This window comes from Apus apus, chromosome 1 (assembly GCF_020740795.1).
Source record: "Apus apus isolate bApuApu2 chromosome 1, bApuApu2.pri.cur, whole genome shotgun sequence".
Lineage (NCBI taxonomy): Eukaryota > Metazoa > Chordata > Aves > Apodiformes > Apodidae > Apus > Apus apus.
The window spans coordinates 158,737,728-159,314,443 of record NC_067282.1 but is presented as its reverse complement, the minus strand read 5'-3'; the positions used below and the strand labels follow the sequence as shown (position 1 = coordinate 159,314,443).

General features: G+C 41.5%; 8 protein-coding genes and 2 long non-coding RNA genes across 22 annotated transcripts; 5 read left to right on the top strand and 5 right to left on the bottom strand.

Annotated features, from left to right (window-relative positions):
• The first annotated feature begins 33,475 nt into the window (after positions 1-33,475).
• On the top strand, positions 33,476-62,148 carry NUDT4 (nudix hydrolase 4). Of its 2 annotated transcripts, none has more exons than XM_051619203.1 (5): positions 33,476-33,877; positions 47,703-47,813; positions 55,328-55,372; positions 57,055-57,142; positions 58,476-62,148. In XM_051619203.1, the coding sequence occupies exons 1-5, from the start codon at positions 33,779-33,781 to the stop codon at positions 58,676-58,678; spliced, it is 546 nt and encodes a 181-aa protein (XP_051475163.1). In that variant the 5' UTR covers positions 33,476-33,778; the 3' UTR covers positions 58,679-62,148. The 2 variants fall into 2 exon arrangements, with proteins under 2 accessions (XP_051475163.1, XP_051475167.1); XM_051619207.1 differs by having other exon boundaries at positions 33,479-33,877; positions 57,058-57,142.
• Positions 62,149-65,186: 3,038 nt separating this feature from the next.
• UBE2N (ubiquitin conjugating enzyme E2 N) lies at positions 65,187-87,122 on the bottom strand. The gene is made up of 4 exons (XM_051619558.1): positions 86,998-87,122; positions 69,693-69,939; positions 69,370-69,510; positions 65,187-68,724 (listed from the first exon to the last, which is right to left on the bottom strand). The coding sequence occupies exons 1-4, from the start codon at positions 87,025-87,027 to the stop codon at positions 68,684-68,686; spliced, it is 459 nt and encodes a 152-aa protein (XP_051475518.1). The 5' UTR covers positions 87,028-87,122; the 3' UTR covers positions 65,187-68,683.
• A 4,378-nt stretch (positions 87,123-91,500) lies between these two features.
• On the bottom strand, positions 91,501-94,374 carry LOC127396419 (uncharacterized). Its single transcript, XR_007891999.1, has 3 exons — positions 94,312-94,374; positions 92,375-92,646; positions 91,501-91,816 (listed from the first exon to the last, which is right to left on the bottom strand). It is a non-coding gene; the product is annotated as an uncharacterized LOC127396419 (long non-coding RNA).
• Positions 94,375-99,235: 4,861 nt separating this feature from the next.
• MRPL42 (mitochondrial ribosomal protein L42) lies at positions 99,236-108,983 on the top strand. 2 transcript variants are annotated; one of them, XM_051631879.1, is made up of 6 exons: positions 99,236-99,297; positions 101,224-101,359; positions 103,640-103,703; positions 104,654-104,738; positions 106,014-106,174; positions 107,465-108,983. In XM_051631879.1, exons 2-6 carry the CDS (start codon positions 101,305-101,307, stop codon positions 107,508-107,510), a joined length of 411 nt encoding a protein of 136 aa, XP_051487839.1. In that variant the 5' UTR covers positions 99,236-99,297; positions 101,224-101,304; the 3' UTR covers positions 107,511-108,983. The 2 variants fall into 2 exon arrangements, with proteins under 2 accessions (XP_051487839.1, XP_051487829.1); XM_051631869.1 differs by lacking the exon at positions 99,236-99,297 and adding an exon at positions 99,698-99,825.
• A 16,665-nt stretch (positions 108,984-125,648) lies between these two features.
• SOCS2 (suppressor of cytokine signaling 2) lies at positions 125,649-128,388 on the top strand. The gene is made up of 2 exons (XM_051625930.1): positions 125,649-125,867; positions 126,834-128,388. Exons 1-2 carry the CDS (start codon positions 125,723-125,725, stop codon positions 127,280-127,282), a joined length of 594 nt encoding a protein of 197 aa, XP_051481890.1. The 5' UTR covers positions 125,649-125,722; the 3' UTR covers positions 127,283-128,388.
• A 10,472-nt stretch (positions 128,389-138,860) lies between these two features.
• Positions 138,861-303,912, top strand: CRADD (CASP2 and RIPK1 domain containing adaptor with death domain). Of its 4 annotated transcripts, none has more exons than XM_051610086.1 (4): positions 138,861-139,127; positions 142,641-142,946; positions 152,562-152,887; positions 153,940-154,130. In XM_051610086.1, exons 2-4 carry the CDS (start codon positions 142,649-142,651, stop codon positions 153,976-153,978), a joined length of 663 nt encoding a protein of 220 aa, XP_051466046.1. In that variant the 5' UTR covers positions 138,861-139,127; positions 142,641-142,648; the 3' UTR covers positions 153,979-154,130. The 4 variants fall into 4 exon arrangements, 2 of the variants coding, with proteins under 2 accessions (XP_051466046.1, XP_051466052.1); XR_007888559.1 differs by lacking the exons at positions 152,562-152,887; positions 153,940-154,130 and adding exons at positions 220,803-221,164; positions 303,895-303,912 and having other exon boundaries at positions 138,977-139,127; XR_007888558.1 differs by lacking the exons at positions 152,562-152,887; positions 153,940-154,130 and adding exons at positions 220,803-221,164; positions 222,649-225,181 and having other exon boundaries at positions 138,977-139,127.
• On the bottom strand, positions 303,749-310,720 carry LOC127380700 (uncharacterized). The gene is made up of 3 exons (XR_007888560.1): positions 309,210-310,720; positions 307,773-307,861; positions 303,749-304,817 (listed from the first exon to the last, which is right to left on the bottom strand). It is a non-coding gene; the product is annotated as an uncharacterized LOC127380700 (long non-coding RNA).
• Positions 310,721-313,670: 2,950 nt separating this feature from the next.
• PLXNC1 (plexin C1) lies at positions 313,671-384,100 on the top strand. The gene is made up of 31 exons (XM_051624125.1): positions 313,671-314,651; positions 324,538-324,660; positions 326,005-326,139; positions 328,086-328,186; positions 332,703-332,817; positions 333,782-333,926; positions 337,311-337,380; positions 338,765-338,840; positions 338,962-339,015; positions 343,464-343,603; positions 344,674-344,853; positions 346,111-346,198; positions 347,049-347,255; positions 347,368-347,559; positions 351,097-351,196; positions 352,213-352,314; positions 352,705-352,808; positions 357,314-357,355; positions 357,840-357,964; positions 358,521-358,719; positions 360,089-360,235; positions 367,546-367,723; positions 368,899-369,002; positions 373,165-373,219; positions 374,136-374,167; positions 374,256-374,363; positions 376,273-376,436; positions 376,885-377,032; positions 378,817-378,957; positions 379,047-379,121; positions 380,767-384,100. Exons 1-31 carry the CDS (start codon positions 313,671-313,673, stop codon positions 380,869-380,871), a joined length of 4,536 nt encoding a protein of 1,511 aa, XP_051480085.1. The 3' UTR covers positions 380,872-384,100.
• A 1,159-nt stretch (positions 384,101-385,259) lies between these two features.
• Positions 385,260-411,361, bottom strand: CEP83 (centrosomal protein 83). Of its 6 annotated transcripts, none has more exons than XM_051644059.1 (16): positions 411,264-411,361; positions 405,422-405,681; positions 404,930-405,080; positions 403,634-403,726; positions 403,217-403,348; positions 399,866-400,117; positions 398,404-398,535; positions 395,495-395,609; positions 393,881-394,025; positions 393,606-393,755; positions 392,867-392,942; positions 391,601-391,758; positions 388,732-388,861; positions 387,753-387,856; positions 386,873-387,050; positions 385,260-386,249 (listed from the first exon to the last, which is right to left on the bottom strand). In XM_051644059.1, exons 2-16 carry the CDS (start codon positions 405,568-405,570, stop codon positions 386,064-386,066), a joined length of 2,151 nt encoding a protein of 716 aa, XP_051500019.1. In that variant the 5' UTR covers positions 405,571-405,681; positions 411,264-411,361; the 3' UTR covers positions 385,260-386,063. The 6 variants fall into 6 exon arrangements, with proteins under 6 accessions (XP_051500019.1, XP_051500020.1, XP_051500018.1 ...); XM_051644060.1 differs by having other exon boundaries at positions 405,422-405,580; positions 411,264-411,334; XM_051644058.1 differs by lacking the exon at positions 411,264-411,361 and adding an exon at positions 409,923-410,906.
• An 8,989-nt stretch (positions 411,362-420,350) lies between these two features.
• On the bottom strand, positions 420,351-530,430 carry TMCC3 (transmembrane and coiled-coil domain family 3). Of its 3 annotated transcripts, XM_051611945.1 has the most exons (5): positions 520,313-520,365; positions 468,085-468,141; positions 426,793-427,691; positions 425,194-425,329; positions 420,351-422,533 (listed from the first exon to the last, which is right to left on the bottom strand). In XM_051611945.1, exons 2-5 carry the CDS (start codon positions 468,112-468,114, stop codon positions 422,231-422,233), a joined length of 1,368 nt encoding a protein of 455 aa, XP_051467905.1. In that variant the 5' UTR covers positions 468,115-468,141; positions 520,313-520,365; the 3' UTR covers positions 420,351-422,230. The 3 variants fall into 3 exon arrangements, with proteins under 3 accessions (XP_051467905.1, XP_051467913.1, XP_051467897.1); XM_051611953.1 differs by lacking the exons at positions 468,085-468,141; positions 520,313-520,365 and adding an exon at positions 530,275-530,430; XM_051611937.1 differs by lacking the exons at positions 468,085-468,141; positions 520,313-520,365 and adding an exon at positions 466,542-466,635.
• Positions 530,431-576,716: the final 46,286 nt, after the last annotated feature.

Genomic DNA, 576,716 nt, shown 5'->3' with positions numbered 1-576,716 from the left:
TAAAATTATAAGAGAAGTATCTTATCCTAAGCCGTTAAGTTTAGAGTACAGATGATCCAGAGTCTTCTCCCTTAAACTTATTTTAGAAAATATTTTCTAAGGAAATGTTGCTGTGACTTATCTCATCACCTCTCGGATTCAAGTAAGGCCATGAAAATGAATGCGTTATGACCACGTCTGAGAAAAACAGTTCTAATACTGGTTAGCTGCAACTAGTTACCTTTGCAACAGCAACTTTCAAATATTCTGAATCATAAACCCATGGCACACAATAGCTTTTGTGTTATACTCTTTATGATGACACATGGATATTTCTAGTTTGTTATATCTGAGAGCATTCAGTATGAAAGCATCGACAGTCCGTGGAGGTATTCTCAAAAATTCCTCAGTTATCTCATAGCACTAAGTTCAGAAAACAGGGTTAAGTGTAGAAGTCAGCAAGAGGCTTTCCAATTTCATAAGGCCACCCTAGCCAGTTAGTTTAGGCTGTTAGTTATGTGCTTTCCGGAGCTATCAAGCTTTCGGTTGATAGTTTTTCAATACTGTCCATTTAGTGCTTCCTTCCTGAACCAAGGCAACAAATATTTCAGCCAAATCTCTTTAGAAAGTGCATTGTTAATGGAAAAAAAATCAAATGAGCACTACAGTCTTATGGTTAATAGCATATTTATTTATTTTGTAGCAATCACCAGTTCTACACATGTACCTCTAAACTTCGTCCCAAACTGCTGTTTCTAATCACTAATGGTAGTGGCATTACTTTGCTGATACATTCAAAATTTAATTTCAGTGTTCATCTAGCTTTATGCCACTGGAACTTGGACTTCCTTCCATAAAATTCCAGACACAAATAGTCACAAAATATGTCAACTGTATTAAGTATTTCAAAGTTACAGTAAAAGACTGTAACCATGGAAGAAGTCCATTCTGGTTGGTGCTGTATAATCTAATAGGGCATGCCCACAGTTCCAGCAAGGCATGACTGACTCACATGGATGCACACTGGCACATGGAGACATGCAAGCAGTGTAGCACTGAAGCTAAAGAACATGGCAGAGACTGCAAAACCCACTTGAAAACAAATTCTGAAAGTTAACCTGTGTTGATTTTTTTGCTGCTGAATCTACACTGATAGCAGTATTTGACTAATGTTAATTAACTCGAGGCTAAGTAAAGTATTTCTATGTAAGATGGAATCATAATGTGATTGCTATGTAAATATCTTTGTAGTAAGACATGGTACTTTCTTTTGGCTGTCAGAATTATGGAAAGGTAATGTCATGAGAGAACAGGGACACAGTAAAGCCTGGCTGCTTCCTTAATTTCCTCCTAAAAATGGATCCACCTACTGACACAAACTGCCTCGCATGAACTACAGTGGATGGGTTCAGAAACAGATCATTTCTAAACTTCATTTTTGACATCTTTCAGAAGCAGCATCTGTGGTTAAGACAGCCCAACATACCTTACTTTCCTTTATCAGCACAGTGTCAACTTCCTGTCAACTTCTTGTCAGCCTCACTTCCCAAATTCACACACACCCTACCCCCCATTTCCTCAATCAGAAAAACAACAATATCAGCAACACAAAAGTCAGCAGAATCAAGGGTGGCAATAGTATTAGTGATGGATATTTACCATCTTATCAACACACTTTAAGGGCTATGAAAGTGAAGCAGTACGTAGGAGAGTTATTTTTCTGTAAGTTCCACTTACTAATCTTTTCTGTCTGCTGCCAAGTACAGCTCCCCTCACATACCTGCTCTGCTGATTGCATAAGTGACTTGGAAGATGACATCAGATGGAAAAGCAAGTAAAAGAGGACAGGAAAAGATCAGAAAGTCATGTTATATAATGTGTTGATTTAGCAGTAAGCTGGTCAACTCTAGCACATACAAATCTGAAATATCCAAGATTTAAGATTTGAAAAAGTCACACTCTTTCCCCACGAAATGTAAACCCTTCTTCACAAAAACAAGTTGAAAACACGTTTTCATGTGTATATTCAATATTATTCTGCTGATGGAGAAACCCTGGAAGTGCTAGCAGAAGTATAGCAAATTTCTTAATCAGACAGAATAGAGGAGTATGTAGCAAACAGTATCCCAAGTACTAGTGAGACTTTGTGCTTGTTACCTGGTTCTCAACAGTATGACAAACCCTTGGCAAGTCCTACATAGTGAAAATGTGATATCTGATGTCTAAACAGATAATTTTAATGTTTAGGTGTAGAAACTAGATGTAAACTTTCCATACAAGGGAGTTCAAATCTAGGAGCTCATACTCAAATACCGTTTTCAAAAGGCACATAGCAAAGTTATTGAAAGTCTCTCATACAATCTGCTTCTAGTGACTTTCCTGTGTTACCACAGTAACTCTGGGGTATTAGGGAAGGAAAGGCCTAACTTGGTCATTAAGTCACTGCAATGGAAATGTGTAGGTAGAATGATGGCATTCATACACTACCACAGCAAACAAAAACTGCAAAAGAATGTCCCTAGTGTATAAATTAATTTTGAAAGAGGAGTCTTAAAATGTCTGTTCTATAATTGTGACAACCCTGCTGAGGACTTTAAGGGTTCAAATATGCAAGATCCTGCTGAGTATCAGTGTTATGGTTTGAGAGAGCACAGGCTTCTTTTATATGAGGACCTAGAGAGAGGGAGTTGTTTAGGACCCCAAGGGACCCACAGATCAGGACAGAGAAGGGTCAATATTCCCTCCCATTTCCTGCCACACCCTATAAAAGCCAGGAGGGTGGGAAAGTTTGTCCCTTCCTCCTTTCATCCTTCCTTTGCTTGTCCAGTGGACATCTGGGAGAGAGGCTCATGCTCTTTGTCTTCAGCTCACCATGTGTTCTGCAGCATGAAACTCCATCAGTTGCTGGGAAGAGCCTTGGCCCCTTTTCCCAAGCTGGCTCTGCCACCAGGGACTTTTGGACACTTACATCAGCAACCCCTGAAATCGGGTTTTGTATATATTCATTTATTTTTCATTATTATCCCACATTACCATCCCTTCTCTGTTCTTTTAAACCTGTTCTAGTTTAACTTTCAAACTTGTAGTCTCTCATTCCCCTTTCATGTTCCTCTGGGAGGCTGGAGGGGAACAAGAGTAAGCAAAATTCTGTGCTCTGTGGTTTGGTTTACCCTAACCACCCAAAGGAGACAACCAGAGGGCCTTTTTGCCAAAAACTGGAAGACATCCCATCGTTTCCTAATCTTTGTGACACCAAGTCTCTACCTGACCTACACATCTCCTGCAGGAGTATTCACTGATGCTCTTTAAATCCACTGGAGAACTGAACAGTAAGACAACTGAAAAAAGAATCAAAGTTACCCTGCCCTTTGTACTTCATCTAAAGAGTTGAAAGCTTGCCCATGTGTAGACACAAGCAAAAACTATACATACAACAATATGACAGACATCATGAGTACAACTAAAAACACTTTTCTGGGTACTAGACAAACTTTATCAAAGGCTTTATCTTCATGACTGAAGGTCACAAAACAATTCTGGTTTGGACTCAGTATCACAGGTTATCATGTTATATATATATATATATACGTATATATATATATACGTATATATATATATGTATAGGTATATTGAGTACAGATTAAACCTGCTTCACAATAACTAACAGCAGCCTTAAGGCTAAGCAGAACTTCCTATGATGTGAAGACACTGAATAGATTAAAACGGGATTTTGAAATCCTAGACAAGTTCCATAGTTACTACTCTATAATTGAAGTGCCACCTTGTACATGAAAATAGACTTTCACAAGGTGGTGTATGCCAGAACATTACCAAAAACATATGTTCCATATCCTTGCCTGGATATATTACTATTACATAGTAAAACTGATACATAGGAGATGGAGTATTTTGCACCAAGATGTCTTTTATTGATAGCCAAGACAAGGCTCCATTACAGGGTACTGCCTGGCCCAAATGCACAAACTAAACTAGTTTAAGGAGGACCACAATGTAAATTTGCAACACAAATTTACGCTTCTGATACAGGTCTTCGGTTTGTTTCACTTTGCTGCTGTCTCCAAAGCATATTTGGAGTCTCAATCACTGTTGACTGGGTTGGTTTTCACTCATGTGCACCCTGCAACACCATTCTGCTGTGCACCTGCAAGAACAGCAAATAAATGCTTTTACCTAATGTTATCAGATGGCTTGTTCTGGTTTCTGGTTTTTTCTTCTCCTTTCATGTATTGGAAATTTGGCAACGATAGACCTGGTTGGTAGGCTTGGTCTTGCCAAAAATTGAGGAGAGATTAGAGATAGGAGATTGGGTACTTGATCTCTAGATATACCTAGATATACTACTTGTTCAGCAGTATATTGCAGTTGTGAGGTTTCTTCTGTTTTCAAAACTACTGCCACAGATGGCACTGACATTACAGCCATATTGTGCCTAATAATCATTGCAGGGTGCTCAAGCGTAGTCTCAGAACAAACAGGATATACCAAGAGTCATCATGGTACGGCAGTAATGTACCCTATGTATTTATTGACCAGGCCTCGCTCAGGTCATATTCTAAGCTTTTCTTAGGCCAGTGACTTTAAATTTACATGACACTCTTAAACTCAGTGCCTCTACTTCTGCATTTCACAGTTAATGCTCAGCTCTCGTAAAATGTAAAAATGTAAAATACAAAACAAAACAGAACAAAAAACAACCACAGTGGTCACTCGAACGCAAAGAAAAGAAATTCAGCAGGTACATCTTGTGGGGAAGTGGCATTTGATCCTTCCTTTTCTGATGGTGTTCTCCTTCATAGCTACGTTTTTTCTCCTCCCACATCCTATCCATCCCATTTATCTGGTTTCCCCTATCCCCACTCTGTACAACCAGGTAAATGGACCCCAAAAGTTTGATTCTCAGGCAGCTACTTTTATTCATCCCACCCAATGTCTCCAAAACCTCAGAAGTTAAGAGCTATCAGCACTTCTCTTAGAAAATGGAAGAAAACACACAAGATTTCTTCCAGAAGTTAAATCCAATGTTTAAGAAACTAACCAGGACACAGTGTAGCTGTTCAAATCCTGGAAACAGACATGATCAGCCAGTAGCATCTTTTCAAAATATACCCATTGTGCATCTGACAGTGTGAAGTCTACCACCCTAGTAAGCTCAAAAAACTCAACTCAGGAAGACAGATTGAAATTATGAAAACTTCAGGCATGGATTAATTAGGCACTTTATTCCGGAAAAGTAATTCGACAATAAAGAAGCCTTAACCAGGAAAAATTACTTTCAGCTCACACAAGACTACATGTATTCCTGCTTCACTTCCAGTCCCTCTGAAAACATCAGGGGCAAAAAGCTGGGAAAGTTAAAGCTGTTCCCCCAAGCAACATAAGTTCTCTCTTGTCCTGCTGACATTCTAATAAAAGGCAACCTACTAAAACCAACTGTAGTCAGCCATGGGACAGACTTTTAGAGCTGAAAGGGTCATGTCAGGCCTCCTTTAAAATCAATGGAGAAAACAGGCATTTAAAGAATGATTCATCAGGTTTATTTTACACAGGGACATTGGAATGAGATAAATTGTGCTGCAAAATGAGAAAAAACCCCAAGCCCTAGAAATGCCTGTTTCCTGCCATACACAATAAATTAAGTCCAGATTAGGAACTGTCTGTACTTGGTAAGATGAATCCCACCCAGTAAGCCTATGGCATATATTCACTCCTCTCAGAGAGCTTTTGTTACAGCTTTTACAGTTTCCATGGTTTCCAGACTGCTGGGCAACCAGGGTCACCCCACCACAAGCTCTAGATGGACAGTGGACTCACAAATATTCATAGCTATTCTAGGATTTCTAAGCTATCAGATCATACTGGGTAGACTGACATGGATCTGGAGGGTACATCTTACCATGCAGAATACCCTACATGTGGAATACTCTGCATGGTAAGTTGGAAATAGATCAAAGCAGCTCTCTTTTTTTAATCGGGAATATAAACTCCCTCCCATTGTTGAGTCATATAACAGAAACCGAAAGCAGCATTAAAAAAAATAAGGATACTAAGCTGCTTTCTTGATCAGAAAATCAAAATACTAGCAACCCAAATTTCATAACATGGCAGAAAAAATAATCCTCTTTAGTCAAAGATCTACGTAATCATACTCACTCTATTTTCTAGTAGTATTGAACACCAATGGAGAAGAAGGTCTGCTATGAGTTCCCCTACTCAGAAGCGGCTATAGATGCCAAGGCCATCACTTTGCACTGCCCATTTTGTAAGTTAAGCTTGATAAAGGTCTATTTTCTGAAAGTCCAGCTTTATGTTATTTTGTATGAGATGGAAATGCCTCTGAATTAATTGATAAAACAACTTCTGCATGTGTCATAACAAGAACAATCACTGTCTGGTTAGTGCATACTATGACAATGCTGTGTTTTATACTCCCTCAAAAATTGCTACATGTGGCCGAAAGACCTGTCACATCTCTGACTTCAACACCTGGTACAAACACCTTATTTCCTCACCTGAACAAGCCCAAAGGGACATGATACTTGCAGAAGGAATGTAGTATACAACACATGGCATCAGAACTATTTCACCTGTAGAAAATCAGACTTCTCATTTGACAATGTTATTCTTTGGCATTCTGGGCATCTTGGCTGTGCTTATAAAACAAAGTATTGCCCATCCCACAACAGACAGAATCACTCCACTTATCAGTACAGCTTTGCTATTTTATAGATGGCTTTGAGTATTGTGTTCAGTTTGGAGCCTCCCATCACAAGAAAAACATGGATGTGCTGGAGTGAGTCCAGCAGAAGGCTACCAAGTCGATTGGGAGCTGAAGCACATGATGTAAATAGAGGATGGAAGAACTGTGTTTGTCCATTCTTTAGAAGAGAAGACTTAGAAGAGACTTCATCCCTATTTACAACTACCTCATTGGAGGATACAAGGATGATGGAGCCAGACTCTTTTCAGAAGCACACAGCAATGGAACGAGAGGCAACAGACACAAGCTGAAAAGGGGAAATTCCAAGTAGATATAAGGAAGTAGTCAAAAAAACTCTCTGGTAGGCCAGAGAGGCTGTTGAAACTATGTCTTTGAAAGTGGTTAGGACTCAAGCAGACAGGCCTGGAGAAATCTGATCCTGTTGAACCTGCTTTGTGCAAGCAATTGGACTAGGTAACCTTTCAGAGGTCCCTTTCAACCTAAATAATTTTATGATTCTATGATGGGAATAGGCAAAGGTCTAGAGAATTCTAAACACAGCCCTGAGAAAGCAGTTTCGGTGGCTTCAGTGCACAGCTGCCTCTGTTCTTGAAGTTCACTCAGTATTCAATATTCAAAAGCAGCCCGGTTGCACACCGAATGATAGCACATTGATATAGCTGGCTCTACACATAGACACCTCAGGCTGCCCACAAACCCATCACCCTCTGCAGCAGACAATGACACAACTGTCCTAAGGACAAGAAACGATCTTATCTTCACATATGACTGAATTAGAAAGGCACACAGTCAATCCACATAGCTGTAAGGACACATGAATGAACTTCATAACTTCAGCACTATCCAATGGTTTTCCTGCTTGAGAATCCACTGTTTTCATGTGTCCCCAGATTCAGCAGTAAGGACGCCCCAACAAATGTAGAATGAATAGTTAGCACATTTGGCCTCAAGACAAGCACTACACAGCATTACAGATACAGTTCCCAAGATCCTTTTACATGCTACATATATATTTTGCCAATACAATCTGAAGCCATGAAGAAATATATTGCCAACAGAAGCAGCCAAATGTGAATGCATTCTGTCAAAAGAACTTGCTAGCTGCACTATGCCAATAGACTTTGCCAGACAGATCTCCTCATGCAGAAAAGGGTGCGGATTTCCACTGACTTTCAGGCTGTCAGATTCCTTTACTAAATGGGTGAATTAACATTTTGCAACCCACAAGGTGACTCTGGTTATCTTCATCACTGTTTTTAGTCACTAGGTAATACTAGTCAACATGCCAACCTACACCATCATCTGTACTGAACCATGTAAATACAAGGCTGAAAATATCTGGAAGTGCCTAGTGAGATGATGTTAAACTCCATAAATGCCAGCTTACTTGAGAAGCCTGTGAGGTTTCATATGCTGCTACAGACATTACAGGCTTACTGCTCCAGCTTGCACACCCAGCAAGCACCATCCCAAAGCAGCTTTACAGGGTGTTAATCAGTACAAATCAAAAGGACAAGTATAATGGGCTTTCAAAAACAAGAAGTTATTCTTTATGTTTCACACTAGGTTTTTGCTTTTTGCAGTCTCAACAATAGAACTACCTTGCTGGAAAACTACATGGTGATTGAAGATATTTGAAAGTTATCTGAAAATATGTTTTTGTTGCTGTTTGCTAATCCAGTTAATAAGGAACTTTGTGGGAATGATTTGCCATTTTCAAAAAACATTTAATGCTCAGCATTTGATTTATCAGCAATTATTTGTGACTTCAGATTCTTCTATCTTCAAAATAAAAGCTACACATCAGAAAGTAGTTTAAATTTTTTGTTTAATAAGAGGTAAGGGAGAGAAGAAGATGTTATTGCTGTCAGACCAACCAGTCAGCACACAGACGCTACAGCTACTCTGGAATCCTCCCTGCAGAAAATATAGTAGATTGATGAACCTGTAACAATTTCGGCCATGCCTTCTTAACATATTTCTAGCAAGACTTCTACAACAAACAAACCAACCAGACCTTCTGTCAAATGAAACACTCTAGCAGATCATCTTCACCCTTTGACAATAGGAGGAGAGAGGTCAAGTATATGTAGGCAAGATATGTAGGCAGATTACTCAAAGAACTACAGGACAGCACTCAAATCTTGTGATTATTTAAAAAGACTGAAATGTGGGCTCTGTTGAAATAGCAGAAGAGCCAATGCCTGCCTCAAGGTAGCAAGGGGATTTTTATGCAAAGAGAAATAAGAAACTAATAAATTATAGATCCCATTTCTTCTGTCTATACTAGGATATAAGCAAAAATGCAAACTTTTCCATTATGTCCACCAGAAATATTGCAGCAATGTCATAGAAAATTTGATCTTGCAAGCCACATGAACAAAGTTAATAATTTGTTCTCTGTGGTAAACACAATACAGTATTTACAATTAGCATTAATACAAGCTTATGAGAACTCCTGGTAACCTGTAAAATTGATACTGGACCGCCACAGTCAGTAGTGAAATGGTTCTGTCCAGCTGAGTTATAGTTACTGATCCCACTGCAGTGAGCTCCACTTTGATGATCTCTGTTCAGAATTTAAAGCTAGGAAAGCTTTAGTCTTCTCAAATCTATTCTGATTTAGATCTCGTCAGTAACTAAATCAAGTTAATCAAGATCATTAGGAGAAAAAAGAAACAGGAAAACTACTGCTGGCTTAGAGAAACTACAGTCTACCTCTTCTAAGGCAGCAAGATGCTTCAGGAATTTGTTTTTATAATGCAGCAAAAGAAATTCTGCTCATTTTAGGAGAAAATCTGAAAGAACATATTTCCTGGGTGCACTGGACGAGGCTAAAACTGAGGTGTATTTCCTAGGGTAGCAAGCCTCTCAAAAACTAGGGTGAACCTCATGACTGCCTTGAAGCCATTCAATAACTAGTGAGGAAACATGAGGCATCCATCACCAAACTGCCTAGAGAGACCATTTACACATATTACATTTCTCAAGGTAACAATATACTTTGTAGTCCTGAAAGATTCAGTAATTCCTGGAAAATCTATTTTAATTTTAAAGGGATAATTAAAATTTAGGAAGGAAATACAGCAAATACCTTTTCACTTCTGCAGGTCTTAGTTCTTTGAGACGCATCAGCCTAAGTTAAGTTCCTCTCCAAGTTTCAAGTTGCAACAAACTAGCATTTTGAAGAAAGATTTATATTCCTGTTATTCAAGATCCTTCTTTTAAATGTTTGTACAGATTATTAGGCAAACTCTTGCAATGGCCCCAAGTAATTAGAAAATATGTTTGTAGTAATATTATACTTAAAATGTAAATTGAATCATGTTTGTCATTTAAAGCCTTTCAGAAATTCTCTCAAACCACTTCGTTTTACAAGTTAGGGAGAGTTTTGCTTTTCACTGCAGTGGTTCCCAGATTGGCTCATCCTGACACAAGACATTCATCTTTTAAGGGACCTGTTAGAGATGCACACATACTCAATAATACTTGCACCTTCACTGGAATAATTTCTCTTTAAAAAGTGATTACCACACAGTCATATGGAACACACAAAAATACCATCAAAGTAAGCACAATGTAAGTCAGCCTTCTAACTCTTAAAATCTTCAAAGTCTGGTTGAGGAGATATTTCTGACACCCAGATAAGCCAGAGACAGTCTGGTCTACAGCCCTTTTAAATCTCAGTAATCCAAAAGATATTTTCAGGTAATAGTTATAGACAAACCTTTTGCAATACCTGCTGTGCATGGGTTTACCTATGCCCCATCAACAGGTCAGTTCTGAAAATCATCACTCTAACCAGTATTTCTGGGACATCTCCCCAGATTTTAGGAAAAATGCTAAGATCACACTCCAGCCAGGTCTAACTATAGGGTAGCTGGGTAACACAGGAGTTCAGCTATGAATTCACATACTTTTATTTATTGGGTTTATTGCTTTAAGACAGGTAGTTCAAAGGAAAAAATTAACAGAATGACTCAGAAGAGTAGAATTAATCAGATCATTTAAAAAAAAAAAAATAGTGTTCCTGTGGTAAATAACACACAAAAAATAAACATTTTATCACTTAAATGTTAGCAATGATTAGTATATTAAATTGAGGGTAACCTGTTCTTTTGGCTGAAGGAAGTAGTTTTTCCATTATGGCCTTATTAAACTCCAAGTGGGAAATGCAGGATGGATGGAAGAAGGGTATTTTTGAGACTTCCTGGAGTCATTGTTTCTTTAAAGCTCCACCTCCTCTGAAATAGTATTAAAGCAGGTGAAGGTTAAAATTAGATTGAGATAACTAGTGTGGTATTCCTTCAGTGTGTTTTCTGGCCTAGGGGTAGGAGTACAGTGACGGGTTGGGTAAATTTTGGTGGATGCTTCCTTGTCGACTAGAACATGCAGAAACTATAAGTCTAACTAGAATTTGACTCTGAGTCGACAGCTCTTGCTGTATGAACTTTCATAATCAAAGCTGAGCTTTTATTTGGGTAATTATCTTCCCCCCCCCTTATAATTAGGGGCATTTCTGGGATAGTGATGGGTGCTGTGACTTCTCACTTATGTCTCTGGTGACTGAGACAGGCTAAGGGCTAAATCTGGCTTAATGAATATTTTATGTGCTAGTCTGTGAGTGTAGATTGCAAGCTGTCTCAGAGTCTACAGGGTTCCCCTTGTTTTAAGCCTTTCAAGGAACAGGCATGCTATAATACACATCTGCAGTGCTGTCAACTAAAAGCCTGTTTAGATCTGAAGACATCAAGCTCAGGATGACATAATTTGAACATTTGAACAGCCTGACCTGGATTTGTAAGCATTTTTTCCCTCTTCTTACAAGGAGTGTCTGAGACTAGCTTTTCTTCCAGCATTAAGTACCTCAGATGGAAGGCTGTAGTTTTACTGAAGAACTGTCTGTGTCTGAGAACTACTAAAATTGTCTTCTAGCTTTATAAAAAGTATCTATGTAAGCTTCACTAAAATTGCATGTGTAAAAAAAAATTAAAAAAAAAAAAGAAGTTATAAAGTCATTTGAGAAGCTGTTCTTAAAATACAAATGAGTAAGATTGAAACACCGTTAAAATTATACAGAAATGTCATACTGCATACAGCTGTGCTTCTTTAATTTTTTGTTTTGGAATGATGAACAGTGTTGTTAACACCTGTTCATGCCTTGTAGTATGGCATTTGAAACTGGCAGCTCTAGATTCTCTAAAAAGCCAAGCTCTGTTTTGCTTTTTAATCAATAAAACTCAAAAAGCTAGGATTATCTACTAACTTTGATACACATTGTTTCTGATAGAAAAGGATGAAATATGCTTAATGTAGAATGACTTCTATGAAGGGAAAAATTGCACTCTCAGCAAGTTCACAGGTCATACAAAACTGGATGGAGTGGCTAATATACTAGATGGGTGCACTGCTTTCCAAAAGGACCTCAACAGGAAGGAGAAATGGGGAGAGAAAAACCTCATGAAACTTAACACAGAGGCGTGCAAAGTTCTGCACCTGGGCATGAATAATCCCAGACTACAGTAAAGGTTGGGGGCTGACTGTTGGGAAAGCAGCTCTGCACAGAAAGAGTGGTCAGACACTGAAATAGGCTGCCCAGGGAGGTGATTGAGTCACCATCCCTGGATGTGTTTAAGGGTCGTTTGGATGTGGCATTGGTGGATATGGTTTAGGCGAGAACTGGATAGAGTAGGGATGATGACTGGACTCAGTGATCCCAAGGGTCTTTTCCAGCCTGAATAGTTCTATGACTCTATGACCTTGGGATCTTGCCAAACAATGTGTTGACCATGAGCCAGCAATGTGCCCTTACTGCAAGGAAGGCCAAGAGCCTCCCAGGCTGCATTATGAACAGTATTGCCAACAAGTCAAGGTAGGTGATCCTTCCCTTCTGTTCAGCCCTGGTGATACACACCTGGAGTGCTGGCTCCATCGCTGAGCTCCCTAGTGCAAGACAGACACTAACTGGAGTGAGTCCAGCAAAGGGCAACTTAGATGATTAAAGGGCTGGAGCATCTGACATGAGAGACTGAGAGAGCTGCAAATGTTCAGCCCAGAGAAGAAAAGGCCCAGGGGGACCCTATCCATGTGTATGAATACCAGATAGGACAAAACAAAGAAAAGGGAGCCAGACTCTTCTCAGGAGTTCCCATTGAAAGGGTAGAGGAAACAGGCACAAATTAAAACACATGAAATTCCATCTGAACACAAAACCATTTATTTACTCTGTGTGGGTGTTCAAGCTGTGGACCAGCTTGCCAAGAAAGGCTGTAGAGCCTCCATCCTTGGACATATTCAAAACAGCTAGACACAGCCCTATGCAACCTGCTCTACCTGATCCTGCTTGAACAGAGGCTGAACTAGATGATCCTCAGAGGTTCCTTCCAGCCTCAACCATTCTGTGAATTCTAAAACAGAAATACTGATAACATTTTCTAACATTAACCTTTCTTCTTGTAAAAGCTACATGGGAACAGGATGAAAAAGAATCACCTCAGTCTCCAGGCTGCTATCGCCTCAATGTTCAAGTGTTGCTTTCTTAAATTAGTCAGTTCCAAGTGAAGTTAGGGCTCCCATTCTCACACCTCCTACTTGAAGGTTAGGTGGTTTTTAAAAACCTTACTCTAATTTATTTTAGCCTAGTTCACACCCACATGTTCTTATCCCCACATTGTTTTCCAGCCTAAGTATATTTTCCCCTCACATATATTTATAGAGATGTGGTCTTGTTTAGCACATGAAAACAAAGCTTTTATGCACTCTTATAATATACTGTCTATTCCTGCAGTCACCCTCATAGCCCTTCCCTGCACCTGTTCCTGCTTTAATCCAGTTTTTAAGTGGTATGAATGCCTTCCTCTCTGTTTTGTCTATTGTAAACATTTTCCTCACTCTTTGTAGGTAACGTATCATTCAGTTATTCCTGCCAGACTAAATGGGAGAAATTAATACAATAGAAGACTCAGGTGCTTACCTGCACTATGCTTACAGTCCATACTATTGTGGGTAACAGATGTGAGGCAGCTTTCTGTATCCTCATCACAATTATAGGGCTACACCATGCTGGCTGCAGCCATTTCACTAAGATCTTGCTTTCAGGAAAAAGTCAGTTGAAGTCTTTTTGTTATTATTGTATTTCCACCCATGTGCATTCTGATGCTGTAAATTGCATTTCCCAGGAATTCTTCATCAGCCTCTGTAAGATATTCTAAGTAGTAGAAAGATCTTAGCCATGAGATTATCTGATTCACATTAGTTCAGCACATACCAAACTACTCAGCAGAGAGTAGGTGAGTTCAGCTTTCATTAAACAAATAGTGAGCCTGCATTTTAAATCATGCCTATGAGAAAAATTTTCACATTTATTCTCTGCTTGTACCTAGTTCTCTGTAAACATACAAAAAAAACAAAAAAAAACACAAACAAACAAACAAACAAAACACAAAAAAAAAACCAAAAAAAACCAAACAAACAAAAAAAAACACAAACAAAAAAAAAGCCTGGATTAAAATTTTCAAACATAGCATAAATGACTTAGGCTCATCAGTCACGTATGAAAATGAAACGTTGGAGCTTTGAAACTTCCATTCCAAGAAAGTTTCTGAGTTAGAAAATACACTTAAACAGATCTTCAGCAGTAGAGCAGGCTGTTTGATAAGCCAAAAATAGACATTAGAAAAGCAAATATAACTCTGCAGAGATGCGATCTCTGTAGAAGAACTTTGGAAGGTACAAGGTGATGGAAGGAGGGGAAAAGTTAATGCAGAGATCACTTATAACTAATGATGTAAATGAAATATGATCCCCTGGCATCTTGATGTTTGGGATATATTTGTTCATGAGATACAAGCTCATCATCTTCTATATAGAGTTAGGACACCCGTGTAATTTTTCTGCCCACCCTCCCTAAACATTTGAAGGAGAGTGAAGTAAGGCAGTTATAAAATACAGTGGGAGAAATTACTCTCCTATACTGAGCAATCCACTGGCAGTTTTGTGCTCTTTACTCCTATTTGCAGTTACATTATTTTCAATAAGACTTTGTTTCTGTCCTGGCAATCATCATGCCATTACAGCCATTAATATGTGAAAGCCTACTTTCAAACCCCTATCATTACCATTCCTCCTGCCCTCCATTTATTGTAGCCAATATACAACGTGAAGAGTGGTAAGCGTTGATACTTTTTGTCTGAAAGTAATAAAGTCTACATAACTAAAATAAGCTGAAAAAAGAAATTCCCATTTTCTCTTTTGTAACCACAATTCCACCTTCAAATATTTTGCTGCTTAGATCGATTATGTATGTGTATAGGAAGGAAGCAGATGGCAATGCAGTATTAAGTAGACTTACTGCAGTTAAAATTACAAAGTCTTCGTTCACAGAGATTTTACCCTCGATTCATTAGCAAATCTTGTCCTCAGTATCTTGATATGTATGTACACTGCTACTGCTACACACTCTGCTAGTTCTCAGCAAAATGGATTTGCCTTCTTTGTCATGCATGATTTTTCATTGGTACTCCTTACAAATACATTCACTTTGAAGAAAGCGACACTTACCCCTTGCTTGAGATTATATTTTTAGAGTGTCAATTATAAAGATATACTTTTACTTGATATTAAGCATAGCCCAACAGCTGAAAAGATATATTTACAGTCTTCTACCAGAATCCTCCTAAGCTCTTACTGCTACAAAAAACAAGTGGGCCACTGCAGCATGTTCCAGAACTATTTTGGTATTGGGGGAAGTGCAAGTTCCAAAGCAGTGTGGAAAAATGTCCTGCCAGCTGCTCCCCTCTCATACAAATTTAGGCTTAAGTATCTTCCTTGATCAACTAGCAGATGAAAGAACTTTCAGAGAGATTGCTTTTATATCTTTAGAAGTAGATTTTTGGGTGTCTGAAGGTTCAAAGGTTCAAATGAATTGCTGGAAGCTAATCAAGTATCAAACCTCAGCTGACCTACAGTAATTGGCTGTGAAAATGAACAAAAGAAATGCAATGTAACTCACAGCAGCTCACCTCCCATCACTACAGAGTACAGTCACTCAAATTACTTGTGCCTGCCACATCCAAAGAGCACACAGCACACAGACCTACTGAGGCACAGTAACTTGCTACCTCGCACCTACTGGCTCTGCTCTGAGTTACATTTGTATTTATAAATGTAAATCTGCTTTCAAAGCTCTGGCACCTGAAAAGTCATTGATGATTTAACTCTCACCAGCAAATTTAAGCAAGTGCCAGATGTTCTCCTACTCTGCATGCCAAGATCTTGGTTTAGCTGAGCATTTCAAGGGCCCATCTCATGCCTCCCGATCACAAACTAACAGGCCTGCACTTTGTCTGCTGATCAACTCGACAGACAGGCTTGTAGTACAAATGCCCCACTAAGATCAGATTAAAACACTGGGTATAGCACACACTTTTACTTAGGAGCACTGCCCAAGGAGAAGTTGGCACCCCCCACCTTTTACATGGCTGTATAGAGGTTGGCATAGTCAGGGAGGAATAAGTCAGAGACTACTCAGCTGAGGGGATTCAAACCCAGATTCTTACATTGCTCTTGGGAGCATGAGGACATTGACCTTTTCAAAAGAGATGTGTAATAGCATTCATGCTTCTAAAGAAAAGCTTAAAAATGTGAACCTCCAGTGAGTCAAAATCTTGGGAAGCAAACATAAGTCAGGTGCACATGGATATTTTCTAAAATTCATTAGCTTCTGGAACCTGATTCATATAGGTGGCATTAATGTCAGTAATAAGTGCAATTATGACAATAACAGCTGATGGAAAGCATGCTGAAAGTCATTTAGTCTGGAGATGAAAAAGACGAAGAAAAGAGGGGGAGGGTCTATATGAACTGCATATAAACACAGCTTCTTGGTCAAGCTGAGACCAAAAGCCAGACAACCATGGTCTGGCTGCTGATGCTGCAACAATACTGGTTCCCTTTCAAGAAAGCAGTCATAAGATCAAGCAAGTAATCATAAAATGCAACATCACCTTTTTCATCTTGACTTCTGTTTCTTCAAATTAATCTTTTTCATTAGTATTGGGATCTCCTCTTTCTTCAGACTGCATTTCAGGCTACTTGTAATTTGCCATCAGAGGTAGGACTGAAGCTGACTTCAGTCAAAACTCATTAGCTATAAGCAAGGTAGCACTGCAGAGGCTTCAGTTACCATGTAGTACCAGGATACTGCCCAGATTTGTACAGCTGCAGCCATATTCCATGCTCATGTAACTTCAGCGCTGTTGCCTCGGCTAGCTAGAGTGGTATTTGCAAAGCAGCATGTACACATGTTGCTGTCACACCTTCGTGTGTAGCGTGGATAAGTCACAGGTAGTTGTCATTAGTGCTCTTAACTTGCATAGACACCAAAATTGGAAATTTGCCTTCCTAAATCATAGAATGGTTAAAGTTGGAAGGGACCTTAAAGATCATCAGGTTCCAACCACCCTGCTATGAGCACGGACACCCCACACTAGACCAGGCTGCACAAAGCCTCATCCAGCCTGGTCTTGAGCACCTCCAGGGAGAGGGCTTCCACAACCTCCCTGGACAACCTATACCAGTGCCTTACTACCCTCATGGTGAAGAATTTCTTCCTCATATCTAACCTAAATCTACCCTCTTTCAGTTTAAAACCATTACTTGCTTGTCCTATCACTATACTCCCTGGTAAAAAATTTCTCCCCAGCTTTCCTGTAGGCTCCCTTCAGGTACTGGAAGGCCGCTACAAGGTCTCCTCCCAGAGCCTTCTCTTCTCCAGGCTGAACAGCCCCAACTGTCTCAGCCTGTCTTCATAGCAGAGGTGCTCCAGCCCTCTGATCATCTTTGTGGTCCTTCTCTGTCCCCATTCCAACAGGCCTTCCTGTGCTGAGGGCACCAGAGCTGTACACAGTATTCCAGGTGCAGTCTCACCAGAGCAGAGGGGCAGAATCACCTCCCTCAGCCTGCTGACCACATTACTTTTCATGCATCCCAGGATGTGACTGGCTTTCTGGGCTGCAAGGATGGAGACAGTGAGGGAAGAAGCTAGAAAACAGTACAGCCACCTTCCCATCACCTAACCCTAAGCATACATCCCATGCAGAATGGCACTGTTGACAGAGTTGCTGCCTCCATATTGCCTTTCATACATTCACATCTGTTATAATACAAATTTGTTCTAAATATATCCAGGTTGTTCTCTATGGTTTTGGTTTTTTATCTGACAATAACCTAATTCTATCTTCAGTTTCCACACCAGGATCAAAGGCAAAGGCTGGGAGCTTCTGCTACAGCTTCCATCTGCACAACCTCCTGTGTGGGCAGTACCACAAGGCACTGTTCAAGGCAGACTGCAGCTGAGAAGATATTGACAGCTATGTTTGCACAATGTAGTGACAGTAGACATAAACAGTGAGCATGTTTTACATTTAATTTCAGAGCACATGAACTGTGGGCATCCAAAAGATGGGACACAAATATCAAGAGAGGAAGACCTTAAGTCAGTGCCTGTCACCTCACCTTTGCAACAACTGTAGGTACAAAACATGCTACCACATAAATTAATTAATAAAACCTTTCCTTCTTTTTTTTTCTTTTTTCTTTTTTAGTAGTGGGAAGGGGGACATTTAGTTTTAACACAAACATAAAAAAACACAACAAAACAAACAAAAAAACCAAACCACCAAGAAACAAGCAGCTTTCCAAAGTATGGAATCTTTCCCTTTCTTAAATACAAATGCAAAAGGCATGCTACTGATTGCAGAAAAGGTCTATCTTTATAAGTTAAAAAGTGAAAAAACCCACATATCATGCACCGAGACATCTGTGGCTGACACAGGAATCAGAATAAAAACAACACACAGAAACTAAGGAGTCTTTGCTGTGGGCTACTGTCAATGGAAAGCTCAACTTGACTGCCACAAAGAACAAGCTGTCGGCAAACTCGTCGCTGATGGTGGTCTGAGGGCTGACTGGCACTGTTCAAACAATGGGTATGACCAACATGAGAATGAAAGTGGAACCCAAAATGTGCTGGTTGATCCCATCCCATTCGTGGTTCCTCCCAATAACATTGCAGCCCAGCCACAAGCCAGACCCACGTTGGCAAGTGCCCTTAAGCATCCAATTCCTATTGATTTCAATAGGAATAGGCTCCTAAATTTGTCACTCTCAGCTTTACTTTACTTCAACAGTAGGTCAGAACTTTTGTACTACATTGTTTCTGCCTCAATACCTTTGTCAAAATGCGACAACCTTTCAGGAGAAAGAGGAAAAATACATGTGTATTTTAGGCATGACTGATGTTCATTTTGTAAGAAGATAACCACACAGCACAAAGAGATGTATTAAGAGGTTTCACGTTATCTACGGCTTTTAACAGTAAGTGACAGCACTGGCTGGTTATGACCATCATATTTATGATATTATCATAACTCTTTCATAATATATCATTATTATAACTCTTTCAGAAACTCTGACAGCATGGTCCAAGACTCAGGAAATCTCTATGAGCCTTCTCTCTCTTTCAGATGTCTTTGAAAACTAGCTTTTAGGCTCTGCATTCGTGTTATGTTTAACACCTATTTTACACACAAAATGTATTTGTGTATAATTACCCTGGCTGCCAAGCAGTTTAATGGCATCAGTTTATAATAACATAATGGAATGTATGTAAGGTGACTCTCTTTAGAGTTATGTTCTCTTAGTGCTCAGCCCCTCTTATGAGAAGACGATTATTGAAGAAAAAAGAAAAATAGCAGATGGCATAGCAAAATAAATACATACTATACATCCTGGTCTGAAACCCTGCATGAAACTGATGTTACTTTAAGAGTAAAAAGAGTTTAAATAATAAAAACACATAAGTTCCATTTATTGCCTCCTGGGATTTGTTTACTATTATTTTTTTTTTGGCACCTGACAACCACCTTGCAGGCTTGACGAAGATCTGATATTAATTTAAAACAAAACAAACAAAAAAAGCCACTAGAAATCATGAATGACAAAGACAATTGAGAATGCTAGCATATGCTGAGTCTTGTTCGCCAGTATATTAGCAGGAATACATTCCAAAAAGAGGTTTTATCCAAAGAAACCCTGCTTCAGAGTAGGAACTATTCTTGTTACGGAGAGCAATGTGCAAAATGATAACCAGTACTTACATTACTTTTAAATCTTAAAGTTTTACATGGTTTCTGGACATACCACCACAGACATTGCTTATTTTTTGCATGCCACGGTGTCATCACATATCCAGCTGTGACAGCAGACTGACAATGTATCTCCTTTTGTATAAATGAGACACAGCTACTGCTTGGACTACACTGCTTACCATGGCAAACAATCGGAAAAATATTTCTTTTTAGGACAAGGACTTGCAAAAGTAGGACTTAAAACATCATCTGGTCCATTCCTCTACTCCAAGGTTGAACTGTGAGGATTTAAACTCTATTTTGGCATTTTTGAGTCTGTATCTAGAATAGCCTATATCTGATGACTAGAAGATACAAGTGAAACCAAACCTCCTCCATCCCAGAAGAGGTTTCCACCCTGCAAACTAAGTATGGAAAAAAATATGAAAAGTGATACTCTAGGAGCTGCACTTGAATTACATGGTTTGATATGTGGGAGGTTATTGTAAGCTGTAGTGTTGTGCCTTGGAAGTGATACTTTTAGTATGAAAATTCCTGAACACAGGAAGGCCCTGCCATTGGCTTACAACAATTTGGTATACTGTAAGCACATCAGAACAGTTAATAATAGTCGTCTGATAAAACAGTATAGAAAAATACCTGCTTTATTTTCTGTATCTACTGGAAATGTTGCACTAAAGCACAGGTATCATTAGACACATAAATTGACATGCCCAGCTTGCAGGTAAGCAAATATTCTTTTCTCACCTATTAATAATGGGAATTAATGTTATTTCATCTACCAGGTGATAGAATTGTCATCTAAGTAATCGTATGCTTTGTGTTCCTCCTGAAGACAATGTGATGTTAGGCCTTTTTATGTACAATGTGTGGCATGAACTTGTTTCCATTATGAAGAAACTGATCTTTTCTTGCTGCAACTCTACAGATTACATCTATGTAACAAAAAACCCAGAGCTAAAAAGAAAAAAAATAAAAATAAAAAAAGCTAAGCACATTTTCTTGGCATTCTCCTGTTTAGTAATCATTTGGAACACAGTGATGACTCTTTGTTAAGGAGGAAATATAACAAATACCACACGCAATGAAGTTCCCAAAATCGTAGCTGGCAGCAGCAGCAAACATGTTTTCACTGATGCAAAGATCAAGATCTTATTTCACAACAGCAAATTAAATACTATTAGCTGCAGCTAGTATGCACCATAAAAGCATCTTTGTTCTCTTTTTTTTTTTTTTTGCCATTCATACCTGCCTTCCCTTTCATGATACCTGCATTTCCTTTCTGTTCCATTCTTTTTCTTGATGCTCACTCTTGTTGAGTTTTTAGAAATTCTTTCTACAGTTCCACTTCACCTTAGCTTCAGATCAGCCTAGAACTCACTGTCTACCTCTTCTCAAATGACAACCATTTTGTTCTAGAAAACACCCGAGAAGAAACAAAAAAAAGTTAATTTGCAACTATTTTAGTCATACTTATATCAGTCCTCTTTTTGCACAGCAGCAGGTAATTTTGAGATGTTTCCACTGCTGGAAAAGCTGGGCAGGCAGTAAGGAGGGAACTTTTTAAAGGAAAGTATAAAGTTTTTGTATACTATTTCAGCATAAATTAAAAATTGCCAGCTTTGCTTTACCATTGTGAAACAATTGTTTAGGATTTACACAGACCAGTCTGGGTTACTGCTTGAAAATACTCCCTACCAGTAAAATCAGTATCATTGCCACTGAAGTCATAGAAATACTGCTACTAGATAAGCCAGTGATCCTGTTGCTTCCATGAGCATTTGTAAAAAAATCCTTCAAAGAAGGCTGCAAGAAGCCATGAAGTGACAAATTCTAGAACTGTCTGCCCACATGGGAATTTTCTTTTTAATTACAGAAAATATTTTTATTTTTACATTGAATTCTCAGATTTTATTTCAGTTATTCCAGGTTTCTCCATCTACATCCACATAGCAAGGCATATTATTGAAGACAATTGTGAGAATGTTGAGAATGGAAAACTTAATTTTACTTGAACTTTTTTAAGATACATACATTTACTTTACTAAGTAAAAGCTCTTCCAAAATACAGATTTCGAAACAATTTGAGTAATATGAAACAGTACAAAGACGTGAGAAAACCACCATGGGCCTAATTGCCCAGGTTTTCAATTACTTTTAGGTGCAGCAAGACACAAATTTTGTTTACACAGCATTTCTATCTCCGTTTCTTTAATTTTGTACTTAGAAGTCTTCTATTCCCTTGAAAATGCATACACAAAATATTACTGTACATTACTAGTACACTACTATCAAATAAATGTTTCATCCAGCACCAATAAAGGTAGTACAGCATGGTGATAAAATTATAAAGGTCATCAATACATAAAATAAGAGATGAAGGCAGAAAGGAGATCCTGCTTCCAGTCTCTGGACTGCACACACAATCAATAATTAGCCTGGGTAAAATTTTTAGTTGGAAGGATTAAGGCAACAGAAATATAGTAAGCCAGACAGCTCATCAAAATAAGCCAAGAAGAAAGAAAACAACCATCTGACCACTTCGGCCTGTTTCCATCTAGAATTTAACCTCCAGTTTTCCCTCCCAACTTCTGCAACATCCTTATACCATCCACTAAAAATACACATCTTGAAAGAACCCCTAAAGGCAAGTGAACAGCATTAACACTGATGACCCACCCTGGGGATGAGGGTAGGATTGATGAGGTTTCCATGGATGACACTGTACCATTCTGCAGGCTTTTCTACAGTGGAGTAACTGAGACATGATATTGTATTTCAAGAGAGGTGCTGTATATGTTTGAAAAATTAGAACCTGTGTGAAGGAAAAAAGTAGTATTTGTAAATCTTTTTCAACCTGTGCATTTATATGAGAAGTCTTCTAAGATGCACATATTTGATATATACCATAAGGATGAATGCTCATTCAGGCTATTCAGAGAAGCTGTCTGGAACTGGAGGAAGAGCAAGAAAGCATTAAAATAAACGAAATGTAAAAAAAAAAAAAAAAAGAAAAAGAAAAAAAAGGCATGTGAGACATTTTAAATATCAATTTATTAGCAGCTTCCTGTTTTGCTTTGTTGTTGTTGTTGTTACTGTTGTCTGCTGGACTACAGTCAGCTATGATATAAGTTAAAGTCATCTTTGAACAGACCGGCCCTTCCACACAGTGAAACAGGGATAATTATATTTCTATTAGCAATGGTTACGCCTCATATAACTTCCTTACTGCCAGGATGACCTGATCACTACAGGAAGAAGCAGTCATGAAAGGAAGAAACTAAATTGAGAAACACATAATTTTTTAAAAACAAGCTGACTCAATATATACTCTGTTTTCTCCTAGTCTCAAACTTTTTATATATTTATGTCCTGTACAAAGTAGCATTTTTTTCTTCCTTTGAAGGAAGAATGTTCCAAACTTCAACAGGAATCAATCCACAACCAATCTCCAGCTCTCCAGGAGTCCTTCCTTGCTTGCAGACTTTGCTACAGGTCCACTCTGTTCTCCACTACTCTTTTCTGTCCAGCTGTTGTGCTTCATTTTAGCTTTTGGGGGGCTAACTGTCTACCTGAGCAGCCACTGCCCTTATTGCACTCTTGCTTTGATGCTGGCCCTTGGATTAGTCTTTTTTTTTTTTACCAGCTGCAGTTCTCTCTTGTTCTTAGCATCCCAGTGAGGACCTGTTCTTTATTAGCATCATGTAGGGTAACCCAGCTACCTACTACTCCTTCTGAAATTAAGATTTTAACTCATTTTTGTGCACTTACATGGTGATAATTCATTCACTCAAATGCTAGTTACTGCTTTGCTGTAACTGTCAACTGTCTCTCTCTCTGCCCTTAACAAATATGTATTTCCCCTTCTGCATACTCAGGAAGACTCACTTGTTCCCCAGCACAACACTATGTACCTACACACCTAGGCTGACTCTACACATTGATGCTGAGCACATTCTTTTCCCCACATTCACCCCATCACACCCTCTTCTCTCTCTAGTACTGTTCAACTTTAAAAAGCACAAATATATTAAACTTAAGGCTGGAATTCCAGGGTGTTTTTTAGATGTGAATGTTACCAAGTAAAAATGTGGAATTTCAATGTGTTAAGAAGCTGTATTGTGGCTGCAGAAAGAAAAGTTGGAGTGTGCATTAGTGACCAGTCTATGAAGTAAAATCATCCAGTGGTTCACCTAAGACAAATATGAAAGAATATCCTGTTCCAGTTTATATTATATCCACATGTAAGTGGTGCTTCGCAGTGTTCTTACAGTGAAATAACATTACCTAAGCATTTGTATTCCAGTCTGGCTTGTATCTTCAAATGAGATGAGTTTAGGAGTTTATTCACTAGCTTATGTAAAAGAGAACTTAAATATAAGACAGGTTTGTTTGCTTTTTAGAGCACACTCTAAATTCAGTTTGCAGCACGCTGGCTGTACAGTAGGGAAGAAGACGCTGATGCAAAGTTTTGCTCCCAGCTGAGTGAATTGTCTTGATGTATTTCAAAATCTTATTTCTAATGTCATTTTACACTGAACTTCAGCTGTTAAGTCATATGTTTCCATTTGCTTTTCTCCTAAATACCTGAATAGCTGAAGGGCCAGGCTGGATGGGGCTTTGAGCAACCTGGTCTAGCAGGAGATGTCTCTGCCTATGCAGGGGGTTGGAAATAGATCATCTTTAAGGTGCTTTCCAACCCAAACCATTCTATGATTGTATGCCAGTTTCTTTATATAATTCTCCACTTGAAATTGCCTTTAGTATTTTACGTCCATTCAGAAATACAATGAGGTAACATAATGTACACCAAAGTTAAAGGTGATAAGATGGCAAATGCTCAGTGCTATAGACATGAAAGATCTCTTCAAATATCTGCTAGGAGAATAATACTATGGTGTTCTCTGTAGAAGTAGATAGTCCCTAACACAGGCACGAATTTTACAATACCTTCAGAAGTGAGTCTACTGAAACAGTTTTCTGCATGAATCAAGATTATTGCAATAGGGATGTTGGTAAAATAACCAACCTTAAAATAAACTAAAATCTCCATATAATGCACACACATTGTATTTAAAAATTCTTTAGGATGGGTAGTGTCAGCATGAATTTTAAATTTGTATACTTGTAAATAATATACTTGTACATATACTTAAATTTGTAAAATTGTACTACATGTTTATTCTTTGTATTTTAGACTGTATTATATAAGAGGTGAGTGCATTGAGGTCAAGTGAGGACAGAACAAGTGGCAGACATTACTTCATAGTTACATGGGACTGCTCCTCTGCTCTTGAACCAGGAAAATGTACAACTGGAGTCCACATAATACAATTAATATGTCATTCTGCAGTGTTCCAGAATGAAATGGCCTTATGATCTCTAATACTAGGGCAATGCTTACACATCAAATTCACAGCACTCTTACCAAGCATAATCCCAGTTCTACAATTGGATCTGTTCATGTCACTTTCACACACATAAAAATCCAAAAGACTTTAGCAGACCTTTGTGAAAGTCCATCTGGCAGCAGCCTAGATACAAATATGACACAAAATGGATACAAAGGGGATAATGCTTCCAAAGGAAAATAAAAAAATAAAAAAAAAAATAAAAAATAAAATAAAAAATAAAAGGAAACATCATTAGGATAAGCAGGGAAAATCCAAAAAGAAAGGAGAGGCTGAAAAGCACATACTCCACATTTATATTACAAAATTTTAATTTATGTATTCAGTTTTAATTTATTTTACTGGACTCTGCTTGGTGTAATTTACAATGCATCTTTAGAAATTATCTGCACTTATGTCAACAAGTTTGTTCCTACTATCAGGGGAAAACTAGCATCCAATTGCAAAGTCCAAGTATCCAATTGCAAAATCTGGTTCCAGCCACATTTGAAGGCAAGTATCTTTAGTCTAATAGATTATTTCAAAAGACATGTTACCACTTTGAATAATGATAAATTTGCAGTTGCAAATATATCTGAACTTCTAGCATTTCCATAATCAGTATATGAATTGTGAAGCCTATGCCTTCTAGCCATCTAATCTTGATTGATCCTCAGTCAAATTCCAATCCCTATTCCAAACTTAATGCATACCATAATATATTGATTTATTTTAAAACTCAGAATTACAGTATCTGTAGTAAAGAGCAGACGGTGAGTCATTCTTACAAGTTTCCTGCTACTATTAGCAATCCACAAAATTTTAAATCCCATGGTTTCAACCATGGGATCTCTGGTCTCTCAATAGGATGAATCTCCATTAGTCAATCAGAAGGCAGGAGTGACAAATAAAGAACCACAGAAATGAGGTCCATAAATGCCATTAGGGAAAAAAAAGTTGCTTGTCACACATTTTCCATTTCTGATAATGCATTGCTATTGTCAGAATTTTATTTCTTAAACATATATATTAATGCATTATCTAAACTACATCTACATTCCCCATATCAATGTAATTTTATTGTAACCATACACAGAAAACATACTCCAACTGCACAGAACCCCAAGCATATGGAAATCACTAAGCTAAGCTCCAGAGCCACCACAGTGATTTCCTACTGCTATCAACATGCAAGTTTACATGCAAATATCTGATTGCCCACAAACTGTCCTTGTACAATTCTCTATGTGAAAAAACAAAACAGGCTCACATCTGTGCCTTTGACCCTAGCAGAGCTCTTATGCACAGCTTAAATGCCACCTTCTGCTGGCCCTCTTAACACTAGGAGGTTCAGCAGTTAAATTGCAAACAGCAAATAAATATTTTTAGCAGCAATAGTTAAACCACAGTCTGAAACGAAAGCACTGAAATAGAAGTCATATTACCAAGTCCCACTGTAATTTGTCTCTAAAGCCAGTTACATATTCTGTCATCACATACCCTCTTTAAAAACAGAGCAATGATCAGCTGGCATGTCCAGGTGTTTTCAAGTAGCTCACAATCTTGGGCTACTCACAGTCTTGTAATAGGGTCATAAAGATGATAATAACTGACTATGATTAAAAATGGGTGGGGTACCTCTTATGGGTCTACTCCACCCATATTGACCTGTAGATCTATCTTTTGTAAAGGTTGCTTTGTATATGAAAGGTTAAGCCTGACTAAACACATTAGGGTCAAAAGCCAACATTTTGGAATGAAGCCTTCAGATGAAAACAGTGGAGAGGAATATTCAGGGGTTTTTATTGCTTTCTCTGACACCATACCTTTGCACTAATCACTTTTTCCAGTAAGTTGGTTGAAGCCTGAAACATAACATCACTCAAAATATTGTTCAGGTATTTAAGAAATAACTACTCTACTACCAAGATTTACCCTTGAAATTCAACCACACATAAAAGTAAAAACTAATCACTGTGTGCTTCTCACACAGATTTACCTTTAATAATTATTTCAAGTATTTTTCTGGAACTCACAGCTACACAAAATAGCTTCCACTCCTATTTAGCATAGGTCTTCATAAAGTGTAGCTTGGCCAAGTCTCCAGTGTTTTTCTGCCACAAATTACTGTGTTTTTCTACACAGTCAAAAAAGATGTGAGTTATCAGACAAGCTCTTCTAGTAGTAGTTTTATATAGTGTCATATCAGAAATAGACTGGCTCAAATAGTCAGTAACCTGGCTACACAAACATACCAAAATAAACATAATAAATGACCTGTTCCATGGTCCAAGTCTAGCCAAACAGAATTCCAACAGATTAGGAAAGAAGATTGCTTAAATGTTAGCCTATCCTTCCATTTTTGATGCATCTCTTAACAACACAATGCAACTACCATTTTATTACTAACCTGGCTTCTAAGAGATAGGCTCTGCCAGAATGAACTGCATGGTTTTGAGGTCATCTCACTACCAGCTCTCTCTCTCTCTCTCTCCCCATTGCTGGAAGATGTGCTCCACAGTAGATTTAGACAAACAGAACATGTGCCCATCTCTTGGCAATCCAGTTCACAGCCCCATTTCCTCTGTACTGTAAACTAAGACTCTGGAGCAGTTGATATTTAGTACATACTTGCTGCTGCTATAGGAGCAATAACACCTTAACCACAGGTAGACTTCCAAAACAATTCAGGTATTTTCTCAACTTTGAGTCAGTGAAGTTCTGTTTTCCCAAGAATCAAAACTCCTCAAAAACTTGACATATTTTACTCTATTTTGTTCAGGAACAATTAAGAGCCTACTCATACTACTATAGTCTTCATGGAGCTAAACATTTAATTCTAGATGTTTGCATGAAAAGCAGGATTTCACTGCAGTCATTGGAAGGCACAACTTCATCGCTGAACCAGCCTAGTAACTCCTACAGTCTCTCCAAACCACATCCACTTACACCAAAAATAGTCTACTACCAGAATGAACTCACAACTTGAATAACAAGAGTATGATGGCAATGAATTTGTAACTAGGGAGCAGAAAATACTAAGGACCCAACTGTGAAATGCATTGTTCACAGGAAGAATATTTATGAACATAAAACTAAACACCTGGACAACCCCACTAACACAGCTCTACAGGCTAAGGAGCCTAAACCCAAGTTTAGGATTACATAATTTCACAGACAATCTGAACTACACAACAATGACCTTAATTCATACTTACTTATTTCAGAAAGCCTGGCAAAATCCTTGGTGCTTGAGGTTGTCTCTAAAATAAAAACAAAATAATTTTGCATCAGTAAAAATAAATCTCCTTCAGGTACTTTCAGCAAAATTGAGTGTTGTTAATCCAGCTTTATTGTAGAAGCCAAATAAAATATGCTAAACAGTTCTGTAAAATACTGCTTTTTATGCTAGAGGAATTCCAATTTTAAGCAAATTCAATCGAATCCAAATCCACCCAACCCATAAAAGCACTTCTCCTTTTTGATCCCTGGTGACTACACATTCTCCCCGTTGTATAAGCATTTACTCCAAAACCCTGTCTTTACTGGGAAGGTCACTCTTTAACAGGCATCAAAGCAATGCTAACTGTACTTTTTCATAAAAGGCAAGACTGTAAAGCTAGATTGGCAGACAGTAGTAGTGTGATTGGATACAGTTAATAAAGCTGTTCAACAATAACTAGGCATTTGCAGGCAGCTGTAGGAGCGCTCTAGAATCACCTGAAAACAAGGGAGCCCTGTGGATGTGGAATGCAACTGTTACCACAGAAAGCAAGTGCATGTATTCTCTTTAAAGTGCATTTTACAATGGATTCAGGTGAAGATCTAGCTTTGAGGGAAAAGATAGTGTGGGACTTACTATATAAAATCTGTTTTATGCAAAATATGATTTAGAAATAAATAAGTGTTCTATTTTTTAAACTTGGTTCTCTCTGTTCACTGTTTATCAGAAGAGAGTTTGTGTGTATGCCTGATTTGGCAAGCTTTCAGCATATTTTTCTGCACTTAGAAGTATTTTAAGACTAATGCTGACATTTTCATAGCTGTTAAATCATTAGAAAGAGGACATACTAAGTTTGTAGGGAAGTTAGCTTGGCTCTGTTCTTGTTTGCTTCCCTCACAGCTAACCACAGAGCAGTATAAAATCTCAGAAGAATCACTGCTCCCTCCTATTGTGTCCTGGGGGAGTAAATCACCTTAAATAAAAACTAAACTGACAAATACTTAATTTATTTTTTTCCATAAGCCACGCCTTCTTAGACTCAAATATGTTCAAGATTTTTTTTTTTTTTTCCTAGGTTTGGGAAAGGTGCTAACCAGCCTGTTCGTCAGGTTAACCTTGTCAATCTCAACACTACAGTTCCTGTAAATTTTGCTGAAATGATGACTGGGCCTAGAGCTGCAGGCAGCCTTTCACAGGGCTACAATGCAGCTGAATGAGGATTTACTGTTCCGAAAGCCCACACAATGCAGCACTACAGGAATGCATTCTCAATACACTTTCACTCCTGGACCTTTGGATATTTGCTCTGGTTTAACTGTTGAATACCAAAGAAATGTTATAATCAGAACAAATTATCGTCTAGAATGATTATAGTTAAAGACACCGGTTTCCCTAATAGAAAGTAAATCATTTGATGTGATGTTTGCAGAGATGGGGGGGATGGGGAAAGAATAAATCTATTTCTCTTCAAAGCAAATGGAGAGGACTGAAAGTACCTCCAAAGCAAATATTTCATTTTTATTAACCATAATAAACTAAGAGTGGAAAAGAAAGTTACATAAAACTTGCAAGAACACAGTTACTGAACACTGCAGTGTCTAATCTCAGCAATAAATGTAGGTCAAGGGAACTGGAAAATCTAATTACTCTGTAAATTTTTAAACCTGTTTCTTTCTTCTTAAAGAAAATTGTTTCCTTGCATTTAAGCAGACTTCACTCAAAGTGTAACAACAGCTAGGTGGAAAGTTACTTTTGACTAAACATAGAAGATTTTGAACTTCCTTTAAAGTGTCTTTGCATCGTGCATTGTTTACTCCTCCCTGCTTCACATTTGCACTCAAGGTATCATCAGCTACTTCACAACTACTATTGCTGTAGTGCAAAATGCAGAGACACTCTTCATAAAAACAAATAAAGAGCCCCACTTCTGTATAAAATATCACACTGTAGCAGTTACTTTTAGTAATATAACCCATGCGATAATAATCTGATACTCAGTATTCATACACTGCATTAACAAGATGCATAACTACAGGACTATTGCAAATGTGAATATGAGATAGCATTGTAAATGTTAATTATTCACTGATGATTTGCCTGTTTCACATACAGTTAGTAGTGTCTTTGTGTATAGACAGATCACTTAGACTTACAAGATCAAAAAGTTTAAAAAAAATACAAAACCCATGAAGATCCATTCAAGCTTCATGAGGAGTCTAAAAACCAAGGACCATTTAAGAATCATATCCCCAAAAAACAAATATTCTTTCAGGCATTTAAACAAAACAAACAAAAAAAAAAAAAAAAAACAAACCAGCACAACTTAAAACAAAATCCCTCCAGGTCAAAAAACCAAAATGTTCTTCCACTTCTCTTTTTAGGATTCACATGTCATTGTTATTTAGTATTTTTCCATATTCACAAAGTTGGGTTTCTTCTAGTTTGTGAGATCAAAGCCTGATTACATATAGGCAGAAGTTGGTGCTTTTATGAAAACAAAGAGAGCCCCAATTAATTTACACATCATTGGAGCTGCTGCTGTGTTTGAGGATACGTGGCTCTCTTCCGGCTCTTACTTCTGTGATACGTGACAAGGAAACCATCCAGTTTCACAACAGAGACAGGATTTGTGTGTTGTGTTCTGATTCGGCAGTCAAATGTTTTGTTTGTTTTTTGGGGGTGGGAGGGGTGAGTTGTACAAAAGTGGAAAATCTGGCCTAAGCTCATCTGATCTTTGGACACTGTTCTCGTTAAGTATAAATCCTACTTTTGAACTTCCTCCAATTGCGTGAGAGATGAAGTCTCCCAAACAAACAAAAAAAAGGTAATTCAGAAGGAGACATATTGAAGACCTAAAAGGTGTTTTGTCTCAAAAGGTAAACCCTGAAGCAGTAGCTGAAGGAACACTACACCTCAAAAGGAGTTCTATCATAATGGTCTAGTATAAAAAGCAGACCAATGGCAAATATCTCTTTTGCTATAGGCATGACATGAGTGCACATCTCTGGTGTTTGTAAAGATGTACCTTAAACTACATGGTAATAGGGCAAAGGTGGAAAGGTCAAACATGCTAAATCTAAGAAATGCTGGTGAAATGACAAACTATGTTAACTGAATTTGTAGCCCTTGAGTTTCATTACACCCTGCCACACTCTGTATTGTGGACAAGATTATGAACACAAGCATGAAAACCATGTTTTTACTCCTCAGCATTCTCAAAGGTTTCAGATGTCAACCCTTTAAACTTCAAACTAAAAATTTCTGATAATTGGGAACTGGCTCTTTCCACACACAAAAGGATGTATTCTGACTAGGGATATATTAAACACCCGCCAAAACTGTGTGTAGCTCGAGGTCTGACTGGTGACAGGTAGTAATAAATGAGGCCGGGATCTGCACTGAATGAGGAGAAAAAGAAGAAATCCAATGCGCCAGTTCATTTGCTAAGTGGCAAAAACAGTAGAGGCCTCAAGAAAAATACGCTTATACAAGTAATCAATGTGTAAAAGCAAATTAAATTTTTAATTTCTTGACCTTTGGATGTTTGGCTTTTCAGCTTCTTATAACAAAACAATAGAATTCAGTACAACTGGCCTTTCCCTCCTTTAACATCCGTGGCCTTCAGGTGTGATGTTGCCCTGACTCGCTGCACTTAGTTCACGCTCTGAAGAAGAGAAGGTCCAAATTTCACTAGGAACTAGGAATCATCACCAGTGATGATGAACCCATCTCCTTTCAATGCATCCACAAATAGCATATAAAAAAATCTGATCTGTTACAGATCAACAAAATTGCTAAAAAAAAAAAAAAAAAAAAAAAAAAAACACGCAAAAAAACCCCAACAACAACCAAACCACAAAAACAACTTAGGTTGAAAAAATAGGCGTTCTGGAACAGGAAGAAACAAGTAGGATCGAAGTTTAAAGCACATTGGTCCAGCCTAAAAACACAAAGGAGCCTTCTGAACACTAGCAAGATTCAGAGGAAGGAAGAAATCTATGAAACAGTTGGAGGGGTGATTTCTACAAGTATGTAACTGCAGGCCATCTTCTGTCTGCCAACACAACAAAGCAGTTTTCCCCACACAAGAAGCAAGGGCTTTGATAACTACATGAAGTTAACAGCTTCCATGGTCATTGAAAAGAGTAGCATTTCCTTGTTTGGGTTTTGGGATGAGTTTTGCAGGATGTTTTTTCATGACCATGAAAACTTCGGGGCTTTGACCCCACCGGGTGATAATAAAAGGTGTGTGGATAGTAGAGCTTTCCCCAGCCTCTCTTTCAGTGTGGGGAAGGCAGTCTGTCCATGCGTAGCTCCCAAATAATGTTATTACATAAACAAAAGACGGAGCAGCGGCTGCCTGCTTTCCCAGCCTGCATACACCGGCGCCTTCTAAAAATAAGCTGTTGCGAGAAGGGATTAACTCACACGGGCAGAGCTGCGCTCTGACTACGGCCCAGGAGCCTCGGGCATCCTCCATCCAGCGGGCCCGGCCGCCCACACCTGGGCCGGGCTCCGGGCCACGGCGGCCGCCGGCACCGGCCGCATCCCCCCCGCGCTCGGAGCGCCGCGCCGCGCCAGGGCAGCCCCGCGGGCCCAGAGGGGCGGCCGGGGCGCCCCACGGGGACACCGCACGAAGCCGCGGCGCAGCCCTGCCCCACCGCCCGCCCCTCGGCGGGGCAACCGCACCTCGGCGGGACCCCGGGGCGGACCCCCAGCCGCCGCCCGGCAGCCCCGCCGCAGCCCGAGCCGGCTCCTGTCAGCCCCAGGCGCTGCGAGGGCGGGCGGGAAAGCGAGGGAGGGACTCGCCCCGCCCCGTCCCGCAGCGGGGCCCGCTCCCCTGCGGGGCCGGGGCAGCCACGCCCCCGGCAGGGCCCCACCGGTGACTAAGCACACCCGCCGCGGCTCCGTGACCGGCCTGTTACCTCCCTCCGCCCGGCGGCCCCTCCCGCCTCCTCCCTCCCTCCCTCCCCGGCAGCGCCTGCGCGGCGCGGCGGGCGCGGGCGCAGGAATGTGCGTTCCGGTTAAATAGTGGGCGCAGGGGCGGCCGCCGCGGCTGCGGGGCCGGCGGGCGGCTCAGGGGGAGCCTCCATGGCGCGGCGCGGCTCCGGGGGCGGCGGCGGTGGCAGCAGCGGCGCGGCGCGGCTGTGACAGGAGCTTGGCAGCCGGGGCCGGCCTTCCGTCTGCCCCACGCCGGAGCGGGGGAGCCTCGCCGGCGTCCCGGGGGCGCTGGGAGACCGGAGCCGTGGCGGCGGCGGCGACAGCGGCAGCCGGGGGCAGCCGGCGTGTCACCGCCTCTATGATGAAATTTAAACCGAACCAGACGCGGACGTATGACCGGGAGGGCTACAAGAAGCGGGCGGCGTGCCTCTGCTTCCGCAGCGAGCGGGAGGACGAGGTGAGCCCGCCGAGCCGCCGCGCACGTGGGGCGGGGGGTGCGGGGCCCGGCCCGGGCGGGGCTCCGGTTCCGCCGCCACCCGCTGGGTCCGCGTCCCTTTGTCTGGCCGGGGGTACGCGGGCCCCTCCTGGGGGACCCCCGCAGGCAGAGAGTCACGTCGAGGCTTTTTTTTTTTTTTTTTTTTCTTTTTCCTCGCCCTGAGCTGGCGGAGAGGGCGGAGCCGTGCGGGCTCCCGCGTCCCGCAGCCTGCGCGGGGAGCGGCGGCTCCTCCGCGGCTCCCGCCACCATCTTGGGGCGCGGGCCCACGTGCGCGGCGCCCTCCTTTGTGCGCGGCGGGCGGGGCCGCCGGCGGGGCGGGGGGGGGGTCGGACACCGGCCGGAGCTGCGGGGCCCTGCTTTGTGTGCCCGTCGGGCGCCGAAAGCCGGCTCGTCTGTCATGGCGCGGGGAGGGCAGGGCTGGTGCCGCCCTCAGGGCGAACCCCCCGTCACACTCGGACGGGGTTAAAGACAAAAAAAAAACAAACCGACACAGTAAGACTGTCTTTGAAAAACCTGCTTTTGTCACCGAGAGAGTGAAACGCTGCCCAAAAATGTTTTGCCGCGGGGGGGGGTGTTGCGGCTTGGGTTGTAGGGGACAGCGCTCCGGCGGGGTTTTGTGTTGCAGCAGAATCGGGAGGTGGCAACGAAGTTGTCCCGTATTCCCAGCCAAGGTCAATTGCACCGGCCGTTATCTGGAAACTTTGCTGATGGCTTCATTGCTCAATGCGTTTGCAGACTGTCTCCAGCTGGAAGCGTCCCCTTTGCTGATTTTTCGCTTTAATTGTATTGTTTAACAGCTGTAAAATATCTACAGAGGTTAGGGCTTGGGCTTTCTTACCCCTTTTTTACGCTGGAAGAAGCTTGTGTCCTACCGAAGCTGCCGGTGTGGTACTTTTCTTCCTTATTTTTAAAGATCTCGTAGGGGGTATAATTAATTGGGGAGAGGCTTGATCTCGAAATATTTACCCTTGAGTTTAAGCAAAAATTTTTGTAGGGTGTTCTGGTATAGGCCGTTGCCTCTGCGGTGTGAATACAGCCTTGGGATCGTGCTGATCAGCTTTGCCTAATATTGTGAAGGAGGAAGGTGCCCAGCTGAAACCTTGCTAGTTCTTGCTATTGGTCTAGCTTTTCCCTGGTTTCAGCAGCACCTCTGGTACTCCAGTGTGCTTCCAGTATATGTGTCTTCCACATCTACGTTTCAATGCTAGTCTAACTCAGGCTTATTTGGTGTTCAAAGACCTGAGCTGCTGCTGCAGTCTTTGTGCACCGATTGCAGTTGGGAATTCATGGTTGGGGTCACTTTTGTCAGTAGTTTCCATTCATTCTTCATTTATTGCTGCAACTTCTTACGTTCTCTTTGAATTTTGTATCCAAATGAGACCAATGGCTGCCTCAAAAATTACTTGTGCATAAGGACACCCTAGAAGGCTAAGGATAGTAGTCACAGCTTTGCTGGACGGTGTAAGGTGGATGCTGACACTTGTTGCAGTGGAGCACTTTGGGATGTTGCAGATGGAGGAGCTGCATGGCTGAGATGAGGCTGGGCTTTGGTGTTGCACAAGTAGACGTGCTTGAGGGTAAAATTAATGGGGTGACACCAAGTCAGATCTGAGACATAGAATAAGCACGTGAAAACAGTTCCAATTATTTTCCAATGTTACTTCCAGAGAAACAATGGCAACACCTTGAACTTGTGTAGCTCTTTCCCAAGTGCCAGCTCATTCTGTATCAATTTGGAATGTGTTCCTTACAAGTTTGATGCCTGACTGCTGTTTGTGGATAACTTGTATCATTAGCCACCTTCCCAAAATTGGCGGGGTTAAGTTTACTTCTGCTGTTGTTGAACACTTTTGTCTTAATAGGTTTCTGTGTAGGTCTTTTTCAGACTTGAGGTAAATGGCTTCAGTGTTTCCAGTTCTCTAGAGATTGTACCATTGATTGTCAGCTGACCTACATCTCCAGAGAATTTTTATAAGAGCAGGGCAACTTCTGCTGTGGAGGCTCCCAAAGGCTGGTACCTGGGTGACAGAAGGGAGAAGAGGGGAACAGAGGACTCATATAGAAACTATTGGGGGAAAAATACATTACTTTTCATAATTATTTTAAGCTACAGAGTTATTCCCCATGAGCAAAGAGGTGCTTGATGTTGGAGGAGAGACAATAGAACAGACAACTGCAAGCAATTTTTAGCAATGCATTTATTTTCAGGAGTCCTAAAGCAAGAAATCAAAATATCAACGTGTTTTTTTTCACTGGAGGTACTATCTGCAAGACTCTCAATAGATCATGTTCTAGTTTTCAGTTGGTTAGTTTTTATCTGGAGGAATTAGTATCTGTGCCAATCTTCTGATCAAAATCTTAGAATTAACCTGTCTTCCTACTTCTGCAAGGCCAGCCCAGATCCAGTTGTGCCTGTGCTTTAGCTTTTTTCTTCCTTTCTTGCACTTAGCTCTCTGACATCTCTCTAATCAGCGGTCACTTCTTAGCACTTTTTTGGTGGCCTTTGAGTCCTTACTGCCTCATCTCCTAAAACTGGTGTTCTCTTTTTCTGATCGTCATGGTAGCTCTTTCATTTTATTCAGTTTGACAGCCATATTTTTAATGTGGGCAACAGTTGTGGTTGCTTTAGATGGAGTCTCGCTATGTTGTGTAAAAAATTACTAATGCTTCCCGAACTGTACCAGAAAAAAAACAGTGATGGGACCTGTCTTTGTCATGACTGTAAAGCTATCGTGTAGTCATCTTGTGATTAGTGGTGGCATCGAAGTCTATAACCTTTTCCCACCTTATGAGCTCTGAATTTGTACCAGCAGTTCTTAGTGTCCTGTGCATTAGGTTCACCATATGTTCTTCTTAACCAAATGTGATCCTTCTTCTGCAACTTTACCATGAGGTGCCCCATTGATATCATGACTTATAGGCACCACCTCTCAATTTTGGAGATTTAGAAATTTCACTAATAGCGTTTTGTCCTCATCATCAATGAAAATCGTGCCAGTCACTACAACATTTAATATCTCTATTGTTAGTCATCATCTAGCAAAATGCTTGATATGGCGTCTTGATCTGTTTCCTATCTGTATTGCACTTCTTCAGCTACCTTTGTAGCCTTATTGAAACCTGTGTTACAGCTGAGTTTCACAGACTATGAAGCAACATGTCAGTTGAAAAAGACTGTGGTAAGAAAGGATGTTCTTGGTAAAACCATATTGCGTTTCCATTTGTTTTCTGTTCACTTTACTTCTTAATTTGAAACGCAGGTGGGCTCCAGAATGCCTCTGTGGCAAAACAGTCTGGTCATCCCAGCAAACAGTTTGAAATACAGCTGCTGAACCCCTACTCTCCAGCTGCAGTACGCTGTCCAATTAGATTTACCAACAGCCTTTGCTGCCAGACTTAAAATTGTTGAGTCAGTTCTCTTGGGTTTTACAGGCTGGAAACTGGACTTGCCCACAGTCTCTCAACCTGACAAAAGCTTCTGCTTGATATTGAAAGCTGATATTGCAGCTGAAAGCTGCAGTGTGAGATGACTGAGGGTTGTCCGGATGCAGCATATAAAGATACCAGTTAAGTGCTACATGGATTTTTAATATTTTTTTTTTTAGCTTTTGTAGCCTTCATGCTGTGATATTGTATGATTTAAAAAAAAAAAAAAAAAATCCTGAAGGAAGCCCAAATAGGCAAGTAATGTGGCCAGTAGCTTTGGAATTTTTTTTTTACTATTTTAGAAGAAAATCTCTTAGTCCACTCTCATTAGAGTGGTATCTGTTCTGGTTGCTCAGTGCTGTCATGTGGACTGAAGAGAGAGCAAGATGGCTGGATATGAGCTGAAGTGCTGATTCCGTCGTTATTAATGGAAGTGAAGCGGTAATTGTGGGAGCTGTCTGCCCTTTGAATGAAAAAAAGCTGGAAATTATGCAGGAGAAATCCAATGAAAAATGAAACAAGCCTATGTGGGCATGAAATGTGTGGGGGCTGCAGGCTTTTTGCTTGGAGCAAGCAAGAAGCTGTTAGGTGTGTGCAAAAAGCTGATGGTATTCAGCATATTGGGATGGGCTGGCAGATTTGTGTATGAGGAAATGCAAGTCTCTCTTGAGCAACTAGGAGATGTGGATGGCAGGTTTAGGGTAGGCCTGCAGGAGAACCTCCAGGCGTTCCGTGAGGACTGACCGCTTCCACGGGTTGGAATTGCTTAGGCATTCAGTGTTCTGCAAACACTGGTTTTACATAAAATGCTGCTGCCGTAGGGTCTGGGCGGAGGGTAGGCAAGAGAATTCTTCCCTCTCAAAGCAGAGAACGAGGCAGACCTTTAAAGAAGCAAGAGTAAATACTAATAAACATATTTTTTCTAGTCATTTGGATAAGTAAAACAATTTTAAAAGGCCATTTATTTTTTCTTCCATCAACTACATATTATACAACTAAATTAGCAGTTATTTTTAAATACCTTGAATATAAAACTTGTGTGTTCTAATTATTTTGGCATCTGCAGCACTGCTAGATATAACTGAATATAGTATTGAAAGCCCTACTTTAGTGTTTAGCCCACAGTTGCTATTGGCAGATCTAAAAAATAGTTTCATATGCAAAAAAAGTCTTCAAGCTTTTAAATTTTAAATTTTGCTATTTTTGTTGTTCAGTCCTGTGCAAGAGATGAAAATAGATGGGAAGGGTTTCCTGTTGAGACAGTAGTGAGGATAACTGTGTGGTCACACGTTTACGGGAAATGTAGATATTTTATGGTTTTTTTTCCCCCATGTTGCAGAGTATACACTTGCATGTCAATTATTGCCTCTTAACTTTGAATTAAAAATGGTAGGCTCCCATTATTGTATCTTCTTTTTGGTCTTATTCAGAGAATTTTATTTCTTGGGCTATAGAATGTAAAGATTTAAGAAACCCTTGTTTAATCTGCCTTGTTCTGGTGGTCACGTATTATTTTTTTAAATGGTAGTATTCTTCAGTTTCTTACAGCTGTTGCCTCATACTAGCACTCTTTTTATTTAAGGCTGATAAAGGAAAAAGTAAAGTGGTATATATGTATTTTTTTTTGCATTGGTCTAATTAATCCAAAAACCAGAAAGACCTGTTGAAATGTAACTTTATCTATAGAAGCAGGGCTCACAAGTGTCACCTGACTACCCCAGCAAAATGGGGTGTTCTAAGAATTATTGTAAAGAGACTTGCATAGTGATGAAATATCTTGACTCAGTTTGTCATTTGATTTCTTTATCCTTCAGGTGTAAAGACGCAGATAATGTGTGCTTTAAAATAAAAATTAGAGTATGACTATGGCACTATATTTAAGGCTCGTATCCTCTCCAAAGCAATGTATGTACCTAGCTTGCTCTATGATTGCCTAATAGGCATATTTTTAAATACCAGCCAATACACATTTCAGTATATACCTCAGGTGCACTGTGGTTTTCACTTATTCTGTCTCATGTTCTTGCCCTGCTAACATGCAGGAGGAATAACTGACATAGAGTGCCTTAGTTTTTCCTCAGCATTTTCTTGATATCTGGACATCATCTGTGTGGTGTGTAGGAACGGCTATAGGTCAAAAATTCAAGACCCATAAGTAATTTCCAGAATGGCTCTTTATGATGTGTCTACAAAGACAGCATCTGCTTACGGTGTATCCCTGCAGGCTCATATGGGGTTCTGCAGCGGTTTAAGCTTGTGTTACTGTCAAATAAAAATAACTGAATGTTAGGTTGCTATGGTAGGATTTCTATCAGGTAACCAACTTAGAAAACAGTGTCTTGTTATCCCGACTTCCACAGAAAAACAGCTTTCTGCAGGCAGTGCATGTGTACCTTGCCTTCACATTGAGAGCTTTTTTGACAAACTGCAACTGTTTGCCAGCAGCAGAAACCTGCCAGTTGGGCAAAGCTGTATGGAAGCTTCAGTCATGCCTCTTCAGATACTGAAATCAGGTGACCATGAGTTGTTTTTTTTTTACTGCAAAACCTCAATTACTTTTCTTCAGTACCTATGGTATTACTTGTCTGTGCCATCCAAATGTGTCTAATGGGGTGGATGGTGGCTCAAAATGTGCTGAGAGGAGAAGGAGACATGGCTGTTCCTGTCTAACATCAGGCTAAGCTATCCTGCAGCAAAGCAGGTTTTGTGTTTTGCTCTGTTTAGAATATGCTGTCTTTTTGAACTAATAACTTTTGGTCAGTGTTTAGATGCTTGAGAACATGTTCTTTATCATTTATTTGCACCATCTGAGCATTTAAACTGATGGCTAAGTTTCTGTTTGAATTGTCCTAGTTAACTTAATGGTGCTCTGAACTTCCAAGTTACCAGTTTCCAAGAAATAGCAGTGTGGCATACTTGCCCAGGAATATATACAAATTCTAGGTGTATATATTTATATATATACATATATATATGTGCATATATACACATGTATATCTAGCTAGCATTTGTAACTGTGTTTTGTTAACTATCTTTTGTAGGTACATGAGTTCATGGACCATGGGTTGATGTGTATTTTTTTCCAGTCTTGTTTGTAGAGCACTTAAAGAGCTTATTTTAATAAGGTGGCTTTCAGCAGTTATTCTAACATGAAGACAGACATGTTTGGCTTTGGCCAGCCACTGATTTCATGAAGCACCACAGTCTGACTTGGTGCTTAAGCACTTCAGTGGAACCAGTCCTATGAACTGTAATTATTTAAAACTAAATTTTGTCTTCAAAGATGTGTGAGTTTTTATTCCAAGTATGTCAAAGACAAAGAAGGCTAAAAGGTAACTTTTTTTTGACTGGCACTTGTCAAGAAATAACCTTGTCATGTCTTTACCTGCAGCTGAATGGTTCTCAAAGACGGAGCTCTGGTTTCTGACAAGGGCTTGAAGCTGATCCCTCAGTCAAACAGATTATGTTGCTGAGTAACCGGTAAAGCCCAGTTCTCTGCTCAGCATCAGGCCGTGGTTTCAAGTTACAAAGAGAAACGGACAGCAATACGAGTTTCAGCTCTTCCCCTACTACCTTGTTTTTTCTCCCTTGGTCTGTATTGGTAGCATAAGGGAAGAAGGACATATTGTAATGGATTGTGGAACTGACCCAGTGTGAGAAGTGAAACTTCTTTTCTGGACACTCGTGGGGAGTTTCTTGTTTGTCTGCAGGGTTTTTGCAGCCAGGAATCTCCTTCTGCTGGTATGGCTGGGTGCAAGATCCACCTTTCATCGCACCATGAGACCTGTCACATCTGAGTCTCTGAAGCATACCAAAGCTTGGGGGAAGATCTAATGTTACAGGTGACTTTAGTGTTTGTTGACATGAGGAAATGTGTTCTGACAGACATACCGTAATAGCATAGTGCTGTCTGTTCCCGATATGAACACTTTAGCTGAAGAACAAAACAAAGTACTTAAATAGCCAGAGGAAGGTATGCAAAATCTGAATCACTATAACATGTTAGCCAAGTATGTCAATCTCATGTGCAATAAAATTCATAGAAAAAGAGAATTTTTATTGCAAATTAAATCAAAACTTCTGAAAAAAGCTGATGTTTTTCTCCCTGTTTCTGTACAGCCTTCAAATCTGAATATCTTGAAGAAATCATCTGCAGATCTAATTTTGAAGTATTAAAAAATATATGCATATATTTCTTAAGCATTCATCTTCAGAATGGTGGTAAGGCTGTAGTGAAGCGTCGTGCTACTCCTTTGAAAAGTGATCTTTACTTAAAGTTGGGAGGATAGTTCAGACTTTATTTAGTGTATTGGATAGACAGAACCCAGTTTGCTGGGTTGTTTTCAATATGCTGTGCTCAAGTTAATGAGCATTAGGATTAATGTACTGCTAGTTATGCCATATCTCTGCTGCTCTGCCAGGTCCTATTCATTGAGACTAAATCTTCTTCTTAACCTCAGTCATAGCTGGGGACTGCTTTTCAGTCTATTGTCTGTGAAGTACTTTGCTAGAGGCTCTCAAATTGGTTTAGGCTCATCTGAAATTGGGTAGCTGCAGTCGAGCCTTTCTGCTGCAATTTGTGTGGTGCTGACCCTTTTATGGCAGTGTACTGATCAGTGTGTGTGTGCAGGCTGAAAACTAAGCTTTAATGGGACAGGCTAGTTTTTCAGCCACATCAGCTTTCCAAACTGAATGTGCCAATGTAAGGTAGAAAGTAAAGAAGTTGCAGCCTTGACTTTAATTGGCTTTTAAAATGCTGTCAAGTCTGACCCCAAGGATTTTTACTACCCAAGGTTTTTTACTACTCTACAGTAACTTTGTGCACATTGCATCTCCAGCTTAAGAAAAGTAATTCTGAAAATGACTGTAGTAAAGAATGAGGACTAAAAGAAATCACCTTCAATCCACCAAGCACACCTATGGCATTACCCCACCCCATGAGGGGCACCCCAAGCCCCAGGGCAGGCTATCAGGGCCTTCTCCAGCACATTTTCAGCCTGCCCTGGCTCAGCTCACAGCCTTCTTACACCATCTGAAACCCCTTTGGGTTTTTGAGATAACTGCTTTTTGGCTGCAAACACCACAGAAGGCAAATGCAGTGGCCTCAACAGTAGCAGGACCCAGGTCCTGCTCCTGGAGGAGAGGAAGGCAGAGGGGCTTTGCGCTCTGCTCCAGCTTATTCCCCAGCCTTAGGGTGCTGGCCACCCAGCAAGCACAGCATCACGCAAGCATCAGCTCCCCTCTCAGGAGCAGGACTGAGAACAGGCACTATACTATTGAGAGTATTTTCAGGAAGGCAGAAGTGTGTCTCTTACTAAATGCTACCTGTGCAGCATTGCTATGGCACGTTATAAAACTTTCTGGAGTCCAAAAAGAGACAATGGCATTCTAGGACAAGGGTACCACAGTAAGTTATAGAAGAATTAAACTGTTTCAGAACTACTGAAATGAGGCAAGGGTTCTTAAAATAGCAAACAGTGTTAGATAAAGGAAATCTTTTAACTACAGTTTCCCTGTTTCCCTGTACTTTAAAGGAAGCTCCTGAGCTGAAAACAATTGGAAGTTGGAAGTCTTAGGGAATAGAGAAATACTGCTATTCATATTCTTCCCTGAGCATGTGCTTATGGCCATTTTCAAACAAATCATAGGGCTTGACTGACCCTTTTGGCTATATTTGGATTAAAGCATCTTTAGGACTCTTTCAGGTGCTGGTAACTTTGGCAGACCAACCACAAAGGATGAGGCTTTCCATTTTGAGTGTGAAAGGTTAAATTATAGTATCTTCCATCAAACTGTGTCCTGTTGTTTCCTCAGAATAGGGTTAGATATTTATTTTTTTTCCCCTTTTAATGTTTCTGACACCTGTGAGGCCATACGTATAGTTCATCTTTTCTCTCTAGTAACATATAGACAGTTTGTTTTACCTGAGAGGTACCTCTTGCCACCCTTACGATTTTTTCCTGTAGTTCAACCAGTTTAAAGCTTCTGAAACTTTTCACATGTACTTGGCTTTGTAGAGCTTGGGAGCTGAGCTCTGTCTTCCATGCACCTGCTGTACCCTTTTCTTTGCTGTGCAATGTTCAGTCATACACCTGAGCAATGTGTTCTTCACAGCTGAGCCACATGTGCTCAATCATCTTTAACGGGAGAGGAGCTGATTCCCATCCTCTTGAAAGTTTCTCCTTTTAACTGCAAGTTTTACTATAAAAAAAGGCAAGCTTAGCTAGCTTCATCAGGTAATTCAAACAGCTTGTTGGACATAGCTGTTGGATTAGTGGGGATGACAAGAGGGGCAAAAATGTGGTGTGAAGTGGGGATGAGCGGAATAGGTGTGATTAGGCTGGGAGGAGAGACCTGACAAATACATCCAATGACAAGTAATTTATGTGGAACTGGAGTGGTACCATTTCAACTGTGATTGCATTTTTCCTTGCAAGTAATACATCTGCTATGGAAAAATTCCCATCTTGCAGTTGGCTTATAGTAGCTTCTGCTGCTCTTGCCTCATTACTTCAAGTTGTGGATGACTCTGCTCTGAAGTCAGAAGAATCCAGCTGTGGGGGTTTGTTCTATGTAGTGAGTTTACAATCTTAACCTTGTTTGTTTTTATAATGTAGGTTGGTTTTTAATACATGTATTTCTGTAAGCTATAATGCCTTACAGTTAAGTAAGATAAAGCAATGATACTTTGTGTAACCTTATTAATTTTCTACCTCTGAGTGTTTGATATGAAAAAAAGATATAAAGAGGAATAGCTTTTGGCTGTAAGTTGTATTATTCTGAGCTGTTGCCAGTTTGGCATTCTGGAATATATGGCTGCTAACTATGTCACAAGTTGGTTTTGTTTTTGTTTGTGGTTTTTTACTTGAGAACACTAAACAGGCCAGAACTTTGGCATCTTTCTCTCATAATTTGTTGCTTGTCTGAAGGTTTAGCATTTATAGTCAGTGAGCAAGTCCCATGATGCCACATGCTCTGTAATTACCTTTGGGTTTTTGGTTAACCGTGTCTTGGTTAAGCATATCAATAGGTGCTTATTACAAGTAGGCTGGCTAGCAGTTTCTCTTCCTCACTGCACTCAAAGGTCATTGCTATTCCTGGACTTGAAAACAAGGTAAAAACTTGGCTAGGAAGACTTAGTGGAATAATTTTTCTTCTCCTCTTAGCTGAATTTCACTTCCTCACTGGGCAGGATTATGGAAGATAATAGCTTTACCTTATATTATTAAGTTTACCTTACTCAAAAGACTAAGTAGGCAAGCAGATTTGGTGCCGTTACTCTGTACTTTGGAAATCTTTTGAACAAGAGTCATCAACAGTGAGGCTTTTTCAGAGACATAGGCACTAATCACTACCAAGTTACACAACACAAGAAATCTCAGTCCTTCCTTTGCACTCAGAGATATGGTATACAGATTTCTCTGCATGGGAAGTATTTCCATTATTTTCTACTTAGCCTAGTGAGGTTATGATACAAAATTTTGTGTGCATAGGCCCGAGAAAATGTAGGTGTGAGATTCTGCAGTCTTGTTTTTCAGTAGACTGCTGTAATTTGTGTGAACAAGAACATCCTCAAAAGGCTGGATGTCCAGGTGACCCGAGATCTGTGTTATCGTTGCTTGCTTATATTAAGGGAAAATGAATTGCTGGCTTTTAGCTGCTAATTTTTGCTCCTCATTTGGCATCTGAGTGCACTGTCAAAAAGCCATAGCTTTTTGGTGTCTTTGGTAATCTGTGTATTAACAGCCTTGTCATTCAGGTACTGGGGGATGTGTCTACTGGCCACTTAGAGATGGAAATACCTGAAAACTACATCCACTACATAGAAATAAAAGCATCCAAACAAAAAATGTGGGAGAGAATGCACCATTGCTTGCTACCATAACTGTGAAATAATCTGTCCGAGTGCTTTTCAGCCTTCACACACAATCTTAGAATTGCTGGCTGTCACCTCTCAGATCTTGTAGCAATTCATTACCACTTAGTACCTTTTTGCTAGCTTACCCTAGGATGGATGCCTTAGTGGTTTCAAATGTTAAAGTTACTGGGAGGAAAAAAAAAATGTGCGTCTGAAGGTCCTGGGGATGTACCTTGGTGCAGTCAATGGGATCACAGAAGAATAAAGCATAGAGGGAAAGATGCTTGAGAAAATGCTTCAGTTCCAGGGTTTGTGGAGACTTGGAGAGTTGCCAAAATGAACTCACAGGCTGTAACATTTGGGAGTTTATTGCATGTATGTATTTTAATGCTGATTACTTGCTGGATGTATTTGTGTCTGCTTTTTAAAAGGGTAATTTAAAGCTAATAGATACACAAACCTGGCTTAATAGACTATTGATCAGATTGGTGGTAGGAAACTATTTATATATAAAGGCATAAAAAATTCATGGCTTTATGCTGCACTGCCCGAACCAGCAACCTGATTTATTCCTTAGTAGTAATTAAGAATTTTATGTTTAGCTTTAACTAAACAATGAATGCTTATTAAAACCATTCTACTAAGCTGGGAATGATTTAATGTGATATAATCATTCTTTTGTTCATCATTGTTGCTAGCTTTCACATGACTGCAGTGAGTGCTAGTTTTATCAGCAGAAAATTTGTAATGCTTACGTCTGGGATCCCACAAGTGAATTCATAACTTCATTTTTACAGCTGCTTGTTAAGGATTGCCAACATGGTGGTTCTTTGTAGTGATACAGATGTTCCACCTATGTGTTCAAAAACTGCCTAAACTACATTTAGTATAGCTGTGTACACTCCAAGCATCTTCTGTTAATATCAAAGAATGCTAGGAAATTAAAACCTTTGGTTCTAAGGATCAAGTTGAGATACAGTTGTGTCAACCTTGTTGTCTTTGCTAACTATTCTTTGGTTTTTAGGTAGCTGAATAAAATAGAGTTGATTGAAAATGTGAACAATTAGATCAGATGCTAAGAATGTAAATGAGGTCCCTGCTTTGTTACTTATTTACCATAGGAAAAAATCAGGGGAAACCAATATTGTGGAGAATCCTTCAGAGTAGGACAAATCTTGACTGCAAATAAAACAAGCACTACAACAAGATATTACCTGTCAGATAAGGCTCTTCCGGGTGCATTTCAGCATGCACATGCATTGCTGCATTCATGAAGATATGCAGTCATCTTAATTACACTCCCCAGTTTCTGTTGGTGAAGTATTTTTATGTTACCCTTGTCAGGGAATCGCTTTTGTACTTAAGGCAACAGATAAGTTTAAAGGCCATAAAGGAAGGTGTCACTTCAGTCATCTGGTACCAGTGGATACTTTAACCTTTAGACTGAGGTTCCTGTTGCTAGTCTTTTAATTACCTTTAAAGAATCAAGCACTGATGCTGTCCCTTTGCTCTTCATAGTTGTGCTTTGACTTTAGGGTAGGGCTTATGTAAGTATTGCGTACCATGTGAAGTGTGTTACCACACAGATGATTATGTCTTACTAATTAGGACATGTCTCAAATACAAGTTGCACTGTTTATTTCCATGAGCTCCTGAATCTAGGTCTTATTTTCATTTCTTCTACTGCAAGACAGACACAAAGCATTCTAGTTTGTTGGACAGGTGGCCAAATCTCTTCAGCTCTAAAGATTATGAAGGCTGGGTCCTACAGACAGTGGGTTTTAAATTGGAATATATCGATGGTATGGTCTGGTTACAGAGTGAAAGTGAAATTAAAGAGTCTTGGAAAATAAATCCTTATTACATTTAGAAATAATTTAAATGTGTTGCATATTTTCCTCTTAGAGAAATGTTAGAAGAAACTAAATTAGACAAGGGCCAATGAAGTACTCAACTTATAATTTAGTTATGCAATATTGTAAGCATGCCATGGTAGCATAATGCTTCAGTTACTTAAAAGAAGCTTGTCTAAGACTAAAAATCAGAAATATTTCAGAAGTCCATTTCTTTAACTAAAAGATACCATTTCAGAAAGATTAGTTTAACTTCTGTATGACTGAAGTGTCTTAATTTTCATGCTTTTCTGTCAGTATAACCCTAAGACTTAGTCTGTTATTAGAGAATATTGTTACTAGATATTTGCTGTACATCTTCATTTTTGTGCGTATCATGTTGTGCATTTTTCACGTGGTGTCTAAGCATCTGATGAAAGTGTTTGTGAAAGGAGATTACAATGACATTGTTTTGACTTAGTTGTATTAAACAGACTAGATGTTAATAATTTCTTTGTTTTATTTTTACTACTTACAACTCCTGGTTACCTGTTGTGTTTCATTTCTAAATCCATTTGGCTTGGTGGATAGTGCATTGCTTAAAAAGTAAGTGGCACCAAGATTCCTGACTTGTGAGCTCTATTTGACAGTAATTTGCCATTATTTGTAGGTGCTGTTGGTGAGCAGCAGCAGGTACCCGGATCAGTGGATTGTACCAGGTGGAGGAATGGAACCAGAAGAAGAGCCAGGGGGAGCAGCCGTCAGAGAGGTGTATGAAGAGGTAACAAAAACAAAACAAAAAAAATCCAGCTGCTTTCTCCTATTACTATCTTTAGATGGAGATCCAGAAGAAAGAGGGAACTCCATCTCACTTTTCCAGAATTTGACTAAGACTTCCATAATTGTGAAATTCAAAGAACTGCAGTTCTGTGTGTTAGAATTGGGGTGTAGTGTGATGAGGTTAAACTAACCAGCTTGCTTTCCAGTGTTCTTTCATTTCATAGCTAAATTTCTGTCTGCCTTGATAACACTTTCTGGTAGCAGAACTGTGACTTTATGCCAAATGAGGTATTATAGTAGTGTAGCATTTCTGCATCTGTGCAGAAAATGTTTGACTTGCAGCTCTTCTAGAATAGACTGAAGGTGAATGAACCATTACTGTGTTGCTACATAAGATAAACAGATCATTGAGGAAATTCTAAACTAAACTTATTAGAAACTGATGTATCTAAGCAGTAGATTATCCAACAACAAAAAGGCCTCATTTAAAGTTGTTCATAGATAAAGAAAACACCATAGGTATGGTCTCCCTTTCTCTGCCCCTACTCCTAGGCAAAACAGGTTTAAGTCTTGATAAATAAATGCAGTTTCCCATCTAGTATCATACTTAAATTTCAAATTGAAAATTCTAATTTTTTAACTCTGTTTTTTCCAGGCAAACTGTTAAAAATATTAAATGTTACTTGAATTTCTAACAGCCAGCATTGCATGCCAAAAAAACCTAAAGAAAGATTACATTCACTTGATTTAGCTAAAAGTTATGCAGTGCATAAGTGACTACTGATAGACTCTTAATTCTTTATATCCTACTTTTTAAATAGAAGGTATAAGCCTTTGCAGAAAGTGGATGCATGATGTTAACAAATTACAGTATTTCTGGTAGTCTTACACAGTTTTCGTATCCCAGTTTGACTATTTCTGGTCACAAAACACACTCATGTTGTTGCTAATTGGTATGTATAGTGATTTTTTTTAAAACTATTTTTTTATTAGCTGTGCTACCTAGTAGTTCAGCTTGCTTACCCTTAAGGCTGGTTTTGCTGGGGTGTAGAGGCTTTAGAACTTGATGTAGATGCGGCTTGCCCCAGTGCTGCTTCAAAATAGATGATCTGTCATTCAGTGTTCAATGCTCTAACCAGTCTCATGCAACAAGGTTCAAACATAGGTAAGCCTTGCTGATAGTTACTGCAGACATTGTCTGTGTTTAATTTTGCTGGGGGAGCCAATTTTGAGCTGCACAAGATGCACTCAGGTAAGTGCTCACGTATTTATGAAAGTAAAGGAGACAACCAGGAGGCAGTCAAGTGCCATTTCAAAGGAGCAAAGACTTAGGTTTCTAGGAATGAAAGGCAGTAGTAGCACCTCTGGGGAAAGTCCTGGTGCTTTCCACTGTCACGAGTTGATGGGTGGGATTAAAGAGCACAGGACCACTGCCTCAGTGTTCTCAACACTGGTAGTTTTAGTTGCTCAGCTGACCTAAGACACAGTCCCAGATGAGGGGTAGTAAAATCTCATCTCCATTACAAACTAGAGATGACTGAACTGTAGTTGTTCAGTTTTTCTCTGGTGGTGAAGAATGGATTGTCTTGAAAAGACCTGTCTGCAGTTAGTATGTCATCAAAGTTGCTGTGGGGTTTTGACCAACTATTGAAAGTTGCCTGGGCAGTTCTAGCTTCTCAGCTTGCAGGGAATGCAGCACTACACGCAAAGCTCTCAGGCTGACTTGTAGCAAAGTAGTACAGCCATGAGCCTTGTGACCTAGGGGCTGATAAATAGTTTACTGCTATGCGTTATTCTGCCCTGGGAATATTCTGGGGAATGCTTCCAAGTCCTGGCTTTGCTGGAGCTCTGCTCACAAATTTCTGCAGTGGTGCAGTGTATGGGCCATGAGTGTCAGGGAAGGTTAAATTGAGATAGCTAAGGAATGGCTACAGAGTATTACTGGATGATACATCATATGGTGTAAACTTAGTACAAATTTCTCCATTAATCTAAAAGCCCAATCAGTGTGCACACTACCCAGACACTGCAAATTTCCCAGGTTCTTACTGATACCAAAATGTTAGTTGTTTCTGAATTATCTTTTTCCCTTCAGACATCCTCTCATACCAGGCAAAAAAGAAATAATACAGCAAATCAGAACGTTAAAAATAGGGAGACCTGTTGTTACAATGTGAAGCAGTCCTTCCATAGTTCATTTTTGGTTTTGCCTTCAATTTTTTGTCAGGGCAAAGGAAAAGGCTTTCCGTTATGTTGTGGCAGTTCTGGTCAAGAACTGCAGTACTCAGGAACACTATTTGAATCCTGAAGATGGATCTCAGCCTCCTTCACTCTCATACTCCTTTGATTGTGTTTTGTTCAAGTGCTGTAGTGCAGTTACATGTAACAATGAGGCTTAGGCATATGCTTTGATTACTTTTCCATGTATTGTACATCATGCTGTTCTGTAGCTGCTTAGAATGTGTTGCTATCAAAATTTCAGTAAGAGGCTTTGTGATAGAAAAGCTGCATGTTGTAAATGACTAAAAAAAAATGCCAGCGTCATCAGTGTTTATACACCATAAAACTGTTTCTAAAGATAAAAAACTCAGCAAATCTAAAGCTCTGAAGTGGTGCTAGCAGGGTCATTTTGCTCATAAGTTAAACTAATTTTTTATCACTTTATTGCTACAGTGGCTATACTTGTTTTTATGGTCTTCTTCAGTAAAATGCAAACTGCCAGCCATGTTCCAAGCTGTGCTTGCAAATTCATGAAGATTTTTTCAAAGGCTAGAAGCTTTAACAAGCAAAAATCATTTGGGCCACGCATGTTCTACAGCATCAGAGTTTCCAGGGTTTGATAGCTCATGTAGCTGATAACCATTAAAAGTTCTTGCCCTACAGTAAAATATTCTTAAGCTACAGGTGAATCTTGCATGCTGCCACAAGACAGCAAAGAAGTTCATTTTTGAAGAAAAGCCAGAATGGTATTCAGGGTTTTGACTTGAGCCATGGAAATTCATACTAACCTTTCTAGAGATGGATGTCCTTTCTATTTTTATACTAAGGTCAATGTCACCTACCAAGCTGGTTACAGTACAGTGAACTTGTAAGAGTTTTGTGAATGAATAAACTTCAGAGGAGGCACACTGTGCCACTGGTTTGAACTGTGTTTCCTCAGTATTGGGTCATGCACAAACTAGGCATCAGTTTCCAGTAATTTATTAAAACAGAGAAACCAATACTGGGAGTTGTAATGGCATTTCTGAATGGTAGGAGTGCTAATAGCTCACAATATTATTGCCTACTGGCTCTAAATATCCCTCACTTGTCCACCAACAGTCATGTATTTAAAATCCTTGTTTTAAAACTCAAACAAAGATTTTTGTAGTCTAACCTGTATACACTGTAGCTGTCCCATGCATGCCTGTGTGCATGGCTCCAGATTTTTTTTCTATCCCTAAGTTGTAGTCATGTTTGTGACTTGGGATTTTGCCTCTACTAAATATTTATATTAATTTAATTTAGGTTTGTCTACCAGTTCTCAGGTTACAGTAATGAAGATAACCTGTCAAGTTGGTTAGGTACAGTAAGTCCTTCCAAACCTGAAAATCAAATAACAAAATTATAGGACAAAGTTATAGGACAAAGCAATCCCAGAAAGGTATTGAGCCTCATCTAAATGAGGAGCTACTTGTTAATGACTTTGGAGCTTCATCTTTAATTGGGTAGCATGAAAAATGGAAATAAGTTGTTTGCACATACAATGTTCAAAGAGAAATGCAACACAAATAATAAGGGTGGCAAGCTGATTGATGACGTTCCAGCCTCTTCTCTGGAAGGAGCTCACTCTCACTTGCTTTTCTTCCTCCATCTCACTCTTACTTCGCTTGTACTTAGTAGTATATTAAAATGCCTACCAAAAAATAGGCAATTCCTCCCAGACCTGTGTAAATACAGTTTCTGAGAAGAAGAGGTTGATCCTGAAAGTTAATCTGCTGCAATAGTGAAAATGGCATTAATAGTATCTAAGACTTCTCGCAGGAAATAGAGGAATCTGCTCCAGTGAGCATCTGATATTTGTAAAGTAAGTGACTGTTACAGACTAGGACTAGGTAGATACTTCAAAAAATAAAGATTGTGAAGATTGAAGATTGTGGCAGAACAATTAAACCCTTTGGGGTTTATATGAGTATGCAGGAAAGGGAAGGAATAGTCTTGCACTGTGCCTTCAGGAGCCCAAGCCATTGAAGTACTATCCAATAGATTCCACAGTTAAAAATAATACTTAAATCTTTCAGAATTGAAGCAACTTTCTGCTCTAGTAGACTGTTAGCCTAAAAATTAAACTGCAACATGACTCTTGCTCCATCTACAGGGGAAAAAAAGGCAAGTCTGGCAGCACATCTGAGAGCACAGCACATCTACAGCTGCCAACAGTGAATGACCTCCAGGCCAGAGAGAGATTATGAGATGAAGTGGCCACTTTTCCCTCTTTTTGCTTTTGTCAGGCTTTTCTTCCAAAGTTTAGGCTGTCTCAGTGGATTATTGTAGCCTATAGGATTTTTTTTAATTTTATTTTATTTTTGCTTAAAGAACTGTATTTTGACAGCCATGGGAAGAAAGGTTGGTTGTTTTTTAAGAGTAATAAAAGTGGTTCAAAGTTCAAACCCATGTATTGGATTAGAAACTTACAACTGGGAAAATGGGAACTTCATTTGACTTTCTGGGGAGAAAGACGAAGCATTTTTTTGTCCTCTAACACTTAATTTTGACATGTTTTGGAGTAGCTATGTTAAGAACTTGGGGGAACTACTTCTGTTAGCAAAAGCAGTTTTAAAAATAGTCAGTTTAATGGTACTTTTAAAACTTTATAGGTGATTCAGTTGAATACTTTCAGATAAAAGGCATGAGACTTCAGTTGCCACTTTTTCAGACTTTTGGGTATAGAGTTTTCCAAAGATGCCACTATCTGTGGGAATGATGCTACATTTTGGAAGCACGTATCGTTGTCTAGAGACTAGGAATCAATCATAGTAATCAAATTTGCATAGCAATATTTAGTTGCATGAAAGCTTTGTTACAAGCTTTGGGGAATTTTTACAGTTGGTATAATGGAGTGTTTCTAATTGTTTCATTTGGAATCACTCAGCTAAGAGTATTTGTTTAAAACACTGCTTGGAGGGAGACTAGAGACGTTGTTAAGTAAATTACATGTTAAGTAACATCGATAAATTCACAATGTGACTATGGGGAACTAGTAAGTTGAAAAAACTTCTCTGTGAAAGCTGTTCTGTATTTGTACACTTACCTGGTCCTGGTGTTTGCACCATGTGTTGCACAGCAATTAATTGTCAGACTCCCACTTAGCAGTTCAGGGCAGCCCTTCTGCATCTCTTGATGGTGAATTTCCTTGTCTTTCAACCAGTCCTGTTGCCACGGGCCTGCTTTGAAGACTTTTTTTTTAAGTAAATACAGCCTTGGTTAGGATTTTTTAAAGAGTTATAAAATCTTGAAAGTTTTTTTGTTTGGTGGGGGCAGTTGTTTGGGTTTGGGGGTGAGGGGGTGTCCCTCCCTCTACCAGAGCATAGTCCCCTTTAGAGCAGTTCCTTGGTATTTGGAAAAGCTCTCCTTAACGTTTGAGAAACCTGCAGAGTCTGTACTGGTCTCTGTCATGCTGTTAAACCACACCTTTAGGGTATTAAACAACCTTGTTCTTTGCTGACACTTTGGGGAAGAAATTACAAAACTTGTGCAGCTTAACTGCACATTGGAACACCTGAATTACGAAAAAGACTATTGCCACAGATTCATTACTTTCAATGGAGTAGGATGACAGAAAATTGCATTTTTTCGTTCAGCTTGCCACAAAGAAGGAAGGACACAGTGATTCCTAGATACTGCTGCATGAGAAGAAGTGCAAAATCTGAGGACAGAAACATAGTTTATACATTCTGCATCTCTTTTTCACAATACAGTAGTTTAAAGGAAATTAGGACTGATGAGTAAAACATCTCTTCGGCATGTGTTCCTGTAGGCTAGTAAATGTTTTTTTATTACCCAGTGTAGTGCCTGTTGTGGCATAACTGACCCTTTCAGACCAACATAAGTCCATAACTTTCATAATTAATGTGCTGCCTAATCACTTAGCAGGTACAGTCATGTATTCCAGCTTCATGAGCTCCCACAGGCATCTCTGTCATCACAGCAGATGACCAGAAGAATATTGTATGTAGTTTTGCAATAACTTTAGGCTAGCTCTTGCCCTAGATTTTAGACTAGATCTTCCTTTAGATAATCAAAATGCTTGTTGAATTGCAGAGGTTGCAATCAGAATTCCTTCATCAAAACTTCTTAATAAATAACAGCAGCCATCCGCTTTCTTTAAAAAGAAAGATACAGGAAAACTCACTTGTAAGACCTTGATTAGACTTAGTGCTAAAGCCTGCCCAGTTATCTGTCAGAATTGCTCATTAAAATGTAATTAAGATCCATATGGTCCTTTATATAAAGGCATGAGTAACTTTCTTTTGTTAAAGCTTGAAATAACGACTGAAGGCTGGAAAAGGTCATCTTAGGGCTAAGAAGCCCCATTTTTAATATGCTATACAACAAGATAGACAAAGCCATATACTACATATGCTTTTGTCTCAGGCATATAGACTCAGATTTGTTTATAAAAAATGGATGTTCATAAACTACTTATTTTGGAAGAGGCTTTATATATTACTTCTGCAAAAAGAAACTCTAGAGTCTTAGAACATAACAATCACCTTAACTGCATTCATAAAATTTATTAAGGGCAGGCTGATACACATAGGGGTGGTTGTAAAAGGTTAGGGTAGAAGTCCAAGTTTAAAGCCTTTTCTAATGTTCCTAACTAAAAAAAAAAAAAAAAAAAAAAAAACAAAAAAAAAAAAACAACCCAAAAAAACCCAAAAGCAAACTGTTTCTAGGGAATTGAAGATATAAATTTGGCTTTAAGCTATGCTGAAAGCTACACTTTGATATGAAAATGAGCTGACATTAAGTCATTATGCTACAAGATCCACCCAGTAACCTACAGTTTATTGTATTTTGGAGACTTGGACTTAAGTTTTTGTGAAAAACAGCAATGGAGTTTTAATGATTCGTTCTCTAGATTTATTACTATACTACTTCAGATTCTCTCTTCTTCTGTCTACTTCCCTGGATTATTTCAGTATTGGATGTCATCTAATCTCTTTAGTAAAATACAGTTCTCAAAGAACATGGTAAGTAAAACAGTATTTTGTTATGGATGGAAAATGTGAAGTATTTTTGCCTTTGATCCATTCATTAGGACAAGCTTCTGTGTTCTAATGTTCTAATACTCTAAAATCAGAAACTCCAGAGGCAGTGCAGCACTCTTAATTAAAACTTAGGTTAAAACACTTGCTTAAATAACCCTAATAAAAAGGAGTAATTCACTTACACTGATGTAGGGGCCTGGTACTGATATTTTAAGTTTTTTAATTAAAAAGCACATGCTAACACTTCTTCCTGTTTGTTTTGTAGGCTGGAGTAAAGGGAAAGCTAGGCAGACTGCTTGGGATATTTGAGGTGAGCTATTTCTTTAACCTGTTAAAAACAAAAGGTTGGGTTTTTTTCTTTTGTGAGAGCTGATAAACTACAGAAGCTTAACATCTACACAACAGAATCATACTGAAGTTCTGAAGTATTACCTGCCTTCAGTTTTGCTATGCTACTGGAAATGGTACATTAGACCAGTGTTCTCCAGTTGTTACATGATGTATGAAGGTTTGAATAGGAAGATTTCAAAGTACTTGAAACTTTCCTGAAGAGATTAAATTCGCATTCAGACAACATCTAGACATTTAAAGGAGGAAAAAAAAAAATCTAAGATTTCTGAGATGTCACTTTTGAGGCAATATTCTTACTCACTCTCCAGTTAGATTTTGCAGCAGTAATTTGTCAACTTTCAAACACCTCAACTGATAGGTTGGTATATGAAATATCTCATTATGGCTTCTATTCACTAAAAATGATAATGTGTTGGATTACACATAAATCTAACCTTAGCAAAACTACGTAAAACAAAGCTTGTGTTTCATAGTGTAAACATCTGACTCTGAACTAGTGACAGCACAAGGATGCACAGGGGATATAACTCTTAGTGTTGACATTGCCCACTTCTGCTCAGGTTCTAGACAGGAGCACACTGTAGAAATGTACATGTGAGTCTCCATAACACATCCAGTGTTACCATGTTGTGCTGGGCGAGAGCAGAAGTCCCTTGGTTTAGTAGTTAGGTATGAACCTTCACAGTTTCAATTAAAAAGTAACTTTTGGAGGAAGTGTATTCCTGATAGGGGTTTCCTATGTGAGCTAGTACTTGGTCATCTGTGACTACTTGATAAAGTGCTAAAGGTGTTAGTGAAGTATGGAAGCCATGACAAAATGTGATAAGCTCCTGTTTGTAATTAGAAGGATTCACTCTACCTGTGCCCTTTTTCTGATTGGTTTCTGGTTTATGAATACACCTGGATGGTCCTACATAGGAAAAACAGGAAAGCTTTTAACTCTGCTGGTTAATCTGCAGAAGTATTTTCCACCTCGACCAAAAAAGACAGGATACCTGTCATCTTGTTGCCTTAAAACCAGGGTGGTAAGGGATGATGATTCTTTGTTAATTTAGCTCTCTTCTGAAACCATCTACCACCATCTAGACTAGAGGAGATAAAATCATGTGTTAAGACTGGCAAACCTGTCGAGTGAACAGATGGTAATGATTCTTGCATTTGTCATGATTGCAAACATAGTCTCTTTAATTTCCCTTGCTTCCTGGGTGAAACTTTATAGCCAGCATTGCATAAATGATCTTGGCCACGTGTTTCCATCTTGCAAAGGTGTTTTGAATAACCTTTCATCTAGGAACAGTTTCAGCAAATGCTCTTTACTGTGGTAACTGACAATATAGGTGTAAGTAATGGGCAGTTCTGGTGGACAGCTGCCAATATTAAACTGGATGACCAAGAACAAAGTTGGGTCCCAGCTTCATGATCTTCCAATTTGCTCAGGTGGTTTGGGCTTTTTTAGGCTAGTAAAATAGTTTCCCATCCTTTTGGGCCTGCTTGGTACAGATGTTTATGTAGTGAAAAGTAAAAGCCAGGTTTTACAGGCAAATATCCTTCAGAGGCAAGTAATTTCTAATCTTACAGTTTTGTTAAGTCTGCAAGTTACTTTTTTGGCGAGAATTAAAATGTCTACTTCTACTATTCAAGCAGAACCAGGATCGGAAGCACAGGACATATGTGTATGTTCTTACTGTGACGGAAATACTGGAAGACTGGGAGGATTCAGTTAATATAGGTAAACCCATTTTCTGTCTTCATGTGCTACACTTAGTGTATTAAGCAAACTTTCATTTTCTGAAGCAATTTATATGATTCTAGGGGAAATACTGATCCTGTTCTGCAAACTGAAATGACTGAAAAATTGTGATCCTGTTCTTTGGTGCTTTTATACACATATAACTAGGGTTGTTGCCAGCATACTGTGTTACTCTTATATTTTAATTAAGGTGTTCTAAGTATTAAGATAGAATTAAACTTCATTTACTATCAAACTTTATTGATACAGCTCTTAATTTTGTGTTTAGCCCAAATATTTTACTGATTTTTTTTTTTTCCCCTTAAAAAGTGGAATGTTTTGCTGTCTGATACTCCAGGGTGTTTTTGAAAAAATGTAATTTTCCTGATTCTCCTATGGGGGCAGGGGAGAACAAAACAAAAAACCCTGGTATTTACTTTAACTTTAGCCTTATTTTTCAGTAGGGGCAGTGCTGACCCAACTGAAATCTGAATTAACTAAGAATTGGTATAAAAAATTATACCCTACTTGGGTTATGCTTTGCCTTTTTTAGGAGGTGGTGCTTTAGGAGAGTTAACATTCACAAACTATTAATCTCTCAGCAAATAGCATACAATTATAAGGGTAGTTTCAAAACTGTGCTCAGTTGTTGAGATGGAGGGAGAATATTTTCCTCCTGATACTACAAGGCTCTGGGGATTCCACCCACGTTTAACAATACTACCATTGACCCTGACTACAGGTATTTTCAGAGGCCTCTAATTTTAAAGGACTTACTTGGCTAAGAAAGATGGTCTTAGGACGGTTTTACTAAGATAAGTTTTCAAATTCAAATCTCTCTGGTATAAGGTGTATTATTTTTGAAAATTTAAAGCTAACCTGAGTAGCTCTACATGGATGTTTTGAGTATGGAATGCTGCTTTCTGAATTAGACCAAGCCGTTCTTCAGCTTCATGCATGCATGTTTGTCCTTCAGGCTGGTTTTCTGCTAGGCATGGCAATGTAGGAAGGCAGTGTTAAGTCATTTAAATAACATCCTTTTTTGTAAGGACTAGGTCTGGCTTTTGGAGCATATGAACAGTTGTCTGTTCTAATGTCCAGTATCTGCTTCAACAGTTATCTTGAAAGGCTTTCTTAGGAATTTCATTTCAGTGGGCTTGAGTGAATCTCTTGTATTCATCAGCTTTTTCAGTGTCTTTTCACTCTCTTTTGCCTGGGAACTTGAACTTCTAAATTAAAAGAAATTAGGAAAAGTGAGTGTTCAGATATCGACAAATGGTACTGTTACAAGTTTGTAACTCTCTCTCTCTCTTTGTGGATTATACTCATTCAGGAAGGAAAAGAGAATGGTTTAAAGTAGAAGATGCAATCAAGGTCCTGCAGTGTCACAAGCCTGTCCATGCAGAGTACTTGGAAAAACTGAAACTGAGCTGTTCACCCACTAATGGAAACTCTGTCGTTCCCCCTCTTCCAGATAATAACTCCTTATATGTCACTTCTGCACAGACTTCTGGGTTGCCCTCTACTGTGAGATAAACATTTGGATTACCTTTTTATTCATGTCACAAGGGGAGACATCTGTGGTCACATGTAGGCATCTGTATAACTGTCAATTCTAAGTGAAATACGTGAATGTGTCGTCATGTCAAATTTATTTGAACGTGTTTTTCCTTTTTAACGATGTAAAATAGTATTTCAGCAAACCAAAGCCATATATGGATTTTTTTTAATTGCCTTACTAGGCCATTTTTTTTAAAAAGAAACTTGAGTATATAAATTTCCATATCCACTAAAATAAAACATGCATCTCCGTGGTGTTCAGCTTATTTAAGATTTGTCAGTTTTAGCCAGTAGTTCTGCAAGAGTACTTGCTTAGAGAAAAGCTTGAGCAGATAGTCTTCTACTAAACCCTTATCCACAGATGAAGTGCTCAGATGTTAAGAGGGCACTGTTTGGGTAAATGGGCATGTTGAAGGCAGAGATGCATTAAGTGTGACTACAGTAAAGCACTAAACCACATCTGGCCCGTCGAGACACTAAGCACTGCTTGACTCTGCCAAAAGGTTGCCTTGCCCTATGCAGTCTTCACCTAATTTATAACTAAAGCAAGAACAGAACTTTGTCCTGCAGCTACCAAAACTATCCACTTGACCTTTGTTTCATTACATGGTCAGCTGATGAACTGTCAGAAGACTTGTATGAAAAGCATTGTGAACCCCTCTCCCCCTACTTTTTTCCTTTTAGCATTTTGGTGTGTGTTGTTCACAGTGTAAATATGCTGCAGGTCCCAAAAAACTTCTGATCTTCAATGAGAAGCATCTTGTGTAGTGTTCCTGCAGCCTGTTGTCATTCAGAAATGTGTAGAGGAAAGTAAGCCTTACCCAAGGGGCACCCTTACATGAGAGGTGTCTGTTAGCAAGCACGTGTTGAGGTGTCTTCCCCCTGCAGGAGCCTACTAGTGGTACCTCCTGGGCTCAGAGACAGGTGGGTTGATACTTAGACCAGTGGAGAAATAATACTGCTTTGCCTTGTTCACAGGGTGTGCTGAAAGCCACAATTTTAAGTTAATTGTTGTTTTAACACCAGTTGCTTCAGCTTCTTGAAGTAAAAGCTGTCCTCTTGATAAAACTTAGCTGGAATAAATGAGGTACAGCTTACAACTTTTGTGTTCTTAATTATTTTCTCCTTTTTTTTCAGCCAAAAATGAAAACTAAATCCACTGTCGGTCTTAATGTTTTTACTCAAGGAATACTCTCTCTCCCTCTCCATGTATGTGTGTGTATGGTTTCTTCTATGAGAACACAACCTAATTCACATGAACATCCTAATTCTGAATTTTTGTAGGATCTAAACCCAACTATACCTCCTCTATAGTCAGCCAAAACAGGTTGAGGTAGACCATTACCTCACGTGTGAAGTTTATTCTGGGTAAAGCTCATTCTCTTACACAACATTTGAACCTTTGTAAATAGTCTGACTAGTAAATAGTGAGTGTAAAATGGAAAATAAATGTAATTTAAACCTTTTGTTACTCAATACACAAATGGTTAACTTCTACTTTTTTAACACAAATTGTGTAAAATGCTGCTATAAATTAAACTTTTTTGTGCTGTTACACTTTTTTAGGAAAAAATGTTGCCACAAGTTACTCCTTAGAAAACCAGTCTTGTGCCATATGTAAATGCATTGAAACTAGGGAGACAGATGATCTGATCTCTTGATGCTGCTCTCTTTGAAGAGGCGTAAATACTACTGACAAGAGGCATGAGCCATAAAGCTGAGGACTTCTGAAATGTTGGGCAGGATGCTACTTTTACATCCCTGGATATCCTATTCCAGGTCACTTCCAGAACTGGAAAGAACACACAGCTCTATTCAAATGCACCTAAAAGATTCAAGTATTGCCAACAGCTTATCCTTTCACTCATGGTGGACAAGGCTAGGGAAGGAGTGTTGATATTCCAGTAGTGAACACATGTATGCATATTTTACACTGAACCTAATCCAGATTGCGACACCATTTGCTCAGATCACTTCTTTAAACTGAATGGTCTATCAAAAGCATTGTTTTGCCAGGCAAAACAGCAAGGTGGAGTTGAGCATGCTAAAAGATATCTAATCTTTGTACAAATCATGCCCACAGTGTGTAAGGGTACCTCTGGCTCTAAAGCTGCCTTTAAAGAGTGAATAATTTAACTTCTTTTGGTCACTTTGATGCTCTCTTTTTTGTTCAGTAGTCATTTTAACACTTTAAATTGAGCAAACTTGTACAGGCTTTCTTGTAACAAGATTATATAGGATTTGTGAAAGCTAAAACAAGAATCCAGAATTTGAGTTTTTATTCATAAAAATGCTTCTGTCTCCATTTCAGATTCTTGGAATGAAACCAATCCAAGCTTGTATGAGATTTAGTGGTAATGCATGATCTTATTTTGTAACTCTTATGTATTTGATAATAATGTAAAAATGTACAGTATTGCTGTTGCTAACAACCTCAGAGTTGATTGCCTATAAATATTTTGGTTATTTTTTGGTCATACACATTTGAGCTGTTCAGTAGTGCCACAGAGATTTTCTTTTGTTTTTCCTAAACAGCAGTTGTTGTATAAATCTCTTCGGTCTCTATGCAACCTTCAGAATGAAGCTCTGTTGCTTAGTTTGACTTCTACTCCCTTTCACAGATAAGTGTTCTCTGAATTGTTAATTGGAAACACTTAAGTTATGCAATGGGAAAAAAAAAACATACCTGTAAAGAGGCAGTGGCAGGACTTCAGTCCTCATGAAATGTGACACTAAACTTCAACAGAAAGGGTCTGTGTAAAAATCAGATTAGGAAGGCTAAAGTTTGTTGTCTTTTTTTTCCCCACTACCTATAAATTTAAATGTAGAAGCATGTTGATTTTACATGCTTCTCTCTTGAGAGGGGCCAAACCTATTTCAGACAGAGCAGATTTGGCATTTTTCTCATGGCTTAAGTTCTGTACAGTGTATCCACATTTGGTTCTCCAGAGGAGAAAGGGAAGAGACAGGCTCTTACCTGCAATTTTGAAAAAGTCTAGTTTGTACTGCTGCTTTTTCTGGCTCTCAGGTTTTGAGATTAGCATGAGTTAGATGATGCAGGTACCAAACAGAAATAGCCTTAAAGTTTAAAATCCTGTGGAGCCAGAATGAAGTGAAACAGATGGGCTTTTAAACACCACAAGAGATACTGAGCTATTGCACAGAGATTGGTGAAGTGAAAAATCTTAGCCTAGCAATGGTCTGTTAACAATGTGCTGTTAAAAAAACAAAACCAAAAAAACCCACAAAACTGAGAGGCAAACACTTGGTTTACTTACCAACATGGTTTGTGAAGTGAAAACTGAAGGGAAGGGGTTGGGGGAGGGGGGCAAATTAAGTTGTAAACATTTTGACCTGCTTGCATGGATTTTCTTTAAAGATTGATGTAAGAATTTTGACTTTTTATATTTGAAAAATACCAGAATAAAATCAAAATTAGTCCTGTGGATGATGCAGTCATTCCATCACAAATACTGCAAAAGAAGTTTGTGCAAGAGTGTTCAATCACATCTAAAATGTACTTCTTGCCTCATCCTTGCACTCTAGCTTGAAGGAATGCTGTGGAAGAGCCTGCTGAAGAGCTTATCAGGGCATGGCTGCCCTCACTCTCTGTACAGCTCTCCCATGTAACTGTTACCCCCACCAGTGAGATTTCTCTCTACTTAATTACCTTCATACCTGCCAGTTTTGACAGCTGTACAATAACTGTGAGCACAACTACATCAGATCAGGCCAAAGGCCCATCTAGCCCAGTGCCTCACTTTCAACAGTGCCCAGGAGTTTGTAACAACAGGACACGAAGTATTTTCCTCCACTGCCCTCCTGTGTACTGTCCTTTATGGCTTAGGCTTCTCCCCAGCTAGTGTTTCTTTGTGCTGTTCCAAGGAATGGAGTTCTTTTTCTTGAACTTGACACTGCACACATACCTCTCCCCTTAGAACACAGCTGTCCCCAACACCCACCCCAGCTTGGGGAGCACTGTCAGAGCTCAGCCTGCTGCTGCAGACCCACCTCCTCTTGCTTTGTTTTTTTTAAATCTGCTTCCTTCCACATTGTTGCCACAGTAAGCAATTAGTCTGTTCCCGTCTGACTTCCCACATGTACAGATAACACACATCCCTTTTCAGATCTACCATAGCTGTGTCTGACTTCTATCAAGGTTTCTGGCTTCTATGAAAGTATCTGTCTCCCACACATCACATGACATTGGAACACACAATGTGTGTCAAACACAACACACAGAGAGAAAGGTGAAATGATTAAACAATTGACTTCTTCAAGACTGATAAAAATGAGAATCTTCAAGCTTGAAGCTGAATGTATTTGCATGTTGTTTTTTTAAACCTAGTCTTACTTTCATCACTGTTCTGCCCTCAGTACTGCCATGGCATAAAGCTAGGCACTGCATGCTCAGCTCAAGTGATGAAGCCAACACTGTGTCCACAGTAGGAGGACAATGCTCCACACATGGTGTCACCTCTAAACCTGCAAACTCAGCAGCTATGGACATGTCAAGCTTCTGGCAGTCTTGAAGGGTATGGGCTAAGCACCATGCAGAACAATGCTCTCAGGCAATGTTACGTCCCTAACTATGCAGGAAATACTTTTCAAAGAGCTAGTTTGGGAAGGCTAGAGATCACCAAGTGAACCTGCTGTACAATCAACAGCTATTTGCCTAGTGACACCACACCAAACTCTCAGCAGCTCTCAGCAGTAGCACTGCTTCTCTGTAGCTTTCCCCGAGTATCCACTACCACCAATTCCAATGGATGGAGTGCATGCAGAGGCTCATGGCAGCAACATACAGCAGTGGCCAAAGACCATCACCTCCTGCACTTACCCTGGCATTGGCTTACCTGTGGCCAGGCACCTGTTACATCCAGATGGACTCTTGTCCAGAACTTTTTTGATGCCATTCAACTTCCTAGTTATCCTAAAAACTTCCTTCTCTCCTGTTCTCTGGTGTCCTGGTTTGAGCCCCTAGCTGTCTTTGCATGTGGCAGGCAAACATCCACAGCCACTGAGGGAAAGCCACTGTAAGCCACCAAAGGAAAAATATCATTTGAATCACCTTGTTCTGTTTTATTCTTTTAGAGATTAGCCTGCCTCTGATAATTGTGCATGGGGCATAAGACCACAGACACCCCTCCATCCATTTATCAGTACCCATCCTAAGCCTCCAGTGTTAACTGTAATAATAATGAGGAGCTGATGAGAAACCCACTGCAGCTGTACTGCTGAAGGCACTGCAGGTGTTCAGGCTGAGAGGAGCTTGCCTGCTACAGCAAGCAACAACTGAACAGGATATATTAAATCTTTCACATTTATAACTGACCTTGCAAGCCTGTCCACAGCAACCAGGGACACCTGAACTTAGGTGCATGTCAAGCAGGGAGGTGCAGATTAGGCCTGAACCAAAAATACTCCTTCACAGCAGCTCTGAAGGCAAGAGCCCATCCTTTAACAGAGTATCTGAAACAATTTTGCGGCAAGTATTCCAGTCAGAGATGGGTTTCCCATGTGAAATAATCTATATTTTTCTTCTTTAAAATAAATACAATTTAAAAAAACCTGTTACATGCCACACTACCATCAGTGTCTTTATCTGGGAAGGTTCATCAGGCATGGCATACAGAAATAGCAGGTACTGTACCTCCAAGTGCTCCTGAACTTGAGGAGGATGCTTGGGTATTGAGTGCCTCAGTGATGGAGTGGTCAGAGGTGACAACTCCATCGTAACAAACTGAGCTATCCAGATGAGTCCTCTTAGAGTATAATTCCCTTTCCCATCACAGCTCATCCAGTAGGTAGTGTTCAGCTGACAGCTTCCACCACCACCTTCCCAGTCAGAGCAGTTTTATCCTTAGTTTTCTGCCCTGCAGGCAAAGAGAGAGTAGACTACTTGCTCACAGGTAACCCTCCCTGAGAGTGTTGAGGGGAGTTTTCAAAATCAAACACAGATAAAGCAGTTACACTGCTTGATGCCACTCTTCTAATGTACTTCAACGCCCCGTAACAATTGCTTTAAAACAACTTGTTTTAAAATCTTCATTCACACTTTGATAGGAAAGGTTTCAATACATTGTATGAAATTATTAACTTCATGCCATACTTGTAACATTACCATGGTTTAGCAAAGCTTAACGCATCTATCAATTTGATTGCACTAGAAATTGTCCAAACTGTGCATTTAAGTATCAAAGTCTTGTACTAAAATGGATTTAAACACAAGCAGGCAAACAAACAAACATCCTCTGAGCTTGTGTACCAGAGCAGTCCCCTCTGATGGCTTCAGGACAGAGGTTTTGCTCTTTTCTCCCCATAATGAGCGGAAAAGAAAAAGCCACAGCAACTGGGAAGTGCATTACGAGAGAAGTTGTTGATGCTTATCTTCCATTTTAACAGATGTTAATAACTGTTAAGAAACTGTATTGCACACTGATGGCAACCCACTGCAGTTAAATGAAGCTCAGTATCTATGTAATGAATAATCACTCTTCCTTTTATTTCAGTGTCATATTACATTACAGTCAAGACATGTTATTGACAAAACCTACCAGACATTTTACTTTAACCCTAATAATAATAAAAAAAAATCTCAAGAAGGAATGTACATAAATTGAGATGTCACAATGTTGTATGATACTAGTCCATTAGGATGTTTCACAATAATCTCGATGTGTTGGAAATACACTTTCTTGAAAGCTGTAGAAGCAACATTTCACTTGGTTTAGACTAAAGTCAACTAAGATACAAAAAAACCTCTTCCATCAGTTCCTGGTGATAATACACTTCACACCCATGACAGAACATGGCTACACATTAACAGACCACTGCTGAATGGTTATGCAAAAATAAAAGCCTTCTAAATCCTCCTGTTGATCTAAAGGAAACTGCCCAAGTGGGGTTGTAGAGTCCATGTGATAACCCAAGCTCAGCAGCTACACAGTTACTCTCCAGAAACGTAAGGTACAAAAATGCAATTTTCACCACTCCTGCTCAGGATTTCAGGACTTTTGACACATAGCACTAGTTATGCTAGAGAAAACCCATTTATTGTAAAATTTATTGTAAATTTATCCAGTGGACATCCACTAAAAATGGAGATAAAACTAGCACTCCCTAAAAAATAGCTGCGTTTGCTAACCAGCTGTAATGGTAGAAATAAACAAATGTAACTCAGTTACTCAGTTTCAGAAAATGGCTGTGAATATACACCTCCTTAACTAAGGGAAAAGTTACATCTAACTGGCTTTAAAGATTTTAGTTTGAAAGTTTCACACATTCCCCAACATAAGACAGAATTAAATACACAGGGCTCTTAAATCAGGTTTAAAATATAAATAAACTTTAAAATTATTAAAATATGCCTGAATAGACCCCACAACAAAAGCATTTTAGTTTTCAAGAAGTCTATTTGAAGCTTCCTACACTACAACTACCATTTGAAAATACTCTAAGGTGTTTTAAAATATAGTATTTTACCTTTCCTTTTACATCATTAATTTCAGATATACCATCACTATGGACTCTTATGTTCAAACTCAGTGTGGACTTATTAAATTAAACCTTAAATTTATTGAGACAGTTCAAAGAACCCAGACACATACTTTGTACTGAAACGGTTCTAAAACCCATTTTATTCAGTCACTAACAAATGGGGGCAGAGGATTTTTTTCTACTGATGTATTAACAACACTTCATCAAGAGTATGTTTTAATTACCACCTCCTATTAGCTGCCAGCTCTAGCTGAGTTTTAAGCCCTGGATGTACAGGCACCAAGCCATCTGCTAAATGACCTTGGGTCTGGACTCATCACCACCTAGTTTGAAGTTGGGTGAGTGCCAGCTCAGGTTTCATTTCTCTACCAAGGGAAGGTAAAGTCACATTCAAAGGGAGTGCTTAGGTGGGTCTGACTGTCCTCTGGGGTTGCCACTTGTCCTTGGAAGGAGCCAAGGAAAGTGTGAGGTAAAGCTTGAAGAGGGAGGTGAAGTGAATCCAGGGTCTACTGCACAAGCTCATGTTCTCAGCTGCCTGACACAAGAGCTGCCCCTCTTGGTGGCACACGGGGATGCCCGCCAGCTAAATCCAAGCACATGCTCATTTGTAAGGAGAAGAAGGGTTAATGGTGCTTTCCCACTATGACAAGCAAGTTGTTTGTTACAAGCCCTGAACTCGACTTTGGTTTACATTCAATACACAAACTACTCTTAAAAGCAGGGGGTTTTTTATAGCTCAGTCTGGTGAAAATGTTGAATTCTGAACCAAGCTTCAACCATGTTACAAAGAGTAGTTTGAGGGACAATACCGGCTACTAACCACTGAAAGCACTGTCTGTTGAAAAATGTAGTTTTAATGATATTCTTCATATTACATAAGAGCACAATAAATACACCACATTCTATAGAAATTTCAGATGACACCAGAGTAACAAGAGGTGAAAGAGGAAGAATACCAATACACTACATAACCATACCCCTGAATTGCATGACAAAACACTCCCTACTGCAACCACTCTAAGCTGTCATTTATACACTTCAGGTTGGCCTCACCAAAAGCTTTTAAGCTTTTTTCTGCCTTTTTTCTTTGTGAAGGAGAAGGCTTGGGGAAAGGAAGATAATAGGGATACAAGAAGTGAAGGGATGCAATAAAATAGGTTCCCAGAAAAGATGCTAGACTCCCAGACAAGATGCATACACAAAAAACAAGGAAGCTTTTAATCACTTTCATTCCCTCCAATAAAGCAGCTTTATTGCTACTTAAGCAGACCAGTTACTTGAGAAAGTAGCTTAATAAGGCTAGTAGAGAAATCCAGTGGTATGAGGCCCTAGCTCTAAGTGGTTAAGCAAACATCAATACACAAGCTGGCTGTAACAATGGTTCTACACACTGGTAATTCATGTTAATAGAGGGCAGGAATTAAGGAAGTTAGAAAACTATGTAGCCTAAAAGCTGATGACAATCAAAGAGAAGTTATGCAGATACTCACAATTAGTGCTGTCATTTGCTCTCAACCTCCTGCTCGACTATGGTTATTTCCATGAAAATGCATTACTAAAATTATGGTTACAATCGTGACATCAGAGACTTGTTTTTAAGTGTCACTCCAAATGCAATTTTGTATTAAATTGGCCAGATAAGGTCGCCTGCGTAACACAAGCTAATTAAAAAAAGTGAGCAAACAGAAGCAAAAAAATCATGTGAATTCCACCTCTTTACTGTTTAATCTGTCAGACTGGTAAAGACAAATTGTCAATTCTGAATTCAATTTTTTTAAATACGATTGTCACATTAGAGAAATGAAAACACAGCAAAATAAACTATACAAAGGCAAAGTAGAATAACAAAAAATATTTTACTAAAACATAAGATTTACAGGAGAGTCTCCAGACAAGCCATACAAAATGGTCACAAGCTTTTTCTTGGAGGGATTTTTCTACACTTGACAGCAGATTCACAATATTATTAGTGAAGGTGATGGATGTTTAATGTTCCCATTTTTTGTTCAAACAATGAAGCTTGTCCATCTACAGCGTCTAAGTTAGACTGGGCTAGAGGGTATATTCTAAAGTATAACTGGTTAGCTGCTTTTACCAATGCAATTAGCATCACCATAAAAAGGGAAGAGGAGCCCACAAAATTAAAACAAAAAGCCCCGCAGCTAACCCTGCCTACCTTCATTCACAGTGCTTATACTTAAACCATGATGGGGAAAAATGATTAAAAGCAGAGATGTGCTGCTGCTTTTAAACAATTTCACAACAATCCAGATGATACTTCTAGCCTCTGCTCATGCGGTACAATAGTGAATTAGGACAAGACACAGATTTGCTAATGTGCATTTAATCACCAAAGGACTGAAGATGTCTGGGCTTTTATTCTGTAATGTTTCTAAGACTGTGTCCATTAAATGCAAACAAAAAAGGAAGAGGTCTTGGCAGAACAGGAGAAGTGATGCACACTTGATGTTCAAAGCGCATTTAAATATTATTCATGGCATATAGCCTAGTCCATGCTCTGGCTGTAAAGAAAAAGAAACACATTTAAGAAAATATATTTTTCAGGCTTTATTAGAATCACTTTAAATATGTATTTTTAAAGACCACTTTTATACTGCTGCTGCAAGTATACAAAATGTATCAGTTCTGAGATTCTAAGTGTGATTTTTAACTTCAACAGCTGTCAACTTTTGTATATTAAAGAAGTGGCCTGACTGCAGTGACTCCAAAAGTGAAGAGGCATAATGTAGGAATTCTTTCAATCCATTACAGCCTGCAACAGAGGCAAGTATGGAAGAGATGCACTTTCTGAAACCAGATAATATGATCCTTAAACTTAGGAGGAAAAGCATTGTTGTGTATTTTTATTTTACCACAACCCCAGATTAGACACGTTTGGGATTTAGGAACATAAAAACTTAAGATATAACAGATCAAGAGCTCTTTTCTCCTAGAAAGCCCCAGAGACATGAAAATAAGATTTCAGGGTACTTGGTACTTGGACTACGGTTGTATGCAGGTATTTGGATTATGCCTGTATGCAATAACTGTTTCTGCAAGTTGCAGACATAAAACTAGAGGCCAGGCTTTATATCCCATAGGCAATTAGTAATCAGCTACTTCCTAAAGCTGGCGGGGGAGGGGAGAAAAAGTGTAAGATACATCACCTGTTTCTATGGCTTGGGCTTCATTGGTCTTCCATTGCTCAGCTACATCATTTGCTAGTGGATCATCTGGATTGGGAGCACTTAACAAAGCCTGGATTGATAGCAGAACTGTACGAATCTGCAAAGCTGGGGACCATTTATCTGAAGAGACAGAGCAGTATGAAACACCATATTTATCACAGTCTACAAAAATAGCAAGTGTTCATCTCCCAGATTAAAGAATATGCAAGGCATTTCTTAAACAAATACACTGACCCTAAAAAGAGATTTCATGAATTTCTGTGCTTAATATGATCAAAAGAAAGAAACAAGGTAGCACTTACCTTTCAAAATATCTAAACATATTCTTCCCAGCTTGTCTACGTTAGGATGATAAATTTTGGTCATGAAACGTACTTTAGGAGCTGCCATTGGATATTCTTCTGGAAGGAATAGTTCAAGTTTAAATGTCCCACCCTCAAAGGGGGAATCCTGTGGACCTGCAATGACCACGTGAAAATAACGTGCGTTGCTTTCATCTGGCTCTGCTTTTATCCCAGGGACTGGCTCTGCCAGCAAGCGCTGGGTTTCCTAGAAGAAGAAGAGGAGGCAAGGTAACAAACACAACCTGTGTAAACTATCTTAATAATCACAACTGTTCATAATTAACTATTTGTCTACATCCACAGAAACAATGTTAGACAAATACTTTAAAGTCAAAGAACATCCACAGAAAGAAAATGAGGATGTGGTAAATTTGGTACGCATCTCCACATCTCCTTTCAGATCACTCAACTATGCTTCAATAGCTCAAGATAATAGATAGCGATTACAGAATTACCTTGGTTGGAAAAGACCTTCAAGATCGTGAGTCCAACTGCCAACCTAACACTGACAAGTCCTTAACTAAACCATATCCCTAAGTACTATGTCTCTACAACTCAAACACCTCCAGGGATGATGACTCCACCACTGCACTGGGCAGCCTGTTCCAAAACCTGATAACACTTTCAGTGAAGAAATTCTCTGTATTGATCTAAGCCCCCTCAGGCACAACTCGAGGCCATTACCTCATCCTATCACTTGTAACTTCATCAAACAGACCAACCTCCACCTCTTTACAACCTCCTTTCAGGTAGTTGTAGAGAGCAATAAGGTCTCCTCTTAGCCTCCTTTTCTCCAGGTTAAACAAGCCCAGCTCCCTCAGCCACTCCTCATGAGATGTATTCTCCAAATCCTTCATCAGTTTTGTTGCCCTTCTTTGGATACGCTCTAGTAGCTCCATGTCCTTTCTGTAGCAAGGTGCCCAAAACTACACACAGTACTCAAGGTGCAGCCTCACCACTGCTGAATACAGGGTTAAGATGACTTCTCTGGTCCTGCTGGCCACCCCCTTCCAGATATAGGCCAGGATGCTGTTGGCCCTCTTGGCCACCTGGGCACGTTGCGGGCTCACATTCAGCCAGCTGTCAGTCAACACCTCCAGGTCCCTCTCTGCTGGGCAGCTCTTCAGCCACTCCTCCCCAGGCCTGTAGAGCTGCTGGGGGTTGTTGTGGCCAAAGCGCAGAACCCAACATTTGGCCTTATTGAACCTCATGCCACTGGCCTCAGCTCATAGATCCAGCCTGTCTAGATCCCTCTGTAGAGCCTCCTCAGGCAGATCAACACAACACATTTCTTAAATGTTGATTAAATTACTGCCAAGCTGTTAATTTTTCCATAAACTTAAAAGCACTCTAAAGGATACCACAATGAAAACAGCAAAAGCATTTCCCATTCTACCTTAAAGAGAAAATCCTGTAAGTGAAATTCAAAGGGGCTAATAACTCACAGTGTTCAGGGTTTACTCGAACAAGAGTGGACTAGTTAATTAAGACAAACACTTGCACTAGAATCAGATACAACTTCAAGGATTTAAAGTACCACTGTGCTGCAACACTAAATGTGTTTCTAAGGATGTTTTATATATTTACACATATTTATGCATTAAAAGTTTTCCTGTGATTGCTTCCAGCCTACATATAATTAGGTATAAAGTCACTCTAACAAACAGTAGGAGACAGCCAAATTGTTCTGTAAGCAGCAAAATTAGGGAAGTCTGATATTCTAGAGAGATTTGTGTTCTTTGTTGCTGATTTCATCCGTCCACAGCACTAACCCTAACCTCAGGCACCACAGGCTGTGACCACAGCTAAGAGCTGCCCACATTCTGACCATGCATCCTGCTAATGTACTGAGCAGACAGACTAACCAAGTCCTGTATATCATTTCCTCTACTGTCAGCCTTCCCAAGTCTAATAGGCACCATTCTGTGCCTTCTAACAAGAGAACCTAAGGCCAAAATAGGTAGCAGGACATTAGGCAGGGACAAGAAGTCCTGCTAAAACCTCATTTCCTCAGGTAATTTAAGCCCATTTCCTGCTTTTCCCCTAGCTTGTTTTTACCACGTGCAGTTAATTTTTTCACCACCTTTGTGTTGGCTTTCACAAAGTAAAATTATCCTGTTTCTACTGAAGAAAAAAATGTAACTTGTTGGTGTAATATCAACTTACTATTCTAGTTTTATAGCGTATTTATTCTGTGTGTCTACGATAACACTAAAACAAGCACAAAATTGACAGATTGCCTCTACTTGGCTTAACACATTCTTCAAACGTGACTGCACTGTTAGAATACTGGAATTTTGTAGAAATAAATCCACACAGCATTTAAGTGATTATAGCTGTTGATGCAGTTCAACAACACCTCACTTTAGCAAAAAAATAATCAAGTATGTATTATAAAGAAGTGAAGTCACAGTAATTCATGCCAAAATCCAGTTATTAATCTCAAAACAGTCAAGGTCCTACAAAACATAATAATGAAGTTATTACTATGTAAATACACAAAAATCAAAAACAAGTTTATCTGGTCCTTGAAACTACATATTGCCTACCTACCTGCACAGAGAGTAGCTGCCAATGCCACTTACACACCTTACTGGAAGGCCATCCAAGCTTCTGAAGAGTTGTCTACGTTAATTTCTCTAAGTACATTTTATTTTAAACCATACGCACATATTTATAACACACTCAGAATTTGTATGCTGCTGACAATTTACTTGTACAGTAGTTCTGAAGCAGTTACAAGGAATGCTTAAAGCTTTAGTTCAGTGATATAAAAGTCAGTGAGTAAGAAACTATAGAAGATCCCTGAAAACCCATAAACCATTCTTCATTTATTTCAGCAAGTTTTCAGTATGAGTGCTGCCACAGGTAAATGGGACAATTTGGATTTCCACCTCTAAACGATAATATATTTATTACACTTTGACATTTTTGGCTGAGGGAACAGAATCTCACACCAAAACCAAACTAATACAGTGAGCCAACCTGAAATTAAGAGACAAAAACTTAACAAAAAGACACAATTTTTAAGCTTTTTCACAGCTGCCACCACCTGGACTTTGCCAGGTACTTGCTAGTAGGCAAACCGGGGATTTGGTTCTTACGGCCATGCTCAAATGTAAGACTTTTAAAAAAATAAGTATAACACATTTTAATAGCTGGGCTGATCTCAGCAGTCCCGAGCCTCCACTCAGTCCCTCAGGTCCCCAGACTGTCTCCCTAGTTACGCCAGTATGCTGACTGTAACCATACTGGGCAGCCAATCCTGGCTTAAAATAACCCAGAATCAGCAGTTCTCTGGCAGCAGCATCAGCACTTCTACCTGCCAGCATAACTGAGGAAGCAACGCCTGGCTGCGAGCTGCATATTCTGCCACTAAAAACCATTTGTCAATAAACAATGAGAGGGCCTGTGTGTGAGGAAAACAATTATTTTCATGGAGGTACTGCATTATACTAAAGGGGCTATGCTACAGCTAGTAAGTCACCATGTGCAGATGGCCTTTTATGCCTCTACACTGTGTGGATACGGTTACCTTGCTATAAAACACCAAAGAAAATGGGAGTGCAAAGAAAAGCACTTATGCTGCATACAGCTACACTAGCGCTGAGGCTACTCAGAACCCATCCAGGCCCCCTGTGGAATATTAATATTACATGAAAAATGCTTTAAGTAAGCATGCCTCCCTCAATTCCTGCACTGTGCACAGAGCTCCATCACTATTGGCATAATTGAAGCTGTTTTCAGCGATGAGGAGGAATACTTGCAAGAAATCTGTGAGGGCATTGCTTGACGCTTGTCTTTCATATCCACCAGACTCCAGTGCACTCCTCATGCTGAGAGAGCAAGCACCAGGCTAAACTTCTGACACACACAATGATAGGTTGTGACTCCAGTGAACATATAGCACTATCATTTTATGAAAAAGCCAAGAAGTATCTTCGCTGGTTCAGAAAACGCATCTTTTTAAAACAGTGTAACACAGACAAGCTCGTCAGTCAATGAAAAACACTGGAAAGATGCTATTAAAAGAACATTACATGTTTGTACATCAACACCACCTAGTAGATTTTGACCGTAAATAAAGCTTTTGCCCTTCAATTAAGAAGAAATTTATAATAATACCTTAAATAGATTTAGGGGGAAACTATGGAAAAGGAACAGAATGGGAGAAATTAATCAAAAAGATACATTCTTAGGTCTGAGCATATAAAATGCTTAAACATACAAGTAGGTCCAGTTTCAAGGTGGCATCAGGGACTTGACATCCACATTTTACAATAAGATGACCAATTAAAGACATTTTGATACTAAAATAAATTTGATTCACCATTTGTCATTATTTGTCATATTTCAGAAAAAAAAATAGAAGTATACAGGACAGCTCTACGCACCAGGTAAGGAAGCTGAACTGCTTGAACATTTTTTTAAATGTACACTTAAAAAAAACCCAAACTGTAAGTCATACACAGAAGATTCACGAGATGTAGACTCCATCTACACACATGGAAATAAATGTTTAACTACATGTTGATCTTCTTTTGTAATTTTATATTACTTTCCCCAGAGGATGGTTATCTCATGAAAAAGCTGTCTCTCAAACATGTTAAAATAAATAAATAGCTTCTAATTAAACTTTTAACTTCCCATCTTTTTTTTTTTAACTAACCAGGAAGATCAAGCAAATGCAATACTTTACTTACCAGTATCTTTTTAGGCAAAATCCTTCTAGCACTTTTTTAGCTCAGGAAGTGAGTTTTGTGCAATCTGTTACTTCCCTCTTTCTCCCCGAAACTGCCTTTGAACCCATTGTCCAATTTCAACTTTTCTGTACGTTCTGCAAGCTGTCAGTGGCTAAGACAGAAAGCAAGCTCAGTGCTACTGAAGAGAAAGACATGAAAAACGCTGATATTACACGCTGCTTGGCCAGTTTATTCCAACCAAGTATGTACTATTGTTGCCTAGCAAAAAGCCCTGCCAATAAGGATAAAAAGAGCTGGGACACCCAAATATTAACATGCTAGAGGAAAAAAAACACAAATTCACAGAAAATGAGGGTTTACAGTTCTACTGCTCACAATAGATGTTTTTAATAGAGCAGTCAATTTTGTCTTCATAGGAATACAAATTTCCACCTCCTCTAGCATACAGATTTCAGGACATATTTTGAGCTCTAACACATTTAAGTATCCTATTCTGCCATAGGCAGTTATTTCTAATTTGTCACACTCTGCAGTGTTTTTAGACTGAGATTTCTTCTCGCTCCTACTTTTACTCTCCTCAATTCCAAGTTAATGTAATAATTTCCATTCAGTAAAGAAAATTAATAAACCCCAAAAGAAAATACATTCCAGTCAGTACATAAAAAAACCCCAAACAAAAAACAAACCCAAAACCAACAACACTGTAATTCACAACTGGTTATGCCTCCCACAATTATCTCTCTTATTTTTAATTAAGCAGTTAAAAAACACAAAAGTGTTGAAGGTTTTTTGACATGTAAAGTAAAGCTTTTCTTATTAACACAGGTGGCCTGAAGTAGAGTGACAGATGATGTGGATGGGACAGATGGTGTAGCTGACATTCAGCATAGCTATTCTTCTATGAAGACATTAAATGGAAAACTAATCATACCCAAGGGGGAAGAAACCCTCAACCTGTTTTTACAGTAACATGTGAGGACAAAAAGCGACAGGAAGAGAGCATGCTGTGATCTTTAGAAGATAACAACAGAGCAGGAAGTGGGAATGAGGATTTTTTGAGTTGCCAAGACTGAGAGAAGCCACACAAATATAAGAGATCAATTTGCAGGAGGGGTGTTTCATTCTTTGAGCTTTTGCTTGGTTATCCTGCTTTCAATAGAAAAAAAGTTACTGAAAAGCAGACGTAACAACCTGGATTCTCCTGGTTCATACACCCAGAACAAGACAGGGCCCTTCTTTAAGGAAGTGAACAGAACAACACAGAAGATGCTTCCATATAGATATGCATGAAATTAAATTGCTAGAGCACAAGGAGATATGAACAAGCATATAAGAAAGGAATTAATTAGAAATACACTATTTTAACAACTTCCATTCTTGCAGAAGTGTTTATAAAAAGCATCAAGCTGCCAAGGCTTCAGTTAAAACAACCAAGAAAATATTTCTGTATGCTACATTTTTGGAAATCAAAAACCTTCTTCAAAAGTCTTATTTGCTATCAAGAGACTAACACAGGATCAAACAGTGGCATATTGGCAAATAACTATTAACAGAAAACTCTCATATACAAGTATTTGCAAAAAAACCCCACACCCAAGCATTACTTCTTACACAGCAGAGCCCCTCCAGCTGAACTTTCAAGTGCAGCTGAGACCTCTATAAAGAGACCACTCCAGTAGTGAAGGAAGAAACTGTTGCACAGGATTAGACAATTTTTAAAGCTACTTCATGGCTTTTTAGAAAGACGTATTATATTCTTTGCTTTGAAAAATAATTGCAATTCCATTCCTTGTACTATGACAATAGTTAATCACCACAAATTTCACAATGCCTGCCGAGGGGTGTGGTTAAAAGAACAAATCAATATATAGCACCTACAAAACATGGGAACTTTAGGCTATTGTATGAAGGCCACTAGAATTAGCTTGCTTGCTAAGTCAGCACAAAATAGCCCAAAGAAGAAATCAAGTTCCATGTCTTGAGCCAAATTTGCTTTGCTTAGAAATTCAACTGCCTGCACACTCAATTTCCTGACATCCCAGTTTTCTTATTTCATATTCAATATTACTGCTATACAGTTACCTTCAATAAGGAAAAAATCTGCACAGTAATCCACAATTTAAATACAGTAGTCTTTAGTGAGACGTTACAACTGAAGGAATACACTTTTTGGCAAAATCTAACATGGTCTTCTGCTCTCCAGAGTCTTTTAATATCAGCTGTGAAATCACCTGGTAGAATTCATAAAATCCAGTAGAAAAAAAGAAGCTTAGAGAAATCCCAACACCAGCCTGAACACTTTAAGCTGATAAATGAGCAGCCACTAGGGAAAGGAAGAAAAAAGCTGTGCTGCTGTTCCACTACAGCCTATTCTACACCTTCACCTTTGCCTGCATAGCTGTCTCTCGATCTCATGGTGAAACACAGCAAGTAGCTGATCTGGAAGGGGAAAAAACAAAAATCATGCAAGAGAAGAGTCTCTGATGCCGTTCACCACATGTCCATACAAACAGCTGTGCCAACAAAAAGGAGGGTGCAAACATATGCTGTTGGAAGGAGGGGAGAACAGACTGCTCCTTTTGGTGAAAGGGCTGGTTTGAAGAGCTGAGACTGCAGCATTACTCACACTGAGATACTAGCATAACAGATTACTACTCTGTAACCACCCTAAAAAGGAAACAAGGCTACATCTTCAGTCCAAAGGAAGAAGCTCAACTAGCAACAGGGCTAATCTAAGTAACAGATGGTGAACTTCACCCATCTATAATAGTCCTAAACACCAAAAACAGAGTATCTTCTTGTTATAAACAGTTATCTAGAACCTTTTATAGTGTGGAGACTACAGAAAAGAATCCTTCTGGCTAGCAGCTTTATGCTAGTACCTTAAAAAAGCAAGAGCTAACATTAAGACTCTCAGAGGTCACCATAACCATGACAAAATTCTGAAACTTCAAAACAGAAAACATTAATAAGGCCTCTTATGCAAAGAGAAAATATTGCAGGTCTTAGAGCTGTTAAATACTTAAAACTGCACAATATCACATCTTTATGCAAAGTCTCAGGGGAATGATTCTTCCCTTCTGTTTTTCAGCAGCACATTTACTACTCAGTTCTCTATGCAGTAGACAACTAATTTACCTTCAGCACCACCTCCTAAAACAAAACTTACACCCCTACAATTTTGTCAGGCCAAGGCAAGGCAAAAGCTCTCCCTAATCTGCTTCAGACAGTGCAAAAAAATTAAGTAATATCCACCATCTACCTTTGTCTGTGAGTTCAGCTAACCCTAGGTGGTTTTATTCTGAATAGATATGGGAAGACAGATGGTGGATGAGTATTTTTGTCTTAATAAAACAATCTGCAAGAGGAATTACAGTTCAAAGCTCAACTCCTAGGGCTTATTGCTGCCCCCTTGCTAAAGTCACCATCCTGCAAAGCTACTGAGAAAGTAAACCCTGTCAGCATTCCCAATTCAATTTGAGAAAAGTGAGGTAGGCTGTCTTAACTAGATCATTAACCCAAAAAAAAGTTGACTGACAGCAAACAAACTCTGCTGCCATCTAGCAAAGGACAGTAACTTCCAACAGAAACTGATGAATAGCTGGCACTGGCTGTGGGTAAAATCATGTTCCACCCATATGAATTACTGAAACCTAAACATCTCGATAGATTTCTTCCACAGGTGCTACAAGCAAAGGTCTCCAAACAGCTGGCTACAATCCAAACTTCTTACATAGCCTTGGCCATTTATAAAAGGAACAACAGGATGTAACACTGTGTGAATAGTCCCAATATGTTCTAAAAGAAAGTTATTGATAGAAGAGGCACTCAGATTAAAAGAAATACAGCTTGCCTCACTTTTTTTGGACATAAAACTTGTATTTGGTATGGCCTAATTTAACTGCATAATCATCTAGGCATACATACAGGGTGTACACATCAAGGTGTCTGCAGCAGGAGGGCTCCAGGAGTGACCTCTATGCAAGAGGCAAGGGGCTGCCTGTGCCAGACACAGCCCGCTCCAACAGACTTGCCACAGGGCACAGCTGAGCCAGGCACAGCTGAGCCCATCAGCCAAGGCTGGTGGCACATCTGGGAAAATATATTTGAAAAAGGACAGAATGCATCACATGGAGAGAATGGGGAGCCTGGGGTGGGGAGGGAAGTGTGAGTAAAACTAACGTGAACTTCAAAATCCGACAAGGAGGGTGAGGAGATGCTCCAGGCACCAGAGAAGAAATTCCCTGTAACAGAGGACCACAACAGAGCAGACATCCAGACCGCAGCCCACAGAGAGGACCATGCTGGAGCACAGGGAAAGCATGAGGAGTTGCTATGAACTGACAACAAATTCCCAGTCCCCATGCCCCTGCAACCTCAGGGGACAGGGGAGGTAGAACAGTTGGGAGTGAAGGACTGAAGTTGAGTGTGGAAAAATGGGAACAAAGGTGTTGTTTAAATTTTGTCTTTGTCTCTCACCATCCATTTTGCTATTTTAGTTGGCAATACATTAATTAATTTTCCCAAAGCCGAGTCTGTTTTGTCCATGTTAGTAATCAGTAAGTGATCTTGACCCATGAGTTTTTCCACCCCCCGCCTGGAGAGCGAGACAGTGGTTGGGTGGGCATCTGGCAAAGGTCAACCCACTACAGCATAAATCACAAAGTAACTTTTAATCCAAAATGTGTTTGAATTACTGTAAGCAGAAGCACTTTTAGAGAGGAGGTGGTAGACAGTTTCAGACCCTGGAGATAATATTGCATATTAAAGAGTTTTTCAAAATGAGATAACAGACATAAAATGAAAGCCACGGGCTCCCTTTTCAGCTGTAGTTGAAATTATAACACTTACCACTTGGAGGGTACCACACATAGCAATTTATATAGAAGATGTGATGGGGGGGCAAAGGGAGGGAAGGAGGTATCTTTAACTGACAGCTCATCAGTCTCTTCAAGACTTGCTTCCTAGAAGAGACCAGACATTTGCTGCCAAGTGCTCCACAAAGATTCCTAAAGCATATGAAAATTCACTACCAACCACAAAAAGAAAAAAAATAATTAAAAAAAAAAAGTCACATCTAAGTTCTACTCTCAATGACTAAAAATCAGCACAAGTCCTTTCTCTCATTCTTCATTTCCTTCAGTTGCTGAATTTACAACTGCGTAAAACTGCTTTTCTTCTCACTGTTTCAGCCTGGTTCTAAGTCCCTCTTGATCAATGTCACTCAGATCTGTAACTATCTCTATTTTTTCCTTCCCTCACTAACTAAATGGTTTGCCCAAATGCGAAACCCTAACTTCTCAGCAGCAACACTAATTTGTACAGTTACCATTCTATTAACCCTTTCCTTTCAGCAGTCCAAGCATTTGCAAAGTCAAACAAGAAATGAGATCACAACTGATTTGGCTTACCACAGAGTTCTAAGTCAAATCAGTCCAAGATTACTGCAGCAGCCCAAGAATTTTTGTGCCAGCACACACCAGGCTAAATCTGTTTATACAGTGAGGCTGCTTGACATGAACCACAGACTAATCACCTTGAGAACCTCTGGTAAAACTAACTTAACTAGGCGGTAACTTTTCCACATTGCGCTGGCTACCTGTAAAAAACACAGAAGTAAAACACCAACTTTAGCATTTCAATTCAGACTACACATAGCATAAATCTGTTTCGTATTTTTATTCTGATTGCAAGAAACCCTTGTCACCTACCAGTGCCATTATCCTCCAACTGCATCTAATAGTTTGGATTAATTTTGGGATATGAAATAGAAACTATAGGTTTTAGCTGCATACTGTGAAACTCAAAGCAGCATATTGGCACACACACAAGTTACAATTACTTGTCAAATGATGAGCCTTTCCTGTTCTGTACAAGTAGGGCAAGATTGCATTGATCTCCTTCACCAAGAACTAGTAAGTTGCACTCAAGAAGCAAAACTGCATGCATGTTTTTGCTTTCATTTTTGAGGGGGAAGCAGCAGGAGAAAGTGAAGCGCATCAGTCAAAAGTGTCTTTTGCACATAGGGATAGAGCTGCCTCAGAAAAACATCAACAGTCAATTAAAAAACTTGTTATAACAGTACGTTACATTTTGGCACAAGTTCTTCCAGGGTCTATCAATTAATTAGCTGCAACTATGTAAAGAACTGGCTATAACCAGCATTACTGAAAATAAGCAGGTGTTATGCCGTCAAAGAGATTTCAGAATGTTTAGATTAAAATCGTATCACTGTAAAACAACTACACAGGAGCTTCTGAAAATAATATCTGCCTTTTAGGAAAAAAAAGAATTAGCAATAAAGCCTGCAAAGCAAAGGTCAACCATCTTAAATAGAAGACTGCACTTGAGGCTTCCAGTAGCTGGCCTCTACATGGATTCTTCTCTCTCTTGCCATATAATCCCTTGGTGTCAGCACCCCACATGCCTCCACTTTCTGGACTCATTACTGGGCTAACATTTCTGAACACTAATGTATCCACCACCCCACAGGTTCCTAGACTAGAACATCCCTGACTGCATCTACTTAAAAAAAACTAAAATAAAACAATAAAAAAAAAAAAATGTACTCACTCTTGGAAGACAATATTGTTGCCAAATTACAGCAATATGAAGAGAGGTATTTTTAAGGTCAGCATCACTCTCGAGCATGACCCCATTCTCAAATTTTCCACAGCAGATTACAGGATTTTACCACTGTGAGGCTGAGTTCCTATGCAAATTCCTAGAGGATTATCTGTGTACTAGCACAGATCAAGCTTTTCATGGTGCATCTCTAGCCATAGTAAAGTGAGGCATAACTAAATTCACTAAGCTAATAGTGTAAGCCGTTCGTGCAGTTACACTGATGGAGCACGTTTGCATTACAGCCTTGCATGAATATACAGTGTGGAGTCAACTATCAAAGTGTGATCGGAGCAAGCAATACTTCATACAGAGCTTCTGTCCAAATGTCATCTATGGCAAAATTTGCACTTGTTTCTCGCTATTAACCCACCAGTCACATCTAACTATAAATACGTGGTTTCGTTTTATACTGTTACTCAAATATTGGTGCTGCATTTAAACCAGTGTAAACATGACAAGTACGATATAAAACAACTCTGTGCAAAGCAATATAAGACCATTAGCATCAGTACTTAGAAAGCTTGATGTACTACAGATTTCTACCTCAAAGTTGCTCAAGTCTTATAGAAGAAGGTGGCCCAAACAAGATTTTTGCTTCCAGTTGCATTATTTTGTATTTTTCCTTCAGTTTTTATTCCCTAGTGTTGACCGAAAACTTCAAGGACAAGTCTGTGGAAAGTTATCCCTGTGCTCTTAGAGATCATAGAATGCCAGCTTGGAAGGGACCTCAAGGATCATCCAGTCCAACCTTTCTAGCTAGGAACACAGTTTTGATGCAATGACCCAGCACCCTGTCAAGGTGAGTCTTTAAAGCGTCTGGTGCTGGGGAATTCACCGCTTCCTTGGGGAAATTATTCCATGTTCAACTCTTCTCAAAGTGAAAAATTTTATTCTGATGTCCAGTCAGGATCTCGCCAGGAATAACTTGCATCCACTACCCCTCATCTTTTCCATGCGACTCCTTGTAAATAGGGAGTCTCCATCTTCTCTGTAGCCACCCTTTAATACTGGAACATGGTGTTGAGGTCTCCCCTAAGGCTTCTTTTCTTCAGGTTGAACAAACCCAGTTCTCTCAGCCTTTCCTCATGTGTCAGGCTTCCCAGTTCTTTGATCATCCTTGTGGTCCTTCTCTGGACCCTCTCCAGCCTATCCACCTCCTTTTTGCAGAGCAGGGACCAAAACTGAACACAGTGCTCTAGATGTGGTCTGACAAGTGCTGAGTAGAGCAGACTTCTTTATCTCTGCTGGTGATGCCCTCATTGATGCAGCCCAGCATCCTGTTGGCTTTCTTTGCCATTGCAGCACTGTTCACTCATACTGAGCTTGTAGTCTACCAGGACCCCCAGGTCCCTTTCCACAGAGCTGCTCTCCAGCCAGGTGAATCCCAGTCTGTGTTGCGCTCCTGGGTTATGTTTTCCCAGATGCAAGATGTTTTATTAAGAGTCCGTTTTTTTCCTTTTAAAGCTGGCACCACAGTCTAACTTGAAAGTTTTCATATCCTATGAGCCTGAACCTTCTTCTCAGCCTCCCTCCAATGTCTCCAGAAGGAACCCTCAGGTTTGGCAGGACAGATTCTAATACCTGCCTATACACCTCTCCCATTACCACAGCCAGCCTATGCTATGCTACTTGTCTGGCAAAACCATTCAGTGAAGGTCACAAAGCAGTGTATGTATTACCTTCCTACACTTGGGCAGGCAGGGAACACAGTTTTAAGAAAAAAGTACTAGAACACCCTCTGAAAATTCCCAGCATTTTCACCATTCTGTTAATTTGAAGTTATCCACAAGATTCAAGTAACATACAAAGGGCAAAAAGACACTATAACGACCAAATATACAGCTTCTCTGACAAATTCCAAGGAACACTACTGTCCAGAAGTAACGTCTTCTGTGCCTAATCACCATCCAACCAAATGCAAAATACCACTAAAAGTTGTTTAATTCTTTTTTATCCATGAAATTAAAAAGTGGCTTGAATTGTCAGAGAAATCAAAAAGTAATGACAATGTAAATTTTTTATGTGGAGACAGATGTCCATGCCCCAGAAGCCCATAACTTCCAAGGCAAAATAAGAAACTTCAAGCTGGCTGCCAGTAATACTGTATAAGAACCTCTAGAACGTTTCAGGTGCTGCAGACTAAAAAACTGTTTTATATTAAAGAAAAAATTAAGGTGATTATACTTCTCTCTAATACAGAATGCTGAAGGTGCCTATCACCACTCACTATGAGAGCCTCCACAGAAACAGCCAGAAGTTCTACATTTTGAGGTAGCATTTTATAAATCAGCAAATTATAAATCAGCAGTCCAAACATTACCCAGATTCTCCAAAAACACTCCAAGCAGGTGCACATTGGCAGCAACATGGAAATAGCTTCCCACAGGAAACAGCAAGGAAGGAATATTGCTACCACACTACCAAGCGGGGAGGAAATCAAAATCTCAGTCATTGAACACTGATAAATTCATCAATAAAAATAAAAATGGAAGGAGTCTCAGATACAGCTTCAGATAGCTACTTCACCATATGAACAGCTGCAGTAACTGTTAACAGAAGTACCAATAACAACTGGCTACATAGTCAATACATAGACCTGGACATCAAATTATGAATTATGAGATCACTGCAGCAGTGCAAACATCAGAAAAAAAACATCTGAAAAGATGACACAAGGCAGCATTGCCTATCCCATTCAGATACACCAACTGCACTTGACACAGCAATGAGGCAGTTTGAAAGTCAGCCAAAAAACAAAATCAGATGCAATTCAATTCCTTACCCAACTGGAGCTACGTGACTTTGCAACACTGGAGAGAATTGATGTAGTAAGTATTTGAAAGTAAAAAAAAAACATAAGGCTTATTCTGTATATTGCAAAGCCTCATTTTTTAATACTGTACAGTAGGAAAAAGTTTGCAGCATGAAAAATACACATGGATGTAAGTGTGCTGTATAACAATTTTATTTTATCTTACATTAATATCTTCTTGTCAAGGTGATTCTCAGAGGATTCCTGCTTTTGGACAGCTGAAGAAATTTTAAAAAATCTCTTTCCTCTAGCCATAACAAAGTTTTCTAATTCTGATTATCCCTTTAAAGATGCAAAACCATATAATTTTCTATGTACCATTTGCGATGTGCTAACACTATGTTTTAACTCCAAAGCAAGTCATCTCTTGAGCTCACATATCATTCCCCCCAGCCTGTTTAAAACCTGTGTTTCCAAGTAATTTGCAGGCAGCAAACCAGAAGTAATTCTGTATTTTCAGTAACAACTGCTTTGCAATATCTATATTGTCACTTTTTAACTGAATTTGGGGAAAGTCCTGGAAATATAAATAGAGCTTTTTACTGAGACAAGCTCCTGCTTCCTACTGGGCTAGATGACAGTCTGTACAAGGCAAAGAAGCAGGCTGAGGAGCACAGGGCAGCTAGTCAACCTGAGAGCCAGGCCATCTGCCAGCAGTCGGTCAAGATGAGGAACACCAACTGCATTTTGAGCAGTTAGCTAGATTCCATACTCATTCCAATCCAAATATGCACTCCTATCCCCAATCAGCCATTGACAGTCTCCCTCAGATGTCAACACAAAGGGAGCATGCTGGATCAAAGGCAGAAAGTATTTTTCTAACAGCAATCTAAGCCATTTATTTATCAAATTTACTACTGTGCATAAAGAAAATTAGATATTCTTGTTATTAAAATTATTTCACCATTCTGTAGCTCTTTCCTGTATCTCTCCCATCCCTTTCCTTTCTTAATCTTCCAAATTTTCACTAGCAGCAGAATTCACTTACTACCCTCCATCTAAGGAAACCAGCAATAGGAAATTAACTCCAACATCAAGATTAGCAGGATAGAAGAGGTTAAAGCAACTCTCACTCAAAACTCCTAAAGACTCAAACAGGCACATTTGTAGGTCTGCACCTTTTGCAGCTATGATAATTCAGAATACAACTCGGCACGTTTTTGAGGCTTTAGTAACTACGGAGATTCAAGTCCTGGACCATATGTCCAACTGACATCCTAATGCATGCACAGCACAGGGGCTGAAGAACTGGTCATCTAGCACAACCAATCCAAGATTTAAAAGCTCTAGACTGGCTGCAGACATCTGATAATGCATATATGAAAATACAAAGCACACTATAGACAGCACCCTTTCATAGGTAATAATCCCAAGTACTCTAAGGGGGACCCTCCAGAGGCAATGTGGAGTTTCTAGGTCTCTCTTCTGCTGCCCTCCACATCCCCTCTCCAGAAGAAGAGGGAACATTTCCATGCCATCACGCATCTTTAAAGCCAGTCGTTTGAATTGCTCCTGTATTTTTTTCCAGAAAAACGTGGGGGGAAAAAACCCACAAGGGGGCTAAGAAGGAAATCTATGCACTGGCTTACAAGTGGGTTTGCTTCTTGGTTATGTTCAAGGGAACTGTCAAGAGCTATTAAAAAATGTAGCACAGACACCAGCCTCATGACTGAGATTCTATTATATCTCTGTGATGAATACCAGCTCCACTGTATTATGAATCAGTGTTCCCTCTCACACCTGAAATACATTCAGCTTTGCATGCTGTGCACTAAGGCAGCTGGGTAAGTGTCAAAACCATTCTGCAGGATTTGTCTTCATTATTTTTACTGCTTACAATTCTGAGCAGTAACCATAGAGTAATCTGTTTCACACAAGATAAAAGCTACTCCCACCTTGTTTTTACCTCATCTCCTCTATCACATGTCAGATATCTTGAGTGTTTAAAGAATATCCCGTTTTGTTTTTCATCTGCTATTTAATATATTCTACACTCACATGTTTTACAATGGTTGCCAATACTGCATACACCACCAAGAAAGCTTCAGTGTCACAAATTGATTGTGATATTCATTCACTTCACTGGGTAATAAGGGTGCTGTTATTTTCTACGAGGGCGAACGAACCTTACTGAAATCACTTCGTAACTTTCGCAAAGGGAGTGATCACCAACGGGAGGGCTTCGAGTCACATCACTGCAAGTCAAGTAGCAGACAGCAAGCCAGCACAAACATCCACGGGCCAAGATACAGAAAAGAATCCTGGGCACTGCAATACAGCTATCTCTGCCTCTACTGAGTGACTCCAAATCGTTCAACTCTTACGCAGAAATTGCACTCGGAGGGTCAGGTGAAAGTATCCCAAACTCGAGAGCCCTTACAAAGCCTGCTAAACGAAAATCAAAGCTGAACCGCCAGCACGAACACGCCATCACCACACGGATTAACGGCTCAGTTAAGGCAGCAGCAGCAACCAGGCTGGCCTGGCGGTACCGGCACGATGCCCGCAACCTATAGCTCCAACCCAGGTTTAAGGACTCCCTTATCTTTTGTCCCTCGCTGCACAGGAAGGGCAATCCGAGCAGCGCGCACGGAGCGAGCTGCGCCGCGGAGCGGGGGCCAGGCCGGGCCGCCCCCAGCGCCGAGCCGCCCCGCCGGGCGGGGGGTGCGCCCGCGGCCTTCCCAGCTGCGGGCCGCGGAGCGAGCACGCGGCACCCGCCGCACCGAGGACCGCGGGGAGGCGGCGCCGCCGCCGCCCGATGACTCCCGTGACGGGCCCGCTCCCGCCCGCCGCCCCCAGCCCGCCAGAAGGGCCCGGCCGCTCCCCACCGCCCGTACACGCCGCCTGCGCGTCCGGGAGCCTCCGCGGGCCACAGCGGGAAAGCGGGGAGGGGGAGGCCCGGGCCCGGCGCTGTCCCCCAGCCCCACCGGCCCCCGCGGCGGCCGGGCCCGGCGGCGAGTCGCCCCCCGCCCGGCAGGGGAAGGAGGCCCGGGAGCGGCCCTGCCCCGCCCGGCCCTGCTGCCGTTCACCGGAAGCGACGCGAGGCCCCGCTCGGGCCTGCCCGCCGCGCGGGGCCCGTCCCGGGCGCCCCGCGCTGCCCGCGGGCGGAGGGCGGCGGTACCTTGATGATCCTGCGGGGCAGCCCGGCCATCTTGTCTCGTCGGGGTGCAGGCTCGCGGGCGCGCCTCCGCTCGCGGCTCGCGCACAGCCGGAAGTAGCCCGCGCCGCGCTTCCGGCGGCGCCGCCCTCGGCGCGGGACGCCGGGCAATGTAGGCCGCGCCGGCCGCGGGGCTGCCCGGGCGCCGGGAGCGGCGGGGCGGGGCGGGGCGGCCCTGCGGCGGCCCAGGGGGTCCCTGCGGCGGCCCAGGGGGTCCCTGCGGCGGCCGTGGGCACGAATGCGGGCAGCCGAGTTGGGGGGGGGGGGGCGGGGAAGCCGGGTGGGCCGAGAGGCGGCGGGAGGGCCGGGACGTACCGCCACCCGCCCCGCCCTCTGCCTGGAGCCGCCCCCTCCGCGGCGGGCGGGACGGACCCGCCGCCTCCTCGCCGGCCGGCGGGCTGCCCCCAGCTGCGGTGCCGCCGGGACGCCAGCCTGCAGGCCTGGGAGCGGCCTTCGCGCCTCACAGCCTTGTGGAAGAAGCGGACAGCGCCCCGGGGCCGCGGCCTCCTGGGCCAGCCCGAGATGGGCGGGCACAGCCCGGCTGCCCGGAGCTGCTTCTGGTCACTCTGGTTGAGGTACCGCCTCCGTGAGGGGCACCGGCTGCCTGCAAAGGGAGAAGTCTGTTTGTAGTAAGTGTGTGGGGGTCATCGGTGAGCCCGACAGAGTTAGGGTTCCGTCAGCACGGTTTGTGCACCACAGTGGTACAACGTGTGCCACTTCCTGACCGGGGACAGCGTGACTGGCACTGCACCCGTCAGAAAGACATCTCAGAACATCTTTGTCTTAGTAACACCTGGCTAGTGGACATCCTTCTTTTAGCTGGAAGTGAAATATTGTAAAAAGTTACATTATAATCATCACACGGGTAGGACACTACCGCAGCTGCATAGCAGTCATACATCTAGCACCACTCATCACTGTTGGTGGGAAATGAAAGCACAGAAAGATGAAGCAATTGCCACAGGATATCAAGCAGGCCAGCAGTGCAGCAAGGAATAGGACCCTGCACACAGGATTCCCTGACAAATGGTTTCTTCTGGTTTAAAAAACCAGGATGTCTAGACAATCTATGTAATTTCTGGATGCTCTGGTAGAATTGAAAGATCTCTGACACAAATTTGCATTGTGTAATCACTGAAACACTCCTATCACAGACACTGCAAACATTCTATATCCTAAAATCTAAGCATGTATATTATTACATAATGTTTATAATAACATGGAGCATGTGTCAGGAGAGTGGTATGCCTCCTTCCTTCACCCTCCCCACACTACTTCCCAAGAACTTACCTAGTTTTCCTTCTCAACCCTTTTCCCTTAATCCATTGGCACTACAGCAGGCAACTAACATGTACAACTATTTGATATCTCCATCTGTTGACTACACTGGGAATTCCAAACTTCCTGTCAGTTCTTGACAACCCTTAATCTCTCTGAACTCTTGTGTACAGCCTCAGCCCTTTAAGCACTCAATACCACCCCCGACTTTCTGGATGCAACTTTCTCTGAAGTCAGCCAAATCAACATGGAAGTGACACACACCAAGAGAAGTGCATGAAAACATGTTTGCAGAATTGGGGCTTAAAGCATTTATCTGTAACAGCCCTTCATTCGGCAGTGGAGACCGGTGGGTTCATTTGCATACATTAGCATGTGAAATAGCCATGGTTAGATGCAGTCCTTCAGCCAAATCCAGTCATGCTAGTTACACACAGAACTACTCATTAATCACGGGTTTTTCTTTTTAATTAATTATTACAACCTGTTGCTCCTACTAAACAAGACCAAGAAGATACTTTTGCATGCTCGGCACCCTCACAGAACTTACCATCTAATCAAAAAAGGTGAAATGCTGATCTGCTGGTGGCAGCAATCTCAGTGATTTATTACTTGGTTGCTTTTGGGTTTGAGTTTCAAGGTGTTGGGTTTTTTCAGTTAGGTGAGATCACACACAGAGATGTGAAACCTCTACCAAGTGACAGTAGCACCACTTCCCACCCTTCTGCAGGAACAAATACTCTGTGTGGAAAGTAGGGTATTCAAGGTATTCTTTGTACGGGCAACTGTAAACATCAGGCTTGAGCTTATAGGGAGGGCTTAGAACCCCTGTGATACTAAAATTGCTCTCAAGCAGTCCTTGTTCAATTGGAAGAATTTTGAGGCTGTATTTAGTGCCTGTTTCTAGAACTCAGATCTTCGGCAATGAAGCTTACATTGCAAGAAATTTTACAAGAGCCATGAGGCTGGTATCAATGAAATAAAATCTAGCAATGACCACATTGAGGTGCTGACTGGCGTATAAATAACTGCTTACCACTGAGCAGCATACAGATGAAGTAGAGAATCTAATTGTGTTTGAGAAATGGGATTACAGCAAACTTTGCTTCTCCTGGAATACTGATCATTAAAATACTGGCAAAAGTGGAAAACCACATGGGCCAAAAGATGCTTTTAGGCTCAATGTGAGTTAAAAGCCACTCAGTTTCTTGAAAGTGGTGGAATTTCTGCTCTGTGAACCTTGCCCCATGTCTGTGTGGGGCAACAACAAAGTGGATCAGAGCTGGCTCAAACAAATACCCATTAATGTTTCATTCAGTGTCCCCAAATCTTGCTTCAGTACGAAGCTGCAGCAAGTCTATCTGGCAAGCTATTATGTTTTGATAGTTTTCATTGCTCAACAAGTGGCCTGTCACGTCCTGGGTAAGCTGCAGTTTTCATAACACAGCTCCTTCTAGCTCCTCTTAGGAAAAGGCTTTTGACATCCACTTGCTCAACACTGTTTCCTGTTGTCCTATCTACAAAGATTTAGGTTGTACACCTAAGTCATTCCAGCTCCTCCAGGGACTGCTGCAGATATCCCCAAGTATCCATATAGGTGCTAGAAAAGCCATCCAAACTGGCTACTCTAGAATACTGGCTTTAGACTTCAATTCTTTCCTTCTGCACTCCCTCTGTACCAAGGGATATCCTCCAGGAGAACCTACAGTAAAAACTGTCCTTCTTTTATAGCATTCTGAATTTCCCAAAGCAGGACACTTAGAGCTGGGACAAGACATGTAAGCTCCAGGGGAGCTTTGTCTCATCAAGCTAGCCACACCCCATGGAGGTTCTTGCATCTTCCAGGTGTTTTTCCAACCTGATGACTTTCCAGTGACCACCCCTGTCCTTCAGGATTTTCCACTTGGCCGTTATTGTCATCATAAGTCGGCTCTTGGCCACAACCTGCACCGCTATGTGTGTGCATCCTCTGCTTGGCATGTATCTGGGAAGGCATCCTTGGAGAAACATCACAGGTGATCCAGCCCAGTACACCTCTGCTTTCTGCTTTCCTGGGCAGAATAGTACTTCAGCACTCCTGCTCTGGAGTTCAAGGTTATCACTAAAATGTGTCTATTCTTCTCTGCCAGATTCTATCTTTTGAGCAGTATGGGACAGGGAGCCTTTATCCATACAGTTTTTCAAAGCCAAGGATAATGATACCATTAAAGCCACCTAAAGAAATGTAGAAGTTTCTAAGGGCATGGGAGGGGGAGCAGAAAAAAGGAGGAAAAAAAAGAAAAAGTAGATCTGAAAAATGAGATTTCCACAGTGTTACATGCACCCTCATTTAAGCAGCTGCCTTCTCTCCTCTCCCTCTCAATCTGGTATTCTTCTTTTGCTAGATTGAAAGATAAAGATGCTCTTTGGCAGTCATTTAGATTGACTGTTTTATTTCCATTAAATTAAGATTTTTTTTCATTAGAATCACTGTCTGTAGTTCTGTCTTATCCCACTGGTGATTGCTAACTGTTCGCTCCCTTAAATATCTGCAAAGAAACCCTGGACCTTAGGCAGACTGTGAGGAAATCTGGGAATATTACATGCCTGTATTTTGTCAGATATATGCTGATAAATAGTTCAAGGCTATCAGACAGGAGTCAGGGTGGTTGTACTGCCCTTGGATCAGTAAAGGTTTTGTTAGATGCTATTCTGGCTCCACAGCTTTGTGTCAAGGTGCTGAGTGCACAAACAGACCATGATTAGGACAAACAGATTGCTGTGATAGCCTGAACAGAGGCCTCCACCCTCACCCTCTGACAGGCCTGCATATTCAGTCCTTCCTGAGCTACCTTAGCTGTGCCTGAGTGTCAGGGACTCCTGGTCCAGCCTTAGACCTAGCCCATTTCCATGTCTTGCCTGATGATCCCTGGACCACAGGACCCATTGCAGAAACCACCCTGCTCAGCTCATCTGCCTCTGGCACTGTAGGGCTCCACCCCATTGATGGGGTCACTGCTCAGCTCACCTTGGGGTGCCCTTGGGTCCTGGCTCACCTACCCCAAGGGAGCAGTGTCACCTTTGCTGCTCACTGATGCTTTGCTTCTGAGTTCAGAGCACCTGAAAATGCAGGTTCATTTTAGAAAAGTGATCTTGTCACACTACGGTTGCTCTTGGTTGGCCTTTATAAAGCAATATTTGTGTTCGCACTTCAAAGAAAAACTGAGATACAGTGTGCAGTAAGACTGATGTCACCTGCAGAAACTGAAGTCACCTGTAAATCAGAGTTGATTCCTGCAGCCAAGCTCCACTGAGGGCTGCTTCCACAATGGTTATTTAGGGTGCAGTTTCCTGTCAGGGTTATGCCACTTTGTATTTGCATTGCTGCTACAAAGGGCTGCTGCCCTCCTCCTTTGCCACACACCCCTGCTCCCTCAGAGTGCAGGGTGTCACAGAAGACGAGCTGAACAAAAGCTTGAAGCGGAGAGCTGATGTGAACCACAGGCAGCCGCGCAGTAGTGTAGGTCTGGTAAAAGAAAGGGGACAGGAACTCGTTACCTGAGCATGTGAGGAGGGGGCTGTTTATAGTTCACTGCATAGTTAGGGATAGTGTGAAGCCACATAGCTGAGGTCAAGTTATACCAGACAGCTGAGTCAATTTGTCAAAAAGAGGGCTTCTTACTTCCCCTTCCCATTTCACTTCTTCTACTCCCCTTCCCCACGCACAGCTTTTCCCCCACCGTTCACTCCTAGGGCTTGTCAGAATCTGTGGAGCTGATTCCATGTACTAACTTGGCAGAAAAACAGCCATTTAATCTGGTCTTCTGCTGGCCTGGTGAACTGATTTGGCTTATAGTGGGGTCTAGCAAGCACCAGAGACAACAAAAAGGAAGTGAGAGAAGTCGGACTAAAATTGCCCCCTGTAGTATCCATGAGTTATTAACCAAACTTCAGAGGTGCCTTATCCTTTTGGAGAAGCTGCAGGCAATGCTGAGCTCTTCTTCCCTTTCCCTGAACTCTGCCCTATATTCCTGGTCCCCTCCTTCCATTGGTGCATATGCAGTGGGTTTTTTGGTTGAGTTACCTTTCTGACCAGCTCACTGAAGCACCAGAGCTGGCACAAGAGAAAAGGTAGGAGACAGAGTGAGGTGTGGCATCTGTAGGATTACCCCTTCCAGCAGCAGTGACAGGGGATGAGTTGATCTTGTCCTGCTGCACTGATGTGAAGGCCAGGATGGAGAGCATAATCCTCCTCCCACAAATCCATGACCATTGCGCCATTGCTGGGATTAAAGTGGTTCTGAGAACAAAGTTAAGCAACCACCTTATTCACCAACAAAGTGTTCTATAATGTCCCTGTAGGCAGAAAAAGTAATCAAATAATTGCCATTATGCAACTAATACTCCCAGAACAATTCAACACAGCTGCTGACCATCTTTCTATGACAGCTTTTGCTGTCACTGAGTTACTCATTGAGTGGGTGCGTCCAGGGCAGCTGAGCCTGCAGCTGACTAATCTTACTTCCTCCTTCTACTCATCTTTGCAATCTTATAAGTCTTACTGCAATTACAACTCCATTTTCAAATGCCAGATTCTTTATTTTGCATAAAAGCCTCTTCATACTTTAGTCAAGTATTGTAGAAAGCCTGTTCAACAGCAAAAAAACAGTTGTATGTATGTACACATACAGAATGAATTCTCACAGTAATATCTAGATTTTATGTTAAAAATGTTCTTCAGTAAATCCCAGAGTATTTTACAAGAGTTGGTATGATCCCTATGTACAAATGGGGAAACTGAGGCACAGAAGTGCAGTGTTTATCACTTAGCACTAATTGTAAATGGACAGTTTCTCAGTGATCTTAACTGGCAACACTGCATTAAAATGTTCTGAGAGAAGAAAAAAAACCTCACCAGTTACATGTTTTAACAACTTAGGACATGAGAATGGGATGCTTTGAGTAGGTGCCTTTGCTGCAGCAAATTACCTGTTTGTTTTTTTCATTAAGTGGCTGCTTGAATAGAGACATAATATTCCTTACTTCAACTGCAGTAATCAACAGGAACACATTATTTAGGCCGCATATGACCACTACAGACACTTCAGTTTTGTCATCTGTTGTTTACAGTTGCAGCTTCACTCCTTACCAGTAACTGCGTGGACCAGTGATGAGATGGGAGCAGGGGGGAGGTCTGCTAAAGAATGAAGGTAGCCTGTTGGCATTACTGTTGGTGTTTACTCTGGGTGTTTACACATTGACTTACACACAGAAATCTGCCTGGCTAGAGCATAACTTGAGAAGATTTGAGAATAATGACCATAAATAAATTACAATGTCTCATTAGAAATTTGTGTCCTAAATTTCTAGAATAACCTCACAAAGATTAAGATGCATTATTTCAGGAGCTGAAGGCTCATCCATCTCCACTGTTGAAACACAACCTTTGCAATAAAACAAACCCATCCTTTCACAAATTCAGTTCCACTTCTAGGTTTGATTGCATAGTGCCTTTTGTACTCCAGGTTTAAAGGAAACAAAGGAAACCAAATGCTCATTTCTGGAAGATTCTGAAACATTGGTTTCTATGAAAAAAAAAAAAAGCTATAATATTCAGTTTACTTACAAGCAGCCTGAATTGTTTTTCTAAGAAACAATTGCCTAAATATGCTGCACCAGCAAAAGTGTTAGAACAGGCAGGTCCCAATTCTCCATTTCCCACAAGGGAATGTTTGTGTACACGTGTGTGCACAACTGCTTACATGGAACTCATGCCAATCCAGATGCCAGCTCTGATTTATAAAACAGAGCCAACCAACATAGTCCTGCCCTCATCACTACACAGCATTTGATGCCTAGCTATAGGGAAAGTGCTTTATCAGTTAGAATGTTTCCTGGAGAAGTTTGTAACTGACTATTTCAATAAGAGCAGGTGATGTTTTTTCTACAGCAAGGGAGCAACCTAGAAACAAAACTTTCCAGGTTTTCCAAGACATGAAGTCCCAGAGGCCTGCAACTCACGTCCATTAGTGCCTCCACAGTATCTCCACAGCCAAGGGTAAGAACAACCTCCTCTCCGCTGAGCCAATACAGACTGGCCAGCTCTTCTCTGTCTACAACCTGCTGAAGCAAGCAAAGCTGTTGGCAGTTATTAATAACCCCATCTCCAGACATCTTGGAGAAGTGTGTAGTCACGCTTCTGAGCTGTCTGTAAGCAATTCCCATCTCCCTACCAGAAAGCTGTAATCCATCAGAACACGCTTCTAAGAATAGACTTGCAGAACATTATGTGTCAGGGAGGGGGCAGACCTCATCTTCTGTCTCCTAAAAAATCTTTTTATAGAAAATGTCTAAAAATAGTCCAGAAGCATAAGAAGGAATATGGTTTAGTTTTTTTGAAAAATAAAAACGAAGTTTTGCAACACATTCAATTGCAACATTTTATAACCAGGATTGAAGTTACTAGACTTGCCATTACAATGAGGTTTTAAAAGCATGCATTTCCAGAATGAAATCACTACAGAAATACCCACAGGTTATCTCTAACTTAAAATTAATTATGCAATGAGTGTATAAAATCAGGGAATCTGAAAAATCTAGCTATGGCTGTTTTGTTAATCAAGATTCCAGAAGGCTGTCAAGTGTTCCCAATGAGTTTACACCAGGGATAGAAGATGGCTAACAGCTTCTGATGAACCTTGCAAGTGATATTCCATTGCAGTGATGTGAATGAGAAGACTAAAGATGTGGTAGCACTAGGCAACAGACACCGGTAATCCTCCTGGTGGCTGCCCTCCTGTCTGGAATCAGAAAATCCTCTCCAGAGAGCTATGTATCAGTTTCTATGTAGAAAAAAAATAAAAATACAATAATTGAAAGCAAGCAGTACTAATTGGAATGTGGTGCAACACTTCTTAAAAAAACCAAAACATTTCAAATTCAAGATCTTTTACTGTTCTTTACAATCTTGTTGATGAATTAGCTCCTTAGCTGTTAACAACTGAATACCACCAGCTTATAAAATCCCACCGTTAGAAGATTTTTTGGTCACACTCATCAGTAACATCAGAAACTCTACTTTCTCAAACTTGTGTCTAAGGAGACAGAGAGTGTTGGCATTACCTGGAGTAATGGGAGTGTGTGTCTGCATGTGGTCCTCAGAAAAATGGAGATGGCATTAAAGAGTAAAAAAATTGTCTTGATAAAAGTAAATAAATTGATATAGGAAGCAGCAACGCAGGAGCATCACAGAAGGCTTGTCTTGCCATGATTATTAATATACTAAAGCATATCAAGATCTAGTAATTTTTATGGAGAAGGCAATTTTCTAAGGACCTAGTGGTAAGGTTTTAAAAATTACTTTTTCTAACAGATGCTGCTCAATAAAAAGAGAAGTTAAAAAAAATCCACAAAGTGTCTTACACAAGAGAAAGAAGCAAGTGCGATTCGCGGTCGCCTCCAGCTGTGGAGTTCATTTCAAGGCTTCCACCAAAAAGCAATAGATTTTTGTCTCCTGCATGGGTGAACAATATCCTTTTGAGAAGGCATCTAAGAATCAGAGGTGTCAGCCACAGTCATCATCATCACTGAGTTTAGGCAATCTTTTAAAGAAGCTATGACAACTAAGTTGTGAGCACCTTCAGAAGTTGGAGAAGCCTTAATGTTACTTAATATTTCCTAGGAAACTAGAACAAGGCCTCATGTGCGTGTGGCACAGGTTCACACACAAACACATACACGTAGTGCACACAACAGTGCTCTGTGCCAAGGGACTGTAGCAAGCTGCATTTGTGTGCAGGTCTGTCACACTGCAGCTGCCCAGGAGAAAGGCAAGGATCCTGGGCAGCAGTTCCCCTCTTGTCATAATCTGCATACCCAGCAAGAGTCACTTGGAAGTAATTCTGTTTATCCCCACTGTGCCTGTGGACAAGTTATTCCCGATGCTCACTCCTTAAATGCAGTTTCACTCCTTGCTTTTCATTCCCAGACCACACTTATTTCAGATAGTTTATAACATTTGTTTATTTTTGTCCACACTGTCCTTGAGCTTAAAATACTCCATGTTTTCTTTGCCTATCAGTATAACCAGTATCTTATTTGTGTACAGGTTGTGTCCTCATCCAAAGGCTGCCCTCATCCTAGTTCAAGGTGGCGACGGTGACCTGATACACAGTAGAAGCTACATAGAACTGTGTTGCTTCTGTTTGGTGCTGGAGCCCAGATCAGACCTCTCTCTAGCTGCTTGCAGAAGCTCTATGAGAATGATGGAGAGAGCTGATCTCCACCGACTTGGAGGGGTATTGTAGTGGAGATGTGATCTCCCAGCTTGGTTACTTCTCCCCAAGTGGTACGTGAAACATTTTGGCCCATCTCTGCCTCCTCTCTTTATGGCTTACTGAATCTAATATTGCAAGAAGCCCCAGAATGGATGTCGTCCATCTTCCACTGTCAGGAAAAACATTCAAAATTAAATCTTTGCCACTGCTAATAGGAACAATCAGCTCTTGACTCCTGATTTCTGGAAGCTATCAGTGTAACTACAACTCTGCCACTACAGAACAAAGTTAGACATTGCTGAAATAGTGAGGCTTCCACTGATGACTGCATGAAATCATTGTACTGCAGCTAACAACCAGAAAAGATGCAATTATTTGAGTATATCTGGAAGAGATTGCAGCCTTTTCAGGTGACATTACCCAAGACTCTTCAAAAGAGAAATTCTGTAAAAGAAACTGAGACACAGTTGGCTGATGTGACTTAAGAGATGCTTCTTGGGCGTGAGAAAGCTTATGGTGCTGGAGCCATCTCAGTTACTAGAACAGGTTAGGTAATTGATTTTTTGTCTCTACTTCTTGTCTTTTATCGATGTTGTGTAAATATAACATTGCCTTTGAAACACTTCATGGTCTGGGCTCTGAAAGAAGCAAAGCAAGCAGTCCCTGAGCAGCAGTGTGCCTGGGGCATTCCAGTGAGTTTTCTGCATGCCTTAAAATACCCAAATATTTCATGTACACAAAGCCCAGGCTTTCCCTCTGAAGGGGTATTACAGGTCCTCCGAAGCTTACACTTAACCTGGAAAGCAAGCAGGCTGTGATCACAAGCTTGTCCCTTCAAATTATAGGATTAGAGGGGTTATTCTTCAGCTAATACAACACGGTGACACATCCCTGGGGAGGACAGGTGCGCTGCTGCCCGGCGCGGGGACTTCGAGCCTTCTCCCCCGCTTCAAGTCCTGCTCCCGACGCCGAAGTACCCAGCGGGCTGCCCTCCGACCCCTGCTCAGCACAGGGATCGCCAAGGAACGTCGGGAGCGGGACCAGCGGCAGGGATCCGCCCGTTCTCCCCAGGCCCGGCCCAGCCCGTGTTTTGTAGCGCCTCCGGGTTTGCTGCCGGGGCTGCAATTTGATGTTACGGACAATGCGGCGCATGAAAAGGCTTCCTGAAGTTCTCACGTTCTGGGCCCTCAGCCCACATGTGGGCATGTGGGATTTCAGGGGGGTCCTCAGCCACCAGAAAACACCTCCCAGGCTATCAGAGGTGGTGGATGTCTGGTGATTCTCCTTCCTAGAAAGAACTGGATCAATGTAATAGTACAATAGGAGCTGGCATCGCACTATTATTACCTTTTCACTAAGATGTAAAACGGAAAGCCTGACCTCTTGGGGTCATTAGAGATCCCGGGGCAGCTTTCATGAAGTACACTTTTTACTCCCCTATACCTGTGCTGAATTCCAGGCAAGTAACTGCATTCTGCCTGTCTGAAATTCCCCCTTTTCAGCAGTTGGCTGCATTCTTAAATGTTTCCTTATGTGGAGCAGCAACAGGTGAAAAACACACATTGTTATAATTCATACCCCAAAAGATCAACCAAATACAGGCCTAGCCTCAAAAGTCCCAATTATTTTTTGTTTGAGGACAAAACACATGCCAATAATCTCCTGTTTTATCTGCCTGTGTGTGCCTGGATTCTGTGTTTTTCCTGTTAGAAATACTGAAACTACCTGACACAAAATACAAAGGGCATGCAAATCTCACACCATCTTTTGCTGCAGTGCTGCTCCATTCCTGCAGGAAAAAAAAACAAACCCACACTCCAGAGGGAAACCACAGCCGGAGAAAAGCACTTCCATCAATTACCTCCATCTGCCATTCTGCAGTTTTGCTTGTTGTCCGTACAAAAATGGCTTGAGCCATGCAGCAGGAAAGGAAACCAGAGTGACTTAAACCACCCCCCTCCCACATCAGCTGCCTTAAGGTGCCGTTCGTGGTTGCTCCACTTCAGGTGTTGGGGCTGTGTCAATGTTAGAAATGGAATGTAGTGTTGTTTCTGCATCCTAGTGTTAGAAGCATAGTGTTGGCTTGTTGGGTTTTTTTTATATATATATATACCCTAGTGTTAGGAATATAATAGTTTGTTTAGAGAAGGGAGATACCTGCACATCCCAATGACACCACAAGAAACCGAGGGACTTCATTGGGCTCCATCTGGGGGATCCGAAGATGGAGCAGGATTCCTGGCCAAGACAAGGCCGAACAAAGCCACTTCTGTCTTGCTCCTCGGGGCAGGATGACAGCAGCGGGTACAGATCATCTCGGTAATTGGGAAGACGGCCAAGGGGGCAAGAAAGGTCAGAATTATACCTTAAAAGGTAAAAAGCAAACTGCTAGAATGGAGTGTGTAAACAGGGGCGGGAAATTTTAGGATAACTGGAAGGGTCGGACAGGCTGTAAACCCTGGAGTCCCCAGCCAGCGGGGAAACGGGAGGGAACTTTGCGTCGGGAATTGGGAATATAAAGTGTCCTTCCCCTTCCTACGGGTGTGCCGACTTGTTGGGGCCACCCATTCCTGCAGGAGCGCAGATGGGCTGCTCCCTGGCGCGACATGCAGCGCCCCCGCACCACATCTCCCGGCGGGCCGCGGGGCGGGCCGCGCCGGAAGCGGAACGGCTCTGGCGCCGCTTCCGGTGCGGTGTCCGGTGGCGGGGGGCGGCGGCGGCGGCGGCGCAGGTAGCGGGGGCGGCGGGGGCGGCTCCTGGCGCGGTCGCGGCCGGAGGGAGGGCCGGAGGGAGGGCCGGAGGGCGGCAGTGGCGGCAGTGGCGGCGGTCTCTCTCTCCTGGCGGCGGTTGCCGGGCCCAGCTGCTGCCCTGCGCGCCGGGAAAGCCGTCGTGTCGCCGGGCCGGGCCGGGCCGGGCCGGGCCGGGCCGCCTCGCCTGGCCTGAGGGTCGCGCTGTGCTGCCCGTCCCCCCCCCCTTCCCCCGCCTTGCTTTTGTAGTAGTGTCAAGACGTGCCCGGCTCGTGTGGGGAGCCGCCAGCTCGGTGTCTGGGCCGGGAAAAGGGAGTTGGTAATACTTCCCGAGGGGTTAAATCGCTGTGTGGAGCTGTTGGAGCGTGTCCCGAAGGGGGCCACGAAGATGATCCGAGGGCTGGAGCACGTCTCTTAGGAAGACGGGCTGAGGAAGTTGGGGCTGTTCAGCCTGGAGAAGAGAAGGCTCCAGAGAGACCTTTTAGCGAGTTCCCGGTATCTGGAAGCGGCTTGTAAGAAGGCTGGGGAAGAGCTGTTCACAAGGGCGTGTAACGACAGGACAAGGGTTTAAGCAGTTTGAAACTAGAGAAGGGTAGATTCAGGTTGGACATTAGGAAAAAGTTCTGTAATATTGGGGTGGTGGGTCAACTGGAACAGGTTGCCTAGAGAGGTGGAGGCCCCATCCCTGGAGATATTCAAGGTCAGGCTTGATGGGGCTCTGAGCATCTGTTCTAGTTGGGGATTTCCCTGCTTATTGTAGGAGGGTTGGACTAGAGGGCCTTTATAGGTGACTTCCAACCCAAGACATTCTGTGATTTTTTTATTATTTTTTTTTTTTTAGTGTAGCCTGCAGATCCAGTTTTATAACAGGCACTCTTTTTCTTTTTTTGGTGAATTCATCAATTATATATATTTTTAAGCTAAATATATATTTTAGTAATAGAAGTGACAGGCTTCATGTTCCTGCTGGTTGCAGACAGACCTTTAAAGGTTTCTTCTGTGCTGTCTCAGCGACAGGGATGTCCAGATTTAAACTGCAGTGGTCCTCAAGATGAGGCCGAGAACAGGCTGGTTCCTGAACCCTGTCCCTTGACAAGGTGGTCCAGATCCATTGTGTTCTTCTCACCTCTTGTTAATGAGCTTTCAAAGGCAAGTTACGAGCTTTGTAGATGCTGTTAGTGTTCTCTAACTTCAGCAGTGTTTGTATAGGCAAAAAATATTATTAATTATTTGTAGAGATTGTGAAGTACAAACTTGTTGTGGTATTCTTAAGCACTAAATCCAAAGTAGATTTGCAGTATGTCTTTAAACTATCCCCAGTTATGTTTGTTGTTTTCTTTTAAAGCATCATTGTAAGTTTATCTTTGAAGCATTTTTTTTTTCTGCAGGCAGTGGAAACTTTAGGATACTTACATGTGTCTTTCTGCTTCTGTGAAATTTTTGGGGTAATATTTAAGGTTCTGAATGGTGTTTCATAGAGTTTAGGTATATTGCTTTTGAGATGGATGAAATCAACTACATTTAGGCAGTTTGTTAATTACAGCAAGTGTTATTTATCAGTACTTCTGGTTTTATACTGGATGTTGATATTTACATCATGGACAAAAAAAGCACATGGAGCGTGCAGAAGGAAGGATGCAAAACTTAGATGTAGAAAAACTGAGAAGTCCCAAGCTTGGAAACTTTCTTTGATGAGGTATCTTCAAAGAGTACCTCTCAGTAAATAAAGTCTTGTACCAGTTTTGACTATTAAGGAGGCAGGTACAAGTATTGTAAATAGTAAGGACTTCTAAACAATTGGAAAATAATGAGGAATATACTACACAAATTTTATTTATCATTGAGATATTGGTCTTTTGTACCCTGAACATTTATTTAACTCTTTTGGTTTTCTGTTTTGTTTCTTTCAGAGGGTGTTCTGCACAAAAAAGTGATACAGTGTCTTTCTGAGTTCCATCTTGCCCAGGACTGGTTTCCTCTCTGCTCTCACCATGGCTACATCACTTAGAACTGCATGGTCCAGGTGTAAGCAGGCCCTACTGCAGAGTAAGTAGTGACAAAATTGTAGAGGTCCTGTATTTGTTCTGGAAGAGCCTCTCCTATACTGTTTAAGTAGTGGAAGCATAGAAGTGAATTTTTATTTGAACAGAACCATGTTTGATATTCCGTGTTCTCTGCTAATAATGAAAGGATATCTTGATTTTGTGGTTTTTTTTCTTTTAAAGCTTCCATAGTCCACATATGACACTCCTCTTAATTTATTAATTAGTTCATAAATACCACCCCTCTTATCACTGATGATATTTGAATACTTAAAATTATTTTTTCAGACTTACAAACAGTGGTGAGAGAAGGCTACAGTAAGATCCCATTACATAACATAAGCAGAGAACAACTGAAAAGATGCACTCTTGTTTCTTAGATATTTTTTTTAATCCATGTTTAACATGTCAATAGAAAGATCTAGGGAGATAGTAGAAAATACAGGAATTGAGGAAATATAACAGACATGTTACACTTTAGAGATTATTGGGTAAGAAAGGGAAGGAAATCTTAGGAAGAAATACAAAGTATTTGCAGTAATATTTTACCAGAACTCAACTGCTAACAGAAAGATTAAATTTAAGAATTTTATGTATAAAATACCTATTTAAATATTTTTGCTGTATCTAAATTTAAATTTTAGAATTTTACATCTAAAATATTTCTGAGAGGAAAATAGCTGTGCAAAACTCCCATCTTGGTTCTTTCAGCTTTCCCAATTTTGATAACTGAATGCTCTCCCCTCCATGTGAACACTCAAAAATGATCCTATTTGTAAGCTAAAGATGGTCTACCTAAAATAACATGTCAGAAAAAAGTTGAAACCTTTTTACAACTTATTTTAAAACAGAAGGCTCAGAACATGTAAGACTTAGTTCTTGTGATCATAATTCAGTTTTGAAAGTGTAGTGGTAAAGAAGCTTCACTGGACTCAGAAACTTTCTGGCAGCAAAGGAAGGGGTTTGCCAGTAAAAGTCAATGACAGGCGCCTTCCAGGCCCGTCTGAGGCACCCATACCTGCATGGTTCTGGAAGGCAAGATGCCTGTGCTGTGGTTCCTGTATAAGGGACTCTTACTGTTTAACACCTTTTGTTAGGTTTGTGATCGGATTCAGTGAAAAGTCTTTTCCAGCCTAAATGATTTTATGAAAAATGGGAATGGAATTGTGGGAAAACTCAGTTGGAAGGGACTTTGGATGGCTTGTAGTCCAACCTTCTGCTTAAAGCAAGCTCAACTCTGCAATCATACCAGGTCCCTCAAGGCTTCATTCAGCTGGGTCTTTGAAATCTCCAAGGGCAGGGACTACACAAATGTGCCTGGGCCCCAGACCTACTGCTAGGTTGTCCTAACGAGAAAAATGTTTCTCCAGCTATCCTGTTAGAACCTCTTGTTGCAACTCATGGTGTTGTTTCATGTCCTCCCACCATGCACTGCTGTGAACAGACTGGCTCCCTCTCCTCAGTAACCCAAATCCTCGTACATGTTCATGGGGGCTAGTTAGGTCTCCCCAAACCTGTCTCTGTGGCAGGCTGAGCCAGCTCCCATTCCTCAGCCTCTCCCCACAGGGCAGGTGCTGCAGCCCCTGACCATCTAGGTGGGCCTTTGCTGTTTATCTTTAATAATGAAGAGCCCCGAACTGGCCATAATACCTGGATGTGGCCTAACAGGTGGTGAGTTGGAGATAATGCCTTCCCTCATTCCACTTGGTACAGTCCCAGATGCTGTTTGCTTTCTTTACCACTTGCCTTTCTTGTCATTGCTTTCCTTGGAGCAACAGGATCCTGGGGAAAGGGATAAAGCTCTCTAGTGTTACAGCAGCAAAGTTATTATCGTTCTGTGTTTTCTATAGTGTCTATAGCTGTCACCAGCAAAGCAGTTAATTATAAAAGCCACATTTGTACTGTGAATGAAATTATTATCATCCCTGTAAGTCATAAGGTAATGTTATTTGCATATATAAAGAATATGTTCTAATGGTGAAATCTATAGGTATTTTGTTCATACTGTTATTTTTCTTAGGGAAATAGTACAATTGGACAGGTAAATGTATCTAGGTAGCTATGGGCTACTGTATTTTTTGATTGTACTAGAAATCTGTGTAGTAAAGTGAACTTCTATTTAGACATTTTTTGAGTTTTGTTAATCTAAAACTGAATATGATTATAATCCCTAATTAAGTCTTAGAATGGAATGAAAATGTAAACATACTTAAATTTGGCACAGCTCTAGGGTTTTTTTACATTAGTGTTCTTTACGTGTTTGTTGTTTTTTTTCTTTTTGCAGATGGAGCTGTGTATCCTGCTTGCCATAAATCTACATACTCTGTTCTTCCTGAAGACTACAATTGGTACTTAAATGTGCTTTGATCTGTGGCCTTTTAATGTAATTTTTATTCCAAGCCTGCATTGTCTGTCGTGAATTTGTCATATACTGGTACCAAATATATATGCTAGTTTTTGATACACGTAATGATTTTAACTGAAGTACTGTTTCAAATCATAATGATTGTGAAGTTAGTATTAAAAAAAAAAAAAAATCAGCTTAATGAAAAATCATGCAGGACTCATTCTAAATGTAGTGATGACCCCTGTACCCCTGCAGTTTTGTTTGTGGAAAAGCAAGAGTAACTAAGAGCAGTCATTTTCATTCATGTTTGTTGCTAAGATAAAGTCTGAGTATTTTTGTGCTGCTGCGTGGGAAACCTGACTAGAAACCAGAGAGGATGAGACAAATACAGTGAGAAATGCAGCATCTGTGTCATACAAGGTTTTAGGAAGCTAATGTGTCATGGAAGGAAGGTGAGAAGAGAGTCACAGTCACTCAAAGAATCTCTCAGTAGGACTTTTTATTCAAAATACCACATATAAAAGTTAGAATCCCAAACGAAGCTTTGTTTTCTATTATTTCTGTTGTAGATGCCATACTTTTTATGAAGGCGTGATGTCCTAGGTATCACTGATGATTGCCCCCATCTGGTGCTACAGTTTTATACTTAATTATTCCAAGTGTTAGATCTTTTTTTCCAGCCTGTATTTCCATCTGTCTTTAATACTTTATTTTAGCCCTTTTTTCCTTTCCACCCAAAAAAGAAACATGAAGATGGCTGGAGAAAAACAACAACAAAGTTCAGATCAAGTATCTGTGACCCTTGTTTCATAAGGCTTTATTTTATAGAAGATTGTTAAGAATTTGTAAATGAAGGGCCAAAACTTCTTTGTGAATTGGGCTCTTCGATTGCTCAGCATTTCTGAACATTTTAAAGGATATATTTAAGTGTGTAACTTTTTATTTCTGTAGCAAAGTGGAACTTGCATTGACATCAGATCTGAAGACAATTGTCTGCTACCACCCTTCGCTTGAGATTCCATATGAGCATACAAAGGTATGTCCAAATGTACATGTTTATTTCTTTCCCATGTTAAGGTACAAATAATTAATAATTTTGAGCCTTTAGGGCATTTTAAAAAATTTAAAATACTTTTTATTATGTCATCAGCATGTCTGTGTAGTAAGTGAATGAGGAATAGAACTGCTGCCACGAGGAGGACCTTATTTGTAGTTGAATTGAGGCAAAGTTGCAGAGTAAGAAATGTTCAGATACCACAGTGTACAGTAACTCAAATAGAATTAAATGAGGCACTCAAATATTTGTGCACTACAGAGGAAACTATTGTCTGTCTGTGAGTGTACTCCTCAGAGAGGATGTTTGGAGTCCAGGTTATAGTTCACACCTCCTAATGTACAGGTGCACCGGTCTGGGCAAGAGGATATAAAGAAGTGCTGTTGCTGGTGCTTGCTTCATCTCACAATCAAATTTCTATTCAGCACTCTGGGTTCATAAGCTTCACAAAACAACTTTAAAGATTGAGTTTTTATCTATCAGTAGTACTTTCAACATGCTCTTTACACTGACAAAAGTAACCCTAGATAAACTTTTCTAGTGTACACTTTTTGTTTCAATTTCCAGTTCTCATGTGCTAGTAAAATACTGCAAATGGTAGCTACATTGCTAAAGGGCCCAATATGAAAATCCTCCATTGAAAACTTAAAACATTTTAGCATTCTTCACCTGCAAGTTATGTATTGGTATCTTTACATTTATCAGTTGTGTATCTCTGAGGAAAAACAGGTTTAAAAGACCAAACTGAGGAAAAAGATTTGTAATGCTGCTATAGTTAGGTTTCAGGTTGAGAAACAAATGTCTTGGTCTTAGCAGATGCTGACAATTAGGAAGAGACGTTCTTCTCCAAGGTAAAAATAATCTTAAAGCTTTTTTAGTGATGATGATCATCACTATGAATAAATTTCTAAGTAGGAATTATATGAGTACTTTTGTATTAGTAGAACTGACGCTTATGATTCAGTTAGTGAATTGTAAGGATGAGATCAGCAATAACGATGACAGCAGTGCTGATTTTAGGGCTAGAGTAATCAGCTGTAGCACCTGGGGTAAATTAGATGTTTCTGGACATCTGCTCCACAGTGGTCTGGTTTTGTTTGGGTGGGTGGGGGCAGTAAACAGCCTTCCTAAGTATTCTTCTGTATTGCTTTGGTTTCAGCTGTTGCGAGTAAATTGTAATGCTCTCTAAGTAGCCTGGCTTTGTTTTTCTCAAAAAAAAAGGAGAGAAAGGAAACATACATGCTTCTGTTTTTATAGCCCATACCACGGCCAGATCCAGTGAATAATAAAGAAGAAACCCTAGATCAAGTTTTGAAATCCAGACTGAATGAAAAAGAGCTAAAGAACAGTGGTCCTACAACTGAAGAGCTCAGCAAAATGTTTTACACAACAAAACATCGCTGGTATCCTGTGGGACAGTAAGTATTTTCTTTTCAATGTTTATTCCTTTGGGATGTAGGACATGATACAGGAATAATTTAATCACTAGATTCAACCTAGGATAACTCACGTGAGACAAGATACTGTTAGCACTTGAACTCCTACGTAAAACCTTAAACGCAGTGTTGTGTAAATGGAAGACGATTTGGTAAGGTTTTTTAAACACTGCCTCTCTGGTAGCCTTTGCAACTTTGATTTTTTTGCAAACTGTGTCAGAGAGTAGAAATTTCTCATACTATCTAGTTGGCTACTCATTTAGGTGATTTATTAACATTGCATAAGTGCAGTCAGCACAAGAGAATCTAGTATGTAAAGTACCCACAATGGGAATAACGAAATATGGCTTGGAAACATGCATTGTCTATTCCTTAAAAACTTTACAAGAAAAAACCAACTTAATGGGATGATTCTCAGACTTAAAGATACTGATGGATTTTCATCTGAAATGGTGAAAAAGTGCACCTTGGCGTGCCTTGTATGCAGAAAGCTAGGAGGATGAGAGGTGCAAATATATGTGACTGAGCTTAATGAGGAACTATATACCTTCAGGTATACCCCTGGAAACAAATGGCATTCTAGTTTCTGTTCCTACTTTCCAATCTGTGTTACTATACCTTTCTGTAGCTGCTAATTTTATAGCTCTTGGAGATTTGATGAAGGCAGATTTTTTTTTTTTTTTGTCCACAGAAATCTTTTTAGTTATTGTGCTTTGGGAGTAAAGGAATGAAATGGCATAACTTCCTACAGCCGAAGGGTAGCTGTCACTGTAATGAACATTAAACAGAATCTTAATTGTTTTAGGGCAAATAAGAGGAAAGTAGGGATAATTTTTGTTGTGAAGAGATGTTTTGTTTTGTTTTTTTTAATTTGTCTGCAAAATATGATGCTATTTAAGATACAGTCGGGTGTAAATCCTTTAAATGTGAAGTCTGTTTGTTCTATAGCAATCATTTTAGCCAAAAGAAAAGCTGACCATGTAATAAAATTAACTTCATACAAAAGATTAAGAATAAACAGCCTTTGTACCTATTCAGCTGTAGAACTGATGGGATTATTGCATGCTTGAAGCAGATGTAGCAGTGGAAGTGAGTAGTTATGTGACTCCATAGACAACAGAGGTGACACCTAACAAGTGGAGCTGGGTTGTGCTTGGGGGATCTTGTGTTTTGCTTACTTCTGTAACCTCCAGACCACTTACTGGGGGGAAGATAACAGAAGACTAAGACTTGTCCAAAGCTTGCATTCACTGCAGCCTTTCTTTCTTCTAGGTATCATAGAAGACGCAGGAATCCTAATCCTCCTAAAGACAGATAATTAAAATGCCTTCTTGTGCATCAACATTGTGCTATTAATCTTTATTGGAAATAAAAAGCAGATAAAATATGTTTGGCAATTTTATGTGAGTGTTATAACTAGAACATGGTTAACTAAGTTTTACTTACCTTCTGCTTCAGCTAGTTGACAGCAGAACAACAAAACTGCAGTACTTACTTTAACAAGGATCCAGTGAAGGCTATTGTGCGTGCACGGGCAGTGAGTGTGCTTGTCTTAGAAGAGGTGCTGGAGGGCTCCTGTTAAACTGACACACCTCCTGTTAGAGGCTTGTCCTTGGCAAAGGGAATACATAGAAGTAGTATGTTAAAATGGAAAGTCTAGAACTCAACACACTCTAAAGCTAAAGAAACCTGGCTTGATTCTGCTTTGTATTTTTAGCATTTTGCAGTGCTTAAATGTTTCTGCTACAAAAATATTCTATGTTATCTAGCATTTTTCTTTTTTTCCTCACAAAGAGATTTGTGACTCCAGTCTATAGTTTTAAGCGTCAGGCTTCTGATAAAAAGGGCTAGCTTGGAACATTGTGCCTCTTCAGAGATCCCAGTGACTTATTTAAGTAATCTTAGCAAAGCCTAATAAATAATCAGAGAGTAATTATCCCATATATGGCATGTATTTTGATTGTATTTCTATTCCAAAGCAACGTGGCTAAGCTGGGAAGGTTCTTGCTTTTTCTGTTAGTCTAGTGTAATTTTGCCAGCATTTTGCCAGCCTGTGTTATCTATGGATTTTGCTAGCAGTTGAGTACCATATACAATCTTTAATCCCAATCATTGTTAGGTTAAAGAATACCTGCTTTTCTAAAGTTATTACTAAATAACTTTTTTTTCCCTTGCATTTCCTTCAATTGTGAAAAATGCCATGTTGGATGCGTATAAAAAGACTGCCTTTAAATACTTGTGTAAAACTTCACGTAAAGTCTAAGTATTTATCTTGGTGTGATTTTTAAGAATGTATTTTTAAATCTGAATGCCAGTTAACTGATAATGGTTTATCATGGCAGAGCATTAAATTGTTTTGCTTATCATCTGTTACGCTTGTCAGATATCCGAGTCCATGCTTGAGCCTACATCAGCCAACTGGGTTTTGGCTTCAAATTCTATGATGTGTTGTTTGCATGATAACAGACGTTATCATGAAGGAATGTCTGTTGTGTCTATGAGAAGGATTGCTGCTTACTCTGCAAGCTCAATCACAAAATGCATTTTTTTTCTGCCTAGAATGTAACCTTAAAATAGCTTCTAGTCATTTTTAGTATGACAAATTGTAGTATTTTCGTCAATTCATGGTGCCTGGTACTGGTGCTAGTTTGTAAGTGAGGAGCTAACATCTCACGTGTAGTGTTTTGTTATGTTCCACTGAACAAAATTGAGCCCCCTTTATTTTTGGAAAGCTGAGAGCTTATTTGGCACTGACTTTACTCCTGTGTAATAAAAGATACCCTTGGTTTAATCTAAACTTTCAGTTACTTTTTGGCCTTCCTCTCCCTGGTACTTTAGCTTATTGCTGCCTAATACTATTAAGACATTTTGCTTTACAGAAACCTTGTTATTCTATTTGTCTGTTCTTACCTGTCAAACCCTGTTATTAATCAAACATCCAAAAGCACTGCAGAAATGCTGAATTTCTCAGTGTTTTCCAAACATTTTTGGATGTTTTTCAGGCATTTTGATGCACATCTGTGATGTGCTGGACTGTTATCTTTTCAGTACTTCCTCTTCAACCAGTTACTGGAAACTGAGTCTAAACCACATGTTCGTTGCGTGTACCCTCTGCCATTTTGTTATTACATTAGCTCGTAAAAATCAGTATTTAAAAACCTTTCCCTGCATTACACTGCCACTCTCAGTCTATATTCTTTTGTAAACCTTTTTCCTGGGTCATCTGAAACACAACTTAATTAAAATCTACTCTCACAGTAAATCCAGCCTGTCCCCCTGATTCTGTAGGTACTGAAAAACTACATAAAGCTGTCTTAATCTGTTTCTCTTCACTTGAAAACTTGGAATTAGAAATCCACCCATTTGATTCTTGTCCCACTTCCAAGCTTAAGAATAATCCATTTGAAAGGTAGTTTGGGATCTGCTTCATGTTGATCTTTGTATGTTGAAAACTATAGTTGCATAGAATTCACTGAATATTAAGTCTGCTCCTCTGGTGCCTTTGTATCCGATTTTAAGCACTTAGCCATTTGCTTTGTATCTCACAGTTACTATTTTAGACCTTACTGGGCTAACTGCTATGGACAGTAAATAGTTGGGTACATCTTACTGATTTTTTTTTATTTTATGTCTTTCTTAACGGTCTCAGGCTTTGCTTGCTGTCCTGCCATTAGAAAACTCTGTTTCAGTCAAAAAGTTTGCCCTCAATTCAGACCATTTAAATTGCGGCTCAGTTTATCTTAATGTCCTAGTGAAAGGAAAGTTAATTTATTTCCTCTAGTTAGACCTGGATTAAAAAAGGAAGCATGATTTTAAAACGTGTTTTTCTCGGTGCAAATTATGTCCTTCTGCAGATTCTTGGTACTACCACCAGGAGGCAACCTTGCACAATGACTCCACTGGGTTTGTCTGAAACCAGAGAGGATTTAGTAGTATGATCAGATTTACCAGAGACCTGCATTAGCTGCTCTTTAACTTTGTAAGCACTTATGAAAAAGGAACTCCCTAGCAGGTCTGAAAGTGGTTGGATTCGAAGGGTCAAAGGCTATTTTGTGGGACTTGCCTATTTGCTTTGACTGTTGTAATGCATAGCAGAGATGTCACCCTCCCATTTTCAAAACATGAGCCAACAGTGGAGCAGTAGTGGGACCCAACTGCCATATACACCCATGTGTCAAAATTCATATCTTTGTGCATCAGTTCCTCATAACTATAATGGAGGGAGCAGTTATCCATGCATCCCTACCTGCCCCGCCCAGTTATTCAGCCCTACAGGAAAGTTCCCTTTGTGTCCATTTACTGTTGTAATAGGTCTGAGTTTCAACTGCCATGTCTAAATTCTGCTGTACCAGAATAAATCATCGCTGCAGCTCCATTACAAGTCACATCAGTAATTGCTGTTTAAAGCCAACACTGCATTTCTCATTTATTCTAATCTTTATGAATGTTAGCATCTGCTCTGCTACAATTTCTTACATGCTCAATCCATCCTCAAAACCAGTACAAAGCCACACAAGAGATCACATAGATGTAGTCTGCATTCCTCTTCTGTAACAGAGGATGTATATTTTGTTTTAATGCTACAATATAATAAAACTGACCACCATTCACTAGATTAAACATCTGACAAAGTGTGTACCTACAATACCAACAAATTGGATGCCTCTCTTAAGATGGAGACAGCTACTAATTAAGCCCAAGTTAATCTTTGTAGGCAGCCCTTATCAACCCCAGTCAACTGACACAAAAAAAAAATGTATCTACACAAAGCAGCTGATCTGATTTTAAGATTTTTATTGTCTAAAATGTGTCACACAAATTGTTCTCTGGAGGTGCTTTTTCCTTCTCATCTATGAAGGGAGGATGAAGCTTAGTTGAGATTCAGATGGCAAATGAAAGCAGCATTACTTTTGTTTTTTACAATTTAAGAGAGCATATATGTAAAAGAAAAATACTCCCCTTAAGATAAAAATATTTTTGCTGTTCCTGTTACACTTCAATAGCATGTAGCCCATATATAGGAACTCTGTTTTCTGTATAGAGTAATTCACATACACTTAGTCTTTAATTTTGAATAAATTGTGTGTAAGATTTTAATCTTAGTTCCTTATATTTAATCAACCCTCCAATGCTAAAATATAATACTTCAGATGTTTGGGGTTTTTTGTTTCATTCGGTGTGTAGTCACAGAAGAAATAAGATAGTTACTTGTTTTATGTATCTTTATAGCACCTCTTCTAATGAGCTTATGGTCCCAACTGTTACCTCTAGAAAAATAACACCAAAATGCTAACTTTCTGGGTAATTTGCACATAATTCTCTGAAAATTCAAACTATTCACACAGAACATTAGTTCCACTACATATGACTAGAGCTGTTAGGACACTGCACATCATAAGGAAGAGCTATATGGAATCTGCATGAACCAAACAATTCTGCATTGCATGGCTTCTAGAGAAGTAAAAGTTTATATCCTGTAGTTCCACTCTTTATTAAGTGTCATGATGCAGTTGAAAAATTAGTGTATCACGAAGTTCTTAATCACACAGAGGTTGGAATGGCTGGGGGAGCTGAGAAACTGCCAACCAGGCTTTCTGAAAAATCAAATAAGTAATAAATACAGGTAAGAGTTGTGCTGATATTCGGCTTTTCTGCTTGTTGACATGAAACACACCAGAGACAGTTTACCATTTAAAATAAGGCCAGTTTTGACTGCTACCAAAGTTTACAATTCCTCAGGAAAAGAATGTCCCTACCAGCAAAATACAAGATATCACAGGAAAAGAATTCTGGAAGAGCTGTTATTTAGCATCTCTTCTGCCAAGACTAATAGAAGTTTAACCACGTAAGTGTCACAGAAAATGAGGAAAAAAAAAAAAAGACTGTTATATGAGGCTACTGCATTAAGCCATTATCATGCAGAATAAAAATTATCCTAAGTAGCAGATTAAACTATTAAAGCATGATCCAACTGTACAAACATACAATCCTGACTCTTGCTGGCAAAACAGTTTTATAGGCCCATGTAAAATTACTGTTTCTTAAATACTGCTAGTCTTTCTCATTATTCAAATGTATGTTGAATTTGTTTAAACAAATAATGCGCTAAGTAGTATTTTTCTGAAGTCAGGTTACAGTGGGTTAGAGATGTGCTGCAGCAGCGAAGTGCTTTAGTGAAGGCACACTGAGGATTTCAATGGAATAATAAGCTAATGCCAGAAAAAAATTGTCCTTGACCTCTACTTAGTTAACAGTTGGTCAGTATGTAGTAGCATAAGACTTTGCATCCCTTTTCATATTTGTTTGTTATTTTGTAATTTTTAATCCAGATTGGTTTAAGTATGGGTTCACTTGTTATTTCCCAATGCCTTGTATCTTTACAAAACTCACATTCCCCACACTGTTTTTCATGAACTAAATGCTGGGGAAACTGAGGGTGGCAGCAGTTTCCACAGATTTTAGAACTGGATTAAGAAAAAGGATTTCCTATCCAGAATTGAGGCACAGTGCAAACAAAATTCATGGTAAGTTCATCATAAGCAGAGATAAGAACAAAAGGACAAAAGTCCCTTTCTAGAGGGGAATATATATGTATGTTCAGATCTACTAAAATAAGCATGCTGTTTGTTGTTTATCTGGATTACAGTTCATGGACTTTATATGCCCATAATTTTGAAGAAAAATATTTGAAATGAGCCCAAAGAGGCCACTGGTAAGGTAACACAATGGCCTGTGAAGAGGAGCAGTGGTGGTCCTGACAGCAGCTGTGCTTGGTACCTACACAAGTCCAGTCCTTGTCCACACCGAGTGCAAAACCTTGAGTTGGCAGAACTAGGTGAGTGTTTTCCTTCCCTATGACCAAGATTTTAACTCATGACTTTGTAGAAGTTATAAATGAGAAGCCTTATATTTCTTTAAGAATCAAGTGTTTATCTTATAGTCAAAATACCCGAGTCTACACTTTGCCTCAGCCAGAGGTGGTCTCCAGGTCCCTGAGCATGTCCTTACCGTGGCAGGCTGGAGAGCAAACTCACACTCTGGCTAATCCCCACTTCTTTACTTGCCCTTGCTCCACCTTGCCCTCTGGAAAGCAATGGCTGTGCATCCCTGCAAGGAGAGTTCACACCAGGCTCCCAAGATCACCTCTTGTTTGACTTTACCCTGTTGCTCTTCTTAACTGCTCAAGCTGACAGTGCACCATCAAACATTACCGCGTCGCAAAACATGTCAGATGTATCCTCGCTGTAATGCTAGGAAAGCACCGTTCTCCCCGGCTGCAGGACAGTTTCATGTCATTTCAGATATTTCAAACTGAAAGATACAGCAAAAAAAAGAGAATTACATGTTGGGTGTAGAGGGGCACCAGAAGGAGTCCAAGGAGTCCTGTGGGGTGTGAAACTAGGAGTCTGCTCTAGTGTGAATAAACATCAAGCCTCTTGGCATCTGGACTTCTTAAATTTAGAAAATACATCCTCTGAAATCAGGGAATTGGGACCCACATAGTTTTCACAAATAACCTGAGCTCAGATTGTCTTTCTTCAACCAACTACGTTGTAATGAGTCTGGTACAGGCTTACTGAGACACACAAAACCAGCATCTCACACACATAATCACTGTTCTCTAAACAACTTGAGTCATCAAGTCCAGTCCAGAGATACCCCCAGTTGAGAATCCTGTAAAAATAAAAGGATTTTGCTTCTGGATAAACAAAATTATATGTGCAGAGAAGAAAGTGCATTCCTATAACTTCAAACAAAATCCGGATTTAGGAGCAAGCATCTTCTTCAACAGTCCACATCAGAGTAAATGAACCATACCCAAAGGTTACTAAATGTCAATGTTCTGTAATTCTCAGCCTTCAGAGGATCAAAGAAATGGTTCAAGTTGAGGCATTTGGCAAAATAACGAGGTGACAGGCATTCAAAGCTTAATGAGGAAAAAACCCAATAACTGGACATAATTCTTAAAATCTTAATTTAGGCATTACTAAATAAAAATGCTGTGTTTCCATTTCAGGCCTAGTGAAATGTCAACAAAAGAAAACAGCAGTATAAAAAATTAAAGAGCTGTTTTTCATTTATTCTCAGGACATAAGGGGTTTAGTTATTTAAAAAACTATGACACTGGCAAATAATCTTTTCACTTTGTGTAGCTGGCTAGGTGGTGTTTTGTGGTTTTTTCCTTTTCAGCTGCACTCATAAGTTAATTTTGCTAAAATAAACTACCGTTAAACACAATTTTTTTAAAAATTCATCTCTTTTAACAATTCATACTCTTTTCCCCTTAGCACAGCTCCAAGAACTGATCCTGAAAATGCCCGAGGAGATTAAAAGATATGCTTCAACTGACTGCTGAAGTTAACTGTCTGAAGACTAATCAGTCTTGTTTGGGGAATTTTGTTGTTGTTGCATCCTTCCAGATAGCCAGTCCAAAGGGATTTCAGTAACATCTCACTAGTACCTCTGACTAAGTAGGCATTTTGACTAGATTGTGAAAGCTTCCAGAAATAATCTGTTTTGAAGTCTTACGTCTATAAATGAAAATTGAATGGAAACAGCTGTTATTTACGTTCTTTGGACACAGGATTCCACTCCTTGATCAATAAACTAAAAAAAAAAAAAAAAGCCATTGAAAGAACATGAAGATATCAGAAAAATGTGGATTCTGTAAAAATATATGCAATGGACCACATTGTCAAGTTGTGTAAATTGGTACAGCTTCCCAGGTTTGCCACCATAACAACATGTAACCCATCTGTATGGAGGACTTGAAGAGTTCCACGTATTTCTTGGAGAAAGAGGAGGGTTTGAAGGAATGAACACACTGAAAACAAAAGGATATTAACAAGTCCATGTTTCAGCCTTTTATGTAATGGCTACCAGAGACCCAGGAGTTTCAGAAATAGTCTTGCAGAACAAAAGCCCCCATTCATAAGAAGATTTTACTGTGGGCTTCTTTGAGATTATGGTCTGGAAAAATTACAATAGCTCCTGAAAAATCTAAGTAGCATATTCTAGACCAGTTTGCCTGAAAGTGGAGGACTGTGCTGGGGGGCAAGAAAACACTGTGTTAAAGCTCACCCCTTCAATGAACCCAGACTGTATCCTTTCAGTAGCCTGGCAGAGAGGCCCCCTGACATGTTCTCTGTACACATCCCCCTTCACTTACCTGGAACAGATTCCCACTGTCACATGTCCCATCGGAAAGCTCATACTCCCTCTGCCATGCCTGCTTCTGCCTGTAACATCCCTGGCAACCACCTAGAGTAAAAAGAACAGTCCTCAGAAAAGGTCAGGCATGTGTAAAAGTGCACACAGAATGTGACTGCTAATTTCATTTGGACCAAACGCACTAGGCCAAACCAGTGGTAGGAACCTGGGCTGGGTATTTAAAGGTGGGATTGTGTTGCTGGGTTTTCCTCATAGAAGGGAAAAGTAGTTGGTACAACTAACACAGCTAAAGCTCAGGCACCACAGAAACACTTGATTCTTAAAGCCTGCAGAGTGATTCCCTCCAAGATTAGCTCTGTTTGACTCAGGATTGCTTTGTGCCTGCCAGCACACAAAAACTGTCATAACACAGGCAAACATGGGACAGCAATCTAATTCCTATTGCATTTTAGATACCGACCCTCACCTGCTGTTGTCTTACGCAAATTATACAACCAGTCACTCCTTTACTTCCTTCCCAGAACACTGATCTACAGCAGCAGGTTTTGTGGCTTCCTTCTATTTAGTATGATGTGGCCTGAAATGTTGGGAAAAAATCTGCTATGCCTCAGGCATATTTCTGGATCAAATTTATTCCCAGAGGGATAAGTTATCAAGAGAAGCAAGCTCTAAAGAGAATGCTAAGAATAGTGTTAAAATTTTGAAATACAGGGCAATGGCACTGAAAGTCAGCAAAGATATCTAGCCCAAACTCACACTTTATAAAGGGTTTGCATATTTTGTAATAATTATGGTATTATTTCCCCTCTACCATTCATTTACAAAAATGGAGGGATTAACAAACCAGCAAATCTGAATTTGGTTACACAGAGCCATCTGCTAATTCTGGGATATGGCAGCAGAGGGCATCTAAGGACTTCACATATGGTAAGGGATTAAAATCAGATGGCTGAAGGAGTAGTATACTCTCATCCCCAACCATACACCCCACCCTGTGGCAGAATTTGCCGCCTCACAACCAAACAGCTCATGAAGCTGCTCCTGAACAACTGCAGTTCTGAGCCGCACTGAAACTGGCATTGATCTTAACACACCAAACTGAAAGCTGAAGATGTTCAGGGGGAAATGTGAGAGTTAATTTCTCATCCCTGCTGCAGGCAGCACAGTCAGAGCCACAGGAGGGGATGATTCAGGTACAGTATAAGGGGAGATAATAACTGCCTCAAGCAGTCTATCCAGTTTTACCTTGAGTTTTAATTTCCACATTTCCATATGGAGAGGTGCTATGTGGGACCTTGTTCTCACCAAGGAGGGGCCCGTGGGGAATGCAAAGCTCAAGGGCAGCCTTGACTGCAATGACCATGTTCCTTAGGGCAGCATGGAGGACTCACTACCCTGGACTTCAGGAGAACAGACTTTGACCTCTTCAGGGACCTGCTTCATAGAACACCATGGGATAAAGCTCTGGAAGAAAGAAGACCACCAGAAAGCTGATTAATATTCACAGATCACCTCCTCCAAGCTCAGGAGCTATGCATCCCAACAAAGAGGAAGTCAGGCAAAAACACCAGGAGGCCTGCATGGATGAACAAGGAGCTCATGGAAAAAGTCAGACATAAAAGGGAAGCCTACAGAGGGTGGAAGCAAGGACCAGGGACATGTTACAGCAGCCTTCCAGCACCTGAAGGGGGCCTACAGGGAAGCTGGGGAGGGACTTTTTACATGGGCTTGTAGTGAGAGGAAGAGGGGGAATGGTTTTAAACTGGAAGAGGGAATACTTAGGTTAGACATAGGAAGAAATTCTTTAGTGTGAGGGTGGTGAGACACTGGAACAGGCAGCCCAAAGAAGTTGTGGATGCCCCCTCCTTGGAAGTGTTCAAGGCAGGTTGGATGGAGCTTTGGTCTAGTGGGAGGTGTCTCTGCCCATGGCAGGGGGGTTGGAACTAGAAGATCTTCAAGGTCCCTTCCAACCCGATCAATTCTATCATACTATGATACATGGTGCAACTGCTTACAGGAGGGGCAAGCAATCCTGGGAAGGGACAGGGTGTGCCAAGAAAAGGTGAGCTGTGGGCCAATGCTCTTTCCTTAACTGGGAAGAGCAGTCCTGTGTCTGCTTCCTCTGTTGAGCCCAAAAAATGCCATTCTGTCTGTCTGGCCTGTATTTCAGTTTATATCCTCCCAAAATACCAGTCGGTTACAGGACAATGCCTGGAGCCTTCCAACAAAAAACAAGCACTAACCATGATAAATAAAAAGAGAATGGAGTTGGCAGCTAGCACTGTTTTCTTGCTGTCCCTTCAGGTTTGTATGACATTCCACGTCCAGCCTCTCTTTACGTGCAAGTGGGGCAAGCAGCCATGCCTATCTTGAACCAAAAGAAGCCAGCATGTCAGAGGCAGGTTAAGTTCATTGCCTGACACTAACACTTAGTTAGACTAATCTGAAAAATATATTTGATCCAAACAGCATATACACATACCATGGGCAGTATATTTTTAATTACCTGTAAGAAGTTTAAAATTATATAAACACACTAGTACATGTTGATTATCCTGTTATTCAAACTCCTAAATATGTCAGGCCTTATGCTAAACTCTATTATAGCCTTAGTCTGAAATTTAAAACTGGCTCATGCCCAGGAAAAGGTTCTACAACTCATTTAATGATTCACAGTATTCCTGAAATGACATTAATCTGTCTGCTTTCCATGGCAGCACTTTCAATCATAAACACTTAATTGTAGGAATTCATCCTCAAGGCCAAATAGCTCTGGGTGAATTAAACCATCTTTAATGTAAGAACTAGAACAGTGATTTAAAATAAATATTTTTCTGATGGGAGACCATTTACTCAGAGACATATAACCCAGATTCTTCTTCATCATCTTCATTTTACTTTGCACTCAAAACTCTCTCCTTTGGAGATAGCCACTGCATCACCTGTTATAATTTTTCTTACTTGTTTCAGAACCGATTCTTCATCAACAAAGGACCTTTAATTACTTACAGATTGGCAGAGTACAGGAGAGCTGCCTCCATGCTGTCTGTTAGCAAAACTTTTTTCACAGACACTACTTGCTCTCTTTTACTTTGAGAAGTAGGACTCACAACTGGCAAGAAAACATCTCAAGCCTCCTCAAGCATTAAAGGCTTGTTTTTTCTGGCAGCATCTCGGACGAGAATGCAAGATTTCAGAGTGCTTTCAGCTGTGCTATCTCTAGGATTTTTCTAAAACAAAGTGTACATTTCTCCAGAACTCCAGAATGCAGTTGTGAATGTGTGTATGTATAGGTATATGTGTACATAGACACCTATGCACTCTGTCTCAGGCTCATACACACTTTCTCAGCCAAAAAACAAGGTAAATAAATATTACAGTCACAGCACCTTATACTATAATCTGAATATTCAAATCAATAGCAAATATTCTCCCAGTAGCTGTTTAAAATGACTGCTATCAAAATGGTTCTGGCCAGCAGTTTTTTTTTTCCATTGTGTTCATAAAAGGGAAGTGTGTGATAGAGAAGAAAATCCTGTCAAAACTATGTATATTTACAATTATCATCAGGTAACTTCCAATAATATTTAGCTAGCTCTAGTCAGAGTAAAATTGCATAGTTCACAAAATAACAAAGTGACAGAAGAGAATTCTGCTCACTTGCTATAAGGAAGCCTAACATAGTATAAGGTGAAAGCTGCTTTGTAAATATTTTTTTTTACATATACTTAGTACCCTGCACCTACACATTCCACTTTTCCCTAACACGTCCAGCCAAATTATTTTTACGTTATTTTGCTTTTAATTTAAATTTCAAATAGTAGAGAAACTATAAAAGCACTATATTTAATGATTTTAAATAAAAATCCTCTGTGTTTCTAGATGACCTCTTACTCAGTGCAGTTGAGGCCTTTAGATGCTACCATAAGTTTTAAAAAGTAGAAAGCACATGATGAGATGAGATGAGAGAGGGATTTTACATACCACCTTCTTATGGTCAGATTTTCATGCTTGCCAGTGATTATCCATCTGCCTATCCACTGAACTAAAGGAAATAATCCTTCTTTTTCCTCAACTGTCCCTGAAAGAAAATAATCTGAATGTTATTTTGAAATACTGCTGTCTTAGTGTTCTCTCTTGATGGTTTGATTTTAAATTACAAGTGCTGGTTTTCTTTTAGAACACCACCAATTCATACAAATTATTCACTGGATTTTTTTATTATTATCCTTTACCAAATGTATTTTCTCAAGAAAGATAAAGCATTCACATCTGAATAGATAAAATGGCAGGAAATAAGGTGGCAGCTGGCTAAGAGTAAAATTGTTTGGTATAGATCATAATTTATTTCATCAAAACACACTGTTCCTCAGGCAGCTGGAAGGAAAGAGCAGAGTGATCCCATTTACAAAAATATTTGTTTGCTCTCTGCTGTATTTATTATGTTTTAGGAACTCTTTGTGAAATAAGCAAACCTTATCCTGAATGCTGAGTGAGAAATTCTCTACCAATTCACATTGCAGACCTTGTTTGTGGTGCGGGACTACAATTAACTTGCTCTAATTTGCTTGAGATAAAGGCTCAGTGTTCATCTCTCTCTGCTCGAGAACCAGACGTGCTGCCTGACTACTGTAATCACAAGAGAGGGAGAAACCATGGCAGTTATACGTTGTTATTTGATCAGTTCAGGTAAACAGTTGTCAAAATATGGGAAATAAATAGACATACGTGATATGCAATAGCTGGCCTTTTAACTAAAGAGGATTTTATCTGACCAAACGGTATGCCATAGATCATGGATATTCTGTGCTGCATCTTTGGGAAGTAAGGACGCAGAGAGCAAGGAAAGGCCCCTTGTATTCTTCCAGGTAACTAGTAAATCAGTAAAACCTTTCAGCAAATGAAAGCAAATTTAGCAAAATCAGCTGGGCCAAAAATGCATTACCCCCTCCTCCACTCATGTCATATTATATAAATAAATCAGTGTGCTAGCTCTCCAGTAAATCTGGCATACTTTTCAGGAACAAAGTTAAAATAATTTCTAGCAACAGGCACTTCACACTATTGTAAAAACATTGTTGCCGTCTTCCTTGGTCATGAAACAGATTTTCGCCTGAAGGAAAATTACAAAATAAATCCACTCACCCCTCCCCCTTCTTTCTGAGCACATACGTTTAAAAACAAGTCAGAAACATAATATATTCTGCTTGTGATTGCCAAGGACTCTTAATGTTCATGTTTTCACTACTAATTTAAATCTCAATTAAAAATAATTACTATATGGATGGTATACTGCCCAAACCAAAATGTTCATGCACAGAAGAAAGCATCTGGAAAAGAAATCAGAGATTCCCTAAGTTTGTGCCTTTCATCTCCAGTCGGATGATACGCCTCTAAAACTGGCTCAGAGCATTCATAGTTTTATACATACAGGCAATATTTGTCCTAGAATTACTACCCCAAAACATACAGACTAAAATTAAATAAAGCACTTTGTGTGAATGATACTTAAAAATTTTAAAACTCCATTTGTATAAACTAATTTTCTCTTTGTATGAGTGGCTCTGTCTAGAATAATTACTGTTTCATATATGCAAATTTTTAAAATCTTGTTTTGTTTACATGACAGAAAGCTAGGGCTTCAGAGTCTGAGATCTCTGTGCAACTTCTTTTCTCTTTCTCAATTTCATATCTTTCTCCTGCTGCATTCTAATTTTTATATAGTAAACCACTTAAGTTTGTATTAAACATCCTAATGCCAAATAAGCTAAAAAGTAGCTTAAAGTAGTTTAATTCACCACATGTGGCCGATAATCCCCAAAGAAATTTAATTTATCACCTTTTCTTACACTTAATTTTTTTTTTCTCCCCTGTGGCTCTGTGAAACAGAGGAGAAAACCAGCTCACGTTGTTGAAAGAAACAGTGAAATACTAACTTATTCCAGCAACCCTATAGTACTCATAGAAGTCTCATACCAGAAAATAAGGGTAACTGTGAACCAAAGTACTCTTACGAGGTGCCAAAAGTGTCATTTAAAGATCAATCTGCAGTTTTAAAGTTTGTATTTCATTACTCTTGTAAATTTATCAGGTCTTTAGTACTATTTTGGAAAGACATTAACTTCTCATGAAAAAAAAATTTGACCGAACTCTGTTTAGTAAAGATCCTGCTGATATACTGCCTATTTAGTTTTTATTCTACCTTTTTCATAACAGTATCTGAAGTTTTAAGTAACAAATATTTATTACATTCTTCTGTTCTTGTTTCTCGTTCACCACATAAATCATGGTCTTCCTCTCTCTGCCTTTAGAGCAGCCAGCTGTGGTTTTAGAAACAAATTATTATGACTTCAAGTGACGAGTAAACTGCAGAAGCAAAGGAAGTCTTGAGATACTATCCACATAAAAATGCCATTAATAAGTAACATAAGGAGAACTACAGCAAAGCTCTAAAAAAGCAGCTTTGTATCTAGACAAGATGCATTCCAATTCTCTAAGATTAATTCTTGAACTTTAAAGGAATAGCCCTAAATTGAATACTCTTGTTTGAAAATAGCATATTTTTGAGCAAAAGCTCTGTACCTGCATAGACATATATGGAATTATTTTAGTCATAAAAATAGGTTTGTTTTTTTGTTTTGTTTTGTTCTTCTAAACATAGAGAAACAAGTGCAATTCAGAAAAAGTAAATTAGATTTTATGCAAGATCATCTGTAGCAGAACTATCAACTACATTTTAGAGGACTTATTCTCTCTCCTCTTCACATCTATCCAACAAAAACTTAGCCTCACTAGAGGCTGAATCTGAGGCTATCTGAACTGCATGGATGAAAGCAAGAATGACTTAAAGACATAAATTGCTTTAAACCATTTCTGAGAATGCTTAAGTAAGAAAGCAAGCCCGTGTTTGTTCCTCAGACCTCATTTTAAATCCCTGGTGCTGTAAGTGATTAAAACCACCTTTTTTCAGAAACCGAATAATTAAATTCAAAAGCACCCAAGCATTACAAACAGATGAAACCATACTGACCAATTCACTTAACAAAGTAGTTTTGTTGGTTTTGTTTTGTTTTGTTTTTCCCTCAATCTGCTTAATTACTAAATACAGCACTTATTTTTAAGACAACTATTGACTCTAATACTCTTCACTCATGCCCTGATATTTAACAATTTTTAGTAACATCTGCTAAAAGAAAAGCCTCCCTCAAAATTAGACTTTTTTTCTTTTTCTTTTCTTTTTTTTTTTTTTTTTTTTTTTTTTTCTCCTTCCAAACATCGACTTTCAGGAGTTACTGGGGAGAACGACCCAAGGCAGGAGCGTCCCTGAGGGAGCTTTCTCTGCACCGGGGAGCTGGCGGTGCCGGAGCAGCCCCGCTTACTTATTTATTATCTCTTTGGTAACAAAGGCTGCCCCCATCCCCCCCGATTTTTAAAGGTATCATTCTGTATTATTTTATGTTATTTCTTCCTGAGAACTTCAGAAAGACACCCTTTAACCCTTCTGCCGTCAATCCCGACGAGATACTCCCTTCCAACCACCACCGTGCAGCTTGCAGGGAGCCCTGACCTGCTGCCAGGGACGGGGGTTTGACACCAACACTGCCCCTTCGGCTTTGTTTCCCCTCTTTTCTTCCCTCTTTTTGCGCCTTTCTGGAGTCGGCTCGAGGCCGCCGGCGCAGCGGCAGAAGGTGCCTGGTTACCGAGCGGCACCCGCGGCGCAATCAATCATCTTTGCGCCGAAGAACGGCTTCGGGTTGACTTCAAAATAAATAAATAAATAAACAAACAAACAAACAGGATCGCGGAGGGGGGAAGAAGGAGCGGCGCGCGCACCGCCGCGTAACGGCCGCTTGTAGCAACGAGGTATTTAGCGCCGGAGGGTGAAGGGGGGCGGAGACCAGGGTGGGGTGTCCCAGGAGCATCGGCTGCCGCAAGCCCCTGGCACGGCGCTGCTGGCACCGGCCCCGGACGCGCTCCCGGCCCCGAGGGCGGACCCCGCCGCCGCGCTCAGGTGCCGGCGCCGGGCAGGCCGGGCGGCCCCGGCCCCGCCGCGGGTGGGGGGGGGGAGGGCCGGGCCGCGCTCCCGCCTCCCCCGGTTACCTCAGGAGATGCCGCGCGGCCCGCCCGCGCGCGAGCGGCCGTTGCAGCCTGCCGGCGGGTCCCAATGGCCGCCCGCGCGCCGGCAGCCCCGCCGCCCCGGGCACTGACCTGCTCGCCGCGCGCCTCCCGCGGGCGGGGGCGGGGGCGCGGGGGGGGGCCGGACGAGCGCTGCCCCGGCGTGACAAGGGGCGGCGGCTCGGTGCAGCGGCTCCGGCTGGCCGTGATCGCTGTGGAGGCGCCGGAGCGGGTCCTGTCACATGATGCGGTTCCTGGAAAGTTCCTGGAAAGCAGCCTTTGTATGTAGCCATCCCGGGAGGGGGGGGAGCGGCGGGGGGAGAATGCCCTCGTCTCGCAATCAAAGGCGAACAGACCGCCCGCACGGCGGAGAGGGGGGGAGCGGAGGGTGTTGTTTCCCCAGGAGCACCGTCCTCCTCCGGCAGCGGCAGCCCGTCTGTCGGCCCGAGCGCAGCCCCGACACATCTCCCCGGCGGTGGGTGCTGTGCTCCGCCGGTCCCCCAGCGCCGCCGGGAGCCAGAGCAACCTGACCGCCCCACCTCCAGGCGGCGGCAGCGGGGGCCCCAGCCCCGTCCCGCCGAGGCCGGGTGAGTCCCGTCGTCCTTCCCCCCCCCGCGCCCGGCGCCTTGCCGCTGCTCGAGAGCGGGGAGCCCGCCGCCCTGCTCCCGGGAGGGAGCCGGCCGGCAGGCGGGCTGGGAGCTCCCCCGACCCTGGGGGCGGGCTGGTCCGGTGCTCCTCGCCCCTGCCGGGGACGCCCCGCTGCAGCGATCTGCCACCCCCTCGCAAACCCTCCGTCCCCGCTGAGCTCCCGCGGGCGCCGGCACTCGGGGGCCAGGCGCTCCCGGCATTTCCCCTTCAAAAGGGGTCGCGCACGGGCACTCCCGGCGAGGCTGCTCCCACCTGCGCTGGAGCTCTGCGGCCTGCAGCCCCGCAGCCGCTCCGGCGGCAGGCGCACCTGCGCCCGGCCCCCGAGCCGGCGGCCGAAGGTCCTGCGCGGCGGAGAAGCGAACGGGGATTGGGCTCTGCCGGGAGGTTGCCGCCGCTGTGCCGGCGTGTGTTGCGATAGAAACACGGCAGAACACTCTATCAGCTGCCAATAAAGTTTAATTTGGAAAAGTTTCTGAGCTCCGCCGCGGTACTTGTGACGGGAGGAGCCACCTCGTACGAGGGCATAACCCCTCACCTGACGGCTGCTGCGCACCTGGAAGCAGAGACTCTGCCGGGTTCGCAAGCACCTTCGGGGGTCCCTGTCTTCCCCAGGAGCCCCTTCCCCGCCACCGGCCAAGCCGGCTAGGCTGCCCCTCGCAGGCGCTACCTGGCTTCGTGTCGCTCCCGCCGTGGCGGTGGGAGAACGAGAGATTCTTTTTTGTCCCTCCCGTTCTCTTCAGCCAAGCGGAAAGATAATTTTTTTTTGTAATATCAGCATTTAATAGAACGGGAAAAGCACATTTCCTGCCCCGCGCTAAATATATCGCGCCCTCCATCGCGCTGCCCTTTCCTGTACCCAGGCGGCCAGCCAGCCGCGGGAGCCGCCGCTGCCCGCGTACCCGCTGCGCGGCCGCCCGGACACGCCGCTGCCCGGGAGAAGCTCCTGCCACCCCGGGAGCACGGCTCACCCCGGGCTCCCGTTCCTAGAGGTACGACTTCCCGTACGACCTTGCTGAAAGGCGTAGGGTGCCGTTCCTACTCACCGCAGCGTGCACGCCGGGCAGCGCCGGCTCTGGGACCTGCGTCGCTCGCTGCTTACCCCTCCCCACTCTCCCACTTGACGTGCTCGGCTCTCCCCCACGACCTCCCTCCCCAAACGCCCTCCAGCCCTACTACGGCGAGGGAGAGGCGCATCATCGGGCTTGCCCTTGCAATAAAGCGAGACCACCTTCGCGGGCCGCCGCCTCGTCCCCCGCGGAGGGGAGCCGGGGACAGGCTGAGCTGCAGGGTGGGGGGAGGATATGTCCCTCCCCCGCTCCGCCGGGAGGTGATCTCTTGCCTCGCGTGTCTCCTCTGGATGCTGGGAAGTTCCGAAGCCGGAGCGCCGGGAACGCACGGGCTGCGTCGGGAGCGCCTCTCGCGGGGCTCGCCGCTAACCACGCTCTCTCTCCGCTCGCAGGCAGCACCCGGGCCGGGGCCATGCACCCGGCGCGGCGCTGAGCACCGCGGAGGCGGCGGCGACGAAGCGGAGCCGTCTCCCCGCGGGCATCCCCGACCTGCGTGCGAGCGGGGCCGCGCCCGCCGCCGCCGCCCCCCATGACCCTACGCTCCGCCGGGTCCTTGGAGAGCGCGGCAGACTCCCGGGCGCGCTGGGGACACCCCGGAACGGCGGCGTCTGTTGCCGAGGAGTCCCGTGAGGCGGCGCAGTTGGCCGCGGCTATGGAAGAGCTGCGGCGGACAGGTAAGCCCGGCCGTGAATGGGGGCAGCGCCCGGGGCGGCGGCGCTCGCCAGGACGTTCGGCTCGCCGCTGCCAGCCGCACAGCGGCCCCGCAGGAGGCGGAGCGGCGCGGCGGGAAGCCCCGCCGGGCTGAGAGGGGAAGCGGGCTGCGGGGCGCCGCTTGCCATCGCCGCCCGACACTGCAGGGTCGCGGCCACGCGGCGGCGAGGGGCGGTGGCTCCGACCTTCCACGGGCTGCGGCGACGGAAGCGAAACTGCCGGCAGCGCCGCGCCCCGGAGGCAGCCCGGGATGGCCGGCCGGGTGAGGGCCGGGCGCTGCTACCGGCCGAGGGGGCCGCGGCGTGGGGAACGGGCGGCGCCGCCGCCGCATCCCTTCGGCCCCGCGTACCTGCGCTCCGCTCGCCGGCGTGGCGGCGGCTCGCCCGGCCCCGCGGGACGCGAGGCTTGGCTGCGGCAGGAGGGGAGGGCTTTTGTCTTCATTGCTTCCCGGCGAGGACGGCAGCCCCACCGCAGAAGTTGTTTTCTTAGCCCTCTCTGCCTCCGATTCCTAGACGGAGCTCGTTTCAACAGCAGCCTGCCCAGAGTTTCCGAGCGGGCTTTTTGCGGGCTGCCAGCGTGTGCCGGGAGGGCGCCCCGGCGTGTGCGCAGCGCGGAGCCGCGGGCGCGTCCCCGCCACCTTACGGGTCGGCGGCTTCGGCGTCAGCCTCGCAGGACTCGGCAGGAAAGTTTGTGCGTGTGTGTGCATAGATGTGAATATCAGCAGTGACGTGGAAGGCTCTGTCGAAACGAGACGCGTTGTAAAGCAAATTAATTTAAACAGCAAGTAAAAATTTACAATGCCTGCAGGACTTTAGCTTTCAAACAACAAAGGAAACGGGTTATTACAAGCATATCGGCCAAGGAGCAGCTTTTTTAACAAACAAGAATAAACAAAGCCCTTTTTTTTTTTCTCTCTCCTCTTTTAACAGGATGGTACTGGGGCAATATGACTGTTGCTGAAGCCAAAGAGAGACTACAGGATGCCCCCGAAGGGACTTTCTTGGTTAGGGACAGTTCACATTCAGAGTATCTATTGACTATTTCAGTAAAAACATCGGCAGGACCAACCAATCTACGTATAGAATATCAAGATGGCAAGTTTAGACTGGACTCTATCACTTGTGTCAGATCTAGACTTAAACAGTTCAACAGCGTTGTGCATTTGATTGAGTACTATGTTCTTATGTGCAAGGACAGAACGGAAACGCCTTCAAATGGAACAGTTCATCTTTACTTGAACAAACCTCTCTATATGTCTGCTCCATCTCTGCAACACCGCTGCAGAATAACTATAAACAAATGTACAAATCAGATCTGGGAGCTGCCTTTACCAACAAGACTGAAAGAGTACTTGAAAGAGTACCAATACCAGGTATAAATGTCTTTTTAAAATGCCTCTAATGTAGAGTAACTTTTAAATGCAATTCTTAAAATCGGCCAAAGAAGTGAGTAACCAGTTGTACAGCTCAGCATGGAATTCACTATCAAAACAGTGGCAGTTCTGGGGGAAAGGTTTTTATTTCAGATGCCACAAAGGGAGACTTTATGTAGAATAATCCCAGTTTGCATCCTTGGGGGTTCAAGAAGGTGGCATGCTATTATTGTGAGGAGAGGGAAGCCGGTAATCTGTCCACATTGTTTTGCTTTGTCAATGACATAAAATACTGCACTAATTATCAAATGCTAGCTGAAGCTGTGGGACCGAGACAGATTGCAGAAGTGTTCAGAGACAAATGAGAGTGCGTAAGTGTCTCAGTTGTCTGATTCCAAGATTAATTTGGTGCTGGTGTTCGTATAATCCTAAAAGCTTAACTGGATCACACTGTGATAATCTTGCCAAAGTTATGCAACTAATCAAATTCAGTCAAAAAAGGGATCATGTATTCAGTTTATATTGAAATATAGTTCTTGTGCTTTTCTGCAAGCAAAAGATTACTGTAAGTAACCAGTTTAAAACATGGTTTTTTGAAGTTCTTTAAAAGCTGACCTTAAGGAAAAATGCCACATCTTTCATAGGAACCCAGTATGTTGCTGATTATACCAGATTGGTATCCCAGAATCTTTGTTAACATGTTAACATCTTCCCAGTGGTGATATATCCATGTTATTACTATTAAGCCTCTTTTGGTTGAGGCTTTAGAACTGTAAACTGCAGACTTGCAGTTACCGAGTTCCAATGTCAAAACATGGATATCAGCAGTTACAGCTGTCTTCTACAGTGTAGAATGTTTTCTTCAGCTTGTTTCCCAAAATGTGGGGAAATATGGATTTGGGTGGGGTTTTTTTGGAGGGATTTGTTTGGGTTTTTAATTTTTTTCTTTTTTCTTTTTTTTTCTTTTTTTTCTTTTTTTCCTTCCAATTCACCATTGTAACTATCAGACTATTATTCAATAAAGTAAACAAAATGGCACAACAATCTCCCAATCTTTGTATGTATGGATTTGCTGCTGTTCAGGAAGCAGTGATCTTAATGAACCTGTATAATTTCCCAGCCAATACTCAAATAAATGCACGTATATCAGCAAGGATGAATACCTCTTTGCCTGTGTAGTGCTGCTCAAAGATATAGCTGGATTATATTCAGATTATTGGTTTAGAGGCTGCCTGCTGAGTTCCCATACTTAGGCATTAGCACAAGACATTGCTTTTTCTGTTACAGCAGTCCTCCAAATGGGAAGAAGGGACTAAAGCACTCAGTGTCCATTCCTCCATCTAAGTGTGCAGTATTGAATAGAAGAAATATCTAGATGAGAGTAATAGGAGAGCAGTAAAGAGAGAAACAAGGACATAGATTTATCCTCAGTCAACAATGTCATAGTTTTAACTCTTTCCTTAGCTTACTTTTTAATTAGAGCAAATAGACCTGTGTTTGAGGGTTGTCAGGACTTACTGTAATCTAGACTTTCCCAGGGTGAAATAGAAACAACATGAACTAATTTTGTTTTCCTTGTGACTTAACTGCTTTGTAGTATTGTCAAGATGCTATGTCCCTTCTCATAAATTCTGGGGCACTGAGTATCTTTATTTTGTTGCATCTAAACTCCCAGTGTTATGCACTCAATTTTGTCATTAACATGCTGGTAGAAATGAGCAGCACAGCTGTTGGGACAAGGAAGACCTCAAGAACCTGAGGCAGAGGAGATGGTCACTTGGTATGGCAAGTGTTGTTCCTCTGTGGAAAGAGGTGGCTTTCTTCCTTCTCCACAGCTTTTTCCAGTTTTTAATGCAAGCTTTAGTATAGAAATGAGGGGAGTTTTCTCTGAAAAACAAAAGATCATGTTATATAATTTTTTTACCTGTGCTCTGCCAAAATGTAGCAGATTGTTGGGAAGTTTTTCACTGGACACAGTGACTACCCTTCAGTTCCCATCCCAGAAGAGCTTTTGTATTCCAGGTATATGTTGTAATCAAGGTTCTTCCGTGCTTGTCATTTGTCTTGCTGGGATCTGCCACCCTGAAGCTGAGGAGCTTTTCCTGTGAACAGTGCGTGTGAAATAATTGTGTTCCTGGAGACATGTTTCATTCTAATGAATTTGTTTTCTTACAGTTCTTGTCCAGTTCTGCCTTGAGACTAGGTAGCTGTGTTATGGAATAACTTCTGGTACAGTAAGAAACACTTCCATCTGCTGCTACATTAACCTTCTCCTGTACTGGGCATTTTTAGCCAAGGTGATACTTAGCTGTGATACACTTGTGGTCCCATTGGTGAACACATTATACTAAGGTCCTTTAAAATAAGTTCCTCCAGACTAGTCGCTGGCCTAGGAATTTAAATAATGAATATCAATGCTGGAATAAGCAGACTGAGAAGATAAGAGCTTTGGGGTGCAATGAGACAGCCCTGTTGTACAAGTAAGAAATTATTTAAGGCTGATTGCTGGCAGCCTACCATAAGCAGTCACAGGCCAGGTATACTCGATGGCAGAGCCAGGCTCTGAGGAATGTCATGGGGCCGGTGCAGGGCAGCTTGCTGGGCTTTTCGTTAGCAGTTTTCCGAAGCACAAGGTTCAAACAGCAGGCTGAAGAAAAGGAGTGCTAGTGAAGCGAAAGGTGGTGATTCTTGTAAATAAACAAGAGTAGTTACTGTGGTGTGGAAACAAGTCACCAAATGTTGAGCATACTGACTTACACTTCATATCATTTGTATTAGTTACTGTGAGGAAAAGCAGGGTCTGTAGCTGTGGTGTGCTCAAAGCACCAAACAATATTTTGAACAGACTGGAGGGGGAACTAGTCCTCTTTGTATGAAAGCATAGTTCTTGTCCTCATTGGGATGCCCGCCCTAGGGTTGATGCATTGCACTAGTAAAACTAAACCACACTATAGCTTGCTGAAAGCTCAGCTTCATTCTAAGGCAGCACAGAGGAATTACTTGTTCTATTACCAAAAAGTCCAAGGATAGCACATGATTAGATTACAGTGGTGCAAAAATCTTTCATGTAGATCTTGTGACTTTTCAGGCACTACCATGTCCAAACATTTTTTTTTAAAGTTCTAGTGTTAGTTGTTGGGTTTTTTTCCGCTTTATGGATGTTGCTGTGGCTTGTTTCCAGTACTAGCTTTTAAATTGATGGCCCTTCAGATTCCAAAAATTATTTCTAACTGATATCTGTCATCTTGAATTGCTAGCACAGAGTGTTCAGTGAAGCCAGTTTCACAGGTTTGATGCCCATGAGTCAACCAATAATCACGATAAGGACTTTAATCCTAAGTCTTTTTTTTCCACTCCACTGGTTTTTCATTTTCGGGTCTTGAGGTTTCAGATTTACCAGCTTATACCTGGAATGTTAGTTCCTGAAAGCCTCTTCATTTTACTTAAAGGAAAGCTGAGAATCCCACAATCCTAAAAGGTGATGCTTGAAAAAAATAATAAAAAATAACTGCAAGATTAATGTTGAAAATTGAATTGGTGATTGCATCTCGTTTAGCACTAAACCTAGCACAAGCATGATCTGTGGCTCCATTTTAGTTGCATGGGTATTTCCCTGCTGCTGGTGTTGTCACCAGAGACAGAAAATAGTTCAAGTAGAAGATGGGTGGGTAGAGTGGGAGCATAAGCAAGATGCTGCAGCCATTGCATTAGAAGTAATTTTATTTTAATCTGATCTCATCAGTATTGTCCTAATTATATTTTATGTAACCACATTCTAGACAAACAATATACAATTATTAGCAAGCAGGAAAAATTGCTCACTAGAATATGGGGACAGAGGAGTTTACTTCTGTATCTCAAAACAATCCAGAATTTACTCCTCACTAAAAACTGTGGAGCCTTAGAATCTGAGACACTTATTAAGTCTCATCACTTTGAGAAAACAGGATATACATATGATAGGAAGGACAGAGTTCTGTAGTTACATGAATTCCTGTATCTTAGCCACCTCTTGTGTCTTAGTGAGGTTTTCTGTAGGTAAACGACCCTGTTACAGTTGTAGAAAAACGTTTTTTACTTACATGTGCTATTCAAGAGGTTTTTCTTGTGTTTCTCATAAATTCCTATTGATTTTTCTTCTGGCTATAAGCTTAGGATGTAGCAGAAAGTAAGTTGAGTGTTGTCAGGGCTTTGTTCTTAAGCCAAAACACATGATGGAAATGGGAAGAGATACCTTTAGACGTGGGTGTCGTGTCTAACAGTCATTTAAAATAAAGTAAATTAAAACTTCTGCTGACCTTGCTGTCATTAAAATAAATCTAAGTATCATATTGACTTCTAGAGGAAGTAACGGCTTGAGGAATTCTAACACTAGTATTACAGATTCTCAATAAGAAACTTTTCTGTTGAAAGAAGCTTTATTTTAAAAAACAACAAACAACTATAGACATAAGGGAAACTCTTAGTATGTATACCATAAAATTTCCAAATAGAGTAACTAGAAATCACTTGGAAGGTCTGAGCTGGTTAGTGCTGTATGCACAGAGGAAGTGGGGATGACAAGCTACTTTGGTATCCCAGCCTAGCTCCTGGAAACCACTTTTTTATTAGTGTTAACTTCAGCAGGTCTCAGTATTTTGCTAAGCCCTTGGTATGACTGAAAATGCCTGGAAACAACATTCCATCGGCACAGAACTTGAGATCACGAAGGTCTGAGCTCACTTTACAACAACATGGCTGTTTGCCACAGTATTGCTGAAACTGGGCAATTTCTACAACGGGCTGAAGATCAGTCAAGGAAACTGGGAGGTGGAGTGCCAGGGGCTGTGAAGGGCATTTGTGCCAACCACTGCTGGTCCTTTTGGTGTCTTTAGAAGGGACTGAAGGGAAAGAACACAGAAAAGCGAGCAGTTCCTATGAGAAGTGGCACTTCTCACAAGGTGTATCAAATAACTGGCCATCAGGACTAGTACAATGCTGAAAGGTGTATTAGTAGAGCTTAAAGGTCCAGGGGAGTAATTGGTATCAGCACACAATTTGAAACCACATACAAACAAAATCTGGATAGATAGCGGAATTTCAGGGAAAAAAACCCCACAACAATCTTACAGAAAAATCAGTCTGTCTTGGTCCCAGGGTTGCCAAGTCAGGGAGGAATTAACTGTCTTTATTAATCAGGTTATTTACAGGGTTTTGTGTAGCCAGTGCCTCCAAAGAAGTCTAGGGAAATGTAAAAAGATACCACCATAATGTTGGTATCTGCCTGATAAATTGTGGATTTTATTCTGCTTAAATACTATTTTTAAAAAAGGATTGCACCTTTGTGTTTTTTTGGTTGTTGTTTTTTGTTTGTTTGTTTTGCTTTGCTTTGCTTTGTTTTTTTCCAGTTGGAGCCATTAACTCTCCAGGAAGTGAAATACCAAGATAATACCATTGCTTTCTATGGTATTAAGGAAGAATAAAATGCAGGTCCAATAGTTATTTATATTTCTATAAGGAGCAAGCTGGTATTTAGTACGACCAAGTTAAAACAGGTAATACAGGAAAGGTTTAGTGCTGAGTGCTGCAAAGAACAAAATACATTTAAAAAACCCAAACTCAGTGTTTCTGCCTCAACTTTTCTTTCACTGGCAGGCAGGGTTTATGTAAGTAAATCTGTTTTCAGTCAAATTGTTCCGTAATTGCTGTTTAATAGCTGAGGATGACAATTTGGTGCACTGTTGGCTGAAAATAGGAAATGTAGAGGTATGTTTAATGTGGGAAAAGATTCAAAGCCCAGGGCAAAATCTTCTGTTGACCTTGTTGAGGTTATTTGGATCAGGCTTGACAACAGGAATTGTATAAGAAACAGTTATAAGGTTGATAGTTAAAAGCCGTGAAATCCATTTTCAAAATGCTTTGTTACCATTTAATTGTATCTCTTCAGGTTGCAGCCCCAAGATAGGATCTGTTCAGTTGGATCTCTGTACCCACACTCATTTTGTCATGGGGGAATCTCCAAATTTGATAGGTTACTTTGGACACATATATGACACGTCTTACACTTGCCTTTTTCTTACCTAGTGTGCTGCTTATTGACACAGTCTGAAGTGCAGAATACCTTATGGATCAACTGTTCCTGTTTGTGGGGTTTTTAGCTGGTCCATTTTCTTTTAGGAAGAGCAACATTAAACAAGACAGAGCCTGTATTAGCTGCAATATACCTATCACTGCAAAGTGGGCAGTGGATGTAACATTTTGTCATTTACCAGTGTGGGCTGAAAAGTCACTTTTATTTCAATGAACATTGACAGAAACCTAAGCTGCAATTATGGTAATATCTTTGAATGGTTGCATTGCCAGGAAGAAAGCAAAGTAAGTTAGGAAAGAGAGATTCAGATCAGATTGCAGTAGAAGTGGCATCACAGCTCCTTGAGGAACAGGAGCACTTCAGATTCTTGTTTCCTGCAGGAGAAACTGCCTGTGAGAAGAAATCTGCTTTCTGGAAATTCCTCTGTTTTCTTGAACTCCCTGATGGAGGATGCAGTGCCTACTGCAGGCTGCTTAACTAGCCTGCTGCAGCCATGCATACAGAAAGGTTTCTTTTTTGAAAGGGAACAAAATAGAGTAAGAGAACTTTAAATCAAAGCCTATTTTTTGTTTGAAAACAGGACATATGGAAGAAGTACAAGCAGTGGCAATTCTCTCACTAGGGTACCTGTAAAAACTTTCAGTGAGTCATTACTAGCTCCTGAAGAGCTTAACCTGAAAGTAAGAACCTTTAAAATACAGGTACTGTATATGAGTTTGTCCAGTTCAAAGCCTGGGAAACAGAAGATGACAAAAAACAGTAGTTATTCTGACCCTAAATAAAACCAACCTTCCAGTCTTTTATGTAAAATGCTAGACAATAATTTCATATGCTGTCAATTGCAAACAAAATAAGTAGGTTTTGTGAAACGGTTTCAGACTTGAATATTTTATTCCTTTTTCTTACTTGTTAATGTTTGATTTTCAGGCTGATTTGTGAATTTGCTTTGTTTGTTCTCACCTGATTAAAATGGTTGCTTTATATTTAAAAAATAATGTCATACATCTGGAATAAATATTTAGAGGCTTGCAGTGTTTCAATCTGTCTCCTCAAAGCACCTTTAATTTAAACTTAAAAAACAAAGAAAGAACTACATTAATTCATACATTTAAGGAAAATGAACTAAAAATTCTGAGAAACACTGAGTCACATTTTGAAAATATTAATTGGAGGGGTTTTGCAGAGATTTTTTTTTCTGGAATGAATACAAAAGTTTTGCATTTGATTCCTACATATTTTCTTATAATTATTCAGGATTCAAATTTTGGCTACAGATTATTTGTATCTAAGTAAACACATTAAGAAATAATTATTTGCAGTACTGCAAATAAACACTTCTTTTTATTACTGAAACAGAGGTAAACATACAGACAATACATGGTCATTCCAAACCCCATGGGTAAGATGTTTTGAAACTTTCTGTGCTACACTTTACCTACAGCTGGACATACTTATAAGAAGCTGATGATGTTACATTTTATATTCATTGCTCTCTTCAAACTGACGTTATTAAAAACCTTTATTATTTAAATGAAAGGGAAGTTATAAAGTATCAGAATAATCTAAGCAGCAGCCCAGGGGCTGATTGCCTTCAGTGATGCATGCCAGTCTTGCCCATCACCTTTTCTCAGGAGTGATAAGGAATCATTTTTGGAATAGCAAATGCCACCTGAAGAGTGACACCCTCTCCCCACCCCCAGCCCAGTGCCCTCAAACCCTGCCAGCACCCAGTACAGCACTAAGCTCAGTCTACAAGCTGAGCAGCATATCCGTATCAAAACCTTCCTCTCTTCGGCATCAGCCTGCTTTTTGCTGGCTGGCACAGGAGAGCCGAGTGTTGGCATTACCGAGGGCTGGGTGTGCAAATGGGAGTAGTGCAATGTGGACCCGGGTGAGGAGGAAGAGGAGAGGGAGGAAGGGAAGGGATATTGCTGGGGAAGGCAGTGGATGGCAGTGACTTGCAAGACCGTCATCTGCTCTTCAGGCCACTGAAGTTTGGGCCACCCTGACTCGCATTTTAACAGTGTTTTTGAGATACATCACATTCAGACATGTTTCTCTGCTCTTCTTTCTAAAAATCACAGGCAACAATATATGTTTTGGTTTTTTTTTCCATCTTCATTTCAGAGGTTTTGTGAGAGATTTAACCAATTAGATGTGTTTTTAATAAACAAATCTAGAGGCTCATGTTTCTTTTCTTTTGTCCTTAAAGTTGGAATGCTGTCCTACAGACAATTGAAAACAGGACAGTCCTAATAGATTAAATCTGTTTGCACTAGTTTTAAAAACACATTTTGGCTCTTGTTATCAGCAGAAACAAATTAGTCTGTAGGAAAAAAAGAAAATATCAACATGCTAGGATGCAGCTTGACTCTAATTAGCATAAAGGATCCTCTCAAAAGCTTTTTTTTTTAAAAAAAACACACAAAAAACCCCAAAAAAAACAAAACCCAAAACTTGTACAGTTTTTTAGAAAATTTGGGACTTTTAAGAGAGCTTTAAAAAAGTGTATGGTAGATTTAAAAGTCTGGTATTCTGACCTGGAATAACCCACATGTAAAGAGAAGAGCATTGTCAGAGGAGATGCCACTCAGCCTGGTTCCCACAGATTTGGACTTGCTAACCCCAAATTCAGTAGTGGCTTAATGACCACTGTGATTCTTCAGTCCACAGAACCAGACAGAACAAAGTCTGCTGATACGGATGTGCGGGATTGGCCATGGTCCATTGATCTACGAAGTCTAGGAAATAATTTTTTAACCTACATGGTTAGCTTTGAGATTTGAGCAGAGTTAGTGGGGAGCTGAGCTGAACCCAAACTGGCTTTTTTTTTTTTTGTCCCTAAAACTGGAAAAGGACCAAACCATCCTTCTGAGGTTTTGTTGAGCTTGGACCGCAACTAAACTGGAAGAACTTAAGTCAGGGCTGAACCCAAAGGGAACCAAAATGAAAAATTTAAGGGCTTCTCTCCTTGGACTTAAAGTATTACCTGTGAACATCCTTATTCTGTAACTTGAAAGTACAATAAACACCTGGGGTGCATTGCTGAAGACAAAGCCAAAACATCAGTAGCACATTTACAATTTCTAGTAGTGAATCTGCAGCACTAGCTATAAACTAGTGGAAGGAAAGGGAAACACTAGATTTTTCCTTTAATCAGACTTGGACTTTTGCTGTCATCCTCCTCCTCCTTAGGCTTATCTCTTTCCTTCCACTGCTTTTCTTCCTTACATCTCTATTTAGACTGTAAGCAAAGACATTAATAAGTGCTGGCTGTATGACTGCTACCATTTACTTGAGCAGGAACCAGAGTTGCTCTGTGCATATCCGTATGTTTTGCTTATTTTCTAAGATATTCTTGGACAGTATAAAACAAATAATCCTAATTGCCTCATCTGGCAAAAAGATAAATGCAAGGGAAGTAACTGCTTGTCTTCATTTTCTATTTTAAAGCATAGGCACATTATCTGCAATTAAATGCAGCTGTCAGGCTCACAGTGATGTGATATTTTAAGTCTCCCAAGTTTGGCCATTCCAGTTCCAGATATAATAGAGTCCCCAAGATCATGACTGAAAAGAAAAAAAAGCTGACAATCAGAAATTGAGTGCAGCATTTGTGCTGAGGAACGATCCTATAGATGGTCTGCTCCCTGGTGCCAGTCTGTGTTGTTCACAGCTGTATTTTCTCACAACCAGCATCACAAACTGCTCTTGACATGAAAATTTAAAACCACCTCAGCTGTACTTTGGCTACATCTTACATGTGTGGTTTCCAGTGTTGTCAAGGTCATAGTAAATATGTTAATGCATCACTCTGAAACAACCCATAGGAGTATTTAAATTTTTTATGTGTGTGTTACTAGAAGACTAACATGTGTGCCTGGGACAAAAAACCATTTACCTTGGTTTAAGAGATGCACTGGAGTAAGATAATATTTATCAATTATTTAAAAGTGATTTAAACTCCTTGTACCAAATCTGTTACCTGGAACTAATCCTAGATAAAAGCATTAAATCAATGGAATGAAAATTTTGCTTTAAAATTGCCAAATAAGTAGCATCTCTGCAAAAGCTGGTAACATAATAGATGTATATCATTTTTTCCTAACATTTCTTAAATCTAGCATACAAACTTTGCCTTTAAAACTGTGATTTACCTTCTGTGTCCACATAAATACTCAACTTCACCGTCAGCCACAGGAAAATGAAAGGAAAAGGATCTAAATTCTCTGAGCATGACCAAGTGCGTATGCATCTCTATGCGAAATTTGAAGAGAAATACAATGTTGAGCATATGTTGCATGAGAGCTCTACCAAAAATACTTTATTATCTTTTCCCATGGCAAATATTTCCTGGGTACGGTATCTAGGAAAGACATGTAAGGGTTTCCGTAACTATCTTCCAAATACCCTCAAATCTGTACGGTTAGTCTAAACTGAATGTACAGATGGGATTCACACAGCAGCAGCACTTCTAGCAGCACCTGCAGCAACCACCTTTCCCGCTTTTCCAGAGGGTAGGCATTCCCAAGCCGAGGAGAGCACAGCCAGCTGGCTGTGTTTGCCTGCAGCTTCAGGGTTGTGTGTTGCAGGTCTGCAGGATCCTTCTTCCTTTCATCACTACCGCGGTCCCAACGCGAAAGGAAAGGGCTGACACCGCTCCAAGCCCGTGTGACACCTGACACCTACACAAAGGCGGAACAGTTGCTTGGTGATGTGCACTAGGAAATCACACCGCCTCATTTTTATGGCTCTGTGAATCACAGTTTTCTCTCTTCTACTGAACTTTGGTTTCAAATATTCGTTTAAAAATGATGTGAAAGAGACGTTTCCGTGTTCAGCAAAGGACGAAGAAAGCTATGAGGTTGCACACAGCGCCTGAAATGTGGCAGACACATGCTGGGTCTTACGAGATGGTTTTAATCTACGAAAAATCTTCATTGTTAGGCTGTTCAGAGGAAAGTAATGGAGCTAAAAATATAGTATCGAATACAACACTGCTGTATGTCTAACACGATGACAGCAGCACCTGGATGGTTTGGCTTAGCATGTGCTTGCAGATGGGAACCAGCACACCTAGTGAGTAATGAGCTCAGTTGTTGCTAATGTCACGAAAACCCCATTTTTTTTTGCCATTTCTAATTGAATTTTAGACGTTACTTCCCCGCTTTCTAAGAAACCCCCGCCACCCCGATGCTGAGCGAGGAACAGGTCCTCCGCACGCCTGAAGAGGAGCCTCCTTCCCGGACCGCCCCCCCCGGGCTCCCCCGGCCGTCCCGGGCCGCGGCGGGGCGGGGGCTGCGCGGCGGCCGCTCCCGCGTGCCTGAGGGGCCGGCTCCGCGCCGCTCCCCCCCGGGACCCGCGTCCCCTCGCCGAGCTGCTGGCAGCCGGGCCTTCCAGCCCGTCCCGCCGCCGCCGCGGGCCGGCTCGCCCCCCGCCCCCGCCCCTCCGCAGCCCCGCCGCACGCCCCCCGCCCCCCGGCCCACCTTCCCGCCCGGCAGGCGGACGGGACGGGACGGGACGGGACGGGACGGGAGGCGACGCGACCCGGCGGCGCGGCCCGCCCCGCGCAGCTGCCCGCAGCTGACATGGCGGCCGCAGCGCCCCGCCTCGGCCGCCCTGCGCGGGGCCGGCAGCGAGGGCCCTGCCTCGGCCGGCCCGCACCAGGGCGGCGGCGGCGGCGGCTTCCGGCGAAGCCCTCTTGCCTTCAACAAAGATGGTGATCCCCGCGCAGGCCCCGCGGGCGCCGGGGCGCTCTGTGTAGTTCCTCACTTCCCTCTTGTAAGTACAGGGCGAGGGCGGAGAGGGCTCTCCCCGCGCTGCGCTCGCCGCCCCGCCCGCTCTCTCGCCTGCTCCGCCGTGCGGGGCCGCCGGCCCCGCTCGGCCCGGCCCGGCCCGGCTCCCCCCGCCCGCCGCCCCGGGCGCCGCCGAGGGGGAAGCGAAGGGAGAGGCGTCAGCCCGCGCGGTGCCGAGGGACCGCTCGGCGCCGGGCCCCCGTGGGGCCGGGGCAGGGGATGGGCTTCCGCGGGGCGGGCCGGGGCGGCGGGGAGCCGTGCCCGGGGGGCGGGCGGGCGGGCAGGCCGGGCGGGCGCTGCTCCTGCCGGGCTGGAGCCGCCGCGGGAGGCTCGGGTGCGGGGCGGGCAGCCGGGGCCGGCTGCGGGGGGAGCCGCAGCTGCCAGACCTTCCTTACTTTGGAGAAGTTGAAAGCAAAACTTGATTTTTGTTATTTATTCTTCTTTTTTCTTTCTTTTTTTCTTTTTTTTTTTTTTTTTTTCCGGGGTCAGATGTTTAGCCTGTAGCCGAACCGACTGGCGGGCTCGGCAGGGTGGACCTCAATGTTCGCTAAGGCAGGCGCTGAGGACGGGGTGAAAGTCTTAAGGCGCCCAGCGCAGGTGGTGTTTGGGGAAATGTCAGAGTGCTTCTAGCCAGGAACTAAGAGACTGTTCGTCGTAGGATCGGGAGGGGTCTTTTTCAGGGTCAAAGCTTTCAAAGGTTCTGTGAAAGATTCTGTGAAATTTCATGGACAGATGCCAGAAAAATGCAAACCTGCCTGTTGGTGTGGTGACAAGTCAAGGACTGTGCTCATTTAGCAGGACATGGGGGTGTATTTCTGAAAATTTGTCTCTATGATGGAAGGGATTTATTTTTTTCAGTATCTGGGGAAGTTCTGAGCACCAGCATTACAGCTTACTTTGGATCCCTAGATATCGGCTACAGTCAAAATAAATATAAATTCATTCTGTGTTGCATTTAATTCTGTCCTTGCGCTGTTATGTACTGAAATCCTGATACGTTTCCATATCTGCCTCCTTAGCCCCCGAATGGAACTTCCCCTCTGTGGAAAGTGTTCAAGGGCAGGTTGGATGGAGCTCTGTGCAGCCTGGTTTAGTGGGAGGTATTCCTGCCCATGGCAGAAGGATTTGAACTAGATGATCTTTAAGGTCCCTTCCAGCCCAAACCATTCTGTGATTCTATGACTCAGACATTTCCTTCTCACAGTAAACACACACAAAGAAATACTTAATATTTAAAGACCTCAAAAATCAGTACACCCCATTCTGGAAGTTTGCCGGGCTAGTGACCATGGCGTTCTGTGATCACTCTGCAGTCAGCAAGCCAAAGGACCTTTTCAGCAGAAATTCCCCTTTAGATTCGTGGCTTGATAGGCATTTTTCAGTGCATAAAGATGCAAACTAAGATGGTTTGAAAAGGCCTTGTTTTTGACAAGTGTCAACTGCCTTGGCAATGAAGAAGGGGAACTTATCAAGTGCTGTTCAGTGACTGGAGAAGTTGATGTTCCTTGTCTGGCACATGGGCGAGGAGGCTGCTGGACAGGGACTCTTGGTGTTCTGTTCATGATGTGAAGCACAAGAGCTCTGTAGCATCTGAAACTGTTTTCTGACTGGATTGAGATAACATCTTCAGAGCTTCTTCTGAGTGCCTGTCTTGAACTCTGAAAGCGCTTGATGAGCTCAGGGGAGGTCAGGGAATCCTGGAAGGGAGAAGTGGCAGGGATCTGCTGCCTGAATTTCATCTGATTTTGCTTTGGTTCAGTGGAGGCTCCCTGTGGTGTAAATGCAGTGCATGTTAGAGACCAGAATCTTCAGGTTGACCTGTCCAAAATGAGCATCCTAACACCGGATGGGGAAGTGCAGTTCTTTTTCTTGTCTGCTCTTTTTCTGTTTCCTTGCTTGCACTATCATCTCACTCTGTGATGGAGTTTGATGTTTGAGCTGTGCTTGGCAAACTAGCATTTTTTAAGGGCACGTGCCTGGATAGTTGTTTGATTCCCAAATGACCCCTAGACAGAAGGTAGGCACCTCAAAATTTGCTTCAGTATATGAGGAACGTACTGTGTAAGCCAGGAGAAATGCAGTCCTCATGGGAAGGTGCTGTCCACCAACGTTTTCAGCACTCAGAGAAGCATTTTCAGAAAATGGCTATATCAGAGGGTGCCACAAACAGGGGTTTCCGGTCTCTCTCTTGTGGTCCCATGTTCTTGCATTGTGTCCCAAGGTGCCGTTTAAATGCCTGTATGTTCTCCTGGTTGTCTGCCCTAGATTTTAACAACCAGGCCAAACAACCTTTGATGGGGCCTTGAGAGTCAGTAGGGACCTCTGATGATACAAAGACTTTAGCAGGGTTCTTACGAAAGCATTGAAATTCTCTGCCTCTCCTTGTATCCTCAAGCTGAATGAAGTACAGTTTCTGAAAAGTCTAGCTGTTCAAACAGCAGCCTCTAGATTAATTATCAGAAATGCTCTTGGTAATCACACTCAACACCTGCTGTATTTTTTTTACTTCATTATTTGTCATGAGAAAGTATTTAATTGTATTACTCTGACATTTTGTTATCAAGTGCCATTTATGGGCCTGGGGATAGGTTTGTTGTTAAAGACTGGACTAGACATCTTGATTCGATTCATAGGTTTGGCACAGACTCCTGGTATGATCTTGGATGAGTTGCTTGGTCTCTCTGGACCTTGATTCCTCTTTGGTAGAGTGGCTATAAAATGCGTCATTTCCAGCTTTTGTCTAGTCAGAGTATTAGTCGAGTGAAATGGAAGCTGGCAGGGGCTATCAGATTGCTTCCTGTGAATACATTAGAAGGGTAAATACCAGGGAGGGAGAAGAGCTTCTGAAGCTAAAGAACAGTTTTTTGCAGAAGGAAAGCCTATAAATAGAAGGTGGATAAATCTGAGATTGAAATTCAAAGGAAGTGTCTCATCATCAGATCAGTCAGAGCAGCCTTCCAGGGTTAGTCAGGGGGAAGAACATTCTGGTACGTAAGGTACACTTCCACTCCTCCTAAAATGAAAATGCATTGTGTAGGCCAGAGCTACCTGCTGACTCTGTCCCTGCTGCCACTGCCCGTCTGTGGTGCATCTGCCGGTCCTGCTGCTGCTTTTGCACCACTGCAGCAAAGTGTTGTGACAGCAATAGTGTCAGAGACCAGTAACAGAGGTCAGGTGTGACGTCTCTCTGACTTTTTGGGGGTAGAGTCTCTTAAGGACTGGCAAATGCTTTAGCTGCCTTTAGCATGGACCTTGACCAGTTAGTGTGTGGGATTATTTGGCATGGGTTTTATTCCAGTGAAGGACTGATCTTGACAATGCAAAAGGTTCTCTTCCTGTCTAATATTTTCCAGATATTAACCCTGTTTTCCCATGTTGGTGATTCTGAGTTTGACATTCTTTCTAAAGGTTGCCCAAATATAAAGCATCACTTCTGGATATTAAATATTGAAGTATTTTAATTTCCACGTACTTCCCTTCTACTTTTCTTATGGTCCAGGTTACGAGATGGATGCCAGAGACAAGCAGCTTTTACGCTCCATGCGTCTGGAGCTCTGCACAGAGGTGCTGGTGGATGGACTTGTTATTCAGTATCTCTACCAAGAAGGGATTCTCACGGATAGTCATGTTCAAGAAATAAAATCCCAAACTACCAGTCAGAGGAAAACCATGATGCTCCTTGATATTCTCCCCACCAGAGGACCCAAGGCCTTTGATGCATTCTTGGATTCCTTACAGGAGTTCCCATGGGTTAAAGACAAGCTGATGGTGAAGCGCAAAGAAATTACAGTACCAGATCCTGCAGGTAAGCCCAGGACTGTGGTTGCTGATACTTTGAAGCTTGTTCTCAAGACATTGTTTTGAACATACTGAATGTACCAATAATTTCAAGTTATGCATCGTGTGGATATGGAGGATGATACCAACAAAAGGGGACAGCCTGAATTTTGTATAAGCCAGCCAAATGCCAGGAAGTATTGCAAAGGTTGGGGAGTGAGAAGGGCTGAGTTGCAGGAGATGGGGAGACAGCAGGAGAAACTGCCTTGGGACAGGCTGAAATGCAGGACCCAGGCTCCATTGTCTCAAAGGGAATGGACTATAAAAAGTAGCTTGGACTAGTTGCAGTACAGTCTGTTCACAATCCATACCTGATTATTGTTTGTTTTACGTATGTTATACAGTGGTTTTTTTCTGGGTTGTTAATTTTGACAGATTTCTTATTTACTTATTATGATTTTAATGTGATTTTGTTTCAGTACCATATACTAATTCAGATTTACTTAGTTTGTACGCTTACCGGAGTGCAAATAACTATGATCATTTCTTCCAAAATTGCTAGTCATTGCTTAGTTTTAAAACAAATTTAGGTGCTCACCGATTTAGTGGGTGTTATATAATCTTCTTTAGTCAAATCTTTGGCTTTCTGGCATTCAGAAGTACTTCTGAAACTAGTTTTCTGGACTTCATGTTTGTTCAGAAGTTATTTCTTTACCAGTCTGTGCATGCAGCTGTTGAGTTGTCTGGAAGTCAAGACCACTGCTTAAAATGCCTGTTTCTTGTCCTAGTTTCTGGCACCATGCGCTGGCTGCTAAGCTTATGTTACCAGCAATATAGTGAAATAGTCCTCACTTGGGAACATAGTTTCCAAGCAGTCTGATGAATATTTCTCCAAGTCCTCAACCCCCGCATCCTGCCCCCTGCCTCATTTGAGTTTGGTCGTATGTATTTTGATGTACATGATGTGATTTTTCCAGTGTCAGTGTGCTTTGCATGAGACTGAAAGCCTGTGAAGATGGGTGACTAGGACCCGTTGACTGTCACGTGCACCTGCATCCTGGCTAGCTGCATGTTCAAGAACATTTTGTCAAGACCTGCTGGACAAATCTGACACTATCTTACCTTAGAACAATTTTAATGGAATACTGTGACAGCTTGTCTTTCAGTTGGGTCTCCATGGGGGTTGCTTTACGCTTGCTTGGAAATGAGTAAATAATTTTCAGAATTGAGGAAATAAATGTCCTGTGCTGCCCATAGGTGAAAACACTTTGAGTTCTTAGCACAATGTAAACTTGCAACACTGAGTGTGTTGGAAGAGACTTTGCCTGCTGTTATGACAAATACACCACGCTAATGTTCTTTACTTGCCTTACAAATTAGCCTGTTCATTAGCTAATTGCTGGTTAAGCTGTTGAATAATCCTTACAGTTCCAGAAACTCAGACACAGCCATCAAGTACAGCCAGGATTGTGTAGTTACTTCTGATTTGAGTACTGCGTCCAGCTCTGGTGCCCCCCAACACAGGAAAGATGTGGACCTGTTAGAGTGTGTCCAGAGAAGGGCCATGAAAATGATCAGAGGGCTGGAGCACCTCTCTTATGAAGACAGGCTGAGGGAGTTGGGGTTGTTCAGCCTGAAGAAGAGAAGACTCCGGAGAGACCTTATAGTGGCCTTCCAGTACCTGAAAGGAGCCTAAAAGAAGGCTGGGGAAGACCTGTTCACAAGAGCATGTAATGATAGGACAAGGGGTAATGGTTTTAAGTTAGAGTAGATTTAGGTTGGACATTAGGAATAAGTCCTGTAATATGATGATGGTGGGTCTACTGGAACAGGTTGCCTAGAGAGGTGGTGAAGGCCCCACCCCTGGAGACATTCATGGTCATGCTTGATGGGGTTCTGAGCATCTGTTCTAGCTGGAGATGTCCCTGCTTATTGTAGGGGGCTTTGACTAGATAACCTTTATAAATTCCTTCCAACCCAGTACATTCTATGATTCTATTCTATTTTGTGATTTCAGTTCTTTTGATTGTTCTGTAGATTGCTTGTTCCTGTTCTTGATCGCTTGTGACAAATGTACTTGACTAATACATATCACATTCTCTGGTTTTGAGTGGGCTGACTGTACTTGATAATCCTATTGCTAAATTTTTTGTGTAAGTTAGAAAAGGCTTCCAAATTAGATCAAAGGTTACTCTTATTTTTACTGTGGCAATATAGTGTGTAAGAATAGGATAAGTGGCAGAGAGCCAAGTTTGTTTTAATATTTAGGCATGTTCTTAAGAAGCCAAAGAAAGAGACTACCATCTGTGCCCTAATAAATGCTGAGTACACCCTGGAATGAATTGGAAACTATGGTAGCATCATCAGTGCTGATTACATGCAAGAAAATGTGGTTTGGGATGAAAAGCCTTGCTTTGCATTCTAAACAACAAACTTGTAAGCTTTTGTTTCAGCAGAATACTTGAGCATATGCTTGGCCTTAAGCATGGAAAAAGCCATTGGCTCTAATGAAACTGTAAGCATACTTAAAATTAAATGTGGTCATTAGTGCAATACTAGATAACTCTTGCCTTATTGGAAACAGTTCTTATAAATGATGATTTGTCAGTGGCAGTTTCTTTTAAAGAATCCATCTGTAGTGAAAAAAGCCTGCCACATACACACCACCTTTTTCTTAGACCCTAAAACTTTTTAAATGGAAGTTGGTTTTATAGCCCCAGATTTTAAAATCTTTTTCCTTTGAATCATGCATACTTATGAAAATCATATGCCTGCTGTTCCCTTGTTTATGCTCAGTTAAATTTTTGTTTATTCAAGCAAAACATCCCCAGTTTTAGCAGATATTTTGCTGGACTAAGGACTGGAGGCAAGTCATTCCTTGAAGGAAGGTTTTATTTTACAGTCTTTCCTTTCTCACTGACTACGTGTAGGTTTTTTAAAGTCAGTAAGAGTAGACTATTAGGTTTTCTCTATCTGAACATAAAACAGTGGCATGTACACAGTAATTTTTCTATGTAGGCCTTTTGATCATTGTGCATTTTGTTCAGAGAGATCAGCCTTTCTGTCTTTACTTCAGCTGAGGAATACAGTTAGTTGTTCTTAGTTAAAAAAAATCACAACTGTAATTATTAAGAAGCTTTTAATTTATTTTGTTCCCTGGTAAAAAACAAAGCAAACCAACAAACCAAACAATCAGCAATTTCAGAAGGACAGAAATAAAAACATTTTTGGTGATATAGTAGTGTAAATATAATATTGTGGACCAAGCAGCTATGAGATGGAAGCCAAAGTCTGAGACCTAAATAAGACACTCCAACTGACTCATCGGGAGCCTTTGGGAGAATCCTTCCAAGGCAATGGAGTTATTGATTCCTAAGGTGTGTAGCTTGGTGCAGCATAGAGTGTAACTGTGAATTGGCTCAGGATTCAACTCAGAGTATGCTGTTTGGCTGCTTGCAAATAAATGAACTTTAAAACCTGTGATATCCTGAGTTTTACTGCTGGAAGTAAGATGACTTAATGCTGTTATCTGCTGTAATTCCAAGGAATACAGAAGACCCTAATCCTGCAGAGCACAAGGAATACGTTTTCCATGGGAATCAAGGAGGTGATGTGCAGGCAGGTAGGGTCATAATTGCAGCAGAGGGACCAATATTCCTTCCCCTTGTTTCTTTCTTTACTATATGCACAGGACAGCCTTTTGCCTAGGGTCACCTTTCTTCTCTCTCATATGTATCTGTCAGATGGCCACAGCTTTGGGGAAACCTTTTCTTAAGTCAGGGAAAGCATCATTATAAAACCCCAAAATCTCAAGAAGAAACTTTGAAGTAACGTGCTTTTGGAGGTAAATATTTGTGACTTGAATTGATTTCAAGATGATAGGGTGTGTTTCTTGCTTGTATAAAAACTTTTGATAAAACAGTTCACCCTGTGCAGGGAAGCATTGCAAGACTTAGTCATTATAAACATCAACCACAGCACAAGTTCCTGGTTTTGAACATGAAAACTTCTGCTGAAGTAAGAGTTAACAAAAATCATGTGGGTCTGTTTTGTTGGGAAAACACTATTCTGTTTTTTCTGCCCCAGTTTGGATAACTTTATGCCTTTGTCAAGAACATAAATATTCAATATAGCATTATAATTCCTATGAAAAACTACAGCTCTTGGCAGCAGAATTCCATTCTGTCTAGGAACAGTAGCTACCCAATATTTTTTTTGCACTGACTTAAAAAAAAAAAAAAAAAGGCCTGACGCCATTTGTTTATCAGAATGGTTTTCTAATATCTCCACTCAGGAATTCCTCTACCCAAGCATTGTATTTCTCTCTATACTATGTGTTGCTATAAAATAATTTACTTTTAAACATGTTAGTACTGCACCTCTTTGTAGTGTAGATGATTTTTCCATTCCACAGGAAATCACAGCATATTGAGAAAGAGAAAAGACTGAGATACAGCATTTGCCAAAGGAATCCTGCAGCAGCTGTTGCTGTCTGGCAAATGTTAGTGCATTTGGGTCATGGAGTTATACAGATTTGTCTTGGGAAAGCTATTCTCTCACAACTGAGTAAGAAATATTTTCTAATACATAATTTTGTTGTAGTTGTTGTGGTACCTAGTCAGCAGTCTGCATTAGGGTCCTGTTTAACTTGGGTGAGGTTTTTTGACTTGAACAGATGTTGGTGTGGTTGGTGTTTTTCCCTGGCTGTGTGGTGAGCGTGTGTTCTCGTATAGCTATATAAAGCTTCATGTTGTGTAATACTTTGGATGGAGCATGCAAATACAAAAGAAATCAAAACATGTACTTCTGCTGAGAAAGCCTTCCTTCCCTCTTGCTATCCCCACCATTCCCCAGCTTTCCCAAAGTCTTTTTTCGACAGCTGGCTTGTAGGTTTCTAAGAATTCAGGTTCGAATGCTACAGCATTAGGACATGGGGAAGTTTAGCATCTCTTCTTACCTTTTGCTGGCTGCTTCCTGCCCTCTTCCTGTCCTGCCTCCTCTCACATCTAAATGCCACGAGGAAACTGCCTGATCTCTTGCCTTTTCCATTTGGATGTCAGGTCAGATAGGAGAGGAGCTGATTAATTCCTTTTCTCTCTCTAAAATGATGGACAGAAGACAGTGCTTTTTTTCCTCTCTGCTTGTTCCCTCTCCTCTCTTGTATAGTCCAGTGGCAGAAGGGGCAGTTTCCTCCCACGTATGTCTGTCTGAAGGAAGGGGATGGGCTTAGCAGCCTTGGCCTCACTGGCTTGACCTGGAGATGAAGGGGTACCCTTTTGCCGTATCCCAATGCCTAGAGGCTATAGAAAATGTTCTCTGATTCTCTGGAGAGATTCAAAGGCATCCTTGTAGGAGAATTTCACAAACTTTTTCCCACATTCTCGTCTCCCCTGAAAGTCAGGTGTTACGTTTATGACTTTGGCTTTGTTCCTGACTGCAGCGAGATCTGTGAGGTCTGGCATTAAAGATTTGTGCACACACTCAATATCAGCAGCATGCATCATGACATGGACAAGTAATCAACTTCCTTGGCTCTACAGAGCACTCTGTATATGTATTTTGGTTTTAATGCATGTATGAATATAAGAATTTATTTTATTTTTTAAAGTTTAAGGAATATTTGCTTTGTTCTTTTTTGTCATGTTAATAAACAGCTATGTTTATGGTGCTTACATTCATGTTTTTCATTTTGAGAAGCCTAAATCTTAGGCATCACTGTTAAGAAGTATAGTGTTTCCTGTCCAGTCTCAACAGTTTATTTCAGGTAATGGAAAGATATAACCATACTTGGTGTTATCCTCAGTAACACACATATGTGAGATAAATAATAATATAGATTTGATAAAAGGTATAGTCCCTGGAAACAGGAAAGGAAGAGTGAGTTCTGGCAAGAGAGGTGTTTGGGCCAGCTGTCCTTCATCAGTTGCTCACAGCCAGTGAAACTAAGAGGGCACAATAGTTAATTGTGGTTGAAGACGCCCTGGTGAAGGGAGGTTTTGAAGACCTGGCTGGATAGAATACTGAGCAACATGGTCTGATCTCAGAGGTGACCCTGGTTTGAACGGGAAGTTGGACAGGAGACCTTGTGAGGTCTCTTCCAAGGCAAGTTTCCCTATGATCCTATGAAACCTGCTTAAAAGAGTGCTTCAATTGCAGGCCCCTGGGTCTCAAGGAAACTTTATCAACCCTGGTGTTAACAAGGAATGTGATACAGTATGGCAATCCAGGAGACTCCTGGAATAGAGATGGGATAATATCTTGATGAATGTGCTAGTTTAGTAGACTAAGGGTGGTGCTCTACTGGCCTTACTACTCACAAACAAGCAACAACTGTTTAGATTTCTGTTTGTTAACGTCGGTCTTGGCTACAGTTACCATGCACTGCTCAAGTTTAAGATACTGAGAGGAGAGGAAAGCAAGTAGCAGAGTGTAGGTCCTGGACCTGAGCTTGTTGGGACACTGTAGGAGACAGTTCTGAAGAGCAAAAGCCACCCAGAAGACCTGACTGATAGTCAAGGAAAACCTCTTCAAAGCACGAAATAGTCCATTCCTGTCTACAGGAAAAGCAGCAGGCATGGCTGGAGGCCAGCTTAGCTGAAAGGGGAACTCCCAGCTGAGCTCAGATTTGAAAAGCAATTGTCTAGGAGGTGGAAGTGAGGACAGGCTACCCAGGAGCAATATAGAAGAATTCTGTGGGCTTTTAGGGATAGGGCTGTGAAGGGCAAAGCTCATCAGAGTTTGAAACCATTCAAGGATTTGAAGAACAACCAGATGGGCTTTTCAGGTCAGTCTGAACAGGAATATGTGTTCTTAGTTAACTTCTGACTGGCTGACTAGAGCCAGTTAGAAGTGAAACATTCCAGCTGTGTGTAGTCTGAACACCAGATCTTCAAAGTTATCTGTATCAGTCTGTAAGTCCTCTCCTATTACTCTGTACTGCTTGCTAATATAGACAAAGCCTTTTCTGGCCAATAAATGAGGTGGTTTTGTCCCTAAACACCTTTAGTCTTGGGTTTCTTTCTTTCTGAAATTCTGTGTTCATACATACATATGTAGTATACATATGTAGATGTACATCATATCAGGAGTGCTGTGGCATGCAAATTAATTATATTTTTTGCTTTGAATATTTAAGTATCTCAATTTCCCAGAGTTTATAGTACTGTTTCTCATCTTGGCTTACAGAGTTTACTACCTGTAGTTTTCCATTAGACAAAATACCTTAGTTTTCCTTCCAATTTCCTCCAGAATTTGCATCACTGTATGATAAAATCATGCCTGTGTCTTGTATTTTCTAAAACATTCATAGTTGCAGTCCTCTGTGATCCTTGAGATCTTTTATTGTTTCTAGCTTCTCACTGTTGGTTTTGTCTTAGGATGTGGAGAGGGAAACATTGAAAAAGCTTTGTACAGACAATAATAATTGTTTTCTAGAACAGACTGGAAACTTTATTGTGAGGACCTGATCCTGCAGCTCGATAAAGCCACTTGTAAACATGAAAAGGCAAGGTGCAGTTGTTATTTTTTGCATTATGTCATCAGCACAGGCTTTCTCTTGATACTAATTATTGACCCTTGTGGCCTGTAGATAAACACTAATATATGCTCCAGGGTAACTGAAGGAACTTCCTACTGAAGACTGTAGACTTCTTTTAATGAAATTTTCCTTCATTAATGTTTTCCTTCAGAGCTCGCCAGCTCTTCTTTTAGCACCTCCAGAATTGCCTTGGAGCTCTGCCTGAAAATGTTTGTTTTATTTTTGTATCCCCATTGCATGGGGAAAACCTATTGTCTTTCATAAATTAAGTCTGTGAATGCTGTTTCTTTAAAAAAATACAACAGCCCAGCAGCAAACACACCCACCTTAAGTTGTGTTTGTTGTGGAGTCTGCATCGCCACCTGAACTCAGTAAAAATGTTAACTATTGTGTCACAGTCAAAGTCTGACTCCAGTGAAGTCAGAGGTCAGACTCCTGTTGACCAGAGCAGGTCTTGCCACTGATGAGTGAAATGTTCTCACTGGTGAAGGAATGGGTGCTATGCTGTCTTCCCTGCCCTGACATGGCACCACATCTCAACTTTCAAAGACAAATAGTTTCTGCAGCTGAAAAGCTATTACTAGTTCAGACTCTGTGCTCCTTTTGCCTGTTGACTGGGAATATCAGCACTGATGTGACTTACTTCTCACTGGGAATTGTCACTTGTATGACAAAAGTTAGGAGTTCTTCTAGGATCAGTTAATTATGCGTGGTTATTATATCTTGAAGCCCTCCCTGCATTGCTATATGCAACTAAGCTTTCCTTCCAGATTTGTTTACTATCATATATGTTTATATGAATGAGAACTGGAACACCCAAGTGTCATTTGTATCTCAGAGTGATGCAGCTGCAGTTTATCTTGTCAGAAGATTTATAGTTTTGTTTACAATACTTCTAAAGCCCCTTTTTGTCTATTTAGCAATTGTCTGTGTATACAGGAAACCAGTTTTGTTGCTTCTTTGAATCACTGGACTATTGTTTCAGTATAGTGTCAGATTTTCTTTTCAAGTTTTCTTCCGCACTTGCTTTGCCTGTGAATAGATTTGTGTTCCCTCGTATGCTGATGTATTGGCAAGGAGTTGTACACATGTTTTGAGAAACACCTCTGCTGTGAACTGAAGTGAAGCTTTGGTGTTTCTTCCAAGGAGCTGATTTGATTTATACTATACAGTTTGTGTGTGCAGGAAATAAGCATTAATGCATCGGGTCAAGGGGAATAAATTGATATTAGTGCACCACTTCTGGCAGCCTTCTTAATCTTAGTGTTTCACCACCTTGCCTGGAATTTTCAGAAGGACTCATAGTTAAGCTGAGCTCACCCAACTCTTTGCCCACCAAGGTCAAGGGTAAGCTCCCCTTGGCGTTAAATAAGGCAATTTTAGTCCTGTGCTAATGCGTTTGAAAGTCTTACCTTTCATTTGTAGTTAATAATATGTTGAGTTTTTTAAAGAATGGCCTGTTGCAGTCTTTGGATCTTTCTACTAAAACATGTTCTATGGTTGAGTGAAAGGATTTTACCCTACATGGGTAAAGGGTTGACTAAGACCCTTGCCAGCCCTGGGGGTCTCTGCCTGGCTCTTTTGGGAGGCAGGCTTTCTCAATGGGCAGCTGGTGCTGCCTTTAAGCAAGGGCATGTGAATCCTCAGCAAAGTAACTACTGAGAAAGGAAAGCTGGAATAAAAAGGAGAACCACTACTTTCTAGTACTTCTCTCTGAAGAAAATATTTCTCTAAATATGTTTTTATTTATTGTAGGCAATGGCTGTGTTTTCTCAGCTTTTCAAAGCAACAAGACATGTTTTTTATTCTTATGCCTCTTCTGTTTAATTAAAAAGTCATGTATTTCTCTTTGATTCAGTTCTGCCACATCCCATATTACATTAGTTTCATCTCCATACCCTTGAACAGAAATTTTGCGGGGTTGCAACATTTAGGGTTGCAAAATGTTTTCATCACCCCCTTGGTTCCTGTGCTCATGGTGGATCTGACACAAGCAGAAGCAAAACACTCAGTTTAAAAGCAACCTGAGGTTATAGCTAGAGATGCTAGCTGGCTGTTTGAGTAGAAATTAACTCGGGATTCTTGGGGCATTTGTTCCTCTTGCAGGCACCCAGATCCAGCATGGGCCTCGTGGCTGCAGCTGCTGGCTGTGCAGGTCCTCAGGCACTGCAGCTTTTGCTGCGGGAGTCAAAGCCTGCCCTGGGCAGGTCCCAGGCCTCCCGCCTCTCCGCAGTGCCAAGCAGCGCAGCCTGGCTCGCAGCCCACGTCGGGACACAAAGGCCTTTCTCCAGTCATCTCACCCGTGGGGCCGAGTCCTGTGGGTGTTCACGGCACTCACCTGTCAGATGGCGCTGTGTCCCTGCTGGCAGCTGGCAGCGAGGTGCAGCTCTTTGGTAGAAGAGTTTAATATTCATATGACTCCGCAGTGTAAGGTAGGTAACCACCTGGTGACTTGACATCTCAGACACTCCCCAAGTTAGCCTGTGTACAGTTTATATGAGGAGTGCCCCCTCAGCTGTGTTTCAGAAACCCTTGGTGGAAGGCACCACTCCAAGAGAAAGCTCAGATCTTGAGTTTTGATTAGAATAAAGTCCTTCCCAGTAGTTTGAATGAAACATACCTTAAGTTCCAGAAAGAGATAAACTAGGGCTTGAGTTCCTCTCCTCCTTGTTTCATCTGAGTTAACTGAGGCAGCTTCTCAACTGGCATGCTGGCCTTTGTGGATCTCCTTCTTAATGTCCAAAACTTTCCCCAGAAATTGTGCATGGACTTTAACTAAATAATTCAGACCTGTCCTGGGGAAAGGAGATTGATGATAAACTTGCATCTTTTCTTTCCTTCTGAATCATGGAGAATTGACCCTGTTACTGAGAGTCTCGTTTTCATTTATCACTATTTGTTTATGTATTTGGTTCATCCTAGTTCTTATACATAGCAATGTTATTGTATCTTTAAATTGTTCAACTAAGAGCATGATCTTCCTTTTCCTATCCCAACTATAAATACATATACTCCACTTGTCTATTTAAAGATGTTACCTATGTTAGGGATTTTTCAGCTGTCAGTATGATCAATGGGTAGAATGTAGGTAAGAAAGAAATGTGTAATAAATGTGTAGGCCCAGTGTCTACTCTTTTGCTAGAAGGCTGCTATCATACTTTTGTTTAGATAAAATTAAGTTGGCCAGCTTGTGGTGTGGCATTGTGTTCATCTGATATCTTGCACAAGACAGCGGCCTGAAAGGAGCTCCTCAGTCTCCAGAAGGCAACGATCATCTTACATGGTGTCCATATGCCCATTAGTGCAAACATATGCATTGCTAAAGTTTGTTTAATTGGAAAAGCCAGTTAAGAGGCCTGAACTAATATATTTGGATTGTCAGACTCAACCTGCAAGCATTTGTTTGTGTAACTGTATGCATGTTAGCATGCTCACTGGCTCAGTCAGACTACTTGCATCTAAATTTACTTTTAATTATCTACAGGATTGGGCCATAATTTGTAAACAGAGTCTGGAGAAGTGAAAACAACTGTGTTTCCGCTGAAGGATGCACGGGGAGTCCAGAGGGACGTTACAGGGTTGTATGTGTCTTGTTTGTGTTCTATTCGCGTTTTTATTTTGTTTTTCAGTTTGTAACCTATAGTAGTGTAAAAAATAAACATCATGTCATTTAGAGAAAAAGTGAATCTCAGTAGTGTGATGACTTTCCAGTCAGACAAATATCCAGAAGTACTGGAGCGTAAAACTTGCTGTTCACTTGAGTTTTGTGTTCTAGCCTGCTGCATGACAAGGTGTTTTCCTGGATAATGCTGATGAGAAGCATTCCTAGTGGCATTGTATGTCCACTGCAGTGTTCATTTAAAAAAATGCTGTTGGCACAGAGCGTATATAAAGTATGAAGAACTGACTGCTTTGCCTCACCAGAGGGAACTGCTGTGGGTTACCTACATCCTTATTTTCTGCATTACACTGAAATTGTATATAATGTTTGGGTTTTGTGATATAATTTCTTCCTTGTGTTAAAAATTATCAGTATCAAAATGACCCTGAAGTCTCCTCCCTCTACAAAAGCTGTTCATCTTTCTTTTGCAGTGGTGACATTCATGCTTGCCATCACGGTCTTTCGTCTTTTCCAGGTTGTCATATATCTGATATAAATTCTAATATATAATTGTGACTACTTTGTCCTTAAATCATTGCAGCTGTGAAGCACAGAACCACTGATTCCTGACCACAGCTAATGGAGTTACTCCTCATACTATATTTTCGTAGAATCATAGAATGGTTGAAGTAGGAAGGGACCTTAAAGATCATAAGGTTCCAACCTCCCTGCTATGAGCAGGGACACCTCACACTAGAGCAGGCTGCACAAAGCCTCATCCAACCTGGCCTTAAACACCTCCAGGGAGGAGGCTTCCACAACCTCTCTGAGCAATCTATTCCAGTGCCTTACTACCCTCATGGTGAAGAATTTCTTCCTGATGTCTAACCTAAATCTGCCCTCTTTCAGTTTAAAACCATTACCCCTTGTCCTGTGACTGGTGAAAATCACTGGTCCTATCTTGTGAAAAGTCCCTACCCAGCTTTTTTGTAGGCCCTTCAGGTACTGGAAGGCCCCTATAAGGTCTCCCCAGAGCCTTCTCTTCTCCAGGCTGAACAGCCCCAACTCTCTCAGCCTGTCTTCATAGCAGAGGTGCTCCAGCCCTTTGATAATCTTTGTGACTCTTCTCTGGACCCTCTCCAACAGCTCCATGTCTTTCCTGTGCTGAGGTCTCCAGAGCTGTACACAGTATTCCAAGTGTGGCCTCACCAGAGCAGAGTAGAGGGGCAGAATCACCTCCCTGGCCCTGCTTGCCACACTTCTTTTGATGCAGCCCAGGATGCAGTTGGCCCTTTGGGCTGCGAGAGCACAATGGCGACTCATGTCGAGTTTCTCATCTACTACCACCTCCACCAAGATTTTCTCACCTTGGTTTTGAAAAAGAGGCTTTCTCAAGATTTAATCATAGTCCTGTCCTATCCTTGCATAGCCTACATTACAAACTTACCAATGTTCTTTGCCTTGCCTTTGAGCTGTAGGAGCATATGGGCTTTGATGTCTGGTTTGTTTGTTTTTTTCCACCTATGGGATCCATTATATTATTAGTAATATTTCTTCTCCAATAGTAAGTAGTCTTGCAGTTGCTTATCCATGAAGTCTTAGCTGTAAAATGAGATGTACCTGAAGTTTTGTTCAGCGTTTCTGTAACATAGTCACTGGTCTGAGAGATGATGAAAGGACATCAATGCTAGGTCTCTCTTGCTCAATATACCCACTGTGACAAGGAACTCACCATTAACCTCTGCCAGGTTCTATCAAGCTGGATACCCACAGCACCATGAGAAGGAAGGTTGACTAAGGGAATCCCAGCAGTGGTATAGGACCTCTTTCCACTCCCTTTTGCTGTCCTGTCTCCAGACAGAGAGGTGCCAGGTGGCATCTGCTGATTTCTTGTGTGTCTTTGAGAAATGGTGTCAGGGGTGCCTTGTTTGAGGCTCCTTGTTAGTTTATTTTTTGAACCGCTTGACCCTCAACCCTCTCTCTTTTTTTCTCTGTCATCACATGTAATTTTTTTGGTTTCCCCACATCTAGCCCTCTGATGCCTGTCCCAGATAGGAAAGCCAGTCAGGGCAGTGATCTAGGAAAGGATAAGCTGACAGGGAGCATTTTATCGCATGGTTTTCAGTTACTGCCTTTTTAGGCATAGATTGTAGCACTCATTTAGATGTTTTAATTTGACTGGAGGTAGCTAATGAAAGTTCTGTCTTTTAACACTACAGTCATCATTATTTTCATGCAAAGTGGTAATACAATACATACTTGAAGAAAATGTATATGCCATGTCTGGAACACCAAAATGAATCACCTCAGATGCAGAGGCAGAAGGCAATCACTCAAAACAAGGTATGATTTAGAATAAAGATATGGGAAATGTGCTAGTAAATAATCTTCCCCCACCATTCCAGGTTTATAAAATAAGTCTTGGCATCTGCACACAAAGGTGGTTGGTGCTTTAGGAATGCCAAAGAGGATGTGGCTGTTTGACTGAACTACAACCAATGCAAAGCTTGGTTTTGCCTACAGGTTATGAGAAAGTGTTGAGAGCTGTTCTCAGCTTTGAGTGGCTTATCCTGTTTTGGTAGCTTGAGTTCAGAATATATATACATACCTAGGTAGCTTGTTTCCAATGGGAAATGAATGTGTTTAAGTAGCTGAAAAGAAATTGTTCAAGAGAATCGTTGCTTCTGGCAGGCCAAGACTGATTCTCTTTCTGGTGTACCCAGGCTGGCTGGTGAAACTTTGGCCCTGGGAGGAAAAACAACTGAACCTGTTACTGTTCTTGGTGTTTTCTCATGGGGAAATCTGCGTGATGGAATTATATTTAGTAAAGAAAAAAGCTAAATGACTCATCTGTAGAATAGTTTTATATCACTTTCCTTTTTCCCTCTGTACCTGTTGGTACATTTATGCTGTAAAATACACCAGAATTTAATTTCAGGGTAGTTTTCTTAGTGACTAAAGCCAGAGGAAAAGCTGTTTTTTTCTTTTTATATGCAGCTGTTTTGTAGACTTCCAATTAATCTTCAAAGCCTAGTTATTGGTCTAGTTTCATCACAAAGTCTTGAAATCAAACTTTAAAAGGATCATTCATGTTTGGAGATAAAGCCAATCATAACTTTTTCTGCTACAAGTTGAAGATTCAAGTTTTGATTTCCTTTGGTTTTGTTCTGAACAATAAGGAGCTCTTCTAATATGAGGAAAGATAAAGGAAGGGGTATTCTTGGTGTATGAAGTCCTGCCCATTCTGTGTTTTCTCATAATGTTTATGAATAGTTCTTGTTTTCTTGTGGACCATGAGAACCTTGGACCAAGAACCTTGGTAGAATATTTTTTTTTATCAAAGCTTTGGGTAAACCAGCAAACTACTGGGAGCTAGGGAAGGCAGTGTTTTTGTCACTCCTTTGTCTTCCCATGATATTTTGTTTGTTTGGTTTTTTTTGTTTTTATTGTGGTTGAGCAGTTGGATTGTAATCTGGGAAGAAATGTATGCAGTAACACCTTTAGACAGTGACATGAAAAATAATTTAATTTGCTAATAATTTATTTACATTTCTGTCAAGAACCTCACCTATGGAGTAGAAGTCAGTTCATCACCTTCTGACTTTTATTATATACATCTCATGGTGAAGATTGTAGATTTCAGGTCTACTCTGTGAACTGCCCTAAGGATAAATATTCAGGAAAATTCAATCTATGTTAATGTTAGGTAATACCTCAGAGTAGAAGCATCTCATATTTCCACCAGACATTGGGACTAGCAAGTGAGCTGTTGTTAAGAGGAACAAAACTCTGAGGCTTCTTAAAGTCCGGCAATTATGTATTTTTTTTAATTAAGAAACACAAAATTTGATTTTAAAACAAACCTTGAAAGCCTTGATCTTGCATAAGCGCTTTAGTCTTAGGCCCTGAATCTTTCACAGTAGTTCATGTTTAAAACTCGTAGAAGAATGGTGTAATACTTATAGCTGAACGGTGTAAAACTGTAATCCTGTAAAGATTTGAACTCTTCTTGCACAGCACCCCTTGCTGCTGGAGAGGAGTTTAACACCAGGGGGGAAACTTGGAAGCATTAGGTATTCCTAACTTAACATAGGAGACATCTTTGTTAACTAAAGCACAGGGTTTTTTAAGGTTTCAGGAGACTGTGATCACAACCTTTTATTGCATTTGAAAGAGAAGAGGAAACTGGACTGTGGTGGATCAACCCTGGCTGGATGTCAAGTGTCCACCAAAGCCACTTTATCATTCCCCTTCTCAGCAGGACTGAGGAGAGAAATTACAACAGGCTCATGGCTGGAGATAAGGACACTTAAGAGATCACTCACCCATTACCATCATGGGCAAAACAGAAAAAGGGAGAAGTAGTTTAATTTAGTAGCAATGAAATAAGAGAAACACAATGAAATCTTAAAATCTTGAACTTCCCAAACTATTCTGTAATTCACTCTACATGGATCTTAATCTTTGTTCAGAGTGCACTGCATACCCGTAAGAATTGTTTGGAGAAGGAGTTCCCCCTTTTAGCTCAATAGAAAAAAACAAAACACGTAAAAAAGTTAATGTAGTTGTCTGCTCTGCTCCCATGGGTGGCTAAAATGGGCTACAGTCACACATGCCATCTTATTGTTCTCCTCCTAAAAATTGTTACCAAAGTAAATTAATTTTAGATTATTGTTTCCACAGCAGTTGTGCCTGCAGAATATATATCTAAATGGGGGACTCTGGTCTTGATCTGGACCATGATAAAATGTTGTCTGGATGCCAAACCAAGATCCCTGAAATTTGCTGTCTCCTGAGGCTGTGCATGAGACCACTTGCCTCTCAGCCCAGGGTGTCTCAGGTGCCGCTCCTAGCCACAGGCATGGTGAAGGGGGCAACATGTCCATCATGAAGAATGTGGGGTTTTTTCTTCACGACAACCATGGGGAGCTGGTTTGGCAGAATGATGCTGGGAGCTGGGCATTTAGGCAGAAGAGCAAAGAGCATTTTCCTGTGGAGAAAGAGCTATCAGAGCTGGGTCAGAAGCAAAGGTGAGGGAGCTACCCTGTTAGCTGCTGCTTCAGACTGCAGCCTGCCTGCTCGGATGGCCCAATCAATTTGTGCCTGCTGTGACATGCAGATCTCCAATTATTTGTGGTTTTCAGCAGGTTTTTTTAAAGGACACTTGGGTAGCTCTCATGCATTTGTAGTTCTTGGCTCACTCACTCAGGCTTAACTGTGCCTTTTTATGGCCCATCTTGCAGGTCCCAAACTGTCTTCTGCTGTGCTGTTGTCATCTCTGAACCCTGCATGTGGTGTCATCTATGTTTTGTTTACATTTGGTGCACTTACCCAAATGCCATGCGTCTTATACTTACCAAGACTGATCCTCTTGTAGTTTGAGGGCAGCAAGCTCCCTTTCCCCTTTAAGATTGCTGATTTTACTCCCTGCCCTTATAAATACTGGTCTCTCCAAAGACTTTCTCCTCAAGCATCAAAAAACTACCTTAAGAGCCTTTTGCTTACATTTTCAGTAGATAGCTTCTTCAAACTACTCCCAGATGTGCCATCCGTCCAAATAATATCAGGCTGGTTAGTTTTAGATCTTCCTGACAAATGTGAAAGAATCCCCATATTGAGCTGTGAATAAAACTCCTGTGAAAAATTCCTTCCCTGCCTTTTTAGGGTTAACAGTTGCATTTAAGTAATGGAGCATAAGAAAGCTTGTTTTGGTATTTAAAACAGAAAGAAAACTGGAAGAAAAGTTGCTGTGTGTGTGGGTGCCCCCTTGGTTTCGGTTTGGTGCCGTGTCGGTGCAGGGGACAGCCCAGCAGAGCATTAACTGGGCAGGAGGCTGTCTTCTGTCTTTTAAATTTGCATCCTTTTCTCTCTCACTGTATATTCTCTTTTTAATGGATCTTAAAGATCATTCTAAGCAGCACGCCAGGGTGTTGAAAGAGCTTCCCTGACTATTATACCGTGCTGTTATACACTCCTGTGTATTTCTAACCTGTATTTGCTGTCAAACTTGTAGCTCTGATTTTCTGTATCCTGCCAGTGTTTTACCAGAGTGTGCATCTGGACCTTCCTGTCTCGGCTCATTTCTGTCATCACACCAAGTGCTATGAAGCTCCTTTTGACTTGTAACCTTACTGAATCAGTGTGGAGAGCTGTCTTTTGTGTCTACATGGATGTATATATCTGTATATCTATCTGCATCTATATCTATCTGTCTGTCTGTCTATCTATCTATCTATCTATCTATCTATCTATCTATCTATCTATCTATCTATCAGTATAGATGCAGTATGCACACTGTAAGTAGTGAGGTGGTTACTGTTGGCTGCAGGGTGTCAAAATCTTACTTTTTTCCTGAATTGATGTGCTGATAATGCCCAGGCTTCCTAAAATTACCCCCTTTTCTTTGAGGCTTATCAGCACTCCCATTTCAGGTAGGTGCTCTGATTGGGTCCAAAGGCATGTTGTTCAGCTGCTGTTTTCCTTGTCACAATGCTCCTATCTTGAAATAATTTTCCCTTTACACCAAACTGTTAATTTTGTCTGTGTGCTCATTTGGGTTTGTTTGGGTGTTTTGGGGTGTTGTTTTTTGTTTTGGTTTTGTTTGTGGTTGTTTTTGTGTTGTTGTTTTTGTTGTTGTTGTTTTTTGTTTTTTTTTTTTGGGGGGGGTTGGGGGTTTTTTGTGATCTTTGGTGTTTTTGTTTGGTTTTGTTGTGTTTGGTTTTTTTTCATGCTGCAACCTAGTGAATGGTGCCTGAACCAGGAAAGCAGAATGATTTGGGAGTTTTATTCCCAGTTCTAGTGCTGATTTAAAGCATGGCCTTAGGCAAGTGACTGCTGGTCTGCTTTCCCTTACGTTCACTGGAGGCAGTGATACTCATTTATACATCTCCTGGAGCTCCTTAGCTGTGGTATGAATGCACAGGGTGGATGGACCCACAGGACCTGCAGTAACTAGCTGCAGTGGGTGTTGTGGAGTACTTGTTAATCACTTTCTGTATATTTTTATTGTCCCCCTCCCAGGCCAGATGGAATTGAAATTTATAGTTCTGAGAAACTGGATTCCTTTGTTCATACTGTATGGCTTCCTTCCCCCCCCCCCCCCCTTTTTTTTTTTTTTCTTCTTTTCTTTTGCTCGTTTTGGTTTGTTTGTGATTTTGTTTCGGTTTGTTTTGGTTTTATTTTCTTCAGTGTGGGGGTATCTAATAAAGGATTCAATCTTCTGGAATGTGCACGCTGGAAAGTGACAAACAGCAGAGACTTCCAGGGGAGGCCAGGTCCATGAGTTGGCTTTAGGAGAGAGAAAGAATGAGGCAACTGTAAAATAAAAATATGCATAATGCAGTTAACATACAAGTATTGTACACAAAATGAGTAGTCTGCTCTCTTTCTTCATCATGCTAGAATGTGATGGCATTTCAGACTTCATTACTTCAACTGATATTTAATGCTTTATGACAGGTGACTGGTTTGATGGCATCTGCTTTTCTCAGATTAAAAATAAAATTATATATATATATAGCCACTTGTATTTCCTTTCATTTGAGGCCTACAAAGGGTTAAGGACTGCTGAATGCAGACATATATGGTGCTGTATTGATATTATGTACTTTGTAATAGAAAACAGAATTATCCAGGTCAAATATCAATAACATTCTATATGCCTTTCTAAGAAAATATAATTAAAACCATTCAAAGCTGTTTCCCATAACTGAATTTACCGTGTCTTAGTGACTTCAGTCCCACATCTACAATGAGATATTATAATTGACTTCTGGAATTCTGTCTCTTTTAAAAATAAAGAAAATTTGAAATCAGGTGGTGGTATTAATTTTATTAGAAATCTTGCCCTCCTTTTCTCCCTGAAGCAGGGATCATGTTGAATTGTTTGAACAAGAAAAGATTGGGGTAGCACTTCAGCCAGCTTAAATTGTCACAGTCCCACCAAAAGCAGCTAAACCAGTGGACAGTCAACTGACACAACCTGTCTCACATTCTGCACTTAAGCAACTTATTCCTTTGCATCCAAGACTACCAGTTACAGCATTACTGCTGGTTTTATTATCAAGCTATATTGACTTGTTTCCATATTGAATATCGTGAGTAGGATTTAGAGTAGGAAGTTCACTAAATTGTTTCAGTATTCAGACAGGCTGAATTTGCTTTTCTAATTCTCTCCCTCTCTCTCCTGAAAACAAATATTTTGTCATCTCATCCACATTTAAATCAGGAGTATATTCTTCCAGGCATGTCATTTTCATGATAAATATATCTTGTATATTCAGTAAGTTCTTAAAACCTATTTGCTAGCATGGCCTCTTTAAAAAAAGTGTATTATAGTCTCAAAACTTGAATACTTATCTAAAATAAGTGATACTATAACATATTAATTAGTTATATTTATTCTGAAGACTTGTACCAGTCTGCCTGTATTTTTTTCACAAATCTGCTAGTGGAATAATTTTCAGTTATAAATATTAATAATATGGAACTGTTTCTGCACATATTACAAAAGCTTAACTAAAATATTTTCTGAGAATAGTTTTGTTGTTGTTGTTGGCTGTGGGTAGCTTAGCACTTCATAGTTATTACACAATATATGATCAATATTTAAGATTTTTGAGAAGTAAAATGTATGCAGATGGCTAAAATAGATGTGTATACACACCAGCCCATATATGTGTGTGTGTATATATGCATAAAGAAATAGGTGTAGAATCTTACAAGGAGTTTAAATGTTTTATTTCCACAAAGTTCAATGTGCTCATGTAACGTTGGTCTGATTTTCCTGAAATCTGAAGTTTCCTGGAAGTTGGTAGGGATTCTGTTGTAGAAGAGACAGAATAATTCAGACTGTTTCCTTTCTACTTAAATTGCTTTATATTGGGTATGTTTGTGGCTCTAATAGAGCACCTAGATTTAACATTATCTTCCTTTAATAACATTCAGACATGTATATTTGTTGGTTGTGGCAGCCAGAAATATTTTTTAGTTCACTAATGGTTTACATCCTTTTTTATGTAGCTAGGCCTTAATTACTTAAATAAGGAGCACCCCTCATGTCCTGAGGCAGACAGTGGCTGCACTTCGAAAAACCTGATGGTCAGTGGTACTCCAAAGGAGAGGTGGTAAAAGAAAATAATTCTAAAAGTTTTGAGAGCTGAACAGGAATTTTGTGTATGTGTATTTTTTTTTTTTTTTTCCTTCAGCAAGTACCTTTTAACCTTATTATAGCTTAATAGATACATGTGGAGTTGGTAGACAGAAAGACTTCTGTATGGACTGTAATTATATTCCTTGTGCTGTCAAAATTGCTACAGTTCTGTGGCTGAGTTTTAAAAATTACATCCTAAAGATGATACGAGCTACTCTCCTTGTTGCTATTTGAGCCAAATACTCAACTAGGAATTAATCTGGGTGAATCGTGTCCTAAGTTATTTTACAAATAATTTTGAGTCAGCTGCAAATTGTAGGTAAGTTTGAGCCATAATTTATGTATTTAACTTTTTGAACAAGATCTCAGTATTTCAGTTTAAAATGCAGACTAGTTTACGCTCCAGGTATTTGTTAAATATTGTAATAGCTGTATGTTTTGATGTCTATATTTTCTGCTCATAGTATTAGAAACTACATTAGCACATAAAAGGGAACAGGAATAAATAATTTAAACATCTGTAGGGCTCTCATGTAATTTTCATTAGTTCATGTCATATATGTTTTCTTCATGTCTAGCTTAAAAATGGCTCTGCAGTCTTGTTTCGGATTGCTGTATGTCTTCTCAAAATATAAGGGTGATGGTGGTAAAATATTTGCCAAAAGGAATGTATAAGAGATTTTTATGGACTGTCCTGTTGTTCTCTTACCTTGAGATAAAACTGCTTACAAACACTCAGGAGCAAGCACACAGACTGGGGAGGGGCTGTAGATTTTCACTTAGACAGTTCACTCTTTTTCAAATCCGATAGTGCTGTGCCATTTCAGGAAGGATTCTGGATTACAAGCATTATAGTATCATTAAATATTCTTAATTAAAAGTTCACTGTTTTAGCATACAGGTGGCAGTAGGAAGATTAAACCAAGCAGATTAATATTACTAAAAGACAACAGAAAAAACAATCTGATCCTGACCTGCATTTCTTTTTTTTCTCTGCAGTTTTCCCCCGATCCCCTATTTTTCACATAGCCCATGAAAAAAACATTGTTAAGTAAAATTTTTGCACACATGTATAAATTTGGCAGAATTGATTGCTTGCCTGGGCCTGCCATGTTTATGTTTTTAACTCTGTTCTTACTTGCTGTGTGAGAAGCATCACTGTAGCATGCACAGGAATATTAATTGCAGTAACATACACAGTAGTATATTTTTTCCAGCTGCAAATTAATTATTCCCTTTATCTTTGGGATTATTGTGGAACGCTATGATTTTATGGTTATTATCAGGCCTCTTGAGGTAGTTAGAATATTGTGTAATACTTTTATGAGTTCAGAAACCAAACTTTACTGTACAAGAGTGGTTAACGCATATGGATACACCCCCAAAGTTTCCAGTAACAATTGCATTCCAAGAAAGGTGCTAAATATATTGCTACCAAGAATCTTCTGGTTTTTTCCTCCTTCAAACTTTGATGTCATTTGGGAGTGCCAAGAATTTTCACTTCACCTACTTAAAACATTTAAATGTGAATATAAAAAATTGCCTTAAATTTTTATCCTACCCAAGAAGCTTGATCCTGTGGCTATCACCTGGCAAAAATTCCTGCTGTATTAAATGCAAGTCTTCCTTCTGTCAGGACTGCAGAAGTCGGGCTGGAGTTACAGTCAGCCCTTCATGGTGAAAGTATTCTGAGCCCACGCGAGGCTGCTGGTGTTGTTATTCTAGCTGAAAACTTCACTACAAAGGCATAAGCCCTTGAAAATAAAGTATGCAAGATCACTTGTTTACATTTTATAATTCAGAGATGTAAACTGGGTGGTAGTGTCATGGTCAGTGTTTGTTTTGATTTAGAGATGTGTTAACCTTTTGAGGTGGTGGTTGGTTTTTTTTTATTTGTGTTTTTTTGGGAAACAAGTTCCTAATGTAAGTTTTTTATATGCCCAAAGCAAAAGCCATAAATGGATTTGAAATTATGACATACTTCTTTAGGTCAGCATTATACTTACTACACAGTTTCTACCCACCATTACTTTGCGAAGTGAGAGCAAAGGATAATTGGGGCAGTTTGCAGGCAATAACAACCAGCATTTTCTCACAGGAACCTTAGTAACCGTCTGACATAACGAAGGTAAAAGCAAATTGAATTAGAAAAACAGCAAACATTGTGTTTTATAACCCAAAATAAAATTCTTCTGCAGCAACTAGTCCTGTAATGTAATCCAATCTGTTTTAATACTGAGATTTTTCCAAGAAAGCAGGAAACAGTAAAGGGTAAGGCTTTCAGACCTCTGCTGTTTCGTTTACAGATCCCTTGTGTTAATTTAATGCTTCTAGGGAACTGGGGCTCTTTCTTTTTTCTTAGAATCCCTTCTCTAGGAAATACTGAGTGGTGTGGCGCTGAGAAACAGTCATGGTTTACAACAGATAAGCCAAAGGACCTGACTTCAAATTCCACACTTCTCTGAGAAAACAAAACACACCAATGCATGCTTCTCTCCAAAGCAGATGATTTCTTGCTAACAGGCTACAGAAAATTTACCTTAGAAGGAGCTTAGCAGGCAACCTTCAGAGCCTTGACTCTCCTCCCCTTCTCCTGTCCCTCCAGTGCATTCACCAACATCTAGCAGTTCTGTGTAGTTCTGTGCAGTTCTGTGCAGTCAGGTTTTTTTTTAAAGATATAAGATAAATATTTACAGCTGTTACTTCTGGAGCATTACCCTGAAAATCTTACTGGCATAAAATTCCCACTCCCACTGGTGTGGCTGTGCCAGTTCCAAACCCAGCAGTTGCAGTGCCTTTGCCGTCCCAAAACCCTGCCAGTGCATTTTCCCTCTGCTTGAAACACCCCTCCCTCCCCCCATACCAGAAGCACCCACCTGGACAACTGGATTTTGCAGCTAAAATGGATTTCATCTGGAAAAAAATTGAACGAGTTGCTTGCAAAAACCCAGACTGGCTGATGTCAGCTGCAGCAGCTTGAGATTGCCCAGGCAATACATGTTTTGGCTTCTCACTCTTTCTTTTCCTCATTTTGCTGGTTCAAAAAAAAAAGGTTTCACAGTGTGATTTCTGAAATTACAACAGCCCTGGCTTCTGGAGTTTTGTTGGCAGTGAGGGTTTGGGGTGTAAATTGCAGGATTTGGGCAGAGGGGTCCATGGGGTGCCCCCTGTGGGGTGTCAGTGAGCTGCTAATCCCCAAACTGCCTGTGCCACCTGGCCTACATGTGCTGGGGGAAGATGGGAGTGAGCAGGAGGCATCTGGAAGGGGGCCATCACTGGGGACATCTCTGGGGACATGGTCCTGGTCCTCAGAGGAGTAGGGGAGAACAACATGAGTGGGGGAGAAGGAATAAGGGAGGCACAGCAGGAAGGAACATCTGCCTGACTCCAGCTGCCTCTGCTGCCTGTCCTCCTGCAGACTGAGGAGTGTGGCATGTGGGGAGAACAAGGGAAGCTGAGACTAGGAAGGGCGAGAAATTTATGTTGCTGTTTGTTTTGGGTTTTTTTCCCCTCGATATCTGAATCAATAGTTAAAACTTTTGGATAATTGGCAATAAAATTAAGTGTGTTCCTAGACTTGAGACTGTTTTGTCTGCAAGAGGAAGGGAAAATAAAAAATTAACAACAGGCTTTATAACCAGCAGGCTCTTATGTCTTTGGCTGTAGTTTGCCTGGCACGGGGAAGGACTTTCAGGAACTTCGCAGTTGCTGTGGTACAGATCAACCTCATAGACACTCTTCCTCTCGTCATTTATTTTTTCTTTGCTATGTAAAGGCAGGGTGAATATCAAAGGCTGAGCTGTATTCTCTCCTGGTCCTTGGGTAGGCCAGAAGGATCTCAGGTGGATCTCAGATTCATGCAGCAGGAGCAGAGATTTTGCAGAAGAGCATTGCCCTATATCATGCGTTCATGGTCCAAACCTCACCCCTGGGGCCATACAGCTTAGGAAACAAGATATAGCAAACAGTTGCAGGTGTACCATCGAGAATCCTACTGCCAAGCCAGGACAGGTGCAGCTCCCCTAGAGTCACCCTCATAGTTTAGGCTTATGCCTGTGAAATTGGTAGTTCATGGGATCTGCAGAGTGGGTTGTTGTGGCACTCTAGAGATTTCCCAAGATCAAGGAAACATCTTGGGAATCTTCTCCAGAAACAGCTGTTACTCCCACAATAAGCATAGGGAGACAAATCTTAAGCTATGGTAGATAAAGCACCACCCTTTCTTCCTAAACCTTCTTTCCTGAGTTTTATGTAGGAGAGAGAGCTCTACAACCATTTCATCAACAGGTTTGGTTTATGCTTGCAATATGAATTACATAAGCTAATATTGAGGAGTGCTGGGAGAGAAAAAGGACAAGGAAGTTCTGATTTTAGAGGGTATTAACAAGCTGAATACTGTGCTGGTCAGATTTGTAGCAATTTTAGAGCTTCTTGTTTCATTTTCCTTTTGTGAAGGTACTTGAATCCTGCAAAAAATTCTTGATAATGTCAAAATGTTGCCCCTACCAATTATGGAAACAAAGTTTGAAAAACAAGTTGGCTACTCTGTCAAAAATTTGCAAAATAAACTTCCTCTCTCATTCCTGCCATTTCCAGATTTTTGTTTTGTTTTGTCATCCTGGTATGTAAGCTGCTATGGGTTGGCAGTGTTGTATGAAGTATCACTCATTTCTTCTAATCCATGTGTTAACTCTTTGAAACAGCATATTGCAGCAGTTGTTGTTTGTTTTGTTGGGTTTTTTTTGCATGAACAGACTTTGAGAAAACATGAACATAGAAGTAATCTAAGGATGGCCATATGAAGCCATGCCAAGGTCCCTCTGTCTCAGCAACCTGTTCACAGTTAAGTAGCCCAGTGGCCAAGAGAAAGCTGCAAGAACAGGGACCTCCCTATAGCAGTAGATACCTGCCATGCTCTTCCTGCAGGCTGGGGCTTGGACGTCTCATGAGCTGCCATTTGTATCTTGGTGTAGTATAGGCCTTAATGAATGTTTTTCTCCTTTAGTTTGAGAATGTGCTTGTTGAAATGTTGTGCCTGGAGATTATGAAAGATTTAACTTTTGACCTACTCTGCCATTCCTTTGCATTTGTTGCATTTCTTTTCCCCAAGCATGGTTGGCTTGATGGAGAGAATGCAGCATGCTCTTTCTAAGGATGTAGCCTGTGGTGACCACGTAATAAAAACATCTACCTTCAAGCACAAAGACAAGTTCTAGTTCTACAAATAGATGCATGTGGTAAGATCCTTTCTCTTTGGCCTTCCTCTCCTCTTCATTCACCAAGAGCACTTCCTAGGCTCAGGGGATAAGAGTAAGTCGTGGATGCTCCCTTGCTGGAAGTGTTCAAGTCCCGGTTGGATGGGGCTTTGAGCAACCTGGTCTAGTGGGAGGTGGCCCTGCCTATGCAGGAGGGTTGGAACTAGATGCTCTTTAAGGTCCCTTCCAACCCAAACCATTCTGTGATTCTATGAAACTTTTTTTGCATTTAAAATTTACTCTGTAAAGTCACAAGACTGTTTTAGTCTGACAATGCATCTCATAAAGAATAATGGCACCCAGCTGCCTGGGGGTCTCAGTTTGGTGTTATTTACTCAAAGTCTCACACAAAGACCTGAAGCATTTCATTTTGTCGCTGTGTGATGCACAACAAACCAGCTTCGTGCACTGAAGGGTGATGTCTGTCTGTCTGTTTCTTCTGTGGAAAATGGTCCCCAGCAGTGTTACTAAGAGTGGCTGCCTTCTGGCTGGTGCAACTTTCAGCATTGATTATTTCTTTTCTGCCTAGGATTAGTCTGTTCAGTTTTGTGTAGTTGTTCAGCAGTAATGTGAAATAATATGTGCTGTGATGTGGAAGTTGCTTAACATGGGTGGTCTTCCAGATCTATTGAAAGAGCTGTTCCATCTACTCTGCTGCTTCATCTCTTTGCTGGATTTCCTGGCAGCCAGAAGGAAAATAACAAAACTGCTCTCTGCATACCAGACAGATAGAATTTGTCCTACGTCATATTAAGTAGTGCTTATTAATTCATAGCTGCTGGGTTTTTTTTAATTGAAGATTAAAGTTTGTAGCTGATGAATTCATAGGAGGCAAGATGGGTTTCTATGTTGTCCTACAGGTTGTAATAATAATAATAATCAGCAAGAAAATTACAAAAGGCCTCCTATTACAAAATATGGATTAAAACAAGTCAACTTTTATGCAAATGTGGTAATCTTTGTTTTCACAAAAACTTCAGAAGTGCAGTGGGGTTTTCTGCTCATACTGAGATCCTTGATTTTTATTAAATTTTCTTTTGTTACACTGTTGGGAGGTACTGAAGTTGAATAAAAGCATTATCAGAGAGACACCTTAAAATGTAGAGTATATTCAGTGAAGAGAAAATATATTAAAGGTGAAGTTAAAATATGCATTTCATTTTTACTTAAACATTAACAGAATGACTGAGTTTGTCCAAAGACTAGAAGTTAGTATGAGTGTTTGTGGCTGACCATGTGAAGTGTGGCTATAATTGTCTTGCCTTTCATTTATAGATAATTAATTTACAAGCTAGAGCTTTGATCTTTCAGGTTGATGCAGACCTGGTCTAGTTAATATATTGACTTCTGCCATGGTTGGGTTCCAGTTCATTGCACAATTTTACTTGTAAAAGCGCAGCCTGGTCAGTCGCTGGTAGCTGGGCCAGCACAGTGGGAATAAGTTGACAGAGCCAAAGTTATCCTGCCTGATAACTCACTGGTTGCAGTAGCCTGAGAAATGTAAAATGAGAGCCAGCCCTGTTGTCTTCAGCAGTTACCATCTCCAGGTGTGGAGCCCGTGATATGTAGGGCAAGGGAAAAACAGATTATTGTTTTACTTCTGCAGCTAACAAATTAAGCAGCAGAATTAATAGTTTCCCCAGAGTTTATTGCAGGTTCAGGAAGTGAACTATTAAGTCCCAGTTCACTGTCCTAACCACAGATGGTTTTTCCTATCATCAATTAAATACAATAATTTGACAGCTTTCAAGGCTGTTTTTCAGGGGTACATCAGAGCTGGTGGCACCAGTCCATCTTAACCTATGTGTCTTGTAATGTCTGGTATCTATTTTACTTAAAAATTTGTGGGGATTTAATTTCTGAGATTAAAGTCTCCTTCTAACTCACTTATAAATTCTTCCATAGTCCCACAAGAAGAGAGAAATTGCTGTTTCCTCTGTAGAGAATTATTTGAGGTAGTATTTCAAAACCATCGGTGTGTATACTTTTCAGAAAACCTGATAAAATAATTCTTTACATTCATAAAGGATTGCACCTCTATATTAGTTCTAAATACTTTTTTCCTGTTTTTTTTACTCCCTTCCATGTAAATCCAGGTACTTACTTCTGCTCTGAGGATTAGATGGCACAGAGATTAATGTTTTAGAAAAGAGAAATTATTTTGCAGTACAGTTGTACATGCCTGGATGTAAGATTCCAGTGAGCATGAAGAATAGCTATCAGATTGTTTCATTGAATTTTCACTGGAAATCTGGAAATGGATCTGGGGAATTTTACCAAAATACATAACTCCAGAATGCATGAACTTTAAACCGCTTCAATAATTCCTCATTTTTACAGTTATCACTGTTCCTAATGAATTTGCTGCGATGACTTATGTTAATGGCTTTCAGTATGTTTGTTAGGATTCCACGATGCTTATTGTTTGTACATCATAAAAATACTATGCTGTCTTTCAACAGAAAGGTTTTCCATTTAACAGTCCTTTTAAGTACATTTCATGATTTCATGAAGTAACAAAGACAGTCATTAAAAGACAACATTGAATAACTTCTGCCAAGTTTCAGTGAACAAATTTTTATTTAAATTAGGAATGGAAAAGATTTTCTGAACCTAGTATTGGTTCTCTTACTGTTCCAGGCAACCTCCTCCTGTTATGCCATTTGCAAGCTGATCAAAATCCCGTTAAGTTCTTTGTCTTCACTACTGTCATTAAAAATATGTTCCAAAACCTCAGTGCGGTCAGGCTAGCAGCCTTTTTCTAACTTCACCCTGAAGCTCATTGTGGCCTGTTTATATCCACTTGTTTTTGAGTGAACATTATCATTTTGCTTAAATAGATCTTCTACTTCCTCTGCAATATATTTATAAAAACAAATCTTGTACCCCTCTCAGCTTACATCTTCTGAGGTTACCCAAGAAGAGCTCCTCGTCTGATCTAGAATAAGCTTCACTGTTCCCTTGACCACCCCAATAACCGTGCTCTGCAGCAGTTTGAGACCACTTTCCTTCCATATGGGTAATGAAAACCTTTGTTTAGTGTTCCAAGTGAGCTTTTGCTTCTTAGAGCAACAGCACTGCAGTGATATTTATCTAGCAGAAGCACATCTGATACACTTTAGTGGTGTCATTGTCTTTTATGCTTATATGAGGGTGACCCTCTGTGTGATTTTATGGGTTTGTCTTTGACATTGCCAGCTGATGAGTTTCCAGTTTATTGCAGAAATTTTGCTTTCATTCCTTTTTTTCGTGATCTTGCTTTTTCAGTTGCATTTCTATAGCAATGCCTCATGAGCTCAGATAGTTCTTCATATTTGATATCTCACCAAGCCAGGTGATTATTTAATTAAATGATTTATTTTAGTTTATCAAACTTGCCCCTTTGAAGTCCTGAATTTTTATTACAAGCATTGTGCTTAATAAACAGCAGCAAATAATGGCCTCACAACTCATGATTATTTTATTAATCCACCTGTATTACAGATACCTTTGCTGTTCCCAAAATCAACCCTAAGAATGAACTTAGACCTTCTTGTTAAAACAGTGTTTAGTAAAAAAATACATAGGATCTCACATCCAGAAATAACTGGGCCCTTTCTGTTAATAAATCCATTTGTTCTGCTATCTGTATCTCGTAATTTGAAATCTTGTGTTCTACTAGGAATTGTGTCTTTTGAGTGTCAGGTAAAAATTTCTTTGGGGAAAAATGGAAGAAATCTGCTGCAAAGGAACTGAGAGTCTACTGCAAAGCATCTTTCTCCTAAATGAACTTTGTATTATCAATGCTATTCCTTCTTATCACATTGCCATTGATACTATTTATGTTCAGTTTTTGTCTATCATTTTTACTTTTGTTTTTATCCTTCCCAATCACAGTCATGTTCTAGTCCCAAAATGCATTTCCTGTTGTTTCTGCAATGTATAGCTCCCCATTTTGCACCAGCAGTTAAAATTCCCCTTTTCATTTTCTGGTCCATGTTATAAGTGTTAGTACACAAACATTTTACTTTTTTTCTCATGAACCACATCCATTTCCCTTACTGCATTAGGCAGAATCTTGTATTTCCGCTCTGTTACTGCACACTGCAGTATTGAATCTATTTTTTCTCATTTTTTACTCGCTGACATTCCTTTGTCCATTGCCGTATCTTTAAAATGCAAGACTTTTCAGGGTAATTTTTAAATGTAACTCCATATCCCGTATCCACTTGATATGCCATTCTTATTTGTAGATCCTGTCAGATAACAGGTTTTCAGCTCTGGTTAAGGACAGTCTCCCATTGCATGTATCTTCTTCTGCCTGGTGTTGGTATGAATCTGACTCCTTTCTCTTCCATCCTTTCTCCTGTTGATGGAGCATCTTGCTTGCTGTGTTAATCTCCAGTACACTTGCAGGATCCAGTCCCTCAATGTTTCTGTTCTTTTATTTTCTTGCAATGCTATTTTCCTCGTATTTCTTTTCCCTACACTACTTATAGGTCTCATTCTCTGCTTAAACGATCACCCTTATCTAGGAAATTTTTTTGTTTTACTTTAACAAATCTGTGCCAAATCCCTGCTGCAGTATTAAGCTGTACTGGTTGTCTCCCTGCATAAAAAGCATCTGACAAATACCCATATCAAGGGTATGGGACACCTCACTTTCTATATTGCTTAATCTCTGGTGTCTTTGTAGCTATTTGGGTCTGCCCCACTGCTGCCACAGTCATCATCATCGTTTTCTCATCCTTGCCCTGAACTTGTAACAACAAAACCAATGAGAAAAATCTTCCCCTTCCAAGCTCCTGAGCAGCCTGCCCTCTTTCCTGTGCTCCGCTGCTGGCTCCAAGGCTGCTGGATCTGATCCACGGTTACTGGCTTCTTTCTCGAGAAAATACATACCATAATCAGCTTGTGAATTGCTTAATAAAAGACTTACATTTAGGGATTGCACACAGTGTAGTAAAAGTTGATGATTTTAATATTTCTTGTTACTGTATTAAAGGAACATCTGACTGCAACGCATACCAAAAAATCCAGCGTAGCAGCAATGCAGGAAAGTATTTTAATATTAGGCTGTATGTATTAACAGAGATAATTTAAAGCTGCAATTTCAAAGTGTTTTTCTGAAAAATGATGTTTTTATAGATTAACTTTTTCTGCTTAAAGCTGTAGAAAAGTCTAAGTAACAGATTAAAGCAGTATATTTCTTTAATATGACTGTTTTTAACAAGATAAATTATCCTTATATGTGTAAGCTTGAAGACAGTGCAGGAAATCTTCAGAAAAATTTCTTATCATCCTTGCAAATATTTTACAGTAATAACTGGGAAATTATTAAAGATTTTGTGTTGGTGGAATCACAGTCAGAGCTTTGCATTTTTTTTCTTTTTCAAGTCAGAGGAATTTTTTTTTACTATAGAACAGCATATTTTATAGCTTTTTGAAAAATTGGTGGATGATCCTCCCTCTACAGCAAAACCTCTTTTAAAAATGTATCAAAATATAGAACATGGATTAGTTATTTCAACCTGATAGCTGAATAAGAGACAATAATTTCTGTTACAATTGCAGGTGTTTCCTGTAGCTGAGTATGAAAATAAATAAATTTTAATTAAGTTACAGTCACTATTTGTTGAGCTTTTGCTGTTCATATTTGGGTGGGTTTTTTTGTTGGTTTTGTTTTGTTGTTTTTTTTTCCTCAGTTACTGTTTTCCAGGAATTCTGGAACTAAGAAATGGTCTACTTGGAATTTGAAAACATAAAGCCTTCAATTCAATGAGTTTGTTTTTAAGATTGAAAGCAGTCAAATAGAGTTTTCTAATTTGTTACTCTGTGTGCTATCTTGTAAACTTGTTTAATGTAATTTGATTGCACTTCAGGAGCAAAAAGCCACAAGCAGTAATTGCAGATACATTCTTGCTACATTAAAGAAACAAACATTGCCCTCGAAAGCGAGTGATTTTAATAACAAAACAAAGCAAAATGAAACAAACCGAAAAAAAGGGAAGGAATAAATAACTAAATAATTTGTTTATTTTTCAAAATATAGAAATTATGTAATAGCTTGTTGCCATTCTTCCTTGTACTTGAATTAAACGTATCTGCTTTTTACTCTCACTGGCTTATGTGAAAGCAGGAACTTCCTTCTTTCATACAATTTTCCTATTAATTTGTTTTTGTCATGGTTTGAGCCAGGATGAAGCCAATTTTCCTTTCACGGATTTTTTTTTTTCCTTCAGTAAGCTTTCTTTTAACTAGCAACAGTCTGTTCTAGGGCTGATAAGAGAGGAATGTTTTTCTAACTGCTGGGTCTTCAAGGTCACACCTTCACTCTACCGGCTCAGACACTATGGGGAGATCTGTGACCCCTCCGTAGGAGGCTGAGTTAGACAGACAGCAAAACTGGCCAGAGATATTCCATTCCATATATCTACATAAGCTCAGAGGAAGGTCAGAGATCACAGAAGACAGCTTCCTTCTTTCTTTTTCCCTTCTCTTCCACCCATGGCTGGTGTCCAGGGAGGACTCCGTCCATCCAGCACCGTCGACCCCCAGGCTCGAGCTCTCCTGACCCTCATCACTCTGTGCTTTCTCCAGCAGCAGCTCTGGGATTTCTCGGGACTGTTCCAGCTCAGGGGAGTGTGGTTGGAGTTGCTGGGGGCGGGGGGGGGGCAAAAGGCTCTTGCTCATACCTGAACATATTTGTATATAATTGTATATATATTTTCTTATATCATTAGTGTTTAATTAAAGCTGTGTAGTTTAGTTTTCAGTCCAGCCAAGTCTCTCTCTTTTTCTCTCTCTCCTTCCCTACCTGGGTGGGAGGGGATCAAGGGCATTGTTGTCAAACCTAAGTTAAACAGTGACAACAATTTATTGGCGCCAAACATGGGGCACGATTTTAAGCCTAGATTATACATTTTCATTAATTGGGAGTGTTTAACATTCCATCTCTGATGGGAGGAATCCCTCAGATAGCAATGGGCAACAGTTCTGCTAAATTTCCTGATGGATTGGAAACTGAACAGACACTTTCTGCAATGAATTTACTGGATCTTTTTCCAAACATGCAACTGTACATGTAGTATACAGCCAACAGCATACTGTTCTGTGTAGCTGTTTTATGGTTTATTGACAGAACTGTAGCCATAATGAACCATATAATTACCAGCCTAGTGATCCTAGGGGTTATGATACTGATCTTTATGGGGGCCCTGTATGTGTACAGTTACAGTACAAATCCTAAAGTGAACGGAACTATCCATGTTGGTAATAGCAGTAGCAGGTTCAATTTTAGCTCTCCATTGTCTTTTGAGCTGAAGCTCCCAGCTCTTGATCTGAATAGCATTGCTGGAGTACGGATGCTTCTACTGAATGTTTATAATGTGTTGTGGATATGTAGGGCGAGGTGCTGCTCCACTCACTGCCACTCCCTTACAGGCAATGCTGCTGCCACTGCTGCTGCTGCCACCTGTGATGCTGCCACCACCACTGCTGCTGCTACCACCACTCGTACTGCTACAAAAACAGCTGCTTCTACAAATGTTGCTACAAAAACAACTGCTTCTACAAGGATAAAGTCCACTCCCTTTCGCATCAAGCTAGTTCATCCTGTGACCAGGAGCAAAGCAAAGGAGAAACGCTCCTCCCTTTTTATCCACTTACATCTGAGACATTCAGAGTTTCTTCAAGCAACAACAGAGGCTGAAACTAAGGAGGCAGAGGTCTCTAAATCAGTTGATGGAGCAGGTACCTCTCAAACAGATAAAAAATCAGACCACTCTCAAGCAGATAGAACAGCAGGCCCTCCTCAATCAGATGACGACAATTACCTTGTCCAGCCTTTCTCTGTGAAGGAACTGCACCTCATGAGAAAGGACTTCACCTGCACTGATGGTGAGGGAATTCTTCCTTGCTTTGAGAGTGGTGCTGAAACCTACAATGTGGATGAGAGATAAGCCAATCAGTTGGGATCCTTGACCAGAGATGCTGGTATTGATAGAGCACTTAGTAGTAAGACGGGAACTACCACCCTGTGGGACCGACTTCTTTCAGCTGTGAGAGAGAGATACCCCCACAAGGGTGACATTGAATGGCGCTGAAGCAGAACACCCACTCTTGAGAAAGCCATCATGTATTAGAGAGAGATAGCTGTGCGAGAGGTGATCTATGATAAAGATGGACTTACAAATCCTAATGATGTTCTGTGCGACACACCAATGTTCTGGAGGCTTGCTCAGGCTGTACCAGCAGCGCATGCCCATATATTCTCCTTCATGGGATGCTTGGAAGATTGTGCAAGACCAACTGTGTGTGAGGTGGCTTTCAAAGCACGACAGTATGGAGACATAATCTATGATTCCCATCAGTTCCACACCTCAGCCATTGAAAAAATGACTGACAGAAAGAATAAGATGCCAAACAGATGGGAAAGTAAACTCCAGAATCTCCCTAGAGACAACTAGTCACGTGTTGCAGCCATTAAGAAGAGACGTCCTGCTATGAGACAGTGGCAAGAGAGACAGGACCCACTGTGATGCCACCTGTGGTCTCTCTTGTGTCATTATTTTAAAGAGGACATGAGAGTCTGGGACAAGAAACCCACTGATATTCTCCAGGTATGGGTGCAAGAGCTACTAATCAGAACAAAGGCAGGAGATGGTTCTTCCAAGAAGAAGGCTGCACCAGTCATCACCCAGGATGGTGCATCGAACTCTAATGCTCAACATTAGAGGTGCCCTGCCTCCAGCCAGGGGGAGCAGAGGGATGACTGAGTTTACTGAACTGTAGAATAGCCTCTCTCCTATCCATCATGCCCCCGATGTGACTTGGAGTAAATGGACTGCTTTAATCACCCAGCGAGCCCGAATAGGAAGACCTAATTGTCCAGGTATTGTGGAAGCAATTACAAACTGGCCAGAAGGCACCCACTTTGGAATGCTACCACAAGAAGCAGTGACACCAGCTCAAGAAGCTCCACCATATGATCATCTACCAGAGACTGAGAAACAATTTGCTCTTTTTACCGATGGGTCCTGTTGTCTTGTAGGGAACCACCGGAAGTGGAAAGCTGCCGTGTGGAGTCCTACACGACTGGTTGCTCAGGTAGCTGAAGGAGAAGGTGAATCAAGTCAGTTTGCAGAGGTAAAAGCCATCCAGCTGGCTTTGGACATTGCTGAGCGAGAGAGGTGGCCAAGACTCTATCTCTACACTGACTCGTGGATGGCAGCAAATGCCTTGTGGGGTTGGCTAAAGCAGTGGCAGCAGAACAACTGGCAGAGAAAGGGTAAACCTGTTTGGGTTGCTGACCTGTGGAAAGACATTGCAGCTCGGAGAGAGAAACTGGTGGTAAAAGTGCATCATGTAGATGGACACGTGCCTCTGAGTCCTGCCACTGAGGAACATCAACACAACCAACGAGCAGATGAGGCTGCCCAAGTGTTCCAAATAGACTTAGACTGGGAACATAAGGGTGAGCTCTTTCTGGCTCAATGGGCTCATGACACTTCAGGTCATCAGAGCAGAGATGCAACATACAAATGGGCTCGTGACGGAGGGGTGAACTTAACCATGAACACTATTGCACAGGTGATCCATGACTGTGAGACGTGCGCTGCAATTAAGCAGGCTAAACGGTTGAAACCTTTGTGATATGAGGGGAGGTGGTCAAAGTACAGGTTTGGTTAGGCCTGGCAAATTGACTACATCACACTGCCTCAGAGCCGCCAGGGTAAGCGCTATGTGCTTACAATGGTGGAAACAAGTACAGGATGGTTGGAAACATATCCTGTGCCTTGTGCCACAGCCAGGAATACTATCCTGGGCCTTGAGAAGCAGATTTTGTGGAGACATGGTACTGCAGAGAGAATTGAGTCAGACAATGGGACTCATTTAAAAAATAATCTTGTGACTGACTGGGCTAAAGAGCATGGTATCAAGTGGATGTACCATATCCCATAATATGCAGAAGCCTCAGGGAAAGTTAAAAGGTACAGTGGTCTGTTGAAAGCTACCCTGAAGGCAATGGGTGGTGGAACTTTCAAAAACTGGGACAAAAATTTGGCAAAGGCCACCTGGTTAGTTAATACCAGGGGACCCATCAATCGGGCTCATCCTGCTCAGTCAGACCTTTTACATACTGCAGATGGGGATAAAGTCCCTGTGGTATGTGAAAGAAACCTGCTAGGTAGAAGTGTTTGGGTCTGTCCTGCTTCAGGCAAAGGTAAACCTGTCCGGGGTGTTGCTTTTGCTCAGGGACCTGGACATACCTGGTGTGTGATGATGGAGGATGGTGAAGTACAATATGTACTTCAAGGTAATCTGACTCTGGGGGAGAATCCTTAATTTGACAGCTGGTAAAATATAGAACTTACATGTAATATATGGTATGGAATAAGGGGTGGAATGTCCTGGTTTGAGCCAGGATGAAGCCAATTTTCCTTTCACGGATTTTTTTTTCCTTCAGTAAGCTTTCTTTTAACTAGCAACAGTCTATTCTAACTAAGACTGATAACATAAGGTGGAATGTTTTTCTAACTGCTGGGTCTTCAAGGTCGCATCTTCACTCTGCCAGCTCAGACACTATGGGGAGATCTATGACCCCTCCGTAGGAGGCTGAGTTAGACAGACAGCAAAACTGGCCAGAGATATTCCATTCCAGATATCTACGTAAGCTCAGAAGGTCAGAGATCACAGGAGACAACTTCCTTCCTGCTGCTTCTTCCCGTCTCTTCTGTCCATGGCTGGTGTCCAGGGAGGACTCCATCCATCCAGCACCGTCGACCCCCAGGCTCGAGCTCTCCTGACCCTCATCACTCTGTGCTTTCTCCAGCAGTTCTGGAATTTCTTGGGACTGTTCCCAGCTCAGGAGATGCTGTGGGAGTTGCTGGGGGTGGGGGGAGGCAAGAGGCTTTTGCTCATACCTGAACATATTTGTATATATTGTATATATATATTTTCTTATATCATTCATTAGTGTTTAATTAAAGCTGTGTAGTTTAGTTTTCAGTCCAGCCAAGTCTCTCTCTTTTTCTCTCTCTCCTTCCCTACCTGAGTGGGAGGGGGAGGGGATCGAGGGCATTGTTGTCAGACCTGAGTCAAACTGTGACAGTTTTTTACATTAAAAATGCCAGAGCTTGACCTTTCTCTAATTTTATTCTTTCTCTTTTCCACCTGTTTCCTCAGAAGTATTCTATCTTCAGTACTTTTCTGCCTTTTTCTTATTTTCTCCACCCTCATCCTTCTTTTTTCAGTGCTCAAGTCCAGTGATGTTCAGTATTCAGAGGAAACCACAACAGTACTTAGGCTCACAGGCCCCATCCTGTCCTTAGTGAGGAAGTGCAGAAGACATCCCTCTCTTGGTCACAAGCACCAGAGTCTGCAAACTGAAATCTGTTATTCATGCCTGCTGCTTTTTAGTGTGTCTTAAATGGGGGGGGGGGAAACAACACCAAAAAAACCCACAACAAATTAAAAACCCCAACCAAACCAAAAACAACTCTCTTGTCCTGTTATCTCAGAATGTGTCTCTGAGCCACCAGACCTATCTTGTTGGGTTTTAATACCCAGTGTAGCTCTCTTCCTCTTTTCAGGGTCATAATAACCACTCCTGGGAAAAGATGAAATAAGTAGCCTATGAATTTAAATGCAGTTTAAGGTAAATAGACTGGTTCCCACATGATGTAAAATGATACAGCTCCACTAATCCTGCTTGGGATTACAATTAATTCTGCTATGCAAGAGAAGTGAATAGTGTCTTTGGTGAAAGACTCTGAGCTCAGCTTAATTGAGCTGTCAATCAAGAGTATAGGTGCTCTCCCACTAATCAGTCAGTACATGGTGACAAATACTTAATTCATCACAGCCCAGGTTTATTTTATAAGTATTAGTGATCGGTGCAAAGTGGATCTTTTCCGACAGTCTGTAAAGGGGAAGCAGGTCCAAAACAGACAACAACTACAAGTGAAATTGTCTCTTCCACAGCTCTGCAGGTGACTGTTTCTCTTCCCATCAGACTTGGATCTCAGCAGCTTCTCCTCCAGAAGGCATGAGCCACTCATTTGAGCCTGTGTCTCACCTTCCTAAAACCATCTTGATTATGTCGCCTAAAAGGCTCAGACTTGTCACTTCCCAAAGCAATACCTTCCTATTCCTTGTCCTGGCGTGGCATCCTTCCCTACATTCCACACTTCTCCCATTTGAGAGCCAATACCATAGCATATACTGGCCGTGTGTTGTTAGCCAAGCAAGTAATAAGTCAGAAGTACATAATACCTGTGTTTCTTTGCAGTTCTGCAGTATACTTTCAGAACCAGATACATGATTACCCATTTCAAGATATAATGCTGCTCTTTTAGTTTGATGGGTCAGATAATTGATCTTACTGCTGTCTTGGTTATTGCTTTGCTTTTCTTTTTCTTCACTTGCATTTTCCTGGGTTAAAGCTTCTCCTCTCTGACTGAATTTCTTCAGCAGATCCTAATGGTACTGGTAATCTCCTCTCTTATGGCTAGTGTTTGCTTTATGTCAACCATAGTAAATTAAAGTCTAGTTTTCTCAATGCTGAGAAGATGACATCCCTATTGATATGCATGCTTTTGCTTGACTTGTTGGCACTTGTTGTGTGAGACTAGCTTGAGTCTGTTCTTAGCAGTTGGAAGTGACAGAAATAACATCCATTTTCTCACTTAATTCTAACAGGTAACTTGAGTGAAGCTCTGTATTTGCAAGGCATTTTTTCTTCCTAACGTGTGATTTTCTCTCTACTGAGGATCAGCAGAGTTGGCCTTTTAGTGCAGACTTAATTATAATGCTGATATCAGTCATGCTTTTTGCTTTTCCCAGCAGGTTCCCTTTAAGTACTAAACTTCTAATATTTAAGATTAATTATTTCATCCTCAAGAGTTTTCTCACATACCATGAATCTCTTGGTCATAAGTTTCTGCCTAGCTGAAATGCATAAAAATAACAAGAAAAAACAACAACAACAACAAACTCCATAAAATGTCTCTGTGCTTGTGCTGCTGGGAGCAGACATTGAAATTGCATATGGGAAATGCCTGTGATGTCTTGGAGAGTTAATTTTTTATTTGACTGACTTATTGGTAGATAACTGAAAATAAGAAAAGAGAGTGTATGTCCTGGTGATGAAATGTATTTTAGATGTGATGTAACCTGCACGACACCTTTCAAGGGAGGGACATGCTGGATCCCTGAAGCTGTTCCATTCCCAAGCACCGTGTACAGGGCTCCATGCTGGCTGCCATCACCACAGCTCTACTGGCCTTGCACATCAGTCAGGAATAGACAGCTAATTGCCACCCTTATGCTGTCCCTGGACAGACGGTGCCTCTGCTGACACCTACGAGGTCTGTCTCTAGCCTATCATCCCCTTCTTCAGCTGGAACATTCTTTTTCTTGGAACACACCACAACTTTTTGTCCTATTCAGCAATGTTGACCACAGAGGCAGATCTAAGATAAACCATCCAAAATCTTATAGCCCAGTGATTTTTCATACTGCCTGTCCTCTCAGTGGCTGCCACCCTGCCCTGCGACTGTGCCAGGAAGTTCATCTGCCAGTCCCTTCTGCTCATGGGCCGTGGGGAAGAGGGATATCTTTCCTGCTGAAGAGAGAGACTGATTAAAGGCTGTATAGTGTGGCTTACTTTGCACCCCCAAACAGCACTGAGAGACTGCCTTTCTCCTTCTTTGTCTTTGCCTTGTACGTAGTGTAAATTGCATTGATTTAACAGAATGATAAATCTGGCTTCAGGACTATGGTGGCTTCTACTGGGCAGTGAGAGCTGTGCTCGATCCTGCTTACCCTACAGCAGGGTCTCTGCCCTCTTGGTGATACAGTGTACCCCCACCTGGGTACCTCACCATCAAGCAAAGAGAAGAGATGCTAATTCCTTGAAGATAATAATGCAATAGAGATATATATATACACACACACACACATATGTATGTATGTATGTATGTATGTATGTATGTATGTATGTTTCGGTGCCTTCCTTAGAGAACTCTTGATTTTTCCCCAGTCATGACTCTTTCTGTGATTTCTCAGAAACCTCAAGCTACTCCTGCTTCTACTCCCTGGTTTCCAAACCCTTGGTCCCTTCTATTAGAGCTTCTCTGAGCCTCGAGTGTGACCTCTGTCTTCACTCATCCCCCTTTCTGGCTGCTCCCAAAAGCATGCACTTCACTTTCCAGCATGCAGAAATGCTGTCATAGTCCAGTGGATCTGTTTGCTCTTCCTTCCCATTGCCTTCTGGAATGAGCTCAATGTTCTGCTCATGAATATTTTGTGCACATTTAGGGCTCTTCTCAGCCTTCAGAAAGAAACCAGCACCTGGATTATCTCAGTGCTTGAAGCAATATGCGAAAGAAAAATCTGTTTCTTGTCCCCTGAATGAGAAGTAGCCACTATTCTCAAAAGAGGCTTCCCAGAACTTCCTTGTGCATAATAAAAAATGAGCTCTCCTTTTTCCTGCTTAGCTGAAAGGCAGGCCTGGATGGTTGAGGAAAGATGTGATCATAATCCTACATAATCCTTTCCAGCTCTTTTGAAGGAAGATATTTGTCTTTAGTTTTTCTCTCTCCTGCTGTTACTGTGCCTACCACTCAGTGTCTCATCTGGACTTGGCTTTGCTCTGCAGCTTTTCCCTCTGAATCTTCCTGCTTTCACATACCAGCTGCCTACCCTCCCATCCAAACAGCTTTTCACACCATATAATGTTTTGCTCTTCTCCTTTCCCAGCAATGCAGCATGGTGGCTTGCCAAGCTGGGACACACCTCTGATGGGGAATGCGGAATCTACTGGAAGGGTGGGGTGGGGGGTGTGGGGGTGGGATAGGCTGTGCTGTGATGAGCTTCAGGGGGCAGGTACCTGGGAAGCAGCTGGTACAAGGCTGGGGGAGTCTTCAGTTGTTTGTGGAAGGTGAAGGAGGAGTACATACAGCACAGTGAGCAGAAGCAAGAGCATGTGCTAATTAATGCGCAGTGCAGCATCAGTCTTTCGTAATGGAGGCTACCAGCCTGCCCTTCTCTCCCTGTAGTCGGTTCTAGGTGCCCACCTCCTGCCATCCCTGCCTGGTCACTGCTAGTTGCCCTCCCCATGGTTTTCCTAGCAAAAGCGTACTCTTCCTCATAGGGCACAGCCTGCAGTTTCCCATCTCTTCCTTCTGAATTTTTTCCCCGGGGTCAGCAGTTCTCCAGCTGGCTGGAAGAGGCAGGAGAGGGCATAAGGAATGTTTCCCAGAAGAGCAGAGAGGAAAAGATGTTGAAGAACTGCTGCTGTAGCTCACTGCTTTGCATTAGTAAGGGTGGTGTGATGGTAAGCTGCTAGTGACTTGGTGGCATGTATATCTGGGACCTCTGCCAGAACATCCATTTGGTGTGGAGTTATAGAAATAGCAGAGGGGCTTGCAGAAACCAGGGACTGTCATAGATGCTGATTTGCTTTTTATTTTTATTAGACTGTTAGGCTTTCAAAGTGACTTGAAGTACTTTTTGTCTGTGGTAAATCAGAGCTTTCTAAAGCCATCATTAGTAAAAATATCCTTGAAACTTAGGTGCAGTCATTGAGGTTAGAGAGACTAGAGCATTAGAGAGACTTCAGTGTCCACAGCATCCTCCACATTAATCTTATTCTTTTATCCCTGAGTTTTGTTTGCTTATTTTAATAGAATCTGTGTATCAAGGCCAAGATACTGAATATCTCTCTTTTTACCCTCCAAACTGGGGATTGTTTTTGCTAGAGTGGAAGGGGAACTGGAAGCTCTTTGGGGCCCTTTGATGCCTGTGGAAGGTGAGGAAGTCTGATCAGTCCTTTGTTTTTGGAAAATGAACTCTTCAAACTAAACTGCAGTCACAGAGTGTGCTCAGGGAAGTGTGACAAAGCTGGTAAAGGGTCTAGAGAACAAGCCTTATGAGGAGTGGTCTGAGGGAACTGGGGTTGTTTAGCCTGAAGAAAAGGAGGCTGAGGGGAGTTGCCTTATCGTCCTCTACAACTGCCTGAAAGGAGGGTGTAGCGAGGTGGGGGTTGGTCTCTTCTCCCAAGTAACAAGCAGTAGGACAGGAGGAAATGGTCTCAAGTTGCGCTGGGGAGCATTTGATTGGATATTAGAAGAAACTTCTTCACTGAAGGTGTTATTAAACACTGGAATAGGCTGCTCAGGGCTGATGTGATTGAATCACCATCCCTGAAGGTGTTTAAAAGACATTTAGATGTGGTGCTTAGGAACATGGTTTAATCACTGGACTTGGTAGAGTTAGGTTCATGTTTGGTAGTGTTAGGTTATGGTGGAATTGGATGATCTTAAAGGTCTTTTCCAGCCAGAATGATTCTGTGTGATAAGCAGAACCTTTCTGTATAGTGGGACTCCCTAGCAACGCAACTACCTATTTTGAAATTTTCTATCCCCAAGTTATAATTTTATTTTCCCTCCAGAATATCTAAATTAAAATGAGGACAAGTTGCCGAGCAGATTTATTAGTGAGCAATGGTGAAACTGGTTAGAACTCTCCTGTCCTTCTTCCTGCAGTCCTCTTGACCTTAAGGGTCAATTTTATGTTAAAGAACAATGAAGATTAGAATATCTTACCTTTGTGAACACTTGGTGCCCTTTTTCTGCTAAAATGTCCTATGATGAATAAAACTACATGTTGTACTTTGCTATGGCATGTTGTACATACATGACCTGTTCTGTCATATGACTACGGTAGACATCAGTGGGTATCTCAGGATAGGCATGTATGTGTGTGTTAGAGAATGACCTCACTTTCCTGGTAGTGAAGCTACTTTGTCATTTTGGCTTTATGTGGACGTGCCCAGGACCCTCAGTATCTTTTTCTAATCACTTGTGTTTAGGAGTTTGAAATGTAAAGAATTTCTTAGCAGCTTTATGAACGTAGACCAAACTGATTGTGACTTGGTATCTGTGGTGTAGAAACTTCATAAGTAATTTGGATGTAACACAAGGGCTAATGGGTACATCCTGATTAATAGGCACAATTAGTGAAAAGATAGCAAGGGATACAGCTTCACTGGAGTTAGTTTGGCTTGTTTGGCTGATTTTATTGCTCTCAACTTTGCCCATATGCTGAGCAGAATTCTGTGCGCTTCCTTGTTTGATACTCTGGCCCTTATTCAATGGAGTTCTTAATCACAAGCCTAGCTTCAGGCATATGGATAGTACCACTTATCATGGGTGATGTCAAAGTAATCTCCAAGAGTCTCTTTGCTGACTCATATTAATATAGCCTATTGTATTTTCTGTTAGCATAAGAAGCAATATTTGTTTGACCATTCATCCTGTATTATCTGCCTCTTCCTGCTTTTTCATCCCCAAAACACATTAGGCTCTTTCAGACTGGAAGGATTTACTTCCCCTTAATGGAGTAGATGAGGCATGGAAAAAGAAATGTTCATCAAAAAGTCCAAGAGAACAAAATTCTACAGAACATGGAAGTTTCAAAACACATTAGTTTGCAGCAAGGGGCAAGTGACTTCTCAGAGTGGCAAAATGATATTCCTAATAAAAAGAATATCTGCTTTCAAATGCATAGTCATAGCATCCCAGAATGGTTGAGGCTGACAGGGACTCTTAAGCATAATCTAGTCCAACCGCTCTGCTGAGAGCAGGGTCAGCCAGGGCAGGTTGCTTAGAATTGTAACCCATCAGGTTTTGGATGGAGACTCTACAACCTCTCACAGCAACCTGTTTGATCAATCTCTCAGTAAAAAATATTTATCCTGTTGAATGTCTGTCTAGTGCCTGTTATCCTGTCACTGGGCACCACTGAGTAGAGCCTAGCTCCCTCTTTTTTACTTTGCCCCGTCAGATATGTACACACATGGTTAAAATCTTCCTGAGTTTATCTTCACCAGGCTCTCTCTGTGTCTCCTCATGACAGATGCCTCTGGCCTTTTGATCATCTTTCTGGCCATTTGGTGATCTTGTTCCATCATGTCCATGTCTTTTTCTTGGGAGCTCAGCCCTCCCACTGTGTCTGAGTAAAGGGCAGGGTCACCACCTCCATCAACCTGCTGGTGATGCTCTGCCTAACGCAGCCCTGGAGGCTGCTGGCCTGCTCTGCCTCAAGGCCACAATGCCTTGTCACCAGGCAGTCATCTCATCATAGAAGGCTATCAGGTGGGAAAACTGGGCCAAAGACAGCCATTAAAGGATTGAGGATAACAGCAGCAGCTAATACACTGTTCCACTACTTGTTCAGCCAGTTGATTTGCTAGCTAGCTGTTCAAATCTCGATAAACTGTGAAGCACAGATGCAAAGCTGGTGTAAAGATGGAAAAATGTATTTTAACCTAATTTAGCAAATAATTAGTAAAGCTTTTCAAGTTGGGTTTTTGTTTGTTTGGTTTGTTTTGCTTTTTTTTTTTTCAGTCTAATGGCACAGGAAGGACATAAAATCAGTCCAGGAAATTATTCTTGAACTTTGGATCAAGCAGGTTAGTAGCAATAATAATTTATGAGCTCTTTAGGCAAAAAGGCTACATAACAGTACAATATTATGGCTTTTCAAATGCAACTGAATTTTTTCATACTGTAAGCTAAATGAGAGTGAAATCTGGAGTTTGCACTTTTGTGTCCTGTTCTAGTATTCCAGTTAGGGTCTTTACTTTCCTCTTGTTGTAGTTCAACATTTGTCTTCCTTGATAGTTAATAATTTATAACTGTTCAATACTGTACTAGGTTCACAGGGTGTAACTTTGGCTCACTGTCTGCATGAGTAGTGCTTTTTATTATTTCTATTATTTTCGCTAAGTTTTAATGTGTTGCAACTCTGTGGCGACTGTTGAGTCATGCTGTGTAACTAGGCCAAGCAGGGATGTCTTGCCTATTTCTGTCTTTCTAAGGATGTTCCTAACATTCGGCTCTAATTAAGAGAGTGAAAAAATGAGGGAGAACAAGAATTTTTTTTACAAGACCTCCAATTACTTAAGGAGAACATTAAACTTTACAGCTTGAGCTCTTTTGAGGATTGGGTCATTTGTAATGTGTGAGTATTTCCATGGGGAGAAAATACTTGATGCTAAAATAGTCATATACTAAAAGGTCACTTTAACGGAGCACAAGGCATAACAGGAATCAGTGGCTGGAAGCTGAGGTTAGAAAATTTCAAATCAGAAGCAGGGTTCATATTTTTTATTAAGAGAAGTGGCTAACCTTTGGAGGAAACTGCTGGTTGACAACTTAAATGTTTCTTGATATCTACAAGTACAGACTAGAAAATTTTCTGGAAGATGCACTGTAGCTAAACATGAATTTGTCCTGTATTCAAACACAGTTGAACTTAGTGCAAGAACAACACTCTGAAATAAAATATCTTGTGATAATGCAGGTAAGATTAGATGAGACTGAAGGGGTTCAGATCTAACTCTAGATCACACATGGCCCGTTGTCCAGGCTGCCACTCCCTGTTGCTGTAGCACTTGTCTGTCATGAGATGGGGTGAAAACCAGCATGTCTCTGGGAAGATTGTGACTAATAGCCTACTTCTGCTAACACACAGTTGCCCATCTTGTAGACCACTTTGTGTCTGCTCCTAAGGTTTCACCAGAGAGACCATTCTGGTGGTGGTAACTTGCCCCCAAGTGTCTCTATCTGAGGACACTTAAAAGCCTAGCTGTACCACTGCAAAGTCACTCCAGCAGTGGCCCTTGAAATTCAGCTAGTGTCCGACTTGTAAAATGTATTCTTGAAGTATGGGATTAGATATGCAGAAGAGGTTGAAGAGGGCAGACTTGGCTACAAGGATTTAGAAAGATGAGGTGATCTATCCACAGTCAAAATTTGAAGATTGGCAAATCTGGGAGAAACTCATAGCAACTGTCCCAGGAAAGTTCTCATCACCAGAACAGTGTAGCCATACAGGAATGGAGCTAAGAAACCTCATAGCTCCCCCCTAAGAGAAGGAAAATGACCCTGCAAGTAAGAAGACCTAGGGAGGAAACAGAAGAATCCTGTAAACATCATAACTTCTGGTGAAGTCAGTCAGACTTTTCTGGAAAATAAATGCAAGGCAAGGATGGGCAAGGAGTGGAAGTACCGTGGCTCAATATGTCCATTTATAAAATAGAGAAAACATTTGGCTAATTCACAAGGCATAGCTGTGTGAATACGGTACCATCTGATCCTTGGATGGAACAACGTGTTGTTTTTTTCTTGTAAGCTAGGGCATGTGTCAAGCCTTGAAGATGAGTGAGCTGTGTATTAATAATGAGTGGAGCAATTAAGAAACCCATGTAATTTAGTGAAATTATCTTCTTACAGCAGTAGAAGTTATGCTGAGACTCCTGTAGCTCAGCCATAGTTCTGTCACTGCTTGTGATCCTCCCACTGAATCAGTGTGGCAGTGACAGTGTTTGACATTGTGCTGAATTGTGTCCTTGGTCCCCTGAATCAAAAATACTGGACTGTTGTGAACCAAGTCTGAGACTTCCAAAAGCATGGACATGCAACAGGGTTCAGTTGCCACTGAACTCCACTAGTCTTCTCTAGAAATCTAAGGCATGACTTTTCAAGCAGATTACCTGATGTTATCTGACCCATCTATGGAAACTCCACCTATAAGAAAAGTTGTTTATGTATTTGTGTAAATACATTAGTGGCCTAAAAATAAGGATAGCAGTTATAATGTATTTCAGAAATCAGTCAATTATAATTCCTGGGAACTTGTGTTCAGCACACAGGAACAACTCTGATCCTTCTGCATAGGGCTGAGAAGATGATGAGAAGTAATACATTGTTGGGGAATTGGTATTTGCTAAAGGATTTATTTTTTGACTGTGAAACTTTGCTTTAATTGGTGTGGTTTTGTTGTTATTTTTATTATACGCATTTTATTACAGGCTTAGGGACTAACCAGGGACTATTATGCAAATGCAAACTGTCATCTTCATTTTACAGATTGTTTATGATCTAAGTCATACTTCACAGAAATGATCATAACACAGAATAAATAATGTGATACTCAAAGGAAAGTTGTTAGTGTACATAGGAACATTGTTACTGAAGCCAAAGAGGTATTAAAATGCACAACTCCACCAGCAGTTTTAGATCTCTTTCTATTTTTTGGTCATCTTGTTCTGTTGAGATAAAGAGATAGAGTCACCATGTGGGAGGAAACTCCACATACCTAGCCTTTCATAATCTAAATTAAGCCATTAGTTTTAAATTTTATTATATGAAGTCTACTTTAATTACATTTAACCCAGTTTTGAATGTTCAATATAACATGTCACAATGACCTTAAAAATACCTTATGCAAACTTTTTATCTCATAATGTCATACCCAAATGCTCTCATTTTCCTATATCACATCATCTTTCTCACTTTCTCAATACATTCCAAGCTGCCCAATTTGCACATCCCACATTTCATTACCTCTTACCTACTTAGCAGGAAACAGTTCCTTCTTCTGAGTTATGGAAAGAGGAGTTATTCATCTTTCAGGCCAGCCAACAGAGATCTTAATCTGCCGGGCCTCTTGGAAATCTCAGCCTTTATTTACACCACTGCAATTACTTAGCGAACAAGCAAACCAACCACCATGGTCCGCTGTGCATGGATATCAGCACAAAGTGATATGAACTGGACACCTCCATGCTCTGAGTATCACTGAGGTTTTCCAGGAAACATAGCAAAGGAGAATTTTGGATTATCTGAAGCAAACAACAGATTTACTGTCATGGTTAGCCAGCTCCTGGAGGAATGGATAGTGTCTATTAGAAAATGCCAACACAACCTGTTAGTAAAGATACCAATTTCTTGTTCTGCAAGCATTCTTATGATTACTTGAGGTATTCAGATGATCCAGACTTGAATCTCTGGATCGATTTGTTTCTGGCATCACAATGCCCAATATTGCATGATAGGATTTAGCACTAGCCTAGAGTGCCATGACAGCTGAGACAAAATGGCAAGATCTTTCAGCTAGAGCTTAAGATGAAACTCTGAGGCAGTTGATGGAAGTTTTGGTTGGCTTTTTGTGTTGGGTTTCTTTTTCTTTTTCTTTTTCTTTTTCTTTTTCTTTTTCTTTTTCTTTTTCTTTTTCTTTTTCTTTTTCTTTTTCTTTTTCTTTTTCTTTTTCTTTTTCTTTTTCTTTTTCTTTTTCTTTTTCTTTTTCTTTTTCTCTCTCTTTTTCTTTTTCCTTTTCTTTTTCCTTTTCTTTTTCTTTTTCCTTTTCTTTCTTTTTCTTTTTTCTTTTTTCTTTTTTTAAATGGGAGGCCCTATTTTTAAGCATTTCTCTTTGTTAGAGAGGTCTGATAAAAGCTGTGGACTGTCTTGGAACAAGAGCCTACCTAGCACGTTTTTGCTCTCTGAAAGAGAGGTAGGAGGTAGTGATGGAGAAGTATAGGAGCTGAATGTGTCATAAGCCTGCAGCTGGATCACTGTGTTTTGTAGTTGCTGGAGACATTATCCCCTGAATTTATCTAATCTGTTTTAAACTCGTTTTTACTTCAGTCTCCAGAACATCCTATATCTATGAGTTTGCAAATTGCAGAGTGAGGAAAAAAGCTAATTTTTTCCTTACTGTTTTTTTAGTTATAAGCAGCCTGTTAAGGTACGCATGGTAGGCACCTGTGCTCAAGGGTGGCTTGCATCTGTCTTTCTGTTCCTTTGTATTCAGTGAGTGTTGCTGACATGGTGATAGGTACTAAATATAAAAAAATATTACCAAATGGGAAGTATGAGGACAAATAATCTTTTCAAGAAGGTTATATATTCTCTGCACAGATGGTGGCTTTTTAGTGTTAAGAGACCCGTTTTCAAATAAGATAAGAACATACATTTTTTAAATGATCTTTTGAAACTTACTGCAACCCACAAAGCAGTTTGTGATATTGCTGATGTGAAAATACTCATTGTTGCATAGGTGACACACTCTCATGTTGTTCTGTGGTGGTATGATGTTGGCATTGAGTCTTTTAGTAGGTAATGGGTCATGCTCATACAGGAGGCCTGTGACAAGTGCAATAACACAGGGTCGGTGCTGGGACCCTGTATGATATCGGTGATGTGTGGGAGGAGACCAAGTGCACATTCACCAGGTTTCTACATGGCATCAAGCTGGGGGAGCCTGTCAGTGCGCTAAAGCACAATCAGAGAGACCTGGGTGGACTGGAGAAATGGGCCAACAGGAGCCTTAGGAAATTCAGTGGGGACAAATGTGAAGTCCTTCATCTGTGAAAGAAGCAATACAGGCTGGGAACCACTTGTAGGGGGCAGCTGTGCTGAAAGGGAATGTAGGGATGTGACAGGCAACAAGCAAGCGTGAGCCAGCACTGTACCCTGGCAGCGAAGAGGGTCGACAGCATCCTGGGCTCTTTCAAAAGCAGAGGCAGTAGATTGAGGGAAGTAGTTCTCTCCTTCAGCACTCATGAGAGCACATCTAGATACTGCAATTAGTTTTGGCCCCCTGAGTACAGGAAAGACATTAGTAACCTGGAATGAGTTCAGCAAAGGTCCATCAAGATGGCTGGGAGCAGGAATATGTGCTGTGTGAGAAGAGACTGAAGAACCAGGGCTGGTTCGGCCTGGAAAAAAGATGGCTTCAGAGGCACTTGATAACTGCCCCTCACTGCTTACATGGGAGTAATCGAGGAGAGGGAACCTGGCTGTTCACAGTGATGTACAGTGGAAGGAGAAGAGTCAACAGGCATAAGTTGAAACAAGAGAGGTTTAGACTGGATATAGAGAGAAACCTTTTATCCACCAGGATGGTCAAGCAGCAGTTGGCCAAAGAGGCTATGCAGTCTCCATCCTCGGAGGTTTTTGAGACTCACCTCGTTAGAACCCTGATCTGATCTCACAGCTGATCCTGCTTTGAGGAGAAGGTTGGACTGGAGGTTTTCTGAGGTCCTTTTCATTCTAATTTATTCTGTGATCATAGGATCCTTCAGTTATGCCAAAAGCTCACCCAGGGTGCATTTGCATATGCCAGTCAATGGCAAGCTTGATGCGTGTTAAGGGCAGTTATCAGCAGTATGTGGATTGCATATAGGTTCAGTGCATAATATGTCTCTTTTAGAAGGCAGAGGCCATTTTTTTTTTCTTTAAATATGTGTCAGTGTCCCATTCTGCAGCAGGTGTCGGTCAACTTGGGAAAGGTTTTTTTAATGGTATTGTTTGTCGAGGTCACTCACATTCTGTGTGTTTGCTTGTCTTTACAATGAGGCTACAAAAGAATAAAGCAAGTCTGGTCCTACTACAGCTCCCCTTTTCTTTCTGTAGTACTGAGGCTGACCTTGAAATTTTTCCAGTTATTTTTATCAGACTTCAGATTTGTTCTTTCTAGACTTTTTTGGTGAATAAAGATTATCCTCCTTTCTCCTTTCAGCTGCTTATTTTTGGATGCTGGAAATAAATAAATGAAAGTACTAATCAACTTCTCCACAGTACACTTTTGAGTGTGATTCCTCAACATGGTTTCAAATGTAATACAGTTAAATTCCTACTTTCTTGCAATGTAGTAATTGGAAATTCTGCCCAAGAGAAGAAACTGCAAATAACCTAGTATATGTTCTCATGTTGGCTTTTTGTGCTGTGTCCTAAAAAAACGCGGTAACGTAATCCCTGATGCAACCAATGATGACAAATTTTTAGGAGCTATGATAAACATGAAGATTAAAAAGTATTATCGTTAAGAATTGTTGCTGTTAGTTCTACATGTCCTGAAATAAAATCTAATTATGGCAATTTATCTGGGCATTGCTGCGTTGTGATACACCTTGACTTTCATGAATGTGTTGCTGTTCGCTAGATGTTTCCTAAAGTTCTGGCTTCACTGCACCTGTTCCTTATTATAACAGCAGATACAAAGAAAAGGTTTCATGCTGATTCATGTCCTCCCAGTTGACAGATGAGTTAAACTCCCACAGCAGGCTTTCCTTCTTAGCTCACCAGCTCCACAGTAGAGGATTTCATCACTGATGTTTTCACAAGAATTTGGGGACCCTAATTGAATATGTTGTTTCAGACATGGTGTTTAGAAGACATCGCATCCTATGAATGATTTGGAACTCTCAATCATGTGTTCTCACTTCTACCAAAAATCCACAGTGCAGACTCCAATGGACATTATCTCTGGGATGCTTGACAAGAAAATCAAGTAGATGTCCATTTATTGTTTCTGTGGAAATCTAGGAGCTCTCAAACTCTCAAAGTGAACCTCTCATTATGGAGTATCTCTGTTAGCTCTTCACTTTCAGGAGGTAAAAATAAGCTTGTGAACTTGCAGAGAAGAAGGGCAATTCATGAGAAGCTAATACAGAGCTGAAGAACAGCAGTGGAGCTTCTTGTGATGGATCTCATTGCTGCCAAATAGCAACATTTTAATTCCAGGAGCATGAGTTCCAGGACACTGATCATTGTCCTGCAGCTTGTAGCCTCCTTTTCTTTCTCAGCCAGTTCCCCCAATTTCCAACAAGATTTCTAAAGGCTGAAGAGAGAAGATAATGACCACTTTCAGTGATCAAAACTGGCTGGGATAGAATTGTTGGGATAGAACTGTTGGGACTTCAGCAACTGGTGCTTGCTTCACAGCATAAATATGTCAAAGAGCATAAGCAGTCCTTGTGCTTTGCAATGAATGTATTGTTTATATGGTCCTTATTACTGATCCAACTTAGATGGGACTTCACAATGTTATAACCAGAAAGATGACCCAAGCCCAAGGCTTTGGCAGCACCAAGCCTGGCATGGGGCATGATGAGACCACAGACAGGGCCCCTGCTGCAGAGCCCGGAGGCATCTGCCCTCCAACCACCTTCTCTGTCCAAGGACAGGGAGGAGATTTGCCATTTGGTATTCAAGCTATGCTCTGGGGCTGCGGATTCTGGAGCAGAACTCTTCATCTTTCCATTCAGTGCTGTCAGAGTCCTCCCCTGTTGTGCAGCGTCTCTCTGCCTTCACTCGTGGTGCTGCAGTTGTTCATGGCCTTGCTATGGAGTTATCCGTCAGTGAGGAATGTGCCTTGCCCACAACACCTTGAAACTCGCTAGTTCTCTTTTTTTTTTCTTCCAGAATGCAGATTTTTTTGCATTGCTATGAACTGTTTCCTATTCAGTGTCACTGTATTAACTGTTTTCCTGAGTTATATTATATTCTGCCTTTACTTACACTGCCCAGTTCTCTTGGAGCATGTCTTCTCCTGCACCATTGTTCCTACAAGTGTTAATGACTGAATCTAAAAGAGTGCAGCTGAGTTTTCAGTTCCTAGGCAGTCGGTAAGGCTGGAAGTTAAGAAAAGACACCACCAAAAAAGTTCCCCAAGCCTATACTTTGTAAATGGAATTAGTGTTGTCTGGAAGTCAGAGAGATATGTAAGGTGCAGAATTTGAATGTAGGCTGCTTTTCAGAAAAGAAAAAATATCACTTTAAAACCGAAGACTTTTAATTATATAAATATATTTGTTAAAATCTAGCAAGTACAGAGAGACATATCTTTAGAATGCAATAGAAAAAAACAAACTAGTACTGATTATTCAGGGAAAGTAATTAAATATATTAACCTCTGCTGTGTACTGTGAGAGACTTCATGAGAATATTTGGGCTGCTAAGAGAATTATTAACATTTGAGAAGACACTAAAAGCAAAATTGTCTTCGCTATTTAATTCTTCCTGGCTGTATTGCAGTGCTCTGGAATTATGCAGTCATATGGCTGCATTTTCAGCAGTAGCACCACATCAGTGCAGTGAATATTGGGATAGGTGAGGGGACTTCACTTAGGCTTTATTTAAGACTTAGACAAAGGCAGGCAGTTCTCCAGTGATACTTTGGTTTCCTGCAAGAAGTATATTCACCTTTGTTGCGTAGGCACACCACTGTACGAGGGTTTTCAGTGGCTTGGGTTTTTTTCTTGTTTTATTCTCCAGCTAGTCTTCCCACTGAGCTGAGGAAGGATAATATGTAATTTAATATAATGAAGGTTATTGCAGAGGTAATTGTTGCATGGGTGATATTAAAGTAACACTTTGCGACTGATGAGCACTTCAGTTCCCATTTCAAAGCTAAAAAACCCTCAACAAAAACAACAAAAAAGACAGAAAGAGAAACTGCATCATTTAGATTTCTTTATAAGAAAGCATTAGAGCATTCTGCTGTATGAGGAATATTTATCATCTCTCCTCATACATGATTTGCTGGCTTAACCAATAAAGGAAAATAAGGCAAAGCCACCAAATGCTGCGATTGCAAGTCCTCTGTTACTGGCATTTTAACCACTTTTTGAAGTTTGGGAATAAATAAATAGATATTTTTAGACATTGTTGCCCAATGGAGACACTTATGTATTGTAATTAAAATTTGCCTTTGTGTCACTAGTGCTCATGAGCCTACTTGTGTGCTGGCCAGCCTGTACGGCCCTCTGTGGCAGTGTGATCTGATCTGGGACTAATAATCAGGGTTTGGCTGTGATCTGCTCTCCCGTTTGGACTCTGGCATGTTGTGTTCATGTGCGCATCACCTGACTTGCAAGGCAGCTGGCTGGCTGTGGTGGAGAATTGGAGGGAGGATGTGGACCAGAGACAACAGCTTCTGGATTCTTGGCAAAGCCTTCTAGTTTTTCAGCAAACCTGCAAGACCAATTTGATTAACTCACAAAGCACAGAAGGTGATCTCAAAGGATGTAGCCCGTCAGCAGCAGAGTGGAAGATGGCAGAACTGCTGTGATCTTCATACGTGCTTTAATAAGTGGAACATATTGCTGCCTGCTTGCAGAGCCAGATCCTGAACTCCTTATCTTGTAAATCACTACTGAGCTCACAGGACTGACTAAAAACCAACAATATTTTCTGTAAGAAAAGATGCCTAAATTCAAAAGCATTTGGATTTTAGTACTTCAGTGGGAATTTAGGTTATCAGAATATAAAAGACTGTAGTATTTCTTTTTTAGCTATGTACTTTGCTATGTAAGAATTGCCAGCTTTCAGCTGTTGAATTAAAATTCAGATGAGGCTGAATTTCCGTAGCAGACAAAATTATTCTTAAACATAGCTTATCTGTAGACTGTTTGGGACACATCTAGGACTTCTGTAAATGTTTTCTGTGAAGGTAGAGTATTCAGGTCAGGTACAGAATATGCTCCTGTTGTCTTAAATTTAGGAATTTTCCAAGACTTCAGCACTGTCTCTCTCAGTGTATCAAGTTGGGAAATGCAACAGATAGCCAACTGGCTTTTCTTTTAAGAAGACTCAGAATGCTTGAACAAATTAACAAGTTGTGATGGCTTCCAAAGGGAAATTGCCCAGACTGGAGCTTGTCTGAGGAGAGTTTGTCATCAAGGGGAATTCTCTGCCATCTAGAAAATCTTTCAGCAGCAGTAGACATCCCTTACATAGGAAACACTGCCAAGCACTTATGGAAATATTTGAACTGGAAATGACTGACTAATTGATTTACTGGACTTCTACCACAGCTTTTTTTTTTTTTTCTTTTTAAATCAGGCAGTTTAGAAACCAAAGACATCACTGACCAGGATTGCTTCCTCAACTGACTCAGTTCCTGGGACAGGAAGCTCAGCTGCACCCTGCTGGAGACTCACCTCCTTTTGCAGCTTAGGCCAAGAGTTTACTGTCATTTGCAGACCCTCAAGCAACCAGTGGTCATGAACACCTAGGCAAGAGGCTAGAAAGTCACGGATGCTTTCAGTGCCCAAGGACAGCCAGAAGAACAGCTTTGCTAGGAGTGATGAAGAGGCTAGAGCATTCTTCTGGGAACTGAGAAGTGTGGATTCAGACCTCTTTAGACATGAATTGTGGGTGCCTAGGGATGTTGGGCAGAATAGGTTGGCCCCCAGATCTCATTGAGAGGACTGTGGCATAGCTTGCTTTTGAAATAAAGGATTTATCCAGCTCTGGAAGAGAATTCTAGGCTGAGAACCTCAAATGGAGATGTATCTCCTTGATGCCCTATGCCTGGTTGTTCTTGAGAGGGGAATGGCTCAGCATTTCTCATTCATTTAGGTGTTTTTTTTTTGCTCAATCTGCTAGGTATTGTGGATTGTGCTTTCACAAGTCCCCCCTCACCCCAAGCACACCTTAGAGGGAGCCTCAGCCTTCAGGAAAGCATCTAAATGCCCCTTGAAAATGCAGCCTTTGAAATCTGGCAGTCTGCACTTCCCGTTTTTCCTTTGTTCAGACCTCTGTGGAGCCCTTAGCTGTTTGGAGCAGTTTTCTCTTTTTCTTTTTTAAGCACACAGCACAATACCTTTCATCAGAGTCTTTTCCCTGGAGCATTGCTTATGTTTTCCTGTTCCTCTTCTTAAGAAATGCAGAGCTTGCTTGCTTCTGAAGCCTGAAATGCTCAGCTCGCAGCATTGGACCAGGTCTCCCCCTCGGGTCGATTCCAAAATACAGAACTTGTCTTCTCTCCATTTTCCTCCTTGGCTACTTTACCGGGCTGCAGCTTCCTCGGAAAGGTGGCATGTCACAGCAGAGAAGTGCCCCCCTCCCCTGCCTTTCTCAGAGGGTTTCCCTTCAGCCTCATGAGCCTCAGGAGAGATTAGCTTTTCAAAGGATTTCTGAGAATGTGTCAGGATTTCTCCTAAACGTAGTATTTCTTGCTTCAGTGCTGCAAGTGCTGGTCGTTTCATCCTCAAGTAAGATCACTTATTTCTCAATGACAATTGACAGGAAGTTTGGAATTGCCTTTTCTCTGACTAAGACATTTAGCTTGTTTGATCCTCAAGAGCTCTGTCTTTCAGGCAATCTAATGCTTAACCCTCAGGTTCCCTGTTTAATGGCACACGTCTGTTTCTCAAAGTGCCGCTGGAGAGGAGAGAAAAACTGCCTTACAGACATTTTGCAATCTTGTCAATTTGAGTGGCATCGAGGGGACTGCAGGGATTGGCTGGGAATCCGCAGGGGACCGTGACTACCCTCCATTGCCATCATGCTCATTACCATCCTTCTCTCTCCCCTCAGCATATTCAACCTTGAGGCCCAGGGAAATGCCATAAAGGAGAAGTGAGCCTATGTCAGCATCAGGGTGCAAAGTGTTAGCATTATCAAACATTAAAAAAGCTACTTTCCTTCAGTGGGAAGGAACATCGAAAGTAAAGTGAGTATTGCAATGTGCAAAACAGGCTGGGAACTCTAGCCTTAGGCTGCGAATTATTACCAAGGCAGCTGCCCCCTGCTATTTCTCTGATCTTGGTGGCAGTTGGTCTTGAGGGAGAGCTTTGCTGAGCTTCTCCATCTGTGAGGATGTAGCTTAGAAGTGTTAGGAGAGAGGGCTGAAGACAGTTCATTGTATTTTAAACTGTCAGTTCCAAACCAAAATATTTTAATGTAAGATTACTTATAAGCAGTAGTATCAGCTTGATTTGCTAAGCCTGGAAGAATTTTAGGAGCTGGACCTGTATTTTTTATGTTGGACTTCCCATGTGGCAGTATTTACTGACATTCAGTGATGGTACCAGAGCCCAAGTTTGGTTTTCATCACAGAATTTACATTTCATGGTCACGAAAGATGGAACTAGATGGACCACTTTCACTTTCCTTTTTGAGGGCTATTTTTAAAGTGTTTCACTTTCTGGCTCCCCTCCATTTGACCTGTGGTGTAATGTTTGGACTAGAGATGCTTCTGGGAAAACATTAAATCCAAACAAACTCCCTTCCACCCTGTTTTTCATGAAATCTTTCTTGGATGGTCACTAACACTCTATTTTTTTTTCCATTACATTCTCTATTAAACACAGACACACACCAGAGATCTCATGGTTAGTAATTTCCTTAAACTAATGCAATTTTAAATGCTTTTTTGTTTGTTGTGCTTCAGAAGGAAGTTAGAAAAGCTATAGTACTTACTTGTTTGGTTTGTTTTATTTTTATTTGCTTTGGAGTTTTGGGAATTTGGGGTTTGTTGGTTTGGTTGGGGTTTTTTTGCATTGTTTTTCCTGAAGATGGACTGGTAGACGTGAGGAATTGGGAATGCTGGAAATCCGTGGCACTAACATGAAAATACATTTTTCCCTTAGTAGTTTGTCTGGAAATGAGGAGAAATTAGTTGTTGAAGAGTTGATCCATTACATTCTGATTTGTGGAAGCTTTTGGTAGTGACTTTTGCTATCCTTCAGTCGCACATAGGGATGTACACGTTCCTTCTTTCACAGCATGCTGACATGTTGGGTCTTCCCAAAGGCCTGCAGAGCGTGCAGTTGAGATGCAGCCAAGCTCTGGGAGTGTTTTGAAGAGAGATGCTTCTTTTTTGCAGGGAGTATGGCAGAAGTAGAATGAAATACTCAAAACTCACTGTTAGGATTTTAATAAATGGATCCTCCTTGGCTGATTTGCCAGTGCATATGTCCTAGTAAAGAAAGAAATGAAGATCAGAAATGGAAAAAGGGATCAAATGACCAGGGTAGAATTGATGTGAAGGTTTGCTGTGGCAGTGGGCTGTTTGAACCTTTTGTGAATCCCGGCTTCCCAAGAAGTTGCAGTATTTCTCTATCTTGCTTTATCAGTGCTTTATAATTTTATTTCAAATCTCGTAAAATCATCAGCTCTAAATGCAATAAAATCTCTGCTTGCTTTGTTTGTGTCTAACATAGATATCTATCTTCCTCCTTGTATACCACACCTGGGATAGCATGTCAGGGGTCTCCTTCTCACATCTTCACAGACTGCCTTTGTTTCAGGGTTTTAAAATCAAACTATTTACTTTGTAGCCTATTTTGGATAAAATATGTATTTTATATGCTGCTTGGGTAGCCCAAGTATCTTATGAGACTTATTTTCTTCCTGCTGCAGTGTTTTTTCAAAAATATCTGGTTTGAGTTGATGAATCTGAGAATTATAATCTGTATTTTTATTATGAGCTTCTTGGCACTGAAATGTAATAAATTCACTTCATTGCCCCATCCAAGAGAAATACTGCTAAGTTGAGGGTCATGAATGTTTCATATCAATATCCTGTCTTTAATAAATCCTGGTCACTTCTGCAAAAAATCTGTCTGCTTTCTGTTTTGGTATATTTAGGAAGAAAAATATGGAAAAATAAATTATATTACTCTGGGACATCCTTCCTTTTTGCTGCCTCTGTCTGCTTTATCTTCCTGGTAGATATTTCCAGGACATGCTAACTCATCCAGGCTGCAGCTGAGCCCAGGAGTCAGAACGGATTTGGTCCATCCATACTTGTCATTCACTTTCCAGACTGTCCTAACCTCTAGCATCTTAAAGCTTCTGCCCTCTGAATCTTACATTGTTTGTATATAAAAGCTTCTCCCACAGCCAAATATTTTCTCTGTGTTGCAGTGGCAAGTAAGAGGCAGTATGAGACTGGATGGCTTGTGGAGTAGTTAAATAAACCAAGAAAACCCAAGAGATGGGAACCATGTCCTGTGCCTGGCATGTGGCATGTGGCTGGGGCTGAAGGGCACCCCTGGTTTTAGCAGTGAGAAGGCTTTCTCAGAGTAACATTGCCTGGTCCTTGTACTCTGCCAGTGTCCCTGTCTTCCCAACAGGCTGGCATTTACAGTGGCAGCTTGCTCTGATTTTCTGCAATTACTCTGTCTGTTGGGGACAGGCAGACAACCTTAGGGGTGAGCTGATGACTTTGTGAGGTAGTCACCTAAAGTGAAAGAAAGTAGATGTTTTTATTCTGGTTAGAGTTTCAGGAAATGATCCATGGGGACCCTGCCAGTACAAAAACCTGGTACAGGGGAAAATTAGGCCACCATATTAGGTGTCACACCACCTGCTATCTACAACAAAAACTCCAGGTATTTTCTCATAACAAATGAAAGCTATGGCATGGAAGTTTCCCAAATGAGCTGTAATACGAAGATTTCAGTTTACTTTGGAAGATGCTACCAGGATGTAATTTTGTAGGTGGATTTTCTGGGCTGTTATAACTTGTCAAAACACACTTCAATAAGTCCAGTTACTGGAATTCCCTGGAGGAAAGCAGCCTTCAGAGGAATGAAAACCGCAGTTTATCGGCACAAATAGTTTTCCTGTCTGTTGCATAACAGGATGACTTGCTTGGTTATTTCATGGCTGTTGGTCCCTTCCATGCTGAAAGAAGTATTTGGAAGAAAAAGTCCAGACTGCATCCAATGGCCTAATCTTTTTTTTTGAAGTCAGATTCTGAAAGGAGGGAAGATAACAAAGTAAGGGAGACTTAGGGCGTTTCCTTATCATCTCATCCCTTCTAGGATGAAGTAAGAAAAAAGGGTTGCTAGGTACATGGAAGACAGCAAGCATGATTTTGCCAATTTACCTCTGCCACATACCTGCCTACCATTCCCCCCTCTCCTTGCCACAGGTGATATTAAAATCAGTTTGGGAGGACCTTTGCAAGGAAGAACCAATATTGTCTTTTGTGCCTGATGTTGTTGCAGAGTATCAGGGCCCATTGCCTCTGCAACACACCTAGATCTCCTCCCACAAGCAATGATGGGGTGAATCTAGATTTAGACCACTGTGTGGGTGGGGGTACAGGGCATTTCATGTGCAGTGTAAATGAAGAGATAACATGTTAGCATTGCTCCAGACAGAATATGTCTACAGTGTGCATTAACTATCCTCTGTTTTGGGAAGCAGCACCAACACTAGATATTAAAAACCTTTGGCCTGCATCTCCAGACTTTATCACTCATTTGGTTTGCTCTTCAGTCCACAAAGCAATGCCTTCCCACTCTAAACACAGCTTATAGCAAAAAATGTGCACTACTGTAGCACTTGCCATAGTAGACACTGCTCTTAGTGAGAGGTTCTGTGTGGAAAGCAGCAGTTCCACACATGGCAGCTCAAGGCTTGCTGAAGCTAGGGAGAACAGCTGGCTTGGCTGATGCATGCTCCGTGATACTGAAGTTGGACTAACATAATAAAATCTGACCCATCAGTGCTTTATTACTGGTATAGAGTTTCTGTGTTCCAGCTGTAGTTGCTGGATCAACAGTTGCTGGTGGTCTGCTGAGAAGGTGCTTGTGTCTATGTGCACGTGTGCAGCTGGGGTGTTTCTTCCACTCCTGTTTCCAGGTGCAAGCAGACTCAGAGTTGTGGAGGAAAACGAGATGATGGTTGTTTGTCCCCAGAACTCATCATGTTTCCAAGAGCTGTTATTTGTGTTGGTAGGAGTGCAACTTACTTGTGCCAACAAAAGTCACTGGACTTTCACTTATTTTATTCTCCAGTCTCCCTGGAGAGGAGAAGGCTAGCAACCTTCCAGTACCTGAAGAGGCTACAGGAAAGCTGGGGAGGGACTTTTTACAAGACTTCTTAGCAATAGAACAAGAGGTAATGGTTTTAAGACGAAAGAGGGTAGATTTAGATTAGATATTAGGAAAAAATTCTTCACTCTAAGGGTGGTGAGACACTGGAATAGGTTGCCCAGATAAACTGTGGATGCCCCATCCCTGGAAGTGTTCAAGGTCAGGTTGAATGGGGCTTTGAGGAACCTGGCCTAGTGGGAGGTGTCCCTGCCCATGCAGGGGGGTTGGAACTAGATGATCTTTAAGGTCCCTTCCAACCCAAACCATTCTATGTTTCCATGATTACTTCATGTTTTATGGGTGGTTGTTGAGTTTTAGGAGGCCAAGGCCCTGCTGATGGGTCAAGGCAGCACAGTTACATCTTGCTGTTCTAGTGCGTCCTGCTGTGCTGTCGGAAGGAGGGATAGCCAAAGGAAGCCATGCTGCCTTATGGTCACAGTACACCCTTGGAGACTGCTGGAAAGGGCCTGTGCAGGTAACAGCCAAGCCTTGTAGGAGGTTCCTGGGCAAAAACAAACAAACAAACAAAAAACCCAAAATAACAACAAAACAAAAAACCCCAGCCCATAGAAAAGCTGCTGAGGGAACAAACTAAATCAACGTTTGTTCCAGTCACTGTCTTTTCTGGTACAGGCCTGCTTTATGTATTTGTTATTGCAAATGAGGTTTGGGCTTATTCCTGTGTCACAAGCATTGTTTTTTCATGGGAGACATAGTATATCCAGAGTGACAGGTCGCTTCATGCACTGGGTAGTGCAGGCTGTTCTCTAACTGTGTGAATTTCTAGCCGGGAATTCGGATTTTCCTTGTAGCCTCAACTCCCCTTCCCAACACCACCACCAGTTAAAGCAGGAAGATTGTTGTAGGTAGTTAATTAAAAATTGTGTAACATTAATTATATAGTCTGGCTAGATACGTGTTCCTGTAATACACAAATTAATAGTCTGAAGGAGAGAATTGGAGAGACAACTATTTTTGCATTGGTAAAGAGAGCAGCAGTCTCTATTTTTGAAAACAGCCGGGGGCTGATTTGGCAGAAAAATCTTGAACCCAACAGCCGTCACGCTTTGCCATCTGCTCAGACAAAGCACGCCTTAAACGGGGCTGACTCCTGAACAGAAACAGAGACAGCGTGCAATCTATACACATGCTCAGTTCTCATCAGTGACTGTAGGGTCCCAACCCTTCTCAGACCCCTGCCCATGGGAAAAATCAACAGCCTCAGGGCCTTTTTCTTCTCATTTACTGGCCAGTCTGGTCTCTGCCCTGGCTTTTGGCCACTCTGGTCCTTTCCTCACTCCCCAGTGCTTTCCTCCCTCCTTCCCAAATATGTGGAGGCAGTGGGGATTAACACCAGGGGTGTGCAAAGCCAACTGGCAGAAGGAAAGTGCCACAAGCTGTGTATTCACGCTGGGCTACAGGGTTTGATTTATACAGCCGAAACCCTGAAAAGTTGTTTGCAAAGATATGACTCAAGAGAAAAATTCAAGCTGACCTCTTACCACACTTAAGGCTGGGATCTGTGCTAAATGAAACAGAGGTACCAGCTCCCTGCTACCTTCCACACCAATTGCCAGTATTAACTGGACACTTATTTAGGAAACCTTAAATAAAAAAGTGGCTTTTGAACCTCACTGAAAAAAAAAAAAATAAAATACCATAAAAAAATTCTGTCTTGGTGGAAAATTTTTGTGGTTTTTTTTTCCAACAGAAGCTGAGGAAATCATTATTCTCCCTGTCACCCTCCTTCCTGCTAGCAAAAGTAGGCAGGGAAGCAGAGAAAAAGCTGGAGAAGGAAGAGAAAAACTAAAAAAAAAAAAAACCAAAACAAACCAAAACCAAATTCATTCTTTAAAAGTAGGAGGGGATTTTTGTTACGGAAAAATTTGCAACATAACTTTGACACAGCTGAGTCCACCCATCCGGTGGAAGGGCTGCATGCCTGGCCAGCGTGGGTTAGGAGACAGATCCATTTCTTTCTGTGATGGTCACAATGTTAGCACTCTGCCCCAGATCCAGGGTCCTCCAGCAGCTGCTGAACAAGACAGGGAAGAGAGGAGAGATGGAGAAGATGGCAGGAGGAGGGAATAGGCTAAGTCAGTGCTAAGAGTAGGAGACCAGAAAGAACCCACACTGTGAACTGTCTGGGAAAATCTCTTTGTGTAAAGTACAGATGGGGACAGACTTCTTAGTAGGGTCTGTTACGATAGGACAAGGGGTAATGGTTTTAAACTAAATGTGGATAGATTCAGACTGGATTTAAGAAATAAACTTCTTTATGATGAGGGTGGTGAAACACTGGAACAGGTAGCCTAGAGAGCTGGTAGATTAAGCTCAATGCCTTAAATTTCACTTGAAGCAATGAGCAAAATAGAGGCGAGGTGCAGAGTTTGGAGGATGCCTTGGTAAGTGGTGACAGAGGATCAGCAAAGGTCTTGGTGTAGCTTTTCATGAATTTTCAAGGAATTGTCATGATGGCACCTGCTTGCACACAGAACACCAACAGAAGATACTTTCAGATATTTTCATGAGTCATCTGTGGTCACTTGATGACTGGAAACATAATAGATTAAAATCTCACTGTCTCTATCTTAAATGCATGGGAACTCCTCTGTACCAACTCTCCCTAGTTCCATGGGTAAAAATTTCAGGAAGAACTTCAGCACTGTACAGAGCTGCGATGCCAGAGCCCCAGCCATGTTCCAGCCACACTTGTGCCTATTTGTCTCCACAACATTTCAGGCTTTCTAGCACTAATAACTACTGACACATTTAGTTATCTGTTCCCTTTGTTTGTCAGTCCTTAAGTGGATTTTCAAATTCCAGTATGCTCAGTTCCATACTTGAGATTATTTGGGACAATTTATTGTTTGTATTTCTGGGACCTGGTGAATTAAGTCTGCAAAGACATATCTGAGTTCCATCAGCATCTGAAGATGGGCACCTTTCCAAGCAGTGATCATGAGTAGGCAATTCAGCATGGATGAGCTGCTGGGCTGTTGGCTACTCTGGTGCTTTTCCTTTTTCACCTGTGTAAGCCCAGCTCTTTGGAGTTGTTTGAACATAATCGTGGCAATCTCTGTGTACATAAGCTAATACATTCAATGGCTCTTTCATGATGTGGACCAAAGATTGCAAACTGTCCAGCATAATGTCTTTCCCCCCTGCATGCTTGTATTTAACACAACCAGGACAGTCTCATGGGGACTTTCCAGACAGTGCAGTGTTGAAGCCGTAAATACAGTAGTTCAGATATAAAACAGGCCACAAGGCTGTTAGTTGAGAGTTCCTGGAAAGCCTGGGATGGTGCACAAATGAGGTAATATCTAAAACATCTTCAAGTATGTTTCTAAATCAAGTGTTGCACAATTAAGTTAAGGCTTCAGAGAAATAAAAAGGAGAGATAGATTTGTTTTTCTGTTGAACAGGACAAGTATGTCATATGTAATGATTCCCATAGAAAAATGTAGGCTTCAAAATTAAGGCCACAAGTGTGTTGTCAGTCTCACTAATGGAGCCATACAGAGCTGCAGACCCTTACATAATGCCTGAGGAGTTCTCACCAGCTCTTCTAGTAGAGTTTTGTCTTTTCCTTGGCTTTCTCTTTTTGTCTGATCTATGTATTCATGCTGTAATTGGCCTTTTTTTCAAGGTCAAAGATGGATGAGCAGAAGTGCTGTGCTGCAGATTGCTTCAGCTGCCTCCTGCTGTCCTGCATCTAGCTCTTGATCTTATTTGATAGATATTCTCAAGCTGTGTTTCTTAATGCCACTGTCTTTAAAATAGTATTCTGTGGGTTTACAGAGCTACAAATTTTTTCAGTTGTGTATCTGAGATGATTTTACATGTTGTTTGAAAATATGCCATTAAGCTTATGTTTAGCTGTTCCAAACATAATTCTGATGCAGGGCATCCTTAGTTGACTGAGTTTCTCTACTTGCATGTGGTAATAATGGCATGAAACAAAGAACCGTGTCAAAAATTACTTCTGATTTCTTTGCTTGGTTTGCAGAAGAGGTGTGTTGAGTCACTGTCAAACGCTTTGGACCTGAGTTGTTGAACAAGGACTAGTGGCTTGTGGTGGTAATCCAAGGATTCTTGTCCTGAGTCTCACAATCCACCTGCACAGAGCTTCCTGAAAACATTGAGGGCCATCACAGTTTTCAGCTTGACTGTCCTGAACTCACTCGGCAATTCTGGAAGTGAAAACCTTATACGTCTTTGGATTCTGAGATGCCTCGAGCAAGGACTTGTAATGGGAAGCCTGAAGTTCTCAAATTACCCAAATACTGTATCAATATCACCAAGTAATGTCTAGTAAATAATATATCTTGAACTTCCTGAGTCATAGAGGTACCTCCATGTTCTTGTCAACCTCTTTCAAGTAGACAGGAAGGTCTAATTTTTATTCTAAAAAACTGAATAAAAGTATTCAAGTTGTTCAGTCTTGTGGCTTTAGGATGCAACTCCTAGGCTGTGTAACAGACTTAGAAATCTGGCATCTCTCAAAATGGGGGAAAACCAAAGCATTGCAGCCAAATTTTAATCTGTCTTCTGCACTTGAACTTGTAAACTTGCACGTGAACCCTCTATGCCTGTCATTAGCATATTTGCACACAGTAAAGTGCAAGTGGAAGGTCAGGTTAGGTAGCTGGGCAGTGTTTGTGTGGTTTGTACACAGCAAAGTTGGGTTTGCATAAGCTCATGTGGTATGGCATATATCCGCAAATGGAAATTTGAGGCCACTTTTGCAGAATGTGTTAACCTTACATCACCAGATCGTTCAACTCTTCTCTGAGGATTGCACACACAAAATTAGGTAACACATTGAGTATGAAGTTAAAAATATTTACCCCTGTCTAACACTGGAATTGATTAGAAGGGGCATTGCAGAGTGTGTTTCTTTTCATTAATAAAGTCAACCAACGCATAAGGGTTATATCTGAAGAAGGAAGAAAAAGAAAAATTTTCATGTTTAAAGTTCTGGCACTAAAGTTTTCAGCATTATAAAAAAACCCTGTTCTCTTTGTTTCTGAGTTTGTAGAACTAAAAGGATGTTTGCTTAAGGAGAAAAAAAAATAATCTCTTTTTAAGATTGCTTTTCCATTGTTACCTCTAGGAGGTAGCTGTGATGTCAGGAACAGTTGATGAGGAGCCCTTCTCTCTGGTTTGTAGCAGAATTTCAGATTTGGCTCCCCCAGGGACACAAGCACTGTTTATATTTCTGCGTCCCTGGGTCAGAACAGATTTGTCTCATCTTTTTGTTTGTCTTTTGGTTTTGTTTCAATCTTACTTAGGTTAGCTGTGTAAAAATCCCAAACCAAGTAAAACAAATCTTTTACAGTCTGTCTGATCTTCCAGCCTTTTCATTTCTGATGTTAAACATTTTTATTTCTGATTTGCTATGTACAAAAGCCAAAATGACTGAAACTTCAGTTTCTGGATCAAAATCTGGCAGCTAATGGACTACAAAGCCATGATGGAAAACATTGTTCTGTACACGAGACATGAAAATCAATTGTTTAAGCAAAAGATTTTTTCAGATGTTTAGGTTTTGCATATGAATTGTCCCTAGCTTAAATCTTCCACAAATACTCTTAAGTAATACAAATGTTTGCTAATAGCTTGTTTAATTTTGAAATTTGCTTCAGTTGTTTTGGCACAATCCTATTCCTGAGTGAATAAAAGAGTAATTGGGTCCATAGCCTTCAAATGTGTGTCTGCAGCTGTGAGTCATCTCATTACTTTCAGTACTGAGGCCTTGGGATCTCTAATGACTGCAGCTGATCAGCGTGTGGTGTCACCTGCTGCAGCAGTGTCACAGGGCAGCCACGAGCCATGCCACTGAGGACATAGCATGGGATGTTAGGTCAGTGCTGACTCAGAGGGGAAAGGAGTACTCATCAAACTCCTGGTAGCATAAAGTGTTCTCTGAATGGTAGGGGTTGGAAGGGACCTCTAGAGTGAGGCTTCTGCTAAAGCAGGCTCCTCTAGAGCAGGTCACACAGGATGGCATCCAGGCAGGTTTTAAATGTCTCCAGAGACGGATACTCCACAACCTCTCTGGGCAGCCCATGCCAGTACTCTGTCACCCTCCAAGTAAGGCAGTTTTTCGTCATGTTCAGATGGAACTGCCTGTGTTCCAGTCTGTGCCTGTTGCCCCTTGTCCTGTCGCTGGGCACATTGAAAAGAGTCTAGGCCCATCCCCCTGTAGTTATTTATAAGCCTTTATAAGATCCTCTCTCGGTCTTCTCATGTCCATACTAAACAGACCTAGCTCTCTCAGCCTTTTCTTATGAGAGAGATGCTCCAGTCCCCCAGTCTTCATTGCAGCCCTCTGCTGGACCATCTCCAGTAGTTCCTTGTCTTTTTAGAACTGGGAAGCTGAGAACTGGACACAGTACTCCACATGTGGCCTCACCAGGGCAGAAGGGAAGGATAACCACCCTTGACCTGCTGGCCACACTTTTCCTATGCACCCCAAGATGACATTGGCCTTCTTGGCCACAAGGGCACATGGCTGGCCCATGGTTAACTTCTTGTTCCCTGAAACCGGCAGCTTCTTTTCCTTAGAGCTGCTTTTCAGCAGGTCAACCTCTAACCTCTACTGGTGCTTGAGGTTATTCCTCCCCAGGTGCAGGACCCTACACTTGCCTTTGTTGAACTTCATGAGGTTCCTCTCTGCCCAGCTCTCCAGCCTGCCGAGGTCCCACTGAATCTCAGCACAGCCTTCTGGTGTATCAGCTACTCCTCCCAGTTTGGTATCATCAGCATATCTGCTGCAGGTATACTCTGTCCCTTTGTCCAGGTCACTGATCAATAAGCTGAAAAATGACCCATGCTCCCATTTTCATCCTTTTTCTCACAGGGTGGCGTGACAGTTCCCTAGCCTGAATTTGTGAAAATGAAATCAAAAAGGGGATTAACTTGACTTGCAGATATCTACGAGTTTACTTTTTTTTAACTAAGATTTTTGGAAATGTGTGTGTGCTTATGCATACACACACAAATATAATCTCACATTTGCTTTACAGATACTTAGAAGTCTTGTGACTGTGACCTTCTAAAATTACTGCCCTATTAGTCAGCTAAAATTGCTTTTGGACAGTAGTGATCTGTCAAACCATCCATGAGATTCCAAATCAGTTTCTTTATGATCTTCAAATGACCTGGCACTTATGAAGGCTGGTTATGATGCTAAGGCTCCTATTAGTCTGGAAGCAGGGAGGAGCAGATCATGCCACCTGAAGCTCTCCTTCGCGCCACCTATGTAAAGCCCAGCCTTCTGACTCAGGCTGTTGAATTGCAGTTGGCAAGCCAGGCATAGCAACCAAGTGTAACTGAGCACTGTATTTTAGTACCAGTACCTGTTTCTTCCTGTGGATTTTGAAATGTCAAAAAGTTTACTAAAGTTCATACACCTTTAAGGCATTGACACAAGAAAAGAAGGAAAAAAGGGGGTCTAAGGAGGGGTCTAAGTCTGTGTTGCTAATGGCATTTTGTGAAGTCTTGTACACCTGTGCAAAATGTCTCTAAATAGACACTAATCTAAGCCATTGCATTTTGTTTACTTGCTTTGCATGGGTGTAAATGATTAAATAAAATGCCAACCAGTGGAGGATTCAGCATAATGACAGTACTGTTTTAGCTTGCTCTGCATGGCTTGTTCTATTAATATATGTTTGTGGTCAGGAAGGAATGCAGTCTCACTTTGCTAAAATCTGAAACTTGGTAAAGCATAATATGTGCAGTATTAATTTTGGTTTGACACCTGCCAGGCAAAGATCCTCACCAGCCAAAGGCATTCTTCTCAACCCAGCTCCATGTGTTGCACAGATCTTTAGTTTTGATATTTCTAACTGCTCCAGCCAAAGGCAAAAGTAGAGCCAGCTTGAAGAAAAAAATCTCTAGGAGGAATGAACAGTTTTATCAAGCCTAAATGTAATGGCTTGTTGTCATACTTGGTGGAAAACCTGTAAGAGAAATGTGCAATTAGTTGTGTTGTGTAAGAAAACAGTCCTTCATACTGGCAGAATGGTTTTTGTTGCTGTGTGAAAGGAACACTGGTAGCTAAAGTCCAAGCACGTGATTTTATTGTTTAAATGCTGCAGCCTTCAGAAAGATTTCTGGTGGGAAAGTTGCTAGTAAAAAATGTACTCACTAATTATACTCAGCAGATAAACATGCTGGGGAGCTTGCCATGATTCTTGCACGCAATGGAGCAGAAGGATTAACACTTATTTCAGCTCTTTGAAAGACAGATCAGCCTATTTGAAATAAGCATAAAAGTAGCATCTGTCAAAAGGAGTTAACTTCCAATCCCCTGACAAAAGTCACATGATGAGTTTGTCACCTAGCTGACAAAATAATAATTAATTGCTCCAGTTGTCTTTGTTTTGGACTGAGTGGGTGAATTACTCTGTCAGAGCTGGCCAGCCTGCATGGGTAAACATTTGCCTTCTATGAAACCATGAGAAGTCTACTGCAAATATGAATGTGCTTTATGATCATCATGTCTTCATACAACCATCCACTGATTGTTAATCACTGTTTGTGATAATGTGGAGGAGAAATTTGACTGAGGGAAATCATGGCTTTGTGTGCTTCAGACCAATAGTTAATGGTTGAAACTGCCGTGAATACTATCAAACTCCATTGAATTCACTAAGAACTGCAGAGGATTCAAAAGTATGCAAAAACCCACTGGCATACTTAAGAATTTTATTTTCAGCCTTCTTTTTAGAGTTGACTCTTGGTGTGACTGCCAGCACTCTCATATCTCCTCTTGCAACCTATCAGAAGCCTTTGTGCTCTCTAACAACCAGTTGCAACCGACTTCCAAAAAAATGGTCATGCATCTTCTTTCCATCTAACTTTTCCAATTATATTTGTTTTGGAAAAAAAAATAAATTTGTCAAGGTCTCAGTTCTCAGTATCTGTCTTTAAGCAGCTCTTCCAAATAGTTCCTGAAAGTTTTGTTCTTTAGAACCTCCCAGCTGAGTAGATGTATTTTTTTTCCTGAGTGTAATGCTGCGTGCTGACCCTGTTCATACATTTATACCACAAGTATCACTGCAAGGTTGTCATCATTAGTTCTGGCTTCAATGCTGATGCATATAGCTTATTTATTTTTAACAATATAGAAATCTATAGGAAGTATCAAGCAAATTTTATGTCTACTTCAGGGCCTACAGCAACATCAAATGCTGCTAAACATAATTAAGTATAAAAACACAGTATGATTAAGTCCAGTCCTGTCTGGAATGTTGGGCAATTCTGCTTGAAAAGAGGGCAGATATTATATCATGTTGTGTCTGTATTTTCTTTCCACAAGTATTCTTTTCCTTGCATGTATTGCCATTTTGTTCATGAAATTAATTCTTTTATTTCATGGTGTACAACAGAAGATAAATACTAGATGGGATTGTAATTAATTTTTTGCATGGGAAACAGAATAACATTCACACTGTTAACTGCTGAAACTTCCTCATTGCTCTCCTCAGTAAAAGGCAAATGAAGAAGTGAAAACCCAATCTCTTTCAATTCCTTAACCCCAGGGATTTCTCCCTGTGGTTCGAAAAGGGTGAAAACTTAAGACAGCATAAAATTATTTAGAGACTTTTGTGTCAGTCTCTTTAACACTGGTTAATATTGAAGGCCACCAATATAGCAGAGATCTGTGCAGGTACAAAACATTTTTTAAAAGTTCGGGAAAACTGTGTAGCTGCTGGAACTGAATAGTAAGAATACAACTGAAAACTTTTGTCATGAAATCTGAATGTTTGTGTTTGGGTTTTAGCAGTCTGCTGCCACATCCACAGCTAGTAGGCAGTCATTAGCAGGCGATAAAGAACATACCTGTTAGCTGCTGTTACTGATCCAAAATGGAAACATCTGTGTTCTTGATTTGCCTGTAGATTTACAAATTTTATGCTGTCCTTTTTTCCAACCCTAATACCCAAAATGCATTTAATGTCACAAAGCATGATGCTTTAGAGCTCACACAGGAGAAGAGGTTGCCAATGAATGAAGAAATATGTACTTTTTAATTACACCAGTAATACAGAGTCCCAACAAGCTTTTGGCAGGAAGGAGCTGAATTTGGTACCATTGGTGGATTCTGCTTCACTTGAGCGAGACCGTTTAAAGTCACCACAGATCTGATCACCACACTGTCATGGCCACAATTTATTCTGCACATTAGCTGTCATAGTATTAGATTCCAGTTTATTTAAAATCAGACAGACAACTTCCTATCTTTTAATACAAGTAATAAAAAAAGCAGCACAATGTGGAAGAATGCAGCCAGACTTAAAAATGTATTTGTTTTCATTTGTATTAGTGCCTTTCATAATTTAATTACAAGACATGGAAATGTAAAATACCATGATAGAATTATGCTTACACGTAAGTGTTTTATGATCACTAATTGACAGTGGTTGGTTTTATTGATGCACATTCTGTATATTAATGACTGTTTGCATTCATCAGATCAGAAGTTATCAAGATACAGAAACTTTGCAGTCCTGCATTTTGCAAAGCATAACTGTAGCATATACTCAGAAAAGACATAAAATTCTCTATCAAATTTGTTTTACTCTAATTCGGTCAGTTGAAAAAAAATGTATCACTTTCTAAACCCTTGCTTGAGATATTTTTCTTTTAATGTGCTTATGGTACAGATTCCATTCTGTAATTTAGTCTGGGTTTTTAACTGACCAAGGTTTGATTTTGACTGCATTAGATAAGACAGTATTTATTTTTAGGAAGGTAAGTGGGCCTGTTCTTCCTACAAAAGTGCAGGTTTTCCATCATCAGGATATCCCCAAGCTGAGTCAACTCTATGGGAGGAAGAAGCAGGAGTTCTCAAGAAGAAACCAGAGATCAGCACAGGCTTGGCAGTGATTGTTTAATGTTGTCATCTGATAGCCTCAAATGGGATGAAGTAGGTGGGCATCACTTTAGTAGCGAGCAGAAGCCTACAGTGGAGGCAACCAGTGCAGAGAAGTGGAACTACTACCAGTGTCTTCCACCTCACAGCTACCCCTGTAACTCACCACTCAACGTTTGGCAGGAGAGGGAAACAGCTATGCACGTGCTAAAAGCAGGAGAAGGCTATACATCTTGTCCAAGTTATTTAATCTTCTGTAAGTTATTTTTTATCTGAATGTATTAAATATATATATGGAAAGATATCTCTAATAGGCTGAGCTATTTATCTTCAAATAGTACAGGATTCATAGTTCAATTTTTCTCGCTTGTTGGTCAAACACTTCTTGAAATCCAGTGACAGCAGGAGGTGGACCTGGTGGTTTTAAATAGATTTTGGATGGGCTGCGTGATCCATGCTGTTTGCAGATGTATAGAAAATATATATATATGTGGTGGTAGACAGAAGAGAAATATTTTTCCATAGTCCCAGGAGCATGGTTATTTGGAGCTGTTGCAAACACTAATGTTTCCTTCCCAGCCTTTGAATCAGTCTGGTGTTTAATTAGGAACAATGACAACAAGAAAAAAACAAACCAACAACACCCAAATTATATAATACTTGTTGGTTTCTCAATAGTCTTTTCTACTTTTTTCACTGATCAGCAATTTGAGCTTGTTTCTTGTGTTTGAACAGGTCCTGAATCAGAACCTTCTAAAGTTCACAGCAACAAAATAACCTTGCAATGCTTCATGATAATTTTTAACTTGTGCAGGAAGGAATAAGCACTGCATTCTCCATGCAGGCCTGCCAAGTGTCATATCTAGCGTGATACTTCCCCATCTGTTACTCCAGCCATTCGTTGCCACAAGTTCGCTTAGAGCAAAGTTGGATGTGCTGTAGGAAGAGGGCAAGCATTTGCCTGCAGCTCCACCTATTAAGACAGGGTTAGGAGAGAACAGCTGAACAAGAAAGCAGAAGAGCAGCCATACAAATGGAGGCCCACTGTCACCTCCTATCCCCTTTTCTAACACATCAAGCCAAGCCACACCCCCACCTTTTCTCAGCACCTGTTTATTCTACCTTTCTCACCAGGACCTCCACTATGATCCAATCTTTTACTTGAGTGATCTACAGTGTCCACTGGGATCCCTCCAAATGCTTACTCTCTGCTTTCCCTTTCATCCAGCATCTCTGGTGACTCAAGGGGGGCTGCAGCTCTCAGAAGTCTCCAATCTCTCTACTAGTGGGAGCATTACATACTTATCTTCCAAATCAGGTCCTGCAAGCCTACCTCACTGCTCTTGAAAGCCTGTACCAACCTGATCTGCCAAGTGTTGTTCTGCTTCATGACCCACTTCTACCATTGTGCTCAGGCCAAGGGGATTTCACTTTAAAGCAAATATATCTGCTTATGTGCAAGTTGTTGCTGTTACGACATTCAGTCATGAAATAATTTCTGGAACATAAGAAAGTTGCCAAAACACACAGCACACAATCTGGCAACCGTGACCATGCCCATTCAGCTCCCACTGCTGTGTCTGTGGCTCAGGCTAGTTGAACAAGTGCTCTGCACTCCAAAGGGTTGGAGGGAAGCAGAGCCTGGCACTCGATTCTTTATTATATATGTTTCACTTTAGCTGAAGTGCTCCAAATGTCACTGGCTGCTGGCACGTTAACCTTGATGCTTCTGAAGAGCTTCAAGGTGGCTTTTAGCTTAATTTCCTGCAGTAACTAAGGCTGTGCACTCCTCCAGTGTAGGCCCTTGCATGTATGTATGTAGCCCTAGTAGCGTCTTTACCTGTTGACCAGCTTTAGGAAGCCTGTCTGGTTGGTGTTGTGAGGAGGAGCAATTTTGTGAATGTCTTGAGAATCAGTAAGCAGCTGAAAGAGAGAAGTCTTGGAGCTTGAGTCAGCTGTAGGGCTTGCACCTGGGGAAAACAAGTTTTCTTTGGTTTGCTTCTTGTGGAACTGCTTGATCTAACTTTAGCACTTCTCAGGGAAGAACTATATTCCAAATGCCACAAAAGATGATTAAAGAGGACTCTGAAATGCTTGCTTTGAACTCTTCAGAAATTATGAGCAAGACTTGGTAAGAGGGTGAAGTGAACAGCAGTTAGAGACTTGAGTCCAGATCGCTGAAGGACTCTGTAGGAGGTGCTGAGGCCAGATGCATGCCTAAGCAGTTACACCTTTTTACAGTCCCATTCCAGTTATGCCCAGAATCTGAAGCCCAGAATCACCTACCTGTTTCTGATGTGATTATATAAAAATTAGAGCATTTGTCTAACATATTATCTGCCAAGGGCTCTTGAATGCTATTTTGCTCTGTTTCAGCATACCCCTTGATTCCCAGGAGAGTTTTCCCTCCACCAGACTCCATTCTAGAGGCTGGGAAGCATTCTTGGTCCTTCTCAGGGAAATCTTTTTATTTCTTTTTCTGGAATGATTTCTCAGGAGAAAGGGAATTAAGAGAAGGATGCCTGTGCACCTCTGCATTAGAGTGTGCAGCTCAGAGATGCCTAGATTCCCATCTCCTCTTCCAGGGCTGCTTCCGTCTTCTTATGCAAGTATGTACATGGTCCTTTAAATGGTTAAAATACAGAGGCAGCCCTGGAAGCAGAGGCCAGACCTCAGAATGTCCTTTCCCAAGGGACAGATGTAGCAGAAAGTTATTAGATAAAGAGGTGGGCCATTGTATCCCTGCCTCCCCAACAGTCTCCTGAACTGCCTGTGGAGTTGTCCTTGCAGGATTAGGCAAAAGCTGATTGAGCCTTTTTCAGCACTTTGGATTCAGGTGCATCGTTTCCATCAAAGCTGCTTTTACACATCAAAGAGCAAAAGCCAAAAATTTACGTAAAAATCTATTGACTGCATAAGGGAGAAGAGTCCCTGAAACTCCAATGGATGTTTTTGGTTACGCACAGTGAACTACGTATTTACACAGACAAAACTGCAAGGCACTTTGGGCTGCCAGCAGTTCTAAGGAATCAGTTGAGTACTTTGCAGATCACCCAAAAATGCCTCAGCACTTTTTGCTGCTGTGTCCTGTGTTGGACAAGCTCATTTGCTCCCCACTGCATTCCAGCAGCATAAAGAGTGGGAGGTCAGTTCCTTGATGCTGGTATAGATTTTCCCATGGCACAAGGCAGCCTGAGAGATGATCTCAGTATTTTTCATCAACTAGAGATGAAGCCTAGAGAAAGAAAAAGGAAAAACAAGTCTTTAAGTGATTTAAAGTCCATTTTCACTGGACTTTATCTTCCATCTTCCCACTTGTGCCAAGTGGGACAGAGCTGGAGTCAGTTTATTTTCTGATTTGCTGGTTGTTGCAATATCTTCTTGGAGTCTCCTACTTAAAGCTGGAGAGGTCCTGTAGAAAAAGAAATGCACAAGTGGTGACCGGCTGCCTTTGCCCCACATTTAGTTTTGGTGTCTGGGTTACTCTGTTTTGTCTGGTACATATCTGTGATACTGTCTATTTATATCCAGTTCTGTTTCCTGTCCACCCTCACCAGTACTATGGTATCGCCCAGTCCGTGCAGTGGTCTGGAAGCACACATGTATACACAGCCCAGAAGCTGTCAGCATTGCCTGTTTTTTTTAACTGAGACAGCTCAATAAAGGCTTAGGGTGGATGATCTGCCTTGACCAGTGAGAGCTGGAAATGGGGAGAAGCATGTTCCCTCATACTGCAACTTCAAATAGAAGGAGATATGGGTCTTTCTCTGGGTTGATTTCAGCTCCAAAAGCCAGGTGGAGTGTGTCTTCCCCACCTCCAGCCCGGAGAAAGGGGATTTGCATGGTCCCAGGAGAGCAGTGCTGGACCAGTCTGCCTCGCTATCCAGGACAAAGCCATTACTCTCCATTCCTCAGGGATGTCGTGGCTTCAACATGAGCAGTGAGACTTCAGCCCTCTAAATCTCTGCAGTGCGTGGCCCCTGGCACTTCATGGATAGACCATCACCTCAGCTGGACATGGTGTTTCGCTTGGTGTGCTCACTGGAGGTGACAGCATCACAAGTGGCCTTCTCCACAGAAACCCTCTACACCCTCTACTAGTGCCCCAAGCCCCACTGCTTCCTCTTTCTGACAGTGCAGTCCTAATTTTGGTAAGCTGAAGCATATATCTAACATAAGCACATACACTTCCACATCAGATCCACCTAAAGCAAGAATAGCTTCACATTTTTTTTCAAAATTGAGGTCTTAGTATCCTAAATGTACCTTTCAAATGCAACTGTAAGATCTGTGTAATTGAAACTTTTGCTCTAATCTTGTTACCTCCCTCAGGCAGTTCCTGACAAATGGAGATTATAAGTGAGGATCTGTAGCAAACATAACTAAAAAAAGGCATCTTTAATGTTTTTGAAATGTGTTCAAAGCAGCTTGGTTGCAGAGCACAGAAAACTCACTTCCCTTTTACCTGAAATGCCATTATGTTTATTAAATTAAGAGTGGCATTAATCTTCTAACATATCCAGATCTTTTCATGATTTTGCATTTTTTATAACTAAAAGATCTCACTAAATATTTCTTCATGCCTCTAAATAATATCACCCATCATGTCATACTCATCACAGATTTTCCTCTGTAACTTTGTATCAGAGCTGAAAAAGAGCTATCACAGAAAATAAAATGGGACTAAAGTAACAGTCCTTTGTATTAAATTTAACATTTGGCTTCTGTCCCAGAGTTTTCCACATCCATATTCGAATCAGATGGTAGCGTAAGATGAAAAGATTTCCTGGATGGATTTTATTCTTATTTCTTATTAAAGGGTTGATAACAGGCTAAAGGCAAGATACTTGTTGTAGTAAAAAAATCTGCCTAATATCAAAGGCTGGATGGGCAAGCTGACATGTATTATCATTAGGCCTCCCTGCTTGATCACATTTCAGTATCATAAAACCATTCTGCTAGTGAACATGAAGTAGAAGAATTTCAGCACGAGAGCAAAAAGCCCAGGCTGGCAGGTAGCTCTCCTTTGGGCAGTCTGCTTTATGCTTAGTAGCTGACCATAAGCCAATTGAAGGGTTTAACATCAAAAAGTACTGTTGGCGACAGCACAGTGCAGCTATATTTATTTCAAATTGTAGTTATCCTCCAATATTCACATTCATGAAAGATACTCCCTCATCCTGACTTACCTAAGGAGTTGGTATCATGTGTGATGTGACAGCATAGGACAGCCTCACCAGTGTTTCTCAGACTTCTTCAGGAGCCCAGCATACTCTGCCCCATCCCCATGCCAGCCACTTTCCCTTGGTTCCTTTGGCAATCTGGAGACAGAAAGATCAAAGGGACTTGAATACTCTTCAGAAAGCAGTTTTCCCTTTACTCAAAGCAGCTTTGTATAATACTTATGTATGACTGGGCTTAAATTTTAGGAACGCTTGCAGGCTCTGGGTATTTTATGCAAAACCAATTACTTTTGATAAAATGAAGGAGTGGTGGTTTCAAGTGTTGCTGTTCTGCTGTAGTGGAGACTGCAGGCATGATATTGGAGCTATAAATTAGATTTTGCAAAGCTGCTCTTCTGCAGCGAGTCTGCTGCTTCAGAGCAACAGGGTATAATTAGCATTTTCTTGGGTATATTTTTATTCTGTTTTGATGCAGTATCTTCAGCAGCCAAAGTAGAGCAGCAATTGAAGGCTACATTGACCCTTCATTTCACCTTGTGATCACAAAGGGTATTGAAGGGCAAATATGCTTTACAGCTATCTTATTCTGCTTTTCTAAATGCACCTCTTTAAAGCAACTGGTATGTGGTTTGAATTTACAAACAGGGAATCATTTTACCAGTACTGGTCTTTACAGCATGTACATCAACATCTGAGCTTATTAAAGGAGCCCAGTGCTCCTTTCACAGTCAGTGAAATGAGCACATTTAGAGTAGCAATTAATCTGATCTATTTTAGACTTCATCTTTCCAGTGAGGTGGATTGTATTCTAGAAGAGCCTATTTCTCTCCTTAGCAATAATAAATCCTATTATAATTAGTTCAGGAGGGGCTATCTGTAGTTAGGTGAGATGGATCCAATACAGCATGTTACTGAATAGCTCTGTATTCTCACTTTGCTATTCATATTGTTTGTGTTAATGTTTTTGGGTTTGTTTGGTGGTTTGTTTTTTTTTTAATTACCTTATTACCATAGGGAATGCACAAAGATATCATTTGTGTTTGTAAGAAATACTTGATTCAGTCCCTAAGAGATTTTTACTGCCACTAATTACAGCTACCTTAATGCTTCCTGTGAAAGCTGTTGTGGTTGTTGTGTCTTCCATGACTCAGGTACCAGTTCGATGCTGAACATCTCCTTGGATAAAGAGTGCATTCTGGGACATGTTGGGTACTTGAGCAATACCCATAAGGGACTTGGGGCAGAGAGACCATGGGGTTTCCTCACACTCTTCTGAAAACAGGTTCAAGAAGGCCAGATGAATGGGGCTGTAGCATGTATATGCCTGTTTCAGGAGTGTTACTACAACTGGGATGAGGGATAAGGAAGCATAATTTGTACTGGAGAACAGTGTCAATAGTTCATTTGGGTTCACCTGAACCATGCTTATGAGTTTATTCAAACAGAAGAAAAGTCCTCCAAATCTGGTCTCCTCAAGACAAGTTTGCCACATACGACAGGGCTCAAAAGGTTAGAAGAATTTCCTATGAACAGCCCTCAGCAAAAAAATAGTGTAATACCCAGTAACCAAAGAATCAAAGTTATTTTTGAAGTGTACAAACAGAGTCATATAATACGAGTAATAAGGTATTACTGGTCCCATATTTGTTATTTGCACTGTATCATACTGGTGCAAGCAGATTGATTTTCAGAGGGTGGAGGCTGCTGGAAATGTGTTCCTTGAAAACCTTTCTTGTTCACTACCCCAAAATCTGTAATTGCTTTTGGAAATCTTGGCTTTGCTCTCTGGATTATTCGCACCCAAGGCTCCCTAGTATGGTCCACTGAGCATTAGTTTTCCTCTAATTAATCTTCTGGTTGATTATGTAATGAATTTTTCTAGGTGAGTGTATTCTGTTTCTTCAATTCATTAATTCTTTCAGCTCAGCTTTGCTTATTCCCTCCTTTGTCAAGGTCTTACGTTAATATTTGCAGCATTGCCTAGAGACATGTATGCAATTAATTTTTTCTTCTTTTTTTTTTTTTCTTTTTACAGATGTAACTGAAATCCCCCCGTGTATTTTGAAGACTTCACCAACAGATCAGCAGCTGAACAAGCTCGCGAGGAGGCTGGGACCCGAATGGGAGCACATAGTTCTGTGCTTGGGTCTGTCCCACACTGACATCTATCGATGTAAAGTCGCTCACCCGCACAACCTGCAGTCACAGGTCGTGGCTGCCTTTGTCCTGTGGAGACAGCGTTTGGGGAAGAAAGCGACAATCCAAAGTCTGCAAACCTGTCTGATGGCAGAGGAAGTGGATCCTTCTGTGATACAGTACATGCTGGAGTGAAGCCTCGCTATTGATTGGGAGCTTACAAGTATATTGTTAAATGAATCAAAGAGGACTCACCAAAATGTATGTTAAAGATCTGACACCTCAAGCTGGAAAAAATGGGGTTGGGAACTGTGGTTTTATTAATCTTAAACATTCTGGTTTTCTGTGGTGTCTTGTGACTTGCAGTTCTTCTCATGCCAGATTAATTTCTAGCAGGCATTTAAAAAATTGATTGCTCTTTCCTGATTGTTTTTTGTACTATTCCAGTGGGGATATAGGGTGACACTAAAAGTCCTTGCAAGCAAGAGGCCCTGCAGTGAGTTCAGCAAGGTTTCTGATTTCACTGCAGGAGCAAGACTTGGTTTAACCTATTTTCTGAACTATGTAGGAGCCTTTGTTTACTGCTGTTCCATGCTAGTTCCCTGATACTCCAGCAATTAACTGACAGTAATTTAACAATTTTACAACAGTTATTTTATTTCAGGTGGCTAATTTCACATTTATAAAAGTTTTATCACATACAGTTTCTTGCTACAATAGATGACTGCTACTTTAGTTTGCCTTTGAAACTGGCCCTAAGTGGAAGTTACAAGAACCTAGTGTGTCTGTGAGAGTTTCTCCCGTGACTATTTAATGCATTTCTGCAAGGAGACAGGCACCACGCACGTATGCCACCTCTTAGCATAGGGAAGTTCTCAATGAGACATGCAGTAGAAAAGTGACTACAAGATAGGCAGGAGACGGAAAACAGCAAGAAGGGGCCTAAAACATGAGACAACTTCTAGGTTGTCCATGTTTGTCTCCACTGATAAATTGGGAGACAACTTGATGCCTGCTGAGTCTTTATACTATGCTCTGGATCCAGGCAATACTGTTTAACGTAAATTTTACTCTTAGCTTGAGTGTCACAGGCACCATTCTCTGACCACTGCATGCCCGTGAGGGTACTGAAGCTTGCAAGTCCTTTTTGGTCAAGATGTACTCTCCACTGCTGTCCTTTCTGCCTGTGCCAACCACCAGGCTCATTTGCTTTCTACCAGCTTTTATGTGGCTCATGCAGCCAGCTTCAACACTCTTGTCCCTAATTCTTTCCCAGCTGTAATTGTACCACCAGTGATGGTTAGATTTTATGCAGAACAGTAAAGCTTGGACTTTCATCCTCCTTTCCTTCTGTCAAGGAGTCTTCTTCCTTCTGAGGAAGACCAATGAGGTTTTTGCTGACCAGGTGAGTGGGGATCAGTCCACAGGGTGCACATCCAGATGTGATGGAAGTGACCAGCTGCTCTCTGAGGCCTAATGATAAGGGGCAGAATAAGTCTTAATTCTCCCTGGGAAGTTTGCTGTAGAGTAAATGAGGAAAAAAGTTTGGATGCAGGGTTTCCAGGTTTATTAAAGAGCAAGTTCTGGTAGACTGTTTAATCTACAGAGTCTTTGCCAAGTAACTTCCCATCCTACAAGGTCTTCCCCATGTAATTTAACAGTTTAACAGCCTTGTTGAAAGTCTTTATTGGGGAATGAACTTTACTGCCTTTTTTTTTTCTTTTTTTTATTCTTCCTATACCTAGATTTTGGAAGACATCAGGGAAGTTGGGAAATACAAAGAGATTTTAAGGACACCCTGCCTGCCTTGTTTTTCAGAAGCGTGGGAACAGAAAACATATCCTGGCAGGATCTGCTCCTGCAGGTCCCAAAGCAATCTGGTATTACTTTAGTTTTAATCTTCAGTATACAGTTCTGACCTTCAGTAAACTGTGATCCTGTTATACCTCACTCAGACCTTAACTACTCGTATCCTATTATGGCTACTTACAGAGTTTAAGTCTATCAACAAGTCTCAAATAAACAATGTAAATCAATGTAGGCCTTGGGATTTATTTATTTTTCTGTTTTATGATGCTTTAATGCCAGTATATTCTTTTTTGGTTGAAAACCATCCTAGAGAAAATCTATAGGCAGTTGGCAAATACAGATGAGCATGGCCCAGTGCAGGGAGTGTGGTGAGGACTCTGAAGCAATGCTGCCAGGGAGATGGGCAGGAGCATGGTCTGCGTGTTAGGGAAGAGGGGCAAAGCAGTGTCCCTGCCATCAGGTTGGAGGAACAAAAGCTGGAGATGGAAGAAACTACTGAAAACATGATTTAGAGGAAGAAGCTGGCTCCCAGACACGTAAATGCAAACACGTTACCTTGTTCTGAGCTGGCATTAACCAAGTCTTAGCACACACTGGTCTCCAAGGGAGTCGTCCCCAGTTAACCCAGCCTGAAGGCAGTGCTCCAGGAAGGCAACAAGTCTGGGCAGTAGAGCAGTAGCAGAACACTCTTGGGGCCCTTGTACCTTCTTCTTTGGGTAGACTTCATATTTCATGTTCTTCATTTCTAAGGCTGATTTCAGATTATCTGTAACTAATAAATTTAGAGCATTTTTAATGATTAAGAAAATAGCCTGGAATAGGTAGGAAGTCTCAAGCCAAAGAAGTCTTCCTTGCAAGCCAGGGATCCTTCTGTGTATCTGCCATGGGCCACTGGAAACCTGATGGGTCATTATTGTATCAGGTAATTTCTCCATAGTCCTTTATCTGTTCTTTAGGTGGACTAAATTCTGCATCCCAGCAGTGGTACTGGAATGACAGGAGCCATGGCTAGACAGGGAATTTAAAACCTGGCCTCTCATATTGTACAACAAAGCACTTAATTCATAATTTATAGTTACTTTCACATTCCCAGGCCCTAAATGAATACTGTAATACTTGAGTTGCAAATATTGAAGGGAGAGGTTTACTTATTTTATGAGACTGTTTCCATTGCTGTTATTTTTAAATTCATGGAAATGTTCCTACTAGACTCTTCAGTTTTATTAAAGCTTGTTTTTGCACCACGCAAACGCAAGGACACATTTAACTTGACAGTAGTATTCCTCTAAGCCAGTGGATTTTTCCATCCACTTAAAAATATTTTTCTTCTGTCTGTAATGTTTTAATTTACACAAGGATACAATTAAGACAATTTAATTCTTCAGATGTATAGCAAGGGCTCTCATTCTCTCTTAGAACAGCCAAAAGGTCTTAAAATGTTTATTTTTCTCTGGCTAATTTGGGAGCAAATGTTATTTATTTAAATCTCACTCATAAGCAAGCCTGCAGCTTGAGTATTGTTCAGGAGTGAGGCAACTCAGTGAGTGAATTTCCCCATCTGTCCCTTCCCCTCAAGTCCCCTGTGCCACTAGTTTGGGTGACAGGGGGCCTGTGCAGGGGCTCCTGTGCCCCCAGGACTGGTGCATGGGGCAGGCTGACAGCCAGGGTAGCCCCCCAGCAAGGACTTGTCCCTCTTCCACAGCTGATTGTTTGCACTGAGTGGCGTGGCCACTCCAGGCTTTGGGCTAGTGCATGGGGCTCAGGGGCAAAGGTTAGCCAGCAGCAGCTGTCCTCCGATGTGTCTGGCTTTCTTGACTGATGCTGAATAAGTCTTCCTAGTGAAAAAGGGATTATTGCTGTCTACCTACTCGTGGCAGTGTCTAGGAGCCTTGAGAGAGAAAAACATAAAGGTGGCTGCTGCTGGACCTTCCACTGAAATGAATGGCTTAACTTCTTGTCCTTGGAAAAAGTAGTCATTCATTTTCTTCCTTGCCCTACAAAAGAGATTTCGACATCCCATTTAACTCTGCTAAGTGGTAAGTAGGCTTTATGAAAGCTGATTTGTACTCTGCAAGTACAGGTGGACTCTTAGCATGGGAACAGACAAGGTCTAACAGCACCAGCTGCGTGAAGTGGCAGGGGTGGTCACAAAGGGGAGATCTCAGGGCAGAACCATGTCACGGAGGCTTTGCGCTGCTGCCTTGAACTGCGGCGGGAGTGCAGAGGAGAATGAAAATGCAGTCATCTTTGAGCTGCTTCTCCCTGATGATGTGGGGGAAATTTCCATCTTGAGTCATATGTTATGACAGTCATTGAACTGTGGAATAAAACATTTTGCAAAAGGCTGGAAAAATAAACAAAGTCATATTATATTCAAAGAACATAAAAGGCATGCTCATCTGATGCTAAATGTGGTCATGCTGCCAATTTTGTTTCTTACTGCAAATAAAAACAGTCTCTGAGAGCTAATCTGTTTACAAGTTTCCATATTCTCCATAATGATAGACTAATGTCAAGGCATAGTAGAAGCAGACCTGAAAAGGCATGTCCTAAAAGCTTTATGTTTTTGCAATGAATATTCAAAAGGTTTTGCCCAGATTTCACTAAATGAAAATAGTTTTTACTTCCAAGGTGTCTTTCCAACACCTGATAAATAGGCCTAAAAATAAACCCAGTGATTCAGCCTTTTTTTTTTTTTTTCCCCCCCTGGGCTGAGCTCAGTGTCCTTTAAAACTGATTTTCTGAGAAAAAGGGATATTTTCCAGAAACAAATAATCTTTCAAAATATCTTTTCAGATTTATTTTTTTTTTTAAAGTATGTATTTTAGCAGAATTCACTTCTAAACTTAGCATTTTACTTGTGAAAAAAAGGTAAATTGGCCATTTCCCTTGGAAGCCTTTGGGAAGAGCTGAATGATAAGTAGAGCTGATAATGGCACAGGAAGACTCTGGACACTCCTGCAGCAGCCACTGCATTGAAGTGTCTGCAGGAGTTACAGATACCAGTTCTGACATTGATGTCGGGTCCAAGCCCCAACAGCAAGGAGACAAAAAGTCTCTTAATAACTTCAATGCACTTTGGATTAGGCCTTCTTTAATTGGAACCTGCTGAAGCGTGGTACATTTTTACTACCTCTCTTTGAAAAGCAGTTTTTATGGATTTTGGGGCAATAAAAGGGAAAGGGTTTTTTGTGGATGTAGTAAGCACTCCAGGTCTTATTTTTGCTGCCTCAAGTGCTACTTGGAGCTATTCACTTCAAAGTAAGGATCATGAGAAAGAAAAAAGAACAGAGGAGAGGTGCCATTCAGCAAAGGATTTCTGTATGTTTCCATACCTGAGATCATTTTAAGTTATGAAATGTGAATAATCCCCTAAGAGATGGGATTTGATGGCTTGGGAGACTGTTAATAGATTCATGGAGTTTTCTGCCTCGAGATCAAGGATCCAAGCCCACACTGACCCAAAAGAAATGCAACCTAATGGCAGCCTGTGCAAAATTAATAACACATTTTCTTTCTTCTATCTTTAGGACTTTTATTTCTGACCTACACAGCATCAGCCCTTGCTGTCAGACTCAGAAAAGGGCATAGAACGTTGAATGAGCCGAGTACCTGAACTGCCCTCTGCTGAGAAGAGGGACAAACCCATTAGACCCTGGGAGTGCAAAGTAGGCAACATGAATTGTTGCCATGGCCAGTGTTAATCTTCACATAGTGTGTGCAGAGAGGCAGGTGTCACCCAGGCCTCCCCCACACCCGCAGCAAGCTCATTCACAGAGAGAGAACACACAAGAGACCTCAACAACTCCTTGCAGAACATGCTCTGAGGCTGTTGTCACTTGCTGGCTAGTTATTACTCTCCTGTGAGTGCTGTCATAGCCCTTCCTGAGGAATGTGTGTCTAGTCAACAATACTTAACTGCCCAAAGTCCTGTTTCTTCATGACAGTCACCTCTGTGAACAGGCTTAGGGCAGGATTGGACAACACCTTAGTTGGGAGCACTGCTGAAATGTAGATCCCATCAGCAATATTTCTAGCTGAAGATACATTTCCAGAGTCAGAGTTATTTTCTGATTAACAGTACCTACTTCTTTTTCTTGAACTCAGACCTGATCCAGCACCTGCTTCCTGGTTTGACTTTTGTGCTGGTAGAATGAGTTTTGATCGGGGTGCCTGCCCCAGCCATTCTGCAGCAGGAGGTCAGCCTGCCCCATGGCATGTAGCTCTGGTGTGGACCTCAAAAGCAGCACTTCTGACTTTCAGAATATGCAAACCCCTTTAGCAACTGGGGCCTCTGCATGTTGCTGTTCACTGTGATTTCAATCATTAGCTATTTCATTTTTATGGGCTCTGATCTTTCTTCTTTGCACTGTTAAGTTTGGATTATCCTGAAGGGAATCATTGCAAACTAGAGCAGGGGCATTTTTTTGCATGCACACTAAGCACTGGTCCCTAGGAAGCAGACAGGTGGAAACTCTTAACACACCTTTGATATTAATTTTGATTTTTAGTGATGAGGAAGGTAAGAGGTGATGCTTCCCAGCTTATGACCCTGTAAACTCCAGAAAGGGGCTGGGAGTGTTCCCACTAGGCTGAGGCTGGTCAGAGTGAGCACACAACCACGTTTGCCTTTGTGGCACCTTGACAGGAACAGGGCTGGGGATGCAGAGCATAGTCATTGCCCTTGAAAGCCCAATGGGCACCCAACAGCACTGTAAGAAAAAGGATATAAAGACATAATAACTAGAAAATGCAACTTTCAATTATCTGAGCAGGCAGACCTCAGTGATTCTGCCTTTTATGAAGTAATTCTATTTTTATGGACACATTTGCCAGGCTTTATTTAAATGAGAAAGCAATTGAATAACGAGAGCATGTGGAGACTACTGATAAGGATCCGTCTTTCAGGTTATTAAACAAACTGCATAGCAAGTGCTCAACTATTCTTCAAAATGCTTAAGCAACACCTTTTGTTCTGATTCCCATCTAAAATTACCTCCCAGTAAGTTGCCTCCCAGTAATTTCCAAGAATCGGCATGCGATCAGTACACACCCCAGTTCTGTATTATAAAGACTTCTGAGAAAAATCTCAGGCTTAACAAACAAGCTGCGCAGGGACTGGGAAATCAAGCCTCCTGAAGGAATTTTACTTGCCTCGCGTTGGGCTCGCTGTGCCATTGGATCTGCTGTCTGCATGTGAAATGAGCCTCAATAATCACATATTCTTCCTCTCCATTGCTGATCCTGACTTTGCAAGATTTGAGAATCCACTTCAGGCTGCAACTTGTAGAGCAATGCAGACTGACTTCCGATGGGCAGAGTTAGATCCACATGCAGCAAGCCTGAGATTGCTTACTTATACATGCTCAGGGTTTGCTGCCTGAGCGAGCGTCGTGGCACGGGGAGCAGGGTGGAGCACCCTAAACTCTGCAGAGCAGAGCTGTAAGCAGCATGGGTGTGCTTCTCAGCCATGGTGCAATGCATGTCAACACAGGTCTTGAAGAAGCAACCAGAGGTTTTCCTCTTTGTGATACACACAGGTTTATCTTACCCATCATTAAGTACTTGGGTCCCACAGGCCTCTGAAGAAGAACACTCCATCCCCACCCCCCAAAACTAGCTATCTAAAGCAGGAGCCATATCACAGAAACAGGTGAGAGTAATGGTAAAAATCTGAAGAAAAGCAGACTAGAAACAAAGCCCCGAGTCTGGCTGACCAGCCTGTTGTGAATTTGAGGACTGTGATTTTTCTGTTGTAGCTGCAGATGGGGCTCAGTGTCACGGGTTGTTGGCTTCTCTGCTTCCATGTCAGCTCGGGGCTCTAGTGAGTCACCTCTGGGCACCTGGTAAAGACAGAGAATAGCAAACAGGTCAGGGAGGGACACGTGTGTGTGAGGATGTAGAGGACAAGAATAAAGGGACTGGAAGGGAATGAGCTCTGGAGCTCCCAGAGGGCTCATTCCCAGCACTGCCCCATCCTCGGTGGTGCCTCAGGTCCCTGCCTGCTGGCTCCCATCCCTGCCATGAGGCTGCACACCAGAGGATGTTTCCTCTGGTGCCAGCAGATGCCACAGCAGGTAGGATGTACGATTTTTTTTTTCTTTTTTTTTTTTTTTGTCCTTTTCCCAGGCAGACACAACCAACACATCAGATTTCACCCTGAAATCTGGCTGATGGGCTGGCTCCGGGTTTAACATGCTTTCCTAGAAGGGACATTGCTCACAGGGCAGGCAGCTGCGATTTCCAAAAGCTCATCCCGCGAGGCGTGCATCCTGGCAAGGTGACAAGCCATGAGCGGCTGCAGCGCAGTCGTCACCCGACAGAAGCGCCAGCAGGCGCCTGGCCAAGCAGGGCCGACAGCAAACGCTGCTGGCTGTGGCTGCTGCCCACCCAGGACCACCACAGGGGCACGTGGCCACCACCACCTCCCCACATGGAGGACGTGAGCATCGGGCCAGCATGAGGACATGCGCTGTGCAGGGCTGGATGATGAGGCTTGGACACCCTAGCCAATGCTTCCTGCTAGCTTTTGGGCCCTGGTCTGGGGATGTGTTAAACCACCCAAGCTACTGGGTCAAGATCTGCTGGAGCTGGAGAGTGTGATGGGAAGGTCAGGCTCCGTTGGCTGGAGAAACATGCCTCCTGCTCTGAGGCTGCAAGGGGCTCGCCCAGCTCTGGTGTGGGGTTGGTGAGTCAATACACAGCCTTGCTTCAAGAAACTGGCAGTCAAAATAGCTGGTTTCTTGGGAACCAAAATAACTCAACAGAAGCATTAGCTGCTTCAAAACCTTTGTCAAGTGTCTCATCTTATAAATGCAGGTTGTTCTCCTAAGTGTTGTTAAAAAAAGCACCTTGAGCATGGGAATCGTAGGATCAAGGAATCCTAGAATAATGGAATCATAGAATCATAGTATAACTGAGTGGACTTGTAAAGGTCATCTAGTCCAACCCCCTGCAGTTAGCAGGTGCATCTTTAACTGGATCAGGTTGCTCAGAGCCCCATTCAACCTGACCTTGGATGTTTCCAGGGATGGGGCATCTACCACCTCCCTGGGCAACCAGTTTCCTGCTTGGAAAAGAGGAATGGGTGAGTGTTGGGCCTAGTATGGAGGTGCAAGTTCCTGCTCACTCCTCAAAGTGCCTCTTGGCTGCACAACTGAAGTGGGCCTGACCCATGCTCACAGCCAGTCCTGCTCTGCCTACCCCACAATGGGCACCCTCAGGGTGGGCTTGTGTGGACCCTCAGAATGGACCACAGTGGCTCATACTTCTGATGAGCCCAGCAGAAATCCAGCAACATTGAGTGTGACCCATTGAGACTGAGCTGTCCGTGTGATGGTGAATGCCACTTCCCCTAGCAAATAGCAGTTTTTTTCACTAAAAAGACAGTGTTTCCCAAACAGTGCCATTGTGTCCTCATGCACTTGAGCATGTTGGTGAACACGTTTTTTCAGTCATTACAAGCAACAAAGTAGGAGTGCTGCAAAGAAGTAAGCCAGAAGTGCAGCTGATGAGAAACAGCAGGGTCACCACGTCCGCTGCTGTGAACTCTCCTGGGGACATAAGCTTGGTAAGAGAAAGAGGGAAAGATGAACAGCACCATTTGACAAGTGGCTGTAACTAACATAGTAGGAAAAATCCAGACCTGGTGTATAGGAGATGATCATATGGCAGAACAGAATTGCTCGTCTGTTAAGCATTACTAAATGCTTACTATACTAAGCATTGCCAATCTTCAGGAAATGTACCTAGGTGAAGCTGAAGATTTTTAAATCCAAAACTGATGGCATAAATCAAACCCTTCTCCGGCTCCTGCAATAAGAGAAGAAAAGGAAATTGCTTTTCGGCCCCGAAAGCATGCTCTTGGTAGCTGATAAACTAGCTGTGACTCCCCACAGAAGGCACAATAAATAGCAAGAGAGCAAATATCAGAACATAATGAGCCTCCAAAGGGACACAGGGAGTGACAGCAGCTGCTGCTGGAGGAATTTGGGGCTGCAGGAGATCCCCTTGGGAGGGAGGACAGTGGGTGGGATGGGGAACGGTACCCGGTAGAAAAAGGCCTGTGGGGTACCCAAGGTGAAGCTGCTTAGCATCCAGAGGCTTTCCTGTGTCCTGTTTAGCCCCAGAGTCAGAAAAGATATCTGAGGAAATGTGAAAGCACCAATGCTTTTGCTCCATGCCAGCCAAAAGATAAGCTGAGGCCTTGCTGAGGTTGCGGATGAGGATGCAATAGTTGAGGGAGAGAGCAGGCACCTTTTGGGTGCCATTTGTCTACCTCTCCTTATGTTTTTGCTAGTATTGAGCTGAATTTACACCTCAGTGACTGTAAGTGATGCCTAACTCAGCTGTAGGTATATACATTAATTGAGATTAATCCCATCCCTTGTGTCAGATTAAATCAATCCCACTCCCAAGTCTTGATTTTTGAGACAAGATGCTTTCAGTTCCTGATGGTTCTTGCTGCCAATGCTGATGGCCCCTGCAGTAATGCTGCCACCTCGCCAGCCATGGAAGCTCTGACAGTGTGAGTTTCAGAGAGGCCTTTCAGGGGGTAATAAATGGTAAAAAAAATTGGTAAAGAAGCTTCCCTGCAAAAAGACCTTCTTGGTTTGTATAAACAGTTCACACACAGCAAGAGGGATTCTGGAACAAGACGCAGCCTTGTAATCCAGTTCTAGTCCTAGCTGTGTATAAACACAGAGTGGGTATCTGCTACAAAAATAGAGGTATTGGAGGAAGCCAATAAAGACAAGGGTGAGTAACAAAGGTGGCAAAATACCAAGCAGTAGGTTGTATATGTTACCCTGACCAAGATTCTTCACTGTCTGCTTTGTGAAGCACCCAAGTAAAAATGTTCCAGTTTGAGCCTTGTGAGAATTCTTCTGGTTTGTTCTCTTTTTCTTTTCTTTCTTTTCTTTTCTCTTTTCTTCTTTTCTTTTCTTTTCTTTTCTTTTCTTTTCTTTTCTTTTCTTTTCTTTTCTTTTCTTTTCTTTTCTTTTCTTTTCTTTTCTTTTCTTTTCTTTTCTTTTCTTTTTTTCTTTTCTTTTCTTTTCTTTTTTTCTTTTCTTTTCTTTTCTCTTCTCTTCTCTTCTTTTCCCCTCCATTTTTTTCCCCTCCTCTCTTTGTTGCTAGAATTTAACAAGCTTGCATTTGGAATAGTCTTGCATTTCCTCATGTCTGTGTCTCACCTCAGTGCCATTAAAAGTCACGACACGTAATAGAGAAACAGCTGTGCAGGAAACTTCAGGCATCTGTTTAACATTAATTGCATGTATTCCTAAAAAGTCATAGAATGTTTTTAACATTTCACTGCACATCTGGTGTGTCACTGCTTAGGGTTTTTTTTTTAATAGGTATTATCTGTCAGTCACTGAGAATTATCAACCACAAGCTGGCCAGACAGTGGGGAGATACACAGGCAAGTAAAATGGAAGAGATGTTTCTAAATAGCATCTAAAAACCCACAACTCTGAACAAAAATGACAAAGCAACACTGACTGTTAGCTGTCTCTCAGCAGATACTGAGCTACAGGGAATTTAGATTTAGGGAGGGAGAGCACATTCTATTAAGAAACACTGTATGATTTAGAAGATGTATCTTCCATGTGAATCCTGTCCCAAACTATGACCTAGGACTTCTTTCTCAGCCAGAGGAGGATGAGTTCTCCTGCAGCTACTCAGAAAATCACAACTTGTCCCCTTCCCCACTCTTATCCCAACCTGCTTGCATTTAGCCATAAATGGCTTTTTTTTCTGCAGACTTGGCAACTCTCACATTAAAGAAAGTGGTCTCTTGAAGGTCAGGTGAAAGGCATGTTCTTCAGCCTGACACAGCCCTGCAAAGCCTTCAGCTCCAGGAGGTTCTCTTATTGCTCTGCTCTGTGCTAGTCCAGGGAACCATGGAGCTGCAGCCTCCCCCTGCCACGGTGGGAGTCCCAGACTCTGGGGAAGGCACAGCAGCCTCCATGAGCTTCTGGCCACTGGCCTTCAAGAGCTTCTGAAAATTCTTTAATGTCTCTGAGAAACTTTTTCTAACTGAATGAATGCTGGATAAGGGATTTTTGGCACGTTTTTCTTCATGTCCACTGACTGGGAGACAAGGACCTCAAAAAGTGTCTCTATGAATGATTCCTTTTTTATGTCAGAGATCTTTTTTCAAGAGCTTGTCTTGTATAGGATGTGTGATGGGGTGTTTCCCACCTTCAGCTGTTTGAAATACTTGCAGAGTGGTGACAACCTGTAATTAAGTCAGTAACAAATGTTGATTTGAGGTGTTTACTGATGCCTCATGAAAAGACTAGAAGGCATAGCTTTGGAAAAACACAGCGTTGTCAATGTTACAGAGCAGGTGCATCCCACAGTAACCTCAATTTAGAGAGTTTAGGCGAGTAGGTGTATGGGGTTATGTGTTCCTGGGTTATCTTCAGCAGATGAGAGGACACAGGGGGCCTGGGGCAAGGGAAGGAGGGAGGGAAGCCATGGGCACAACTCCCATCCCAACGTGCTGCAGCAGGCAACCACGCCCACAAACAAGTGAGTGTCTTTGGAGAAGCGTTCCTCAGTCCCAGGCTTTGGAGGTAGAGTGAAGCCTAAGGACTAAGGGTGTGTTCCTGTTGTCTACTGAGAAGGGTTACAACATCTCCCTTTGAAAGAGTTTCTCTAAAACGAACCTGTCACAGAATCATAGAATTGTTTTGGTTGGAAAAGACTTTTAACGTCATCAAGTCCAACCATTAATCCAGCACTGCCAAGTCCACCACTAAACCACGTTCCTAAGCACCACATGTACAGGTCTTTTAAATACCTCCAGGGATGGTGACTCCACCATTTCCCCGGGTAGCCTGTTCCAGTGCCTGACAACATTTCCAGTAAATACATTTTTCGTAATGTCCAATATAAATGTCCCCTGGCACATTTCATACCTTCCTCCAGCTCTAGGGCAAGTCCCCGTTTTGGGCTAAACATCACAATTAGTTCCTGTGTTTATAATGGGGTGAAGAGCCAAGAGTTCCATGGTCGTCCTTGGGGGGCTTCTAGTTTGGAGTCAGTGACCTTGCTGCCCCAGCAGTTGTGAGCTCAGTGTAGCCCCCCTTCAGACCTCTCCACTCACCAGTAAACAGTGGCAGTAATTTTACTTTTTTCTTGAAAAAACGCTTTGAATTTTTCAAATGGGGAAGATTTGTGACATCTAGAATTGAGTGGGAAGATGTGAAGTGGGTGTGCTCCAGAGATGCAGGGAGCCAGTGTCCATTTCGTGCTCACCCCTCTGCATTGCTAGCCCAAGGAGTACCTTCCAGTCTTTACTTTTCCTGTCCTTAAATACCTCTGCATTTGTATGCTAAACTAGTTTTAGGAACCCACAGCTTAGAGAAGAGGAGTTCCAAGCCACTGGGAATCAAGGAGGGGGCAGTAAGAGGGAAATGAAGCAGCAGTGCAGTGTATGCATAGTGTGAGAGGGAAAGGGAAGGCTCCTCTGAGCCTCTGCTTGGGGACCCAGTGGGTCTGGTGCCAGTGCTGGCAACTGTTTGTGCCGTGTGTTTTGTCTTGATGTTTTTACAGATATGGCTGAAATTTAATTCCTGGCAGAGAGCAAGTACATTATTTGTGGATAGAGTTGAAGGGAGACAACATAGAACCTGCAGAGCATTATTTAAAAATAATTTTAGTGAACAGCTGTATTCATAGGCTGCAGAAGGGAAAGAAAAACCTTATGGGACTCAGGACAAAGACAGCCCAAGCACAGAGGTAAGGGCAACTCTTTGCACCACACCCCATCTCAGTAGTCCCTCTCTGCCCTTATCCACCTCATGCTGCTGGAATTGGACATGAAGACAAGCCCTGCTTATACTTCTCTCATGGGACAGGGAGCATTACATGGCTGCTGCTGCTGGTATCTGCATATACCTACTGAGCTGTGCTGGTACAGAAGCAGAGATTCTTTAATGTGATAAGGAACTGTCTAGGCTAGAATTAAACCAAATCAGCCATGATAAATCTCTCTGAACACAGGCAGAAAATACTTGTTGTGGGCCGAAGAGCAAGCCCAACCCTGGAGCTAAGACACAGGGGAGGACCCAAGCTCTCCTCAGCTGCCAGGCTGGAGTGGGATGATGCAGAGCCAAGATATGGCACTTTGTGGGGAGCAAGCTTCTGGGCTTTACTAAAACACAAGAATTTTCCTCCCTGGCCGGTGCCCTGAGGGCACAACCTCATGCTGAGGCTGGTAAACAGGCACTGGGGAGGCTGGATGACCACCCCTCCTTGCAGACCCTCCCCGCTGCCCTCAGGGCAGTCCCAGCACATGGCAGCACTTCCTCACCCTGGGTGGCAGTGCCAGCGAGGCAGCCTGACCTGCCCTGGCTCGACCTGGGTCAGGATCACTGTCCAAGACCTTTTCCTCACTTAGAGAGAGGTGGCGGATTCCACCTCTAAATCAGCAAAGGAAACAGATCTCGCTGGGGCAATTACAATCAGAAACAGGTTAAGGGCAGGAGAAACACTGATGAAACCACCCAATGTGGCTCTTGGTTTTTACCCTCTTGCCGCTGTGCCTCACCTCAAGCAATTCTGCTAGCATGACTTCACCCTGCGCTGCCTCACTGCTGGCTAACAGCAACGCGCTGCAAATGCTGAAAGCCGGTCTCTGACGTATGCCTCAGCTCCGAGGGACAGCCAGGGACAAGCAGGGACAGGACGCTGGGACAACCCACGTCACCACCCTCCTGAACACCACCCGCACCCGTGTGTGGGTGCACAGGGTTCCCGCTGACCCGCCATGCGTGTGCAAAGGGGCAGCGCTGTCATTTATCGTCTGGGGCTGCTGGCCTTTGTGCAGCAATTGTTCTGGCAGCACAGGACAACCACGGCAGTGTTGCCAGGAGGGAAGGATGGCTCTCAGCACCCCGAATCCTGTGGGCCACTTTGGTGCAAAGCCAGTGCACTGGTGAAGCCAGGGTGGGTGGGTTGCCAAGGTGGTGGGGTCCCGGGGCCTGGGGAGCAGGCGAACACCGAGCCGTCGCAAGAGAGGGAGCGAGCGGCACACAGCACGTAGAACAAGATCTGTTCAATTCCATCAGTCAGCACTCTCTTCCAGAAGATGACCTATTGAACATTTCCAGGAATAGCTGTGCCAAGCCTGTCAACTGTTTCTTGGAAATACACTCAAGAAAAATGGCTTCCTTCCAATAGGGATCTGCAGAAAGCCTGGACTGGATCGAGGCTGCAGCCAGATGCTGAGATGGATGATGCTGTTGCAGTGGCTCTTTCAGGAGCAGGGACTGAGGGAGGCTGGGCCTGGGGGCTTCCCCTTCTCCTCCTCCTTACACATTGGATTGGAAGGAAGGGGTAGGAAGGGGTGGGTTTTTTGTGTGTGTGGATCGACTCAGCTCACTGGTATGCTTATCCTTACTTGCAGTTTCTAGCAGATATGAAAACCTGAAGTACTTGCACATGACTGGGCTGCCAGCCCGGCACAAAACCTACCTGGGCTATTCCACAGGCAATCTCCAGAGTCAGCTGCCAACACTGGCGCAGACCCCCACAATCACAGCATGGTATTCTTGGTATTCCTTATGGCTATATTGCTGGAGTTAAACACAATTATCGCTGTGGTACTGAGGTTTCACTCCCTGCACCAACAGTTGCGTGGGTGGTAGGGTGATGAGCAGGGTTGAAATGTGACCTGGGAAGGTCCTGTTGCAGTGGCCCTGTGCCAGCTGGAGGGTCCCACAGATCCCAGTTGACAGGCAGTCAGATGGGTTGCAATTCACAGGTGTCTGGGATACCTGCCGGGGCCAGGCCCGACAGCACATGCCGTGACCTGCACCCCTGCCATTGCCAAACCTGCCCCTCTTTTGCCAGCTGGAACCAGAAAGGAACAAAACAGGGTCACGCACTGACCAGAGTTGAAATTTAAGGTAATCATCTTGTATTTACACATTGCAAGGTGGTACCAGTGCAGCAGGTGGCTTTTGCAAAGTGGGGGTCCAAGTTCCTTTTCACCATTGTCCTCTGACATGTGTCTGGGTGAACAAAACCCCATGGAAATTAACGTTCCCCCACTGCTGGGTGAAATGGGATAGACATTGCTCTGCCATGTGAGAGGGGTTGTAGAAGTACCTTTTGGAGTTGCTCTGGATCAACTCCAGATCTGGATTTACATTGGGTCCTTCCTGACGGGTTACAAATAAACCAAAGTAATGAGATCTGGCATGGCTTGGCAGACTGTTAATAGGATATAGAGCCTTTCATTTCTGGGTCATTAATTCAAACCAGTTCAGATCAGTAGTGGCCACATTTTGTTGCAATCTAATAGCTGTATTAATAACCTCCCTGAGCAGAATCAGGGAGTCCATCACCACAATTTATATTAATTATAATAACTTTTGTTGGCTGTTTCGGCAAAGAAACCCAGGACTGATTATACTTTGAAGTGGGGGCTCCCTGGAGAAGTGCAGACTGGTGGTAGCTCCTCCTGCAGAAGCCAAGTGCAGCCTTAGGGGCAATTCTCCAGGCGCTGTTCACAAGGCAAAGCTCCTTGGCATGGAGGGAGACCACCTGAGCAGTAAGCATTTCTGCAGCTATTAAAAATTGGGCTCCAGAAGTAGCCTCCAACTTGTGAAGTCCCCACAGCCCTGCTTGACCGTTGGAAGTGTAGGATCATTCTATATTTGCTTGCTTTCTTATATTCTTTCCAAAGCATCTCCTACTGGTGACTAGCTGAGTCAGGACACCAGGCTGGCTGGGACTGTATTTGACATAACAGGGATCTCCTTTTTCTTTTTTTTTTTTTTTTTTTTTTTTACATTCTTATGTTCTGAAACCCTCAAATGGGACGTTAATGATATATAGCGCACCTGTCCAGGATCTACACACATTTTACTCGTAAATTCACACATGCTCTTGTATGTGCTGGTGCACATCCAGCATTTGTCTGCATTATTGCAATGGCCCTTTAATTAAAAAACACTTTGAATGATTTATAATTCCTTCCTTTGTGAGGAAGAAGGACTATACTGCTTTTTTTTCTTTCTTTTTTTCTCTTTCTGTGTCAAATCCAGTTAACTGGCCACTATCTCATTTCAAAAATTAACTAAAATAAGCTTTCTGTTTTCCTGGGAGGAATATTTTCATGTTTCTTTCTGGGTGTGGTCAGAATTTTTGGCAGCACTTTGTTGAACCAAAGCATGTGTTTGACTAATGCAGCAAACAGGCTAGTATACGAGGCCATTTTCAGAGATTATTCATTTCATACCATCAGATCACATAATTTATAATTTGTTGTAGTGATTCCAAAGAGCCCTGAAGCTTGATGCAAAGTCCGCTTTAAATATAGATGCTTTCAACACAACGCAGAAGAGACTGGCAGGGGAGGAAGGAATGCTATGACACTCATTATTAGATGGAAGTGATGGAAAAGGCTACCACTTGAGTGTCAGGAGCCCATAAAGGAATTTACCTGAAAGGACAGCTTTTCATCAGTGGGTTGTCTGCAGCAGACTAATTTGTCACAGCTGACAGTTTTCACTTCATTGCACCACTAGCTATGTCACTCCAACTCTGGCTTTTAAAAAATATTATTTATTAAATGTATTGTTCTTTTAAAGGAGGGGCTGAGGTCTTTACTAAATGAATGAACAGAACAGTCAGGATCTCCTGGCTGACTTGCCAGCGTCCTTTTGGGCGACCCTAACACACCCATCACAGTGTCTGCTAGCAAGGTTTGCATTCTAGTTTTCCTGCTAAAGAAGCTACATTGTGGGGTATCAGTTTGTACAATTGTATCTGAGTTATCTCCAAGTCTTGTTCCCACCCCTTGCTCTGGCATGGCACAGTTGCTGGCTATTCATTGTGGACCCAGCCTTGAGCTTTAGAATCTGCGAGTGAGAATCAGAGCACTGAATGCCCTGAGAGAGAAGGAGTTAGACCCTGAGGACCCTCTTTTGAAAGAAGGGATTTCAGGCCTTCTCCTTCCCCATAGGGCTCCATTCTTAATGCATTGGGAATGTAATGGAGTCAATGAGAAGTCTTGCAGCATACAGGACTTTAAACATACTTTTGAAGGCCAACTTTCCCAGACAGACAGAGACACTCGGAAACTCTTTTAGCTGTTATGTGCAAGCAGTCTAAGCTGGGCCAGAATAAAGCAGAACACTTGCAAACACTTCAAGCACTGAGTGCTTGAGTTGCCTTTGGAGTAGCAGCTGCAGATATTATTTGGATGATGCGGATGTTTACACGTGGCACAATGAATTGGGATAAATTTTGGAAGAGCATAACCAAGAGCTTAGAGGAGTTTGCAAATCAGTGGTAGTAAATAAACAACTGAAAACTGAAGTGCTACAAGGTCTATAGGTAGACTTCAGCTCTATTAAGACAACCATCACCATGCCTGTGTCAGAGACAAAAGGAAATAAGCCCTTTGATGGACAAAAAAACTTAATGTTGTTTGCAAAGCTATTGCAATTTATTGTGGAGGCTGTCACAGTCATGAGTACAAAATTAAGCTATTATAGGGAGATTTCCTGAACAATAACAGCATAATTCTTCTGGAAAAACATGATCAAAGTAAACCAGTGGCTTAGCCCATGAGTATATGAAGAGTCCTGTGTTCATTTTTAGGAGGAATATGCTGATAAAAACTGCCCACAACCCTTTTCAGTACCACTGAAAGGAACTGTAGGCAGCTGTAGGGTGCACATGGTGGTACTGGATCATTTAGGGCAGGAGCACTGGTACTGAAATGCTGATGGCTGGGGACCATGCTGGAGCAGGGTCTTGCCTTGGGACAGCCCTGCCCCATCTCTCTCTGTAGTTCTCCAGGGCAGGTGTGCCAAAGGAGGCTGTGTCGGGCCCCAGTCTAGGTGCAAGCTGGGCAGAACAGCAGCCCTGCACTGGACATGTATGAGGGGTCTCTGAGCGGGGCAGCGTGAGGCAGAAGGGAATAGTGAGATTCACACAAGGAGATAATGAAATGTGACTGCTCAGATATAGCTGGAGCAAGGCTGAGGCTGGACTGATGAAAATCAGCACTGCTGGCTCTGCTAATGTAGTTACAACTTCTTTCAGTAGACATTTCTTAAGGATACAGGAAAATCCACCCTCCAAGACTCTCCAGATTTTGGTCTGTCTTAGATTTAAACCAATGAGATTGTAAGTGGGAAAAGGCTGAAGACAACCCTTGGGCTAATTTCTGAGGCAACCAGCAAGAAAGCTAATTGCACTGACCTTGGTGACAGCGTCAGTAATTTGATCACTTATTCTCTGAGAACTGCACTGACATAAGCAACTCATGTCCCATGGGTGATGAAACCACCATCCTGGGGGACAAACTTTTGGTCACCACCAACAAATCCTGGCTTTCACTCCTCAATTCTGCCATCTGGTGACATCACATTGCCAAATCCTTATGGGCGCCATGGGATTGCTCTGTACACAGTTTAAATGATGTGTAGGCATATCTAGCTAGGTCAAGAGAGGCAACCCACAAATTGTAACACCCATGTCCCAAGACTTTCTCTTGACCATACAACACATCACCCTTAGTCTGTTGATCAATCCCCATTTAGGAGAGAAGTAATATGGATGTTTTCCACATGTCCTGCCAGCTCTTGTGCAAAACAGTTATTGTGTATCTATCAAAAAATGGTGCATTTTAAGTGGAGGTAGAAGTTCTCAATGAGCTCTAAGGCACTTTGAGATCCTCAATGGTTGTATACTACAGGAATGGACTGTGTCACTATTATTTGAGCACAGATGTGAAAACTATTTCCTCCCGGTTTGGTTTTTCTCATCATTTGAAGGAGGAGACTGTCTTTTATTCTGCCTGCACCCCTGATTGGAATTCAAACCTTTATCAGAATCTTCCCTGCAGAAAACCACAAGTGCCAGATGGCAAATTCTTTGCAAATGAAAGCAAGCTCTTTATTTCATTTCACGTCTAGCAGTGAGCTCTTTTGTGGACTGATTTCCTAAGGTAATTTCATTCCTGCAACTGTGCTGTTCCTGTGTGTCTGCCAGCCCCTTCTTCATAGAGTTGACTAGATTCCACCATATTTGAAAGTGAGGTAGACAACTCAAAGATCTTGCAAGTCTTGTGATAACAGGGAGCTGTAGAGAGGAAGATGACCCAAAGTTATGGCCTTTCTGAGAGGAAAGCTTCTATACAGTGTAACAATTATTTGTTCTAACATGCATAGTTCTGTACAGCATAGTACATGCTGCCTTCTGTCCAGGTCACAACTGAGGGACATTGAAAGGAGTTGACACAGATAGGTGATAAGGATGTGAGGGTGACAAGGTATCTAGAAGATGCTGGAGGAATCAAAAGTCTTCAAGCAGGGAGCAGTCATTGCAGCTCAAAGATAGGAACTAGATTTACTGTGGCACAATGGGGCAAAAGTGGGGGAAGGAAATGACAGAGAACACAAATCCCCAAGGAAGCTGCATGTTCACCTGGAGCAATACGTGCCTCCAACAGCCTTTATGCTAATCTTCTACTCCTCATCTCTTCCCCACCAAGCAGCAACTGCCCATAGGTGCTGTTGTTGAGCCAGAGGGCTTTTTGTTCACTTCCTCTTAACAGTTTGCTATTTTCCAGACACCTCTGCCTTGCTACCACTGACAGCAATTCACCTGTACACCTTGTCTGTAGACCACAGATAGAATCTTTCACCCTTTTTCATGCAGATTGTGACATCCATAGTTCTCTAGGTCCACATGCCTGAAAGAGGTCCTCTTCATGCATGCCAGAGGTTTTCCTTGCTTCTGTTAAGGAGGACATTCTCCCTGCGCTGCTGCTCTTTTCTGGGCCATCATGGTTCTGGTGCAAGCTGCCATAGGGCTGCTCTCAAGACCAGGCTCACCTACACTGCACATGAGCCAGCAAGAACAGCAGCAAGTGTGGCCAGGACTCCTTCTGTAAAGCACTGCTGCCTGCATGGTGGTGCCACACAGGCAGACTTTCACAGCCCAGGGGTGGGCAGAGGGCAAGACACACGGGTCTCCAGCTGATGCCCCTTCAGAGACCTGGCTTCTGCTTGGGAGCTAATGTACTAAGTAGCTCCTGTTCCCAGAGCCCTTTACTGTTCCTTGTAAGGAAGTGCCTTAATTAAAATCCCATAGTTTAGTCTGGTAGGCTAGTCTTTAAGTAGTAGCCACTTCATTCAAGCTTCTTAATCAAATAGTGCTTGGGTCGAAGGTGCTGCTGAAATACACTGGGCTCACTAAGAGCCAAGAACTGCAGTGCAACTGGCAACCTCATGCCTGTTCATGTATTAAGGACTGATTTTTGTCTTCCTGATGCCTGTTCTTTTTCTGTTTTCTTTTTTGTGGTCAGCTTGAAGGGTTGTTTCGAAACCCAATTGTCTTCTGGGACATTCACATAAAAAAATTCTGTTTGAAGTCTCTTAGAAAGAATTGAAGATATGTGCTAATGATAAAAAGGTGGGTTTTTTCATTTTTGTTGTTTTTTTTTTTTTAATAATAAGCTTGGCTTAAACCCAGATAAATTTGAATGCTGTCAACACAAAAAAGTGCTTCAGATCTGATACTCATTTGAATTCTTGTCATCTCACATCTGACTAGGTCTAAATTTGGAATGAGAGCTTGATCTCACAGGAGGCTTGACGTGTAAAACCCTGGGCAATGGCTTCAAATTTTCACTGTGCTTTATAGCCCTTGGTGTTTAGGAGCAGCATAAGGGCCCAAGTGGGCTGCCCACACACCCTCTACACAAGGTGGCTGTGGACAGTGCTGGAGCAAGGTGAGCAGTACAGGGAGCCATTGTCTTGCCTGGGGCTCCAGCACCCAGTGCCCAAACAGATGCACTACTAGGGGCTGGAGCCTCTCTGCCTGCCTCCACTATCTCCTGCTTGATGCAAAAGATGCTGCACTGAAGTGGCTGCTGGAGACAACTCCTGAGCCTCCTGAAGCTGTTGCTGCCTGCTTTTTGGAGGGACACATTACCAGAGTGATTCACTTGTGAAATTATATACTTGAGAGTGATGTGCATATGCACAAGTCGTACCACAAATCAGCACAGAAAACCACAGACACCGTATCTGAAAAAAAGGTGGGTTTTTTTTCTGGTTTTCCGTCCCTTGAAATGTTCATGTTTTGTGGCTCAAGAAGAGAGCATCTTCCCATAGCAAGCTATTGACAGCCAGACTACCTATTCCTCCCCCTCTCTTATACTCAAGTCCCCACCAACAGGTTTCTTGGGTTTATCTCTCCCATTGTTCACACTGGTTTTGCTGCTTACTTACCTTGGAATTACAAAATCTGTACCTTTACTCACTGAAGCAGGTACCTAGCAGAGTAAACACAGCGCAATGAAGTCTTTCTTTGTTTTGTTAGGGATTAAGAGAATTTAAAACCAGATAGACAACACATGAGGAAGAGGCAGTAACTGCTCCCTTAGCAAAAAAGACACATACAGAGAAGGTAAGAAGTTTTCTCAGACTCTGCTCAGATGGCTCTTTGTGACTCACTTGCTCATGGTCCTTCCTCCTACTGAGCAGGGGCTACACCTTCTCTTCCTGCAGCCCTACATATGGAAAGACCTTGCAGACCCACACAGCCCATGCAGGAGAACATGATGGGCTCTAGCTGCCTGGCCGCTTGCACCTGACCCTTTCCCCTGCAAGCTGTAGGCTGCAGCAATTTTGCAAAGCCAAAGCACTTGTCCAGAGGCCTTTCCACTTTCAAGGGTCCTGCACCAACTTTGCAGACACCTGTATAGCTGATAATTTAGGACAGGTGATGGTGAAGATGTGAAGCTGCCATGCATAAAGGCTTTTTATAGCACTTACTGCCTGTTCTGACATGAGCTTAGCAAGGAGCATGCTCATGCTCCTTGTCACCAAAAGGAAGAAGCCAAAAGTTCACACTCCCATCCAGCTTTTGCAATGGTACAATTAAAAAAGGTAGCCTGTGAAAAAAATAACAAGGTGAGCCAGCTTGGCAAGCTGGCTACATCTGCCCAAGGCTGCAGGCACCAGAGGGAAATTGACCGCGATTCTGTGAAAGCTGTCAGGACACAATGACAAGAGATCAGGCAACCTTAGAAAAGCAATGTTCACCCCACAGCGTGCTGCCCCCAGAATGTGCCTTCACAGTCAGGAGCAAACAGATGGAAGTGAATCCTCATGCTGAAGCCCTGCTAGCATAATAGCATGGCTCTGTGCTCCCGCCAGCTTAATATGTTGCGGTCAGTGCTGTGCTAACCCAGGATTGATCCCGAGCTGGCTCACACCCGTGGCACCCTGGCAGAGGAGCAGGAGTCTGTCTGCACCTGCTCATCTGACTCACTTGGGCTGGAGCAGGCGTGCAACCCAATACAGGCCAGGACTGGTAGTGCGTAAGGCCTCCGCTTTTGTTCCACCACTGCCTTTTTATTTACCTTCCCTCCTGACTCTGCTTTCATCCAGGCTGAGCTGGTTTTGGTATCAGCATGGTCATAGCAAAGTGCCACCCCTTTGTTGTGTTTATGGAGGGCCAAGAGAGGGCTGAAGGGACACCTGGGGGGCTGGAAGAAAAGCCTGAGTTGACTGTCTTGTAGCTCACTTGTGGGGAGGTCTCTAGACTTTTTTGTACAGTGGTACTCACCACAATCAAAGAAATTATCTGTATTGATTAAAAATAAACACAGGAGAGGGTGAGAATCACAACCACTGCTTTGTGGGCTTGCTGATCTTTGGGAGAGTCTTGGAATGTGTGCTGCATTTCAGAGACAAGGGAGGCCCAAGCTGGTCCAATGTGCAGTGAGCCATGTCTCAGGGAAGGAGCTGGAACCCATCAGGGGTAACTGCTCATTACTAAAACCTGCTGGCTGCGTGGAGAACAGGAATGTTCGCTATAACACCCAACAATTATCCTCTCAAATGACACCATCAGTTATGCAAAATTGCAATAAAGTTTTTTTCCCTTTAGGAAATCAGTAAAAACTGATGCTTTTTCCAGGCAAGTTCCTCTACTTAAAGTTAGAGCTGGCAAGGCAAGGCAAGCTGCAGCCTGCCCCCAGCCCCTAAACAGCCCTCCTGCCTCTTCCCCCAGCAAAATGAGGAACAGTTTTCCAACACTGAGCTTTTTCTCTGGCCCTGTGTGCCAAACTGCCTTTGTCCTGGCCAGACCACAGCCAGGCTGTTGACCATATCAGGCAGCAGGAGCATTCCCACCCCTCTGAGGAAGGCTGAGCTCTGTCCCCTTTTGGGACTCTCACAGCTCAACATCTGGACCCACAGGGATGCTAAGGTATCCCCCACCCATTCCTCAGTAGCTAAAGCTCCTTCCACTTCTATATGCAACATAATTTGATGGTTGGACTCAATGATCTTCTAGGTCTTTTCCAACCGAAGTAATTCTGTGATTCTGTGATAATTTATAAGCTCTGCCCATTAATCAGTGAGGCTGTGCACAGTTGTACGTGTGGTTCAACAGCCTGTTGCACCTCTGAGTACCCTCCAAAGCAGGTCTGCATGCCAGAAGCACTAAGAGAAGTGTTTGATGTTATAAACTTGCCACATGTACTCTTTCAGAGGTTGTCTTTATGGTCTGTTCTCACCTCGTACAATATGATGAGAAGTGTTCAATGGTCTCCCAGTCCAGCACTAAATCAGGACTGCTGCCTTAGGAAGAGCAGCAAAGGGCATTGAGGTGATGTTTCTGGGACTGGTCTCCCCCAAAGCAAGGGGATTGTCCCCTGCTGGCACAGGGCTTATTTGGAGAAGTACAGGGGCTGCCACAAACACTTTCCAAAAACCTACACTCAGCCCAGCTACTTCCTGCCAGGTAGCAGAGGGGTTCCTGCAAATAGTGGAAGGTGCTTGGGGTGATGGTTGCAGCACTGAGCAGTGCCCCACACATGGCATGAGACATCACTCTCTGCAGAGAGGCCACCCCGAGCATGGCCACATGTGTGGAGAATAACCATGGGAAAAGAAAAAGGGCCTTCTCTATGTGTAAAGAAGTAGACATAATAATATGAGACCAGCGAGGGGCCAGGGCTTGCTGTGAGCAGCATCATGAATGTTGACAAAAAATCAGAACACTGTTTATCTTGTGCTCTGTGTGTGATTGGCTACATCCTGGAAATCCAAGGACTGTGTATGTGCCAAGGAGCAGGTGTGAGTGCTGTTTACACTCTCTGTACCCTGGTTGCTTCCTCTCAGTTCCCACTGTAAAAGTATATAAGGGAGCATTTTCCCAAAATAAACAATTCCATTGCTTCTTGCCCTGGAGTCCGTGTCATAACCCAGCACACACATGGCACCTGGGGTGTCTCTGGATGGCCATGCTGCAAAGTTCAGGCAGGATGGGCCAGCTGGAGAGCTGGTTGGGATGTGGTTGTGGGATGTGGGATGTGATGCAATGGGATGCTTTTTCCCTTTTTGTCTTGGACATATGCCATCCCAGTGGACCAGGAATGGCACCAAACCTGTTCCTGGAATGCTCTTGGTGCTGGTAATTCAGCAAAACCTGAATTATGTTGAAATTACATCTGTTCCTAAAGATTTCCTCTTTTTCATTTGTACTGATTGTGAGCATTTTTCAGGTTCTGGCAGCTCAGTGAACTAGGTAGCACAGGTGACAGAGAGCCTAACAATATTTTCATTCCAAGAGGGCCAGATATAGGGCAGCCAGTGCCAGAAATGGCACGCAGATTTTCACTGTCCAGCAGCGAGGCTACAGCGAAATCCTCAGCCCCACGTCAGTCCTGTTGGTTTTAAATGAAAGCAAAAAGAGACTGAAAGTAATCCTAGAACCAGCTCCTTAAAGGTGGACAAGTGTCTAATAGGCTTTAAAATCCATAAATGGTAGGCATCTAAATACCTTTAATTTTCATTTGTTTCAAAAGAGGTTATGTGCCTGAAATCCTTAAGAAGTGCAGGCTTTCCTCATATGATTACATCTCCTATAGTTTTGATTTTTCTTTCCTCATATATGTTTATGTCAGTAAAAGCTTTTGCAGGGGAAGAATTCAGTCAGGAAACTTGGTTTTGCTGGTCCTACAATGAAACAGTCCATTTTTAGCACTTTGATAACAGTATAATTATACCCAGTCTTTTTAGGAGTTTTGCCATAATTACAGCTTAGCACTGATTACTGAAACTCTGCTTCTGAGATGCAGTCCTGAATCTTGAGCTTGCACCTGTCTTTACAGGTGGGTGCAAAAGTTGAAAATCCATCAAGAGGATGCAGACATAGAAATAGTAAGAGCATGAGTAGAGACAAGTTCTTGAGTTCCCAAACTCTCAAGTGATTTTTGAAAATGGCTCTTAAGATCAGCAGTGGGATTGAAGTTAAACTGGAAGGTTGGATGCAAGCTGAAGGGGAAAATGCTGCAGCCCACAGAGGTGAAGCTGTGATATCGATGGCTTGAAGCCAGCAAGGGTCAGGAAAGGCAGCTTGCCCTGAGATATGACAAGTCACTAAGATAGGTGTTCTGAAAAATTGCCTTTAAGTCATAACTTATTTATGATGCTGTTACTGCACAGAGGTATCTAATCCTGTTACAAAAGATTCTGAAAAATACAGTAAGAGATTTGGAATCTGATCATGTGCCAGGAAAATTAAAAGAAAGGCTCTCAATTTTTTTGTTATAAGAACAACATGTGGTAACACCTCCTGGCAGGAGCCTGCAAAGGAAAGGAGCAGGGGAAGGATGACTGGTTGCAAGGGGAGATGGGAGAAGGGTGCTAGGCAGTGCAGACGTTGCCCATTCCTGCTGCCCCACTGCCTGTCAGGTTTGGGCTGGTCAGATCTCTAGCCCCCTGATGCTGCTCTGGCTGATGGCTTCAGCTGAGGGCACAGAGCACGTTACCAAAATGCAGGTAATTCAATCCCTGTTGAGGCAATCTTGTTACCCAACAGACTGGGACATTGTCAGCAAGGTCAAAATCCTGGTCCCCTGGTCTTGACAGGTCCTCGTTGCTGAATGTGGCATTGGGGGTTGATGACTGTGAACCAGATAAATAGTGTTTCAATTTTTATGTCTAACCACAGTGTTCGAGTGTCTTTAAAGTCCAAGGATTTGGTCTACTTATCAAACACATTTAGACCACTTTGGGGAGAGCAGGGGGCATTGCTTTCCATTTGTATTTCACTTCAAGCCAAAGGCAAATGGAAATGCAAAATCTAATGGACCGAAACAAGTGTGAACATGTGATACTCTGCATGAAGAAAATGAGAGATTTGTAGGGGAAAATAAAATAAAGTTATGTTACTTTAAAAGACTAGAAACCCTAAGTGTGTTCCAGGACAGGTACTGTCAGGAAAAGCAGCTGGACAACTCTTCCTCCCAGCAGCATCTACTAACTGTCACACCTGGGCTTGCAGGCCAGCTCTGCCCTCCCTGGCACAGCTACCCCTCTGCTGAGACTGCAGTGAGATGAATAGAATAGAATAGAATAGAATAGAATAGAATAGAATAGAATAGAATAGAATAGAATAGAAAATTTGAAAGGGACCTACAATTATCACCTTGTCCAACTGCCTGAACACCTCAGGGCTGAGCAAAAGTTAAAGCTTATTACTAGGGCAATTGTGCAAATGCCCCATAAACACTGGTGGCTTTGGGGCATTGTCATGATTCAAGAACAGATGGCAACTATGCCCCACACAGCCTCTCACTCACTCTCCCTAGCTGAGATGGGGAAAAAAGACCTGGAAGTGTAAAAGAGAAAACTGAGTTGAGATAAAGACAGTTTGATAGGCAAAGTAAGATATGTGTGCAGAAGCAAAGCAAAACAAGGAATTCATTCACTGCTTCCCATGGGCAGGCAGGTTTCAGCCATCTCCAGGACAGCATGGCTCCATCAAGCCTAACAGTTACTTGGGAAGACAAATGCCATCACTCCAAATATCACCCCTTTCCTTCTTCTTCCCCCAGCTTTATATGCTGAGCATGATGTCATATGATATGGCATATCCCTTTGGTCAGTTGGGGTCACCTGTCCTGGCTGTGTCCCCTCCCAACTTTTGTATCCCCAGACTACTTGTTGGCAGGGCAGTGTGAGGAGTAGAAAAGGCTTGGACTCTATGTGAACGCTGCTCAACAAGAACTAAAACACCTCTGCCTCGTCAGTACTGTTCTCTGCTCAAATCCAAAACAAAGCCTCAGGCTAGCTACTATGAAGAGAATTAACTCTATCCCTGTCAAAACCAGCACAGGCATCCACCACAGCTCTAGGAAGCCTTTTCCAGTGTTTTACAACGCTCTTGGTAAAGAAATGCTTCCTAATGTCAAGTGTGAACCTCCTCTCCTGCAACTTTGAAACATTCCTGTGCATCCTATTGCTGGATAGCTAGGAGCAGAGCTCAACACACCTCCTCAGAGCACATTCCTTCCAGCCCTGTCGCTAGCTGTATTACCCTCCTCTGGACGCATTCAAGGACTTTCACATTCTTCTTCAATTGTGGGACCCGGAACTGCACACAGTGCTCCAGGTGAGGCTGCACCAACACTGAGTACAGCAGAATAACCACTGCTTTTGACCAGCTGGTCATGCTGTGTGTGTGATGTGGAATGTGTGATAGGATGTGGTTTGCCCCCATGGCTGCCAGGGCACACTGCTGGCTCATACTGAGCCTGCTGTCATGCAGCACCCCAGATCCCTTCTGCAAGGCTGCTCTCCAGCCACTCCTCTCGCAGTTTACACTTGTGTCCAGCATTACTCTGTCCCATCTGCAGAATCTGGCAGTTGGACTTGTTAAATGTCATGCCACTGATTGCCCAATGCACCAATCTATCCAGATTCCCCTGCAAAGCCTTTTCTCCTACATGACAGTCAACAGCAGCTCCCAGTTTGTATTATCAACAAACTTGCTAATGCTGCCTTCAACTCCTGCATCCAGATCAGTGATAAAAGTATTGGACAGAACTGGGCCTAGAACTCAATCCTGAGGAACACTACAGGTGACCAGTAAGATTTGCAATAGTCTGGGTGAGTATTTTCCTGTGTAAAATCACATTGAGAGCACTCATTTTAATCAGATAAAGAAACCTTCAGGTAGATGATGACTTCTGCCACTAGTTGTTTGGACACTTTTTGATTATTTGGTTATGGGATTATGTGTGGTCTTCCCAGTCCTCTGTGGTGCAGAGTTCGTTATTTTACTTCCTTGTGCTGACGTACAGCCTTGTGCCGTTATCGCTCTGCTAATATCAATTACATTCTAGTAGGAGAGTAAGCTTCCCTGACGGCAAAACTGATGGCCACATTGTGGAGCAAATGTGAACCAACTGCACATAATAGATTTATTTTGGATTGGTGCTGCTACAAGTGGCAGCAGATAGCCAAACGCTTTCAGTACTCCAAATTACAAAGCCTAGCTATCTTATTTGATTGGAAAACACAGGGTATGAAAACAATACCTAATATTATTCATATTCAGAGTATGGGTACACTGGAGGTGGAGTACCATAATTTTGAACTTATTTTTTCTTGGACAAAAAGTTTATAGAATTTCTACCAGCATTCACAAGGGCTCAAGGAAATGCAAATAAAATGATTAAACAGAAATTTGGCTCCTTAGGTTCCCTAATTCTCTGTGCGTGTGTGTTTGAATGTACATAGGATAAAGGACGTGGGTCCTCGTTTTCTCACAGTTACATTTAATTTATATTCATTCAGAGCAACCATTTTTCGAATGCAGTGAAGTGCACAAATCAGGTTTTGTAAAAAGCAGCTGGGGATAAATGTTTCAGGTTTTGGAAGATGGAAAAATTAACTGTGCTTTTCAAAATGTATGATAATAAGGTTTTAATAATATCTGTTTCGTGTGAAGGTTACAAACATTCAGCTGTGTCTGTCTGCAGTGCTTGTGAGAAAATGAAAATTAATAGTATTGAGCATTTACTTGAAAATTAATTTAGCAAAACTGAATTATATGAAGACTGCAAAGACTGAATCCACAGCCTGGGTCTGCTTCAAATTCCACCTTCTACCTGCAGGGAGCACTGAGGGAGTAATTGGTGTTTTAATTGTTAGAATAAAGCTAGAGAAAAATCTCCTCAGAATTATTCAAATATTTGTGATTTTTTTTATAAATAGTGGTGAGGCAGGTGTCCAGCATGTTTATCCCAGAATCAGACCTGATCTGGATTGCTGGCCCTGCCAAGGGAAGGGTCCCAGCGATGCTTACACCTGGGGAAGGGACTCACTTTTAGTGATGGGGCAATAGTACTGCCCAGCTTTTGTAGGGTGGGAAAATGGACCGGGTTCAAGGCCTGGTTCTAACAGGGAACAATCTGATAACTTAAACATCATCAAGTTCCGACCTCCCTGCCATGAGCAGGGACACCAGAAAAGAGAATGAAGAGCAAGTTACATGGAAAATCTCAGTGCCAGTTTTAGCCTGGACTCTGTTCTGTGGCCACTGTTGCTGGGTATTGTAGGCAGTACTGGAATATTAAATTTAGGGGTTCCTTGCTGGTCATCACCCCCATGGGCTCCAGGGCTGCTGGGGAGGGTGAAGAGGCAGGGGGCAGAGCAGCCCCCTTGCCCTGCCAAGAAGAGTTTGTGCAGAAGTATGAGTCGCCCATATGTCCAGAGGAAAGGCTTATGGGCTTTGCAAGGCTTGAAGAAGGTGTCAGGTTTATAGTAGTGAAATCTTTTCCAGTGAACTAAGGAAGTTTCCTAAGCATTGGAATAATCTCTTGTTTCCTTCCGTTTTCTTGGGAACTGGTATTTTCTCTCTTTGACTCTGAGTAGAAATGCTTTTGTATTAGACAAGCCCTCTTCCCCTCCATTAGGTGCCAGCAATTATGTACCTCTCATCACATGTCAGATGTGCACATCACAAAGGTGGAATTGCAAAGCAAAAGTTGAAAACAAGCGTATCTGTGTTTGGGTCTCAAGACTTTTCCTGGTTCCTGCAGGAAAACATAGTCTTGAAGCTGCATGTACAGCTTCCTTCCCTATTCCCATGTCAGGCTCAGCAAACCACACAGCCTCTCTATGTTATTCTTGGTCTGTAGGACAAGTTTCAGAATAGTTCTTTGTCTTGTGTGTTTTGACTATGAAAAAGAATCAGCCTTCAGCCTGAAACTCATGTCCAACTATAGGCTTCTTCACTTAAAAGCTACTTTTTTAACCTGTGGTGGCATCATATTAGATTTTTAACCCACTGACTAGATTGAAGGCTTCCTCCGTGCAGCCCAGAAGAGAAGAACTTAATGACATATACCATGGCCCATGTTAAATCAAAGAGAAATCAGGGTATAAAGCTCCAAACTTAATTCCATATTCTGTTCAATCAGGATGGCCTCACTATGTGATTACTGATCCTTGATGCCATCTGACTACAGCACTTTAGCAGAGCTTCCTTGTGTCATCTGTTACAGTGCAATTCTCAAACAATAGGGATGGGGTATGATTTGGCAGTTTGAACCTTGGGAAGCCGTATATATCCCTGTGATCCAATATTATCTGATATAAAGGCTATCTTGGATTGCAGCAGCTCTGAAAGCTACCCTAGGGGTTATGATTGAAGGCAAATAATAAAATCCATTTATTACTTATTAGACACGAAGCAATAACATTTCTGGCATTCCACCTCCCCGCTCCTACCACGGTCTCTCCTAAAGCAGAAGGAGCATGCTGTTTGAATTTAGGACTCTTCACTGGCATTTTTAGAAAGGCAATTTAGGATGGTGCCTGTGCTGGGCGTAGCTGGGTCCCCTTGCATGAAGGCTTCTGCACGTCTCCTTTGCTTTGTCTGCTGTGGTAATGGGAGGTGCTAGATGCTGCTCCCCAAACTGGGCTGTGCAGAAGGCAGTGGGCAGGGGGATGTGGGGCTGAGCAGAGCCTGGCAAGGATGCAGCCCACACTGGGGGCTGTGGGGCAGGAGAGGTGGGTGGAGGGAAGCTCATGGCTTGCTGCCTGCCATGTTTCCAAAAGAACCTCCTCTGGGACATGAAGTTTGGGTCATGAAGCGGTTGTTGGAACTGGTGTACACAACTGGAGTCTGGTCTGGAGGGCACCACCACTTCTGGTAGAAAGCTCATTTTAGGGACAGATGCAATCTGGGGCGTTGATAGTCTTTATGTCCTCAGTAATTTAATTACAGTGGGTTTTTTACTGTAGAAAATCTTCAGGTATGTCCTATGACTGCCATTAGAAATTAATTGAGGATTTAAAAATCCTATATTTCAGGCTATTTCTTTTTCATTGCCCATTTTTCTTCCTGCATTTTTGAAGAACTCCCCATTTTATTTCCCCTCATTTCATCACCTTTTATTTCATGGATATTATGTACCTGTTACGCAAAGCCAAACTATTTCCATGAACTTGGCGTTCAGTTGTTTCATATGCTGGAAAAGAATCTGAGCGTGAGACAATCAACCAGCTAACACACTCTGCAGTGTGAGTGCTGCTGCAGGACAGATTCTGCATTCGTTTACACTGACATAAACCAAACTGGTTTATGACAGCTAGTCATGATATGGTGTATTTACATCAGATGTGAGGGCTGTCGTCCTCCTAAGTCCATCACAGTGTAAAAGAAAAAGCCTTTGAAGAAAATCTTCAAAGATTTTTTTTTAAGTAAAAAAATATTCTGAAAATCATGTTGGAATGAAAAAATATTTTATGTATTTAACAGCATTTCAATTTGATGCACGTTCTTCTTCAACATTCACGATGCCCATATGTTAGCTGCCAGCACTGCCTCTTGCCTGTTGCTGTGATCTTCTCCCAGCACATAAACTGTTTGGGATCTGATTTTCCTCTGAGTTTAACCCCTCACATTTCCACTCACAGTGCCACACACAGTGTATGTTTAAAATGCTGTAAAAGGTATTAATAATGCCTGAATGTACAAAGCAGAGCACAGAAAGGGAAAGGATAGAAAAGCAAAACATAATTCTCCCTGCTGAAACTTAAGCAGCACGACGAGATTAATTCTCCAGCTCTTGCAAAAAGCGTCATGGGATCTTTAAAGACCACAGAGAAACTGGGCCAAGATCTTTAAGGCCCTTCAAGAGTAATGCTCCCTTCACACCATATAAACCATATGAAAGAACCACCGAGGGAAAACCTCCCAGCAATTTAAACAGCTGTGTAGCACGTAACCTGATGCCGGGAAGGTTTATGTGTCCATCCCACCTGGTGCATCCTCTTGATTAGTGCTGAGTGTTGAGCAAGGCATTCCTGCCAAAGGCAGAGGGGTGTGTGTCACTGTGTGGTGGTGAGGCCACACCGGTGGCAGCTGAGGGGGGAGAAGGATTCATCTTGGTGCCACAGCCTCTTGAGCAGATCTTTGCAACTGCTGAGGCTGCTGCAGATGCGTTTGGTGAGACTAAGTCCCCAGTGAGAACTCTTCAAAAGAAGTGTATTAATAGTAGCCTGTATTCACCCCTTAATGAGACACATCATCTGCCCAGGACTGAAATAGAAGCACTCCAGCCCAGGCAGCGCCAGCACATCTGTTTCTCTGAAGAACTCTTTGTTGGCCAAGTGAAACACTGTGGGTTGAGCATTGTCCTTCCTCATCCATACGCCAAGGCTGGACCCTGGCACAGATGTCCTAGCTCCCCCAGGGACACTGGGTATCCTTGCCTCTGCTTGACAGAGGTGGCTTTCCCAGAGCTTATAGGGGTAGCAAAGGTTTCCTTCTGCCCAGCAGCGTGCCATGGCCAGTATGCCCTTGCTGCCCAAAGTCTACAGGTCACCTTGGCCAGGAGAAGAATTTGTAGTTGTGGGTGATACAGACACAACTCCACAGATATTACTGACAAATCACCAACCTAGACAAAACCCGTGTATGCAGAGCCTCTGGAGAGAAAGAGGAAGCTTTCTGGATTGATAGGAAAATTAAGGTGGGATTGCTTGTCTCCAGATCAAAGGATGGAAAGTGAGTATAGAGAGAAAAGAGCCCAGCAGCAGGGAAAAGTCAGTGGCAGAGGAGTTCATCAGCTTCTCTGTGGCTTGGGCAGCTTGCACCAACCTTAGGGAGACAGTTTCAAGGGTGTAAGTGTTGGATCTCAAACTAGGCCAAGAAATTGCACATGAGAGGGAAAGGTATTCCTGATTCTTCCTAGTTAACATACAGGACTTCATTCCAAGAAAATCACAGTAGTTGAATATTAAATAATTAGAGGCAGCGATATAATTAGAATCAAATAGGGAAAATAAAACACCAGAAAGTGACATGGTTCTGGTAAGTATTAAAAAATAAGATGAACAGGTTAGTTTAAAAGGCTTTAAAATTAAAATTTAAATAAAATAGCTAGGGAGTCACCTACTCAAAGCAGTTGTATGATGTCCGAAGGTATGCCCAGGGATGAATAAAAAGGAACCAGACAGGGCAGAGGAATGCCAAGTGGCAAGATTTAAGAGGTAATTTGAGTCAGTCCTTCAGCATTTGGAAATCTGACCCTACTGAGAGCAATAAACAGGACTGTAAATTATGGTAGGTGCTAAGTTAGCAAGAAATAAGAAGGATCAGCTTGGGCTTGAAAGGAGTATATCTAAAAAAAAAAAAATAGTAAAGATAAAAAGGTGTTTTCTTAAGTCTATCAGAAGTGATAGTCACAGAAAAGAATCCACAGGGCTGGCTGGGAAAGCATCAGAGACTAAAGGAAGCAACTAAGGGGAGACAAGGGTATTTTTCAGAAGTAAAATTATCTTTCAGTGTTAAGTCTTTACCGCTGATGATGTTAGTCCTGTTTCTACAGATGAGATGAAGCTGCTGAGAAAATATCACAACTGAGATGTTGGAGCAAACTGAAAAAGTTGTGTGCTGCTACATTCAGATAGTGTATCCAAGATTGGGACTGTGTTCCACTCCTCAGGGAGGCTGGGGAGTGTCTGAGAACTTCAAGTGGCAGTATTTACACATACTCAAGGAAAAATCTGGCAGTTATCTCTAATTGCTGCATTCCTACCTCAGAACTGATTGAAATTATCATTGAAACTAGAGCAATAAAACATCTGGAAGCAGAATAAGTTGTTTGAATTTCTACAGGGATCTAGTCAGGTATCACCTCAATGTCTAAACAGGGAAAAAGCAAGAGTAAGTGAGCTATCATGAGCCAAACACAGAGCAGGAGGCAGAAAGCAGTGGGTAAGACTAACGATTTATTTTCAGTACAATGAAGTAAAAATTGTGAAATGCAGAAGATCCTGTCTTGGTGCCTGTGTTATTCATTATGTTTATCAATCATTTGGAAATTGAGGTGGATTGTAAGGTAACAAAATTATGGGTGATTCAGAGAAGGAAGTAGAGAAAGATTAATTAAAACATTACATTCTTGGCAGATTCTTGCCCAATCCTTTTTAAAGACCTCCAATAATAGAGACTTCACTGCTTCCCTTGGCTGCTCTGCTCTAGTGCTGCACAGTCCTTACTATAGCAGAAATTTTCTTGATGGGTAACCTGTCATCTTTGCTGTGATGCCTGACATTACTCTTTATCCAACCTGCAGCAGATGCTGAGAAGAGTTAATCCTTTCCTAAGACTTATCTTTTGCATATTTAAATAACTATTTTTATTTTTGAAGACTTATGTGTGTCTCAGGACTCATTATGAGATATTTAAGGACTCATCATCTCTCACTGGAACCTTATCTGCACTAAGATTGTTGAACTTGATGATCTTAAAGGTCTTTTCCAACCAAAATTATTTATGATTCTAAGCCAAATTCCTCCGACCCTTCTCACTGCCAACTCCTAGAAGACACATCTTTCTTGAATCACTGTGAACTAAATCAGATACAACCTTACTAGTACCACATATAGCAAAAGAATTACATCATATTTCATGGGCTGGTCATTTTTATCCATCATAACACAACTGTTGCCTATTTTGTGCCTGAATTCTTGACTAGTAGTGAATTTGCAGACTACTATACTCCCAAGTTGCATTACCTTGCATTAATAGCTCATTAGTCTCCAATGTTTCTGGAGTTTTCTATTCCTATTTAATTATTGAAACTGTTAATTTATCCTTTTTCAGTTGCACCCTATTTTTTCCAAGCCATTTCTTCAAATTATCAAGATAATTCTACTTTCCCTTCTTGTCCTGTCATCACTGCAGCTTCTCCCAGTTTAGTCATTCATGTAATTAAAAAGCATATGGCTGCTTTCTCATGTAACTGTTGAATATCTTGAATAGTGCTGGACATATTAAAGACACCGCTGAACCTCAGCAGATACTTTTCACAAATTTGAAAATATGCTGCTGAGCACTACTGTCTGAGGACACAGTTTTAACCAGTTACGGTACTTCCTAACCTTTATCTGCTCCTTTTTTCCCGTGCTTATTTATGGGAATGTCATGGAAGACATGTTGAAAGCCTTAGTAAACTTAAGGTATGTGCCGTTAACTTCTTCTAACCAACGAGACTTGTTGCCCTGCTGCAGAGAGTAAATTATATTAGTTTGATATGACAGCCCCTTGCTAGGTGTCATTTGTCTGTCTTTTATCTTCCAGGTGCCCCAAATTATCTTATTTCTTTTTCTGGCATTTTTCTATGATTGAAGAAAAGTTAACTGCATTATAATTCCCCTGTTCCCTCATAATGATGAGAACTATGTTGACCTTATTTTAGGCTCGTGATTTATCCAAGTTTGCCTCTGACACTCAGTTCTGGACATCCTCCTCACTAGGATAAATCATGCTTTTGACCTTATTGTAGTGTTCAGGGACATTCCACCTTCCCTCAGTCAGTCCTTTCTTAGATTTCTTTTCTCTGTTGATCTTGCCTGCTAGATCTCTGAGCATTTTGATGACTGGTTTTTTAAGTCCATTCTCTTTTTTTTGGTGTTTTATCTTCCTGCTTTTTCTAAATGTTATAGGATATGTCCTATCTTGGTCACACTTGTACAGATCACCTTCACTCCATGTTCTTATATAGAAACAAATGAAGAAGATTCTCTCTTCTAGTTGATTTCTTCTAGTTGCTTTTTCCACCCTCTGCATTAACAGTGTCGCTCATGAAACATCCCAAGATCTTGTGAACTGTTTCTGTCCTGCTATTCTTCTCTTCTAGCAAATGCATGTGTAACAGTTAATCTCATTAATACCCAGTCTTGTGTTTTGGATAGTTCTATTTGTTGCTAAGAAAAAGTTGCATTAATCTCATCTTCCTTCTATTGCAAAATCCTGCTGTGCTCATGCGTGTGGAAATCTTCTCTTTTTCTATTTACTCTGCCACTTGACAGCTGTGAAAGCACAATGGAGATCTAGATTGTTTTTGTTAGGTAGAAGATGCGGGTAGTTTTTTCTCCCTTCTAATAATAGGTTACTGACATGTAAAAAGCAAGAAATTTGAGGTGGATAAAAGGGAGCCCTTGATTCCGCAGACTTATCATTAGACTATTCATTGCCATGGGAACTCTTTTTAGCTGAGATGTAAGATTCAAAAAGCCACATGGGGCATGGATGTGGATGGGGTACATTTCCAGATAGCATGTGTGCCGAAAGCAGTGTCAAAGAAAGATGCTAAATGCTGATCTCCAAAACTCATGCCACTCTCTAACAACACAGTGCCACAGTGACTGTTGAGGTGCTAAACTGGCTCACTCTCCCAAGGTAATAATTTCTTATGCAGGAGCTAAGGAAGCTTTCTGAGCCCCCAGATCAGTTCTGCCATGTGACACATTTCTGATACTGGTGGTATCAGGGCAATGTAGTCAGGCTGTTCCTCCCAGCCTGAGCACAGCTGCATTTACCTCTGCACCCACTTACAGCTCTCGCACTTTCCCTGAAAGCATTTTCTGCCAGAATTTATAGAGGACATGACAAGGCTTCCAGACTAAATCAGAGCAGGAGCTGCTTTCCTGTTCCTAAACTTCAATAACTTTTTGGCATTGGTTTCCAAACTTTTTTATTTACAATCAGTCCCACTTCCCTTGTCACTCATTTACTTCTGTTTGCCTTCCGGACTTGTGAGCCCTTCTGCAGGAATTGCTGCTTTATTGCATCATGTGCTCCCCACATTCCCTTCCACATCTTCTCTGCACTCCCCCCTTGCCCTGCTGCTCACAGATCTCCCCTCTCCACAGCTCTCTGGCTGCTCCCTTCCTCCATTCCTCTCCTGAACATCTGCCCTGCAGATGCTGCCATGTTTCCTTCATTTCTGCTTGCTTGAGATACCCCATTCCCACCTCTGCCCCTTCCCAAGTCTGTGAAAGTCTTGCTGAGTTTTCAAAGTCCCTCCAAACTTCCCTTTGCTTCAGTTCCTCATCCCTCAGTGTGTGCTGCTGAACTGACCAACTGTGCTTTGGCATCACCCTGTCATGAGTGGCAAAACTCATTTGTGACAGTTCACAGATTTCAAGAGGTGAAGAAGTCCATGTCAAAGGAAGCTAGGATTTTCCTACCTTGTTGTATTGGAGAAAAGAACAGAGAATGAAGAAGCAAGCTAGGATGTGGACAGTTAAATGTGATCATTTGCTAAGAATGGTGCTGTAGTGTAAGGAGCCCATAAAAGGTACATATGACCAGTAAAAAGCAAGGGATTGCAGCTTCCTAAGGGAAACATATTGTTCCCAGGATTGTTCTCAGTAGAGCCTTAATATTTTTTTAGCAAAAAAAAAAAAGGGCTTTTTGTCCCACAGTGAGTGACATGTCTGCAGGATTGGATCTAGGTCCAAGTAGTTGCTTGCTAAGCAGGACAAGGCTGGCTGCAGGGACAGAAGTGGTGCCTATAAATCCCCTTGCCCCTGCCCCCTCAATAGGTCCACCTCTGCACAGACCAACAATTTGGTTTCAGAGAAAGAAAGAAATGGGGTTGTCTAGAAAATACTATTGAGAAAGAAAGCTTGCAATACATTGAAAAATGCTTTTGCTGGCTCTGTTCTTGAAGAAGAGACTTTTTTTCCTTACTTAGAAACACCTATAATGGCAACAAGAACAAATCTCCCAGAAAATGACTGGAAAAAATGTGTAAGGAAGAGGCTGATTAATTTCCAAAGTAATATTCTGGGAGATTTGTCTTCATTGTTTTTGAAGGTGTTTCTAAGAAAGAGTCTGATTAATTTCCAAAGTTAGGATTGCCCTTGTTTAGACAGAAAATCATGTTTGCCATGTTTCCACTCTGATATTTACATTTTTCACTTTGGGTATAGGCCAGATGGATTTATATCTTGAGAAAGGATCTTCCATCTTTCTAGGAAGTTAAATCATTGGCACCACTTCAAGTTTTGTGTATAAAGGAGATTAACATCATATTGACGTATAAGGTTGAAAGAACCACAAAACAGATGTTTGGATACTCAACTGAACACTGAACCCAATGGAAAAATTCCATTTTGATCAGTTTGAGGTAGGCCTAGCCATCTTGTGGCTATGCAGGAAACTAAAATCTGAACTTTATAAATGAAGCACTCATTTAAAAAAAAAAAATAAATTCCTGGAGAAACACAACTGCTTCAGGCTTCTCATTTTATTTTTTTCAAACTGCAATAATCGCCTGCATGGATGGTGTAGCCCAAGTGGAATATATTAACATTAGATATTCAAATAATTATGGATATTCAGATGATAACCATCTCCTAATCCCAGCTGGTTCCCATCTAAAATACTTCTGGTGCCATGATGTTATCTTTTTGGTGAATTTTGGGTTCTGCTGTGGAGAGGTGGTTCATTGCTGAATGTTTACTTCATTCCCCAAGAGCACTGTGAGGGATCTCAGTTAAAGCAGTGGATAAGGACTGGGAGTAACCAAGACCAGTCTTTACCGATCACTCACACAACGAGCATTAATGCAGGCCTGGAGCGCTCATCCCCACAGCACAGTGGCGCCTTCAGGTCATTACAGCCAAGCAGCATAATTAGCTGCTGCGGATATGATTTCCTTTCCTTATAATCGTTGTGCTTTATTGGCTTTTTCAGTCAGGTATTCTATAACTTGCTGTCTTTATGGTATACAGCAAATGTACTTCCTTTCCATGCTAATCTCTTTACCAAGCCAATCTCACTGGCTTTTTCATACCTGAAAGGGGATTACAGCACTGACATTTTTTATATTACCTATGCGGTGAAGGGCAGAGGGTGGCCCCTCTACCACATTATTAAGGCCTTTGTTTTAAGCATGTTTATTATTGCTCACTTTCTCTAACATAAGGAGTTCATTTGTTGGACCAGCAAGAGCAGCACTGAAGCAAACAGACCTGTAAGTGAGCATGGATGCTGACATGTTGTAAATGTAAAACACCTGGTTCCAGCCCTTGCTCGGAGCCTGCCCAGGGATGGTCAAGGATTCTGCTATATCTGCTGCTCTTTCAGCCAGATTTGGTCAGGTAAGTGGTGAGAAACAGAACCAGCAAGTGTTGATTTTGTTTACCCAGATTTTTTCAAATATGTGGTACTGGGAATTACCACATGTTGCTAGGAAATGTGTGTGCCTCACATTATGTCACACATGGGCAGACTGTGATTATTAAAGGAAGCCTGGAGGTGAACCTGACCTTTAATCATTACTAAACTGGGTAATGGAAAAGGCCAAAATGAAGACTCTTAAAAGGAGCGAGAGAGATGGGTTGGTTGTTGTTGTTGTTTTGGGGGGGGTTTTCTGTCATTTGATTAGACAATATCTGTATAAGCAGAGGAAACATATGATAAAAGTTGCAATTTTCTATTAAGCCTCTAAGTGTTAGCGCCGGCTTTAAAGGAAATGGTGGCTTTGATGTACCTCAGTAGACTGAAATACTTATTTAGACAAGGAATGTGAACTGCAAGATGGGGAGCTGGTCAAAAGCAAGTCTGCCTCATCTGACAGTGCTATCTCCAAGTTCTGCTTTAATTGAGGATATCCATTTAAGGCCTTTCCTTCAGCTACAAAATGTGCTGATACGTTGACTCTCATTGATCTCTGAGATACCCTTAGGCTTACACCAGTGATGAAGGTGGCCCCAGTATGTGCAGAATCTTCCATGAACATTATTTACTTTTCTTCTTTCTGTTACTCCCTTTAGGTTGAGATTCATCTCCCCTGAGTTCAGGTGTTTTAGATTACACTACTCACCTGCTACAGTCAATAGAAGAAGAGAGAAAATAACCCTGGGGTGTAATTCATGTCACTAATCCTAAATTTAATTTCTCGGCACTCTAAATGAAACTTCTGGAAATGACTTGCCCTCTTCACTGACTTCAGACAGACCATGGACCTGTGGCTCTGATTAGATGGCTTAAGGTAAACTTGATCCATGATAATGCTAATGTCCATGGTGACTTTAAACTTTATTTTCCTCAAAAGTCAGTGATCTGAAAAGGAAAGAAACACTGCCAGTGGCATCCAAAGTGCCCAAAGGAAAGCTCAGTATGTAAACCTCATAAAGGAAATTCTTTTTTGCCTTTTCTCCTCCTTTTGCACACTTCTTCTTTGAGCTCTGCCAAATTTTACTCTTTACTTTTAATGTCCCACTTCATTTTTGGAAATAAATACCTGACCCTGGGCTGGAGATCTGTTGTGGTTTCATGATAAATGAGCCCTGTTTAAACAACTCATTTCATCATAATCTCATTTTGATTTCTACCGTCAGTTTTGTCTTTCTCCACTTCAAACGCTTTAGCAAGTATGCATGTTATTCCAGCAAATATTTATTTTAGATCCTAACTGGAAAAGCTCCTTTCCATTCCAAAGGATATTTTGAAAGTCTGGAGGTGAGACTGGGCATGTCTGCATGGATGGGCCCAGACAAGTATGCTCATCTGCCATGCTCTGAGCCGATTAATGGGAGCCAGTTCTGGTCTGGAAACCATCGAGCCATTTTCCTGTAGCTCTGTGCCCAAGCTAACATGCCCTGCAGAGGAGACCACATCTGTCTGAACCCATCTGTATAGACATGTCTTATGCATATAAAGCACTTAATTTTGGTCCTCTTCCTCTTCTTGGTTGTTTTTCCTGATGCCCACACGTGCATGCAACAACACTCCCACTTTATACCTATTACAATCTACAGGGACTCAAGTGGCAGCAAAATATCACAGAATTCAGTTTCTATTTTAATTTTTTAAAATAACAAATACTCCCTTTAAAGTGAACAAACAATGGAAAAGCAGCCTATATTCTCTCTTTGTGAAACGTAACACTGGCAGATAAACTAGATGACCTGAACACACGTTCCATCTGTAGTTCATGATTTGTGTTGTAGGCGAAATTAATTGAAAGCCTGGCACTTGTAAAACTCTTTACTCCAGGCAATACGCTCCAGAAGGAATTAACAAAAGTGTAGTTTTAGTTCAAAAGGTAATCTTTTCCAGCTACATCTGTGTTTAAGGTTCACTCTGCGAACTCACAGGCTGTATTGAAATGAGCAAAGGGAATAGAGATCCTGAATTTTACCCATGTGCAAACAGCATCTTGCTATGCAGATGCAGAATATGGCCTGAGACCAACTAATATGCGCTTTTTTTACAGTTCTTTCTGCCCCCAAATCCTTGGAGGAATTCTGGCTGGTGCAGACTTCCTCCTGGAGCATTAGCAAAAATGCAAGCTGGAGCAGTGATCTCATGGCACCTTCAAAGGGCACTGCCCTGGCCCCATGTGTGGAGCCAGTGTCCTGACGCTGCTGTTCCCATGCCTCTCCTCCCTGACAGTCCATGATTGGTGTCCCTTGGAAGACCCCCAGCATTCTGGGTACTGGATGCTTATGACTGAAGTCAGCTGTTTTCTGGAACACAACCAGGATGGAAAAAGTCTTGTATCCTTTTTCCCCTTTTCTCATACTAGCGGAAAAAACCTTGAGAAATTAATTTTGCGCGCAGTGCTCTAAGGTGCTGTGGGGGGCACATACTGGTGCCTATGGATGTATTTCTGTGGTTCCGGCTAAACACATGTAGGGGATCCCTTCATTACTAAATGTCCATTCTAGTAGCCAGCAATGTATTTACCTGCTTCTTCTTGCAGTGATCACTGAATTGCTTCCTCATCCTGTAGCATTTAAGCAAGCATTACTCTGTCAATACTTGTGGAGGTGCCTCTGTATTTAAGGATTTGTCTACAAAGGGAGGCTAGTGTGTGTTAAGATAGGGTATGAATTTACAGTGCTCTTGGGGTATCCACACTTGGGAGAGAAGGATGGAAAATGTGAAATTATGCCTGGTGGAATGGCTTGTTTAGCTAAATCTGGTCTAATTATGGATAATGCCTTATTCAGATGGCAATTTCAGTCACCTGGCAGATGTTCATATAAGTTCACATTGCTTTTGAATAATTATTCCACAGCTTCTCATCCTGTTTTTGAGGCATGATTTCCACTCTCTCCAGTCACTGTTTTCCTTGGGCTTTTTCCAGATGTGAGTGATTTGATAAAATCCCTGTTCAAATGTAGAGTTTCTGCAGCTGTAATCACTTTTGGCAGTCTGCCCAATAAGATAAGCTAATCTCCAAATTTTAAAAAGATTGGATTTATACAAAGCTTTACTCCATCATCCTTGAAAAACAAATACTCACCACACCATGAAGGGTTATTCTTGGTAAAAGAAGATCTGATTTTTAACACAGAAAGCTGAGCGCAGTAGTGACAGCCTTGCTTAATTTCTCTTCATATTGCCAATGATGCCACAACTCTGTATTTTTAAACGAAAATACCCCTATAAGATATTGATAGGTCTTATAACTGCTTCTGTACAAAGACAGAGATTGACTAGATGTATACTGGTATTTGCACATCACTCCAGCATTCTTTGGCAGTGTTATTAGTATCTGCCACATCCAGGCTTTCCTGTCCTGGTTTGCTGCTCTCTTCCTGAATGTGCACACAAAAAGACTAAAAAGAGAGCCTTATGTTCATGCTTGCCCAGTGGTTCTATGCTGGAAACTCATTGTGCTTCAGTGTTCATATGACATTGATGATAAGGAACAAGGTAGTCTTTACATGTTAACTATTTCAAGTAATGACAGAACCATTCAGGCTGCAAGGGACCTCAGGAGGTCTCTAGTCTAACCATCTGTTCAAAGCAGGGTTAGGTCTGAGATTGAAACATGTTGCTCAGGGTTTCATCCATCTGGGACCTTAAAACCTCCAAGGATGGAGGCTGCACAGCCTCCCTGGGCAACATTTTCTTGACTGTCCTGATGGAGAAAAGTTTTCTCCCTACATTGAGTCTTTGCAAAGTAGCTCAGTCATGAGTTCCCTGCTGACTCAAGCCAGTTTCCTGATACATCTGCTTGTTTTTCTGTACACTAGGATAGTTTTGTGCTTGGAAGATGTTTTCAGTAAAGACTTCCAGTTTTCCTGAGTATTTTTTTCCCTTCAGAGATGGTTTCTATAGGATACAACCAATTTTCTGAATAAGCTGAAGTCTCTGATCTCCTGAAGTCCATGGTCCGTAGTTGGCTACTTGTCTTCCTCTCTCTTCAGTATCTCTAAGTCCACTATTTCAGGGCCTCCATAACCAAATCTGCCATTGACTATCACTCCTCCAACCAGTGTGAATGCTTTGAGAACAGCAGGTTCAAGGTGTATGTGTGATCCCAGGTTGGCTTATCTAGTACCTGTGTCAAGCAATTAGTCCTGACCTCTTCTAGAAATCTGCTGGCTTGCCTGTATCTCTCTCTAATGGTCTTCCAGCACACATTAGGGAAGTTAAAAACTATAAGAGGCAGAGCTTGTGATTCAGAAATATCTTCAAGTTGTTTGTAGAAGACTTCTCATTTTTCCTTACCCCAATTAAGTGGTCATTAACAAATTCTCACCAGACTGTCACCATTACTGATTCCTCACCCCGTCCTTACTCATGAACTCTCACCCAGCCTACTGTCTGGCCCATTGAGGGGGTTCATAAATCAGAGCTGCTTCATTGCATACGTGCATCCACACCCTGTCTCCCTGCCTGTCTTATCTGAAGAGTTGTTACCCACCCATCACAGCACTCCAGTTGTATGAGCTGTCCCAACACCTCCAAGTTACACCAATGGTGGTAGAGTTCCTTTCCACCAACCAGATTGAGAAGACACAAGCTGGGCCACCATGCCCTTAGCCAGCACTCCAAAATCCATGTTGTCTCTCCTGATATGTTGGTGCTCAAGTGGAATAGCAGTTAGGGTAACTGCCCAAGACCAGACAACCCTTGGTCATCTCTGTAGTGTCCCAGATCCAAGCGCAAGTCAGGTTGGCAAGCAGAGACTTCAGTCTCCTGCAGCAGGATGTCTCCAGCAACTATGCTTGGTTGAAGAACAGCTGGCCATGACACCTCTCTCAAGGGGTCATCTCCCCCTAGTCCCAGGATAATCACACACACAGAATCACACAGAGTCGTCACAGTTGGAAAGAACCTCTGTAACTGCAGAACCACGGGCTGAGAAGGACCCTTACATAAGGAGCCTGAAATGGCGGAGCCTTTCCCACCTTGTGAGTTGATATCCATCAGCCCTCCGTGGGCTGTCTCCAGCTCTCCTTCCCAAACACAGGGTCTGGGCTCCTGGCTCTGCAGGGTTTCTGCAAAGACTCTCTCAGTTTTCTTCTGCTTACCTGCATGGATGGTGTGTGCTCGCTCAGCTCTTTCTGGCACTTCTCCTTGCAGGCCCGTGAGGCACGTGGCCCATTCCCTCACCCAAGACTGCCCTTATATCAAGAGTTTGATATAAGTTTCATATCTATGAAACATCCTATTCTTCTGCCAGAAAATCTTGTCCAGATGGGAAAATAAAAATTTGGCCAGATATCAAACAGCTCAGTCAGAGCAGAAACATCATTCAGTGCACATGCAGTAAGATGGCTGTATCCAAGAAAGATGAAAAATCCCAAAAACCACCCCTACCCCTCAACCCACAGTGGGGAGCAGCCTTGGAGTCCCCGGTGCCACAAGCACTGCAGGTGGTAAATGGAGCCCAGATCAACCTGCCCAGCAGACCTGGGCTGGGAGAGGGGCTATGGCAGCTCAGTGCTGTGAAACTGGGGCACAGCTCCTCTGCAGGGAGAGGGGTGAGCTCCTTGGGGTCATCTCTCTATTGGTGTGCCAGCCCTGACAGGGCCTCAGAGATGCTGGGACAGGAAGCACATGGTGCTGCAGCAGGACATAGCATGCTCCATGGTGGCAGGAAACCTACAGAACAACTTCTGTAGCCAACTGGATAAAGGATCCTCTGTTTCTCCAGTGCAGCAGGCTATCTTCTGCTGGAGTATCTTAATGTGGTCTTGGCTTTCTTGCCTCTTGCACCAGAAATACTGGTGTGATGTTGTCCAAGTTCATGACTCTATTAGTCTCTGTGTGCATGGAAGGTGCCACCAGGCTGGCACCAGTGCTGGGATAGGCAGGAAAGCATCAGCACACTTGTGATTGCACAAGCGCTCTTAGGGAAGCAGGGAGCTGAGATCCTCATGGGGATGTCAGGTGGAAGTTTGCACTTCCAATGCAAGGCAGGAGAGCCCAAAAAAATCGAAGGCAGGGACAGCTCAACCTCAGCAGAACAAGAGGCACAGGTGGGAATCCAGTGTCTGTAGCCTGGGAATGACTGCAGGGAGATGAAGCCTCTTCCAGATCCTGTCTGTGCACACATCCTGCCTGGGCTGGTGATGGCTTCTAAAACTCCAGTGAAGGGTATAGTGAGGGCTAGAGGTAGTCAAGAGAAATAGTCAAAAGCTGACTTGAAGGGCAACCTGTCTTCCTTGAAGCAGAGTAATTCAAGTCATCACAAAAGTCGCAACTGCAACCTTGAGGGGATTCCTAGCTTGCAAGGTAAAAAAAATGAGAACAATTGAAAGCAGTGTGACAGAAAAGTAGAAAATTAATATGTAAAGCCACTCAAGTGTGACTTTTCTTTTTTTTTGTAACTTTATGGCATTTATTTTACACACTTCTCCATCAGTAATGGAAATGGCTTCAATTTCTTCCAGCAACGTGGAATTTCCTTCTCATGAACACCCTCCCCAACCTTTGTCTCCAGAGGAATGAAATGTCATGGCCTGAAATCAAGCAAGCAATTCCAATAATTATCTACCATTTATAGTACCTCTTCCATGCACAGTGTAGCAGCACCCAGTCAGCTTCATCCTACCGCTGGGGAAACTGGAGGAGAGCATGTTAAGCAATTGCTCTGGGTCTCACAAGAACTGGAGGGTAAGTGTCTGCCCAGTCCTTCAGGCCACACTCTTTCCATCAGCGATTTGGTAGTGAAATCATGGCTACTGGTATGCCTAACTCCTCTACAGCCTTCATTTTTTTAGCTATTGTAAACATCAAACCATTACCCTGGTTATCTTAGCTGAGATGGTGGACAAAAACAAGCGCTTAGAGGGAAAGAAAATAACAGTAGTGTGGCTTCAAGAAATCACTTAATGACAGGATGTGGAGAAACTCAAAGACAAAAATATCAGAAGGAATGACAAGAATGGTACCACAGTGAAGAGTGGCTAAAATGCAGGGAGCAGAGTGAAGCCCTAAAAAGGCAGACTCAGAGAGAGCTAATATAGCATCTCACAGGACATCGCTGTGTGCTACACAGTAGAGATTAAGTAACAGCAGTGTTACCCTGATGTCAGAGGAAAGCGGGACGAAGGACAGGAGGGTGTGTGAGGCAATGAGAAGGAGCAAGTGTAACTCACCTTTACCCCTTGCTGCAAGTGCTTTCTCACGGTTTGTGGCACTCTGCTACCAAAGAGATCAGTATAAATGGCACGATGGTGCATGTTTTAGACGCACACAGGATGACTGTCCAAGGAGCCACTGCTGCTGCCCTTTACACTCACCCGTAGCAAATGCATTAGTAACTGCTTCAAGTAAACAAGCTCAGAATCAGAGGAGACAGATTGCATGGAAGAACCTCACCCTCTATTATCAGCCCATCTGTGGTCCAAAACCCAGAAGAGCCCTGGGGCCCATAGTGGGAACTAAAAATAGAAAACCCGAGACAGAAATAGAACTCTGTTTCTTTTAATAGCCTGGGTTTATTTTGAGATACCCTTCAGGGAAAACCCCACTGAAATGTGATCTGAAGCCAAACCTTTGACTACACAAAAATTATTTGTGCAGATGGTTTAGTGGACTACTTTTTATTTTTGTGTAATTGGCAGTCATTAAAAAACGATTGCACATAAAATTAGCTGGCATGTTCTGAGGACGCTGGCAAAGTGGGGTGCTCAGGCAATTTCCCCCTCCCCAGGGCATGCAGTGACAGCAGGTCACGCCACATCCACATGGTGCTGAACTGAGATTACATGCCCTGTGTCAAAATGTACCCACCAGTATCTCAAGGAAACCTCAGGAGGGGATAATGCTACGCTGAAAGCTGGCTAGATCCAGGACTGCTGATGATTTATTTCCCAGATCCTGACTAGCACAAGTCTAAGGGTTAAATAGTAACGCTCTTTGTTTAAACCAAGCTGGTATGCTGTAACAGTTTTTTTTCAGCTCCTCTGTTACTCAAGTCACAGCGTGCTACTGAGCCTTCGTGTCCCAAATTTACGCAGATGCAATTCCGGCCATGAGCCAAGTCATAAGATGGCAAAACATAAGCCTCGAGAGCAGCAGGCTTAGGAAAATATACCATTTACAGCCCCTGCCATGCAGTACTTTCAAAGGCCTAATTTTAGATGTGCGCACTGGAATCAAATAGCAAAGGGATCAGTGGGGTGAGGAATGGAGGATTTTTTATTCAAATGTCAATTATAATTAACCTAGAGCACGATGATATTCTCCTGTCCTGGAGCATTTGTGGTGGCATGTAACACCATCCTCGGAAGCTGGCAGGACATCCTGAGAGAGACATTCCTTGCCTCGGGCAACAAAACCGCCAAACATTTCTGTTGATGCTTGTCCGTGAAGCTTTGCTTTGGTGTCTGTCCATCAAGGGCTGGCCGAGGGCACGAGTAGGCCAGGTGGTTTCACTTGGCCCTTCCCACCACCCTCCTCACTGCTGCAAGGCCACGCTGCGAGCATGTTCCTGCGCTACCACCCACGCCATCATCTTCCTTTTTCATATTGCATAATTGCTAATCCCCTGTGCTCAGGGAGGAGGAATAGCTCTCAGGGTGTGAAGTGAGCAAAACCTCCCAGTGCTTGGGCTCCAGGAGGCTCAGAGAAATCATGAGGCAGTGTCAGTCCTTTCCCATGGGAATGGCCTTGCTACCTGCATCCCTGGTCTTCCCAGGGGCTGGCTGTGGGACACCACAGACTGATGCTGTGGTCACACCTGGGATTGTTGAGCTCCTCCTCACTTTCCTAATTTTTTTTTCCTCTTCCCTTCCCCTTCGTCTGTGTGGGTGCGAGGTGGAGCCCCTTCAGCAGCAAGGGGAGTCATCAGACAGGCACACTGTGTGCGGTCTTTTCCTCTACTTGTGCCGTAGGCCCTTCCCAGGGTCAAAAGATTTTGCTGTGTTTTGCTAATATGCTGCCTAGGGACACGGCATCAAACCTACTGCTGTGTGGCAGCAACACACACATGCAGCCTCAGGCCAAGAGCTTCCAAATCTGAAACCCACACTTTGGCTCGTGGCAGAACTATATGCCATAAATGATACGCATAAAAAAGGGAGGATCTCGATTCCTCCCTCCACTCCAGCGGTTTTGCGCTCATTGAACACTCAGTTTCCATGTAATGAGGCTGTAATGAACGAAGCCTAACAGAGTTGAACGTTGCAGAGTAGGCAGAGGCCTCATCTACAGAGGGTTCCAGAAAACTCCCTTTGGGACCCCCAGAGCTCAGAGGGGCTCGTCACTGCCCCTCCACATCCAGAGACCTGTTCCTGAGCAGAGGACAACACTGTTTTCTCCAGACAGGTGCTGCCACCCCTCAAACCCACTTCCTCACGGCAGGAGATGCACCTTGCCATTGCCACTGCTCCTTGGCCAGGGACCCTGTTTCTTACTCAGTCCTACTTCTCCAGACTGTGTTCAAGATCCTGAGTCTGAACAGCAACAAACCCTGCTAACCCTTCTGGTAGCTGAGATCAGAGTTTGGAGATTATTGACATTTAACTCCCCACCCATTTTTTTTACCTTCCATTAACTGAGGTGGAAAAAATCTTCTCTCCTTGAAACCATTGCTGGAATCTTTGTGGCATGGCCTCAGCAGCGCCACATGTCCAGCTGAACCAAGCAGGGGTTTTCTGACCAAATGTGGACATCTTTAATGCTTGTATCAAGAGCTGACACTAAGATCTACGCTCCCTTTGCAGCTGATAAATGTTTTACATTAAATTCCAGGCTATACTCACCTGGAATTTTACTGAGTTGAAGCAACCTCTCAAGGACATCAGATGAATCACACTTTCTCAAGCATGATTTATTCAAGTAGCTCTCTTAAATATGGATAGCTGCACCAGAGTAGCCTAAAATAGGCAAGATGAACTCTGCCTTTAATGACTCTTTCCATACTTCAGTAAGCTTCCAACAAGTCATTAACTGTATTTGGAGCACGGTGCCGTGTACCATTTTCCTGGAAAATGTTTAAATCACAGACAGAAGCTCCTTCTCATACAAATTGCATGTGTAATTCATAACGGCTTCCTTCTCCAAGCCAGGAGATGGAATTACTGAATGTAGCTGCGTGACTGCACTTTGTCAAGACGTGGGAGCAAAGAACCCCTCTTAGGTGACAATGGGGTTTGGAAACTGAGCCACGTCCTAGCTCCATCTTTTAGGAGATATGGTGACAATGGAGTTTTAAAGAAACCTAACAGGAAGAAATGAACATAAGGTGAAAATGCCACAGCAGTTTATAGACTTCAGATTTTCTGGAATTTAACAAATGTTGTCACTCTCTGTGTCAGACTTCTGACAATATTACTATGGTGGATGGTAGTAGTCAGTCAGCACAGACATGTCTAAACCCAGTGAATGCAGATGCCTTCATTTGAGCCCTAAGAAGGAATGGCTAGACATCTCCTAGTGTAGATATAGCTGAAGCCATAGCCCAAGGAAAAGGCTAGCCACCCCTTCAAAGCTAAAGCAGAAGCTAAGACAGCACTAAAAATTCAGAAAATTGCTGAAAACTGACTGCAAGCCCAGGATTCATCAGTTATATCACATGCAAAAAGTTGCCTTAAGCAAGAGAAAGCCAGCAAATGAGGACTGGTGTCATGTCCTGAAGAGAAAGCACAGGCAGAAAGTGCTCCCTGGAAGAGCTGTCTTGGAAATGATGAGCAAGGAAACTGCCAAATATTTGTTTTTACTGCATTCACAGAAAAATGTTTTGTAAAAAATATTGCATTATTTTTAGATAATAAATACAATCCCAGAGAGCTAGTAATTGACTTCTATAATCAATCTTCTTGCAAGCCTCTCCATCCAAGGGGCATTAATGTGTTGTCCAGGAGCCTTAGTAATTAAGGACAAGGTAGACCACTGTGGCTTACACTGAAAAAGGCAGAATTGTCAGTACCTTGATAACACAGTGACCAGGACAACTTTTTATTTGGTGACGTACTGATGACTGCTCTGTATGCTTAGTTTGGACTTAGTTTCCCTCTGCTTAGTTTGGACACACTGTACTCAGGGATGCTGCCAAAATCAATACTGCAGATAAGATTATAGACTTGGCTAGAGTCAAGGAGATGCTGCAGGGAAATAAAAAAACAGTAATTTGAAAGTGTATGGTGTAGAGAGTACCCTATTCATTTTCAAGCAATTAGCTACTCCTAAGGAAAACTAAAAACATCCATGGCAGATGTCAAAGAAATTATACTGAGACGCTTTCATTCTAATAGTTTGGAAAACATTCCCCATGGACAGCAAAAAGACATAATGGAGTCAGAAAAGAGCAAGTTAAAACAGTTAAAGTGGTGTGATGATGCAGCCATAAAGCAATACTAAAGGTAATAGGTGATGATGCAGCCATAAAGCAATACTAAAGGTAATAGGCAGGGAGGTACCCTGTAGTACCTGTAGTGTAATGACTGGGGATGCTGGGCAGTACTGGGAAACAGACCACTGAGGACTGTACGCTCTGCCTATATAGCATCTCCATTGCCACTGTCCATCCTGTTTCCCTCTCAGGTAACAGGGAAAAGAAAACAGGGAGAAATCAAATTATTATGGGGTACAAGAATGAAAATAAGGGAGATGAGTGGGAGCCAAGAGAGTGAAAAACATAAACATGGCACCGGAGGGAGACCCTGGACAGAGCAGTCAGCAGTGCCCTGAGGGGAAGCTGGGCAGCAGCAGACCTGGCAATGATAACACCAGAACCTTTTCGCCCACACTTTTATGATATCCAAAAATAGCTCCTGAACGGAGAAAGTACTACTTAAGTCAAAATCTGAGGGACTGGGCCATGTCCTTTCCTGCTTCAAAGCAGCAGCTCCTCCAGACTATCCCTCAGAAGGATTGGCATGGGATGATGACCTGCCAGGAGATCCAAATGAGGCATCTGGGAGTTATGTTCTCAGCAAGGAGAGCAGGGCTTTCAGCGAAAGACAAGGAGCAGCCATCTCCAGCATCCAGCACCATGAAAAGGCATGGAGCTCTCCTTTCTCTCCACCTTTTTTCTTGTATCTTCGTCTCCCATCTAATAGGGTGTCACCCTGCTCCCTCAGTACCCTAAAATATGCCTTCCTAAAAAGGCTGTGATGCCGTACATGCTCAATGCTAATGAGCACAGGTGGCCTTGCAGAGACACACTCTGGGAAACAGAGCAACCAAACCAGCCCAACTGAAACTAGCTTGCAGAGTGGAAAGACAAGAGCTGCCTAGGTTATTCCCCGGGTCAGTGACTGAGACCCTGCAGGAGAATTTCAGGCTCAGAAAAGACTCTTCAATCACAGCTGAGCTGTGAAAGGTCAAAGTGTTTGACTGAGGAAGCAGCAGAGATTTGCTGTGAAGTGCATCTTTGTTTGAAGAGCTTTAAAGGGGGAAATTTAGTAAAGTACAATAAATAAACTCTGAAAATCTGGTTTAAACAAGTTTCTTATCTATGGTTTCAGAAAATAGAGGGAAAGCAGCAAGCCCAGGGCTGAGGCAGTGGCAGCAGGTGTCCTGGGAGCTGCACCTGCCTTGGTAGCACCCAGGCTTCTCTGCAGTTGATCTTTTTTTCAACCTGAGTACAGAAAGGAATAATAAAAAATTATGCTCTTTAATATAGTGAAGACATGTTCTTTTATCAAGAATGACAGTCTGGCTTCTCATCTGTGTATTCCAGCATGGGGTTTTCACCCTCATCCAAGGTACAAAAGTATCAGTGTCTGTTCTGACTGCTGTAACAGACCTTTTAACTAGCCAGAGACAATTAAGCAAGAAAGCATGTGTAAATAATTTATATAAAAGCATATAAATGCTTTCAGGAGATGGAAATTTTAGCTACAAAAGTGCTCTCTGCTCAAATGGGAAATGGCACAAGTTCAGTGACTGGAAGCTGAAGTCTTGTGAACTCAAATAAGACATCAAACGTAGATTTTGACCAGAGGGTTTGTTAAACAGTGGACAAGACTGCCATGGTCATGATGAAGTTCTCATCTCTTGATGTTTTTGTATCAGAAGTGATATACTTTGAAGAAGGCATATTTTAATTAAGTGCTAACTGAAGACTCTCCCCAAAAATTATTGGCAGGCCAGAATGAAAATATTTGCTGTGGGGGACAGAGATAGGCAACTGCCGGCTTCTTTGGACTTCAAGTCACTCTGTAATTCTGTGAATTTAGCTGCCCATAATAAAATCCATCAGCTTACTCTTTTGAAATTAATATAGAATTTAATAACCCTATAAATACAATTTTTTGTCTGAAATGTGGTTTTTTTTCTGAAGTTAAGTCCCAAGATAACTTTTCTAATACCTAAAAGTCTTTAAAGGTGACACAATCTTTAATTCAGCTCTTGTCTTGACTGTCTATCTGCCGGTTATTTCAGGACCAGCAGAGGTTATACAGAAATAGTCAGAAGCTTTGCTGGCCAGCATGTCAAGCAGAGAAACAGACTCTCCAGTGCTCAACCCATTACAGGGCACTTTGGTTCTCTCTAAAACTGTCCTGGGGCAGGGTTCTTGGCCAACTCAGACATACTGTGCTGTACATGCCAGGACAGCACCGGATGATTTGAAATAACTTCATTTTAATAATAAATCAAATCATCCTGCTTCGTTTGATTTTGTCTTTCTACTTACATTTGGGGTTTAGGTTTATTTTCCTACACACACACTGATTCTCACTGGTTGGTAGCTATTAAAATATGTTGGTTTGCTCCTAAAAGTAGCCCATAACTACAAATGGTATTTCCTTTTTGGTAGCCAAGGTGATATACTATACATACATTAAATACATAGCTTAAAAATACAATTCTTGTGCTGAATGAACAAGAAAAGTTTTAATTGGAACATGCTACGCATTTGCAACAAATGATACCTTAGACAAAGAAAGCATTATTCATAGAAAATTAATCAAACTAATGGATTCGGATCAGCGTGTTCTTCAGCATTTTAGAACTAATAGATGTCACCCTCTCACACCTCATTTTTATAAGTAAATTGGAAGAGGAAACCTGGCTTTTTTGCTTTTTTCAAATCCCAGCTGGTTTCTCCAATTCTATTACATTATTGAAGTAGCTATTGAATTGAACACATCTGATAGGAAGAAAATATCCTTCCAGCAGAAGAGACTACAGATTGCCAAAAAGACATTTAATGCTTCAGCAAATTCTGTTTCCAGAGCTCAGCTAGTCATTTCATAAGTAAATTGACTTCTACAAAAATTCCATTTAAGCAAATATATACTGTCTAAATACTGTTCCATATATAACCTAAAGGGTTTTAATAGCATAAGATGAGGAGTTAATACAGGTCACAAGAATTCTTTAAATGCATTTAAACTAAACCCATTAAAGTGCATTTATTTTTAATAAGGAAAATATTTAATTTAATTTAATTTTTATTTTTTTTTTAGACTTTTGTCAAGTCAGTGCCAGTTGGTGTCTTCAAAGACCCTTAGGACCTTGGGAAGCTTTTTGCCTGTGAGTTGCTGACAATGTTTCTATGCAAACTTCTCAACCTTATCACAATCTCATGAGTCACTTCAGCACCTGGATCACACAGGACGACTAAACAAATGCCAGCTGAGCAAGATAGGAATGTCCCTTCAACTTCAAAGCCCAGAAGAGTTCCATCTCATACATTCAGGGAATTAAACTTCTCTTTTTTTCAGTCCTGTGCTGGTTTTCTGGACTTCTTTTTTCCCTCTTTACCGTGCTAGCCTTGCTTTCATGGAGGATTTTGGAGCGTTTTTCTTCCTTCGTGATGTATGTAACACCTAGGCTTGCTCACCACAATCTTCAATATTTGTGTTTAAGGTATTACCTCCCCCAAAATACCTTTTGTCTTTAAAAAAAAAGGACATTCTTTCAGCTTTCTAAATATACATGTGGTTTCATTTACCTTTACACTATAAAGGCGTATTGCCTGTGAAAAAGTGTTGAGCTCAAAGATATATAGATAAATGAATATATATCTACACATCTTATTATATACTTTTAAAAATACATACACATGTACATATAGACACAATTTGTGCCAGATTAGCCAAAAATTAACTAAATCCAGGAACAGATAAAGTAAATTGTTATAAGAAAATTGACTTCTGGATACTTTTTTCATACTCAGTATGAAGCAAGGAAAGATCCTTTAGTTTGCACAGTTAATTTTTTCCGTGACATTTTACAGGATTGATTATTTGCCTTACTGATGTTTTCTAGTATCATTGCTGCTCTTTACCTCCTCCTGCTGTGCTCCATTATGAACTCAGTGCCTGGAAAAAGTTTCTTTCTTTTTCTAGTTTCCTTTTCAAAGGTATAATTAGTGGTTTTCTGTGCCTGAGGGCCAGCACATATATATGCATGTTCGTATATGTTTTACATCTCCAAATGCATACACATATATATATATATATTTATATATATGCATGTATGTGCATATACTTAATATAGTGTTTGTGATTACAAATACTCCACAATTGAAAATAAACAGCGAAATAGTAATTAGGTATAATTTTTATGTTTTTTAAGTGAGGAGCTATGATAAGAACACAATAAATTCTTCCCACAGGGAAGATGAACAGCACTGAGATGAGCCCTTACCAGGATGCCTGCATGGCACTCGACTTCAGCAAGGAGCCCACCTTCTCCCAGCACCCCGGAACCAAGCAGGACTCTGTGCTGGCAGAGGTCCTGCCTACTGTGGACCAGCGGAGTTGACAGGGTCAAGGGCAGTTCCTCCAACTGCTTGGATGAAGTCAGTGAGGCTTTCAAGGCAATATGTAAAAATAAAAGTCCTACTAGGTAGCATGCTTCTCTGGGGTGAAAAAAAGAAAAGCAAGGGATTGTGTTGTACAAATGAATCTAGCATGAGATGTAATTTACATTGGCTTGTGCTACCCTGATGTACTTCAGTCGTTTTTTCCTCAAATTTCTAAAAGATGCATCCATTGACTATGGGAGTTCAGCTCTGCTATTCCTGTTAATTGGGTTGTCTTGTACTAAGCAGCTCAGATTTTTCATGATAAGGTCATAGAGTTGTCAAGGGAAACATCTGAATTGTTACCACGTTAGTGTTAGCAATCAAATCAATCAGAAGAGAATAAGGACACAATTACAGAACACAATTTCTACCTTTATTTGAACAGACCTGTTTGTAAACAGAGTCTCGTTAGTATCAGCTTGATGTAATTCTGTACTTTGTTTTGCAAGTGAAATCAAGTTCAGGACACTTCAATTTAAAAGGTTATAGAAGTGTAAGAGTGAAAAAAAGATGAAAAATGAACAATCACACCCAATTTAGGATGATTCATCTTCCAGAGAGGAAGAGATAAAATCTCTGCCTTCTGGAAAAGAGCATATGCAAAAGGAGTCAGTAAAATCACTGGGCAATGTTGAAGAACAAATAAAGCTACAATCAGAGTATACAATGGGAATAAAAATGTATAATACTGGTAAACAAAAGTTAATGGTCTAAAACCAGACACAGATGAATGGAAATGCTTGAGTCTAAACAAAGATATTGTTATATGAGATTGCCAGTGAACTAGGAGGAAGGAAAAAATACAGTGCAACGTTAAGGTAAAAATGGTATCAGAAAATACAGCTGTCTGTGCTGCTGAAGAAACAGCATGTGTGTTAAAGAAAGCCTTGGTAGTAAAAAATTATTATTAATTCATCCATCTCAACAAGTCCTAGGGCATGTCTGTGGGTTGAAATTGTGGGATATAGGTTAATACTGGAGCAACAGTCCACATCAGGGGAGCACAATGGTGACCACAGCCTCCAGAATCAGAAACAGCAATAATGGAAAATTTCAGTCATTGCTTATCCCCATGACAATGGAGGAATGTCATTACAAGCATCATACAGAGATGAAAATTGTAGACATAATAAATGACTGCATTTTCACAAGAAAAGTGAAAAAAACCTAGTCTAGATGAACGGTAGATACGTATAAGAAAAAAGTATCTTGTGGGCATTGTAGAAGATACAGTTCAAGATATAATAGAAAAGGTACTCTGTAGTGCCTATGCTACCAATGTTCAGTGTTCTAGTAGGAGACAAATGTCAAAAAGTCAGTTATATTATCAGGACACTTTAAGAAGGGTGACTAATAAGAACAAGGAAGCTTGTTAAAAGGAGCTTCTTTTATAGGCAGCTCATCAGAGTCTTTGAGTAAACCTCCACCTACAAAAGATTCAAACTCAGGCCTAAAAATAAAAAATATAATAGCCTTTATGATTAAACATTGGAATAGAGGAGCTGCCTGGAGTTGAAAAGTCCAAGTTGACTCCAAATGAGGAAAACAGACAAGAAGGTATATCCTGTTAGTTAAATGCAGGAGTATAAGAGAAGCAACAAGCAAATTAATGAAAACTATTAAAAACCTTTTCAAACCTATCAGAAGCAAGAAGCCCATCAGTGTTTGACAGGTAAACATGGTACAGAATAGATGGTCAGAGGAGTAAGGCCACAGCAGAATAGAAAAAAGAAAAAAGAAGAAGGAGAAAGAGAAAAATGAAGAGGAGAAGAAGAAAAAGAAGTAGAAATAAAAATAAAAATGAAAAGAAAAATTAAAAGAAAAAGAAAAAAGAAAGAGGAGAGACAAAGGAGAGAAAAAGGAGAGAAAAAGAAGAGAAAAAGCCTGAAGGATTCTTTGTTTCAGGATTCATCACAGAGAGGCTTAAGGAAGTTTGCACAACAAAGTCTTTATTTACAGGAGTGAGGCTGAGAGTTTGTGTCAAATTGAACTGTCAGTAGAGAGGTTTTAAAGCAAATCAATAAAGTGAGTAGCAACACATTGCCAGGAGCAGGTAACAATCACTCGAGGGATCCAAGGGAATTCAAATATAAAATTGCTGAACTTTTCACAGTACTGTGTAACCTATCGCTTACATTGGCCCGTGTTCCAGAGTAATGGAAGGTGGCAAATGTGGCCTCAATTTTTAAAATAACCTCCGGAGGGGAGCCAGGAAACCAGAGAATTGTAAATTTGACTTCCTGCTCAGGCAGACTGATGGAAGTTATAATAATGAGCAGAATTAGTAGACAAGAATATATACAGGTTACTGGAGATAGTGAACAGGGTACATAAGTAGAGAAATCATGCCTCACAAATCCTGCACACTTCTTGAAAAGATCATTGTGCTTTTAGACAAACTTGAGAAAAAAAATTACCTTCAGATTCCTAAATCTTTCTATAATATCCCTTCTCAAACAATCTTACAGAAACCTAACGTCAGGGGGAGGTTGTTGCGCATTAATAACTGCTCAAAGGAGATGGAACAGCAGGCAGGAATAAATGATCGTTGTTCTTTCTGGAGCAGTTACTGGGGGGATCCCATGGGGATCTGGCTGGCAATGGCCACAAATCACCCAGAAAAGCTAAAGAACAGGTAGAAGAGAAAGTTTACTGGTGTTTCAAAAACAGTCAGGACAATCAAAACCAAAGCAGACTGCAGAATTTCAAGAGAGTTTTTAATGCTGACTAGGTGATAAAATAGAAGATATAATTAATCCTTGATAAATACAAAGTTTTACACTGTGCCAACACAGTCCTAAGCACATTTAGGCCACGGCCAGATGCAAGTTTAGCTGCTTTTGCTTTGGAGAAGCAGAACTTAGGGCAGTCCTCCAAAGACATCTGCGTGGCAACCTTTCATTGTCAGAAAGGTGAACAACATTAGGGATGGACTAAGAGAAAACAGCATTATGCTAATGATGCTTTCACAGCTTAGAGACAGGGTCAGCCTCTGTCTCTGTCTCATAAAGGATGCAGAAGAATTAGAAAACTTAAGAAAGAAAAGTAACAAAAATTAGCCAAAGGTTCTTATATTTGAAGCTTACATATGAACTTAATATAGGAAGACTGCTAACACTGGAAAAAGAAGGTCCCAACAGGACAAAACCAATATGTATAAAAATCCTGAATGATACACAGAGGAGGAGGAGGGGGCAATTCAGTTTTTCCCAATGCAGGAACTAGGATTATCCAGCAGAAAGCCTAAACAGCACATCTAAAACAAACAAAAATAAATACTTTTCCACACAGCACACATAAGATTCTGCCATAGGTTGGCATGGAGTTTTAGCATCTAGATAGGTTCAAAATAAAATCAGGCATCTCTATGGAGTGTGATCTGCAGTTGCTAAACAGCCACGGTGCTCCGTAAGTCCCTAACTCTGAATTCCAGAAATCAGGAAAATGTTACAATGCAAAGATTATACTGGGCCTGTTTCTCATGGACTCTCCGCACATCTGCTGTGAACAGATGGGATAGATGGATTCTTGTTCTGACCCAGTGTATCTTCTTTAAATACTCTGTGCTTTTGTGCACTTCAGCAATTAGTTACTTGGTGGTGCTGAGGCAAGAGGAGGTGGCCTCATGGTTGTGCCGATGCTTTGGTGCACAGCAAAGCTCAGAGAAAAAGAGCAAGGGGGATCAAAATAAGTGATAATTCCCCAAGAAGTAATCCCTCAGCCCAGAGAGACATACAGTTAGCAGGTTTGGGTAGAAAACAGGAGTGTATCACAGCTGAAAGGAGGAAAATTAATAATGCAAGCCTAAGTGTTACTGATGAAGCTCTAATGGCATCAAAGGATAAATGTCTGGGTCATTCAACAGGCACTTTGGGATTCCCCTGCACTATATCTAACATATGGTTTAGCACTTCCCCTTCCAAACTTTGAAGCTTCACAGATTCAGAAAGCCCTAAAATAGAAATGGGAGAAAGGTGTTATGAGCCTGCTTTAGTACATGCTAAAAATTGTAAACTGTAAAATAGTCACAGTCATTGTTGATAACTCAAAACTTCATTTTTAAACTAGAAGAGCTCGTTTGAAGATTGCAAGTTGCAGCTTTGTTTCCCACAAGAAATGCTGACTGCGGAGAGAGCTGTTCTGCTGGCTGACAGCTCTCCAACTCCTGGGAACTGCTGCTCTCTGGTGCCCATCTTACAAACAAAAACCGGGACAATTTCTCGTTCCTTCTCCTCGCCCTGCTTTTGACGTTGCTACTGAATCACCACAACAAGAGAAGACTCAAGACATAGTAGCTCCCGTTCAGATGCATATTCTTTCTAATTAAGTGTTGGCAAATAATATGCACCTGAGTTGTAAAATGGGCTTATGTAATATGCAATTCAGAGTCAACTTGCAAATTGAGCTTTGAACAATGTGGTGTCTTCTACACATATGACATCAACGGCAAAGAAAATTCTAATGTTTGCAGTGGAGGTAGCTTAACTTAAACATTTTCAATAGAAAGCATCTGGGCTCCTCATTTCAAAACTGTTTTCATTTTGAAATTGATGGAGGCATCTTGAAAATAGGGTTAAATAACCTGAAAATGAAACAAAGCACTCCTTTTTGGAGCTGGATGGTTGAATGGTTTCTCAAAGAGACTGTTTGCTTTAAATACATATAAATCTTGTGTTGGGTCCCAAGAGCCCTTGATGCATTTTGCAAGTGATGGCTTAATTTCTGTTTTGATTTTATACTACAGAAACTACATGGCTGAAATAATGAATGATTTGGTAATATATCTTTCACTATTTATTGCTTATTTTCATCACAGTTCTGCCATTTTTATTCCCAGTACATCTTCCTTGATGTTAGAGACTGGTGAACTAAATAAATAGAAAGCAGAAACTGTCTGCAGTGAAATTTCTATTAGAAGTTCTCTCTTTTCCATTTTAAATAATTATGTCCTATAAACCGCACAAAGGAAATAACAAAGTCAGCCAGTAAATCAGAGGTAGCAGGTAGAAAAAGGGACTGTTGATGGTGTCTTTAGCTGCTGAAAATGGATATGTGCATGAAGCAGCAATACTTTACAAAGTCATAGTTATTCCTGACTTTATTGAAATGCCTGCTGCTCATTACAGAGATTTAAGAGGTTGATGCAACGAGGTATAACAGCTATATTTAAAGAAAGTTGCAGCACTTCTTTTTGGGCTACTGCAACTCTGTTTTACACCAACTGTAGAAGCTTTACGTTCACCTTTAACTGACCCTCGAAAAATCCCATGTTGTTATTGACAATTATTTCAACATTGATTGCTTGTAATAATTGTATGGAGGTTTTTTTATGACTTCTACTTCCTATTTGTGCTGTTTATGTTAAAAATGCTTATGTTTTAAATATTATATGCACTAATTTCAGGTACAGGAAAAATTAAGATTAAGGTCTTAGAGACGAATAAAGCACCTAAACAGGTACCTACCCTTTTACTGTAAGAACAGCTACGCTGGCCTTAAAGTATTTTGCTTACATGCTCAGTATAAACCCATGTTAAGAGCTTTGATGGATTTGAAAGTGAAATAGCTTAAAAGGACTATTTAGAGACCCATTCAAAATAACTATGAAACAGGAACTTTCTTTCTCTGACTAGCATTCCTCCTTTTTAGCTGTATTTTAATTTTAGGAAAAACAGCTATTTACCAAAACCTTTTCTATAGGACAGAATACCTATGTTATCCTCTTTTTCCTACTATTGTACATGTGGTCTGGATTATCCCAAGCTACAGCATTCCACTCCGCGTTCTGTGTTTTTGCAGGGATAGCTCTGATAAATATGCAAAGTAGAAACATGCTGGAAGCTCATGTAAATTTGCTGATTGTAAAACCTTAACACAGAAGTATCCTGTTTTATTTTGGTTTTCTTTTGAGTATACGATCACTTAATACAAATAGTACTTCTTCATACCATCCTTACACAGTCATTTTTATCATCTCTTGGCATCATGTGCTCTGGGATATCTAACTCCACAAAGGTTAGTATTATCCTATAATTTGTCACTTGCAAATATGGGTTACATTTTAGCTGCCAACAGCTCAGGAATCATCTGTGGTTATAGGTTCCAGCTGAATAGTTTCAAGGTATTTATGCGGTGTGGTTGCAATAGAATTACTCTTCAGATCACCTCACAGAATTAGGAGACTATGAGGTCATTTACAATAAGCAATTACCATACAATTCACTGAGTGATTGGGAAGGAAGGGACAATGCTTTTGTTTCTTGCTTATTGGGTATTCCTTAAATAAGCACAAGGTAAACACCAGTGGAAGAGGCAGAGAAGTACAAACTGCAACTAGCCCAGAAACACAAGAGCTATGAAGACAGTGCCCATTAGGAAGGAAAAATTAGAGTTACAGCAATAGAAGCTGAAGTTTGAAAAGCTGCTGAAGGAAGGAAACAGAAGTGGAAACTCATCACCAAGACTTGCTGCTGTTGTCAAGGTGTTAGTGCTGCCCTATTGATGAAGAAGGTATTGTACTAGATATGTAACTTCCAACAGTTGTTTTGGGTTCATGAACTCATATAAATGTTTCCATGTGAATGTCCATGTTCAGATTTACAGCCTGGGGGCTTGTAAGGAGGAAAGAGCCATTCAAACCTTGACTTTTTCTTTCCTCCACCATGTCTGGCTCCAAGATGTGGACACATACTGTGACCTGATGAGTGAGGTTTGGCTTCATTTTCTTTTCCTCTTTTCCTGCTTGCAGTCTTTCCTCACAAGCTGTCAGATTGTAGAAACAATGAAAGCAGCCTACATGGAAATGAGAGAGGTATCTATTCCTGTAGCATCTTGGAGAATATGACCTGGGTAGATACATGGGAAAGGTAAGAAGCAAGGGGCTTCAAGCCAGCAGAAATGTAACCACCAGCATACTGAAAAGGTTTTGTATGTAAAATGCTCGGCTTTGAGGAGCAAGGCCTGAAGTCCTTATGTAGTCTAATATGGTTCTGGATTTGGCTGGAGTTCAGAAGCTTGCTTGCTGTCTGTACAAATAAGCCCCTGGAAGTCCAGTCAAGACATTCCAGAAACAGAGCTTCTTACGGTTTAAAATTAGTAGTCAGCAGTAAGTCATTATGATTTTATGTAATAAACCAGCTATAAGGGTTTGCAGCCAGTTCTTAAACTTCCAGGAACTGTGCTGTGGGATATAATGTTTCTATAGAGATAATTTGTTGTGTCATTTAATAGGTCTACAGTGTACAGCAGCATGTCCCCTCTTCCACAGTCCTTATATCTCTCTGCCATATATTCCAGTGGTGCCTCATGCACCAAGTGCACATCTTCCCATAATTGTATTTTCTAAATATGACTTTGTGCCTCCCAAAAAGATGCAGAGTTGAGATAGAAAAATAGGTTGAAATTTTCAGTTTTTAGAGCAGTAAAATTTGAGCTATACAACTGCTGCTTTTGTTGCCCTGTACTGATACTTGTATTTTTCTTTTTTTTTTTTTTTCCCCCTGTACATACAGCTTCACTGTATTTATGTTCATTTTGAGTTTGGAAAAAATCTGAGATTTAGGAAGCAGAAGTTATCAGAAAATATTAATGTAATACCATTTAAAATAAATAGCAAACTACTCTAACATACTGAAATGGAAATATATTTTTTAAATGTTTTTTACATAACCAAATTTTTTTTGGAAGCTCATGGAACTGGGAGAGTCTTAAAAATTAAGTTAATTTCTTTAAAAAGTAAAGGAAATTGTAAGGAAAACCATATCTGGAGCAAGATTATTAACATACAAAAAATGTATTATGCTGTTTCTTAAAGCTGCTAAAAACAGTAAGAGAAGTCACGAGCATATGCCTTCAAGTGATTAAATTTCTTTATTCAAACTATTTTACTTTATGCATTTCTTCTGTGTTAAATTAAGAGATACTGTAAAAATCATTTTGCTGGAGAGAATTGTTCAAAGAAACTTGTAATTTCTATTGAAATTGCAAAACACTTTACAAAATTATTTAAAATGTATTAACATGAACTCTTGCATTGGAAACCTGGCTCAAAGGATGAAGTGAACCTTGAGTAAGACCACACTTTTATTCTGACTTTTTGTCTAGACCCCAGCTAACCAAAACACTGGATTTTTAAAATGAATTAATTAAAACAGCCCCATAATCTTCTACAGATCAAGATTTTTTTTCTGCAAGTTATAATAGAAGGCAAAAAAATCCAAGAACCTGCAGAACAATGCTAGAAACATTTGAAGATTTAGAATCTATTCAAAGAGTATTAGTTATAATTATTTCTTTTCCAAGAGTACTGGGGAATATTGTTTCTGTCAATAATAAAGAAAAAAGAAAAACAAAGTCCGAACACCAGAATTGCTGAATAAAAGAAGCTGATCTTGCAACATGTTTGTTGAGAAACCATTAACGTGCTTCCCCATTTAAAAGCAGCTGGCACATCATAGAAGACTTTTATGAACATTCTGATTTTAATTAATCTCTTAGGGTTCTCCATTGACCTCAGGACAGTTACACAAGGATGAGATTTGTCTTCTTGTTAGAAACAATTCTGTTTATAAATATGTCTTTAATTTTGGTAGGAGTTGGGTGGATTCTTCACTCTTTCTCTGTAGAGCACTGTAAGTATACAGCTGAATTACTCATTCTTTGTTCAGCCGCTGCTTATTTAGGCTTCTCAGTTCTAACCAGGCTTGTTATGGAGCTCACCTGTTGCTAGGTTTGTGTTATAAACCCAGCTTTCATCGTGGCCTTGGACACTCCTGTTTGTTTGCAACTATGGCATGCTTTCTACGGTTTTCTAGATAAAATAAGCCAAATTGCAGCTTTGAAGTCTTGGGTTAACCCAAGGAAGAAAGCATGGTAGTACATGACTTCTTTTTTTCAGCTGTGATTTCTGACTCCACACGGAGTTAACTGGGAACAAACCAGGACAGATTAAGGTATCAGTAAACCTTCCAGTTAAAACCACCCTTCTTTGCCTTGGTCCTGAATTTTCTCATGTGTCAACCTAATCTTTGATTGAGTTTGTGGCAAGTAGCTGTGATGTTACAAAGAGACTTCTTAGCCACTTGAGGAATGAGAAGTGAGATCTGTTTAACAAACTTTCTGACATAGAGATAGGAACAAGTTCATGTATCAGTAAGGAAAGATGGGTAGAGGAAGGCACATGGGAGAAGAGCCACACACATGCCAGTATTATGCCTTCTCCTTCAGGGAAGAGTGAGTCAGAAATGTTTGCCTTCCATACATCCTTGCTTTGAAGTGGTTCATTTTGGCTTGATTTGACTGTGCAGGAGACATCGCGTACCTGCGCTGATACTGTCAGCCCTCAGGTGGGCAATGAATCTGCTGTAGACAGCCACCACAGCACTGCCCTAAACTTGTTCAAAAACATCAATCGGAGGATTATACAATGTATTTCATAGCTATTTACATGCAGAAATCTCAGCAGCTCGGTTAGTCTTGTAGAAACAAGTACAATTAGATGGTATTTTATGTGTATTATAAAGGCTGAGCCACGGGGCTCTGCGCCAAGCTCTGCTCTCATAAACAGCAGCGTAAATACAGACCAACTCCCTCAAATTCAGTAGAGATTACATCAAAGCTGAGCCAGAATACAGATTCTAGGTTGCTTCCCACTGCCTACATATAGCCTACTATGTCATCTGAAATGAACTCTGGCTGCCTCATTTCTGGCACCTTAAAGGAATCAAATGCGTAAGTGTGTGTGTGTATTTAGTGTGAAGTGCTAGCAATCCTGGAAATGGTAACCTAAACCCAAGAATTTACTAGTAGGGATTTTACATTTCAACAAATGTACATGTTCTTGTGTGTGCCTTACATCATATTCACATAGTCAATTTTATAGATGTGTGTGTGAATCCTGAAGAAAAGGAAGGGAACTTTAACAAAACAACGCAGAAGGAGATGACAGGGTGATTTCAAGGTTAATCTTCCAAACTTAGAGCAGTGACAAGCAACACTCAGGATGACTACACTGGGGAAAAAGTCAAGCATTATATATTGTGATTTGGACCTTTGACATGACTTTTAAGTCCATTTTCTGATTTCCTAGGCTAGTCCTTTAATGAGGATATCCTGTGGCTTGGGTAACACAGTCACACAGCAAGAGAACTTATTTTTAGTTGAATATCCTACAGATATTTGGCTCTTCACATGATTGCAAAGCCTGGTGATCTGTTTTTCTTCTTATGCTCCTTAATTACTTTTGGCCAGATGCAGCCATATCAAAGAAAAATGTAGAATTCTTAAGTATATTAAATTCCTATGCGTTTCCTGATCTTTTGTGAATGAGTGGATGAGAAAGACCTAAAATATGCTCTTAGTGTGAGCTCTGAACACCATAACTAGATGTTAAGAGAAGCCACCCAGGAGAAGGGAAGCTTGAACACTGCAGTCATGGGAAATGCTTCCGTTGGATCTTGCACCGAAAGAGGTGTGGAGTGTCATTAGTCACTGAGGCACAAGTAACCAGAGCTTATCAGTTCCCTTGCTCAGGGAACTGCTTCTTAAAACAATGGGAAATCTCATGCTTTTACCCCAAAACCAGATAAAGTATAGAAAGATAAAATCTGAAAGCAGTTTTAAGCCATTACCCTACTTTTATGTCTGGTAATTTTCTAATTGTCAGTGACCCTTTAGTAGCTGCTTTTAAAATATATTCTAAAATGGTGCCATTAATTTGTTTCTGTGTGTTGAGTTCTTCTTTATGGTCTTTAAAAGCAAACCTTGCATTGTAGCACCTTGCACAGGCATCTCTGGAGAGCTCAGAAAGATTTGTGGCAGTTGGGTTTTAATCTGGAGTTTTCTGGCAGCCTTGCAAATTAAAACCTTGATTTAAATATTACTTTTGTAGCCCACACCCACCTCAGCAGATGAAACAGTCACTGGATTCACATCTCTGGATAGGCTTTCCCCTGGCAGCTCTGCCATTCTCTGTGGAATCTCCCTGTGCTCATTGCATTCTCCACCATGGCTTGGCATCCACTTAAAATGAAATTATCAGGCCAGGTCTCAAGATTTCAAAGGAACTCTTGAAAATAGATATCCTAGAGCTTGAGCTTGCAGCTTTATGCCTCCTTGTGGCTGTTAACTGTGAAATTGTCCTGGTTTGAGCCAGGATGAAGCCAATTTTCCTTTTACTGATTTTTCTTTTTTCCTTCAGTAAGCTTTCTTTTAACTAGTAGCAGAGTGTTCCAGCTAGGAATGATAACAAAAGATGGAATGTTTTTCTAACTGCTGGGTCTTCAAGGTCACATCTTTACTCTGCTGGCTCAGACACTACCGGGAGATCTATGACCCTCCATAGGAGGCTGAGTTAGACAGACAGCAAAACTGGCCAGAGATATTCCATTCCATATATCTACGTAAGCTCAGAGGAAGGTCAGAGATCACAGAAGACAACTTCCTTCCCGCTGCTTCTTCCCTTCTCTCCCATTCCACGGCCGGCATCCGGGGAGGACTCCGTCCACCCATCACCGTCGACCCCCAGGCTCGAGCTCTCCTGACCCTCATCACTCTGTGTTTTCTCCAGCAGCAGCTCCGGGATTTCTCGGGACTGTTCCAGCTCAGGGAGTGCTGTGGGAGTTGCTGGGAGTGGGGAGAGCCAATAGGGCTTTTGTACATTTCCTGAACACATTTGTATATAATTGTATATATATTTTCTTATATCATTAGTGTTTAATTAAAGCTGTGTAGTTTAGATTTCAGTCCAGCCAAGTCTCTCTCTTTTTGTCTCTCTCCTTTCCTACCTGGGTGGGAGGGGGAGGGAGTTGAGAGCATTGTTGTCAGACCTGAATCAAACAGTGATCAAACAGTGACAAAAGTTTAAAGCTGACATATTAGGCACAGAAGACAAACAAATCACGTGTATTTAACTTAGTATTCAACTACATAAAATTGGAGTTCTGGTAGCTCATCTTCAGATGAATAAAAAAAAAAAAACCACAAAAAAACTTTAGTTTTTCAAATGCCAACAAGTCTTGCAGAGAATTCATATCCAAGTGTCACAGATGGCAAGCATCACACTGCAAAGTATACAAAAGCATGAAATCACCAGTTGGATGCTCAGAAAGGGTGTACTGTACTCATACTTGGGAAAGAGACTTTCAATTTATTTCCAGGAAGTGAAACTTTCTAAACTATAAAACTACAGATATAAACCTAATGCTTGCAGTCAATCCTGATACGCTTTCTTGGCTCCTGAAAGAGACCCTTTCACTTTGTTAAGCGGCACCTCCAGAGCCCTCCCCATTCCCATGGGACATCCTTCCATCCCTAATCACTGCAATAGCAGAGAACTTTCTGTGAGGCTTTTTATGACACATCACACTGCTCTACAGATGTACTTTCTGCCTGTACCGAAACCCTGTGGAGAAAAGGGGAAAGGAAGTTCCTTTTGAAAACAAACAAACAAAAAAATACACAAGCAAGCAAACAAAATGGCTATTGACACCTTGCCATGCCAGCACTGAGTATGTTTGCTCTCCCTGGCAGCACCACAGCAGAGTTGGCTAAATCAGAGCTGAAGCAATTGCTTTCCTACCACCTTCCCCAGCTTCTTTGACAGGGAGCCAAAGCCACTGCTTTATCTGTTGGACCATGCCCTTTGCACCCACAGTGGATATCAAGAGCAGCCCTTCCCAGAAGATGTCACACGGGAGGTCCCCCTGCTGTCCTCAGCCAGCCAGTGGGCTCAGCGGCCTCCTGGATCCTGCAGAACATGGTGACCTTGCCCGCGCCTCACATCTCCCCGCTGCCTGCCAAGCATCTGGAACCCACCGCGGTGCCAGAACAGGCAGAGCCTGGGCTCTCCAGCCATGCTGCCCTTTGTATGGGGAGCAGAAGCAGCCACCTGTCACGCCTGGGGATGGTTTGGCCACCGACTGCTGGCTGCGGTGTTGCTCATTATCCCAGCCGCACACATGGCTGGAGTTACCATGATTTCTACCAGCTCAAGGATAAAACCCTAAATGTACAATTTCCTGCCCTTAAGGCCTTGGCTTTCAGCGATATGTAAAATGTGGGCCTCTCATTTAGATGAAAATGAGGAGTAAGTGCCTAAATCTTGCTCAGGTACTGGTTTTAGATTCTTCCTATTGGTTTCCACACAATCCCTCTTAAGCCAGGAAATTGAACAAAAACAGGCTTGTTCAGCTGCACGTGCATAAACCAACTAAAAATGGAACCAAAGGATAGCAGTAAGAGAAGAAATAGGGTCTAGAAGGCAAAGGCCTAATTAGCTCTGGTGTATTAGAAGATCTGATAACAAATACAAAGCAGAACATATTTTAGATTATCTGCATCATCAGGGAAGAAGATCCCTGTTGTTTCTTAACCAAGCAGGAGGGTAACTAACCTCTTGCTGTGCTGGTTTGGTAGGACTAGAATGCATTTTGAGTAAAGAAAAAAACATCTCTGGCACTTTTAACTGATGGTGTGGGTTTTTTTAATGAGGCTACCTGGTCTGACTTTCAAATGTTTGATAGATGTGTGCAGGGTTGAGTGGAGGTGGCTTCATAGTTGTAATGATATTGCAAAGTAAATGCAAATTGCAGTTATGTGAAACCAGTCAAATGTGTTACTCTAAGTTACTGTGGAGTTATACTTACAGACTATGTGTAATGAATATGGAAATTGGAGATTTGGAGATAAAAGGGTGTTAAAAATGGTTCCTTGAAGCTTCTTCTCACATTTGTGTTTTGACACTTCTATTTCACCTTGTGCCTGCTGTGCCAGGCTTCTCTGAATGCAGAGCTTGTTTGAATTCTGAGCTCTTAGTACTGGTTTTAATTTTAATAACAGAGTTCATTTGGGTTTTGTCTGATTTCTGCTTGCTAGCACACATCTACACGAAACCACCAGTTTTTTAGTGGATGAACCTAACAAAAACTATCAACATTTGCAACTTCTACAACACAATATTTACAACAAATGGATCAGAAACTTCAGAACCCTTTTGGGTCCTTCTCATTATTACCTTAACTGTGAGTTTTCTGAGTCAAAGTAGGCTAAGAACAAACCCAGAAGAAGCTGGTGTCCACAAACTCTAGGCTTTAAACAACAGTTAAAAATCTACTTGTCATCTAAGGCCTCACAGAGTTCTTCCCTTATTTCGTGCAATTCAGGACAGTTGTACAGTTAAGCCTTTCTGAACAGATAAAATGCAGAGAGAGGAATTACTTCATCAATACTCTGGCATCAGGATCAGGGGGTCAGTGCTGGGTCCTGTCCTGTTCAACATACTCATCAATGAACTGGTTGAAGGGACAGAGTGTACCCACAGCATGCTTGCTGATGACACAAAATTGGGAAGAGTGGCTGTGCTGCCATCCAGCAGAACCTGGACAGACTGGAGAGCTGGGAAGAGAGGAACCTCATGAAGTTCAACAAAGGCAAGTGTAGGGTCCTGCACATGGGGAGGAATAACCCCAAGCACCAAGACAGCTTAGGGGCTGACCTGCTGAAAAGCAGCTCTGAGGAGAAGGACATGGGAATCCTGGTAGATGACAAGTGAACAGTAAACCAGCCATGTGCTCTTGTGGCCAAGAAGGCCAATGGCATCTTGGGGTGCATAAGAAGAGTGTGCCCAGCAGGTCAGAGGAGGTTCTCCTATTCTACTCTGCTCTGGTGAGGCCACGTTTGAAGCACTGTGTCCAGTTCTGGGCTCCCCAGTTCAGAAATGACAAAGAACTACTGGAGAGAGTACAGAGAAGGGCTACAAAGATGATTAGGGAACTGGAGCATCTCTCTCATGAGGAACGGCTGAGGGACCTTTGTCTGTTTAGCCTGGAGAAGAAAAGACTGAGAGGGGATCTTGGCAATGCATATAGACATCTTAAAGGCAAAGTAGAGAGGATGGGGCCCAGCTCTTTTCAGTGGTGCCCAGTGACAGGATGAGGGGCAATGGGCACAAACTGGAACATGGGCAGTTCATCTAAACATAAGGAAAAACTTAGACAGTGAGCACTGGAACAGGCTGCCCAGAGAGGTTGTGGGGTCTCCGTCTCTGGAGATATTTGAAACCCATGTGGATGCAGTCCTGTGCAACCTTTATTTTTGTGCAAGCTCTACAGACAGAACTTTCAGGTGATGTGATATGAATGATACCCCAGCACGACCCACTTGCCCCAGAAGAAGAGGCAGAAAGCACCCTTGGCAGCAGAGGAGGGTGTCCATACGATGGGACAGAGGACAGATGGCAGACAGCCCACTGACACAGCATGCAGAGAGCACGTAGCTGCCAAATAACCTGTCCCTTAGATGACCTGAGCAACTTCTAATGAAAGGGTCACTTGTGGAAAATAACCTTTATTCTGGAGTGCATTCAAGCCAGAAGGGTTGAGGCATCCCATCTGGAAGCTGGCAAGAACATTGTGTCAGGGGTGGATCTGACGGGCTGGCAGCAGGCAGGCAGCACCCCTGGGGCAGGCAGGTAGTCTGCAGGCCTGTGTCCTCCCTGTGTGCCCCGCTGTCCTCAGAGGGAGAGGAGCCCACACCTTCCAAACCCTGATGCAGCAGAAGGGCACATCTGAAGTGTTTATTTGGGGAACAAAAGCTTCCTTATACCTTGACAGCAGGGCTGCCTTCAAAGCCCTTGTTCAAACAGAGCTGTGTTTATCGAATTCCTCTGCACTGAGAGTATACATGCCTGAGATTTTAATTCTTTCATAACTGTGAAACACTTGGTCTTATTTCTGTCTGAGGCATCAGGATGAGAATTATTAGATATTTGTGAAAATTTTGGTCTGTTTAGATCAAGACTGGGCAAAGATCAAGTATGTGGGACTTCAGAGGTTCCCTGGGCAGAGAGACTTGGGAAGAGGGAAATCTCTTCTCCCCAGTGGCCTGTTTTGTGACAAAGTGTGTCATAAAATCTCAGACATAGAATAAAAAACCCCATGTATTGCTTTTGATAACTACTCACCCTCAGGCTTTCTGAACAGATGGGAGCACTAAACACCAAAATTCTTCAGCTTACAAACTGGCAAAAGGCCCAGCAGTGCTGCTAACAGAAAGAGTTGTACGAGTTCTTCATTATTTACAAATTGAAATTCTTCTGGAAAGAATTACTGTAATATGTAGGACATGATCCCAGGGTTTTGGCAAAAAGTATTAGTAACATGAGCTATTGATCCTAGAAATTAAATTAAATCTTGGAAGGTTAAAGTGTGATGTTGTTTAATGTATCAGGAACTTTACCTCTAATGGAAAGTTGTTTACACCTGTTGCAAGTGCTTTAGTTAATACATGAAAGTTGGTCTTTCCATGAGGGAATAAGTTGGCTGTTCCACTCAAACAGTGCCTGTGGAAATAAAGCAAGCAGTTCTGAGCCAAAAATGTGATTAGAATATCACTACCACAGAACTGAAATGCTACATTTACTTTATCTCTTTTCTTTTTCTTTTCTTTTCTTTTGTCAAATGTAACATTTTGGTTCCAAACATCTGATTGCGGAAACCTCCTGCAAATAATTCAAAACTTAGGAAGCAGTTTTTAAAAAGGATATTTTAAGAGGTGGGTTTTTTTTTTTGTTTCTAGGTGCTATCAAAACACTGTACTTTGAAGGATTCAGATGTATCAGATCAAATTAGACCTGCAAGATTACTACTGCCTTTGTAGTACATAATCAAGCACAAGATGGATCACTAGAAATTAAGTGGTGAGAACAGAGGGCTCAGCTATGCAGCGCTGTAGAAAACTAAGGGGCTCTGGAACCTGGGAGCTGCCAGCTCAGGCAGTGGGGAGGCAGCGGTGAGGCAGCAAGGAGATCCACTGGGAAGGGAGCGGGAAGCATCATGCAGACGTTTCCTGCTTCCCCAGAAGTTCCTGCCAACACACTTCATCTCTAATTTGGGAAGGGAGGATACCATCTGGCATAACAACTTTAAAGGGAGTATGCCCGCCAGTTTATGTTGCAGGCAGCAGCTCTGGCGGGTGGGAGCACACCCAGGCACAAATTCCATGAGCAGTAGTTCCCTGCTTGCCAGATAACCTCCCTCCCCATGGGGTACCCATCAATTGGAGCTGGATGCCTCTCTTTCTGAAATACCTTCCTCATTAAACTTTCACTGTCACTCCTATTGTTTCCTGTAAATGTTTTGGTGCTGACATGTTGTTTTGTTGAAAAATTCCTGTCCGTCTCTGCTGAGTTCCCCTTCCCTCAGTAAGCTGTCAGCGCTCTTTGGTTTGCCAGGCTTATGGCAGTCACATAACAAGGAAACTTGCAATATGAGTCAGTGATATAGAACTGTCTCCCAGAGGATGCAAGTGATGGAAATCCCAGTTATTGGTCGTTATTGGACCACCGAGACCTTAGAGCTGGGAAAGAGATCATCTTACCAGTCTCACCGTAGTAAACAGAGCCCCTTCTTTGTTCCCCTGAAGCCAGTAATTGTAATGGCAGTTACATTCAGGGCCAAATTTGGGGACCATCCACATGGAGCAAAGGAGACTTTTGAAGCATTTGGATTATCCTGCAGGCTCATTTCTTTTCCCTCAGCTTTTGTTGGTTTTGAGTCAGAACAAGAACACCAGAAGGCAGGCAGGCTATGATCATTTCTGCAATGCATTTCAGGAATATCCAAACCAGCTTTAGCCAAGAAGCAATAGCACTGACTTTTTGCAAGAGTTGTGCAAGCCTCAGCTGGAGCCTGCTGTTGCTGTGCCATGCTTAGAAAGCTAATGGGAGGAAGGAGGCTTAGGCACTGTGTATTTGGATTGCAGCAAAGGCACAATGTTTGTTCAGCTGTACACGTGAAGGTGGGCAGGCTCTTCCCCCTGCTGAGGAGTTCAGTAGATCTCTCACTGCTGTAATCTCTAGTCTTTACTACAGAGGAACATGCTGGTTTTTTGTTGGTGGTTTGTTGTGGTTTTTTTCCATTTGTTTGCTTTGTTGTTTGGTGTTTATTTTTTTATTATTATTATTTTTCAGGAAATCTTTGATTCCTGCTCCTGCCAGCTTTCCTGTATGGGGCATCAGTAAAAAGCAACAGACTGAGTCAGGCCTCCTTCCAGGCATTTGCACTTTTGCTTCTGTCAGATCTTTTAGAAAAAAGCACAGTTAAGTTTGACCAGTGCTCTAACTAGAAAAATTCTGAAGGACAAAACCAGTTGTCTTTGTTCAGCACAAGTATCCGTGGTTCATCTACAGCTATCTGCTGGCAAGTCCTGCAGCAGTTGAGTGGTGTTAACTCCCTCCTCCCTCATCCATCTGCCATATTCTTCATTAGCTTACTTCTTAAAATAAATATTGTTCTTTCCCACTATTGTGAATGCAATTGTCAATCATCTGCCAAAGAGCTTAACAGCTTGAGTCCACAAATCCAGGTGTGTAAAAGCTAAAGGCACTGGCCCTGCCTGCCTTTACACCTGTTGCGTGAGAAATGATGCTGAGAGATCTTTGTTAAGGAAAAGGGGACACAGCTATCAACCTGGAAAAAAACAGCACCAATTACATTTGAAAATAGAGCGGAGTGCCTGTTACTCTTTTCCAGTAATTGCTAATGCCCTCCCAGCTCTTACCCTAGCTGTCACCAAGAACAGTCTCTTGCACCAAAGTCCTTACAAGAGAGAAGCAAGAGGATGCAGAGCCCTGGAGCAACCATGACAGCTTCAAAAGAAGCTGCTTGCTCCAACACATGAAGTCTTGGGGGCCACTGCTCCTTTCAGGACATGAGTTCACAGAGGCAATAATGACTTCATGTAGCATTAACTAACCTGTGCTAACCTGTGAGTAAATAGCTCATACAAATAAAATCCCATTGCAGCATCTCCCTAGGGGAAGAAAAAAAAGAAAAAAAAGGTTTAAGATGGTGGTTGGACTTGCCAGAGCAACGTGAATTTGTTTAGAAAAGGATTTGGGCGTTTTGGAAGGTGTCTCCTCCTGGAGGGAGGAGCAGATACCAAACTGCTTCATGTCCTCCAAAAGGAGGTGACTGCCATCAACCACTCAGATCCAATACAGTAACTGGGCTGCCATGGAGTAGGGCAGGAGTATGTACATATATGCCTACATATATGCGTGCATTCCCACACACATCAGGCAGGATACTGCCAGAGCTTTCTCTGAATGATTTCAGCAGAGTGTTTTGATTTCTGCAGTCTGACACATTCCAGCCATTTAATGAGAATCTAGGGATTTTTATAGAGCACATATTTAGGGAACTGAGCAGCCTATATATATCCTTTGGGAACATTGGCTCTGTACCTTGCACGGAAATAGCATGAAGACACCCTTAATTCCTTTTATTTTTAAAATCCAGGATCTTGCAGAATACAGGGAAGTGAAAAAGGTGATATAACTAACAGAAAAGAAAAAAAAAAGTAAAATTATTTTCAAAAGTTTGACATCGAAATGCATGCCTGAAACTCACTGTTGCATGAGCTAATATCAGGCAAGTGCAAGCAACTGGCTATGAATAGAGGTAAATTTATGTTTAAAATAAGAAATCCCCTCTGCAATTGAGAACAGCTCTGTGAGGTTATTTGTCAGGCTCTTGCCACGCTGGACTATCACAAATTGATTTCAGGCAGAGGCTCGGTGAAATTTTATCTGGCTTGGCCAGATGCCAGCAGCATTCAAGAAGTTATTATTTCTAGGATGACAATATGGTCTCTATCACCTGCAGAACTATGAACTGTAGTTCAGTGGCTCCCAATTGTTTTGTAAGAAAGGCTCACTCCAGAAAACTGGTAATATTATATGCCTGTGCTCCCTTCTTCCAAAGCCTGCTTCTTTTACTCCTGACTCTTTTCCCCAGTGCTACTGCTTCCACTGCTCCCCTCTTCTTCTCTGGTTGCCCAACAAAGGATTCCAAACACACCCTTCTTCCTGCCTTTTGCCATTGCCTCTCAGAGGACACCCAGGTGACTTCTCTGTCTGTGGTTTTCAGCTGGCATCTGCCAGCTCTTACTGAAGAGATGACTCAACAGCATCACATTTTCTCTCTCTACCTGAAGATGCTGCAAAATGCTGATGGGCTTTTCAGTAAGAAGTTGCATCTCTTGATATGTGTGCCTTTCCCATGGTTAGGAAAACGCATCTTTTCCTAACCACCGAGGACTGCAAATAATGTTCTCAGGTCTGAATGCATCATCAGACTACTGTGATGGTATTGCTTTTACATTTGGTATTTCCCAACAGAACAGATATTTCTAAAATAGTGAGAATAACGTAAGGAAACAGTTTGAAAAAAATCTGCAGTTGACTAAAAAAATACCTGAAACATTACTTTTCTAATGATGGTGGCGGAGACGTTTGAAGTTTGGAACAGGATTAATTGCTCACCTTGCTTCACTAAGAATTTTTATGAGCTTGTGTAACAGCAGAAGTGTTTATTGTCAGTGGCTTCATCTCACATCACATCATAACAATCAGATGCTTTAGTCCTCTATAAACATATGATATTTATGAAATAATTCTTAAAGTTCTCTGTTAGATCCTTTTGTCATTAATTCTGCTAGCCTTTCACTTGTGCATTTCAATAAAAAAACATTCTTTAGTGAAGAAACATCTTGACTGCAGCTGAACTGAAGCCCATTGGCAACTGCAAGAAAAAGATTATTGTATCAACCTTTGGGCAAGAGGCAGCCCCACAAAGCCCAGTGTCACAAGCTCTGCTGTAACAACGCATGCCGTCAAAATTACCATCTCGTATTTTCTGGCGAAACTGAATTGTTAGCGGCACCCAGTGGCTAAAATATAGAGTGCAAATTTTACTAGCTCAAAGGTTTCCCAACTCAATGTACTCGTGCCCAACAGGTAAAAAACTTCCCGCTAAGCCCAGGGAGATCCTAGCAAGCACAAACTGTTTCTAGCCTCTCTGACGAGATATAAAACACTTAAAGGTTTAGGTATCTGACTATCCTTGGAATACCCCCCTTTTCACTGAAACAGCTAAATACACATATTTTCCTAATTGTTTTCCTGTACCAATGCTGCAGTTGCCATGGGAGGGTTATATAATGATTTGTGGGAAGGGATGTGATCCATGTAATCGCAAATAGAAACAAAATACCTGGTGTGAGCTCCTGGCATACTATATGTAATCTATGCTATAACATACTATGCTATTCCCTGTTTTTGACATTTTATATATTTCTATTTATATATGTACATGCACGTTATATATAATTATATATAAGCATGTGTGTGTGCACTCATATTTGTAGGAGCATTTTGTAGGAAAACGAATAAGTGGGCCCAGAATATCAACACCAAGAGTCCACCATCTGCTGGTACATGTCGTTCACTATTTAAAAGCTGACATGAAGTTGCGCAGTATTAACACTTCATTCACTGGTGTTTGTGGAAGAAACACTGGGGCTGAAATACTCACCCCCTGAAGGCAACTGGCCCACGTAGGCACAAGGCAGCAGATGGTCACACTTCTCTGCAGACATTATCCTCCTGGTCCAGGTAACAGGGGAAGCAGAGCTGCAACGGCGTGGGCTATGACCTGTGCTAACTGGAGCTGTGCCAGGCATCCCTCACGTGTGTGTAGGAAGGCTTCTGCTGCTGGATCCTCCCTGCTGCTGGGAAAACTCTCATGGGCTTGCCCAAGACGTGGGTTTCTCCCTGCATGGCCTTGGGCTGTGAGACTGATCCTCAGGACCCTTTCAGGACCCTCAAGACCCTGGGATGAACCCTGGGGTGCTTGTCCATAGAGGGGCACCTGCTCTGACAGTAGCAGCCAGAAACATCTTGCTATAATGATAAACGTATTTCTAGATACCCAGCCAAAGCTCTTAGTGCACCACATAAAAGTAAAATTACATTTTGAAGGCAATGTAAAATCACTACTAGTATGAGAGCCACCAACACACCCTTCATATGAGATAATGAACACAGCTGGTGTGAGGTGCAGGTGCTTGCAAATATATGGCCACCCATTGTTTAGAGAGATAACCTGGTGTGTGGAAAGCTGGGAAAGGAAAAAGAAACAACAAACAAACGAAAGGGAAAAGCTATCTGACACAGAGAGGCAGTGAGAGTGAGCACTCACTGAGGGCTCACCACAACCCAGAACTCGCCTGCTGGCTTGTGGTCACAACTACAGATCATCGCTGCCCTCACAGTGCCATCTCTGAAGCTTAGGGGAAGCTGCCAAGCACACTCACTATAAAGAGCTTTAAAAGTATGCACCAGCAGGAGCCATGTTGTATTGTCCCTTGTGCATCAGGATAAAAAGCCTGGCGGGACAGTTTACAAACCAGTTTCTGTTCTGGTTCCTCCTAGTTGTAAGTCTCCCTCCTACCACACCAGACTTTAGGCATCAGAAAGAAACAAACCTAAGGCTTACCTAGTTATAGATGTGATTCTCACTCTGGGGAGTTGTTCCTTCTTTGGGAATCACTGACTGAGAAAATGTCCTGCCATACAAATGCTCACTTCTAAGTGGAAGGTATTGGAGTTGGAAGAAGCAAAATGCTGGAGACAGCCCCATCTCTAACCCTTACCTTTCTTCCAGAGTTTCCTCTACCAACAGCAGAAGCAAATTCATCCCAGCCCCCCACTTTCATGGGTTCTTTCAGAGGCTGGGCAGTGAGCTTGATACACTGGGGTTTTCTCCATTTTCACTCTCCAGCTTCCAGGCAGACCACTCAGACAGCAGAACAGGACAGGAAACCTTTAGTGATAGTTTCCTAAATAGCCAGAGAAGACCTGTTTCAGTTTAAACACTCAGGCTCTGCCTGTATGGTTAATGAAGCATAGGAATAGCTTGTCTTGGGGACAAAGACAACTCTCCATGCTGATGACTTTTAAAAGTAGGAGAGACAAAAATCTCTTGAGAATTATTTACTTTTAGCTGTTCCTCCATTATGAGAAAGAGGGTGGACTTACAGAACCTCTTAAGGTACTGTTCAACCTTATTTTCTAGGATTTTAGTTGTGACTGAAATTTTCAGTCTGTAGAGATCTCTGACTGAGGTGAAGGGACTTTCAACATTGATTACAATATCTAATTACAATGTGTAAAAAAACCAAAACAACAAAAAACTCCAGTACACCAAGAACAGTGATACTTCTTTGTAGCAAAGGTAAAGTCTTACTCTGTTTTATGCTCATTAAGAGCACAAATTACATGCTGATTGGTTGTGGTCAATTTTAAAAAGTACTGATTAATACGTAACTAAGTTTGTGTTGCATTTGAAATTGTTCTTAAAAGAGGATTAACATCCCCTTTTCATGCTTCAGTAATTTCTCTCTTTCATACCTGAGGTATTTCTTCTACCTTTCATAAATATTTATTAGTGAGATACTCTCTCATCACTTTTCCCTGGAAATACTTTGAAAATGTGCTGCTTGCAAACTGTTGACCTTATTTTACCTTGCTTGAGCTTAGTGGCCTCTGCAGCTGTCACACAGTAAGAGGGACCTTCCCTTTTCTCACAGTGGTAATAGAGAGGAAAAATTCCCCTGGGGTGTAAAAAAGTGAGAGCTTTTTTTTCTAATCCTTGTAACATGCAGGATGTTCCAACAGGATGAGAGAGTAAGATCCCCTTTCCCCACTCCCCCCGAACAAAAAAACCACAGTTTGAAAGGGGCGAAGGAATTATAAACACAAGACTGCTAGAGAATGAGAAATAGAAACAAATGCCATCCTAACATCACACAGAATGTCACTGGCCTGAGTTTGGGATGAAGATACGAAACATAAATGCATAGCACATCTTTACCAATAAATGGTGTCATCACTATATGCACACGCACATCTCCTGCTTCCATTTATTCGTTATTCATGAGCACTCAGGCCCAGTTATATTCAGTAAGTGAGAGTCAGAACATCAGTTGCAAATTTGGTGGGATGCCGTGGAACCCCCCAGGCAAGACCAACTCTGCTTGTCATTCCTGACTGAGGTTTACATTCTTAAATACTGCCCAGAGATCAGTCCTTGAGTCTCTGCTTTCCTGACATTTCCTAATGTCAAAACTGAACCTTACTCACTGTAGTTTTCCTGTCATGCAATCAACCACAGAGAAGGGGAACAAACAGTTTCCTTTCCTGTTGCATACTTCAACATCACCACAACCCTTCTCTGTTTAACCTTTTCTCTTTTCCTCTGGAGAATAACAGATTCAAAACAACTCTAATTAATCTAGTCTTGTCTTCAAAGGCCCATTCTGCTTTTTGTTGCTTTCCACTGGTTCTCCTCCTCTCTGAAGGGCAATACCCCAGAACAGAGGCAGCAGGTCTGCTGCAGCCCTGCCACTGCTGAGCAGGGTTGAAGGATTGCTTCATGCTTTTGCATACAGTATTTCTGCTTATACAGGAGTTTCATCTCCAAGTGACTTTGCACAAAAATGTGATGCTGTCGACTCATATTCCACCTTGTGACAGGATACCCCATGGATTCTCTTCTGTAAAACTGTGGGTTACCCTGTTTCTCCCAAGCCTGTGCCTGGGACACTGGTTGTTTCAGTTACATGTGGAACCTTCTGCTTTCACGGAATGCACGAGATCTTTCTAGCCATGGATTTTACAGCCAAAAAAATTATGTGGGGGGTTTTATTTCTTTATTGCATATCATTCTATTTTCCCCCCAGGCTACTTCTCCGATTTGTAAAGTTCATTTTGAACTATAATCCTGTTCTCCAAAATGTTTGAAGCCCCTCCCAGGCTGGTGGCTGCCAACACTCATTGCAAACAATGTCCCCCCTAGACTTTTTAACACAGCTGTTAAATGTTGACTTTTGCTGAGCTGCATCACTGAGGGGTCAGCTTTGGAAAGTATTTTCCTTAGCCTGCATTAAGAGACTCTAAGTACCTTGAAAAGTGAGAAACTTTATTTACTGCTACTCTTCTAAAGGAAGAGACACCTGGGCTGGCAGAGTCTGTTAATGCAGAGCAGTCCTGCAAAGATCTTATTTCTTGCAGTTCTTCCTATGTCAAAAGCAAACTTCTTGTTTTGATTTTTGAGCCAGTGTCTGGCCTCCATGTACCTCCATAACAGATCTAATTCTTGAACTGTCCTTTTGAACCCAGGCCTAACTGCATATATGTCTAATTTTTTATTATTTTTTTAAAAGACAGTTATTCAAAGGGTTTTTTTGTACATGTTGAATATTCACAGAAATACCTAACAGAAGTGTTCATGCAGAAAACTAGATCTCACTAGGGTATATTTTGCACCATTGTCATACACTTTATACAATCACAGAGAAGCACTCTCCTCAAAGTGTAGTTTTGGCTTCATGTCATGTTATCTGGAGGATGATTTGGGTGGGAGGTCTCACAGTAGATTATTTGGTGCATTAATATATAGAGACTATGACATAAAATGAAAAGTATATGGATAATATAAAGATATAGAGACCACCATCAGCTTTCAGGCAGACAAACAAATCATGGTTTTGGGGTTTTTAATTTAATTCAGAGTAAGTATTTTCCTCTGTTTCAGATCCTCCTTTTGGATAAACTGCTATTGCTTCATTGACCACAACAGACTTGTGACATTTTATACCAGCTGAGGACCTGCCTCTGTTATACTTCAAGAAGAACACTAAAAGCAATATACTGTTCTCATAAAAATAAATAAATACATACATAAATAAATAAATAAATAATGAACAATATTATCCTTTAATGTAGGTTAAAGACATGGAGAGATTAAAGCATGGTATGCTTCAGTAATTTAAGCTCTATTTCAGATTCAGACTGTAGAGTAAACATTTTGCTTCATATAAATGGTGTCATTGTAATGCCTAGAGGGTTATTTGGATAGGAGATCTTCTAGTAGATTATGTGGTGAATTTCTGAAGTTAGAGGATGGGGGAACTTAAGGGATTCAGGATCCATTTGTGGATGATGAGAAAAACCACAGGTATTTGTAACAAGATAAAAAGAATAAAGATATTTCTGTAGAGAATAAATGAACATCTGTAATGTGGAAGCTGACCAATCTCATATACGCTAAGGTTTCTTACTTCCACCAGCCTTTAATTCAGATATAGAATCCATCGCCTCTGTCTTCCTTTGGCAATCCAGAATCACTGGCTTCACATTCACAATGTGGATTTCATTCAAGGAAGAGGGCATAAAGGGCATGCCCCACAGATGTGTTGCCCAGATCTGGCAATGAACAACATTCCAGTCTGACAGGAGCAGAACAGAGAAGGAACCTGGGAACACACTCACATACTGGGGTGTTACAACCTTCCCTGAGAGAGGGAATTTGCAAGGAGCAGGAAGCTATTTTAGAAGCCTGTAGACCAATATGTCTGAAATGCAGGGTGATTAGAAAGGGGAAATGGAGAAAGAGAAAAAGAGAAGGAGCAAGCAGGAGAGTGGGAATGAAAGAGGGAGGGAGAGTGGAAGAGGGAATGAAAGAGGGAAGGCAGGCAGGCAGGCAGGCAGGCAGGCAGGCAGGCAGGCAGGCAGGCAGGCAGGCAGGCAGGCAGGAAGGAAGGAAGGAAGGAAGGAAGGAAGGAAGGAAGGAAGGAAGGAAGGAAGGAAGGAAGGAAGGAAGGAAGGAAGGAAGGAAGTTCAATTCATTCAGAATGAACACAGTGAAGGGAAATAGTAGGGAAACAGAAAGAAGCAAATTCATATAAAAGTAAGGTGTTTTCCCAGTTTCCTTCAGAGGCACCACTGTTCAACAGCTTTCAAGGAAAGGTAAACTTTTGCATTTAGTGCACGGCGCTAATTGAAAACAATTATTATTGTAATTAAAATACTTAATTCCACTGCTCTCTGGTGGCAAAGGCAGTGCATATCTTGAGTCTTTCTATTAGCTCTGAGTGGGAACACTGAGGAGATAATTTTGCAAAAACTATCTTTGTAGCCTCTGGACACAAAACTGAAAGTTCTCGTGGTTAATTTAATTAGCTTAATTAATTTTCCTAACTTAATTAATAAGACTTTCATTAAAACCAATGAAAAGAACAGGGTACTGCTGTTGTGTTGATAATGGTTTATTAGAAAATGCTCATTATGAGATTGTTGATACACAGAAAACTTTGAAAAATATTCTCTGTAGAAATAGGTGCTTTTTTATGTGCAAAGCTTATCTTTCACTCTGTTGTCATTTTTTATTCCTTTTAGAATCTGTCGAAGAAAAAAGATAGCAGCTTGCAGATCCTAGCCTCCAGGCACTGAATATCCTGCAGCATTGGGCTAGCTTCTCTTCAGCACAAATAAAAAGGGGTAAGTAGCCAGAATGATGAATAAGGAGGTAAACTTGGGTCAGCTTTTACCTTTACTTGAAGACTTGCTCATGGAAACCAGCCATGGAGACAGGGAGGAGTGGTCAAGCACCAGCTGTGAGAGATCAAGACTGGTCTGAATGCCAGAATAGTTATTAGGTTACCCCAAGTGGAGTTAACATCTTTCATTGCAGCTAATCTACATGCAGCTAATTGCTAAGTCATTTTTTCCTGATAAGCCATACATTTCACACCATAATTGCATAGATCTTTAACTTTGAGAAACCATGGTTAGTTTTCCTTCTCTCACCAACAGTATTTCAAAAGATAAAGGTCAGTATGCAAGGAGAAGCAGATACATACATAAACAGGCACTTGAGCACTGAGTCCCTTACATGAACATACATTTGGAAAAACATTTTGTTTTCTATTCAAAAACCTATTTTAATTCCATGCATCTCTCTGCATTAACTTATCCAGCACCAGTGTGTTGTTTACATTTTTAATTACAAAAGAAAAATCCAAGATGCTTTTCTGCAGGTATGTTGGACCTTTCTCTAACATAGGTATTTTCATTTCTCAAACAGAATATGTGGAGGCCTGTATACCTGGTGACAACTGGATGCTGTAGTCAGTGTTTCAGGTGGGATTTCACCCACAGTTAGCGTCTGGGTTGTAGGATGGTAAGACTGTAGGATGGTGGGACTCCCAGGCTGAAGGAGAGAAGGTGCTTAGAGGGAACTGGAATTTCTGGCATGTGAGAGGTTGTGGAGGATCCTCTTCTCCAGCTGCCCTGAGGAAGCAGGTTTGGTGTGCTGTCATCTTTCAGTCCATGCATTAGGAAGCAAAGAATGTGAGGTCAGTGTTGCAGTGCTGAAGGGTGGACTAGGACCATTATCTGAGTTTAGACACATCTGACTTCAGTGGGTCTAGTAGCAAGCAAAAGTAACACTGCACATTGTAAGTGATTGTCAGGATTAGTGGAAGGGTATTTGAATACTTTGAAACAATGTAATTAAGGCTTGCTCCTTTGTATAGAACAGCCTGTAGTGTCTTTCTCTTACAGGTAGCAAATGCTTCCACCTATCTCCTGCAGGGGCATGACTCTGTAATCTTACTCAACTCACAGAGTCACCAAGGCTGGAAAAGACCTTTAAGATCATCAAGTCCAGCCTATGACCACCACCACCACAATGGCTAGACCATGGCACTAAGTGCCACATCCAGCCTTTCCTTGAACACATCCAGAGACGGTGCCTCCACCACTTCCCTGGAAGTTCATTCCAATTTCTAATCAAGTCCATTCCAACTTCTAATCAAGTCCATTCCAATTTCTAATCAAGTCCATTCCAATGTCTAATCTAATGTCTAATTTCCAAGTGATGTGTTTGTGTCAGATTATGAAACTCTGGCTGTGACCAGATGAACAACCATAACCAAAAGCCAGAGTTATAAATAAAAATAAACGGGATTGCACAATATTAGTAGCATTTTGGGAAACCAGAGAAAAGAATGGTGGAAATAAATGGTACCTTATCCATTCAGAACCCTTTCTAATCTTCATATCAATATGTGACAACACTATGGCAGTTCTTGCACCAGCTCTGTAATTAAAGTTAAGACAACTATTCTTTAAAGCAGTCATTCATTTTTCTTGTCCCTGAGAAAGATTACAGCATCTTATTCCCTGATTTGAAGCACTTGGGATTATTTTCAATTCTGCTTGAGTATTGAGAGTTTAATTTGAAATATATTCAATGGACAAAATTTAGTTTTCATGTTAAGACTTTTCTATGACTTGAAGGTTCTTATTAATGGAATGACACAGGTTTTTCAAATACTACTAAGTGAAAATGTCTTGAATCCAGATGCAAAAAGTTGTATTTTTAAAAAAGCCCTTGCTAAATTTGTTTCTTAAAGATTGTATGTAAATCCATTAAATTTATGTTTGTTACAAACAAACAGGGTGAGGACAAAACTAAATAAGGGAAGGGTGCCAGAGATGAGAAAATATGAAGGATTTAGGCAGATGGTCACTGTGCAAATGGCTGTGCTGACTGAAGAGAGTACTATGCTGTTTTGATGTTTCATGCTGTGATGCTCTTAATGACAGATGATACCTTAAATAAAAAGGTAAATTAAGAAGACACTAAAAGCATCTGTGAAAGGCATATACACATTGTACCCAGCCTCTCAGTTCACATCAATAAGACACTAATAGAGACATTCCCAAACTCTCGGGGGGTCAGCCACCACTTCCTTTACCACTGAGCTGTTCACCACCACAATCCTTCACTTGAATTTATCATCCTTTCAGATCTGTCAGCAGAAAAACCTGCACAAGCTCTCCCTTGGCTGTCTCACTTGAATTGCATTGGCTGTCTTAGAGCTTAAATAGCAAACATGCTGACCCAACAGATTTTGTCTGAATTGGTTTAGAAAGCCCTCAGAGGAAGATCTCCTCTGCAGGTGTAAAAGCGCAAAGGGGAAAAATGAGGAGGAGTTTAGGACAGGTTCTTGATAGTTCACCTTTTCTACTGGCACAGCTAGATGTGGCAGATTAAATTTCTTCTCATTTTACTCAGGGCATGTTTGTCTAATACTGAGGAATGAAGTTAATACAGAAGTTTCTGTTTTGTATTTTGTCTCACGCAGCAAGGGCCACATCATACAGAATTTGCTCGTTTCACACCTTGTTCTAGATCTTAGGTTCCTCCACTGCATTATTATTATTATCACTGACTGAAGACACAGACAGGTCAAGAGCTTGGGTCACTTTTAAAAGCATTGAGGAACACCCAGCACCACTCTTCCTAGCCAGTTTGGCTTCAGAATGAAGCACCAAAAAGAGCCTTCTGGGTCATAATTCCTGCAGGTTTCCACATCATACATTTCCACCATGAAGTTCCACTCTAAAAGCATCGCTGCTCCCTGTACCCACTGCTGCTGTTAAAATATTTTTCAAGGACCACATTCTGATAATCAGAACCCACTCCTAAATTTTCAGCCCTGGTAAGTTGGAGGCCGAGTCTGTTCATTATAACATGCTGGTCCCAGGAAGAGAAGCATTAACAAGCATCCAAAACACTCTGCTAGGTCAGAGATGCCCACGTATTGGTGCATAGATATAGCATTTAATCTGAAGGGAGTATCTCCCTCAGCAAGTGGCTCAGACACATTATTGGGACTCCAGCAAAGCAACATTTTCCATGGAGCCCACAGACACATGGGTCATGGCTACAGCTGACACCACCCCACACAAATCACCAAGGAGTTATAACAGTATAGTCCTCATTGACTGTTATCAGCCTTCTCTCTAGATTTATCTACACTCTTCACTCTCTTATCTAAAAAGGTGCCATTCCCTTCCCCTCATCTGCCTCGCATCCTTTCTCATGATCCATGGTTCAACCTCAGTAACCCTCAGCATTAGCCCCAGACCCTCCACATTCCCTCTTGTCATGCCCAAAAAGCTTTTCTCTTGCTCAAGCCCTGGCCACTTCTATTCCAACTGGTTTTTTTTGCCTTCAAGGACACAGAGCACAAGGAAAATTAAAACTTGCACATACATACAGAGGATGGAGGGACCTACCATGGCTTAGAGACACCTTTGTGCCTTATTCTGTGTTGCCTTGGATGTTGGCAAGATACACTGATAGACTAAACCCATTCCCAAGTGACAATGAGCAAAGTTCTCCGTCCAGAAGTCCCCATGCGCCGGGTACTCTTTTTGTGTATCCAAATGACAGATGCAAATACTCTAGCAAATACACGTACCAGGTACACTACCACACTTGGGTCAACACCATCCAGTTGCATCATTCTGCTTCAGCACGGTAGAAGCCAGACAGTACTATCCATGGACCCTGTCAGTTGTAAAGGAAAAAAAGGAGATTTTTATTGTTCAGCTCTCACTGCTTGTAGTTAATATATGGAGACTGTATTTTGCTGGATTCCATGATAATTTTTTTTTTAACCCATAGAATCATTTAGGTTGGAAAGCACCTTTAAGATCACCAAATCTAGCTGTTAATCCAGAACTTCCAAGGCCACCACTAAACCATGACCCTAAGCACCACATCTGCACATCTTTTAAATACCTTCAGGGATGGTGACGCAACATGTTCCAGGGCAGCCTCTTCCAATACTTGATAACCCTTTTGGTGAGGAAATATTTTCCTAACATCTAATCTAAACCTCCCCTGGTGCAACTTGAGGCCATTTCCTCTTGTTCTGTCGCTCGGTACTTGACAGAAGAGACCAACCCGCACCTCATCACACCCTCCTTTCAGGCAGTTGTAGGGGGTGATAAGGTCTCCCCTCAGTCTCCTTTTCTCCAGGCTAAACAACCCCAGTTCCTTCAGATGTTTCTCATAAAGCTTGTGGTCTAGACCCTTCCCCAGGTTCATTGACCTTCTTTGGACATGCTCCAGCACCTCAATGTCTTTCTTGTAGTGTACATCCTAGGTAAAACAGATGTTGATATGTATAATCAGCTCTGGAAGTGATGATAAACTGAGGATGAAAGCTGTAATTTTTGGTTCTGATATTACCTGTATGGCATGTGTGCTTTCCTGTAATCCTGTAATTTCATTCCCCATGCATATAGTATCTTTACTAGTGTGGATTCCCAGAGCTTCCTTGAAAGGTAAATAATTTTACTTCTCTCATAAACAGAGGAGACAAACATGGGGTTCAGAAAGGGATTTGTCTTGTCCAATAGGAGAGTTGAGGCACAGATCATCTAGAGCCCAGGTTTCCTGCTTCTGTTTCTGATTCAAAATCAACCTTCTCAGTGTCGCTTTAATTTGGATTATGAACATTTTTCAATGCATAGAAGAGCAAATTGTATTTTTCCTTTGTGTATATTCCTCAGTTCCTTCTCTGTAACATTGCTACTCTAGCTCAAAATATCACATTTGAAAAGCAACAAAACATAAGGTGATTTAAAAAATGTTTTAGATACATAACAATATTTTATTGATTTATTTACCAAATTTTATAGCATTCATAATGGAGATAACATTAAAACCTTCTTCCTTCCTTTGTTCCTCCCTCTTCATTTTTTTCTGCCTCCTTCCCATCTTTCCCTACTCACTCATACAATACAGAAAGTATTAGTACCTGTGACTATTTTAATATAGACAATTATGTGACTGTGCATTTGTGAATTCAGGTCAACATCCTGTACCTTCAGTTGCATTATTTACAGACCTTTCACAGTTAACTGCTTATTTTTTGCAATAGCGACTGGAATTTCCTCTCAAGGGTCACAAAGGCGCCTCTTCTTGAACCTGCCATTTCCTCATTGTGAAGACCACCAAAAAAAAAATGCAGAAGGGTCAGTCACTTCTAGATTAAATGATGCACAGAAACAAAACGGAAAAGCAGAACTAAAATCCAAATCTGCAAACTCAGTTTCAGTATTCAAATGCACTTACTCTGCCAGGAATCCTTCTCAGGGAAGCCTTTTGAAACACTGCCCAGTATTTTTTTTATTTTCTCAACATTTAGTTGCACTACAAATTTTACTTAACTACACAATGAGAAAAGCAGTTGTTCCACGTGTTACTCTGCAGATAAAATGCATGTCATCATTAATGCTACCTATTACTACTTTGTAAACAGAAGGTTATTTACCCTTTGAGAAAAAGCATTTCAGAACCAAGCTAAGGTAACCACAGGAATTAAATAAACCCATCAAATCAAACCTTAATTGGGCTTGGAGTTTCAAAACAGGAAAAATATTAAAGTCAAGCTAAACACAAAAAATAAACCTTGTTTACTGAGTAATATTTTGGCAGATTCTCGGTGGAGTCATAAATTCAGGGAAATTTAGCAGAAATGAGAAATAAAGGGGAGGGAAGCAGGCAGATGAACTGTGGTGGGAAAGCAATTGTAAGTTAATTCAGGATGTATTCTGCCTAATATTGATGAAGATCTAAATGAAAGCTCTTTAAATTGCACACGTAGATCCAAGTCCTGGTGTGATTCATATTCTAACTTCAGATCTCATACGTCCTGCTGAAATATATAAAGCTTGCTTCAGTCAGCAAAGGAAGCTCAGTTTGGTCCCTTGGCTTTTTTAGAAATTTTGGTCTGAATACAAGAGTTAGGCAGCAACACTTTGTAAGGTCTAACATTAACAGGCAGACTCCTTTGTCTGCCTTTTCTTCAGTGCCTGAAAAGCAAAACATAGTGCAAGGACAGGGTGAAAACACCAACTATGGAACTGACAGCCAAGAAAACACAGCAACACAATTTGCAGTTGTCTGCTTAATTTTTAGAGAAGTATCACAGAATGGTTTGGGTTGGAATGGACCTTTGAAGATGATATAGTAATTTCAATCATATAACTGATAGAATTGTTCTCTGGTCTGCTGTATTAGTAACAAATACTCTGCAGTGTTACCAACTAAACCTTTCTATATCCATAACATCAGTAGAAGATCAGCTGCTCTGATATTCAGGCAGGTACCTTTGGAAGAACGGGGTGAAGACAGGAGCTCCTACCTAGTTCAGGGTCTTTGAAAGGAACTGAGAATGCTTTGCCACTTCAAGAACTGGGCCACTTGTGTAAAACTTCATGCACTAATTCTCAGCTCAAAGCTGCTTCAGTGGCTCTCAGAAGCACATGCACAATTAAATGTTGCAAGATGAGCCTATATTTTGAGCTATTGCTTCCTTGGGAAGTGGGAAGAAAGAGCAGAAACAGAAAAGTGATGCAGGCAGGGAAGGGTCTACAGAATTGGGCTCTGACATCTGTCCCTGGGCAGAATCACAGAACCACAGAATTACCAAGGCTGGAAAAGACCTTCAAGACCTGGAAAAGACGATCAACAGGTCCAGCCTATGACCAACACCACCACATCAGCCAGACCATGGCACTAAGGGGCCTTTCCTTGAGCACATCCAGGGACGGTGCCTCCACCACTTCCCTGGAAGTCCACTCCAATTTCTAATCAATGTCTAATCACCATCTCTGTGAGGAAGTACTTAAATCTCCCCTGGAGCAGCTTCAGGCCATGCCCTCTTGTCACTAGTTGCCTGGAAAAACAGCCCAGCCCCCACCTGACTACAACTTCCCTTCAAGTAGTTGAAAAGAGTGAAAAGGTCCTCTCTGAGTCTCCTCTTCTCCAGGCTAAACAATCCCAGCTCCCTTAGCCTATCCCTATAAGATTTTCCCTCAAGTCCTTTCACCAGCCTTGTTGCTCTCCTCTGGACCTGCTCCAGCACCTCAATATCCTTCTTGAAGTGAGGGGCCCAGAACTGTACACAGGACTTGAGGTGAGGCCCCACCAGTGCTGTATACAGGGGGAGAATTACATCCCTACTCCTGCTGGCCACACTATTCCTGACACAGACCAGGTGCGGTCCAGGCTCTCCCTCTCCCACCCTATCATCGTAGTACCTGCTACCTCACACAACTACACTATGTTCTTGCAACTGCAGCCATATGCAGCCCAGTCTTCCCAGGTCCTAGAATAAGCAAAATCTGAAGCAAAACACTGCTACTTCGGCAGTCAGAGGAGTCTGCAGCCTTAGGAACCGTCACTGTTCTCTTAAGACTAGAATAAACCTGGCCTCACCCATTTAGCTAAATCAGTCATTCAGTGAATTACACGTGGCTTATTATAAATATAAAGCCTTTGAAACAAGCCATTTGATAAGTCCTGAAAGCCAACAAATGCAGAGCTTGGTGATTTTGCAAAAGGAGGGATGTCTGCAGAGGGACATCTATTGCTGGATGTGCTCTGTGACCAGAACCAAAGAGGTCAGTGTGCTTTCCTGGTTAGCCTCCTCATTTGTGAGCAAGATGCAGATCAGTGAGAACTTTATATCTGCACTGATAAGCAACTAGAAGGCAAGGCAGTGCACAATGCACTCCAGCATGCCACAATCAGCCTCCTCTGCAAAGGAATAGAAATTGCATTTCTGTACACAAACTGTTTTTGATATTGGCATGGGGATTCACTTTGCTTACCTGTTGACTGGAAGTCCAGTCCTGCTCGGAGAGCTGCAGGCGGTGTTCATTAGCAGGCAGAGCATTTATTTGCATGTGGCAAGAAGAAAAATTGCACAATAATTCTGTTTGACATCTTCTGCTACATCTTGCAGGTTTTGGAGCCACTGTACAAGACATAAGCAGATGAGTTGTGGAGGGCTCTGGATTTCACAGTAATATTTGTCCTAGACGCTGATGGCTGCAAGATGGTCAAGTATTTTTGCTGACCAGAGCAACATCAACTCTTGCACAATAACTGCTGCTGGATACAGCAATGGAGAAGGATAGTAAGAATTTTCTAGCTAGGTTGCACTTCCTACTTGAAAATGTTGTGCTTGAGTCATTTATATGGAGGTTACTTTTGTTCTCATTTTTATAGTTCCACTTATTCCTGCTGGAAAGCTGCTTTAAGATAAAAGCAGCATAAATGGAGGGTCAACTGGTGTCTTGGTTTTGAACGTTATGTCCTCTTCCCACTAAGAGTGGCAATGGGCCCCATGCCTATCCTCATCCAGTTTCCAGAGACACCCATGAGAGAACACTAAAATGCATCGTTGCTACTTTTCATAAGCCCATTTTCCATTTAAAATTCAGCAAAATGATCCTTTACCGTTAGCTGAGCGTGCAGCCTATACTTGGCATTTTGCTGAGCCTGTACCAGGAATGACCCAGGGGGAATTAAAGGGAAATCGGTTGTGCCATCCGGCGTGGCCCGTCCTGCCCCCGAGAGCGTCCATCTCGCAGCTGCACAGCTGGAGAGGGCAGGGCTTTTTGTCTGCCCTGCTGAACTCGGGAGAAAGCCTTTTGTTCTACCTCAGGCAAGACCATGAGATTTCTGACCAGAGAGATCTGACACCCCAGTCCTCCCGCTCACGGCGGCCGCGTTCGGCAGGACGGTTGTGCGCCGCAATTCCAGGGGTCTCAGGCGGGTTCTCAAGCTTTGCAGCCTGCGGCGACGGGCGCTGCCCGCGCCCAGCAGAGCCTGCCCCTACACCCCGCACCCACCAGCGGGGCGATGCCCCCGCACAGCACCTTCACGCCCGGCAGCGCTCCCTCCCTCCCCGTTCCGCTGCCGGCGCGGCGGCCGCAGGGAAGCTCCGGGGAGCGAGCGAGGCAGGGAAAGCAGCGGTGCGCGGGGCCCGCCCTGCCCCGGGGCCGTACCTACGAGGGGCCGGGGGCGCCGGGGGAGGGAGGGGCCGCTGCCCCGGCCGGCGGGCAGCGAGTTAGCCCGCCGGAGGCGAGGCGTGTCTCGCCCCGCTCCGCGTCCCGCCGCGGCGAAGGGGCCGCCCCCAGCCCCCCGCGGCTCGGCGGCAGAGGTGGGCTCCCTGCGGCGCCGCCGCCACCGCCCCCCGCCCGCGGCGAGGCGGGCCGGGGAGGGGGTCGGGGGGCGGAGGGGGAGCGGCGGCGCACGGCGGCGAGGTGTCTCGGCAGCCCTCCCGGAGGAGCCCGGCCCACCTCTCCCGTACAGGCACCCCCTCCTCCCCGCCCCGAAAGAGGAACTCCCCGCCCGCGCAGCCCGGCCGCGGCGGAGGGAGAAGCGGCGGCGGCGGCAGCGCCCGGCCCCTCCGCGCAGCATGGCGCAGCAGCGCCCGGCGCCCGCCGCCTCCTGAGCCGCCCGCCGCCTCCGGAGCCGCCCGCCGCGCCGCGCCGCGCCGAGCCGAGCCGAGCCCATGGCGGCGCCGCCCGCCCTGCGCTGGGCGCTGCCCCTGCTGGCGGCGCTGGCGGGCGCCGGCGGCCCCCAGAGCTTCGAGCTGCCGGGGGCCCCCATCGACAACCTCGAGGTGAGCGGCAGCGGCGTGCTGGTGGCGGGCGGCAGCTGCCTCTACGAGCTGCGGCCCGAGCTGCGGCCCCGCCGCCGCGTGGTGCCGGCGGCGGCGGGGCAGGGCTGCGGCGAGCCCCCCGGCGTGCGCAGCAACCTGCTGCTGCCCTACCAGGAGGCCGGCGGGACGCGAGTCGTGCTGGCCGGCTGGACTAAGACGGCCGGCACCTGCGAGGTGTGGGAGCAGCCGTCCTATCGGTTGCGCTTGAACCGCAGCGAGGTGGTCAGCTGCCTGCCCGACGGCTCCACCGCCGGCGTCGTCTTCCACGTAAAGGGCGGCTGGCACCTGGCCGTGGCGGCCACCTACTCGGCCGGCCGCTATGGGAACCATCTCAAGTGCGAGCCCTCCCAGTCGGACGAGGCCACTGTCATCACGGTGCGCCGCATAGAGGACTTGGTGTCCAAGGAGGAGCTGGGCATCATCAAGCGCAAGGAGGAGCCTTTGCACTTTGTTGATGCGCTGCGGTGGAGGGGTCACTTCTTCTTTCCCTACTTCAGGTTGAGAGCCAGGTGGGGCGATGACATGGAGCCACCGAGCATGGCTGTCCTGCGCCAGGTGGACGCCTCGCAGGCTGGCCTCATTTTGCAAGGGCACGTGTATTTGGACTGCGGGTGCAGGAACGTCATCGTGTCCTCCAGCCTTGTCCACCAGGGTGAGCAGGGCTGGTGGGTGGGTGTTTTCCGCCACAGTGCCGAGGCCCGGAATGCCACCGCCATCCACAGCCACAGCGCCAAGGCCTGGAACGCCACCGCTGTCTGCATCTTCAGGATGGAGGAGCTAAAGGAGCAAGCCCATGCATCTGCGCACTTCACCATGAACGGGAACAGCGATGTAAGTCTGGCCATCGTTTTGCTCGCTTTTGGCCTGTGCGCCCTTATTGACGCTGTTGTTGTGGCTGGTGTTGCTGTGTGTGCCTTGTGGGGTGTCCCTGACCTGAAGGCATGTGAAGTTCACAGGGAACTTCAGAGCTGCTCCAGGCTTTGTGTATCAGCCCTGGCTCCATCAGCCCTAATGGTTTCTGCAACACTTTCTGTTTCTAAAAAGCTGATCCCTTACCAGATCCTGGAGTGTCCTTCCCACCTACATCTTGGGAAAGACATGTCTGAAGGAACACCTGAGGGCATCCCAGTTCAGGCCTGAGTCTTGGGCCCCTCACTCAGCACGCCCTTTTCTGCCAAGGATTAGTCGTGCTTCATTGTGTTTTCCTTACAGCTTAGATAAAGCATCTCCTACCTTATTCTGTGCATTCTCATCTCATGTCATTGCAGCTACATCAGAAATGAAAAAAAGCTGATCAAATTGACTCCTGTTCACTGAGCTGTGTGCGCTGTTATCCCCATAGCTCACTAGTTATTTATGGTTGCATGTTCAGTGGTAGGTGTTTTCCAAACCTCCCAGAACTGGCCTTGGTTGAGAGGGCTCACAGCCACCCCTCGACACCTGTGTGCACAGCAGACAGCAGTATGTCTTTGTTGGTGCAGTGGTTACGTTTTCACAGGCAGTGGTATCCCATGGAGATCCCCTGGTCACCTACTTCTCTAACACTCTCTTTTCAGCTCCTTCCTCCTTTTGACAGTGAGCTGTGCATAGGAAGGGCAGGGTGGCCAAGGCTTTGCTGTGGCGTCAGTAGCTGGTAAATAAATGAACGAAAAAGTAAATTCAAGAAGCTAAAAATGTAATTTGGGAGAAGAAGGTGCTTTTGCACGCTTTTAAGTCACACTGAGAAGTCTTCAGAACTGTGGAAAAATGAATACTGAAAAGTATGGACAGCTGTAGGGGATCAAGCAAGCCATCAAAAAGCAAGCCCTGCCCTTTTGCAGCTCCCCCACTGTCCAGGGACTTTGCAGCATAACCTCTGAATTCTTGCTCTGTATTACAACAGGAGTTTGTTGGAAACTCCTTAAAAGAAGTGCAGTAGATTTACTGTTGCTCCTTGTCTTCCCGAATCTCGCCCATAGCAGAGCGCAGTGCCCAGATTCTTCCAAATACAAGCTACTGGAGGGCACATGTGGTTCGTGCTGCTCCTCTCCCTACAGAGTTGTGAGACTATTGCCAGCGTTCGAGTACGTAGTTATGAATGACAACCCCGTATGTGGGTGAAACAAGTGTGCTGAAGCAAATAGTGAAACTCGTAACAGCAGAGCCAGAGCCAATCCTTTGATGTCTAGTGCCAGTTTATAGCTTGCTGCGTGATTTCTGAGCTCTCACAAGGCAAACTTGCTGAATGAATTTGAAGGCTCATCCTGATCCCAAAATACATATTTGCTATTGGATTTTTAATTTGTACTCCTTGTTCCTGATTATTTGTGGGATTTCTTCATGAGGTGCTTTCTGAGCCTGCAAAGGAAAAAGAAAACAACCAAAACCTTCCCGGGCAGCACGTCCCTTTTAAATACTTTCCAAAGCCCCATGCTGGAAACTCCAGGAGACTCTCATGGTTTTCATGGAGTAAGATAACATGTGTAAAGTGAGGCAAGTGTCTCTGTCTGACCAGTATTCCTCTCAGCCCCCTGTTCCCATTGCCTCCCAGTTCCTGAATGTAAAAATTCAGTGATCCACTTGTGTAAGGATTGATCTGATTCAGATCTGACTCCTGTAACTCCAGAGTTACTTTCATGTCCCAAAAGGCTCATCCCTCCTGGAAACATAGATTGAAGAATCCCAACTTTTAAAATTATCAAAAGGGTTATTTGCTCAACATTATGTACCTAACTGTGATGATGTTATTAATCGTGATATTTTGGCACAACAATAAGTGCAGTTTACCGCTGACAGGAAAGTGGTATTTTAGTATTTTGAGAGATAGCAGGATATCTGGATTTTGTGTATTAATACAACCTATAACATTAGATGGCTAATTATCCTGCCTTTTTCAGCTAATTATACATGCTTATGGAGTATAAACATAGAAATAAATGCATGCAGTTCAGCTTTGATATGTGTTTTTATACTGCAGAAGGTTAAGCTAGTCTATTGCAGAGTAAGTTTGGAGATGACAGGCCCATATGCTGCTGCTTCTGGGTTGTTTCAGTCCAGATCCTTCTACTGTCTCTCACCAAATCGTGGAAATCCCCGCAAACGTGGAACATGCTCTTCTTGGACTCCTAAGCACACAAGCTTCAGAACTGGCAGGAAGATGGTGTGCAGCACGTCCATCAGTGCACAGCTTGTAAGAGGAGCATGTGAAACAGCTAGCAGTGGCTCTGGCAAGGAAGGAGTGCCTCGTAGCAGGGAGCTGTCACAAGTACATTGTAGTACAATGTGTAGGAATGGCAGCAAGCAATAGTGCTTAAGGTGTGCTTTGGAGCCCAGTCTTCTAAAAGACAGTGTTGGTACTCAGCAAATCAGTGTGTTGCAGCGTTACAATTGCCTGGAGTGCAAGACCTGTGTGGTGTTTGGGGTGGGTGGGCCATGCCAAATGTCAGCCTGGCTTTTGCGTTGCAGATGCCAGTGTGCTGTGGGTCTTAGTCTTCTTTGCTGGGTACACTTGATTTCTGGAGCTCAGGTATGACGTGATGAGGTACATGGATCATGGACACAGATTGTCAGTTTATGCAGGAATTGAAAAGATTTTTTTTTTTTTTCTCTGCAGGGATATAATGTTTAGTTAGAGAATACAGTTGGGAGTAGCAGCAGTTTGTTTTCCTTCTGATCTGGTGATTCTTCAGATTTCTGTAATTATCTTATTTCCTTTAGGCAAGAGATCCTCTTACCTGTCTGCAGTCAAGAACTGCTTGTATTTGCACTGTGTTGGCACTGTGCTTCTCAGTAGTATACTGCAAGAGGGACTTAGACCGGTGTATTTGTGGTCCTGAACTCCCAGCTCTGCTACACATTCTGTTCTAAACTCATTCCTGTAGGGTGCCGAGCTTTCTGGCCCTAACCCAGTAAAGCACTTAAGGGCATATTTAACATTAGGCATATGAGTAGTTTCATCATCTGCAGAGCAACTGCCCATGCATTCAGAGTTAAGCATGAACTCAAGCACTTCACTGGATTGGAACTGAAGTGCTTCTGCATCCTGTAGGAAGTAATTGTACATTTGTAATCTCTTTAGCCTCACGTTGCTACTTAGACCAAAGTTGATATTTGTGTTAAGTTTTGAAAATTAGTAATTTTTAAGATCCTTGTTTACCAACGTTATCAAAAAGTATGTAACTGCTACAAGTTCTGTAAAATTGCTGGTTATGAGAACTAGCTAACTCTGTTTTTGTTTTGTGCTGTAATGTGCACAAAGCATTTTATCCCTGTTGGATGTGTTTGTTTTTGACATAAATAGCACTGGACTCCCAGAGATGTGGCCTGTAACTAGCAAGAGACAAGTGGTGTCTTCAATGAAATTACTCTGAAAAAATCTTGCAGTTTTATATGCAGCTTGTTTTCCTCTGATCCACATGTCTCAGTTTTGATTACACCTACTTACACACCCTGCTGAGTTGTATGCATTAATGGACTTGCTAGCACAGCCTGCATGTATGTAAGTGCATCTTCTTCACAATTTTCTTAGTCAATAACCAGTTTTTCCAAATCTCATTCTCCCTTTCTTTTCAGAATCCTAACTGAGCACTAACAACTATTTTTGATGGATCAAAGTTACAAAACTGAAGCTCCTTTATCCAGTACATAGGAGGAATGCTGGAATTTGTCACAGACTTGCTCCAGTAGCTAGTGAGCTTTAAGAAGGCCTTTCCTCCTGAACAGGAGCTGCTGGAATCTCAGATCTCTCTGAGATCCCAGGACCTTGTAGATCACAGCCAAACAGATGAGTTGAAGTGCACAAATTAGAGAACATCAGCAGGGGACAGTCGTAGGGTGTTACCTAACCACAGTGACAAATCTGGCAATTAGGTTTGCCATTTTAAAAGAGTTACATGGGAAGAAAAGGATTCTACAGTTTTTCAGGAAGAAAATAAAACAAAGTTTTAGACATATACCTGTAAGACAGAGAGGCTGCTGTAGTTTATATTACAGTGTTTATTTTATGACATGCAAAGGCTAAGTAGCTGTAATAGCTACTGACTGCTGAACTGTCTTGGCTGGAATTTCATCTGCTATTTCATGGAAGTAGAGACATATAACTGTCTGTTATTTGAATTTTTGCACTTTTCAGTGAATGATAAATATGTAGGTTGGTATATGCCCCTTAAGTTACTGAGCATAGTTTGGAATCCTAGGACAAATCTTAGCTGGTATAGGCTCTAGTAAAACGAGATTTTGAAGTCAACAGAGTCACATCAGTTTAATTATGACCATTAATTTACAGGAATGACATTTGAATTTGTGTGGTAACTAATTCCAAAATTATTCATGGTCTTTTATATCAGGAAGGAATTACAGACTTCTAAATATCGTTTGGTATCAAAATTGATCCTGTAATTAATTTTCTAGTAGTGAAGTCATCTCCTGTGTATTACCAGACTGCTAGTATTTAATCTGATGTTTGACAGATTTCTGGAGTTAATGTTTCTAGAGTGAATATTTCTGTCTGGTTACAATGAATTTTCAGTTAATTCCTGTACAACATGGGAAGGAAGCCATTGGAGACTTGTAAACTCTTGGGTTGTCAACGAAAAGAAGAGTTACTGTTAGTCATCTGGCTTCACCAGGTGTTCTTAGCAGAAACTTTTGGGAGCCTGGTGGCTTTTGAAAAGAGGATTTGCTTCCTTGGGATCAAGGATCTTCAGAAGAGGTCTCCCATCCAGCCCCCTGCTCACAGCAGGGTCAGCTCTGAGATCGGTCCGGTTTACTCTGGGGTTTGTCCTGTCAGATCTTGAAATCTCTAGCATTGGAAACTGCACAAATTCTCTGTAGAACCTGTTCTGCTTATTTGTCCTCGTAATGATGTTGATGTTTTTTTATTTCCTGTCCACTAGAAACCTCCCCTGTTTCCGTTTGTGTCATTATCTCTTGTTGTCCTACATAGAACTCAGTCAAGACCCTGGCTCTGTTTCTCTGAAATTCTTTCTTTTGTAGGTTGAACCAGCCCAGATCCCTCAGCCTTTCCTCACAGGGCAGGTGCTCTGGGCTCTGACCATCACAGTGGCCCACTGCTGAACTCACTCTGATTTATCAAGCTCAGTGCTGTACTGAGGGTTGCTGAACAGTATCCTGACACAATTGAACATGCGCCAGGTGAAGGACAATAATCACTTTCCTCGCTTTATCTGGCTATTCTGCTGTTGGTACAGCCCAGGGTGCTGTGAACCTTCACTGCTGCCTGGATTCACTGTTTAGCCTACTGCCCTCCAGGTCTCTTGTGTCCTTTTCAGCAGAGCTGCTCCCCAGCCTGTACTGTGACAGAGGGTTAATCCATCCCAGGTGCATGAATCTGTATTTGTCATTGCTGAGTTTCCTGGAGTCCCTATGGGCTCGTTCCAGCAGCCTGTCTAGGTCCCTCTGAATGGCAGCTCTGCACTCAAGCATGACAACTCATTTTTCTGTCATCTGCCAGCTTAATCCGGAAGCTTTCAGTGTCTTTCTCCAGGTCATTGATCAGATGTTGAACAGGACATGCCTCAGGATAGGTTTTTGAGGAGCTCTATCAGTAACCAGTGTCTAGGCAGAGTAAAAATAATGAATTTGTTAACCCTTTGAGCCTGATGATACATTCACATTTTTTTCACCCATCCAGTAGCCCCTCTGTCTAAATTGTAACACCACAGCTTGGATACAAGGATGCTGTGGGAAATGGTGTCAAGAGCCTTGCTGATGTCAAAGTAAATTACACCCACTGTTCTCCCCTCCTCCACAAATTGAGTAATTTCATCACAGAGGGCAGTCTGATTGATCAGACATGATTTATCCATGGTGAATCCATTCTGGCTTTTCCTAGTCACTTTCTTGTTGTGCCTAGAAATGGCTTACAAGAGGATTTACTCCATGATTTTCTCAGGGAAAAAGTGAGAGTGACCTCCAGGTCAGCTTTCTTGTCTTTTTTTGAAGATGGGTGCAGTATTTGCCTTTATTCAGTTGGTGGAGACTTCCCCTGGTCTCCACAGCTCTTGAAATACGAGAGAATGGCCTCGCAGTGTCATCAGGCAGTCTCTGAGTGTATTCCTACAGATCCCACCTGGTTCCTCTGGGACTTCTATAAGCTGAGATATCTTAAGAGATCCCTAGCTGTATCTTCTTACTGTACTGGTAGCTTTTCTCCTTGAACTCTTTAGGTATAAAGGACCACAAGACCTTACTGGTGAAGTTAGAGCCTCATATGCATTCGCTGTCCATAAATCACTCACCACTTCCTCTTGCTTTCTGCTAATACTTTGCTGAAGCTCAGTTGGATTCAAAGCCTTCCTTAATGAAGCTTGTTTTCCCTCATTGGTTATTGGGACACTTTATCAATTCTGTAAACTCAGATCTGAGGTCAGAGAAGGAGTGTTTCTCCTGCTGGGAAAAGTGATAAATGTCTTGCCTCCCCCATCTCTGGAGTCTTCATCAACCTCTTGCTCAAGCGTAGCCTCTGACTGTCCCTCTTGCCTTGCATCATGAGGCTCAAGATCTTGCCTCTGTAAGGTCTCTGGTCGTCCTCCCTGATTTTTTGTGATCTGCTTGCCTGTGGTAGTTTGACCACCTAGTATTGCAATGCAGTGCACAAATATAAAAGCCTCATGGAAATAAAATTTTGGAACAGTTCATCTTCTCATTCCTTAGCCCTAATAAAGGCTCATGGCGTGCACCAATATTTGACTTTGTTACCCTCTGATGTAATACAAATTGATGCAGGAGGTTGAAGGGTGGTGAAGTTAAGAAATGAGGTTCCAAAAGATTTTTGCCTTTTAGGAAAAATATCTATGTAATGTTCCAGTATTGACTGTTGCTGTATGCTGCTCAGAAGTCGTGTCCTTTTGTATAGCTTCATCTGTTCATTCACGCTGATACTCAAACCTTCTGGTTTTACTTTTTGGCCAGCTGCAATATGTTGAGTGCTGCATGGACTAAAAATGCTGCCCTTCCCTCTGAGGCACACAGTGTAAAATAATCAGGAGGAACTCAAGATAGAAAGTATCTGTGTGAATATGGTTGCTACAGCTGGAATCATATGGAGATAAATCTGAAAATGAGATGCAAAATAGAAAATTAATATAAATACCTTTCATGCCAATAACCGAACAGCATAGGGGGGTGAACTTAAAAGCAAAATGTAAGTTAATGCATGAGATCTCTAGGCTTACCTGTGCATGTGAAGATTTTGGGAGACTGGGAACAAAACCGAAGTATTAAAAAGGAATTATCAGATCCAGATCAAATCAGAGCAGTATTGTCTGTTCTTTTGCTTTTCTTGTGTTTGTGTGAGCCTCAAAATGTTACAGAATAGACAGATAGATGGTCATGGAGACAGATGAGTCTTCAAGTACATAAGAAGTTTAGACTGTAAATGCATTTTAAGAATGGATTTGGGTGTGAAAGAAAATGCTTGGGAGGACCCTACAGTGCTGTAACCCCATTAGTCACAGTGGAAGAGGTAAAAGGGATTGTTAAAAAAATAAATGCACATGGAAAAGGGGTGACAGAGGGTGAAAGCAGCAGCTGCACCCTGGAGGGAATGGGCAAGCTGGAGAAATGGGTTGCAAGAGAGAGAAGGCAATTTTTGTGGTGACTGACCACCATCTAAATTTCCTCCCTTCTTATCTGTATTATCTCAATGTTGCCTTGACCCTCCCTCTAGCAAACAGAGTCAGAGGAGGAGGCTTCCACACTTGTCAGTATTAGTTCTTCAGTCAGATGAGGAGGATGCACTGATATGACATGAGTTATTTTACTAGTATGTGGGTCAAAATAAAATCTGGCAGCAAAGCTTTTCAGAGACTCTGTGAGTCCTCCCCTCTTCTGTGATCTTATTGTACAGAGCCTGCAAGTAACCTCGAGTGACTTATTTTCATTACACTACTATATGGTGTGCTGCAGAAAAAAAGAAAAAAATCCTAATTCTGGTGGAAATGAAAGCCTGGAAGCTTCACCTTGTCACTCATCCTGAGTGAAGGCTCACTTTGTGCAGCAGTGCTGGAGTTTTATTAACTTCTGATCTAATAAACATGCCTACGTGGATTTTACTGGAGTTCTGTGCCAATACATGGCACTTTCTGTGTCTTCTTCATGCTGCATGAAAAAAATAATCTTTAAATATGGAAGTTAATCAAGTCTCTTTTACTCCAAGTGGCTGTTCTTGAAAGCTAATTAAAATAATTCAGCTGACTGAAAAATATATTAATTGACTTAGGACTGCAGCTTAGAAAAAATTATTTCTATGTGGAAAGGCTTTTTGGGGTTAAGCCAGGATCCTAGCATGCAAGAGAATTGAATTCAGCTGTTACTGTGTTTGGATTCACTTCATAACTTTGAAAAATGCCTTCACCTATCTGCAAAATGTCAGTTTTAGTGGTCCATTCTCATATTTTGTTCTGTTCATTAAAAAAAAAGAAGTTCTTGCACTCAGAGGGTTCCTGGAGGTTTAGAAATCTGTCTTGAGGCTGAAACTCTGGGCCTTGTAAGCTGACCTACTGAGCTTGTTCTCAAGGGTCTGGTCCTACCTGAGCTGTTCTCCTCCTCCTCTCCATGCCTGGTGCTCCTTTGTGCCAGGACTGGTGTCCATGCAGCCACATGTTCATGTGATGAGGAGAATGACTCAAATGAAAATATATGTAGGTAGGTAAATGGATTTACAGACCATTTTCTAGGCACATCATTTCCTTAACTAAGCTTATTGGAAAGCATTATACTAATAGAGGGGAATGGGGGGGTGGACCTGTTTGGAGAGCAGGTGGGATCACACCTTTGGCAGTGTCTGCCATGGAGGTTGGTTTAAAGTAATCACAGAACTGCAAAACTGAGGTACTGCTTGCTAAGGAGATATCTGAGCTTGTAGGGAGTTTGGGGCAGAGACCACATCTCACCTGGTGAATGACCTTATTCTCACACATTGGGGCTTCCTTTCAGCATTTGATGGTCTCCAGTGGGGGTTATTTGGTTGGGTATTTCCTTCCACAAGATAGATTTCCTGCATGGTGTTTTCTTTCACAAGCTGCTTACATGAGTTTGTCACTTAACTTCTCCAGCTTGGATGAAGAATTGTAGGTAACATGTTGATTTTGAAGTTCACGCAGGCACATTTATGTTTTCCCTGACATGAATTTTATACTGCTTTATCTCATTTCTATAGTTACACGGTACCCAAGTCTCAACTTCCTTTAGTGTAAAGCAGGAAACCAGAAAGGGGAGGATGAAGCTCCGAATTTTCTGACACACACACAAGTTCTGTGTGTTTGAAGTACCTCCTTTCTCTAGAATATTCACATCCCTTTAAAAGTGGTTGCTGAGTGTATCTGTAGCCTTCATGGTAGGTCCAGTCAGGTGAAGGCAAAGCATGGCTTTGTTGAGAAGAACTGGCAATACAGAATAAGCCCAGGGCATTATGTCCCCCAAAAAAGGGATGTTCTGCTGCAAAGTCACTTGCTGTTAGGGCAAGTCTTTGTGTCATTGAGATCAGTGATTTAGCTGACGTTACCTCTATAGCAGAGATGACCAGTTGCCAGATATATATAAAAAAGGTAGTTTCATATGCCATTTCCAGTTATAGGCTGCTCTAAAACTGTCAGAATTAAAATGTTACCCAAAGTACTGTCTTGAGTTCTCCGAGAACCTTTCCAAGGATTCTTCTTTTTCTTAATGTTTTGCCTTATAGTTTTTGTAATGGCTTTCTTTTGTATCTGACTTTCAGGAGGTGCAATCAATCAAGAAATTACCTACCTTGATTCACTCTGGATTAGTGGCTGTTTATGGCACCGTTGTTTTGAATCAGATGGTTCTCTTTTTGGGAACAGAAGATGGACAGTTACTGAAGGTAAGCTTAGTGTGGCAGTTCTTCAGTTCTCCATCAGATCCTGCTGTGTTCAAGTGGGTGAATGTTTCCTGGTTTAGGCACTGTATTATGAACAGATATAATCCCTGGAATCTCTGTTTCTTTTTTGTTTGTTTGTGAAGTAACTGCTCCATTGTTACTTGGAAAGCAAGATAACTTTCAAAAGCAATTACCTACCCTGCTTAAAATGCAAGGAAACATTTCATTAAACAGCTAATGCCCACAGTATCAATTTATGGATTGTGGAGTTCTTGGTTACTGTCTTTTGTTTCCCTCTTTGCTTTGAATTTCCAGTAGAAATACTAAATATTGCTAGAGCTTGGGATCATGTTTATTTGTTTGTTAGCTTATCTGTGTGATGTGATTAGCTGTCAGAGAGAAAAGTCAGGATTCATTTCACCATAGCTTCTGGATAGTTGGCTTACACTAGCTTAAATCAATCACCTGGAAGGGAAAGTCGTACTTTGTCATTATCAAACTTATCCAGTCAAATGTCTTTTATGCTTTAATTTTCTTCTGGGTTTTGCATTTCTTATCTACACTGAAGAGGATGACTCTCATTTTTTTGTTATTAAGCAGACAGTTGAAGAGAAGCATAATAGAAAGCTTGAAAAGCTTTTGCCCAATTGATTTCACTGTGCTTTTGATAATGGAAAATTAAATAGAAGTCTTTTGTGTCTCTTAAGCACAGTGGAGACCTTGTACATATCTCCCTTGTTTAGGCATGTTTATGGAAAAGTTTACACTAATGTTGGTGTGCTTATTAACTTGCAAAATAAAGTGGTCTCTGGTTCTCCTGAATTCTTTATGAAGGGTGATGGTAAACTGTAGAGCTGGTCAAGGTAAGCAAAAGAAATACCACCTTAGAAGTGTACTCACAGAAGCCACATCTTGACGACAGGTGTCAGCAACTTGTGTAGGTTACTTTTTACATTATGAATGTCTGGATGTTAATTTTCTGAAGGCTAGTAGTCTCTCCTCCATTCATAGGAATACTTAACACATTATGACTTTGGGATGTAGTTGTGTCTTCCACATTCAGTTTCTATGTCAATCAGGAACATATTTGATGGGAGGGATGTTTCATACACTAAACCAGTGCCAGCTTCAGTGCCAAATGTGCCTGGCATAAATTTTGTTGAAATTCTGTTCTAGTGGTCTTTTCCTCCAACTTTCAGCAATGTTAGAGCCAGTGCAGTAGGTGAATTGAATCAAGGCACAGTAAATCATCTCAGAAGTTCTGATGTAGCTGAAGTTTTGCTTTTATTTAAGATACTGACTGATCAATAAAAAGACTTGTGAATAATTTGATTTCTTGTGATTTAGGCTATTCTTAATGAGAATATGGAATCTAATTGCCCAGAGGTTTTATATGAAATTAAGGAAGAAACCTCCATATTCCCCAAACTTCGTCTTGATCCAGTAGATAATAACTACATCTATCTGTCCTCTGCCAATAAGGTAAGTACAATGATAAATAAAATAATAAATTCAAGTAAAATACTGCTTTTAAGGATTTCTGCTACTTTATAAGTTAAGCATCAGTTTGGGTCGGAGTTAGACCATAAATACCCAAACTGCAGTTACCAACTTCACGTCAAATACCTGGTTGTGTTGTCTAAGTTCAGGCTGCACTTCTGCAGAGCTCAGAAGAGCCTGCACTGTCATGGTCCTGCCCACTGTTGCAATACCCTTAATCCCATGCTTACTTTAAGTCATTCTGTTGAGAGAGCCTTTGTTTCTTTTTTTCTGGAGTTATGCAAACAGGACTTTTGGAGTCTTTGGAGACAGAGTTCCTTTGAATTAGCAATCCAGGTATTGGTAGACCAGGGTTTAATAGTCAGTTATGGAGATTCTAAGGTGAAGAAATCTCTTAGTCTGAGAGATGAGTTCGAAGTATTAGTTCTGCTGAAATCAATGACAGAATTTTCATTGTCTTCAGTTAGTCTTAGACTTTAAGACACCAAACCAACACAAAACTCAATCAGAAGTGATTAATGTGTATGCATGTGAGCAAATGCATCAGAGCTGCATCTCATAGAGTGGCACCCAGGAGCTGATGCAGTTGTTGCGGCACATCCTGCAGCAGGGCTTAGGAGCATCAACTCAGCAAATTCCTTTTGTCTTGGCAATAGCAGGGAACATGGCAGGGAAAACATAAGGACTGTGTGTTTTAGCTGGACAGGATTTCACGCAGCACTTGATTACCTTTGTTTACAATAAAATCACTCTTCCAGCAGTGAACATAGCATTTTAGCCTGCTGTCTGAGAGAGTGGGTAAGTTGGTAGGAGTACTCCTGACTGATAAAAACCATCTATCACAAATGCAGAAGGGATGAAAAATTCAGTCAAAAGTATATGTAGATACTCAAAGTAAAGACTTGAGGTTTCTTTAGCTTTGGTAAAAGAGCAAGTTGTTACAGAGGAACAACAGCTTTTAGGAAGAAATAACTCCCTCTGATCATCTCTTGGAGCTTAAATAAGGCTTCTACACTGTCTTTTTAAACTTACTGGTAGTCAATGATGTTGGCTGGTTTCTGAACTCATTGTCTCACCCACCTTCAGATAAATAGAATTTTACAAGATATGGCTGGAAAAAACAGTAAATATAGTTCTGCAGAAAGCCACATATCCTATTTTCTCTTCACAAATAAAAAGTACCTTTAATTCTTGCAAATTTGTAAAAAATTGTTTGAATTAGGAATATTTTTCTTATTAACATATTATTAATGAATGTTGTTATTAATTGTTATTAATAGCTTTATTTGCCTTTATATACAGTATATGTAATCAGCTTTCTCTTTTTCTTTTTTTCCTTTTCTTAAAATGGCTGGCTAGGATATTCAAGCTGAATGTACAAGTATAGCTATATATAATATAGACACAATTATCTACATTTATTTTTGAAATGGCATTTTCATGCATGCAGAGCAGTTGCATGAGTTTGCTCTTGTGTGCACATGCAATTACCTGACATGGTGATGCAAACACAGATGCATTTTGTGTTGCGCATGCATTTTTGGATGCACCTTCATCAGTCATTTAAAAACCTCAGCTCTGATGAGAGGAAAACGATGTTCTTCTAAGCAGAACATTATTTTTAAAATGTACCTCCTTTTGTATTGTTATCTATAATTCACTATGCTAATTAGTCTTTCCTGCATTACTCTGTCCATGCTGGCCTTGTCATGGGCAGAGGAGTTGCATCATCTAATGGCAAAATACAGCGTGTGTAAAAATAGGCTGCATATTTCTATCCAAAGGTCTTCTGGCAGAGGGGAGCCCGTAAGGAAACTTTTCAGAAGGGATTGTGCTTGGTTGCTGTGAGGCTTTTAATGGTAACCCTCAATTTCTCTCTTTGTGGAGGCTCTTTTAATTCCATGTGTTACTACGTTCTCTGGGTTTAGGTGAGAAGAATACCAGTGGCCAATTGCGGCAGATACGCTTCAGAGCAAGACTGCTTATCTGCAAAGGATCCCTACTGTGGATGGTGTTCCTTGAATCAAAGGTATTTTTTTGTATTTTAGACTTACATATAAAGGCAATGCATTATTATTCAGTGTACATTTTGACTGTCTAGGGGCTATTCAGTATCAAGATTGTATCTACTGAATTTTTATGGAATAAAAATAGCCACAGATGTGAGACACTATTGTCATGTGAAAGGAATCTTTGCCTCTTTAAGACCATGTTAACCCTCAGATTTTTGAGATCTACCCATAAAATATATGCTGGACTGAAAAAAAAAATAGATTTGGTTTTAGAACGGATGTTTTTGCTTTTCAAATTGATTGAGATATAATTGTATGCTTGTGCTTGAAGCATTTTAATAGCTAGAAACATCTTGCATGTGAGAACAGGAAAAGAGCTCAGTTGTTTTCAGTATTCATAGTTCTTTGCTTTGGAAGCTCTGCCTGTGCTTTAGGCCTGAGGAGGACTTCTTTCCGTCCTCACATTTGAGTCACTAGTTTTGCTACTTTCCTTGAAGCAGGTTTGAAAGATGCTGTATGTCTTTGGCCTGGACTGGAGAAATTCCTGGGTCATGAATCCTAGTCTTGGCAATTGCAACCTGCCACATCATGTAAACCTACTCATAAACTAATCAAGGAGAATCCTAAATTTAGATAGGCTTTTTTTGTCCTCTGTGCCCTTGTTGCATAGCTATCTGAGAGCCTCATTGTTCTGCTGGTTAAAATCTTATCTCCTCACTTTCGTCATGTGTATGTTTATGGACTCATTATACTTACTTGTTCTGTTGCTCACATTACTTCGGCTTAAATAGGTTTTCTGCTTCCCCCACACTTAACTCCTCAATGCTCTTGTGAGAGCATTTGCTTTTTTCACTTTAATTTTGGTGTTCTAAACCAGCTAACTTAACTAAGATCTTCTCAGATAGGGCACTCCTTTCTTAACCCCACTCCAGTAGCCCTTCTGTGAAGTTTATGTATCCTTTCAAAACGAGGATGGCAAGGACTGTCACAGTATTTCAGAATATACTTCGTCTGTGCTTTGCTCATTGGTGTTTTAATCAGTCTGTCCAGGAAGCACCATACGTGGTGTGTCCTGGCATCACAAATGTCTTTTTCATGACTGCATCACAGTGATGGGCTACAATTAGCTGTGATCAAATAATGCCCCCAGGTCCTTCTCCTTCTTTGTTTTCTTTCCAGCTGATGAGTTTCCAGTCTATAGCACATATGGGTTGTGAGATTTTTATTGCTCTAGGTACATGTTTTTCTACTTTATGCTTTGAAACGTCCCATTTCAAGGTTACCCAAGTTTTCCTGTGTGATATCCTCATCCTTCTCTGCATGATGATAATGTTCACAACTTTGTATCATCAGCAGATGTCAACAGTGCAAACCTTTTTTGCCAGTTCATCAGTGATTAAAACATTAAACAGAAGTGGTTATAACATTGATTTTTGAGGAATTCCACTGGTAGCCCTCTTTTAGAAGGTTAACGCTACCCATTTTAGTTGTTTCAATGTTTAATGTGATTTTGCTGCAGAACTGCTACTTTGTGTTTGCAAAGATAGGTATTAGAAGTGAGTAGCTGTTAAGTCTTTGATGTGTTTTCTTCAAATGCTCCTTTGCTACCTTGTTTAGAAATTATGTATGTTACAGTGCTAAAACTTTCAGTTACCTCATAAAGAGTTTGCAAATGACAGTTATTAGTCAGTAAGTCCCCTGTTTATGAGGGGAATCACCAAAAGTTTCCATTCAGTTGAAAAGGAAATAATTTACCCTCCTTGGAGAAGGAAGCCAAAACTTTCTCTGAAACCATGTTCTCATTCCATGAAGAAAATCAGTATAGTTTAGCTAGGCAGAGAGGGAAAACAGTAGGATTTGTGGTTAATACAAGATCAGCGGAGCAGAGACTTAAGTAAATATGAATGAGTTGTTATGCATAGGTATTGTGTTATCATAATGAAATAAGGGGAACTTGAGTTCAACTGTCAAGACAAATCTTTAGTAGTATAAAGAACTAGCTTGCTGTGAAAGATTTAAAAAAAAAAATAAAATTGACTCTGCTTTTCTCTGTACACATATCCATGCATGTATTGAATCTGATCCTAAGATTTCATACCAAATACCTTCATACTTGTGTAGTGTTTGACCCAGTCAAACCAAGAAGGGTTTCTTCCAAGGGTTTCTCCAAGAAACCCAGACTCCAGAAACTTTCTGTTACTTTTGCAGAACGGGTTTTTTTGCTTTCTTAATAGTTGTCTGAGTCTGTATGTTAATTTTCAGGGCCATATGGTTCATAAGTAATGTTTATCTGTTATACTCATTCCAGTGTGCTTGCAAACAATATCAGTTGTCTAAAAACAGGGATATAACAAAGTAATCTCATCTTTAAGTCAGTGGAATTCATGTTAGTCTTGGCCTGTGCAGGGCAATTGTGGAAATTTATGATGGAGGGCATCAGATGCTGTACATCCCTCCTGTGCCGCTGCTTCCAATAAAACAACCATTCTCCACATCACATTGTTTGCATGTTAAAGTTTAGATTTTAGGGCAACAAAAGACCCATTTTCCCTGGCATGAAGACAAGCATGACCCTGAATCCTGGGTGTCTTTTTTTTTTTTTTTTTTTTCCACTAAACTTTCAAATTCTTTATTGCAATTGGTAGTAACAAGTTCACTACTTGTATTCCTCAGGCAGTCAAAGGCAGCAAATAACTTTGTCCTAGGACAGTTGTAACTATTCAGCTTTATACAGTTTTCTTTTAAAATATTTTAATATTCAAGTCATTGAAATACATACACTTATTTACTGCCAAGTGTCACAAGTGTGTTGCCTTGCATCTTCAACGTTATGATCCTCAGCCTGTCAGAAACTATAGGATGTCTCTCATGCATGCATCACTACCAGTGAGAGTTAACTACCTGTACATATCTGAGCATCTGGCTTATTGATGAGATATTGATGAGAGAGCCCATCCTCTGTGGTTCCGAACCTGTGGTGCTGATGGTCTTCAATCATCTCAGTAAGGTGAAGAGAGATATAAAGGAGACTGAAATTTGTCCTAGTTCAGACAGTTTAAAATAAGTCAGGCATAGTCCCAGTTTTTTACAATATAGTTATTATCTGAATGTATTCAGATGCAATGCCCCACCAGGTTCTTGTGCAGCAGGAACTCAGTTTCCTGAGCTAGACCACAAAGGAAATGACCTTGTGCTTAACTGCATTACAGTTTCCAATGTCTTGATCTACAGAGAAGGGACCTTTATGGTTTCTATGGTTTGTGGGGCTTTTTCGGGCATTTTGGAAAGCGGTGAATGTTTTTCTTGAAAGTCATTCTTGTGTTACTCCTTCTGGAAAGAAAACACATTGTTTGTGAAATACATTTCTACAGTGAACTCCTCATGAAAAAGGCCCATGCTTTGCAAGTACGGGTTAATTTCTAGTTTTTAGTGAAGGAATATTTCATTAAGACACATGTCACTGATCACATGATTAATGCTATACGTGCTTCTACATTTGGTAGAAAAGTAGTAGGATTAAAACAATATTAAATGTTACATTTATTTATACATATTCCACCTTAATATTAAAATATGAATATATGTGCAGTTAGCACTTACTTGTCTTTAATTGCTAGCTATATGAAATTACTAGGAGTTGATCTATGGATTGCTCATTAGCTGTTCACAGTACACAGTATTTTTAGGATTCACCTTTCAAACTCAGTGATTTTTACACTTTTTTGTCTTGTTCTTATATTTTTAGTATGCATAATCTTCATAGTACTTGCATATCCTGTTTTTTCCTGACTCTTCCTTGATTTTCCATTGTGTAGTTTCTGTTTCCTACAATTTGGCATCTGTAAAATTTTTATTTACTTTGTGCTATCCTGCTTCTGAGATGGGTATTATTCCTTAAGACAGAGAATTCGATTTTGAACTGCCTTTTCACAACTGGTGTTTTTAACCAAGTGCACTGATGTACAAGGTAAGGATTGCCATTCACAGCAGTGGATGGCAGAGGAGATTAGGAAGGAGGATGGATCTCATCAGCTGTACACATTCATAGCATAGCTCTACATCTGAGCTTCACCCTATCTCCTTTTACTCTTTCTGGAGAAAAGGAGCAGCTTGTATAGTGTGATTCATTTCATTTTTGTATGAATGTATAAAATAGGTGAGAAGAATTGCACCCTAAAAGAGCTTGTTTCTCTCCATTGAGTGTGGAGGGAACTGGGGGGGTTATCTGTACAATGGAGCAATCAAGTTGAAGATGATGAATCCACTGTTACTGGTCAAGCACCTAATATTTGTTTGAGTCCCATTGACTTAATCAGGACCCTAGAGCATATATCAATGCATTGTAATTTATTTTGATAAGCAGAAGATTTTACTGATTGTTTTCCTGAAGCTTTATGCACTTGTAACCATATTCCTGTAAAAAAAATCAATAGTATTCCTGTAAAAGATCAGTGACATTAAATAAGTTGAAGTACAATGTCTGAAGTCAAAGCCACCATAAGGAGGCTACTATAATTTTATGTATACTTTTAGGTGCACATTAAAAGAAAATTGTACACGTTCAAACAGCATAAACAGTTGGCATAACATTTCAAATGCACCTGATAAAGATCTGAAAATCCTGCTAAGTTTCCCTACCAAAAATCAGGTATGTACACCCAGTTTTGTGCATGTTTGTTTATTGTGATTTAAAGCATGGCATTTTTTCACTTATTGCAGCTTCCCTTCTTTTGTCACCATATTCTATATATTATTCTCTCTTATCTCAACAATTGGCAGATGTATTGGAAATCCGAATAAGTTGAATGTGTCGGTCAGGTACCTGTTACCTTCCTCTCCTATAAAGTGTATCCTGAAACTATTTCATGATTCTGAGTCAAAAATTCACTATGCTTGCAGAGGCAACATTTCTGTTGTATTACTTTTATCAGCTATATTTCCAGTGACTATATATATCAAGTCCATTCTGTAAGTTCTGAGCTTTGTAACAAGTTACAAAACATTTGCTGAGACACGCTAACAAAAATGTGTCTTTAAGTGTTTGATACTGGTAATTACTCAGTATCTATTGACAGCACACCCAGCCTTGAGTATTTTATTATTAAGTATTGTCACTGGCCACTTAATCTGCATGCTATTGTTTCTGATTTTCTGATTGAATGAACTAATGTGATCATATTTGTAAAGCACTCTCAGCCAGAAACAAAGGATAATTCATTCTAAGACAAGTTCTGTTTCATAATCAAGTGCACTTTGGATATGGATGCAAACATCATCTCTCTGCAAGGATTTTTACTTTTTTGCTGAAACATTTTTAAGGGGCAATAACAGCAGATAACACTGTTAAGGCAAAATTCTTGTTTTAAGATACAAATTTATTCCCTAAGATACCTTACAGATCCATTTAATTTCTGAAATTAAGCAATGCTGTTCCTTTCAGGAGTCTTTCTCTATTGCTTCTGTTGGGAGAGGTTACCTAGTGAATTGTCTGCTTCTGCCACAAAAATTTTCATTTTCTACATTTTATAGTTTGTGGTTTTCTGTAAAGACAAGGTGATGACTAAACAAGTTTTACAAGAAATCTGTTGTATTCTTTTTTTATTGCTTTTTAGATTTCTGTGACTGCAAGTAGAAGCACAATCCTTACCTTCTGTGTGATAAAAATTGTAAAACCTGTTGGAATATTTTATGAAAATGTAGTGCTGAAAAACTCATCCTGTCTCTGCAATCTAACCACTCCAGTGGTAACTGATAAAGGTATGTTTTACTATTAGATGTATTTAATGCTTATGCACTGTCCTTTATTACTGAGGAGAACTGAGCATAAATACAGGCCTCATGAGTGTGAGAGTAGGTATTGCTTCTTATTAAATGTTGTTGAAAAAGAAAATAAATTCCTGTCTTGTCAAGTGATTTGAGTATACTCACTATTTTTGATAATTAAAGATTTGTTAATATGTAAGCTTTTTTAGAAGTAATAAAACATGCTAACCTATGGCTAGAAGCAGCTTCTTCAGTTTGGCCTATAGCAGGGCAATCTCTTAGCATTAGGAGTATGTTTACATGGTGCTGTTGATTGCTGTCTAAGGAGACTTGAGACAGCTGCAATAATAATCAAGTTGGCTGCAGCTATGGAAGCAGCGCTGGTCCAGTACTTTGCCTTGAAAAATGAGCCCATCTTAACCCTTCAGTCATCTGCAAACAGAATTTGGTTTTGCAAGAGACTGTATTAGCATAAATGCAAATCTGACTATGAATGTTTGTACAATAAATAATCTTAACATTCAACTGTTTCGACCTAACTTAGACACTTTTGAGAAAGTGACTTTCCCATGTAGAGGATTAGCAGAGAAACACATGGTTTAGAGGCAATTTGGCTGGTACAACTTGTGTTTGACTTGATTTCATTTGTTGTTCTGAACTATTGGTGGAACTGTTCTGCAGTAATTCTTTCTTATACTACTTTGCTCACCAGTAGTTCTCAAAATTAGAGGCCTGAGCCATTAGACATGTAGCCATGTGTTAGACACATGATGCATATGATCTGTTTTGTGCATCTTGGGGACAACTGAAAGTCTTAGAATGAGGTGGTAAATTAGTGTCTAGACTTCTGAGCTGTTCTCCAGACTTCAGTCTCAAAGACCAGATGATAATCCTTCACAATAGAGTCTGTTTAGACTGATACAGGTAAACATCCCCTTTGCATCACTTCAAGGGTCTGTATAGAAGCACAAAGCTTTTTTAATGCAGGTTGAGCTTGTACCTTTTTAAAGTAGCTTATGTTAAAACACAAAAGACAGTTTTAATCTAAGCTGAGGGACAAAGATAGCAAAATCAAGGATACCATGTGCTCTTAGGTGGCTTGAAGAGGAAACAGAAAATTCAGATAAATGCCTGCCTTTATCTTTTCAAAGATAATATAGCCCAAAAAACATGTAATCTGATTCTCATTGTGATACCTTTGTGTAGCAATAGGAACAAAATGTTAACCAGAACTTAAAATGACCTGTTCCTCTGAAGAATCAGTGCTGCAGAGAGCTCTCTCTCTCGGAGACTCTTGCCCCCGAAGGAGGTTCCTTGGAATATTTGAATCTCAGGAGCTCATCCTATGGCCTTTGTGTGGGAAAATCTCCTATGGCATCATACTGGTGTGTGTTGAATTCCTTTCCAATGTTGATTTTGGAATTGAGAAGACAAGACTTTGTCACTAGCGGGTGACAGCTAGGGTTATAGCCATGAGTATTCTGGTCTATTAAACTGCCTTTAGTAAATGCTGTTAGTGGATTTTTAAGAGGGACAAAAGCATTAGAGAAGAAAAAAATGTCCTTTATTGACCCATTCCCAAAAGCCATGTTTTTTTATGATTATGGTGTACATGGACCTCAATCTTCTTAAACTAAGGCTTTCTCTTACTTCATTGGCAGGTTTTCAGAGTATAGTGTTATGGAAGCTAGCTTGCCTTGCTTGTGCTCTGTACAAAAAATGACACCCTGTGACAGTGTTAACCAGAAGGCTGTGAGCTTAACTTGTGCCCGCCAGTATTACTGCCATTCACATGCTCATATGAGCTGAGATACATTAGTAGATAATGCAAGTGTGGAAGCTTTGTGACTGTTTATGGTACATCATGTAAAGTGGCCTCTGTCTCACAAGAAGATGCACTTGCAATACTCCTTCAGGTATTATTTTTGGAAAAACAAATAAAAATTTGAAAGTACCTGCTACTTTATGGAACCTATTGTTTTCTGTATGGCCCAGGCTGACCTTTCAAAACGCACTAGACTGCACTAAATTTGACACAGACTAAATCAGGAAACCATATTAGACAGTGTTATTTGTAAAGTATTTATACAAACTTAGAAGACAAGCTCTGTCAGAAGCAGATAAATTCCTTACTCTTACTACTCCTAGTAAAATACTGTCTTTCAGTAGCTCACAGCTTGAGGCCTAGGCAAGTGATTTAGGCAATTTTGTGCCAAATGCATCGGATTTCTGCAGATACAAAGATTTCTGGAGATGCAAATAGGTGCTTGGTAAAGGATTTCAGAATATCCTTGTGTGCTCATCCACATCTTCAAGCATTAAAACACCTTTAAAAATCAGACTCTCTGCTATCCATTTAGTAAGGTATTTAAGCATATGAGCAGAGGCAAGGGCTGTTTCTAACAAGCAGTGCAGGTGACCTTTGCAGTGAGCACCCATGTGCCATGCTGACTTGTGAAGCTAGGAGATACTTCTTATTTAACAGTGTAGATGTAGGTGAAGCTGGTTTTCATCTGAACAAGCCAGCCTGTGATAAACATGAAACTTTCTCTACCTTTGCAAGGTAAGTCTAAATCTGTGTAACTTTCCTGGATTAAAAAGCTATCTACTTCCTAGCATAGAGAAGCCAGAAAAGTCTGTGCACATGGGTTTCATTTGATCTCAAACAGTCATTCATTTCACAGACATACACATCTGCAGGCACACAGATGAAAGGGATCATGGCTTAAGTGGTATATATCTAACTCTACTTTTCGATGTGGTATTCTGCTCATGGGAGAAGATACTCTTTCATTCCACAGCTGCCAGTGAATTGTTGGTATAGTAATTGCTAGCTGAAATAATGGCAAATTGACTCATGCAATCATAAAAGATTTAAATAGGATGAAAATTGCTACTGCATAGATTACAAAAGAAGACTCTGCAACCAAGTGTCTGAGACAGAAAGCGAGAGGAGTACACTATGTTGGGGTCTCTCACGTTAGAACAGTCTGTTGTGTTGCAAGGGTTGGATTCAGGGTCTGGCTGTGCTACACTACACCACGTGTGTGCTCCTCGGGAGGTGATTTTATATCCCTGCTCCATGGTAGCATTTCCTTATCTGTAACCTGACAATGACATTACTTTTGTATGTTGTGCAGTGGTGGCATCAAGCTTAATTAATGAGTGCATATAAATCTTGTAATAACTCAGCTGAAGAGTGTTGTGGAAGGACAAAATCTAGGTATTTTTATCAGTCAAAAGTGGGAGTGAATGTATGTATGACAAGGTGCATACCATGCAGAGAACAGCTGAAGGCACGTGGGCTTTCAACTCGATTATTTTTTTCAGTTCTTTCTTGTAATATCCAGCACAAATCTAACAGTCACATTTTTCCAGATTGTCTGGTTCTTGAAGCATCGCTGTCCTCAAGCTCTTGGAATATCACACAAACATTTCAGTTGACAAAGTAAGATTCTTCTTCTTATTGAAGTTTATTGAGGGGCTTATGTGTGTGTGCAGGGAGGGGGACTGAAGTATGATAATTCTTTTTTATTATTATTTATTTATTAAGAAAATACATTCACTAAAGATAGTCAGATTCCTTTTATTGGCTTACTTCCTCCTTCTCCTCATTTTTTATTGTCCTTAGAAAGCTGCTTCTTGTGATAACTCTTTTATTTAACAAGACCCTGGCAGCTAGCTGTAGGAGAGTCATTACAATGACTGAATTTATGACGAGTGCCTGAAGAGACAATGAAGGATATCACAGTGACAATAAAATTCTGTATGTCCTTGTGGAAAAGGTGGGCCCCTAGTACTGAAAATAAGACCTAGATCAAAGGAGTCAAGAGATTTTTGTAAAAGTCACTTTGTGTAGCTTTTTTTTTTTTTCTTAATTGAGCTGGATGCAATTTAAATGTGGTCCATGGGTAACATGAATACAATTAAACCAAAAAATAACATCTAATCTGCTAATAGGAATAATGAATACCTATTGTTCTGCACACATCATTTTTCAGAGCCACAGTCTTTGTCCAGAGCTTACAGTAGAGAACATTTGTGCTCAGTACATGGCCTAACCCTTTATGATAGGTGGTTGTTAAAACTTAGAAAGATCTGGCTAACAAATGCTGCAGGTAGCTATAGTGTTCCTGTTCAGAACACTCCTCCTCTGTAGAAAGAGGCTAATTCATAGTCAACTAGGAAGAAATTGAACTCGTGTTTTTTGGGAAATGGCGCATCACTTCCCTGCCCCTGGAGCAAAACAGGGAAGGAGCTGTTTTTTGCAAAATCAGAGCATTTCTCAGCATGCATGGAGACGGCCTGTGCTACTCTTGGCTCTCCTTCGTGCTGATAGATGCATTGCAAAGCAAGATAGGGACAAACTAGTCTCCAAAAGGCATATTTCTTGGTAGGGGAAGGCAATAGCAAACTAGCAATACTTGCTAGCGCTGCACACACAAAAGTTCAGCCAAGCTGTGAAAAAATCAATGATGATTTTCTACCCTTTTCTGGTTAAAAAGCACTATCTGGCCACTTATGTACTGGAGAAAACCACAGCAGAGAGAAACCTGAAGTGTTCTGTCTGCTTCATGCTTTTTTGGAAATGTATGACTCTCAGCATCTCAGCACAGATTGTATTTCATACTAAATTGCTCCTCAGAATAACCACAACAGAACAATAGGCTTGGAGGGTAAGTGCAGGTAACATGTTTTACACATTTCATTACATGTTTGCCAGGTTGTTCTCTTAGGTTGGTGCTTTTTTCTGTCACTTGAAGTTTCACATTCATGGCTGAATCTAGATTGAGTCCCTGTGTCTTAAAAAACTCTGTTTTCTGTGTTACCAGCTGCTCACTTTGTATACACAAGGGCGAGTGTGCCAGCTGTAAAAGGACACGTGTCTCTCCTGCCACCACCTGCCAGGTGAAGTTTGCTGGGGAGGGCTGGAATACCCCCATGATGCCTTCTCCTTGTATTTTTTATGTTGTGAACACCAGTCTGTCTCTTCCTTGTCCTGACATGGAGAAATGCTGTTTTTTTTCAGGATAGTTGTAATGCAGCTGCTTCCAAGGTGATCGCCACTGCACAGAAAACAGAGGTTAGTTAGCATTTTAAGATCAGCATTATGGGGGTTCTGTGGGGTGGGGGAGAAATTTGTGTAAAATGACTTGACTTTGCAGGAGGAATTGAGATGTCGATGGGGAGGGAATCAGTTGGTTACATAGAAAGGCAATGCAGAACTTGGATAGATACTACTTTTCCTTAGGGCTGTGTTGTTGCTTAAAAGTACCGACAAAGATTTGCATTTCAGATCCAGGCATTGAGACAGTAAACACTGCAATAGTCATCTGCCTACCTCTAAATGCAGATTTTACAGTATTGCTTTAAATGCCAAAGCCTCTGTATGCTGTATTTAGGCAGTCCACAGGAGCTGGCATTCTGAGGGCTGGGATGTGTGAGCTGACCAACAAAAAAAAAGACAACAAAGGAGAACATCTCAGACTTAATCTCTTACCTAGATTTAAATGCATGTTAAGAGTTCTCCTGGCAGACAACTCTGTGAAACTGTTTCAGAGTCTCAAACCTCTGTCATCTTACGCAGCCAGATCACAACTTCTTCTGAAGCATAGCTGCCAGGGGAGCAGAAGGAGGGTGATGGTGTGCCACCTAATTTCTGCATAAAGGCAAGTTGTTAGAGAATTCATCCACGAACTGAAATCCCTGGGTGTTAGTAAATCCTGGGTTTACACTTCCAGAAAAATTTTCCTTGCTTCCAGGCTATAAACAAAACTAGAGATGGAGTTACTCTCCATCTATCCTACTCAAGCTGGCTCACTGGAAAGGAAGGAGTGTCACTGGTGCCAAAGTACCTTCTGAATCTGGTTGTTGAATACTCTACTGAAATCATATAGACTGACTGTGAGTGTACAGTCTGTATGGTTTGCCTCCTAGGCCAGCCCTTTAACCACGAGGTTATCCCTTCATTCTTTATGGTTCCAAAATAGTGGGGTTTTTTCATAAAACTGTGTGATCTTGTCATCAGTGGTTGCTTATGACATGCAGGTGTTAGGAAAGAAATGAGTAGTGAAGAGAAATTTGACTGATGAGTAAGTACATAGAGATTTGCTGCCTACACTTTTGGTTTCTGCTTTTCTGAGTGATAGCATGGTTGGTATAAATAGCAACTGTGTTCTTATGTCTAAATGTTTTGTTAGAACTACCCAAACTTTTACTGTGAAGACAGGAATTACCTCTTAAATTCAGCTGTTTGGATGAGGTTTCTTAAAGAAAACAAAACAAAACACAAAAAAAAAGCGCAAAAAAACAACATTTTTTTTTCTTCACAGAGATGGGTGAGATTGTAATATTTGTGCTTCTGAGCATTAATATTCTGGTTTTGGTCTGCATATAAAGCATTATGGCTGGTGAAAGAACAGAGGAAATTCTTCTTTGCTCTGCTTCCAAGTGCATTAATTTTACATTGGTAAATAGTTGGAATTGCCTGGGAGATGGCTTTCTTCCACACGCCTTATCTTGAAAAGACAGTGATGGACAAGGCAGTGAAAGCACCAGAGGCAGTCCAAAGGCAGATGTTTATTTAAAAGTGATTGATCCATTCAGAGGGCTTGAAATTGCATTTGAAATCCTGCTCTCCTTTGACTGCTGGTGTTTTAAGGAGAACGTACTGGAGAGCTGAGAAGGAGGATTTGTGTTTTCCCACAACCCCATCCTAGCATTTAGATTAATACACCTTTTTTTTGGTGGCAGCTCCAGCCCTCCTTCTGGCTCCAGCTGCTGGTTTCCATGCATGCACCTTCCCCTTCCCTGTGCCAGAGCAGCAGCTGGAGTGGTTGTGTGAGTGGGCTTGTCTGGGGAACTGATTTGGCTGGAAATAACCATTTCTTTCATCTGATTCTTTTTCATCTGGGCCAGTTCCCTGATCTAGTTCTTCGCATGGCCTCGGGCTGTGCCAGAGCTGGGACGAGCTCCCTGGGAGCTGGGATGACCTCCCCAGGGTGGCAGAGGCTGCTTAACTTGGGCTGCTGCCAGATATCTGGCTGAGACATGCTGCCATGCTCACCACACCTCTGAGGATGTGTCTGCCACTGTTGACACAGCCCGGGGAAGCGTTAGGCTGTCCAGGGGATGGGGGACTGCAGCTCGGAAATGTGGCGCTCGTATTGAAGTTGACAGGGCTGTGCTGATTTACATTACCTGAGGACCTGGCCCATGATTCCTGTATGTCGCACTCTGTGTTTATGCCACTTTCATCACATGCCTCACAACTAGTGATTTTTATAAATATCCAACTGCCTCTCTGCTGTCTCCTTTCCCTCGTGCTGCCGGGCATCTCCTACCCTGCCACAAAGTGGTGGGAAGGTCAGCCGCTCTCTGGTGCTGGGGAAACAAGCCCCACAAACCCCCAGCAAGGACGTTCAGTCCCTCCCGCAGTCAGTGAGGAAATTCACACTTTCTTTTGTTGCCGAGGAAAGTGTCATGGACCACAGCAGTCCCACAGGAAAGCAGGCTTTCAGGTAGCCTTGGCCAGCCTGCCTCAGGGCTGTGAGAAACCGCGCTGACACAGGACATGGCGAGGGAGCCCGTGTCACGTAGCCATGGGGAAAGCATGATTTCAGGGGAGGCGGAAATTTCCAGAGTAAACCATTCTTAGCCTTCATTTCTTCCTGGTGTAAGAGAAGAAACAGGGCAAGCTAAGCTCATGTGTGGCACCTGGCAGAGAGACCGGTGCAAGGGGTATCTCTGCGCAAGGGGGTGCCTGGCAACTCCCGCACCAGGGCTCACTGCCCTGGTGCAGCTCTGGGGGATCTCCGTGTGTTTGACTGATGCTGTGTTAATCCTGTGCTTCAGGGATCCTGTCTGGCTACCACGTGAGAGACCTAGAGCAGTGTTCTACTCCTTTCTGTAGTATTTGGCTTCTGAATTAGTGTGAGGATATTGACTGTCTTTGGAGTGCTGGAAGCCGGGCACAAGCAGAGGGATGGAATGTGAGTGGAGAAAAGCACTGGTGCTATGCTGATTTTAATCTCTCAGATTTCTGCTTTGGTTGTCCTGCTGGCATACTAAGGGTTAAACTGATCCCTAGGTCAGGGTGAGAGTGAATTTTCCCTCTCAGGCTGTTTGTCAGGGGGTACCTTTGCCCTCCTTCATTATCCATACCAGAGGTCATTTTGGAGGCCCTTTTACAGGCCCTCTGGCCCCAGCCTTTGCACTCTCTTGCCCTTTCCTAAGGCAGAAGTTGTGGCTTTCAATCAGTTGTGACAGGTCACATATTTGCTCCAGAGCACTACAGCATTCAGTGGGCCATGGTAGCATGTGGGGACAAGGTGATAGGGACCTTTCTGAAATAAGCGAATTCTGTGCTTGCAGTGGATGCCAGTATGACCCCAGAGGCCCCCTCAGGTTACCAGCCTGAAGGCTGGGTATATGATGAGATGAATGGGGAGAAAAACCCCGTGGGAAGGACTTTCTTAGAGGTTTTGCACCAATGCCCTTCTCATGGTTGGGAAGGTTGAACTGCTCAGTGGATATGTCCACAGGTGAACAGCAGAAATCAAGATAATCACAGTACTCCAAAAAGTCACTTTAAACTCCTTTTATAGGCAGTCTAAAATAAAGATGGAAATCATTTGCCTGAGAAGATCCCAAACAGTTTGTGGCTTCCCATGCTTATTTTTCTATGTTTTTAAAAATGTTTTCAGTTTGTTGTCTGAAAGATAGACAGAGAGGAAACCGTCTGCGTGATTATAAAACTGAGGAAGCAGCAAAACTGATTAAACATGAGATGCTGTCAAATGCATCAAGTGAATACACTAGGGAGAAAATCTCTCTTCTTGCTTGGTAGTGTTAGCAAGTTAGGATAATTAACTATAAGGATACACAAAAGCACAGTTTAAAAATTAGCTACATTTCTGCGAGATGGTGAGAGCATCAGAGCAAATGAGAATTATTCTTAAAATGCTTGGAAATAGATCTGTGAACTTCTTAGCATCAAAATAGGATACCAAAAAATCCTCACAGTTTAGCTTTATGTCTGACTTCGAAAGTACTTTCTAGTAAAGCTAATTCTGGGGCTCTTTCTCAACTTTTCTTTCTAGGATTTGACCCTGCTTCCCCTTTTCACGTCGCGAGAGATGCCTTCATTTGTTTCTCTGATCTCTTGTAGTGACAGCACCATGGGTTTTGTCTTGTGTTATTGCTTAGTTCTTCAAGGGTCACACAAGATGTATAATTCCAAGCTGGGGTTTTATGATACTTGCTTTCCAGTATGTCAGACTGGTTCCTTTGGGCAAATTTATTATGAGATAACTTAAGATATTGAATAAGTAGGTAAAAATAGCTAACTTGTAAAGAAGTTGTGATTGGCAGTACTTCCAAGGATCAAGGTTAAAAGATTTGAAATGAATAAGTGAAATGTATCCCAGTGCCATAAAACCTGCATTCCTGAGTGGTGGTTGTTTTTGCAGCTGTTTTTTAACTGCCTAGCCTTTTTATAACTAGAGTTTGTTTTGCTTTGTTTTCTAATAGCATATCAACATTCATTCCATTCAACCTTTGTGGATTTCTACGTTAGGCAAAAGTGATATAACAGTCAAAGGAGAAAACTTTACGCAAGCATCAGGCATAAAACTGATACTGACTGGAATCACTGGCTGTAAACCAGACGTGTGAGTTAAGCTCTGAAAAATAATGCCATTTACTTTGCATAGTGAAAGTTAATGCCCCTTTTACCTTAGCAATAGAGTTGTGTGAACAGTTGCCAGGGACTTCTCCTCAGCAGGGGCGGGGTGGGGAGGGAAGGATGTTCTGTGCTGCTTTAGTTATACTTCCACTTTAAATTCCCAAATGATGGAAATTAATTTGGTATTTGGATATAATAGAAGAGATGGGTGGGTGGGTAGGAAGCTCTCGGCAGTAGTTAGGACAGTACACAAGAAGATAGGCCATAGGGAAGCAGGTGTTTTGTTTGACTCTCCTCTGCCTCAAAATATCCCCCACAAATTCTAGGATTCTGCTTGTGAAAGCACAGACACCATGCCAAGAAAGGGAATCTCTCTCACAACAGCATGTACTTTTCTCTGTTGATGATTGCACAGTGCAGCCCCCTAGATAATTAGGCTGTCTTATTCTGAATCAGTCATTTTCAGGTGCAGCTGCAATGCTGCCTGTGATTACCAAACCCATTTTACACAGCTAGCACTTGAAAATGTATTCATGTGGTACAGTTCAATTTTTAGTTCAACTATTAATTTCTTGGGGACCACAGAAAACAAAATGTGAAAAGGATGGAGAGAGGGAAAGGAGGGAAAGAGAGGAAGTAGAGACAGAGGAAAGAGAGAAAGGGAGAAAGGAGGGGGGCAAGAGAGAGAAAAAGGAGAAAGAAAAGGAGTCTGAAGATTCTTGTTGTTGAGTAGCTAAAGTGTTGATAGCACAGCGAAGTTCACAGTTTACACAGCAAAATCACACATTGCTTTACATAGCCTCATCCCAAGGCCAAAAGACCAATATTTCTATAGTCTTCTGTGATTATTGTGACAGCTAGCAACTTCATTCAAAAGATGCCCCACTTCTTCTTTTCAACTCCCTGCTCTCTCTCTTTGCACTGCCATCTGGCAGCTCAGAGAGAGACTCTTTTCTGTTGTCTTTTGCTTTAGGTTATAGGCTTTGTTTAGTAACACCAATGAGTAGCATAGTGGCACCTGTGTTTCAGTATCTGATTCTCTTCTTTCTCCTCCAGCATTCAAGTTAGAAGTGTGATAAACGATACACAAATGACATTTGCTCTCCCACCAACACGTAAAGAGGCCAAAAGTATATGTATACAGGCTAATGGGAAAAAATGTTCACCACTTATGACCCTGCGTTATGTTTCACCTCCATCATGCTTTGGAATCACACCGAATTCCTCCTGGATCAGGTAAATTTGTCTTTCTACGCTTTTACTGTGTTTATTAGGTGTAGTCCCACTGAGCCTTCTTCCTTGGCCAGACTGCAGCTGATACAAGTTTGGATGACTGCTGTAACATGTTGTAGAAGATGAATTTATGCCGGTGAACTGATTTAACATTTAACACAAAGATATGGTCATGAAAGCTGCAAGATGGGTTGTGTGTTCTGCAAGACTCTGTAAACTCTTCCCTGCCCACCTCAGGTCTCCTTTGTAGAAGTAAAAAATAGTCTCTTCCTACTAAAGCTAAATCCAAAACATAGGTAGCACACATGCATTCAAACTCTAGTTACCTTTGATTTCTTGATACTCGATATACCCCCCACCTCTGAAAAATAAAGCATGATAGAACATGAGTGACTTGCTTTAGGACTGGGTTTCCTAAAGCCAAAAGATCCCTTTTCAGGCCTCTGCTGTGTTCTACAGGAGACTCACAGCTCCAGTGGAAGACTTACAGGGTGTTTTTCAGATATTCTCAGGCACAGCTTTCCACCTGTCTCTCTGCCTGCAGAGTTTCTACCCACTGTCACACTCTTAATCTGCTATCTTGGCGTCAAGCGCTGGCAAGTGTGGATTTGAGGTAATACCTTGGGCTGGCAGCTGCAGCAGCTGAGCAGCTGGGACACATACCCTCATCTCCAGGTGAGGGGCAGCTCAGGCAGCTGGAAATTAATAATACCTCAAACCACTCCAGCTGTGTTCAGCAGAGATTGTGAGCCAGAGCCCTCAGACACAAGTGCCATTGTGTGTGCTGAGACAGATGGTCTGAACACTGCTGAGAATGTTTCCTGTGAGGAGCCTGGCACCATTGGTTTGTCCTGAAGAAGGCAAGAATTTAAGCATAGGCAGGGCTGCTCTGTCTGGGGTAGCAAAATATCATGATGCTCTTTCTTCAAGACAGAATATTAAATCACAGGCTAGTTCTGTGGCTGCATGCATAGAAAACAAGGTGGAGAGTCCCTGAAAAGAAGGATGCATGTGTATGCTATCAAGTTACTTGATTTTGTGGTTGCAAAAGCATTTACCATTCCATTATGAGGAAAGAATGGAAGTGCACTGTATAGCTCAAATTATCTTGTCCTGCAGTTTGACTCTATTATATTGGCTGCTACCAAAACAGAATGCACATGAGTAGTTTATTCACAGCTGAAGCCTTAGTGAAGAATTTATCTATGGGAAGACATATAATAACCTCCTTTCCCCCCTTCCTTTTTTTTTTTTTTACAGTGGTGGGCGCAGAATTACTACAATTGGTAGAAATTTTAACGTGGTGGACAGTGTGATTATTTCAGATGACCAGAGATCAAACCTTACTGTAAGTCTTAACCTCCTTTACAATACCAAATAGAGGTCTCTTAAGGGATTAGGTTTTATTCCCATGGTTTCAGGAGGATCTCAGTATTTTTCAAACACTTGCAGGCATCCTACTGAAATAAAAATGACCACTTGTAGGATTACACATAAACTACTCTTCTGCATAATTCACTAAGACTTTTTTCTATGCTGTAGAATCTTGCTCCAAATAAATCCTTTTTGAGCCTCCCCAGCCTTCATATATGGGTCTGTTGGAGAAGGGGCTGGTGACTTTTATGTTGAGAACCCAAATGGTGCCACTGCCTCATCAAGGGGCAGGAGACTGGAGGTGATTTTGGGATGAAACCCTTTCTCTGAGGCTGTGAGGAGGTGGGCACCCAGTTTGCTTCTGGGCTTGCAGCACAGAGACTAGAAAACAGCATCACCGCCCCATGGTGTGACTGATGGGGTGGCTGGAGCAACTCCCCTTTATCAGGAGTTAAGCTGGGGAGAGCCAGTGCCCAGAGGTGCTGGAGAGCTTCTTCTGTTCTTCTCTTGCCACCTGCATTGAACGGAAGGAAGGAGAAATCACTATTCCTGCCTCACTGCAGGAAATAGCTGCCTTAGCAGTGTGCAATCAGCCTTAAAGCAGCACGCAGGGTGTGTGAGAAATGTGCTTTAAGGTAGAGACAGGCTCAGCACAGAAACTTTCCCAGGTGCTCTGCATGCAGCCCTGGTGGCAGAGAAGAGGTTTTAGCAGGTATCTGTGTGAAGTCAGGAAAACATTAAAATGATTTTGAGTGCCTCTGTTTGTAATTGTACCCACTGTTGAGTATTTAATGACTGTTGCAGCTTTGCTATTGCATTTCTAGGTCTCTAGGTATCCTGGAAATGAGTCTGAGTATCGTTACTTAACGCCAAGCCTAAGCCATGCAACGGAGGGCAAAGTTGTTGATATGATGTTAAAAGTGGAAACTACCTTTATACCATGTGTCAAATTACACTATCACCCTGACCCAGTCTTCATTAACTACCAGCTACACACTGAGCTGGATCCTGATCTGGAATTAAAAATATATGTAAGTTTGAAAGTAATGAACTATAATTCCTTATTTAAAATAGTCATTGGGGATAATTTTATTTCTTACTGTGTTTAGTGAATGTTAATGATTTTCAATTTTTTCTCTCTAGAAAGAAAATGACAACTTGAATATTTCCAAAACTGAGGTAGAGGTTTATCTCTCATACCTGAATGGTGCACAGACAAAAAAGATATGGTTCAGCGTCCAAAACATTACCAAAAAACCAGATCGTAGCACTATACTGTGCAAATACAAAAGGGAAGGAACAGACAAGATTGACTTTTCCACAGTGAAAGTTTTTGTAAGTAGACTTGCCTTCTGTTTAAATTTAACAATGCTTGAATGTTTATGCAAGTATAGTAGAAAGTAGCATGAATGCTCTGGTTATGAATGCTCTTTATAGAGGGAGGAACTGGATGCATTTTTTGTTCTCCTTGTGCTTGGTAGTCCAGTTATCTTCCCCACATCTAAGCATGCCTGCCTAGCTTAGGTACCACTAACAACATGGGCTTCATTTACTGTCTGGTTACTGCTGTAGTGTCAGAGGGAGGCTTTGCAGCCCAAGCTGAGCTCACTGCTGCTGAGCTCCAGGAGAGCAGTATCTTGTCAGAACTCTGGCTGCAGCACAGACATCACTGATAAAGCATCACTGGCTTTGGGAGAGCCCCTCATCTTAGATCTGTAAGCAGTCTGATGCTGGAGTGTGGCCATAAGGAAAAGCATTGTGTCCTCATGTTCACTTTTTCCCTGCTGAAGTAGATAAGGATCTTGAACATTGCATGAGGATCACTACTGAGAAAGAAGAAAAGGCATTTCTGTATAAAGAAGGGGATGAATTTCAATGTGCACCAAAACACAATGGAGGAGACCAAAAAGCTATAAACACATGGCATAAATCCTGGCTGAAATATAAGAATATTAGCATGCATGCCAAAGCTAAATGGAGGCTTAAGATATTTGCTCCATGAATAAGATGAAGATCTGAATTTTTTAAAATGCAATCATCACCATTTATGAGGGAGGAAAATGATGCCAGACCCTTATTGCAGTGTACGGTAGTATAAAGCTGAAATAACTCTGTTGACTTCAAGGCATATGGTTCATAGTAAAGATTAACGAAGCTATTCTCAATTTCATATCACTCTTAACTGATCCTCCATCTGTGGATCCTGCCGTCTAAGCCAGTTATGGCATGGAAAAGCCTTTCTGAGATTGGTATTGCATTTAAATACTAACATTGCCTTGCAATGTCACACGCTCATCCTGCAAGCTTCATAGGAGTGACTGTCAGAGAAAGGTCACCACTTCACTAAGGCAAATCAAATCCAGTAGTTATAATGTTACATTTCACTTCTGCTACCTTGAAAATTGTTTTTTTTCCAAAATCAAGGAAAAAGTAAAAGTAGAAAAACATCGTGTGTTTTCTTTTCTATCTTATAAATAAATCATCATAGAAGAAGCAAAGCCACTCTGAAGAGAGGATAAGCTGAGTATAGAATATAGGTAAGGCCCAAGAATAAATGTATCTCTTGCCTTAGTTTTCAGGAAGAGGGTGTTGAGTGTGGAGTCAAAGACAGGATGATCAGTCTGAATGGAAGTGTCAAAGAAAAAAATGCCATTCTTGTGACAGAAGCAAGATTCAGATAGAACAAGGGCCTCAAGACAGCTGGAACAGGATCATTCCCATCACAGCACTGAGAAAGAACTGTCACATGATATTGTAGGCTTGGTAGGAAAGATTTTAAATAAAACTGTAGAGTCAGTAGAGCACTGTATACCTGGAGAGCAGCAAATATAAAACCAGTATTTAAAACAAAAAAGAAAAAAGAAAAAAAAAAACAAACCCAAAAAACTAACAAGCAAAACCCACAAAAAAACCCAAAACCTAGGTAGATGGAGGCTTGCTGATTTAATCCTAGCTCTGTGTAAAGCCTCACGAAGTATTTTGGATGAGGGACTTATGAAAGACCTGGAGGTAAATGGAAAATGGAATAGTCATCTTATTTTGAATAGAAGCAGATTATGCTAGATATTTTTATTTGGTGAGATGAGTGATTTCCTCAACAACAACAAAAGCTGCATATCACATGTACCTGGAAGTCATTCAGTAAACTGTTTAACACGGTGATTATGAAGAGGCTAGGGATTAGAAAAACTTAGTGCTGTGTATGGGGAGCTGACTCTGGGCAATGTTGATTTTCATACAGGTATTATTTAATATCACTAGTGACTTGAGCACAAAAATAAGGCATGTACTAATAGCATTTGCTGATGACATAAAGCTTGGAGGCATTACCAGTACAGAGGAGGTTTTACAATGTCATGCAGAAAGAATGAAATTAGTTTAGGAATAGGAATGGGATTAATTCAGGTATACCTTATTTAGTCTGTAATTCATAAGCAAGATAAATAAAAGATAAGGAAAGAAATTAAGCCAATGAGTAGGAAGGCTTTGGTGAAAATTAAAGATAATCTAAGTATGAACAGAAAATTAAATGAATACGTTGCCTTGGTTGGATGAGTAACAGGAATTTCTGCCTTAGGAATGCTTTGGTTGGACATGACAAGTGGAGAAAGTCAGATGTATTAGACACAGGATGATTAATGTATTTAACCAACAATGCATTTTAGCCTTAGAAAAGGAAAATGGGATCCTGGGAAGGCTCAGATGGGAAGTAGTTTGTATAGGAACTATGAAAGCACATAAACAACTGAGGACAAATCACATTTGATGGAGGAAATAGGTTTGCTTTGTCTTCTCTACTTTGGGGCCCCGAAAACATGATGGCTGTGTCCTTCCAGCCCTGTGGGGTTTCTCTGCTTGCTTGTGTCTGTGTAGCTGTGATGTGACTATCTAGTTGGCAGTGTCCAGCTGCCCTGGCTTCTCACCTCCTGTCACAAGTCAGTGATTGAAATCACCAGATCTGCTTTCCCTGCTGTAACCCAAAATACATTCAACTCTCCTTTTCAATTATCTCAGACTCATTTCTATCCCTGGCACTTACTGGTATTCTTTTTTTGTGTTGAAGTGTATTTTTGCTTCTAGTCTGTTTATAGTCTTAGCTACCCTTTATTTATGTGCTTTCACAGTCCTCTTTGAGATCCTCCTTTGTGGAATTTCGTCTGCCATAATTATCAGTGGTGAATGGCTCATCAGGCAGACTTCAGCACTTTCATGTATTCCTAAGAATAATGCCTGTCATGCCCTTGACAAGCCCAGTAGCTGTTGGGGGATGTTGTATGTGTATTTCATGTTGTATTTGTTCTTAAGTGGACCTTCAGGACTGCCCTACATCCTACATAAAGAGGTTGAAACTTCAGCAAAGAAACAGGGAAGAGGGCTGTGGGCCAGGTCTCTGTCAAAAGCTTTACTTCCCTGTTTATTAGCGTGAGTCTTATCTTACCTTTCTGCTCAGCAGAGCAACAATGTGAGTGCAAAGGAATGTTTGTAAGTATCACCATGTGTCTTCCTCCCTTCAAAGTGCCGGAATGTTTAGCAGTGGTTCTGAAGTGCATGAGCCACTTGGCCAGCTGGAGGTCAGATCTTGCCATTCGAGGGCTCTAGTTTGCAGTGAGAGCAATGGCAAAATTTGGTGCTGCCTGAGGATCTCCACATTTTACTCCTGGCACAGCTCTGTTATCCAGCTTAAACATCAAATATAGTAAAAGTTAAGTTTATGTTAGTGCACGTTTTCCCAAATTGCTACTGTCTTCCCAATAATCTGCAGAACCAGCGTCCTTCATGTGCCTCAAATACTTTTAAAAAATACATTAAAAATAATTTTAAGCACTGATATAGTACCTATTCTCTGTTAACACTGCTGTTATTTTTCTTCAGGTCAAGTTAGGAAATTTTGAGAATGAAGTCAAACCAACATCATCCCACATATATTTATATGTTCTTATTTTGCTGCCTATTGTAGTGGGTGTCATTATAGGTAAGTACAATGATGTGTTTACAGTTTTTTATTTGCTGAGGGATATAATCACGATGCAGAAACACATAATCATGCACATGTACATGTTTGTGACTCTCACAAACAGTCTGGTAGCTTTCTCCTGTTCCCAGTAAGAGTGGGCAAAGTTAACCCTGGTCTGGTGGTAAAGCCCATCTTCTCAGACTACAGCATGTTACAAGACAGTAGTTCTTGCTGTTCTGCTGGCATTACTCACCACCATTTAATGAGGCCAAGCCATAGGACTGACATCCTTGTGTCACAACTTGAGCCCTTCCAGCTGACAAAGCTGGGCTCCCCTCCAGTCCCTGGGGGAGATGTTCCCTTACAAACTGCTTATTCTCAGTGTTTGTGGTGTTTCTGCTTAGTTTCATTTGAATTGTTCATTAATTTGTAGGTCATTGACAAGTTGAGGGGGGTATATTGTTATCTCACCTCTTTTTGTCACTCCTTTTCTCTGAATGTTTTGACCTGATTATGTATTTGATAATTTTCCATTTATTGTAGTAAGTTTAGAGGTTTTTTCTTTGGTTTGGTTTCTTTTAAAAAGTTCATTACCTTTACAGGAACCATATCTCATGCCTTTACTCTCTCAAAATAAGCTTTAGAAAAGTTAACAACTTGGAAGTGGATTTCCTGTTCAAAGCAACTGTCTTAATGAGTGCTACTTTAAGTAGGTTGCTAGTAGTAGAAGTGATTGTTAGGTTCTGGGTCCCACTGCACAGGTTGTACGTAGCAGGGTGTGCTTTCAAATAAAGTTGGATTGACAACTCTAAGACCTTGTTTAAAGAAATGTTTTTTTATGAAACATTGGTGTTTGATCCAGATAACTAGGGCTCATGGATACTAGCACACTGACAACAGTAGAAACATGAATGCCCCTGGAGAGTGCAATTTTAATCTTTCTATTTTCTTAAAATAGTATTAAAATATGTCTTGTATAGAGGTTGTCTGTTCTGCAGTTTCTGTACTCAGCATCTTTTTTTCTTCCTTTTTAGTGGCATTCATAGTTACTAGATACAAATCCAAAGAGTTAACTCGTAAACAGAGTCAGCAACTTGAACTGCTGGAGTATGAGATTCGGAGAGAAATACGTGAGGGTAGGTCTAAAGAGCTGTATAAGGCTTAAGTACAGCATAATTTCTGAACTGAAACTGTCAAGAAGCTCACATTATATAAACATTTGCATTTTCTAGCTGTTAGAATATTTTTGTGTTGTATCAGAGTTCCTCTTTAATGTTGGTGTGCACTGCAGTAGCAGATAACACTGAGCTAATAGGGTTGCATGTAATATTTCCTTCAACAAAAGTGGGGAAAAAATGGATTGGTACTTTTCCCCTCATAAAAGCTTCAGCTAGCAAGACAACTCCTCTTCCCTCAAAACTGTTTTTCAAGGAACATCCATTGGGGCCATTATAATTGTGAAGATGAAGATGACTTTGTGTCAACTGAACTAACTCTCTGGGTGGGGAGGGGGGGTGATTTTTCAGGATTTGCTGAACTGCAGATGGATGAATTAGACGTGGTGGATAGTTTTGGAACTGTTCCCTTCCTTGACTACAAACACTTTGCTCTTAGAACTTTCTTTCCAGAGGTAAATATTTATAAGTCTTTCAGTTGACAGCTCTGCCTAATAATGAAAAAGCTGGGAAGGTCGGGATCAAATAACTGAAATAAATAGTACACAGTAATTGCACATTGTTTTCACAAGAAACTTTTCTTAAATCAAAAATTACCAAAGAACATGTAAGGCTGTAAATCTCTGTATTTAACCAAGCCTAAATGCTGTAGATAAAGCACTATTGTTGAATTTTCAAGGGTTGTGTGTGTATACATTTCTTTTTCACCCAGCCTCACTTAATCGCTTGCCTTTCAGACCATCCTAACAAAGCTATAATTTATCCATTGCTTTTCTTGTTCTCATGCTTTCACTTCCCATGCTATAGCTAATTAAAGTAACAGTCAGGCTAGCTAGCATGCTAGCTAACATCATGACACTTCCTAATTAGACTTGTGGGATGAAGAAATGGCTCTAAGGTCGTGCTGACTTTCTACTCCAAGCTGCTGACAGAACTGGTAAGACCTTGATTCAAAGGAGTGTAGGTCAAATGCTTAAAAAATAGAGAAGTACTGAAGTGCTGTCCAGTTTAGAAATTGAAATTTTCATTGTTCTTTTGAGCAGTTTGTGCCAGTGTGTTGGAGGACCAAAGAGGCCTTCTCTTGAATGTTTTACTTCTCTTGCTATTTTTTTGCATGTGTGTGGCACATTGCAATGCTGATAGTTGCATTTGCCACAGCTTTCAAAATTGTATCATGATGTTAACCAGTGATTACTGGCACTTACTAATTGTCAGAAGCTGTGATCTCAGGTGGTGATATTTTGCCATATAACTGACACCAATGAGTAGAAAACCTCTTGGTCAGTGCTGTGGTGCTTTAGGGTATAGCTGGTATGTATGCAAATTATCTACTAGTCTTCATGTGTTACTCATCACTACTGTGACCCAGTCCTCCAGTCTTATCTGCACACTGCTTCACTCTGTCACCATGTGTGATCCCACTAAAAGTTCATTGTGATAAAGTTAAATACGTGCCAGTGCAGATTCAGGGCCTGTTTTTGTGCAACACCAAATACAAGATACTAAAGCAGAATGATGTATAACAATTCTATATGCATAATCTTTGGAGCATGTCCAGAGGAGAGCCATGAAAATGATCAGAGGGCTGTAGAACTTCTCTTATGAAGACAGGCTGAGGGAGTTGGGGTTGTTCAGCCTGAAGAAGAGAAGACTCCAGGGGGACCTTATAGTGGCCTTCCAGTACCTGAAAGGGGCCTGTAAGAAGGCTGGGGAAGACCTGTTCACAAGAGCATGTAATGATAGGACAAGAGGCAATGGTTTCAAGCTAGAGAGGGTACAGTTAGGTTGGACGTTAGGAAAAAGTTATTTGAGGGTGGTAGATCACTGGAGCAGGTTGCTGAGAGAGGTGATGGGGTCCCCATCCCTAGAGACATTGAAGGTCAGGCTTGATGAGGCTCTGGTCTAGTTGGAGATGTTCCTGCTTATTGTAAGGGGGTTGGACCAGATGACTTTTATAAGCTCCTTTCAAACCAATACGTTCTATGATTCTGTGATTCTATGATTTTTGCACACTTTTTGTCCAGTTCTCATACCAAAGGAAACTGGCAATATCTCTTCTGGCACTGCTGTCATGCCCTCAGTTTAATTTGCATGGTGTCACAACGAGGTTTGAAGAAAGTGAATCAAGGAAACCTTACTTTCTGCATCTCTTCCCATTTGTTTTGTTGCCAGGCATATTAGCATTAAAAGTAGTGGTTTTATTTTTAGGAATGTATCTTTCTGTAGTGATAGTCCCCTGTCAAAACAGGAACAATCTGTAGAAGCTCTCTGGATGAAAGTTATCTGCTTTTTGCAAATAAAAGGGAAAGAAAAAAAAGGCACGAAGCCTGCCACTCAGTTGCATTATGTGAGGTGAGAAAGGGAAGGGCTCCTCTTTTGCCTTGGCAAGTCTCATGCCACTGCACACCCTGGAAATTATTCCAATTAGATTTTGTCTCAGTTTGAATGCTGATGCCACAAGGGTAAACTTGCCACTATTAGCTCTCTAACAGACATGTGGTGTCAGGCAAGTTACTTAATGTATTGTGTACCAATTTTCCCTGCTAAGTACTTAACTGTTTACATTGCAGGACTGTCCAAACATCCCTTGTGCAGTGTGAAAGTGGTAAGAGAGCAGTGTGCTACTGAGAAAACTCTCAGATTAACAGAAAAGGTGATGGGGTAGTAGATTGCAGCCAAGTGTCAGAAAGGTTGACAGAAGGATCAAAGTGACAGACCACCACTTCCCGCACTAACCTCGTGTGTTTGAATGATGTCTGTACTGTGCTCTTTCTGCCTTCCAGTGTGTTCCATCAGCTTAGCCTCATCTAATCTAAGCTGTTTAAACATGAACATCAAAGCTATTAGCTGAGCATCTTCTGTAGTCAGTGCAGAGACAGGCAGCTCAAGAAAATTACTCATCCCACTTGCCTGAGACATCTGTCTCAGGATGGGATGAGCTGCTTGAAGAGGGAGTCAGATACATAAAATTAAGAGTGATGGACCCCATCTTCATTGTGAGCTTCCCACTGCCTGCTGCTTCAATTTTCTGTATTTAATCTGTCTTGATAGCTTTTGTTCTGTACTTAATGCTTGTAGGTGTTAAATGGATATTACATCTATTTGTAAAATATTTGTTATATTCAGCCTGATTTTTGCTTTGCTTCTTAATTTTGGGTATTTTTTCTGCTTTCCTTCAATTTTCCACATTATTTTATTTAATGCTACCATGCTTGTTTCCTGTTCACAAGCATTTTTAACCTTTAACATGGTTCTGGTTGTTTCACTCTGTGTGTTTTTTATTGGTAGGTGGTGTTAGGGGTGCTGGAAAAATGGGAATAGCCAGTGGAATAAGAGGAAGAAGAGTATGGTAGGGGAGAAGATAACAGGAGGCATGAGGAAAGGAAGGGATGAAAAATCAGATATGTAGATGAAAAATTAGATGTGCACTTGCAGCCCAGAAAGCCAGCCATGTCCTGGGCTGCATCAAAAGAGGCTTGGCCAGAGAGTCAAGGGAGGTGATTCTTCCCCTCTACTCTGTTCTCTTGAGACCCCCCCTGAAGCAGTGTGTCCAGTTCTGGGATTGCCAGTACAAGAAAGACATAGATCTGTTGGAGCAGATCAAGAGGAGAGCCACAAAAATGGTCAGAGGGCTGGGACACCTCTCTGTGAAGATAGCATGAGTGAGTTGGGGTTCTTTAGCCTGGAGAAGGCTCTGAGGAGACCTTATTGGAGCCTTTCAATATAAAGAAGGGTGATAAGAAAGATGGAGAGTGAGTTTTTACCAGGACCTGTAGTGACAGACAAAGGACAATGATTTTAAACTAAAAGGGAATAGATTTAGATTGGTCATAAGGAAGAAGTTCTTTACGAGGACAGAGCACTGGAACAGGCTGCCCGGAGAGGTTGTCGAGTCTTCTTTGCTGGAGACATTAAAAACCTGCCTGGACAAGTTCCTGTGTGATGTGCTGTAGGTGACCCTGCTCTGTCAGAGGGGTTGGACTGGATAATCTTTCGAGGTCCCTTCCAACCCCTAAGATTTAAAAAAAAAAAAAAAAAAAAAAAAAAAAAAGGAAAGTAAAGGAAGGTGGTGAGACACTGGAACAGGTTGCTCAGGGAAGCTCTGGATTTTCCATTCCTGGAGCTGTTCAAGGTCACGTTGGACAGGACTTTGAGCAACCTGATCTACTTACTGAAAGATGTCCCTGCCCGTGGTGGGGGGTTGGACTAGATGATCTTTGAAGGTTCCTTCCAACCCAAACCACTCTGTGATTCTATGATTTATTAATGAAACTGAGGGCTGCCAGCATCACAGATAAAGCAGATGACAGTAAATGTCAGTTTGTCATTCAAGGGTGCTACTTTGGGAACTTGCAGCATTTTTGGAACCTTACAGACTGTAAGAGTAAGACAAGAGGCATTGAGAAGGTATTTGAGAACTGAGGGCTTCCTTTGTTGTGAGAGCTTTCACTAGGACTGGATGTGTGGTGGCACCTGTGCCTCCCTGGAGACTGACAGCACGGACCTCCTGGAGAGTTCATTAGTGATCATTCATAACATGCCTTGAAATGAATGGAGGCAGATGAACTCAAGTGTCTATCATTGTCATCCAAGAAGGACGCAGCCTGCAGCTCCCCTTGCACACTAGCACTTTTGCAGATGAGGGCAATAAATAGCTTTTCCTGCACAGGATTAGCAGACTCTGTGCTAGTGCAGCTCAGCAGCACAGAGTAGCACACAGTAGCACTGAAGTCAATGCCAGGTCATCTTTGACAGTTCACTTTTCAGTGAACCTTGGCAGCACCTTTGCAGAAGTTATCGTGTAGATTTTGTGTATTGTGGCTGCATTAGAAGCCAGCATTTCCATTGCTTTATTTCAAGTTGTATGCCATCAGGAACATGCTTTGCATGTTTAGCATAAATGTGTTAGAAACGTTTGGTATACGTAAGAATGATAAATATCACCTGTCTTGTATTTTAGTCAGGAGGCTTTGCATCCATCTTCAGTGAAGACATGCCACAGGTAAGTTGATGTAGTGTGATAATAAAGATGTTTTTCAAGAGTGATTGTGTCCCTTATCTCAGTGTTGTCCTGGAACACACCAGATTGCATTTTCAATATGTTCCCTTTCCCCCATGAGGAGAGTTACATAGATTTATATAGAAAAAGAATTTTATATGGAAGATGCTGTTGCCCAATGTATTTTATGACTTGTTTAAAAAAAATAAACAGAATCTAGTCATGGGAAATGACAGGCAAACTTAACTATTGGCATTACTTTGTGTATATGACAGAAAATGTATGCTCTACATGTGTGTACTCTATGTTACACACAAATGCAAATGCATCTTCAGTAAAATCCTGAGACCCATGAAGTAAATAAAAAATTCCCACTGATTTTAACAAAGCCAGGATCTTATCCCCTATGTTGCTTACCATTTTTCTGAGCATTAAAAACCCATCATGGCCAAACTACAGTTTGCTTATTTTTGTTTAACTATTCCAGAGCAGAGACCAAACGAGCAAGGATGAAAGCTTCAACATGTTGCATGCTTTAATTTGTAACAAGAACTTTCTTGTTACTCTCATTCACACCCTTGAAAAGCAGAAAAATTTCTCTGTGAAAGACAGGTATAGTATGCTTATGCTTATCATCTTCAAGACAAAGAATTAGCAGGGAAAAACAACATGGATTGTAGAACAAATGTAATTTCTACCTCCTGCAAAACAACCTTGCAAAAACTCCAGAGCATTTTTCCATCTTCTCCATCTGCACACATTGAGGAAGAAAAACATTGCCATTGAAACAAGCTGTTGAAGAGAAACTGGAATGTTTGCACATGTAAACAAAGAGGCAAAGGAGCAGGAAGACTCACTTCAAACCTGTAAACACTTCCTGGAGTTCGATAAAAAATTCTAGTTTAGAAATGTTCTGGCACTGAAGCAGGTGTTGTTCTGCAAAACTGAATCTAGAGACACAGATCCTGTGTTTAAGAAATAATCACAAGAGCAGATAGACTTGCATTTTTTTATATTTTTGTAGCAATCATTGTACAGTATCTGCACCTAAGGAGGGAAAACTTAGGATGTGAACTGCACTAAAGTGTGTTTCATTTATTAAAAATTACTAGAATGAGAAATTTCAACTATTACAGCATCCCTTTTTTTTCTTTTTTTTTTTTAACAGGTGCTTGTTTGCATCCTTCTTGACTATTGCACTACAAACTAAGCTAGTTTATCTAACCCATATTTTGGAAGTGTTGACAAAGGACTTGATGGAGCAGTCAAGCAATGTACAGCCTAAGCTTCTGCTTAGACGAACTGAATCGGTGGTAGAAAAATTGCTGACAAACTGGATGTCTGTCTGCCTTTCTGGATTTCTCCGAGTATGTGTTCATCTTTTCACTATATAAGATACACAAATAGTTTTTAAAACTGATTTCTTCCATGGGAATTGTTAGAGGGACCAGTTTAAAGCATCCAATCTAACATTTAACATTATCAGTGTGTGCACATCTAGTTTAGGTGACCTAGCTATGATCAGTGGGATGTAGGAAAAGAGCACATCTGTAAGTGAGGATCATGTCATTTATTTGGCTGAGATTTGTGTAATTTTGCAGTTGTAGCATATCCTTTTCTCATGTCAGACGTTATTTCATCTCCATGAGATGTCTTGTGATCACACTAAAAGGCTGACACACTCCTTAAAATGCAGCTGTGCCTTTCCATACAAGCTGTTGGAAAGCTTCCATATAATGGAGATTTAAGGAATACCATCTTTTGGAAAACTGCAGTTCTTTCTAAGCTTTTTAACCTCCAAACAGCATTGCAGGTTTCAAGAACTAAATGACTTCAAGTGCAAACAAAATAAACTATTTATTTCATTTTCCTGTTTATTTTAGCCCACTTGGTAGCACTTTGTTCTTGGTTTCAGTGCCTGGCTATGCTTCCTGCCTCTCTTATCAGTGTGATAGGGTATCACTCATATCTGTCTTCCTCTTACCAGTAATACAGCAGCAGAACTGTGTGAGGCTCAGCAGCTCACACTGGTTTCTTGAAACCCCAGAAGAGAGCCAAGGAACTGTCAAGAGATGTGTTCTCAATACACCAGTCATCTTTACAGAGCTGTGCTGGTGAGATGCCTCAGCCAAGCTGCAGGAATGGTGTCACATAGAAACAAAGATCCACCCTTCCTTTCTCAGGTGCTTTCCTGAAGCCTGGGGTTCAGGCAGGAGAGGGAAGCCCCAGTTTCATTTCCTCTTTTGCTGATCCACCAATATATGTCCCACCACATTGCTCCCAAGGCGTTTTTTCAGGGACAGCAAGGGGAGGCACCACTTGAAAAGGAAACTGATTGTTAGCTTGTTGTCTCACAAGACTGAAGTAGGAAGAAATAGCTGAAGTATGTGTGTGAACACATGCATGTCTCACCCCCCACTGCTCTGCAGTGGAACTAGGAAGTGTCTGCCAGGTGGAGTAGGAGCAGCTTGTCTGTAGTGTGCTTGTGCACAGCGAGGGGCTGTGAGCTATCTTGCCACACACTCCAGCTGTCCCTTGCTATTTGCATAAAAAGCAAGGGATGGAGGTTAAACAAATAACTAGGTACATCTGCTCAGAGGGATTTTCTTTTCTAATTGCAAGATGACAAGTTAGTTAAAAGGAAATAACTTAATTTGTTGATTCTTGGCTAGTTATTTGTGCCCATTTAATGATTACAAAACCTAACATGTTCCCTGTGTTTGTTTCATGTTCTAGGAGACAATTGGTGAACCTTTCTATTTGCTGGTGACAACCCTCAATCAGAGGATAAACAAAGGACCTGTTGATGCAATAACTTGCAAAGCTCTGTACACGCTTAATGAAGACTGGCTGCTGTGGCAAGTGTCTGAATTCAAAACAGTGGTATGTTTGCCAGTGTGTGTTCCCTCCAAAAAACATGGTCAACCACAAGGTTTTCTCTTTTTATGGAAAGCTAAATTAAGGCTCTTAGACACTAATGTGATGGTTAAGCACCCAGATAATAAAATTGTTATTGCTGACAAAGTTTCAAACTGCAATAAAGTTTAACTAGCTGGTATTTCACCAATATACCTTTCCCAAACAGCACTTAATTCTTGCTTCTCAGCATGCCTTAATCACTAAAAGTTAGGTTTAATGAAGTCTCAGGGTATTAAAATTCCTTTTAATTTTTAAGTGTACTGCAAAAATATAAACATATGCTTAGAATTTAAACCAAATTGCACTTTTACAATGAATGAAAGAATGGAATGCAGAGGTTTTCTTTTGCTGTTGTGTTTACTTGTGGCTAATCCTCAGGCAGCAATAATTTGCTGTGGGTTTCCACGTTATGAGCTTCAAATTAGTTCCAAATTAGCGAGGTTACAATGTGGTGGACTTTAATTACTTGCTTGTTTAAAAACAAGGTATCTGGGAAGCCTAGCTAAGTTTCTGAACTTTACTCCTCAAAGTAACTACAAACTGTTTCCTAATTTACAGTTACACCCAGAATTCTTTGGTATTCCTTTACTGATTGTCACTCTGACAGTGAGGGGAGAAGGGACAGCAGGGATTATTGCATTTCAGACTGTAAAAATTGTGATTTTTTGAGTAGGAGGTCTGCAAAAGGTTTTCTGAATAACCAAAGTATTTTTTTTCCCAGAATTTCCAAATTATTTTGAGTCTGAGAACTTATAATCTTCATTTCCATAGCTTCCTTGCTTCTTAACTCCTGGCTTCCTATCGGACTTACCAGACATACTCAGGAATATGAGAAGTGTGACTGAATAGTGAATGGGCTTCAGAGCTCAGGAGCAGGAATGGCCAGGGCAGCAACTGCTGTGGCAGGGACACTGCAATTGCTAGTGGCTTTGGAGGAGAATTTAGTCCCTTTCAGAGTCTATATCCTGAGCCTTGGGTAGGGATGGAGCTTCCAGGTCTGCCCATCTTCCATTTTTGTGGCAAGAACCTAGAGGTCCTAAGGTACCACATACTGGAGTAAACTACATGACCCTGGAAATTTTGTCTGGTCAGCAATCCATTGGACTTATCTCACTGGGTCATAGAGGAAACTCCCTGAAATGACAACCTTTCTGTGAAACATTTCTGAATTGTCATTTTCTGCTGAAAGCTTTTGGACTGACAAATACATATAGTCAAGTCTTCGTACAGCTGTTTACAAAGCTGTTGTTGGAAGCTTCATGTGAAGGTACTTCAAAGCTAAGTTACCACACTGTGCATTTGGAAAGGAAGTTTGTGACTAAAAATTAAACTGTGTATATATATACTGTATCTTTGGTTTCCTTATTTGTGTTCTGCATTCTGGCAGGCGTTTGGAATCCAGGGTGAGTTTAAATGTATTGCTATAGGTAGCCATAGGATATAAAACTGAGTAGCTAGGCAGAACAACAATTTTCAAGCAAGCTCAATATGCCTGTTACTAGTAGACTGCACAGGAACATCTGATCCTGTGAAATTGATTGACTTTTTCTGTTTATAGCACAAATTCAAACTGAGAGCACCTTGGGGAGATAGCTGACTGTGAAACTGCTGAACACAGCCTTAAATACTTCTCCTGGTGGTACCTCTCTGCATGCAGTTGCTGATAGGGTCCTATGGGCAGCCTGCAGTGAAGAGCAGAGAGAAGTGGTCTGAAGGACTGCCTTCAGAAGGCTGCTGGGAAGGCTGGCTGTGGATGGATGAGGAAGTGAGAAAGCAGATAGTCTTTCTTGAACATTGTTCACTGCCTTTGTACTTTGTATTGCTGCTTTTGAATTGGAGATAATCATACTGTTACAGGCCTAATTAGGCAGCTTTCTCCACTGAGGTCCATCAGTTTATTTGACTTATTTTAGAGGTGGTTGAATGTTCCCTTTAAAACCATCAGAAAAGGAAGGGATACTGTAGTAAAATTTCAGAGATGGAGTCCAAGGGCTCTAGCTCTAGCTGGAGAGGGAAACAGTTTTGTTTAGTCTTTTGTCTAAAACCTATGCTGGAAACTAAACTGTGCTGTGAAAGAGATTTAGGTGAAACAGTGAGGCTTTCCGGGCTGTGGAACAGACCAGCTCTGCACATTTTCTCTTCACAAATAGCATTGAATGGGATGCTGAAGTGGAAGGAGTCTGCTTTTCTTCTTTCTCAAACACCGTTTCTCATGCACTGCAGTGACATGCAGGACCTGTGAGCATAAAGACAGGAAGCCAAGTATTTTCTGCTTGCTTTGGAAGAAAATTTCTGCCTAAAGGATTGCAGGTTTTGTTATCTAAATGAAGTGAATCCAGAGCTGAGTTTTCAGATGCATTTGCACATTTGCTCACTGCAGTTACTTTCTGAGTCTTTCAGTATTTTGTTGGTATTTTATTTTGCCCCTTTCCACAGCCCCAGAATAGCAGTACATTAAAAGCTACCCATCCAGAGCGAAGTATAAAAACACAGCCAAAAAGAGGGTAATCAAGACTGGAGCACATCTGTAGACACTCAGTCTCCAGATTTTTAAGGTTATGTAGGCACTTGAAGATGCAGGGATGCATCTGGTAGGGAGTTCAACTCAAATCAGTGTCAAGGCACAAACAAGGGTGTAGTCACTCTATATGCATGTCTCTCTCCTTTCAAGATTGGGTCTTCAGTTCCAAACTAATACAAGCAGGATACAGGCAGACTCCTAAAAGTCAAGGGAGCTCCACAGGTCTTCTCGTAAGTACACCACTATGCAGATAAACTCTTGGGGCAGGAGAAAGAAGCAGCACTGGGCATAAAGAGAGAAGGAAGGACAAGGAGTTATTTTCTGAAATTCAGGCTGTTTGTAACAAGCAAAAAAGAGAACTAAGAAACATGTTGGTTTTGAACTGTATTCGAGCTGTCTCTTGGCTGCCCCATGCCTTTTTTAAAGAGGCTATGGACCCTGAGATCAGCCAGCCCCCTTTCTGCTGGAAAGTATGAGATATTGAACAGAGATGGACTGCTGAAGTAAATACTCACACAGAGGAGTTGAAGGAAAGATGATTCTAAAAGCACAGGTCCAGTATGAGGTGAGGAGCTGTGTTGTTTCACTCTGGGCTTGTACAGGAGTGCTGTAAGACATAAAACTGCCTTGAAAGAGACTGGGATCTTACAGGCAGACAAGCACCTGCACCCCTCATTGGATAATTTGCCCAGTGATTGATGAGGAAGAGGCAGGGTGCACAGCTAAGGGCTAGCATTTCACTGAACTATTTTGTTTTGAATAGGAAAGCAACACTGCACGAGCCTGGTGTTGGAGAAATTTTTCTGTGAACTTCTTCATGTGGTAGACTTGGTATTTGGGCATTTAAGAGCTACAAAGTTATTTTGGGCTGTTGAATTCTTGTGCTGAAATGAGTTTGCATATTTAGATGGGAAGAAATTATCTGATTCACCTGTTCAGCCGACAGCCTTTTGCTGAAAGTGAAGCAAAGCCACAGGGTGGAAGGTTTTTTTAAAGTGTTCAACTGCTTTACAAGTTGAAAGAAGGGTGTTAAAAAGAAGTGGGAGGGCTGTTAGGGAGTAAAGCAGAGACAGGGAACCCAGTTTCCTAATAAGACACCATGGCTGTGGTATTATTAGGTGCACTTTGTAAGAGTTAAGGAAGCTATTAAAATAAGCATGTGGCATATGGGGATTTTCTTCAGCAGCAAAGGACACACCAGCCCTCGCCAGGAAGCAAGCAGTGCAGATGTTGGCTACAGGGGAGTCTCCTAAATTAGGTACAGGTGGAGTACCATGCTGAAGCATTGAGAGTAAACCCTTGCTTGCATGGTGCTCATCTAGCCTCAATTTAACTCCTGTAACATTTTTCTATGCCAGTTCGTTAGCTGTTCTTTAACTTTTTCATGAGTAACTGTTCTGGCTGCTACAGAAGGATGACACCATCAACCTGATTTTTCCTGTTTATTGTATTTCATAGTCTAGGATACAGGGGAGTAGGCTTAAGGCAATGTTCTTGTCCTGTATGTCATGGCACTGTCTCCTTTACATGCTTCTTTAATATCTACTAATCAAAAGTTTTTCTTGTTTTTTTCAGTCTGTCTGATAAATGGAATTAGACTTTGTTCAGATGCATAGCTGAATAGAGAACAGGGTAATGAATAAGAACCCTTGAATATCCCAGATGGTTTTTCTTTACTTCTAAGAAAATATGCTATTATCTTATTTCTTAATTAAAGCACATCTCATTCATTATCTGCTATGGCTATTTATATCTTTACTAAATAATTCGTATTCAAGAAAACTACACATCTGAAATACATTGTCTTCAAGTGTCATTATTACTGTCATTGCGTGAATAAAAAGATGTTTTTTAAAATCTGTCCCTGTCTTTAGCTAGTTTCCAAGCTAGTTCCTATGCAATTAGTTGCAGATGCTTGCCTTGTTCTCCTTAAGTAGCCTTTTACAGTTCTTGCAACCTGTGTTAAGCCTTCGCTGAAAAGCACTGTGACTTTGTGTTGCTGTTAATTTTAGTGTGTGAAGTCTTAACTCTAGATATTACTGGGTTGAACCACATGTCCTGTAATTTCCTCCTGAATCTTTCCCTAAGTTAACTTAGATCTTTGTTGCCTTTGCAAAGTGATAGAACTTAGAAAAGGGCCCGAGGTTGTTTCCTTGTGACTTACATGTCTCTTCCTGTGATTTGTCTTCAGTGTTTTCTGGCCTTCAGAGCTGATCATAAAAGGCCTTTCATAATTATACATTAATTTATTTTTCCAGTTCTACATTTTTTGTCTAAATGCAGTGATTGTGACTGTCAGCTTTTGATTAATGCTTTCTAAAGCCAGGGATTCTGCTGTCAGACAGGTTGAATCTGATTTATGGAAACTTCAGTTGCAGAGGGAAGACATAACAATAATTGGCTTTCCTAGCTCCCCATTGAGTGCTTCATCACTTAAGATTAACTTCTGCAGGAAAACCTATCAGCAAAACTGTCTGGCTCTCTGTGTTCAGAGGCTTTTATGCATTTAAATATTTCTTCCTATCTGACTGCTTCTTTGAGTCCCACCCTCACATTGTGGATACTTTCAATTAAGGAGTCCATAGATTACTTGTGTTCCACCTACATAAAGAACTACTACTCTCTTTTTTACAGTCCTGTCATCCTAAAATGAGTTGAGCAAGGATGAGAGTACTCTCACATGCTAGTAACTGAAGAGGCTGCACCTTTATGTGCGGTCTGTGTGAGAGCGTGTGCTGGAAACGAAATGCAGCAGAGAATAAGACGGTTTCTCTTGACAGTCTGAAACAAAGAGGAAATGAAGGAGAAGCAGGAACATGAGTGTAGGAATAATGTTGGGAGGAAAGGATCAACTAAAGGAAGGAATGCTTCCACGAGTGTAAAGACAAATGAGCGTCAGTTAAAGAGTGAGTAACTACTCCTGCAAGATCAGTTCAGAGACAGAGACAAGGACTTTGATTAAAATGAGTTTTCTGAAGACAAAATATTGTTAGTCCTTGTTCACATTTTTATCCTACAAGGCCATGAACTCAGGGCAGTCGGAGTCAAGGACAGATTATTGTCTGTTCAGTTGGTCTGTGGGCCTAACCAAGCATGGCTCCATCATTTCTGTGCCAATATATTTTTTACTAATTTTCCGCATGAAATCCCAACCTGAGGCATGGCATCCAGTCTGCTTCTCCTTCTGCAGGCACCCTTCCCACATCTCCTCCTCTTCTGTTCCGTCTGTCCTTTCCATGGACTCATTTTCCTCACAATTAAACATCTTGGTGTTATTCTCAGTTACTTCAGTTACATCCTAGTCTTTGTTAAATCCTAATCTTCATAGTTTTGCAAACCTGTTTTTAATACTCCTTTTGCTTCTCTAGAAGCAGTAGAGCTAATTTATGTGTCATTGAACTACTTTTTTTCACCACCTGTGTGTCATAATTTTCACTCTTGCTGGGTAATAAAGCATAAAATAGCATTCTACAACTATTAATAACTACCCATTTTTCTAAGAAGAGAGAAAAGTTGTCCGTGCAGCAAACTGGACAGAAGTTCTTTCCTTCACATGACAGGAGGGGAAAAATTTTATTTAGTTTCTTCCTCTTTTAACGATCACTCCTTCACTGAGCCACGCCTTGCAGTGCTCATGTTTCACTCAAAAGATGTGTATTATACCAGAAATATCCAACAGCCAGAGTGGTTCAAGTACACAGATTTTCCTATGTCACTTGCAGTCAAGTGCTGGCACCTAAAACACTTGTTTTAATTCTGTCCCAACACGTCTGCAGCAGAGTGTCTGTATCTGTGTAGCTGAACAGTGATGCCTCTGCAAGGAGCAGGCTGTGGCACTGGAAATGAGTGCTGTTATCACTCCACGTAGAAATCTTATGCTCATTTCTTTTCCCTGCCTTTTGGAAGCAGCTGACCTCCCTGACTTAACCAGAAATATGACCTGACTAAAAACATTCCCTGGAGATGGTAACCCAGTCTCACTGGCACCTCCCTCTAGCCCATACTCAACCTTGTTTGCAGCCCAGCACATGAATTGTGTCCCAGCCAAGAGCAGCTGTGAGCTAAAGGGCAGGGGTGTTGTAACTGGACAGGACCTGGAGTAATAACTAATGGGATAAATCACACTGTTCTGGGCAGATCTGGACCACTTTGGGTTCTGCCTGCTGTGACATGCTTTCCTTTTGCACTGCTTCTGCAGCAGCTCTGTCTGTGCCTCCTCTAGAGACAGGGCTGTATGCAGACAGACATTGACAACTCCAGGGGATGTGTATTTTTTGATATGATGTAAGGTACTCAGCATAATCTGTTGGTGTAAATATTCATTTTAACTCTGCTTCCTATTCATTCAAAATCAATCATGCTTACCATGACGACTTACTTAGCAACCTTGTCAGATCTCTAGTAGCTTACAGGTTTGTTTTTAAGGCATTAATTTTAAATAAAAGATCTGCTTCTTTTAGAACATGCATTGTAATTTTCCCTCTTCTCCTGTCTTTTTTCGGTAATTCACTGAAATGGATTTGCACAAAAGCAGAAATACAAAATACACTTTTAGAAATATATATAGCTATATCTCTTTGATTCTTCAGACATGGGGAGTTGTAAATGCTTCATTGCGTAATTCCTTCAAATAATCTGTATTAAAATTAGCTTAAATATATTGAAAATCTCTCCAGTTTACTGTCAGGAGTTTGAAGATTTCCCTTGGCAGGTATTCTCTGTAAGTCTGAATAATATGTGTTTCTTACCTCAGACAGTGAACATTATCTTTGAAAAGATCCCAGAAAATGAGAGTGGAGATGCCTGCCAGACTATCCAAGTTAATGTTCTGGACTGCGACACCATAGGCCAAGCCAAGGAGAAGAGCCTTCAGGCTTTCCTTAATAAGAATGGCTTTCTCTATGGTCTTCAGCTGGATGAAATTGGTCTTGGTAAGAGGGCGTGACTGTGTTATATTATTCAAGGAGTTCACTGGTCTGGCTGTGGAGTTTTGTTTTTGGGAATTCCCACCTCTGGCTTTGATTTTTTTTTTAACATTTAGGCAGAACATAGCTTTCGTAGGGAACTTCTGGGGAAATACTAGACCAGTTAGAACAGTAGAACCATATCTGGTTTGCTTCCAGAACAGCTTCAGCATGCAGTTAACATACTGTTTATTGAACACATATAATTTATATGTTCCTATTCTGGTTCAAGTAAGGTGGCCTGTCTACCCAAGTACAGCTAGTTGATAATTTTTTTCAGTGGGTAAGACATGTTGTTATTACCAAATACTTTAGTTTCTACTTACTATCCCCTGTACTGCCCTTCATTCCAACAGGCATACATTTCCCTTGGTGAGGAGAACCCACAAATATAGTTTATTTACAGTCAAACTAGGTTTACATAACCATTTGCATGTGACTCACACAGATGTGTATAGTATCTATAGATGTAAATAAGCCCATTCCAGCAGATGAGTTGAGCTGCCTCTTCTCCTTGGATTTTCAGAAGTCCATGGTTGAATAAAAGTCTGTAGTTGCCAACATTCCACTTCCCACATGATCCACAAAACTCTACATTGTTGGCATTTTTCACCTCCAAGACTCGCCCTGTAAGATGCTGTTATCTCCTCGCCTTCTCAGATGCTATGTCAGCAAGTGATGATAATGTTCTCTCATATCTGATGGTTATGTCTACCACCAGTGCCTGACCACACTTCACAAATACTATGCCAGTCTTGCACAGCTCATTTTGGAGATCTCTTAGAAGTGGCCTGTGCAATCTTTCTTCTAGTCCCAGTGTGGCACTACCACCAGGGCATGCTTGTGCAACAGAGTAGCTAGGTTAGGGGAAAGCACCTCTAAAAACTCTGCCTTGTCCAACACAAAGTGAAGCACCAGTAGCCTACAGTAATGGAAGCCGTGGAGGTTGTCCCATCGGGAGAGGAATCTGTAGCATGGGAGTGCAAAACCACTCTTATGTGACCTACCAAAAGGACAGAGAGAAACAGCTCAGTTGGGAGCCGCTGGTCCAGATATAATCAGATCTTGGTTTTCTTTACAAATATCTGTACAGTGAGAATGCCACTGTTATGTAATTGCTTTCTCTTACTGTTGTACTGCAGAACTTGTGTCTGAGGAGCAGCAAAGAGAATTGTTAGACATTGATGGTTCCTCAGAGGTGATGGAGGATGGGATAAGGAAGCTAAATACCATTGGTCATTATGAGGTAAGCACAGAAGTCATACCAATTAATTGAGAAGCTGTTTCTCCCCAGCCCCCAAATGCTGTCTGCACAGAAATACCTTGATTGATCAGTATCTTGAACAGATAGCTGAGCATGATCAACAGAAGGAAAGAAATCTGTGACAACTTTCTTGACAATGAGTCATGTTTTCTGTTACTTTTCAGAGGTGTTTGTTGCAGGGTTGCTTGGTTCAAGTGTACCAGGTAAACTGTCACTTCAGTTGAGCACTTCAGTTAACCAAGCATCTGATTTCCACATATGAACATTGCATCAAGACTTTTCTAGTCTCTACTGTGGAGTTTTTATTGCACCATGAGCAATTGTTTACTTCTTCTCACCTTGTATTTTGATTATCTGAACAGGTGGTAGTGATTCTTGCAAAAGCTCATTGAGAGTCAGAATAAAAAGAACTGATGACTTTGCTCTTCTCTTGAGACCTGCCCTTTTTCTTTGTGTTCCTGCTTCCATCTGCTGGCACCACTTGTACCCCTATTTTTCCCCTCCACTTCCAATGGCACCTGTAAACTTTTCAATGCTGCAGTAACCTGTCCATCATTGCAGCAACACACAGGGCTGCAGCTGGTGGCAGCTCCTTCTGGGAGCAGCACATTGCAAATGCATAGTGAGCAGCATTGCCTGTTGAAGGAGTTTCCACTAACACTACTCAAAACAAAGAGTGAGAGGGCAGGGTAAGATGTGCAGTGGGTGATTAGCCTCAGGTGGTATGATAGCTCACATTTTGATGCTTCTGTAAGATTTTGGAAATGAAGTTAATATGCTAAGTACTTCTAGTGAGCTTTCTTCCTGCTTTGTTGAATTTGAAGGTCTGGCTCTTGACAAAATGATGGGTTTTATTTATTTAGCAGTTTTGCTGAGGAGCGTAGGTCTGTGTCACGAAGCGCAGTACGGCGCTGAGAAACCTAAGGCAGCCCCCTGAGCAGGTCGCTGTCTGCATGAGCAAGAGCTGTGCTACCCACAGAGAGGAACAAGGACTCCTGGCAGGCCTGTTTGTAGCTTGGGCACAGCACAAGGCTGCACAGATCTGGAACAAGCTCATTTGGAGTCGCTTTACAGATTTCAGTAGGCATTTGTTGTTGCTCTCCTTAGCTCCCGAGCAGGTGATAGTGAACTCAGATGCCCTGAGTCACCATCCAGTGTCTTAAGCACAGCTTTTCATGTGCCTTCCTTCAGTCTTGTCTACAGATTAGTGTGGGACTTCCCTCCACTCCACTTGTAAAGGTTTTGTACCAATGAGGACATTGTAGTGTTGCAGTCAGTCTGTGCAGCAAAGGTCAATGCAGATTTGAATCTGATTATTTGAATTTCTGTCTAATGTGATAGTAACCACTCTCTTGACTGCAGGCAGCTATTTTAATTGCTCCCTAATTTTACCTGGCAGCTGTTTGCACTTCCCGAGTTGATGGCATGCCGTGGCTCCTGGGTACCTTACTTCATGGCAAATGAGGCTGCTCCAGTTGGTTGCTGTCATCCCTGGGCATCGTTGTCCCAGCCCTTGTTTTTGTCTGTGGTTTCTGCAGGCAGATGCAAGTTAAGTTGGAGGTTCAGTTGTTTTTGCAGAGCTGTAACTATGCTAATTATAGCTTAGCAGCTGCCTTATGGAAATTGTGCTGGGTATCTCTTACAGATATTTTAGTTCATTTTTTATGACACTGAAAAAATAACTACATTTTAGGCAGAAGCTCAGTGGCATTTTAGGCAGTGGTTTAGTGGCATATCTAGTTTATTTTCTTGTATGCATATCAATACAAAAAGGAATGTAAAGGTGTCTAGCCGGCAAGAAAAGGGAACATTTCATGTACAGTGTGAGGGTAGTCATTTTGCCTGAGGAATTCCAACTTATATTTCTACAGTGCCTAGAGTTTTATGTCATCTGATTTTTTTCTTTTTGTTTGCCATCCAGATTTTTGAAACTGGGAAGTACCATCAAATCTTTTTAAGATACTCAAGTATGAGGTTGTGTTTTAAAGGTCCCAGAATCACCATTCACTCTTGAAAAGGCAGACTTAGTTTCTACACTGATTTTTAAAATGCTCAAGTAGGTGATGTTTTTGTGTGGAGTTTTTGAGGGGGAAAAAAATCCACTGTACTTTTACTAGAGTTTAGTATGTTTCTGACTTCTGTGGTCCTTTTGCTCAATCTTTCTGCTTCTAGTAGGGTTATTGATGAGATTATTTATGAGAACTGAACTGTTGCTAAATGAGGATAAACACAAGTCCTTACAAGAAAGTGTCTGATTATCATGATGTCCTGTTTCCTGTGCAAGAAAAGAGCTAGAGAGTTGCTTTCTGATCTCCTGTCTAGTCACAGATCTCAAATTTCTGAAGCTGTAGCAGCATAGCAGCATCACACATTCCAGGAGCAGGCACAGCCCCAGGGAGAAAATCTGAATGTGTGATCCAGGGACCACACTTGCCAGGAACTGGATTATAGGAAGGACAATTACATGCCTGAAGAACAAGAGGTGTAGATCCACACTATTGCATCTTCTGTTTTGCTAAGTAGCTGCACTCCATGTTATGTGGATCTGAAGAGATCTCCCCTCTCCCTGTCTGTCCCCCAGTAACACATCTGACAAAACCAAGATGTTTTGAGGTGCCCATGGGGGAAGCCCACCACGAGAAGTGATTTAGGCAGCAGAACACAAAAAGAAGGGCTTATTTATTTTTTTGGGGTCACACTGAAATAAACGGCAAGTATGGCTGCTGCAGTAACCATAAAGAGGGGAAAGTATATTTCTCTCAATACAAAAAGCCTCATTTGTCCCAGAAATAAAACCTGAAGTGGGGGCTTGGATCGTGCCTGCACTGCACTAGTGCCTGTGGTTGCTGCAGGGAAGCACAGTTCTCCCTCCCTCTGAGCAATGCCTGTCTCCTCTCAGAACAGGAGCCAGCACATTTTAGCATTGAGCTGCTCTCCTGCTTCTTGGAGAGGGAGTGGAGGCAGCATATTGCCCACCCTGCTCTGGGAGGGGGTAAGCTGCTGGGTAGTCCTCTTCCTCTTTACCTATCTTTGGGGCCAAGTAGGAGGACTCTCTGGGTACTTGCGTCACCTCACAAGCTAGCCTTGGAGCATATTCTCACTTTTATTGTGGTTTTAAAGTGCTCTTTGTTACCTGAAAGAGCTCTGAGACACTGTATGATAAATGGAAACCTTACAAAAAAGTATAAAATAGATTGGATTTACTTTCTGGGAGCAAGTGTAAGTGCAGATTTCTTTGGCACAAGACACAGCTTTTGATAGAGTATCTTACTGTTTAAACTGGTTTCTCACACTAGGCTGGCTGCCAAGGTTTAAAAAACACTTAAATTAGTTTGGCAGAGATCCCTTCCCAGAACTGGCCAGTTGTTTTTGTAATTACAGAGGGAAGTATACTAGCACTTGGCAAGACCCAACATTTGACAGCAGAGCAGTAGTGTACTTCTCAGTGGGAGCTGTTTTTTAGTTACTCTTTGACAATAAAAGCATGAGTTGCCAGTTTCTTTTAAAGATAATCATTACTATCCTAGCAGCGCTATAAATTCAGGGAAGGAATGGAGAAGATTCTTCCTAGAAATCACAAGGTGGCTGCGTATGGATCTTGATCTTATGGTCCACAGGGCATAAATATTGTGCTCACTTTGGGAACTGAAGTTTGAAAATAGTTCTTGGGAGCACCAGACTAGACCCTCAACTTGGCTCCTCCACTGGGCATGGGAGGAAGCTCCAGAATGGATGGAGCTGAAAGAAAGGGGGGCAGAAGAGAAATTTTCCCCTCCCTGCCTCACCTTTCCATAAGATCCTATTGTATTTGAGGCAGAGAATTCAGCCCAGGCAAGCTGTGGAGATGGGAGCAGTACATGAAAATGAAAATGCCCAAATAGGGGCTGAACCAGAAAAATCAAAGACAGGAAAAGGTCTTAAAGGTTGGTTTGGGGGAAGAGCTGCCTTCCCACCTTGCCAGGTGAGGCTGGCAAATGGCAGCTACTGCCCCTGCCTGCAAGCCCAGCCCTGGCTGCCTGCTTAAAGCCCTGCACAGAGAGGGCTGGCACACTCCTGTGCTGCCATGGACTTAAGGACAGAGAAGATGAAACTGAGGGTTTCTTGAATTCCAGACACTTCATGATATGTTTGGTTTTTCTTTCAGATTTCAAATGGAGCAACCATAAAAGTCTTCAAAAAGAAGGCAAATACACGATCAGGTAACAAAGGAACTGCAGCCTATTGTAATCTTCTGTGGGGAATGGGCTGGGAATGCAGAGAGCTGTGCTATGAGAGGTTATGTCTTGGTCAATAAGAGGTCAGAAAAATCAGCACTTTGATACAGCTGAGCCAAGTGAAGAGCCGTGATACCCTGGCTCTGGGCCTCTGGCAGGGCCTAGGAGGAGGGAAGAAGGCAAAGGAAAGAAGGACAGAAGGATTTAACAGTCCCCAACAAATGACTCATAGTCAGGAAAGCAGGGCAGGGAAGCCCAGGTGACACAAAGTGCTGAGTGGTGAGACCAACACAGGGAACATGCCCTGCTATAGTGAGTTGTGCATCATAGACATGGTGGTGCACTGTCCAGAGGCAGGCATAACAAAAAAAGGCAGTTTTGGAATTTTCCTTGTTCTGGTTACCGTGTTTCTGAAAGCCTTGACTCAGCTGTCTCAACAGCAGGTCAGGAGTTAAAGGATGCTTACAAGGTGTCAGTTCGTTTCACCTACCCCCGTGATGCAGGTTGCTTCAGCTGGTGGCTTGGGGGGAGGTGGACTTTCTGTAGCCCCTGGGGAGAAACAGACCCTCCTAGCGTGACTCGCCATCAAAGTGGACATGGGAAGTTAGGGGAGGTGTGTCCCTGAGGTGTAGCTCACTGGGATGGCATTGCTTACCCTAGCAACAGGTGATGATGCCCTAGCTTAGTGGTCTGCGCTACAGGCGGACACTGGGGAGGTGAGTTGGGACCTGTGGATTTCTCACAGGCTTCCTCCACACTGCAGGCAGGAAAGCATGACACTGAGCCTGCTTGCTCAGCATCCCAACATCCACCCTGCTGCACAGCCCAGAGCCCAGCAGAATTCACAAGCTTATAGCTGTGTGTTTCATTAATGCCTCTTTGTTCTCTGCTTTCTGTTCAGATGTGGACTACTCGGATGAACACTGTCATTTGGTGAGTTCAGTCATTACACTGTTAAGTACTAGATTTAATACTGAGCTGTATTTGTACCTGTGTAATCTCTTGTATCTCTTCATCATAGATTTTACCAGACTCTGAAGCAAACAAAGATGTGAAAGGAGCAGGTCACAAAGGAAAGCAAAAATTCAAAGTGAAGGAAATGTATCTGACAAAGCTTCTGTCAACAAAGGTAAACTGTAAAGGCCTTATTTTGGGGGAGGGCTGACGTTAGGCTTGGCTCATTTGACAAAACAGAAATAGAAATGAAAACAGAGATTACACAGACTTCCTGCTTGTATATCAAATCTCAAGTAAAAAGGTAGCTTGTAAAAATCACTATGCTAACTATGGATTATGACCATTTGCAAAAATGGACACATTTCAGGTTCTCTAATGCTAGAGTTCGAAAACTATATATTGCTCACATTCTCTGTGTCCTCAGTAAGCCCAACTTTTTCTCAGGTTAAAGAAAAAAGGTAGTTATTGATCTTATAGAAACTCTCTACTAGAGTTTGCCCGGCTTAGAGACAACTTCTGAGGCCTGAGTTTCACAAAATATTGCCCATGAAATGAAATAATATCTTAGGGTCTCAAATTAAGCATCCAAAACCACAAGATAATTATTTTTAATTTTATTTTTTTTTTAATTTATGATACAATCACCTATTTATGCTCTAATACAAGGCACATTCCTGAGGGAAAAACCCTGCTCACTCCCTCCGGTAATGTAATCTTGTTTCTGACTTACTCAAAATGATTATAAAACTCTTCACAACAACATCTTACTTAAAATATTAATCACCTCACAACACTGAGAGCTGTGTAATACAAGAGACCTGAAGGGATGGTGATTATGGCCTTCTTGCATTTAAAAAATCTATCAATTATTATTTAATTAGATCGTTGATAGCACCTGACGTAATCTGGGACACTACCCAAAGTGAGAGTGAATACAGGTCATTTCTCATTAGCTGGAATTAACATGGAAATGAACAAAAGCCCTTAAGAAGTGCTGGAGTAAACCAGTAATATCTTATGGTGGAAGAATGAAGTACAGAAGAAAAACTCAGGTTATTGAGAAACAGTCCTCTTAAAAGGCTTTAAATTAGTCATCTCTTTCTGCAAAGTAGAATAGTGCACTCAACAACAGTGCTGTGATGTCCTTCACTGTGACATTCCACCTATGGTATGCCATATACTAAAGGAAATGACATTGAACTGCATCTCTCTGTCTCTCACACACACACACACACACACACACACAGAGAAACACAATTGCAGAGTTTGCCATGTGAAATGAACTGGCCAGTAGCACATTCAGGACCTGGGATACACTTAAATCCTTCTTGTTGAGAGAATATCAGGCTGAACTGAGCTTCAGAACAGATGTGAAGAAAAAAGGCACAAAACTGTGTTTTGCTTCATTTGCCACTACTTATGGATACTCTGTGATGATGTCAGTGAGACCATCAGCAGCCAAGCCATTGCTTTTGTGAGCCAAACAGCTTCACTTCTGGATCAGAAAGACCCAGTTTTCAGTAGTTCTCTGTAATATTAGTGTCTTTGTATGCCACCCAAAGCTGTTATCCTAGAATTTCATCAAGCATCACAGTTACTTGGCTGTGAAGTGCTGATGAGCATTTGTGTTCAACACATGTCTCAGGTGGCCCCATGAAGACCAGTGCCCTAGAAATCTGCTTAAACTCCTTTTGCTCACTCCCCTCTCACTTGCAGTCACAAGGTCCAAATAGCCTTTAGCAATGGTGCCAACAGTCTCTGAAGAGCTGGTGTTGTCTTTGTTCAGGAAACTCAGTGAGTGATTCCTTCCACCTACGATTTATCACAAACTTCACCACAATTCTCCTGACAGTAAAGTGTCAGGGCATGTGACATTTGAAAGCAGCTCCTTATGGTGTATTAGTAGTTTCATTTTTGCTATTGACTGCCTTGTTTGCCAATAACTTATGGCCTAGATGTTTGCCACAAGCGTATTGAAGTTTCTGTATGTGGTTGCCTTGGGGCACACTCACTTCTCAGAGACAAGAAATCCTGCTCCTTTATTGTGTAATACTAGCACTGTTCATTGTCTTACTTTTCAGGTTGCAATTCATTCAGTTGTTGAAAAGCTCTTCAGGAGCATTTGGAGTTTACCCAACAATAAAGCACCTGTTGCCATCAAGTACTTTTTTGACTTTCTGGATGCCCAGGCTGAGAGCAAAAAAATTACTGACCCTGATGTGGTCCATATCTGGAAAACCAACAGGTATGCCTGTATGATCTGTACAGGAGTGTGCTCACTGAAATGCTGAAAACATAGTTGCCAAGATGAAACAGGTCACCTGTGAGCAGAAGAATAAGATTTTGGCATGTCTGGGTGAAGACACATTTTGGCTTTGTAGGTCACATTAAATGTTAGTAAATTGGTTGGATGCTGATAGAAGCAGCCATAGCTTCCAGGAGTGTGAGTCTGCACAAGAACCTCCCACTCAGAAAGAAGTCTCTGCAGGTTGAGAGTATTATTTGAAGATGAAGGGGTGACTGACTGATGAGTTTGCTCTGTAGCCCTTGTTCCCTGATCCCTTTTTTAACATGAATAAGCAGCCCAGAAGCATGCTTCTTTCCATGAGTGCAGAGCAGTTAAATTACCATTTTAAAGCAGTTGTGTGACCTGAGTGGTTAATTTTAAAGATCCTTGTTCTTTCCGTGTCTAGTCTTCCTCTTCGCTTCTGGGTGAACATACTGAAGAATCCCCAATTTGTCTTTGATATTAAGAAGACTTCACATATAGATGGCTGTCTGTCTGTAATCGCACAAGCTTTCATGGATGCCTTTTCTCTAGCAGAACAGACACTGGGGAAGGTAATGCTGCCCTTCCAGTCTTTTGCTAACTTCTCCACCCATGTCTTTTGCAGCTGTATAATGGTTTAGGGATGAAGTTCTGGATCTGCTGACACTGGGGGCAAAACTGTCAGTGGCCTAATGAAGTTGCATTTCCATTCCTTTTTGCTCCGCATTGCAAGACTGTGAAGAATTCACTGAAGCAGACAGAGGCAGCTCCTAGAATGCCATATTTATAGTTAACTGCTGTTTGTCTTGTCTGCTGTTGTTTTCTACATAATGTTCTTGTAGAATATGTAGAAGAGGGTGGGAGTTGTAAGATTTTAAAGCTTTAAAGAATTTTTAAACAAAGGTCTTAAAAGTATTAATATAATTTGATAAGTAGTCCAAATTTTGTCTGCCATGCACCTATTTGCAAGAAACATCCACAGTAAGCTTCTGGGAGCTGCAAGGATACTTGAAAGAGCTCTGACATTTGAAATAGTTCTTTTCATATGTAAGAGCTTCTCCATTTTTACATGCAAAACTATTTGCTGGAGTAACAAGTCCAGAAATTATACATTCAAAAGATCTTTAGTACTGTGTCCAGAACTCTGGGGATCAGGAATGAATCATTATTCCTGAGAATGTTTTTCTTTTTCTTTGGACCAAAGCAGGAAGAATTTGTTCAGGCTCCTACTACCAAGAAAAACAGGGTAGAGATTTTTTAGCCTAAAAAATGTATGTAATAAGGGACTATTTTCCTATGTGATCTGAACCAACTGCTCATCTGTTAAAGGTAAATAACAAATATGCTTATTTATCTTATTTTAGGAGTGAACTGTAATGAATTAAAACTTATCGTTTACTTGATGGCAAAACTGCAGATGAGCATGGTCTCTTAGATTTCTATGGTTAACATCCATTGTGCAATCCTGTTGATACAATTGCTCCCATTAACCATTTGAAAAGGGATGCTGAAACCTGATAAAGGTTTGCAATGCAGTAAACTGCTTGTGATCTTTTAGTACTAGAATTCATTTACTTTCACAATTTTTAGCCTCTTATCTTAAAATATTCTTTAGCTGCTTAAAGAACAAATGTTTAAATTACAGTGGAAACAGTAGTGACAGGGTGTCACGTGCTTGTGTCATTTATTCCTCAGAATTTTAACTAGAGCAGTGACAGGAAAATACCAGCCACTGCTTTTACATTCTGAAAACATGGTTTCCAGGTGGGGCTTCAGCTCCTACCACAAACATTAGCGTTTATTTCCTTGGATGAACCTAAAGCTGCTTGGGTAGGTCAGCACTGACCTGGGTTGTGGAAGCCCTAGGGAAAAACAGTAAGTCCCTTTGGCTGTGCTTGCCTGACAGTCAGTTCTTCAGCCCCTGCATGGAAGTAGTAGGGACCAAAATGTTTTAGGGGAACCTCTGCCAGCACAAACTTCCTACAGCACTGCTCTATCCTCTGTGTAAATAGGGTATCAGCCTCAAGCCCTTTGGTTCAGCTTTCACAATCTTTCAGGTTCAGGGAGGGGTGAGGAGGAAGTAAGAAAGAAAAACATGTCTAAGGGACAAATGTTCCTCCCTCCTGATGCCAACGGAAATAATAATATGGCAACTGTCGTGAAACACAATACACTATTACTGGGGTCCTGCGTCTGCTCTTCATCTTTATTTCATAATCTTGATTCCTTGCATCTGCAAAGAGATGTGAGTCACACAGAGAATAGACACAATTAGATGCAATTAACTATGTGGAGGTGGAACTTTAGGAAATCTGTGCTGTGAAAATTGACAAGGCTTCAAATATTTTCTTTTAAGGAAGCACCGACAAATAAACTTCTCTATGCTAAGGACATTCCACTCTACAAGAAGGAGGTGAAAGCGTATTATAAAGCCATCAGGGATCTGCCTCCACTGACCACTTCAGAGGTTGAAGAATTTCTAACTCAGGAATCTAAGGTACAGTTGAGAAGTGGGAACTTCATTTGCTTTCACATTAAGTTTTGTTTTAAAGAGAACTACCTGTCTGTAACTGTTTTCTGTTTTAGAAACATGAAAATGAATTTAATGAGAAAGTGGCCTTGATTGAAATCTACAAATACATAGTGAAATATTATGATGAGGTAAGCATGTCTGCTATTCCTCCTTAACCCCTTATTGTTAACTTGCTACCTCAGGCTTGAAAGTTGGGCTTGACAAAAGCACCATGGCCTGTGGCTCCAGAGACAGCCCCTCAGTGGTGCAGCTGAGGCTGCTCCTCCTGCTGAGCTGTGTGGGGCCAGAGCAGCGCAGCCTCCCCCCACCTGGCAGAGGGGTCACAGGCCAAAAGTTTGAAAATGCACCTTTACTGTCACTGCTGTATTTTACAGAGATAGTAGCAGTTACATTCTCTCTGCATTTTGAGAAAGTTCTTACATAGTCTAGAGTTCTTGTTTTACTGTGTTTGCAGAGTATCTGCTAATGCCTGTCACAACTCCTGTGCATGTGCTCCATTTCCCTGGAGATTCAGAAATCAGATTAGGCTGTAGCACCAGGGATCTCGATTTAAGAGGCAGTACAAACACCTCAGTGGAGCACACTCAGCCTTCCAGCAAGAGGTGTCTGTTCCTTTCCCATCATAGCTCTCTTACGCTCTGCTCTAATGGTCTCCCTCTTAAAAGAAGCTGTAGGTCACAGTCTCTGCTATTGCTAACAAAAGAAATATTTTCTCAACTGAAAGCACGTACTTACAGGCTACCTCTAAGCTGTTTGTAAGAAAATCCCTGCCCTCCACTTTGCACAACAGGATTCTCCACTCTATCTTGCTCAGCATCCTTAACAGAGGCTGCGTGTGCCTGCGCAGGGAGGCAGATAAGAGCCAGCTGGGGTGTGTTGCCTGAAGGCCTCGTTACCACTTCCAGCAGGTTGTCTGGGTCTCCCAGCAACCAGACCTTTCTCTCTTTCATCCCCAGCAGCACAGCATCAGCACTTGCTGTAATCATCCAGCTCTCAGTCACCTGTTAGCTATCTTACCACTTCTGATCTCCAGTGCCTCAAATTATCTGGGTTCGGTGTCTAATCTTTGCCTCTTAAAAGAATCTTGGAGTGATACTCAGAATGGCACCACACTTTATTAAGCTCACTAAAATTGTTCACACGGGAGACTTCAGCATACTTTCTAATCTTAGGGCCCTTTTTCCCTTTTTGAAATTAGTACTGGCTAAGCTTACCCATATCCTTAGAAGGAAACCCTCCTTTAGCTCTTCCTCCTCTGACTTTTGGCTGGGAGTAGCTAAATCTCATTCATGGTTTGCTGAGACCTCAGTTGCTTTCTTGAGTTGCCAGCAAAGAGTTTCAGACAGCAGCACTGCACCTGGGCTGGTGTCAAATGGGCCAGTTAGAGAAAGAGAGGCAGCTGATTGCCCTAAATTCATAGGGCAGAGGAAAAGAAATAAAATATCCTTTGCAAATCTGCTCTAGGGTAAAACTAGAGCACTGGTCTTGCCTCAGGCTTCAAGAGATGAACATGTGTTGGATTTGTTTGGGTTTTTTTGCTTGGCTCTGTCATTCTTTTGTGGAAGTGTTGCAAATCCTGTAATCATAAGGACTTGAAAGGAAAACTACCAAAATAAAGTGTTGAAGTCAGAAAAGAATGTTTACATCTAGGCAGGCATTCAGATGGTTTTTTCTGCCAGTAGTTGTCAGAATGCAGAAAAGCAGTCTTTAAAAAAACAGCAAGTAAAATAAGCCGCTAAAAAAATTATTCTCTTTTTTGCTAATTGTTAACAGATTGTCAGCAAACTTGAGCGAGAACGGGGGTTTGAAGAAGTCCAGAAACAGCTCCAGCAAGTAAAAGCCTTATTTGATGAAAAGAAAAAATGCAAATGGCTTTGAGCAGAGCACTGACTCACAGTGTCTATGTGGGGGATTTTAAATAAGCGCTACTGCTCCCAAAACTGTTTTGACTGACTATATGTACAGGGTTTGAAATATTTGGACTCTTCTCCACTCTGACCATTCCAAGTAAAAATCAACATTTGGGAATGAAGTATGGGCAGGGTTACATATTCAAACATGGGCATGTGAAAGCAAAAGTGAGTCTAGTGTTGGCATAGCCAGCATTTTTAGGTACTTGAGCACACATACCTTTTGGATCAAAAATACAGCCTAAGTAAGCTTTGTGCTTACTTAAAAACAGGCTTGCAAGAGAAGCATAAACACATTGCAAGTTCAGAGTTGCCCATGTGAACCTGTAAGTTGCCTAGCTCTTTTTTTCTTAAGAGAGAGAGATGATGTTTTGCCACATCCTTTCAGCAGCTTCAGCAAACTGTGAGGATGAGCTCCGGCTTCAGCTGCAGTTTCCTTCCTTCCAGACAAATGTACACTGGTTCCTGTTCAAAAAAAAAACAACAAACAAAACAAAACAGCACCAAAGTGACACTTAGAACAAGTGTGTTTAGTAGAAAAAAGTGGGACTGCAGTTTAAAAGTCAAAATGCCACATGGCAGGGCATGTTAGGTTAGAAATTCCATGGGCAAACTGAAGCCACCACTGAGCAGGCTTTTGGAGAAAGGCACTAGACCGGCATCAGTCTGTGTTTACATTTCTACCTTTCCATCCTTAAATAAGCTGTGAAACTCTTGTGAGCAGCTTCACACGTGAAGCCTCCGTGCAGCTATACTGCATGGGAGCACCTTTGTGATTGATAAAGCAGCTGATGATGGCTGCACTTTGGTGCACAAACCTGTACTCAGGTGCATGATTGCCCGTGCATCAGTGCTGGCAGTCCTGGCCATCCATGTACAAGGGCCTCACAAATCTAAAGCCAGCATATTTTTTTTTTCAGGTTGTCCACACAAAGGCTTTGTCAAAAGAGGGTTAGTTTAACATCATGTCAGAAGGGGGGCGGGGGGGGGAGCTGATGTAATCTCTGTGGATGAGAAACTGATACAAGTGGTGGGGGTGAGGGTAGGGAGGTTCTAACTGCCTGCCTTAGTCCTGCTGGGGTGTTTTTTGAGGCTTGGCTGTGTTCAAAGGAGGGCGTCCATTACATTTGCATGGGTGGCTAAAGTTAGCCCAGCTGGAAAGCAGGTGGGTGGCCATGCTGCTGAGACGAGGCTGGTGCAGTGGCTGCCATGCAAAGCCACGGAGGAGCAGCCATGACTCTGGCTCTGCTGCTGCACCAGCAGAGTCCTACCCTTCACTACAGAGTTGACAATTTTTGTTGCCATGGACTCTGCTGCAGTCTTGTGGAGGCACTTTACTGAGGCTGCAGCCTGCCCTTACAGTTGAGGTAAGGTGCTGATAAGATGGAGACTCACTTCCACAGGTTTCCAGAGGGACCCACCACTGGAGGCAAGTGGTGTAGCACAGTGGCCCAAGGAGAGGGAAGAGCTGTCCCCTGCCTTGGCCACAGCTAAGGTGCCACAGGCAGGCTGTGAAAGGCACAGATGGCTTAAGATTAGCCTGTGCTGGGGCTGTGACCAGCCAGAGATGCCTATGCAGGGCTCCTAGGCAGTGGGAGAATTTAAAATATGTCTCAGAGTGCCCTGCTGCTGCTGCTGCAGAGCCCAGAGGCTGCAGGACATCAGTACTAAAGCTGGCTGGTTTGGTTGTAAAGCCTTCCAGAAGCTGGCACCAGGCACAACCCCCAGCACATGGCCAGGCTCACCCACCTCAGCAGCAGCAAGGCTGCCTGTGAACATGGGAAAGAGCCAACACAAAAATGTGTTGCCTGCTGGTCTGCCCCCTCCCTGCCCTGTGATTGCACAAACTGTACCTCTTGCATATCAGAGAGGGCAGCCACCAACCCATACTGTGATGGCTTTGTGATTTGGTTGGTTGTTTTTTGTTGGGTTTTTTTTTTTTTAATTCAAGTCTTACACTTGCTATTAAGTTTACACTATACTTGATGGAATGTATGGCTTTGTTCAGGAAACTGCACTATGGTGTTGCAGTACTTTCAGCAGTTCTCTGCGTGGCACAATATATTGTGGTAAGTTTAATTTTAATCAGAAAAACAACCCACCCCCAACCCTAACCTGTCTCACCCTCTGTTCTAAAGAAGCAGACTTTAGCTTGAGTAGCACTTAAGCTTAGAATACCTGTACTTAAGGGCTTGATTTGTATCTCTTTTAACCTAACCTTTTTAAAGCAGCATCAAATAAATAAAAGCACAGTAATTAATATTTAAAGGAGGGGCGTGAGCAACTCACTCTTCCCAGTTAGACAGATGTCTCAGCAGTTCTGTGCCACTTCAGGTATTTGCTGGCAGTGCATTTGAGTGAACTGTGATAGTTTTGTTCAACAGTAACCTTCTGTACAGGCAGAAAAAAACAAACAAACAAACCAAACTCTAACTTTTCTGCTTGAAAAGCTGTAAAATATAACCTGTTTGCGTGGGTCTGATCCTGTGAACTTCACTATGTGTGTTTATATGATGAGGAACCGAAAAACCAGTCCTATTCTGTATTTGTACTACTTCTTGTTTGCTACAATAGCTTTAATGATTTTTAGAGATTAAGTATATGTTGAAGCAGGCCAAGTAGCTTTAGCCTACAGCCTGGAATAGGATTATTGCCTTTTATTCAAGCCTCCTAAACAGTGTCACTCTTGTTAGTAAACCATTTAAAGTCATGCTGAGACTTTGTAACCCATGAAGTGGATCTCACGAAGTGATGTGAAGTATAATTAAGTGATTGTGGCTCTTTTGGTAGGTTTGGGTCAGCACACACACCATTGGCACACCTTCCATATCTGCAATTCGCTGTTACTGTTACAGGGACAGAGAGAACCACCTCTGACTAAAGCTGTCTTATGGCCACCCAACAATTCTAACAGCATTCTCTGAAATGAAAGCAAACTGCTCTTTAACTTATTTTCACATGTTTACAGGCAAACTGATATGGCAAACAGCTTATTTTCTAACACTAGCTTACAGAGCATTATTTTGCAGTCATCTAGTTTGAAGTCAAATCTTACTACTGTGTGAAGTAATTCCTGTTGTACAGAAGTTAACCTGTTGTTTAAAATGAATGGTTTAAAAAAAAAAAAAAAGTGCAAATGACAAATACATGTTGGTGTTTGTATGGGTTTATCTAGAATAAAATGCATTTGGAAGTTATTTTGATTAACTTGTATACTTTAAACTGCTTGAAAGAAAACAAGCATAGCTTGTCACAGTGCCAGGGTGACACCAGGAAGGGAGTGTAAGGCCCTGCCTGGTGCCAGCTGAGGGGCACTGCTGCATCTCCTCTGCCACAGCTCCAGCCCTGCCAGGCTCCAGGGCAGAGGCACACGGGCAAAGGACCCTGTGTCACACACAGCTCTGTGCCACTCTGACCTTAGGAGGTGCAAGAAATGGAGGGTGCGCTGCAGGGGCAGGTGACGCTGGGGGCCAGGAGGTACTGGCCTGAAACTCAGCTGTGCAGGGCCCAGGGACAGGGGTAGAGGGCGGTTCCTCAGGATGGGGGTTCCCAGCAGCCTTCCTGCCTTCAAGAGCCACACTACATCATCATTACTTTAAGGTTCTGAGGCTGATGACACTTCTAAAAAGCTGAAAAAGTTAAAAACAAGGAAAACCTGATACACATTCTTGCTGCAGGGACAGGAAATGAACCCCTGCACAGAGAGCCTGCGATGACTAGGAAAGAGAACCCACAAACCAATAGATAGCCATCATTCTTCCTCCTGCTACTACCCTTTTTCTGCCCTCCAAGGCTTCTCTAGTTTGTATAAACCACCCTCCCTGCCCCCTGATGACAGATGAAGTCTCACTGAAGCCCACATCACCACAGCTGGGGACAGAGATGCAAGGCTGTTGAGAGCCAGCTCTTGCATTTTTATTGGTGGGAAATGTTAGTGAACATGCCATTTGGCAGAGCAGGCACAGACACAGATAGTTACTTTTCCAAATTAATCCTGCAGGAGACAGTAGAAATAGCTTCCCTTACTTCTAATAGTTACACTGTTTTCCTCAGAGAAGTCTAACAAAATCCCCAAGAAAGTGCAGTACAGTCCTTATCCTTAGGTACTGGGCTGAAAATAAAAAATGCAGCCTCTGCAGAGAAGAGTGGGATCATGGACATGTCACCCATACGCAATGTAGTTAGTCAGTTGTCTATTATTACAGTTTAGTAACAATATCAAAGAAAATATTAAAAGAAATCATAGCATCACAGAATAGTTTGGGTTGGAAGGGATGTTAAAGATCATCTCAGAATTTCATTATTTTGGAAAAAAAAAAAACAAACAAAAAAGCAAACACAAAAAAACAGATAAAATCATTCTTACACTTCCATGGAAGTTTTCACTATCAAGGTATAAAAAAAGAATGGATGCTTTACAAGTTTCTGTTACTAAGCTGATAATGAAGGAAAAAACCCTACAATTTTAAAGAAATACATTCAACCTTGAATAAATAATTCTATTGTAGTAAAGCAATCAATTTACAGTAGCAACAAATACAAACTCACATTTTCATTGTATGAGGGCAATGTGTTGTACTTCATCTCTATTACATGAAAAAACCTGATTATTGCTTATTCCCATTACAAAAATACAAGAGGCACATGTTCAAGGGTACCAAATGAAAGTTTTCAGCACTTTTTCCACTTCATTACATCTTCTCTGCCTGCATGGGAACTTGGGCATAACAATCCAAATGTGGATTACAGCACTGTTAACAATCAAACCAGCAAAACTCCAAACTGATACAGTAACTTCTACATTGAAGGAGTAAGAACAGATTTTAAAGGATTTACCTAAAAAAAAAAAATAATTCATTTTAAATATCAGCACCATCCAAACCTTGATAAATGTCTTCTGAAGTTTCATGTAATGAGATTATTTCATATGTTTGAACTTCCACTTACTTTTACATTTATATAAAAGCATTTCCAAATGTAGTTAATCTTTCAGTGCTTTTGAACCACTACATTTGATAACTGATGACAGTCTATCCAAAATAAATACAAAATGATACAGACCATATTTTATACTACTCAGGCACATCCAAACATGTTTTTGGCAAAGTATCAAAAGCACATGCAAAGGGTAAGCTTTTCAAACCTAACAGTTTGCAGATTTCATGTGGAGTCCTCACTTGGTGCAAGGCCATCTCCAATGCCATTATTTCTGGCCAGGTGCCTGGATATGCCCACTGTTGCTGCCTCCCAAGGTGGTCCCAGGTCTCGCAGCTGTTTTCTCTGCGTGGTTTCTAGTTCTTCCAACCGCTTGCGTAGCAGGGAAAGCTCTCTTTGATGCTGTTCCTCCTTGAAATACATAAAAAAGGGGCTCTATTACATTTTGCACACCTACAAGGGACCAAAATGAGTAATCATTTAATTTCATTGAATTATTTTATTGTTCTGGCACTCACAATGAACAGCATCAGTAAGAAACACACATGCAGGTGTTCCTCATCTCAAATGAAGAGACACGCAGACCTGAGGCCTCAGGTACCAAGAATCTGTGAAGTCAGTCTGGTCAATTCTGGCCAGAGATTTTCACCCTCAGAAGCTCACCCAAAGTAAAGCTCTTTTAACCACACAAGAAACCCAAGAGCTGCAATACTGCTTTTTAATCATGAAACCATGGTGTGAGACCAACACTACAGTATTCCTCGCCCAGAAGGAGCCATTTAAAGCCTCTCAGGAGAACAAAGTATGGAGAACTAGCTTAAAACTGCCTGTTTGTTACATCCTGTGACATATAGTTTGTCCTTCACAAACTCCTTCCTATTGTGAGGAAGGGAACATCACGAGAAGCGTTCCTCAGAGTTTCCTTCCTCTCTTCAAATAATAAAATAATCCTTCCTTAAGACTAAGATCTGTAATGAAAGACTGTTCTGGTACCCTCTTGTGTTGTATTATTTTCACAAATTGTAGTATATCACCTGTAGAAGTTGGAAGGACACTTCAGGCCCAGGAGGCAAGGCAGATGTTATGATACTGACTGGACTGAGTGATGGTATGTTAGGGCTCAGGATTAATGTCCGGAATTCATTGTGCCTACGTTGCAAATCCTTCAGTCTCCTCTGGAGACGTGCATATTCTTCATAGGAAACGTTCTGCCTAGGGAATAAAGAGATTTCTTATTGCTCAAAATCTTTATCATTCCAACACAGAAGCACACCTCTCCATGAGTGCTCCGCTGTTTATTATGCCTACAAAGGAAAACTATATACCAAAATTCCAGAAGGTGGAAGATCTGTGTATATTCCTCTGCCTAAATACCTATCTAAAAGTCCCTCTACCCATTAAGCATCTGCAGTATTACAGATGACAGTTTTTCAATGGCATTCACGCTAGGGAGCCACAGGAGCCACATTAAATTATTTGAATCAAGCCCTCCATAGGTGCTCAATGAAGAGAAAAAAAAACAGGAGTTTGTCTTCCAAAAGGATGTTCATTCTGTCTCTCCTGCAATTCTGAAGTCTTTTGCTGTCCTGTCTTCCATTTAGTTTTACATACTGTACTTTCAACTCTAACACTGATTCACTGCCACACCTACTCCTCACAAACTTCCTTCTTTTAAAGGGATTCCTACAACAGTATCTGTCAGGTATTTTTCCTTTGGCTCTCCCCAGAGACAGCTCTGCAGTTGTTTCACAAGGTCTCAGCTGCCCATCCTAAATGGACTCTATTCAAAGAGTTCCAGTGATGAAAAATCTGGACTCCAGTTACTAAACTTTCATGTATCTTCAAAATTATTTCATATTTGCCAGTCAGATATTGGGCATATATGATTTTTTCAAGCTAAGAAAAGTTCATTACCTATTTAGCACCTGATTTTCTTTTTCTAGCTCTTGCATCTTGGCTTCCAAAAGTTGCAGTTTCTCTCGCATCCTCCTTTGTTTATTATCAGTGAGAGTCTTTCTCTGTCAAAAGACAATTCCAACAGAATTAAGTAATTCCTGAATAATTAGTTCCTGTAAAAATTCCATCTACACTGCACATGGCTTCAGAGCTGTAACAGTTAGGGGGATTTTCTTTCCTTAAGGAGAGGGGCTGTGTTGTTTGGAGGTTCTGAATCCCCATGATGGGAAACAAAAGAGGTGGGAAATGATCCACAGCTGTGACTGAAAGATGTACAGCTGCCACTCACTCATTGGGCAGTGGCTAACTGTGCTAACAAACACTAACTGTACTTGAGAATGACAAAATTCTTCCTTTAAATCACCATGTGTAAGTAAACATAATCATGTCCCTGCCCCAAAAGTATGCTTGCATGCTTTTTTTTTTTTGCTCATGTCGACCCCAACTTTTAACAGCCTTAAAAGCTAGCAGTAGGTTTCATAACCTGTACATGTCCAATGTATAAAACTGCCAATTATTACTGAGCTTTTATAAAAAATTAATCAGCTTTTCCACTTAAGTTATTTCATAAAAAGCAAGCTTAGGAGAAACTATAAAATTTTAATATTCCATCAAGGAAAAGCAGAACATCATTTGTCTAGTAGCCAATACATCATCCTTACCAACCAAGGAGTACAGCTCTCAAATAACCATATACACACACGAAAAAAAAGCCCCACAAAATCTTTGATGGCATCATAACTAAGCTGTTGCCTGTAATACTCCTTCGCAGACCACTTCAAACTATTTCTATGCTAATCTTGAAGAACCTGATATATTTTGTTATTATATGCAGCAGACTGCAAATAAAATCTTCTTATTAAAACAATTCTAGCTGCTCAAAGCAAAGCTGAACTTTTCATCAGCTGGATCATTCATAATGGAAGAGCCAACCTGCCTTTTTCTGAGCAACAGCAGCTCGATGTAGCTTATTCTTCATTTCATTGTATTTCTCTTCCTTCTCACTGATGCGCTGAGTAAGCACATGCTTCTCCTCAAGCCATTCCATGCGTTTGTATTCTAAAGTCCTGTGAAAAAACACAGGTTAAAAAAGCTTAAGAGTTTATATAGACAAAGCAGTGCTTTGGATTAGTGCCTTAAAATAGATGCTTTTAAAACAGATGCATCCTTTCACAATTCCTGCCTTTATGTATTGAAGTATCTGATATAAATTTGACTATGCTCATCATCTAATTGTGACTAACAGCATTTGAACCTGTGCATCAACATCACCCTGGGTTTTGTTAAACTGTGAGGCTAATTTTGAAAACTGATTCCAACAAGCTAGTTAATTGTTGGCTGCTTGTTCGTTTGGCTTGTTGCCAGACTGTCCACAGAAAATTTCTAGATTCAGATGAAATAACCAGACTGGAACACAACAGTAGATACCTATGCTAAATATCCACTGTCAGAAGAGCTGACAATTACCTCCTCTGGGAGGTAAGATGTCAGAGAATAGGTTGATGCCCTGAGCAGCCTGCTAGGCCTTTCTAACAGAGAAGTACAGATATGACTAGTATGTGCTCCTGACCAGAACAAATACCAACAGAATGCTCCCACCAATACACTTCCTAGACAACATTCCAGCTGGACACACACCACCAACAGCATATGTTATCTGTTTAGGCCTTCGCATGGTTAAAACATACTAAAATTAGGTTGTGTTCTCTAGCAGCAGATAGGAAAGGAGCCAGTTTCTCTATACTGCCTTGTTTGTTTGGGCTATCTGCATTGTGTGTCAAAGTAAACAAGTATAATTCCATATTTATCTACATTACAATTAAAAAAAATAATGAAATTGTGAGATTCTGTGCAGCAGTTTTTATGAAACACAGTCCAAGGCTTGGTATCAGTGCAGCCATCCCACTCGTCTTGGGCTGATGCAGCTTCCCTATGAGACCTCTGAATAAGTCTCCATAAATTTCTCACCAAACAGCCATTCTCTTTCCCACAGTAGAGTATTAGGAATCATCCACTCTCATATCAGAGCCAGGATCATGACCCACTTGGTACCTGACACAATTGTTTTAAAAGACTCAGTGTGGTGTGTACTTAGCTGTTCTATTGACTGTAAATAGCTACTATTACCCAGGAACCAAAGACCTTTCTTGAAAAGCACTGCTTAACAGTAAAAGAATTTCAATTGAAACAGTGGTTTAAAATGCCATGACAGTATTTTTTTTTTTTAATGCCACTAACATTTCTCCTGAAATGCTTAACAAGTGCCTGCTTGAGCTCATCTCTGATCTGTATCAGTCTCATAGTTTGCCATCAGCCCTTTTTCTCATTTCCCATTTTTCATTTGAAAGCCTAAGACTGATACAGGCAGGCAGGCAGCTGCTTCGCCTTACTTATGGCTCAGCTGGCATTATTTTACTTATCTGAAACAGTTTATCTTAGGCTTTCTTATCTTTTGGTCCTTATTTCACTTCCACTTTAATCCAAGCAATCTGCTTTGGTGCAACTTAACTCTAGAAGCTCAAGCTTGTTAGCATTACTGAACTGAGGAAAAAAGTCCTATCACCCAGAGTCAGAAAAAGAATGGAAACAGATTCCAAGGCTCCCAGGTTAACAGCAGAACAGACTTGGATGACTTCCATGTAGGCAGTAAAGCTGCTCAATTTCTGCAGTGTCAGCCTTGGTGCATCTCCTGTTACGTCGTACTTATACACTGAGGACTGCAAAGTTCCTTCCACTGCCTTTCCAGGAAAACATATTCCTGACTATGGTCTATGGCTCATAAATATGTAAATGACACTGAAAGTCTCACTAGAACTAACAATCTCACTCAAAATACACCTTCCTCAAGTAAACATCCAAAGTACTTAACATGCCACCAACAATTTGAACACATTCTGCAGTCCCAATGCAACAGTTTCTTCAGATGTCAAACTGAAAAGCAATACTTGAACTACCAACAACAAAGCAGTTGCATTACCAATTTGTAGCAGAAGAGAAGTTAAGAAATGCTACATTTTGTCTTTTGTAAGCTTTGTTTGATGCTTTTGTAAGCATCTGGGATGCCGACTTTTTTAAAACTCACCACACAATAACTGGGTGCAAGTTAGACATGTGTTTGGTTATTAGGCTTGGAAATACTAAATAGCTATTGCAGATGAACTGTCAAATTAATCTTTACATTTCTGGGAAGTGTTCATTGCTTTATGGGATCTGGACAAGATTTGGTTTCCTTCAGCATTTAGTAGCATATTTTGATGGTATGTGGTCAAACTTCTGCAAAAAAGGAAAGTGATTATTTACAATTTTGATGAGAGCAACTAGAAGATATCCAATAAGCTTCTCTTTGCCTCGTATCAGTTAAAAGGATCTCATGGGAGAGGGGAGAAAAAGTATATACACACATACACAGACTTGGTCCCTGAAAACTTATCTAACTTAAATGCTTTTTTCACCATCAGTGCTTAAACAATCTTAAAAGAACTGTGTGTGAAACTCTAGATCCACTGAAACTAATATAAGTTTGACAGGCACTTCAGTATAAATAGGATTTCATTTTGCACAAAATGTTTTTCACTAGTCAATAACTAATTGTAACAGACATGAGGGGAAACAAACTCCTAGTTTTGAAGTTACCACAAGCAAAGTTTCTATACCTACTACATAGCCAATTTTTACAATTGTCCAGTATTTCCTGTTCATCTTTAATTTCTAACTTAATTCAGAACCTACAATCCATAGTTAGGCAAACCATGTGAAAGGAACACAAGCAATATGAAAAGTAAAGCCAAAAGGAAGACAAAAATTACTTCTCTGTTTCCAGCTGAGCTTTTTCTGCCTGAGTCCTTGCATGTTGACAGTCTTGTTTCAAGCGCTCTATTATTTCCTTCAACTTCTGATTAGACTCCAGCACATCATTTTCTGATTGAGAAAGTGAGGCAACCTGGAGTTGCATGTCATGAATTTGCTAAAAAAAAAGAAAAAAAGAGAATTTTTTTCATTTGAGAAGGTGAGAAGGTATGCAAATAACTAACAAATAATGTTGAGATACTGGCAGCAAAAGACAGATGCCAGCCGGCTGCACTGGCTTTTCCAAAGTCTTTCTTATTGGTTCCTTTTCTCTTTACTTAACAGCTTCTCCAGAAGCTTTACAGTAAACCACTACTAGACACAGGTTTCCTATTTTAGTTAAAATGAGAAAGAGAAAGGGAGGCAGGAGTCTCCAGACATTCATGTGTCCATCAGAATTTAAGAGATCTGACATTAAGCCTCAGGGCTGAAGAGAACTAGAGCACGGCACAACGTTTAGCAGCAGAGCTGTGGAGCTGACTCTTCTCTCTCATAATACAGAATGTGTTACAGCCAGCAGTGGCTGTACCAACCATTTCACAAAAACAAGCCAGTACAGAGTCTGAAAAGCCCAACCTCTCCAGCCAGCATATAGAAAGGTGATTTCCCTTTCCTTACCTCTCCCCACATGGACATTCAGATACCCCGATTTCTGGAGGAAAAAAACACTGCCCTGACCTTCAAGTGCACACAGCTTGCAGACTACTTTGATGCACAGCTATGTTCTTACCTACTAAATAGGTAGCAGGAGTCAATAAAATTAGGTTTTATTTTCAACACTGCCATCAGTTCACTTTGCAATACCAATACATCTCTTTACACTAGTTTATTCATTTATGAAACATCTGTTAAGCACTTGAAGAACCTCAGACGAGAGATGCAGTGTAAATGCAAAGCATTACCTAGAAACAATTTATAAGTTTCCATGGAAACTGAATCTCCAGTTAAATAGTGCATAACCATATTCAATATAACAGTCTATAAACATTCAGCTTTTAAATCCTTGGTACCCACAGAACGCATGAAGCAAAAAACTAATCTATTTATAAAGGAAAGCATGACTGATTTCTAAACATTGCACTTTAAAAAATCTGTTGTATGTATTTTGTCCCTCAGGAAAAAAAAAGCCTTAAAAAAATCAATCTAGTCTTCAAACTCTGGATCTGGTAACTGCAGGAAAGATTGTACGTTTCTCTGGAAAACATTACAATGCAATAAAACCTTACCTGCTTCAGATCAGCAATTTCACGTTTCTTTTCTTCCAACTCCTCTGCCTGATTAGCTTGCTGTTGAATTTTTAATCTAAAATTGTGTAAGACATTAATTAAAATACAGATGTTAGAAGTTACGACAAATCAGCCTGAAACAGAATATATTGCATAATTTGAAATGTTGATACATATTTAATAAAAATACATTTTTATTTATTATTAGAACCCATATAAGAGTAATAAATACAATGATTTGTTTGCTTTTGGAGTATGACTTTTGCTCATTTCATCATACTGGCTTTCATACAAACACTACTGTAAAACCACTTCACTGAGAACTAGAATAAGCAACTCAAAGAGAAACCACATTAGGGTCCCAGTTTGCCAGTTGCTGATATGGTGCCACTGTGGAAAGAGAAATGGTTTACTTGAACGGTGGGGCAATGCCAGCAGACAGCATCAGCTCCATTTTAACACACGAGTATTCCAAAATTGTCTCTTTAAAATGTTCATTAAAACCATGCCATTTTTTAAAGTTTGGATGGAAAATGTTGGGGTTTTTTAAACAGCTCATTTTAAATTCTGCCCCCTTTTTACACAACGCAAAAGATAATTTTGTTTACTTTGCCACAATGAAAATTTGTCTATGAATAGTGAACTTTTATACTGACTACTGTAAAGAAATTGGGGGGGGTGGGGGGGTGGGCAGGCAGAAATGAAGAAGTTGTGTTAAGGTAAGAAAACCACACTGTACCTCAAACGCTGAAGTTCCTTCTTGGCAGATTCTTCTGCCATCTCTGCAACACATAGTTTCTCTTCATACTGTTCCTTCTCAGTTTGTCTCCAAGCTTCTTGTTCCAGTTTCACCTTCTCTAGATCAGCTAATCTATTCTCGAGTTCTAACCTGAGATGTTGTTCAACATGGACAAAAGAATTGTGACAAAATACCAGAAGTGTTTCGTTGCCAAGAATGACATGTTGTAAAGTTACTTCTCTTTTAGAAGCTGAGCAGTAAATCAACAAACATACTTTTCCTCCTGTAAGGCTGCATTTTTTTCAAAAAATTCCTCTTTGGCAGCTTGCACTTTACGAATTAGCTCCCGATCCTTTTCTACTAAAAGTGCCTTAAGACGTTCAACAGTTGCCTTAAGAATTTCCTTGTCTGACAGCAATCCTGCATCATACATTAAAAAAAGTAAAAATGTTATTATTGATATCAAACTGATGAAATCCAGTAGTAAAATAACCTTATGAATTGATAACAGGGAGGTAAAAAAAATAATCACAATTTGCACGATAGAATGATTGAATGGGAAAAAACCTCAAGAAAAACAGACGACACGTGGCCTTTCTTAGTATGATGGCAACATTTCAAAAACTTTTGAAGAGTAACCACTGCACTGGAATCTCTGTCTATGAGGGTTTATTATTTTAGCTTACAAATGTAATTAAACAGTTGATATTATAGATTTAAACTCTAACATGATTTCTGCTAAGCACTTGCATCTGCATTAAAAAAAAACCAACAGAACGTCTTCCACAATATAGCTACAAAAAGGTCAAGCAAAAAAATGTTATTTTCTTTTTATGGAAAAGTTTATGGTGAACAGTAACTGATTACTAGTGAAACTGTAGTAACCTGGCTACATCAAATCTCCCATTATAATCCACTCATATTACAAAATGAGGCAATTCTAAAATTATGACCCTGTATGCAGGAACACAAGATGCAAATTAAAAACTTGTGACCAAGACACGTTCACTGGCAAATAAGCCAACGTGCTCTAGCAGTGGCTGCTGGTTATTTAGCTAATCCAGTGATCCCACAGCAGCTTCAGGTTACCTTAGACCTTGTCTGTATATAGTTTCATATTTCATCGGGTCCAACATTTTTCATTTGCAATATAGTGTGAGTGCATTGTTGATACAGAAAACACTACTTTTTAGTCACTCTAAGAGAAATTAATATTAATTCAAGTGAACAGAAACAACTGTTCCAGGAAGGTGAAGCTTCTCTTTTGGGGTTATGGCAAATCAGTGAGGACAGTCCACTTAACAGCTGTGTAGCAATTTAATCATCAGCACACAACTAGTACTAGAGACTGTTGGCCTTTTCACTCCAGAAGACTATTTGAGGTTGCCTACAGGCTCAGCTGTATTAGGTAGCTTAGACTATCACTCATTTTCTTCAAAGAATGAGCTAGAGATTGTATTTTATTTCATGTGGCAGCCTTACCCAACTGTTAACAATTTCACAGGCAAAGAATCGGAAAATAAAATCACCGCTGAAGCCCTATGGTACATGAGGGTTTCAGGCAGCGTCTGAAAGATTCTAGAATCTGGCAGTGATCAAGTAGGAAAAAAAAAAGCTATGAAGTACATTATTTAAACCAGATCATGCTCAAATTGTATCACAAATTCACTCATTTACTTAAGTGCAAAACTGTTCTATAGCTGTTCTGAACCTAGAAGAGCAACTGAAACAATACAGTTACATTAGAGACAAAAATGAATTTTCAGATCTATGACCTAGACCAGAAGTAGAAGGCATAGGCTGCTGGGGAAAGTTTGGAGGAAAAATCGTTTTAGCATTCTAACTAGAACTCACAAAAGAAATAATTAGAAACTAATTGCAGATTTTACCACTCATTTCACTTTGAATCTTGTCTCTCTCTCTTTCTGCCTCACTCTTTGTTCTTGCTGCCTCCAGTTTGACATTTGCTATTTCCGATTTATGAGAATTTTTAAGTTCTTCTACCTATGAATTAGAAAAAAAAAAAATCAAGTAAATATATATATATTCACATATTTACTGTAAGTTTTTAATGTGATACTTTGCTAACAAGGAAATTGGACAAATAATCATGGATTTTGCTTATTTTAAACATATTTTAAGCATTTTATTTCATCCACTGCTTTCCTAAAAGCCAGTCCAGAATATACACTTTTGTTTTCATGGTGATTATATCCATCCTGTAACACTAAAGCTACTGACATGATCCAATTCCCTAAATCATAACCAGTGCTGTTACAGGGTTTTATTAATTTCTCAAGTTACACACTGAAGATTATTGAATGAGTTTTCAGTCATCTTGAAATGCAAGTTTTTATATTCCCTGATTGAAAAAAATTGAAGTCCTAAAAGAAAACATATATTCCAGGAACCAGGCTGACTATTGGCATGTATTTCATCTTTAACCAGCCAGCTATCACAAGCTACAGTGTAGAAAACTTACTGTTTTACGCTTTAGTGATATATGAACAGATGCTCAGGACTGCCTGCAGAAACTTGGTTGCTGAGTAAATATTATACAAGCCTCCGAATATTGGGGTATTTCTTTTCAGAATACTTACTGCTTTGACACTGATCCAATACTGCATAAGACCCTGAAGCCTTGCTAACTCAAGCATTAGCATGTCAGTTCACACATACTTTACTTCTGACTAAAGATCCCCCAGAGTCTAAAATGAAGTTAAATTTAATCTCCCTAAATAAAACAGTGATATGCAAAATCAGATTATCAATTGCTCCCTCAAGAAATTTTAATTTGGTAACTATTTATAGTCCCCCTGACCTCCTGGAGTGCTACAGTACTTTCTAAAAATCCAGATCCTTGTAGTTTTAAAGTGCATTTTAAATAAAATACTTCCTGACAACTGTGATGTACACATCAAATGGCCTCATAAAAGCAAGAGCTTTAAGAACATCAAATCAAAAACAATTACTGCTTGCATGGAAACTTTCTATAGTTTAGGCATTTGTACACAGAAATTATATGGTCAATGAGAATTAAATATCTAGAGGAAAGTACTTATAATGAAAATCCATTCACGATGACAAATGTAATTACAACCTGCTAGCATATACAAGTGGCAAAAGGTTAAGAATGACATAGTAGCTTATTAAGTAACTATACAGTGAATTTGGTTGCTTAAATACTAAGCTGAGAACATTTCAGGGCAACCTGCAAATATTTAAAGTGGTTTTTTTAAGGCACGAAATTCAAAAGACAAATGTGTCCACTTGAGCTCAAGAACAAGTTCAAGTGGGTGTAGAAAGAGGTGGAGGTAAGTATAGGAGTAAGTTTCTAGTTTCCTCCCTTCAAGAAACACCACTGAACATTTCAATTTTCTCCTGCTTATGGAGGTTAGCAGAGAACACCAGTTGATACAAAAAGTAAAAACTATAAAAATCTTCTCTATATTATGATAGACAATTGATTAAAAAACAATTAAAATACATTTTCCTCTCCTATTTATTATTCATGTGAAACAAGTAAGTATGACCCATTGTACAAAGGGGCTTTAAATTATATTCTTACAGTAAACCAGAACTTTTTTGGATTAATACTTCACATTCATAACTGTGCAGTGTAAAGCTTGTTTTGAATGAAATCTGACATTGTTAAAGAACAACTATGGTAGAAATTGAAGTTTTCTTCCTGTATTATATCTTTCCTGAGGCATACTATGACAGTATTAACTGCCACACTCACACAAAGCATGTGCCACTGTTATTCTGGAAAGTATATTTCATTAGGTCTAGTATCCTGACTCAAATTTACATTAAGAAATGTAACTATCCTATAACATTTGAAGGTAAACCAGTTTACTACTGTTTTGATTTTTCTTGTTCGTTCAAATAATCACATATGAAATTGCATAAAGGATCCGTCTTTTTTAAGTTATGTAGCTGAGGAGCCACTGCAACCAGTTAAAATTCTGTCTGACTGTGGCATCCAGACTTGTCTAATTATGCTGAAATACTAAACAGTGATGTCAAGTTTCTTAAGCACTTTCTGATCCTTTTTTCTTAAGTATTTTTTTAGAAACATCACTAAGATCGCAAAAAAAAAGGGCATATGAACACAGAACAAAACCTCTAAGATCTGGTGCCAAGCCAGGAACTAAGATATTTAAACATCTTGCAAGACAATTATCTACTTAAAATGCTAAGATGCAGGGCTGTACAGAAATGTTTCTGTACCAGCTATGCTGATACTAGCCAGGATGAAAGCTATGTTAATGTGAGCGTTCTGCTTCTAATAGAACCTAAATCCTTGCAGGTGATTCCAATGCCACTTGTTTCCTGTAGCAAGAGAGTACTTTTGAAGATCTCCAGAAGCCATAGCTACATTTAAAAAAGAAGATTAAAAAACAACACCATTTAAAGCTCTATTTCCCTTTACATACTTTATAAAAAAAAAGTTTGTTTCCATCAAATAAAGCTCTCTATTTTCATGAGTACTAAAAGTGTGAATATAAAGACACTTCTTAGAGTTCCCTTCTGTTTAGAAAAAAGATCTAAAAAATTAAATAAAAAGACCATAGCCTCAATGTTTCAAGATACTTTTAGGGATCCTTTTTAGGACTGTAGAGTCATACGATCTATATCTTCCTACTGAATCTGGGAAAAAAAATTCCAAACCTATTTTAAGTCACAGCAGAAGATACTGTTACTTTATTTTTATTATCAAATATCATCAGAAAAACTTAAACACATTAGGACATGAAAAGTGATACTATATTTCAGATACTATAAAAGCACTTACTTTAGCAGCTAAGGAATTGACTTCGAGTTCAGATTTGTCAAGTTTACCAGTTAAAAGACTGTTCTGCTCATGACTCATCTGCAGTTCTTTCTCAAGTCGATCAATCTGTATTTCAGAAGACTTCTTTTCTGCCTTGAATAAAGGAGGCATTTGTAAGATTTTTGGAGCAGGGCTGTCACTTGATATTCACTTGAAAGGTTCGATTGCTCTGAGCTTTCAGATATTGCCAACCCTTTTAATTATAATATTATATTATTATTGTGACAGTTTGATTCAGGATTGAAAATTATACAATTACATAGTATAATATAGAAATATTTATCTTTGCCCAACAATATGTCCCAATAGAACAAGAGTCTTGAATTTTATTCAAAAGTCACAACTGCTTCTACTAAGACTGCCTGCACAGAATCACACACATTTTCAGTCCTACTTCACAAGCGGCAGAGATAATCTGACTTGGTTAGGAGGCAGCAGGTATTCCTACCAGTAAACTGCATGGCTGTAAACACCAGCATGATGATAAGCTGTACTCAGAAAGGTGACAGATGTTTGCCTATACAGTTTTACTAACTGAAAAACTAACATCATGGACAGGTGATAAAATGAAATTTACTGTGGGTATTCTAGACTGAAGACCCTGAACTTTATTAAATATCAAAAAGGTAATCTAACCTACCATTTCACCTTCCTTTTTCCAAACTGGAATATTTCCAGCAGGATTTTTTGTTGTTTTCTAAATTAGGAATATTACAGCACTTTTCTTAAGTTGTGATGGGAGCATTTTGTAACACTAGTAACAATAAAGAAGATGAACCATCTATATGTATGCTACAACTGTGCGAGAAATCTATGTGGGAAGATTCGCTACCTAGAGGGATAACAAAAACTGAGAGGAGGGCTAAAGACCAGATGTGAGGAATACAGCGGAACCCTGAGAAACATACAACAGGCCAGAAATACCAAAGGTTCCTTGAGTGAGACTAGCAGCCAAGAAATAAACAATTGCAGTAATGTGTTGGAGAAAGGAGAGACAAAGGGAGGCAAGAAAGAAGACACACAAGGAAAGGATTAAAGAAATAAGGGAGCATCATATGACATTTTTGAAAATAATAAAATATTTACTGGAGCAGATTACTAAATCATCAGTTTCTAGCTCCAGCCAGGTGACAAGTTGCTGATATAAGCATCTTACTGACTGAAAACATGGATATCACCTACAAGTTTAGAAAGGAGATCATTCAACAGTCTCTGTTGAGCTCTCCACCTTTCCAAAGTAGAATTGGCAGTACGTGATTCCCAAATTGTTTTTAAATCCGAAATATATGAATTAAAATTGTGAAGTCAGTGGCAAAATTATCAGTGACTTCAGTGACAGTTCTATCGGGCCAAGTATTTTTCATGCTACACTCTACAAGAAGGCAAAATTTTAAAAAAAATAAATTAAAAAATATAATCTTACCTCTAGAGACCTTGTCATAGCCTGCATCTCTGCTAACTGTCGCATTTGTACTCTTTGAACACTTTCTGCTTGCACGCCACAATTGTCTCTTTCTGCTCTTAGTTCTGCTACTTCTGCTTCTAAGCCTTTTAATTTCTGATGCAGTTGTGCCTTTTCTCTGGAGAGTGCTTCCAGGCGTTTACTGTCCCTTGTGGGATCAATACTAAGCAGCTGATTATGGAGTTCTTCTTTATCTTTATCCAGTCTTGCAATCTGAGAGTTGTTAATTAGAAAAATAAAAGCTTTTATAGTGATGAGGTATCAGGCAGCAGCAAATACAGAAGCTGACAATCCAGGAAAGTCCAGCAGTGTGCATTTAAAATATTAATAAATTACATTCACCTTTATTTTCTTTCTTAGAGTGGGAAAATCAACAGACCCATTCCTCAATGCTTTTTTTGCCTCAGTTTTCACTGATAAGGCTTGTCCTTAGGCATCAGATGTCCCTGAGCCCCCTAACAGTCCCAGAGTAAAGGAAGAAAATGTTAGGGATTATTTAATCTACCGGACACATGCAAGTCCTTGAAATGGATCCAAGCATTTTGAAGGAGCTCACTGGTATAATTGCAAGGCTATTCTCTATCATCTTTGAAATGTCACTGCAATCAGAGGAGGTCCCTGATGAATGGAAAGAGGCAGACAGCACACCACAAAAAGGTCAAGAAGAAGGATCCAGATAACTACAGGACAGTCAGCTCTGTGAAGGTTATGAAGCAAATCCTCTTAAAAGCCATTCCTAAACACAAAAGATGAGGTGATGGAAAGCTCGGTTTACCAAGGGGCAAATCATGCCTGACCTGCTTCTCTGCTTTCTAGAAAGAGGTGACTGACACTGCAGACAAGGAAAGGGCAGTGGATATTGTACACCTTGATTTTAACATGAGCTTTGTTACAGTTTCCCATAATCTCCTCTCTCACTAAATTGGCAAGTTTCATTTCACCAAAAAGTGGGTGGAAAGCTGGCTGGGCTGCCAGGCTCAAAGACTGATGATCAATGTTGCAAAGCCCAGCTGACTACTTGTTACAAGTGGGATCTTCCTGAGATCAGTGCAGGATCCAATACTGATTAATGTCCTCCTTACTGACCTGGATGATGGGATGGAGTACACTTCCAGCAAGGTCACAGGTGACACCAAATTTGGGGTGCTGGAAAACAAAACTGCTATTCAGAAGGATCTGGACAGTCTGAAGGAATGGGCTGACTGGAACATCTTCAACAAGATCAGATACAAAGTCATCCATCTGGGATAGAGTAACCCAGTGCAACAAGCTGGCGGCAACTGCCCAGGAAGGAGCTCCATGGAAAAGGATCTGGGGTCCTCGTGGACAGCAAGTTTAAGATTAATCAGCAGTGTACCCTTGCAGCAAAGATCACCAACTGCATTCTGGCAGATTGGCTGAAGTATAGTTAGCAAATCCAGGGAAGTGAGCCTTTGTCACCTCCCAGTACTTGTATTGCATCTGGAGTCTGTGTCCAGTATGTGAAGAATGACACACTGAATCAAGTCCAGTGGATGGTCACCAAGACGGTCAGGGGTTTGGAGAACAGGATATATAAGGGCAGGCTGAGAGGGAACTACAACTTTTCAGCCTGGAAAAGAGAAGGCTTGGGGAGACTCTGTATACACGATAAAAGGATACAGAGATGATGAATCTGTTCTCAGAGATGCATGATGATGGGAAGAGAGGCAACACAAACAAGCTAGAACTTGTGAAATTCCAATTAAAAATTAGGAAAAAAGTTTACCATGAAGACGTTTAAATACTGGAACAGTTTGCCCAGAAAGGTTGTGGAATTCCCATCCTCACACATGTTCAGGACACGGCTGGACACAGCCCTGAGCAACCCGATCTCATTACACTTCAATATTTTAAGCAGGATGTTGGACTAGAAGGAAGTATTTTCCAACCTATGATTCCACAATTCTGTAACTACAACAGAATTCAAATCTACTGGTAACTCAAGACAGACAATGTGACTTGGCCCTGTCAAACAGGAAATAAAGAAAAAAATAAATATTTCTATTACAAGGTAGTACAACAGGTGCAAACTAATCTTGAGACTACAACTAACAAACAAATATATAGATTTGAGTGTTTCAAAATGAGTTATGTGGACTAAATGCAATACTGGCAGCAAAAGAGTCTGAAAGTAAGGTATGAAAGAGTTCTTTTCATATTTGCAAACTACTCCAAATTCTGATCTACAACAATGCTTTTAAAGGTTGTGCCAGTGATCTCTATGGAGCATAGCCAATATCTGCAGCAAAAGCCCTCCAAATCCCTTTGATGAGGAAATCCAAACACCTATTGCATGACATGCCCAAGCCATAATTTAAGAATTATGATGTTTTTGTAGCCTCCCTGTGCTGAATGGCATGGAAGGTTAAATAGGCTCTAAGAGAGAGAAATTAGATCACATTGCGCCCTGGGCTGAAGGTAGTTTCATTCTCTGTAAGTGTGCTAATTAGCTGCAGGACTAGCACAGACTCTACAAGCCCACAAGAGAGACAGGCTGTAAAGCAGCATGTGGGTTTAGCTGCAGGAAGGACAACTGTTCCGTTTTTAATGCATTGCATTTGCAAATTTGGATTGATTTTGAAAGGGATGATTGCTTTGATTTGTGTCTCATGTTTGGACTAATACATTCAAATCTGGCATCTTAGGATATATGCTCCCAGACAAATACTTAAATGAATATGCAAATAACATATGAACACTCATTGACACTGCTGCATATATTTTAAACATTAATAAGCTGGCAGTTTATCTAGCTACAATTTCTTTTGTCTAGTTCTTACACAGAAAATTCATAAATGGTTTATTCGAGAGTTAATACAACTGAAATTAAGTTACCAAAGTTTTCAGTATTCTTTTGATCACCACTGTGTCATGTATCCTTGTCTGGTATTAATATCTTCTGCTGCCTTCTTCTTGGATTAGTTGCCACATAAGTACTCTAAAATCTAAACTTACATCAGTTTCTCAGATAACATATTAATTTTGGATTACCAAAATGTCTCAAATTCCATCAAAATGCAATTAAAAGAAACATTAAGCAAAGCTACTGGCTGTCATTTATCAGAAGGCTTGTCTGTTCTTTCTTAAAACGGCACAAATGGCATTGCAACACAGCACCCAACAAGCCTGCAGGGACAGCTTTAGGGTGAGTCATGAAAGTATTTTGAACGAAAACGAACACTACATGATGAAACGGTGTCAAACTGACAACCCATCAAGGACCAACATCTTCACAACCTTCAAGCAGCTTTGTCATCAGATACATTTTGAACTACTGTACATTCTATGTACCTCAGCCTCGTATTTTATCTTCTCCTCTTCTAAAATATGCGCATGTTCTTCCTTTTGATGTTCAAATTCTGATTTCAGAAAAGTATGCTCATAACGAAGTTTGTTATATTCTGTTCTGTATTTTTCCACTTCCTAAGTTAGACAAAAAAAAAAACAACCCATGAATCAGAGAATTTCACAGATTTATTTCCTTCAGATGTCCATGCAATGTTAATATCATTTTACAACTTATATTTGATGAACGGAATCTATCCCTTCTCCTACTTCTAGAGTCTCAACCTTCACTGCCTGAGGCAGCAGTACCAGACAAAAAATATAATATTTTGCTCCCCTTTTAATTTCCTAAGGTTTTAGGAACAACTATAAACTGGTGATCACTACTCTAAATGAAAAAGAATTTCAAAAGTTCATACTTACATTTTCCAGCTTTCGATAACGTTCTGTCATAGGCAGCTCCAATTCCTGCTGTATTTGTGCTTTTAACAGTTCTAATTTTTGAGGAGTTAGCACCTTAAGACAGAGAGGTATCATAAATAACATCATATTATTTTATTTACATTGTGATGGGACAAATGTGAAATATCCAGGAATAAAGTATTTGAAATATGGCTTTAGGAATCCTACTTAATTTTCTGTGTTGTCCTTAAGAATTGTCAATACTAGCTACAGAAGAAAAAAAATATTACATTACTGAACGAAAAATATTCTGGGAAGCTAACTGAAGCATTTAAAATGTCAGTATTTACTGGTAGAAGCGGTACAAATGTCAAGCTGAATTGCCAAGAGATTTATCTTATTTGTGGGGAAAAGAGGGAAGGAAAAGTGGTGTCAGATCAATCACTGTTTGGAAAAACTTAAATCAGTAAAGGAACCAACCCCAAAGAATCAAAATGAGCAATATCAATCCAATTCTTCGTAAAACACATTACATCTGTGTTCTCCAAAAGATAAATGGGTACTGGTCTGAAATGAAACAAAGATCAGGAAAAATCCATGCTGCATGGTATTTTTTTAAGTTTGCTTCAATGTGGTTAATACAGCAACCTATCAACCAAGAAAAAGGTGTTAAAAAATTTCATCCACAACCTCTGACATATTCTAATTTATTCTACTTTTCTTCCACTTATCTGTACCCTAAAGTCCATGAAAGCTAATTCTAGTTATGGTACTGTGGAATCTCCTCCACTCAGAGCCTGGGATCCTTTCTTGAATGTTGTATTTGTTTCCTAAGAACACGGCCCACGGTAGTTTAAGGAAACAAGCAGTTACAGAAAACATCATCCAGGTTATCTTAAATGTTGAGGGTTTTCCATTTGGTTTTGTGTTTGTTTGTTTGTTTTTAAAATTAAGAAAGCTGTGATCACAAAGAGAAACAAATATTTATTTTTCCAGTCACTTAACCTACCAGGTTTAAGCATCTAAGTTATCCACCAGGGCAGATGATTCTCCTCACAACAGGAGAGCACACACAGACAGAGACTGATGTTGTTACTATTAACATAGCATGTAACAGAATTTGGAAGATTCAGTTAAACAAGAGAACAATAATTTCAACTCATAGTCACTGCAGAGAAGAAACATTACTCCTGTTGGGTGAATTTCAAGATATTGAAATACATTCAAGCTAGGTATATACATTACGTAAACATAAATATATGCATGGCCCTGTTACAGGTTTAAAACTCATTAAGTCCTGCTAGTAAATTATCTTACCTGCATCTTCATTTTTTCCAACTCTTGTGTTTTACCCAGCAATTCCTCCTGATATTCAGCAAGAAGCTGCTGAAATTTTTCATGTACAGTCTGCTTTTCAACTAACAACTGCTTCAGTTCATCTTGTGATTTTGTATATTCCTCCTGTAGTCTACAAGATAAAACACATTTTGTATTTAGCCTCTAGATCTTAAAGCTCAAAAAACTCACGTGCAGAACCAAATATACAAAAAGCACATTAGAACTAAGCTATTGATATCCTCTTCCTGTAATACACTGAAAAGTTATCCCATATTTACATACATTAAAAGTATCAGAGAAACAATCTACCATATCTTAAGGTATTTTGAATTGTTCATTTTCTAACATGAACAACACTCAAGTCTGTCCTTAAATACAGAAATAGCTTATACATACACAAATTCCTTCCACCTAATATTTACCTTCACCTTTTAATAGCTCAAATGAAGAAAACTGCTTAAATCAGCGTACCTTAGATGTTCTGCCTTTAAAGTTTGATAATTTGCTTTGTGGTGTTCACATCGCATTTTTGTATTCATCAGAAGTTTATGCAATTCTTGAAGATCGGCTGTTTCACCATTTCCAGCCACAGGAGGAAGGACACTGCCCAAAGCATCCATTTTATGATGACTGTTCACATTGAGTATGGAGAGGACAAAATAAAAATTAACTTATAACTAAACTACAACGCTGTCCACTTTTTCTGCTGACACCCCAGAAGATTAAGTCACCTGAACAAATGAAAGGACATCTAATTAGCAATCAAGTACATTCACAGTTCAAAGATTTCACATGTTGCTTTTGCTTTCAGTGCAGAAGAATCTTGGCTCTGCTGTAACTCAGGTTAGAAACCTCTACTGAAAGTGCAACTCTTCTCTGCTCATTCTGCCTGTCCTGAAAAGTAATAGCCTGTCCAGAGGCACAGAATAAACTTATACATGGAGATTATTTGAGTCAATACAAAATAAGCAAAAGCAATTCTATCTGACAGATTACATGAAATGTTATTTTTACTTATGCTGTACACTGAGAATCAAACCATGATGTTATGCCTTGTTAACCAGAGTCCAAGGAGGGGCCACATTTATCAGTCACATAGAGCTCTTACTACTACTTATCATGGTCACAGTCTGCCACACTATCCAAACAAGTTGTACTACTCCCATCATTTCAGCTGGAAGAAGAGCAGATAATTCTCAGTGTTGAACGCCTATCAAGCCCCCTCTGGAGACGAGTTAAGGTTCCACGAACAGGCTGGAAGATACCTGCTGAAAGTTCAGCCCTGCAATGTATCATAGATACATGTCACTTTCTCATTTTCAAAGTTTATCTGGTGGTTTCTTGTAACCTTTCCAGAAAGAGTTTTGTTAAATATGACAATATTAGAATGGTGTGAGAAAGCTGCAAATTGACAGATGCTGAGAAATGAGGAAGTATTCTAATATGCCTCATTAGTTCTTTTCGATCTTAGAAAAGCAAGGTGTATAGATCTGATAATTACTGACACTTCTAAAGAATCTGTGGGAGGGAGGGCTGTCACTGAATTTTAAGGAAGCTACAAAGACTTGAAACCAACTACTCTGCCATTTTAGCTTTTGGCATCGCTGGACTGATGCCTAAGAATGCCATGTTTGCAGTGTACAAAGTGTAACTTTGTCCAGAGTAAAAGGCAGCCAGGAAATACATTACATCTTCACCATTACTGCAAACACCTCACCTTCTTTACATAAGCAGCTGAATATGTATGGTTTTCTACCTTTCCATTCCTTAAATCTTTCATGGACCTATCTTACACACAATTTGATTTTATGAACCCCTGAACTTACATAAGCAATATGAAAATTTATCTTCCATATAGGAAAATAAATGTTGTGTGTCAGTGCCCATTCCACTAAAAGATATAATAATGTCAAGAAATTCTTACACTTAAGTCTTCTTTCCTGTTATTCCTTCCACCATCACTACGAAGTGAAAAAGTCAGAGGAAAATCTACCCCAACACTAGTATAGACAAAGCGACAACAGCAACTTTGTATTCTGCTTCACCCAAATTTGCTGAGAAGGGGAAAGAAATCAGAATAAAGAACAATGTCCTCAGAGACTGTCCTATATACACAACTTATTTCAGACATTAATAGCACAAGTTCTGAAGAACCTTCTAGTCAATACAGTATCTATTTTTCATTCCTGAATTTTGTTGGTTGTTGATACACAAAAGACAATAGCAATTTCCAAACCTGATATAAATACACGTTCAATTGTTAAACCAACAGCTGTATGAGGAGAACTGGTCAGTGATCCTGAGGACAATAAACCATGTGAAAGAACAAAAAGCTCTGGCACACAGAGAAAACCCAAGGCAGCACATCCCTAAGAATTTGTAAGCATACCAACAGGGTCATCATGATCAGCTACAAGGCAACAGTACTTCTCTCTGTCTTAGACCTTTGCTTTCTTAAGCTACAGATACCACATGTAACTATCAAACTGTGAGCCAAAGCTCAGGATTTAAAGTCAGGTCTGTATCCTGCACTTTATTGAGCAAAAAGTAGTTCTGAAGTGGCATTAACAGACACAAAGTCAAAGACACCAAAAAACCCAGAGCATTTTCTGAGATCATATCAACAAAAAGAAAAATATAAATGGAATTGCAACCTTTTGAACTCTCAGTTCCAAGTTGCTGCAGGTGGGAAATATATTCTCTCCTCACAGCTTTTGCTACTACGAAAAAGTGCACAGACTGCAAAGCAAGACACACTTCTGGTCATGTATTCATCTGTATGAAGACTGGGGGGGAGGGGGGGAAGAAGAAAAAAGGAAATAACAGAGGGTAACAATGTAGCTTACAAAACAATTGTTTCAGAATGCAAAAACCTAAGCAGTTGGTATTTGAGGGAAAAACCTATTTTAGCTTGCAGGGACATCTAGTGGCAAATTTAATCATTTGCATTCCTGGTGAAGACGGAAACAAACTACAGTAAGAGAGATTTAATTTCTTTGTGAGCTCTTTACTTGAAATAATTCACAGCAATTTGTAATATTTAACCTACACACGTTCTTACAAATTTTTTTATTTTTTTTTTTTACCAAATCATAAAATTATTCCTGGCAGTGAAATGATAGTGTCAGTAGTCAACACTGTCTAGGGCTACAAATACCGTAATATATTACTAACAAGAATTCCTAGATGCTTTACAGTACTTGCTCATAGTCAATGAACAGACCTTAAATTATCTTAAAATTACACAACACTACACCCATCGTTTTTGAGAAATACTTCAAAGGAACAGTACTTAAAAACAAATCTTGGACATCTGTTAAAAAAAAGTAGAGAACAAGAAGCCATACTTTAAAGAAAACAACCCCACATCTAATATAAAATTAATTCTCCAGCTACATATTTGCCAAATTTTATGTTACAGAACTGCAAGCTTGTATCAGTTGCCCTAAATTCATGCTATGAAATCCTAACATAGTTTTGTGCAAGTACACATAAAAAGATATTGGTGCACAGTCCTAAAACCTAGAAAATGCACACTCAGAAACTAAAATAGAAATATAACTGCTTTCCTTAGCTAGATATTCCACAATAAATATTTCTAAGAATCACCTTTGTTTTGCCTTTTTTCTCTGATGGTTTATTGTCATACAGAGAGAAACACTGCTTAAAGACCTGCTCCACATCTCTCCTTTATGTCTACACATTTTCTTCTTTTACAAGAGTTTTCAGCTACATTATCTTTTTTTCCTACAAGCACATAAAATGGTAAGAATACTTGTATTTAGAGAAAAATATGAAGTTATGAGGACATTACCATTTTATTTCTACTGCATGCCTTGTTACAGTAACAAGGCTTCCTTCTAGCTTACATAATTTGGCATAATCAAATTACACTGTTTCAGCCATGCACTGGTAATTCACCCAGGCGACTTTTTAAACAGTTAAATGATACAAGAAATGTAATTTTGCAACTATTGATTTAAAAACCTAACAGTATTTAACCTTGTGCCATGTTTTGTTCAAGTACTAAATTTCTCAGTAAACTTTGTTGAAAGCCAAACAGCTTTTTTCACACCACATGCAGTTTAATCCACTGCCTGCTTCTGTAAGAACTCTAGATCTCTTTACATGCACATTTTGTTTTGTTTCTTCCATAATTGAAACAGCCAAAGTCTTGTGAAACAATGCAACTATTTGCCTGAAAGAATAAGTGAGACACTCAAAGGAAGTGCAGCTTCATGAACACGACTCTTCAAACACTACCCCTTCTCATCTTTGCTCAAGAGGCCACAGTAAGACTAGATAAAGAACTCATGAAAAAGTGTAATCCAACACAAGAGCTCACTGTCAGCAGGAATGAGGGGTTCCACTTCTTTCTTCATACCCATTCCTGTATTTGTCATTCATCAGACCCCTCCATGAACTGATTTAACTTAAGAAGCCAACACACTTAATCAAGCATAAAACATTCCACGTTTTTTCTGTGAGGTCAGTGAGTCATGCTGGCTCATGAAAAAATCCAACAAACTACATGATCACTGAAAGCAGGCAGCTGGTACTGGCTAGCAGAAAGGATGAAAGAGCCAAGTAAACAGGCTAGAGGAGCAAGGCTTGCTCCTTTCAGGAGCAGAGAGCTGTCTCATCATGAGATCAGATGTCCAAGAAATCACATCCTTGGACTAGATACCTAGTTTTTAGACAGTCAAAGTTAAGTGAAACAAAAGTCTACCTTAAATGACCATGCAACACACTCACAAAAAATCAGATTTCCCATGAACATCAAGTGAATCAAAAAAAAGCAAAACTACATACAAATTTGAGAACTATGATAGCATACCTCTCATTACTTTAACAGCCCATATTCTACTAATCCATCATCAGCACTTTGCAATGGCCAAAGTAATCACTTTTAAAAAAATAAATTAAAAAATAGATATAAGGAGAAAACATTATCAAAGAGAAACTCGCAGACCTTTATTACAGGAAGTTCCATAATCTGGATACTCCTCAGATATCACTGTTGAGAATGCTGTGAAAATAAGCATTTAATACCTGTGCATGCCTAAGTGCAGAAAATCTGGAGAACATCTGTATGACTTCTACATTGCAGAAGATAGCAATCTCACCCAAACTACTATCAGTTCCTCTACAATACTGTTTGAAGTACAAATTTCAACAGTTAAGCACACATTATTCCAGTTTCCATTCCTACACATGGCACACAGTAACACCCTTCCAATTTCTGTCTTAAACTACAGAAAGATACGTATTAGGCAAAAAGGAACAAGGTTATATGCTAACTCAGGATTAAAATTTTTGCTTTAGCCACATTCACTACTAAGTCAAAGTGACAGCAGTTACTGATCCAACTGAAATTCTGTATGGGAGTTACAGCTGGTAGACCTAGCTGTACTCAAGAGCAGCTAGTCTACATCTGCCACATATGTTTTCCACTGTTTTTTCATTATGAAAGACCTTCAGACACAGAGAAGAAACTTATGCTCACTAAAATCTCAAGGTTTTACTCGGGCATACGGATGGCTGCTTGTCACAAAGAGATCTGTAGTCCACAAGCAAAACTCTTCTGAAAAATCACCTCCCTTTCATAACGACTTAAAAACAGAAATGCTGAGACAGGGCAAAAGCCTCATGTAAACACATGTATCCCACACCTCCTGTGGACAGACATTATTATAAGCACCTTACAGCGTGTGGACAAAGAGCTTGTGAAAGGCAAAACGAGCCGCGTAATTCACCACGACACTTTTACTGCTAATATTCCTGTACGGACATCGAAGCTTGGAACACTAATACGGGTGTCACACATCCAGAAGCGCAGCAGAAGAACAATTATCCTTCAGCCGCACCTGACCGAAGCTCACGGGAGGAAAACAAACCATGTAAACACAAGCACTTGAAAGACCGGCCGCCAGCGGGCTCTTCCTGCCCCTGCACTTTGCCGCCCAGGGCTGGCGCTGGATGATGCCCAGAGCGAGCAGCCAGCGGTGGCGGCCGCGCCAGGCCGCTTCCGCCAAGCGGAACACGAGACGAGGGCGGTGACGCTCGGGGCTGCCGACCCGTCCTCCCGGCTTGGCAGCTCCCCCGCTCGCTAACGAACGGCCCGCGGGAGGAGCGGGCGGGGCCGCCGCAAAGGCCGCAGGGCCTGCCCAGCTCCCACACCGCGAGATGACGCCCCACGCAGGAAACCCCCAGCCCGGACCTCCCCTCAGCGATGTCCCCCCCGCCCCGCCCCGCCCCGCCCGGCAGCAGCGGCCGCTACCGGCTCCAGGAATTTAAAAATGGCGCCTCTCACCTCCCGCCGCCGCCTCCCGCCGCCCGCGCGCCGCACCCTGGGAAGGCCGGGGCGGGCGGGGCGGGGGGCGGCGTTGCCGGGGAAACGGGCTCGGGCGGCCTCTGCGCCCCGTGTGCGCCTGCGCCAGCGGCCCTCCGCGGTGGCCACGCCCCCATTCCCTGGTCCCGCCTCCAGCCCCTCATGCCCCGCCCCCTGCCCTCAGGCCCCGCCCACCGGCGCGGCGGGACGGGGCGGGTCGCGGGGCTGCCGTGCGGGAGCGGGAGCGGGAGCCCTGCGGTGGGGCGGGGGGGGCTGGCCTTGTGTGTCGCTGCCGGGCAGCTTGGAGGTTCTGAAGCGAGATCACGGACGTTCCGTGCCAGGCGGTGCCGCTCCCGGCTCTGGAGGAGAGAGGGGAGCGGGGAGGCCGGGCAGCGCGGAGGGAAGCGGGAGCGCTGCCCCGCAGCCCGGTGGTCTCTGGTCAGATACCTGCTGCTAACGCGTGCTGGCTGGGGGGGAAGCGTGCCCTGCGCGGTGTGTGCAGCGGCTGCGGTGCTGCTGCCAGCAAGGCTCGGGTCACAGCCGTGCACGAGGGAAGAGACATTCCCGGCCTTCCTGGCCGTCACCGCTGTTTTCCGGCAGAAATCGCCTTGGGAGAGGAGCTGGAATACTGTAAACAGATGTTCTCGTAGCTTTTCTCAGTTTCTCACTCAAGTCTCTTTGACTAAAGCAGGAAATTGATCACCCAGACAGATCCCGACACTCCCCAGAGAAGATGAACAGTCATTTAATAAGGATTAAAATTGGCTTCAATCAGCATTATTACAAGGTGGGTCCTCTGATGACACACGCACACACACACGCACGCACTCAGAGAAAAAGAGGAAAAAAAGCCCAATGTTAAATTTGCCAGCAGATTTATGCAGAGATGAGAATTAATGGTTAGCTCCCCTAGAGGTGGTTGTAAGCTCAGTTAATAAGAAAGTGTATAAAACATAATACAGGCACTTCCACAGCTCCATGGACAAGAGGCCTGTGCTTCCCTGGCAGTCTGACTGCACAGACTGGTACTGCTGTACAGGTTCACATGTTTGTTGTTCTTGTGATCAATACCTCTGTAATATTGGAAGTGAAATATCAACAGTATCCATACCAATGTATACCTAAACTGAAATAAGTAACATTGCAACAGCTTAGAACTTCACCTTCCAAAATGAACAAAAATTTAGTTTTTATGCAAAACAGATGTTTATGGGCTTTAGTTCTACGTAGCTTTACAACACACACAAAAAATTCATAAAGTATTGTGAAGTTGCATGTCTGACTCTTGTTTTCTGTATCAAATTTGCTCATTTTAAAATTATGTTTTTCATTATTGGCTCTACAAATATTAATGCTAATGAGTTCAAACAGAAGCCTTCTTCCCTTGTGCAATTTCATTAACAGGAACGGCAGCGTGGCTCACATTCTTCCATTGGTTCACATCAGGATTACACAGCTGTGATCTATTGGAAAGCAATTAATTTACATTAGAAACATGATGTCAAGAATCTAGGTCACTCAGTGTGAGCTCTGCAGGAGACATAGCAAAAAAAATAGAAAATCTGAAATTATTTAGGTAAGTAGAAGCGACAGACAGGGTTGGGTGTCACTTGCCTTCTTATTTGTTGAATAATGGTTGTTTGTGTGTAATGATTTCCAATGTGGAATCTTGTTCTAAGACAATGACTCAAGATGGTGGAAATCGTGTTACTTTATTTTTGCCTCCATGTTTTTCACACTGATAAAAACATGTACTTCTTTCCCTCTGAGGCCCACTGAGTCAGGTAATTGTAGTTTTTTCACCTGATAGTTCACATTTTTAAAGTATGGGGGGTAATGATGCTCTTCTTCGTCACAGGGACTGTCTCTCGCTATGTCTTGAAGCAGTGCTGAAAACCTGCTTGTACCTCTGCTTGCTTTAATAATAGAGCTGCTGTGGTGACTCAGATGGGCTTGACCTGAGAGTCTTGTAGAGTACAAGGGCAGAGAAAGAGCAAGAGACAAGATGGAGTTCAAGGGCACAAGGAGGAGATGGTTGAAGGAAGGAGGAATATAAAGCAGGGGAGTGGAGCTTATGGACACAGCAGAGAGCAAAGAGCGTGAATCAAGAGATGAGCCTAGAGGGTAAGAGGGACAAACAGTTAGAAAATGAAGACTATAAATATTAAAAAAATAAGCCATCCTTTTGAGGAGAGAGGGAAAACACATCTTGGGGTTGGTTTGTTTGTTTTCTCTTTGTTTTTGTCAGTCCTTCTCTTGTAATAAGTCAATACCTAAAGGAAGCAAGTATAATACCTTCATAATATGCTGGATTCTGGATCTACTTGAGAGAGTCCAGCGGAGGCTACGAGGATGATTAAGGGACTGGAACACCTGCCTTATGAGGAAAGGCTGAGAGACCTGGGGCTTTTCAGTCTAGAGAGGAGAAGACTGAGGGTGGATCTAGTTAATGTGTATAAATACATGAGGGCTGGGTGTCAAGAAGGCAGGGACAAGCTCTTTTGACTTATGCCCTGTGACAGAATGAGGGACAATGGACTCAAACTTGAGCATAGGAAGTTCCCCCTCAACATAAGGAAAATCTTCTTTACTGTGAGAGTTACAGAGCACTGGAACAGGCTCCCCAGAGAGGTTGTGGAGTCTCCTTCTCTGGAGACTTTCAAGACCTGTCTGGATGCCTTTCTGAGTGATCTGCCCTAGTTGTGTGTGGTTCTTTGGTCCTGCTCTGGCAGTGGGGTTAGACTCAATGATCTTCGGAGGCCCCTTCTGATATTCTGTGATTCTGTGATTAGTCCAACAGTGGCAAAGTCCCCTTTTTGAAACATCTCCCACAACACAGCTATTTTTTTTTTTTTTTAGAAACAAAAACTGATGCGACTACAGATCTCAGTAGTTTAATTTACAAAAAACCATAAAGCCTCTTTAAGGTACACTATTTAAACTCACTGCGGTGCTCAAGTAAAAGTAGATGTTTCATTTAGAGACCTTTGGTTGACATAATTAGATATTTATATCTCTTTAAAGTATGTAGCAAAGCTTAGGAAAATATTTCAGTGTGTTTTGCAGATACACTCTTTGGCGGATGATACTGTGTAAGTATAGTCAGAAAATGTCTTGATGAGTTTGAAAGCTTGTTTAGACTTCCTTGTTGCTTCAGTAGAGCAAGCTGAAAATAGTTGCTAGATTAGCTAAATCCTCAAGCTCCTGTAGCCCAGTGGGTTTTGCTTCTATACACACATGCTGCTGGTCATACCTGTAGTTTAATCCATGCTTAGTTTATGTCACCTTGACCTGAATCCAACCAGGACAGAGGCCAAGTGGGGAATTAGTGTTGGGAGCACAAGCTCTGTTCAGCCTCTGAGTCAGCACAACCCAAAAGCATCCCTAGAGTTTCATTGTTTCATACAATTGCAGCAGAGAGGACTGTGACTGAGTTAGCATGCTGTTTGTGGTGGAGAGTTAAAACCATACATTGTTGTGTGTAGGTTGCCTAAGCAGCATAATATTCTTGGCATTGCAGAATCAGAAGATGAAATTGTTTCTGAGTGTCACTGCAGTGGTAAGTCTTCTCTAGTTAAACTCAGAGGGAATTTTACTGTTGAGCTCAGTAGGGCCAGAATGTGATTTTTAGCACACAGGACATCAGTAGATATAAAGCATGAGGCAGTCTGTGAAGCCATTACTCATGTAAATGTGTTGTACTGAACTTCTCATCGCATAGGTCTTGTGTTCTATACTTTCCTGTTCAGTGTGGACATGGAATATCTCGTGGGTCTTCTTCATCCTTCCCTTTTAACCATGTGTCTGTGGCTATGGGGAAAAAAGGATGTTCCCCAAACCAGTACCAACTTATTACAATGGTACTCAACAGAAAAATACAGAGGGGATGTATTTCACTACAAGGAAATTTCACATTTATGTATATTGTTCTCATCAATGACAGGCTTCAGTCCTGACTGAGCTTTCATTCTTGTAATAGTGACTCCATTCTAGCCACACAAACTAAAGAGTTTTTCCAGAGTTACACACAGAGATGGGCAGAACTACACACTACATGGAATGCAGGCTCAGTTCCTGAAGTTTGTCAAAAGCCTGTTGACCCTGCAGCTTCGCACTGGCCAGACTGTAGCTATTCCTAAGGCAGGGGTGTTCAGTCTCTGCTTTACTTCTGTCTGAATCTGCTAGGTTGCAGAGGTAAGATAGCATTGATCCACTAGGTAACTCCTCTAAACTAATAAGTTGTCACCCAAGTCCACAGTCCAAACAGGAATTAAGGAGGATACAGTGTGGAATTTTCTCAGTTACATCAAATCTGTGCTAATTTGAGTGTGATGCCTTTTTTCACACCTGGTTTGCCAGTGTGTTAGCAGGGGTTACTCAGCCTGTGCCAGAAGAGGGCAAAAGTTAGCAGCAGCTTGGGGAGAAGCTGCTGTTTGTGAATGGAGTTAGTCTTAATATAGACTGAGTTCCAGGCACAGGAGCAAAACTCAGCATGACAAGACCTTGGAAAGTCTGCAGGTGACAGTGGAGGCGCTGAGTGCCATTTCCTCAAATAGGAGGAAATAGGAAGTACAACATGATTGCAGAGCAACATGCTGTTACCTCACTGTTTCTACTCTGTTCTTGGTATAAAAATAACAGAATTCCCAACGGCTGCCAGTGCCAGCTTAAAAGACCTCTGCTTTGTGAAAAATAAATGCCAGCCTTATGTCAGGCTATTAGGCATGTCAGTATTACATTTTTGGCACATGCAACCCAGAGTTCTGACAATAATGCAAAAATTCAGCTTAGGTTTCTAATTCAGTTTTCAAAAAAAAATAATCCAAAGTGAATCCAACTCCTTGGCACAACAATATCATGTTTGCATAGAATGTTCACACGGGCTCTGGAGAAAAATGATCATGGTACCTCATTTGGTTTTTGCAGTTTTGTCATGTCACAGCTGTAAATAAAATTGATATCACCAGTTTAGGTCAAAACTGCAGCAGAGCAGAACGCTCAGTTTCATGAGCATTTTAAAGCTGGGGCTTATGCTCAATGGAATAACTTTGTCATTGTCAATTGAGTAACTTTGTTACTGACAAAGATAAACTGATGGGGATTTGAATACTCAGACAATAAGTTTAAGGAACAGTGTTTGTCATCAAATAAATGTAAATATTTTTATTTTAAAAAATGTCAATGGCACCTTAGAGGCAGTGATGACTACACAACAAAATATACAAAAATTACATTTTTGCAGTTGCATCTTTCCACAGTGCTGCACAAAATGAAAATGATATGAGAAACATTGTAGATCACACACTGAGACAATTAAGTTCAGTGAATAAACAGACTATTTTTGGTACACCTTGACACTCACCTTGATACTACCAGACCCAGGTTCCCTGGGTAAAAAGGAAAGGTGGCTTTGTGCAAATCTTCCCAACAATAGTATAACTTAATATGCTAAACATACAGCAAATTGACCATACAAGATAATTTGATTAGTCCTCATGCAGTCTTTATATACAGCATCATCTCAGTTTGCTTTTTCAGGGAAAATTCATTAATTTATTATTTTTTTTGTCTTTCGCGGCTCTAATATAAAATTGTCGGATTCTTCTCAGCATCAGAGAGACCATTCAAACTTTATCTGAAACTAAGCCTTCTATAATCTCTTGCATTTTAAAGGGGAGCAATTTATTTAATTAAAGGCCACGTTCTGGCATGATGGTAAATTAAAAAAGCCGATAGCTCTTTGCTTGATTAAAAAAAGAGAATGAACTTGCCTGATTGCTACTTTTAGATGGACTTTCAGAAGTGATTAAATTCTGTTATCCAAATGAAAGTGTATCATTACATTAATCTTTGTTTGCCTTCTGTTGTACCATTGAATCCAGAAGTACAATGTCTGTATCACAGTGGAAAGGGCTTGGTTTCAAAAACTGGTTTCCATACTGCCTAAATGAACCACAAGCTTCTGTGGGTTGTTTGGGCTTTTTCTCTAAATAATTTCTTGTTCATCGATTTTAACTCCAGAAAATGCTGCCTGTGATTATGTGGTTGCTTTTGTGTCAAACATAAGCCTGACCCAATTCCTCTTTGAACAGCAGTGTTCAGCTTTGACTTCAAATGTTGGAGCCCTTGTTTATGTCATTCATAAGCTAGTAATTCACTTGTAACCCTTATGATTAGAAAACTGAAGGTTATGTTTACACGGGATTTTTCTAGCTTCATCTTCCAGTCAGTGGATCATGTGTCTTTCCTACAGCAAATTGCCTTCACCTATTGAATTTCTCTTCCCCAGATAAGCAGTCATGATTCATTCAAAGAAAACCATTGGCTTTTAAATATCTTTCATGTAGTGCAGGGATCAGATCTATATGTGATGGTTCTGCAGCAGAGGCACTGGATAACACAAGCATTTTGATATTCAATTAAAAAGAAGTCTGATTTGATAGTGCTTTTCTAAGAATTCAGAACAAGCAGACATCCCAGGAGTGCAGTAAAATAAGAAGTTGCACGAACACACATAACGTAAAGCAGAAAGGTGAAGGAATTTAAACTGGGTCTCATTCAGTGCTGTCAGTGACTAATTGGATGTTCAACAATACTGGAGTTACAGTTGAAGCTAGTGGAGGGATCCATTATACCAGTTTTAGAGGAAACTTAATTTAGACCTTAATGCTGAGATGGGAAGAGATCAGGAAAATTGTACTAACCTTCACAAGGAACTGCCTCCCCTGAAACCTCTGAGCAAAAAAAGCTGCCAAAAGCCTATTGAACAGGTATTAACAACTAACCGAAGGACTTTTCAGTTGGAGAACTACTGTCAAAGTGAAGTGAAATAATTGACTACCAACGCAGCACCAAGCAGGAAAGACACAGTCTGGCAGCTTTTTGTTGAGTGTTTTAGAGGCCCATGATGAGTAAGCTTAAAGACTATACTAAGAATGTCTAATATATATGAGGATATAAAGACAAACTGACAGAATCCTGACAGAACATGCTTAATTGATTGAGAAGCTGAACAAAACTTTCATTAAGAAGAGGTCTTGCAGCTGTTTGGGATGGCCTAGGCACACTTCCATAGCCAGCTGCACACACTCATCTAATCCCAGCCTACCCAGTAGAAGTGATGCTGATACTGAAACTAGTGGCATGAGCATCACTGCTGGCTAGCCCAGCCACCAGCCCACTTTCCATCCAGGTACAGACACAGGTGGCAGGCCTCTGCTACCACATCCTGGACCTGCTTGTAGATGTTCCCTGGAGGCACAAGCTAGGAAGAACCTTTCTAGACTGAAGCTGCCCCATCATTCTGCAGGGAGGCTGCCTAGAGTGCAGTTTGAGGGGCAGCTAACGATTCACTGCAGCAATGAAGACAAAGGCTTATCTCCCTTATTGTCCCCCTTCACACTTGCAAGACCTTTCCATTAGCCCTTGAAGTCTCTAGAGGTGGAGAACTATCCAGCTCTTCCAGTGTGTTTCCTCCCACTTCGTCAGCTAACACGGCATATGGAAGATTGCAACATGCACCAGTGTCAGCCCAAGGTAAGAAAGGGGAGGGTGAAGGCAGAAGGGGAGACCTCCCTCCCCTTTGGGTGGCCTTCCACGTGGAAGAGCTCCTGGCACTGCAGCTTTACTCTGTGCAAAACTATAGCAGTTTCACCCAAAAGCAGGCTTTTGCCCTTCATTATCATTTTTATTTTCTTGATGTATGTAACATCCTCCAGTGATTTAAATCTAGCAGGGAGAATAACCTAGGGAAGTGCTGTGCCCATTTACCAATTAGGGTTGTTTTAATTTGCATGAGTAACATCATGCAGCCTGTACAGCTTTTTCTGTGTGCTCTGCCAGATATAAAGCCAATATGGAACCACCTGACCCTTCTGTTTCCAATTTGGACCCTGTCAGATTTTATCAAGACAGTGAGCAATCTTTCATAGGCCCATTGATTTTATGTTCTACCCTCATTTTACACTGAGGTCATCTTCCAGGATTGTCACAGGATGCCCTTGAAGCAGAAGCCTTCACATCCCACATAATACTAACCATTTTCCTGCCTGACCTTGAGACTACCTGGCATCACGTTTTTAACTATAGGCACTAGAACTGGGAGGATTATATCTTTAAGCATATAACCACACAACAGGCAAGTGAGTTTTTCTTCTGTAAGTTATTAATATGTGGTGTTTCTTGCACATGTAACCCTTCTGGACCTGTTTAACAAAATGCCTGACAAAGCGTTTTCTCAAGCAGCCAAACTAGAAGGTGGTTGTGCAAACTGAATAGAAGGATGGAGATCATAAATACAGATGGCAAGAAAACACCATGAAGAGTCACCACTTTCTGAGGATCAGTACCAGGACTCTAATGGTTTTTTGCAGTGGATGTATAATCTTGTGGCCTACAGAAATGAGTGAAATAAAAAAGTCATAGGGCTGATTAGAAAGATGGGTGGAGGAATTCGGGGAAAGACTTCAGAAAGAAAGGGACTCTGAATAAAAACAAACTCATTGGCTAAAGCAATGTAAAGTACAGACTATAAAAAGACATCATTTGACTTTTCAAAAATGAAGGTAGGAATAAATTATATTAAAACAGTAGAAAAGACCAAGTATATCTCAGGACACATCAAAAGGGCATAAAAACAAACCAAGGGAAACCCTTTCTTGTGATGTAAGGCCAGGAAAGAGTTACTTCTTTTTAAATCTTTTTAACATTGTGGAAGAGACTTCCCTGTGAAGATAAGTTTATAAGCTGCATTGGTGGAAGCAATCTCCAGTTTATGAGCTGGCTGTAAAAGGAGGTAAGTGCAAGTACTTGGGAGGTGGGGGCCAAGACTTCTGCAATGCACTCATACAGTGCCAAAATGGGTTAAGAGACACGAGAAGGAAGGTCACCCTGAACTGAACAGCAGCAGGAGCACATGCAATAGTTAGGACAGAGATTTTATACATAACACAATGCCTCCTTCCTTCTTCAGGGGATGCCAGGAATACAGGGGTAAACAGGAAAAAAACCCAAACCCATTAAGGAAAATAAGAATGTATCTATATAACAACTCTTCCTGACACAACCAGGGATAAACTAATTGGTAAGTTTGGGCCTTATAAAGGCAAAACCCCCTCAGCAGGACTTTTGCTTTCCACTCCACCTTCCTCTGAAGATTAGCCAGGGCTGGGGTCAGATAACATGGGTGTGCCTGATCTGCTCCATTTCCCGTGCTTGTGAGCCAGCACAATCCTTCCTGATTTCTCTGTTCAAAGACGTAGCACAGATAAAGAATACTTTAATTATTTTTAAAGGGTTTTAATTTAATTTTCTAAATGGTGAGTCATATCATTGTTTATGCAGTTAATTCTGTCCCTCCTTCAGTCCCTGAAGCCACAAAAAGTAACTGTATTCTCTTCAACCGTGGTAAAATGTCAAAGTTCTTCCCCTGCCTCCCCTCCCCCAGTCCCTTTTCTCAGAATACGGTTTTTCTGAATTTCTACACCAACTGTTGCACTTGACTAAAAACAAATACACACACTGAGTAATCCCCTCACCTTCCCCACACCGCGTAAAACCAGAGTAACAGATCCTGCAAAGAAAATCTCTCATAATTTCAAAGTAAGCAACACTGAACACCAAATAATTGAAGACACTGTTGTTGTTGTTTTTCATTTAATAGAGAGTGGAGAAGAACTCTGATTGTGGTTGTTTGGTTTGTTGTCTGGGTTTGGTTTTGTTTTTTTTATTAAAGGTTTGGTTCTACATCATGGCTGAAAGCCAAGCAGATTTCATGGAATATTTTTTTTTTAAGTTCTTAAAGCAAACAAAATTAATTCCAGTAAGAAAACAAAACCAACCCTGTCTCTTAGTAGTGGTACTGTATGCTAATACATTATATCCAGGAATGTTTGACAAGAGAGTCTGCACAGTGTTGGTGTATTTACAGAAGTTTAACTCCTTGCTCCCGTAAGGACCTGTTCCCTCATGCTGCTTCCACATTCCTTAGCCTGACACAAAAGAAATCCACTGTACCAGAGTCCCACCACCTATCTGCTTTGCATTCAGCTGGAGCACCCCAACAATTCAGTGCTAACAAAGGCTAACCTAAATTTTGCCTTTCTGTGTACTCCTTTCCACTTGCAGGTTGCAGGGTTTGAAGCAAGTGAGTACTTTCCTCTGCATGACAACATATCCACCAATTACTCCTTTACAAAGCAGCCTGGAGATCTTGTAATTCAATTCAGTTCATCTTTGGAAGCCTTATGCCACTTTTATGTGTTTCCTGAGTGTGATAAGGAACAGTGCCAGCATAAAACAACTGCTAAGCCTGGTCAACAGTCATCACAATTTACAAACAATAAACTCTCTGTGCAAGGGGTTACTAGCAGAAGCATCAAATACTGCTGGTCCTGAAAACTAGAAACCCCATATACACATACCCATTAATTTAGAATCAAGAACAATTGATACATATGATTGTATAATTTGGCTTAATCGTTCTAACTGGATTCAGCGAGAAAATAACTTTTTAGTCTAACAGGGCTGATACACATCGTAGTGCACGTGCTCCTGATCACACTCTTCGCAATCCAGTCTTGTAAAAAGTACACCTGACATCTGCGGTTGCTTGGATCCCTCCCAAAGCATCACGCCATCTGTGTGGGTCTGGGTTTGTAAAGTGGAAAACCCATTGGATTAAGGCAGAAGACTGACATAAGTGAGCAGTTCATCACAGACATAACCATCTAGACCCAATCTGATTGAAGAGGCGACTGACTGCCAACACATACGCATTTTTGTATTTACACCTTAAAGTTCAAGAGTCTTTGCAGCCTTCTCCATCCAGTCCGCACATTTAAACTGACAAAAAATATTACGTATACATACAGCACTTAAAAAACAAGGAGGGGAAGGAAAAAAGAAGAAAAAAAAAAAAAGAGAAAAAGAAAGCAGCCAGACCAGCTGCTTCATCTGGGTATAATCATCCTTTCTATGGCACAAATAATATGATCCCAGTTTTTACAAAATATTGCCAGCAGTGTCACTGCAAAAAAAGTGCAAATGATATGAAAACGGCTCTTCATCATAGGAGCAATGAACTTTGCAATAGTGGAAACGCACACTAAGATGACAGTCATGAAGGCCAGGATAACATTTATACATTTCCCCAGGAGCACTTTGGCATTAACTGTTTCAGACTGCTGTGCTTGCTGTTCCTGCTGATGGAGCTCCAGCTTTGAAACCCGGGTCTGGCATGATTCCAAGGCTTCCTGAAGACAGAAAACAAGAATCAGGGCAGCTGTATTTCCACACACCACTCTGTTTAACTGCAGAGCCATCCATTGGCTAGATTAGAAATGTAATTTATTATAGACTCCTAAAACTTGAATGAACTGCCAACTCTTTAAAAAATAAAAGCACATATATATCTGCTCAAGCCCAATCAAGTCTGACACCACCATCCAAAATGTAGTTTCTACATTTTGGGTGTTTGAGAAAAAGTACTGTAACTCCAATGCTCATGACAGATATTTCCTGCATATACTGATGAGATAAAGTATTGGGAAAGCTGTTTCCATGGCAACTTTCACTGCAGAAAAACAGCATCAAAGTTAAGTTTATTTGTATACACTATAGAAAACATCAGGATAGTAGGGCTTGCTGTGATGCTAATTAAAACTGCTTTGCAACATGTACCATTTGGTTTCCACCACCTCTACATTACTTTTCTCTCAAAGCCACCCACCATACAGTGCTGGGATTGAGCTGTTAGTAAGAGATTGCCTTCTCTGTCAGTGAGAGGGCTCATTAATCCATACCCCAAGAGGGCAGCAGGCAGTAGAGACAGTGGAGAAATCTGTAGTGATGCCTTTATGGGAACCTCTCATGATATATTACACTTCACGTTTTGTTCTAAAGAAAGCAGACGTTGCTGCTCTGCTTGAGGATGAACTAAAAATGGTCTTTGAGCAAAATTGTTAGTAAGTCCACACTTCAGCCCTCTCACAGCAAAACATGGAAAAATTTCTGACTGCTTCACTTACTTGCCAAAATGCCACTTTTTGCTGGAGCTGGGACTTGGGCACCACTGTGTAATGGAGTGAAAGGCTATAAATGAATGAGATCAATCAACTTGACATAACCTTTTACCACTGGGTAAAAGGGAAAATAATGCTCCAGTATCCCTTCCTCCTTCCTCACTCTCAAACTCAAAACATTTGCCTTGCACCGGGCAGGGGTGCTCACCTGATTGCACAGTAAGCTGATTCAACCCAATCCTCCATGTAAACACAAACAAACAAAACCACTGCACATGGAGTTATTAGCTTGCTTTGGCTGGGTCACTTCTTGTTTTTGGCAAGTTGAACTGGCTTACCTTGTGACCAGCCAGGAAGTAAAGTCAGCACAAAGCATGTGGCACAGCACCTAAGGAAAGGCTGCTCCCTTTCACTGTGCTGTTAGTAATGATATCAAAGACGGTTCTTAACAGATGGTACAAAGTCCCCTGGGGTTCATGCATGCTCTTTACTACACACGGAAGAACTTTTTCCTGGTCTTTCTTCCACACTGACTGTAAGTTCTTCTGAAATCACCTTGTGCTGCTTTAGAGAAAGTCCTGCTGTAAAAGTCTGACGCTTGCAGTTCTGCGTTGAGATGCTGAGCAAGTGTTCTAAACACAATCTACGAATCCCTTAGGGACAAAGCACTGCAAACTTAGGTTGTTACTTAAAATACCCACGCAACTTAAATGCTTTTACTCTATTTTAGCTTATCTGTCAACCCCTCAAAGAGACACGTTTAAACAGAGCCAACTGTACAGGGAGAAAAGAAACAAAGCTGTATCAGTGTAGCACTTCCATTAGTTTTAGATCTGATGTTCTATTAGTTTTAGAACTTTTAGTTCTGCTGATGAGTTAGTGAACATCTCACAGCTCTACTGCTGGAGAACTTGCGTCTCATTCAGTTTTTACATCCTCAAGATGCCTTCATGGGAAGGAGCCCTGCATGAGGGACCTCTCTTCTTTAAACCTACAAATGAACCTATGGTATGCTTTAGATTCAGTATCATCCCTTTCCCACACTGTTCCCCAGATGTTCCCAGCTCTCACACCAATCAGGAAAAAGGGTGGTCGTCCTGCTGCTTGTGCTCTCTACGTTTAGAAATGTGACACAGGGGTGTACAGAGCAGGGCTTGTTTGGTTTTTTACCATCTGAGCCCCAACGAAGACAGTCTGAGCATTTCCCAGTTAATTAATTTAAACCCAGGTAAGGCAAAACAGTGTTTTCACCATTTTTCACCACTTACTTAGACTTTAAGCAGAAATATTATGCATTATATAAATGCTTACATTGTATACAAATACTCATGTAACTACATGCTGTCAGGACAAACTTGTAGAAATTATTACTGGCTTTTGAGTGAAGCCAGACATGACTACAACTGATCACTAAGGTGAACACACCCTACAGCTTTGATTATAGGGACCATTGTGACCATGGGTTAAAACTCTTACGTTATTACTGGCAAATCTACAATAAACCTTGCCAGTGATATGCCTACATATTGTTGAAAACCTGAGACAAGAGGTTTGTGTTAGGACATTGTCAAAAGTGGCAATTTACACAATACAAGGAGGCTCAATTCCTTCCTCCTCTGGTGCAAGGTATTAAAATAGGCCATTCTTCATGCACAAGTCTGCCTAGGCTGTATCATCAATTGCAGCAGATAAAATTCTGAATACATTGAAACAACTGGATACTGTCACTGATTTAAACATCCTGAGCTTTCATCTTAAAACAAAGCATGGGCTTAAACCTTTCCCCAGACTTCTTATATACAAAAATGTAGAAAGATGCAAGTGTTTTACAGTACAAGAATTCTACAAAATATTAGACATTTATGACAAAGGTAAAAAAAGCCCGTAAGTACCTGAACATCGCGTGATCGCTCATATGCCTGATATGCCACTTTCTCCTCTATGCTGGCTAGCTCTTGTTTCAAGTTTGTTGTCTCATGTTGATGAAGATCAGTGAGGTCATTTAACTGGTCTTCCAATCTTTCGTATCTTATCGGGAAAAAAGGTCTAAATTTAGTGCAATCTATTCAAGCAATGCTAAATCATAAAAACAATTACACATTTTAAAAGGTAACTTCACAGTGTACTATGGATTCAACTGGCTGGCATTACAGAACACAGAGAGATCAGCAAAATCTTTGGAAACTCTCTATAAGCACTTATTCATTGAACTGAAAGCCTTTTTTTGAGTACTCCTTGCTGGCAGTCAATGTTAAAAAGCAAATATTTGTACATCATTGGCAAATGATACGAACTTTCAGTGGCTAAGAGTGCGCAACTCATATTTTTCTGTTTCTCACTTCTCATTTAGACAAGAGGATACGGTTTCATAAGTAAGCTTGAGCCAGCTAACATCTCGCCAGTAGTGCAAGGAAAAATATGTTCCCAGGAGCTTGAGTCCTGCCATTCATGTACAGCCTGTTCTGGCATGTCTCTGCATGGCAAACTATCACAAACTAAATGTGTGTGTGTGTGAATTTATAACTCGGTTTAACACACCAACAGGCAAACACTGCAGTCGGCACAAAAATGAGGAAGGAAAAGTTGACTGTGGAAATGGTGGAGGAGATCTGAGATGTTACTGGCAGCAAGCTGTCAGAAAAGGCTGCTCTGCCTTCTCCTGAAACCAAGTCCTGAGTGCAGAAGGCTATTTGCTCTGTTCTTTCCTTCCCATGTTACCAGTCGATATGCAGCTTTCCCTTGTATTTCAAGAAGTGCAAACAAAGGAAACATCAATATTGCGATTCATACTGAGTGTTTTGCCCATTAGTGTAGTAAAGACTCCAGCAATCAACAAGGGAGATGACAAATAGAATATAGGTACAGCAGGTGCGAGCCCTCTGTAGAACATATCTCACTTCCCACAGTGGACCATAAAGGAATTAATTGCTAAGTAATAAATGCAAGAGGAAGTTGTACTACAGCATTAAAATTACATTTCACAGCTGTGTGCCACACCAGGGTAAAAAGTGACATTGCCTCCACAGGACAGCAATGTGCCTGAGAAGTATATGGAGAAGGTACTCAGGACTAAAGGGTATATTTATCAGCTGTAATTCAGCTCTGAAACATCATAGACTGATTAGCATTTTCAAGTCACAACAGATCAGGATTCTTCCACCAGTAACAAAACCATTGGCATTTCCTATATGCAGCATTCACATAATACAATATGCCAGTAAGATGTCAGATAAGGGAATTTTATGACAAGGCTTCAACAAAGGCAAAAAACTACCACATAATTTCACAGGAAATATTAATATTCTGTATGTATTTTCACTTATTGGAAGGAGTGGAACATTTTGGTACCAGATATTGTTTGGAATTATTTTTTTCCTCTTGCTTCTGAAGTATCACACACACAAGCACACACCCACATTTATACTCTCCAAACAGCTTCTATACCCATTCAAAAGTCATTTCAAGAGAACAGTTTAAAAACAAAAAAATACCTATATCTTTCCTCTTGTAACATCTGAGAAATAAAGCCATAGTCTCTTTTAAATTGTGCTTTTAAATTCTCAATATCGTCAGCTAACTGGGACTGTGTCTCCTTGATTTCCCTTAGTTCCTCCAAAATCACGGAAAGCTTTCCCTGGCTGTCCAGGGTACTTGCAACAGCAGGACCAAAGGACGTATTCCCATTACTATCTGCTGAGCCAGAAGTCCCACTGGAGCATTCATCATCACTAACATATTTTGGTTTGGCAACAATGGTGGCACTGCCCCCATACGTTCTTGAACTCGTTTCTGGCTGAAATTCATCCAAGGTGTTCTTGAGATGAGCAATGTTGTCTGCACTACCGAATTTGTTTCGGATCAGGTTTGCAAATTCTCTAGACTTGCTGAAAACAAAGACAGGTGGTGTCAAGGATACACCTGGCACACCCGACTTGCTGCTCTCTGCTCCATGCCCAGAGGTTCGAGACTTTCCATGCTGAATATCTTTCAAATTATCTTTGGAGGTTTCCTTAGTACTTTTGGAAGATCCGTTTTGCTCAATATCCTTGAGCTTTTTGTGATACTGTTCCAATTTCTTCTGTAGCTGAGCAATGGAGTGGGCAGATTTCTGGTTCTTTTTCTCAAAGACTTGTTTAATGCGTCCAGCTTGTTGCTTGTCTGCACTGTTTACCAGTTTCAAATACTCAGCGACATTTCCGTCACGAGCTGTTTGTTCAACTTTGATTTGTTCTGTAACCTTGAGGATTTTCTGTTTCAAGCTATCTGCACTGAGTTTGACTTTGTGAAACTCCAGGATGCCATCTGGTACATCAAAGTTCAGGTTGGTGTCAGAGCCTCCACGGCGAATGCTAAGCGGTAAACTCAGGGTATTCATGTCATGTCTGTCCACCTGAGGAGAAAGAAAAAGAGATAAATGGAATTTGAATTCTACCTTCTTAAATCCAACTTTCAGTTTTCTTTTCCACATGCACTTACAACAAGTACACAATATAGAGTAGCTTATAGTAGCAAAATAGAAATTTCCTCATATAAATTTAAAGCCATAGAGGCTTTAAAGCCATGAAGGCATGAGACAAAAATGACTTGTTTAAAATTGCTTCATCCCTTTTAACATCTCATGCTAGCCTCTATGGCAAAGAAGCTACATTTAATTAAAGCTGCCCCAACATCGTATCTACAAAGACTGCTTAACAAACGCTCTAGCCATAATGGGTTTTCAGAGCTTTAAGACCAGAGAGAACTAATAAAACTGCTCAGGCAAGATCATTGCAGAGACAAGGCAGAAGCTATATTAAAGTATCTTCTAAAGATGCATTTTAAAGATGTTCAACTACTCTTGGCTTCAAAATGCCTGACAACCTATGTTAAAAGTTTTATTTCCAACTACAGTATTTGTTATTGTCTATAGTATTTGAAGCCTTGCAGAAAGACCTATGCATGCATACACGTCCAGTGATTACCATTCAATCTTTTCCTTGATTAAAAACATAAAACCATCATTACACATTGCTGTAATGCTTGTTTTCTCATCCTTGTTCAGTTTCGGTGGCCCTCCTGGAAATGCTCTCCAGTATTGCTGTATTCCCTTAAAATACAGGCTTAGAAACCACAGTGTCCTACTCTTGATGACATGCATCATGCACAGGTTAATCAGGAGAATTAGTCTCATCCTGTTTCTATGATGATGGGTTGCAAACACACAGGAGGTAATAACACAGCCATAAAACTGGAGCTGTATCTGACCATTTCAGAGACAAGATCCTATCTACTCTTATTTTATATTTTTATCCTTTTATTACCGAGAAGATTACAGTCTTCTGCTATTGCACTACTCAGGGTGCACACTAGAATCAACCACCTCCCTGGGCAGTCTATTCCAGTGTCTAACCACTCCTTCTGTGAAAAAAATTTTTCCTAATGTCCAGCCTAAACCTCCCCTGTTGCAGCTTGAAGCCATTTCCTCTTGTTCTGTTGCTAATTACCTGTGAAAAGAGACCAGCAGCAACTGGCCCTTAACCTAATCCAAACACTCCCAACCTCATCATGACTATACTTGATTTCCAAGCTCTCATAGCATTCTGTAACATACAGGGCCACTCCACCCCCTCTCCTTCCCTTTCTACCCCTCCTGAAGAGCTTGTAGCCATCGATTGTGGCACTCCAGTCGTGTGATGCATCCCACCACACTTCTGTGATAACCACTATGTCATAGTTTTCCTGGTGCATCATGGCTTCAAGCTCCCCATTTGTTGCTCATACTGCATGCATTGGTATAGATGCACTTCAGATGAGCTAATGATTCCAACACCTCTTTTGCACTGTGGGCCCCATTTCCTACCAGACCCTTCTCAGGTGCTTCCATGATGAACATGGTAACATAAAAAGTTCACATTCACCAACTGCTAAGAAAAACGGACACTTGAAAAATGCAAAATGAAGAGCTCTGGAGTTGACATTTCTGGAGAGCATTGGTTAATGGTGACCTTTAAGACTCTCTTCCAAGGATTAAACCAGTGCTGTGGCCTAACAGTTCTGCAGTTTGCCCTTTTGTTAAAAATAAATTATATTGAGCCATATGCTTAAGTATTAAAAAGAGGTGCAAGTAACTTTTATAAATACATTTAAAAATGTACATTATTTAATGTCATCAGTCCTGTGTGCTTCACAGAAAATCCAATTTATGAGACGTCATTTTAGTATTTGCACATGACACATATGGATGGCACTGTATACTCAGTGATTCCTAATTTAACGAGTGACAAAAATCCCAAGTGTCAAAACTAGCTTCTTTTTTTCTTTTTTTTTTTTTTTTAAATTGAACATGTCTTAGAAACATATCTAATAGAAAAAAATAGCTTTTACAGATCACTTTTTAAAGTGGCAAGACTCATGGTACTGTTGTGGTAGTTAAAATATGTATTTCATATAAGTAAAAATAACTTGACATAGGATACTTTTCTCTTTCCAAAGGCTCACAGAACAAAGAAAAGCAATCAAGGCAAATAGTTTAAAAAGCTTAAGATACCAGATTTGTACCCCATATTGCAAATATTTCTTTAAATGAATTTACTGGGTCTGGAACAAATTCACCAAAAAGAAAAGCTCAGTATAAAACAATACTTTCCTGAAACAACCTCAGACATTTTTGACTAAGCTTTGGCACAAAATTATACTGTAATAAATAATCAAACTGTATATACACACAAGACAGATCCATCACTGATGTCACTCAGTACAAGCTGTACATACTTCCAAGAATGGGTGGGTCTATCGCTAACCTTTACACAGCCTTAAGTGTTTACTTCCTTAGCACAAAATAGTTTAAAAATATATTGTAATAACTGGATACAAGCCCAAACCAGATCCCTTCTCCTTATGTCCTTTCCCTCACTGGAGTCTCTAGCAGTCAGCAAGGTCTATCATCACCATGCACTGCGTGTCTTCCTGGAACTTCAAGGTCACAATATCAATAGAGATAAAAAGAACAACAGCATCAAGGGAATTAATCTGCTGAAGGCTGCATTGCTTTTGGAGTTGAGGAAATCAATTAACATGTAGCAAAAAGCATAAAACTAATCGTGGGGTCAGTTTAAATTGTGATGTTTAGACAAGATATTAGACACAAATTCCCAAAACACTACCAGAAGTAGTTTTTTAGCTTCGTGGATTGAGAGCTCACCAAGGATACAGAAGAGTCATATCCAACACATTCCTCTGTCTGATTGTATTTGGCCAAAATGGCAGCTGCCCTCTTGTCATCGTGATGCAAGGTTGGGTTAACCAGCAGAGGCTACTGAAATCTTCTCTTGATGCAATATACCTTTTTGTTGGCAGTGCAGGGTTTTTTTGGGATTTGTGCTTTTGTTTGTTTGCTGGATTTTTTTTGGTTAATTGGTTGTTTTTGTGTGGTTTGCAGGGGAGGTGGTTTGATTTTTTTGCTTTGTTCTTTTTTGGTTTTTTTGGTGGTGGTGGTTTTGATTTAAAATCAGATACAAGCAGACACTGGAGGATCCAGGTATCTCTAGACAAGTGGCCTATCACTTGTCTTCTGTCTTGATGAGGTAGTTTGGCAAAGATCTATTTTCGATCACTTTACAGCTCAACACTAATGCTACCCCAAGACACCAGAGGTCAAACCTGAAATCCTATTTTAAATCTCATACCACAACCTTCTTGCTGCAACAGTCTTGTCTTGAGATCAGAATTACCCTCTGTGTGGCTTCCTGACACACTGTAAACATGCCTTGCAGTTCCTGCTGTATCAAATGCCCCGTTCATTACACTGAGAAGACAACTGTCAGCAGGAGTCTGGGATGCTACCTCATCCCCACAGGGACTGGTGCATTCTCCTGTGATGTGGGCTGAAATCCTCCCACACAGGAGACTGAACACACATCCCCCTCAGACTACATGAGTGCTCTTCCAGCTATGCTACAGGAAGAGATGACGAATGCCATCCATGTCATTATTCTGAGACTCTCAGGTCACCAGCACTTGACAAGGGCACCAAGCTGTTAATAATAAAGAAATTTTTGAGAGATTTATTTGGTTTTTGAAATTTTTCACTGCAGTTGCTAAAAGAAAACAAAGTAAAGCTAAAAATATACATATAGTAGTGGCCCCAGTAGCCAAAAGAACCTATCTGGGAGCAGATAAAATTTTGGAATTGAGAAGCACTTTAAGAAAAAAGAATGGAACAATCATACAACTCTCCTATCATGATTAATTAATTGAGAGCTGGGGATTAGCAATGGATGAGAGGAGGCAGTCCCAAAACAAGCAGTAACACAAGAAAGGCAATGCTCCATCTCAGAGTCTGAGGAAATAACAGAGACAGGTCCAGACTCTGCCTTCTGCAAAAAAAACAGGGAAAACCCAACTTGTTTACTGTGATAGTCATAGCTGATGTTAGCTTGAAAGAAGAAATCTGAGGCTTAGAGAGACCACTGCATTTTATGGAACAGTTTACATATGCACTTTGATACACCCAGTTGAGAACTAATTGTAATGTTTGTGCAGCTCAGAGACTAGCTTTTAAGAACAGTGATTTACGAGTGCAACAATTCAGGCTCCTTGCCTGCATCAGAGTGAGACACCACAGATTACAAGACAGGCACCTCTCAGAGGTAAAGCAATTTCATTCTACCCCAGCTCTTCTTTTTCCAACGGGCTAAGCAGATGCCCAGCTGCATGACCAGGCCCACCCCAGGGCAAAGACCAGAGCTTTGAAAGGAGAATAACTGTTTGGTGCAATGAACACAGCTGCACTATATGAACCCTTCTTTATGTATGAAATGGCAGGTATACTTTCAATCTTAAATGGAGAGCTGGGTAAAGGCAGCTTGCTATTCACAAAGAAGCATTCAGAGCACAGTAGTGCTTTGAAAACCCAATCACAGAAGCAAGGATAGGGATTTTATTGCCATCATAATGATCCACATGTTTTCTCACTTCTGCATCTGCAAAAGAAACCCAAACCTCAGATTTGCAGGTCATGCTAACAATGAGCTCAGAGCACAAAAGGACCCATGTGCCCTAATGCCACAGGAAACACTACTGGAAATGGGTTCCATATGGACAGGAACTGCTGAATGGGCAAGAACATCATGCTTAACAGCCTATGTAGATTGGCCATTACACCCTCTGGTCGCAAAACGCAAAGCAGATGTAGAATGTTATTTCTTCTGCAAAGATCCTGGGGCAGCAGGGGGGGATATCCATTTGGGAAAAAGAAATCCATAGTTAATAGAGCATAAAGTGCATGCAGCCCACCCTCAAGCACCATCTCAGGGCTGCTCAGATGAATCACTTCCCTCTTTTCCACTGACTGTCCATAGCTCTCCACTGATGAGCGAGAGCTCAGCCATCTATGTTTAGGTGTCAAACTGAGTTTTGCTGTTTATTTCTTACTCTTTTAAGAAGTGGCTGAAAGAAGCACAGAGAAAAAGCATTGCAAGACAGTCCCTGACTGCATGAATGCATCAGGCTCCAGAAAACACAGATCTCTGGGTTGCCTTGCTAACAGTAGCAAACCATAAAGACACAAAGTGATCTACTCACTCATAGACTCAGTTTAAAGGTGGTTGGGTTTTCTTTTTCTTTTCCCAAACGGCCTCATTACCATCACCAGTCATAGCTGTGCAAGCTAAACAAAAGCTTCTGATAACAATTTGAGTCATTAATTTAAGTTGCAAGACTTTTAGAGGAGTATCTGATTATTGCTTAGAAAAAGAAGCCAATAAGGAACATACAAGATAGGATTAAGCACTAAGGTAACAAAAATAATGAAGAGTAATTATCTTTTTGTATGCATATACCAGAAGCACAGGGTAAATGGGTTAAAAAAGCATGCAGAGGAGGTTTTTTTACTTTTCAGTATATTCCAAAGCAGAAAGTGTCAGGGGAGAGAGTTTTACCATCTCTTTCAAATTTACTGCTCCTTCTAAAATGTACAGAAGAGTCCTTCATGGAAGGCCTAAACCAGTGCTTAATTATCATAAAAGTTTCAAGTTATATAAAAATCAGCCCCCAAAATTGCTGTACAGTATGTTACAGTAGAACACCTTCTGCCCATGTTGTTTTAAAGAGCTACTTAATAGTAAATCTAGAAGTACCTACACTCAGAACATCACACTAATGATCATGAAGATGGTTGACAATATAGGAATGGAGGGAGACAGCAAACTCTCCTGCTTTTTATCTGTGAAAGTGATTTGTCTGAGACCACCTGGCAAATGCTGATAAAGTCAAATAACATAAAAGGTTGTGCTTTTGCCATCAACAGATCCTCTATCACCTATCAGAAAGACAAACATTAAAGCTGCAAGGCACCTCACGAGCACACATCATGAGTTTATTATGGGGGGTAGTAAAAAATAATCCCAGATACCTTTTGGAAGGCATCTGCACTTCAATATTCAAAGGCCAGGGAGCTTCAAGGCCATTTAATAAGCAAAACATTACACAGAGGTAGATCAGCCCATGGAGCTTTGCTTAGTTTTGAAAATTTTCCTGATTATGCCAACATGGTCTGGTAATCATAAAAACCCAGTTGTTACACTAAGCAACTTAGACAGGACCTCAGATAAAGACTAAGCAGCTAAGTATACCAGGCACGACCTCAGATATAGAACCCACTCCTTTCCCAGTGTCATCTTGACCACTTATCTTTCCCTCCATTGTAACCCTTTTTATCAGCACTACAGAATTGAGACTGCAAACACAGGCACCCCAAAATAGAGGTAAATGTGCTGGTAATTTTAGTTTCAGAAAAAAAGTTTAAAATGCTTTTTAAAAAAAAAACAACACAAAAAAACCCCCAAAACAAACCACAAACTCTGTAAAAAGCAATGCCAAAGAAAGCATACACATAAGTTCTGGTGTTACTAGAAAGACAGCTTCTTCTCTCTTGGTCTAACTTGGACAATGCCAAAAAGCCATGTATATAACCTGTGACCCCAACTGCCAAGTTCACACCAATGTTGTTTTACCTCAAATCCTATGGACATGCTTAGTTCAAACTAGGAGTATTCCAGAAGTAACCTTTTATCTAATTTCTAATTAAAGGACTGAACTAAGGCCAAATCAGCTAGATCATTGCTTGTGTGTAAATAAGTCTTTAGATATGGTGCTATTTCAGATTAAACCAACAACGGGAGAAGAGAACAATAGGGGGAAGAGGCAGTTTTCTGCTTCATTGCTAAGGTCAGCTCCTTCAAACCCAACAAGTCTCCTGTGTCACAACTTGCACTCAGTCCTGTTCCAGGTTGTTCCTCAGCATAAAACTGACAGGTTTCATTACACCAGTTCCATTACAAACAACTTTTGTGCCTAGACACTGCAAACTTCAACAGGCCTTTATAAAAGTAAATAAGCTACTTTCCATTTACTGTCCAACAGGCATGTAAAAAAACCAATAACAAACAAACAAACCTAAAAAACAAACACTGTCCTTACTAGGGAAAACAATACAGCATGAACTAATACTCAGATTTATTATGTTTAAATTTCTTAAGCAGGCAAGAGGTAAGCTCCACACCCCACAGTTGACTATTTAGCTTCAAATCAGTCCAACTGTTAAAGCAGCACCATTAAGAACGAGTCATTAAAATACTCTCTCAACTTTTTAAAAATCAATGTCACTTTTATGTGTATTCTCCTTCTCTCTCAGATTTCTACAGCAATATAAGGAAGTGCTTGGGAGGCCCTGAGCCCCAGGTGCTACATGGGTGGTTCCATTAGGAAGTGCTTATGAGAAGCCTGCACTCCCATTCCCACTGAAGGAGAGTACCTTTCACCTGACAAATCCCCACAAATCCAGCCACTATGAATCAAGCTGGGGTGGAATATTTTTTGAAGAACAATGTAAGACCTTCTGTATCTCTTCTAATAGACTAATTCTTCAACTCAGTTTTAGCATTTCTAGTACGTGCTTTCTTCACCCGAGCTCTTAGGGATTTTCTTCCTCTCCCATACAAGGCTTTCTTTTTCCAAAGATATTCAAACTGGTGGCAAGAATAAATTTTCCAGAATACTGTGAAATACTCTGTGAAAAGCCAGCTGCTTTACATTTTCAACATTTACTCCTTTTCTATGAATGAGAATGTGATAAAAAGCCAGCCACATCCTTGCCATGACTAACCACTTCTCAGTGTTACAGCACATGCTTCTGATTTCCCACCACTTGTGATTTAGAGTGTGCTTTCCTTCACATTACCCCATTGCCTAACTTAACATCACAAATAATCCATTCCATGTTGATAAAGCTACAACAGGTCACCTACTCCCTCCACCTGGTTCTCTCTTTTTCACATTCAACCCAACTTCATTGCTACTCAGATTGTTTAAGCATTTCCTGAAATCTCAGCTCCTGGAACTCTACAATCATACAAGAGACTTCCAGGGAATATTACGAAGTTTCTTTCAGCTTAGAGAAAAGGGGGGATCTCATTAATGCTTATAAATATCTAAAAGGTGGGTGTCAGGAGGATGGTCCAGACTATTCTCAGTGGTGTCCAGTGACAGAACAAGTGGCATGAACTGGTAAAAAGGAGGTATAGCCTAAATATAAGAAAATACTTTTTTACTCTGAGGGTAACAGAGCACTGGGAGAGGCTGCCCAGGGAGGCTGTGGAGTCTCCACCCTTGGAGACATTTAAACCCTACTTGGAAGTGTTCCTGTGTAATCTGGTCTAGGGGATCAAGCTTCAGGAGGATGGCTGGACTAGATGATCTCCAGAGGTTCCTTCCAACCCCTACTATTCTCTGATTCTGTGTGATTCTGTGAACTCCCACATCTAACCAAACAATGTTAAGAATACTTAAACTATGTGATTTACAGATCTACAGAAATCAAACCCACAATCCAACGCCGACTTCAAAAAGTTTAATTAATGACTTCTTATGCTTCAAGCTGACAATACATAAAATCTATTTTGTAACAGGAGCATTAAGACTTTCCAATAGCAGGGAATTTTGGAAGTACTACCATTAAGAGATAAAAGACTCTAAACCCAGATAGACTAGCCATCATAAGCAAAATACATGGGTCTCTTGTTTGTTTGTCTTGGGTCTTTTGTTTGTTTTAACCATTGCAAAAGTTGCATTTATAAACAAGAGAACAATAGCTCCATCACGCATAAGATCTTTTCGTTTGCGTTAATGCCGCAGCAGCACATCCTGAGCACATAAACAATCACATTTTGTCCTGTACATGAACTGAGTCACTTACTTCAAGGAGCCCGCTGGCTGTTTCTTTTTTTCCTCCTTTTCTCTCAACACTGAGCTGATAAAGTAAAATCTCAAAAATACATTTCTGTTACATCAGCAGTTCTGCCTATACACAGGACTTTTAGTTCATTTTTTGATGTGAAGGCCTAATCAAAAGATACAATCTGCTTCATTACATTACGTGACTAACAGCCACAGGCTGTTAAGCAGCTTAGCCATGATTTTTCACTATTATGAGAACGACTGGAAGGCTTACAGCTGTGGCTTTCTTTGATCTCTCTTTAAGACTGTGCACATACCTGATATTACTCCCATCTCTCTAAATTTTAGATATCAGAGGCTCTAAGCTTTGTTTGTCCATTAAGTGCAATACCTGGCAGTCCTCCTTCCAGGTGTCAGCAGAAAACAAAACACCATATTTGAACTTGGAAATGTACTGAACACCACAGGATCTCTCCTTCCTCTCTTCTCTTCCACACCCCTGCCCTTACACTTCAGGAAAGCGTCTCCACTTTGAAGAGCTTTTTTTTTATTATTTTTATTTTAACCTAACTAGTGCATATCTTGACAAGGCAACTTAACATTTTTTAAATTTACCTATACACAAAAGCAAATTTTCACTGTTTGCCACATTACACATACACATTCTTTTATTCCAAACCTGATATTCAAGGCTTATATTTGTACGTTGATACCACAAATAAGCCCAAAGGCATAGAACTGCAAGGAGCCTAGGCCACCAAAAGTCAAAAAAATCAGCTATACTTCATCTGCATATAATGAAAGAAAAAGAAAAAAGAAGAAAAAAAATAATAAAGACAAGCACAGAGAAGAAATAAAGACAGACAAAAGGTTTTATTTTAAAGCCTAATTTATTTTTTTTAAGTTTAAAATACTTTTGTTAACAAAACCTTATTTAATTATACAAGATAAGGATAGCTAAAACTGGAACCACACAAATGCCTTATTATACAGGTCCTTTGCTATTCATAAACACTGCTGCAGTAATGGTATTTTAAGCTGCTTTACATACCTGAGTAACACTGCTCTGAATAAACTCTAGATAAAACATCTTAATGGCAGTGCAGTAAGTGCAAAAATTCCCTGCAGATTCAACAGGGAATTTAAGCCTCTACTCTCCTGAAGATGACAACAACAGAACTTTAAAGCATTTTCTAATTTATATCTTTTTTTAAAAAAAGCAGAAGTCTTTTCCTTTCTTTACACTCACGGGGCAATAGAAAACATCAGGCAACAGAACCACAGTTTCCTGTTTAGGTAGTATTTTTTGCATTTGTTCCTCCTGGAAGAAAATGGAATATTGTCCCACAAGTTAATATAAATAATATTGTTTTGAAAAGCAAAACTCTAGTGGAACAAGGTTTTCTGCTGCTTTGACTATGCTACTTAAGTGGATCACAAGCAATACTTTCCATTTATGTATAGAACTAATCAAATCTTTGAGAGCAACTATAATGGTTCTTCTTATTCTGGAGGAAATGTTTTCAAATACTATTTGTATGCTTACTGTCTTCTTATTTAATTGTATAAATGTACATGTATACAAATAGACTTTTATAAATACTGTTTTAAATATACATGACATAATTATTATAAGCAAGTACCAGTCCACAGAAAGTTTCATACACATGCAAAAAACCTAAAGCAATGTCTCAGCTGATGTGCACCTTCTGGAGAACCTGCTCTTGGCACAGTATTTTAAGTTTACATCCTAACAATCAATTCAGATAGTTGCAACTAAGTATGAATTCTCACAAAAAAAGATAACTTTTCCAGAAAAAAAAATGCAAACGGCACACAGTTTGAAAGTGAGTGTGCCTATACAAGCAGATCTTCCTGAACCCTTATTTTTTAAGAGACTCCATGTGCACAAAATAGCAACACATCAGAGTGAACAACTACTTCAGATAGCATTCTGTGCACTCTCAAGAAAGATTTAGAGTGTGCACCAATTGCCTATTCCATAGTTGCAAAGGAAGAAAACCATATAAGAAGCCTACAATTTTTTAAAAATAAACTCTTAGGTTAAATATCTTGTAGGAATCATTGTACATTAAAACACTGCCTACAGCACACAATTTTGAACAGTTTCTCATGCAATCTTTGAAGTGCTTATGAGTTTGTACTGGCATGAATCCTTCCTATATGAAGCGTGGGTTGTTTTGGTTTGTTAAACTATAAACAGCCTTCTCATCAGTCTTTTCTCTCTGAACCAAGTTTAGCTAAGACTGTTATGTAAATTTTATTGAAGAACCCAGTATTTGTACTTCATGGCAGGCCATCTCCATACTCCTTTTTTCCGTTTTCTTTCACACTTTTGTATACACCATACTCTTCAAATACTAATGTGTGTTAGAGAAGATATCTTAACCCATAAAAGAAACAGTATTTTAGAGAAGTTCCACAAGTCAGTAACATAACAACAATTAATTAAAAACTCAAAAGGCAGAAGGCTTGTCTGACTTAAAAGAAAAGCAGAGATTCACCCCATCAGAGAGGAATAAAACCCTACAGTAAAATTTTTATCCAGTCTTCAAAATATTCATAACCTCAGAACATGCTTCCTCAATTAGCGATACTTCTTAAACTGAGTTACTTCGAGATAATAATTTGGACAATTTGGGAAGATAAACTAGGTTAAATTATACTTATGTCACCAAACTAATTTGTAATAAAAATTAAAAAAGGTGATTTTACAAGTTTAAGGGGTGAAGAATGAAACTGTTTTAAACAGCTGCCTTTAACGGGGATTATAGTACAAAACCTCTGTGGTCACTTTGAACAAGCTTGAGTGGTAGCTGTTATGTATCACCAGGGCAGTGCTGGCAAACAAAGGCAGACTTTTCCTTTCAGAGATGTTTGCGAACTGAAAATACATCTGTTTGGCCACAACTAAAATGTCAAGGGTGGAATGAAGTCCCGGGGATAGTAAAGGCCCATTACAAACTGGCTTTCTGCTCCAACTATAGGGCATATTTGGCAAACAACTCATATGTTGTATGGATGCACAGGAGAATGTGTATGTACCATGCACAAAACTTAGGCACAAATTCAGTGCTCAAAACATTAGATAAATAAAAGAACCGAACAAACTAAACAAAGAACATGCTCCTTTCTCCCTGCCATCCAACACAAAAACCATTCCCAAATTCAGAATTGTAAAATGAGAATCTCAGCCAAGAAACAGTAATGACTTTGTTTAACAGACTGCTAGAAAGTATTCAGAAACTGTACCATTGTATAGCACATAAAATTGCTTAGAGCAGAAGAGATACAGGAGTAAAACTGTGTTTAAATTTGTCTTAATCTGCCAAAACTATGTTGCTAATCTAAACATAATTTAATACAGTGAAATTAAAACCCCTTATCTTAGCTACTGTAATTGAGAGGGCTGATAATATATTATAGACTCAACTTCATGCAACTTCTTTACTACAGTAATAAATTTATGCAAAATCATGCTCAATGTGGCACAGATCTAGTCAAGAACTATTGTATGAAACAGCTAAGCTAAAAAGGCAACACCAATAATGCAACAGCAACTGTCAGAAGAAAATGACAAACAATGACAGCTTTGCAGCCCGTATTGCTTTTACTGTCTTTGGATAAGTCCCTGTCCTTTGTATTCAAGGCCTTTCAGAGTTGTGGGGTTTTTTTGTTAAAACTCTGTCTAGGAGGACAGAGAGGATTATGGCCTTTTTAATTTGGATCTCAGCAACATTTAGGATATCTTGGGTGTTTTGTCCTAGCCCTCCAGAGGAAATTACGGCATCAGAGAAATTATTTATTTAACTTTAAAGGCCAATACAATGTTTAATTGTTCTGAGATCATGTCTCTCACGTAATGATAAAATTATTCTTCAAATAATATTTGTTGAAATATAGTTGAAGTTCAGAGATGTTTACTTCACCAAGATGCTTATATAGCCTGACACCATACTAACCATCATTCAGAGTGTAAAGACAAAACAGACAAACTTGTCAATTCACATCAAGGAGGACCACTCACTAATCAAACTGAGATTTTTTTGGAAGAGGAAACTTCCTGTTGTAATTAGAATATTGTAGAGTTCAGCCAACTTTACCTAAGTAAAACCAATTACAGCTTGCTACAGAAATAGTATCTACACTGACAATTGTGTGTTTATTCACACTCTGAATTTTTGTACATTTTTCTTTTCAATTATATATTTCCTGTTCTTGCTTTTGCTCATCTAATATTTGCAAATTCGTAATTTTATCTGAAATTAGTTTAATTGTGCTTTTTATCTGGGATATATTTTACCTAGTAAAATCAATACTTACCAAAATTTACCACAATTGCTCATCTATGAATTAATGTTTCTTAAGAGTCTTATAGAATGAGATAGAGAAAATTAAGGTTATCCCAAAATAATGTGTCTTTTTAAAATAACAGTGATGATTTGTATTACACCACACAAACAACAAGTGTTTATTCTGGATAATGCAAAATCCAAAGCACGAGATTTTATGCAATCCATACATTTCAATTTGAATGGACACTTGAAACAACACTGATAACATTGCTTAATTAATAAAATACAGAAATGGCACGTGTTCAGCTTACATTCAGGCTAAGCAGAGGGTTTCTCAAAGGCACACAGACACAAATGCCAGTTGCCAATTCTCTTTTAATGCTAGCTACTACGTATTAAACTCATATTAGATTTTTCTATTTTTAGAGTTGTGGAGATGTTAGCAGCCTATTCACCAATACAATCTGATTAGAAATGAAGCTGCAATCAATATTCTGTTCCTAGCCTGCCTGCCTCCCTCTCCTTCGAACTTTCTAAATAGATTCATTTTTTCCCCCTCTATCTTAAGTTTCTATCTAGGCAGTCTAAAAGGATATGCTTCATCACATGGCTAACTTTGGTGCAAAAGATACACATATTACAATATTCAGTCATAGCAACAGCACAGAAAAAAGGAACAAAGCAAAGCTCAGTGGGAAAGGAAGCAGACAAGAGCCATGCTGTCCTTTGAGTCTGCCTGTGGTTACTGGTGCTGCACTGAGCCAGAGCTCCACACCTGAGCAGGGAACTCTGCTTGGCTCCAGGCTCCAGGATTCTGTAATAAACAGCCTAATATTTGACACAGGAGACTTCAGAGTGAATTTGAGAAAATTGCCCAAATATTTTTTCTCTTGATCTCTCATTCAGTCATGTCCTTTGAGTAATTTAACCTGCGTAAACTACCATCTATAAATCAGATATTTAGTGGTTTCAACAGGCAGATGAAACTCTAGATCCACTACTAAGCCCTCAAAAATATGGCTCCTGTGAGATCAGCAAAATGACACCAGCCTAATTACAAATTCTAAACAGTGAGTTAAAATTCTATACTGTATTACATGTTGAAAAAAACATTTTCCAGATACTTATCCTAAATAAATAGACTGACAAATACACTCACTTTCTGTAGTCAGCTACTTGACAAGTTTGTGAAACACACAAACCACACAATAGCTCTTTCACCAGCCAGTGGTGCCAACAGTTTCTCAAGCAAGTCCCGCTGCTTCAGCTACTGCTCTTTGCTCATCCATTAAGTCTGTCATGCCTTGACTTCAACTCCATTATTTCTAAGGCATGCTTTTACCTATCACCTCACTGAAAATTCCACGACATACATCAAGGTTTCACAAGTAACAGCCAAAGCCAAAAATTCAGGAGCCATGTTGACAGTGGTTATGTTAGATCTCAGCGACTCCCTTCCCAGAACAACTTGTATTTGCTGCTGTGTTAAGAAGCTTCTGCTGATAAAACTAGAGGGTTGTCCAAGAAATTATAGTGTAAACTGCAATGGAAGCTACTTCAGCTTATGCCCTCTAGTTCTTGGCATGTATGTTTCAATCAAATCAGAGTGCTGGCAGGTAAGCAAGTAGAAGAAACAGGTTAGATATGTCACCTTTTGTACACAGGAGTAACACACACCAAGGTAGCTGCCGTTTGGATTTTGGTTTCAAAGTATCGAGAAAAGTACTTGCTACCTGCATTAAGTTTGGTCAGAAATATGTTTCTTAAAGTAGCTCCTCCAGACTTAACACTGCTTACAATTAAAAAAAAAAAAAAAAAGTTTTGGGAAAAAAACCACAAGTATTAGACTAAAACCAAGAATATCTAACACTTCAGCAGTTCAAAGTGGCCTGAATGGCTTATATTCTATGTTAGCTAAGGAGGGAACTTGCAGATATGTAACATTATTAGATGCTTTGGGAAACTTCAATTAATTGCAGTGATTTGCACAGGCCAAAAATCCTTCCATGCAACAGAAACAAAATGTGAAAGCATGGGAACACAACCACCACCACACTCCTGCCCCCCAAATGACAAGTCGCTTATTTCATTGATCTGCTCTCCAAATGCAGATTTAAAAAGTCTGACTCTTCACATGATTCTGGTACCAATCAGGCAACACTGGACCATTTCAACCTTATGGAACAAACAGATACAGTTAAATATTCATCCCATTTGGTATGTAGGCTTTTTACTTGCTTTTGATTATCTTTCTTGTTCATTTAGTGCTTTAACAAGGTAGTTATAAAAATAAAGGTCAGTACAGAAATAAATATAATGGGTGTTACGTTCCTCTGTGTAATTTGACAGTATTTAGACAACAGTCACATAGTCTGACAACAAAAGATACAGTAAAAATTAGACAAAATGCCTGTTAGGGCTGTCTGACAGCTGAAAGCCAAAGATTCACCAAAATAAAAGCAGCTGTATGTTCAAACACTTTCAGATTCACGTAGCCACAGATACTGTGACCTCTATAGAGTAGTATATCCGTGTAACAACTCTTAAGCACATTTCAAGTAGTATGAATAGACTAGTAAAAATGACTACTTGTCATTATTTTTATTGGAAAGCTGTTTTGCTCCTCTCAAGTGTGACATAGGTGATGTTTGGTTTCTGGTATTGACTTCACAATACAGGTTTTTAAAGATTCATACACAAGGCTGTGCATGCATCCTTGTTAGGCATGCAGAGCTGGGGCTAGAGGCTAGCAGCACTAAATAACTTAAGAGACTTATGATGTGGTGTGATAAAAAATGTATACCATTTTAACACTGCTATTCAAGTTCTCTAGTTGTTTTTTGGGTCACATGAGGTAACAGATAAGAAAGTTAGTACAGTTTTTAAAACTTCACAATATTGTTATATTTAATTACCTAATGCATTAGGGTTGAAAACTGTATCAGAACTGATCACAGGTTTTCTTACAGTTTTACTATTACTTGTATGGAAACTGAAGGACTCTTCCTGGAAATACCTCCTGGAAAGAGTGTTGTTCCAGAAGGTATGTAATTTCATTACATGCAGCAACAACACTGTGGTCCAAGTTTTAACCCAACCAGAGACACTTTATTGCAGCCTAGAATGCTAGGCCTCAATTACAGGTATCCTGCTGTCAGACAAAATCCCAAAAGAAAACCTACGTGATTCAGAAGATGTGCTAACAGACTAATCATGTAAGAGACTACTACATGTAAATGTACATAAAATCACCACCCATAGACTAGGCAGCCTGCCAGCACCCCTTACAGTGAGCAAGTCTAGCAAAATCAAAGTACGTTTAGAGTACAATTATCAGAGTTGAGATATCACACCTTTATAATCACCTTCTGATGAATTCTCATGATTAAGAGTAGAAATTAAAAGTTGTAACTGGTATTTCTATATACTCATCTCTGGCACAACCTGCTGGAATGATGTGAGCTGTACTTCTGACCTGCAAAAAGCAAATCCTAAAAAGACTCCACTAGTTGCAAGAGAAGACCCAGTGACAAACTGTAGCTCAAAGCTTGCATTGAGATAGTCATGCCAGATGTACTCAATTAACTGTTCCATAGGAATTTGCCTTTCCACCTAGTGCCAAAGCACAGACACACACTAGTGGGCAATACCAAGCAGAGAGAAAAGAACAAAAACTAATCACCACATTGTTCTTTCAAACCAATCACGAGTTCTATGTATTAAAACACAATCTATTTATTTCCTTTTTGGTCAGTGTTGCCTCCTGAACATGTTCAGCATGTGTTCCTAAAACGAAGATTTTTGTGATCTCCCGCCCACAGAAGATCAAATTTCACAACTGCTTTCATTGTTGAAACTCCTCTTAGGCCAAAAGTAAATACAGCGTCTTTGACAACCACTGACACTTGATCTGTGCTTACATTTAAGATGCCATATAGCTCCTGCTGTCACCTCGGGTGAAATTTCATCCTCAGTCTGATACTGATGCCTTGCACACAGCGATTCTGCTACCTGCAAATCATAACCTAAGCTCTTATGTCTTCACTTTATCTCATCCATGGAATGGCTGGCATCCCTGAATGATGATGGTAGCCACTTCGGCAGATGGAAGCTGAACTAGCTGCTATTTTGGGTAAAGCAGAAAGATCTGGAGCTCTTCTATGTGTTAAGCTCAGGGAGGACACTGTAGGATCTGTTCTGCTCCTTCCTGAAGGATACCACATAGAAGGACTTGGCTTCAAATCAAAACTTACTAGTTAAGCACAACTTCATCAGTTCTATTCCCATGAGTTTCTGCCTCACAAGAGCTCAGCCTTTTCCCCTTACCACATTCCAAACTTCCTTTATGTCAACATACTTCTTTGTGAACTCTTCTGTTCTCAGTTCCTTCTCTGTTGCTGCTTCCCCTCCCACTTTTCTATCTACAGACCTTCTAACAGGTGGGTACCTTCCCCTAAACCAGAACTTCTGCAGTATCTACCTACTTCCCTTATTTTCCTGACTCAGATTTTGATCATCTCTGAGCCAAGGGGTCTTGAAACTACAATCTCACATTCTAAAATTTGTAACAGAAACATGTAATTTGTCATTAGCAGTACAACTTCCTCTAAATCATATCAGTACCCAGTCACATGAAGAAATCCAAGCACAATCTTTCTAGTAGGTCATTCTCAGTCTCTCAGAAGACGCCTTATCAAACAGAGATACTCTTTAGCTTACATAACTTTTCAAGGAAAGCAACAGTGGCTTTAATTCTAGGAGTCTAAACAGTAAGTTAACAGCAGCAATATGACACAGCTGCAGAAATAAGAACCAAGTTGAACGCAGAACAGGCGGTTCTGCAAGCCATGTCACAATCTCCGACCCTCAGCCCTCCACATTAGCCTGCCACTACCTGAAAGAAACATTTTTCTCTCTGGTGTATGCACCTTCACTTCCCAGAAGTGCCAAAATGTATTAAACAAATCATAGCATCACAGTATTGTTACGGTTGGAAAAGGCCTCTAAGATCACTAAGTCCAACTGTCCACCCAAGGGAAAGAAAGAGAGAAAAGAGGAGGAAAAAAAAAGAAAAACCCCAAAACCACAACCACACAGACCACGAAACCAACAACAACACACAACCCACAAAAAGTCCACCTGGCTGACTACAACATTCCCTGAAGTGCCACATCTACACACTTCTTGAATATCTCCAGGAATGGTGACTCCACCACCTTCCTGGGCAGCCCATTCCAGTGTCTGACTACCCTTTTGGTAAAGAAATTCTTCCCAATATCTAGTCTAAACCTCCCCTGGTGTAACTTTGGGCCATTTCCTGTAGTCCTATTGTTACTCGCTTGGGAGAAGAGGCCAACACCAACTTCACTACAACATCCTTCAAGTAGTGCAGTTGTAGAGAGCAATGGGGTCTCCCCTCAGCCTCCTCCAAACTAAAAAATCCTGGTTCTCTCAGCCTCTCTCATAGGACAAACCAAACAAATCCAAGCCAATATGGAAAGCTTAAGTGCTAAGTTATTAGCAGCAATAATCTATCCATGAGGCTATCCAGGCTGCCGCTTATCTGTCAAGCAGAAACAACACCTGCTTTAAAACCTACCATTGCACTATACTGTTGATGCTGCATGACAGGGAGATGATTGGAATTGCACTACAAAATACACTTCCCTTTTTTTTTTTAGTTAAACTTTTTTTAAGCTTAGAGCAATTAAAAGAATAAATTAAAGCTCTGTGTTACCTGTACAACGAAAAGAATTACCAACATCTTTTTGTCTCTCTTTTATGCCACTTGAATAACAAATACTGAAAAGATGGTAAGTAAAACTTCAAAAGCAACTTTAGCTGATTGAAACAGAGCCATGATTCTAAATAACTGACAAGAGAACTAACGTAGGTAGTCTAAAGACTTAGTACTAAGGCAAACGTCACTGTTTCAAGTGAGATGCATTAGCCAGTCTGTTCCTGAATTATTTTTTTCTGTTATTTCACATGCTTTAAAATCTATTTTCCTGAAGAGCTTATTGCCTCATTCTCCAGGGATTTTCTTTGCAGTTACTTCATAACAGTCTACTAACGCGAACACTGATATCACAATCTGTTGCCAGGGGAGTCAATTCAGATGCAAAATATATCATGACTTTTCTGCAAAAATCAATAGGGGAGAAATCCTCCATCAAAGATAAATCGAGTGTTTAGTCATGTGTGTCTTCAGCAAAAGATACGGGGAAAGAACTTGCATGCTTGCTTATCAGTTAAGATTGTTCATCAAACAAGTACAGTTGGTTCTAGGAGCTCTAGGAGCTCAGCTTCAGACACATTGAAACTCACAGCTTCCAGGAAGACACCCCAAGCACCAAAGCAACAGCTAAGGCAATGGCACTTCTCTGCCCCTCCTGAGGAACTCTGGCCACTGGATCCTGAGATTTATGGAGAGGTTACAAAAGAGAGTAGGGCAGGGAGGACATGCCCCAGCAAGGGGAAAACTCTCCTCACAGACAAGTTTTGAAGAAATGTACTGTCACTAAAAGAGGGCATGCTAATGTTGCTTTGTGTTGTCAGGTTTGCTCTTGTTATTCTTCCAAAAGGGAACTTCTTGCCCTGAGCCCCTAATAATGCTTTGGGAGGCACAGAGGCCTTCATCAGATTGCACACCTCAGAAACACAGGCTCCCAAGCATCTCATCACACAATATGGTGGGGAATACACAAGGTGTCCAACAGACTCCTTTCTCATGTTGCAATAATTCTATGAAACATGTTGTGTCTAATTTTTATCCTAATCCTGTAAAAACATATTTTGGATCATTTTTTTCAGTACGCTATTAATCAGCAGGGTTTGAGCCACACATCTCTCCCATTAAAAGTGTGATTTGTGCTGTAATGTTCCCCACTATCCATGACCTCAATGGAGCTTACCAAAAACCCCATTCATCCCTACTTAATATTGACAAGAATAACTTGAAAAATTGTATTATATGCAGTGCTTGAATGGACTGGAGGCAGAACCTGATATCCATACACTGTTCTTGCCTCTTTGGTAAATGCATAACACAAGCAATGCCATCTAGTTACCTCTAAAATCATGGTAGGTTGGAATTGGCTTATACACCTAAATCATTTACCACCGAAGAGAGGTGACTGCACTCCAGTTTGATATCAAGCCACAGGAGCCTGTCACTGTTCAGACTCCTCTGTGTACATTTCCTTACTTAAGAACCCTGAGCTGTTGGTTACAACAACTTTAACTGTTATGCCTGCGCACTCCATGTTACTTTAAAACTCTGACTTTTTTCAATTAAATATACAAATGAAAGAGATTTTCATCAACTAGTCAGAGGAGAGCAAGTACTGCACAAAACAGCTTACATCCTCTGAAACATTCTCTTGGACAGTCCTATTCTATATGTCAGGTATTAGAAAAGGCAATAGGAAAATTCTAAAATAAAAATATTTATTAACTGCAGCTTCAGTTCTCCAGATTATGAATCTCAACATGGATGTCTAAAGTCTGGGTAGCAAAAACTGAACCAGAGCTAAAAGATTACTTGCAATATCCAGCCTTGTATGTGAAGCCCAACAGTTATTAAAAGTAAGATTATTTTTTTTTTAATGACAACGCGCTAAGTGCGGACAAGGTGTTAGACACTTGAGACTTGGTAAGATACTAATGCAACAACCCATTTCAAAAAAAAGCAACATTTGGTAATTTTTTTATAAAGGTCCTGATTTTCTTGCTTCAGTTCTTGTGAAAGTGAAACATTAATGCAATGCACAGGAATGAAGCACCAGTTACACCTCGGGTGGCTAACTTGATCCCACATTAACTCCATGCTTCTTCTGAAAGGTGTCATTATTGTTAGTGACAATGCCAAGACCACAGATGATTAAAAATTTGTTTTTATGAAGAGAGAGAGAGAATTATTTTGCAGGGCTGGTTACATGCAAACTGATGGTCAACCCAAAGACAGCAGCATCAGACTGTGTTCTGAACCAGCAGACAGGTATCTGCTTCTAAGGTTACTAAAGAAGCAAAATAGGAAACCTCACACCTGAGCACAACCTGCATTTTAATCAAGTTGTCTACAGTTCTACAGCTCAAAAGCAAATACCACAGTAAATGCTTTAAAGACATCAGCAACAAACTTGTCTTGCAACTGACAGATGAACAATTACTATGACAAACTGTATGAATTTTCCAAGAAGCATCTCTAAATCACTGCTAGAAACCATATATGCCCACAAAGTCTAGCCAATCCATTTTTAAATAATAGATTGGATATCCCTGGAAATATCATCTTCTGCTATGTTGTGACTTAATGCTTGAACTGGTGAGCACTATGGGCAAAAACATCTACATGTTAACACTGTTTTCTAAGCAATGATTTGTTGTTGGCTTAAATTACCCAGGCTATAAACTCCAGCAGCACACTGCCCATCATAGAACTTTTCCCAATACACCTGGAGGGTATCAGGATGGAGGGAATATGTATTCTAGTCTAATACCATTAAGCAAAATTGGTATTTACCCATCACCAAATGGATTGAATTGTTAGCTAAGCAGTTTAACATAATAATTTCATTTCAACTGAAATGCAAGTTTGTATATATTCCTGTGTGTGCACAAGCACAAGACAGGGCACCTGATAGTTCTCTACCATGAACAGAATGTTTTAAGGTAACCAAAATGCAAAACTACCCACTGCCTCTTAAAGATGTGAGCCTTAGCTCAGCCTGAATAGCAGTGTGGAACAGCTGCTGTGTTCCTTTAGACACATTGAAATGGGTAGAGAAGAAGTGGCAGGGACAGTCTGCCCCCCCAAAGTACAGCAGAAGTCTTAGTTCAGCAAAACCAATAAAACACAGGATCATATGAACCTTAGACTCATTTCCTACAGCAACAACACCAGCACCATCTTCCCAGATCCCCTCACATCCCACACCTCAACACCCTCAGATTCTCTGAAGTTCCCAAAACACTTGAATATTTTCTACTCCTCCTGTGTATTTAATTTTCCTTTATAGTGGCTCCAACTCCATTAGTGCCCCTCAGATAACCTTTCTGGCCTGGCAGGTGGACAAGAGAGCATATTCTGTGGATAACCTTGAACTATCTTTCTGAGCAACCAGCAGGCCTGCCAGAGGATGACAGGCAAATTGTGTCCAACTTTCACTACCTATGAGAACAGGTACGTACCTGGTGAGGACACAAATTATTTTCACAAGATGTCTGGGCTCATTACCTTTGAAGTCACTAGTCTCCTGTCACATTCATTAGACAGAAAATATGTACTTCAACAGACCTGAATGATGCAAAAGCCTTCAGGAAATGTGTAAAATAATTTCCAGGACAGAAACAAAGGACTTAAAGGAAATTACTGGCTCCTAACATTGAAGTTACATTCATAAACTTATCAGGCTTCCTTTCAAAAGAAGTAATGTATTTTTTCTGCTTCTCAAGTTCAAAAAGTAGTTTCAGAACATTTATCTTGATTTACTACCTTTACTTACAGTTATATCTTTCTCTTCTACATCCAACTTTATTTCAGCCTTTTCTCCCTGTTACTAGGTACATAGGTACAGGATGACATGCATTAAATGAAAACTAATAGCAGAAGAAACCTCTCTTTCCTTAAAGGAAAATAATACCAGACACTTTGCACAACTGTTAACCATCTCTGACCCCATCTCTCTTCTATTTTCCCTTTCCCCTGCAAAATCTCCACACAGTTTCTCAGGTGGCAAAACAGCAAGCCTGATGCAGGGCCACGCTCCCTTTCTAAGCACAGAGAATGCAGCAGACATGGTGTTCACCTGTGTTAAGATAACAGACTGTACTAACTGGCAGGACGCACCACTGGTTAACCCAGAAGTTAAATTTATTTGATTTTTGGTGTACCTCCAAGTCTTTAATTAAGCCTCTCATTATTCTCTCCTTGAAAATTTGCTCAGAGATCTATTTGCATTAAAGCCTTCCACATCACTGAGGTTGTACTAGGGCCTTTATCGGAGTATTTCTTTCTCTTCTACAAAGAGATTCTACACTCCCTATACTCTTCAGAATGGGGGGTTAGTCCTGCTAATTCCTCATTTTTTTCTCCAGCACAGAGACTAAAGAGCCTTATTTTTACCTTGATTTACCTCTCACGAGGTCTAATGAGGCAGGAGGGCTAAGAATGTGCCTGTCCAAAGCGAACTAGATGCAGAGGAAAGAGAAAAGTTAGTCTAGGAGGGGATGGGAAATTTGAATGCTTCAGACTTGCAAAAAAATTGCCCAAAGAATCTGAAAAATGCTCCATCAGTTTCATAAATGTCTCTGGAAAGGACAGAGCTGTAACTCGAGGAATCTTTACAGCTGTTTAGAGGGTTTCTGGGTTTTCTGTAACGTTATAAAAAATACATGCTGATATGATAGCAGATTTGGTAACAAAGAACCTGTAAGTACTGTCAGCACTACAGCCACCACAGGCAATTAAATTTATGAGACTTCTGGCTAAAATCATGCTGCCACATGCAAAAGTAGGAGCAGTTCAGCCACTGAGATACTAATGTTTTCAATAAAAATAATTAATACATGTTGCTATTGTAATTTGTACTGGCCATTAAATCCCAAAAGAGGATTTGTTCTGAGCCAACAGCAATAAAAATCTCTTTTCTTGAGGTAGCTTGCAGACGAACTATGACAAACAGCGACTTCCTAATCTTCATAGCCCTCACCCCATGCTCTCAACTTTGTCCTTGCATAACAAAGTTGATAAACTACAATTGCTATACAAGTTTTCCAAGAGATGGAAAACTGCAGGAACTGGTATGAAGTATAGCTCCCAGGAAAAAAAAAAAAAGCAAAAACCACCACCAACAAACAAAAAGAACCCCCACCAAACCCAAACACATTCCATGCATTTTAAAAGGTAATTTTACAATTTACTTATTTTTTCCACAAACAAAACACTGGAAACAAAGCTCAGCCAGAATTTTTAAGCTAAATACAGTATTCTTCCTTCAGTTCTGTTTGTGCTCATTTTTCTAAGGGTAAAAGAAAAATTAAATACATAAAATTTAGAAAGTATAAATATTTTTAATATTTTATCCATGTATATGTCAGTATGTACACAATTACATAAATCTGCAATAAAATTACATCCTTGTCCTCTTTCCTTCTCTCCCACAAAACACAGACAAGCCCAACACCAAAATTGTTACAATTGAGAATACATCTTTGGAGCAAACTGGACATTTTAAATTACTATCTAGCAAGCGAGAAACTTCATTTGGCACCTGCAAGAGTAATATCCAGCACACCAAGAAGACAGAGTTCTGAGTTTGTTTAGGGAAAAAGGTTATCTTGAGAGCACCATGTTGCATGAAGAGCACACACCTCACTGGAAAAGACCTTTATACAGTAGAGACAGTCCATTACTTTGGTGGCAGCAGGGGGCTGACTTGAAACAATTCAGAATAAGGAGATTAAAAATAAAAGCATGTCTTCTGAGAGGTTCAAATATCAGAACATGGCAAAATTTTCACTTTTTTTTTTCCCAGAAGTGAAAAAATAGACAAAGTACACAGAAGTGATGCAGAATATATAACATACACTTACCATTTCAAATAATGCATGAACATCAACTTTAGTCAATTCTCCCTTTTTAAATTTGCAAAGGGCTGAATAATCAATGTAAAGCCTACCCAGGCAGAAGCAAGCTGAGCACAGTGTTAGCCTAAAGAATACTTCTGAGCACTCAACACTCAAAAAAGCACATATGCTGTGATAATGCTGAGGGGGTTCTGCATTTGGAAATGAGCTGTTGAATTGAGGAGTCTTTGTACCTTTGTTAACATGACTGTCTCCTAAATCTTATTGCTATTGCAAAGATAATGACAACAGATAGACCTGTCTGCCCCAGGAGAATAAGACATTTCAGAAAATGACTAAACAGGAAAGTCTCAGAGCACTCAGAACTGAATTGTCCCTGTAGGTTAATCACAGCACTGGAAGGTACCAGGCACCACCACTCTAAAATTAAAGCTTCCCAAAATTAAGCAAAGGAAACTTACTACAGGAAAGAAAGATAATGCTTCAAGTGTTGGCTAGCAAAATATATGGCAAGTTCACTGCCCCTTATATGGAAACTTCAAAAACTCAGCTCAAATACAGTACTTGCATGACAATTCTTACCCTGTAGCAGTAAAACACACTGATAAAATGATTCAGTACATTACGACCATTCAAAATAATCTTGGAAAGAGACTTTCTTCCCCTTTCAAATTCACCAAACCCACTTTTATTAAACTATGTATTTATCAGTCCCTCAGCCTGTTGGTCACCAACCAGCAACACGACAAGCAACATATTTGGCCCTAGATAGAAACATACAGTCACAAATCTTAAACAAGTACTCAGACTATTAAAACTCTGTCTCACTAAATCATGGAGTTCACATCCCTAAAATTAGCTACACTGGTTGTAACCAGAGACAAAATTTCTTCTTAAAAATAGAGATTAAGACTATTGCAATGTGCTACATTTATTAATATTATGATTTAGCTCTATGTGGCATTTTAAAGTTATCTTACTAGGCAGTCTACATGTTAATTGCAGTGCTTTATTTTCCTACAAGCAGACATAAATGTTACAAAAAAACCCAAACCTAAACTCTTTCCCCAGCTCCCTTCTTCCTCCACTCTCTTTGATATGTCCATTCAGAAATAGCTAGAGCAATTACATACTGAAGATTATGGGGTATATTCTGAAAAGATGACATTAGAGTTTTGGGAATTCATTGACGGATCATGTTGAAGAAGCACTTACAAGGGAAATTAATGCATTCTTGCTCTGAAGACTAGAAGAGAGGAAATTAGAAGATCATCATGATGACTAAAAGTTTCAAAGGAATTAGGACACAGTATAATCTGTCTCTGGAAGGCCAGGACTGATGCAATTTAAATTACATATTTTCCCTAGCAGCTTCCTCTAGTTTGGACCTCTGTCAGAGCCATTGAGTATAAATTCTATATATGATTTAATACAACTGCAGCAGTCCAAGACAGTCAAACTTCAGCCTTCTTGGCCCTTCTACCCCTGCCATTGCACTATATACAGCATCCATTTCAGCCATGCATGATAGCACTAATAGTTGCTAATATCTGGGCATGAAGTGGTCTCATAGAAACATGTGAGAAAGACATTGAAATCTTACCACACAGCACTTCCTGCCAAGATGTAAAGATTCACTACATATGCTCTAACACTACACAACTTTACATCCTAGCCTTAGAAAACTAGATTCCTGCTCCTTAGAGGATTCATTTTAATTGGCAGAACCTCCAAAAGGGTTAAGGTAGACTGAGGTCTGACAGACACATGAGGAGTCATAAACTGCCTAACCTGCTCTATCATTACATCTTTCAGTAAGCTAGGTAAGGCCAAGGTCAACTCCTTAAAACACCAGAAAAATGTACTGAAAAAAATAGCTTACTTTAAACCCCAAGTAGTACTGTATATACACAAATAAACTAGTTCAATCACACTTTCCAATTCCACATCCTAAAAATTCCTCAAGAAATTTCTGCCTTGGGCTTTTTAAAAATCAAGTTCTGAATTTCTGAACCTTGTGACACCTACCTTTCTGAGAGGATTAAAAAAAAATAATCAGCAAAACCTGTAACAAGACACTACAAATACTTTACACTGCAGCTGTGTGCTCCCTGTTTCTATCACTAAAAGCTTGTCTCTTTCTGACATGCTTCAAGTTCATAAATATACGTTTTAATTAAATTATTACAAATACCATCTGCATAAGGCCTAATCCTGCACCGTTGAGATTACCCAGCACTGCTGATGATTTAACCAACAGCAAGACACAGCTGATGGGAGAGACCTGGTAGTGGATTTATCTGCCTGCAGCCTCAAGTCTCCTACAAGACGACTCATGGAAGTCAGTACCAGTCCAATTCCAGTTCAGTGTACCACTAACAAAGTGCCAAACACCATCACACTTAACATTATCAGAAGCACATGCAGCTGCAGAAGTAAAAAGAGCTCTACAGTTTCACAGAAGCAATCTTTCACTTTATTGCAGTAACCATAAGGTAAATTTAAGAATACTTTCCTTCTTTCCAAATGGCACATCAGTAGTTTCTCATCTTTCTTCCTTCTAAAAAACAAACAAAACCAAAACACAACCAAACAAACACACAAAAAACCCCAAAGCCTTCCACAAATTAGTTCTTGCTTAATTGCACAAAGAAAAATAATGCATTTCTGTACAGTACTCACAGCAGGAGCACTCTATAATAATCATAATTGAGCCAAAACAGAGAGAAGAGGGGAAAGGAAAGGTAAAATCCTCTACTGACAACTTTCTGAGCAACCAGAGGATAATGGTTTCCACTCATAATGGCAAAGCTGGCAAAAGACAGAGATTTAAAAGAAAAAAGTTTTCCTAAAACAGTACAGTTATGCAAAAGTAAATTAAGATTGAGTAATATTAAGAATGCACAGTGCTAGAGGGAGAGCCAGAAAAGCCTTTTACTTAAAGGAACTTTAAGTCCCACTCAAGAGCAAGGTAATTTGGCACAGATGCCTAGATATTCATACATACATCTAGTTCTAAAATGCATGAAAAATGGTGAAATTTGCATCTTTTCTGCAGTGCCTTCAATACCCACTGCTACACATTTATTTAGAGTGTATTTAGTCTCACCCAGCTGCAGATGCTCACATGTATGTGATTTAGTTTAAGCTTCTAAGCTTCTACCAAATCAACAGAGATCACAGATCACCTGCAAGAGCTGCACCCCTCCCAGCTACAGAGAGTGCCCTGCACAACTACTGTAGAAGTAAATGCCCAATTTCAAACAGTTATACAAGACTTACACAGTTCTGGGAGAAAGAAGTACCTATGGCAGACAGTCCTAACCTCTGCCTAACTTAGAAAGCAAGAATGGGCATCCACTGCATATTTCTGGATCTCCACAAAAAAGTCAGAGGGTTGGGTTTTTTTTAAGTCCATCCAGATGGCTACTGATTCTGAAACACGTATCCTGCATAGTATTTATCCCCTCCTCTGTGCACGCTGGTAGAAATTCTTCTCTTCAAAGAGGTTAAATGACTCCCATTGCTACACAAGGGTTAAAAGCTGACCAGCAGCCTAAATCCATGTCACCAGAGCCTTGGGCTAACATTGTCACCACTGCTCTAGACTTAATTTCAAAATATGGATACTCTTCAAGCAACTCACAACTTCAACATTCTCTGACATTAACAACCACAACGCAAAACAGCACAGAGCACGCAGATTATTCTAGTTGACTCCCTCAAGTCCAAACAAGAATAACTGAAACAAAGACTCAGCTATTTATTTCAAAACATCACAAGCTGGTGTATCTTCATTTCAAGAGTACTTCTTCAAAACTAAAAAAGCAGTTTGCACGTATTCTAGTGTAATGTACATATTCACTAGTGAATGAGAAATCACACCTGAAGTATGCATGAGAAGCAGCAACATAGGTCAAAACATCTTGTGAAAGAACCATTTGTAAGCTACTGCACTCAAAGTCCAGCTTCCCAAACCTAGAAGACTATCACAGCTTCTGGCATCAACAAATCATGAACAACAGCTTGACACCCAAGTTTTATGAATGTCACTAGAGATTCCACTTGATGACTTTCAGATCGAGCTTTGTCAGTTCATGTCTTATTCATCCTCCTGAATATCTACCTGCAATCCAAGACATTCTAGTTCCTTGGTAAAAAGAGAGAAAGAGTTCCTTGGAGGAAAAAAATAAAAAGAAAAACAACAACAACAACAACAACAAAAAACCTCCAACAAACAACAACAACAAAAAACAGAACAGAAAGGTTTGTCTTTCTTCCACATTAAATTTATACTGCAAGACACATTCATACCCCTCAGGTAGAAATCCATAGAATGTAGGTTTCATAAATATCATAAATAGTAGATTTGCTTAATAGGATCTCTCTGTGCACTAGAGAGAGAACCCCATAGATGTTAACACCAGAAGGACACAATGGAATGACATGATAATGGCACATCTCATTTACCAGTCGCAGTAACCATCTAGCTTTAACAGACAGAAATGCTCCTTGGTTCTTCCTAAGACAAATTACTTAGGACCACATCCCTACTGTTTATGGGAAGAAAATATGCAGGGGCCAACACAGACAGCCTCAGTGTGTCTTCATATATCTACTTGCAAACAGAGGAGAAACTCACTGATTGTCAAAGCTCTTATAATTGTCTTCACTCTTCTTAAATCTTCCTCAGGTCTTGTTAAGCCATGTTTTCACTCTCCCACATTCCCCTCTGGCTTTCCATGCCTCTGGTACAAAGGTCTACCAAATCCAACCTATGTGCACAGGACAGAAGGAGCATAATTCTTGTACAGATCACAGGCCCTCATCAGGGCCAGCAGCACCTGCTTGTGATGATGCTATCAGAAGGGCCTGAGTGTCACCCATTGCATGAATTCATGTGTAAATAAAAGGTTCTTCTGTAGAGACCTTCACAAAAAGCTGAGCAGGACAACAGCTTAAAAGAGTACAGCAAGCTCACTGTCAACCTTCTGAACACATTTTACACAACAGGAGCCTGGCAGCTACTGAATCAGTCTGCTGCTATTTACTAGCTGGCTTTCAAAGAGACTCCAAGAATATCCTTTTAACTCTTCTCTTAGGAGCTGGCCATCATGCTTCTTTTTTTTATCAAAACTGAAACTGTGTTACTTTGCTCCAAAAAAAAGGACTGGCTACATGTGACAAAATGTAACCAGAATTCTTCCTGAAAATACGGGGTGGGAGGGGGAATGAACAAGGATAACCACTTTTTCAGGTCTTACGAGAGAAATGGGAAAAAAGAAATCAGAAACCTGATGATGTGAAGAGATACTTTGCTGATCTAGCAACAAGTATCAGGGACAACCATGACACAGAACTGTGTTATTTCTGCCAAAACATCGAGTAAATCAAAGATTCCTAGCATACTAAGAGCCACACACCCCCATATCCTGTGCATGCATCAGTAATTTGAGTAATACTATGTACTGAAGAATTTTATTTGCAAGTCATCTGCGTGGACTCAAGAAGTGAAAACAAGAAAATGACACCTGACCTTTGGCATAAGTTTTTAGCCCAATTCTAGCCAAATGCAATTTTTCCACACTTGCTTCAATACATCACAAATTCTTCTTAATGGTTTAGGTACAAAGCAAAAAAAACAACCCGAATATGTAATTCAGTAAGTGCAGTCTAGTTTATTTTACCAGACCAAAGAGAATTCAAAGGCATTTGAAACAGGATGCAACCTCTTCATAGGCCAATGTATCAGAACATTGCTGGTAAACAGTAGAATCAAGGCAGGTATGAGAAGAAAGGGTTCCAGATGTTGACATTTAACAAAGTTTTCCTTCAACAAAATGTCTTAACAAAAAGATGCATCACAGGAGCAAGTTATATTTCTTGCTTAACATTTTTATTGTTACTGTGAGAATGACTAATACAGTATTTTGTTACCTTTTCTTCCTTTCATTTTATTGATGTGTGCTCCACCCTTGACACCAAGAAGCATTTCTGCTGTCCTTTCCTGGTTACTATACTTTTCAGATTTGAACTCCTGTTTCTCCTAGACATACATAAGATCATGACCATGTATTATTTTATAATAAAATAATTATACTGTATCGACACTGATATAACACTATTGACACTGACAATTCAGTGTCCACATACAGCACAAATACCAAAGTGTGGATTCAAAGGTTCCCGACCAGTACATTAAAAAATTTCTGTAGATGAAAATACGTGCCTCACTTACAGCATCTACAACATTTAGACACTCCTCTTAAATAAATAAATAAATAAATAAATAAATAAATAAATAAGAAAAAGAAAAAATGTGAACAAGAGAGAGAAAAAAAGTGGGAGAGACTCCATTCTGGGCAGAGCATGCAAAATCCCACCTATATTCCTCATGCCATCACCTCTCCCTACTACCTTTGCTGTTGCCTGCCCACACCCTCCACTCCTGGGACAGGGAGTGAGGAACCTTGGTGCTGGCAGGGTTGCAGAATCTGTAAGCACATTGTGACCACAGTGGGGTGAAGGCACCTCATGGTAAGGTGCTGCTATAGGAGTGAGCAGCTTTGGGAAAGCTGGCACAGTGAAACAAGGTGACAGCCTGCACTGTTGCAGACTGGAGTTGAAGCTCTGAATGAGTGCAGAGTCTGAAGTCTCCTTCAGCCCTCCTTAAGAAAAGTTCCTTGTGCCTGATCTAGGCAACTCTCAGTCAACAAGATCTGTTCATTTCAGCTTTTCTAACACCAAATGTCTCTTTGAGACTAGTGCTGGGTTTGATCCTACTCTGTTCCAAAGCTTTCCTTGCAGCTGTCTGCAGCTTTCAATGAAAGTTTCTAGCCTACTGTAATCCAAAGCAGTCAACTACCACTAGAATCCAAGAAACAGCTACCTCCCATTTGATTTAGATTTATCTCTTAGGAAGTGAGGGCAAAGCAGTGAATCTTCAAAAGTCCTCAGCACACTTACAGTACACCAAACTATAAAGCTGTACTGCCTTGAATCAGAAAAATGTTTAGAGTCAGTTCTAATTGGTCTGTCAGCTTGATCTTTGGGCGTCACTCACCTGTACAGACATGCTGGTATAAAGCCCCACATTTTCTGCATATTTATATAATTTTGCATTTGAACAATGAGCACTAGCTTAATTTTAATTTCTGTATTACAAGTACTGGAATAACTTGGAATAAAAGGAGAAGGAAATGTTGTAAAACCAGAGAAACTTGCTACATCTACTTACCCTAATAAAGCTTCTCTTCCTGTCACAGTAGTTCTTATAGTGTAGCACTGGAAGTTCACTTAGAAATTAACTTAGATTTAAAAACTAATAAACTACAGACTCCAAAAACTACTGACTCCTCACATTTCCTGCCAGCTGTGTTACCTGCCCATTTGGTGATGGCAGCAAATATCAGGTTCTCCTTAAGAATAGAGGACTTAAACTTCCACCAGCTCAGTGCAAGGCTTTGTCTTGCCTTATACATCAACACCTCCTGTGCATATAAACTGACTCCAGAGCATTGCAGTCTCCTCTGTCTTTGACTTCATCCATCATGCTTTCTCTTTAACTGAAAAGCCTTGCTTTAAACACAGGATTAGCAAGTCAATAGAGAAAAAAAATTCTTATTTAATGCTTAAGGACCCAGTGGGGTAGGATCTTGTAAATGCACACAAGTTGCCTTTTTGAAAGCCATAGTCCTATTAACTTTAATAAAAGTCACATGACATAGATGATCAGAGTTAATTGTTGCAACCCTTAAATACATACACTGGCTCCTCTTCTGGCCACAACCTTTGCCAAGAAACTAACCAGGTTTCCATACGTTTGTAGCCAAACCCGGTAAAAGAACATCTATTTACACAACAAAAACAAAGATGAAACCCCACCTACATGATCCTATTTTAAGATAGATGAGATTATAATATTAACTGAAGTAGCATCTACTATCCTGTGAAGAACGCTTAATACATAGTGAATTTTCCATACGGTTGTTCTAATTCATCTGGGTTTGGTTCCACAGGCGACTGATGTCAACAAAAATTTCCAATTAATTCAGCACTACTTGGAACACATTTTTATTTTAACTCAACACCACAGCATTAATTATTTGCACTCCCAGGTAAATTCATCATCCAGAGCTACTGAAACCAGAGTTTACAAAGGAAGGTAACTGTTACTAGACTGTACACAAATGAGTAAACCAAGGAAAAAGTGCCTACTACAGTAAAGAAGTATTTAGAACTGATGCCAAGTATTTTATATTAAAGGTCCATTAAAGTACATCATAGTCTCAGTATCCAATATAGAGGTAACTAAGAAAATATTAGTAGCAGTGATTTCCATAACGTCTGCCCTCTGGAATTTTATCCAGTTGCCACACCTAAACAGAGCAATAATTAAGTGGGCCAGCTCTCTGTATTATTAAGCTTTTTCTGGTACTTTTTTGGAAAAAAAAGCTCCTAATTTCAATTTGCTACAATAACATCACTGCAGCTCACCATTTGCAGATGTTCTTTATAAATCAGCCAGTAGAGACACCCTTGGCCCCAAATTAAATCTTAGATTATGTACAATGATATAAAAAAATCCCTGCCTTATGGAAGTTCTTATTTGCTGAGTGTCTGAAAAGGTTAGCTGCACAGGGCTACAAGCCATCCCAGTTGCATACCAAGGCCCATATGTCAAGGCTTTAGAACAGCAGGTTTATTTTTGGCTTTGCATATTAATCCTACAGTCTTCTTTCAGACTAATGGAAGAGCAGAACACTTTCAATAGTAAAGATATTTGCAGCCCTCATGAGCAATAGGGCAAATGCTTGTTAGCAAAGTTTCTCTTTCTGGATACATACATGAAAAGCAAGAATTACATTCCACATTTCCCAAACACTACACAGAAACTAATTTCCACACAGGTCTCTCCCAAAACCACACTCACTGTGGGGGTGTAAATGAAAGCTGTACACTTGCTAATGGTGCCAAAACAACTAAAACTTACAAGGGGCAGAGGCAATCTTTCTAGCCTGGACAATGTTAGATGTCAAATCCTGCCAAAATCTTAAAGGCTCAGCCTTTATGCAGACATTGTGCCAGGCGCTGCCTAAAGTCTTACCTATGGAGGTGATGACAATAAGCAAGCTAGGGAACTGGAGCTGTTGGCATCCCCCTATATCAACACTGGCAACCTGACAGAAGGACAATTACATGTCCTTCAAAAAGAAAAGCAAACCAGAAGGTTGGTGATTTTTCCTAAGTAACCCTTTCATTAATATACCTAACATTTAAAAAGGTAATAACAAATGCCCCAGTCCTGCAAGCAATGCTATCCACTGCAAAAAAAGGCTGAACTGAAAGCAGAGAAAAGGGCAGATGATAATGTACAACCTTCAGAGACATGAATTTTCCAGGTAGAGACCAAGAACTATGAAAGGTCTAAATACAAAAAACTTTCAAACCTAAAAATCAGCTTAAACCTTGAAAGGAACACACATCTCCACTCCTACTTACTGTTTACAACTGTTTTCTTAGGTGGGAAAGGAGAAGATGGATTGGGTGAAAATACAACATTTATGGCTTATAACTCTATCAAAGAGGTTCACTGTACAGGATCGGCGACCACAGCAATACTATACTAAGCTGTACAGCAACCATTTCCCTTTTTGTTTGACAGCAACAAATTACACCTCACTTCGACCTTTAGCAGAGTTCTACAACGACAAAATAATAAAAATATTATTATTACTCTTTTACATTAACAAACCAGGTTTTTCTTCAATTCCAAGCAGCTAATCTGCTTTTTTGGGTTCACATTACAAGTGTGGCTTCCCTTGCTTATTCTCAATACTCCTGCATCATGCAGCCTACTCTGACAGGTTTCACACATTTCTAGATACACGGTGCACTTAAAACCAATGCTTGGAGGTCTTAATAATACTCTTTCTCATCAAATTATCTTAATCTCATGTCAAAACATGAGGGAACTGTGAGAAAAGTATGCATAAGTTCTTTAAGCACAGAATATCTGGAGGTTTAGGTACAAGTCACAAAAGCCCAGAACAAGCATTTCTTTGCTATCTTTGCATTTAAAGGAACAACAGGAGATTAAATCTCCGTTTCTTCCCAATCTGTGGGTGAGGTGGTTTGTTGTTTAGGGTGAGGTTTTGTCTGGTTTGGTTGTTTGGGGGTTTTTGTTTGGGTCATTTAAAAAAAAAAAAAGTTTTAATCCTAGGTCTCTATATGTTATTTCCTCTAAATGTACTAAAGATTTTAAGAAATAAAGGGAATCTAAGGAGAGATTATGAAAGTGATTAGAGGCTTTGAAAGACTTCCATATGAGGAGAGATAATTAAAGAGACTGTCTCGCTTATAGACAAGATGAATGGGAAGGATCGTAAGACAGACATAGAAAATGAGAAGAGACATTCCACAGAATATTTTTTCATAATCAGAAAGTGGATTTCTGTATTCTTTTTTTAACATAAGCCTTTTGTGTGTGTGAGCACGTGAGAATCAGTTCATCCACAGAACAATGATTCTGCTGCTAGTCTCACTAAGGCTGAAAGCACAAGAAGACTGAAACTAAGGTTCTGTATTTGTTAATAAAGGGAGAATCCTTACAATTTCAAATGTAAGTCTACCATTAACAAGAGAAAGTTCTGAAGAGGCTCCAATGTGCAAAAAGTTATGTAATTAGGACTTCCTGCATATCTCTCTGAAGGATCTGGTACTTGTTAAAAGCAGGACATATCAGTGCATAGGCTTCTGATGGGATTCAGCATTGGAACTCACATGTTTTATTTGTACTAGAAGAGGATTTTTGTCCTACAAAGCCATACACATAAATTTCTAATCCTGATGAAATGTGGATGATTGTTGTACTGTAGGGGGTAAGAGAGGGTGAAGAACAGTGTCCCGATCAGCAGAAAAAAACCCCTATGTGAGCAGGTTTCTGGGGTCTGAGTAACCTGGTGAGCATTTATAGATTATAGCTTTAAGAGAGCCTTAAAAGGTAGTCCTGAAACAATGCTCTAGAAGCAAAAGTCAATACAATGAGGCACAAATTAGCGTAGCCAAGAGAGTTCGAGCTTCAGGAATGTTACTAGTGCAATTGCATAGATCTCTGTATGGAGATACTGCCTAAAAAGCATGGTGTAGCTAGAATTTGAGCACCTCTCTTCTCCCACAGTATTCACTGAAAAAACAAGTCCCTTAAAAGCTCCATGACACTCTTTAGCTTACAGGACTGTAAATCTATGCCCACCAAATAATACCAAAACTGTAGGCTCTGATATGATTATACTACAAAAAACAGTAGTTTTATGCCCCACTCTCAGCTGCCATACACTGCATAGCACAGCTCTCTTGTGACTTGTCCAAGGCAGAGAACAGGAATCTAGCTTCTCTCCCAAAATATTTGGCCTCCTTAGAGAGCAAGTAGTCCCCCCATGTTAAGAATGACTCAGCTGTTCTTCATTAAAGTATTTTCTTTCTTTCAGACACTGGAAACTTTGCATGAAATGTGACATATGGCTCATTGGAGACTTGTCAGCAGAGCCCAGGATATCTCATACTTCAAATGGCCTCTGAGAAGAAGGTATTGAACAGATCTGTTGCCTTACAATGAAGGAGTTTTTTAGCTACAGCAGGAATTTTAAAATCCTTTCCCCTGTTTACAAACTCAGGATGCTGCATTCACAGTAAGTTGTTCTAGCACTTCTGCAAATTTAATTTGATGGTTCCTTCCTACAGTATATACAGCTGCAATTCTGAACCTGTCTTCTTATCTGTCCATAGGGAAGGCTCCACTTTCTGGTAAGAAAAATCCTTAGATGGGCTTGAAAGACACAGGCAGTAACCTAGAGGGCAGGAGAAGTACTCCAAAACCTGCCCACCTGAAAACTGGACCCAGGAGCCTGTTATACAGACTGTGAGATATATCAAATACTTTGACACCTCTCTTTTCACCAGGCTTTATTGATCTCACCCTACTTAATATCCAGCTGTCCCTATCCTACTAACAAAGCCAACACCAAGACTTTCTTCACACAAGCAAGTCTCCTAGTACAGTTTTCTGAGCATCCCTCTATCAGCTGCGTATTGTTGTGTTCACGCTCTGTTGTTTTTCTCCATGAACGTTTGGGAATGACAGCTTTAATTTCAGCTGCTCTGATGCTTTTTGTTCAGTCTCTAAAAGAAAAACAGCATCCTACCTTCTTGCTTCTTTCCTACAAAATGCCACTAGTTGTTGCTGCTTCAGTGCCTGACCATTTCCATCACCCTGGTTAAAGGAGGTTAAAGTAAGAGGAATGTTGAAGTTACCCAGGCAATATACACAGGAAAAATTCCTCTTTGTCTGGGATAAGCAGAAATGGACTTAATACACGCTCTGGCCATCATCTGGAACATACAACCTACTGGCTAGCAAACAAATAAAAAAATCTGTGCTAACTGACATCTTGTAAAGCCCAAACCCTGGAGCAATGCAATCGCATACATCTACAAACTTGCTACAGAGTTTTATTTCCAGTTCTCCTGGTGGCAGGAAGGGGAGGCTAGTCCCAATTAAAAGAAACCCAAACTCTGAAAGAAGCCAAATGCTTTCATAAAATTGTCCTGAGTGCGAGGGTTTTTTAGTTTTCAATACACTACATTGAATGTCAGCCATGATACTTTATGCTTTTAAGCAAATCAGCTGGACTATAAAGCTGAGACTTGAGATTTAATTCTTAAATATGCCAAAAATCATCCTGTAAGGTAAACAGCTTTCTTGCATGGCCACAGTAAGGTAGGTAGCACACTATTCTTACAGCAAGAACAATGAAGATAAACTAATCAGTTCAACTTTAAAAGAGAAAAGCAAAAGAAATATGTGAATTTTTTAAAGGGTTGTGACTGGCATGTGCACCCAGCTGACATGTATGAAGAGCATTGTAGACTCCAGTATAAAGCTACAGTATATAGGGTTACCTATTTTTAAAGCATTTCATTATGTAAAAAACATTTCATTATGTAGCAACAATCTGAAGCACACCATCTCCTTTCCAGCACTGTCAATTAATAGGCTGGAGGAATGGAAAGTACAGCTGAGGTACAACACAACGAAAAAAAACAACAAAAACAAACAGGACCCCAAAGCAGACAACATCAACAAACAAAAAAACACAACAAAAAAGCAAACAACAAACAAAAAAACCCTATCACAAACAAAAACAGCAACAAAAAAACCCCACTAAACCAAAACCCAAACAAAAACCAGCAACCTAAAAACTCCAAGAGCTCTCCTGCAGTGCATGAGAAGAAAGAGCTTACACCTGTTTGAGCTGAGCGTTTAGGTAAGAATTTTAAACCCGTGCATTGACTAGAGATCCAGCTGCCTTCACCAGCGGGACACTCACTGCAAAGGCTACTAAACACAAGAAAGGCTCACGAGAACTGCCTATACACGCTTAACATTATACTGCACCAACAAAACATCAAAATAGTAAGATACAGAAAGATGAAGTTGCCAGCAGACCCTAAGAAAAGCTATCCCATAAAGCCACACGTCACGGATATACAGAATGTTCTTACTTGGTCCCTACCACACACAGAAACACCTTTCTCGTCGCTCTCCATCCCTGCCACAGCCCCCGGCAAGGAACTTCAGGCAGGGAGCGGTGAGCATTCCCTGCCGCTAGCATTCCCCTGATCCACGGCTTATTACACAGAGCTTGAGAAACAAGACCAAAACCAAGTATTCACCAGTGTGATCTAGACACAGAATCACTCCGTGAAATCACCAGCGCTGTTGACTTTGGTGAGTAAGTTCTCTTACTACTCTCGCCTCCAACTAGTTTCTATTGTGGACGTCCCTGGATCATCGGTTTCTGTTTTGTCAACAACCAGTTTCATCTAATTGTCCTATACCACGGAGTACTGAGAGGAGGAACAGTAAAGAAACAAGAGGGGAAAAAAAAAAACAAACACAACACCCAAAACTTCTCTTTAGACCGACATCCTAGCAAAGGCGCAGACCTCCCGGGAACACGCGGCGGGCCGGTGGCTGCCCCGCAGGGCTCGGCACCCCCGGGCAGCCCGCACCGACCTCGGCCGGCCCGGGCAGCCCTCTCCCTGCCCCTCACACGCCCTACCCGCGTCTTGCGGCGCCGGTGCCGCTCGGGATCCGAGTACGTCCTGTCCACGGCCAGCGCCGTGTCGCTGCCCGGCATCCTGCCCGCTGCCTCCTCCTCCGCGGCGCCCGCCAGACACCCGCACACGGGTCGCGATCCCTCAGCGGCACTGCGGGGAGAAGCCGCGGCCGCCGGGGTGCGGGAGGGCCGGGCACGCCCCTCTGGGCGTGCTCCGCTTTTCCTCAGCCGGCACACCCGGGTTAACCCCTGGTCCCCCCGGCTCCCGCCGCAGGAGGGGCGAGGCGGGCGCAGGGCTGCGCGTTACGGCGCCCAAAGGTTGGGCCGGGGGGGGGGGGGTGATGGCGGCGTTTCCCTGCCCCCTCTTGGAAAAAGGGAGGACGCCCGAGGGTGGGGAGAAGCCCGAGGGAGCGAGCCATGTCTGTTTGTTCTAATTTTTGAAGGTCGGTGCTTCTCAGGGGGCAGCAGGAGCTGGGATGGTCGGTCTCCCAGAGGTGCGGCTGGGCGGAGGGGTGACAGTCCCATTCCTCCTGCTGACAGCTGCTGCTTTGCTTCAGGCTGTTCACCGAAGCTGCAGCTCTTGGAGGGAGTTGCCATCAGGCGGCCGCATCAACCTCTGCTATAGAAGAAATCTAGACCCGGTGGCTACAGCAAAAACCTCACAAAACATAGCAAACTGTAAAGCTTCAGAAGCCCGAAGGGGAAAGAAAGGAAGAGAGTATGTTGCCGTTCCGCAGCAGGCACTCTTGGAAGGGCTGGGCTGACTGTGGTAGCATAAAGCAACCTGGGCACAGCTGAGTGCTGCTGCCGGAAAGCCCTTGGTACCTCAAGGTTTTCACAATCGATTCATGATAAAACAAATCTGTCGCACCAACTGAATAATCAGGGTCTGTATTTTCTAAAGTGGTCACTGGACCATGGTAACCGATTCAGTCACATTTCTGCACATTACAAGATAAATCCTTCAGTGTCCTAGAAGAGAGGAGCTTCAAGCCATACTTCTGAACACCCAAGGAAAATGTCTCCCAGGGTGTGTCACATGTACCAATGGTACTTAAATTCCTAAGACTTCTTTTGAACTATCTTCAGAACACCAATGCATGCATTTAAATCAGTAGGACTTAACACATCTTAAACTACTGAAAAGTGGAAGTAGAATACTGTATGCTCAACAAGTTGCACAGGAGACATACCTTTTTTTTTCCTTTCTGGAATAAGTAAAATAGTAGGGTTACCACTCCTACCTTGTTACACAAAGTAAATCTGGAGTTCCTTCACACTGACTCCCTTGCAATAAGCAGCAGGACTTGATGTTTTAGGTACAGTTGTTATGATGCTCATGTATGAGTCACGCTGCTTTTCTTCTCTAGTTGGAGGCAGCAACAATCCCAAGGCATGTGCATATAAAAACATACATAAATCAACATAAATCAACTCCCCATCCTAAGGGGAGCTTGCAGGTTTTAAAAAATATTTCACTGCCACTATTTACATTTTTATTGGAATCTTATGTTCTGAGATGACACTAGTATCAGAGCTTAATTACCTGACACAAGGGCGTCCTTGGTGTTTTCATGTAATGAGGTCCTCAAAAACTGAAAACCTGAAATTCCAAAGTAAAAATAAATCTTAGACCTCACTTTCTTGGCAAGTGTTTCTTCACCTTTAACAGCAGTTTCTACAAAGCTATGCTAAATGAATAAGCAAATTAACTAGCAAGTTAGTCTATTAAGGGATAAGTGATGACTTGCTTTCTATGCAGCTGAATGAGATAGCTGAAATTGGAAGGCTGCTGGGAAAAAGCTTTTAAATGGGAACTGGATTTCTTCAATTCTTCAGCTCAAACATCAAAGCTACCATGATTCAAAATGTGCCAGAGGGTGGTAAACTCTGGAGGTAAAGGTCAGTAAGAAATCAAACAGGAAAATGTTGTGGGTTTGGGGTTTTAACTGAAGTTGGAATTGCACATTTCCAAAGGGGACTGTGCAGATTCCATAACATAGGGTGAAACATCCTTATTTCCTCGGAAAATTTCAGGAGTTTTTTTAAGCCTTGCCAGAAGTAATTTATCAAAGCAAAGAGAGGCTAAGCAGTTAGAAAATGGGCATATAAAAGGCTTCAACTGCTTGGCTGTTTTGTCATACAAGGCTTATTATAAATCCTACTTAATTCAAAAGTCTGAGAATTTTATTTAAATAATATCAGCTTTATTAAAATACTACCAACAGACTAGCCACAAAATGATGACATTTCTCTTCAAGATTAAAAGAGTCAGGGATGCTCAATATATATTTAGAGGTATGTCATGTGCCATCGGGCTCAGCAGTGTTAACATACATACAAATAGGTTTATGGAGAAAGTACTCTCTTAATGTAACTTCTAAGAGAGGATAATACGGTTAGTCTCATTAGACACTGGGGTTGCATTAGTCACACCTTCCCATCAAGCCTGTGGATCCCATTTGCTTGGGCACTGCTCCCAGCAGTTACTGCCATGGTTGTCAGTAACAGTAGCTCCTGTGCCCTGTACCAGCAATGAAAGTCCTGGCACGGGGCACTCCTGGAGGAGCTGTGACCACAGGGCAGCGGGCTGGACAACCAGGAGCAACTGCTGCACACTGTAGCAAGCTACAGGGGAGCAGAAATAGCTGCCTGGGTAGAGGCACCTGCCCCACAGGTCAGGAGAGCCCTTCCACACAAACTGCATTAGGAGCTGTTGCCATCTTGGCAGTCTCTGCAGGTGCTGCACTTTGCAATCATCTCAATCAAATGCTTCTTTTCATATGCTGGAGTTAATTGTCTGCAACTTCAGAATGTAAACTCAGCACATATCAAACGGTGCCACTATGCAACTCTCTGGCCAGCCAAAGACTGCTCTTTCCCCCCTCACAAAAGTGCTGTTAGGTCCTCCCTGGCTTGTAGCAGGAGCAGAAGGACTGCTATCCTGTGGCATGTTTGTGGAATACATTTAATTTGGCTTGGCTGAGCAAAGACAGCTCTCCCTCCTCACACACAGCTGGTTTGTACAGCTTTCCTTCCCCACTCCAAGAGAGACGTGACTCCCTGAACGTGGCAGAATACTGCACAGCACAGTACTTCTGACAGCCTCACCAGGTACTTCTCTCACTGCTATTTTCAAAAGCCCACGGAGTTTGAATAAATGCTCTTCCCACACACTGCACCTACTCCCAATGGAACTTTCAACACAGTACAGCAAATCCTTCCAGATACTGGCAGGAGCATAAGGCTGGACTCACAGTGACCTAATTAGACATGGTAGCCCATGGATGAATTCTCTCATCCTTTGTTCTTCTTATAAAGTATTTTAAAAATTAATTTATATGGTTTAAATTAATGATTAAAGTGTTAAATCATCCCAGCCATCCATTGTGTCAATTTTAAAGTTCAAATACCTCAACATGCTTCACTGACTGCCCAGCTGTCGTCAGAGGCAGAGAGAATAATTTCATCCTTTTCCAGTGCTTTCTGTCACTTCAGTGTGCTGGCATGACCCACAATGCTGAACTCTTGATATTTACATTGTTTTGCCTACCCTTTTTAAGTAACCTTTTAAAGAATAATGCCAATTAGGAATAGAAGGTTAGACTTCAGATCACTGTACTAGGGTATACACCACTATACTCAGCTTTTGGAGGAACAGACATCAATACTGGGTTTGCCTTAGGAAAATCAAATCTCTTGGATGGGCAGCAGAAGCACTGCCCCGAGCAGGGCTGTCAGGCAGAGACTGAGCTTCCTACCCATGACTCCTGTCTCACTCATCCCTGCGAAAGCTGCATGACCCGGCACAGCAGACACAGCAGCCCCACCTGTGAGCCATGAATTATCTACACTGACTTACGCATAGGCCACATGGAGGGAGAAGATGCGGCAGTGGCGACAGTGGGATTACTTAGCAAAACCCAACTCCCACACAACATAATCCCATAGATGAGGTTGTCCACACAAAATGGGAAGTATCACAACAAAGGAAACCTTTATGGAAGGCATGGAAATTCTCTCCTTACGAGGCTGGCTTGAGGTTTGCCCCCATTCTTTTTCCAATTTTATCATGAATCTGGATGTTGGCAATTTACTTTACTTCTTTGGACTTCCACTACCACATTTGTAAAAGGAGAAGCACAGCACTTTTTTTTTTTTTTTTTTTTTTTTCTGTGAAGAACCTTGATCTTTCTGGAATTAAAAATTATATTATTAAATGTTGTGTTCTGATTTTTGTTCGGTGAAATTAAACATAACATGTCAAGAGTATATTGGCAAAGGTACAATCAGGAAAAAGGTGAAGGTCCCTATTTTCCACAATGGTAACATTTGTACTCTAACCAGGATGCTGAGGCTTCTCACAAGAGACTTTTTAACATGCTCTCCAAATCTTTCCCAAAAACTTGTAGCAACCAGCCTCAAGGGAAAAGATCTACGTGATGACAGACTGCCAGTGCCATTTCTGATGGCAAATGGGACAGTGCCGAGTGACGTCAGTCTTGCAGTTATCCGTGAGTGCCCTGTCACAGTTCTCAGTTTATCTGCTAAAGCATGAGCCTTTCACACCCACAGGAAAGGAGATATTCTGCTTGTCTGTACCCAGCACAAACTATCAAGGGATCACACTGAGACTCACAGATTGCATTGTCAAGCTGTGACATTCATTCAGAAGATGTTGACAAACATTCAGATATCAAACTAAACTTTTAAATAGACTCATCCTCTGCTCTCCTCCTCAGGAAATGTTTTCTGTGCATGCAGGATATAACAGCCATGGACACTCTGTGAGTGCCCATTTTCTCCACAGGAAAAAACTCCAAAACTAGGCCTGTTGTTGAATATTAGTGAGATGCCTTGATAGGTGGTCAAGGATAGAGAAGCAAGTGAAACATTTCAGTTGACGGCAGTAGAAGTTCTCCCTCTTCTTTCTCTCCTCTGACTACTACCATGTGTCCCTTGCTGTGTCAGGAGAGGCAATTTCAAGCCCTTCTCATGTTCTTATGCAGCCTGGGAAATTTCTGCTACATAATTCCTCATTGCTGCTGCTGAGTGACAGCAATAGTGCATACAGTACCTACAGGACTGTGGCAGTGATTTGCATTTCAAATGCTATGAATAAATGCCACCTTTTCAGCAGACTTCAGTGACAGCTATCCTGCATACCCAACAACCAGCCTGGAGCCCAGCTATTTACATTAAAGATGACCCATGCTGCAGAGGCAAATACAGAACTCTCCCTCGGGCAATGTGAATGGAAGCCACTCATCAGCTTACAAATTTTGTTCTGCCTCATAGTATGTGATTTGGGAACCTTCTGGGAATAAGTGTATCCAGCCTGCCTGCCCCGAATCAGTCACTTTGATATCACCACAAGGTATGCAGGACCAACAGCTGCAGCCTGTTGGCACATAGAGGTGCACCCCATTCCAAAATACAAATGTGAACTTGCAGTCAAACTGTTCAGACTGCAGCCAGAAGACAGATAGCCTGAATCTCCTCCTATTACTGCATATCCTAACAGCTACATCAGTGAGATCTTTTATTCCAAATCAAAACAAATAAGCTAAAACCTCAAGCTAAGCAGTCCACATCACTCTTGGGATGTGCCACCTCCACCCAGTTCTCATAGAAGCCCACACAGTCTCTCTGAAGTGGCACATAGCTGGGTGGCTGACATCTGAGCTCCTAAAGGCTCTGTAAGTTAATACACAACAGCTTTCATCCTACTGCTATATGGCAGCAGCCTCAAAGACATCCCAGTTCAGTTTGTGCCTGGTGCTTGCACACAGAGATTATGGATTGTGCTGGGCAGGAACCTGTTAATGTTATTTGTCTACGAAGTGCATCGCATGGCTGTGGCTGTGCGTAACTTATGTCATGCTAAATGTATGATAACAATTATTTCCACATCAAGAGACAATGTCAAATGCAGTATTAGGACTTCTTCGCCAGTCAATCAAAAAACAGAGATGGGTTACAAGAGGACAGCAAAACTGATGATTATACAAGTAAGCCTACAGCTCTTCCTGGCCATCATTGTAACAATGCAGCCCTTTGGGTTTCACTGAGGTGACTCTCTACAGAGTTGCAAGTTACAGGGACTGAAAGCTCAAGTTCCCTCACCACTATCAAAGTCCATCACCTACAACTCATCTAACTGGGGATCTGCTAAAACTAATGCAATGCAATATGAAAACTCTCATTTAAAACCACATAAACAGGGAAGTATGTTAAACTGGTTATATGGTGGGTTAACTGGGCATTAATAAAAGCCATTAGATAAATATAGTTAACAGCCCATTTAAGATTAGTGTAATAAAACCAGAAAGCTCCTTCCAGCTTACCTCTCAATCTGCCAGACCTAAACATATGACATTCAGCTCTGATTTGGGTAACAGGCACTTGAAAGAATAACATCAACTAAGCAGAAAAGACCAATGCCACTCTTTAATTGCCACAAATTTTCCCAGTGCCTGATTTTCATAAAAAATACTTTAAAGGCAGCAAAATGCAAATTAAAAAAAACACCATATAGCCTAATGCAAATGTCTGTGCTAAGTAAATCTGTATCAACCATCTTTTATAACTATCAAGCAACACAGTCCCTTTACTCATCTAAATATAGTAATTTATCAAGAAGCAGTTCTGTTTTTATGCAGCAGTTCGATGTGTTACTCTATCAGTTTACAGGACAGTTTTTGCTGAATAAAGCATTTGCTCTATTTGCTTCATGTTTGCATTGCTAACAGGTGTTAAAATTAATTTTACTTTCATTTTATAATTGTTCTATGGATACAACCCAGGTCCATTGATTAAAGTTTTGCCAGTTGCTTCCATATGCATGGCCTTTATCACATATTTCTGCATATTCCACAGTAAACTCACTCACTACTGATGTCCCAAAGATAGGTGCAGAGCTCTGTAACCTCTGATGTGTAATTAAGCTTTTTTAACAACAGCAAACTGCAGCATCCATATGCATGTGTTCCTCGACCAGAACTATATAATCATGACTACTGGAATCACAATTTAGACTGGAATTTAGACTTAGTGAGTTTGGACATGTGACTAGTTGACCATGGAGACAAGTGATAAAGATATAACATGATTCCTATTTTTAGCTATCCTGTTGCTATCAGATGCTTCAGAATAGTCTCTGAGAGAACACAAATTTTAAGCAGAAAAAAATAGGTCTGAATTTTTAACATATACTCATTCTTTGGGGCCTTTAAAAATAATAATTTCATAAGCTATTATCCATTAAGAAATTTTGAAGGCAATTTTTGAAAGCTTTAAGTGTTCTGCTTTTTTCTTATACAACCAGTGAAACGCATGAGATACCATGGAGTATCATTTTCTTACCCCTGGGACCTGAGTTTTAGCAGGACTCCATTAGAAACAGCTTATTTTGCAATGTTATTGGCAACTGTAGCAACCCAAGTTAGAGTCCTAGCATTTCAGAGGAGTGTCCCCCTGAAAATTCCATGAATGGAAAATTTTACAGCATGAGATCACTAGAAAATGGTTATAAAATTTCCTATTCTGCCATATAGGAATATAATTTTCTGGAAGAAAACTAATAAATTGTTTCCCCAGTATAACTGTAACTGAACTTTTCTTGTTAAAGTTATACACAAGAAGGGTGGATTTCTTTTTCTTTATCTTCTTAACCAATGCAATTATGTTGATAAAGCATTTATATGTAAAGCAATCCTAAGGCAACAGATGCATGGAGAACCTCAGTGTCCACAGATGCCTGATGGCACAAGCAGAAGACAACCTGCAGCAGACAGACTGTTCTGTGGCTGGAAGAAACTGAAATACCTCTGCCCTTCCAGCATCCACAGTGTAAAGAGCTTCAGCTCTGCCTATCACCAGCTAGCCTCAAGTATCACTTAAAGATGAAGCTGTCCTTCCTGCCTAAAAAACCCAGTGAGGTTTGGGTTGGTCTGATATGGAAGGTTGGCAAGTATTTGCCTTTGCTTGAGCTCATCACTTGTAACCACCTCAGGCCAACATTTTTGCCGATGTCAGACACATTTTTCAAGCCCAGTATAAAGGCATGACATCACCAACAAGAATCTTAGAGGCACGTGCTTACAAATCAAAACAGAGGGGAAAAAAGGTAATAATTATAGGCTTATTAGTGAAACTGTTGTTTCACAATGTTCCCTTACATGTTTTTTTGTTTGTGTTTGTGTGTATCTCACACACATACACAGACTTCTAATCAATTTTATTTGAAGTATTATAAAGGGAGAAATTGAATGTTCCAGCTTCCCTATTCTGCTAATAAAGATTAATTATTACATGTAGGTTTTTAAATACTTGTAATTAGGAGTCTAAGTACTGGAGCAATACACAACTGTTCTAATAGCAACATAAAAACTCTTAATAGCAACGTGGTATATATCATAAGTAATTAAAATTCAGCAAACAGCCATATAAAAAGTTACAGCAAAGTAACACAGCTGAGGAGAAGTCATATTACACAAATCAAGACAAACCCTTGAGGAACAAGTAGTATCACAAAGACCCAGGACATGAAGGGGAAGTGCCTGCCTTGCATCTCACTGCGCTCACCAATGCCAATGATTTTCAGCCCCACGAATGCAGAGGTCGGATACAATCACAAATCAATGAAGCGTATTTTTCATTTACACTCACCAACTCCTTGTAATTCTTCAGATGAAAGTTTGTCTTTTTTTCTAAGTGATACATTCTCTCACATCTTCTATCTTTAAAAACAACTGATCACAAACCTTTCACTGTTTCAAAACTTAGGAGGAAAAAACTCATGAGTTTTTGTTTTAGTTCTTCACTTCTGCCACAAGTTTTCATGAAAACAACCTACCATGTTCCAGCAGTTCTCCTCTGTTGCTGTTGGCACTTCAGGCAACATTGGAGGATTTGCTTAAGCTGAGAGGCCCAGTCCTGCCTGGGCTGGTGAGCACATACCTGTAGCTCTGCTTTAACTGCACTGTCACTAAGAGTCAAAGGGCACTCTCTCTATATATATGCCCCTGTCCTGTAGGTAAGGAATGATCCCAGCTCCAGGTGGAGCCTCCCAATAGCACAGTCACCAGCTGACATCACAGGCCTTGAAACTACAGGGGCAGGAAGGTGTCAGAGGCCCCAGGGCCATAAACAGATATCTGGAACCAACCTGTGGGAGCTGCCCACGGGCAGTAACAGCAGAGAGGAATATTTATACTACATACTTAAGCTGCCACACACACCACTGAGTGCTTGGATGTCACTGCTTCAGAGTTATTATGTAGAACTATGGCTGGTAGCCTGCAATGCAGCATGGGTGTGCATTATCAGGGCAGAGAGATGCACCTTTAAAGCCTGTGTTTGGTCTAGTACCTTATCCTTGAGGCTGGGTTGTAATTTGGATGCAACAATGGTGAGCTGGTCAGAGAGCTGATCCAGCTCAAAACCACCTCCACCAAAACAAAATGACATATTAGATTGCAAAAATACATATGTATTATTTTTATAAGCTCTCTCATCAGACTGGCTGCACAGCTTCTCAAGTGGTGGTGTTGACTCAGGAAAGTGGGCAGGGAATCATGCCTGAGAGCAGAAGGTAGAACCTAGCAGAAGTCAGAGGTAAGGACTAAATTGATCCTGCAATGACATTCTTTGTTGCCCTGGGCTTATTTGTGTCACAGCATGTTGGGTATGTTTCTACCTAAAGACTCTTAACATCTGTATACTGTGGATCTTTAGAAAGGTTAAAAATCCTTGCAAAAGATATGGAGTGAGGATACAGTCAAATGTTAAGCAATCTAACATTTATGGAAATCCATAAAAGCAAAATGAACTATTAAACCTTTAAAATGAACTATTTTCTCATTTTCTAAAAGAACTTCAATAACAGTATGAATAATTCAGGCCTTGGAAAAACAGCAAACAGCTTCATCCAAGCAAAAAACTAGTGGGAAGCTTCAGAGTGAATCTTCTGGTGAAGCTGAGATCAGCAATTACATGAATATCATAATACCAGCTGCTGAAATTATGATGAGGGAAAGATGAAAATTAACAGGATTGCCTGAAGGACCAAGAATAATGCAAACGTGGCATTAGAACATCTGTGGAGATAAAGCATGTGAGGTATGTAAACTATCATCTGGCACATTCAGAAAGGGGAAAAAAATATATATATATAACTAAAGTAAGTGACCCAGCAGAAAAGAGAAAAGCCACACTGTTCTTGTCTTCTCTAAGAAAGTGTCATATTCACTAAATCTGTATAAACTCTCCTCTTGATACTGATAATGAAATTTCCTTTAGTTATCTGGACTTTATCTGGTCAGTTCCCAAAATCATAATATATTTATTTTTCCAAGGCCCCAGTAGTAAGAAATAAGGATGAATCTGTACACAACCCAGTTTCAGTGATGCAGAAAAATAGATAAGCTCAACTAAATCAGCAGGGAGTTCTTGCATTCCTCTGTACTGAATGGAGTCAGGCAGCAGAGTAAACATTTAAAAGTTAAACAATGTCCCTAAGCATTTAAATAGCTTAAAGTGAATCCTTGTCTTAAGAGGAGAATAAAAACAAACAAATGTTTAGTAAGTGCTCTCAACAAGACATTTTCAGCCCACCTATCCAAATCATACCGTGATTTAAAAACAGAAGGCAGAAGTGATTTTAAAAGATTAACAGACCCCAATTCAGCAGGGTGTCCCACCCCAAAAAAAGTGTTTTCTATTTAGACACCTTTTCCTTTCCTCTTTGCACCCACGGAGCTAGACTCCCTGCAACTTGTTTGCACTGTAACAAATCTCTTTTTTACTTGACTCCCCCAAAACTTCTTGACACAGCCCTCATTTCCTTTTGTAACTTCTAGATCTACACACACAAAAATGAGCACTGATAAACACATGTACATGAGCACTTCCCCCTCCCATAGTTTTCCAATATTCCTCAGTAGCTGTGAATGACCCTTCCAGCAAACAAATGCTTACTATTTTCAACACATCTTTATACTCCCCTGTAATCTCAGAAATAAGAAAAAGACTAGACAGAAAACTTTGAGATTAAAATATATTGCTCACACGACCTTCCCTTTGTTCATTAGGTATTCTATAGACATGCATATGTATTAACACACATTATTAATTTATGCCTCCCCAGCATTTACAGCATTTTATGGGCAGAGCAAGCAGCTTCCATTAAGCTTTGCACAACACTCACACTGAGCTTTCTTGACTTCAGTCTTCCAAAAGCCTGAGCAGTTGTCATCTGGGCACTGTGTTGAGATTAAAAAGTAAAATAGGGCAGTGGGAAGCAAGATAACAGGGTTGTTTGGTTTGGGTTTGTTGTTTGTTTTTTGGGTTTTTTTGAGAAGGGATGTGCCAGTTTTGAACAGGACATTTTTGTCCCAAGAAGAAAGAAAATAAATGGACCTGCTTGCATATTATGGGTTGACTGGAGAGGTTTCTGAGCTGTTTTTTAGTAATTAAATCTTGCAATAGATTTTTAAAATGTCCTAAACCTTTCAAGTTCTGTGAACATTACTAATTTTCAGCAAAGGACCCTCTCAGATCTCTTCTGTTACTACCAGCGGGTTTTATGTCTATAAATTGTGGTCAGCCGTTAAAGTAGGGAAAAAAATACTAGTTTTGTAATTGAAGCAAGCAAGTCCTTCTCATGTTCTGCAGAGCCATTCAAATAAGATGCAGCATCCATTTCTGTATTTTACTACAGTCTTGCTGGAGATGTGCAAAAAATCTTGCTTTCAGCCACTAGCAAATTGGAAAATCTTTCCACCAGAAATTCTGTGGTATTGGATACCTTTGAATGTTGGATATGGAGATCTCAGTCACACTTACTTGTGTGTGTCCAGCTATTTCAAGCTAGAATTTCTAGACATAAATTATATACATAAATATATGCATGTATAGATACATATATATGCATATAATATAGAGAATAAGCAATAGCATGATTTATTGAATCACAAGTACGAGAAGCTGGATGAAAACTTGCAGTTTTAATACTGAACAGCTGAAGTGTTTTCATATTAATAGGTCAGCTGCAAGTTACCAGGAGCACTTCCACCAGGAACGTGTCTCAGGAGGAGGAAAGCAATACATCATTTGTTCTAGCTGGCTTTTCCTACTTCCATGGACTAGGATTTAACTGAATGAGTGCAAAAAGCTACCTAAGAGCCACATACAAGATGACAGTCCATTCCTCATATGAAATTTCTGAAATATGTCTCTAGGTTTCTGCATGTATGTTACCTCTGCGTTTCAAATCTAATGACAGCAATTAAACTGCTCTTGATCATAAAGGATTTGATCAGCATATAGTACTACTGCTTAGCCATACAGGGATTCCTAAATGAGGCATCACAGTATAGGCAGACCTTGTTAAAACATACAGGTGAGATGTCTGCTGCAATGAATACTCAGGACTAATTCTCTGTACTTTGAATTTCATGTGAATTTTGCAAGGTATTTAAGCAAGTACTTTCAAGAATACACTGACCTTGTCAGATTGTGTGGCACCTGACACAGAACATGGAAACTATTTTCCAGGTTTTAAAGATGCACACACACGAGTTATTGACTTAATTTATGGCCAACAGCTCTCCTGTAAGGTTATTTCAAACGCACACTGACATTTTACTGAATTATCCATCACTCAGGGCTATAGTATATGCATCATTTATTGAAACTTAACTGTCCCTGGATAATCTACTTGGTCTTTTAACTTCATTTTTAATCTTTCCTTAAAAGAGATCTGGAGAGTATCAAGGTGAGATGCTAACAAAGTAACAGGAAAAAAACCCAGAGTTAACTTTCAGATACGGGCACAGCTAACACTGTTAAACAGGGAGTCCAAAAGGCTTCTCTCTGCAACCTTTTATTATTATTCAGTCTTGATCTTTGTGCATCCTTTGATTTTATGGCTTACTTGAAAGACTTAACATATACAAGCAACTTTCCAATATCAGTCTGAAGAATGTCTCTATTTATTTATTTATATTAATATTATATATGTATAACTATTGATAGCAGTTGTGCTCTAATATAACACAAATACATCTAAGTGATACTATTAAACAAATCAGAGGTTACACTGTTCCCAGAACAGAACCTCCTGAGCTTTCCCTGTGTTGGGCTCCTATCACCATCAATAGTATCACCATGTGTTTTTTCATTGTCAGCACAGGATGAATTTCCCCTCTCAGTCAGTTTCCAATCAATCTCCTTTCTGTCAGCCTCTCTGAAAGATGGACGACAGTGGATGGATGCATTAGATGAATTTGAAATAAACTGTGAGGAAAATAGATGCTGTTAACTGCGTCACTTCTCCTGAAGGCTGACGCCTCAGCTGTGTACTGACAGAAATTCTTCTCAGCATTGATGGCTTGTTTTGACCACGCTATGTCATTTAAATGTTACAATAATAGAAACTGGGTTATTTTGTGGCAGCAGCCAGTTTTCAAAGGAAGTTAAAAGTATGTGGGCACTGAGAAAAATGTAACTGATAGTAAGCACAGCAACAAAACACCACGATCTACTGTGTAGGTGATGCTGCAAGATACATGAAAGCTTGCCTGAAACAATCCACTGCACCTGTCGGCGAGCTGAAACCCAGTGGTACCATGGTTTAAATTTGCCCTGAGGTGAAAGAACTCCTTGTAAACAATCCACTTATACTCGTCAACATTCAGCTTTAAATGCATATTGATAACTGAAAGCCTAAACAAAAAATTAAAAAATTAACTCCAGTGTGCAGTGCACGTGTTTTAGCTGCAGCTGTGGCAAACAGAATGTTTGTTTGTCCCAGGCAGAGGACAGTGAGCACTTTCTTACAATCTGACATTGCTTCATTTGCTATGGAGTTACACATCTGATCCTCCCTCCAGCAATGGCAGAGGAGGAGGAGGCTGGGGTGGCAGATGTCACCTACTGAGTCCTTGAGGCGCTGATATGCAGGTGCCTGTCCTGCTCCCTCCACTCCTGGAGTGACGGGAAATTGCCAGGACATATTGTTGCCTCTGCTGATGTGATATGATAAATTCTTAATCTTTTTTTTTTTCTTTTAAGTTCTGCCTGTGGCCTTATTTATTAATGTCAGTTACCCTGGATAAATGCCCAGCAAGGACTAATTGCACTGGTTCATCTGGGGAGGAACTGAGGTGGACCATCAGTGGCTTAGTCTTTCTGTTGCTATGTTTTTCAAGTATTTTCAGATGTTACACTGCTTGTACAGGACCCCGGGAACTGTCACGGGACATTACTGGAGCACATACATTCTGTAACCTTTTTGCAGGTGCATTTTTACAAAATGGAGGCAGATATGGGGTCAGAGAAACAGGCTCAGCAGCTGAGGCTTACTTGGAGGCCTTTACACAAGAAGCAGAGACAAATCCTACATAAGAAGCTGACAGACAAACCAGGAGAGTATGTGGTACTTGGCATCTTCTCTTGGGTGTAGTGGAACAAGAATGGAACAAGGTACCTAAAACACTTTTAAAAAACTTTCCTGCTTCATGGGCAGCCTCCTGAAACAGCTGCTACCTTTGCCTTCATCCATACTGTCCAAGAATCAAAATAAAGTACATAACAGCAGAAAAAGAAATCTGTAGTAACCTTTCAAATCCCCAAGAGCACAAGTAATGCCTTAACACTTTATTATGCGTTAAAAATTTTATGTAACTTGAAATGTCTGTGTAGCCTGCAATGGGTCATTTACCTCACAAAAATCTCATCCCTTTAAAGCTGAAGACTGTGAACCAGAAAACCATTTCTATTTATATTTGCTTCCCTTGTCTCCTCTTTCTATAAACATACTTCTCATTCAAAAGACTTATTTTTCACCCATGCATTGTACCATCATCTGGGCATACAGGGAGGAGATAACAATAGGATGTGGATTAGCACAGGGGAGGGAGTAGCAGTATGGAAAGAGCAAGAGAGGAGACAAGGAAGACCTGAGCAGTGGCTGTATCCTTTCATTTTTCAGAGCAACAAGTATGTTGGGTTTTTTTAGTACACCATCATTCCCACTTTAAGTTCCCCAGGAAAGATGCTAACTGCTGAGAGGAGCTGGTGAGACATGGCAGCACCACCTGGCACAGGCAGCATGGGAGTGTGCAGCAACGCTGAGAGTGACTTCTCACTGACCTGCACCGTCCCCAGCCTTTGGGGGGTTCCAGTGGGCTGCACAAGTCCCTCGCCAGACAAAGGAGGGTTAGGGCAGGTTACAGGGTCCAGTTCTGAGGCCTGCAGCACAAGAAAAACATGGACCTGTTGGAATGAGTCCAGGAGGGCCACAAAAATACTCAGAGGGCTGGAGCACCTCTCCTATGAAGACAAGCTGAGAGTTGGGGTTGTTCAGCCTGGGTAAGAGAAGGCTCCGGGGAGACCTTATAGTGGCCCTCCAGCACCTGAAGGGGCCTACAGGAAAGATGGGGACAAGCTTCTTAGATGAGCCTGTAGTGATAGGGGAAGGGGTAATGGTTTTAAATGAAAAGAGCAGAGATTTAGACTACATATTTGGAAGAAATTTTTTTACAGTGGTGGTGGTGAAACACTGGCACAAGTTGCCCAGAGAGCTGACAGATGCCCCATCCCTGGAAACATGCAGGGTTAGGTGGGATGGGGCTCTGAGCAATCTGATCTAGTTGAAGATGTCTCTGCTCCCTGCAGGGGCCTCAGACCAGATGACCTTTAAAGGCCCCTTCCAACCCAAACCATTCTGATTCTTTGATTCTATTAACCATACACCACCTGAAGGAGGTGTCAGGTAGGGAGATGGGAGTTAAATGTCCAGGTCAGAGGCTAGTTTGCTCTGCAAGAGGCCCGGAGGACTGCACCACCCCTCCTGATAGACATAAACAGCATTCTCTGATACTTCCCTTCAGTAACCTGGAGAAGGACAAAAGACAAACACTCATCATGGAGACAGCTGGAGGCAATACCTTCAGGTGTACTTTTCCCCAGCCCTGTGCCCACCACAGCCCAAGACGGGCCATCTCTCTGATGAGTTGGAAAATGGCAGCATAATAAACACAAAAGTCTGTAAACTGCTGCAAGACATTTTAATATTCCCTATGAACCCTGCAGTTTATGTGTGAGATCTGCCCATGTCATAAAACTGAGATGGTGCAATGTATTTTTAGAACATTACTGCTGGTTTGTAAACCATTTAGCTATATTGCCTAGAACAATTATCAAGGGTTGGGTGGCCCCTGGGTTCCTCAGCAGTTAAGTAATCTGTTTAATCATGTCAAGATACTAAATTCTCTCATGATCTTTTTTAAAACATCATATTAAAAAGCACCATGAACACAAAGCACAGATTTGAAGCATTCACATACACACTGAGTTGTCAATATCAGCTTCTCTATAACCCAGTGAATCCCTGCCCAGCATTTACACAGGGACGGCAAAGGCAGTATTTCTAAGCCTCTCCCTTTTTTTATGATCATTACACAACAAGGTAATTAAGGTCAGCTGAGGTCATCAGTCTTTAACTGAGTTCCCAGCCCTGACAACAGAAACCTGTGTGTGATCTTTGGTTCCCAGAAAATTTTTAACCTTGTTTCCACCCACCACTACTGTTATACAATTCCTCTAATGCTTGTTGGCTGCTGAATTTCTTAACCTTTGGAGGCTGTAACGTTGTTTCTTCACAAGGCTGAACTCTAAGGCTGTTGAAAAAGCAGGCATACAGTACAAGGTAGTTCAAATAATTTTGGATCAATAATTAAATACAAGACCCACATACACCAGTTGCAAGCTTAGTCTTAGCTTTTTTCCTGACATTTGACCACTGAATTCCACTACCATAAAAGTCTTCTTAAAGGCCTGGACTGCAAAGCAACTGCAAAGCAAAAGTAATTGAAAAAAGAGAGATAAAATATGTCAAGGAAAACAATATGCTAACCTTCTAGGACAACAAGTCTAGTCAGGTATAGTGAATCACAGAGAGAGAAATCATAGCCATGCTTGAAACTGCCATCACAGACTTTCCTATACAAGCATCTGGGTAACAACATCAACAGATGTGGAATTTGGGGTTTCATCTACCGGAATGACTAACACCAATAAATGAGCGAAGCAAAGTAGGTCACAGGTTACTGCCTCACCTGCTGCTCCCAGAGTCTCAACAGACTTGCTCTGTTTCACTTTCATTTCACAGGCTGGTTTGGCACTCACAACGATTTCAAGTAACTTTAGGACATTTTACATCGAGTTTATTTCTTTAACTTGTTTATTTCAGTCAGTGGGTTCAGGTGCACAACAAATTGTCCCTGGTTTCACACTGATAAGCAGAAGAGCCTTAATTAAAATGCCAGTTAAAACAGTAGCACAATTACAGAGAAAACTTTCTCTGAGCAATGGGCATTCACAGCTGAAAGTAATGATTAAATTTATGGAAAAAAAAAAGTGATTTATTTTTTAACTACTATCAGCCAGCAAAGTATTTGGAATGCATAAATTAAGACTCTCCCATAAAATTATAGCTGGACAAATAGTTACTCTAGTGGCAACTAGAATTTTGAGTGACTGTGTCGCTTCCCCATTTTGTGGAATTTAATAAAAATGCCACCACAGGTAATGGTCCACAAATAGAACTTAGATTTTTCTCTTTAGTTAGCATTGCTTCATCTAACACGAAGTATTCATGTCAAAGTAGGATCCTACCTCATTCTCAGAAGGCATTTAAATAACCAGCCAAGTAATAATGATACAAAAGAAATATTGATATAGACTGTAAATTAAGCACTGCTTATTAGTGTGTACCTCTGCAGTTGTTTACAATATTTCTGTAATCCCAGTTGGTGTTTAACCACTGCAGTGATAAATCCAGAGCACCACAGTGCAACGACCAACTGAACTAGTAACTTCTGACACTTCACTGTGCTCCACCTCCAGAATTGCATTGCGAAAGACCCTGCCCTACCCGCATGGATGCTGCTCCCGTTCCAGCAGACCTGCTCTCCATCATACCAGATTATTTTGTAGCAATCCCAGGTTCCAGCAGCCTGAGGTCTGCCCTCAGCACACCTGAAACCTGGAGTGCACCAGCCCATCAAGTGCTACCCCTGGCAGGGTCCCTTTAGCTCATGCTCACAGCACACCTCCCTTGGCTGCCCTCAAAACCGCCACGCTTCCCAGATATTGCTGTTACCTATCAGCACCCTCAGTTCACCTTGAAAGCATGACCACAGGCTAGAACTTTGGCCCTCATTCAGGCATAATGTTGTTTTTTGTTGTTTTGTTTCAGGTACATGCAACTTTCTGTCTTTCCAGTTCACTTAATTTGTGACTATTATTATTGTAGCTTCTTGTACTGTGAATTAAAATAATGCTAATGATAAAAATGTCACATTTGTCTCAATGCTGGCATTAAAAATCTGCCAGCACTCACTGACTGAATATATATAAATAAAGAGGTAAATGTTGAAGCTAAGTTTCTAAAGCCATCTATGATTTTGCCTAAGCTAGACAGGGTTGGTGGGAGCATGGAGGACCTGGCACTTGGATTTGCAGTCACACATTAGAGACCATGTTGCCCTGGCCTTCGGCATCAGTAGAGCAGTTTATTTCTCAGAATTGCAGAAATCTAATTTGGACATTAACTTGATGGTAATCTACTAATTAAAAATAAAACACCACCATGTGGCTATAGCTTCAGTGCTATTGCCACCTACAGGTTTTCTTCTCTTCATTCCTTACAAAAAACAATGTAGTAAAAATGCTGTCCTGGCCCCCTACTCTGATAAATTCAATTGTTACCATATAATTCACTGAAGATACATCAGCAGCAGCTCTCTGGGTACCAGCTACAATTGAACATATACTGTAAGATTCAACAAACTGCTACTCACTGGAATGAGGAAAAATGTTTAAAAAATCAATGGTAAAAAGGCTAAAAATATAAATTGTGTTTAGTTGGAGGCAAAAATATTTGCTCTATATGATCAGACCCTATTTTAATAGTTAGATGGTTTCTGCAGATGGTAAAAACCTGCAGCACACACGCTTGATAGGACCACCCCAGGCAGTGAAGTGTGGCAGCACTAAGTTTCATCTTCAGTAGCAAAAATCTACAGCTGAAGCTAACTCGGGTCTCTGCTGAATGAGGAATTAGCAGGTTTGGTTACCCCAAGCTGCAGCTGAGAACACAAAGTGCACCGCAAGGATGCAGTTCTCTGTCTTTTCTGCCTTGCCTAAGAGGGGGAGCAGCAACCTTTGTCTTTTTAAGGTACCATATCCTTATGCAGTGCAGAGTGCCTTCTGAGCCATGTCTGCACACTTGTAATGTTTTTCTCTTCATTTAGAAGCATGGTGTTGTTGTTGGTTTTTTATAAAGATAGTTTAATAACAATTTATGGTGGTGACTATAATACTTGTTGCTCAGACTGATCATCATCTGTGAATAAGTCAATAGCAAAGGCTTCCAAATGAAGTACTTATGCTTATTTGAATTCCCTTTTTAGTCACCCACGCTGTAATTTCTAGACATGCTTGAGTATCTGAAAATATCTCTGGAAAGAAGCTGTGAGTGCTAGCCATTCTGAGAAAAGCTGAAGAAACCAAAATATTAGCAAAATAGTGTAGTCAGAATAAGAAAAACTCCTTTGGGCACATTTTGGTCTTACCATTAAGAACAGCACTGAAAAGTGCTGATAACACCGAGACATAGAGACACGTGAGGATGGATATAGGACCTGGTATACAAGATCATAAAAAGTATTTCCAGTCTCTTAAGAAAGCCAAAAAATACCTTTTTTTACTGAAAACAAGGATCTGAATTTAATAGTGCTTCCCATTTTTACACACAGGGATGAGTGCAAGTATTGACAGAGAGATGAGTGTTTCTGTCTGTTAAGATGAACACTCAGTAAAGCCACAGATTGATCTTCACCGTGTCTGCCCCACATTGTATTAATATTCTATATATTCACAACATTACCAGCAGAGGTAAATCACTGTGACTTCAGCTATAGCTGAGGCTTGTAATTACTGGAGTTAGAAAGCTATGATATATCCACTCTGAAAACAAAATTATTTAGCATATGCATGTATACAGAATACAAATTATGTTGATATATCTTGGTCTTTCATACTAATAGATCATTTCAATCCAAATGCAGGTATTTCTTTTGTCATGTTTATGTGCATAAAAAATTATGAACTGATACAAGAAATATAACCACCACTTAAATACCACATACCAGATAAACTCGACTGGATGTGAAGCTCTGTGCAATAAGGTACAAAATAGTTGTGTATTACTACATTGGACATCTTCAAAACCCCATCCATTCAGGAGAAGCATATTCACACTACAGAAAGAGAAATTACAGAAATTTCTTGCTAGAAGCACCTGTTTTCCAATGTTCTACTTTTAAGGTAAACAACCAAGTTTGACCTTTACCAGTCTCAGGTCCCTTTATTAGATTACAAAGAGGTAGTGAAAACACTGTTTCCTTTTCTTCATTTTCTCACACTTTCATTTTATGACATTTTTTACACAACTGAGTTCTAGCTATGTCTCCTCTTTGTATGGGGTCTTTCCACAGCAAAACAGAAACCAGGTTGTTTTTCAACAGTAGAATTAAGGGGAAAAAAAACAAACAAACAAACAGTAAAAAATTATATATGCAGTCATCATCCTTGAAACAATTACCTTTGTTTTTGTAATTAACTACATTTCAACCTGATGATATCTAATTAATCACAAATTTCAAATGAGTGGCCAGGACATATCTCAGAGCACAGAACACATAGCATTTGAACAGATGTAAGCAGCAGGAAAAGCATCTGACATCAGAAGATGCTCCCAAACCACCACAAATCTCACAGTTGGGCTGGCACCCCAGCTGAAGTGGGGCAGCGTTATGGCCAGAACAGCCATTCACCATTTTATCCCTAGAAAATAGCACTTGTTTGAGAAATGACAGTGCATCTTTCTGAAGTGAGCCACTGACCAAGAGATAGGCTGTGTTAGAAGAGATGCAGCTTGCACCCTCCACCCAAGAGGAGAGCCACTGAGACTGCGCAGCCGATGGGAACGAGGGATGGGGAGAGCTGGCCTGGGAGCTGAGGGCTGTGCTGGCAATGCCTCCAGTTTGGTAGCTCCAAGAAAACAGCACGAAGAGGCCTGGTATTTCAAAACCAAGTGAAAAAAAACTTTTGATGTGGCCTCTTGGAGGCCAAGCAAGAAGATGAGACTTGTATCCCAGTGACTGGGACCTCTAAGGTTCTCCCACACAGGATCTGACAAACATTACTTTTGGCTTTGTTATTAATACACACTTGACAAACAACTGATATATCTTCATATGCCAAATTGTCCAAGCAAATAAACTCACATTTCCAAGCAATAATCTCTCCAGAAGTATTTAGAGGCTTATGATAGTGCAGTGACTCTTTTTGATATCGAACTTAGGAGATTCTGAAGTCTTATTCTAAGGAAAAGAACCTGATTTTTTACAAAGAAATCATATATTCTTAATACACACATTAGGAAAATTCTGATTTCACTAAACTAAGCAAGAGTTTCGCTTCTGACTTAAGTTACTCTTTCACCCACCTTCCCTGGTACTATAATAGGGAGGCTTCTTTTATGCAGATAAAATCTTACCAATGTGGCTGTTGACAACAAGAAAGGAAAGCAGAAGTGCTATTTACATTTACACTAAAATATAACAGTTTCACTTCCATGTTTGTCCAAAAATCTAAAGCATTTAACCTTTAAAATAAAACACTTTTAATTATAAATATGAAACAGAAATAGTACATTCACTCAGAGTACGCACTTTTTTAAAAATTAAGAACATTTTTTACAGAGAGTCTGAGCTGTATGAATTTTTAAATGGAATTACAGTATTTTAGGTACAACGCAGCAAATAAGTCTAAGTTTTTAAAGATCTTCAGTCTTACCATGAAAATAACTTAAGAATGCAAGGGCTGGATTCTAAAAACACTCAAATACAACACTCTTGGAGTTGATCTGTCTCATTAATTGGGAATTAAAGCTCTGACTCATTAGTAGATAGAGATGAGCACAGGAAAGCTTTTAAGAATTTTCTGTCCCAACAATGTGCCCATTTTAAATGTGTCCCTCTCTCCTTACAGGACCAGCTCAGCTTCTGGTGAAGCAGATGCTGTGTCATTCTGGCATATGAATGTCGACTGGCATCAATTTTGGACTTTCCAAGTATGTCCAACTGTGATTTAAGCAGGTTTGCAACTGCTTTATGATTAGCTGAACAATCCCAGCAGCAGGGGCAGAAATCTTTGAAGAAGAGCAGAGCAAAAACTTGGGGCCAGAATTGTTGCAGCAGCTTTAGCATAAGCTGTCCCTATTTGTGAGCCAAAATCTTTCAGCACTCAAAAAGGAACCTGAGTTCAACTGCAAGTAACAGGCTCTCCTAGTATCTACTACGTGGGGTTTTTTCAGATTATAATTAAGAACAGCTGAAAAAAATAAAGTTATCTGTATCTTGCTGGCAAACACAGACATGACCTGTACTTTTAATTCACAGTTGTTTGTTTTACAGCAGATCATTATTCTCATTAATTGCTAAGCTGCTGACAGATTCCTTGACATTTTGGATGAAAGATCAATCTGGATTTAATAAAATGATCAAGAGGAAAGAGTTTATAGTTCTTTTGATTAAAAGTCTGTCAAATCAACAGCATTTTGCATAGTGACAACATGATGGGCAGCAGTTTATTGATACAGCAGTCCATTTTTTAATCAGCGTGACACAATACAGTTATTGTCTGGCACAACATGAAATTACATCATATGTGCATGGCCAGATTTTACTGCAAATCCAAGTGTCCTTTCCCTGTTCCTCCTAGTTAGAAGTTCAAAGTGGACAGGAAGGGGTGAAAGGATTTACACACATATGTTTTCATCTGTTTAATCTGTGGACACAGGAATTCTTCTGTTGGGTTTACATGTTCATCAGGACTAACTACAATAAAAGGATATTTAGACTCAGGGGGTTCTAGCTTTCCATTCTCCATCACTCAGAGCTACTAAGAAATTTGACTAGCATCAGATCTGAACAAATAGGGTCTTAATTTTTTGTTTTCCGATAATTGTGAAGTTTTCTTTCTTTTCTCTCTCCCTCTCACTCTCTGACACACATGCACCATTCCCACTCCCATGTTAACACCAACTTCACAATGCTAAATAAATTACACATTTAGCTTCAGGCACATCTGATGGATTCCTTTTTCTTTTCCTGGCCCACCCCCAATTCCGACAGCACAGCAAGCATGATCCTGTCTGCTGTGTGGAGCACAAGAGCTCGCTTGGATAGGCTTAGTACCATGCCCTGTACCTTTGCTTTGCTGGCCCTGAAAGAACAGGTACCCATTTCCAGCAGCCTCAGTAGGAACAGCCTTTGACATGAGAGCAGAGCAAGGGGCTCAGACACACATTTCTAGCTCTGAAATGAGACACACTAACTGGTGCATTTTAGACTAAGTGCAATTAGATTTTTCAAGCAAGGATTTTTTATTTTTTTTTTTCATGTAATTTATCTTGGAGAAACTAAAACAAACCCTGTTTATTCTAAAACAGACATCCCATGGCAGAAACATTAGAGAGCAGACACTCAGGCTAAACTGAAATAAACCAAAACAACTGGCAGAAGGATGAAAGGAATTATGACAACCTGCTCTGTTGGCCAGGGAAAGCTGGGGCAAGAGCTGTACTGCTTTTGCAATTGACTGGAGTATGCTGTTAACCCAGTATAAAGCCCAATGAGAGTAAATAGAAAGGCTGATTTCAAAGAGCTCAAGGTCAAGCCTCTGGTCTCTTATAACAATGTAAATTCAGTCACAACACCTTGAAAGGATACAAATGAGAATACACCGTCCACCTGGAGCAGGAATCCAGCTTGTAGAGACAGGATTTCAGCACAGAGTAATGGATGCTGAAACAACTAAGTATGTGGAAGGAGGAGAAAATATAAAACTGCTAAAAACTACTTCCAACTTAGTGTGTTCCCACTGCAGCCCCCCAAAAAGTGAACTTTTGCTGAATGAAGTAACTGGATTCCACCAGGGTGGAGAGAAGTATCATCAATCACGTTTGTTATAAGTAACTGAGTATTTCCAGAAAATGAAATTTGAAAGTAAACACAGTAAACATAGATTCTAAAGCCTAATGACATCCACACTGGAGTATGTTGAATAAAATGTTAAAATTTAGCAGTGAAAAGGATTTTGTGGAAATGTCTTCTAAAATTGTACATTTGAAGGAAGCAGCAAGATGCATTAGGAAGTAGTAAGGCATGAAATTGCCTCATAGAGAAAACCACTTTTGTGAAACACAGCAATAAACATCACAGTGAAATTACAGATAATTATGGGTATTTTTGTGCTACTTTCCACGGCCTGCTCTGACACTTGTTGTGAGTAAATGAATAAAGAACTTGTCTCTAGCCAGTGAAACCAAGAAGAAAAGAAAGAAAATCCTGTGTTATCCTAGTTCATTATATCTTGGCTTATGCAGAGATGAAGCACATGTCATTTTGGGGTCTATCTGAACTGAAAAAGCAGACACCTTTTTTGGAGACAGTAACTCTGTAACTTTGTGATACCTGCAATAGGTGAGCTACTGTCCAAGCAAACTGTCACATCACTCCTAGACCAGCCTAAAAAGCTTCCTGCTGAATATGGCATATACTGATTTTTTAACCTGCATCCCCCTCCTTACTGAGTAGAGCTCTCACCCCTCAACTGTGTGAAATGGGACAATTGCTGCAGTAAACAAAATGGTGATTTAATGTATTAACTGCGTACAAAGTTTTCAGCATGAAGTCTGGGACCATCTGATGTATGGAGAAAGATGAAATTGAATTCAATTTGCTGTCAAGACCTAAGAAGTGGATCACATGAGAGCAAATGGCAAGTCACACACAGTTATGGCTGGAAACACTATTCTGTATGTACAGGTTAGAATAAAAGCTTGATTTTGTTTCACTTGGGACACTGGAGTTTTAATGGCTGGAAGTACAGATAAATAATGCTAATTAGCTATTAACAAGCACTCTACACCTGCAAAGAGCTCTTCAATAGTTAGAGACAGTGAGTTATCTTACACAATATACTTCTGTCATATGCATTAAACCCATTTTTTTAGCAATGAAAATTGAGGTCTTTAAATGAGTTAACCCAAATTACAGACAATTATCTTATTTGCAGATGGCTTACCAATAGGCATGTGATGAGTCAATGATAAAACTCAGCTGCAAGTCTTTAAGTCTGTGACTTGGGCTCTTGTCTTGTAAAAAAATCTCTCCCAGGGATGAGGAAAGACAGAAATAAATAGATTGACAATTTTTTGCTGATTTGCAGAAAGCTGGAGACTTACCACAAGTCTCCAAAGCAGTCTTTTGCAAAGAGCCTTTGTAAGACTCCTTATTTGTATGTCTAAACTCCCACATGAACAAAGAGGTTTCCTGTACCTGAACTGCTATGAAAAAGGCAAATATAGATGTAAATCTGGGGAGCTGAAAGGTTATCTCAATCAGTCCTATACAGACACACTCTTCAGAAGCAGCCAAATGCCTGCTGCAGGGAATGCCACAGCACCTAGCCTGCTTTCAACTTCTTTTAGGTCATTTCCTCAGGGATCTCAAACCCACAGGCCCACCCCCCCTCTCAGGCTCCTTTTGTGCCATATGGCCAGGCTATGCCAGGACAAGAGGAAAATTTGCCACCCGAGCTTCCCAGTGTCACCTGTGAAGGCAAGTTCTGAGGTGTTTCTAAAGCACCCGTCTGGTTCAGATCACCACGGCATGCTTAGACATAAGTTTTCCTAGTCCTAAATTGAATCTGTATTGCCAAAACATCTGCTCTCACCAGCTTACCAATTGCCTAGATTCTTTAAATTAGGTGTGGGGACAGAGAGGAACTGTGTCCTTCACCTGAACATAGCATACCAGTTTTTCCCAAGATTTTCATTTAATGATGACCATAACCAAGCATCTCCCATCCCCGCAAAATAACCAGACACAAGGACGGTTGGCTTGCCCTCCATGTGAGCAAATCAAATCCACCAGGAGAAATAGCTAATTACTATCCCATTTTTCAAGGAGGGGAAAAAAAAAAAAAAAAGTTACACTAAGGTCTGTGGCTTTAAGTAAAGCAGAGAATACAAAATTTGCTAACTAAAGCTCAGAAAAGTCAAAGACCTGACTTACAGCAAGTGCATTGGGGAATGCAGAATGCTAGCTCATTCAAGACAGTCTAATACACTTCAAAATAACCTAACGTGAGAGAACAGAGGCAACTTCAGCAGACACTTTCAAAACAATCCAGGTGAGTTATAACATCAAAAACAGTTACCTGTAACAGGTTTGGTATAGGCTTCCTGGTTTTACCTAAAGATACATCATTTTTTGAGAAAAAGCTGGCTTCCTTCAGCCTGATAGATCTCCCAGGATTTTGGCCAACTCTCCCATTTGCCCTGTGAATTTCTTTAGTCTTCTGTGATCAGATTATCTTCTCCATGGTATCACACTGGGTTCAGTAAGAACAGACAATTCACCATTTAAAAATTTCTCTGGATATATACTAAATATGGTACCTGCTGCAAATCTCAGCACAGGTCCAGATCTTCTAAGTTCCTCGGTAATATTAAAGCTCTCATTACTCTGACCCTTTAGTAGCTTAAAAAAAAATTTGTTGCACATCTGAGCAGCCACATCAGCTAGAAAAGAAGCACAAGAAGACAATGACCCACCTCTTCCTCTCAAGACCTCTTTGCATGCCCAGTGTGGTTTGTAACCCCTCTCCTTGACATCCTCCCCTCTAGCCAGCCCACATCCACAGGCAGCACACAGCAGCTGGCTGCAAGCAGGCAGAGCTCTGACAGAGAGAGACAGGGACAGCGTGCACACACTGCATAAGCGAGAGACCTGATATGAAGCGAAAGCGTCTTCGGAGGTGGGGAAATCAAACTTTCTGCATGGGCAGTATATCTTGCTCTAAATGCTTGTTTCTCAACTTCCTCCAATTCCAGAACACAGCTTGTGGACTCCAGAGGCCAGGATGGACCAAAGAGCAAGTTATACATGGTAACGAAAATGCCTAAACTACCAGACACTTGGTTGTTGGGGTTGTGTTTTTTAACATGTCACCAAGTCTTAGCTTGGCTGATTGAAAAGAGCACAGTTGAGTTCTGCATGCAATGCTGACACTTTTCACTTGTAAATACCCCCCAAAAAAGGAAGTGAGACTGTAATACAATTACTGAAAGGAAACTATTTCATTGCACATTTGCTCTTTTGGCCACTGACTTCATATTTCTCACTGGGTGGGAGCACACTGCACAGCATCAGACTACAAAGAAATTCAACAGTGAGTCAGGCTAAGTAACTCATCAGGTAACAATGTCTGGGTCCTCAGGGACTGGATCTAGACTGTAGTTTATCACCAAGGGCTGTAGAAGAGCTCTTGCACATAATCACATTACTGAGTTTCTAACCTATACCACTCCTTATCCTGAATCTAATGCCTTTTCAGCAGAATACAAGCAGCTCCCAAAATGTGTGTCATTTAGATGATGCAGATCCCTCCTTGGGATAAAATAATCACATTTTTTAAATCACAGAGGTACAGTAAAAACTTATTTAAATCCTGGTTTGAGCCAGGACGAAGCCAATTTTCCTTTTACCGATTTTTTTTTTCCTTCAGTAAGCTTTCTTTTAACAAGTAGCAGAGCATTCCAACTAAGACTGATAACGGTGGAATGTTTTTCTAACTCCTGGGTCTTCAAGGTCACACTTCCACTCTGTTGGCTCAGACACTACAGGGAGATCTATGACCCCCCTGTAGGAAGCTGAGTTAGACAGACAGCAAAATTGGCCAGAGATATTCCATTCCATATATCTACGTAAGCTCAGAGGAAGGTCAGAGATCACGGAAGACAACTTCCTTCCTGCTTCTTCTTCCCTTCTCCTCCATCCATGGCCGGCGTCTGGGGAGGACTCCGTCCATCCATCACCGTCAACCCCCAGGCTCGAGCTCTCCTGACTCTCCTCACTCTGTGCTTTCTCCAGCAGCTCTGGGATTTTTTGGGACTGTTCACAGCTAAGGAGATGCTTTGGGAGTTGCTGGGGTTGGGGGGAGGCAATAGGGGGTTTGTACATTTCCTGAACACATTTGTATATAATTGTATATATTTTCTTTTATCACTGGTTTTTAATTAAAGCTGTGTAGTTTAGTTTTCAATCCAGCAAAGTCTCTCTCTTTTTCTCTCTCTCCTTCCCTACTTGGGGGGGAGGGGGAGGGGATCAAGAGTGTTGCTGTCGAACCTGAGTCAAACAGTGACAACAATTTATTGGTGCCCAAAGTGGGGCATGATTTTAAGCCCAGATTACAAATTTTCACTAATTGGGAGTGTTAAAAATTCCATCTCTGATGGGAGGAATCCCTCAGATAGCAATGGGCAACAGTTTTGCTAAATTTCATGACAGATTGGAAACTGAACAGACACTTTCTGCAATGAATCTACTGGACCTTTTTCCAAACATGCAATTGTACATGTGGTGTGCAGCCGAGAGCATTCTGCTCTGTGTAGCTGTTCTTGTGATTGTTTTATGGTTTATTGACAGAACTGTAGCCATAATGAACCGTATAATTACCAGCCTAGTGATCCCAGGGGTTATGATACTGATCTTTATGGGGGCCCTGTGTGTGTACAGTTAAAGTACAACTTCTAAAGTGAACGGAACTATCCATGTTGGTAATAGCAGTAGCAGGTTCAATTTTACCTCTCCATTTTCTTTTGGGCTGAAGCTCCCAGCTCTTGATCTGAATAGCATTGCTGGAGTACGGATGCTTCTACTGAATGTTTATAATGTGTTGTGGATATGTAGGGCGAGGTGCTGCTCCACTCACTGCCACTCCCTCACAGGCAATGCTGCTGCCACTGCTGCTGCTGCCACCTGTGATGCTGCCATCACCACTGCTGCTGATAGCACCACTCGTACTGCTACAAAACCGGCTGCTTCTACAAGTGCTGCTACAAAAACAACTGCTGCTACAAAGATAAAGTCCACTCCCTTTTGAATCAAGCTAGTTCATCCTGTGACCAGGAGCAAAGCAAAGGAGAAACGCTCCTCCCTTTTTACCCGCTCCTGTCTGAGACATCCAGAGTTTCTTCAAGCAATGATAGAGATTGAAACTGAGGAATCTAAATTGAGGAACCTAAATCAGATGATGGAGCAGGTACTTCCCAAACAGGTAAAACAGCAGGCCCTCTTCAATCAGATGATGACAATGACCTCATCCAGCCTTTCTCTATGAAGGAACTGCGTCTCATGAGAAAGGACTTCACCTGCACTGATGGTGAGGGAATTCTTCCTTGGTTGCTCTGGTGCTTTGATAGTGGTGCTGAAACCTACAACGTGGATGAGAGAGAAGCCAAGCAGTTGGGATCCCTGGCCAGAGGTGCTGGTATTGACAGAGCACTTAGTAGTAAGATGGGAACTACCACCCTGTGGGACCAGCTTCTTTCAGCTGTGAGAGAGAGATACCCCAACAAGGGTTACATCGAATGGTGCCGAAGCAGAACACCCACTCTTCAGAAAGCCATCACGCATTTGAGAGAGATAGCTGTGCGAGAGGTGATCTAAGAAAATATATACAATTATATACAAATGTGTTCAGGAAATGTACAAAACCCCTATTGCCTCCCTCCACCCCCAGCAACTCCCATGAAGGAGAATATATGGGCATGTGCTGCTGGTACAGCCTGTGCAAACCTCCGGAACATTTGTGTGTCACACAGATGTCATCAGGGCTTGTAAGTCCATCTTTATCAGGAAAAAAAAAAACAAAAAACAAAACACTAAAAGGAAAATTGGCTTCATCCTGGCTCAAACCAGGACAATCCTGTTAGCAAATAACAATTTCAAATGTGACATAAACATGGAAATGCAGAAAGGTAACAACTTTCTACTTTTTTTTCTGTGAAATGCAAGAGTAATTTCTCTCTTGACATTTTCTCCAATCATTCTCCTATTTGGCCATTGCATAAAAATTATGCAAGGTTAACACCACCCTTTTGTTTTTAATTCCTTATTGGAGGCAGCTACAAAATCTTGTGGGGATCAGAACGTGCAACTGCAAAACACTATTGCTAATTTTAGGACTTACCCTTGTGCCCTGGTAGCTCAGACTTCAGTCACTTTGACAAGCAGTTGAAAACCAGCTCTGAATGTCACCAGAAGCTCTGTCTTGTAAACACTGTTTTCCTAACCTTGCATAATTCTAAGAGGAAGCAAATCCCTACACTCACTACTACCAGGAGAGGAAACTCAGACATTACTTTCTTTTCTTCAAAGGGCAGATAAACACTGCATGACTGTCACAGGCAAGGGTTAGGTCAGACTATGACTTTTCCTATACCAAGAGTAAGAGTTCTCATAGCACATCACTAATGGTATGTGAAGACCCACCCTCTCCACTGTACAGCTTCACATAGGCCAAGTAACCAATTATTTTACTGTGATTCAGTACAGTTGAGAAGGATGTAGTTTCCTCAACTCCCCACCCATGCACAGCTAGCCAACATAGAGGATACAGGCAAGTAGAGGCTGGGATCCCAGATAACCCTTCCAAGGGGACCATGCTCCTGGTGTGTGTCTCCTTACTGTCTTTTACTTGTCAGTCACTCCTGGTGTATGTCCTCTTGGGTCCTTGGGTGAGGAGGCCTTGATCCCTTGACAAACTTTGATCCATTGATAGAGAGGTCTGCAAGCCCTCCTGCAGGTTTGCATGCAGAACAAAGGGAGGGCTCTTTTGTCCCACCACAGCCCTGTCTCATGACTTTATTCAAATTTCCTGATATTCAGAGTTTCTCAAAGTTCCCAGTCCTGGAATAATAAAACTAAGGGAGATTCTCAGCTTTTATCTTTTTTAATAGTGTATATTTGTGATTACAAAGAAAAGCTAAGAAATCTGTCAAGAGTTTTCACCTGACGACTCATAAAACAGATGGCAAAGATAAAAAAGTCACTGTTTTTAATCTCATTACTTTGGAAGGTCTGACTCACAGCTGCTAAGTACAAAAGTTGGGAGAGGGGACACACAATACATCTAAATGCTGCCTCAAAGAAGTTGTACTTCCTGCCATCAAACTCTGATGTAGCTAAAAATTAATGAAATATTGTGGCAGAAACAACTCACTCAAATCACAAAGGTCAACTAAACCAGGAACGGGACTCTATCTGCAGCAGCCCAAACATACCATTACCTCAGCACTTGCTGAAAATGAACAGCAGATGATGCTTTCTAAAAGCATCATCTTGATTGCTTTCATATTTTCTGACTTCGATTCTGTGAAAATTCAGTCACTGAAGCTGATGAAAACCAAGACATTGTCAAGGCCAAGCTCTAAGAAGCAATTAGTCTCAGACATTATTGCAACTGTTTCTATGGTTCCTCAGCACTTGCCTCCAGCAATTGGGTAGTAACAACTTGCATAAAAATGTATTTAGAAAATTCATTAGTAACAGTCCAAGTTAATTGTGACATGACTATAGCTCAATGTTAAGCTTCTAATTAAAAGATGCCAAATCTAACTAGGTCCTTGAAACACCCTTTAAAAATATGCATGTGTTTGGGGTATGTGTTGGAGGCATATCGTTTTTGTTTTATTGCTCTTCAGTCATTACACAAACTGCCTGATTTAAGCCTATTTAAAACGTTAATTTTATTTTTTTTTTAGTAACACCAGACTGGACACTAGAAAACACCGCAAAGATGGAAACAGTTGCTTGCATATTTAGGAAAAAAGGTTACTTAAGACATTGCAAGCCACAGCTCTATTACAAAATAATTCTAAAGGGATTCATCTGCAAAATGCATCTGTCTGGAAAACAGCATCCAGCTCTTCCACTCAGTTGGGTAGAGAAAGGGCAGTTTGCGGTGGGGGCAAAGGGAAATACATAGCATGCCCCTGTTCTTTTAACCTCTCAATGAGTACTTCTGAATTTCTAATGAGCATCCACTTCACAAATCTCCTGTTTTCACTGGTGATACTCAACTTCCTAATCAAACTGAATCTCTGACATGTTCCCAGAGTAGTGCCTCCATGACAGTGATGGGAAATTTATGGAAGTTCTCATTTTTTTTATAAATTGATAACACTGATGCAAAAAAATAGGAAACCTGTATTTTATCAAGGCATAGCTGGTTTCAACTTGCTGTAAACAGGACACTAGACTAGCACAACAGACTGGGTTAGTATAACATTTTTTTTGCAGAAAAAAGAGTGCAGTTTCAGTTGACCCAGCAAGAGATGCAAGTCAGCCAGGAGTCACTGAAAAGTTTTGGTTGACATTATAGAATTCAGGTATTCGTAAAGCAATTAGTTTAATGTATTTATGTTTCAAAGTGTTCCAGATAAATTCAGAAGAAGCTTACATACTTTCCCAAAAAACAATGAGGATGGTGGTATCAGGTCCCTAAAAATGACAAACCATTAGTTAGTCTCCTAAAATAGACTGAAAGAAAATCAAGAACATCTTAAATTTAGAGAAACCTAAAAAAATGTGAAGGAGCTAATGTGATGCAAAGCTGTGTTGAGACCAGCTAGATAAACAGTCCTTGACAGATGTTTGTTGACAGAGATGTATCTATTCACCACTCCTCCTCTCCCAAACAAGGGGAAGGCCAAGGGCTGTTGAACCTGAAATGATGAAGGTCTGCAGCCAATGGCTTTGGTCAGAAATGTGTGTGAGTGACAGCTCAGCATGAGAGGCCTGGAGGGAGAGTTTGCATCAGAAGAAACCTCAGCATGGCTTAACAATCACAGCAGGAGGTGAACAAGTGCAGCAGGAGGCGACTGCAGCAGATTTTAGAGCGAGCCCTGGGGAGCTACCCCCTGTCCCAAGTGTTGGGGATGTGAACAAGGACAGTGCCTTGGGTTACTGACTCCTCTGGCATTCAAGGAAGTGGGATTTTGAAGCAATCCTGTTTATTTACAAGAACATACAAAAATACCTGATTCTATTGCATTTGGGTTTTTTTTCTCCCAGCTGGACTAGCTGAAGTGCACAGCCTCTTCACCGTGGCCAGACCCACCTCTTGTAGAGGTGCTTCCTGCAACAGCACATGTTTCAACATGTTGCTGTCACCTGTTGACGTCTGTGTAAACAGAGACCAGATGGATGGAGGAAATTAAGTTCAAAGCCTTTATGTTTAGCTGTCAAACACTATGGATGAGATCAAGCTCCTTAAAAACCTGTTAGGTTCACTTGGGTGATGTGAAATGTCAATGCTGTGCTACAAACATCTGACTCACAGGTAGCCAGCAATGCAGTGAAAAGCTGTGAACATGAGCTAGCAATAAAATGTTCACTGGAGGTTGGTGGATTTCCCACAGAATATTCAGCAGCAAATCTATTTCCACACAGCCTGAGACACATGCCATGACCATCTGATGGAACTATATTCCAAGAATATTCCTTCCAGGTGAAAAGTGTCCCTGCCCATGGCAGGGGGTTTGGAACTAGATGACCTTTAAGGTCTGTTCAAACCCAAACCATTCTGTGATTCTATGATAATATAAAACTTACAAAAAGTTTATATCCTTCCCAATTTGATACTTGGTTGCTATCCAAGGTTAATTCCCAGATCTGTTTATTGCTAGCTCTACTGCAGGATTTCTTTCTATCCTAAAGACATTTCCTCCCTCTTCACAGATATTGCTCAGACACCCTATATCTGTCATGGTTCCCTGGGGATCAGCTGCCACCGAAGCCTGCACAGACGGTCAGGACCTAACCTGCAGGGTTAGGAAATGGCTTCAGATGGGAACAAGCAGGACTTGTGGACCCAAACAATTCTGTATGAGAACAACCCAGGAACAACATAGCAGCTTACAGATAGAAAGTTTGGAAGTAATGTTAGAAAGCACATCTTCACAATGGAAGGGGGGAAAGGAAACAGACAGAAGAGGTGAAGAAACTAATTTCTGTGGGGACAAATTATGAAGTACACTCTATACTGCATAGTATTAAACTTTCCTCTGATGCACTTAGCTTTTATCGTAAGTAGAACCGGTGAACGACCAATGTGATCCAAATTGGTAACTCCTGTGTGCCTTTAAGTAGTCTGCTTCCTTCATTAAGCCTAAGTAACGAATCAGAAAAAAAAACCCCAAGCAAATAAACCCCAGAAATAGCAGACAGCCACATTGCTATTTATTGACATGCTATACTTGCCTCAGAGTGTAATTCTCTTCTTTTAAAACAGACCAACCAGCCTAACAAATCAGCATCACATCACCTCTTACAAGACTGTTTACCGGGAGAAGTACAATGGTAAAACTTTTCTGCTTACTGGAAAGCACACATAACCACAAGACAGAGCCTCAACTCTGCCAGAGAATTTTACTCTTTGATTCTGTCATGGTAAGGACTTTGGAAAAAATGAAATTAAGGAAGAATTAAGCATATAAAGTATCTGTTCAGCATACGTGGTGTCATGTATTAAAAAGTTTCACATAGTTAAGAATTAATAAATACATACTTGAACATAGTGCAAAACACACAGTTTCATACTGCAATACATGCAGTTCAACACACTGCAAAAGTTTGGTTCAGTGGCATGGTTCTGTTTCTGCCAAGTTAAGCTAAAACAAAGAACATGAACTTTTGCTTTCTGTACAGAAAGTCCTGTTACTTACTAACATGTCACACTGTCCAGTCAAAACAAAACTACTAAAAGTAACAAGTGTTAATGAGGCAGTTTTCTAATGTAGCAATCAGCATGTTATTGAAGCCAGAAGAGGCAAGGGTGATGAGAAGCCTCATTGATAAACACTGTCTCTGGGGCCTACCACAGACAGTCCTGCTGAGCTGCTGGGAGCAAAAAGTCCAGCAAACTCAGTCACTTGGCTCTCTTGAAAAACGAATCCAATGAGCTCAAGCACTTTTATGTTTCATCTATGACACTATGGCCTGAGATAGGATTTCTCTCTCACCATGCAGATCCTAGTCCACTTAGGGTTAACATCAGTATTTAAAAAACCTAATGATAAGAGCCTACAGTAAGAAGTAAGAAACACAGTATAACATGGTTGAGGCAAAATGCTCTGTTTAACAGTGTTGTACATTGTTTAGTCCTTAGGGGAGCAACTAAGAAGCAACTCAGAATATAATTCACTGCAAACATCTCTAATGTTGAATTAACAGCAAACGGTAGCCAATTAATACAAATAAAACTAGTATCATAAATGAGCACACGCTGATTCTTCACTATATCTGAGAGTCTAAATGAGGCCTTCAGTAGTCCCTGGGTGCCACCACTGCCTGAGGGTAAAAGGGGCAGGCATATTCAGGGTATTTTTCCCAAGTCCTTTTTATCTGCACTAAGAGTGAGCCAGCTCACTCTTCTCTATTTTCCAGTCTTGACATGACACTGAAAAACTTGCTCAGCTGCATGTTAGCCATAAGCAATAGAAAGAAGATATATGTGACACACCTTTTAATGAAGAAATCAAAAAGAAACAAGAATGCATTTGGAGAGATCTCATATGCACATATATCACACAACACCGTAAGGGAAGGGAAACAATTTTCCCTCTTCCCTCCTCAGAATCTCTTCACAGATTAGTAGAGAGGCCTATTCATTTCTCATGCTCCATGGGAACGTCAATAACCCCTCAGGAGGGACTGCATGAAAGGCAGATCTACGTACTGGAAACAACATATGGGTAATTGATCTCTGGGCATCATTAGGAAAACAGAGTATAAGTCAATGCAACTAGCAATACAACTGTATCACATCCTGGCAGCTAGACAGATGGGCTCCTACTGAGGGAATGAGAAGCAGCTGGAGTTGTCTCCCTGCACCATATTAATCCCCAAGCTCTATTTTGTCATGGAACAAAGGCAGACTGATTGGCAGTGCCCAGTATTCATTTCTGGAGCCTGAAGCACCCCAATGGGAGTCAGCAGCTTTTCATTTTCTCAGACACTCTAGAAGACTCTCATTCTCCTCTTATAAAGCACTTTCCTGTGGGTTGCCAATGGCCAAGAAAACCAAGAAGTCAAAATGCAAGCTCTGGCATAAAATTACTTTGACTTCTCTAAGGAGAGCCCCGGGAGGCAGGAGGGGTGTTTGCCCTATGCACCTTTTAGCATAGGGGAAAGCAGAAAGGAGAGGCTGGGTGAGTCAAGTCTGGGGCAGACTCCTAATAATGAAACCCAGCAAGCCCAGGAAGCTGCAGCAAAGGACACAGGGCAGTGAGAGGAAGTAGGGGAGGCACATGTCATCCCCACAAAGTCCTCTCGATCCCTCTGCGCTCCCAAACACATATATGCAAGGTGAAGAAGAAGAAAGGCACTAACCAAAGATCCTAAACCAGCTGCAATTCCAAGTTGCGGATGATGTAGCATGAGGTACCGGAACACCCTGAAGTCTGGTTGGGATACAGGACTTCCAGAGGTTTGAAAGAATCTGCTATATTCATCTCACATAAAACAAGCAGGGTGTGTGGCAGGGCACAATGAAGAGTTATACTAATTGCAGAAGAAGCTCACTGAGGCTGAGAAATTTCATATGTATGGATTTAGAAATGAAATACTAAAAAGAGCGTATGACCTTCAGCAGTATTACCTAACAAGACCAATAAAGATATCTTTATTTCCCTAAAAATAAGAGGTTATTTCCAGAACTAAAAAAATAATTCTAAAAAGCCCCTACAGTTCAATTTAGTTAGCAACCAAATTTTTGAGGAGGGTTTCTCTTCTCCTTTCCTCAGAGATAGGAAAACTGGCCTGAGAAATATTTCTGTTCTGTCAGCTGCAGTCCCCTGTTGAAGACAGGCAGGTTTTCAATTCTGGTGAACCACCACATTAGCATTTCATGCCTCTGCATGAGTGTCCACAGGATAGTCCTATCAGTGCTATTAATTTCTTGCACTTACCTATGGAGAAGGCTCATGTTCATGCTCAGAGAGACGGGGCAGTGATGGCTGTAGCTGGACGGGGCAGTGATGGCTGTAGCTGGACATGCTCAGGCATGCCCTGACTCCATTTTCACCAGATCACTTATATTTTTTTTGTGATTGAACACTGCAATGTTCACCCACTCCAGCCATGAGGTCTTCTCTCTTCTGACAGCTGGATACAAACTCTCTGTGAAAGGGGTGAAACATCTTTCCATCTGCAGAACAGACTCGTCTTCCACAGGGAGAGCTGCTGGCAACCCTTTAGATGTTGGGGTTACAGGCTTGGACCCACAGCTTGTCACATACTGCCTGGTGGGCAGCAGTTTCAGCCCTGGTCAGCCATCTCTCAGGATGTATTTTTCTCACTTGAAGTGTAGGTAAGGCTTAAAACACCACTATATAGTGATGCAGTTTTTACAACTATCACAAAGTTTCCTTCTGAAGCACAGTGTACAAGACTAAAAGCAGGATACAAATTGTTGAAATTGGACACTGAAATTGTGGACACTTTCATAAACGTACATGGGGACATATGTTAGAGAGATTAATCAACTAACAAAACACAGAAATTATATTAAAATATAAATGCTTATCATTATTTTTATATTGATGCCATCTTTTAGCACAGAGCATAAGAGCTCTTTAAACACATTCATGAATTAAGTTTCGTAACACTCCTGAGATTTAAGCAATAATTAGCCAGCCAGTACAGATAAAACAATGACAGATTCTATGGGGGGGAAACAACAAAAACAAAACCCCTCATTTGTTGTTGTTACCTCTGAATACTCTCAAAGTATAAAAAATCATTCATATTAATTGCAACATAACACTGATTAACTGCACACTCTCACTCCTGGGATTTTTTCAAAATTAAACTTTTCAAGTATTCATCTTCTTACAAAAATTCCTCCCCGGGTCTGGCTTTATTTTAGGGTGAAACCCATTCTGTTTTCTGACCCCATTTCTATCTTTCTTTGTGGCAACTTGTTTAGTACACATGGGCAGTGAACATCCATGTTGGAGGTAGCATCCTTGTTTCTATTTTTCTTGTTTCCCACACTGTGCTCTGGTGCCATTCTAATGAAAGTATTTTCCAGGATTCTAAAATCACAGATGGAAACTGCCTGTTTCTAATTTAGCTTTAATTATCTCTTAATACAGCCCAAGCCTTTAAGAAGACCGGTCTGCTCTCTGGGATATTGAAGTCTTAAAAGTTTCTCCTGCAGAATCAAGTACTGTATCTTCAATAGCTGCACAGGTTTTTTCTTCACCAGGCACAGTGAGTTTTTCTACATTTAGCACCTCTTGGTCTTGGGTTAGAGGTGTAACAGAAAGCAAGTTTCTTTAATTACAGTGCTAAGAAAGTGAATACAGTTTTATTTGTGAATAAAACCTAAGGGTGTTCAAAGAGGATCTCCAAAATATGCAGCTGTCACTTACCTACAAAAGCTGCACAATCTGTGATTAATACTAACTGGGAATCAAGGACACTACAGCCACCAGAGAGCCAACATTTTACAATTTAAAGAGAAGACACAAGTTGAGAGAACTCAGACATCAGCTGTAGGGTTCAGACACAGCACATCCTAATTTTTACCCAAGCTTTCATTAAATCAGGCTTCCTGTTATTAGTCCTCCATAAGGCATAAACCTGGCTATTTTTCAATAAGACTTCAATAGTATTTAGCTTCTTGACAAACAGTTCTGTTTCCATTAGGGTAAATGTCACCTTCATGACCATCCTGAGTATCTGATTTTGTGCAGACCAAGTGTAAATCCACTCAACTACCCGGCCCAAGGGGAAGGCAGGATCTCAGTACTTCAAGCCCCCAGAAGAAAATATTAACCACAGTCACCCTGAGCCTAGTACTGAACCAATGTCTCCATCTAAAGATTAGTTTGCGTAAGTGTGGCTAACTGGAATCTACATAAATTTGCACTAATTGTTCTAAAAACTAGCATTATTTTATATTCTGTGGCCTGCTGATTCACGATAAGAGAAAGAAGCTATGCAATAAAAACCTGAACAACGTCATATCTAAAAATAGCCAGCAGTTCAGACCAGTGCAGTAACAGCACTGTAATATTGGTACTAATTACAGGCCAACAATTGCAGACCTTAGAGCTAAGGGCAGATTTCTGAATAAAAGCCAGAACAAGATGTACTCAGAAAGACAAAACACTGTGGGATGCTATCATGAAGATGGCTGTATCAGGTCAGCTTCATACTGAGATGCAAGGAGAAGCTCTTAAATCATTAGTAAAGCTGCAGCATCTCATTATTTTAATAGCTCTTGATACGAACACCGGTGCCAAAGTACCTACAAATATCTCTACACAGTAATGTCCGGGATTCAACACTGGGCTCCACAATGCTAAACCTTCATTTACAGGATCAGGCAGGCTAAAACAAATGTATAATTAATACACAATACACCTTCTTCCCCAGCTTCACCTGCCACATCTGGGATCAGTCTCCCAGTGCTGCTCATTAACCACCACTGGAGCTTCAACACAGGTCAGCAGGACCCTCGTGATTTCAACAAAGCTGCACCACCCCCCTGACTCATGGCACAGACACAAGAGGAAAGGTTTAAAAGTGCCCATTAGTACTGTTTGTGCAGGAGACAAGGGGAAGAGAGCTGGAAGTACCGTGGGCAGGCAGAGACCCTGCAAGGAGGAGTGGCAATGAAAAAGGAGGCTTGAGGAGGGGAAGGGCAATCAAAGATGGGAGAGAATAGCAAAGTGCATTTGCCAGGAGACTAGGGAAAGAGGGTGCTCCTGAAACATGAGAGAACTGTCAGCCCTCTCAGAGGAGGAGGAAAATCAAAGGCTGGGTAAGAAGGAAATGAGTAATCTGTCCTGAAACAAAGAAGCTTCTACAGTGCCTGGCTGCAGTCCTGCCTTGCTAATCAAGAGACAGTGCCGGGCATGCCAGTTAGTCCCAATAACCACTTCTGCTAAAGGTGGAGCAACTTCACCATGCTGGGGGAGCACATGCACATTGGCTTCTTCACAACTCCCCAGGAAGAAGCAGCACATTATAATACACACTTGTTTTCTGCCTGACCATGTTTCTCACTTCCATCCTCGTTCAAAGGAGCAGCAGGATAAAGCCAGGGTTGGAAAGCCACACGTTTAAGCCCAGGTGAGCAGGACCTGCCATGCTCTACCATGCTTCCCAAGACTGCAGAACAAGTCCTGGGCTTCTGCTTGCCCTTGCAGAGAACTTGCTCAGAGCAAACTACAACAGCAATACTTTTGACAGACATTAAAAGATATGGGAAAAAGGACAATGATTAAACAAAAAATCTGTAGTCATTGACCTGAGAGAGGAGAATAGCATTTATTGTTATCCATCTAACATTCCAACTGTGGTTTCTTATTTTATAATGCCACCTCCCAATCCCTGTACCCTGTATTTCTGCAAGGGCATTACTGAGGGATCATCAGAATCCCAGAGTTGTAAAACTTTCCTAGTTATCTTAAATGCATTAGAAAATTACAGGGTACAATTTTACAGGAGGGAAAATGAGACACAGAAATTTCAGTGCCATAATATCCACCAATTTTGGTTTCATTTTGCTCAGAACTTCGCACTTTTATAGCACTTAATACATTCAGAGTGCATCTCTAATTGATATGCCTTCCAGTTGGATCACTTAGTTCTTCTGCACAAATATTCTAAGCAGACAAAAAGTTATCTGAAGAGAAGGAGTAAAGTCTGGCTTCCTGAACTCTTGTGTCTTACAGTTAGGCAGCTTTGGTGCTTGTGAGCTCAGACTGGAGGTCTTCAAAGATTTTTCCTACTTAAGCTTTTCCCAGAACTAAGACTTCGACACATCTGGCCTTTTGGTGCCAAACCTGGTGGTCTAGAGCTAACTGCCTGCACAAAAAAAAAAGCACATTTCCTCATCCTCTCCCTTCCAGGCTAAATACACCAGCATGATGCTCTGCATCCCACAGGCCTCTCTGGAGCAAGACATCTTGTGCCTAGTGGCCCTCAGAGGAACAGAAACTCATCAGCATGACCTGGGGATTTTCTTAACATATAGCCCAGCAAGGGACAGGGGGTGAAATGGATATTTGTGTTCAGGATTTGTGTTTTGGAGCAGAAGGAATGCTGAAGGCAAATCTGGGAGCTAAGTCCCTTTCCCAAGCCTTTGAGACAGGAGGCAAAACAACAACAGTTAAGTGCTGCACCCTCCATTCCTTACAAGAACCAAAACCATTTTGATGTGTATTACAAAAAGCTTTTACTCTTTCTCCTCACAGGAGACCAGCTCCCTGCTGTCCACCAGTCCACTCTCAAAGACCAGCAAACAAACAAAATCAAGCTTTTCTCTTTAATCTTGCCCTCAAAATGGATGAACCCTTTCTTCCCCCCTCAAATTCAAGATGAAAAACTCAGCCCAAGTCAGATATTCAGTGTTATCATTGCTGCTCAGACACTTAAAGGACTGCCAAGTTATTATGATGGGAATGCAGGCCTTCCCACAATGATGCTAAAGGACCCACCATCAGGATCAGTGTCATCAGATGAACATGTCATCTGCCAGTAGGAAAACAGACAATGCCAAGCTTCAAAGCTTTTAGCTCTCCTAAAGAAAACCTAAAGTGGGATCTCAGTACATCTGAAGGCTCAGGAATCATAAGATGAATGAAAAAAGGTCTTTTTGTTAGTGTCAGGTTTTAAACACCTGAAGTCAGCAATGCTGTTATTTGCCCCAAAATACTATTTCTACAGGATCTAACTATACTGGCACTTTCAAAAAATTAAAAAGGAAATAGAGTAAAATAAGAGCTAGTCATAAATATTAAAAAAAAAAAAGATCAATAATGAATAAATGCTAATTTTACCTCCCTTTCTGTGCAAACTAAAACCTGAAATATTTCTGTATTATATTAATAGGCCTTATTCCACTACATGAATTTAAACCAGCACATTTTAATTCCGCTCATGGAAAATTTTTTGTCCCATCACTGAGCAGAAAGGTATATATTGAAAAGAAAACCAGAAGCTGCCAGCAAAAGTCACGCTTCAATTAAAGACATTTTTGGTTACACCTTGTAAATAGTGCCAGAGCTATTTTCCCTTTGAGCAATGTCCTGCAAACATTTATGCACCTGTGTGACTCTATTTGCATGAATTTAGTGTGGCAATTCTCATAAGCAGAAGTTACTTACATGGTTCAGTTTACTTCAGTATATTTGGAAATCAAAATATATTTGAAGAATACACTGAAACACCAAAACTTCTTTTAGAGAAAGAGGACAATTTAATGCTAAGGACTACGTGGTATTGAGCTATTCTCTGCCTTCCAAGATCAGTAACAAAATTCATTACAATTTCATTGGAGAGTTTTGCAAACTAAGAGTTTTGTTTGGCTTTACTTCATTACACTGCTTGACATGTTCACATCACAGATGACTAAATACTGCCCAAAATGCTCCAAGTCTGCAGACTCTCCAAAATAAAATAAGATTCATCTGTGGAAGTTCTGGCTCAGCTGGAGTTCAAGGGACAGTTTTAAGGCATATGGTAAAATAGGTTTTGGTCCAAAGAAATTTTGCATTTCCTTGATCCTAAAAATTGTCTTTGTTTTATCTCAGCATGATTTATTTATTTTTAATTTTTCAGTGTGGTTTAAGAAGTCTCACTGATGGCATCCAAGCCAGCAAAGCCAGACACTAGACATGAACTCTGCCTAGTACCAACAGAAGACAGAAAACACAGAAGAAGGTTCAGTTGCCATTTGGCTCCCCCATCCTCAGGGTTCACGTGGGTCTCAGCATAAATTATAGCAGTAATTGCCTCCTGGCTGCCACCTCTCCCAGTGGGCTGCTCCAGACACACGAGCAGCTCTTCAGGCTCAGCTGATGAGTAGGGATGACTCGAGAGAAAGAAATTCAACCGCATCTGGGTTTTTGCTCATATCCTAACACAGACCATCTTCCTATGCTTTCCTCTGCCTTCCTTCTTGGTTGAAATTACAAATGTAATAGCGATGTTGCTGAAATGACAGGAAGAAAATGAATGCCATGATTTTTTTTTGTTGTATGCCAGAGCCAGTGTTGGAAGAGAGTGTGCCCTTCCCTCAGCTGGGGACAGGGCTTGGGCCATACCCTGCCCACACACTGCATCCAGAACTGCCTGCAGAAGTCATCTCCCAGGCACATGAGGGGCCCCGCAGCTGGCAGAGTAAGAAATAGAACACGAAGAGCATATGGCACATTTTCTGTCTGGTTACAGTAACAGCAGAGACTAACCCATCAAATCAGCATTCATGCACTTCAATTAATAAATGGAAAGAAATACCAATCTGCAACCAGAATGGAAGATAAAACTGAATTGAGAAACATCATGAAGAAAAGTGGCATTCCTCTGGCAAAGGAGGATTTATTCATAAAACAAGAAAACAATTTCCAAGCTGTTCAAAATCATCTATGCAGCAAGAAGCTAATATAGTGAGATCCACATGAAATGTTAATTTCTTCTCAGAGCATGTATGTTATTATTTTCCACCTCGAGTAAACGTGCCCAACTTTCAAGCCCAGCAATCCAGTAAAAATTGCTGCCTCTTTCATTCATGATGGCAACTCTGGAGATGTGCATCACTGTAGGGTTTACAGGTCTCTCACCTTCACGAGAGGACATCAGTGTGGATTAAGTGTATTTTTGCAGAGGTGAACAAAACATTTTGTATCAGTGAAGTACAGAAATGTTCCAAATTCCCTGAAAGAACATTTGTGGGAGGCAACAGGGCAAGGTGGTGCGAAATTAGTCAAAATTATTATTTACATGGTTCTTTGGAAACTGGGAGAGAAGCAACTTGTCTCAGTCATCACCAAAACCATGTAGCAGAACCAGGTAGAGGATTTCCATTTTCAGACTAGTACCACACCTCTATTTAACTCTAAAACTAGCTCTGGGTGCCAAGGCACATGCCCGTAGCACAAGCAAGGTGGTCTCAGGTGGCCAAGTCAGAGAGAACCAACACACCCCAGGTATGCCCTGGCAGGCTGCTGAGAGGGAGACAAGTCAAAGCCAAGCTGAGATTATTGCTGAGCCTCCCCTCTTTTATCTCCTGCCTCTCCTGCCACATAAAGACACAGGCTATGACCATCATGGGAAATCCCTTATCATCTATTTCACTTCCCTGGAGCAGCGGGTAGAATCCTAAAACAAGCCATTAAGCACGGAAGTCCAACTTATTTGTCTAATTTATAATTTCTTTTTTCTTTTTATTTCTTATGATGATTAATGATTTCAAGTCTCCACCTCAGTACAGAGAAAAGCCTCATATACTCTTCCTAATGTAATGGAAAAAACAGAGCTGAACAACATGTTTGTCAGTTAGCAAATCCCCACCTAAAGTGTCTGACTCTTAAAGTAATGAAACAATTTCTCTCAGATGTTATTATTTATTAGTTAGAACACAATGGCACTTTTGGTCTAGGGCAAGATTCCACTGTACCTGGCACAATACAAGCATTGAACAGAGTACATAATCCAAGTGGTTCTGATTGCAGAGCTGTGACCTTATTCCTGATCCCACTGATGCCCTTTAAAACATGCAAGAAAAAAAAAAGTTATTTTTATTAAAATCAGCAAGAGTAACAGCAGCAGTTATTCCTCCTATCAGTGGGAACGTAGGTCCCTTCATTTGAGAGTGCCACCCCTCCTTCCCCCATCAGTGCAGCAAGGAGCTCATCCTGCCCTGAAGATGGGAATACAGGAGAGCATCACACCTGGTGCACAGACTTTTTAGCTCCAGCCTGAGAGAGGGAAGAGAATAATTAGAAATAAACTCTACAGATGGGCAAAGTAATCAAGGATGAGGGTTTCAACTCAGAGAGGGAGCACAGATGCTGAGCTGTGGGGAAGACAGCTCCCCTGAAATGTAGGTTGCTCTCCTTAGGCACCTGACGGAGGCTTCATCGCTGAAGTGATTTACAATTAGATGTGAAAAGAACCACATAAACGCCATAAGAAAACTCACAGTGGATTCCAAGTGATGAAGAATAAAATTCAACAGGCTTCCCCTAGCTCTTAAAGTGTGTCCCCTGAAGACAAACACCTTCTACAGTATTGGCATGATCCAAAACCTGTTGAAGTCTCTAGAAAGGCAAAGTTCAACTGGGCTTCCAATGAGGCCATAAATTTGAGGGGAGGGCTATGAGGTTTTATTTTGTTTAAACAATGAAAAATTAACTACAGATTTTGCCAGGAGATTTTATAGATACATTGCAATGTTTTATATATTTTGCCATAAATCCCAGCATATTCCTACAAGCCAGGTGCTGGAAAGCTTTTGCTCTTTTTGCCCTGAAGGTTTCCAGACATATTTATAAACAAGCTTGGCAATACCAATTAGTGTGTTAGCTGCAGAAAGAGGTGTTCTTATTTTTTTTCCTATAGTAAAACTAAAACAGTGAGTTTGCTTTAAGATCTCTAAAAATGTATCAGTATGTAAAGGCAAAACAAACATGGAATGGAATCTGATCCAGAAACTATTTAAAAGAAGAAAGTTACCAAAACACTTTAACTAATGTCCCACCAACAATGTAATCACACTGTAATATCACAATTTTGGAAAATATTAATTTCTTCTCAGAGCATGTATGTTTTTATTTTTCATCTTAAGTAAATGTGCCCAACTTTCAGCCTAGCTGTGCATGACAATAAGGGCATGAGGCAGAGGTCTGTTTTCTGAGGTAATGAAATCCAACCGAGGCCACTACACAGAGATACACCAATAAAAGCCATAGTCATAAAACTGAGAGAAAACAGGAAATAAGCAGCTTTATATAATTTGGTATTTTAAAGTAAAAGAACCAATCAAATGTATTCAATATTTTGGGTACCTTCATGGGCTACCACAGGTAGAAAAAAATACCAAACAAAAACTTAATTTAAAAATCCACCACAAAACCCAAATCCCTAAACCCAAGATTACTCTAGAAATAGGACATTTAGGATTAAATGTGACAGATGCTATGGAAGTGTTCAGACTGGGAAATTTTAAGTGCATACAGTTATCACTACTTTCTGGAAATTGCTTATCTAGAAGACATAAAAGGGTCAAAGGACCATGAGGATGGATGGTCTGCAAGGATCAGAAGAGACCGATGTTTTGTTTCCATTCTTCCCACTAATGAAAACTGCAGAGATAAAGTTTTGCCTGTAACATGGAATGCAAAAATCTCTACTATAACCAATATCAGCTAAATCCTACCCCTCCAAAGGTTGGATGCCATTCTTTCTTCTGTATTGCTCCTCTTATAAACATCTCATTTTCTGCCTCCTGTTTAGTAAGTGCTGGAATTAATTGGCCAAGTAATCTCAACTACATGCAACACTGCCTGAAACCTGTAAACGGAAAGCTAGAGAAAGAGGAAAGCAAGGTGTAAACTTGCAAAGCCTGAGTGGCTGATGCTGTGTTATGTTTTTAATTTTCCAGAAGAGGGCTACACCTGCAAGTGAATGTCAGAGGTGGAAACTTCTTTACTTCAGCTATCTCCCTTATCTACCTTTTTCCTGTCCTACTGGAAAAAAGAGCAAACTTCAACTGTAGTGCCAGATCATCGTGTTAGAAATGAAATGTAGTGTTGTTTTTGCATCCTATGTTAGAAGCAGAGTGTTTGGTTTAGTGTTGTTTTTACATCCTAGTGTTGGAAGTACATTGTTGGTGTTTTTTTTATATATATACCCTAGTGTTAGAAATATAATAGTTTGTTTAAGAGAAGTGAGATATCTGCACATTCCAATGACACCTGGAGTGGTTTACAGTGCAAGAAACCGAGGGACTTAATTGGGCTCCATCTGGGGGATCTGAACATGGAGCAGGATTCATGGCCAAGATAAGGCTGAACAAAGCCACTTCCGTCTTGCTCCTCAGGGCAGGATGACAGCAGTGGGTATAGATCATTTTGGTAATTGGGAAGACAGCCAAAGGGGGCAAGAAAGGTCAGAATTATACCTTAAAAGGTAAAAAGTAAACTGCTAGAATGGAGTGTGTAAACAGGGGCAGGAAACTTATGGGATAATCAGAAGCGTCGGACAGGCTGTAAACCCTGGAGTCCCCAGCCAGTGGGGAAGCAGGGGAGGGAACTTTGCATCGGGAATTGGGAATATAAACCGTTATTCACCTTCCTATGGGTGTGCCTACTTGTTCAGGTCACCGATTCTTGCAAGAGTGTAAATAAACTGTGCTTCGCTGCAGGATCTGTGTGGGCCTGTTCACTGGCGCGGCAAACATTTCGCACAATCTCATCCAATTCTTTGTCTCAGAGACAGACACCACCAGCTAGGACACAGTCACAAGGAGGCCTTTCCCTACACACATTCCAGGCAGACAATGCCAAAGACAGCAAGAAAAACTGCTGCAGTGAGAGCCCTACTTAAGTCTTTGTGTTTATTTGCTAGTGGATTCCTTTCTTTTTCTTGTGTATTTTCTTACAAGGCTAAAAATACTTCAGCAGTGAAAGCCATTAATAATGGAGATAATTGTGTTGTAGGATCTGCTGTCAAGTTAACTGTTAAAAGATGTAAAAGCAAAACAAGGGTCTGGTTAACACTGCATCCCCCATTGAACTCAAAATAGCACCAAATTAACACAACAGGGGCAAAATAAGGTTTGCGTTGAACACAGTGCTGAGGCAGTCTGTCACCTCTTCTGACAAACAACTGCACCACTTTTTGCTGTTTCCTAGTTCACTGGCATTTCAGGCCAGCAAAGGCCACAACATGCAGCTTTGATCTCCTGCAACGTACAGGACACGTAAGTCACCTAGGAATCACCACAGTGAAGAGATTACTTCTTTTGAGCTTTGTGAGCAAACACCGAACTCAGAAGTTTGTACATCAAATAAATTCTAGGCCTCGTTGCAATTTGCACTGAGGCTGGCCTACATCCATTGAAGGCATTTTTACTTCTTTAGGATAGATTGGAGATGCAAGAATGAAATCTTTTCCCTCTTGGGAAGGCATCTCAGGCTTTATGTCTCAACCTGTTACCCTCTTAAATGTACCTCACTCTTCAACACAGATTCTCTGAGGTGTATAAGCGGAAGGAGAGGTGAAACTCCCAGTATGCTGCTACTCATTACATAAATCATCATGTGAATCTCAACCTTGAGCAGTAGCCTGGCTAGAGAATAACCCAGCACACTTGTAGCCACAGGAGTGGTATCAATAGATGCATAGTTCTGTGAACAAGGCTCCAAAGCCAGAGGGGAGCTGCTGCCTTTCAGTAGGAGTAACTGACAAAAACTGAACTGAAATGCTACAGTCTCAGTCTTCTCAAGAGGAACCATGACAGGTCAGAGGAAGCCAAGAGCAGCTGCTCTCTGATATTTTCAATGATAATGCCATTACAATGCATTACTTTTAAGAAGTTCAAAATCCAGGCACATCTGGCTAGTTTCTCTCCAAGGATTTAACAGCCTCCCTTCTCCTATTTGTTTTTAACACACACACCGCATTGTAAATTATTATGGCTAATTATCCCTTCTTCTGGATTTGAGATTCTATTCCTTAAATCTCATCCTACTAAGAAAACCAATGGATGACACAAGAAAGAATTGAAATGTGGCAGTATTCCTTCCTGCACAGCAGATGTGGGGCAGCCCTAGCACACGTCATCCCCACCACTGGATAAGGACTCCCTGCTATAGGTGCTGCGCACTGCCTCTACTTTTATCCCAGGGAATCCTTATACAGACAGGGAAGTTGATATACATATACATCAGTGGATGAAACCTTCAGACACTAAGTCTAACATAGAAGGCAAGCTCAGGTCTCACTGTGTGCTGGCCTACATGCACAAAACCTTTTACCTACCCCACACAGCCACCTCCTGGAACAACAGACTTCCCTGGGTATTGCCACCCAACACGTAGAGTAAGAGTGAGACCTGCAGCTGGCTTAAGACACCTAAGCCCATGCACTTAATCCCTGAGTGGCTAACTTGAAAATAAGGGCACAATGATATATAATTTTGTGGAACCTGAGGTGTCTGCAATCTTCTGGTGGGATCACCTGATCATGTCAGGATGCTCTCCTGTATGGCCACACGGGAGAGCTGCATTCAAAGAAGCAAAAGTGTTGGAATAAGTGCAAAATACCACCACAGTATGCTCAACTAACAGCATGTTCAATTAACACTATGTTCAACTAACACATCAGTCATTAACTACTAAAGTTTAGTGTATGGAAGAGGATAGGTAAACCAACATAAATGAGTTTGTTCTAGGGGCTGTCTTTGGGCCTTTCTAACTGTGGTGCTCCTAACAGAGATGTCCTGCTTCTGAAAATTGCATTGCAGTGTACTGCATGGACATACCCTGCCAGGCACTGAGCTGTATGGACACTACACAATGTCCATACAGCCCTGAATTGTCAGGATTAGCATCTACTATTTTGCTCACATATCTACACACACTAATTACAGCAACATCTAACTGGGAGGAAATATCCCCTGGGGCTCCCAGCACTGAGCAGAAAAGCCTTGCTCTTGTTAAAGCATTAGCAAGAGGCCTCCTTTCACAGCACCCCTGAAGGGCTGTTTTACCAGCAGGCTGTAGCCTGATCCTTAGATACTGATAGTAAGAGTTCTCACAGTCCCCCGAGAAATCCATTCATACTCATCATCTTTACCTCATCATTTGAACTATTTTGTGCATGTTTATCTACGCAACTCAGCAGCTGTAAATTGTATTTTTTTTTTAAATAGAGTGTAAATTGTCTTATTTACACCATTGTATGGTGGCTTTTGTATATTTATAATCCCTTGTATTACCATCAGCAATTACATGGCTGACCTGGGCTGTCTCTGTCAAAGATTCAGCTACCTGAAGTTATGCAAGGACTTCCATAAGCGGGAATTCCCACTGGGTCACCCAACTCCCAACAATTTGCTTCTTTGCATATTAAAAAAACTTGAACAATGAATGCTCTAAGTTAGCCCTTGCAAAACAAGCGATGAGTGAGGTATATAATAAACAAATTCGGAACACTATAAATCCAAGTCTTTCTCAGGTTCTCCAAATTGAAGGAAAATTGTGAGGTACACAAAGCCAAACAACTGCATTTACCAGTAAGTGCTGCAAACAAGGACTACAGAAACGCTGTTCGACCTATTTTCTGATCTTGCATGAACCTCGTAAGTCAGATGACTCCAGTAAATATTGGTATTATCCCATAAAGCTCATCTCATCTCATTAATCACTGCTAGTTTCTGCCAGACTCTTGACAGTCAGGATACAAACACAATCCATCCTACATTAACAGTCGCCTCTGCAGGCTGACTACTACTTGTTTAGCACATAGACAATACAGCTTGCTGTCCTGGAGGCAAAGAATAAGGCCTCTGTAAGATGCAGTCAAGCTAAAAAGTATTTGAGCATCTGGAGAACATCTTTACTCCCAGACAGTGACCACAGCAGACCACCTAGTCCTGGCTGGAAAACCTGATGAAAGCAGTATGTAAATAGAGGCAAGTTCTACTCAGGACACCAACAGTATTCCCTAAGCAGTCCAGAAGGAGAGTGCTCTCCCAGAAAGGTGAGAAGGGTTAAGTATGTACTATTAACTTGGAGAGACAGGAGGTTTCTGCCTGGATTTGGCACCTGTAGCAGTTATCCCCTGGAGAGAAAGAGAAATGGGAGCTGAGCAGCAAGGACCTGAAGAGAACTGAAGTCAGGCTAGAGGGCTGTTTCTGTTTCTGGAAGTGCAACCCAGCAGTGGTCTGTCTGCTAAAGATAGCCTGAGAGCCTTCCTCAAAACCAGATGACTCCTCCTCTTGAGTGAATGCAAAGCCTCTTGCATCACAGGAGCACGTCCTGCCCAGCACGGAGCCCAGACAGCAGGTCTGCCAGCCACCAGCCCACTTGCCTCAGCTGTCCAGGATGGACAGAACATGTGGGAGGGCATGCAATTCCTACAGTTATTCTGGAGGCTTCTCTTTCAGATCGAAGATGTGTGGGCAACCTTTCCAGATTTAATTTTGATAGCTCAATATTAATGAAAAGTCTGAAGACCCTTCAGGAATACACAGGAAGTAGAAACTGAAATGAGGATCTGGTTTGCTCTTTTGTACTTTTCCTTTATAAACTTCATTTAAGTCTATAAAAAGATGTAAACTGATTTGAACTTTAATCACAAGATTACTAAGGCCAAGGAGGGACAGATAAAACCTTTGCTCCTTCTCCCTACACAGTCACACACAATCAAGTTTAAAGTTCAACAAACATGAGTGCTTACAGATTGTAGATACCCTAAGCTCTCCCCTAGGGAGAGACCAGGCATGTCTCATTCTCAGGTAATTACAAATAAGGGTAAAGGAATAAACCAAATAACTTGACTAAGGCACTTCTTGATCAAACTGAAGAGTAAAGCAAACTTTGTTGCTTCTGCATTGCAGAGCAAGCTTCTCTCAAGGACTGCAACCACCAGTTTGCCTTTTCTCTCTTTTTTATAATGCTATTTTGTTCCAAAATACTCCAGATCTTTTATTCTTGTCCAGTTAATTCCTTCTCTCTGCATCACCTGCACCCAAGAGGCACACTCTGCAAAGCCCTGCTACACCCAACTGCAGCCGTTTTGGCGGTGCAGGTTGCATTGGCTGCACCGCGAGGACACGGCGCTTGCTCCCCACTGCGCCGAGTACAAGGCATGTGCTGGCTCCCACCACACACCCATCTTCAGTCAGACCTGGGTTATACAGTGCACAAACACCCCTACACCATGCTGGGCACCCATGTGCTGTACACAGCTCATTGGTGTGATACAAAGTCTCCTTGAGCCACTGAACCCAACACAAGGGGACGGGGAGCAGGAGAGGGGCCGCAGCCCTAGATTCTTGGCTGAGGATCTTTCAGATGGTGATACTGTTCCTTCTCCTCTGTCTCACTACATAACCCACAGATGTGGCTTAGTGCTCTGGCCATTCCCCGTTCAAATGACCAAGTGGGCCATCACATCATCCAACACTTGGTGCCTCTCTGCAGGGAAAAAATCGTGATGTGCTTGAACATGAGGTTTCTGATGGCTGCCAGTACTTCCCATGCTCCCAAGTTTAGCTGCCATTTCTCCACTGAAGCCTGCAAAGAGACTTACTGCTAGGTATGAGTTTGTCCCCATCTACCCTCTCCTTCCTTGCATCATCACCCAAGAAGTTTCAGAGGAGCCTGCTGGGGAGCCAAGCATCAAAGGAGACAGGATGGGGTGCCTGCTCCCCTCCAGCACCATCTCACAAAAGCAGGTACGCTGGCAGACAGGAGGGGAGATGTCCAGGCTGCCTGCCAGAGAGCAGGGAGATGCTTCTTTTGTGGTCTCACTAAAGGGATTAAAAAGCCTGCCCCTGGGGAAGGTTACTGGGAAGTTTTGCCCTTCATTTGCAGTGTTTGGATCATACCCTGGTTACAGAGGATCAACTAGCTACTAGATAGACCCCTCCTTTTTCAACACAAAATGGAAACCCTGGAGCACACATAAAAAAGGCTGGGGTTTTGTTTGTTTGTTTGTTGTTTTGTTTTTAAAGTCTCCAGGATTCAAAAGGAATTAGATAACAGTTATAATGGCCACACCTACTCTTGATCCTTTCTGCTGCCAGAATGTTTTGTGTAATAAATCATGAGAGCACTACATTACTCCAAAGCTAAAAATGGAGCAGAGTCAGAAGGCAACACAGAACTCTGCATACAGAATACACAAAATACCATATTTTATAATATCTGTGCTCCGTCTGATTTTAAGCTTCCTCAGGTGAGACAATGAACCCAAATGAGGAGGGAAAGCACAGGCTAGCTTTTAAATATTTTTCCTTTCAAACTTTACTTTCATCACATCTTGATTTGGGTTGGATTAGCTCCTGGAAAGGGTTCTTCTTAACAGAAAACTGAAGGCATCACTTACACTTCCCCAAAGCCAAGATAGTTGTTGAAAGGTGGTGAGAGAGTGCAGCTGAATGGCAGGATAAAATACCATCTTCCCTCAAATCAGAGGGGCAAGATCAAATTGTTTCTTCCAGACCTGGAGAGAGAGCTTCTGAAAAAACAGTCCTACTAGCTGTACAGGGGCTACCATACTGATTTAGAATTAAAAATTAATACAAGCAATGGTCACCAAACAGTGATGGATTTGATAAGGCAGCTCATTCTTGCTGAGAGCTGACATATTGTCCCAGCTGTCCCCCAAAGCCCAGTTCCAGGCACCCTCATGATGGCTATCCACGCTGAGTAAGTAACCTGGCTAGATGTGACACCCAACTGCCTTTGCCATGCTAACCAAACAAGTCAGCTGAGCCTCTCCTAGGAAAACAGCTGAATTCAACTATCTCAAAAGTTTATTCATAACAGGAATAAGAGGTTTTAACATCTGCTAGGGACAACTCTGGATAATGGTCATGAACGGAATTTTTAGTCTTTAGGCTTTAAGAAAAATTTTAGTTACAATAGCCAAATATTGTAAATGGCTGAAAAAAAGACTTTGAATACTAGCACTTGATTAAATTGGATAAAGCAGTATGTTGCAGCTGTTGACACTGGAAAAACTTTGAGACAGATTCATACCATGGAATAAAAAGTAACAAATCAAATGAGATTTTTTTTCTTCAGGTAGTTCCACCATCTCGGAACTGAAATTCCGTGAGACCTGAAACTCCTGGGGAGCTGATCAAAGTACAGCTGCTGGCTGCTAATCCCAGGTCTTTTAACACCCACAGCTGCTGGAAAGCACATGGACTGGCAGTCAGATTTCTGGCAGGCTTTACTGCTGCATATTTACCATGTAAATAACTCTGTGTGATGCAAAAACATCTTAAGGGTTCTTTCCATGTCCAGATGGTATTGTTCTTTCTAGGCCAGTTTGCTAGATGTCTGATATTCAGGCAGCCTGGCAGGCTACTTAGATCTTCCCCTTAGATGTCTCCACATTTTTTTCTGTGACTGATTCACTGGAACAAGAAAAAAAAAAAGAGAAGCAAAACTCAAAATTGCTACTTGCAGATGTGCACGAACTGCAATTATGCAAAGAAATCCAATGAAGCCACCTCATTAAGGACAGATCAAACATGTGAACACCACTTCTAAAAAAAGAAGGTAAAAGAAAGTTAATGACTGATATGATTTGAATTAATAGATATTAAGGCTGGCAAGACTATTATACTCGTCAGCCAGTCTGATCTGCAAAACACCAGCCAAAGAAAACCTCAGGAATCTTCTGTTTCCACTGAATTCATTTTTCAGTCTACACACAGGCATTCATTACGCACATTCATTTAGTCCTTTCATCATCCTGCACCATTCTGGCTTTATTGACAGAACAAAGGAAGATGATTTTGTTGCTCACACCTACTACTTTTTGTGCCTTTCTCTGCATGCCAGAAAATCAGCAGACTTATGAACTACCTGATCTGCCTTCTGTGGCACTGCTTGGCATTCTGACCACAAAACAGCACCAAACTGTAATCCCTACTGAGCAAAATTTGAGGGACAACTAAAACATACCAGTAGCACTTTGCTCAATAGCACTTTAAGTCTGCTTCCCACTCAATTAAATTTCCCTTTTTATAAATAATTCTATCTGTGTTTCCTGAAAATACATTCTCTGCACTGTTTTCTGTCAGGTATCTTAATGAGATTTTACCTCTACGGTGATAGAATGAGTTAAGAGTAGCATTTAGTCTCCAGTCTGGGACCACCACACTACCTACTTCAGTGCAAAGCATATTAACATTGCAGAGCACGCTCCCACTTGGACACTTCACACAGAACTGCCAGTTAATACTAAAGCATGGACCACTGGTGGTAGCATCACAGTCTAGTTTGGTTTAATCACGTCCATCTACTTCCAGTAGGCATCCTTAACAAATGTAACTCAAAAAACCACACCCAAAATTAGAAACCATTTTTTACTTCTAAAATGCAGGAATTTCCCCATATATCTAGCAAACCAGAATAATTACATCCATTCTCATCCTCCACTCACTGATCACTCCAGGAGAATTTCCTCAGGTTTAGACCCCCTGGGCTTGAAGCCAGGCTCAAAATATACTTTGGACCCGGATGGGCAGAAAACTCCAGGGAGAAGCTAAAGTTGCAGACATGGGCTGCTAGGGTGGAAATAGGAGATGCAAAACCAAAGAGACCTCCAAGGCTGATACTTTGTCCTTTCTTCAGTCCCAGGCTGACATGCAACCAAATGCCATTTCTCATAAACACCATGGTCATGAGGATCATAGAAAGATCCTGGAGGTGGAGCAGTCTCCCTGCACAGAGGCTAGACAGGCTCCACAGCTATCAAACCACGACAGGAGACCTGAGAGAACAAACTAGCTAGCTGATGCCAATTTTTGCAGTTTTCACGATTAAAAAAAAAAATAATTAGCAATACAAATTGATAACTTCTTGAGCTAGACTCCAAAGATTGATTAAAATAATAATAAATTTATAGTGTTATTACTCTACAGATGTAGTGGAACAAGAGAAAAAAAGAGCCAAAAATGGAGTTGAGGGAGAGAAGTTGGAGTTCTCTAAGACTGAGGTCTTCCTAAGCATTAAAGAAAAAAATATCAAAAAAAAAATCATAAATTGAGTTCTGGTGCAGGAAGAATATGCAGTCTTCACTAAGGATCTCTTCTAGGAGAGAAGGGTTGCTCCTGTACTTCTTCCTATGAGAAATTATTGTATTTTAATGGGTGGGGGGGTGTTTTGTTGTTCATTGGTTAGTTTTTTCAGTGTGAGGGTTGGTGCATGTGTCTTCATGATAGGACTTTTTTAGCTCCTTAAAGCATTGCTTTCATTAAGAATTGAGTTCTGCAATCTAAGGATGCTTTGCATAACCACTGGCTTAAACAGTGTTGAACCGTTAATTCAATCACATACATAAAATCCAGAGACAATGATGAGATAAAACACTATCTCCATTAAGATGTTTTGCAGTGTCTTCTACTAAGGATGTATTTTGATAAAATACGACTGTTATCTCCATGTTGTGGATATCTGGGCTGTTATTCTAAAAATAATTGAACTATTTTTCTTTGGTTCAGGAAATTTAATTTTATGAAGTGACTGGAAAGCAAAGTACAATATTCATAAGCAAGTCATGAAGACTGCAGGCTAATACTGGCACTGTCAGCTTGCACAAAAAAAAAAAGGAGTTTAAGTTTGTTGACTTAATTGCAGTTGTGTAATCAATTTATTTTGGATACTGAAGAACTGAACAAAATGGTGGTTTAATTTAATTTAAACACTAACAAAAATTAACATTTGGATTTCTAGCTAAGCAGCCAGAAATCACGTCCACTGCTCACAGTGCAGTGCTCATACTCTTGCTATATATAAGTAGCATAATGACATCCAAGCAATCCAATCAGTCAAACAGGGACACAAAATGAAAGATTATTGCAATGCTCATGCCATTTTAGCATGTCAGAAGTAAATTAGTGGTATTAACATTTCAGTTTTGAGACCCAAACTGAGTTTGGTTTCAACAACTCTAGACAGAATAAGGCTGCAGATCAAGGTTAGTCAAAGAAGAGTTTCAGCATTTTAAAAACCTGGATGCCCCATCCCTGGAAGTGTTCAAGGACAGGTTGGATGGCACTTTGAGCAACCTGGTCTAGTGGAAGGTGTCCCTGCCTATGGCAGGGCCATTGGAAATACATGATCTTTAAGGCCCCTTCCAACCCAAACCATTCTACGGCTCTATGAAAATACAGGGTGTCCAAGAGAGCTAAGACCTTGTTTTAAGAAAACAAGCAGAAGATGCTACATTGTATACTCCTAAAGTTTTTGTCTTCTGGTTTATGGGTCTCAAGATGCTTGTTTTCCCAGAGCTTGAGAAACTAGAAATGGTATTTAAAGGTGAGAACTGAGAGCAACCACCTCAAAGAGAAGTTACTCTACAGTCAGCAGAGTAGAGTGTGTCCCTGTTAGTGCATGCTGCTAGTAATGTAAACAGTTTGGCTAACAATATCTTTAATCTTCACACAATGCTTACTGAGCATGAATCTTGTAAGAGAGTTAAAGAGGCTGCCCAGAAAGGCCACGGAGCCTCCATCTTTGGAGATACTCAAAACTCAACATGAACATACAAAGCCACCTGCCCTAATTGATCTTGCTCTGAGCACAGGAGGTGGGAATAGAAGCATCCAGAGGTACTTTCCAACCTACCTGATTCTGTGATTCATCTCCCCCCTATAACTAGCAAGCTGGAACTGTGCAAGATGTTAACATGAGCAATAATACAGGTAAAAGTCAAAGGAGGTTATATTTGGTAGAATTAAGATCTGGAAGAAATATTTAACTGAAAAATTTGAGCAAGGACTAGAACAGCAAAGGTTTAACTAACTCCTGTTCTGCTGTAATCCAGACCAGTCATTCACGGTTCACCACAGGCAAATACTACTTTAAGAAAGAGGCTTGGAACTTTTAAATTAAATATAACATGTAAACAGCAAGAAAAATATTCTGAAGTGTCTTGTGCTTAGTGAATTCTTGTATCTGTTCAGGGCCCAACTCAGCTCTCATGAGGTCACAATCCATCCATAAATTTTAGTGCTATTTGGATCACAACCTAAATTAGTTGGCTGATCACCCTGTCTTTTTAGTCTCAGCATTTTGGATAGTCACAATTGTGGCCAAAACTGATTACAAAGAGTCTCTCTCAGGCCATTCCACTTTTAGTGAGGTCCCCATATTTTTTTTCAGGAGCTTAAGTGACTGCCTCAATTTGTGCAGTAAATCACTGACTTCAAAGTGCATTTACTTGCTCCCTGTTACCCAGGCTCATCCACCTAACTTGCTTTAACTGTGGTGCCTAAATTGCTATCCAAGCACCTTCTATATTCTGTGCAAAGAGAAATGAGTTGTCATTTAAAAGCTTCCAGTTCTTTGGAGTGAATTTGGGCTGATGTATGTAGATTCCCAATAGTAACAGCTGCAGACAGATCAATGCTTCTGCGGCAGAGATAGGACTCTGCTTTCTGGCTCCCACTGTTTTGGAAAGTAGACTGCTACAATTTCCACTGCCACAGTCATTCACTAAATAAAGGACACTGTATTCAGCAGTCATTATTGAAAATAAGCGTGACAGAAATTTTCCACCAGAAGTATAGATGGAAAATGCAGTTTCTGTAAAATTGCAGTAAAAAATAAAACTAAATAGATTATGGTTACCTCTGCAAAAGAGACAGAGTGGACGGCGTTTGGGAACTTCCATTCAGCGGAAAATTTGTGGTCTTTCTGGAAGCAACAAGTATGCTGACTGATCAGTAATTTCCTGGCCCCGCTGAATTTTGGTTCACAGAAAACATGGAAACAGGAGAGGAAATGAGCTCTCTCTTTGCATGCACCCAGAAGGTTAGAGTGTTAAAGAAAAGCTAATGTGGATTTATCAGAGACAGATCATGTCACTCTTTCCTCCCACGACAGGATAAAAAGCCTTTTTGTAAGACAGGAGTAGGAGATGCTCTCTATCTTCAGTTAATATACAGCTTTTTAATGCTCTTTCACAATACAGAACTAGAAAGTGCTGCTCAGTGGTTCGCTGCCAGACAGGAAGGCTGTACTGTGTGATAGTCACTTAGATCTCGACAGAGACAGTGAAATAGAGAACATACATTTGCTACACACGGTACAGACAGCATCTCAAAGGGGCTGTGAATACATGGGAGGACAGAATTAGAAGTCAAAATGATCTGAGAAATCTGGTGGAATGGCCCTAAATAAGATGCGAATGTATGAACAAAGGAAGTAGTTATCAGCTGCACAAACGCAACATGGAGAGTGGGTGGATGTGGAGAGCAGATAGGTCACGCACATATGTTGTGTCATGCTGTTGCAAAAACAGACAAACAGTGACTCTAAAATAAGCCTCACTTTGTAATCAATAAACATTTGCTTCACATGTAGATGTTAGCATTTCAGCAAGAGTACTGTCCCCAGACTGGGCACCACACTTCTCAGAACACATGGACTATTGCAGGGTGGCTGAGTAAGAGTACAGACAGTTATAAATCCCATGAGAAAAGTAATTTGGATTGTTCCCACTTAGTCCAGGATTTTTCTGTTTCTATTGTCTGCTACTGCTCAGGACCTGACCATATAACATCTTCCACATGACTCCCATTCCCATTACTCATCCTGCATCACAGTCTGGTCAGATGAGATTTTCCATATTGTAACACAGGAAATTTTGTTCTACAGAAATCCCAGTTCCTTTAACAACCACATAGCACTGTTCTCACAGGGAAATGCAGCAGCAAATTATAAACGGAACAACCAGTATCAGAACTAGAACTGAGGCCCAGGGTTTGGATCACCTCACTAAAATCATGGCTAATTTCCTTCATGCCTACACCCTTTATTTTCACGTACAGCCAAAGCAAAGGCGGGGCTGTGACCTTCAAGGTATTCTCTCTGTCCCAGATGACTCGATTTGTTACAGAAGGACAGGGAGGCACAGCTGTGGTTCAGTGACATTACAGCTTATACTATAAACTGACAGGGAGAAAAAATTTCAGATCACAGGAAAAAGGAAAAGCTAGAGGGCCATACTTACAAAGACACAGCGAAAAAAACCATTGGCAAGACAAGAGTTGCTGCTAATTGAACAACTTGTATCTGACTGTCCTAGAGATTCCAAATGCACTTATGGATAACTCTAGCACCAAAAAGAGCTCCAAAAGAAATACAGAAGCATCTTTTTGTGTTAATTAATATCAGCCAAGCATGTAAAAATGAAAAGCAACAAGCAGCATGGAAATTCACAGGGGCCCATGCTTGTTTGTTGTACTTCAAAAGTATGTCAAAAACTTAAAAGAGATTAATCAAATAGCCTTGATATTTTCCTGCTGTGTGATCCTGAAGGTACCCATGTTTTCAGCTTGGGTAAAACTGTACCTCAAGAGCAAACAAGTAAGAGTATTGTTTCAGGGATGTCAGCTCCTCAGGCTGAGGAAATGTTATGGAAATGTCTGGAGAATATAATTTTATCTCTGTGACCAAATAGCATAAACTATCATCATTTCAATACTACTGCCTGTAGGAAGCTAAGGTCACCCTGCACGGCCTCAGAAAGTGTTTTTTATTTACAGTTTTCAGTAAAACATGACGTTATTTGGCCACGGGCAAGATCTTCACAGCAGCGCGTGCCTGCTCCCCCCTCAGATCCCAGCAGCAGGGCTGTGCTCCAGGCCCAGCAGGGGGATGCGGTGAGGAAAACCTCCACCAGCTGCCCCAGAGACACCTCCAGCTACTTGCTTCCCCTGCAGCCCAGCCAGGGCCACCACCCTGGCTTTGTGTGCGTGCCCCAGCTCCCTTCCCGCTGCTGGGGACAGGCAGAGCCCGCACGGCAGCCCGGAGCTGGGAGGGAGCCATGCTCCCTTCTCCTGCCCCGCCGTCCCCTCCCTTACACAAGAAAAGGTAACTCTGAGGCCACGGCAATTTCTGTATGAATACATGTCATACAAGATATCTGCTGGCTCACAAGCACTTTCTTTGTTGGCTTCAGATGCTGCTGCCTGATGAGGAAAGCAGAAGCACTTTAGCCTTGAGGAAGGACAGCACTTAGAGAGGCATCCCCATCGCCCAGCTCTCCCTGACGCACGCTCGGGCCAGGGGTCCAAGGCAGGCCCTGTCTCCTGCAGCTCGCCATGGGGGCCAAAGGAAAGGGTTTCAGCCTTCATCATGAAACAGCACACTTCATACATAGTTTTCATCACTACTCTTCTGGTCAACTACACAAAATTAATTCATTACCGATTATCTATTCTAAAGACAAACGAGGGATGAATAATGAAATGAAGAACGTAACACTGGCAAATTTTATAAACAAATCTCTTTCTCGTGGTGTTTTGCAGGGTAATGCACAGCCACATGAAGTTTTTATGGCTACAGGTTGAATATTTGCTTCATAGATCATGCAAGAAAGGGTGAGACCACAAGGCTTTTTGCCCCTTTCTCCCCAGCTCTCTTCTCCTTTAACTGAAGTATGGCTGCTGCAGCATGTGTAGTAGCTATGTGAGCAAAGAGTCTCCTTCCCTTTTATCCATCTGTCAGAGCCATCCTGTAACTCTCCAAGAGCAAGAAATTAATCAGAGACCAGTCTGCATCTGGACAAGTGAAGGATGGTTTGAAAGACTATAAAACAGAAAAACTAAAGTATAAAATCTACAGGTATCCAGAGAAACCCAGTCATAACCTGCTGGGAGCACACAGATTCACTGGAATGAGATCGTGCTGTCATTTTCCATCAGTCCTCTCAACTGATTGCAGCACTTGATACATGCAAGCAAGGTTCTCAGGCGATGGCAGATGAACACAACTAATTTCTCCCATCATTTGAAATTCATTAGGATTAGAGTGCTGCACGCACCAGAAGCATCAAATTAAGCACCCATCACAGGATCAGTCCCTGTCATCCCCTGGGTTTTTGCAAATTAAGTATTTTACTGAAAGAACTTTTAATTTGTTTTCTTGATTAGCAATGATTTAATTACACCTACTTTTAAAACACAAGATGATAAAAAGTTCTCTTTTTTATGTAGCTAACAAAGCAATATTTTACTACTCCATGTGACAATTACAAAAATATGATGCAGAAATCAAAATTCAAATTAAAACTAGTGTCTCACTTGGTTGTTATTAATCCTGTTAATAATACTTGCATAAACAAAGATTAGTAGAAACAGTAGGAAAGTACAGTTCACAAACAGTCAGGAATAGCAGGCAAGTGGAAAAATGAAGCAGTACCAATTTTCAAATTATTTTATTCATCTGTCCTTTATATAAAGACATTCTCTAAATTAAGGCCCCCAGCCTGCCAAGCACTACTTGCATTGCTAGATCAAAGCATTCAGAAGCACAACATGAGCTTAACAAACTTCTATGACAATTCAAATTGTTGTGCAAAGACAGATGTTCTACAACACCCTGGCAGTAAAAGTACCACCAAGCATGGAACAAACAGGCTCTGTATGTTTTCCTGTTCACTTAACTATCATAATCTTTAACATAAAATATAATGTTCTGGCTTAGGTTTGCAGGATTTATTTACAGAGCAAGGCGATTAACACTGAGGGAATAAATCTGGGGAATACATCTTCTAATTCAGCATGCCTCAGAAAGATAGCAAACCTTGAAGTGTTGCCATGTACAAGAAAATCTACAGAATGATAAACAGAGGAAGCAGAAAAAAACACTCCACTGTGTATGGTTTATGTAAATTAAATCTGAAGTCTGTATATGGAAAGTGAGAACAAATTGTAACATATATTGGATTCTATTCACTTGGAATATAAAGCTGGAATTAGAACAGCAGCTGTTCTCAGATATGTTTGAATGACAGAAAATTGCTACAGTACAATTTTTCTCTGCTACGAAGTATGTATTAGTAATTTAGCTCAAAACGGTTTTAGTATTTCTAGGTCTCCCAAATCTGCTTTTTTTCCCAGACCAGTTTATCTTCTGCTATTCCATGTGCTGTACACACAGCATCTTTTATACAGTATGCCAAAAAAAAAAAGCTGAAATACTGCTCATAAAAACTAGTAAAAGAAAACCTTTTAAAACTGTGATTCTTCCCCCAGATGTTATTACTAATTAACACCACACACACACACACAAGTGGAAAAGGAGAGAAGACAGATGCAAAATATGCAAAATGCTAGACTTAAAGCATTTCCAAAAGGAGATTGCCCCAGAGGCAGTCTCTCTGTGCAAGGAGTACACAAATACTACGTAGAACTATGTGTTATTTGCCCACTCATGTCCCATTCTATGGGAGCCACTCTGGAGCAAAGTGTGCCCCCTTATTCACAGCTGGATACAATCTCCAAAGTAGCTGGTATGCTGATAGACTCACAGCACTATTTGGGAATTCCTTTTTGAACCATTATGACACTGTGGAGCAGCTGCAGCTCCAGCTCACCACGGTGCTTCAGTCCATAGTCCCAGGAGACCACTGAAACAAGGGAGCCAGTTAACACCCTTTATCTTTTAATGAGTTAGAAGTTTAAGAGAAGTTATGATTTCATACAAAAAGTCACCCTCGTGGCTTGTCCACAAGCCATATACACTACCCTAATTACTTCAAGTAATTAAATACAGTTGTGTAATTCTGAGCCAATTATTTATTTTTTTCCTCAAGTGGGAAATCAAAATGTAAACGCAGAATGTGCAGATGCACATATCCAAGTATGTGCATTTACTTATGTATATGCTTATGCTTCATAAACCTTCTGCTAAGGTTTAATTCTCAATGGGTCATAAACATCCAAAGAAGATTAAACTCAGAAGATTTTTCACAGAGTAAACATTTTAAACCTCAGAGCAGGACTTCATTTTGTGCTGTTACACAAGCAGTTTAAAGCAATTAAATACCTTCTGGGACTACCAAACAATGTCCCAGGACTTGTCATGTAGTGATTGATTTCTCCATTTTCCCAACCAGATCACAGATAATCATTTCAGCCAAGGATTGCATATTCTTATCATCTACCACAGTGACATTTTTTTTTTCTAGTCTGAGCATTAGATACAAATTTGTTCCAACCTGAAATCAGTATTCAAGAGAAACACTCCACAGCAAATCAACATTCACAAACCAAACACCTCTCTTGGTAACAATCAGGCAACATTTCTGCCACAGGATCTTCTCAAAGGAGCGAGGACAGCTTTAGTTCTGCTTTAGAGCAGACCGAAAACTTCAGGTAACACACACACACCCTGTTGCTCCAGTCTCACCTTTCTCCCAGCCAGGGCTGTCTCCCTCAGGTAGCTCTAGCAGAGGAAATTTTCACCTTCATGGATGAATCCTGAACTTCTGTGACAGGATTTTAAAACCAGCACAAACAGCTGTTAGCAATCCTGTGATGAGCCTGCAATGAATTCCAGCCTCAATCCAATTCTACAATCATTACCTCTGAAGCCATAGGAGCACTTGTAGAGGGGCAAGATGTCTATAAATATCAGTAAAAGCTGCATGACTGAGTCACCAGTTTAAGCTTGTTTCATTCCAAAAGTACTTTCAGGAAGTCTGTCCATGTGCTGTCCTGGTGGAAAAAACCTCAGAAGCAAAAATAACAGAAGAAAAAGGTTCTTGTTTTGACTGCAAAAGAATGGCTAAATTTATTCCCAGCACAGAATCACGCTGGAAAGTAATACAAGAAAGTAATTGCAGTGGAAAATAGATATCTTGACTCTTAGAAGTTTGAATACAAAAAAAAACCAAACTCAGATAAGAATCTTGGTTTAACTAAGAAAGTCACTGCTAACTTCCCACACAGCTGTAAATCCGGACCTCGCACATGCAATGAAAAGCAAAAAGCTCATATATCAGCTGGCAAAAAAACTCAACAAAACAAACGACCAAACGCTATCCCAAATGAATAAGAAAATGGTATCATCTTTACAAGCCCTCCATTTTACACTTCTGAAAATAAAGTCTTTTTTCCGTTAGTTTTCTTGATTCCAAATTACTATTTTCCCCACTTTTCTCATAAGTATTATCTCTGGGCCTATGTGCAGCCAAGCAAATTCAGCAAGAGTAAAAAAAAAAACCAAAACAAATATTCATTCCTCTGAAACACACACAGGTGAAGACATGCCTTCAGGAAGGGTGCAAATATTTCTGAACTTCTCACTTCTCTAGTGCTTACACACCTTGGTGCCAGTCTCAGGTAGCTTTCCAGACCTTCATCTGTCATGACATGAACTACACTGTAATACAGAGCCAGCTCTAAGCTTCTTGCTTGCAGTCAGTGTTGCCAAGTGCAACTCTGTATGAAGGACAGCACAACAAATGCCCCAGGCACCAAACAGAATGGAAATGGAGTTTTCAGAAGCCAGGGAAGACAGCCAGTGGGGAGCAAGGAAGCGGTGAAAGAAGCAGTGTGGCGAGCCGATGCCAACACAGAGGCTACCAGCTGTCAGGATGCTTCTGCGACTTCCCCCCCTCCCCAAATTTGTAGGGGTTTTTAAATGACATTTCCCACATGCATGAAGAAGCCCTTCTGTCCTTTTTTCTTGCCAGTCTAGAGGTTATCCCACCCCAGTAATCTCTGTCCACTTTGAGGCCAAAACAGTCCTTGAGGACTGTCATGTGGGACAACGATGCTACATTGGGGGTTGCAGCTTGAGGCAGCAGAGGTGCTAGAGCAACATGCACATGAGACAACACAGGCCATTGAGAAATCAACATTAGGGTCCCCTCCACTCCTTTCCCATGGAATACTGGACACTGCTCACAGTCTGTACACACCCAGGTACCAACATACTCATTCCTGCTCTGAGATCTTTCCAGACAAAGGGTTCCCCATGCCCAGTGGGTCCTTGCTGGCATCTGCAGAGCCACACAAAGGACCTCAGCTCAGGACATGGAAAGAGCTCCTCTGTGCACAGACATAAGCAAGTGCAAAAAGTGTGCAATGGATGGAAGGAACAAATGTGACACCATGCTGAGATGCTCTGCAGATCCATGTGAGGACCCCTCAGAGGCATTTAAATCAGTTCTTCCCATCAGCCCGAGGACACGCAACATAAAGATTCCTAATGGCCTAATTTAAGTGCAGGCAGACTTACAGCTTTCTCACCCAACAAAACCAATTTTGTTCTTCTATCCACTTTGATCTGTTGCCTGCAACAACTATCCCCAGCTGCCTGTGGTTATGAGCCACTCCTGTTGCATGACACAGTTTAACTGTAGTAGTTATCAGCAGTGATGTTCTGGAGGTATAAATAGGCTAACATGTGGAAACCTCATGGAGGCTGTGACCATCAGGAGTGAGTAAGACAGCTGTATGTACACCCCCACACAGCCTCATGCTTAAATTTGTGTTTTAATATCCAATACTGATTTTCATGTGAGACCTACAGCGTGACGTGGTACAACCATTATTCTACCAGAGACAGATAACCAATAACACATCTTCTCATGACTCTCACATGCCATAGGGTGCTACTGCAGCAGTGGATGCAGGATATAGGTACACCAGATGGTGTCCCAGAGAAGGGGTAGCTAATGGCCAGCCAGCTGCAGCTGCATCAGTAATGTCCTGAGGTAGGCTGCCACCTTGTTGTAGTTTAGTGAGATGACAGTGAGCAGCCTTTACTCCTTCCTCTTTATGTACAGCCAGCTTATCTGGCACCCAGGCAAGTGCTGCTGTGGCGATGAAGGGTGATGAGGGCGCTCGTGAAGCCTGGGAGTCCTGCAGGTCATGCCAGCTCTATTCAGATGCATTGAAAAAAAAAAAAAAATCCTCTTCAAACTTTTTTGCAAATTCAGCCAAATTACACTGGAAGAAAGACTACAAACAGGATCAGAATCTCACCCACAGCCTGCATTTCATCATACTCATAATATTAAAAAAAAATAATGAAGTCTAAATGCACACATTGAAAAAAAATTGCAAATATTTTAGAAGCTAAAGCTCCAGGGTTGCAGGAGTGGAGGCTTCGTGGACTGTGTTGCTCTGGGTAAATTCAGTATGATAAGCTGGTACGTAATGCAGATGTGAAAATAAGCCTACAGAATGCAAAGGAATGAGAAATTCCATTATTTGGGTGAACTGTGGCCTGTTCAAACATCTGCCTCTTCAGGACATCCTCTGCAGAGTTCTTTGTTGCTTGCACACAACCAAGTTTAATGGGTTGTTAAAGCCATATTTAAGAACTGTATTTTTACCGACATAACCCAGGATAAAAGTGATTTGAAAGCATACAGTCACATAGCTTTATCTCCACTGACACAGAAACATTTCCTTAACTGGCACTGCTCTGCATCATGGTCAGTCTTTCACAAGGGTCCTCTCCAAGTTACAGGTTGGGCTTTTCTTACTATTTCCTGAGGTGCTTATAGAGCTTATACCAAGAATCTGGACTAATTACCATCAGAATGCCAAAGCTAGAGGGTAAGTTTAATTAGTTGAAGAACATGAAATTGAATCAAACAACCTTGTTTGTGTGCCTCACCGTAGGATTTCAGATGTTTTATAAGAAAATGGGAGAAAAGATAGTACGACATCAGGAAATGTCTCTTAACACTAATGGCTTCAAAGCTCTATTTTCTGGAAACCAGAACAATACAATTCATAAATAAGGTGTTTGAAAAAGGCTACAGATGAACTCATTTTTTACATTAGTTGATATAAAATACAGAATTGGAGAATTTGTTTAAGTAGACAATATGATCTGTTCAGACCTTTCTCAACATATTTTCTGGCTGTCAGCAAGAAACAAATGCTACCTTATGTCATACAGCCTATCACTGTGAGAGATGATGGCAGTGTTCATCACATCCTTCCTTCCTTTCATCTTAATTAGACTTGAAGAGCAAAAATTTGTGGCTCACAACACCCAGGAGATATGTAAACTACAAGGGAAACATAGCTAAGGTCTTGCCTGCGTGTGCTGCACATCAGATAGGTCAACACTACGATGTTTCTACTACAGCATGTTCGACTGTACTGAGCAGAAGCTATTAATGAACTCTCACACCTGTGCACACATAGTGGTAATGACACAGAACTGTAGTAACTGGGAACATTTTGATACAACATTTTTCTAAAGGAAATGTTATTACCTGATTTCTGCAGAAAGGAGAAAAGGAGCCTGCTCAGAACTCTCAGACCTGTATTTAAAGCACTGATGTGAGACCAAAGCAGGCTTTAAAAACCCCACTTAGCTTCACCTTTGAAGATGAAGCACCATTTTGGCTGCTCATTTGAAATTAGTTTTAATTGACTCAGATGTCACTTGCACAACAGAAACAGCAGCTCCTGAGCAAAGTGCCCACCAGAAGGAACTCAACATGAAGACCTGAAAATAAACAGGGATGCAGCTAACACACTTAACTCAAGGACAGTGCCCACCTTAACTTTCTTGGATGGCCTCTGCTTAAGGATTTAAACCAAAGGCTCTTCAGACACACTGTGATTCTCAAAAAATCCAGACTTCACCTATCACAGAATGCCCTAAAATGTGTCTGCTGTCTCTGTGCTAGCTTTTGCTGTTAGAGTGAGTTAATAAAAACAATTATAACTCCCACAGCATTTGATGGCATTGGTAATTGAAAAACTGATTCACATTATTTTTCCCCCAGAAGATTATTTGGCTCTATTACAAAGTGAAAACAAGCATTTTCTAAATTCTTAGCAAAACAAAATAAAATCTAAGTACTGTCAGTTTTCACAAAATAAATAGTGATTGTTTAAAACTATTAATTTTACTTAAAATAATAATTTAAAAATTGATTTTATAGAAAAGCAATGATACCTTGGATTTTCAGAACAAAAAATCTGACTAATGTCTCATACATAAGGGATGTGATAGTGCCACAAAATCTGCTTTTTCTCTTCAGAAAAATATCTGTTTCACTTTATACCTTTAAAGATTTGGTTCATTTTTTGTTTTGTTTTATTTTCTGGAAGGAATTAAATTAAGGTAAAGTGGCAGCACAAACTGTCAGCAATAGTTTAGCTGATGTGTGCTCCTGGTCTTATGAGGAAGGACTCCAGTTCACTGCACTGTTCCCCTTCCCTTCTTTTTCCCCCAAACTTGTTTGTAGTTAGCCCAGTTTTGTGGACTGATAATGTTGCATTTCTTGTAAAACTAGTTCCTGCATTTGTAAATATAAATAACATTCTATACAGTTTAAAAAACTTCAGCCTTATTTTCTTCCTTTTTTTTTTTTTTTTTTTTTAGGTGTTGAATACTGTCCTGTATCTTCAGGGTTTTAAGCCTTTACTTCTAGATCATTCAACACAACAAACCTAATAAACAGACCCAAGTTAAACACACAAATGGAAGCTATATAAGTCATATAGAACAGAGGAATAAAATGCTTCAGCTACTTTCAGCCACCATTTGGGAAAGAAACATCGTGTTAGACACGCAAAGATCACACTTCTGGTTTGACTTTTACTGGTCAGAGTTGCAGCAACTCCTAAGTTTATCAGAATACAAGATGCTAACAAAGAATAACATGACCTGTCTGGTTTTCATTTAACTTTGTGCTTTTGATGGCAATTTTCACAGATCGACTTTCAGAGCTTCCTCCTTCTTGCTCACCAAATCACTCTTAGAAATACTGCAACAGAAACAAGCAAGTCCTTTTAAAACCACACTAAGAACATAACTATGAACATGAACCCATCTTTAAATAAACTCTTGTCCTCTTCAAAAGGAAGAATTTGCTGTGAATTACTCTAATGTCAAGACAGCAAATGGTATTTTGACTTGCATTTCATAGGGCCTTCCCAAAACTAATGAGCTCAGCCTTCCAGCCCTCCTCCAAGGATGGTGGCTGTTTCTTCTCCTCCTTATATGAAACCCTGTGAGTGCCTTGAGGGTCACAGAGTAGGAAGTTTGGGGCAAAGCTCAGCTCAGCTCATGGCTGCCCTCCCAGCAGTCAGATTCACCTCCTGAACCAAACCCAGCAAAATGCTTCTCTCTATGGGCAGACCGGTCAATGTTGCTGCCCAAAGTGAGATCCTTCAGCCAAAACAAAAAAATGGAGGGGAAGGGAGGAATCTTCCACACCTTTCTAGCCCTTTCCCAGCTCTTCCCTTTCTTAAGATCTTATATCCTTGATCATCAGTGGCAAACAACTATATATCGATCAGCCAGTTGGTGGTTAACCAGCAGTTCCCAACTGGGAATTGCACCATAGCACCAGCCAGTTCTACTTGTGACTTGCCAATGCTACCACACAACACGAGCTTGATTTGGCAGGATCTTCCTCATGCCAGAACGTGCAGAAACCTTGCTAGCTATAGACAATAAAAGGCTGAAATAAAAATCACTGCTCACCTATGATTCAAACCAAAAAACAAACAAACAAAAAATCAAAAGGTTCAGATGCCAAGCTGGCTCTGGTGTCCTGCAGTGCAAGAAAAAAACATTTGGCAATGTACATATCACCAAGTTGTTTGTTACTGAATCACATCAGATCCATACGTATCCTGAGCAATCTGTTGCTAGGTGCTGATTTATTTGATAAATAGCGTTCCAGAAAGGAACACTCAACCTGAAGGTTTTCTTGTTGTTTTGTTCAAATGAAGCAACAGTAGCTGAAAAAACTCATATGACTCCTCAGCAGAGGTAAGAAAGAAAATAACCTGTTCACATTGTGGCAGACCTTGAAAGCAGATCAAAGAGCAACTGTGACACAGCCTCTTTTGAACCACTAGAGCAGGTGTAAAGAATTATTTAATCTCATGCTCTTAAAGCGAGATTAGAGCCACAACTCGGAGAGGCTGGTTCAGAAACAACCCTAATCAACAAATGTTCCACAAGATGCATACAGTTCAACACAAAATAAATCTTTGAACCAGGTGATCTTGGGAGATTTATTCTATCACGCTTTCAGTCACAGTAATTTTGCACCATCACAAATGACTAGTTTTAGTCTTGGCTAAATGTAAACACATCTTCTTCCATTTCTGTAGATTAGTTTATGTTTAAGGATGTAAAATACACTGCCGAGTCCATTAAATGGATTTATTTTTTTTTTTATTTTTTTAAGGGGAGGTCAAGCAAATGATGCACTGAACACTGCAGTGACCTCCCTGGAAGTCACAGAGCAGTAACACTTAGAAACACCCACTGCAAGCCCTGTGCCTTCCTTACCAGGCTACTCTGTGGAGCAGAGGCCATCATGACTCCACAGCATCGGCTCCTCTTCAGAATCTAAAGACAAGACCTAGGAAATGTGTTTCTCTTGATGAAGCAGTCTTGTGGCTGGTGAGACTAGATGCAAGCTGAGGTTTAACAAATGCCTCCTGAAGGCTGCTCAGACCAGTGTCCTCCCATTGCATTGCCCTGGGCACTCAGCATTCCCCTGGGTCTAGGACAAATCTCCATGGACATTTCTATGTGGCCAACTCTATGCAACTGGTCCCTTCCAACCCAAACCATTCTATGATTCTATGATTTCTCCACAGGACAACTCTACACGGGTCAGCAGATTCCACTGGTCCTCTTTGGTGCACATCATGATGCTGCCAGTCCTCTCCGAAGCACATTGAGCTCCACAAGGGCCTTGAACATCAGCAGGGACTCTGTGTGGCACCATGGGAAGCCATGAGTGCCTGGCGTGGGAGGCAGAGGCAGGGACAGCCAGAGAGCCCATTCCTGCCCTGCCTACAGTACATATGACATTAGAGGGAGGAGGAATGCAGGCAGGGGGCATGTGGTGGGGAGAGCAGCTCCCAGTGCAGCTCCAGGCATGGGGCAGGGGGAGATGCTGGCAGCCTGAGCACTGCCTTTATCTCATTGTTACTTTTAATATTACATCCTACCACTTCATCCCATTCTTCGAATTTTTGCATTTAATGTTTGGTGTAGTTGCCTTTATCTCATCATTGCCTTTATCTCAGCATCAACTAATTGTTAACTATTAATTAATTAATCATTAGTTGATGCTGAGATAAAGGCAATGATGAGATAAAGGCAACTACATCAAACATGGAATACAAAAAATTATCCATGAGATAAAGACAGCAGAGTTGTCCCATGTAGAGTTGCTGTATGGAGTTGCTGCAGAGAAATGGCCACTTACAGTTGGTTGTGTAGAAATGGCTGTGGAGAGTTGGCCATGGAGACGTGGCTCGTTCTGACACTGAGAGCCTCTTTCCCACGGTGGGTGGTGGGGCATGGCAAAGGAAGAGCCTACTGGAAACAAATTCAGCACCTACACACTGGCAGGGGAGCCCCACACTGAAGGACCAAGCCACATGGCATTGGCAGGCACCAGAGGCACACTGTGGGCCAGGGCTGGTGGGCATCAGCACAACTGCTCACACAGCTTCACCCTTCTCCATGGCTGGCTGAGAAACCCATACTCAGCAGCAGCAGAACCTAGGTATGGTCTTCAGTAAGTGAGATCTAAGTATCAAACAAAACCAGGGCCCAAACTTTCACTAAAACATAAAACTGGGCTCAAACCTCACTGCCTCATGCTGCTGGTAAGGAGATGGATCTGAAATCTTAGTCACACAGCCTTGGTATTGGAGGTCTCAACGTGGACCTGAACAGACTAGAGCTAAACTTGCCAGAAGACAATAAAATCCTGCTGCTAAATCCAGAGAACAGCACTGCAGAGAACACAGAGAACCTGTGTTTTATTCTGTGCTACTGGATAAGTCTCTGAGCAAGAATAAAACAAATATTTTCTATCTTACCAGTTTCAAAGCCAAAGATATACACAGTTACAGCTCTTTCACACTCTAGCTCTTCTGAAAGGGAGATGGTTACAGTGAATTAAGTTACCTTCTAGTCTCTCTTTATAAAAAACACAAAACACAGGTTTCTCAGTCTGTGCATCCTTACTGTTGTGTCAAATAAATGTGATTTGCGTACTTTTACTAAATTAAAAAAGTATAAATTTACAAGTTTATGGCATTTTAAGTAAAAAGCTACATTCACATATCTTTGAATATTAATTACCATCTGTCCCTGAAAATGGGCCCAGCAAGTGCCCTTAAGCAACATGGTGAGCCCAGGTGAGCTACACACATGGCAAGAGGCTGAGCAAGCAAATTTTTCTGCAAGTAACAGTGCAGCACCTGCCTGAACTGACTGTAGCTGACAAGAGTCACAGCTGCCCCACTCCATGAGTCTTGCAATATTCCAGCTCTATTTCAAAGCCCCCGTAGTCTCAGAAAACACTGTCCTGACCAGCTAAAGGCAGTTCTGGCAGCCTACATGCAGATCTGAACTTTATTTTTTTCCCACTAAGCATGGTAAACCTCACACAGATCTACATGTCTGCAATGTCTGTTCACAAAAAAGTGGATGCAGTGAGCCTGTCTCCTGAAGGTCCATGTCTGTAAAAACACCACAAGCCATTGTCCCTTCTAAGGGGTTAAGCCAAAATCCCATTCGAGATGGCAGAAAAAAAAAATACTTCAGTTGATTTCTGTGGCTCTTTGAGTAACCAAAGTCTTACTGCAATTGTATGTTTAAAAATAATGTATATTCTATATATCTGTAGAAAGTAGGAAGCTGTATTACAGTCTCACATCACAGACTAGTTTCAGTATAAAATCCCATCCCTTAATCTGAGGGGAGACAGTTGAACAGCTGAAGCAGAAGGACTCTTACGTTGTACCTTGCATGGTACAGGTCGATATATCTGCTTCAAAGCTCCATCTAATAATTTGGTCTTTGAAAGGCTTCAGTGAAGTTAGGATCTAGGAGTGGCCCCAAGCCCACAGATGTCACTGGCTGCCTCACAGCTTTCTGTGAGCTTTGGATGCAGAGTGCAGTATCTGTACACAACCTAAACCTCAGAAAACTGCGTGTACAAGAACAAATGGGACTTATCACATCAGCAGATGCAGAGCTTGTGGCAACTTTAAGTCATTTTATATACATATAATTTAGGATACAGAACAAGACAGGTTTGCTTTCTTCAAGGAGATGGGGTTAACCTGTCTCTTGCAGAAAGCCTACTTCTAGCTTGATTTCTATCAAAATTACTTTTATTTTTCTCTTGCAACGCTTTGTTGGAAGGATGCAACAAAGCAGGAGTCTGAAAGCTCAGCTACCCAAAGCTCTCCATCCTAATGCAATCCTGCTGAGCATGGCAGGGCACTGAAGAAAGACAAAACCAAGTGGAGAGCATTCAAGCAGTAGCAATTACTGCAGAGTTCAGAAAAACAAGCTGGAAGACAAAGCATTATATCACATTTCAGACCCTGAGCCTGCCACTTCCACCTCACAGTCAGATTCACACTGAAACTACACATTGATCCTGCAGCAGGATCCATGCAAGCATGAAGTCCTACATAACACCCATGCCCTGTTGCAGAACTACTTTCTCCATCCAGCTTGTAGCATCTGTGATAATTTTCCAGGGGATACACCAAGAGGTGTAACTCTGGTACAAAGCACCTTCACATGAGAAGCAGGTGTAGTGCATCATTCTCTGTGTTGCATGCTTAATCACTCTGCACAAATTCCTGTCCATTCATGCATCTTTGAGGGGAAAAGGGTGAGAAAAGCAGTGTGATTCTTTCTATAGTACAGATAATTTTTTTTTAAAAAAAAAACAATCCTCTGTGAAAACAATACAAAGGTTTCAAATCCATTAAAAAGCAAACAGCATAAAAATAAGCCATGAGTATTTACTGGTCGTGCAATTAGAAGCAGACTACAGTTCAGGTGTCACAAATTAGAAAGCTTTGGCAGATGTGAAAAACACTAGCAAGACACAGCATGATTTTTCAGTCTCCTCATCTTGCACAAAGCTGTGGAGAAATACAACAACATTCAGCTACACATATAGCAGTGAGGTCTTGTACATAGGTGTAAGCAAACCTCCTAGACCAACAATCAGAGGTGTTATAAATCTGTGGATACTGTTGGAGGCAAGTAAAGATCTGCAAATCTTTAAATCTGGTCGTGAACACCAATGACAGGGTTGGAAAACTAGTGTGTCACTGCGTCACACCTGAAACCATAGCTAAAAAGGATGGGAATTTTACAGTGAGAACAAAAAATATGGTCAGAACAGAAATACTAGTAAATTTAATTTTTAAAAGTCTATGAATGAAAAGGCTCAAGATCAGGAAAATGAGTTTCCACAGTACTCTCCATAGCCACATACACAGCTTTGCAAACAAGTCAAATTCACACCAGCAGGTATATTTAAGATAATATTAATTATGAGATTTTTATTATTAAGCTTTACTGTCTTCCACAATAAATGGGCCTGTTGCTGGAATCTGGGGGAACTCAGCAGTCGTACTAGGCTGGCCACCTCTACACAACCCTTGATAAACCTGCTGTGTAGTGTCTGTGTGCCTAAAAGGAAGATGAAAAGGCTGTAGAGGAATAAACTAGTCCAACAGAGACTGGAAACGTAGCTAATGGCTCCTGCTTTATTTTCCCCCATTGCTACTGGTGGCAGGTTGATGCTGAGGACGGTGGTGATGATGGTTGTGTAAACTGCACTGAGCAGTAGCACAACAATGACTTAATGTTAGTCCCAGCTGCTCCCACCACATCCACCCCTGTGCCACTTCTCATTCTAATTCAAACAGCAACTTCCATGAGAAATGGATTTCCTCTGCATTCAGCAGGGTAGCAAGGAATCCCATCTTCCTTGATCCCACTTCTGGAACTTATGCATTGCAGTTGTTGGAAGAAACTGCTACTTTTAAACCTAGGATTTAATTCAAGTATCCCTAAGATTTTTCTCCTGTCATTCAATGATTCTTCTCTCACAGGCTAACCAGAAATATTTGCGAACTGTAATGGCTACTGCAGACAAAAGAGGTCTCCAAGCTGACCAGCAGCTATAATCAACACAGGGCCGTATGTCATGTAATTAACATTTGAAGTAATTGACTTCTCAAGGAATTCAGTGCAGCTACACAACCAAGCTGCTCTGACAAGCTTTTGGCATCCAGGCAGTGGCTAGTCCTGCCAGATACTGGAACAACAGTAGGAAGAGACTGAGAAGACCAGTTTGTTCTGCAAGGATTTTTCCAAGATCATTTTCCCTGGGTGCAGGGTCACATCCAGGCCCATAAAATGCATGCTGCTTAGGGATCAGGGATCTAGGGTGAGCAACAGTGCTGCAGAACTTCAAACCCTTTCCTCCTGCTCCTCAGTGATTAATTACTGTGCTGGGACCAACAGGACCACAGGGGTAGGTATGATGAATACGAATGGTCTTTTCCAACCAAAATGATTCTACGGGCTGCAGCTATCAAGTTTATAGATGGTGACACTGGGTTGGAGCACAACATCTCAGCAGAAATGGGATCCCTAGACAGTAATTGCATGTGCATCTCTGCAAGCTGTCTGGGAGGGGAGGACTCGGGGCAGGATTTTTGCCCATGTCAGCAATGGGATAGTTACCTGTACAGAGGGAATTACTCTTCTTTGAGAAGCAGGCTAATAATTGCCATTGTTTCTCAGCATTTAGTCCTGATAGCGACAGGTATCGGCCATCACTGACGCCTGCCATCAGAAACACAGAAGGTGACCACCTGAGAAAGTTGGGAGGGCCCTGCCAGATAAACACGGTATTTTGCAGAGGTCAGAGGCCACATGTTCCCATTCTGAAATGAACCATAAGGTGGCACTGCTTTGAAACCTTACCTCCGAATATTTCCCGACACTTTCCATACTCCACAAGCACACAAAGAGTTCCCATTGAACTCACAGAAATAAAGTCATCCTACAGAGAACTCAGTGATATAGTGAGGCTTAACATCATTGTCATATAAACTCTGATGTATATTGTTTACTTTTAAATTGCTCAGTTTTGTCCTGAAAGACAAAATGTTTCAGATACTCTTGTTCAAGCATTGCACTTCTTATTTCAAAATGTTTGTTTGTGTGTGTAACACATGCACATTTTGTGCAACTGACTGTCCTCTGGCATGCAATACCATAGATTCTGCTCTTTTTCTATGCCATATTAACAGGCAAAAATGACACCTCTAAGGAGTAATTTTATGTTTCACATCCAACATGCAGGACAGGAGTAGCAGAGAGTTTGGGCAAGCAGAGTCACAGCAGAAGTGTGCCCAGCAGGTCAAGGGAGGTGATTCTCCCCCTCTGCTCCGGTCTCATGAGACCCCACCTGGAGAAGTGTGTCCAGTTCTGGAGCCCCCAGCACAAGAAGGATATGGAGCTGTTGGAGCAAGTCCAAAGGAGGGCCACGAAGACGATCAGAGGCCTGGAGAACCTCTTCTACGAAGACAGGCTGAGAGAAGGCTCTGGACTGAAGAGAAGGCTCTGGGGAGACCTTATAGCGGCCTTCCAGTACCTGAAGGGGCTACAGAAAAGCTGGGGAGGGGCTTTTGACCAGGGCATGTAGCAATAGGACAAAGGGGAATGGTTTCAAGCTGAAAGAGGGTAGATTTAGATTAGATATTAGGAATAAATTCGTTATTGTGAGTGGTGAGAGACACTGGAACAGGCTGCCCAGAGAAGCTGTGAATGCCCCATTCCTGGAAGTGTCAAAGGCCAGGTTGGATGGGGCTTTGAGCAACCTGGTCTAGTGCAAGGTGTCCCTGCCCACATCAGTGGGGTTGGAACTAGATGATCTTCTAGGTCCCTTCCAATGCAAACCATTCTATGATTCTATGATTCTGTGAATGAGTGGTGCTTATGGCAAAATGAGCTACAGGGATTCCCTCTGACTATTGATTTGCTGTTTTAAAACAACACAGCAGAGCAGGCACCATTTTAAATGCATGGCAAAAGAGACCTCTAGCCAGGTGAAAGGAGGAAGATGATGACAAAATGGTAGAGAACAGTGCAAGACTGAATCTTAACAAATCTCAAACACAAAGATAAGGGCCCTACTTACCAGCTCGTGTGTGCCAAATACCCTGTTCACAGATAGAGAATGAGATGCTGGGTGTGTGTAAGTGTACAGTGCAGTGCCAGTTATTCATAGCACAAGGAAAAGAAATGGGTCAGAAGATAAATGCTCACCAATTGAAGAATCTTCTGCAGGATGGTCACATAGGAGCCCAACTGATATGAAAACAAGAAGGCCATCAGTTCAGGTCCCTCTTCATCTTCTGTATCCAGCTAGTCTCCTGTCCCACAAAGAACTCCTCAGCTTTCAGACAGCCCTTTACTGTGAACACGTCAGTTCCTGAACCACTGTTATTTTTGCAGTCTCTACCACAAAGTTTAGCTTGCCCACCTCCAGCTACCACAGGCTGTGCAGAAGAACACATTATAGACGAACTACCTGAGCCTAGCCTTAGACATTTTCTTTCTTACAGGTACTTCTGATCTAGCATTACCTCCCAGTAGTGACCTTACACTGGCATCATTTTAGCCAGTGTCTTTAAGTGTTCAAGAAGTCAGTGAGATGACGGACCTGCTGCAAACCCCTTTCCAAGCACACTGCATGGTGGAGCAACGAAGCAGTGTCAGCTACAGGCTGACTTCAGGACATGTGATTGCCAGTGAATTGACCCATGCTGCATCTCAACAGCCAAACAACATCCATTCACTCATGCATCTGTCTGTTTGGATTCCTCTATTCATTCTGCCAGTGGAACAGAAGACACACACACAGTCTGGCAAAATGCAAAGCATTCAAGTAAAACAGCTGGAGAGCCACCAAAACGGTCCACCCCTATAAAGACGAGGATGTTCTCACTTACTACAAACTTTGTGGTATTGCCAACAGGAGAATACACTAATTCAAACCAAGAATGTAAACACAGATCTCTGCAGTGTGTAGCGACTCAGATAATTTTGAGCTGATCCCTACCATTCTGGTAAGCTAGTGTGAAGTTTACTTCTACTGGAGTTGACTGAAAAACCCTATTTGAATTTAAAAACCAAAAAGGCAGCGACAGTGGGAGGTGGGAGGATGGAGAAACCTGGAAATATCAGCATGCAGAGTTAATAAGATTCTACCAGTAAGACTCATATGATAAGTTTTAGTCTGTCTTTTTTTCCTCTTTTGAGCATCCAAAATTGTCTTTATTTCACGTGTCACCACAGGAGCAAATTAATTCAAATGAAATGGGTTTTATTCTAAATGAGCAGGAAAAATATTCCAAAACATTCTGAGCTCCAAACCTTAACAAAAAGAATATCTCTTTAAAAAAACAACTTTCAGCCCACTTTTTTAATTATTTTAAGTCAGTGAATACACTAACTGTGTAAAAATGACACAATGGCTTGCTTTGAGAAGCAGGCAATCAAATTCTCCTTTTTGGTCCCAAATAATAGCTAACTGAAGACTACCAGTGGCACTTAGATTTGCTTGCCTCTTATGGACCTTTTCAGTTGGATACTAATAATAGTTACTGAACTGGAGCCCAAATAGTAAATACCATTACACGCTTTGAATCCAATGCAGAAGCTCCTCAATTATCCAAGCCTTGTGTTATCCCAGATGAGGTAATGATTCTTAATGCTTATCATATTGAATATTCCAGCTGCTTTCTGAAAGCTTCATTATCTATATTATCCTTTGTCCTTCGTGGCATATGGATAACTGAGGTTTACACATTTCATGCAAAACAAGTTTTGTACCTCATTAAACAGACCCGTCCGTATTTCCACAATGTAATTCCCGAATGAAATCTGTGTGGTTTATACACTCATGTCTGGGCAGCATGATTGTGCTAACTCCAAGGTAAACTGGGCTTTAGGTCTGAAGCTGCTAGAAACCCACAAATCAAGTGGCAGGGCGCCAGCTTTGGAAGCAGATTGATTTTCTGTGCTCTGAACAGGCGTGCAAAATGGCACCACTTGTTACGTTATTCAAGCTGTTTAGCTGAACAGCGTTTTACTCATGTCTAACTTGCTCATCAGTTGTTTTTAGTAGGAGTGAGAACCTAGAAGGCAAATCATACACAGCTCAATTAGCTTAAACTAGTACTACAAAAATGTGATGTGCAGATACTAATTCTTAGTCTGTTGTTGCAACGCACAATACTTAAACAGAGCGAGCTCAGTGTATGAGTTCACAGGCCCCATTTTTAATTTTTTTTACAATGGTGATGGACTATGCAAAAGTGCTCTGAATAATTCCCATCTGTTTACCTCAAACAACACTACCAAGGCATCAGACTCACTGATCACCACTACCAGTATCTGCCTGGCACCCTTAAAAGGGGAAACAAGACCCACAAGACACACAAAGTCTAGGGGGAAACCAAATGCTTTACTGATCAATTGTCCATCTTTTTGGGAAGCGTCCATGAAGAGCATAGGGAGGTTCAAAACTGCCAAAGCATCACAGGATTCCCAGGTTCCCAGGTAGCAGCACAACCCACCAGCTAACAGAAAAATGTGTCATTAGTGAAAACTGGAACATCAGCTTCTGCTCTATTTTCAGGAAGACAAATTTACAGGTGATACATGAATCTAATCCAGCTCATAAAAGTAAATTGTTTTACTCTTTCATACTTCATTATCTGAAAAGCTTCCTGGCAGCATTAAGATAGCTGAGAGAGACCTGTACACAAAGTCCTAGTTGCAGGGCAATGCTGTGCAAAGGCACTGGCTCTGAGGAGGATTTCGGGAAAGAAGTGGGATTCTGTGAAAGGAGAGGGGCAGGAAAACGTCTGGTACCCCCCATCAGTCCAGTGACTGCAGAAAAGACAGCAGCACCAAGAACCAGAGAAGGGGACACCGGAGTAGCCACCAGGGAACCAGGAAGAGCCACACAAAAGTCACATCACAGGAGACAGGGACCAGGGCAAAGACAAGCCAAAGCTGCAGAGCCTGCGGGGCAGGACAAGGCAGCCTGAAAGGAGAGGCACCAGTGGATGGACCCCAAGAGGACAGCAGTGCGATTAAAGGTGGGAGGCAGAGTTTATAGGAGCACCTCCTTCAAAAGAGGACAGAAAATAAAGAGGCTATCATGAAGAAACCCAAAGTACAGAAAAAAGACAGCCTCCACAGTTTCTGAAATGACAAGAGTGTGAGCAAATTAATGCAGTCAGCCTTTCTGTGAACAAGTCACAGTGTCAGACGGTGGAGCTCAGAGCACACGGGTTGCAATAGACATTAGAATCAGCAGGGATACAGCTAGTGAGTTTTATGCCATTTAAAATGTCTCAGAAGGGTTGGTTCATGGATATTTCAGTATGTAGAAAATTAATTTGATCAGAAACATAATTATCTGTGTCCTTGTTCTTCCCTGTACGTAAGTATTTGTCTCACAAGATATAATTTCAATGCCATCTCTAGATTTATGCTCTCCCTATATGTATTGAAAAGATCTTGAATGATGTTCAGTGACCACTGATAGGAAAATATTAGTGCCACTTGTCAAAGAAATACATTACAGTGTTTGAAAATCAGTAATCCTGAAATAGGGCTTCATTTTTACCTTAGCTTTTTATTTGTGAAAGAAGATCCTCCCCCAAGGAATGTTATTTTATACAGCTAGAATTAGTTTAGAGACTTCACTTGAAAAATTTAACTCATCATACTGATTTCTACCCTGTAGTGGTTAATGTACTTCCACATGTGCTGTACCTTTAACCATAAATCAAACCATGGGAAGGCAGTCTCAGCTAAGGGTGTCCAGCTTAAGTTTAGCTCTTTGCAGGATTAAGCTCTAAGAAGCAGATACTATATTGCAGGTACTCTGCAATATAGAGGAGGTCAGAGTAGAGTAATTCCCTAAGTGAGGCTGCAGATTTTATCTCGTGCAGCAGGTTGCCAAGGAACTGCTAGGAGCAGAGAACAAATACAGATGGGAGGAGGTGGATGCAGCAAGGGTGGAACTACTCTACAGCTCTGGCTACAAAAGGATGACAACAGTGGGCAGTAGGAGCAAACAAAGCCCAGGAAGGACGCACTGATCCTGGCCAAAGATGCTCCAGCAGAACCAGCAGAAAAGCCTCTGGAAGTCCCAGTATTGACTTTTCCCTTAGCTGGATCAACCACAGCCCTGTCAGGCATCCTCAGCCCTGAGCCACCTCCTTCAGCTGCTCTCTCCAGAGGAAGAAGAAATTGCATGAACAAAGTCTGAAATTGCTAAACAAGCTCTACAATCTTAAACCCTATTAGGATGAAAAACCTTAGTAAGCTAAGTAACAGATAAACCAAACCTGACAGCTTGTCCCTGCAGAATCATTCAGCTATTTCAAAGCTGCACTGGTTTCCCAATCACCAGTTTAGGAACATTTCCTTATTCAGGAAAGCACTGATGCATGTGCCTTCACAAGTATATGCTTTTATAACAGTGTCTTAGAAAAACAAATTCTAATTGTCTTGGAATAGAGAGTGATTTTAAACTACTGGTTTTCCCCTTGCCTTCTTCGGCAAGCCTTACGCAAGAAAAATGTGTAAAATCTCATGTACCATAGAGGTAATACATATCTACATCACTTCATAGTGGTGTCATGAGGATTCATTAATGCTTGTAAGTAATCACTGTGAAGCTGAGAAGTCCTACAAGCATTAAAATACACCAAGGCAATAGGTTTTTAATGTACACTTAGCCCTATGGTGAGTACCCTTCCCTTTCCACATTCCCCTATTAGCATCTCTAAAGCTGTTTGCAAAAATCTGCCCAGTGTGGCAAGCAAAACTGATCCCTGTATAGGCCCCAGGGACTAAGCCAGACACTCAGATGAGTAAAGATAACAATGGACCTCAGGCACAGCAAAAATTTGAGAACACAAGTGTACTTTCAAAATCCCTAAAGCAGCACTGCCAAGGAAGAAAATGTGCTTATGAAATCCAAATGGGCTCCAGAAGCAAGGAACAAATGAACTGATTGTTATTTAGCTTGGAGAAAGTATTGCTTTTTCCTCATTTGAGTCAATGCCACGTTCCCCTCTGATTTACTGATTTGGGTGTTTCATTACTAAATTATATTCTGTCTAAATTTAGTTACCATAGAGAGCAGTAAACCCAGCCTGAACACCTGGGCACTCGTTACAGGCAGGGTATTCTGGAGGTGGCAGTTCAGCACACCAGAACTAGCAATTAAAAACCACCTCCAGTACGCTCAGCTTTGCTAAGACACATGACAACAGCGCTTGGTTCATCAGGCTGCTCTTCTTCCTCTCTCCTTTCCTGCTCCATACATGCAAACCTGGTCCACACACAGACCCTGCCCTGAAGCTGGAAACAGTAGCTATTTGGCTGACTGTCCACCCTGCTCAGGTAGAAGATGGTCATGTTCTCCTCTGTCCCCCAGATGCTGCAGTCTGACAGTGACCTACATTCTCATTTAAAGTCCACAGGGAGCTGAAGCAGGTGCTGCAGGCTCCAACAAACTTGAGCAACCAGCTCAAGGAGGTGAGGACATATGAGGACATAAGAGGTGAGGTACAGCTACCCCACCTGGGTGTTCCAGATTCACATGTTTGTTCCTGAGCATCAGGTTCTACCCTGGCTCCACCAGCCACTTACAAAGGGGGCACCAGCACCCGTTGCAAGTGCTAACAACATGTTATACTTACAGTAGTGTTGATACAGGAGTGCTTCCTATGTCCAGCTTGTCAAAGCACTCTCTTACCTTTACCCTCTCCTGACAGTAGTTTTAAAACTGTACCCTAACCTCAAATGTTGCAGACCTCCTGTAGGCCACTGCTCTCCCTCTGGGCAGGGACAGGGAGCAAGCGATATAGCCTGGGGGTCCCATCCTTGTGCTACTTGATAATGGGGTCCAGAGAAAAAGAAAATGTTAGACAGCGATGTGGAATTTCAAAGCTTTAAAGAACTGGTAAAGAGAATCAGGCCACTTTTAAGCCTGAATACCGGTTTGCCACAGGAGACTTTATATGATTTCTGTAATTCTAGGAAGGTATCCGCCTTACTTTAATTAAAACATTCTGTCACCACCTGTCAGGAATAAATTCAGGCAAAGAAAACAAGACAATATTGAACTAGAAGGCAGGATCTTGCAAAACATCAGAGCTGATTCATCCCTTCCCACCCTTCCTCCCCCCATCCTACTCTGGGCACCATGCCACAACTATATTAACTTAACCTGCCTGGGGATTTACACTAGATTCCTATCCACTACCAGTGATACAAAATTCCTTTTTTCTCCACCACTGCCACATTTCTGTAAGAAAACTACTGAACAAAAGTAAATTTTCTTGAATTATTCCAATTTCTGTAGAGTCTGGCAGCAGAGGTGCCAAGTACAAAAGTGATGGCTACTCACTGCCACCTCTAAAACAGGTACACCATGCTATTAAGACATAAACATTATTTTTCTCCCAACCTGTGTGAATTATGGTTATAGATACACATTCTTGCTTGCTAAAGCTGCAGTCCTACTTTTCACAATCTGAAAACAGCAGCTAAAAGAAGTCACCTGTTGTAGGGCTAAGTTAAAGAACCCTCTTGGGTAAAAAACCTCTTTAGATCACATAGGAAAAAAGAAGCAATAAATAGCTGTCAAGAAACCATGACTTCTATTATAACCAAGGCAGGGAACATTTTATTCTGCACACCCTCAACATGTTCAACAGTTTCTGCAATGATGGCACTCAGGGTTACAGCTTAGAAAGCCCTCTGGTTACTCTTGTCCCTACTAATTAAAGAAGTCAAACTTTATTCATGTAATATAACACTCACCACTCTGCAGAAGGACCTTTTTCCTGCTCCCTTGCCTCACCAAGGTAGCCTCTGATCTCAGCTGCTTTCCTGTGCAGGTGCTCTGCAAGCCACAAAAGCCCAGTTTGCCTGTACCAGACTTGGCAGCAGCGAGCAGCAGCGAAAGCAGCCCTCTCTGAAAAGTCTCCCTTTGTGTTGCAAAGCAGTTCAGAAAAACAACTCAGTCTACCTGAGCTTTCCCACGGCCCAAACAAGCATCCTCAGCAACTGCTGCTCCAGTGGGAGGGAACAACAGGCGATGAAACGGGTGGGTCTGGCAGCAGAAGGAAAAAATGTCTCTGAGGCTGGACACAGCTTCTCAGCTGCAAGGCTGGGCAGTCACACCTTTGCTGAGAGTGGATGCAAGTAACAAAAAGCTTAGATAAATTGTCCTGATTTTTTCTTACTAAAGGTCTGAGGGAATCAGCTGAGAAGGCATCCCAAATATGTACAACCAGCCCTGATTTCACCAACATTAACGAGACCAGACCAGACCAGGATATAGGATAGGATAGGATAGGATAGCATAGGATAGGATAGGATAGGATAGGATAGGATAGGATAGGATAGGATAGGATAGGATAGGATAGGATAGGATAGGATAGGATAGGATAGGATAGGATAAAATGGAATGGAACGGAAGAGGAGAGGAGAGGAGAGGAGAGGAGAGGAGAGGAGAGGAGAGGAGAGGAGAGGAGAGGAGAGGAGAGGAGAGGAGAGGAGGGGAGAGGAGGGGAGGGGAGGGGAGGGGAGGGGAGGGGAGGGGAGAAGAAAAGAGAAGAGAAGAGAAGAGAAGAGAAGAGAAGAGAAGAGAAGAGAAGAGAAGAGAAGAGAAGAGAAGAGAAGAGAAGAGAAGAGAAGAGAAGAGAAGAGAAGAGAAGAGAAGAGAAGAGAAGAGAAGAGAAGAGAAGAGAAGAGAAGAGAAGAGAAGAGAAGAGAAGAGAAGAGAAGAGAAGAGAATACCCCTGCAATCTAACCCTCAGGGAAACCACAATAGACTGCATCTAAATGGTAAAAAGCAATGGAAAGAGTATCTCTTCAGGCATCCTTTATACATCAAAGAGAAAGAAAAAGGCCAAAAATCTCCACTTATTTCTGAGCAAGTCAATGTGTATAATACATCCACTTCACTCATTAACTCAAGTAGGCCAGTACCAAAGGACTGCCACTAGGGGCATGTCCTTTTTAAACGGCTAATGGGGTTTTAATTAATTGTGTTACCTGAAAACGTATCTTGACAAAATGCAAGATAATTGAAATGCATTTAAAAGTGTGTTTATTCATCTGCTCAGCAATAAGCTGAAAAAGAAAAAGAAAAAAAAAAAAAAAGAACAAGGAGAAGATGTAAAAGAAAACTTTTTAGAGCATCTGAAAAAGATAGAGGACTTGAAAATTTAATTACTGGTATGAATAATTATATGCAAGCATACATCCAAGATGACCAACGATAATAATGATAAAAAAAGTAAATACTAACTTCTTTATTTAAAAAAAAAAAAAAAAAAGTAGACTATCTGAATCAAACTAGCAAGCATTAATACTATATTACTGTTGGGAAAAAAATCTGCCTTCCCTTCTGGAAAATATTCTGTCTTCCCATTGAGAATAAAGCACTTTAAGCCATATTTTCACCCAGTATTTTCAGCAGAAATATATTTTCTGTGGTGTGCTTTGTTGTTTTTTTTTAAATGAAACCCCTATTTTCTATTCAAAACAGCTTTGACAAAAATAATATGAGCCAGTAAAGCATTTCCTTTTATAATAGTTTTTGGCATTCGGGGTCAAGTTCCACTACATTAAACACAAGAACTTACCATCAATCATTCAGCAGCAGGAAACTAGAGATGAAGAGCCAGTGCCCTCATTTTATAGGTTCTGAAGCCCCATGAGATCTGTCAGGGCACAGGCATATGTTGTAGTAGGGCAGAAAAGGTGAGCCCAATACATATTTCACCTTACAGCTGAAGGCTATCAAAGGTTTTTGGAAGTCTTACTTGTCAACAAGAGAAAAGGTTTCCTCACCAACAACATGCCCAAGACAGACTGTGATCAAACCAATTAGCCTAAGAAATCACATACCAGGTCAACAGCCAGCAAAAAGAGAGTACCTGTTTAACCAAGTCCAAAGCTCAATCCACTGAGCCACAAGCTCCGTTTCAGAGGAGGCATCATCATACTGAGGACTACGGATTGGTGCCACCTATCCTCTGAAGATGGAAATTCCTCTTCAGGCAGCAAGGAGAAGGTATGTTGTTTGCTGTTTGCAAACCATCACTGAGGCTTCAGAAAATAGAGCACCAACCAGAAATGTGTATGATTTTCCAACTGGAAAACTACTAATATAGCTTTACAGGGGTTAACAGCTCACAACAATCTGCTGGTCTGAAACGTTCGGGATATTTGGCCTAAAGTCACACCACAAAGAAGTCAAGATGCTACATCAGTTAGTTGGATATTATAATTTATGGAGACCTCTGTCATCATTAAGCTACACAGAATCTAATATCAAATTATGTGGTCCATCCAGGAAATACCCATGTTTGCCATGTTTACCCATGTTTGGGTTGGACTTTGGGTTGGAGCTTCAGAGGTTCCTTCCAACCCCTAATATTCTGTGATTCTGTGATTGCTCAATCTCAGCTGAGTTATTTGGAAGAGGGGTGTTACTGTCTAGTGCACTGGGCAGACACACATCCTTACCAGAGCAGGACTCACCACTTCTCTCAGAGGAAAGAGGCAGCCAGAGAGACCAAAACACAAACCATTGATGCCAGTTTCTAAATGTCCCTCTGATAGGTGGTACAGCAGCAGACTGAAGAAATATTTTTTTTTACTAATTGCTAACTACTGCAGGAAGAGATGACTGGAAAAAATAGCCACACATGGCTTACTTACCAGAAATTTATACAAAGGTGAACCTATTAACTCAATTTATTTGGCCACTCAGTACAGCACAGTCATGCCCCAAACAATTAAAACAAAAATCCCTTTGGAAATTGCAGTTTTATTATTGGGCAGACTTGAAAACCATCTTTGTTAAAGGAGGCAAAATTTCCTCCCTCCTCTCAAAACCAAAGAGGTGAATCAATACATCTGTTCATTCTTCTCCCCAGGTCTCTGCAGATTTTTTTCATACATATTTTTAAAAGTTGAGATTTTACTGCCTTCTCACCAGGACAATGTTTCAGCAGTGGGGAACATATAAAGGGAAAGAAACTAACTGACTTTTGTGCTAAAATCTGTCTTGTCCTCAGCTCAAAACATGAGGACAAGGGAATGTTGGTCCTGGCACAGGCAGCCTGTTGAGAAATGTGCACCTAGCCACCCTGACCTACAATTGCCCTGAATGGAAGTCACCGGAACAAGAAATTCCTTTTTAAAAATCCTTCTGTTTTTAGTTCAGTGAAACAAACATGCTTAAGACATCTTAATCTTCCTCCATTTATTTTCCCACTCTTTCAGTCTTAAGATACACACACATTCTCTAAGACAACATAGACTCTTAAAGCATTTCTCAGCTGCTCTGCTTAATCAACAGGATGACTCTCATAGGCCCAATATCTCACAAGCAACCTGAGAAAACAAAGCTGGGTTCTGTGGTGCTCAGCTGTAAGGAGTATACTGGCTTACAGTAAATCCTGTAAATCTTGGCTGAAACAGTAGTCACAAGCAGATGCCTCAGGAAGACTCTCACAACCAGAATAATCATGTAATGCTGCTCCCCAAAATTAAGACTCTCCAGCTGCTGGGGCTGTACAGGCTGAGCAAGGGCTTTCTGAGCTAGCAGTGTTAGTTCTGTACACAGGAGTCTTTGACGTATTCTTTCTTCCTCTATTTGCTTGCTTGTTTTTTGGATCCATGGAAACTCATGTCCCCCATATGCCCCACGGCAAGTTGCTGCACAGCTGAGAAAGGAGCACATCTTTCTGCTCTGAACCTGGGGCCTGGCAATTTCATTTGAACCCCCCAGTTCCTGACAGAGACAACAATCAGTCACGCTCTGACTCTTCCTCCCTGTGCCATTTACACCTTGCTCTCCCTTCTGCTTACCAACAGAGGTGTTATATAAAAATGTGACCAGTAAGAAAGATGGTTAAAAGCACATCAGCCATTTCAATCTCACTTTCCCAAAGCAGAAGCAGTGATAGGAAAGAGGAACTCTTTAGCAGCTAGGAGTGCTTGAGGTAAAGGCAGGAAATCCTCTTATCTTTAGTCCTTCAAAACCAATGCTGATGTCCCACCAAAATCCTCACTCGCACATCATGTCATCTCTTAGGCACTTAAAACGCCTCCAGGCAACTAAATTCACTAAAAATCCACTAAAACTTACACAGCCTGCCCAAGCTCTTGTAGAATTCTCCCAGTGCCTGTCTGCCCCATTTCTCCCAAAGGCTAAAGACTTCAAGCACCCACTTTGCTGTGTTTGGAGCAAGGATTTATATGCAGTGCTCCCTTGTGCCAGGGAGTCCTGTGTCTTACGCAGTTCAACTGCCTGCATGTTAGCTCAGCTATATCTAATGCTTCAGTAAGCATATCTAATGCTTCAGTATCTGTTGTCATGGATTTAACTGGCAACACATTCTGTATTCCCCGAGAGTAACCAAAATAGTAGAGCGTCTAAAATAGCTGAATAAGGAAAATCTCATTATTACCTCAACTGTGAAATGTAGTCTTTGACTGAGAGTGCTATATACTATTTGAAGACAATCTCTGAGCAACTAAAAATACCACAAGGGCACTTTTTTCCCCCCAGCAGAGCTATGGTGACACCCACTGCCATTATCCCAAATTGTCCCAGTATGTGCAGTTTTGTCCAACAGGTTGAGAAGACCAGACAATGACAACTTGGTTAAAAATAAAGCTTTCATTCTGGTCAAACCTCTGGTGAATAAAATCTATAGCAAGATGTAGCACTGATCTGTACCTACAGAGGTATATATGCCCCTCCTAAACACCTTATGAATTAAACAGAGCATTACTAAGCAAGGCTGTTCCCTTTCCCTTCTACAGGAGTAGCTACTGATTGCTGTCAGAGCCAAAACCACCTAAGAACATTAAACAATATAATAAAAACAAAAGTAGCACAAAATTTAATCTTCATTACACTCTTTATTTATCCCAGCCTGGGTTTTCAGTATGTTCTACCCAGATTAATTCCATCTCTTAGTTGTCCCTAAACACCAATTTCTTGTTGATGTGTTCGGTTTTCATTACTTTCCAAGTGCGAATATATCTTGCCAGCAGAATTTGACATGTGAATTTGCTTTCCCTAGTGAAAATGAACAAGATACACAGATCTGATACTCAAAAAGATAATAAAAGCAGATAAAAATGAGAATTGATATCTAATATGCACTTCAGTGATCTGGTGAAGGACTGTCTAGGCTGAATAAATTAGTTCTTAATACGGTCAATTAAGATAGGTCATCTGGCAAGGGAAGCTGAAAGGCAAACAAGTCCAAAGAGACAAGAATACTGAGGTTTGGAGAACTGGCTTTCCATCTGTTGCTTGGAAATGTAGTCTCTCTTCTTTTAGTTCTGTTACCACCTCCATGCAATGTCTAATAAACAGGTTGTCTTTATTAACTAGGATGCCAGTCTATTTTATTTGAATGACTGGGAAGGGGCAGATATGTTCAAACAAACAAACAAACAAACCTCTAGGATTTTCTTCCTGTTTATATTCACATTAGTATTTCCTTACTAATAAGAAATTGAATGAAAAGCAAGAGGTATATGGAAGAAAAATAACTGGATCTTTCACCTGGAATGAAATCAAGTGGACCAATCTCAGCTGACATTAGCCATACATCCAGCTGCAGCTCTTAGATACTGTGCAACAGCGTTCTTAAAAATGTGTATTCATTCAAGCAAGAATATACTTGGAAATGTCAGTGTCATCTTTATTTTGAACAGCTTGAGGAGAGAGGAAAAGCAGTGGTGGCCAGGAAACTCTGTACATACAGCTGTCATGTTTCTCAAGTCTGGAAAGAGAGTGTGTAGGCACAATCTCTGGAAGGATGAAACTCTTGTAAAGCATCTCAAATAATGCATTAGAACAATAGGAAACCTTGACCTCACTACGACTCAGAAGATTTTGAAAAGCACTCCCTTTGCACATAACATGTTGGACAAGTGCAGCTGGAGGAGGCAGAAGGAGGGGAGGAGGTGTCAGGCAGGAGGAGCTAAACTGCTCCCTAGCAGGAGCACTCGGAAAAAGCTGCTGCTGCTCCAGGTTCAGCAGAAAGCCATTCTCAGTGTCTTGCTACTGCCTGTCCTTCCCCATGGTGCTTTCTCTTCCTTACTGCACCGCTCTCCCGCACACAGGGCCAGACCTCACTTAGCCCAAGCTGCTCTGCTGTCCTCCACAGGCTACAGCAGGGACCTGAGAAACACATGGTCATCTGCCTAAGGTGTGCCTCTGTACTGGTGAGCTAAAGTGCAGATGAGGTTGCCCAGAGTGCCAGTGTTTCACTTTTGAAGCCAGAGGGCTGCCAGCACGACTGCTGGCTTCAGGCCACCACTGCCTGAGGGACTTCACCCTGTTGGGGTGGCTGATGCACAAGGACCAGACAGGCTTCTCAGAGAAATCAGCTCTCATGAGCAAACAAGGGCTCAGTTTAGGGAAAGCCCACCCTCCACATAACAGCAGCTCCATGAGGGCACTAACATTTCACTGATTCCACTTGTCCTCACAGGTCCATTCCCTCCACATTAGAGTTGAAACCCAGTGCACCCCCGAAGGGAAGGGCAGGGACATGACTTCATCCCTCTGGCAGCAAAACTCGGGTTTTTACTATGCTTCTGAGACATCCAAAACAACTCTTCTACGTATTGCTCCTTTATGAGCATAGATGGCATTGGAAAACTTGATCCAAATGGAAAGTGTGAATTTAACACCAAGCTTTTGATCCATACTAAACCCTCTGCAAATTTCAGCTTTCCATCTTAGTGGCCCAATCCTCTCCAGCTTAATGTATTGCTGAAGCAATCAATGAAACATCAACTGCAATTAGGGACAGGAAAGTCAGAGGTCCCAAATGTTAGGCTTCCTCTTCTTGACCATAAAATCATGCGACAGACAGAACAATAGAAAGCCAAGGGTCTCTCCCTTTTTTGTCTTTGCTTCCTGACAAATATAAAAGCAAAAAGGGGATCCTAAGTCACAAATTATAGAAACTCTTCTGGAATAGCAGAGAATAAAGAGGAGACAAAGCAATTGATACTGAGGTTTCACACTCCAGCCTGGAGAACCATGGCATGAAATATAACTAACTGCTGGTTGCCCACATGACTACTGTTTTTCAAAGACCTGATCCATGAATTCCGTGAAGAAAGTTCTCCAACAGGATGCCTAAAGTAGGATCTGGGCACTTGGGATCCAAAGTGAGGACTGAAACTGTGGGGGTTTTTTGTTTCTTGCTACTTTTTCCTAAAAGGAGATTCTTCGACTCAAATGGGTTCTTCATGCAGTCTTCCTTAGCCCTGAGGTGTTGCCTAGGAATTAGGGAGTACCACTTCTACAATTTTTAAGATAAAGTTAGCTTTGTTTAACTTCTCTTGGCACTGCTCTAGTTCTTGTGATACAGCAGAGGAATTTAGCACAGGTGGCCCATAATTCACAGAGAGGTTAGTCTGCAGTGGATGGCTCATAAATGTGTAGCAGAGAAGAGGCTGCCAGCACAGAACAACACTCAAACTCAAATTTAGCCCTTGGGCAGTTGCAGGATCAGGTATGAAAAAAAAGCAATGCTGAGACACCTTGTATTCACAGCCCTCAAGGTCATTGTGTCCTTTAATAAACCCTTCATTTCAAATCTTGACCACCTCTGCACTCATCCTCCTTGTAAGCAAAGGAATATGATGGGTAGTGGAAGAAGGTAAAATTCAGATAAAGCATTTGTTCCACATTATTCACAATGCAAGGGTAGAATTAATCAGCTTTCACTTACCCAGCCTGTCCAAACTGTACAATAACTACATAATAATTAACACTAGCAGTGTCAAATACTGCTCTGGGAATATTTGTAAAGATATTAGCAATACAGGGCTTTAGGAGCCTGGCTAAGTGAAGGGTTCCTCTCCTGCACAAAGGGAAACCCTAACTCTTGTTTGCTCGGCACCGCTCAGGCTCTGCCACACCAAGAGCAGCTCTTGCAGCCCAGATCAGGGGCTGAAAAGCTCTGAAGGGGATGTCAGGCTCCAACCACCTCACTCACCACGCAGCAAGGCTAGAGATTTCCTACACCCTCTATCATGAATTTCGAGGGGTGTCTTGCTACTATAGTTGCCTGAGCTGCTGCACACTCAGGCTAGCAGGCCTAAAGCTGTAACAACAAAATTTGGGAAGATAACACAAAATGAAAGCAAGACAGGAACAACTGCAGGTCGAGAAGCCCCAGCAGTTACATGATTCATTCTCTTGATAATGCTACTTCTACACTGGCACTTCCCTGTTACAGCCAGTTTCTAGCAATGACAGAAAGCAGCCCAGGAGTGCCTAGAGGAGAAGCCTGCCTTTGGGAAGGAGTACTGAAAACTCTGGTAGGAGCCGGAAGGTCTGCACGCACACACTCTTATGTCAGGGAAAGGATTCCTGCCGACTTCAGTAGCTTTTGACTGCAGCTCCAAAGTGGGTCTGGTGCTGCTGTGTAGCTACCTTCCCCTGGGCTCAGACCTTCAGGTTATTTTTCTAAAGCTTTTAGCAGCTCCTTCACCCGTCACGGGAGCCCTGCGCTCGCCTTCACACAACACACGCAACGCCGCTGCCCAGGGGGCACATGGCGAGCTGCTCCATTCGCCCTAGTCTCTCCTTGCCCGAGGTTTCCCAGCCAAGGGACCGCCCGCTCCGCACGGCTCCGCACGGCTCCGCACGGCTCCGCACGGCCGGTGCACCCCCCGGCGATTCGCTCCCTCCAGCAGCCCCGGGCGGCTCCAGGCGCCCGGCACTCACCCCGCGCCGCCCGGCCCAGCCCCCCCTGCGGCAGCTGGGTTCGCAGCCAGCGCTGGCGGCCTGCGGGGAGACCCCGCACCCCGGCCCCGCCGCACCCCGCGCTGCCCACACAGGCAGCCGTGAGCACCTCCAGCCGCTCGCAGAGACGCTGCCCGCGGACGACGAAGTTTGCCCGCCCGGGCCCGCCCGCCGCCGCACCATGGACAGCGCCCCGCGGGCTCCCGCCGCCTGCCCGCAGCCCCCGCCCCGCACCCCCGCCCCGCTCCCGCTCCCGGCCGCCCTGAGGGGCCGCTCCGTGCGGGGCCGCTCCCGCCGCGGCGGCGCCCCCTGCCGGGGCCCGGGCAGCCCGGCCGCTGCCTGCACCCCCGCCCCCCCCCCGCCTCGGCTCCCGGGGCCGGTGCCCGGCGGCTCCGCGCTCCGGGCCCCCGCCCCGCCGTGTGCGGGGCAGCGCCGGTCTCCTTACCTTCCGCAGCATGCTGGGCAGGCAGCGCCGGGGGCTCCCCGCCACGGCGCCGCGCTCCGCCGCCCCTCACGGCGCGGCCGTGCAGGGGGCAGCGCGGCTGCCGCGGCCCCCCCGGGGCGCGCACACCCGGCCCCGAGCCCGCCCGCCCTCCGCGCTCGCCGCCCGCCCGCACTGAGCAGCGGCGCGACGGCTGCCGCCCGCCACGAGGCAGCGCGGCCGCGGAGGGGGCCGGGCCCACCCGCCCCCGCCGCCCGGCCCGCAGCCCCCTCCCCGCAGCCCCCTCCCCGCCGGGCGCCCGCGCTGCCCCGGGGCAGGGGCGGCCGTGGCTGAAGCGGTGGCCGCGACCCAGGAGGGCCGGGGGCTGCGGCGGCTCTAGGGCGCGATGGCGAGCTGGGGAGCCGCGGGGAGCGGGGTGCGGGGCTCCTTTCCCGCGGCAGCCACTCGCTCCCAGCTGCGCGGCGGAGCAGGGCAGGGCTGAGCGTTGCTTCACCTCCTGGGGAGGAGGGAGATGCCAGGCTGCGTGGCTCTGTGGTCCCGGGCGGATCCGGACCGTAGGAAGCCGCTTGGACCACGCTGCTCTGGTTCTGATACACTCTGTGTGTGCTGTCGGTGCTCCGGTTTCCCATAACGAAGCAAATCTCACCCAGAGCAAATTACACCTATTCTCCAGGAGCAATTTACTTTTCCTCCTGTCAGAGCTACAAGCTGTTCCCGAGTTAAAATAGAACCCAATCTTGGAAGGTGTTTAGAGCTAATTATAACGTGCTTTCTGTATTAATGTTAAATGCAAGAACCTTTGGCTTCTGCTGTCCAGTGTGTGCAGGTGAATCCTTGCTTGGTGGGTTACATCTGCACACCTGACCCCCTGTGCCCAGCAGCCAGACCTTGACAATCGTGCAGCAGATGGTGCCGTGTTGTGGGAGGACAGGACCAAGTGTTTCAGGTTCTGAAGGATGTGGCTGATCTCAGGGCAATACATTATTTCAGGTTTTCCTCGTGTGCTGGTAGGTTCTGAAGTAACTTCATCAAACTTCAGTCCTGTGACCCGTAGTAAATTAATTTCCTGCAAGCTAGTTAATAAGGAAAAAAGCCATGAAGTTAGAACAAAACTGTCATCACCTTTACACTTGGAATTAGTTTGACAGGGGCAGTTTAGCTGAAGCAACTGAACATTAGCTGGCAGGTTAATACAGAGTCATGGAGCCTCACACCTCATGTAGTGTCCATGCCACAGTACCTGGCCATGGAATGACACCTCGTTTGCTTTGCTGTGCAGACTGAGTCAGCTGCTGCTGCCTTTCATCTTCTGGTGTAAGGTGTTAGTGCAATGTTCCTTCAAGGGGGGGTGGGGGAGGGGGGGGTGTCACTTGAGTGGAACTGCATGACTAGTGGGTTTTTTATACTCAGTTGCTCAGGTTGTCTCTTCTGTTTCTCTTGTCCCCTAATTTTCTCAAAATTGCTGTATTACAGGTATGATGTGATGTTCTCATAGTCACTGGAGATGACTGTACACAGAAACTGGTGATGTTTTCAAAAATACTGCCTGCCACAGCCACTGGCTCTTCCTGCCCACTGCCCAGTGTAAAACACCACGGGGCATGTGCCTCTTAACGTATCTGCTTTCACTCCCAGTTGTAACAGACTCTCCAACTGCTTTCCTTTCTTCCAGGCATTTCTCACTGAAGTGCCTTTGTCCTCCTTGTGTTAGAGCTGATTGTGTAAGCTTGATAAAAGTACTAGTTTACCTAGACGTGAAAAGGGATAATCAAGAGGAACGAGAACATCAGCATTAATCCCAGACCACAGGCATTTGGGAATCCACTCTGGGTATTTGGTTTGATTTTTCTGTAGTTACACTAATGAAAAGACATGTGACCTGGAATCACTTATTTTCTCAGAAAGATCTTCGAGTGTGATTAAAAGAGAGTTGGAACCCAAGGATTCAAGTTTTGCAATGCTTAACTTACAGGTTTGGAGTTCTTAGCGTACCCCAAACCTTGGTGCTTGGTACCTTGGCTTTTTATGCATTAGGAGACTTCAAGACCTTGGCACAGGTTTCATAGCAATCTTCCTTTCCTGATGAGCCAGAAGTTATCTGAAGTCAGCAACTTGATTTTTCGTAGAACAGCCTCCTTGGGATCTCTAGCAACAGGCTGTGGGGAATGTGACTCCCCACCTCAAGGCCAGAGCTTTTCTCTTCTCAGAATGCAGGACTGAGTCATTTGCCCCAGAGACAGACCCTGATGTCCTTTGCTTTCAAAAGCTGCATTAGATAACTCACATCCGTGCATGGTTTTATTTGTTTTCTCATAATAGCAGGAATACTGCTGCCTGCTTCTTGTGCTGTCGACCTCTGCATTTTTTTCTGCAACTGTAAAAGTTTGAGTCTATCCCTTTATTTTTTAAAACATAAGCATTTTAAGGTAGATTAAGAATTTGAAACCCAGATTTATAGTGAAATGTTGTGGACAGGGATTTTTGATACAACCCCGGGGCTGTCTGGCCAACCAGCAGCAAGTAACAAACTTTGCTGACTTGTTTTGTCTTGTCGGAGATAACATCACCTCAGGGCATCAGGATTGCTTATGTTTCCACTCTTCCATCCCATCGCTATCTTTTTTTGGTGATCTTTTTCTGTTGTTATGACTTGGCATGGCTCTTGGCACCCACCCTTTCTCTTGCCCTTCTAGTGCTGTAACCTCTCTCCATGTTCTTCCTCGGTATGCTCACTCTTGCATTACCCTGTGTTGCCCTTTTCTCCTACAGTTTTAGAGGACTTATCCTGCTTGTGCAATACCAGGCATTTTCTGAGGAATTCTGGGCATGAAGCAATGCATGATTTGGTGGGTTTGATCCGTGATCTCCAGGAACAGATCCTTGATCAGTTTCCCTGCACACAAATGTACTGCCTCCTCCAAAAAGCCCTCAAATAAAAATTATGACTGACATGTATTATAAAATGATTTTCAAGCTTGTTTTGACAAAGCCAAGTTAGTTTGCTGGACTTCAAAGAGCTTCACTTACATGCAATAAAACACCACTTATTCAGAATATGATAGATTAGAATTCCAGCCCATGCTGGCAGCTCAGGTGAAGCCTGGATAACTGGAGAGAAACCAGCATTCCCCATGATCACACCTGCTTCTTATTTCATAGAATAACAAAATCATTTTGGCTGGAAAAGACCAAGTCCACAATTAAACCACATCCCTAAGCACCACATCTCTTACTTCCTCTGACTTTCACTCATACATTTTGGTGTGAGGTGTCTTCCTTCCACAAAACATCTGAGATCAATCTGCCTGAATTTCCCTCCCCAAAAACAGTTGAGGTAGCGATTTACTGCATTGTCATATTGGAATAATTTTACAGCTTTATTGTTGCTGGCTCAACAGTGCCATGCTACAACTGTGGTCTCTCAGTTTGTTCCCACTAAAATATTTGCCAACAATACCAGCTCTTTTGTTATTCTTAGTGTCTGTACTTTGTTTATCAGTGTCTGAAGGTAGACACAGAGAAGAGGTGATTTAGTTTCCTATTAAAGTATCACTGTATATTAACAACAGAATTCTTTAAATCCCATAACATTGGCTCTATCTGTGCATTTTGTTTGCAGTTCTGTGCTCCTGGGTGACTTGCCATTGTTTTTTTCCTGGACCAAAGCACTGTGTTTCTGGCACGTGTGTAGTATGCCACTTAGGTGTGCACCTTCCAAAGTGAAATCTTGGATAAATATGTGGAAACTTCCAATTTTGCCTGAAGATCATTTGTGCTGAGTGAGAGGATATGTCTGGTAAAACATAGATACATGGCCAAGGAAGGGCCGGTTTAGAGCATCTCCCTTAAAGATTACTACAAATTTATTTCACTCTGTCCTTCTTTCCGAGTATTTGACAAATGAACCAAAAGTCCTGAAGTAAAGTATGTTCCTTGTATTGTCCCTCTGTCATCATTGAAGTCTAACTCCTTCTTCTTTAGCCACAAAATTACCCCTGCTACTGCAGGATTAACCTTTACACTGTGAAAAAATCCAGAATCTAAATTGTTTTTGTCATCCATTCTTTCTCCAGTGGTGTCTTCCTCCACCTTCCTCCTTCTGTTGGGAAAGACTTCTTTTGTTTCACCCTACTCGCACTTCTGCAGGAATTCAACAACTTCTCCACTACTGATGCCCCGTGTCTCAGAGATCCAAACTCCTGCATAGCTTTTACTCTTCCTCAGCCTACTAGCCAGTTCTCTCCAAACACCACAATCAGTGGTGTTGTCTCAGCTGAAGGTTGGAGCAGAACTCTTACAGGAGTGACAGCTGAGCTTTGGACTGATTTTTACTTAAAGTTCTGGTGTCTGTTCACGCAACTGGTAGTAACTCTGTCAGGTTACTCCACTGAGTGCATTTTATGAGAGCAGCTCAAGGGATGCTCTGTAGTATACCTAGTATTAGCAAGCTGGGAATGCAAAGATTTTTCATTTAATTTCTCTAGTGTTTACTAAATCATCCCATCAGATGCAAAAATCAAAACACATTGTAGAGCACGACCTGCTTTTCAAATGCAGTGTGTTTGAAATGCCTCTAGTCAGCCTCATTTTTGCAGGCTCAAATGCAAAATGTTGCTATGGGAACAAAATCTTCTCTCCACTCAATCAGCTGAAGCAAGAGGTGGGGTTTGTTTAAAATAACAAGGTTGTCTATATCTGCACTTCACCTAATCAGTCAACATGAGACAGAGAGCAATCATTTTTCACTGCCAAACAGTGGACAAATATGACTTGTGCACTGCCAAACAAAACATAGAGGCTTTTTATGGATGGGAGATTGGCATCGTATTGTAGAACATGAACAAACAGTAAGACAAACTGACAGATCAGTCCCATTTGGCAATAGAATCTAGGGAAGAAATGGGTGTGAAACTGCTCAAATCTAACTAAATCTTGCTTTGGGAGAGAAAGCCTGAAGAGTTCCTCAAAAAATGTGGAAGATGAATAGTTGTAACGGAAGACAGGACTTAACATGATTTTGCAGTTGCCTCCTTTACCCTGCACGCACATTGAGACTGGATTTATGTGGAGACTTCCTTTTCCATGAGCAGGTACCATGCACTCCAAGACAGCAGCTCTGCTACCCATTCCACCACGAGGGTGTCCAGGCTGCTCTCACACAGGCTGCACCCTGGTAGTCTGCAGAAACTGAGGCCAACATTCCTTTCTCTCAGTGACCAGGGTGTACTGCTGCTCCGCAGAAGCATGGACCAGCCCGTCATCGAGCACCAGGTCCTCCAGGAAAAGGGGCTGAGGACAGAGCAGCTGTGTGAGCCAAAGCTCATACCCAGCTCTGCCAAGTCCTCTGCAGTGGACTCTCTCTTTAGCCTCTGTCATTAGTGTTTTAATTCAGTCAGTGTGAGTTGGAGACCTGTGTCCACAACAAATTAAAAGTAACACAACCTAGCTTGGTCCTCTCTTGTCTGGAATGGTCTGTTAGTCCTATGGCTCTGAGGATGTTTAGCAACCTGTTAGCCTACAGTAAACACATATTTGAGTTGTGCCTCTTGTCAGTCTGTAAGCAGGAAAGAAAACCTAAAAGGAAGGAAAAAGATCAGTAATTTTGGGGTAGTTTTCAGACTAATTAAAATTCTGGTTTTTGACACAAATTTTTCTACACTGTCATATAGAGGGGAAAGTACTAAATCAAACTTTAATAATAATAATATCCTTTTAAAAATGTTTTCAATTCTGACTAATACTTTCATGAATAGGAATGGAGTAAGTCTTTATTAATGAGTGATTGAATTGTCAGTCTTCACTCCTTCTTATTATAAGGAATGAAAGCACACAATCCATCTTGGATTCTGTACACATGTCACATCCTGTCTCTCTCCTCCAAGAGCTGTCAGTTTTAAGCTATGAGACAGTCCATAGAAGAAAGAAAGTAACTGTCTGCTCATAAAGCCCATAATAAAAATAAAATAACACTTCATGCACAAATACAAAACAAAATTTGAGTATCTTCCTAGCTATTTTCTTCCTAGCAAATGTAGAAGAATGATCTGTGCTTTGTGGTTCTTACAGTAACAGAAAATTACAGTGACATAGATTATACCATTTCAGATCAGCTTACATTCAGGTCTAATATAAGCATTAACTAATTAAAGTTTTTTAACAGCTGAAAGTAAGTTTCAAATGTTCACACATGATTTGTTGTTATCTTGCTAAGCTAAAACCAGGTTATGCTACTAAATATAAATAGGAAGTTGTGCTATAACTTTTCCTTCACTGCTAGCTTTCATACCCAGTAATATAAGATTGTATATAGAAATGCCATTCACATCTTTAAGGTATATGATGCTCTTAATAACTTCACTGTACTTTCTTGCCCTGAAAGGAAATACCTTGTTAGTGAAGAAAATAAAGCCCCCCAGAAGGGGGCCCAAAGGGGAACCAGTAAGATAACAGAGTCTTCCTTCCGAGGTGATCCCTGTCACAGTCTGGAGTCAGCCAGGCACCCCTGGGGGGAGTCCAAGCTCTTGTTGAAAGTCCCAGTAGAGAATTCAGCCTGTCCCGGGAAAAGTACGTGTAGCACCTGATGTTCACTGAGACACAGGCTCCATTTGGGATAAGAAATAAGTCCTTTGTATGAGATAAGAAGACAAGGCATACTACTTCAAGCAGCCAATAGGTACTGTTATTTTCAACTTTTCATCTGTAACAGCCATCAGGTTATGACTTCTTGTGTTCTTTCAGAGCAATTGTATTTTTCCAGACTGTTTTCCACCTTCTCAGATTATAACTTGCCATTTCACTCCCTTGTTTTTTGTACCTAAATCTGAGTCCAAAAGGATACAGAATACACATCTGCCAGGCATAAATCTCAGGAGGGACAAAAGTAACTTCTTCAGAATTAAAAGTAGAAGGGCCAGATTGTGATACTGGCCTACACTGGAGGTGGTATGAAGTTATATTTGCTTGTGGGAAAACACACTGAATATTCCTGTTTTCTGCAGGAGTTCCCAGTGCTCTTTAGATGGTGTGCTTATTCTATCACACCCTGGTATTTTAGCAAGCTCTTCCCTATATGTCAAACCAACCACAACATCAAAGGGAAACAAGAATAAAGAGCAGCCTGAAGTGGTGTTAGGCACACAGGTGGCAACAGATCCCATTTCACCTTCTTCTCTTCTGTGGGTATTCATCTGGGCCAGGAATCACAGAATGTTTGGAGTTGGAAGGGACTTTGAAGATCATCAAGTTCCAACTCCTCTGCACGGGCAGGGACACCTCCCACTAGAACAGGCTGCTCAGTGCCCCATCCAACCTGGCCTTGAACACTTCCAGGGATGGAGTCCCCAGAACATCCCTGGGCAGCCTGTTCCAGTGTCTTACACCCTTACACAGGAACAATCTGTTGTTTCTCGGGTTCAACTACACAGCCTTAAAATCCCTACCTAGAAATAAACTACAGCAAACTAAGTCACCATGAACTGTTTACATCTGTTCAATACATAATAATGAAGTGCAGGCTCATGGAATCCCCTTTTTTTGCCAAGTCATTAGTTACATTGGCAAAGTTGATTTCAGGAAAAGGCAATGACATCGGACTGAAAATTATGTTTACTCACTAGTTCTGTTCTATTGTTTTATTATTACAAAAGGAAGTTCTAAGCTTCCAGTTTCTGATGACAGAAAGTATATACAGACAAGTGGGATGGAGGAGTGCATGTTATTGCTTGAGAAAAGTAGGGTCTTGTTTCCACTACAGAATGAAAGCATTGAGAGAGAAATAAGACAAATATATAACACCATGGAACTTCATATTAAAAAGATCAGGAGACTTAAAATTAAGCTAGTAAAACTTAGCCATCCTACACAACAGTGTTTTGCTGGTGAAAGTACTTGACCTAACTAATTGTGCTTCCCACCCAGAGAGTCAGAGATATTTGTTTTGTGGTTAAAAAGTCATGCACTTACTCACAACTAAATGACACAAAAAAACCTGATAAACAACAAAGAAAGTACCTATAAAGTAAGGTGCAGAACAGGGAAACCATGCAGTTAGTTTTAGCTGCTACCATCTTATTCAGAAAATTAGTGGGTGGGATCTGTGGACGACAGCTCTGAAAGGCAGAAGAACTCATAAAAACCGGCAGGTGTTTAAGGCCAACATCCTCCAAGTACAAGAACAGTCTATCCCACTACTTAAGACAACAAGCAGAGGTATCAGAAGACCCATCTTAGCTAAGCATGAAACTCAAGGCAAAGCTCCAGTATTTAAAAAAAAAAAAAGTGCTCTCTATGAGGTAGAAACAGGAACAGACTACAAGAACTGGTGGTAAGAAATCCAAAGTTCAGTTAGATTTGAGAGTTGCCAAGTGACATTAAATGCAACAAGATCTTCTACTGCTACATTCATAGTAAAATGGTGAATAAGAAAAATGAAAAAAAACCCCTCCTACTTCTGTCTCTTGTCCAGTCTCCTGCTGCTAGATCCACTCAGGACCTGGTTCACTACCTCACCTTGACTGGAGGCAGACTTGGGCTGGCCCAGCAGCAGCCAGCTAGTACCTAGGAGTTGCTACCAAGAAGACGGAGCCAGGTCTTTCAATGACGCTTGGTGGAAGCACGAAACATGACAGACGTAAGTTGAAATGAGAGGTTCAGACTGGATATATGGAAAAAATGTTACCCCATGAGTGCAGTCAGGCAGTGAAGCAGGTTGCCCAGAGAGGCTGTACAGTCTCCATCACGGGAGATTTCAGACACGACTGGATAATGCACTGGGCAACCTGGTCTGACCTTGCAGATAACTCCCTCTTAGGAGGATATTGAACTTGAGACCTCCTGAGACCCTTTCTAAGCTGAATTACCCTATGATCCTACAATTCCTCCTCGTTCCAGCACCAGAAGCTGCCTGGCACCTGGAGAAGACCCTGCTGCAGCAGCATCAGAAGCCGCCTGGAACCTGGAGCCTCGTTCCAGACACCTGAGCCCTGCTCTGTTCAGCCTGGGCTCAGCCAACTGCCCATGCACAGAGACAGTGGACTCCTAAGCTTTACAACAGGGATTAAGATAAACATTCCATGCAATGTGACATATCCATGTGTATCTATCTTGTTTTATCTAGAGGGGCACACATTTCTCCAAGGTCTCATGTCCTACCTGCCAGTTTCATGTATAACCATAGGATATTAGGCTTTAAGACACCTGAAGTGGTGGAAGGTCAGTATGTTAAATACCTGAATTATTCCCCAGTGTTTAGACACTATATGTGCATCAGCCATAGTGTGTCCAGCAGGAGCAGGGCAGGGATCGTCCCCCTGTGCTGGGCGCTGATGAGGCTGCACTTCAAATCCTGGGGTCATTTTTGGGCCCCTCAGAACAAGAAGGACATTGAGGGGCTGGAGTGTGTCCAGGGGAGGGCAAGGGAGCTGGGGAAGGGTCTGGAGCACAAGTCTGATGAGAAGCAGCTGAGGGAGCTGGGGGTGTTCAGCCTGGAGACGAGGAGCCTGAGGGGAGACCTTCTGGCTCTGCAACTGCCTGAGAGGAGGTTGGAGCGAGGGGTGTTGGTCTCTTGTCCCAAGGACCAAGTGACAGGACAAGAGGAAATAGCCTCAAGTTGTAGCAGGGGAGGTTTAGGTTGGATATTAGGAACAATTTCTTCCCTGAAAGGTTGGTCAGGCCCTGCAACAAGCTGTTCAGAAAATTGGTGGAGTCCCCATCCCTGGAGGGATTTAAAAGTCATGTAGATGTAGTGCTGAGAGACATGGTTTATTAGTGCCCTTGGCACTGTTATGTTCATGGTCGGACTCAATGATCTTCAGCGTCTTTTTCAACCTAAATGATTCTATGATTCTAAGATTTATTTGTCTTCGCCATCACGCTGAGCTCATTTTTGCTCTGCCCTGGCCCTGACAGCAAGGAGGAGACCCAAAAGAGGTGGGGTTGGTGAGGATGGTGAAGGACCGTAAGTGACCACAGGTCCAAGCAAGAGGCTGTCTCCACACATAACAGCAGGCTCTCCATGTCAGCCATTTTCCCCAGGGCCCAGAGTTGTGGGGTCTGTCTATCACACTGTGTTTAACAAGGCTGAAGAACAATAGCTCTTTTTCCCTGGGCAGCCAAGGTTTGGGCCTTCCATCAGCTCTGGCTCCACCAGGTGATGTGGTGGTGATAGGGTGGCTGTGTCAGAGGTGACAGTATGTTGGAGGTGGCCAAGCTGAATGTGGCAGCCCTGCAGAAAGGGACTTGGGGGTACTGGTTGACAAAAAGCTGGACATGAGATGACAATGCTTGTTTGCAGCCCAGAGAGCCAATCATATCCTGGGCTGCATCAAAAGAAGCTTGATCAACAGATCAAGAGAGGTGATTCTTCCCCGTACTCTACTCTGCTGAGATCTCACCTGGAGTACTGTGTCTAGCTCTGCAGCCCTCAACACAGGAAACACATGGATTTCTTGGAGGAGGCTGAGAAAAGGGCCACAAAAGCCCAAAAGCTCTCCTTTGAAGACAGACTGAGACAGTGTGGGTTGTTCAGCCTAGAGGAAAAAAGGCTCTGGGGAGACTTTATCATTGCCTTCCAGTACCTGAAGGGGGCCTACAAGTAAGCTGGGGAGGGACTGTTTACATGGGCATGTAGTGATAGGATGAGGACCAATGGTCTTAAACTAGAGCAGGGTAGATTTGCAATAGCCATTAGGCAGAAGTTCTTTACTATGAGGGCAGTGAGAAATAGGAACAGGTTGCCCAGAGAGGTGGAGGAGGCCCCATGCATGGAAACGTTCAGGGTCAGGCTTGACGGGGCTCTGAGCAACCTGATCTAGATAAAAAGGTTCCTGTGCACTTCAGGGGGGTTGGACTAGATGGCCTTCAAAGGGAAGCATTCTGGGATTCCAAGATTCCAAGGTTCCAAGATTCCAAGGTACTATGAGTCCATGATAAGTCACTGGGGGTTCCTGGCAGCACCCACCAGAACATTACAGGGACTGGTAGGTGAGCCAGCCCAGACTGGAGGTGAGCAGAGGAGTGAGCAAGGGCTGAGATGGAAGGAGGGAGGCTTAGGGGATGCCCATGGCAAGACAGGTGGGAGTGGGTCCTCCTTCCTCTTCCAGAGCTGGAGGACACACAGAGACAGGACAAGACCATGGTACACTCTTGTACTCAGCCACATTTCCTACTTGCTACAAGGACACTGACAAAGAGGTTGTCCATGGCGAGTGAGGGTGGCTGCTGCCTGTGTTTGTTGATGCTACCCTGCCTTTCACACCTGCAGGCCTAGATGGGTTCAAGACAAGGACCTTGCACACTTCTGTCCTCTGTAAGACCAGCCCTTAGAGGCAAAGCAGCACCGGAAGCCACCTGGAACCTGGAGGAGATCCTGCTGCAGAAGCATCAGAATCCGCCTGGGACCTGGAGGAGACCCTGCTGCAGCAGCACCAGAAGACACCTGGAACCCGAAGGAGACCCTGCTGCAGCAGCATTAGAAGCCACCTGGAACCCAGAGGAGAACCTGCTGCAGCAACACCAGAAGACGCCTGGAAACTGAAGGAGACCCTGCTGCAGCAGCATTGGAATATGCCTGGAACCTGAAGGAGACCCTGCTGCAGCAGCATCAGAAGACACCTGGAACCTGAAGGAGATCCTGCAGCAGCATCAGAATCTGCCTGGAACCTGGAGGAGACCTTGCTGCAGCACCCGAAGACGCCTGGAACCTGGAGGAGACCATGCTGCAGCAGCACCAGAAGCCACCTGGAAGCTGTGGGAGACCCTGCTGCAACAGCACCAGAAGCCACCTGGAAGCTGGAGGACACCCTTCTGTAGCAGCACTACAGGCTGCCTGGAACCCCAACATTGCTCCCTGAAGGAGCTGAGAGCGAATGGGGGGCTGCCACGCAACTGCTGCTGGGAGGATCCAAAGGGGTGGCTACTGTACCAGCTCTGTGGGGAGCCATCCTGCTCATGAGGGATCGCTGCTCTCTGGATCCTGCCCAGCTTGAGCTGCCCAGCCTCATCCTGCCCGCGCCTAGCACCAGAGCTGGAGTGAAATGATGTGGAGCATGGCTGGAGGAGCTGTGCCCGCCCGCCTGTTGCTGCTTGGGGGTCGCCCCTCTTACCGGGAAGCCGTCCCCCACGGACCTACTGCTGAGCCCTGCAAGCCAGAAGGAACCTGCATCCCAGGAACCACACACTATGGAAGGGTTAACACACACACATGTGCACACACACAGCTTTTGAATTATTTTCCTGCTATATGCCTAGCCTGCCTCTCCTGAACCTTGGTCCCTTGGTTCCTCAGTTTGTGTTAAGCCTTAATAAACCGATTAATGCGTAAACTAAACATGAGTCTCTGTAACAATTTGTGAGGGTGGTGCTCTAATTTCCACTCTAAAACACAGTCCCGCAGTGGCCGTTCCTCTGTGAGAAGTGAACGCCATGTGTGAGTCCTGGAGTTCATTCAAAAAACCCTCCAGACTGGGGGGGAAAGTGGCAGAAGCATCCTGACTGCTGGTAGGCCCCCTGGCATTGGCTCGCGACAGCTCTCATGGCCGTGCTCCATTTGTTCAAGACATCTCAAGGACAGATTATTGAATGGTGTAAATTATAAAAGGAAAAGGTGCAAAAAGTTCTTCTCAATTGCTGGGGATAAACTCACTGCCTTTGAAGTGGTGCAGGTGGCTGCTGTGTTTGTTGGCAGTCCTCTGTCTTTCATAGTTCAGCCCCAGGCTTAGAACATGGACCTTGAGCCTTCTTGTCCTCAGTAAGGTGGCCGGAGATTGCCTACCCTCTCCAAGGACATTGACACAAAGTTGAGTACTCAAAATGACATCAGGTCTGGGCACCAGGAGTGGTTGGTTGGTGGTGGCCCATGTTTACATGAGTCTGCAGTTTCTGGGGTTGGCAGGGTGAGGTGGGACCGAGAGCCTTGGTGTGAGTTGGGTTGATCCCAGAAGCTTGGCTGTCCGTGGTGACTGAGGGTGGCTGCTGACTGAGTTTATTGATACTCCCCTGTCTTTCACAGTTCAGGCCCAGACTCAGGAAAAGGAACTTGAGCCTTCCTTTCTTCAGTAAGATGGCCAAATATTGGCTACCTTCTCCAAGGATACCAACACAAAGTTGAGTACTCAAAATCACACTGTGTCTGGTCACTAACTACAGGGATGAGCTATGTCACAAGACTGTAGCCTGTACCAACATGGGTGTGCTGTTTGTGGGCTGGCAGGGTGAGGCTGGAGTGAGAGCCATGGCATCAGTCAGGGAGATCCCTTGGACCTGGTTGTCCTTCGTGACCGAGGGTGGTTAATCCTTGTGTTTATTGATACTCTCCCATCTTTCACAGTTCTGGTCCAGAGTCAGGACAAGGACCTTGTGCCCTCCTTTCCTCAGTTACACAATCCAAGATTGGCTTCCTTCTGCAAAGACACTGACACAAAGTTGAGTACTAAAAACTACACCAAGTCTGGGCACCAGCCTCACGGAGGAGCCATGGAACAGGACTGGTGTGTTGGTGAGGTGCTGTTTATGATGTGCCATGGATTTGTGGGCTGGCAGGCAGAGGTGGGACCAAGAGCCTTGGCGTGATCATGAAGATCCCTGGAGTCTGGTTTTCTATGGTCACTGAGGGTAGCTGCTGCTTGTGTTTGTTGAAATTCCCTTGTCTTTCACAGTTCAGGTGCAGCCTCAGGAGAAGGACCTTATTAGGATCTGTCCTCATTAAGATGGACAGAGTTTGGCTACTTCCTGCAAGGACACCGACAGCAAGTTGAGTAATTAAAATGAAGCCAGGTCAGGGCACACACTGCAGGCATGAGCCATGGCTCAGCACATGTTGGTTGGTGGTAGCCCATGCCACCATTGGCCAGCAGCTTGTGTGCTGGCAGGGTAAGCTTGGCCTGAGTTCGGGAGATCCCAGGAGCTTGGCTGTCCGTGGTGTCTAAAGGTGGCTTTTACCTGTGTTTGTTGATACTCCCCTGTCTTTCACAGCCGCAGATGCAGGACAAGGACTTTGTGCCCTGCTTACCTTAGTAACACAGCCCAAGAGTGGCTACATTCCCGATGGACACCAAGAGCAAGTTGAGTACTCAAAATGACACCAGGTCTGGCACCCACTGCAGGAAAGAGTCATGGCACAGGAATAGTGGGTTGGTGGTGTCCTTTGCCACCACGGGCATGGTGATTGCTAGCTGGCAGGAAGAAGTGGGAGCGAGAGCCTTGGCATGAGTCAGGAAGATCCCTGGAGCTTGGATGTCCAAGCTTTCAGAGATTGGCTACTTTCTGCAAGGACCATGACATAAAATTGAGAAATAAAAATCACAGCTGGTTCACGTACCAGCCACAGGGATGTGCAAAGGCATAGGAGTTGTAGTCTGGTGAAAGCCTGGTCCACCATGAGACAGTTGTTTCTAGGATGCCAGGGAGAGGTGGAACTGAAAGGCTTGCAGTGAGTAGGGGAGATCCCTGGAGCTTGGTTCTCCATGGTTGCTGAGGGTGGCTGCTGCCTGTATTTGTTGAAAGTCCCATCTCTTTCACAGTTCAGGCCCAGACTCCAGACAAGGATCTTGATCCCTCCTGTCCTCAGCAAGACAGCCAGAGCTTGGCTACCTTCTCCAAGCACCCCTCACAAAGTTTATTTCTCAAAATAACACTATGACTTCCAAAGAACTCACACCAAATAATTGCACCTTCAAACTAACAAAAATTAATTGTGTGTTCTTTCCAAACTAAACATGTTGAAACTTAGAAATGCCCCCAAACAAATCTATGATTCTCTATATAAACCTCTTAACACATAGTCTTTTTTTTCAAGTGTCTTCCAAAAGGTTTGGTTATATTGGTTTTGGTTTCCTTGACTTCTTATGTATCTAGCTTAACATTGATAATCTGAGGCAAATTTTCATTAGTACTGAATCTGAGAAAACTCCAAAGCTGTTGAAGAAACCCCCAGTAATACACTCTTTAATGGACATTGTCACCTACATTATTTTGAGATAGGATCTTATTAACATAGAATTAAGCATGTTTAAGAGAAAAATCCCTTAGATGACAGAAATTACGCCATTAGCAATAACATGTCCTGTTCCTATTTTTAAGTCACAGAAGAGCACTTATTTTTTTCCCCATACAGCTAATATATATATTAGGTATATCATATATTATATAAACAATATATGATATATATACTTAGATAAAATAAATATTATATTGATATAAGTTCAGAATTAAAATGTCTTATCCATCTGAGGAAATTGACTGTAAAGGAATTTAGAAGTCAAAATGAGAAGCCACATGAGAAGCCAGCCACCTCAGAATGGATACATTACTTAGGGCTAGTATCTTTAGAGAACAGTAAGTAATATGGATTAAGAATTATTTTGATTTTTAACAAAAAGAAACTTGGATGCAGCTGTTTGAACTATCCAAGGAATAATTTCATATCACAGAAATCAATAGAAACAGCAGCACAGAAATATCATAAGAGAGTTTACACGGGGCTAAGAAGTTAAAGACAGAAGAATGAAGTACTGTGACTCAGACCTTTTCCTTTGAAACCCGTATGTTTGACTCATTCAGTTCCCTTTCTTCCATAGAGATTATAATGGTCCCATACTATGTAAGCATATGAGACTAGTAATAGCATCCATCGTCATAACCATGCTATTAAGGCAGATGATGACAGCAGGAGTAGGAAGAGAACAGCATTGTACATAAATCACACAGGCCTAGCATACAAAAATAATTATAGAGGGATTCACTGCAAATCCTCTGCACTGACTTCTCCCAGAGCCTCAGTAAGTGAAGGACCAAAGCCAGGGTAATGTAACAGGTTCTGACATGAGCAGAAAGGGCAAACAAGAATGTTACAGGATGAGAAACAAGGTGCTGCGGAAGTTCCATCAACAGGGGAACAAGCTTCAAGGAGCAGCAAAAGACAAAAAAGCCACAGGAAGAAGTTAAATTGTTCTATCTATAGCACGGTAGCTAGAGAGTTTGACAAAGTGCTGGAAGAATAAATGTTTTCCCTAAAGCAGAAATGTCAGTGTATCCTCACTAGACCCAGATGTGTGCCAAGAGCTTCAACAGCTAAAAGAAGGTGTACAACAGTATCCAGTCTATAATTTTAAATATAAGAAGTGATTTTGAATCACTGAGGCCAAATATTGTAATATGAAGGTCAAAAGATTCAAAAGAAAGGAACAACACACCACTGCAGGTATGAGAGGTCTGAAAAGGAAACAGTAGGAGGGAAGAGAGAAAGAAATAGCACTATACTGACACAAGCTCCTAAAAAACCCCACAAACAAACACACAGAAACCAGGAAAACAAAGAAACAAAACAAAACAAAAAGAAAAAGAGGAAAGCAGTTCCACTTCAAAAGTATCTATGCTGCAGCTCAAAAAAAGAATTTGACATAGAAAGAATTTAAAAGTACAGGTTGAGAGAAGAGCAGAAAGCTGAATCAATCATCTCTGTGATAGCATTAGCAAAGAAAAATACAGGAAAGAAGCCAAATTTTTTATGTCCTGGTGTCTTAGTAATGTACTATTGTTATGAATACTGTAACCTCTGTTAAAGACTGGGTGATATGACATTCAGTTTACTATTTTCACTGGATAAAATGGCCAATTGATGCACTGGCAAAAGAAGCTGGATTAGTGAAGCAACCTGCCAATGTGCAACATGTCATTTGCCAGTTGCCGATTCTTGTAAATGTTATTTGCATC

Coding starts and splice junctions, on each gene's coding strand:
- PLXNC1 (XM_051624125.1), top strand. CDS start 313,671: ATGGCGGCGCCGCCCGCCCTGCGCTGGGCGCTGCCCCTGCTGGCGGCG. Junction 333,927..337,310: donor TCCAGTGGTAACTGATAAAG/GTATGTTTTACT, acceptor ACATTTTTCCAG/ATTGTCTGGTTCTTGAAGCA. Junction 346,199..347,048: donor ACCAGAGATCAAACCTTACT/GTAAGTCTTAAC, acceptor TTGCATTTCTAG/GTCTCTAGGTATCCTGGAAA.
- CEP83 (XM_051644059.1), bottom strand. CDS start 405,570: ATGGATGCTTTGGGCAGTGTCCTTCCTCCTGTGGCTGGAAATGGTGAA. Junction 393,756..393,880: donor GCAGCCTTACAGGAGGAAAA/GTATGTTTGTTG, acceptor ACAACATCTCAG/GTTAGAACTCGAGAATAGAT. Junction 392,943..393,605: donor AAGGAACTTCAGCGTTTGAG/GTACAGTGTGGT, acceptor ACACAATTTTAG/ATTAAAAATTCAACAGCAAG.
- UBE2N (XM_051619558.1), bottom strand. CDS start 87,027: ATGGCCGGGCTGCCCCGCAGGATCATCAAG. Junction 69,940..86,997: donor TGCCCCGCAGGATCATCAAG/GTACCGCCGCCC, acceptor TTCTTCTTCTAG/GAAACCCAGCGCTTGCTGGC. Junction 69,511..69,692: donor ATGTTTAGATATTTTGAAAG/GTAAGTGCTACC, acceptor CTGTCTCTTCAG/ATAAATGGTCCCCAGCTTTG.
- SOCS2 (XM_051625930.1), top strand. CDS start 125,723: ATGACCCTACGCTCCGCCGGGTCCTTGGAGAGCGCGGCAGACTCCCGG. Junction 125,868..126,833: donor GGAAGAGCTGCGGCGGACAG/GTAAGCCCGGCC, acceptor CTCTTTTAACAG/GATGGTACTGGGGCAATATG.
- MRPL42 (XM_051631879.1), top strand. CDS start 101,305: ATGGCTACATCACTTAGAACTGCATGGTCCAGGTGTAAGCAGGCCCTA. Junction 101,360..103,639: donor TAAGCAGGCCCTACTGCAGA/GTAAGTAGTGAC, acceptor TTCTTTTTGCAG/ATGGAGCTGTGTATCCTGCT. Junction 104,739..106,013: donor TTCCATATGAGCATACAAAG/GTATGTCCAAAT, acceptor CTGTTTTTATAG/CCCATACCACGGCCAGATCC.
- NUDT4 (XM_051619203.1), top strand. CDS start 33,779: ATGATGAAATTTAAACCGAACCAGACGCGGACGTATGACCGGGAGGGC. Junction 33,878..47,702: donor GCAGCGAGCGGGAGGACGAG/GTGAGCCCGCCG, acceptor CATTATTTGTAG/GTGCTGTTGGTGAGCAGCAG. Junction 47,814..55,327: donor TCAGAGAGGTGTATGAAGAG/GTAACAAAAACA, acceptor TTTGTTTTGTAG/GCTGGAGTAAAGGGAAAGCT.
- TMCC3 (XM_051611937.1), bottom strand. CDS start 466,619: ATGCCGGGCAGCGACACGGCGCTGGCCGTGGACAGGACGTACTCGGAT. Junction 427,692..466,541: donor ACCGGCGCCGCAAGACGCGG/GTAGGGCGTGTG, acceptor CTTTCTCCTCAG/GTGGACAGACATGACATGAA. Junction 422,534..425,193: donor AGCGATCACGCGATGTTCAG/GTACTTACGGGC, acceptor TTCTGTCTTCAG/GAAGCCTTGGAATCATGCCA.
- CRADD (XM_051610086.1), top strand. CDS start 142,649: ATGGATGCCAGAGACAAGCAGCTTTTACGCTCCATGCGTCTGGAGCTC. Junction 142,947..152,561: donor TACAGTACCAGATCCTGCAG/GTAAGCCCAGGA, acceptor TTCCTCTTGCAG/GCACCCAGATCCAGCATGGG. Junction 152,888..153,939: donor ATATGACTCCGCAGTGTAAG/GTAGGTAACCAC, acceptor AATTATCTACAG/GATTGGGCCATAATTTGTAA.